Source organism: Xenopus tropicalis, chromosome 4 (assembly GCF_000004195.4).
Source record: "Xenopus tropicalis strain Nigerian chromosome 4, UCB_Xtro_10.0, whole genome shotgun sequence".
Taxonomy (NCBI): Eukaryota; Metazoa; Chordata; class Amphibia; order Anura; family Pipidae; genus Xenopus; species Xenopus tropicalis.
Window position 1 is genome coordinate 15,233,751 of NC_030680.2, and position 440,088 is coordinate 15,673,838.

The 440,088-nt window shown below is 43.7% G+C and overlaps 16 protein-coding genes and 3 long non-coding RNA genes across 75 annotated transcripts; 10 read left to right on the forward strand and 9 right to left on the reverse strand.

The window, feature by feature from the left end:
* Window positions 1-8,076: 8,076 nt before the first annotated feature.
* On the reverse strand, window positions 8,077-12,796 carry LOC116410375 (protein kinase C delta type-like). The gene is made up of 10 exons (XM_031900730.1): window positions 12,361-12,796; window positions 11,930-12,009; window positions 11,610-11,783; window positions 11,070-11,161; window positions 10,772-10,834; window positions 10,346-10,484; window positions 10,059-10,220; window positions 9,827-9,949; window positions 9,197-9,429; window positions 8,077-8,155 (listed from the first exon to the last, which is right to left on the reverse strand). The coding sequence occupies exons 1-10, from the start codon at window positions 12,755-12,757 to the stop codon at window positions 8,077-8,079; spliced, it is 1,542 nt and encodes a 513-aa protein (XP_031756590.1). The 5' UTR covers window positions 12,758-12,796.
* Window positions 12,797-18,710: 5,914 nt separating this feature from the next.
* On the reverse strand, window positions 18,711-22,178 carry LOC116410537 (protein kinase C delta type-like; the record flags this gene model as incomplete). Its single annotated transcript, XM_031901385.1, has 9 exons — window positions 21,743-22,178; window positions 21,311-21,390; window positions 20,991-21,164; window positions 20,462-20,553; window positions 20,164-20,226; window positions 19,743-19,881; window positions 19,456-19,617; window positions 19,224-19,346; window positions 18,711-18,926 (listed from the first exon to the last, which is right to left on the reverse strand). Coding segments are annotated over exons 1-9 (1,446 nt in total), but the record flags the coding sequence as incomplete, so codon positions are not given.
* Window positions 22,179-27,937: 5,759 nt separating this feature from the next.
* LOC116410376 (protein kinase C delta type-like) lies at window positions 27,938-30,378 on the reverse strand (the record flags this gene model as incomplete). The annotated part of the gene is made up of 7 exons (XM_031900731.1): window positions 30,217-30,378; window positions 29,690-29,781; window positions 29,392-29,454; window positions 28,970-29,108; window positions 28,683-28,844; window positions 28,451-28,573; window positions 27,938-28,153 (listed from the first exon to the last, which is right to left on the reverse strand). Coding segments are annotated over exons 1-7 (957 nt in total), but the record flags the coding sequence as incomplete, so codon positions are not given.
* A 9,949-nt stretch (window positions 30,379-40,327) lies between these two features.
* LOC116410522 (protein kinase C delta type-like) lies at window positions 40,328-43,892 on the reverse strand (the record flags this gene model as incomplete). The annotated part of the gene is made up of 9 exons (XM_031901371.1): window positions 43,443-43,892; window positions 43,012-43,091; window positions 42,692-42,865; window positions 42,203-42,288; window positions 41,905-41,967; window positions 41,464-41,602; window positions 41,177-41,338; window positions 40,920-41,042; window positions 40,328-40,540 (listed from the first exon to the last, which is right to left on the reverse strand). Coding segments are annotated over exons 1-9 (1,434 nt in total), but the record flags the coding sequence as incomplete, so codon positions are not given.
* Window positions 43,893-49,525: 5,633 nt separating this feature from the next.
* LOC116410523 (protein kinase C delta type-like) lies at window positions 49,526-53,032 on the reverse strand (the record flags this gene model as incomplete). The annotated part of the gene is made up of 9 exons (XM_031901372.1): window positions 52,560-53,032; window positions 52,129-52,208; window positions 51,809-51,982; window positions 51,280-51,371; window positions 50,982-51,044; window positions 50,559-50,697; window positions 50,271-50,432; window positions 50,039-50,161; window positions 49,526-49,741 (listed from the first exon to the last, which is right to left on the reverse strand). Coding segments are annotated over exons 1-9 (1,443 nt in total), but the record flags the coding sequence as incomplete, so codon positions are not given.
* Window positions 53,033-62,447: 9,415 nt separating this feature from the next.
* LOC116410377 (protein kinase C delta type-like) lies at window positions 62,448-65,953 on the reverse strand (the record flags this gene model as incomplete). Its single annotated transcript, XM_031900732.1, has 9 exons — window positions 65,560-65,953; window positions 65,129-65,208; window positions 64,809-64,982; window positions 64,320-64,405; window positions 64,022-64,084; window positions 63,584-63,722; window positions 63,297-63,458; window positions 63,040-63,162; window positions 62,448-62,660 (listed from the first exon to the last, which is right to left on the reverse strand). Coding segments are annotated over exons 1-9 (1,434 nt in total), but the record flags the coding sequence as incomplete, so codon positions are not given.
* Window positions 65,954-72,684: 6,731 nt separating this feature from the next.
* lmo2 (LIM domain only 2) lies at window positions 72,685-75,908 on the reverse strand. Its single transcript, NM_001011238.2, is given in 3 exon segments — window positions 72,685-73,541; window positions 74,201-74,416; window positions 75,623-75,908. Coding segments are annotated over 3 exon segments (477 nt in total). The 5' UTR covers window positions 75,664-75,908; the 3' UTR covers window positions 72,685-73,321.
* Window positions 75,909-104,095: 28,187 nt separating this feature from the next.
* On the forward strand, window positions 104,096-123,312 carry caprin1 (cell cycle associated protein 1). 5 transcript variants are annotated; one of them, XM_012961209.3, is made up of 20 exons: window positions 104,576-104,673; window positions 105,612-105,749; window positions 109,685-109,747; window positions 110,489-110,575; window positions 111,061-111,299; window positions 112,920-113,002; window positions 113,686-113,826; window positions 114,145-114,197; window positions 114,801-114,887; window positions 115,031-115,183; window positions 115,289-115,397; window positions 115,695-115,747; window positions 115,834-115,944; window positions 116,032-116,181; window positions 116,627-116,774; window positions 116,871-117,065; window positions 118,265-118,368; window positions 119,861-119,924; window positions 120,762-120,793; window positions 122,487-123,312. In XM_012961209.3, the coding sequence occupies exons 1-19, from the start codon at window positions 104,626-104,628 to the stop codon at window positions 120,791-120,793; spliced, it is 2,058 nt and encodes a 685-aa protein (XP_012816663.2). In that variant the 5' UTR covers window positions 104,576-104,625; the 3' UTR covers window positions 122,487-123,312.
* A 4,171-nt stretch (window positions 123,313-127,483) lies between these two features.
* gh2 (growth hormone 2) lies at window positions 127,484-132,762 on the forward strand. Its single transcript, XM_012961816.3, has 5 exons — window positions 127,484-127,653; window positions 128,492-128,672; window positions 129,305-129,421; window positions 131,570-131,710; window positions 132,318-132,762. Exons 1-5 carry the CDS (start codon window positions 127,484-127,486, stop codon window positions 132,516-132,518), a joined length of 810 nt encoding a protein of 269 aa, XP_012817270.2. The 3' UTR covers window positions 132,519-132,762.
* Window positions 132,763-132,877: 115 nt separating this feature from the next.
* Window positions 132,878-141,403, reverse strand: rdm1 (RAD52 motif containing 1). 3 transcript variants are annotated; one of them, XM_002934062.5, is made up of 8 exons: window positions 141,302-141,402; window positions 139,382-139,489; window positions 137,689-137,868; window positions 136,547-136,669; window positions 135,481-135,640; window positions 134,524-134,622; window positions 133,795-133,883; window positions 132,878-133,098 (listed from the first exon to the last, which is right to left on the reverse strand). In XM_002934062.5, the coding sequence occupies exons 2-8, from the start codon at window positions 139,481-139,483 to the stop codon at window positions 132,997-132,999; spliced, it is 855 nt and encodes a 284-aa protein (XP_002934108.2). In that variant the 5' UTR covers window positions 139,484-139,489; window positions 141,302-141,402; the 3' UTR covers window positions 132,878-132,996. The 3 variants fall into 3 exon arrangements, with proteins under 3 accessions (XP_002934108.2, XP_031756350.1, XP_004913410.2); XM_031900490.1 differs by lacking the exon at window positions 137,689-137,868 and having other exon boundaries at window positions 141,302-141,403; XM_004913353.4 differs by lacking the exon at window positions 134,524-134,622 and having other exon boundaries at window positions 141,302-141,403.
* Window positions 141,404-152,228: 10,825 nt separating this feature from the next.
* LOC100494804 (catalase) lies at window positions 152,229-178,486 on the forward strand. Its single transcript, XM_002934083.4, has 13 exons — window positions 152,229-152,303; window positions 160,580-160,748; window positions 162,793-162,903; window positions 166,220-166,350; window positions 166,666-166,770; window positions 167,945-168,070; window positions 168,878-169,069; window positions 170,388-170,540; window positions 171,225-171,360; window positions 171,937-172,067; window positions 173,537-173,644; window positions 174,054-174,140; window positions 177,957-178,486. Exons 1-13 carry the CDS (start codon window positions 152,256-152,258, stop codon window positions 177,996-177,998), a joined length of 1,539 nt encoding a protein of 512 aa, XP_002934129.2. The 5' UTR covers window positions 152,229-152,255; the 3' UTR covers window positions 177,999-178,486.
* Window positions 178,487-189,523: 11,037 nt separating this feature from the next.
* On the forward strand, window positions 189,524-206,507 carry cat.2 (catalase, gene 2). The gene is given in 13 exon segments (NM_001078699.1): window positions 189,524-189,596; window positions 193,546-193,717; window positions 194,096-194,206; window positions 194,292-194,422; window positions 197,077-197,181; window positions 199,032-199,157; window positions 199,276-199,467; window positions 199,568-199,720; window positions 200,996-201,134; window positions 202,058-202,188; window positions 202,407-202,514; window positions 202,689-202,775; window positions 205,773-206,507. Coding segments are annotated over 13 exon segments (1,587 nt in total). The 5' UTR covers window positions 189,524-189,530; the 3' UTR covers window positions 205,839-206,507.
* Window positions 206,508-211,102: 4,595 nt separating this feature from the next.
* Window positions 211,103-219,074, forward strand: ddb2 (damage-specific DNA binding protein 2). Its single transcript, NM_001008202.1, is given in 11 exon segments — window positions 211,103-211,285; window positions 213,542-213,734; window positions 213,832-213,932; window positions 214,346-214,534; window positions 214,611-214,756; window positions 215,289-215,388; window positions 215,533-215,710; window positions 215,790-215,935; window positions 217,088-217,252; window positions 217,672-217,717; window positions 218,084-219,074. Coding segments are annotated over 10 exon segments (1,506 nt in total). The 5' UTR covers window positions 211,103-211,285; the 3' UTR covers window positions 218,326-219,074.
* Window positions 219,075-221,396: 2,322 nt separating this feature from the next.
* acp2 (acid phosphatase 2, lysosomal) lies at window positions 221,397-233,909 on the reverse strand. 2 transcript variants are annotated; one of them, XM_031900183.1, is made up of 12 exons: window positions 233,661-233,909; window positions 229,270-229,365; window positions 228,369-228,455; window positions 227,088-227,240; window positions 226,901-226,999; window positions 226,714-226,803; window positions 226,041-226,173; window positions 225,804-225,889; window positions 225,284-225,296; window positions 224,900-224,993; window positions 223,870-224,045; window positions 221,397-223,743 (listed from the first exon to the last, which is right to left on the reverse strand). In XM_031900183.1, the coding sequence occupies exons 1-12, from the start codon at window positions 233,871-233,873 to the stop codon at window positions 223,577-223,579; spliced, it is 1,407 nt and encodes a 468-aa protein (XP_031756043.1). In that variant the 5' UTR covers window positions 233,874-233,909; the 3' UTR covers window positions 221,397-223,576.
* Window positions 233,910-234,010: 101 nt separating this feature from the next.
* madd (MAP-kinase activating death domain) lies at window positions 234,011-289,235 on the forward strand. Of its 50 annotated transcripts, none has more exons than XM_012961368.3 (38): window positions 234,011-234,276; window positions 242,006-242,143; window positions 242,457-243,020; window positions 254,623-254,926; window positions 255,539-255,670; window positions 257,004-257,117; window positions 257,302-257,382; window positions 258,004-258,060; window positions 258,409-258,581; window positions 259,539-259,774; window positions 259,862-260,018; window positions 261,208-261,311; window positions 261,384-261,577; window positions 261,679-261,938; window positions 262,312-262,460; window positions 263,950-264,048; window positions 265,794-265,853; window positions 266,156-266,261; window positions 270,220-270,406; window positions 270,563-270,713; window positions 271,040-271,249; window positions 273,750-273,803; window positions 275,739-275,839; window positions 276,466-276,546; window positions 276,651-276,809; window positions 277,892-277,997; window positions 278,414-278,476; window positions 280,301-280,421; window positions 280,954-281,059; window positions 281,195-281,305; window positions 281,411-281,518; window positions 282,604-282,768; window positions 283,527-283,599; window positions 284,016-284,122; window positions 285,048-285,056; window positions 285,531-285,600; window positions 287,248-287,294; window positions 288,433-289,235. In XM_012961368.3, the coding sequence occupies exons 2-38, from the start codon at window positions 242,082-242,084 to the stop codon at window positions 288,538-288,540; spliced, it is 4,989 nt and encodes a 1,662-aa protein (XP_012816822.1). In that variant the 5' UTR covers window positions 234,011-234,276; window positions 242,006-242,081; the 3' UTR covers window positions 288,541-289,235.
* Window positions 289,236-308,861: 19,626 nt separating this feature from the next.
* LOC108645362 (cleavage stimulation factor subunit 3-like) lies at window positions 308,862-382,605 on the forward strand. Its single transcript, XM_031900491.1, has 21 exons — window positions 308,862-309,110; window positions 347,437-347,538; window positions 347,660-347,755; window positions 367,162-367,194; window positions 371,427-371,524; window positions 372,903-372,969; window positions 373,052-373,086; window positions 374,369-374,495; window positions 374,939-375,016; window positions 375,603-375,765; window positions 375,871-375,980; window positions 376,544-376,660; window positions 377,453-377,527; window positions 377,656-377,799; window positions 378,139-378,241; window positions 378,729-378,798; window positions 380,060-380,255; window positions 380,632-380,785; window positions 381,074-381,168; window positions 382,086-382,146; window positions 382,382-382,605. The coding sequence occupies exons 1-21, from the start codon at window positions 308,940-308,942 to the stop codon at window positions 382,582-382,584; spliced, it is 2,298 nt and encodes a 765-aa protein (XP_031756351.1). The 5' UTR covers window positions 308,862-308,939; the 3' UTR covers window positions 382,585-382,605.
* On the forward strand, window positions 330,420-332,592 carry LOC116410286. The gene is made up of 3 exons (XR_004222241.1): window positions 330,420-330,546; window positions 331,976-332,008; window positions 332,144-332,592. It is a non-coding gene; the product is annotated as an uncharacterized LOC116410286 (long non-coding RNA).
* A 24,570-nt stretch (window positions 382,606-407,175) lies between the features above and the next one.
* LOC116410285 lies at window positions 407,176-409,489 on the forward strand. Its single transcript, XR_004222240.1, has 3 exons — window positions 407,176-407,656; window positions 409,027-409,059; window positions 409,193-409,489. It is a non-coding gene; the product is annotated as an uncharacterized LOC116410285 (long non-coding RNA).
* Window positions 409,490-423,548: 14,059 nt separating this feature from the next.
* Window positions 423,549-426,131, forward strand: LOC105946069. Its single transcript, XR_001169602.2, has 4 exons — window positions 423,549-423,588; window positions 424,256-424,337; window positions 424,495-424,538; window positions 426,066-426,131. It is a non-coding gene; the product is annotated as an uncharacterized LOC105946069 (long non-coding RNA).
* The last annotated feature ends 13,957 nt before the right edge of the window (window positions 426,132-440,088 follow it).

Sequence of the window (440,088 nt, forward strand, 5' to 3'; positions counted from 1 at the left end):
ATCTGCTGTAAAGCATACTCAGTTATGCTGAATTAGTTGAGGGCTGTTCCTCGTAATTGGGGATATTTAGGGTCACTTTGTGTGCATTTAGCGTCACTTTGTGTGCATTTAGCGTCACTTTGTGTGCATTTAGGGTCACTTTGTGTGCATTTAGGGTCACTGTGTGCATTTAGGGTCACTGTGTGCATTTAGGGTCACTTTGTGTGCATTTAGGGTCACTTTGTGTGCATTTAGGGTCACTTTGTGTGCATTTAGCGTCACTTTGTGTGCATTTAGGGTCACTGTGTGCATTTAGGGTCACTTTGTGTGCATTTAGGGTCACTTTGTGTGTATTTAGGGTCACTTTGTGTGTATTTAGCGTCACTTTGTGTGTATTTAGGGTCACTTTGTGTGTATTTAGCGTCACTTTGTGTGTATTTAGGGTCACTGTGCATTTAGGGTCACTTTGTGTGCATTTAGGGTCACTTTGTGTTTATTTAGCGTCACTTTGTGTGTATTTAGGGTCACTTTGTGTGCATTTAGGGTCACTGTGCATTTAGGGTCACTGTGTGTATTTAGGGTCACTTTGTGTGCATTTAGGGTCTCTTTGTGTGCATTTAGGGTCACTGTGTGTATTTAGGGTCACTTTGTGTGCATTTAGGGTCACTGTGTGCATTTAGGGTCACTTTGTGTGCATTTAGGGTCACTGTGTGCATTTAGGGTCACTTTGTGTGCATTTAGGGTCACTTTGTGTGTATTTAGGGTCACTTTGTGTGTATTTAGGGTCACTTTGGCTACATCCCTTCCCTGTTATGCCTCAGGTCATTCTTTGCTGACAGTAGATTTCCACCTGGCCGTAAGGCTGCCATCTTTTCTTAAAAAAAAAAACAAGAAAAAATAGCCTTCCAATATTTTTGGCCTTTTCCCCTATTATTAACCTTGACATCAAGCATCATTTTTACCGGCGTTATAGATAGAAAGCTAGTGGAGGATATGCCTAACCTGCAGCATTTTTAGCAGCAGGTGGGGGCACAAAAAGGGGGTGGAATTATGGCCTGAAATGGGTAGACCTATGATAATGCAACTGCTGGAGGGAGGGGAATGGATTTACTGGCAACTATATTGCCGCAGCTTTGGAAGGTGTTTACCAGCTAGGCTGGTAACATACTGTCCAGATAACAACCCTAGGGGGCACATTTACTAATCCACGAACGTCCGAAAAGCGCCCGAATGCATTTTTTTGTAATGGTCGGTATTTTGCGATTTTTTTTCGTAAATTGTCGCGACTTTTTCGTAGCTGTTACGACTTTTTCGTAAATTGTCGCGACTTTTTCATAGCTTTACGACTTGTGCGAATTGTCGCGACTTTTTCGTAACCGTCGCGCCAAGTACGAAAGTTTCGGATTCATTCAAGCTTCAGTATCGTGACTTTCCTTGGGCCAGGTTGGAGCTGCAGAGTGCCATTGAGCCCTATGGGAGACTTTCCTTGGGCCGGGTTGGAGCTGCAGAGTGCCATTGAGCCCTATGGGAGACTTTCCTTGGGCCGGGTTGGAGCTGCAGAGTGCCATTGAGCCCTATGGGAGACTTTCCTTGGGCCGGGTTGGAGCTGCAGAGTGCCATTGAGCCCTATGGGAGACTTTTCTTGGGCCAGGTTGGAGCTGCAGAGTGCCATTGAGCCCTATGGGAGACTTTCCTTGGGCCGGGTTGGAGCTGCAGAGTGCCATTGAGCCCTATGGGAGACTTTCCTTGGGCCAGGTTGGAGCTGCAGAGTGCCATTGAGCCCTATGGGAGACTTTCCTTGGGCCGGGTTGGAGCTGCAGAGTGCCATTGAGCCCTATGGGAGACTTTCCTTGGGCCGGGTTGGAGCTGCAGAGTGCCATTGAGCCCTATGGGAGACTTTCCTTGGGCCAGGTTGGAGCTGCAGAGTGCCATTGAGTCCTATGGGAGGCTTCCAAAATCATGCAAAGTCTGAAAGGTTTGCCTGCCGTTTACGAGCGCTCAATACAAAAAAGTTGCGACAATATACGAGCAAATCGTAACGGCTACGAAAAAGTCGCGACAATTCTTGCAAGTCGTAACAAATTTTTCGAATTCGGATCCGTGGATTAGTAAATGTGCCCCTAGGTGTAACCAATTGTATGAATCCATAGGGTAGAGCTGTCAACAGGTTGGCAGGTTTTTAGCTCTGCTCAGGTTCAATTTTCCCATTGCACGGAAGTCCTCTGCTGAGTCTAATTTAATATTCCCTTCTGTTCCTTAGTCTCAGTATGTGGGTTAGTATTAATTGGCCCAGGGAAATGTATGACCACTTTAGCTTTGAAAAAGTGATTGGAAAGTCCCGGTTCTTCCTGTTTGGCCTGCATCTGTTGACTAAGGTTAGGGTTGCCACATTTTCTGGAAAAAAATACTGGCCTAGTTGAGGGCTGTTCCTCATAATTGGGGATACTGAGCCATTGTGTGTATTTAGGGTCATTTTGGCTAAATCCCTTCCCGGTTATGCCTTAGGCCATTCTTTGCTGACAGTAGAGTTGCCACCTGGCCATAAGGTTGCCATCTTTTTCTTTAAAAAAAACAAATATATATTTTTGGCCTTTTCCCCTATTAATAACCTTGACATCAAGCATCATTTTTACCGGCAGTATAAATAGAAAGAGCTAGTGGTGGATATGTCTAACCTGCAGCCAGGGGTGTAACTAGGGTTTCCACCTTTCTAGAGTTTTTAGCAGCAGGTGGGGGCACAAAAAGGTTGGTGGGGTGATTATGTAAAATGGGTGGAATTATGGCCTGAAATGGGTAGACTTATGATAATGCATCTGCTGGAGGGAGGGGAATGGAGTGTATTTGGGAGAAGTAATGTAATATCTAGGGCAGGCCAAGGGCTAATCTTAAGGGCATTGTAAATTTACTGGCAACTACACTGCCAATAAGTCCCAACTTTACGCGGGACAGTCCCGGGTTTTGCCCACTGTCCCGCTGTCCTGGATACTAACCAAAATGTCCCTCGGTGCCTTTAAGGGTTTTCTCGGCTCCTTCCGTCACCGCTGTCTACGGATCTTCGCGGCTTCTTCCTGCACGTTTGTCTTCAGCTCTTTCCGGCTCCTTCAGGTGCTTCGGGTCATCTCTGTCCTTTTCATCATTTTCTGAATGTCTTCAAGTCTCGCAAAATGTAAGTATGGCATAGCAAGCCATTTTACTTCAAATTAAGAATGATTAGGGTGGGTGCTGCTCAGGCCGTGGGTCACAAAAGTTATGCTGGTGCTGTTGTGCCTTTATCTACTACTCTACAAGCTCTACTTACTGCTACATTTTTTAATAAACCAAGCTTGGTGAGTCTCTGACTGTAACAAAGGTGTTTATTAATAATTTATATTAATTATTTATTAATAATTAATAAACACTCTTGCGTCTGATTGCGTTTTTTTTCGTAATGATTGGTATTTTGCGATTTTTTTCAGAAAATTGTCGCAACTTTTTCGTTTACCAATACGATTTGCGCGAAAAAACGCGAGTTTTTCGTAGCCATTCCGAAAGTTGCGCAAAATCTGGCGTTTTTTTCGTAGCGTTAAAACTTGCATGAAACGTCGCGCCTTTTAAGTTTTAACGCTACGAAAAAGGCACGACTTTTCGCGCAAGTTTTAACGCTACGAAAAAATCACCAGATTTTGCGCAACTTTCGGAATGGCTACGAAAAACTCGCGTTTTTTTCGCGCAAATCGTATTGGTAACGAAAAAGTCGCGACAATTTCCGAAAAGTCGTAAAATGTTCGTTTTCCAATCGGAATTTTTCCAATTCGGTTGGAATTCGTGTCTTAGTAAATCAGCCCCTAGGTGTAACCAATTGTATGAATCCATAGGGCAGAGCTGCCAACCCCCCCCCCCCATTTCAGTTGCATTATCATAGGTCTACCCATTTCAGGTCATAATTTCACTCATTTGTACAGTGCTGCGGAATATGTTGGCGCTTTGCAACCCAAGGTGTAACCAATTGTATGAGTCCATAGGGCAGAGCTGTCAAACCGCCCCCCCCCCCCTATTTTTTTGGGAGTTGACAGATTTACAGCTCTGCCATAGGTTCAATGCTGAGTCTACAAGTACATTGCCAGTAAATTTGTAATACCAGGCGCGGCCCTGGCTAGGCCGGTAAAATACTGGCTGGGTGGCAACCCTATCAATAACCCTTGCTTGATTAGTGTAATTAATTTCTAACCTAATCCATTAAATTATACTTACTTTTTTGGTGTCACTGAGTAGATAAAAAGAATTATTTATCAGGGATGATTGCAGTTCAGTGAAACAAGCAACATCATTTAAAAATAATACAAATAAAAATACTTTTACATTTTTTTAGATTTATTTTTATTCACAAATATTTATTACATCAGACCGAGTATTTCCAACATTACAAAGCACAAAATCCATCCATAGTTGTTATCCTAGATGTTTTGGATCAGTGGTGGTTTTAGGCCTAGAGGGGCAAACATTAGGCCTGTCCTAGTCACATAGGATCCAAAAATCCATCAATAGTTGTTATCCTAGGTGTTTTGAACCAGTGGGGGTTTTAGGCATTGAGGGGTTTTAGGCATTGTGCTTCGCACACGCGAAGCAGGAAGGAGGATGCGATCGCAGCTACCCCAGGCTGGTGCTGTTCTCGCCGAACAGGAGTACCAGCCCGGGGTACAAGGTAGGCAATTTAAGTCACTTGGAGGTGCCTGACATTTTGGCACCTCCAAGTGACTTAGCCTTTCCTTCCCCTTTAATATTTCCTTCTGTTCCTTAGTCTCAGTATGTGGATGGGTCAGTATTAATTGGCCCAGGGAAATGTATGACCACTTTAGCTTTGAAAAAGTGATTGGAAACCTGTTTGGCCTACATCTGTTGACTAAAGGTGCCCATACACCTTAAGATCCGCTCACTTGGCGATGTCGCCAAGCGAGCGGATCTTCTCCCGATATCCCCACCTACGGGTGGGCGATATCGGGGGAATTTAGGCTAATCAATCAAAACAATCAAATTATTACGGGCATAGGCAAAGTCGGTCCGGGGGCCGCATCAACGAGCCGATGCAGTCCCCGATCCGACTAGATTTTCTAACCTGCCCGATCAAGATCTGGCCGATTTCAGGCCAAATATCGGTCAGGCAGGCCCGTCGGTAGTGCCCATACATGGGCCGATTAGCTGCCGAATAGGTCTAAGTGAGTGATATCGGCAGCTAGAATCAGCCCGTGTATGGGGACCTTAAGGTTAGGGTTGCCACATTTTCTGGAAAAAAAATACTGGCCTGCCTGTATCTTTATGTTTTGCCCAAATTGCCAACTAGGGCCAGTGCTAGTATTTACTGGCAATATATCTAACTATAATCCCTCTATACTCTGACTCTTCTGCGGCAGATCAACCCCTTTTATATAGAGGCCAGTCTATGCCCCACCCATTATCCCTGCCCCCACCTATTTCCCTACTTTATACACCCATTCATCTGCCTGGCCTGCCCATTTCCCCGCCCCCAAGTATTGTCACTGTCTACCCCCAACCTAAAGGCCAGTATTAATAACAAGAAAGGTGGCAACCCTAGGCATAACTGCTCTTAAAGTAAAGGAACAAATAGTTCGGGAGATCATGTAGACCACTATCTGGGTACCTTATCTATCTGGTTAAGGTGCATCTTACAACCTACCAGACCATCTCCACAGTGGTGCCACATTACTTGAATATTGTCTCTCTGCCTCATGTGCTTGTGAATATTAAACTCATGTTTTTCTGTTTAAGAACCTCTGGTGTTATTATTGCAGTAGCTGAGAGAGATGTAGTTGATAACCACTACTCCCTTCCTCCTCCACCTACTGAGGGCCCACCCGAGAAAAGGAGTCCAGTGTAACCAATGTCCTGCAGTGCTAGGCTAGAAAGTCATATTCTATGGGGATATGGGGAAGCAGTGGGTTGTGTGGTGGGCAGAGTAGCATTAGAAAGATAAGAGATATGAATTGCCTAAATGCCCTTTTCCATAACATTATTATGCCTGCCAGGGGATAAAATGGCCAAATACTGTGGATTAGTCATTTTTATAATAGTGACATTCATTCTTCTTGGTGAATCTTTTTTTTTTTTTTTGGTAGAGCTAGTTTATAATGACAAATTCTGGGATTTTTAATAACTAAGGTTGCCACCTTTTCTTTGGCCTCTTACCAGCCAATGATGTGGAGACAAAGGGGGCTAAAAATGGGCAGGGCTGTGACACAGAGGGGGCAGGGCTATGACGTGGAGGGGGCAGAGCTGCCAAATTGTCCAGAAAATGAAGCAGCAGGGTGAAAGAGGCAATGGGCAGGATGCAGGGAAAGTGGGGACAGAATTGGGGCAGGCTGGAGGGAGAGTGGGGGCAGAATTGGGGCAGGCTGGAGAGAGAGTGGGGGCAGTATTGGGGCAGGCTGGAGGGAGAGTGGGGGCAGAATTGGGGCAGGCTGGAGGGAGAGTGGGGGCAGAATTGGGGCAGGCTGGAGGGAGAGTGGGGGCAGAATTGGGGCAGGCTGGAGAGAGAGTGGGGGCAGAATTGGGGCAGGCTGGAGGGAGAGTGGGGCAGAATTGGGGCAGGCTGGAGGGAAAGTGGGGACAGAATTGGGGCAGGCTGGAGGGAGAGTGGGGGCAGAATTGGGGCAGGCTGGAGAGAGAGTGGGGGCAGAATTGGGGCAGGCTGGAGGGAGAGTGGGGGCAGAATTGGGGCAGGCTGGAGGGAGAGTGGGGGCAGAATTGGGACAGGCTGGAGGGAGAACATTAGGGATTACAAATTTACCAACAAGTACATTGCCAGTAAATTTGTAATACCAGGCGCGGCCCTGGCTGGGCCGGTAGAATACTGGCTGGGTGGCAACCCTATCAATAACCCTTGCTTGATTAGTGTAATTAATTTCTAACCTAATCCATCAAATTATACTTTTTTTTGTGTCACCGAGTAGATAAAAAGAATTATTTATCAGGGATGATTGCAGTTCAGTGAAACAAGCAACATCATTTAAAAATAATACAAATAAAAAAGGTGAACATACTTTTACATTTTTTTAGATTTATTTTTATTCATAAATATTTATTACACTAAGCAATACCTTTGTTCGCGCTCCCAAAACCTTATGGTGAACTTAAATTAAACAATAAAATATATTAATCCATTTAGGGAAAGTGAAGAGAGGAAAAAAAAAAAAAAAAAAAAATATATATATATATATAATGTGTTATTTAACCTTTAAGAAAACTTACTATAGTTAAAGTGTTAGAGCAGCCCTCCTCCACCTAATCCCGCAATAAACTGAATTACACCCGTGAGTTAGCGCTCTTAATATCACTTATAACACGTGCACTTCATTAGTTCATCCAATCATTTTTATTTTTATTCCCAATATGAAATATACATGATAAGGCAAAAAACTTCATAAAAATATAAATATACAACTAAAAAGATCAATTTATATCACAAAATATAAGGAAGAAGAACACATTTAAGCACTAATTATTCACTCAATACATTCCAATCTCACCAATTAATCGCTAATAAAAACTAGATCCCAATTATATGTCTTAATCTTGATCCCAATAGGAACAAAGGTAAAATGGCCCTAATCCAACTAAGGAGAATCCCAAACTTCATACAGCCAGTAGAATCATAATCCTAGCCCAAAGTTTTCACCATAGGGGATACTTCATAAAACAGTTGGGTATACAAGCCCCTATGGCACACACAATATGCTATCGCGCCCCCCAATATAGTAATCGTAATCTTATTCAGGCTCCCCAAAAGATAAATAGAGGTAATCCTCAAGAGAATCTCGCACTCACGGTTATAAAATCCCGGCCGGGAACTTACTTTAGAGTGTAGTGGGTTTTAGAACAGGACACCGCACCGCTCACTCGAACCACATGCTCGGCTCGTTGACGAAAAATAATACAAATAAAAAAGGTGAACATACTTTTACATTTTTTTAGATTTATTTTTATTCATAAATATTTATTACATCAGATCAAGTATTTACAACATTACAAAGCACAAAATCCATCCATAGTTGTTATCCTAGGTGTTTTGAACCTGTGGGGGTTTTAGGCATTGACGGGCAAACGTTAGGCCCCTTCTAGGCGCATCGGATCTAGGGTTTCCACCTGTTCGGCTTTGTCCTGGACAGCCAGGTTTTCGTAAGGGCTGTCTGGATCAAAACCGAAAACTGGGGAGGGCTCACTAACATTGACGCAGTGATCGGCCAGTCGCTGGTTGCTGCTTCATAGCCCCACTCCCGTGACGCCATGGCCCGTCTCTTCCCTGCCACTTGATGTCACGGGCCCACCTCTTCCCGCCCCCCGTGACATCACCCCCACCCCCTGCCGGTGAAGAAAGCTGGCAGAGGTGGCAACCCTAATTGGATCCCGAAATCCATCGCTGTTTCTTCTCCATTAGTAGCAGCTAAGGAAGCTGCTACTAACGTACAGAGAGCAACGGTTATCTCTGCTGTTCTTCTAGGCCTCAAAACATTCTCTTTACATCTCTTTGCATCTTTTTCTTCATCGTACAGAAAATATTCCTGTTTTTGTATTGGTATGGTGTATCCAACTGCATAGAATTTAATGAAGGATGCACCAACTCCTCTTATTCTCTTTCTCTTTCTCTTTTTCTTTCTCCTCTTTCTCTTTCTCCTTCTCTTTTTCTTTCTCCTTCTCCTTCTCTTTCTCTTTTTCTTTCTCTTTCTCCTTTTCCTTTTCCTCTTTCTCTTTCTCTTTTTCTTTCTCCTCTTTCTCTTTCTCCTTCTCCTTTTCTTTCTCTTTCTCTTTTTCTTTCTCCTTCTCTTTCTCTTTTTCTTTCTCCTCTATCTCTCTTTCTTTCTCCTTCTCCTTCTCTTTTTCTTTCTCTTTCTCCTTCTCTTTCTCCTCTTCTTTCTTCTTCTCCTTTTCCTTCTCCTCTTTCTCTTTCTCTTTTTCTTTCTCCTCTTTCTCTTTTTCTTTCTCTTTCTCCTTCTCTTTTTCTTTCTCCTTCTCTTTCTCTTTTTCTTTCTCCTCTATCTCTCTTTCTTTCTCCTTCTCCTTCTCTTTTTCTTTCTCTTTCTCCTTCTCTTTCTCCTCTTCTTTCTTCTTCTCCCTTTCCTTCTCCTCTTTCTCTTTCTCTTTTTCTTTCTCCTCTTTCTCTTTTTCTTTCTCTTTCTCTTTCTCCTTCTCTTTTTCTTTCTCCTTTTCCTTCTCGTCTTTCTCTTTTTCTTGCTCTTTCTCCTCTTTCTCTTTTTCTTTCTCCTTCTCTTTTTCTCTCTCTTCCTTCTTCTTTTCTATCTGTTGCTCAGTAGTTGGAGCTGAGCTTGCTCTCCAGCAGGGACTCACATATGTGAACCCTTTGAAGAGTGATTGGTCCTTTTTAGCAATTGGAGACTTCTCTTCTTCTGAACATAATACCTGCTCATGTGGCAGCACTTCTTCAGTTATCATCACTCTGGGCTAAAAACAGAAGTCTTAAATTATTAGGCAAAATCATATATAAAATTACAACAATACAGAGCAATGAAGTTGTCAGGAGAAAGAAAGAGGGTTGATCTGATGTTCTTCTGGTTAGGAAAAACATTAGAAACCTCAGATAACTTTCTTATGTCTTCCCTAACCAGAAGAACAGAGGAATCTTGGAATTAAAAAAATGATCATGTAAATTGCAAAAGTGCTTAAAATAGCAATCTCGTCAATTTTACATTTGCTTATTTTAAAGGTTTGCTTATCCTTTAAAACCTTACAATTAGATTTGTTCTAGAAATATTGGAGGACTTCTATTGTTTTCTAATGTGGGCATAACTACAGTCTGAGAATAGACAAAGAGATGGCTATTGAATGTTTTAATACCTACCATACTGAAGGGGGGCTCCATTCTACCTGCTTCAAGGTCCTCCCAAACTATTGGATTAAAGAAAGGGTGGGCTTTCATGCTGCTTGCATCTGTAAGCCGACCAGCAGGATCTTTCCGCAGGAGCTGTGAAAAGATACATCATAAGTAAGCACATCCCATACATTCTCTCCATCCATCTATCTGCCATATTGGTCTCTAACTGCCAAGTATTGTACTACTCTCTTATTCTTACCTTTGTGATGAGATCCTTAATATCACCTTTTAAAGTCCTTAAACATTTGATTTCACCTTTTGGAATGGATTGGAATGGCATCTTTCCAGTTACCATCTCATACAGTATAATCCCATATGACCACCAGTCGACAGACGCATTGTATTTCTTTTTTCCTGTCATCTGTAATAGCAAATGCAGAACAATGGCATTATTTACCCAACACATCATAAATTATTTCCCTAAATCTAATTAAAAATGAAATATGGGCAGACAAAGCAAAACTATTCATTAAAAAAAGACCTTACCTCTGGTGCAATGTACCCTGGAGTTCCGGCGTATTCTGTGGCTGTCTGTCCTTCAAACATATTCTCTAGAGCGAGACCAAAGTCTGCTATTTTAATATGACCGACAGAGTCCAGTAGGATATTTTCTGGCTTCAGGTCACTGAAAGAGACATTATAAGAATATTAGCCACAGTCACGGACACCCCCCCCCCCCCCGGACGCAAGATGTCCCCATTACTCCATATGTGAGAAAAATCACAGTGCCGCCCATAAATTTGTGCTGCCCTAGGCCTGGGCCTTTGCTGCCTCTCCACAAATCCAGGCCTGGCCGTGCATAGATGCTGGGTTGGACTGGCCCACTGGGACAGAGTGATAGTGGCAATTACTGGGTGGTAGGCCCTTGATTTGGGTACCTGGTGTAACAATACTAAAGCATTGGTAACTTACCGATGGACAATGCCTTTGGAGTGCAGAAAGGAGATTCCGCATATCAACTCTGCAGCTATGAACCTAACAGCAAGGAAAGAAAGAACTTAGCATTTTGGTGTACATCCAATAAAATGTATTCATATTGTACTCTATCCCTTAAAATCTTGGAATTACAACAAATAAATAAATCATGAATATAAATGACAAAAGTGCATAGAATAGCACTTAGAATTGACTAATTTTAATGGTTTACTTGTCTTAGTTATGTAAAAGAGGTTGCCAAGCCTTTGGCTTCTGGTACAGAAGTTTGACCTACCTTACAGTTTCAATATTTAGTGGTCCTCTTGCTGACAGCAGTTCTCCTAAGCTTCCTCCAGGTAAATATTCCATAGCATAGAAGACATAATCCTATACAGAAAAGAAGGAAGTGAGGTTACATCTCAGACACCAAATACCATAAGAATAGTAGCTAAGAATTGAGTTGGGTGATATTGGGTTTATCGGCCCGTGTAAGGCCACCTTAACATTAGCTTCAGTTGTTGAGCATTGTTTCCCTTCATCTAGGGTTGTCACCTGTCTAGTTTTGGCCCAGACAGCCTGGAAGGGCTGTCCAGGCCAAAACTGCCTGCCAAATTAGTTAAAGCGGACAGGAGATTGACAGAGTGATTGGCTGAACGCCCCACCATAGTCCTGCCCCCATGATGTCACCAGCCCGCCCCCTCCCTGCCCCCATGATGTCTATGCCCACCACTGCCCGTCCTCTGCCCGGAGTAAGAAGCCAGGAAAGTTGGCAACCCTACCTTCATTAGGAATGAGAATATGGAACCAGGAGACAGTGATGCAAACTGGTACTTACCTTATTATGGAATGCAGCATATAATCCCGTCAGGAACTTGCATTCATTTGCTATCTGCAATATCTGATGTTCCACCATTATGAACTCGCGCTCATCTTCTTCTAGGAGCTTCCTCTTCTTTAGAGTCTTTATGGCTATATATTGGGATGTGACAGAGTCCATTGCCAACATCACCTAAAGATGCCAATAAGGAGAGAGGGAGATGCAGGTTAGTGGATCAGGAGCAAAGTGGGTGGAAGTAAAGTGTTATGGTATGTGAAATAGAAATAATTTTTAATTCATGAGCAGAATAACCATGAATGTGCCAATGTATCACTTACCTTGCCATAACTCCCACTTCCTAAGTGTTGGTGGAAGAAAAATCTCTCAATAGAGATTGGACTGTAGCTGGAACATTCTTCTGTAGGGGAAAGAAAATAATTGATTACCCATAAGAAACACCTTTGGTGATGCTCTTCTAAAGATATCTTATTGCACCATCCACAAACTACAAGTCCCATGATTCCCAGTCAGCCTCTATACTCTTTACCCTTTTTAAAGGGGTTGTAAAGCCAACCATGATGCTGTCCCACTACGCCCCTGAGTTTTGCTATAGAAATTGCCAAAAAACATAATAATAGATGCAAGAATTCTTCTGACAACTAACTCATTATAAATGCAGAAGAATTGACCAATGAGAATGCTGATTCCCAGCACTGATTACATCCCCTTTAAACCTACTAAACCTATATATCAGTCCCTACCAACTGACCTGCTGGTTCCTTGGGTTGCTCCGTTGGGCAGTGAGATGGTCCAGGCTGACATGCTGGAGACTTCATCTTTTTCACTTGCTTCCATGCAATCCCCTCATCTGAACTCCGGCAACGTTTCTTACCATGGATACCTGCATCAGGCTGGGTAGCGGGGGTCTTCTCTATATTCCCCTCATTTTCTACCTTTCTCCTTTTTATTTCATCCTGTGGTTCTTCGTTGTCTCTCAGACGTTTCTTTCCTCCAGCTTTGGGCAAAGGTTGGTTTGCAGGGGAGCTTTGCTCATCATTATTATTCTTACCTTTTACTTTCTTTGCTGACCTCTGCAAATCATCCTCATTACTTCTTTTTCGTTTCTTTTTAGTTTTTAAAATTTTATTTTTTTCAGTTGAACTCATATTGATGTTATATATATAAGTTGTTTGTTTGCTACAGGAGGTGCAGTGACACCGTCCAGAAGCAAACAATACTGACAAGTGACAAGCTTGTCAGACTCTATACTTGTAGGCTGATGATGTCACAATAAGAGTGTGATGTCACAATGGAACAATATGGTGGGTGTCAGGTTACATCGATAACTAGGAAACCACTGTCACATGACAAGATGATGATGCCACCATGCAACAATATGAAGTATCTCAGGTTACATAGGTCACTTGGCAACCATTGTCACATGACAAGATGATGATGTCACCATGCAACAATATGAAGTATCTCAGGTTACATAGGTCACTTGGCAACCATTGTCACATGACAAGATGATGATGTTACCATGCAACAATATGACGTGTCTCAGGTTACATTGGTAACTTGGAAACCATTGTCACTCAAGACAAGATGATGATGTCACAATGAGATCTTGGCAATGTTCCTTTTTAATGAAGATTGCCAGCTTGTGATATAATTAATGCCGCCATCTTGGTTATTGACTGTTTTTAGCTTTTCTTCCCCCTTCTGAAACAGAGAACATCTACCACAATAAAAAGAACCCCCCCACCCTAAATATTCAGTTAGTATGTTCCATTGGTCAGGGAAAAACAGAACAAATATAACAAGTATATAGCGATGAGCGAATCTGCCCCAACGGCGATAAATCCATGAAACGGGATTGTTGCACAAATTTTTGGTTGCCTGGGTCATTTTTTTTTGGAGAGACGCAACAACGCCCATTTTGACGCAACTTTTTTTGACGCACAGCAAATTTTTTAGTAGCAAATTTATACAGAAGTTTTGCAAAAATCCATGAAACGCGGTTGTTGCGCAAATTTTTGGATGCCTGGGTCTTTTTTTTTGGAGAGAGCCTATTTATGACGCAACCGCGCCCATTTAGACACAACTTTTTTTGACGCAGAGCGAATTTTTTAGTGGAAAATTTATGCAGAAGTTTTGCAAAACAATTCGCCAATGGTGGAATGCGGAAATTCGCTGCAAATCCATGCCTGGAAAAAAAAAATCACTCATCACTACAAGCAAATGTTTTCGTTTAGAAATTCTGACAGAATAATCACGGTTACAGTTTGTTGTATATTAAAAAAAAGTCGCACATAAACAAAACAATCCCTTTATTTTCAATGAGACAAAAGACCTTGACTATATTAATAAACAGGAAAAATAATAAAGTTGCTTGAATTCCCATTGACTTCTATAAAATTCAGCAGTATTTATGCACATTTTAGTTTTTTTCCCTTTTATAAATTGTGACTATTGAATTTTCCAAAATATATTCCTAAGGATCATTTAAAGGGGTTGTATGACACAGATGGATATTCTGAGACAATTTCCATATTTTTTGTGGTTTTTCTGTTATTTAGATTTTTGTTCAACAGTTTGAAATTTCAGCAGTGATCTGGTTGCTAGGGTCCTGTATACCTTAGCAACCAAGCAGCTGTTTGAATGAGAAGCTGTAATATCAATAGGAGAGGGATTAAAGAGAAATAAAAAGTAACAATACATAAGAAATTGCAGCCTCACAGAGCAATAGTTTTTGGCTGCCGGGGTCAGTAATCCCCATTTGAAAGCTAATGAAGGCAAAAAATATAAATAAATAAAGAATGAAGACCAATTGCAAAGTTTCTAGGAATAGATCATTCTATAACATATTAAGTTAACCGAAATATGAACCACCCCTTTAATGATTGCTTTCAATTTGTGTGTGTGTGTGTGTATTCACCATTATATAAAATAGAACATTTTGTTTACATATTATCCTTGTTGAGCTAATGAACCCACAACATTAAATAGAGTCTGAGTGGTTTTCATTGTAAAGGGGTTGTTCACCATTAAATGAACTTTTAGTATGAAGTAGACACTAATTTCTGAGACAATTTGCAGTTGGTCTTCATTTTTTGTTATTAGTGTTTTTTGAATTTTAGCATTTTGTTTAGCAGCTCTTCAGTTTGAAATTTCAGCAGCTCTTTGGTTGCTAGGGTCAAAATTACCCTAGCATCCAGGCAGTGGTGTGGATGGGAGACTGGAATTTGAATAGAAGAGGGTTTGAATAGAAAGATAAGGAATAAAAAGTAATAATAAATTGTAGCCTGCTAGATGAATAGATTTTGGCTGCCGGGGTCAGTGACCCCCATTTGAAAGCTGAAAAGAGTCAGAAGAGAATGGCAAATAATACAAAAATAAAGGAAAGTTTAAAAGTTGCTAAGAACTACCCATTGTATAACATACTAAAAACTAATGTAAAGGTGAACCCCACCCCTTTATATTGTAAACCATGAACTTGGAATAAAAGTTTCCTCACCAGTAGGGGTCAGTATAAGAGCAGGGCACATACCCAACAAGTGTAGGTGGGGAATACTGTCTGTGTTGGTGTTGACAATTGTAAATGCACATAACTCTTCTTTATTCACCGCCTATGGCTTCCTTCCCATGTCTGAGTAAAACAGCATTGCTTTAAGTCAGGACCCTGGCTACCCCCAGGAGGTTTATGGCTACAGCACCCCTGTCTCAGAGGAAAACTATACCCCCGAACAATGTAGGTTTGTATAAAATGTATCACATAAACAGCCCATATGTAAATAAACCATTTTCATAAAAATATAGTCTTTTGGTAGTATGTGCCATTGGCTAATCCTGCCATAATCCATACTATGGGCCGCCCCCTGGGATCATAGGATTCACAGTGCACACAAACAAGCCACAAAACTGAGAATTTTGTTGTATATATCAATTCTAACATTTATTAATCTGAGTTTTACAGCAGAGTGTGATAAAAAAGAAATGAATTGCCTAGATGTGACACCTTTCAGCGAGAGTGATAAAATAGAGACCAAATTGTATTGAAAAATCACAGATTGCAATTGTTTGCCACTAGCAATCATCATTTTAATTGCATTAGGATGTTCCATTTTAGAGGAGAGGTTTACAGAGAAAGGATATAAAAGAGAATGGGTCATGGAAACCAGGAATTTGGCATGTAAGGTTGATAGAGAACAGTTACTCACAAAGACAAATCTATTTGGACCTCTCCCTTATAGTTTTAATTTTGACACTACGTACATCCCAGCTGCTTATAGAATTAGGAACATCATACATGTTCTGGTAGAAATAATATAAATGCGAACTATCTACTAAATGGTAGTGTGTTGGGGGGGATCCTTAATGGAGAAGGATCTAGGGATTTTTGTTGATAACAAGTTGTCTAATTCCAGGCAGTGTCATTCTGTGGCTACTAAAGCAAATAAAGTGCCATCTTGTATAAATAAGGGCATTGACTCAAGGGATGAGAACATAATTTTGCCCCTTTATAGGTCCCTGGTAAGGCCTCACCTTGAGTATGGGGGGCAGATTTGGGCTTCAGTCCCTAAGAAGGATATTAATGAGCTGGAGAGAGTGCAGAGACTGCAACTAAACTGGTAAAGGGGATGGAAGATTTAAGCTATGAGGTGAGACTGTCGAGGTTGGGGTTGTTTTCTCTGGAAAAGAGGCGCTTGCGAGGGGACATGATTACTCTGTACAAGTACATTAGAGGGGATTATAGGCAGATAGGGGGGGGGTTCTTTTTTCCCATAAAAACAATCAGTGCACCAGAGGTCACCCCTTTAGATTAGAGGAACGGAGCTTCCATTTGAAGCAGCGTAGGGGGTTCCTCACGGTGAGGGCAGTGAGGTTGGGGAATGCCCTTCCTAGTGATGTTGTGATCGCAGATTCTGTTAATACCTATAAGAGGGGCCTGAGTCTTGAACAATCAGAATATCCAAGGCTATTGTGATACTAATATCTACAGTTAGTATTAGTGGTTGTATATATAGTTTATGTGAGTGTATACATAGATCAGTATAGGTGTGCTGGGTTTACTTGGAAGGGTTGAACTTGATGGACTTTTTTCAACCCTATATATGTAACTATGATTAGTCTTATCAGTATAGTGGGAATTCCGTTGCTTACAACTAACTTCCTTTGGGTAGTTCATGGTGTACATTTATACATACTCATCCTTTATACGTGTTAGGAACACTTTATTTTTGGGACAGTTTTATTAGCCTATAGACATCTGGGAATTTTTTAGCGTATGTACGCATTCACCGAGCACTTCCGCATCCCCGGCTTGATCACGGTCCACCAGGAATCCTCGGGGGATCGACTAGTGGACCGCGATCGATATATTGGCCATCCCTGCTCTACATCAATGAACTGGACTGCAGAGGATTGAAAAGACCCAACTGTGAGGGTCCCCTGGGCAAATTCCCTTTTTTTCTGTTTATAAATTGGGGCAGGCTGGAGGGAGAGTGGGGGCAGAATTGGGGCAGGCTGGAGGGAGAGTGGGGGCAGAATTGGGGCAGGCTGGAGGGAGAGTGGGGGCAGAATTGGGGCAGGCTGGAGGGAGAGTGGGGGCAGAATTGGCGTAGGCTGGAGGGAGAGTGGGGGCAGAATTGGCGCAGGCTGGAGGGAGAGTGGGGGCAGAATTGGGGCAGGCTGGAGGGAGAGTGGGGGCAGAATTGGGTCAGGCTGGAGGGAGAGTGGGGGCAGAATTGGCGTAGGCTGGAGGGAGAGTGGGGGCAGAATTGGGGCAGGCTGGAGGGAGAGTGGGGGCAGAATTGGGACAGGCTGGAGGGAGAGTGGGGGCAGAATTGGGACAGGCTGGAGGAAGAACATTAGGGATTACAAATTTACCAACAAGTACATTGCCAGTAAATTTGTAATACCAGGCCCGGCCCTGGCTAGGCCGGTAAAATACTGGCTGGGTGGCAACCCTATCAATAACCCTTGCTTGATTAGTGTAATTAATTTCTAACCTAATCCATCAAATTATACTTTTTTTTGTGTCACTGAGTAGATAAAAAGAATTATTTATCAGGGATGATTGCAGTTCAGTGAAACAAGCAACATCATTTAAAAATTATACAAATAAAAAAGGTGAACATACTTTTACATTTTTTTAGATTTATTTTTATTAATAAATATTTATTACATCAGATCAAGTATTTACAACATTACAAAGCACAAAATCCATCCATAGTTGTTATCCTAGATGTTTTGAACCTGTGGGGGTTTTAGGTATTGACGGGCAAACGTTAGGCCCCTTCTAGGCGCATCGGATCTAGGGTTTCCACCTGTTCGGTTTTGTCCTGGACAGCCAGGTTTTCGTAAGGGCTGTATGGATCAAAACCGAAACCTGGGGAGGGCTCACTAACATTGACGCAGTGATCGGCCAGTCGCTGGTTGCTGCTTCATAGCCCCACTCCCGTGACGCCATGGCCCAGTCTCTTCCCTGCCACTTGATGTCACGGGCCCACCTCTTCCCGCCCCCCGTGACATCACCCCCACCCCCTGCCGGTGAAGAAAGCCGGCAGAGGTGGCAACCCTAATTGGATCCCGAAATCCATCGCTGTTTCTTCTCCATTAGTAGCAGCTAAGGGAGCTGCTACTAACGTACAGAGAGCAACGGTTATCTCTGCTGTTCTTCTAGGCCTCAAAACATTCTCTTTACATCTCTTTGCATCTTTTTCTTCATCGTACAGAAAATATTCCTGTTTTTGTATTGGTATGGTGTATCCAACTGCATAGAATTTACTGAAGGATGCACCAACTCCTCTTCTTCTCTTTCTCTTCTTTCTCTTTTTCTTTCTCCTCTTTCTCTTTCTCCTTCTCTTTTTCTTTCTCTTTTCTTTCTCCGTCTCTTTCTCTTTTCTTTCTCCTCTATCTCTCTTTCTTTCTCCTTCTCCTCTTTTTCTTTCTCTTTCTCCTTCTCCTTCTCTTTCTCCTCTTCTTTCTTCTTCTCCTTCTCTTTCTCCTCTTCTTTCTTCTTCTCCTTTTCCTTCTCCTCTTTCTCTTTCTCTTTTTCTTTTTCCTCTTTCTCTTTTCTTTCTCCTCTTTCTCTTTTTCTTTCTCTTTCTCCTTCTCTTTCTCTTTTTCTTTCTCCTTCTCTTTTTCTCTCTCTTCCTCCTTCTTTTCTATCTTTTGCTCAGTAGTTGGAGCTGAGCTTGCTCTCCAGTAGGGACTCACATATGTGAACCCTTTGAAGAGTGATTGGTCCTTTTTAGCAATTGGAGACTTCTCTTCTTCTGAACATAATACCTGCTCATGTGGCAGCACTTCTTCAGTTATCATCACTCTGGGCTAAAAACAGAAGGTTAGGGAAACATTAGAAACCTCAGATAATTTTTTTTATGTCTTCCCTAACCAGAAGAACAGAAGAATCTTGGAATTAAAAAAATGATCATGTAAATTGCAAAAGTGCTTAAAATAGCAATCTCGTCAATTTTACATTTGCTTATTTTAAAGGTTTGCTTATCCTTTAAAACCTTACAATTAGATTTGTTCTAGAAATATTGGACTTCTATTGTTTTCTAATGTGGGCATAACTACAGTCTGAGAATAGACAAAGAGATGGCTATTGAATGTTTTAATACCTACCATACTGAAGGGGGGCTCCATTCTACCTGCTTCAAGGTCCTCCCAAACTATTGGATTAAAGAAAGGGTGGGCTTTCATGCTGCTTGCATCTGTAAGCCGACCAGCAGGATCTTTCCGCAGGAGCTGTGAAAAGATACATCATAAGTAAGCACATCCCATACATTCTCTCCATCCATCTATCTGCCATATTGGTCTCTAACTGCCAAGTGTTGTACTACTCTCTTATTCTTACCTTTGTGATGAGATCCTTAATATCACCTTTTAAAGTCCTTAAACATTTGATTTCACCTTTTGGAATGGATTGGAATGGCATCTTTCCAGTTACCATCTCATACAGTATAATCCCATATGACCACCAGTCGACAGACGCATTGTATTTCTTTTTTCCTGTCATCTGTAATAGCAAATGCAGAACAATGGCATTATTTACCCAACACATCATAAATTATTTCCCTAAATCTAATTAAAAATTAAATATGGGCAGACAAAGCAAAACTATTCATTAAAAAAAGACCTTACCTCTGGTGCAATGTACCCTGGAGTTCCGGCGTATTCTGTGGCTGTCTGTCCTTCAAACATATTCTCTAGAGCGAGACCAAAGTCTGCTATTTTAATATGACCGACAGAGTCCAGTAGGATATTTTCTGGCTTCAGGTCACTGAAAGAGACATTATAAGAATATTAGCCACAGTCACGGACACCCCCCCCTGCACGCAAGATGTCCCCATTACTCCATATGTGAGAAAAATCACAGTGCCGCCCATAAATTTGTGCTGCCCTAGGCCTGGGCCTTTGCTGCCTCTCCACAAATCCAGGCCTGGCCGTGCATAGATGCTGGGTTGGACTGGCCCACTGGGACAGAGCGATAGTGGCAATTACTGGGTGGTAGGCCCTTGATTTGGGTACCTGGTGTAACAGTACTAAAGCATTGGTGACTTACCGATGGACAATGCCTTTGGAGTGCAGAAAGGAGATTCCGCATATCAACTCTGCAGCTATGAACCTATCAGCAAGGAAAGAAAGAACTTAGCATTTTGGTGTACATCCAATAAAATGTATTCATATTGTACTCTATCCCTTAAAATCTTGGAATTACAGCAAATAAATAAATCATGAATATAAATTACAAAAGTGCATAGAATAGCACTTAGAATTGACTAATTTTAATGGTTTACTTGTCTTAGTTATGTAAAAGAGGTGGCCAAGCCTTTGGCTTCTGGTACAGAAGTCTGACCTACCTTACAGTTTCAATATTTAGTGGTCCTCTTGCTGACAGCAGTTCTCCTAAGCTTCCTCCAGGTAAATATTCCATAGCATAGAAGACATAATCCTATACAGAAAAGAAGGGAGTGAGGTTACATCTCAGACACCAAATACCATAAGAATAGTAGCTAAGAATTGAGTTGGGTGATATTGGGTTTATCGGCCCGTGTAAGGCCACCTTAAGATCAGCTTCAGTTGTTGAGCATTGTTTCCCTTCATCTAGAGTTGCCACCTGTCTAGTTTTGGCCCAAACAGCTCAGAAAGGCTGCCAAATTAGTTAAAGCGGAAAGGACTCACTGAGATTGACAGAGTGATTGGCCGAACGCCCCACCATAGTCCTGCCCCCATGATGTCACCAGCCCGCCCCCTCCCTGCCCCCATGATGTCTATGCCCACCACTGCCCGTCCTCTGCCCGGAGTAAGAAGCCAGGAAAGTTGGCAACCCTACCTTCATTAGGAATGAGAATATGGAACCAGGAGACAGTGATGCAAACTGGTACTTACCTTATTATGGAATGCAGCATATAATCCCGTCAGGAACTTGCATTCATTTGCTATCTGCAATATCTGATGTTCCACCATTATGAACTCGCGCTCATCTTCTTCTAGGAGCTTCCTCTTCTTTAGAGTCTTTATGGCTATATATTGGGATGTGACAGAGTCCATTGCCAACATCACCTAAAGATGCCAATAAGGAGAGAGGGAGATGCAGGTTAGTGGATCAGGAGCAAAGTGGGTGGAAGTAAAGTGTTATGGTATGTGAAATAGAAATAATTTTTAATTCATGAGCAGAATAACCATGAATGTGCCAATGTATCACTTACCTTGCCATAACTCCCACTTCCTAAGTGTTGGTGGAAGAAAAATCTCTCAATAGAGATTGGACTGTAGCTGGAACATTCTTCTGTAGGGGAAAGAAAATAATTGATTACCCATAAGAAACACCTTTGGTGATGCTCTTCTAAAGATATCTTATTGCACCATCCACAAACTACAAGTCCCATGATTCCCAGTCAGCCTCTATACTCTTTACCCTTTTTAAAGGGGTTGTAAAGCCAACCATGATGCTGTCCCACTATGCCCCCTGAGTTTTGCTATAGAAATTGCCAAAAAACATAATAATAGATGCAAGAATTCTTCTGACAACTAACTCATTATAAATGCAGAAGAATTGACCAATGAGAATGCTGATTCCCAGCACTGATTACATCCCCTTTAAACCTACTAAACCTATATATCAGTCCCTACCAACTGACCTGCTGGTTCCTTGGGTTGCTCCGTTGGGCAGTGAGATGGTCCAGGCTGACATGCTGGAGACTTCATCTTTTTCACTTGCTTCCATGCAATCCCCTCATCTGAACTCCGGCAACGTTTCTTACCATGGATACCTGCATCAGGCTGGGTAGCGGGGGTCTTCTCTATATTCCCCTCATTTTCTACCTTTCTCCTTTTTATTTCATCCTGTGGTTCTTCGTTGTCTCTCAGACGTTTCTTTCCTCCAGCTTTGGGCAAAGGTTGGTTTGCAGGGGAGCTTTGCTCATCATTATTATTCTTACCTTTTACTTTCTTTGCTGACCTCTGCAAATCATCCTCATTACTTCTTTTTCGTTTCTTTTTAGTTTTTAAAATTTTATTTTTTTCAGTTGAACTCATATTGATGTTATATATATAAGTTGTTTGTTTGCTACAGGAGGTGCAGTGACACCGTCCAGAAGCAAACAATACTGACAAGTGACAAGCTTGTCAGACTCTATACTTGTAGGCTGATGATGTCACAATAAGAGTGTGATGTCACAATGGAACAATATGGTGGGTGTCAGGTTACATCGATAACTAGGAAACCACATGACAAGATGATGATGTCACCATGCAACAATATGAAGTATCTCAGGTTACATAGGTCACTTGGCAACCATTGTCACATGACAAGATGATGATGTCACCATGCAACAATATGAAGTATCTCAGGTTACATAGGTCACTTGGCAACCATTGTCACATGACAAGATGATGATGTTACCATGCAACAATATGACGTGTCTCAGGTTACATTGGTAACTTGGAAACCATTGTCACTCAAGACAAGATGATGATGTCACAATGAGATCTTGGCAATGTTCCTTTTTAATGAAGATTGCCAGCTTGTGATATAATTAATGCCGCCATCTTGGTTATTGACTGTTTTTAGCTTTTCTTCCCCCTTCTGAAACAGAGAACATCTACCACAATAAAAAGAACCCCCCCACCCTAAATATTCAGTTAGTATGTTCCATTGGTCAGGGAAAAACAGAACAAATATAACAAGTATATAGCGATGAGCGAATCTGCCCCAACGGCGATAAATCCATGAAACGGGATTGTTGCACAAATTTTTGGTTGCCTGGGTCATTTTTTTTTGGAGAGACGCAACAACGCCCATTTTGACGCAACTTTTTTTGACGCACAGCAAATTTTTTAGTAGCAAATTTATACAGAAGTTTTGCAAAACAATTTGACAATGGTGAAATGCGGAAATTCGCTGCAAATCCATGCCTGGATAAAAAAAATCACTCATCACTACAAGCAAATGTTTTCGTTTAGAAATTCTGACAGAATAATCACGGTTACAGTTTGTTGTATATTAAAAAAAAGTCGCACATAAACAAAACAATCCCTTTATTTTCAATGAGACAAAAGACCTTGACTATATTAATAAACAGGAAAAATAATAAAGTTGCTTGAATTCCCATTGACTTCTATAAAATTCAGCAGTATTTATGCACATTTTAGTTTTTTTCCCTTTTATAAATTGTGACTATTGAATTTTCCAAAATATATTCCTAAGGATCATTTAAAGGGGTTGTATGACACAGATGGATATTCTGAGACAATTTCCATATTTTTTGTGGTTTTTCTGTTATTTAGATTTTTGTTCAACAGTTTGAAATTTCAGCAGTGATCTGGTTGCTAGGGTCCTGTATACCTTAGCAACCAAGCAGCTGTTTGAATGAGAAGCTGTAATATCAATAGGAGAGGGATTAAAGAGAAATAAAAAGTAACAATACATAAGAAATTGCAGCCTCACAGAGCAATAGTTTTTGGCTGCCGAGGTCAGTAATCCCCATTTGAAAGCTAATGAAGGCAAAAAATATAAATAAATAAAGAATGAAGACCAATTGCAAAGTTTCTAGGAATAGATCATTCTATAACATATTAAGTTAACCGAAATATGAACCACCCCTTTAATGATTGCTTTCAATTTGTGTGTGTGTGTGTATTCACCATTATATAAAATAGAACATTTTGTTTACATATTATCCTTGTTGAGCTAATGAACCCACAACATTAAATAGAGTCTGAGTGGTTTTCATTGTAAAGGGGTTGTTCACCATTAAATGAACTTTTAGTATGAAGTAGACACTAATTTCTGAGACAATTTGCAGTTGGTCTTCATTTTTTGTTATTAGTGTTTTTTGAATTTTAGCATTTTGTTTAGCAGCTCTTCAGTTTGAAATTTCAGCAGCTCTTTGGTTGCTAGGGTCAAAATTACCCTAGCATCCAGGCAGTGGTGTGGATGGGAGACTGGAATTTGAATAGAAGAGGGTTTGAATAGAAAGATAAGGAATAAAAAGTAATAATAAATTGTAGCCTGCTAGATGAATAGATTTTGGCTGCCGGGGTCAGTGACCCCCATTTGAAAGCTGAAAAGAGTCAGAAGAGAATGGCAAATAATACAAAAATAAAGGAAAGTTTAAAAGTTGCAAAGAACTACCCATTGTATAACATACTAAAAACTAATGTAAAGGTGAACCCCACCCCTTTATATTGTAAACCATGAACTTGGAATAAAAGTTTCCTCACCAGTAGGGGTCAGTATAAGAGCAGGGCACATACCCAACAAGTGTAGGTGGGGAATACTGTCTGTGTTGGTGTTGACAATTGTAAATGCACATAACTCTTCTTTATTCACCGCCTATGGCTTCCTTCCCATGTCTGAGTAAAACAGCATTGCTTTAAGTCAGGACCCTGGCTACCCCCAGGAGGTTTATGGCTACAGCACCCCTGTCTCAGAGGAAAACTATACCCCCGAACAATGTAGGTTTGTATAAAATGTATCACATAAACAGCCCATATGTAAATAAACCATTTTCATAAAAATATAGTCTTTTGGTAGTATGTGCCATTGGCTAATCCTGCCATATTACATACTATGGGCCGCCCCCTGGGATCATAGGATTCACAGTGCACACAAACAAGCCACAAAACTGAGAATTTTGTTGTATATATCAATTCTAACATTTATTAATCTGAGTTTTACAGCAGAGTGTGATAAAAAAGAAATGAATTGCCTAGATGTGACACCTTTCAGCGAGAGTGATAAAATAGAGACCAAATTGTATTGAAAAATCACAGATTGCAATTGTTTGCCACTAGCAATCATCATTTTAATTGCATTAGGATGTTCCATTTTAGAGGAGAGGTTTACAGAGAAAGGATATAAAAGAGAATGGGTCATGGAAACCAGGAATTTGGCATGTAAGGTTGATAGAGAACAGTTACTCACAAAGACAAATCTATTTGGACCTCTCCCTTATAGTTTTAATTTTGACACTACGTACATCCCAGCTGCTTATAGAATTAGGAACATCATACATGTTCTGGTAGAAATAATATAATCGCGAACTATCTACTGAATGGTAGTGTGTTGGGGGGATCCTTAATGGAGAAGGATCTAGGGATTTTTGTTGATAACAAGTTGTCTAATTCCAGGCAGTGTCATTCTGTGGCTACTAAAGCAAATAAAGTGCCATCTTGTATAAATAAGGGCATTGACTCAAGGGATGAGAACATAATTTTGCCCCTTTATAGGTCCCTGGTAAGGCCTCACCTTGAGTATGGGGGGCAGATTTGGGCTTCAGTCCCTAAGAAGGATATTAATGAGCTGGAGAGAGTGCAGAGACTGCAACTAAACTGGTAAAGGGGATGGAAGATTTAAGCTATGAGGTTAGACTGTCAGGGTTCAGGGTTGGGGTTGTTTTCTATGGAAAAGAGGCGCCTGTGAGGGGACATGATTACTCTGTACAAGTACATTAGAGGGGATTATAGGCAGATAGGGGGGGGGTTCTTTTTTCCCATAAAAACAATCAGTGCACCAGAGGTCACCCCTTTAGATTAGAGGAACGGAGCTTCCATTTGAAGCAGCGTAGGGGGTTCCTCACGGTGAGGGCAGTGAGGTTGGGGAATGCCCTTCCTAGTGATGTTGTGATCGCAGATTCTGTTAATACCTATAAGAGGGGCCTGAGTCTTGAACAATCAGAATATCCAAGGCTATTGTGATACTAATATCTACAGTTAGTATTAGTGGTTGTATATATAGTTTATGTGAGTGTATACATAGATCAGTATAGGTGTGCTGGGTTTACTTGGAAGGGTTGAACTTGATGGACTTTTTTCAACCCTATATATGTAACTATGATTAGTCTTATCAGTATAGTGGGAATTCCGTTGCTTACAACTAACTTCCTTTGGGTAGTTCATGGTGTACATTTATACATACTCATCCTTTATACGTGTTAGGAACACTTTATTTTTGGGACAGTTTTATTAGCCTATAGACATCTGTGAATTTTTTAGCGTATGTACGCATTCACCGAGCACTTCCGCATCCCCGGCTTGATCACGGTCCACCAGGAATCCTCGGGGGATCGACTAGTGGACCGCGATCGATATATTGGCCATCCCTGCTCTACATCAATGAACTGGACTGCAGAGGATTGAAAAGACCCAACAGTGAGGGTCCCCTGGGCAAATTCCCTTTTTTTCTGTTTATAAATTGGGGCAGGCTGGAGGGAGAGTGGGGGCAGAATTGGGGCAGGCTGGAGGGAGAGTGGGGGCAGAATTGGGGCAGGCTGGAGGGAGAGTGGGGGCAGAATTGGGGCAGGCTGGAGGGAGAGTGGGGGCAGAATTGGGGCAGGCTGGAGGGAGAGTGGGGGCAGAATTGGCGCAGGCTGGAGGGAGAGTGGGGGCAGAATTGGGGCAGGCTGGAGGGAGAGTGGGGGCAGAATTGGGTCAGGCTGGAGGGAGAGTGGGGGCAGAATTGGCGTAGGCTGGAGGGAGAGTGGGGGCAGAATTGGGGCAGGCTGGAGGGAGAGTGGGGGCAGAATTGGGACAGGCTGGAGGGAGAGTGGGGGCAGAATTGGGACAGGCTGGAGGAAGAACATTAGGGATTACAAATTTACCAACAAGTACATTGCCAGTAAATTTGTAATACCAGGCCCGGCCCTGGCTAGGCCGGTAAAATACTGGCTGGGTGGCAACCCTATCAATAACCCTTGCTTGATTAGTGTAATTAATTTCTAACCTAATCCATCAAATTATACTTTTTTTTGTGTCACTGAGTAGATAAAAAGAATTATTTATCAGGGATGATTGCAGTTCAGTGAAACAAGCAACATCATTTAAAAATTATACAAATAAAAAAGGTGAACATACTTTTACATTTTTTTAGATTTATTTTTATTAATAAATATTTATTACATCAGATCAAGTATTTACAACATTACAAAGCACAAAATCCATCCATAGTTGTTATCCTAGATGTTTTGAACCTGTGGGGGTTTTAGGTATTGACGGGCAAACGTTAGGCCCCTTCTAGGCGCATCGGATCTAGGGTTTCCACCTGTTCGGTTTTGTCCTGGACAGCCAGGTTTTCGTAAGGGCTGTATGGATCAAAACCGAAACCTGGGGAGGGCTCACTAACATTGACGCAGTGATCGGCCAGTCGCTGGTTGCTGCTTCATAGCCCCACTCCCGTGACGCCATGGCCCAGTCTCTTCCCTGCCACTTGATGTCACGGGCCCACCTCTTCCCGCCCCCCGTGACATCACCCCCACCCCCTGCCGGTGAAGAAAGCCGGCAGAGGTGGCAACCCTAATTGGATCCCGAAATCCATCGCTGTTTCTTCTCCATTAGTAGCAGCTAAGGGAGCTGCTACTAACGTACAGAGAGCAACGGTTATCTCTGCTGTTCTTCTAGGCCTCAAAACATTCTCTTTACATCTCTTTGCATCTTTTTCTTCATCGTACAGAAAATATTCCTGTTTTTGTATTGGTATGGTGTATCCAACTGCATAGAATTTACTGAAGGATGCACCAACTCCTCTTCTTCTCTTTCTCTTCTTTCTCTTTTTCTTTCTCCTCTTTCTCTTTCTCCTTCTCTTTTTCTTTCTCTTTTTCTTTCTCCGTCTCTTTCTCTTTTTCTTTCTCCTCTATCTCTCTTTCTTTCTCCTTCTCCTCTTTTTCTTTCTCTTTCTCCTTCTCCTTCTCTTTCTCCTCTTCTTTCTTCTTCTCCTTCTCTTTCTCCTCTTCTTTCTTCTTCTCCTTTTCCTTCTCCTCTTTCTCTTTCTCTTTTTCTTTTTCCTCTTTCTCTTTTTCTTTCTCCTCTTTCTCTTTTTCTTTCTCTTTCTCCTTCTCTTTCTCTTTTTCTTTCTCCTTCTCTTTTTCTCTCTCTTCCTCCTTCTTTTCTATCTTTTGCTCAGTAGTTGGAGCTGAGCTTGCTCTCCAGTAGGGACTCACATATGTGAACCCTTTGAAGAGTGATTGGTCCTTTTTAGCAATTGGAGACTTCTCTTCTTCTGAACATAATACCTGCTCATGTGGCAGCACTTCTTCAGTTATCATCACTCTGGGCTAAAAACAGAAGGTTAGGGAAACATTAGAAACCTCAGATAATTTTTTTTATGTCTTCCCTAACCAGAAGAACAGAAGAATCTTGGAATTAAAAAAATGATCATGTAAATTGCAAAAGTGCTTAAAATAGCAATCTCGTCAATTTTACATTTGCTTATTTTAAAGGTTTGCTTATCCTTTAAAACCTTACAATTAGATTTGTTCTAGAAATATTGGACTTCTATTGTTTTCTAATGTGGGCATAACTACAGTCTGAGAATAGACAAAGAGATGGCTATTGAATGTTTTAATACCTACCATACTGAAGGGGGGCTCCATTCTACCTGCTTCAAGGTCCTCCCAAACTATTGGATTAAAGAAAGGGTGGGCTTTCATGCTGCTTGCATCTGTAAGCCGACCAGCAGGATCTTTCCGCAGGAGCTGTGAAAAGATACATCATAAGTAAGCACATCCCATACATTCTCTCCATCCATCTATCTGCCATATTGGTCTCTAACTGCCAAGTGTTGTACTACTCTCTTATTCTTACCTTTGTGATGAGATCCTTAATATCACCTTTTAAAGTCCTTAAACATTTGATTTCACCTTTTGGAATGGATTGGAATGGCATCTTTCCAGTTACCATCTCATACAGTATAATCCCATATGACCACCAGTCGACAGACGCATTGTATTTCTTTTTTCCTGTCATCTGTAATAGCAAATGCAGAACAATGGCATTATTTACCCAACACATCATAAATTATTTCCCTAAATCTAATTAAAAATTAAATATGGGCAGACAAAGCAAAACTATTCATTAAAAAAAGACCTTACCTCTGGTGCAATGTACCCTGGAGTTCCGGCGTATTCTGTGGCTGTCTGTCCTTCAAACATATTCTCTAGAGCGAGACCAAAGTCTGCTATTTTAATATGACCGACAGAGTCCAGTAGGATATTTTCTGGCTTCAGGTCACTGAAAGAGACATTATAAGAATATTAGCCACAGTCACGGACACCCCCCCCCCGCACGCAAGATGTCCCCATTACTCCATATGTGAGAAAAATCACAGTGCCGCCCATAAATTTGTGCTGCCCTAGGCCTGGGCCTTTGCTGCCTCTCCACAAATCCAGGCCTGGCCGTGCATAGATGCTGGGTTGGACTGGCCCACTGGGACAGAGCGATAGTGGCAATTACTGGGTGGTAGGCCCTTGATTTGGGTACCTGGTGTAACAGTACTAAAGCATTGGTGACTTACCGATGGACAATGCCTTTGGAGTGCAGAAAGGAGATTCCGCATATCAACTCTGCAGCTATGAACCTATCAGCAAGGAAAGAAAGAACTTAGCATTTTGGTGTACATCCAATAAAATGTATTCATATTGTACTCTATCCCTTAAAATCTTGGAATTACAGCAAATAAATAAATCATGAATATAAATTACAAAAGTGCATAGAATAGCACTTAGAATTGACTAATTTTAATGGTTTACTTGTCTTAGTTATGTAAAAGAGGTGGCCAAGCCTTTGGCTTCTGGTACAGAAGTCTGACCTACCTTACAGTTTCAATATTTAGTGGTCCTCTTGCTGACAGCAGTTCTCCTAAGCTTCCTCCAGGTAAATATTCCATAGCATAGAAGACATAATCCTATACAGAAAAGAAGGGAGTGAGGTTACATCTCAGACACCAAATACCATAAGAATAGTAGCTAAGAATTGAGTTGGGTGATATTGGGTTTATCGGCCCGTGTAAGGCCACCTTAAGATCAGCTTCAGTTGTTGAGCATTGTTTCCCTTCATCTAGAGTTGCCACCTGTCTAGTTTTGGCCCAAACAGCTCAGAAAGGCTGCCAAATTAGTTAAAGCGGAAAGGACTCACTGAGATTGACAGAGTGATTGGCCGAACGCCCCACCATAGTCCTGCCCCATGATGTCACTTGCCCGCCCCCTCCCTGCCCCCATGATGTCTATGCCCACCACTGCTCGTCCTCTGCCCGGAGTAAGAAGCCAGGAAAGTGGCAACCCTACCTTCATTAGGAATGAGAATATGGAACCAGGAGACAGTGATGCAAACTGGTACTTACCTTATTATGGAATGCAGCATATAATCCCGTCAGGAACTTGCATTCATTTGCTATCTGCAATATCTGATGTTCCACCATTATGAACTCGCGCTCATCTTCTTCTAGGAGCTTCCTCTTCTTTAGAGTCTTTATGGCTATATATTGGGATGTGACAGAGTCCATTGCTAACATCACCTAAAGATGCCAATAAGGAGAGAGGGAGATGCAGGTTAGTGGATCAGGAGCAAAGTGGGTGGAAGTAAAGTGTTATGGTATGTGAAATAGAAATAATTTTTAATTCATGAGCAGAATAACCATGAATGTGCCAATGTATCACTTACCTTGCCAAAACTCCCACTTCCTAAGTGTTGGTGGAATAAAAATCTCTCAATAGAGATTGGACTGTAGCTGGAACATTCTTCTGTAGGGGAAAGAAAGTAATTGATTACCCATAAGAAACACCTTTGGTGATGCTCTTCTAAAGATATCTTATTGCACCATCCACAAACTACAAGTCCCATGATTCCCAGTCAGCCTCTATACTCTTTACCCTTTTTAAAGGGGTTGTAAAGCAAACCATGATGCTGTCCCACTATGCCCCCGAGTTTTGCTATAGAAATTGCCAAAAAACATAATAATAGATGCAAGAATTCTTCTGGCAAAAAACTCATTATAAATGCAGAAGAATTGACCAATGAGAATGCTGGTTCCCAGCACTGATTACATCCCCTTTAAACCTACTAAACCTATATATCAGTCCCTACCAACTGACCTGCTGGTTCCTTGGGTTGCTCCGTTGGGCAGTGAGATGGTCCAGGCTGACATGCTGGAGACTTCATCTTTTTCACTTGCTTCCGTGCAATCCCCTCATCTGAATTCCGGCAACGTTTCTTACCGCGGATACCTGCATCAGGCTGGGTAGCGGGGGTCTTCTCTATATTCCCCTCATTTTCTACCTTTCTCCTTTTTATTTCATCCTGTGGTTCTTCGTTTTCTCTCAGACGTTTCTTTCCTCCAGCTTTGGGCAAAGGTTGGTTTGCAGGGGAGCTTTGCTCATCATTATTATTCTTACCTTTTACTTTCTTTGCTGACCTCTGCAAATCATCCTTATTACTTCTTTTTCGTTTCTTTTTAGTTTTTAAAATTTTATTTTTTTCAGTTGAACTCATATTGATGTTATATATAAGTCGCTTGTTTGCTACAGGAGGTGCAGTGACACCGTCCAGAAGCGAAACAATACTGACAAGTGACAAGCTTGTCAGACTCTATACTTGTAGGCTGATGATGTCACAATAAGAGTGTGATGTCACAATGGAACAATATGTTGGGTGTCAGGTTACATTGGTAACTTGGAAATCATTGTCACTCAAGACAAGATGATGATGTCACAATGAAATCTTGGCGATGTTCCTCTTTTTTGAAGATTGCCAGCTTGTGATATAATTAATGCCGCCATCTTGGTTATTGACTGTTTTTAGCTTTTCATCCCCCTTCTGAAACAGAGAACATCTACCACAATAAAAAGAACCCCCCATCCTAAATGTTCAGTTAGTATGTTCCACTGGTCAGGGAAAAACAGAACAGAACCCACAAGCCATCAGACATTCTGCACAAACCAACACACACTCCCCATAACTACTGGACTCTTCGCAGTGTCACTTTAAGCAAAGCCACTTTAAATCCTCACTGCACAATTTCAAATATTTCATTGCATTTTTTTTATTGTAAATAAACTTGAACAAATATGACAAGCATATAGCGATGATCGAATCTGCCCCAACGGTGATAAATCCATGAAACGCGGTTGTTGCGCAAATTTTTGGATGCCTGGGTCTTTTTTTTTTTGAAGAGTGCCTATTTATGACGCAACCGCGCCCATTTTGACGCAACTTTTTTTGACGCACAGCTAATTTTTTAGTGGAAAATTTATGCAGAAGTTTTGCAAAACAATTCGCCAATGGTGGAATGTTGAAATTCGCTGCAAATCCATGCCTGGAAAAAAAAAATCACTCATCACTGCAAGCAAATGTTTTCATTTAGAAATTCTGACAGAATAATCACGGTTACAGTTTGTTGTAGATTAATAAAAAGTCGCACATAAACAAAACAATCCCTTTATTTTCAATGAGACCAAAGACCTTGACTATATTAATAAACAGGAAAAATAATAAAGTTGCTTGAATTCCCATTGACTTCTCTAAAATTCAGCAGTATTTATGCACATTTTCCTTTTTTTCCCTTTTATAAATTGTGACTATTGAAGTTTCCAAAATATATTCCTAAGGATCATTTAAAGGGGTTGTGGCATGGTGCCAAGAGACTGGCGGATTGCTAATGTGGTGCCGTTATTTAAAAAGGGATCCCGTTCTCAGCCTGAAAACTATAGGCCTGTTAGTCTGACATCAGTAGTAGGAAAACTTTTGGAAGGGGTAATAAGGGATAGGGTACTTGAATACATTGCAGTTCACAATACTATTAGTTTGTGCCAGCATGGTTTTATGCGTAACAGATCTTGCCAGACTAATTTAGTTGCCTTTTATGAGGAGGTGAGTAGGAACCTTGATGCTGGAATGGCAGTTGATGTCATCTACTTGGACTTTGCTAAAGCGTTTGATACAGTACCTCACAGAAGGTTAATGATCAAATTAAGGAATATTGGCCTAGAACATAATATTTGTAATTGGATAGAGAACTGGCTGAAGGATAGAGTACAAAGAGTGGTTGTAAATGGAACATTTTCTAATTGGGCCAGTGTGGTTAGTGGAGTACCGCAGGGGTCAGTCCTTGGGCCTTTGCTTTTTAACTTGTTTATTAATGACCTGGAGGTGGGCATAGACAGTACTGTTTCTATTTTTGCTGATGACACTAAATTGTGCAAAACTATAAGTTCCATGCAGGATGCTGCTGCTTTGCAGAGCGATTTGACAAAATTAGATAACTGGGCAGCAAACTGGAAAATGAGGTTCAATGTTGATAAGTGCAAAGTTATGCACTTTGGTAGGAATAATATAAACGCTAACTATCTACTGAATGGTAGTGTGTTGGGGGTTTCCTTAATGGAGAAGGATCTAGGGGTTTTTGTTGATAACAAGTTGTCTAATGCCAGGCAGTGTCATTCTGTGGCTACTAAAGCAAATAAAGTGCTGTCTTGTATAAAAAAGGGCATTGACTCAAGGGATGAGAACATAATTTTGCCCCTTTATAGGTCCCTGGTAAGGCCTCACCTTGAGTATGCGGTGCAGTTTTGGGCTCCAGTCCTTAAGAAGGATATTAATGAGCTGGAGAGAGTGCAGAGACTGCAACTAAACTGGTTAAGGGGATGGAAGATTTTAACTATGAGGTGAGACTGTCAGGGTTGGGGTTGTTTTCTCTGGAAAAGAGGCGCTTGCGAGGGGACATGATTACTCTGTACAAGTACATTAGAGGGGATTATAGGCATTTGGGGGATGTTCTTTTTTCCCATAAAAACAATCAGCGCACCAGAGGTCACCCCTTTAGATTAGAGGAAAGGAGTTTCCATTTGAAGCAGCGTAGGTGGTTTTTCACGGTGAGGGCAGTGAGGTTATGGAATGCCCTTCCTAGTGATGTGGTAATGGCAGATTCTGTTAATGTCTATAAGAGGGGCCTGGATGAGTTCTTGAACAATCAGAATATCCAAGGCTATTGTGATACTAATATCTACAGTTCGTACTAGTGGTTGTATATATAGTGTATGTATGTGAGTGTATAGATTGGTAGGTGTGGGTTAAGTGTGCTGGGTTTACTTGGATGGGTTGAACTTGATGGACACTGGTCTTTTTTCAACCCTATGTAACTATGTAACTATGTATGACACAGACGGATATTCTGAGACAATTTCCATATTTTTTGTGGTTTTTCTGTTATTTAGATTTTTGTTCAACAGTTTGAAATTTCAGCAGTGATCTGGTTGCTAGGGTCCTGTATACCTTAGCAACCAAGCAGCTGTTTGAATGAGAAGCTGTAATATCAATAGGAGGGGGATTAAAGAGAAATAAAAAGTAACAATAAATAAGAAATTGCAGCCTCACAGAGCAATAGTTTTTGGCTGCCGGGGTCAGTGACCCCCATTTGAAAGCTAGTGAAGGCAAAAAATATAAATAAATAAAGAATGAAGACCAATTGCAAAGTTTCTAGGAATAGGACATTCTATAACATATTAAGTTAACCTGAATATGAACCAACCCTTTAATGATTGCTTTCAATTTGTGTGTGTGTGTGTGTATTCACCATTATATACAATAGAACATTTTGTTTACATATTATCCTTGTTGAGCTAATGAACCCACAACATTAAATAGAGTCTGAGTGGTTTTCATTGTACTGTAACTTACTAGAGAATTGCTGACACTCATTTAAAGGGGTTGTTCACCATTAAATGAACTTTTAGTATGAAGTAGACACTAATATCTGAGACAATTTGCAGTTGGTCTTCATTTTTTGTTATCACTGTTTTTTGAATTTTAGCATTTTGTTTAGCAGCTCTTCAGTTTGAAATTTCAGCAGCTCTCTGGTTGCTAGGGTCCAAATTACCCTAGCATCCAGGCAATGGTGTGGATGGGAGACTGGAATTTGAATAGAAGAGGGTTTGAATAGAAAGATAAGGAATAAAAGGTAATAATAAATTGTAGCCTCCTAGATGAATAGATTTTGGCTGCCGGGGTCAGTGACCCCCATTTGAAAGCTGAAAAGGGTCAGAAGAGAATGGCAAATAATTCAAAAACTAAAAAAGATACAAAAATAAAGAAAATTTTAAAAGTTGCTAAGAACTGCCCATTGTATAACATACTAAAACCTAATGTAAAGGTGAACCACCCCTTTAAATTGTAAACCATGAACTTGGAATAAAAGTTTCCTCACCAGTAGGGGTCAGTATAAGAGCAGGGCACATACCCAACAAGTGTAGGTGGGGAATACTGCCTGTGTTGGTGTTGACAATTGTAAATGCACATAACTCTTCTTTATTCACCGCCTATGGCTTCCTTCCCATGTCTGAGTAAAACAGCATTGCTTTAAGTCAGGACCCTGGCTACCCCCAGGAGGTTTATGGCTACAGCACCCCTGTCTCAGAGGAAAACTATACCCCCAAACAATGTGGGTTTGTATAAAATATATCACATAAAACAGCCCATATGTAAATAAACCATTTTCATAAAAATATAGTCTTTTGGTAGTATGTGCCATTGGCTAATCCTGCCATATTACATACTATGGGCCGCCCCCTGGGATCATAGGATTCACAGTGCACACAAACAAGCCACAAAACTGAGAATTTTGTTGTATATATCAATTCTAACATTTATTAATCTGAGTTTTACAGCAGAGTGTGATAAAAAAGAAATGAATTGCCTAGATGTGACACCTTTCAGCGAGAGTGATAAAATAGAGACCAAAATGTATTGAAAAATCACAGATTGCAATTGTTTGCCACTAGCAATCATCATTTTAATTGCATTAGGATTATCCTAAAGGGCCAGTTTTTAAGGGCTAAGAAAAATTGTTCCAGAGAAGTGGACTCCATAAGTGAATGTTCCATTTTAGAGGAGAGGTTTACAGAGAAAGGATATAAAAGAGAATGGGTCATGGAAACCAGGAATTTGGCATGTAAGGTTGATAGAGAACAGTTACTCACAAAGACAAATCTATTTGGACCTCTCCCTTATAGGTTTAATTTTGACACTACGTACATCCCAGCTGCTTATAGAATTAGGAACATCATACATGTTCTGGTAGAAATAATATAAATGCGAACTATCTACTGAATGGTAGTGTGTTGGGGGGATCCTTAATGGAGAAGGATCTCCAGAAGGATTTTTCTAGATAACAAGTTGTCTAATGCCAGGCAGTGTCATTGTGTCGCTACTACAGCAAATAAAGTGCCGTCTTGTATAAATAAGGGCATTGACTCAAGGGATGAAAACATATTTTTGCCCCTTTATAGGTCCCTGGTAAGGCCTCACCTTGAGTATGGGGGGCAGATTTGGGCTCCAGTCCCTAAGAAGGATATTAATGAGCTGGAGAGAGTGCAGAGACTGCAACTAAACTGGTAAAGGGGATGGAAGATTTAAGCTATGAGGTTAGACTGTCGAGGTTGGGGTTGTTTTCTATGGAAAAGAGGCGCCTGTGAGGGCACATAATTACTCTGTACAAGTACATTAGAGGGGATTATAGGCAGATAGGGGGGGGGGATTTTCCCATAAAAACAATCAACGCACCAGAGGCCCCCCCTTTAGATTAGAGGAACGGAGCTTCCATTTGAAGCAGCGTAGGGGGTTCCTCACGGTGAGGGCAGTGAGGTTGGGGAATGCCCTTCCTAGTGATGTTGTAATGGCAGATTCTGTTAATGCCTATAAGAGGGGCCTGGATGAGTCTTGAACAAGCAGAATATCCAAGGCTATTGTGATACTAATATCTACAGTTAGTATTAGTGGTTGTATATATAGTTTATGTATGTGAGTGTATAGATTGGTAAGTATAGGTTGTGTGTGCTGGGTTTACTTGGAAGGGTTGAACTTGATGGACTCTGGTCTTTTTTCAACCCTATGTAACTATGATTAGCCTTATCAGTATAGTGGGAATTCCGTTGCTTACAACTGACTGAGTTATTGGGGTAGTTCATGGTGTACATTTATACATAGTCATCCTTTATACGTGTTAGGAACACTTTATTTTTGGGACAGTTTTATTAGCCTATAGACATCTGGGAATTTTAGTGGGGGGGGGGGGCGCTACAGTTTTCATGAATCTAATTAAGAATGCATTGTTTTAGTTTATATCAGAGGAGTGCGATTTATACAACGCACCACTCTACCTACCATCCCTGTAAGTTGTATGCATTTGCTAATTGATGTTTACGTGAGCGCGCAGTTGCAGGCACCATTTGCGGCCACTCTAGGCTCACGGTTAGGCAGTTAGTTGCGCATGAGTGCTACCGTCTGAACTATGAGATTTTCCTTAGATGGTATTGGAAGTTCTAATGAGCGCGCATATGCGTGCATCTCCTGTGCCCATTCCAGGTTTGCATGCGTTTGAGCACTAAGCCGCACTTCCTGTTGAAGTGCAGTAGCAATCAACTTTATTAAACATATATTGGTCAGGGAACATTCTTTTTTTGGTGCTCCTGAGGAAGCATGAAATGCGTTGAGCTAGAGCTATATTGCATCATGGTTGCTGTATGAGCTGGATTTTGATACGTTCCATTTTATAACACATGTGAGTAGCCTGCATTGTACCGGATTTTCTAATAAACGGTATTACACTATCTGTATTTTCTCTCTCTTTGATCTTGTTGTTGGAGAGGAGGAGTTCATTCACCCTTAACAATTGGACATTTTGTTGATTGAACCATTTGGCATATAAACAGTTAAGTCTGGTGAGTGCGCACACTTACCCAACTATCCGGGTGGAGGGAATTAAGTTGCACAAAGCACTTTAAAAGGATTCTTGTGTGTTAGACATACACTCAGGGTGTAATATTTTATGTTTTACGTATTACACTTTGTTTTATATTGTTTTTATTTTTCATGTGCTTTCTTATATGGTTGTTTTGGACATGTCTTGAGGTCTGATTAAAGGGGACTTTTTAAGGAAGCTGCAAGTGATTTTCAACGCACCACAAAGAAGATTTCATCTGAAGGGACCCGTTTAGCGTTGAGTACCTTTGTTACACAAGGCACACATACATGCTAGGTCCCATCAGCCAATTAATGGACAAAGTTCTGTTTTTTACTCCCACACTACTTCCTGTTACAGTTAGAGCTGCATTATTTCCTGTCAGGTGATCTCTGAAGGAGCACACAGCCCATCACAAAATGGCGGCTCAAGGGAAAAGATGTAAAAGGGCAATAGTTACTGCTATATATATTCTGGTTTGGTGAGATTCTTTAATAGGCTTCTTAATAAGGCGTAAACTTTCTGTTGGTTAAGTATTCATTCTAATTCAAATTCTACATTTGTCTGAGCTGCAGCTGCCAGCAGTGTTGGACTGGGGCCCAGCAGAAACCCTAACCCCAAAGCCCTCATGGCTGCTGTGTAACGCAGAGCTACCTCTGTGACTTGGGCAGCTCCAGTGGGGGAGGAACACACAGCTTGAACTCTGCATGGTGACTGTGACTGGGGGTGTGGTACAAATAGGGAAACTGTGTACTGGCCATAGAGGATTTTACTCAGTATCATGGTGGGCTGGTCCCACCCTGGGTGCTGGTATAAAATAAATAAGGTTCTCAGTGGGACCATGTGGTGCCTGGGACTCTACATCAGGGGTGGCCAGACTTGGTCCGGTCGCGATTGACTGGGCTGACGCGGAAGTGCGGCGTGTGCACGTACGTACGTACGCACGTACGTACGTACGCGGCGCAGCGTATGTACGCATTCACCGAGCACTTCCGCATCCCCGGCTTGATCACGGTCCACCAGGAATCCTCGGGGGATCGACTAGTGGACCGCGATCAATATATTGGCCATCCCTGCTCTACATCAATGAACTGGACTGCAGAGGATTGAAAAGACCCAACAGTGAGGGTCCCCTGGGCAAATTCCCTTTTTTTCTGTTTATAAATTGGGGCAGGCTGGAGGGAGAGTGGGGGCAGAATTGGGGCAGGCTGGAGGGAGAGTGGGGGCAGAATTGGGGCAGGCTGGAGGGAGAGTGGGGGCAGAATTGGGGCAGGCTGGAGGGAGAGTGGGGGCAGAATTGGGGCAGGCTGGAGGGAGAGTGGGGGCAGAATTGGGGCAGGCTGGAGGAGAGTGGGGGCAGAATTGGGACAGGCTGGAGGGAGAGTGGGGGCAGAATTGGGGCAGGCTGGAGGGAGAGTGGGGGCAGAATTGGGGCAGGCTGGAGGAAGAACATTAGGGATTACAAATTTACCAACAAGTACATTGCCAGTAAATTTGTAATACCAGGCCCGGCCCTGGCTAGGCCGGTAAAATACTGGCTGGGTGGCAACCTGATCAATAACCCTTGCTTGATTAGTGTAAATCATTTCTAACCTAATCCATCAAATTATACTTACATACACTGAGTAGATAAAAAGAATTATTTATCAGGGATGATTGCAGTTCAGTGAAACAAGCAACATCATTTAAAAATAATACAAATAAAAAAGGTGAACATACTTTTACATTATTTATTAATAAATATTTATTACATCAGATCAAGTATTTACAACATTACAAAGCACAAAATCCATCCATAGTTGTTATCCTAGATGTTTTGAACCTGTGGGGGTTTTAGGCATTGACGGGCAAACGTTAGGCCCCTTCTAGGCGCATCGGATCTAGGGTTTCCACCTGTTCGGTTTTTTCCTGGACAGCCAGGTTTTCGTAAGGGCTGTCTGGATCAAAACCGAAACCTGGGGAGGGCTCACTAACATTGACGCAGTGATCGGCCAGTCGCTGGTTGCTGCTTCATAGCCCCACTCCCGTGACGCCATGGCCCCGTCTCTGCCCTGCCACTTGATGTCACGGGCCCACCTCTTCCCGCCCCCCGTGACATCACCCCCACCCCCTGCCGGTGAAGAAAGCCGGCAGAGGTGGCAACCCTAATTGGATCCCGAAATCCATCGCTGTTTCTTCTCCATTAGTAGCAGCTAAGGAAGCTGCTACTAACGTACAGAGATCAACGGTTATCTCTGCTGTTCTTCTAGGCCTCAAAACATTCTCTTTACATCTCTTTGCATCTTTTTCTTCATCGTACAGAAAATATTCCTGTTTTTGTATTGGTATGGTGTATCCAACTGCATAGAATTTACTGAAGGATGCACCAACTCCACTTCTTCTCTTCTTTCTCTTTTTCTTTCTCCTCTTTCTCTTTCTCCTTCTCTTTTTCTTTCTCCTCTTTCTCTTTCTCCTTCTCCTTCTCTTTTTCTTTCTCCTCTTTCTCTTTCTCCTTCTCCTTCTCTTTTTCTTTCTCTTTCTCTTTCTCTTTTTCTTTCTCCTTCTCTTTCTCTTTTTCTTTCTCCTCTATCTCTCTTTCTTTCTCCTTCTCTTTTTCTTTCTCTTTCTCCTTCTCTTTCTCCTCTTCTTTCTTCTTCTCCTTTTCCTTCTCCTCTTTCTCTTTTTCTTTTTCCTCTTTCTCTTTTTCTTTCTCCTCTTTCTCTTTTTCTTTTTCTTTCTCTTTCTCTTTTTCTTTCTCCTTCTCTTTTTCTCTCTCTTCCTCCTTCTTTTCTATCTGGTGCTCAGTAGTTGGAGCTGAGCTTGCTTTCCAGCAGGGACTCACATATGTGAACCCTTTGAAGAGTAATTGGTCCTTTTTAGCAATTGGAGACTTCCCTTCTTCTGAACATAATACCTGCTCATGTGGCAGCACTTCTTCAGTTATCATCACTCTGGGCTAAAAACAGAAGTCTTAAATTATTAGGCAAAATCATATATAAAATTACAACAATACAGAGAAAGAAAGAGGGTTGATCTGATGTTCTTCTGGTTAGGGGAACATTAGAAACCTCAGATAATTTTTTTTATGTCTTCCCTAACCAGAAGAACAGAAGAATCTTGGAATTAAAAAAATGATCATGTAAATTGCAAAAGTGCTTAAAATAGCAATCTCGTCAATTTTACATTTGCTTATTTTAAAGGTTTGCTTATCCTTTAAAACCTTACAATTAGATTTGTTCTAGAAATATTGGAGGACTTCTATTGTTTTCTAATGTGGGCATAACTACAGTCTGAGAATAGACAAAGAGATGGCTATTGAATGTTTTAATACCTACCATACTGAAGGGGGGCTCCATTCTACCTGCTTCAAGGTCCTCCCAAACTATTGGATTAAAGAAAGGGTGGGCCTTCATTCTGCTTGCATCTGTAAGCCGACCAGCAGGATCTTTCCGCAGGAGCTGTGAAAAGATACATCATAAGTAAGCACATCCCATACATTGTTTATCTTCTCTCCATCCATCTATCTGCCAGATTGGTCTCTAACTGCCAAGTGTTATACAACTCAACCCCCTGTTATTACAGTTATTCTTACCTTTGTGATGAGATCCTTAATATCACCTTTTAAAGTCCTTAAACATTTGATTTCACCTTTTGGAATGGATTCGAATGGAATATCTCCAGTTACCATCTCATACAGTATAATCCCATATGACCACCAGTCGACAGAAGCATTGTATTTCCTTTTTCCTGTCATCTGTAATAGCAAATGCAGAACAATGGCATTATTTACCCAACACATCATAAATTATTGCCCTAAATCTAATTAAAAATGAAATATGGGCAGACAAAGCAAAACTATTCATTAAAAAAAGACCTTACCTCTGGTGCAATGTACCCTGGAGTTCCGGCGTATCCTGTGGCTGTCTGTCCTTCAAACATATTCTCTAGAGCGAGACCAAAGTCTGCTATTTTGATATGACCGACAGAGTCCAGTAGGATATTTTCTGGCTTCAGGTCACTGAAAGAGACATTATAAGAATATTAGCCACAGTCACGGACACCCCCCCCCCCCGCACGCAAGATGTCCCCATTACTCCATATGTGGGAAAAATTACAGTGCGCCCTGGGCGGCATGCCGCCCATAAATGTGTGATGCCCTAGGCCTGGGCCTTTGTGGCCTTTCCACAAATCCAGGCCTGGCCATGCATAGATGCTGGGTTGGACTGGCCCACTGGGACAGAGTGATAGTGGCAATTACTGGGTGGTAGGCCCTTGATTTGGGTACCTGGTGTAACAATACCTAAAGCATTGGTGACTTACCGATGGACAATGCCTTTGGAGTGCAGAAAGGAGATTCCGCATATCAACTCTGCAGCTATGAACCTATCAGCAAGGAAAGAAAGAACTTAGCATTTTGGTGTACATCCAATAAAATGTATTCATATTGTACTCTATCCCTTAAAATCTTGGAATTACAACAAATAAATAAATCATGAATATAAATTACAAAAGTGCATAGAATAGCACTTAGAATTGACTAATTTTAATGGTTTACTTGTCTTAGTTATGTAAAAGAGGTGGCCAAGCCTTTGGCTTCTGGTACAGAAGTCTGACCTACCTTACAGTTTCAATATTTAGTGGTCCTGACAGCAGTTCTGCTAAGCTTCCTCCAGGTAAATATTCCATAGCATAGAAGACATAATCCTATACAGAAAAGAAGGGAGTGAGGTTACATCTCAGACACCAAATACCATAAGAATAGTAGCTAAGAATTGAGTTGGGTGATATTGGGTTTATCAGCCCGTGTAAGGCCACCTTAACATCAGCTTCAGTTGTTGAGCATTGTTTCCCTTCATCTAGGGTTGTCACCTGTCTAGTTTTGGCCCAAACAGCTCAGAAAGGCTGCCAAATTAGTGATTGGCCGAACGCCCCACCATAGTCCTGCCCTCATGATGTCACCAGCCCGCCCCCTCCCTGCCCCCATGATGTCTATGCCCACCACTGCCCGTCCTCTGCCCGGAGTAAGAAGCCAGGAAAGGTGGCAACCCTACCTTCATTAGGAATGAGAATATGGAACCAGGAGACAGTGATGCAAACTGGTACTTACCTTATTATGGAATGCAGCATATAATCCCGTCAGGAACTTGCATTCATTTGCTATCTGCAATATCTGATGTTCCACCATTATGAACTCGCGCTCATCTTCTTCTAGGAGATTCCTCTTCTTTAGAGTCTTTATGGCTATATATTGGGATGTGACAGAGTCCGTTGCCAACATCACCTAAAGATGCCAATAAGGAGAGAGGGAGATGCAGGTTAGTGGATCAGGAGCAAAGTGGGTGGAAGTAAAGTGTTATGGTATGTGAAATAGAAATAATTTTTAATTCATGAGCAGAATAACCATGAATGTGCCAATGTATCACTTACCTTGCCAAAACTCCCACTTCCTAAGTGTTGGTGGAATAAAAATCTCTCAATAGAGATTGGACTGTAGCTGGAACATTCTTCTGTAGGGGAAAGAAAGTAATTGATTACCCATAAGAAACACCTTTGGTGATGCTCTTCTAAAGATATCTTATTGCACCATCCACAAACTACAAGTCCCATGATTCCCAGTCAGCCTCTATACTCTTTATCCTTTTTAAAGGGGTTGTAAAGCCAACCATGATGCTGTCCCACTATGCCCCCGAGTTTTGCTATAGAAATTGCCAAAAAACATAATAATAGATGCAAGAATTCTTCTGACAAAAAACTCATTATAAATGCAGAAGAATTGACCAATGAGAATGCTGGTTCCCAGCACTGATTACATCCCCTTTAAACCTACTAAACCTATATATCAGTCCCTACCAACTGACCTGCTGGTTCCTTGGGTTGCTCCGTTGGGCAGTGAGATGGTCCAGGCTGACATGCTGGCTTCATCTTTTTCACTTGCTTCCGTGCAATCCCCTCATCTGAATTCCGGCAACGTTTCTTACCGCGGATACCTGCATCAGGCTGGGTAGCGGGGGTCTTCTCTATATTCCCCTCATTTTCTACCTTTCTCCTTTTTATTTCATCCTGTGGTTCTTCGTTGTCTCTCAGACGTTTCTTTCCTCCAGCTTTGGGCAAAGGTTGCTTTGCAGGGGAGCTTTGCTCATCATTATTATTCTTACCTTTTACTTTCTTTGCTGACCTCTGCAAATCATCCTTATTACTTCTTTTTCGTTTCTTTTTATTTTTTAAAATTTTATTTTTTTCAGTTGAACTCATATTGATGTTATATATAAGTCGCTTGTTTGCTACAGGAGGTGCAGTGACACCGTCCAGAAGCAAACAATACTGACAAGTGACAAGCTTGTCAGACTCTATACTTGTAGGCTGATGATGTCACAATAAGAGTGTGATGTCACAATGAAACAATATGTTGGGTGTCAGGTTACATTGGTAACTTGGAAATCATTGTCACTCAAGACAAGATGATGATGTCACAATGAAATCTTGGCGATGTTCCTTTTTTTTGAAGATTGGCAGCTTGTGATATAATTAATGCCGCCATCTTGGTTATTGACTGTTTTTAGCTTTTCATCCCCCTTCTGAAACAGAGAACATCTACCACAATAAAAAGAACCCCCCATCCTAAATGTTCAGTTAGTATGTTCCACTGGTCAGGGAAAAACAGAACAGAACCCACAAGCCATCAGACATTCTGCACAAACCAACACACACTCCCCATAACTACTGGACTCTTCGCAGTGTCACTTTAAGCAAAGCCACTTTAAATCCTCACTGCACAATTTCAAATATTTCATTGCATTTTTTTATTGTAAATAAACTTGAACCAATATGACAAGCATATAGCGATGAGCGAATCTGCCTATTTATGACGCAACCGCGCCCATTTTGACACAACTTTTTTTGACGCAGAGCGAATTTTTTAGTGGAAAATTTATGCAGAAGTTTTGCAAAACAATTCGCCAATGGTGGAATGTGGAAATTCGCTGCAAATCCATGCCTGGAAAAAAAATCACTCATCACTACAAGCAAATGTTTTTGTTTAGAAATTCTGACAGAATAATCACGGTTACAGTTTGTTGTAGATTAATAAAAAGTCGCACATAAACAAAACAATCCCTTTATTTTCAATGAGACCAAAGACCTTGACTATATTAATAAACAGGAAAAATAATAAAGTTGCTTGAATTCCCATTGACTTCTCTAAAATTCAGCAGTATTTATGCACATTTTCCTTTTTTTCCCTTTTATAAATTGTGACTATTGAAGTTTCCAAAATATATTCCTAAGGATCATTTAAAGGGGTTGTATGACACAGACGGATATTCTGAGACAATTTCCATATTTTTTGTGGTTTTTCTGTTATTTAGATTTGTGTTCAACAGTTTGAAATTTCAGCAGTGATCTGGTTGCTACGGTCCTGTATACCTTAGCAACCAAGCAGCTGTTTGAATGAGAAGCTGTAATATCAATAGGAGAGGGATTAAAGAGAAATAAAAAGTAACAATACATAAGAAATTGCAGCCTCACAGAGCAATAGTTGTTGGCTGCCGGGGTCAGTAACCCCCATTTGAAAGCTAATGAAGGCAAAAAATATAAATAAATAAAGAATGAAGACCAATTGCAAAGTTTCTAGGAATAGATCATTCTATAACATATTAAGTTAACCGAAATATGAACCACCCCTTTAATGATTGCTTTCAATTTGTGTGTGTGTGTGTGTATTCACCATTATATAAAATAGAACATTTTGTTTACATATTATCCTTGTTGAGCTAATGAACCCACAACATTAAATAGAGTCTGAGTGGTTTTCATTGTAAAGGGGTTGTTCACCATTAAATGAACTTTTAGTATGAAGTAGACACTAATTTCTGAGACAATTTGCAGTTGGTCTTCATTTTTTGTTATTAGTGTTTTTTGAATTTTAGCATTTTGTTTAGCAGCTCTTCAGTTTGAAATTTCAGCAGCTCTTTGGTTGCTAGGGTCATAATTACCCTAGCATCCAGGCAGTGGTGTGGATGGGAGACTGGAATTTGAATAGAAGAGGGTTTGAATAGAAAGATAAGGAATAAAAAGTAATAATAAATTGTAGCCTGCTAGATGAATAGATTTTGGCTGCCGGGGTCAGTGACCCCCATTTGAAAGCTGAAAAGAGTCAGAAGAGAATGGCAAATAATACAAAAATAAAGGAAAGTTTAAAAGTTGCTAAGAACTACCCATTGTATAACATACTAAAAACTAATGTAAAGGTGAACCCCACCCCTTTATATTGTAAACCATGAACTTGGAATAAAAGTTTCCTCACCAGTAGGGGTCAGTATAAGAGCAGGGCACATACCCAACAAGTGTAGGTGGGGAATACTCTCTGTGTTGGTGTTGACAATTGGAAATGCACATAACTCTTCTTTATTCACCGCCTATGGCTTCCTTCCCATGTCTGAGTAAAACAGCATTGCTTTAAGTCAGGACCCTGGCTACCCCCAGGAGGTTTATGGCTACAGCACCCCTGTCTCAGAGGAAAACTATACCCCCGAACAATGTAGGTTTGTATAAAATGTATCACATAAACAGCCCATATGTAAATAAACCATTTTCATAAAAATATAGTCTTTTGGTAGTATGTGCCATTGGCTAATCCTGCCATATTACATACTATGGGCCGCCCCCTGGGATCATAGGATTCACAGTGCACACAAACAAGCCACAAAACTGAGAATTTTGTTGTATATATCAATTCTAACATTTATTAATCTGAGTTTTACAGCAGAGTGTGATAAAAAAGAAATGAATTGCCTAGATGTGACACCTTTCAGCGAGAGTGATAAAATAGAGACCAAATTGTATTGAAAAATCACAGATTGCAATTGTTTGCCACTAGCAATCATCATTTTAATTGCATTAGGATGTTCCATTTTAGAGGAGAGGTTTACAGAGAAAGGATATAAAAGAGAATGGGTCATGGAAACCAGGAATTTGGCATGTAAGGTTGATAGAGAACAGTTACTCACAAAGACAAATCTATTTGGACCTCTCCCTTATAGTTTTAATTTTGACACTACGTACATCCCAGCTGCTTATAGAATTAGGAACATCATACATGTTCTGGTAGAAATAATATAAACGCGAACTATCTACTAAATGGTAGTGTGTTGGGGGGATCCTTAGAAGGATCTAGGGATTTTTGTTGATAACAAGTTGTCTAATTCCAGGCAGTGTCATTCTGTGGCTACTAAAGCAAATAAAGTGCCATCTTGTATAAATAAGGGCATTGACTCAAGGGATGAGAACATAATTTTGCCCCTTTATAGGTCCCTGGTAAGGCCTCACCTTGAGTATGGGGGGCAGATTTGGGCTTCAGTCCCTAAGAAGGATATTAATGAGCTGGAGAGAGTGCAGAGACTGCAACTAAACTGGTAAAGGGGATGGAAGATTTAAGCTATGAGGTTAGACTGTCAGGGTTCAGGGTTGGGGTTGTTTTCTATGGAAAAGAGGCGCCTGTGAGGGGACATGATTACTCTGTACAAGTACATTAGAGGGGATTATAGGCAGATAGGGGGGGGGTTCTTTTTTCCCATAAAAACAATCAGTGCACCAGAGGTCACCCCTTTAGATTAGAGGAACGGAGCTTCCATTTGAAGCAGCGTAGGGGGTTCCTCACGGTGAGGGCAGTGAGGTTGGGGAATGCCCTTCCTAGTGATGTTGTGATCGCAGATTCTGTTAATACCTATAAGAGGGGCCTGAGTCTTGAACAATCAGAATATCCAAGGCTATTGTGATACTAATATCTACAGTTAGTATTAGTGGTTGTATATATAGTTTATGTGAGTGTATACATAGATCAGTATAGGTGTGCTGGGTTTACTTGGAAGGGTTGAACTTGATGGACTTTTTTCAACCCTATATATGTAACTATGATTAGTCTTATCAGTATAGTGGGAATTCCGTTGCTTACAACTAACTTCCTTTGGGTAGTTCATGGTGTACATTTATACATACTCATCCTTTATACGTGTTAGGAACACTTTATTTTTGGGACAGTTTTATTAGCCTATAGACATCTGTGAATTTTTTAGCGTATGTACGCATTCACCGAGCACTTCCGCATCCCCGGCTTGATCACGGTCCACCAGGAATCCTCGGGGGATCGACTAGTGGACCGCGATCGATATATTGGCCATCCCTGCTCTACATCAATGAACTGGACTGCAGAGGATTGAAAAGACCCAACAGTGAGGGTCCCCTGGGCAAATTCCCTTTTTTTCTGTTTATAAATTGGGGCAGGCTGGAGGGAGAGTGGGGGCAGAATTGGGGCAGGCTGGAGGGAGAGTGGGGGCAGAATTGGGGCAGGCTGGAGGGAGAGTGGGGGCAGAATTGGGGCAGGCTGGAGGGAGAGTGGGGCAGAATTGGGGCAGGCTGGAGGGAGAGTGGGGGCAGAATTGGCGTAGGCTGGAGGGAGAGTGGGGGCAGAATTGGCGCAGGCTGGAGGGAGAGTGGGGGCAGAATTGGGGCAGGCTGGAGGGAGAGTGGGGGCAGAATTGGGTCAGGCTGGAGGGAGAGTGGGGGCAGAATTGGCGTAGGCTGGAGGGAGAGTGGGGGCAGAATTGGGGCAGGCTGGAGGGAGAGTGGGGGCAGAATTGGGACAGGCTGGAGGGAGAGTGGGGGCAGAATTGGGACAGGCTGGAGGAAGAACATTAGGGATTACAAATTTACCAACAAGTACATTGCCAGTAAATTTGTAATACCAGGCCCGGCCCTGGCTAGGCCGGTAAAATACTGGCTGGGTGGCAACCCTATCAATAACCCTTGCTTGATTAGTGTAATTAATTTCTAACCTAATCCATCAAATTATACTTTTTTTTGTGTCACTGAGTAGATAAAAAGAATTATTTATCAGGGATGATTGCAGTTCAGTGAAACAAGCAACATCATTTAAAAATTATACAAATAAAAAAGGTGAACATACTTTTACATTTTTTAGATTTATTTTATTAATAAATATTTATTACATCAGATCAAGTATTTACAACATTACAAAGCACAAAATCCATCCATAGTTGTTATCCTAGATGTTTTGAACCTGTGGGGGTTTTAGGTATTGACGGGCAAACGTTAGGCCCCTTCTAGGCGCATCGGATCTAGGGTTTCCACCTGTTCGGTTTTGTCCTGGACAGCCAGGTTTTCGTAAGGGCTGTCTGGATCAAAACCGAAACCTGGGGAGGGCTCACTAACATTGACGCAGTGATCGGCCAGTCGCTGGTTGCTGCTTCATAGCCCCACTCCCGTGACGCCATGGCCCAGTCTCTTCCCTGCCACTTGATGTCACGGGCCCACCTCTTCCCGCCCCCCGTGACATCACCCCCACCCCCTGCCGGTGAAGAAAGCCGGCAGAGGTGGCAACCCTAATTGGATCCCGAAATCCATCGCTGTTTCTTCTCCATTAGTAGCAGCTAAGGAAGCTGCTACTAACGTACAGAGAGCAACGGTTATCTCTGCTGTTCTTCTAGGCCTCAAAACATTCTCTTTACATCTCTTTGCATCTTTTTCTTCATCGTACAGAAAATATTCCTGTTTTTGTATTGGTATGGTGTATCCAACTGCATAGAATTTAATGAAGGATGCACCAACTCCTCTTCTTCTCTTTCTCTTCTTTCTCTTTTTCTTTCTCCTCTTTCTCTTTCTCCTTCTCCTTCTCTTTTTCTTTCTCTTTTTCTTTCTCCGTCTCTTTCTCTTTTTCTTTCTCCTCTATCTCTCTTTCTTTCTCCTTCTCCTTCTCTTTTTCTTTCTCCTTCTCCTTCTCTTTCTCCTCTTCTTTCTTCTTCTCCTTCTCTTTCTCCTCTTCTTTCTTCTTCTCCTTTTCCTTCTCCTCTTTCTCTTTCTCTTTTTCTTTTTCCTCTTTCTCTTTTTCTTTCTCCTCTTTCTCTTTTTCTTTCTCTTTCTCCTTCTCTTTCTCTTTTTCTTTCTCCTTCTCTTTTTCTCTCTCTTCCTCCTTCTTTTCTATCTTTTGCTCAGTAGTTGGAGCTGAGCTTGCTCTCCAGTAGGGACTCACATATGTGAACCCTTTGAAGAGTGATTGGTCCTTTTTAGCAATTGGAGACTTCTCTTCTTCTGAACATAATACCTGCTCATGTGGCAGCACTTCTTCAGTTATCATCACTCTGGGCTAAAAACAGAAGGTTAGGGAAACATTAGAAACCTCAGATAATTTTTTTTATGTCTTCCCTAACCAGAAGAACAGAAGAATCTTGGAATTAAAAAAATGATCATGTAAATTGCAAAAGTGCTTAAAATAGCAATCTCGTCAATTTTACATTTGCTTATTTTAAAGGTTTGCTTATCCTTTAAAACCTTACAATTAGATTTGTTCTAGAAATATTGGACTTCTATTGTTTTCTAATGTGGGCATAACTACAGTCTGAGAATAGACAAAGAGATGGCTATTGAATGTTTTAATACCTACCATACTGAAGGGGGGCTCCATTCTACCTGCTTCAAGGTCCTCCCAAACTATTGGATTAAAGAAAGGGTGGGCTTTCATGCTGCTTGCATCTGTAAGCCGACCAGCAGGATCTTTCCGCAGGAGCTGTGAAAAGATACATCATAAGTAAGCACATCCCATACATTCTCTCCATCCATCTATCTGCCATATTGGTCTCTAACTGCCAAGTGTTGTACTACTCTCTTATTCTTACCTTTGTGATGAGATCCTTAATATCACCTTTTAAAGTCCTTAAACATTTGATTTCACCTTTTGGAATGGATTGGAATGGCATCTTTCCAGTTACCATCTCATACAGTATAATCCCATATGACCACCAGTCGACAGACGCATTGTATTTCTTTTTTCCTGTCATCTGTAATAGCAAATGCAGAACAATGGCATTATTTACCCAACACATCATAAATTATTTCCCTAAATCTAATTAAAAATGAAATATGGGCAGACAAAGCAAAACTATTCATTAAAAAAAAGACCTTACCTCTGGTGCAATGTACCCTGGAGTTCCGGCGTATTCTGTGGCTGTCTGTCCTTCAAACATATTCTCTAGAGCGAGACCAAAGTCTGCTATTTTAATATGACCGACAGAGTCCAGTAGGATATTTTCTGGCTTCAGGTCACTGAAAGAGACATTATAAGAATATTAGCCACAGTCACGGACACCCCCCCCCCTGCACGCAAGATGTCCCCATTACTCCATATGTGAGAAAAATCACAGTGCCACCCATAAATTTGTGCTGCCCTAGGCCTGGGCCTTTGCTGCCTCTCCACAAATCCAGGCCTGGCCGTGCATAGATGCTGGGTTGGACTGGCCCACTGGGACAGAGCGATAGTGGCAATTACTGGGTGGTAGGCCCTTGATTTGGGTACCTGGTGTAACAGTACTAAAGCATTGGTGACTTACCGATGGACAATGCCTTTGGAGTGCAGAAAGGAGATTCCGCATATCAACTCTGCAGCTATGAACCTATCAGCAAGGAAAGAAAGAACTTAGCATTTTGGTGTACATCCAATAAAATGTATTCATATTGTACTCTATCCCTTAAAATCTTGGAATTACAGCAAATAAATAAATCATGAATATAAATTACAAAAGTGCATAGAATAGCACTTAGAATTGACTAATTTTAATGGTTTACTTGTCTTAGTTATGTAAAAGAGGTGGCCAAGCCTTTGGCTTCTGGTACAGAAGTCTGACCTACCTTACAGTTTCAATATTTAGTGGTCCTCTTGCTGACAGCAGTTCTCCTAAGCTTCCTCCAGGTAAATATTCCATAGCATAGAAGACATAATCCTATACAGAAAAGAAGGGAGTGAGGTTACATCTCAGACACCAAATACCATAAGAATAGTAGCTAAGAATTGAGTTGGGTGATATTGGGTTTATCGGCCCGTGTAAGGCCACCTTAAGATCAGCTTCAGTTGTTGAGCATTGTTTCCCTTCATCTAGAGTTGCCACCTGTCTAGTTTTGGCCCAAACAGCTCAGAAAGGCTGCCAAATTAGTTAAAGCGGAAAGGACTCACTGAGATTGACAGAGTGATTGGCCGAACGCCCCACCATAGTCCTGCCCCCATGATGTCACTTGCCCGCCCCCTCCCTGCCCCCATGATGTCTATGCCCACCACTGCTCGTCCTCTGCCCGGAGTAAGAAGCCAGGAAAGTTGGCAACCCTACCTTCATTAGGAATGAGAATATGGAACCAGGAGACAGTGATGCAAACTGGTACTTACCTTATTATGGAATGCAGCATATAATCCCGTCAGGAACTTGCATTCATTTGCTATCTGCAATATCTGATGTTCCACCATTATGAACTCGCGCTCATCTTCTTCTAGGAGCTTCCTCTTCTTTAGAGTCTTTATGGCTATATATTGGGATGTGACAGAGTCCATTGCCAACATCACCTAAAGATGCCAATAAGGAGAGAGGGAGATGCAGGTTAGTGGATCAGGAGCAAAGTGGGTGGAAGTAAAGTGTTATGGTATGTGAAATAGAAATACTTTTTAATTCATGAGCAGAATAACCATGAATGTGCCAATGTATCACTTACCTTGCCATAACTCCCACTTCCTAAGTGTTGGTGGAATAAAAATCTCTCAATAGAGATTGGACTGTAGCTGGAACATTCTTCTGTAGGGGAAAGAAAATAATTGATTACCCATAAGAAACACCTTTGGTGATGCTCTTCTAAAGATATCTTATTGGACCATCCACAAACTACAAGTCCCATGATTCCCAGTCAGCCTCTATACTCTTTACCCTTTTTAAAGGGGTTGTAAAGCCAACCATGATGCTGTCCCACTATGCCCCTGAGTTTTGCTATAGAAATTGCCAAAAAACATAATAATAGATGCAAGAATTCTTCTGACAAAAAACTCATTATAAATGCAGAAGAATTGACCAATGAGAATGCTGGTTCCCAGCACTGATTACATCCCCTTTAAACCTACTAAACCTATATATCAGTCCCTACCAACTGACCTGCTGGTTCCTTGGGTTGCTCCGTTGGGCAGTGAGATGGTCCAGGCTGACATGCTGGCTTCATCTTTTTCACTTGCTTCCGTGCAATCCCCTCATCTGAATTCCGGCAACGTTTCTTACCGCGGATACCTGCATCAGGCTGGGTAGCGGGGGTCTTCTCTATATTCCCCTCATTTTCTACCTTTCTCCTTTTTATTTCATCCTGTGGTTCTTCGTTTTCTCTCAGACGTTTCTTTCCTCCAGCTTTGGGCAAAGGTTGCTTTGCAGGGGAGCTTTGCTCATCATTATTATTCTTACCTTTTACTTTCTTTGCTGACCTCTGCAAATCATCCTTATTACTTCTTTTTCGTTTCTTTTTATTTTTTAAAATTTTATTTTTTTCAGTTGAACTCATATTGATGTTATATATAAGTCGCTTGTTTGCTACAGGAGGTGCAGTGACACCGTCCAGAAGCAAACAATACTGACAAGTGACAAGCTTGTCAGACTCTATACTTGTAGGCTGATGATGTCACAATAAGAGTGTGATGTCACAATGGAACAATATGTTGGGTGTCAGGTTACATTGGTAACTTGGAAATCATTGTCACTCAAGACAAGATGATGATGTCACAATGAAATCTTGGCGATGTTCCTCTTTTTTGAAGATTGCCAGCTTGTGATATAATTAATGCCGCCATCTTGGTTATTGACTGTTTTTAGCTTTTCATCCCCCTTCTGAAACAGAGAACATCTACCACAATAAAAAGAACCCCCCATCCTAAATGTTCAGTTAGTATGTTCCACTGGTCAGGGAAAAACAGAACAGAACCCACAAGCCATCAGACATTCTGCACAAACCAACACACACTCCCCATAACTACTGGACTCTTCGCAGTGTCACTTTAAGCAAAGCCACTTTAAATCCTCACTGCACAATTTCAAATATTTCATTGCATTTTTTTTATTGTAAATAAACTTGAACAAATATGACAAGCATATAGCGATGATCGAATCTGCCCCAACGGTGATAAATCCATGAAACGCGGTTGTTGCGCAAATTTTTGGATGCCTGGGTCTTTTTTTTTTGAAGAGTGCCTATTTATGACGCAACCGCGCCCATTTTGACGCAACTTTTTTTGACGCACAGCTAATTTTTTAGTGGAAAATTTATGCAGAAGTTTTGCAAAACAATTCGCCAATGGTGGAATGTGGAAATTCGCTGCAAATCCATGCCTGGAAAAAAAAAATCACTCATCACTGCAAGCAAATGTTTTCATTTAGAAATTCTGACAGAATAATCACGGTTACAGTTTGTTGTAGATTAATAAAAAGTCGCACATAAACAAAACAATCCCTTTATTTTCAATGAGACCAAAGACCTTGACTATATTAATAAACAGGAAAAATAATAAAGTTGCTTGAATTCCCATTGACTTCTCTAAAATTCAGCAGTATTTATGCACATTTTCCTTTTTTTCCCTTTTATAAATTGTGACTATTGAAGTTTCCAAAATATATTCCTAAGGATCATTTAAAGGGGTTGTGGCATGGTGCCAAGAGACTGGCGGATTGCTAATGTGGTGCCGTTATTTAAAAAGGGATCCCGTTCTCAGCCTGAAAACTATAGGCCTGTTAGTCTGACATCAGTAGTAGGAAAACTTTTGGAAGGGGTAATAAGGGATAGGGTACTTGAATACATTGCAGTTCACAATACTATTAGTTTGTGCCAGCATGGTTTTATGCGTAACAGATCTTGCCAGACTAATTTAGTCGCCTTTTATGAGGAGGTGAGCAGGAACCTTGATGCTGGAATGGCAGTTGATGTCATCTACTTGGACTTTGCTAAAGCGTTTGATACAGTACCTCACAGAAGGTTAATGATCAAATTAAGGAATATTGGCCTAGAACATAATATTTGTAATTGGATAGAGAACTGGCTGAAGGATAGAGTACAAAGAGTGGTTGTAAATGGAACATTTTCTAATTGGACCAGTGTGGTTAGTGGAGTACCGCAGGGGTCAGTCCTTGGGCCTTTGCTGTTTAACTTGTTTATTAATGACCTGGAGGTGGGCATAGACAGTACTGTTTCTATTTTTGCTGATGACACTAAATTGTGCAAAACTATAAGTTCCATGCAGGATGCTGCTGCTTTGCAGAGCGATTTGACAAAATTAGATAACTGGGCAGCAAACTGGAAAATAAGGTTCAATGTTGATAAGTGCAAAGTTATGCACTTTGGTAGAAATAATATAAACGCAAACTATCTACTGAATGGTAGTGTGTTGGGGGTTTCCTTAATGGAGAAGGATCTAGGGGTTTTTGTTGATAACAAGTTGTCTAATGCCAGGCAGTGTCATTCTGTGGCTACTAAAGCAAATAAAGTGCTGTCTTGTATAAAAAAGGGCATTGACTCAAGGGATGAGAACATAATTTTGCCCCTTTATAGGTCCCTGGTAAGGCCTCACCTTGAGTATGCAGTGCAGTTTTGGGCTCCAGTCTTTAAGAAGGATATTAATGAGCTGGAGAGAGTGCAGAGACTGCAACTAAACTGGTTAAGGGGATGGAAGATTTTAACTATGAGGTGAGACTGTCAGGGTTGGGGTTGTTTTCTCTGGAAAAGAGGCGCTTGCGAGGGGACATGATTACTCTGTACAAGTACATTAGAGGGGATTATAGGCAGTTGGGGGATGTTCTTTTTTCCCATAAAAACAATCAGCGCACCAGAGGTCACCCCTTTAGATTAGAGGAACGGAGCTTCCATTTGAAGCAGCGTAGGTGGTTTTTCACGGTGAGGGCAGTGAGGTTGGGGAATGCCCTTCCTAGTGATGTGGTAATGGCAGATTCTGTTAATGCCTTTAAGAGGGGCCTGGATGAGTTCTTGATCAATCAGAATATCCAAGGCTATTGTGATACTAATATCTACAGTTAGTACTAGTGGTTGTATATATAGTGTATGTATGTGAGTGTATAGATTGGTAGGTGTGGGTTAAGTGTGCTGGGTTTACTTGGATGGGTTGAACTTGATGGACACTGGTCTTTTTTCAACCCTATGTAACTATGTAACTATGTAACTATGTATGACACAGACGGATATTCTGAGACAATTTCCATATTTTTTGTGGTTTTTCTGTTATTTAGATTTTTGTTCAACAGTTTGAAATTTCAGCAGTGATCTGGTTGCTAGGGTCCTGTATACCTTAGCAACCAAGCAGCTGTTTGAATGAGAAGCTGTAATATCAATAGGAGGGGGATTAAAGAGAAATAAAAAGTAACAATAAATAAGAAATTGCAGCCTCACAGAGCAATAGTTTTTGGCTGCCGGGGTCAGTGACCCCCATTTGAAAGCTAGTGAAGGCAAAAAATATAAATAAATAAAGAATGAAGACCAATTGCAAAGTTTCTAGGAATAGGACATTCTATAACATATTAAGTTAACCTGAATATGAACCACCCCTTTAATGATTGCTTTCAATTTGTGTGTGTGTGTGTGTGTATTCACCATTATATACAATAGAACATTTTGTTTACATATTATCCTTGTTGAGCTAATGAACCCACAACATTAAATAGAGTCTGAGTGGTTTTCATTGTACTGTAACTTACTAGAGAATTGCTGACACTCATTTAAAGGGGTTGTTCACCATTAAATGAACTTTTAGTATGAAGTAGACACTAATATCTGAGACAATTTGCAGTTGGTCTTCATTTTTTGTTATCAGTGTTTTTTGAATTTTAGCATTTTGTTTAGCAGCTCTTCAGTTTGAAATTTCAGCAGCTCTCTGGTTGCTAGGGTCCAAATTACCCTAGCATCCAGGCAATGGTGTGGATGGGAGACTGGAATTTGAATAGAAGAGGGTTTGAATAGAAAGATAAGGAATAAAAGGTAATAATAAATTGTAGCCTGCTAGATGAATAGATTTTGGCTGCCGGGGTCAGTGACCCCCATTTGAAAGCTGAAAAGGGTCAGAAGAGAATGGCAAATAATTCAAAAACTAAAAAAGATACAAAAATAAAGAAAAGTTTAAAAGTTGCTAAGAACTGCCCATTGTATAACATACTAAAACCTAATGTAAAGGTGAACCACCCCTTTAAATTGTAAACCATGAACTTGGAATAAAAGTTTCCTCACCAGTAGGGGTCAGTATAAGAGCAGGGCACATACCCAACAAGTGTAGGTGGGGAATACTGCCTGTGTTGGTGTTGACAATTGGAAATGCACATAACTCTTCTTTATTCACTGCCTATGGCTTCCTTCCCATGTCTGAGTAAAACAGCATTGCTTTAAGTCAGGACCCTGGCTACCCCCAGGAGGTTTATGGCTACAGCACCCCTGTCTCAGAGGAAAACTATACCCCCAAACAATGTAGGTTTGTATAAAATATATCACATAAAACAGCCCATATGTAAATAAACCATTTTCATAAAAATATAGTCTTTTGGTAGTATGTGCCATTGGCTAATCCTGCCATATTACATACTATGGGCCGCCCCCTGGGATCATAGGATTCACAGTGCACACAAACAAGCCACAAAACTGAGAATTTTGTTGTATATATCAATTCTAACATTTATTAATCTGAGTTTTACAGCAGAGTGTGATAAAAAAGAAATGAATTGCCTAGATGTGACACCTTTCAGCGAGAGTGATAAAATAGAGACCAAATTGTATTGAAAAATCACAGATTGCAATTGTTTGCCACTAGCAATCATCATTTTAATTGCATTAGGATTATTCTAAAGGGCCAGTTTTTAAGGGCTAAGAAAAATTGTTCCAGAGAAGTGGACTCCATAAGTGAATGTTCCATTTTAGAGGAGAGGTTTACAGAGAAAGGATATAAAAGAGAATGGGTCATGGAAACCAGGAATTTGGCATGTAAGGTTGATAGAGAACAGTTACTCACAAAGACAAATCTATTTGGACCTCTCCCTTATAGGTTTAATTTTGACACTACGTACATCCCAGCTGCTTATAGAATTAGGAACATCATACATGTTCTGGTAGAAATAATATAAATGCGAACTATCTACTGAATGGTAGTGTGTTGGGGGGATCCTTAAAGGAGACATATCCTATGAAAATTATGAATGTACCAGGGAATTATACTCCTCTAGATATAGAAGGTTTGGGCTTAAAAAGTTGTATTTCAGACTGATTTATTGAGAAATTCCACAAAAACCCCACTAGCCCCGCCCATCTGTGCCACTTCCTGCTGGCTGAATTCTCTGGATGAGCTGGGGAGCCGGCGGCCCTCCGTACCCTGCACTGTAGGATAGGAACCAATCAGCAGCTAGGCTGACCTGATAGGGAACTGAAGCCTGTCTGTGCTTGTGTGACTGCAGGGCTGTGATTGGCTCTCCCCCTCCTACTGTGCTTCTGGCAGGGACCGTTAGGACACGCCCACTCTCCATTTCACACTGGACGGAGAAGTGAGAGGATCTATAGGGAGCTCCAATAAAGGGGCCATTGTTACAGAGAGAATTCATTTTTAGCACAAAGTGTAACCAGCACCGGATATTATTCATAATTGCCTACAAAATTAGCGTTGCCCCCCATTTATCCAATATGTCTCCTTTAATGGAGAAGGATCTCCAGAAGGATTTTTCTAGATAACAAGTTGTCTAATGCCAGGCAGTGTCATTGTGTCGCTACTACAGCAAATAAAGTGCCGTCTTGTATAAATAAGGGCATTGACTCAAGGGATGAAAACATATTTTTGCCCCTTTATAGGTCCCTGGTAAGGCCTCACCTTGAGTATGGGGGGCAGATTTGGGCTCCAGTCCCTAATAAGGAAATTAATGAGCTGGAGAGAGTGCAGAGACTGCAACTAAACTGGTAAAGGGGATGGAAGATTTAAGCTATGAGGTGAGACTGTCGAGGTTGGGGTTGTTTTCTATGGAAAAGAGGCGCCTGTGAGGGCACATAATTACTCTGTACAAGTACATTAGAGGGAATTATAGGCAGATAGGGGGGGAGGGATTTTCCCATAAAAACAATCAACGCACCAGAGGCCCCCCCTTTAGATTAGAGGAACGGAGCTTCCATTTGAAGCAGCGTAGGGGGTTCCTCACGGTGAGGGCAGTGAGGTTGGGGAATGCCCTTCCTAGTGATGGGGTAATGGCAGATTCTGTTAATGCCTATAAGAGGGGCCTGGATGAGTCTTGAACAAGCAGAATATCCAAGGCTATTGTGATACTAATATCTACAGTTAGTACTAGTGGTTGTATATATAGTTTATGTATGTGAGTGTATAGATTGGTAAGTATAGGTTGTGTGTGCTGGGTTTACTTGGAAGGGTTGAACTTGATGGACTCTGGTCTTTTTTCAACCCTATGTAACTATGATTAGCCTTATCAGTATAGTGGGAATTCCGTTGCTTACAACTGACTGAGTTATTGGGGTAGTTCATGGTGTACATTTATACATAGTCATCCTTTATACGTGTTAGGAACACTTTATTTTTGGGACAGTTTTATTAGCCTATAGACATCTGGGAATTTTAGTGGGGGGGGGGCGCTACAGTTTTCATGAATCTAATTAAGAATGCATTGTTTTAGTTTATATCAGAGGAGTGCGATTTATACAACGCACCACTCTACCTACCATCCCTGTAAGTTGTATGCAGTTGCTAATTGATGTTTACGTGAGCGCGCAGTTGCAGGCACCATTTGCGGCCACTCTAGGCTCACGGTTAGGCAGTTAGTTGCGCATGAGTGCTACCGTCTGAACTATGAGATTTTCCTTAGATGGTATTGGAAGTTCTAATGAGCGCGCATATGCGTGCATCTCCTGTGCCCATTCCAGGTTTGCATGCGTTTGAGCACTAAGCCGCACTTCCTGTTGAAGTGCAGTAGCAATCAACTTTATTAAACATATATTGGTCAGGGAACATTCTTTTTTTGGTGCTCCTGAGGAAGCATGAAATGCGTTGAGCTAGAGCTATATTGCATCATGGTTGCTGTATGAGCTGGATTTTGATACGTTCCATTTTATAACACATGTGAGTAGCCTGCATTGTACCGGATTTTCTAATAAACGGTATTACACTATCTGTATTTTCTCTCTCTTTGATCTTGTTGTTGGAGAGGAGGAGTTCATTCACCCTTAACAATTGGACATTTTGTTGATTGAACCATTTGGCATATAAACAGTTAAGTCTGGTGAGTGCGCACACTTACCCAACTATCCGGGTGGAGGGAATTAAGTTGCACAAAGCACTTTAAAAGGATTCTTGTGTGTTAGACATACACTCAGGGTGTAATATTTTATGTTTTACGTATTACACTTTGTTTTATATTGTTTTTATTTTTCATGTGCTTTCTTATATGGTTGTTTTGGACATGTCTTGAGGTCTGATTAAAGGGGACTTTTTAAGGAAGCTGCAAGTGATTTTCAACGCACCACAAAGAAGATTTCATCTGAAGGGACCCGTTTAGCGTTGAGTACCTTTGTTACACAAGGCACACATACATGCTAGGTCCCATCAGCCAATTAATGGACAAAGTTCTGTTTTTTACTCCCACACTACTTCCTGTTACAGTTAGAGCTGCATTATTTCCTGTCAGGTGATCTCTGAAGGAGCACACAGCCCATCACAAAATGGCGGCTCAAGGGAAAAGATGTAAAAGGGCAATAGTTACTGCTATATATGTTCTGGTTTGGTGAGATTCTTTAATAGGCTTCTTAATAAGGCGTAAACTTTCTGTTGGTTAAGTATTCATTCTAATTCAAATTCTAAATTTGTCTGAGCTGCAGCTGCCAGCAGTGTTGGACTGGGGCCCAGCAGAAACCCTAACCCCAAAGCCCTCATGGCTGCTGTGTAACGCAGAGCTACCTCTGTGACTTGGGCAGCTCCAGTGGGGGAGGAACACACAGCTTGAACTCTGCATGGTGACTGGGGGTGTGGTACAAATAGGGAAACTGTGTAGTGGCCATAGAGGATTTTACTCAGTATCATGGTGGGCTGGTCCCACCCTGGGTGCTGGTATAAAATAAATAAGGTTCTCAGTGGGACCATGTGGTGCCTGGGACTCTACATCAGGGGTGGCCAGACTTGGTCCGGTCGCGATTGACTGGGCTGACGCGGAAGCGCGGCGTGTGCACGTACGTACGTACGTACCGAGCACTTCCGCATCCCCGGCTTGATCACGGTCCACCAGGAATCCTCGGGGGATCGACTAGTGGACCGCGATCAATATATTGGCCATCCCTGCTCTACATCAATGAACTGGACTGCAGAGGATTGAAAAGACCCAACAGTGAGGGTCCCCTGGGCAAATTCCCTTTTTTTCTGTTTATAAATTGGGGCAGGCTGGAGGGAGAGTGGGGGCAGAATTGGGGCAGGCTGGAGGGAGAGTGGGGGCAGAATTGGGGCAGGCTGGAGGGAGAGTGGGGGCAGAATTGGGGCAGGCTGGAGGGAGAGTGGGGGCAGAATTGGGGCAGGCTGGAGGGAGAGTGGGGGCAGAATTGGGGCAGGCTGGAGGGAGAGTGGGGGCAGAATTGGGACAGGCTGGAGGGAGAGTGGGGGCAGAATTGGGGCAGGCTGGAGGGAGAGTGGGGGCAGAATTGGGGCAGGCTGGAGGAAGAACATTAGGGATTACAAATTTACCAACAAGTACATTGCCAGTAAATTTGTAATACCAGGCCCGGCCCTGGCTAGGCCGGTAAAATACTGGCTGGGTGGCAACCTGATCAATAACCCTTGCTTGATTAGTGTAAATCATTTCTAACCTAATCCATCAAATTATACTTACATACACTGAGTAGATAAAAAGAATTATTTATCAGGGATGATTGCAGTTCAGTGAAACAAGCAACATCATTTAAAAATAATACAAATAAAAAAGGTGAACATACATTTACATTTTTTTAGATTTATTTTTATTAATAAATATTTATTACATCAGATCAAGTATTTACAACATTACAAAGCACAAAATCCATCCATAGTTGTTATCCTAGATGTTTTGAACCTGTGGGGGTTTTAGGCATTGACGGGCAAACGTTAGGCCCCTTCTAGGCGCATCGGATCTAGGGTTTCCACCTGTTCGGTTTTGTCCTGGACAGCCAGGTTTTCGTAAGGGCTGTCTGGATCAAAACCGAAACCTGGGGAGGGCTCACTAACATTGACGCAGTGATCGGCCAGTCGCTGGTTGCTGCTTCATAGCCCCACTCCCGTGACGCCATGGCCCCGTCTCTGCCCTGCCACTTGATGTCACGGGCCCACCTCTTCCCGCCCCCCGTGACATCACCCCCACCCCCTGCCGGTGAAGAAAGCCGGCAGAGGTGGCAACCCTAATTGGATCCCGAAATCCATCGCTGTTTCTTCTCCATTAGTAGCAGCTAAGGAAGCTGCTACTAACGTACAGAGATCAACGGTTATCTCTGCTGTTCTTCTAGGCCTCAAAACATTCTCTTTACATCTCTTTGCATCTTTTTCTTCATCGTACAGAAAATATTCCTGTTTTTGTATTGGTATGGTGTATCCAACTGCATAGAATTTACTGAAGGATGCACCAACTCCACTTCTTCTCTTCTTTCTCTTTTTCTTTCTCCTCTTTCTCTTTCTCCTTCTCTTTTTCTTTCTCCTCTTTCTCTTTCTCCTTCTCCTTCTCTTTTTCTTTCTCCTCTTTCTCTTTCTCCTTCTCCTTCTCTTTTTCTTTCTCTTTCTCTTTCTCTTTTTCTTTCTCCTTCTCTTTCTCTTTTTCTTTCTCCTCTATCTCTCTTTCTTTCTCCTTCTCCTTCTCTTTTTCTTTCTCTTTCTCCTTCTCTTTCTCCTCTTCTTTCTTCTTCTCCTTCTCTTTCTCCTCTTCTTTCTTCTTCTCCTTTTCCTTCTCCTCTTTCTCTTTTTCTTTTTCCTCTTTCTCTTTTTCTTTCTCCTCTTTCTCTTTTTCTTTTTCTTTCTCTTTCTCTTTTTCTTTCTCCTTCTCTTTTTCTCTCTCTTCCTCCTTCTTTTCTATCTGGTGCTCAGTAGTTGGAGCTGAGCTTGCTTTCCAGCAGGGACTCACATATGTGAACCCTTTGAAGAGTAATTGGTCCTTTTTAGCAATTGGAGACTTCCCTTCTTCTGAACATAATACCTGCTCATGTGGCAGCACTTCTTCAGTTATCATCACTCTGGGCTAAAAACAGAAGTCTTAAATTATTAGGCAAAATCATATATAAAATTACAACAATACAGAGAAAGAAAGAGGGTTGATCTGATGTTCTTCTGGTTAGGGGAACATTAGAAACCTCAGATAATTTTTTTTATGTCTTCCCTAACCAGAAGAACAGAAGAATCTTGGAATTAAAAAAATGATCATGTAAATTGCAAAAGTGCTTAAAATAGCAATCTCGTCAATTTTACATTTGCTTATTTTAAAGGTTTGCTTATCCTTTAAAACCTTACAATTAGATTTGTTCTAGAAATATTGGAGGACTTCTATTGTTTTCTAATGTGGGCATAACTACAGTCTGAGAATAGACAAAGAGATGGCTATTGAATGTTTTAATACCTACCATACTGAAGGGGGGCTCCATTCTACCTGCTTCAAGGTCCTCCCAAACTATTGGATTAAAGAAAGGGTGGGCCTTCATTCTGCTTGCATCTGTAAGCCGACCAGCAGGATCTTTCCGCAGGAGCTGTGAAAAGATACATCATAAGTAAGCACATCCCATACATTGTTTATCTTCTCTCCATCCATCTATCTGCCAGATTGGTCTCTAACTGCCAAGTGTTATACAACTCAACCCCCTGTTATTACAGTTATTCTTACCTTTGTGATGAGATCCTTAATATCACCTTTTAAAGTCCTTAAACATTTGATTTCACCTTTTGGAATGGATTCGAATGGAATATCTCCAGTTACCATCTCATACAGTATAATCCCATATGACCACCAGTCGACAGAAGCATTGTATTTCCTTTTTCCTGTCATCTGTAATAGCAAATGCCGAACAATGGCATTATTTACCCAACACATCATAAATTATTGCCCTAAATCTAATTAAAAATGAAATATGGGCAGACAAAGCAAAACTATTCATTAAAAAAAGACCTTACCTCTGGTGCAATGTACCCTGGAGTTCCGGCGTATCCTGTGGCTGTCTGTCCTTCAAACATATTCTCTAGAGCGAGACCAAAGTCTGCTATTTTGATATGACCGACAGAGTCCAGTAGGATATTTTCTGGCTTCAGGTCACTGAAAGAGACATTATAAGAATATTAGCCACAGTCACGGACACCCCCCCCCCGCACGCAAGATGTCCCCATTACTCCATATGTGGGAAAAATTACAGTGCGCCCTGGGCGGCATGCCGCCCATAAATGTGTGATGCCCTAGGCCTGGGCCTTTGTGGCCTTTCCACAAATCCAGGCCTGGCCGTGCATAGATGCTGGGTTGGACTGGCCCACTGGGACAGAGCGATAGTGGCAATTACTGGGTGGTAGGCCCTTGATTTGGGTACCTGGTGTAACAATACTAAAGCATTGGTGACTTACCGATGGACAATGCCTTTGGAGTGCAGAAAGGAGATTCCGCATATCAACTCTGCAGCTATGAACCTATCAGCAAGGAAAGAAAGAACTTAGCATTTTGGTGTACATCCAATAAAATGTATTCATATTGTACTCTATCCCTTAAAATCTTGGAATTACAACAAATAAATAAATCATGAATATAAATTACAAAAGTGCATAGAATAGCACTTAGAATTGACTAATTTTAATGGTTTACTTGTCTTAGTTATGTAAAAGAGGTGGCCAAGCCTTTGGCTTCTGGTACAGAAGTCTGACCTACCTTACAGTTTCAATATTTAGTGGTCCTGACAGCAGTTCTGCTAAGCTTCCTCCAGGTAAATATTCCATAGCATAGAAGACATAATCCTATACAGAAAAGAAGGGAGTGAGGTTACATCTCAGACACCAAATACCATAAGAATAGTAGCTAAGAATTGAGTTGGGTGATATTGGGTTTATCGGCCCGTGTAAGGCCACCTTAACATCAGCTTCAGTTGTTGAGCATTGTTTCCCTTCATCTAGGGTTGCCACCTGTCTAGTTTTGGCCCAAACAGCTCAGAAAGGCTGCCAAATTAGTGATTGGCCGAACGCCCCACCATAGTCCTGCCCTCATGATGTCACCAGCCCGCCCCCTCCCTGCCCCCATGATGTCTATGCCCACCACTGCCCGTCCTCTGCCCGGAGTAAGAAGCCAGGAAAGGTGGCAACCCTACCTTCATTAGGAATGAGAATATGGAACCAGGAGACAGTGATGCAAACTGGTACTTACCTTATTATGGAATGCAGCATATAATCCCGTCAGGAACTTGCATTCATTTGCTATCTGCAATATCTGATGTTCCACCATTATGAACTCGCGCTCATCTTCTTCTAGGAGATTCCTCTTCTTTAGAGTCTTTATGGCTATATATTGGGATGTGACAGAGTCCGTTGCCAACATCACCTAAAGATGCCAATAAGGAGAGAGGGAGATGCAGGTTAGTGGATCAGGAGCAAAGTGGGTGGAAGTAAAGTGTTATGGTATGTGAAATAGAAATAATTTTTAATTCATGAGCAGAATAACCATGAATGTGCCAATGTATCACTTACCTTGCCAAAACTCCCACTTCCTAAGTGTTGGTGGAATAAAAATCTCTCAATAGAGATTGGACTGTAGCTGGAACATTCTTCTGTAGGGGAAAGAAAGTAATTGATTACCCATAAGAAACACCTTTGGTGATGCTCTTCTAAAGATATCTTATTGGACCATCCACAAACTACAAGTCCCATGATTCCCAGTCAGCCTCTATACTCTTTACCCTTTTTAAAGGGGTTGTAAAGCCAACCATGATGCTGTCCCACTACACCCCCGAGTTTTGCTATAGAAATTGCCAAAAAACATAATAATAGATGCAAGAATTCTTCTGACAAAAAACTCATTATAAATGCAGAAGAATTGACCAATGAGAATGCTGGTTCCCAGCACTGATTACATCCCCTTTAAACCTACTAAACCTATATATCAGTCCCTACCAACTGACCTGCTGGTTCCTTGGGTTGCTCCGTTGGGCAGTGAGATGGTCCAGGCTGACATGCTGGCTTCATCTTTTTCACTTGCTTCCGTGCAATCCCCTCATCTGAATTCCGGCAACGTTTCTTACCGCGGATACCTGCATCAGGCTGGGTAGCGGGGGTCTTCTCTATATTCCCCTCATTTTCTACCTTTCTCCTTTTTATTTCATCCTGTGGTTCTTCGTTTTCTCTCAGACGTTTCTTTCCTCCAGCTTTGGGCAAAGGTTGCTTTGCAGGGGAGCTTTGCTCATCATTATTATTCTTACCTTTTACTTTCTTTGCTGACCTCTGCAAATCATCCTTATTACTTCTTTTTCGTTTCTTTTTGTTTTTTAAAATTTTATTTTTTTCAGTTGAACTCATATTGATGTTATATATAAGTCGCTTGTTTGCTACAGGAGGTGCAGTGACACCGTCCAGAAGCGAAACAATACTGACAAGTGACAAGCTTGTCAGACTCTATACTTGTAGGCTGATGATGTCACAATAAGAGTGTGATGTCACAATGAAACAATATGTTGGGTGTCAGGTTACATTGGTAACTTGGAAATCATTGTCACTCAAGACAAGATGATGATGTCACAATGAAATCTTGGCGATGTTCCTTTTTTTTGAAGATTGGCAGCTTGTGATATAATTAATGCCGCCATCTTGGTTATTGACTGTTTTTAGCTTTTCTTCCCCCTTCTGAAACAGAGAACATCTACCACAATAAAAAGAACCCCCCACCCTAAATGTTCAGTTAGTATGTTCCACTGGTCAGGGAAAAACAGAACAGAACCCACAAGCCATCAGGCTTCTGAACTGCTGACATTCTGCACAAACCAACACACACTCCCCATAACTACTGGACTCTTCGCAGTGTCACTTTAAGCAAAGCCACTTTAAATCCTCACTGCACAATTTCAAATATTTCATTGCATTTTTTTTATTGTAAATAAACTTGAACCAATATGACAAGCATATAGCGATGAGCGAATCAGCCCCAACGGCGATAAATCCATGAAACGCGGTTGTTGCACAAATTTTTGGTTGCACGGGTCTTTTTTGTTTTGGAGAGTGCCTATTTATGACACGACCGCACCCATTTTGACGTAACTTTTTTTGACGCAGAGCGATTTTTTCCATGGCGAATTTATGCACAAGTTTTGCAAAGCAATTCACAAATGGTGAAATGCGGAAATTCGCTGCAAATCCATGCCTGCCCAAAAAAATCGCTCATCACTGCAAGCAAATGTTTTCGAGAAGAAATTCACGTTTTGTCGCAGATTAAAAAAACGTCGCACTTAAACAAAACAATCCCTTTATTTTCAATGAGACCAAAAACCTTGACTATATTAATAAACAGGAAAGATAATACTTGCTTGAATTTCCATTGACTACTATGGAATTCAGCAGTATTTATGCACATTTTCGTATTTTTCCCTTTATTCCCTTTTATAAATCGTGACTATTGAAAATATATTCCTAAGGATCATTTAAAGGGGTTGTTCACCTTTCAATTAACGTTTAGTATGACAATGACGGATATTCTGAGACAATTTCCATATCTTTTGGGTTTTTCTGTTATTTAGATTTTTGTTCAACAGCTTGCAATTTCAGCAGTGATCTGGTTGCTAGGGACCTATATACCTTAGCAACCAAGCAGCTGTTTGAATGAGAAGCTGTAATATGAATAGGGGGGGATTAAAGAGAAATAAAAAGTAACAATAACAATAAAATTGCAGCCTCACAGAGCAATAGTTTTTAGCTGCCGGGGTCAGTGACCACCCATTTGAAAGCTAATAAAGGCAAAAAATATAAATAGATGAAGAATGAAGAACAATTGCAATGTTGCTAGGAATAGGACATTCTATAACATATTAAGTTAACCTGAATGTGAACCACCCCTTTAATGATTGCTTTCAATTTGTGTGTGTGTATGTATTCACCATTATATAAAATACAGGTATCAGACCCCTTATCCGGAAACCCATTATCCAGAAAGTTCCGAATTACGGAAAGGCCATCTCCCATAGACTCCATTTTAATCAAATAATTCACATTTTTAAAAATGATTTCTTTTTAGTAATAAAACAGTACCTTGTACTTGATCCCAACTAAGATATAATTACCCCTTATTGGGGGCAGAACAGCCCTATTGGGTTTATTTCATGGTTAAATGATTCCCTTTTCTCTGTAATAATAAAACAGTACCTGTACTTGATCCCAACTAAGATATAATTACCCCTTATTGGGGGCAGAACAGCCCTATTGGGTTTATTTAATGGTTAAATGATTCCCTTTTCTCTGTAATAATAAAACAGTACCTGTACTTGATCCCAACTAAGATATAATTACCCCTTATTGGGGGCAGAACAGCCCTATTGGGTTTATTTAATGGTTAAATGATTCCCTTTTCTCTGTAATAATAAAACAGTACCTGTACTTGATCCCAACTAAGATATAATTACCCCTTATTGGGGCAGAACAGCCCTATTGGGTTTATTTAATGGTTAAATGATTCCCTTTTCTCTGTAATAATAAAACAGTACCTGTACTTGATCCCAACTAAATGAACCCATAACATTAAATAGAGTGCTTTTCATTGTACTGTGAACTACAAGAGAGTTCTGCTAGATTTAATACAGCCATTTGGCTGCTGGCAAAAATAATGTGTTCTGTATTTCTGTATTTATTTTTCATTATAATCTATAAAAGGCTGACAGTCATTTAAAGTGGTTGTTCACCTTGAAATGAACTTTTAGTATGAAGTAGACACTGATATTCTGAGACAATTTGCAGTTGGTCTTCATTTTTTGTTATCAGTGTTTTCTGAATTTTAGCATTTTGTTTAGCAGCTTTCAGTTTGAAATTTCAGCAGCTCTCTGGTTGCTAGGGTCCAAATTACCCTAGCATCCAGGCAGTGGTGTGGATGGGAGACTGGAATTTGAATAGAAGAGGGTTTGAATAGAAAGATAAGGAATAAAAAGTAATAATAATAATAAGTTGTAGCCTCCTAGATGAATAGATTTTGGCTGCCGGGGTGAGTGACCCCCCTCTCCATTTAAAAGCTTGAAAGAGTCAGAAGAGAATGGTAAATAATTCAAAAATTAAAAAAGATACAAAAATAAAGACCAGTTTAAAGGTTGCTAAGAACTACCCATTGTATAACATACTAAAACCTAATGTAAAGGTGAACCACCCCTTTATATTGTAAACCATGAACTTGGAATAAAAGTTTCCTCACCAGTAGGGGTCAGTATAAGAGCAGGGCACATACCCAACAAGTGTAGGTGGGGAATACTCTCTGTGTTGGTGTTGACAATTGGAAATGCACATAACTCTTCTTTATTCACCGCCTATGGCTTCCTTCCCATGTCTGAGTAAAACAGCATTGCTTTAAGTCAGGACCCTGGCTACCCCCAGGAGGTTTATGGCTACAGCACCCCTGTCTCAGAGGAAAACTATACCCCCGAACAATGTAGGTTTGTATAAAATACATAAAACAGCTCAAAAAATATACTTTTTTGGTAGTACATGTATGGGACCCGATATCCAGAATGCTCGGGACCTGGGGTTTTCCAGATAAGGGGTCTTTCCTTAATTCAGATCTCCTACCTTAAGTCTACTGAAAAAATTATTTAAACATTAATTAAACCCAATAGGATTGTTTTGAATTCAATAAGGATTAATTATATCTTAGTTGGGATCAATTACAGTCACTGTTTTATTATTACAGAGAAAAGGGAATCATTTAACCATTAAATAAACGCAATAGGGCTGTTCTGCCCCAATAAGGGGTAATTATATCTTAGTTGGGATCAAGTACAGGTACTGTTTTATTATTACAGAGAAAAGGGAATCATTTAACCATTAAATAAACCCAATAGGGCTGTTCTGCCCCCAATAAGGGGTAATTATATCTTAGTTGGGATCAAGTACAGGTACTGTTTTATTATTACAGAGAAAAGGGAATCATTTAACCATGAAATAAACCCAATAGGGCTGTTCTGCCCCCAATAAGGGGTAATTATATCTTAGTTGGGATCAAGTACAGGTACTGTTTTATTATTACATCACAGACCATCACTAAATGGTGGCTCAAAGTAAAAGAGCAATATTTACTTTATATATTCCGGTTTAGTTAGTCAATATGGTGTAAAATTTTTGTTGGTTAAGTATTCATTCTGAGGGTATAGCTTTCCTTTAAATTTGTCTGAGCTGCAGCTGCCAGCAGTGTTGGACTGGGGCCCATCAGAAACCCTAACCCCAAGGGCCCCCATACACTTACATAAAGGATGACTTCAGTCATGGCTGCTGTGTAACGCAGCGCTACCTCTGTGACTTGGGCAGCGCCAGTAGGGGAGGAACACACAGCTTGAACATGGTGACTGGGGGTGTGGTACAAATAGGGAAACTATGTAGTGGCCATAGAGGATTTTCCCCAGTATCATGGTGGGCTGGTCCCACCCTGGGTGCTGGTATAAAATAAATAAGGTTCTCAGTGGGACCATGTGGTGCCTACAAATGGGCAGGCAGGTATTTTTCTAGGAAAGGTGGCAACACTAGTAGGGATGAACTGAATCCCGGATTTCCCACTACTTTTTACTTTTTTTTCTTCCAAACTGAACCAACTAGTACTGAAATCCCACTGACTCAGCACTGGATGCAGAGCAACAGGGCCACTGATCCAGCCCCAGAGCAAACTGGTACTTGAAACCAACACAGCCCTGGCACTGCCCTGTTGATTGATGCTGTTAGGCTTCAGTTTGCCTTTTTGACCAGTAGAGGGCAATCCTACTCCATCAAAGTTCTTAAACAGTCCATAGTGCTAAGTGCAATTTGAGAACCCAGGGGTGGAGGGTGGGGGGCATCCATGTAGGGGCATTAAATAGCTATCCCGCTGCTTGAAAAGAAAATGCTTGCTGCTTTTTCTGCCACAATGAAGCTTTTTATTTAATTACATGTACATATTACATCACCCTCTCTCATTTGGGAGCTAACCCAGAGAGGGACAGAAAACCAAACATTACAAAGGCACCGCATAAAAAAAAGATTTAAAAATCGAATAAATAAAACCAAACAAGAAACAAAAATGAAAGGGGATGTAGACCTCAAAAATTAATTGATATAAACTTTCTCAGAGCGATCCCCTAAGCACTTTTGCAGTTTATATTAATTTATAAACTGAAGGTCAGAGTGTAGGCGACAATAACTGTCTATGCACTTCCTGTATTGAGTGGGGTTGGTGACTCTCCTTTGATCCAAAAGCCTGGTATTAGCAGTCCAAAAGTGCAGATATCTCAGAATCTGCTAAAAATAGAAAATCAATATAATCTGCAAGTGCTCAGAGAAGCACCTTGAATATGTTTACCTTCAGTATGTTTTCATCAATTAATATATATATTTTTTAGGTTTAGATCCCCTTTAAGTCCGTAATAGGCAGCTTATCAGGAGATTTTAACTTGCAACCCCTGTCTGTCTCAGATCCCAACAGGTGTGGGTGAAGGGTTAACAAAAACATGGCTGTGATCAATTCCTGAAGAAATATGGCTGGTGTTACTTAAATGCTCTTGTTTTGTTGGAACAAAAACATAGACCACCTAGAAACTTCCCCCAGGCAAGGCAATTTACAGTCTTTACCCATATACATGGCTCTGATTCTATTTACCTTCTGTCCCAATTAGGAAAACCCCCTAAATATTCTGAAAGTCAGGACCAAAACCTTACCAGCTCCTTGTTAAACTGAGAATTGGCATTACAACTACCCCCTGCTTGCCTGCTGGCTGCTGTGCCAAATTTAATGCCCCACTGCACTGTTGGACATATACAGAGGGGTGTAGGCAGGTAGATGAGGCTAGCACCCATTCCCCTAGCTTCCCAACTGTAGTTCCAGCCTTGAGCTACTTACATTTAAGTCTATGGATTGGCACCCAAGGTAGCCATTATCTTTGAGGAAGACCTCCAACCAAGGTCATGGGGACATTTTTTTAATATACAAAAATCCCTCTGTAAAGGAGAATATAAGCTTAAAGTTTCCCCACTCCACATAGGGGTTTTGGTTAAGAAAAGGACAATAATTCCTAGAGATTCCCTTTTAGACCTATGACACATGTTATGTTAGGGGCCTGCCCATAGCCTCTAGGGGTGTCAGTCATTTATCTGAAGGTAACAACACCTTGAAGAAGTGCAGAGCATATGAAGGAACGCATTATTTCCCCTAGAACTCAAAATAAAAGAAATACACAAAGAAACCCAAAATAAGAATATTATGGTCATATCTTACATTCAGTGCATCCCAGAATATTTTGTTCTGACAACAGAGCCAAATGTAGGCAATTCTGTCCAAACTGATACAAACATTAACACGCAGATAATTATGGGAGGTTTGATATTTTGGATAATGGTTGTTTCAGCCTGAGGGAATAATTATTGGTTGGAGTACAGGCCCCCTGGTCTAGTTGTTTAGCTCACTGTTCAGATGTGGGCCATTACTGGTCAGTTTAGCACAACACATCTGCCCCAATGATGCTATTGGCCTAATGGGTTTGGCTAGCTTTGGAGCATCCCCATTTTATGTAGAGCGGTGGTTGTCAATTGAAGCCCATCTTAAAGGTTCAGCCTTTGGCCAGGACACCCATTATAGGTGCATCCTTTGCTCAGCCCCCCCCCCCCTAACTTTTGTAATCTAGCCATCATTTCAAGAATATCTAGGGCAGCAAATACCTATTCGCCCTAACTCTCGCCCTAACTGACCTTTAATCTTGGCTGTGTGTATCTAGGAGAGCAAATGGCCATTCTCCTTCTTACTGGCCTTCAGGCTGAGCAACCGCTGCCACTGCTCCAAGCCACCCCATATTTTGGAACCACTGGTGTAGCGTATATCCAGAGTGGGACTGGGCCGGCGGGGCACCAGGGAAACACGCGGCCCCTGCTGAGCCAGTCCGATCCCTCTGCCAACTGTGTGCACATCTCCCCACAAGCAGAAAGTGTGGTAGGCGAGGGGGTATGATGTCATGACTGGGGTGGGGGGGCCCTCAGGCTGCAACCCTCGTGGACCCCAGACACTCAAGTCCGTCTCTGCGTATATCTGAGACTAATGGCAATCCAACTAGCCACATATAATCATCTTTATTCTCTTGTGTGCCCAAACCACAAGTCTATTACCCTTCCAGTTCCAAGTCAAGCTGGCAGTCCCCGGGTAAGTCAATTAGGGTGAGACTCTTTTTTTCTGCCAATAAATTCATCTACTGTCTAAAAAAAAAAACAAATCTTTTCCCTGATAACAAATTTACATTTACATTTTTGCATAGATTTTCCATGATGAGTGTTCCATGAGTTTACATGGTTCTCCATAGTTCTGGGTGGTGTCAAGGTGAAATCAGACCATGCCTGTACCACTGAGGTGTCCCATTCTAATGCAGAGCCCGCTGAAACCACTGTAGTTACATTCTTCACTTAAAGGATCCCTACATATATATATATATGCTTTTAGAGTTTCACCACTGTTTGTTATGTCACAATTATCCACATGCTGCTTCAGGAAGGACAAGAGCACCAATAATGACAGTAGGATCACCAGAATGGCCTTCTGGATGTACATGTGAGTGTTAATTCAGTGAATAAGACAATGTTGTTCCAGTGGAAAGATACTGGTTTGTCAGTCGTTCGTGTATTGTCAGTTCCAGTGCGGTTAGTGAACGTGTGGCTGGCGTCCATGTTGGATGGGCCCCCGAAGCTCTGCCAGTGCTACATCATCTCATTCAGCTTGGTCCATTCATAGATGTCCTGCTCGCACACAATGTCCGAGTTAATGAGCAGGTAGCGGTCCCCCACGCAGAAGTGCTTTTGGCAGGCTGCACACTTGAAGCACTCCAGGTGGTATACTTTGTCCTTCACCCGCATCGTCATTTCGAAGGCTCGGATCCGCTTGTCGCAAGAGGCGCACAGTCCGTCCTGGCCGAACAGCCTATAAAAAACAGAACCGCGCAACATTTTTATTGTTATGGTTATTTTTTATTACTTATCTTTCACTTATTCAGTCCTTCACCTTTTCATATTCAAGTTCTTCATGAATATCATTGCCTGGTTGCTAGGGTAAATAAGACCTACTCAACCAGATAGCTGCTAAAATACCAAACCGGAGAGCTGCCAATTAAAAAGCTTAATAACTGAAAAACCACAAAAAGTTATATGTTATATGCCAGCTTTCAAATGGAGGGTCACTGACCCTAGCAGCCAAACACCATTGCTCTGTGAGGCTACAAAGGAGTCAGGCCTGGACTGAGATTTGAAATAGGCCCTGACACTTCTAGGACACAGAGACCCAAACAGCCCCCCACCAGCCCAATAAATAGTGACTGTTTATGGCTCTTACAGCAGCCCCTCTGGCCAGATCCAGAGATTGCCAGTCTGGGCCCTTTTTGAGTAGCATGCATGAACAGGTAGTGGCGGTCCCATTGGGCACTAGATACCCAGTCTGATACAGCCTGAACATGTGTTATACCATATGTTATATGTTATATTGGCCTGCTACATCAAAAGTACTTCTGTTTTATCTGGCAGCAGTGGATAAAATGCCCCATGGGCTCTGTCCTAACAGAAGAGAATCAATCTGGTTGGAAATACCTGAGGTAGTCCCTTCGGCACAGTTTGCGCCCCAGCTTGTAGTAAAGTCTCCTCCCGACCTCGCCCAGCCGGCACCCACACAGGTCACAGCTCAGGCAGTCTTCGTGCCAGTACTGATCAATGGCCTTTAGGAAATAGCGGTCCCCGATGCTCTGCTGGCAGCCCCCACATGTCAGCAGTGAGGGGGGGATCTGCAGGACCTCATCCACTGGTTCACTAGAGGCAAAAGAGAGCAACAAGCACTTAGTTCTGAATATAGGCTCCTAGAGACACTTTTTCTTTCTTCCTTTTTATTAGCCATGGGCACATTAATGGCTCCGCAAGCATTTAGATCTGAAAAGAATTTCTCAGGCCCCCCCTTTAGCTCTATGTATGTCCGGAGAAACAGCCCATGCAGGGCTCCATGGTCACTATTTTCATCTTTTAGAACTGATAGTGCAATACAAGCGCAGATAAAGATGAAGCACTTCCTCTGCCACCAAGATAGAGAATAGGAAAGCGACTTATGTTAATCAGTCTTCTGCATTTGCTAATTGCCACTCAGCCCTGACAAAGGGTGAAGACACATGGAGCTACTGGTAGCAGCTACTTTTTCATGGCTACTAAACTCCAGAAAACACCCTGCCATAGACAATACTGAGAATTGCCTCTGTCTTCACCCTTATACTGCACTATACCCTGCACCGCTCTGTGCTCTGTGCTTCGGATTCTTCCCAGCGCGTGTTATACAAATAGACGTAGGACTTGAATGTACTAATTACAGCTGCCCAGGGTGATAGGTATAGTTCAGTTACAGCTGCCCAGGGCCCTGAATTTTGCCCTATAGTTATGACTCAATTTTATTTTCCTGTACAGCATAAATTACTGATTGACATATATTAGTAATAGGGAATGGAGCTGCCATGCTGCTGTGTTTTCCTGCAGCACATATATATATATATACATATATATATATATATATACACACAATAGCCTGCACTGAAAGCATGACTTATTTTCATACATTATAGATAAATATGCCATGCTGCACAGTAAAACCAAATATCTGCCGCTGACTTCACTGAACATGAATATGAACCAGTTCTTCCCAGTAGCCAAAGCACCATGAAAATGGGTAAAATTGCCAGTCACTAAGGATTGAACGAAGCATCCTTCGTCCCCAAGCCACGCGTGGTTTCAGGGGACATTAACCCTTTAGCTTCCCTTTGGATGTGCAACTGGCAATCCTACATGCATTGTGGCGCTGCAACTCCTAGCAACCCCCAAAAGGCTGGTGATAGTAGGAGTTGGTACAATGCATGAAGGGCTGCAGGCTGCAAATCCCTTATTTATTGTTTTTTGAGGGTCCCGGCTTTTCTGCATTGCCAGGGCCCCCTTCTTCTTCCCCCAACATCCCCCAAGCATTATCCCAAGCATGCTTACTCTGTTGGGTCCAGGCTCTTTCTCTCTATAGCTGATGACATTTGCAGAATCTGGCGCGCCTCCTCCTATTGTCCCCTGACTCTTCTGCCAAATGGATTAGCTCCACTGGACCTCTCCTTTGCATATGCCCGTCACCAGCGCAGGTCCCTGTGGCCCCAACACTCACAGGCTGCTGTCCAGCTCCCTAAGGAACATGCGAGAGCCCCCTGCTGTCTCTTCTCCATCCCTGTTGCTCCCCCTGTGTATTCCCCAGCCAGCTGTATCTGTGAGCTGCTCTCCTGCTGCAGGCAGGTCTGGGAGGGAGCCCTGTGTCACTGTCACTTATATAGCCGATTGGTGTCCCTCTTGCAGCCTTTAAGCTCAGCCCCTCTGACTCTGCTTTCATTTCCTTTTTCCTGATCACCATTCAAATACAATAGAAGGAAATGGCATTTAAAGGGGCAGCTGCTCAGTTCTGTGTGTATTGCTATAGGCTTGCAGAGCCAGGATTAGTTGGAACCAGACACAGCAGCTGCCTTGCTGATTAACCCATGCACTGCTGGAGAGACCTGCAGTGAATGCAATTCTTTATTTGCCATCAGCGGAATACCTACAAGGGCAGAGCTCTCCTAAGGGGGTGGTGAATTGGGGCCATGCACTTGAAAGAGATAACGGGGGGGGGCAAACTTGCTTGTCTGTGTATTGATGCCTCCATACTGGGTGGCTTGCCCAGGGGCCCTCAACTTTTTCTGGAATTCACCCAGGCAATGGGGGGGGGGGGTGGATTTGGAGTGCTGGAATAACAAAAGGGCCTAAACTAGGGGTTCAGTGGTAAAAGAGGTATGTGCTGATCAATGGTGAAGTTTCCCCCTGCAGGCAACTAAAGGGAAAGGCCTTTCTACTACCGATTCCCTTTGATGATGGTGAAAAAGGCATTTTGAAGAGATTAGTCGCCCGTGTTAGCAGAGATCTATTGTGGGCAACATTACCAGAACAATTGTTTTCAGTATCTATATCAAAGATGTCCATCCTTCTCGGGCTGTTGTTACACTGCAGCTCCCAACCCCACTATCAGGCAGCTGGGTTCTAGTTAAACAACAGGTTGGACATTGCTGAACCAGTTTAGTTCCCCTTTGATTTGTACTGTTAGCAGGTCCTGGCTTTGGCTGTAAATGCATGTGGTGGGGGGGTGTTAGGGGGAGGGTCACTAATCCCCTCATTCAGTGGTGCTAAAAGCTTTCCCAAATCCTCTGGGGAATCAGAAGTGTCCGTCTCTAGTTAAACCTCTTGTGGTTGAGCATCTATTGACTGATTTGCTCACAAGATGCCCTGCAGCAGCTGCACATTTTAAAGTGCCATTTTCTACACTGGGATGGATACCTGAATAGCTTTTTTGACTCCAGCATTGCATGGGATGTAACACATACAGCACCCAAATGTTGCCTACAATTTCCAGCATACCTAACATATGTGTGCAGGGAGCAACATAACAGTTATATTCTTTGGTTAATGCCACACAGGGCTGAATCAGACCTTACACTGGCATCAGCCTTTCCCTGTGCAGGCACACAGAGCAGATTTTCACTCTGAAATGCATAGTCACACAGTGCTGAAATTCGCTCTGTGTGCCTGCACCTGGACTGAAGCAATGGGTCTGGGTGCAGGCACAGGGAAAGGCTGATCCCAGTAAAGGTGTTGATTCTTGCCTGCAGAGTATCAGCCCATCTGGAATAAGTCTTAGAGTTAAGGTGGCCATACACGCTAAGATCTGCTCTCTTTGCAAGGTCACCAAGCCAGCAGATCTTCTCCCGAAATTCCCACTTAAGTGTAGGCGATATCGGGCTAATTCGGTCATTTATCCCTGGGGCCAAACCTGCCCGATTGAGATCTGACTGATTTCAGGCCAGATCTTGGTCAAGCAGGCCTATCGTTTGTACCCATACACGGGCAGATAAGCTGACGAATTGGTCTAAAGGAACGATATCGGCAGGTAGAATTGGCCTGTGTATGACCACCTTTAGACTGTTGGCACACCAAATGTGATCTGCATGGGTATTTATTTGCTGGGGTAGAAGTGGGATTGAACCTGACAAATCAGACTGTCATTTGTGTTAATTGAATTTTGGGAAAAAGAAGCCCATGGCTGCATTCACAATACAAATGCTGATAGAGTCTATAGCTCATGTGCTGTGAGCCTTGGGCTAAGGGCCAATGGGTAATTTTTTCAGCCGGCATATACACAAAACAGCCAGTCTGCTAACTCCTGCTCCTTGTTTGTTTTTGCACTGACAGGCTGATCCCATGTGTCAGCACACATCCATACAGGAGGCAGAAAGCTTAAGGCTAATGCCCCACAGAGCAAGTTAGTTGCCTGTGATAGATCTCTGCAATCGTGGGTGACTAACCACTCCTGAAGTGCCTGTCCACTGGCCTTTGCATCGCTTTGGTTTTCAGAAGTCGAGCAAAGTTTCCTCCTGCAGGCAACTTCGAGCGGTTAGTCGCTTGTGATAGCAGAGATCTATCACGGGTGACAAACACGCTCCATGGGACGTCAGACCTTAATCAGCAGGTGACAAAATCCAAATTGGTGCCATTAGTCTTAGGAAATAAAACAATGTCATAAGGGAGAGGTGAGGGAGGTCTTGGCAGTGATAGTTATGGGTGCTTTTTGTGCCAGAGGGTATAGTTCTCCTTTAAAGGAGAATAAAACCCAAAAAATTTATATTGCTAGAAATGCTATATTTATGTATGGAACTTACTGCACCAGCCTAATGGTTCAGCATCTCAATAACAGCTATAAAACCTTAAAAATTGTGCGCAGGAGTTCACCATCTTGGATCATGTTAGGAGTGTCAGTGGCACTGCCATGCTCATTGTTCCTGGGGAGCTGTTGGAAAGTTAAGATTAGGGGGTGTGGGAAATCATCAAGCAGAAAATGAAATTTGTCTGTATAGAAGCTGATGCAACAGGGCTAGTTATATTCTGATGCAGAATTAGCAGAAAAGAAGATGGGGTCATCTTCGATGGTACAGATCTTCACTTATAATAGCTGTGGTTTTCTTGGACTGGTACAGAACCCCAAAACATAATGGGGCTTATTTACTGAAACAGGGTGCACATTGAATACCACAAAGGGGTGCAAAAGCTTGCCCCCAGGGTCTGTTGCTTTCTACAGCGAGCACCTTAATGCAGGCAGTAAGGATAGGGCTGGGCCTACTGATGCTCACTAACTTGCATGTGTAAAAAGGAAAATAAGTGCAGAGGTCTGTGAAAGTTACTCAGTACAGGATGGCAGATCGCTGCACTTTTTTGTATGCTGCATCTTTCATTGAATATGTAGCCTTTGTAGTCTATTCTTTGTTATGTTTTAGTTCTTCTTTTAAAAACGAAGAGAGTTTAAAAAGTTGGGTGTAGCTTGTTTCTGGGGGTTGGGTTCCTTTAATGGTACAGTTAATGCTCCTGTGGGGCCTCCACCCAAAACAAGTTATCAGTGACTGTCAGGCACGGGCAGAGCGATTCTCCCTGCACTGAAATGTTCCTGGGGTGGCAGATAAAGACACTGGGATAGACCCGTTCAAGAGGAATCGTGGATAATACACGTGCTATAAGCTGCCATTGCTGACAGTCAGGATCTTGCCGTTTCTTACTTTGTTTCACACCCTGTATTCTTGCAGTACCGGCTGTGACCCCCCCATCACTGATATTGACCCTGTTTCTAGCTGTTGCAAACTACTCCCAGGAACCTTAGCCAGTAGGATGGTGGAGTTCAGTAGCAGCTGAAATGGGGGTGTGACAATTCAAGCAGAGAAGGCCGATCCACTCCTGTCTGCCTGTCTTGTGTATAAACCAACACACAGCATTGGTACGGAAACACAAAAGTAGCATTATTGCCCCAAAATCAGCCGCTTGTGTGCACAGTATATTGAAATGCCTGTCAGTGCTTGCAGAACGAGTCAACCTTTTTTCCACTGATGTAGAAACAATTCAGCCCTTAACGTAGATTTTAACCTGCCTGACCGATGAGACGGCCGATATCCACAGCCTTTACAATACCGGTCGTATAGTCAATCCGCCATACATGCACGAGGTTTTGTACAATACTATCGGTGCGTGTATGGCCAGCTTAAGGCTAAGGGCACATGGAGAGTTTGGTCCACTGCTGTCAGCGGATCTGCTTCTCTCAGCCTGTAAAAAAAATCAAAGGATGAGAGCAGTGGAGCAAACGGTCCGTGTGCCCTCAGCTTTACTGAAGATATATATTTGTGACAGTCCCTGGAATATGTGTCTGACTGCTGCCATTGATCTATGTGCCCTGCTCCTTTTGCCCAGCCCTGTTTATCACACAGAGATAATTCCACCCTTCCCTGCTCAGAACTGTCTGTCTGTGCTGCCTGCTGGCAGATAACTCCAGCCACACAGATAGTTATCATTCACTTGGATCTTTTGCCACTGAATATTGTGTCAGCTTAATTGGGAAGGTCACCTTAAGTGAAAGAGCACACAAAACAGTTTCTGGGTGTTATGTTGGCCTTTAGCATAAGGTAAATACATTATTATTTGTGTTTTATGAAATCATTAAGCTGGCAATTCATAGGCTGGGCTGCTCCTGACCAAGCTGGCATCTTAGTGGTACATGTATTGGGCTATATGATGGCCTTCCCAACTGATATCTGCTTGGGGCTCATTCAGCTTTTGGAGGGTTGGACAATCCCATGAGACCATAATGGGCTGTGCAGGAAATTGCATGAGTTCTCACTGAGTCTTTAAGTGATCTGAGGGCTAGACAATACACTTGTTTGGCACCAACGTCACACAAGTGGAGCATTTCTTGTGTGGCCAGTTTAACCCTTTACTTTTCCTCATGTAAGCACTAAAATATTACTATTTTTAGAAGTAAAGTATATGTTTTCTTCCCTAAAACTGTGCTACTTTACATTTAACACTTTCTGTTTTATAAGTGTCTCTTTAAGAGGATGCCACTCAGATATCATGTATTTGGTATAAAATTGGTAACAAGATAAACCATACAGTACTTCTTGGCTGGAAAATCACAAAGTAATATGGAAAATCTGTCCACGTGTGTGTGTGGCCATGGGCTGCACGTATAATAATACCCTGAGTGGCCATAAACCGAGTGTCGTTCTGTGTGTGAACTGGTCAACCATTCACATTCGATCACTGTCAATATAAATTTTTATTGTACACATTGTTCCAGTTTGAATGGATATACATTTACTGTTGGGACACTGTGCAGAAAGCGACCTCTTTAATTAAATATCCCTTTCAGTTCTAATTTACAGTAAATAAAGTGCAAATGTGGACCTTTTTTTCTGGTATATCTCCCAGGCTATTAGCTGCTTCTGCACCTTTTGATTAGAGTTAAGGTGGCCATACACGGGCAGATCCGCTCACTTGGCGATGTCGCTAAGCGAGCGGATCTTCACCCGATATCCCCACCTATGGGTGGGCGATATCAGGGAGGCATGTAGGCGAATTCGATTGTTTGGCCCTGGGGCCAAACGATCAAATTCTACACGCGGCAATGGGGCAGTCGGTTCGGGGACCGCATCGACTAGCCGATGCGGTCCCCAATCCGACTGGATTTTCTAACCTGGCCAATCGATATCTGGCCAATTTCAGGCCAGATATCGGTCAGCCAGGCCCATCGGTTCTGCCCCTACACGGGCCGATAAGTTGCCGAATCGGTCCAAGGGACTGATATCGGAAGCTATAATTGGCCCGTTTATGGGGACCTTTAGACTGTGAGTTTTCCCGCCATTTTCTCAGTGAGGTTGCAGCACAGCCTTTACATAAAGCCACACCCCCTGCCATCCTATTCTGATTGTTTACATTTTTGCTTATGACGAAATCACAAAGGGGATCTGACAGGCGATAAAGTGACTACTAAGTAGAAACAGCAAATTTGTTCCACACCCCCACATTTAGCATGGCTGTTATATAACTCTATTAGGCTAATGGCACACTTTGGAAAACGAAGTGCCCTATATGCTTTTCCAGCAGTGATTTACTTTATTGCTTGTGGGAAAGCATTTCAGGGAGATTTTATGCCCACGGTAGCCCAGGATTAACTGCGTCCATTTGCCATTAGCCTCAAATCTGGTTTCACATCTCAGCTTAAATTTCTTTAATCTGAATGCCATGAGCTTTCCCAAAACCATTATGGACAAATCACCAAATTAGCAGCAAACATTTGACATTTGGTGGCTTCCATAATAATAATTCTAAATCAAAGATACAGTGGATTACTGTGGTATTAGATGCTTTTGTACACACATTGCTAACAGAACTCATTACCTCTGCCCCTTTGCACAGGGCTGGTTCTAGGATGAGTGTTTTTGGGGGGAGTAAGTTGATAAAAGCAGATTCATAGTATGCATAAAGGGATATCGAAATTGCAACCAGGCCGACGTCAGAAATCTCTGACCACCACAATGGGTGCAACTAGCTATGACACTATGCCACTATTGCCATGCCTGCCCAGGCCTAGATATAGCAGCAGTCCCTTGTGCACACCCCTAGCCCCCCCCCCCATCCTGATCTGTAGGGGGCCAACAATTAAATATTTTTGTGCAGATATCAGTCCGTGGGTGGGCCCCATACAGATAAGCTGCTGGCACAGTCTGAAGGGGCCGAATAGGCATCCTTAATCAGCCTGTGTATGGCCACCTTCAGACTGGGAGGCACTAGGATTCCAGCAATGCCAAGGACCCCCATATCTCTAAAATACGTTTCTTTGTTTGTGTTAGGGAGAGTGCAGGAAAAATAAATCCATTTAATTAAAAAGAGATGGCTGCATAGATTATAAATCTGTTTACTCTGAAGATGCCGGATGAGATTAACGTCATAAAAAACACACTCTCTCTTTAAAAGACATGAAAACATAGTCCTACTCCATTACTGTCCCTTTATCTGTGCAACACCAGGGTCTGCCCAGCAGTCTTGGGACATAACAATGGGGAGGTGATAAGTTCATCAGACATAAAGGAAACATTTAGAAAGAATGCCCGCTTTAAATAGTCTTCCAGTGTAATTAGCGATTCTGATAAGAACTAAAAGAGGCACTCGTGCTAGGGATTTAAAGGGGTGGTGATGCCTAAATTTTAAAAGGAAATAACCCAGAATTTTAAGCAAAGTTTATTTTTTCTTTATTTTTCTATACATAGTCATGTGAGTAAGGGGTACTCTTTAGAGAAAGTCTAAGGGTAATGTCACACAAGTCATTTTACATAAAACACCAATTCTGTACATGCATATAGCCACTGACTTTAGGCTCATTTATAAAAACTGGGCAAATTTGCATCTGGGCAGTAACCCATAGCAACTGATCCCATAGCACTAATCCCATGCGCTGGGCCAAATTTGGCTGATACCCCAGGCCAACAATCAGCTCATACAGCAGGCCTTTGGAGATTAGGGTTGCTACGTTTTCACCAATACACTACCAGGTGAGATGGAGGTAGGTCCGACTATTGTGTGGGGTGGGTCCATGGCATAAAGGGTGTGGCAGTTATACAAACAGGGCAGGGCATTGTCATCAGGATCACTATCAGAGGGAAATATCTGAGTTCAGCATGTAGAGGGGGAGCTTGGATAGGGAATTTGAGGTAGATTGGGAGGGGATTTGGGGTGGATCAGATGTGTGCCAGGGTTGGAGGACTAGTTATTACAAATTTGTAATAGTGGCCCCAGCCTTGGGTGGTATTTTACTGGCTAGGCTGGCAGCCTGTTGAAAAATGGCTTCGGGCAGACCTTCCTTGGTACCACATACAAAGGCTCTACACCCTCATTGCACCCTACACTCTTCAATAATGTAAAACAGTGAGGACTCTTTGACTATCTGTTCATACAGGAGCAGTGGCCACCTTCTTGTTGTTGCTCTCCTCATTTTCAGCTTGCCAGTGGATCCCTATGGCATACAATAAAACAGCAACTGCTTAGAAACTTTGGTGAGGCAACTTGCAGGTAAAACTTGCATACATATATATAGTAAAATGCTTGAATTCTGAATGAGTCTGACAAAGGTGTGTGCAGGACTGGCCTGACTAGGGATGACACAGTTGAGTGGCTTAAGTATATTGCAATGTATGGTAGGGATGTGCAAATCCAAGATTCAGTTCAGATACAGATTCAACCAAAAACAAGCACTTTTATAAAGTCAGATTCAGCCAAACCAAATCCCAACATATAGGGGCCCATTTACTAAACTTTTTTTTAGATAATTTTGTATGTTTTCCAACTTTTTTTAACTTATAGAACATTTTAGAATGTATGGTTTTTGTAAAGAAGTAAAAACTATGAACATTTCGGTATTCTTTAAAGCTTTGGTTAAGCTTTCCCTGGGACTACCTTTTCATCAGGTTTGATCTGTTGAGAACCATTGAGTCCTATGGAGGGCAGCAAAGCAAGAAAGGTTTTCTTGGCTTGACAAACTTTTTGGCATGAAAATTCTTTTAGGGAGGATTCACAAATCCATTGAAATTATGAATTATGGATTAGGGACAAACAATTACTGTTTTCTTAAGCTGGCCATACATGAACCAACAAAGTTTAATACAACTTTCAGACCCTGTGTGGGCTCCCAATTATCATCCTGACAATTTTCGTACCATGGTGATCGGTCATTTATTTATTCGGACAGGTCAGAAAATGTCTGGCAGATAACGATATCTGTGCATGTATCACCTGACAATATCTATGGATGACCAGACAATACCTGCAAATATCAATGGGTGACCTACAATGTATTTTCAGGACATAACTTTGCTACAACTGTTAGCTGGCAATTATTAATGGCCAAAACATTGTCAGATTTATTATTTTTAGGTCTTTAATCCTACAGTTTCAATTTGAATGTTAGTTTTAGTCTGTTGCATTAAATGCACAATCGATATCTGAATGTGTATGCACATTTTGCACAAAATGTCCTTTAATTTATTGATATTGATAAGTGCAGAGAATCTATTGTCTGTCTGTAGCAATCATACCGTAGCCTTCCAGCAATCCCACGTTATAATGTACTCTATGCTCTTTTGTATATTTGCTTTTAGATGCCTTCAATTTGTAAAGGAAAGGGTTACAGCTGTGGCCCAGTAATCTCCAAACACTGTTGATTGGTAATAACCTATAGACATCATTTATTTTGACTTAGTTCCTGTCTGGGTGTAAGCTGATAAAGGAGTACCATTAGCCGCTGCTCTGGAGAGTTGGGGAATGTTGGCACAACAAGGGCAAGCAGGAAATGGGCAACTTTCCTTTGTGGAAATTCCCATCAGCTTCCTGTATATTAATCACCTGTTTGTCTGCATGTAATCCCGCACTTCCTATGTCGGATCATACCAGCTCGTTCTCTTAGGCTTGCTCCCTACCCTGGCTTATTACTTCAACATTTTATGCTACATTTTGTATGCAAATGTCTGAAATGGAATAAAAATATTTTACACTTTGCCTGACAGCCAGCATGGTCACTCCCAGATCACTCATTTCCTAGGATGAAACTCAGGATTAGAATCAGGCCCGGACTGGCAATATGTGGGTTCTGGCAAATGCCAGAGGGGCTGCTGTATGATGCCACAGAAAGTCACAATTAGTGGGCTGTTGACACAGCTGTTGGGCATCTGTGTTTTCGCAATGCCAGGGCCTATTTTGACTCCCAGTCATGATCTGATCAGAATCACCTGACAAATCTAGGTAGATTTCATTGGCATGAAAAAACATTATTTGAGAGGTTGTGGAAAAATACGTTGTGTGTGGTTAAATATGGATATTAGATAATGTCTAACTATAAGAAAGGATTAATTGCTTACCTGCTGCTTAAGGTTCTGTGCATCTACCCTACCTCTTTTGATAGATCATGCACAACTGCGTCCATTGCCGCTGAGAAACCCTGGAATCAGTGACACTTTAAACTTGGAGGTAATTCATTAATGTCATTTTGACACACATGCTGGAAGTGATGCAATCACCACTCAAATCGCTGCCAAAACGTGCACATAATTTACAAAAGCATTTAATTAACATTAAAAAGCATTTATTATGATTGTGCATTATTGTGGTAGATGCAAATTGGCATGCAGCTGCAATATTGGTGGAATTCTCAGAAATTGAAACTGCTACTATAGGCACCATCTCTCCCTACTATACCTGCTATCCCACAGCCCCAGTCCCTTCCCAGAGGCTATTATCCCCCCACTGCTACTATAGGCACCATCTCTCCCTACTATACCTGCTATCCCACAGCCCCAGTCCCTTCCCAGAGGCTATTATCCCCCCACTGCTACTATAGGCACCATCTCTCCCTACTATACCTGCTATCCCACAGCCGCAGTCCCTTCCCAGAGGCTATTATCCCCCCACTGCTACTATAGGCACCATCTCTCCCTACTATACCTGCTATCCCACAGCCCCAGTCCCTTCCCAGAGGCTATTATCCCCCCACTGCTACTATAGGCACCATCTCTCCCTACTATACCTGCTATCCCACAGCCCCAGTCCCTTCCCAAAGGCTATTATCCCCCCACTGCTACTATAGGCACCATCTCTCCCTACTATACCTGCTATCCCACAGCCACAGTCCCTTCCCAGAGGCTATTATCCCCCCACTGCTACTATAGGCACCATCTCTCCCTACTATACCTGCTATCCCACAGCCCCAGTCCCTTCCCAGAGGCTATTATCCCCCCACTGCTACTATAGGCACCATCTCTCCCTACTATACCTGCTATCCCACAGCCACAGTCCCTTCCCAGAGGCTATTATCCCCCCACTGCTACTATAGGCACCATCTCTCCCTACTATACCTGCTATCCCACAGCCCCAGTCCCTTCCCAGAGGCTATTATCCCCCCACTGCTACTATAGGCACCATCTCTCCCTACTATACCTGCTATCCCACAGCCCCAGTCCCTTCCCAGAGGCTATTATCCCCCCACTGCTACTATAGGCACCATCTCTCCCTACTATACCTGCTATCCCACAGCCCCAGTCCCTTCCCAGAGGCTATTATCCCCCCACTGCTACTATAGGTACCATCTCTCCCTACTATACCTGCTATCCCACAGCCCCAGTCCCTTCCCAGAGGCTATTATCCCACTGCTACTATAGGCACCATCTCTCCCTACTATACCTGCTATCCCACAGCCACAATCCCTTCCCAGAGGCTATTATCCCCCCACTGCTACTATAGGCACCATCTCTCCCTACTATACCTGCTATCCCACAGCTACAGTCCCTTCCCAGAGGCTATTATCCCACTGCTACTATAGGCACCATCTCTCCCTACTATACCTGCTATCCCACAGCCCCAGTCCCTTCCCAGAGGCTATTATCCCCCCACTGCTACTATAGGCACCATCTCTCCCTACTATACCTGCTATCCCACAGCCCCAGTCCCTTCCCAGAGGCTATTATGCCCCCACTGCTACTATAGGCACCATCTCTCCATACTATACCTGCTATCCCACAGCCCCAGCCCCTTCCCAGAACTAGCAGAAATATTGAGCTTTTCAACAACTTTTACAATTAAGTGTAAGTGCTGTTCTGGAGGGCAGTGTTATATCAGGGGCCTAGTTATTCATGCTGAAATGCCTCAAAAGACATCTGTGGCACTGGATACTAATAAAAGTACCAATGCTGAGTTCACTTCATTGTCACACAATGAGCAACTGTTGCCAGTTTTGGAAGCACACCAGACTTCCATGGTACAAATAATGGCATGTTAATGTGAAATCTGACAGAACCAGAAGTATTTGCAAGTTCATGTGCTGTTCTGGGATTTTATATGTCCCCTCCCCCTCGGTCCTCTGGCCTGGAGTGCAGCTGGCTCCATGCAATGTAATGTTCCAGTTCCTGTATGGCTAATTTCCTGTCCTCCACAGCTGCACGCAGCATGTTGATAGGACAGAGCATAGCAGATGGCTTCCTGCGATAGTTCCCATTAGCACCCCTAGATCACACATTATTCCAGAAGCCTGTCAGAAATGCCAACTTTTCTCATATACTCCCAGCCCTTGGCTCAGCCATATCTACAGATTGCACATAACAGCTGCACTTGTAAGTCCCACACAGGAAGGTATTGACAAGCCCTCTCACTTTTAGAGGTAACTGGTCACCCAGTTAAAATGCTGTGCTTCTGGGAAAACAGGCCTTGCGTTCATTCAGTGTGTGGTGTTATAGAGGATAGTTATGGTATAGACATTTCCAGAGAAAGCTGAGGCACCTGCGGCATCAGTAAGAAGTATGGTGCCTGCTGGGACTGAGGTGGTTTGTGTATGCCAGGGCCTAAAGCATACCTCCCAACATTTGAAAAATGAAAAGAGGGACAAAAAGATTTGGCGCGCGCAGCGCGGCAAATTTTTGACCACGCCCCCTTTTGTGGCCACGCCCCAATTACCACACCCCATTTTAAAAAAAAATACTCCTTTTATATAGATCAAATGGCGGGAGCAGACGAAAATGTGCTATACCCTCATACTGAACGACCTAAGGAAAACAATATAGCAACTCCTACATTAAAATACAAATATAGAGAGAAGGCAGTGAGTTATAACTAAGTACCAGTTTTGCCCCCCATACACAGTAGCCCCCAATACACAGTGCCCCAATACACAGTGCCCCCTATACACAGTAGCCCCCTATACACAGTGCCACCTATACACAGTAGCCCACAATACACAGTGCCCCCTATACACAGTTTCCACCCCACCCCGTACCTCCCATAGGCGCTTCGTCTGCTGCTTCGTTAAGCCTCTCCTTGTGCTGCGCGACAGGCCCTTTTATAAGGTTGCGCCCCGTGCGTAATGACATCACACCCACAGGAGCAACCTTATAAAAGGGCTTGTCGCGCAGCGCAAGGAGAGGCATAACGAAGCAGCCGACGAAGCATGAACATCTCCAGCCTGCGGATCCCGCTGTGCTGGATAGTTCCATGAATGTCCCACAATGCGGGACATTCATGGAACTATCCGGGACAGCGGGACGCGCCATAAAAAGCGGGGCAGTGATTCTTAAAGGAAAACTGTACCCCCAGAATGAAACAGATACTTTATATCATGTTAAGTGGCCTATTAAACTGGAATATATATATTAGTAAATATTGTCTTTTTATATATTTTACCTTGAGCCGCCATTTTGTGATGGGCTGTGTGTTCCCTCAGAGATCACTTGACAGAAAATAATGCAGCTCTAACGTGTGGTAAAAGACAAAACTTTGTTCATTAATTGGAGGATGTGACCTAGCATGTATGTGTGTCTTTGGTTTGTTTTGTGTGCACCATGAATCATATGATCCCAGGGAGCGGCCTGTAGTATTTAAAATGGGAATTTTTTATTAGTATTACCCAGTAGCACATACTAACAAAAAAAAAATATATTTATGAAAATTGTTTATTTAGATGAAGCAGGTTTTACATATGGGCTGTTCTATGCAATATATTTTGATAGAGTTGGGGGGTATAGCTTTCCTTTAAAATAAAAATATATAAGGGTTGCTGAAGGGTTTTTTCGCATTTGCCAACAGTTCCAAATTTCCCAGGGCAATCTCATAAAGCCATGGTTGGCCAAAAATGCATTGGGCTTGGAGTCAATTTGGAAAAATAAGGTTAACTAATCTTTTTAGGCCCAATGAGCAAAACTGTGCTCATTTAGACAGGGTTGGACTGGGCTGGCAGGACACTGGGGAGAAAACCTGGTGGGCCTAGGCCCTTGTGGGCTTCGTCACCCAGACCTGTTCCCTGTGGCATTTCCTTATGTATGATCTCTCTCCTCTGACTCACCAAAGATAATAAGGTATGTGATCTTCTGGGAGAAGATTGGGCAGGCAGCAGGGACCCCTAGGGGGTGTGTGGGGGTCATGGCGGGGGCCCCTTTCGGGGTTCCCTGGGTGGTGGGCCCAGTGGGCCCTACAGAGGCCAGTCGGACCCTGCATTAAGACAGCTTTGACATGGCTCAGCTAGTTGATTGTAGAACTAACCATAGTTTTGGAATGTTGAGGGCCCAGTATGGTCCTAATTAATGAACAGTTTTTGTATATCTTGGTAGAGTAGATCAGCTTATCAATGTTTTTGGTACCAAAATTAAATTTGCTGTGAGGCCCAGTAACATCTAGCTATGCCAATGAACACAGGCAGAACTGTCATCCCCTTTTTTTGGGGGAGTTTTGGTATTTTGGCTCCTCACCCCAGTCCCCCTTTTTTACCCATTCTCCCTAAGTTTCACTTGAATTATGTGTACACGTGCGAGTAAGCATTCAAAGATGGGACATCAGCCGTCGGTAGAAAGCTCCAGCAGATGAAAGGTTAACAACCACTGTTCTAAATGCCCCCTCCTTCCACTAATTACTTTGCTGCTTGTTTACTTGCCTGCGTAATCAGAAGGCTGCGTACAAAGCCAGCAATTTAGTTATTGCTTCTGAACAGTTTAGTTTACATTTTAATGAGATGTTTTCCTCATCAAACAAGAGTTAATTAGCTGAGATCCACAGAGAGGGCTTCTGGTTCTGTAGTCTTTCCCTGAAAGAGATGACATTGCTTTAATGCGTCCATCTCAGAGCTTGCTGCTATTGGCTCGCTTTCTGCTGAGGTTGCGGCATTTAATCAAATCCCATTGGCTAATGGTAGTCAAAATGGCCCTATTGCTCAGTTCTCTGGCCCTGGAAGACACTGTCTGAAAATGACTCTATAATACCAGCCAGGCACACATTTGAAAGTCCTATATACAGTATATATTGTTGAGGGATATTTTTTCTACAAATTGGGACTCATTTATGACCACACAGTTGTTCTTGGTCAGTTGTGCAAAAAATCCCATTAATTGAGTCAACTTGAGTCAACATTGAGTCAACATTACTGTCTCATATTGTTGTGCTGGTGTCTTTCTCCTGTGCCAAACTTCATGCAGTTGTACCAAAAGATTAGGGCGCACACATATCATGCCATCTCGTGTCCAATTCACAATAAAGTGCAAGTACAACACTTTTGATGCAGCACCCACAATTGCATCAGGCACCCCCCCCCCCCCCCCATGTCATCCACAATGAAGCTGGATTTATGGGGGGATGCTGCATTGTGGGTAAAACATGGCTATTGTACTTCAAATTATACATAGCCCACTGCTGACCCCTGATGTCTATGGTTTAAATATGTTAAAGGCCAAAGCTCATGAAGAACTTTTGCAGTCAGGCCCGGATAGGGTTGCCACCTTTGTTTAGGAGTATAGGGGGGTCAGGCCTTATAAGGGGTAATCCATCAGTGGAGATGGTCAAGCAAGGGAGGGATTCCGGTAAATTTGTAATTTGTTAAATACCAGCCGAGTGGTAACCCAAGGCCTGGACTGGCAATCTGTGGATTGTGCCAAATGCCAGAGGGGCTGCTGTAAGATGCCATAGACAGTCACTATTTAGTGAGCCTGTGGGGGGCTGTTTGGGCCTCTGGGTATTTAAATTCCATTTGCAATAGAACCAAGTAAATGGTATTAAAATGATACAAATGGATGATGCCGTTGAGTTCAGTCACAATTAGAAAAAGAAATCTGATGCACAAATAGAGCAGCAACTGCTCATTAGAATTACCCAAGATGTTATTTATTGCCCCAGGAGAGCAGTTCTCTGTAGACTTATTAGGCCATGCACACAGTGGCTAAATGGTATTTATACTGTATTTATGTATAAATATCAGTCAGTGCATGGATCAGACTGGTTTAAAAATCTTATCTGCTGATACCATATATCTGCCTGTGTATGGTAAAGTCAGGCCAAGTAGTATTCATGCCTAAAGCAAGTACTGCTTGGCATGGAGTCTTTCCAGTTGCTCCCCCTTGCTCACTCACAGGCCCGGACCGGCAATCTGTGAGTTCTGGCAAATGCCAGAGGGGCTGCTGTAAGGTGCCACAGACAGTTACTATTTATTAGGCTGCTGGGGGGCTGTTTGGGCCTCTGTGTACTTGAAATGCCAGGGCCTGTTTTGAGTCCCCGTCCTGGCCTGTCGCTTACCTGCTGGCTGCTTAGGGCACACACCAACCCCTACCTCTTGCTTGGTGGTAAAAAGCACCTTATACACAAGGATGTAAAGTATTGAATTAATGAGTTCTAGGAACACCATTAGGCCCAGTGGAGCACGAGCCACTAATTGCTTTTTCTTTCCCCAATAGCAATTTCCCTTGAAACTGCCCTCGCCAGAGACAGACAGGAAACGGCAGAGGCAATGTTGAAATGTGGCCTTGTTGAGGAGTTGACACCAGGGTAATAGATGCCTGATTTCCTGTTTTTACTCAAATTCTTTGAGGGCTACAACATCCTATTAAGAAAAAAAAAAATCCCTGGCAAATTCACAAAACTCACACATTAGGGCCAAATAGGAATACAGGAAGGGACATTTCAGGTGAGAGTGCAAACGTCTCGGAGAGAAATAAAATTCCCAGGGTTCCCTGCAAGGCCTTGGATTGGGAACAATGGAAAAGTTGTGAATCTGTCACCACTACAAGGGCATTAACCCTGCCCCCTCCCTGTTAACATAACACCTTAATGTTAACTGTAAGCACGTAAAGAGATTGTTAACTACTTATGGGTAGAAATGGGACCCCATGTTCCTTAGGTTGGGCCCCCACCTTCACAGTTAAATTACGTTTACTTCTTTGTATAGAAAATGAGGTGCATAACAGCTTTGAAATCAATTGGGTTGCAAAACTAGAAAAAAAGACTGCTGGAGAATGGATTATACTTAGCAACTTTTCAATTTGTCTTTATTTTATTTTTTTTTTAAATAGTTTTAACATTTTCACCAAATGATTGATATTGTTACTTTTTATTATTTAATTTTAAACTTATATTTGTATTTAGCAGGGCCAGAACTAGGGGTAGGCAGAAGAGGCACCTGTCTAGGGCGCAAGGGTTGGGGGGTTCTAGGCACGTACCCTGATTAACCCTAGTCCGGGATCTCTTACTCCCAGCGCCGCTGGTCACTGCACCCCCTTCCTACAATGTTATCATGCATGCACACAATTTGGGGGGTTGCCTAGGGCGCTCTGCTATTTAGGCCTCTCCTATTCATCTTCCAGTCTCTCTTTCACACCACAGACAGCTTCTGGGTTGCTAGGGAAAATTGCACCTAGTATCCAGGGGAAAGGGCTGCGCAGTGCATATAGTAAAGCATGACAGTGTCAGGAAGGGGTTGTAGCCATGGAAAAATGTGTATAGTAAGGCAAATGGCAGTAAAAGCTTCATATGTGCTAGATGCTGGCAGCATAAGTGCGCCTACAGATTGAGAGCTGCCAGTTTATAGGAGGAGTGGGGTAAGTGTTCTCAGGCGCCTCAAAACTGGCTGCTGTTTTTCCCTTCTCATAGTCAAAATGTAACCTGATTATTCACACGACACCTCGTAAGCAGGACTAGGTACAGCGCAGCCCCTGAATGGTTAATAAGCAGGCCGTTATTTCTAAGGAAATCTGCCTGAGAGCCCACCCTCCCTATCTACGGTTAGAAAGAAGAAGTGAAAAAGGTCGCCCCATCCTGTTACGGGGTTTTATTGAGGCACAATATGGCAGCTGCACCCCAGCTGTCTGGCTCATATGGTTTCATGCATCTGCCCTCATTGTACAGCACCGCAGAACATGTTGCCGAAAGCGCTGCAGAACACGCTTTATAATTATTAATCATACTAATACGGGGCTGTGATTACAGAACTTTTCATTTTTGCTGATCACCAAAAATTTTTTCCCAATATTCATCACATATTTCACCTATTCCGGAAGTGATGTCACCAAAATCGTATAACTCCCAAACAAATAGGGGGATTGAAAGCTCTATGACTATAGGATAGTGTGTATAGTAAGGCAAGTTAGACAGCGATCTCTCTCTATGTTTAGTCTTTGCGGCTCCAGCCATCTCGCAATAATCAGACAAATAGCCAATTGGTGGGCCCTTCAGATTACCCAGCATCCTCTTCCTGTAAGGACAGTCCTTGATGTGTTGTTTCTTGATAACTCCCTGGCTCCTTTCAGAGCTGCACTATCTCTATGGCTTCCTGGCTCTGCCCAGTGGAACCAGGGCACCTCTAGGGCAGGGAAATAGGGCTAAAGATCCATTAGGATCACCGACCCCTCAGTCTCACACTTGGTAATCATTCCCGTTTTATCTCTTTTGTTACTTAAAGTACAATATTAAGTGATTTGCAGCTGGAGCTCTGCATTCTGATTTCTGGTTCAATAAGAGATATGGGGGCTCATTTACATCCGCAGATACAGTGGGCAACTTGCACTTTTGCCAACAGTATGTTAAAACATATCATTAAAGGTACTTTAAAGGGGTGGTTTACCTTCAGGTTAACTGTTAGTACAGCAAAGAATGGCCCATACTTAGCAACTTTTCAATTGGCCTTCATTTTTCATTTTGTATAACTTTTTTAATTATTTGCCTTCTTATTGTTCCTTTTAATTACAGGTATGGGATCCGTTATCCAAAAACCCATTATCCAGAAAGTTCCGAATTACGGAAAGGCCGTCTCCCACAGACTCCATTATAAGCAGATAATTCTAATTTTAAAAATGATTTCCTTTTTCTCTGTCATAATAAAACAGTACCTGTACTTGATCCCAACTAAGATATAATTACCCCTTATTGGGGGCAGAACAGCCCTATTGGGTTTATTTAATGGTTAAATGATTCCCTTTTCTCTGTAATAATAAAACAGTACCTGTACTTGATCCCAACTAAGATATAATCAATCCTTATTGGAGGCAAAACAAGCCTATTGGGTTTGTTCAATATTTAAATGATTTTTAAGCAGACTTATAGTATGGAGATCCAAATTACGGAAAGATCCCTTATCCGGAAAACCTCAGGTCCCGAGCATTCTGGATAATAGGTCCCATACCTGTACTCATCTTTTTATTTAGGCCCTTCTCTATTCATAATTATGTCTCTCTTTCAAATCACTGCCTGGTTGCTAAGTTAAATTGGACCATAGCAACCAGATAGCTGCTGAAATTCCAAACTGGAGAGCTGCTGAACAAAAGCGAAATAGATTAAAAAATGCAAATAATAAAAGAAAATAAAAAACACCAATTGCAAATTGTATCAGAATAGAATATCTCTACATCATACTAAAAGTTACTGTAAAGGTGAACCCCTTTAATGCAACTATGCACTCCTTGCATTTCCATATGGTTTTGCTCAGTCCTTTCTGCTTTCCATTCCGAATTGGTGAAGTGATGGGAACCCTTAAACTACCACCACCTCCTGACCAGGCGTTAACATCAGGGCAGCCCCAATCTGTGGCATTGTGTGGGGGGTCTGGGGGGGCATATAAATCCCCACACCATGTCGGCTCTCAGCATATAAATGCTCCAAACCGATATTTGGCCAAAAATTGATCGGACAGGCTTGATTTTTGGTTGGATCGGGGGCTGCATGGGCTTATTAATTTGGTCCTCGCTCCAACTTTTCCTATCCCCTTCATTGAAATGTGATCGTTTGGCCCTAGAGCCAAACATATCCTAAGCACAATATTGCCCACCCAAGGGGCTCATTTGATAACCTCACCAAACGAGCAAATCTCACTGTGTGTGGCCACCTTAACTCTGCCAACCACTGGCTAAAAGGTGGATAGTACCATGGGGGGCACAGATTGCAACCCTTGCCTTGGGTGCCAAAGCTCCCTGATCTGGCCCTGCCACTGCCTGCTGGTAGAGATGTAGCGAACATCGCCGAAAATGTTCGCGAACCCGTTCGCGGACTTTCGCCAAAACTCGAGACTATTCGCGAACTTTGCGAACCCCATAGACTTCAATGGGAAGGCGAACTTTAAAACCTAGAAAAGCCATTTCTGGCCAGAAAACTGATTTGGGCAGTGGCATGCAGGAGGGGGATCAAGCAAAAATTTCTCTGAAAAATACTTTGTAAAAAAAACACCAAAAAAAAAAGCAAAAAAAAAAACGCCAAAAAAAAACCGCAAGCTATTCCTATGTATTTGCATAGGCGATAAAACGCGGTGGAAAAACCAAGGCGAAAAAATGCGGCGCCAAAAAAAAAACGTGGCGAACCCAAAGTGGCGAACATCGGCAAAAGATGTTCGCGCGAATTAGTTCACTAACGAACAGTTCGCTACATCTCTACCTGCTGGGAGTTGTAGTACAACAACATCTTTAGGTGGGCAGGTTTCCCATCCCTGCCACATGTGGTTATCCTGGATTCCTGCAGATAAACGGCGCACGTATTGTTCCCAGCAGAGCGGGCCCCCTGGGCTTGGGTTGGGTGTGTCGGCTCTCAGGAGCCATATCGCTCTGAAACTGACCAGGCTCAGGAAGTGAGTCAGGCATCAAAGGGGAGTCCATCCTCAGGGAGAACCTGCAATCAGCATTATCCCTCTACAATAATACCATTCGGGGAAGACAGCGGAAGCCAAGCACTTGGTAGCCATGTAAACTGCTTCCTGTATTTGCCAAACAAAACCATCCAAGGGGAGCTCGGCCTGCCTGCTGTGATAACCCAGGAGCGGTCCAGCTGGGATAGCCGCTATATAACACACAGCGCCAAGGGCAATACTGATAATGTGTAGGAAAATATTTAGCTGGATCTTAAGAATAGATGTTATTTAGTTTAGTAAGGAAAACATTATTTAACCATTTAGAGGGGCAGGTCATCTTGAAACTAATTCTTAGGATGAAAAGTGCAATTCTGAGACATTTTTGCAGTTGGTCTTCTTGAATGTTACCTGTTTTTGTTCTTCATCTGTCAGGCTTGGAATTTTAACAGCTATTGTGTGTCTAGGGCTTACCTACCCTGGTAACCAAGCCGTTGGGATGTTTGAGTAGAAAAATAAAAAATAAGGTTAAAAAATAGGGTTTCCACCTAGCTGGTAAATCAGCATCTACAGCTGGGGGCGGATAATACAAATGAATTGCCCATCTCTTTCTGCCATCCCTAAAGCTTTACACTACCAGGGTCAGACTGCGGTGTGCAAGACCCTCCCACGGGCTGCTACTCCAGGGGTCCACACACCCCCTCAGGGGCCCCCGACCACCCACTTACCTTCCCACCCACACTAGCCAGACCAGTCCAACCCTATACACTGCTAAATTCTCCCTACTTTTTCTAAATGGCTTTTTCCGTCACAGGTCCATGCATTCCAAAATTGTATCAGAAAGGCAGCAAACTAAATAAATCACGGTCGATCTGTTTTTTTGTAGCCGGGAGCAGAGGCCTTGACAACCAGACAGAATTCTCAATATCAGGACAGAAAGGGGCAGAATAGGAAGGGTAATCATTCAAAAACCATAAAAAACGAAGACCAAGATTCATTAACGTACTTATTTAATGGTGAACTTAATGGCACCATTTATAGGGTTAGTATGCACCCATAGAATGTGTTGAAAATGTGCTATTCTATTCTAAAGAATGGCTCATTGTTGTATTAGTACTCTCAGCACTTCCCCTGTAATCAGAAAAAAATGAGCTCTGTATAAACAACACCCAGCAGCCTGTGTCTCAGGCTTACATATAAAAAGTTGTTGAATACACCAGGTGTGTATCCTGGGACTGGTAATATGATTAACTAGTTTCTCTTCTTCTCATAATTGCTGGGGGAAAAAGGAAGTTACCCAACGGACATCATTTAGTTACACTGTTTGCCCTGTTTAGCGCAGGAAATACAAATCATAGATATTTATTAGCCGCCTTGCATCACTGGGGACCCACATTAGGTTCCACTATCTGCAAGAAGTCTGTGTGGGTTTCCTTTGGTACACAATACAGGCAGGTTAATTGGCTCCTGATAAAACAGCCCCTAGTGTGTGTGTAAATGTGATAGGGACCTTAGATTGTAAGCTCCACTGGGGCAGGGACTGATGGGAATGTGATAGGGATCTTAGATTGTAAGCTCCACTGGGGCAGGGACTGATGGGAATGTGATAGGGACCTTAGATTGTAAGCTCCACTGGGGCAGGGACTGATGGGAATGGGATAGGGACCTTAGATTGTAAGCTCCACTGGGGCAGGGACTGATGGGAATGGGATAGGGACCTTAGATTGTAAGCTCCACTGGGGCAGGGACTGATGGGAATGGGATAGGGACCTTAGATTGTAAGCTCCACTGGGGCAGGGACTGATGGGAATGGGATAGGGACCTTAGATTGTAAGCTCCACTGGGGCAGGGACTGATGGGAATGGGATAGGGACCTTAGATTGTAAGCTCCACTGGGGCAGGGACTGATGGGAAAGGGATAGGGACCTTAGATTGTAAGCTCACTGGGGCAGGGACTGATGGGAATGTGATAGGGTCCTTAGATTGTAAGCTCACTGGGGCAGGGACTGATGGGAATGGGATAGGGACCTTAGATTGTAAGCTCCACTGGGGCAGGGACTGATGGGAATGGGATAAGGACCTTAGATTGTAAGCTCACTGGGGCAGGGACTGGTGGGAATGTGATAGGGTCCTTAGATTGTAAGCTCACTGGGGCAGGGACTGATGGGAATGTGATAGGGTCCTTAGATTGTAAGCTCCACTGGGGCAGGGACTGATGGGAATGTGATAGGGACCTTAGATTGTAAGCTCCACTGGGGCAGGGACTGATGGGAATGTGATAGGGACCTTAGATTGTAAGCTCACTGGGGCAGGGACTGATGGGAATGTGATAGGGACCTTAGATTGTAAGCTCACTGGGGCAGGGACTGATGGGAATGGGATAGGGAACTTAGATTGTAAGCTCACTGGGGCAGGGACTGATGGGAATGTGATAGGGACCTTAGATTGTAAGCTCACTGGGGCAGGGACTGATGGGAATGTGATAGGGACCTTAGATTGTAAGCTCCACTGGGGCAGGGACTGATGCGAATGTGATAGGGACCTTAGATTGTAAGCTCCACTGGGGCAGGGACTGATGGGAATGTGATAGGGACCTTAGATTGTAAGCTCCACTGGGGCAGGGACTGATGGGAATGTGATAGGGACCTTAGATTGTAAGCTCACTGGGGCAGGGACTGATCTCATCCTAATCAAGCAGCTATACTGCCCCTTTGCTTTAATTGCTATGGGTAAATGAGAATTTATACAAATAAATAACAGGCAATAAAGGGACTGATATGCAGATTAGGCTTTAGGGGTGCAGACAAGACCATGAGTGCCCCACCCACAGCGCCACAAGGTTATATGCTGAGAAATTAAGCATGCAAACAGAATTGCACGTGTTTTATTGCATGAGAAGCATACAGGGTCGGACTGGGCCTAGAATACTAGAGTTATTGCTCTAAAGCAAATAGTTATGATGGGAGGCTCATAATAGCCAAACTGCAATAGTATTGGTGATACAGACATGTAGTGCCCCCTACCTGTTGCATGAGGAACTGCAGTGAGAACATCTGTGCCTGTCGCATTTTTACCTGCCTTAGAGCATGATAACATTATAAGGGTCATTTATAAATGCACTGTTGTGTGGGAACAGCAACATTTAGACTCAAAGCTGCATTTTTTTCCTGCAATGCAAAGCCAAAGGGAGTTGTGCCCACACTTGTAAAGCACCTTTCTTATAGGTTTGAATTGGGTGCAAATTGTAGCTTGCAGAGCAGGGATCCCAGTATTCTCCACCTACTAATATTAGAGGATGCTGGGAATTGTCTCTTAGCATTAATTATGTCACAGAAATCACTGACCAATTTACTAGTAAGTGTAAAGAGACCTTAAATGCACTCATTAAAGGATCAGATATATGGCAAGGAAGTTGAGTGCTTAATTTCAAAGACATTTTAGCTAATTAGGAAAAAGGTAATGAGATGTCTCCAGTAAAGCACCCCTATTTCTGTAACCCCTATAATCAGATAAACCTCTGAAGCACTGCAGTGTATATTAATGACACTAGCCATGGATTTCTGATTGGCTAAAAGATACTAAGGAGTCGGTCCCATTGGTGGGGCCCTATACACTGGCCAATAAGCTACTGACAGAATCCATGAAGGCTGCTTTTATTGGCCCATGTATTTCCACCTTTAGTCAGCCACACAGCAGAATTTCAACAGTAAACACTGTACCCAAATAAATAGGAGATGGCGCAAGCAGTATTTAAACTTGTACCCCCCCCAATCATGGTATGAGCATTAAGTCAACCTTTCCCCAGATATCTAGTATGCAGGAGACATGCCTCACAGCTGTAACTCCCAAAGTAGCTTTTGGCAGAGAGCCCAGAAAGTTAACCCCAAAACCCCCAGAAATGTATTCAAACTTTAACTAATCTGACAAATTTAGTAAAATGGGAGTGGTCTTTAGGGGGTGTGGTTGCAAAATAGGTGTGGTCAAAAGCAGGTGTGGCCATTTCTTTTTGTCCCTCTTTCCATTTTTCAAATGTTGGGAGTTATGAGTAGTTGGCACTGTAATCCTGATGCCACATGGGGGCCGAAGTAGTCCCCAACGCTGACATTAGCTTTCTTTTTTGCCTGCATTTGGAACCATTGTGTTGGCCACACGGGATGCATTTCTGCTCCGGATCGCGTTTGAGCTACAATATCTGCCACGTATGGCAGCAACCAGACCCACACAGTGGTGCCCGGTGCAGGCAAAGGAGAAAGCTAATGTCAGCATTGGGGCTGACTATCCTTAGGCTAAAGTCACATGGAGGCTGATTTCAGCCTGTGCAATCTCTGCCTGGGCGTAGGCGGGCACAGACACGGCAGATATCAGCCAAAAAACTTGAGACTTCACATTTCCAGCAGATACCCGCCATATCTGCCTGCACAGGCCGGAGACAATGCTTCCCTGTGCGGGCAAGGTAGCAGGCTGGCGCCAGCGTAGGGACTGATTCTCGGCCAGCGTTTTTCACAGGCTGGGAATGGGGCACTAGCCTAAGTATTTTCTAACTCCCAGCCAGTATCTGCACAGTAATTAGTACTGTATGTATCAGCTATTCCATCCTCCTATCCATCATTTAGAGATAAGATAGTAGTGCAAGCATTATCTTCACACCAGACATCAGGCAGTCAGGCCAGTCAGCATTAATGCAGTACGGCTGCATTAGGCATCCCTATGGAGCCAATCAGACAACTATAGTGAGCGATAACCTCATAATAATACTGGATGTTTTTTATAATCCTTGATTTATGTAGGGTATCTCTATAGTAGAGAAAAAAGGTAGGTAACAGGTAGTTTCCAGGCAAAACGAACAGTCAAGAGGCAAATAACCAGCTTTGTGCTCAAATGGAAGAAAATTAGAGACTGAAGCAAAGAGAAATTGTGTACAGAACATTATGCTCATGAGTCACATCACTCGCTGACTCCCACATTTTCCCAGGGGTCTATTTGTTGGAACAAGTGTTTCATACAGTGCCACTGGTTATGTGCGCTCACTGACTTGTATACAACGCCTATTATAACATGACATCAGGCCCTGACCGGAAATCTGTGGGTTCCAGCAAATGCCAGAGGGGCTGCTGTAAGATGCCATAGTCAGTCACTATTTTTTGGGCCTATTTTGACTCCCAAGACAGGTCTGCCTGACATCACCCCTATGCCCCATTACATACATATGGATACATATAGTACACTGGAGAGTGATTCAATCCCTTATTAGAATCAGAGCAATGTCTGTCTGGGAGTTGCTGTGCTATTCAATACCGAGTCCAGTTGCCGGCCTATAACCTAAGGTCAGTGCTGTATATCAATGTAGGCCAACTTAGCTCTAGACGCAATGCATACCAAGCAGTGCTGGCCCAGTTGGGAATTTCCTGATCCACACCTGGCCCAGCCCAGTCTGAGAAGGAGAAGGGGCTTCAGAACTCATGCCGTACATGCCCCCTCAAGTCTGAAACGTGCAGAGTCCATGGGCAGGGCTTTAGCAAACAAAGAGCAGGAAGAGGCCTTGTCAGTAGTTCTGTCTGTGCAATAATGCATCAAGGGTCCCATGGGTGTCAGGCTACCACTTCTATCAAGGTCCAGACATTATTTCGTATCCCAAAGTGTTTTTATGTACTTTTATGAAGTAATAAATAATTTGTTATTTTCAACTATTTATAGCATTTCTAATAAAGGGACAGTATACCCCCTGGTCCAGAATTTCTTCAATGAATAGGGCAAGGGACCTGAGAGGATCTGTAGGGAGCCCCAATAAAGGGGCCATTTTACAGATAATATTTATTTTTAGCCCAAAGTGAAACCAGCACCGTATATTATTCGGTTTTCCCATTTATCCTATATGTCCCCTTTAAACTTACCAGCAAATACATAGTTGTTTTGTTCTCAATACTCTGCCTCAGCTGTTGTTTTACTGACCAGGCCCCTAACATATTTCTACAAACCTAGATAAAGCCAATGTAACACTAGTTTAAAGGGGACCTGTTTCCTTCAGTCTTGGAATTACACAGTCACAGCCAGCAGGCAGGTGCCATTTTGTGGGCACTGTTATTAAGGCAAGCTTTGTATCACCCCAAAATGTTGTGTATGTGCCAGAATGGGGGACCTGATGCCCATGCACTTGCTACGCAGTTAGATGGTGAGAAGGGAGGGAGAAAGTGAGTGCTGAATGGAAAGTGAAAGTAAGTGTCTGCCTAAGGCATAGAGGCGGGGCAGGCAATATATGATTGACAGCTGGAATTTTTAAATGCCTTAATAATGGGGTTGGATGTGTTAATATAAAAATAAATTTGGGTTTCATGTTTAATTTGATAAGGACTTTTATTATACAGCTTTTTATCCTGCCCCAGGGTTGCCACCTTTTCTGGAAAAAATACTAGCCTATATTCTTATCTTTCTTTCCCTTTAATTACATTGGCATCAAACAAGGTGTAGGTAGGGTCGCCACCTTTGCCGGTGGTTAAACCTGAGCAGGGGGCGGGACTGATGTTACCAGGGGTCTGACAGTGATTCTGGGGGTGGGCATGATCACATCAGTGATGTCTGGCCCAACACTGCCTGTCTGGATTTCCAAATTAGCAAACTAAAGGGGGCCATACACGTTTAGATTTTAGTCATCTATTGACAAACATTCCGATATCGAATTAACATTCAGACTGAAATTGCAGGATTAAAGTCCTAAAAATAACAAATCTGACAATGTTTTTGCCATTAATAATTGCCAGACAACAATTATAAAAAAGTTATGGCCCCCGAAATACATTGTAGGTTGTAGGAGATCGTCAGATAGGCAACACATGCAACAGATATTATAGTTGCCCCACCGAAATGTTCCAACCTGTCCAATTGACTAAAAGACCAATTGCCATGGTAAGAAAATTGTCGGGATGAGAATTTGGAAATCACACATGGTCCGAAAATTGTATGAAACTTTGTGTTGTACAATTTATATTAGTGTGTGTGTGGGCAGCTTAATTTGTAAACCTGCACTGAATGATGCAGCAGTCATTTGTCAATTCCCTTCACTTCAGACACCCCCTGCCTGGACTAATACGAATGTAAGATGCCATAGACTACATTTTTTATTTGGTCTGTGGGGGCTATTTTGTCCATTTATTTATAAAATATTGTACATTAAATGCCAGGGCCGATTTTAGAATCTGTCAGGACTTGGCAGGGTCAGACTGGGCTGCTGGGACACCAGAAGAAATCCCTGTGGGCCCCAGTGGCCCCGTGGAGGACCCTATGGGAAGTTGGGGGGGTTTAGGGGATGCGGCCGGCGGGGGCACCTGTAGGGCCCCTGGGGTGGGAGCCCCGGTGGGCCCTGCACCCTCCAGTCCAACCCTGGGACTTGGTCTCAACTCGTAGCCCTTCAGCCAGTACTGAGCATGTAAAGCAGTGATCCCCAACCAGTGGCTCGTGAGCAACATGTTGCCCCCCAACCCCTTGGATGTTGCTCTCCATGGCCTCAAAGCAGGGGCTTATTTTTGAATTTTTGGTAAGGAGGCATGTTTTGGTGCCATAAAAACCAAGTATAATGCCAAACAGATCCTTCTATAGGCTGTCAGTCCACATAGGGGCTATTAAGTAGCCAATTATAGCTCTTATTGGCACCCCAGGAACCTTTTTCATGCTTGCGTTGCTCCCCAACACTTTTTCCATTTGAATGTGGCTCAGGGGTATAAAAGGTTGGGGATCCCTGATGTAAAGGAAAGTATTTTGCAGCTCTCTATGGGTGGGGAAAGGTGAGGATGGGAAAATTTAATGAAGAAAAGTGTTCCATGTGTGGCAAAGTATGAAGTAGTTTAGTGAAAACCGTGGCTACACATCAAGGAACAATGGGATTTTGAAAGTAACAGTACGGCCTGACAATGAACTTGAACTCCTCAGTTTATTACTACTAACATCATTAAATCCTGTGCCTACATAACATAAACATTTGAAACTTTCTTTTTGTAATGCCAGGCCTATGAGCAACACTCCTGTGTAACAAGAGAACATGCCATGCTGAGTGCATCGCACTCCCATGTGCTATTCTGGGCAGGCATTTGCCGGACAGCCCACAATTAACTCTTGGGGCGCGGTGAGGCCCTTCAGCACGCTTGCCGGATCTCTCCATTGTCCGTTTGGGTAGGCCTTGCGGTGCCTGAAGAACCCGCACACATTTGGACAGGTTTGCCTATTTAGATGAAAGTGTAAGCACTACCCCGTTTCTGAGAGAAAGAAAAGCAGTTCGTGTGAGGTTTGGTTGCGCTACGGAGAAAGTAAGGAGTCGGCTGGAATCAGGCACTTGGGAGGGCAGCCCGGTACGAGGGCCCTGCGAGTGTAAAATCCCTCCGCTTCCTGTGTCTCGGCCTCATTAGCTCGGTGCGGCGGGTAGTGGCGGAGTGGCAGCGACTCCTCTTTAAGATCACACAGCGACCAGCGCTCAAGCCCTGTACCGGCAGACACTGAAAGGTGTGGGAGTGGGACGGAGGCGGGGCTACGGGAAGCTCCCGTTACCGGAAGGGTGGCGGGAAACACTTACCGGGAGTACAAAGGAAGGGCGGCTTTCCTTCACGGGAGGGAGAGGGCGGAGACCAAAGCGTCACCGGCGGTTGTGGGAGGGGACATTTAGCGGGTTTAGTCGCCAACTACCGGCGCGATAGTTAAAGCGACAGAACGCCCAGCGGCAACTTATGGCGATATGAATCGTGTGTGGTACGTAAAGAGGCGCCGTCCGGATCGGGGACAGGTTGGAACGATTGAGCTTTATAGCGTTCTGCCACCGGGAGCGCTGTTCCATACGTCTCTATGTACATTGTAGTTAGTTTCAGCCTAGGGCAGAAGTATGGCAGATCCAGCAGCCAGCCTAGAACTGTAGGCCTATGTCCAATCGAATAAAGCTAGTTTGTTTGCCCTTAAACTAATGCTTCAGACAAAGGAGCCATCTTTCCTGGTTAGGAGTTTTAGGGGGGTTCTGGGGTGGGGGTTATGGATGTGCTTTGGATTAAATAGGGATATCTGCCCCCAAAACATATTAAAGTGGGAACACAAGGCTTCGGATCCGCTGCTCTGTACCGTAGGGTCCGGCTTTGCCAGGTGACTATGGCTCATTGGTGGGCTGTATTTATATATACATATTCAAGGGCCCCTGTCTAAGGTGGTAGGTTTAGGGGGGTGGCCATCAGGTACCTATATTACCTATACCTATACGGTGCCAGTCAGGGCGAGGGTGCAGTTGAACATTGCCTGGGACAGGACCCTAACCAAATAAATCTCGACTGGCAGAGAAGTGCCTGCACGTTGGTTACATGGGATGTGTCTGTCGCTAGTCGTGCCAGGCGATACAGCCAGAAAGCGTGAATGCATTTTGTGGCTGGATCTGCTGGTAGTGCTAGTGACAGGTGGATTCTATTTAAAAAAAAAAAGTGCTGGCAGAGAAACACCCTCTGTGCCATAGGTGCAAGTGTTGCCATAGGTCTAACTACCCCACTGTTGTGTTGGAAAGTAATGCCCGGGCTAGTGTGATGCCAGCTGTACCGTTCAGGTCCCATTGTGAGCTCCTGTGTTTCATTCATTAGGATCTTCAGTGTTTGGGTGTTTGTTGTTCAAGTCCGAGCGTTAGTTTAATGTAGGATCTTTAGCTCCCAGTAGTTTTGATGTATAACATTGATCTTTGTCCTCTCTCAGATGCCCTCAGCCACCAGCAGCAAAGCGGTGCCGGGCTCCAGTGATGCAGCTCCCGGCACGTGCAACATGCAGAGCGAAGCCATGAAGCAGATCTTGGGGATCATCGATAAGAAGCTGCGAAATCTGGAAAAGAAAAAGGTTTGTGCTCCTAATGCTTTAGCCAGTGCCGCTGAAGGCTGGGGCCCGGGATAACTTGAGAGGCACCAAGGAAGCCAGCTGTGCCTGATCTGACACTGGAAGCTTGTGGGACTGCTGGCACATTAATCATCCGGCAGGCCGAGTAATCTAATCCCTTGCCCTGTTTATGCCGTTTACCTCCTTGCTTTCTACTGCTGTTGCACACTATATAAATTAGCCCTACTAAACACAACTATTTGTGTCAATAGTTTCCCTCTCCTCCTTACACTCTGAACTAACTCAATTATTCTTTTTAATTTATGTAGTGCCAACTTATTTCGTAGCACTTTATAGCCATTGTTCATCTTTGTCCCTGCCCTAGCAGATGGATATTCTGATCTAAGGTCCCTATGGTCATGGTTATCAGGAGCCAATTAGCCTGTCTGTATGTGTTTGTGTGATGGGAAAGCGGAGTACCCTGAGCAAACCCACCCAGACACTAGCAGAAATTACACACTCCTTATAGATATTACCCTGGCTGTGATCAAACCTAGAACCCAAGCACTGTTAGTGCTAAGCAACATGGGGCTGATTTTTGGCCTGTGAATAAATGTGGGCCCAAGAATTCCCCCCTATGCTCCAAACAACTTTCAGATGTGCTTGCACCCGGAGCCACTGTGGGCCTTTGTGCAGGCAGACTGAGCGGATTTTGGCTCCGCAATGCACAAGTATGCCTGCACCTGAGCCTAAGCAGTGGAACGTGGAAATGCTGTTTGAAGTGTAGGGGTAAATTCTCTTCATTTATCTGCAGGCAGAGAGTCAGCCCCGTAAGGCTGCAGCCTAACTGCTGTGCCACACTAAAGATGGCCATACACAGGAAGAGTCACTCGTTTGGCGAGGTTGCCAAGCAAGCAGATCTTTTCCCAATATGCCCGCCTAAAGGTGGGCATAATTGGGCTAACTATCGTTTGGACCTAGGCCAAACAATCTAATTATAATGATGGGCAAAGGCACCGTCTGATCGGGGGCCGCATCAACGTGCTGATGCGGCTCCCAATCCAATGGAAAAATCACATCTGCCCAATTCTGGCCCATGAGTGGTGCCTATACACGGGCTGATAAGCTGCCAAATCATTCTAAAGGACCCAAATTGGCAGCTAAAATCTGCCCATATATGGCCATCTTAAAGAGTCAAATGCTGGCTGATTGGGTACACGCTGGCTAGCCCACAAGCAGATCAAACAGTGTACAGGGGACCATGCTCAGTATGGCAGCTTTTCTTTTGATCCAATCATTTGTGCAAAGAGCGAAAATGATTAAAACCGCAGGAAGAGTAAAGGAGTGGCGGCTACTGTTAACGCTCCCCTTTGCTGTCGCACCATGCACAGGCTGACATTATTATTATTAACATTTATTTATAAAGTGCCAACATATCCCGCATCGCTGTACAATAAGTGGGTTACATACATTGGACATACAGAGTAGCATATAAAGCAACCAATAACCGATACAGGAGGTGAAGAGAGCCCTGCCCAAAATAGCTTACAATCTACAAGACATGGTGTATCGGCAGATGACTTTGAAACCTGCCTGAGCCCCAAACCCCCAGCTAGCCATAGAGAGAATATTTTAACAAACGTAGCTGGCCATACATGTACCAATTATATCCTACAAATGTACCTTGTATTTTTGATGGCTTGCCGATCCCATGCATGTTGGCTGGCATAGGTGAGCCCCCCCCCCCCATAGCCATTGGTGCATTGATTCCTTACAATAACATTGGTACCCATGTAGCCAGCTTTAGGCACTAGGGTTGTCCATGGCACAATATTTCAGGCTTGCACAGTGTGACTTCAGTATGTGCTGGACATGCACCCAGACTTAGTGGTAGATGGCTACAATCACAGTATCGGGTAGGGCTGTTTCTTTCCTCGTGACTAAAGATAAATAATCTTTTGCTTTCTGTTCAATGCGCTGAGCCCTTGCCGGATTGCCTGGGAGTCCTGCTTTCCGCACCTACACAACCAGTTGTATGATTTACTCGGGTTACAAAGTTTCACTGTTAATGAAAACATGAGGAATTTCACCAGGCACTCGGAATATCTGGTTTCACAAAGAACAACAATTGCTGTCGGTTACAGTGGCTCTTAATAAACCCCTAATCATGGCCCTCACACTGAACAGATTTTAGGAGCAAGTTATACATTGGCTGTATGAATGTAAACACAGAGCCCTGACGGTCGGCAAGACTGAGTGACCTTGTGTTTTACTCGTGTTTTAGCCCAAGTGCCCCCATTACTGGGAGTGGCAAATTATTAGGCCCCCCTCAGTGAATATAATTGCTAGCCTTGGGCCCCCCACATTGGCGCTTCTCTTCCACTTAATACGTTACCCATGAGCACCCAGGGGTCCCTTGTGACAGTCCAGGGATATTGCTGCATCAGCTGACTTAGTTTGGCGTTAATGAGCTCTGTATGTACAACCCCCTCCTGCATCTTGCTGATCGCCTTGCGGCCAGCATTAAAAGTATTAATCCCGGGGGGGGGGGGGGCGTGGCCAGCACCGGAAGGAAATGGTCGCATAGTCCGGAGCTCCGCACATTTCAAAAGTATTAATCCCAGCAAGTTGGTAAGATCCGTTGCATGTGGCTGTATTCGAATACTCGTCGCCCAGGATGGCAGTTCTTCTTTACTAAGAGCCCAACATCCCTCGAGGCACTTGGGTTTTATTGGTGGAACTGGGAGGTGCAGCTGGAGAGTGATGTTTACACTGCACCATGTGGGTGGTGTCATTACCTGCTCTGCCCAGAGGCCGCATTTGTAGTTCCTGGTTCTAAGGGGAACGACTGCATCCCAACCAACGCTTTCACTTTCATTTACCCTAGTTCTGCACTCGCTCCAAGGTCAGGGTTTCTCTGCTGCATCATCTTCCCATCTTTCCCATCCTTACTGCAGGGCATGAGCAAAGTTCAGAAATGCCTGTGCTGGCAAGTGTTGCTCACTGGTTTCCCAATACAGAGCCTCGTACCATGACGTTGCCTCTATAGACTCCTCACTACTGAGCCCTCGCAAGGTGCTTCATATCATGTACAAGGTTTATTTTATTGAGAGATATAAACTCTGGCTTGGAAGTGTTACCTGGGAGTTTCCATTCACAAGCTACAGTGCCCTCTGCCATAGCCATACATTCAATTATAATTCTTTTAGAATTACACCATGGCATACAGACAAATAAGCACATTGGACGGGCGGCAGAGGCATTATTATCTGCTGAGCACACACTCCCATTAGTACTGCTAATTGTATTGATCTTTTTTTAATGGCATTATTTGTCATACTGTGTAGTGCAAGGAAGACTGGATCCATTGTGGGGCCGCTAGTTACAGGGGCCATACACTGGCCTATTCGGCAGCTTATCTTCCCATGTATGGGCACTAACAGCCTTCCTGACCGACATCTGGCCTGAAAGCAGCCAAATCTTCATTGGGCAGGTTTGACTTTTCCATCGGATCGTTGGCGCCTATACCCGCTTCTTAATTCGATCATTTGGCCCCAGGGCCAAACGACCAAATTAGCCTGATGTCGCCCACCCGTAGGGAATATTGGGAGAAGATCTACTCGCAACCTCACCAAGCAACCATGTATGGTCACCTTTAGTCTACATCAGGCCGCCCATCTGCTATATAGCAATCCAAATTGATTGAGTACTAACACTATGGGCCTATGAGCTTTGCATCCTCCATCACAGCCAGATTATGGACCAAGTGGCTTGGTTTTTCTGGGGGCTTGACTGCCAGTGCTACACACGTGGTGCTGTACACAATCTGCATCGCTGCTGGTTTTGCTGACCTCGCAAAAAGACGTTTATAGGCCCTTTGCAACATCCTTCCTACTATCATTTTTATGTCGCCCACGTACCTGTTTCTATTTCTAAATCCATTCTTATTCTCTCTGTAGGGCAAGCTGGACGACTACCAGGATCGGCTAAACAAGGGAGAACGCTTAAATCAGGACCAAATGGTAAAGATGCATTTTAAAATGTTTACACTAATGCCAGCTAAGTGCGCTGGCTCCATGGCTTTGTACACACTGTCCAGGCAAAGACTGTATAGATGGAACTGTTTGAGCAGAGGCCATAATGTTTTTATTAAGTTTGCAAGCTGTAACTGAATAAAATCCCCCTTTAAGGGGATTCTGTACTACCCATATCATTCTGTTTTATATAGATAATGTCTATATGAACTCTTATAGGATATACTGTACATTAAAATACATTGTATTTTTTAAAGGGGAACTCCAGCTTCTGAATCCAAACTCATTGAGCCCCACACAACACAGCAACCCCTAATATCCTTATCACTGTAATAAATAAATACCATTTTATATGCCAAAATCCAGCTGCAAAACAGTTCTTCTCTTTCAGCATAATTTGAAATCCAGGCAGGGGAGGAGGGACTAAAACATTTGATATTACAAACTGTAACCACTTCTCCACAGCTTATGGATGGCATGCAGGAACTACATAACCCAAAATGCATTGCCTTGTGATGTTCCTTTGGGTTAGTTGGTCCAAAAGCATGGATAGATTTGTAGAACATCATAAAAATTCCAAGAGAAGATATTGTCTAGTAGGGACCCAACTGTTTGAAAACATAATTTCTCTCTCCAAACCGTTTTTTTTTTCCCTCACTGGTACAGGAGTGAGATTTGGCTTTGTTTCAGAGTTACTGACTACATTTTTATTCCTCCCTCTCCTCCTAGGATGCAGTGACAAAACATCAAGAAGTGGTGATCAGCATGGAATTTGCCCGTGAACTGCAAAGGAATTTCATGGCATTGGGTCAAGATGTAAGTGGTTTTATTTCTCTTTAACCTCCAATTATCAGTATTGGGATGAGCCCATCCAATAGTTGGTTGCAGTTTAATGCATTTCATGGGCCGTGTCCTGATCCACTGAACAACGCAGTTACTGGCAATTGGCATCAGAGCTCCTCTAGATTTCCATAGGTTGGTCCATGGTGCTATTAAATGTTACCCAGAATGAACCCTTTCTGTCAGTCACTAAAGTTCCTGGCCCTAAGTGGCCCTATTGATACTACCGCTGCTATATCCCCTTCTCCCATGGCTGCTAGTGCTGGCACAGTCTGTCAAAGCTTCTTCCTGCCCCTAAGTCATGGCTGAATTGGTATTGGCACCCAGCACAGGTATTTGGAACATTTTGGAACTATAATAGTGACTGTTAGCTGTAATCGCCCTAAGAGCAAAATGGAGCTCAGTAAATGTTACCTGTACAAAGCCCCATATAAAGGGAAACTGTTCCTTTGCTTTTAAAGATCCAGAAAACCACCAAGAAAGCCGCCCGCCGCGAGCAGCTCATGCGGGAAGAAGCCGAACAGAAGCGCTTAAAGACAGTGCTGGAGTTCCAGTTTGCTCTGGATAAACTGGGGGATGAGGAAGTGCGTAACGACTTAAAGCAAGGGTTAAATGGGGTCCCTGTGGTGTCGGAGGAGGAGCTGACACTACTGGATGAGTTCTACAAGCTGGTGGATCCTGACAGAGACACATCTGTGAGGTACGACATAAAACCCACTGCCTGCCTTGTCTTATTGATTGCCACTTGATAAAGGTTTAGGACTTTAATGACCACTAGGGGTGCCATTGCCCTCCCAGATGGAGAGCGCTTTCGGCATCTGGAAGTAATCTTCCCAGTTGCTTATTTACTGTTGCATGCAGAAAGGCTTTGCCTTGTATAGTAACTTTAGACTGTTTCTTGGTACAGTATGGGATCCGTTATCTGGAAAAGTATTCTGGAAAAGCCATCTCCCATTAGACTCCATTATAAGAAAATAATTTTTTTTTACAAATGGTTTCCTTTTTCTCTGTAATAATAAAACAGTACCTGTACTTGATCCCAACTAAGATATAATTACCCCTTATTGGGGCAGAACAGCCCTATTGGGTTTATTTAATGGTTAAATGATTCCTTTTTCTCTGTAATAATAAAACAGTACCTGTACTTGATCCCAACTAAGATATATAATATAATGTAATCCTTATTGGAGCCAAAACAATTCTTTTGGATTTGTTTAATGTTTAAATGATTCAAGTAGATCAAAGTTATGTAGATCTAAATTATGGAAACCCAAGTACAAACCACTCTAATGGAATTCCTGGAATCCAGTGCAGACTTTAACTGTAGCAAAATCCCATTCTTTATAGTGACTGAGCTCACAAATGCCTAATTATTCCAGTATGTTTTAAAGGGAAAATACAGAGCTATACAACATAAAGCTTTTAAAAGACATGAGGCTTATTCTCTGGAGTAAAGTGCATCCTCTGCTGAATTAAATCACTAAATTTTATTTTGTTTTAGAAAACCAGCTCATTGCCAACATTTGATTGCACCCATGGCTTGTGCCTGCAAAGGGAAGCACCCTGTTGGTTTTTCTCTGTATTGGTGCAGTTTCCTTTCCCCCCCCCTTTAAAATGAGCCCAGGTCTTTGATGCAGAGATGGGAGACTACAAGAGGAGGGGTGAAGGGGCTGTGCTGTTAGCCAATCAGAATAACCCTTTCAGTTCCTTTTTTAGGCTGATCAGCTTGAAACGGGAAGGGGAGCAAAATATTGTGAGCCAATAAGTGTCACCTTTCTGAGACTTTGTATTTTCTCCAGAGCTTTATTTGGTAACTACAGGAGGATAGAAATTTAGTCCCATTCTTCCTTCCCTTGCGTGGGCAGTGCCCAGTTGCTGCTTTCTGTGCTGCCAGATTTCCTGGGCATTAATAGCTTTATAGTACAGGGAGCTTAATGCTGTCACTTCATTGGAAAGCAGAGGCCGTTATTGGCAGTAGCAGCAAGCTTCCCCCTATGGTGCATCCTACAGCTGTTGTACTGGATCCCCACAGCCACCTGTGTGCTGCTAAATAATGGCGTTCTATGGGCCTGTTATTTCCATGAATCTATAGTGGGAGGGTGTGGTGCAGGGACTGTTGTATCATGGGCCATAGATGCCATTTTTGAAGGTTCCAATTGCCTATTGTGACATTGCTGCTCCCAGCAGTTGTACATCCTATAATCAATGGCTGGCTGGAAGCCAAGCCCTATTGGAGGTTATGGAAGCATAAAACATGAATGTGGGGCGGGGCTTGGCATTGTTGGGCATACTGCAAAACCAACGGAATCCTCTGTTTTAGGCTAAGTGACCAATACGAGCAGGCCTCCATTCACCTGTGGGATGTGCTGGATAGCAAGGAGAAAGCGGTGTGTGGGACTACATGTAAGTTGTGTTTATCTTTAGTATGGCGGCAAACTGACCTAGTATGGTGGCCAGCGGAACCGGCTCGCACAGTAACAGCAGTAATTGCTTCTGCCTGTGTTCAGATGTCCATTTATTTCACAGCTTTGTCCTTGGTCAGCAGTAAGCTAGGCACTGTGCCAGTGGCTGCCCTCTCTCGGCAGGATTGTTGCTGATGCACACAGTGTGCCCTGTTTCCAGAAGCTGTGCAGGATATATTTAAGCCCCCACTTGATTTTTATTCCACATTTCTTCACAGGCCCTAGGTTGCTCTGTTCCTGATCTTGCCAGTAACTATCAAATGCTGAAGTACAGATATGTTGGCATTAGATGCCAACATGTCTCCGGGTGCCTTGCACTAGTTAGGCTACAACACTTAGCGGTTAGCTAAAGCCCTACCACTGCCTCCTAGCGGAAGTAAGGGAAACTGCATGCTGCATCCATGTCCATTTCTTCCTACCTGCCCCCCAAACCTTAATCAAAGGAAGTGTCTGCAGATCATTGGCCACCCCCATAGACAGGTAGGAGGGCTGGGGGTTTCAGCAAAACATACATAGATAAATAGAATATATCTGTCCTGCAACAGACTGCTGGGAAAGGGTTAGGAGTAGTTGTGCTACTAAAGGTGTAATGGAATTTAATAATTTTTTTTTTTTTTTTTTAAGACAAAAATCTGAAGGATCTATTGGAACGAATTCTCCAGAGTGGTTACTTTGACAGCGCACAAAACCATCAGAACGGTCTTTGTGAGGAGGAGGAACCACTTGCAGCACCACCACCTGCAGAAGAACAAGCCCCAGAACTTGGTATGTGGCAGTACCATCTTTTATGCCTGGCACTTAGACATATGTCCCAGTATATAAACTACTCTTATGGCAAAGCTGCTTCCCATGGCCCCCAGTCCTGTGCCAGATGCCCAGGGCTTAGACTGAACAGTGTGCCCCATTGAATGAGCACGTCACGCCCTGCAGCCCTGAGCTGCAACCTGCTGGAGACAGGGGATTGTTAACATGTGATGTTTGTGGCTATTGTATGGTTTAGTCTTGCCCACTCCATCTTACATCCAGAGTAAACTAATTGCAAAGTGTTTACGTTTTTTTTTTTTTTTTTTTTCTCTTTTGTAGAACCAGAACCTGTAGAAGAATACACTGAGCCCAGTGAAGTGGAGTCCACCGAGGTGAGATGCTGAATCCTGTTCTTGTCGTGTTTAGACATAGCTATGTATTCTGTTCCGGGGAACACTAGATGCACGGGGTTAAGCTGCTTTCTCTTCCCCCTTCCTTGGTCTGCGGAGCATGCTGACAGCCCAGGGCAGCAAGGCAAAAGATGTGTCTGGCTACCTGCCCAAATCTAAGCCCAATATTGGTTAGTCAGGCTGTATTTGGTCCAGTAGGCTGCAGGGGCAGACTCTGCAGCTAATAAAAGACTGTAATCCCAGCCTCAGTGATGAGTGAATGATCCAGTAGATCCCTGAGATTAAGTTTGATCACTTTTGAAATTCTGTTCCCATCTCTAACATGCTGTCTGAAACAGTCCTGGGAATACAGGGCATTGTGGGAAATGTAATCTTTGCCAGGGTGGGGGCAGCTGATTTTTCGAGTCAGAACCAGAGAGCAGAAAGGGATAAACCCACTGTTCTAAACTATTACATAAAATTACTTACAAATCATTACAAATTGTGTCATTCTAAGTTTCCACCTAAAATCAGTGTTCGGGTACTTCTGCTGTCCCTATCACTTGTCTTGCTAATGATATCTAATTATTCTCATTTATTTTGCAGTTTGTCAACCGACAGTTCATGACAGAGGCTCAGTACAGCGGCAGTGAGAAGGAGCAAGTGGATGAATGGACGGTAGAAACAGTTGAAGTAAGTTAATGCCTTTGTGGAAAGTGAAGCCTCCAAAGCTGCATGATTGTTGGTTCTTCCCCACCTCCTACCCCTTCCCATATACACTTTGTCTTCTGCCTTATTCAATGTCTTTTTATTTCTTTCCTTCCCCTCTCTGAAAGGTTGTAAACTCACTCCAGCAAGCAGCAACCCCGCCTGTCCCCGAACCCCTCGCATTAAACGCTATTGCCCAAGTCCAGCCCGACCCCATTGTCAGGAGGCAGAGGGTCCAAGACCTGATGGCCCAAATGCAGGGTCCATACAACTTCATGCAGGTGATTGCCGTGGTGTCTGTAAATGAATTGCTTATCTTTGTTCTAAAAAGAAACCAGGGCATGAGTTTTTTTTTTTTTTTTTTTTTTTTTGTTTGCTTTTGGTAGGACTCTATGCTGGAGTTTGAGAGCCAAGCGATGGACCCAGCTATTGTATCTGCACAGCCCATGAACCCATCTCAAAGCATGGACCTACCACAGATGTTGTGCCCCCCCGGTAAGCTTAGGGCTCTCTCTACTGTTCTACTAAACTCTTGCCTTCGATAGGCCAAAGTACATTCTAATACTCCCATCTGGGTGTACTCATAAACTATATTCAGTAGCGGCCCAGTGTTACAGGGCTTTTGTTCTTCTTACGCCAGGCTTCTCACTCCTATTTGGCATAGGCAGCTCCACAGGAATATTTGCGAGCAGGGGGTTTGATAACATCACTTTATGGCAGTGTAGTTAGGCTAGTTGCTGCTGTGGTGTGGTTGTTATCTCCATAGTAATGTGAATGTCCTGTTTTTCCCAGTGCATTCTGAGCCCAGGCAGTCCCAGCCCAGCCAAGTTCCGGACACCACACAGGTAAGGTTTCTTTCACTGCAATATCCATCTGCCTCTGTGCTTTCATATATTGTATGGTTCCTAAATGTCCAACTCTTGTCTGTAAGGTTGCACTGGTGTCTTCCACAAGTGAAGGCTACACAGGTTCCCCGCAGTTATACCAGGCTTCTCACCCCACAGAAGCACGAACCCCTAAAGACGCCATAGAGCAGATTCAGGTAGCTTCTCGCTTGCATCTATTACTTTCTCTCTAACTTCCCTTGAACACACGGTGCCTAATTCTTTCACGTTGGCCTCATTGACAGGCATCGCTGTCCTTAAACACAGACCCAACGCAGACCTCGTCGTCTATTCCTGCTGCTTCCCAACCTCAGGTGTTCCAGACCGGGTCCAACAAACCTCTGCACAGCAGTGGTATCAACGTTAATGCTGCTCCATTCCAATCAATGCAGACTGTAAGTGTGTGTGGTTTTAACCCGGAGCCTAACATGGCATCACTGCCGATCTCTTTCCACACCACAAACTGTGCCTGCTAATCCTCTGCCTTTTAGAAAGCCTTCAGCAGCTACTGGCACCCCCTTGTGGTAGTAACTATAAAGCAGGGCAATGGCTAGCCCCTGGGAACTGCCAGTCTCCCCCGGTATTACACAATAATACTAGCTGCTGGACATTGCTCAGGGCTGTCTGCCACCAATGGATAATGTAATGGCTTTATGGTTTGCTATTGTGTTGGGTTAATGGAGCTGCCTGGGTAAAGCTGAAAGTAGGCACGAGGCACAACCAGCTAGAGCTTGGGTCTTTAAGGGTTTTGTGTGCCCAACGCGTAGCGCCGTCTCCACGCATAGTTTTATGATTGGAAGCCCCGTGCTGCATGATTAAAACAAATGTATTTTCTTTCAGGTTTTCAATATGAATGCACCTGTCCCTCCTGTGAATGAGCCAGAAACACTGAAACAGAACCAATACCAGGCCAGTTACAACCAGACCTTCCCTGGCCAACCTCATCAAGTGGAACAAACAGAACTTCAACCAGAGCAGCTACAACCAGGTACATGCCTTGTGTGCTTTCTACATAGACACCTGCATGGCACGGCTTAAGGCACTGACCAATTAATGAATTTTTAACCCCCCTGCGCCTCCCCAGTTGTAAACACTTACCATGCAACGTCAGACCAGAGCCATCAAGCGCCCTCGGGGCACCAGCAGCCCGCACAGCAAAACACTGGGTTCCCACGGAACAGCCAGCCTTTCTACAACAACCGAGGGATGGCCCGAGGAGGTCAGCGAGGTAACCGGGGCATGATGAACGGCTACAGAGGCCAGTCAAATGGCTTTAGAGGTAATTGGCACAGCAAGGTTCAAGCATTGTGAATAAATATTGGAGGAGGGTGGGGGGGAATAGCCTGGTTTACAGCACTGCCAATTGGCCGCTTCTGGGCCCCAATGCTTGAGGAACTGCCACCTTGTTGGAGCAATAACGTATGAACGCTTGGTTTACTAATAGGTGTCTGCCCACAGCTTGCAGAAGTACCTCGCTGATACCCATGCGTGGGGCTCACTGTGCCAGTTCATAAGTTATTGCGGGCATTGCCTTGCTGATGGGATCTGTTCCACCGCTATTAATCACAAGGCTAATACTATACTAACACTTCCACTGCTAAGCCCAGTAACACCTGTGGGGCCTGCAACTGCATTATAAAAGAAAAAAATACTTGAATGAGCCGTAAAATATACCTTTTATAAAAGAGTGCTTAGTGCTGTCGTCTGTTAAAATCATGGCTTAATGATTTCCTTTCGGTCACTTGACTCGCTGAAACTTGTGAATTATAATAATGTTCCTCCTGTTGAAAAATATGATATTTGAAGTCACCTCTGAGTTCCATGACCTGTATAAAAGCCCCCTCTGCCTGCAGCCTTGTGCCTTTATATGGGCACAGAACCCCTCAGTGACTGCTAATATCCTTATCATTTACAGTAGGGGGTACATTATCCCTTATAATACATGAGTGATACTCAGAGTTCCCTGTATAACTCAGCCTGCAGCCTTGTGCCTTTATATGGGGGGCACAGAACCCCCTCAGTGACTGCTAATATCCTTATCATTTACAGTAGGGGGTACATTATCCCTTATAATACATGAGTGATACTGAGAGTCCCCTGTATAACTCAGCCTGCAGCCTTGTGCCTTTATATGGGCACAGAACCCCTCAGTGACTGCTAATATCCTTATCATTTACAGTAGGGGGTACATTGTTCACTATATATAATCTATTCTGTCTTTCCCTGCCAAGCCTTGTATCTAATAACCTGCTTTTCTTTGTGTGTTAAATTTCTAGTATGCAGTTTGTTTGTTTTGTTTTATTTAAACTAACGCACAGCTTTTTGTCCAGCAGCTGTAGTTTGCATATTTAGCATCTATCTGGTTGTCATGGTGCAGCATACCCTAACAACCAGACAGGAAGATGAATATTTATGTAATAGTTGATATGTTTGTATATATGCAAGTGTAATGAGCTGTTAATGGTTCCCTTCTCCCAGGAGGATATGATGGCTACCGTACTGCTTTCCCCAACACTCCAAACAGCGGTTACCCCCAGGCACAGTTTAATGCTCCACGTGACTACAGCAACAACTATCAGCGGGTAAGAATTGTCATTTTCAAAGCTGCCCATGTTTTCCGGTACAAACAACCACTGACAAGAATAAGTCGTGGCCTATGTGCCTTCAGTTGTTTGTGTTAAAGTTTGGTACCCTGCATAGAAAATGAAGCAAAAAAAAGTTTAAATCCTCTGTAGCACAGGTGTTCAACTTATTTTAGAGGTTTACTTATCCTTTAAAAAGCTGATGTAATATTGAGAGTACTGTTCTAAGCACTTTTGCAACTTACAATCATAACTCTCTTCACGTCTTTCCTGACCAGAACAATCAGATCAGCCCTCTCTTATTCCTGACAACTTCCTCAGCAAAACTGACCAGCAGGTGGTGCTGTTGGAACTATGCATTTACTATGGATGAGTTTTGGTTTTTTTCCCCTGTATATGCATAGTTTGTGGTGAAATTCTGCATTTTTCCATTTGCAAACTTTTTTTACCACAATTCACTGCAACAAAAAAATTGCACAGTAGCCGTGCCAAACGCATTTTGGGAATTTTTAGGCAAAACAGAACAGATTCGCTCATCACTAGCATTCATAGTAAGGGTACATTAAGCACAGCGTCGGACTGGGCCACCAGGGTACTGAGTAATAACCCGGTGGGCCCTGGCGGCACAGAATCGAGGCAGAAGCCCCAGTGGGCCCTGTACCCCAGTCCAACCCTGTTTAACCATTTAATGTCTTGGAATAAAAAAATAATGAATGTTGCAAAGGTGTTTAGAAATAGCACACACTAATTTTACTGCAATTTTAAAGGTTTATTTATCATTTAAAGAAAAATCAAAGCATTTTAGGGCTTTCTGCCCAAGCCTTGTTACCTCTCATTCCATATAGTAACTGAGTGCACCCTAAGCAGCACTATATGGCGGTGCCTTGTTACCTCTCATTCCATATAGTAACTGAGTGCACCCTAAGCAGCACTATATGGCGGTGCCTTGTTACCTCTCATTCCATATAGTAACTGACTGCACCCTAAGCAGCACTATATGGCGGTGCCTTGTTACCTCTCATTCCATATAGTAACTGACTGCACCCTAAGCAGCACTATATGGCGGTGCCTTGTTACCTCTCATTCCATATAGTAACTGACTGCACCCTAAGCAGCACTATATGGCGGTGCCTTGTTACCTCTCGTTCCATATAGTAACTGACTGCACCCTAAGCAGCACTATATGGCGGTGCCTTGTTACCTCTCATTCCATATAGTAACTGAGTGCACCCTAAGCAGCACTATATGGCGGTGCCTTGTTACCTCTCATTCCATATAGTAACTGACTGCACCCTAAGCAGCACTATATGGCGGTGCCTTGTTACCTCTCATTCCATATAGTAACTGAGTGCACCCTAAGCAGCACTATATGGCGGTGCCTTGTTACCTCTCGTTCCATATAGTAACTGACTGCACCCTAAGCAGCACTATATGGCGGTGGGAAATCGTTTTCATCACAGAGAACCCTAACATCTACTTCCCTCTGTTCCAGGACGGATACCAACAAAACTTTAAGCGCGGTGCCGGACAGGGAGGTCCTCGGGTCGCCCCTCGAGGTAATTCTCAAGTGATGCACTCCTAACTCTGCTTGGACAGGCAACACAGGCCTGAAGAGTAGAAGGAACATTTTATCCACTAATTCTATGCCTAGATCACGTCGGCCACTATAAATCTCTTCCTGCAGAGCTACTAGTTGGGGTAGTAACTCGCCCACCTGGATGTTTAAGTGAAAATGTTCTGCTTTATAACCTTGTAAATGACCCTTATAACCCACCTGAGCAGCAGTTTACAATGCAACCAAACTTGGCCCCTTGACTTATATATATTTTTTTTTTCTCCCTTTTTATCTGCTAAATTTCCTCCTGAAAACTTGAAAATTTAATTTATATTTTTTTCTCTCATTTTAAGCTTTATGACCTGTTGCTGCCTTGGCCCATTTTGGGGAGTGTACATTTTTTTTTTTTTTTTTTTTAAAGAAACTTTTAATTTTTGCAAGCTCAAATTTAATAAAGTTTTTTTTCATTTTTTTTTCCCGCCCTCTTCACTCCCCTGTTAACTACTCCCCTCCCAAAACTCTGAAATTTGTAAATCGTTGCTTGAGTTTCAATAAAGTTGTGTTACATCAACTGCAGCTGCTTGCGGAGTTTTTGTGTGGGTTTCGGGGCTGCACGTACTGATTCACATTGCACAAATCCTGATGCTCACATGTTAGAATGAACCAATCACCATGTCTGGGTGCCCTTTTTTATCATCCTTTTCCTCCTCTTCATCCTCAGCCAGTCCCGCTGTCCTATTCACAAGCAACTGCAAAACTAGTCTGTCCAAACTCTCTAGCATCCTATTAATTGGGAGTCTACTAACCTTTGGTCCATTTTCTCTCCTCCTCCAATAAGGCAGCAACACTTTTGGACTAGAATCATATTAGGTGAGTGAAGGCCAACTCTGCTCATTGGACAGTTAGGCTAGGGTTTTTATAGGATGTTTGGGATTGGCTAAACCAACCAAGGGGATAGTACTACAGGTGCTAGCTTTGCCTCCTACTATATTGCTGTTGTTGTATCTGGCAGATAGATTCAGAGCTGTCCCAGGGTGCCATGCTCACTCAGACTCATCTCCACTTCTAATGGGGCAAACCTCACTCTCTGCATGCTCTGGGTGTCTCTTAATCCATCTGCTTTTGTGCTTGTGGTGAACTTGTTAGAATGGCGCTAGTCCAGGTGGCTACTAAGCTAAGCCAGAAATATCTGCACAATATGTGGTTTAAAAAAAAAAAAAAAAACTTACGTGTGTATATATAAATTTTATATGCAACATCTCTGACTCAAATGCCAAGAAAATAAATTATATAAACAATATATATTTACTTATTTTACACAGACATTTGTCAGGTAAGAGAAACCGTGATAGTTTGACTCCCCGGTCGGCCTTGTTCCACGTTGAAGTGAGGAATTCTGGGACTTTTGAGAGGGTCTGAACTGCCCACCTTGCAAAGCAGAGGGACCTCGCACCCCAGAATCCATCACTTCAAATGGAACAAAGGGGGAGGAGCTGAATGGGGAAATGGGCCACTAAACATGGGTTTTCTCTCACTGACGAATCGTGTGTATGAGATTTCAAAGATAAATAGAATGTTATATACATGCATTTTCTAATATATCATTTTCCTTTTATAAATTCCTTTTATAAATTTTAGACTGATATATAAAGTATATCTAGAATAATGTAACCCCCCCCCCCCCCGTCGTTAAATATAAGTGTTTTTATTATACAGATCATGGAACTCCTCGGTGACTTCTATATCATATTTTACAACGGGGGTACATTATTCATTATAATACACAGGTTTCAGTTGTGACAAATGACTACCTTGGACACTGATTTATAACTACTAACATCTGTAAATAATGTACCCCAATTGTAAAATATAGGGATATTATAAGTCACTGAGGAGTTCCACAACTATATAAAAGCACGAGGCCGAAGGCCTGTTTATTATAAGGATATAATTTACAAGATATTCATGTTTCTTGTGTATGATATATACTTTATACATCAAAATATATAAATGAATAGGATTTTATTGTATAATAAAGATGTTATAAGTTAATATACCAGTTTATATATCATTTTGTTATGTAATACCCAAGAGCTCTGAATATCCTAAATAGCTTTGTCATCAGTTATCTCTGCTTAATGATGTCATTCTGTCACATGACATCACTGAAATGTGCATTATAATAAAGTGCTTTTATACAGGTTCCACGACCTGTATAAAAGCGCACAACTTTTTTTTTTTTTTTTATCCAGTTTGGATGGTTTTTTTATGCTTTGTTTCCTCTATAAGCCCAAATGAGTTCATGTTAGAAGGGGGTATAGGCCTGCTATACTGTAATAATGGCGGCTTTTCCTCCTGGCCTATACTGAAGCAGAGAGCAATAGTATAAGAATAAAAGCCTAGGAAAGGCCTCTATGTATTCCCCATGCCTGACAGGCAGTTGTTAGAGTGCCCCCTGCTGTTAGAGAACAGGTTTTGGGGCTGGTGGGAGAGTTCAGTAGAGTTGCTGTGATGAAGCCCAATGAGTTGGCCATAGTTAAAAGCAGACTGTTTCAATCCGCAGGTCGCGGAGGGCCGGCCCGCCCCAGCCGAGGCATGCCGCAGATGAGCCCCCAGCAAGTCAATTAACCTCCCCCCGCCGGATGAAGCCTTGCTCAGGGGCTCTTGTGAATATTTTTCAGTTCCCTGCCCGATACTGAAGAGGCCTGAATTTTATTGCCTGGTTATTAGCCAAGACTCCACTCGTCTGCTTTCTATGAACTGGATATGCCAAGAAGCCATCTCTCTGGTTATGAAGGAGCAGCACGGACTCTCTTGTGTCTCTTTAAACTGTTACTGCTGAACCAACCACTTGGGGTGTGACAATAGTTTTACGTAGGACAATATGAGCCATTATCCTAGTCTTCAAGCCCCCCCCCCCCCCCCCCCCCAGCAGTCACTAGATCTCATTCTGTGGCCATTATCCAGTACCTTTACCCATGTCTGCACTTTATTGGTGACTCATAATGGATTTTAGACAGTGGGGGATTGTTTACCCTTTAATATCAGCCTCTTTCTAGATTGGCCTTTTTCTTTTATAGATTCGCGCATCCGTTTTTATACGTATCCCCTGCGCTAATATTACTGTGAATTGTATGAAGGGAGGGAACATGTTTAATCCTTGTTGGTTTCTTGGACCTAAAGAAGAGCATTTTTTTTTTTTTTTTGTTGTAAGATCCGCTTGGGAGCCTGCTGTTGGATGTGGAGATTTATTTTAACCCTTGTTGTTACCAGTTCTACATACACCACTGTCATTAGCTCATACAGGGAGGGAGAGCAGTAGTCTGGCAAAAGAATGGATCTTCCCCACTTCTTCCCCGTTAAAAATAAAAACCTGTTTATAAAAAGTGTTCAAACTGTGAAACCTCTGATTATTTCTGTGCCTGGGTGGGAGACCAAAGCAGTGTTAGTGCACAGGCAGTAGCTATAAGGGACACTGATGGTACAGTACTACTGTAGGGCCCCACCAATATTATACAACCAGAATGATCAGGCAAGAAGGGCAAGGTATAGACCAGGTGGTTGGTACCCGCTGAATACTTGCAAATCTGTCAGGACAGTTGGAATATACTTGATGCCCCAACATCTACATCTAATAACTACAGTTAGTATTAATGGTTGTATATATATGTGTGTGTGTGTGTATATATATATATATATATATATATATATATATATATATATAAAATATATTTTATTAATGTAAGTGTATAGATTAGTAAGTATAGGTTGTGTGTGCTGGGTTTACTTGGAACATGGGGGTGTCCCAATGGTAACTGTCAGCAGCAGTTACCCCTGATGGCCATTTAAGGGGGTGGGGGAATATGAAATAAACTTTTCCCCCATGTAAAATGTTTGATGTGTTTCATCACTTTAGCGATGGCTAAAGTTGCTGGTTGGGTAGAGTTACATGGGGAAAGGTGGGTTGATACGGGGCTAAAAAGCCAGACCCCTTCAGGTCTGTAACATCTCTGTAGCTAGTGCTAATATACATTGATTTAAAAATGTCTCTGCTTTTACTTACCCTGGAGGCAGTGTTGCTGAAGCCAGTTCTGTTAGCCAAGGCTCCAGTTCTCCACAATGCTTTGCATGTTTCTAGCTTCTGCTGCATAATTTTTAAGATCTGATCCGATCTCATGTTCTTCTGGTTAGGGAAACATTAGAAACCTCACATAACTTTTCTCACACCTTCCCTAACCAGAAGAACATCAGATCAGCCCTCTTTCTTTCTCCTGACAACTTCCTTGACAGCATGGATGGAAACTGACCAGCAGGTGGCGCTGTTGTAACATCATTCATTTTGACAGTAAATTATCCTTTAGAATCTTGGAATTAAAAAAATGAATGTATATTGCAAAAGTGCTTAGAGCAGCCTTTTCACCAATTTCTCATCATCCTAAAAAGACTAGAAGGTAGCAGTGGCAGACTAGGAGGTTTGGGACCCAGTCTGATCCTGGAAGGCAGTGTGCAAAGTGCTAACAAACTGCCTTCTGTAACTAATGATCACTTCTGTCTAAGGCTTTGAAACATGTTTTAGCTGAGACAACACTATAGCAGCTTTATTTCATTGACTGGTATGGGACCTGTAATCCAGAATGCTTGGGGCATGGGGTTTTCTGGATAAGGGATCTTTCTGTAATTTGGATCTCCATACTTTAAATGTACTAAATAATAATTTAAACATTAAATAAACCCAATAGGATTGTTTTGCCTCCATTAATCCTCCAGGATATCTTAGTCAGGATCAAGTAAAAGGCACTGTTCTATTGTTATAGAGAACAAAGAAACCATTTTTAAAAGGGTTTTACCCCCTAAAGTAAAATTGATATTCTGAGACAATTTCCAATTGGTCTTCCTTTTTTATTATATGCATTTTTCTTTATTATTTGGCTTTTTGTTCAGAAGCTCTCCAGGTTGGAATTTCAGCAAATATAGTGTTTTTAGAGCCCAATTTAATCTGTCGACCAGACAGTGGTTTTACAGTGAGAGAGGAATATGAATAGAGGAGGGCCTAAATAGAGAGATAAGTTATACAAAGTAACAATACTGCCGGGGTCAGTGACCCCTATTTGAAAGCTGGAAAGTGTCAGAAGAGGAAGGCAAAGAACTCAAAACAATAAAAATAAAGACCAACTGAAAAGCTGCAAAGAATAGGCCATTCTATAACATTCTAAAAGGTAACTTGAAGATCAATCACCCCTCTAAAGGATAAGTAAACCTTTAAAATAAGTGAGTGTAAAATTGATGAGAGGGCTATTCTAAGCATTTACGCAATTAATACAACTTACTGGACAACGGTGAGTTAGGAAAGTGACCAGCAGGTGGCGCTGTTGTGACAAAATTTATTTGCATTGACAGTAGTTTATCCCTTAATAACTTGAAAGTTAATAAACAATGCAAGTAAATTGCAAAAGTGTTTAGGATAGCCCTCTCATCAGTTGTACATTCACTTCTATTAAAGGTTTACTTTTCCTTTGAAAATTGTGAATTATTTGATTAAAATGGTGTCTATGGCCTTTCCATACATCAGAGCTTTCTGGATAATGGGTTTCCAGATATTGGATCCCATGCCTGTACATGGGATACAGCAGTTTAGCCCTTTCATTGTATATATTGGAAGGACAAGTATATTACAAATACAAGCTACGCTCTAGGTCAGACAACGGACAAACCTGCCTGAAATCACGTGGGTAATGCGGCTTGTACGGCAGCATTTTCACCTGTAACTTTATGAGCTGTGGGGGCTGTGGGGGCGGGGGGGGCCCTAACGGGAAAAACACCAAAAAAAGAAGCCGATTAGAATAGTAGTCTGCACATGGCGGTCGGGTTTCCCAATAGCAGATGTTATATTCAGCAGCCAATGAATACTCAGCAGATCAGCTGCTTTTACTCACTGTTCAATATACAAAGTATAGGTGTCAGCCTCTGCATTAATGCAATGACATGCACACAGCCCCCGCGCAGTGACGCAGGACACACTACAGCAACACAACGCACAGGGGACTATAAAGGACATTTGTAGCATGGGCGGGGGGGCTCATTGTCTGGGGTAAAGGCGTCTTCATCTTCCCTCGAAAGGCAAAGCTCACCTTTTACCGTCATGTTTACAACCGCTCTTCATTTATTTGTGTAATAATAATAATAGTGTTTTTAAATGATTTGCCTTTCTATTCTCTCTCTGAACTGAAATTTAAAAAAACCTCTGGTTGCTAAGGGAAACTAAACCCAGCAACAGAAATCATGATCCTGTGGCAAAATATTTTATGATTTATCTTTACCTTCCCTTTTCATCTTCAAGTCACTTAAATGGCTGCAATGTTGCTAGGGTCAGGGGAACCCTAACAACTAGATCCACATACATACTAACATATTAGGGGACATTTATGTCCACAAGTGCAGTCAGGGTTGGACATGAGTGTGTGAGGCCCATCGGGGCTGCTACTACAGGGACCCCCACTGCCAGCCCCCCTTTTCCCCACACACACACAACTTATACTTACCTTTCTTGCAATTTGGTGAGGAAGAGCAACGGGAAGGGGGGGTGGTGATGGGAGCAGGGAGCAAGGATGAGGTCTGGGCCAATGAGGCGCAGCAGGTTTTTTCCCAGTGTCCTGCCAGCCTAATCAGACCCTGAGGGCAATGAGCACATTTGAACCGCAATCACCATGTTTTTTCATTCCAACAAGACAGCTTTTTCCCCCCAGAATTCTAGTTGCAAGGGGCTGTTGCGCCTGGACCAACTGCGTTGCATTTAGCACAATAGCGATACATCAAATTGAATGCAACTACACACTCATTTCATCACAAATTGGATGCAATTACACCAAAGTTTGTGTGATTTCTGGTGCTCACTGTGCAAGTGATGTGCGCACCCAGTTCACCTACTGATGCAGAATGCAAAGGCAACACCGTAACTACCGGCTGGTCCAGAGTATTTGGCCGATTCCTGTAGGGCACCGGGAAAAAAACCCAGTGGGCCCCGCAACCAAGACCCGATCCCCAACTGATCCCCCCCTGATGCTCTGCCGCATAAGGTACACATGTGAGGGGGAGGGAGGGGCTGGCGGTAGGTGGGCAATGGGTGAGCTGAGGGTGTGGGGGACCCTGGGGTAGCAGTCCAATTAGGCCTTGCACACCCCAGTCTGCCTCTGGCTCACCTTTAAAGGGGTAGTTCATCTTCAGGTTAACTTTTTGTATGTTATTAAATGGCCTATTCAGCTACAAAGATTAATAATAAAGACCTGTTTGCAAAGTTGCTAGCAATAGGACATTCTATGACACATTAAGTTTAACAATCCTACTGGATGCTTGAAAACAGCTAAAGGTGGCCACACACGCGCCGATATTATTGGACAAAATGAGGTTTCATACGTTATTTGGTGCGTGTATGGTGGATTGACAAGGTGACCAATATCGCAAAAGCCTTGGATATCTGGTCGTCTGAATCGTCAGATAGAGGTAGACGACCTATTGTTTCTATCTCCATATCTGACGATTCAGCCCTGAACATTAGTGGAGGGTATGAGCTGCAACCTCGTAAGTGTAAAGTGTATGGCTACCTTCAGAGGAAGCTTTGTGGCTTGTATGGCATCAGTCGCAGTCGCGTCTACGCTAAGTCTGAAAGCTATTTATAACGTTACGCTGAAAGTCGTAGGGTTCGCATCCTCCTCCCGCAGCATAACAAAGGCCAGGTGAGGCGATCAACAGACACAACATGTGCCGAAAAAAAAAAAAAAAAGCGATAAATGTCAAAACATACGATTCATATTAATGGCCATCACATCCCAAAATATTTCACATATGTATCAGTTGTTGCTCGGGCCGCTGTAGTAATCTGAATATCAGCCTTATCCACTATTAATGACATTATGTATATAAAAATGGTTCAGAACTGAACAGTTTCACCACTCAGCCGAGCCGCTTATTCTTATCCTCCACCGACAGCGACCTCCGGACAACATGGTCCCAGGTTTGTCTTCTAAGCTCCCAGGATAGATTCCCCATTGTCAAAGATAACTGATAGCTACAGGGAGTCTCAATATGGCGCTTTAACATCCTAAAATATTTAGACAGAAAATATTGTAATGTCTGGTCAGCAAGAGTAAACTGTCAGCTTTGCAATATGCACGATTTCAACATTATTTGTAACTGGCACTGTGGAAATGGCTTAGTTGGCCTTTATCTATCTGAAAACATACAGAAAAAGGGGTTCCTAAACTATTCCATGTTGCACTGTTACCAAATAACACTAGAGTACTTTGAAGTATTAATCTATAGCAAACAAACAACTCTAATTGGCCAACTGCAGTAAGGCCAATGGAAACAAATTTAATTGGTTGTTCAGGATACTAATTAAAAGTTTGAGCTGGAAATGTTACAGCAATAAAAAATGACCAGGTCTAGTAACTTAAAGCAACCAATCAGATGGTATGTACTGGTCACCTATTTGAAAGCAAATATCTGGTTGGTTGCTATGGTATGGTACAAACTTTGCATGTTTTGATAATACACCCCCCCTTCCGACGTAAGAACTGACAGTAAAGTGTTTTCAGGATTCTGCTCATCGTTCGGGCTTCTACTCATCCTGTCCTTCCAGAATGTTCCCTACGTTGGCGGTTTCCCCAATGTGCCCCTGTTCAGCCTCTTGACAAATGCTGTCAATAGGGCCCAGTACCTTCACATGTTGGCTGCCGATATACACAAAGATTATGTGAGTATGGTCCTTTTTTTTGACTTTCAAGGAAATGGTTACTCTAACAATACAAGGGCAGGCACAGTCACTGAAGGCAATGAGAAAGGGTTCTTGAAGGATTGTGGGACTTGGCCTGGAGGTAATGAATGAGCAGGTCATATCTGAATAAACCTTGTGGCTTATCCCCATAGCACCCACATGGGTAGTGTAGTTCCATTTACAGCATCCCTGGTAGTTTTAATAGAGATGACACTGTCGTCATCAGAAAACATTTACATTTAGTCAAGAAAGAAGTACAGTTCCCAACAAGTGAAGAAAAACAAGTGAAGACAATCCATACTTACTACTGTATGGCCAACAGTGTCCAGATACCTTCAGCTTTCATTATGAAATCAAGGGTATTAATATTAAGTTGCCTTTACTCTTCAGGTAGAGCTTTCCACTAGGGTTGGAACGTTGCTGGTGGGATTGGCTTCCATGAGGTCGGGCAGATGTTGAGTGATCAGTTTGTGTATCCCTCCACTTTGCAGTTGTTCTGTCATTAGCCTACACATTTCCACTTCACAAACAGTTGACTAGGGCAAAATGGGAACTAGTCAACATCACTAACATAACAATGCTGCCTGCCGTGCCAATGCTTTCCCTTCCAGGAAAGAACATATATTACAGAAGATCTGAGACGTTCAATGAAGAACACCCAAGTGGTGTCTTGTTACTCCGAAAACATTCCCGCTCCGACAGACAAGGACAACACTCACCAAAAGTCTGTGAGTAAACCGCAGAAAGCAATATGCTATGTCGCACTCATTGGCCCTTATCTGTTTAATATTTCTGTGAATTGTTGATTGGTGTTGAGACCTTGAGATCTCGCCATAATATCTACATTGATCATCTGAGAGGCTGGACATCCAACTTTGATCTCTTCCGCTCACCAGTAGAGAGGTTGATGCCACAGCCCTCTATAGCTCTTGTTCAGTCCTAAGCATAAAGCTGACTGTAAACACTAAAAGTTGAGGGGCATCTGTTTTATCTATGAATTATTTGGGGGTTGGTGCACTTCTACATTTTTTTAGTGCCACTTCTTGGTTTTAGTATACTTTTCTTTGAGCAGCTCTTTCTGACAGATACAGCTCATTGTTCTTGAAAACCCCAGCTTAGGCTAATGCCACACGAGGCGTAGGGCTGAAATTTTCGGCAAGCGGAAAAGCGCTTGCCGAAAATTCAGCCCTACGCCTGCTACTTGTGCCTGCACCCGAATGAATGGAATACGCTCGGGTGCAGGCACATGTAGCCGATATACGCATGAAAACGCGAGAGAATGCAAAGTCTCGCGTTTTCATGCGTATATCGGCTACATGTGCCTGCACCCGAGCGTATTCCATTCATTCGGGTGCAGGCACAGGTAGCAGGCGTAGGGCTGAATTTTCGGCAAGCGCTTTTCCGCTTGCCGAAAATTTCAGCCCTACGCCTCGTGTGGCATTAGCCTTACATCTTGGTAATCCTTATTTTCCTATGGAAACATAACCCTTTCCCAAAACAGGTGAGAAAGTGGTAATGCAGCTCACATGATATTAACAAATTATCTGTAATTAACCTGCACCACTAGTTGCCCTGCCCAGGTGTTTATCACCCACGCACAAACGTTAATAGGTCACTTATGGCTTGGGAAGCTCACAGTAAAGATGTTGCAGTTGCCTGGACTATGGAAATGACACATAGAACACACACAGGATGAAACAGACACGGAACCTTTATTTTTCCAGTCCTCCAAAGGGGTGAATTGTTTAAAGGAATACTGTCATGGGAAAACATGTTTTTTTCAAAATCAGTTAAAAGAGCTTCTCCAGCAGAATCCTGCATTGTAATCTGTTTTTCAAAAACACAAACAGATCTTTTTATATTTAATTTTTAAATGTCACATGGGGCTAGCCATATTTCTCATTTCCCAGGGTCCTCAAGCCATGTTACCTGTGCTCTGATAAACATCAGTCACACTTTACTGCTGCGCTGCAAGTTGGAGTGATATTCATCCCCCCCAGCAGCCGATCAGCAGAACAATGGGAAGGGAGCAAGATAGCAGCTCCCAGTAGGTATCAGAATAGCACTCAATAGTAAGCAATCCAAGTCCGACTTGGGACTCCTCCAGTTGCATGGGAGTAGAAGAAACAATAGGTTACCCAAAAGCAGTTCTAATGTGGCACCTTCTGAAAGCTGATTGCACCTACACACTAATATTACAACTAAAAAAATACATTTGTTGGTTCAAGAATAAAATTTTGAAAGGTAAACTGAATTATTTGCTTTGTAAACAATGTTATTTAGAAATAAAAAGTACCCCATAAAAATCATGACAGAATCCCTTTATCAACAGATGATCAGTGCTTAAAAGGACCATTCATGTAAATCTATTCAAGTTTAGCTATACACAAACTACTCCCAATCACTGTTACACAGAACAATCTCCCACTTTCACTCCTATTCCTCCTACATCTCACTTCTGAAGTGTCCCTATCTAGATATAACCAAGAGTTGCCGAGTGATCATATTTGCTTACCTGGCGTTCCTCTCCACTAGAAAAGCGCCAGCATAGCCCAAACAAGTCACAAAGGGATTCCTGGATTAAAAGAAAAGATGGTGGCGTGGTGCTCACTAGTATAGTACTCTGAGCAGTACTTGCTTTTCAGTAAGAAGGGGCACTGGCACAGAGACTGAGATGAATGATTATAATCATTAGGGGTGCCTAAAATTTGCTACCCCTCCTACTCTCCCAAGTGCTTTGTTGCTAGGGCAAGTGTGTCTATTCCTGGGATCCTACACCCACACCGAGAGCATTGGGAATCTGCTCCCTTTATTATTTATAGGGTTCATCAAAACCTGTTTTCTTTTTCATTTTTTTCACCCCTAAAACTCTGCAGGACATGGACCTTTTGCGGTACTCACTGACCCTCATTCAGTCTTGGTTGAACCCAGTGCAAGCCCTTCACAGGCTGTTCCGGAATTCTGATGTTTACGAGAGACTGAAGTACCTCGAGGAAGGCATCCAGTCTCTGATCCGGGTAAGCTTTTCTGAGTGCTGGGATTTGGTTTATGAATGAAAACACTCTCAAGGCTGGGGACCTAGGCTTATAACAAAAGTAATGTGTTCTGGCACTGGTGGGCGGGCAAGAGACCATTTGAAAGGCCCACACAGCCCCCACCAGCCCAATAAACACTGACTGTCTATGGCATCTTACAACAGCCTCTCTGGCATTTGACAGAACCCAAAGATTGCCAGTCCGGACCTGTCAGCCCCCTTGGCAATGTCCTAACTCAGGGGTCCCCAACCTTTTATACCCGTGAGCCACATTTTAATCGAAAAAGTGTTGGGGAGCAACACAAGCATTGAAATAGGTCCTAGGGGTGCAAATAAGAGCCATAATTGGCTACTTAATAGCCCCTATGTGAACTGGCAGCCTACAGAAGGCTCTGTTTGGCTCTACACTGGGTTATATTCTTCCAGCCAAGAATTCAAAAATGAGCACCTACTTTGAGGCCACTGGGAGCAACATCCAAGGGGTTGGGGAGCAACATGTTGCTCACGAACCACTGGTTGGGGATCACTGTCCTAACTAAAGACTAACCCTTTATATACCCTTTCAACTTATTTTTACATATAATGCTTAGGAATTGGAAGATGGAAACTTCCGCAGCTACACCTTTATGAGAACACCATATGAGAGGTTGGACATCAACATGCGGACCGACGACGGCCTGTTAAAAGTCTATGGCCTTCTGTCTTGTTTCAAGAAAGACATGCACAAAGTAGAGACCTACATGAAAGTCATGAAGTGCCGACACTTTGCAGAAAGCAAGTGTGCAATTTAAGCGCGAGTTTGCCACATCCCCTTACCTGCCAGAAATCTACAAAACACAGCTCTATGGTATAACTGCCTCTCACAGCAGGAAAGGGGATGGGATAAAGATTTATACTAGATTAAGTTCACCCTGTCTTCAGAGTAATAAAAAAAATAAAGATTCTCTCAGAGATGGCTTTTGCTTTTCGTGCTGCTAAAATCTTTGTAAATGAGGACTTATTATGTGATGCTAAATAAAGATGCATTTACAGGTACAGAGTGGAATCGAATGATCTGTTCCTAGCATTAATGGAAACGTGTCACTTTAAATATTACATATGTGTGCCCGTGCTGTAATATGGCTGAGATGTTTCATGTCAGAAATACACATTTGTTTTTCAGAAACCCAGTATATCATTTATGGTTCTATTTTAGCTGACAAACTTTATGAATAATATAATCCACCCAAAAATAAATAACATTTCCAAGAATACAAAACAAACATCCCCTCAGTCTTTAATATTCACGGTGTCTTCGTGGAAACTAAATTCCGTCAGAATCTCCTCCTCCTCTCCCTCTGGGTTATAGGAGGTCCAAGTGAAATCGTTCACCTTATTTAAAAACAAAATTAAAAAGTACTGAGTGTGAAATAAAAATAGCACATTTTTGTTGGCATGTGGGCAGTCGCCCTATGTATTTTAGGTAATTTAGATTTTGCAGATATTCTGCAGTCTTAGGGCTCTGGCACACAGGGAGATTAGTCGCCCGCGACAAAAACTCATGTTCGCGGGCGACTAATCTCCCCGGATTGCCATCCCACCGGCGAAAATGTAAATCGCCGGTGGGATGGCATATGCGGCGGCATTGCCTCAAGAGGAAACTTGCACTATTTCACTGAAATCGCATCGCCGCGTATGCTATCCCACCGGCGATTTACATTTTCGCCGGTGGGATGGCATTTTGGGGAGATTAGTCGCCCGAGACACGGGAGATTTGTTGCGGGCAACTAATCTCCCCGTGTGCCAGAGCCCTTAACAGTAATGACCCATTCCTACAAGGTTGTCCACAGCAGCTGCCCCTGTTGGATCTTGTTTGGCCATCTTTTTAGTGTTAGCAGTACTGCAAAGATTGCATTTGCCATTAAAGATGATGCTACATGGTTAATACAGAATTCACTGGTTTCTATAGTGCCATGTAATGAAGGGTTCCCATTAGCCCCTAATTCAGTATCGTAGTTTCTAAGAAAAAGTGGCCCTGTAGTCTCAGCCAGCTAATACTGGTTAAAAAATGTCTATATGTACCATTACCTGTATCAAACCTTGTAGTTCTTCTTCACTAAGGCAGTCCACAGTGTCATCATTAGGAGAAACATATTCTGCTGCTACTTTGCCGTTCTCTATAAATTGAAAAACAGGGTGATATCACTACGCTGCTGCCAGGAATTATCTGCTCAGTTCGTGTTCCTTCCCTATTAGGGCTCTGGCGATTTACATTTTCGCCAGAGGGATGACACATCGGGGAGATTAGTCGCCCGCAACAAGGGAGATTTGTTGCGAGCGGCTAATCTCCCCATGTACCAGAGCCCTTAGAGAGACATGACAAACAAAGCAAATGATCAAAATGCCAGGGACCCACAGTAAGTTGCCTCTCATTAACAGTAATGGGAAGTGCTGCAGGTCACTCTGCGCCCACAAGAATTGCCTGAAAATGTATTATTGTGCGCTTTTTGGGAAAAGTTGCTGGTCGAGGTGACTCACATCACTTCCTATAATTGTCAATAGAAAGCAAACTGTAGCAAAACACAAAGTCAAGACAGAGTTTTCATTGCTGCTACAAGACTATTCCTCCTAGACAGAAGTGGCAGAACATACAGTAAATGCAAATAATTAGCAAAACTTTCTAAGATTGGAGAGTCATAGCAACTGACTGCAGTGACTGGCAACAAAAGAGTACCACTGCTTTCTATGGGAATAACTAAACAATCTGACACCAAGCATTGTACTTTTATTATTGCTTGAACTTGTTTGAATTCTTACCAAAAATTACCAAAAGGATTTTCTGGAAGGCATCTGACAAAGCCTTTTGCACAGCATATTTCTGCAGATTACCAGTTTTTATCAACAGCTCTGCTGGGTCTAAAAAAAAATACAATGGCATTGACTAATTATTAATCGGGACATATGCATGATTTTTTATCTGCTAAAATGTTTAAGGTCTGTGGGGAAAATGTAGGGTGCTGTTATGACCCCAGCCTACTTGAGATCTACATAGTCTTTTTTATAGGATATCCAACCAACAGACACTGGTGTATAATAAACCTCAAGCTTTACTAATTATTACACTGGGTACATTTGCTTATGTGCCATTATCCATAGCAACCAATGAAACTTTTGCATTCCTTAATCATCCTGCAGTAAAAAATAACCGTAGATTAGCTGCTTGTATAAATTATTCACCAGTAAGGAGTTTTCCACCTCTAAAAAGCTATTTTTTGGCATAAGAGCAGGTGAGGGCTGTGTATTTTAGATGTTTAGCAAGACATAAATTGTCATTTTATTTATCAGCTTGCTTTTGCTACATAGTCAGAACCAGCACTGTTAAACACCACTGTGAGTTCAAATCTGCCCTAAGTAGGTTTACCAAATGAAAGCAACGTAAGTGTGTTTATTTTTATGCTTTTTCTGACCTACATCAATTCTGTTGAGAGGTTAAGTCACGGGACTGACTCAAGGCATCATGGGATGGGATTACTATTTATGACACTCATGTGCAAGTCCCTGATACCAGTGTGGCCATATATTTAAAGATCAAGCTTGTTTGACAAGGTCTGAAGGGACCTACTAGGACACTTTTATTGTCTTAAATTTACATTTCAGAGATTAACTGCGCCCAAATAAAAGTGCTGTGCACACCTAGTAGCCATATCTAAAATTTTGAGGGCCAATTCTAGGATTAGATACCTGAATTAAATATGGAATTGTAATTTTAGATACCTTTGTGCTTCACCAAGATCTCCTCTGCAACTCCCACTCCTCTGCTGCGGATTCCATGCCCTGGCAGCCCTACTTCTAACAAACACAGGTACCGCAGCTTTGTTTTCTCTTGAACTTCACCTTCATCCTCTGCCTCATCCAGGCCAGAAATATTCTGGAGCTGCATGGAGAATTAAATTACCAAAATAAATAACTTTGACAAAAATGGTTAAAGAACTAAAAGCACCCCCACCATAGGATTTTGACCATCAGTACAAAGAAAACCCTGCCCCCTCCCCAACTGGTGCCAATTTTTAAAAAACTCAGGGCTCCCCATACATTGTCTCTTCTATGCAGAGTTGTTGAGCAGTGCTGGCAGCAGCCATCTTCATCCACATTACTTGCACTTTGGAAGCCAGGTACAGATCAGCTTCCAGAATATATGCTCCTGGCCTGCAATCAAACATGGAGCCTTAAGCTGGCCATACACGCACCGATACTATCATATGAAAGCTCGTTTCGTACGATATTCGGTGCGTGTATGGCATGTCGGCGAGTCGACCAATATCGCAGGAAGCTGCTGACCAAAATCTGCCGTCGGGGCTGAATCGGCAAAAGGAGGTAGAAATCCTATTGTTTCTACCTCCTTATCTGCCTGTTTCAGCCCTGACTGTGTGTGGCGGATCTGACTATGTCATCGTCAGATCACCACGTGTGTGGCCACCTTTAAACTAGATGTGATGCAGCCATCAAACCTATTGTGCAACTGTGACTATAGAGACAAGTGGTTGGGGATGGGGAAAGGGGTTCCTATGCAGCAGTTCTAAGTTTAAATTCTAAAGTGAAATTGGGGTTTTTAGGCACATAACACAATTATTGCAGCTGCTTTTTTGAATCCACAAGCAGCAAGATCCATTAGCAGTCATAAGCTCTAAATAGCACATTGGGGGTCTAAAACACAATATAAAGTTTCCTGTTTAGCAATGATAGTATACTAGCCTCAGGGAAAACAGGAGGGTTTTCTCTTTTCTTTTAATCAGCTACAAGCAAGTATAAATTGGGTTTTTGAAGGTGACCTTTAACTTACCGCAATTATTTTTTTGGACCACCCATTAAAACCAAGGTAATGGTTAGCAAGATCCTGGCACTTGGAACTGTTGAGTGACAGGGATTTGTACTGAAACCCTTTCTGCTTATTGCAGACTCGTACCTTGTAGGAAACAAGAAAGAGAGATTTACAAAAGCAGTACAATGTTATTCTATTTTATTTAAGAACAAGACTATACTTATATTCCTTGCTGTACAAATGTAAAACTATTTATACATATTGCAGTGTGGTGCACCCTGCGTTTTCCCTTTCCAACACTCTCAAGGATGTAACGGGATACCATTACTGGATACCATTTAGATTGAAATCTGTTTTTTGAAAAATGCAAAAAGATTTTTTTATATTTAATTTTGAAATTTCACATGGGGCTAGCCATATTCTTCATTTCCCAGGGTGCCACAGTCATGTGACCTGTGCTCTGATAAACTTCAGTCACACTTTACTGCTGCGCTGCAAGTTGGAGTGATCCCCCCCTCCTCACCCCCCAGCAGGCGATCAGCAGAACAATGGGAAGGGAGCAAGATAGCAGCTCCCAGTAGGTATCAGAATAGCACTCAATAGTAAGAAATCCAAGTCCAGCTTGGGACTCCTCCAGTTACATGGGAGTAGGAGCACAATGCACTGAGATGGCACCGACACACCAATATTACAGCTAAAAATAAATTTGTTGGTTCAAGAATAAAATGTCAAATGGCAGAGTGAATTATTTGCTATGTAAACAGTGTCATTTAGAAATAAAAAGTACACCACAATATCATGACACCATCCCTTTAATTTTCTGGTATTCATGGGTGCAATTGTATATGTTATTTGTAATTATTAGGGTGACGTGGCCTTGGGTCTTCTTATTGGGGGTTGGTGATTTTAATAAATAGCAATCTTGACTATGTGTATTATTTATGTGCCACTGTATTATTGGTTTGTTTCCTAAGAAAATAATTTTTTTGCTTTTCTCAAGTTAGAACTATAAAGGAATTGTATGCAAGTCTGGTTCTCCTGCCTTACACAGTGCCGAATGGTGGGTTGCTACACAAATAGCTGCTAAAAACTCCTCACACAGTCCTTTGTTCTTTCTCTAACAAATATTTTGTTTGGCTCATATCATAATTTACTAACCTTACCTTGAGCGGAGTGTCCTGGAAGAGGGTTTTCTGATCGCAAGCCTCTTGGGCCTTGCTGGCATCCCGACAGCAGTAATATTTAATCACTGCATAGTAACCAGGGTCACAGACCCCTGCGTTTGGCAGCAGCTTGAGGGAGTACAGAGCTCCAAACTGTGAGAAAACTTTCAGCAGAGAGCACTAAAAAGAGAAGTATTTGGCTTACACTAATTACAGCAAAAGAAACATATTTTTCTTTGTAAAATATATATTTAAATATAACATATTTCTGTTATTATAACTTGTGTTGCTTTAGTTATGTTAGAATCACCTAACTCCTGATAAATGACTAAGCAGAAATGAGGTTGATGTTGCAGTTTGTGTCCATGACCAGTAGGAGGCACTGCTGACACTGCTTTATACAATTTTCCCAGACACATTTTTCTTTAGAAAAAGATAATATTTTGTTGATTAACGAAGAAGGTCTGGGAATACTTCAGCCTTTGAATGCAGAGCTGTCATAGCTGTGTGTGATGGTAGGAGATTTGTTCAATATGCATGTGTCTGTCCGAATAACGCCAGTCCATACCAGGAGATTCCTCCAATGTGGGTGGCATAGTGCTTGCTAGGAGCATTTTCTGGCCCATTAAGGACCCATTGCATATGAGATTAAGGCCTCATGGTGTTTTATGATGGGCTGAAACAGAGGAACAGTGGCCTAAACCATAGGAATGACCGTACATTTTCCATCAGTGGTGTAACTAAATGTTATAGGCCCCGAGCCCTACCGTTGCACTGGCCCCCCATCCCCTTATGCCATCAGCTTGCAGTTGGGAGTCATGCAGTGCTGCAAGGCTTACTGGGCTTAAGTGGATTCTGACTGCAGTGATGCAGGTCTCTTGTTGGGCCTGACCAGGGGAAATAGGCCCTGGTGTAACCCTTACTTCAGGAATCCCCAACCTTTTATACCCGCGAGCCACGTTCAAATAAAAAAGAGTTGGGGAGCAACACAGGTATGGAGAAAGCTCTTGGGGGTGCCAATAAGAGCAATAATAAGCTATTTGGTAGCCCTTATGTGGACTGACAGCCTACAGAAGTATCTGTTTGGCTTTACACTGGCTTTAATGCAATCAACACTTGCCTTCAAGCCAGAAATTAAAAAATGGGCACCTATTTTGAGGCCACTGGGAGCAACATCCAAGGGGTTGGTGAGTAACATGCTGCTCACGAGCCACTGGTTGGGGATCACTGCCTTATTGGTTCTTTAACTTGGTACCACTACAAACAATGGCCCTACTAGTTGTACGCCCTCCCCCATCCCAATCATGCTGAACCTTTGCATCTCAAAGACACAGATATAAAAAGCTTTTAAAAAACTTGCCCCAAAATCAGGTTAAAGGTGGCCATACACGCACCGATAATATCGTACGAAACCTCGTTTCGTACGATATTCGGTGCGTGTATGGTATGTCGGCGAGTCGACCGATATCGCAGGAAGCTGCTGATATCGGCCGACTCGCCGATCGGACCAGTTTGAAAATTTTGATCGGGCACCATAGAAGGCGCCTGACCAAAATCTCCCTTCAGCGCTGAATCGGCAGAAGGAGGTAGAAATCCTATTGTTTCTACCTCCTTATCTGCTGTTTCAGCCCTGAACCGATGGTCGCACGAAACATCGTCAGATCGCCACGTGTATGGCCAGCTTAAGGCTTACATAAATCTCTTCTTCAGGCTTCTGAGCAGAAATGTTCCAGACAAAGACAATTTTGTTGCTTTCGGTGGGTATGGTGAAGCTTACAACCTCTGGATTCATCATTGTCACCTGTAAGGAGCCAACAAACACAAAGCCATCGTCACCATCGAATGGTCGGTCATAGAGAAAAAAAAAAAGGTGGTACAACGCCCGACTTTGCTACTTAAGGATAAGATGTGTGCAATTTATTATTATCTTTTTCTATTCATTTTCTTATATGTTACATTTTCCTTTAACCACTAACACCTATGGGAATTTTTATCAGTTTGTTGCGCCCTGGGGGGGGGCACTCTATAAGAGGAAAGTAAGTGGGGCTGAGCAAGTTTCTGTAAGTTAAACATCTGAGCTTTTGGCCATGGAAAGCCACACAAATACCTCCCACTATATCTGGAGTTCCAAAAACCCATTGCAATCATAGCCATATCCAATTCTCTCCAACCATGATCCAACTCCACCCTGGGCAGGGACATGTATATATATATTCTGTGAGAGGAATGCCATATCCAGTGACCCAGTACCGTAATGCTTATAATATATAATGTTCTGTGACAGGAATGCTGTAGCCACGGACAAAAAGCTTATAATATATATGTTCTTCTGAGAGGAATACTATACAGTGACTCACTACCATAATGCTTATAAAATATGTTCTTTTGAGAGGAATACTATACAGTGACGCAGTACCATAATGCTTATAATATATGTGTCAGAGGTATGCTATAGCCATGGACAGTACCGTAATGCTTATAATATGTGTCAGAAATATGCTATAGCCATGGACAGTACCGTAATGCTTATAATACGTGTGTCAGAGGTATGCTATAGCCATGGACAGTACCGTAATGCTTATAATATATGTTTCAGAGGTATGCCATGGACAGTACCGTAATGCTTATAATATATGTTTCAGAGGTATGCTATAGCCATGGACAGTACCGTAATATATAATGTTCTTCTGACAGGAATACTATACAGTAACTCAGTACCATAATGCTTATAAAATATAATGTTCTTTTGAGAGGAATACTATACAGTGACGCAGTACCATAATGCTTATAATATATGTGTCAGAGTTATGCTATAGCCATGGACAGTACCGTAATGCTTATAATATGTGTCAGAAATATGCTATAGCCATGGACAGTACCGTAATGCTTATAATACGTGTGTCAGAGGTATGCTATAGCCATGGACAGTACCGTAATGCTTATAATATATGTTTCAGAGGTATGCCATGGACAGTACCGTAATGCTTATAATATATGTTTCAGAGGTATGCTATAGCCATGGACAGTACCGTAATATATAATGTTCTTCTGACAGGAATACTATACAGTAACTCAGTACCATAATGCTTATAAAATATAATGTTCTTTTGAGAGGAATACTATACAGTGACGCAGTACCATAATGCTTATAATATATGTGTCAGAGTTATGCTATAGCCATGGACAGTACCGTAATGCTTATAATATATGTTTCAGAGGTATGATATAGCCATGGACAGTACCGTAATGCTTATAATATATAATGTTCTTCTGACAGGAATACTATACAGTAACTCAGTACCATAATGCTTATAATATATATTATATAATATAACATATAATGTGTCACAGGTATGCTATAGCCACGGGCAGTACCGTAATGCTTATAATATATAATGTTCTGTGAGAGGAACGCTAGATCCACTGGCACAGTGCCATAATGATAATATATAAAGTTCTGTAAGAGAAATGGTATTTGCAGTAACACAGTGCCATAATGCTTATGATATATACTGCTCTGTGAGAAAACTGTATGCACTGACACAGCACTAGAAGGCTTATACTATAAAACCTAATATTCTTGACATTAAACAGCTCTACACCCGCAACTCACCCCCTCGTTATGGTCCTTCCCCCCAATTCGCGGGTAAATGCTTGATTCCGTGCAAGAACTGCCCACAGTGGTGTCACGGTCACATGACTAAGGGCAGGAAGAAGGAGCCAATCAGAATGGGAATAGTTGGGGGTGGAGCTAAGATTTGAGGAGTGGTTGTACTTTGTAGTAGGCAGTAGAAGGGCAGGCTGTGAGGGAGTAGGACTAGCTATGGATGAATGGGGATGTGTAGGACAGGCTGTGCGGGCTCAGGATGAGTGGGTAGGAACTGAGCAAGAGAAGAGGCTGTAGAGTAATGGGGGAGGAACGTGTCACGCAAATAAATATCTGACAATGTCAGCAATTAGAGAGAAGCTGCACAAGCCCCAGTCATAGGTTGGCAGTCATTATATTTAGTGTAGTTGTGTGGAGTCCTCCAAAATATAGAACAAAATAATAAAATGAAAATCAATTATTAGGACATAACAGCTGGTCTAATGCATTTCATGGCTGATGGGCACTTGCTCATAGGCTAAAGGACATACATTCACTTTTTAAAGTGACATTAAAGAGATACTGACACCAGAAATGAAACCTTTTTTTTTGTCATAACATTGTCTTTGTATGCTATTTATAATTTTGCCATAAAAGTATTTGTCCAAGCTTTTACATTACCTATCTGATCCCACATGTTTCTCTATGAGGGGGCTGCCATATTTGTCCAGCAGTAGGCCGTTAGCATTAGAAGCTGTAACTGACTGGCTGAGAAGGGACAGTCAGGTTGGAAAAACAGTCAGGTTTAGGAACTTCAAGTAACAATTACTTACAAAAGCAAACCTATCAGCAAAAAATTATCAACACAACCTATAGGCAACTTTTTATGTAGATTCATATTTTAAAAAGTTGTTTTTTCGTGTCAGTATCACTTTAAATATTAACAGTAACTAAACATTAACCAATCACAAGTGTACAATTACCAATTCATGGAGGCAAAACAGTGTGGCATCAGGCACAAAATGCGTAAGGCCAGCTGTCAGTTATAGTCACTGAGGGTAAAGGTGGCCATACATGAGCCAATTTTTTACTTTGAAACGACCGATTACAGAACAATCCGATAATATCGTTAACTTACCGTATAGTTGATGGTTTACAAACGATCGTCGGCCCACTAATTGGCCTGATATTATTGGCCAAAAAATCGATCAGCCGGGTTTAAAAATTTTGATCATTCAGCAATAAAATTTGCCAGTTGGCGTGCGTGCCAGACATTTGCGGGTGAACAATTGTTCCCTGCACCGTGTCATGATTGCCAGCGGAACTCAACGAATGATATCGGATTGTACGTAAATGTCAACAATACGATAACATCTTTTCAAATAATCGTCTGTGGATGGCGTATCATATTGCAAACCAATCATCAAACGATTGTGTACTAATTAGGTCGTTCTTTGGAATCAGCTTGCGTATGGCCACCTTAACCAAGCGGCACCCCATAGCGACCTGTGACCCAATTGCCCTTTAAAAGGAAACTCAGTTGTAGATGATGAAACACTAATACCTGATCAAATGATATGTGTGTGTTCTTTGCTTCCTTTGTTCATTCTGTAAATGTTTAGAACTTGCGGTTACTGAAATCAAATCCTTGGCACCAGCCGTGGTGGCATCCCGGCACTTTGTGCTACTGATGGGCGTTACCCTCATGCCCAACCTATTCCATCTACTAATACTGTCTGTGTATTGAATTGTGCCGTGATGAGCAGTCGGGGCTATACCATGAAGCTGCTGTTACCGGCCTTTTTGAGGGCTTGATAGGGTTGATAGGCAATCCCTGTTGAATGATAACAATAACAAATCAGGCAGGGATGGAGATAATTTTGGAGGCTTAAGGAGAGATACCACTTTGGTTAGTGATCAATATGTTCCTACTTTTGTGACTTCCTATAGTAGGCAATTTTATCAAGTTAAAAAGATTATCCAGGATTTATTACCCATTCTGCACAATGATCCCCAACTCTCTCCGATTGTGGCTGTTGGCTGCAAGTTTGTCTCCCGTAGGGCACCTACCTTAGCGAATTATTTGTCTCCGGCTGTTTCAATTCCCCGATTGACTAATCCCACTTGGTTGACAACTCGGGGGACATATCCATGCGGGGCACAGAGATGCGTCACGTGCACACACATTAAGCGTTCTATTAATTTTAAAAGCACTGTAACGAATAGACAGTTTGATATGCGGTTTTACGCTAATTGTAATACACATCATGTCATTTATTTATTAACCTGTGGTGCTTGTCAGTTACAATATGTGGGCTGCACAATTCGTCCTTTGAAAAATAGAATGCGTGAACATATAGGTCACATTGTTCCAAAAAATAGACACAATCCTGTCCCTAGACATTTCCTTGAATGTTGCAAGGGTGAAGAACTATGTTACAAATTCAGGTAATTGACAGGGTATTTCTGGACGAACGATGCAGTCAGGGGCGCTTCTGCCATTAGGCGAGTTGAGAAACTCGCCTCAGGCGGCAGAAGCGCCCCAGTTACCAGGGGCGGCAAAAATCCGCTCCTGGTAACTTTAAGAGCCGAATTTCCGGTTTTTAAACCGGAAATTCGGCTCTTCTAGTGCAGAGAGCGCAATTGCGCTCTCTGCACTAGCGATCTCACCGCCCCCGGACCCGCTCCTGCGCTCAGAAGGTAAGTGCTGGGGAGCGGGGGGGGGGAGGCGGTATCCAGGAGCCGCCTCAGGCGGCGATATGTCCAGAATCGCCCCTGGATGCAGTGATATGTGGACCAAGCTCTTACGCAAGGAGGTTAAATGGATTTTTATACTAGGCACTCGCCATCCCAATGGGTTAAATTTTATTTTTGATATTAATTGCTATATTCCTTTTAAGTGAGCTTGCTTTGGTATATATTTTATATTTCATGTGTATATTTCATGTTTATATTTCGTTTTCATTTTTTTTGACCCCTTTCTTTCTTTCTTTCTTTTCTTTTAATGATTACGTGGGGTTTTACATCATGTGTTGTTACTAATGAATAGGCTATTTAAGCCCTATGTGTATGATGGGAAGTAAGCCTATGATTAAGTGCGCATGCACGAAACGCGTCAGGCAGAGGGGTTTAACAAACATGAATAAAGGTTAAGTTTTACTGAACTTCCTGACTGTCCGGGATGCTCTTTTGGCCTTATTTGCAAAAAAAAACGTGATGAGCAGTCAACAAATAGACCCAAAATAATGACTTAGAATATCACTCAGCAATGTAGTGTGTGCCAGTAACCCTACTGGAAAATCACCTATAGACTGAAATGAGTTGGCATGAAAAAAGAAAGAGGCTCCATGTTTAAACTAACCCACCTTCAATGCCCCTGGGTTAGTAATAATATAGATATATTTTTACTCAGTACCTTCCCCATTGGAGCTTACAAACAAAGGATCCCTGCCATAAAAGTCAAACAAATAGAACTCTAGATTTACTTTAGCGCTGCCTGTTATAATGCCACCTAAGGCAACCCAAAAACCTGGGGGCACTTCAGGAACTGTCTATGACTGCCCCCCTGTTCCGACAGGAGCCTTCTGGTACCTGGCTGCTGTTAGGTTTTATAGCGATGGTTCCTAAATTGCAGACTGGGATCAATGGTTGGGGGAGGAGTTCAGCCTAAGGGCCTCAGCAGACCCCTAAAAGCTCAGCCTAAAAACAAGCTGGATGGAGATTTTGGGGGAACATTTTTCTGTCATAGATATTTATGGAACTATCACTACTGAGTTGCTGATTCAGCAGTGTTATATATCTTTATTCTTGTTATTTGGTAAAGCTGGCCATACACGCTCTGATAGTATCGTGGGGCCGATTCACTAAAGGTCGATAACGCTTATTGCATGTTTTTTTGCATTAAAAAGCATGCGATAATTAAGTAGCAATTCATCCAAGTCATTTTACATGCATTAAGACGCATATTGCATGCACTAAAAGATGCAGTTATTTCTATCGCATTGCGTTAATTAGCGAATAGAAATAATACTAACGCATGATTCACAAACATAGGAAGCGTTAAATGCGTTAAATATCGCATTAGTCTGTGCGAATATTAACACCTACTTGGGGCAGGCGGTATTTAAAGAAAATTGTGGTTCATGAGCTTTTGGCAACACAATAAGGACTTTGCAGTGGGATTTTTTCAAGTCTGTGTTGGCCCCAGAGTGATGCAGCCGCCAGTTTGCAGGGAAATGGGCATTTTCAGAACGATAGTTTTCCGAAAGTAATGGTTACGTGTGTAAAATCGTGCGGTAAATATAGCACGCAGTGATATATATCGCGCGCAGCAGGAAATAACGCACACGGTGGGAAATAACACAAAAAAACACTCATCACAAGTTAAATAACGCAAAGAACATCGCTTCTTAATTATGACGCCTGTCCTTTTAGTGAATCGAGCGTTAAGTCGCAAAAAATAAGAAGCAATAACATTTTTAACGCATGCTATAAATAGCGCTCGTTTTATCGCCCTTGAATAATTAGTGAATCAACCCCCTAGTATCGTACGCTATTCGCTGTGTGTATGGCGAGTCGACAAGATGACCGATATCACAAAAGCTTCGGATATTGGTTGTCTCATTGATCAGGCAGGTTAAAAGATTTTGAACATGTGGTGTTGAAGGCACACGAGAAAAATCTGCGTTTAGGGTTGAACCGTCAGGTGGAGGTAGAATCCCTACTGTTTCTACATCCATATCTGATGATTCAGCCCTGAACGTCAATGGAGGGAACAAACGTTTTCGGTCCTGATATCCCAAATATGAAGAGGAGCTAGCAAGGTAATCTCTTAAACTTCCTCTCATTCCCACCGCAGGTAATGCTCATTACTGCAAATGAATGCTCTAATCCTTTCTTCACCTTATTTTGCCTTTAACGTTACTATTATGGCAAACAGTACCAAGTTTGGCAATAAAGCTTTTGACTCACCCTTGTTATTTCACTAAGGTTATGTGTCTTAAGCAATGGCTTAGCATTACATTGGGATTAGGATCATTGTACCTCCTGGCTATTTCTGCCTGCTGACTTTGACTGGCTGCCAGATTGTGATTTCCTTCTATTTTGTGCTCAGGGAGTGTGGGCAAAACTTGAAGTTGCCCCATGTGCAATAGACCCAAAGCAGGCCTGTCCAACTGGAAGAACATGGGCCGGATCTGGCCCTTTAAAGGATTTTTATGGTTCCCCAGTCTGCTCAAAGACTTCATAGACTTCACTTTATGACATTATAATTCAAATTGTATCCAACATGCTGTATAAGATATAATGGGTTCACTACATGTAATAATTTGGACAGCTCCGCCCTAAAGGGGTACAATTATTCTGTAATGATCCCCTTTTTAAACCCCACCCATTTGATTTTTATACGGAGGAAATAATTCCTGTACCATTTTTGACTCCTTATAATATCTTTCATTATTTTAAAAATGACTAACATTTGTTTCCCCCTTTTTACACTGAACAACTGCCCAACTAAAGTCTTCATAGCTGCAATTAAGTAGAGTCCTGCACGGGTCCAGTCAGGCAGACCCGTGCCCAACCCGGACCTGCTGACCCACAACCCGACCCGACACTGGTATGCCCCCTACCCAGACCCGCTACCCGATGTATGTATGTATAACTTTATTTATAAAGCGCCACAAGGGTACAGAGAGCTGTACAATCTTACAAAATTACACACAGGGAGGACAAGTGTTATAATAAATATATATAAATGCACCGGGAATAAGTGCCATGTGGTTGGTGGGGTCTTCCATACCCTAGCAACCAAGCAGTGGTTTGAATGAGAGACTGGAATATAGGAGAGGAATTGAATAGGAAGTTATGTAATAAAACATAATAATAATAAAATTACAGAACAATAGTTTTTTTGGCTTCTGGAGTCAGTGACCCCTGTGAAAAAGCTGCAAAACGGCAGAAGAGGAAGGCAAATAATTCAAAACTATTACAAAATATAAATAATGAAGACCAATTGCAAAGTTGCTAGGGATAAAATTAGATCAGTAATTGCGGGCTCATATCTAGCATGTTTTCTCCTGCTCCTTTAGATGACATATTGTACACATATGCTATAAAGGTATAAGGCAAAATGCTTTCCGTGGTTACACAATAGAATAATATTCAAACCTCTCATAGTTACATAGTTACATAGTTACATAGGGTTGACCAGAGTCCATCAAGTTCAACCCATCCAAGTAAACCCAGCACACCTAACCCACACCTACCAATCTATACACTCACATACATAAACTATAAATACAACCACTAGTACTAACTGTAGATATTAGTATCACAATAGCCTTGGATATTCTGATTGATCAAGAACTCATCCAGGCCCCTCTTAAAGGCATTAAGAGGTGGAGTTGAAATATTTATACTATAATCATAGCCTTCATTTAGCAGCGTCAAGCATCCAATCTGTCAGCAGCACTTGTCTCTGCACCACCAGCAATGCCTAAGAAATACCTTGTATTGCTATGGTTAGTGGGTCTGGTTATCAAACATATCAGCCCCAAATCAGAGCACAGAGGCCTGTGTTCCCCCATAAATATGCCACTGCCAGTATTTGATGGTGGGGTATTTAAGAGGGGCAGGCAGTGGGAGGTACATACGTGTGCCCCTCTCACTTGCATGTCCTTCAGAACTCTTACCCCCTCAGCTCCATTGCAGGATTTAGCAGAGGACTGAGGTGTTTTCTTTTTTAAAGCTTGTTATTTTATATATAAACACCCAACCAACTGCTTCCCCCAGTATCAGACTGGGATACCTGAAGCCCACAAGAGTAACTCACCCCAGGGGCTCATCAAACGTGAAAACACAGCCACCACTATACCCCCCAACAAGCAGGGCTGTCTCAACAAAAAAATGGGGCCTACGGTGAAGCTTTAGGTCCCTAAAAATGCTTAGCACAGTGCCCACATTTTTAGCCTATCACAGACCATATTTGGCACACCCTGAAACTTTTTTTATGCTTGTGTTGCTCCCCAAATCTTTTTACATTTGAGTATTGCTCACAAGTAAAAAAAAGGTTGGGGACCCTTGACCCCGGCATGCAAATAAGATAACCACAGAAATGGATTATAAGCACAGAAGGATCATACTAGTAAGATTACTGCATAAAATAGACAATAAGCACATTAACCACAAACATCTCAGTAAGATCACTGCAGACTGAAAGTATTGCTTTACGCTAGCAGAATGCCACAAACTTTTTATTCTCCTGCTTTCTTTCTGTGCCAATACTGTTCGCTCTGCCTCAATGGCTGAATGGCATCTCTTTACAAACAAGAGAAAAAGCTTTATTTGGGCAGAGCGCAGTTCTTGGGGCCCAGCAGGGTGATGTATGGGCAGCAGGGCTCAGCAACAAGGTGCGTAAGTGGAAGGGCCCAACAGGGGGCAAGAAGTCAGGGGCCAGAAGGGAGGGATACAAGAGCGTGACTCCATGCAGATCCAGTAGGACAGAGGCTAGTGCGCGCTACTCGGAAGGACTAGATACCCTACTATAGTTTATATAAATACCCTGCTGTGTAGCCCCGGGGGCAGCCATTCCTGCACTGGTACAGCTGGGGTGTTTGCTACAGAAACCCTACTATAGTTTATATAAATACCCCGCTGTGTAGCCCCGGGGGCAGCCATTCCTGCACTGGTACAGCTGGGGTGTTTGCTACAGAAACCCTACTATAGTTTATATAAATACCCCGCTGTGTTGCCCCGGGGGCAGCCGTTCCTGCACTGGTACAGCTGGGGTGTTTGCTACAGAAACCCTACTATAGTTTATATAAATACCCTGCTGTGTAGCCCCGGGGGCAGCCATTCCTGCACTGGTACAGCTGGGGTGTTTGCTACAGAAACCCTACTATAGTTTATATAAATACCCCGCTGTGTAGCCCCGGGGGCAGTCGTTCCTGCACTGGTACAGCTGGGGTGTTTGCTACAGAAACCCTACTATAGTTTATATAAATACCCTGCTGTGTAGCCCCGGGGGCAGCCATTCCTGCACTGGTACAGCTGGGGTGTTTGCTACAGAAACCCTACTATAGTTTATATAAATACCCTGCTGTGTAGCCCCGGGGGCAGCCGTTCAAGCTGATAAAAAGGAGAACAGGCACAGGTTACATAGCAGATAACAGATAGGCCCTGTAGAATATAGTAGAGTCTCTGAGGCAAACGCACCAGTTCTATGCAGGGCAACAGTACATTATATTGTAATTACTTTGATATGCTTTCATTCTTTTGTGATACTGTTCCTTTTAAAGGGTTACATCACTTTCAGTTATGGTCCTGGCAACTTTTCAGTTGGTCTTCTGATCTAACTTCAGGTCTCACTGAGCCTTGTCTCTATGGTTGGCTGATTAGCTATATTAGCAGAGTAATTATGTAACCCATCTAGCCAGAGGAGATCAATGGAACTCTAATGACTTACTTCTTAAGTTATTGCCTCATATCTTGTTTATGTGTGCCTAAGGGCTTATTCATGGAAAATCACCGTGTTAGATTGCAGGAATGGAAGTACAGTAACCCCGCGATGTGGTTACGTGCCGGGCGAGGCGAACTGGCATTTTAATCACAAATGATGACATGGAAATCCAAGATGTATAAAACACATATGGAGCAGTAAGTGGCAGCCAATACCGAGCAGTAGGAGCCTCCCTGGCATGGCAATTTGGAAGCTCATAATGCTTTATAAAAGGCTTTTTGACCAAATCCGACATTTTTTAGTGACTAAAAACTTTTTATTATATTTGTGGAAGTTCTACATTCTCTCGGCATTCAGATGTCATTGCTGTTCTCTATCCATGGTATTAGTCTCCATTCTGCACAGCCCCCCCCCTATCAACTCAAACCTCTTTCCTTGTAAAGTTAGATACTAGGGGTGCAAAATTGTTAAGAATTAAGCTTTTTTTTAGGGAGTCCAAAAAGGGTGGGAGCCCAGTCCCATATTTATGCTGTTATTCTTTGTTTAAAGTTTATATGATGCTGAGTCTTCCAATAGACTTTGGCCAAAGGCCTTTGCTGTACTTGAGCTGTGATAGCTTCTCCTTCATTCTTCTTCGAGATTAAACAAGTGAATATAGGGTCAGGTACGGGGGTATAACTATAGAGAAAGCAGACCTTTCATGGGGTCCCAGGAGGTAAAGGCAAAAACATTTTTGCTGTGGGTTCTGTAACTTGTAGTTACACCACTGACCAGGTTTCTCCTGAGCAATGAGCCATCTCCATTTTTTAGCCTCCTGTCCAATCTTTCAGTAAAATGGAGCCACCTTTCTAAAAAACTTACCAGCCGATGGTGGTGGGTAACAAAAGGAGGCGGGGCAGTGATGTAAAGGGGGCAGGCCTATGGCATAAAAGGGGTGGGGTTTAGACACGACGATTGAAGGGCAGAATATGGAGCCATCCAGGATGAAAAATGGTACGTTTGGGATGGATTGGAGGCGGATCGAGGCTGGGCCAGAGGCCAGATCTTGAGGTTATTTCATATATACCAGAAACTAAATTGCTGGTAAATTTGTGATACAGGTACTGGCCTGGTGTTTTACAGGCTACACTGGTTAAATACTGGCCAGGTGGCAACACTAGCTGCAGCATAAATTGGTGGCAAAACAATTCTATTGGGTTTATTTAACATTTAAATGATTTTTATCAAACTTAAGTTAGAGATCCAAATCACAGAAAGAACCCTTTTCCAGAAAAGCCCAGATCCCAAGCATTCCAGATAATAGATCCTATACCTGTATTACATTATTTTTAAAATTTTCTGTGTATTTTCTAAAGAAGAAGGAAAGGTTGAATCACTGGGGTACCAAAATGTTAGTCTCCCCCCACTGATTGTAATCAATTACCCAATACCCCCGGCTGGTATGTTTTCCTCCTAACAGGAGCAACAGGCTGGGGTATCAGGTAAGTGATTACAATCAATGGGGGGGGGGAGACTAACATTGAGCACCCCCAGTGATATTACCTTTCCTTCTCCCTTAAACTTAATGTGACAATGCAGAATATTAATGCAGAATATTTCTATTGTGTACGTGCCAAATCTCAGTCATTGTGCCCAATGGCACACACACTGCCCCTAAGAATGCTGTCAGATAACCCGACTGCCTTCTATAAAATCATTTTCTAAATATAATATACTAATGTCTCTAAGTACTAAACATGACAGCCAGTAATTAGGCAGTAAATTTATCTGCATGCCATGGGAGGATCGATGCCACACACCCAATGGCAGCCATAATTACTGTGCCAGAACAACTTCTCCCGAGACCTGGCAGTTCCAAAGCTACGTGTATGCACTGGAATGATTTACAATGACTAGACTAGAATTACTTACTCTTTACTAGAGTTCATCTTCTCATTTTAGAGTGTTTCAGGCACCAAACAATGTAGAATAAATCTTGCTTTCTAAGAAGTTTCTAAGAAACTTGACTTTCCTGGGCCCCCCCTGCAAAAAAGAAATGTTGGGGCTCCCTCCACAGTCCTGGACTGGCAATCTGTGGGTTCTGGCAAATGCCACAGGGGCTGCTATAAGATGCCATAGACAGTCACTATTTATTGGGCTCCTGGGGGTCCGAACATGCCAGGAAGATGGCTTAGGGGCAAGAAGCATGGGTAGATATTCATGCTTTTTTATCAATCAAAATTGAGAAAATGGTTCATTTTTTTGTTCTTGTTTTAGAGCAATGTCAGTACCCCATGTGATAGCGACGCCAGTCTGATTGTGGGCTGACTCCTACCCGTTTCCCTTTCTAGCAATGTCTCCTGTACAGAGTCTAAATGTGTAAATAGCTGTGGGGATCGGAGCACAAATCACCTCCTTGACATACAGGTATATCTAGTGTATTGGGAGGCTGAATTACACGCCAGCTGTTGGGAGGTGCCAGGGGCCCAGCCTATATATACACTAATGACTTACACTGCTTTCAAACTGAACTGCTCTCGGGGCACAATGGCTGGCAGATATGGGCACCAACAAACGAAGATCCACGAACCAGAGGTAACATCTACAGCAGGGACTTAATCTATGGGTCAGGACTAGGTCTAGGGAGGGTCCCCATCATCCCCTTTGACAACACAAACATGATTTCTATGATAGAAAATAGTCATTAAAATGAGGCGCATTACTGGTTCTGTGCCAAGATTTCGGTTGTGCAGATGATTCACTGAACTCATTTGGTTCCCCAGAGAAAACGCTTAAGAAACACTGTTTTACTGACACAGTCACCTAAGAGCAGTGGCAGGCTGGGTGATTTCTACTGATTTGTGTATTTAATAGCTCCATAGCAGGGGCACATAATGCTTAAAATTGCCCCCACCCCGTACAAAGTGAATAGGAATTACTGGCTGGATCTAGGGGTAGGCGGATGAAGCCCAGGTCTCAGGAACAATGGGCGGTGGGGGCACAACTGGAGACAGAGCTATAGGCTGGCAGTGTGAGCAAGCTTGGGCATAGCGGGCAGAAGACCAGGACAAATAGTACTTGCTTTGGCCGCCAATACTACATGGCCCAGTTCTCAGCACCAGGTCCAATTAGGTGACAAGAATGCATCCATCAAAAATGGAGCACTGCACTTTTCAAACTATATGTTGGAGGCAAACATTCACATTTACTTTAGGGTGGGCATGGGTTGGTATAGGCCATTGGGAACAAATGATGGTCTTTATTCAGATTGTAGGAAGGAACCATCAGCTCAAGGACCTTATCTAACTGCAATTTGTGGCCAAAGTCTTTGCACAGGCTCCTTGTGTGATTTAGTCACTGGACCATGAATCGATCAGCCCATCACAAATTCTGCAGGGATTTGTTCTTTTCTCCATTCTCTGCTAGGGAAAAATAATATGGCACACTTAATGTATACAATATTATAAAATATATATATATATAGGGCTTCACTCTCAAAGTAACCTGCTGATACAGTGCAATGAAATGGTTAACAAAATGAGCTGGGCTGACGGCTCAGGCTATAAAATGCAAATAATTATATGTGTTTGTGACTTTATACAGCCAAAATCTCATAAAAGTATTATCCTGACCTATATAATGTATATATATATATACACATAGTATATATACACAGGTATGAGATCTTTTATCCAGAATCCCCTTATCCAGAAAGCTCCAAATTATGGACTCTGTAGTAATAAAACAGTACCTTTTATTTGATCCCAACTAAGATATAATTACCCCTTATTGGGGGCAGAACAGCCCTATTGGGTTTATTTAATGGTTAAATGATTCCCTTTTCTCTGTAATAATAAAACAGTACCTGTACTTGATCCCAACTAAGATATAATTACCCCTTATTGGGGGCAGAACAGCCCTATTGGGTTTATTTAATGGTTAAATGATTCCCTTTTCTCTGTAATAATAAAACAGTACCTGTACTTGATCCCAACTAAGATATAATTACCCTTTATTGGGGGCAGAACAGCCCTATTGGGTTTATTTCATGGTTAAATGATTCCCATTTCTCTGTAATAATAAAGCAGTACCTTTTATTTGATCCCAACTAAGATATAATTAATCCTTATGGGAGGCAAAACAAACCTATTAGGTTTAATTAATGTTTTATTGATTTTTTAGTATCAATAAGGTATGGAGATCCAAATTACGGAAAGACCCCTTATCCGGAATACCCTTTGTCCCGAGCATTCTGAATAACAGGTCCTATACCTGTATATATACATATATAATTATATAGGCAATACTATTGTACCATCTGAGGAAAATTATATAGCCTTAATTATAATTATAACATGCTTTGTTTATCTGGTGATAAAGTATGCCCATATTGTATATATATATATATATATATATATATATATATATATATATATATATATATATATATATATATATGAGAGAGAGAGAGAGAGAGAGAGAGAGAGAGAGAGAGAGAGAGAGAGAGAGAGAGAGAGAGAGAGAGAGAGAGAGAGAGAGAGAGAGAGAGAGAGAGAGAGAGAGAGAGAGAGAGAGAGACTGCAACACTGGGACTATACAGAAAAGAGCAGCCCCCAAGCAGCCATTTATGTATTTTTTGGAATTTAATTCAAATATATTGTTATACGATAAGCTGAATCCATTTATCAGAACACATTCCCCACCTTTCTGATTAATCATGTGACTCTATGCCAGAAAACTGTCATTTTTTTGTTTATTATGATGATGTAGGCACACCTTGGGAAAGCAATGTGAATGTGTCACCAGCATGCAAAGTGTGTACTTTATAGCGCTGCTGGGATTTGTATTACTTCCTTTATCTGTGCCGCCAACTTACCCTGTACTTACCCTGTACTTACCCTGTACTTACCCTGTATGCACTCAGGAGACCTTACCTGTTTATTTGGCCTTAAATATCACTTATAGGGAGATCACATCCAGATATACATGGACACCTCTTCTCTAACCACCAACATTCAGAACCAGATCTCTAACTGCCTCCTAGCTATCTCCTATTGCAGTGCTGTCCAACTTCTGTGGTGCCGAGTGCCGGAATTTCTCTCGCATACATGGTGGAGGGCCGCTAATGTAAGCCAGTGTTGGCCACTCCCCCATTTTAAACCACACCTATTTTATCAAAATGGTCGCTGCAGGGATATCAACCATCATTCATATGTTAAAGAATTATATTAAGACACACCCTTAAATCCATATGCCTCCTCCTCCCCTATGGATGGCACAGCAACCCCCAGCATATAATTACACACCTTAGGGACCATTTAATGGCTATTTCCAACTGCTAACAAACTCCCAGAACAAACCCCTGCCAGGTTCACCTCCCACAGGCAGCATAGGGTAGGGAGAGTATGGCATACACAAGCAGCACTCTGCCTGTCCTATGCTGCCTGTGGGTGCCATACCCTCCCTGCCCTATGCTGCCAGTGTGTGCCATACTCTGCCTGATCTACACGTGTGTTTCATGCATACAATGTCTGAGGTGTGAACAGGGGAACAATGTGGGTGATTACAGCCTGAGCCTGAGGTGTGAACAGGGGAACAATATGGGTGATTACAACCTGAGCCTGAGGTGTGAACTCTGCAGGGGGTGAACAATGCAGAGATTAAAAGGTGTGAACAACACAGGGGATTACATTTTTAAACAATACAGAGGGTTTACAGCCTGAATCTGAGGTGATAACCATGCAGGGGGCCAGTTAATCTAAGTACTGATACCATTTAAATCTTACACAAAGTTAAGCCATCAAAGCAGCCAGACAGGGGGGGGGCCACACAGAGGGGGGTCGAGGGCCGCATGCGGCCCGCGGGCCGCCAGTTGGACAGCACTGTCCTATTGGATAAACTAACTCCACTTTAATCAGTTTTAAGCTCTCTCCTTAGAGGCAACCTATTTGACCCCCGGTAAAATCTTTAGCATGGCTGCCCATTAAGCAAAGGATAGCATACCAACCCATTCTGCTAACATTCAATGCCCTCTGCTCCTCACTACATTTCTCCACAAGTCTCCTTGTACGTTCCTGGCCGTCTCCTTGTACCTTCCTGGCCGTCTCCTTGTACCTTCCTGGCCGTCTCCTTGTACCTTCCTGGCCGTCTCCTTGTACCTTCCTGGCCGTCTCCTTGTACCTTCCTAGCCGTCTCCTTGTACCTTCCTGGCCGTCTCCTTGTACCTTCCTGGCCGTCTCCTTGTACCTTCCTGGCCGTCTCCTTGTACCTTCCTGGCCGTCTCCTTGTACCTTCCTGGCCGTCTCCTTGTACGTTCCTGGCCGTCTCCTTGTACGTTCCTGGCCGTCTCCTTGTACCTTCCTGGCCGTCTCCTTGTACCTTCCTGGCCGTCTCCTTGTACGTTCCTGGCCGTCTCCTTGTACGTTCCTGGCCGTATCCTCTGCTGCTCTCAGAGCCTCCATCTTTTCACACCATCCACACCCACTGCCAGGTCTCACCTAAAACCTTGGGGGAATTCCATCCCTCCCCTGAGCTTCTCTATAGGGGACACTCTCTGAGCCCCTTCAAAAAAGAACTCCAATCCTAACATTTGGAGCACTAGAACATCACCTCCCCACTTCTGAAACTTAAAGGCCCCTGGCCAAATCTTTGTGTTCCTTGCCCTCCTATTTGTGCCTGTATGTTATACACCCACTTAGAATGTAAGCTCTATGGAGAAGGGACTTCCTTCCTACTGTGTCTCTTATTACCTGGTACTTAAGCACACACTTACTACTTGTTGGTGGCAGAACTATGGGTAAGCTACAGAAAAGGTACCGTATGTGCCTAGCGGCTTTCCACCATTGTACCCTAGTCACCTGTAGGGTTGCCAACTGGCAATGTAGTTGTAAATATAATGTAAATTTGTAAAACCTATCTTTCAGCCCACCTCCTATCCTCTCTCCCAGCTCCCTTTCTAGCCTGGCCTCAAACTATTTTCTCTCGAACGCAACCCACTGACTTCATGCTCTGCCATCATTAACACCGTTGCTCCACCTTTGATGTCTTGGACCCGCTCCCATTGACTTGCCCCCTGCCTTGGCCCATAAGGTGGCAACCCTAGTCACATGCCTCTTCTGCCTACCAATAGTTCCAGCCCCGCTATATGAAACTTTATGAATCCAGTTATACATACATTAGTGGGAGAGGGGTGGGATATCAATAAGGAGATGGAGTCTGTTACCGGCTCTCAGCTCCCTGCCCCATGGGATATGCTACTTACAGATTGCACCTCTGCCTTTCTCTCTATATGGCACTGCCATTAGGATTCTTATTAGGAATGTCTAGTATTCCATCTATATTCCATAGTTCCAGCTAGTTAGTAGTCAGAATATGATATTAAAGGGCAAATTGATCAAAATCTGAGTTTAGAGCTTAATACATAAAAACTCACCCACGTTCTGTTCATTCCTTTGGGATTTTTAGAAGCAGATTTATCCAATGGTGAGTTCTAACTCTAGTTAGTAGGGCAAAGTGCTTGGCTTGAGCAGTATAGAGACAGGTACAGTAAGGGCTTCCTTAGCCCTAGGGGATTCCCTGGGTTTCCACTATTTCCCACACCCAATAAAAGTATTGGAACATCCCCCAAAGCTTGACAACGAGGTGCAGCCCCTGTCATTACTTGACATGAGTTTGTATTGTGCATTTGCCAAACTAAGCAACAAAATTCCCCATCGGGCTGGGCACTGGCTTAAAGCCAAGATACCAAATTGCAATGATTTATTGATTTAATTTATATAACCAAGTTTGCGGCATCTCATTAATGAGCCTCATTAGGACGAGAAACATTCTTTATACCTGAATCCATGTGGGTGAGACAAATGCCCCCCTGCAAATGCTTCTAATTCAAAGTGGGCAGTTTATAAGGGGATTTTGCAAACCAAAATTATTAGCCCCCATGTGGTGCTATAAACAGCCGTGTTGGTAAGAACCTGCACCCTGGTAATTCTACTGACCCCAATAGTAGCAAAGGCCATTTCCATCGCATACAGGTACCTGCACTGTGTTAATGCCCACTTTACTGAGGATTATACTGGGCCTAATCAGCAGACTGGATATTATATATATATATATATATATAATATACAGTTTGGTCATTTCCCTATGGGACCAAACTGTAAATTATATTCTTATAAACGGTGCTTAGTGATGTCATCAGTTATAATCGGAGCTTAGTGATGTAATTTCTGTCACATGACTCACTAATACTTGTATATTATAATAAATAATGTACCCGCTGTACATGGAACTCCTTATGACTTATATTATTCCTATATTTTACAATAGGGGTACATTATTCACTATAAAATACAATAGAGCCATGAATATCTTGTAAATTAGACCTGGCCCACTCTTACATTTTTATTTTCTTTCCTTTTGTCACTTTTCTGCTTTCCAGCTTGCTCTGTGAGGCTACAATTATATTGTTACCTTTCATTACTTATCTTTCTCTTCAGCCCATTTCCTATCCATATTCTTGTATCTTGTTCACACCATTGCCTGGTTGCTAGGACCATTTGAACCCTAGCAACTAGATAGCCACTCAAATTCCAAACCGGAGAGCTGCTTAACAAAAAGATAAATAATTAAAAAAAAACATATAATAAAAATGAAGACCAATTGCAGCTTGTCTCAGAATAACACATTATAACACATTATAACTTGAGTAGACCCTGAGCATTCCACTACAGGGGCCGCAGCCCACTTACCCAGATCCCTCTGTACTCATTCAAACACATGCAAGTGTCAGATGCAGGCCAAACGCCCAAGTGTAAGAGCCCTTACAGCAAATCAACAGAGAATTATTGTATGTAAAAATAAATGAGGTTATCATAATAAATACAGGTGGCAGCACCTCTTTAATTCAGAAATCCACAGTCTTTAGCTTTTCAGATAAACTACCGCTCCCAACATGCTCAGTACGTTTGTGACTCACAGCCGCCTCCCACTGAGTGAGCCCAGGCGCAGCCAATGACTGCTCTAATAGCAATGCTAATGGCTCAGCCAAACACCCTACAGCAACGTTATACCTCTCTTAATTGCTATACACACACCTAAAGCAGATAAACTGGAACACAAACCATTAAGTTATAGGTGTAAGTATAGGGAATGTACAAATAATAATTAGCTGAAGAAAAACACAGGTAAATGAACCTTAGAAATAAGTGAGGCAGGTGAGTAGAGGATAGAAGTGAGTGGGGCAGGTGAGCAGAGGATAGAAGTGAGTGAGGCAGGTGAGTAGAGGATAGAAGTGAGTGGGGCAGGTGAGTAGAGGATAGAAGTGAGTAAGGAAGGTGAGTAGAGAATAGAAGTGAGTGGGGCAGGTGAGTAGAGGATAGAAGTGAGTGGGGCAGGTGAGTAGAGAATAGAAGTGAGTGGGCAGGTGAGTAGAGGATAGAAGTGAGTGAGGCAGGTGAGCAGAGGATAGAAGTGAGTGGGGCAGGTGAGTAGAGGATAAAGTGAGTGAGGAAGGTGAGTGGAGGATAAAGTGAGTGAGGAAGGTGAGTGGAGGATAAAGTGAGTGAGGAAGCTGAGTAGAGAATAGAAGTGAGTGGGGCAGGTGAGTAGAGGATAGAAGTGAGTAAGGAAGGTGAGTAGAGAATAGAAGTGAGTGGTGCAGGTGAGTAGAGGATAGAAGTGAGTGGGCAGGTGAGTAGAGGATAGAAGTGAGTGGGCAGGTGAGTAGAGGATAGAAGTGAGTGGGCAGGTGAGTAGAGGATAAAGTGAGTGAGGAAGGTGAGTGGAAGATAAAGTGAGTGAGGAAGGTGAGTGGAGGATAAAGTGAGTGAGGAAGGTGAGTGGAGGATAAAGTGAGTGAGGAAGGTGAGTGGAGGATAAAGTGAGTGAGGAAGGTGAGTGAAGGATAAAGTGAGTGAGGAAGGTGAGTGGAGGATAAAGTGAGTGAGGAAGGTGAGTGGAGGATAAAGTGAGTGAGGAAGGTGAGTGGAGGATAAAGTGAGTGAGGAAGGTGAGTGGAGGATAAGGTGAGTGGAGGATAAAGTGAGTGAGGAAGGTGAGTGGAGGATAAAGTGAGTGAGGAAGGTGAGTGGAGGATAAAGTGAGTGAGGAAGGTGAGTGGAGGATAAAGTGAGTGAGGAAGGTGAGTGGAGGATAAAGTGAGTGAGGAAGGTGAGTGGAGGATAAAGTGAGTGAGGAAGGTGAGTGGAGGATAAGGTGAGTGGAGGATAAAGTGAGTGAGGAAGGTGAGTGGAGGATAAAGTGAGTGAGGAAGGTGAGTGGAGGATAAAGTGAGTGAGGAAGGTGAGTGGAGGATAAAGTGAGTGAGGAAGGTGAGTGGAGGATAAAGTGAGTGAGGAAGGTGAGTGGAGGATAAAGTGAGTGAGGAAGGTGAGTGGAGGATAAAGTGAGTGCTGAGATGCCAGCCTATATCTCTCCAGCTTTAAATGTTATTTTTTTTCCTTTTCTCAGTCACTGTGTAACTATTCTAATTGTAATTTAAGCGAATAGTCTGAGTCTGAGTGCAGCCTTCCTTACGTATTACTATATATAAAGTGGTATAACAATGGGGGGGGGGGGCAGATATCCTGACTGCATGGAGGCTGGGGGGGGGGGGGGGGGGGTAGAAGGACCCAGTACAGACGGGGCGCTGCTGATTGAGAAACTCCCCTCAGGGGGCCCCAAGGGGGTGGGGCCTGGGTATTATCGCACCCCCCAGTAGTCATGCCACTGAATAGCACAAAACTCCTAATGTTTTAAACCAGAATAAAAAATGTGTAAAGTACAAAAGTTCTCAGAAGAGCAATTTTCCATTGCTTTGTTTTGAGGATTAACTTTTCCTTTAATTTGCTTTCTTACTCCTTATCCGTCTGCAGCTCAGTCTCCTGACTACGGCTTCGGGTGTTCCTATTGGAGACAAGAGAAATTCCCTGACCGTGGGCCCCCGGGGGCCCCTTTTAATTCAGGATGCTGCCTTTATGGAAGAAATGGCCCATTTCAATAGAGAGCGGATTCCTGAGAGGGTTGTGCATGCAAGAGGTGCAGGTAAGATGCAGGGCTTAGAGTGCAAGCTCTTCAGGCCAGGGTAAGAATGTCACCGCAGAGGTCTGATTGGAAGGGAAGAAAGCAACGTTTCAGGTCTACATTGACCCAAGCTAACCACATGTTGTCTATTAACCTATTTATAGCCTGTATCATACTGCCATCTAGTGGCCATTAATTAGATACAACTCAATACAAGGTTACAAATAGCACAGAATGAAAAAAAAAAAAAAATCACACAGCAGCTATAAAGTCCAGTTATATAGTTATATAAAGTCCACTTAGCTTGTAGGAGAACTTCCTCTCTACTGCATTTCTTCAGACTTTAACTCTATCATTAAAAATGAATTATCTAAAAATTGCAGTTAAGTCATATTCTTTGTGGGGGACCAGGGTCTCGAGTTTCCTAACCCACATTGCCCCCCAGCATAGGAGCTCTTTAGCCCTGTCTCCTCCACGGTTGAATTTCCCTACTGCATCCACTGTTTGTCTAATTGATTGACTCCAACTGATTTTCTATTTGTGCTATTTGTAACCTTGTATTGATTTGTATATAATTAATGGCCACTAGATGGCGCTATGATACAGGCTATAAATTGGCTAATATACAACGTGTAGACCTGAAACGTTGCAATCATGGTCTGTGCCAATGATGTGAATAAGGGCAGTTTTAAAAAGATTAAATTTGTTGTGCTGTTCATAACTGGATAATTTCTGGTCCTGTGAGGCGAACATGGAGGAACATGCACCCAGAGAAAGAGAGGAATCTGCTTTGGTGCTGACAGTGGGCCCTTATGGTTTTGGCTAATAAGGGTATTTTGATTGCTGCTTCTTTTTCTGGGATAGGGTTCAAGTATCATTGTGGCTGTGGGCCTTTGGGCTCATTTAGGGATGCCACCTTTCAAGAATATATTTACAGGTCAACAGGGGGCGGTGACAAAAGGGGCAGTCCAAGATATAATATGGGTGGGGTGATGACAAAAATGAGTGGGGCTATGATTTCATGGACGTCTGGAGGGAAGGAGAAAGTGGAAGAGAAAAGGGTATGTTTGGCCCAGGTTCTGGGCAGATTGGGGGCTTAAGGGGATGTGCCAGGGGCAGAAACTTAGGGTATTACAAATTTACCAACAACTACATTGCCAGTAAATTCATAATACCAGCCCCGGTCTTCGCAGCCCTTTCCTCAGACCTGAACTGGCAATCTGTGGGTTCTGGCCCGGACTGGCAATCTGTGGGTTCTAGCCCGGACTGGCAATCTGTGGGTTCTAGCCCGGACTGGCAATCTGTGGGTTCTAGCCCGGACTGGCAATCTGTGGGTTCTAGCCCGGACTGGCAATCTGTGGGTTCAAGCCCGGACTGGCAATCTGTGGGTTCTAGCCCGGACTGGCAATCTGTGGGTTCTAGCCCGGACTGGCAATCTGTGGGTTCAAGCCCGGACTGGCAATCTGTGGGTTCAAGCCCGGACTGGCAATCTGTGGGTTCTAGCCCGGACTGGCAATCTGTAGGTTCTAGCCCGGACTGGCAATCTGTGGGTTCAAGCCCGGACTGGCAATCTGTAGGTTCTAGCCCGGACTGGCAATCTGTGGGTTCAAGCCCGGACTGGCAATCTGTGGGTTCTAGCCCGGACTGGCAATCTGTAGGTTCTAGCCCGGACTGGCAATCTGTGGGTTCTGGCAAATGCCAGAGGGGCTGCTGTAAGGTGCCATAGTCACTCACTATTTATTGGGCTGGGGGGGGGCTGTTTGTGCCTCTGGGTACTGGGAATGCCAGGGGGGCTGTAAGATGCCACAGACAGTCACTATTTATTGGGCTGGGGGGGCTGTTTGTGCCTCTGGGTACTGGGAATGCCAGGGGGGCTGTAAGGTGCCACAGACAGTCACTATTTATTGGGCTGGGGGGGGGCTGTTTGTGCCTCTGGGTACTGGGAATGCCAGGGCGGCTGTAAGGTGCCACAGACAGTCACTATTTATTGGGCTGGGGGGGCTGTTTGTGCCTCTGGGTACCATTTTCCCCAAACCCCAGTTCACAGGTATTCCCTCCCTTACAGGAGCCTTCGGTTACTTCGAGGTGACGAATGACATCACACAGTACTGCAAGGCCAAGGTCTTCTCTCACGTCGGGAAAAAAACGCCAATTGCCGTGCGATTCTCCACTACAAGTAAGTGATGCTGATAATGTTTATATACAGTTATTTAGATTGGGGGGGTAATTGTGATCAGATGATACACTAATACAGCACACTGGGCAATGTCAATTTATAGAAAATTAACATAAGCAATATATTTAGCTGCTATTATTTTCCCAAAACCAATTAAAACTCCTAGTATAAAAGAGGAAAGAGCACCACCTGGTGGTAACATCTCGTTATCCCATTTGTTATAAGTAATTGTTGAAGCTGATTGTGTACATAGTATAATGTTTAAAGGGGAATTATGTTTTCCAAACCAAAATTTGCTAAAGGAGACCCACACAACACGGAAACCCACAATATATCACTGTAATCTGTTCCTTCAAAAAGTAGGAATAAATACCATTTTTATATGCTGAAATCCAGCTGCAAAGCAGTTCTGCTCTTTCTGCATCATTTAAAATCCTGGCAGGGGAGGAGGGACTAAAACATTGATGTTACAAATTATATCAACTTTTCCACAGCTTACAGAAAGCATGCAGGAACTACATAACCCACAATGCATTGCACTGTGATGTTACTTTCCTTATTGGCATCACGTGTGCAGGGAATTGTGGGATTGGGAGGATGCAGGCTGAAGGCAGGCTAAAGGCAGGCGACTACTGTTACATTTTATTTGAGTCACAAAGTAGTCAGCCAGATCAGCAGGGGAACAGGGGGCGGGGCTTAGGGAACTTTTCCAAACCATAGTATTAAATAACAAATCATGAAAATGCTGCATATTTTATAATTGATGTATATTGCAAAGTTATGTTTACTTTTCAAAAAGTGTAAGTTGGGTTTTAATTGACATTAATCGTGTAGGGGCTACTTAGAATATAGTAGTGATATATAGATGTGTCTTTTGAATAATCTATTAATAAGGGGCCTTTGTGTTGCACCCTTAGTCACAGGTCTTTGCACATGGGCACTGTCTGCGTTGGCTGAGCTATAAGTTAGAGGGATACTCTGGGGTTGGTTTGCTGGCACCCCATAGACACTCCCCATAGACAGTCCCCATAGACAGTCCCCATGGACAGTCCCCATAGACAGTCCTCATAGACACTCCACCCGCCATAGACACTTCCTATAGACACTCCCCATAGACACTCCCCATAGACAGTCCTCATAGACACTCCCCATAGACAGTCCCCATAGACACTCCCCATAGACACTCCCCATAGACAGTCCCCATAGACAGTCCCCATAGACAGTCCCCATAGACACTCCCCATAGACACTCCCCATAGACAGTCCTCATAGACACTCCACCCCCCATAGACACTTCCTATAGACAGTCCCCATAGACACTAGCCATAGACACTCTTCATAGACATTCCCCATAGACACTCCCCATAGACAGTCCTCATAGACACTCCACCCTCCATAGACACTTCCTATAGACACTCCCCATAGACACTCCCCATAGACAGTCCCCATAGACACTCCCCATAGACAGTCCCCATAGACACTCCCCATAGACAGTCCCCATAGACACTCCCCATAGACAGTCCTCATAGACACTCCACCCCCCATAGACACTTCCTATAGACAGTCCCCATAGACACTCCCCATAGACAGTCCCCATAGACACTCTCCATAGACAGTCCCCATAGACACTCCCCATAGACACTCCCTAGCTGGCCCATCAAGCCAGTGGAAGCAAGACACAGGAGAGACGTATCAGGGTTTCCTGGCACCCACAGCACTGTGCTCCATGGAGGGTTCCTGCACTTGTGCCTGTGGAATTGGTAAATGAGACCAAAAATACATTTTGGTAATATTTTATGTCACCACAAGATGGCACTCCTTTATAGTTCATAAGTGGATATAGGGATCAGTCTACTGGTCCATTGCCTTAATCAAGTGCTGTCCAACTGGTGGCCGCTGCCCCCCTCTGTGTGGCCCCTATCTGCCTGGCTCCTGTGACTGCTTACTTTTTTGTGTAAGCTTTAAATGTTATCCGTACTGGGATTAACTGCCCCCTGCATTGTTCACACCTCAGATTCAAGCTGCAAGCCCCTGTATTGTTCACACCTGGGTAAAGCCCCTCATTTTTTCACACCAGTAGACCCCTCAATACTCTGCCTGCCCTATGTTGCCTGTGTGTGCCATATTCTGCCTGCCCTACCCTGCCTGTGTGTTCCATACTCTGCTTGCCCTATGCTGCCTGTGTGTGCCATACTCTGCCTGCCCTATGCTGCCTGTTAGTGCCATACTCTGCCTGCCCTATGCTGCCTGTGTGTGCCATACTCTGCCTGCCCTACCCTGCCTGTGTGGGCCATATTCTGCCTGCCCTATACTGCCTGTGTGTGCTGTACTCTGCCTGCGCTATGTGCCATACTCTGCCCTATGCTGCCTGTGTGTGCTGTACTCTGCCTGCCCTATGCTGCCTGTGTGTGCCGTACTCTGCCTGCCCTATGCTGCCTGTGTGTGCCGTACTCTGCCCTATGCTGCCTGTATGTGCCATATTCTGCCTGCCCTACCCTGCCTGTGTGTTCCATACTCTGCTTGCCCTATGCTGCCTGTGTGTGCCATACTCTGCCTGCCCTATGCTGCCTGTTAGTGCCATACTCTGCCTGCCCTATGCTGCCTGTGTGTGCCATACTCTGCCTGCCCTACCCTGCCTGTGTGGGCCATATTCTGCCTGCCCTATACTGCCTGTGTGTGCTGTACTCTGCCTGCGCTATGTGCCATACTCTGCCCTATGCTGCCTGTGTGTGCTGTACTCTGCCTGCCCTATGCTGCCTGTGTGTGCCGTACTCTGCCTGCCCTATGCTGCCTGTGTGTGCCGTACTCTGCCCTATGCTGCCTGTATGTGCCGTACTCTGCCTGCTCTATGCTACCTGTGTGTACCATACTCTGCCTACCCTATGCTGCCTATGTGTGCCATACTCTGCCTGGCCTATGTTGCCTGTGTGTGCCATACTCTGCCTGCCCTATGCTGTCTGTGTGTGCCATACTCTGCCTGCCCTATGCTGCCTGTGTGTGCCATACTCTGCCTTCCCTACCCTGCCTGTGTGTGCCATACTCTGCCTGCCCTATGCTGCCTGTGTGTGCCATACTCTGCCTGCCCGTGTGTGCCATACTCTGCCTGCCCTATGCTGCCTGTGTGTGCCATACTCTGCAGTAAGGGATATATATACATATATATAGTAACTGCAAGGTTTGTAGCCTTAAAAAGACAGTTCCTGTAATTCCTATGTCCCCCAATGTGTCTAACTATTAAAATTATTGCCCCAATTGGTGCATTATCCATTACTGGTGTTAATGTGAGGGTAACAAGGAATATTTGTACTTCGTGGCAGCTGGAGAGCTGGGCAGCAACGACACTGTACGAGAACCCCATGGTTTTGCAATTAAATTTTATACAGAGGAAGGGAACTGGGACCTGGTAGGGAACCACACGCCAGCGTTCTTCATCAAGGATCCCATCTTGGTAAATATATTGCTTTGCTGCACCACTGAGAATAGACTGTTCTGCATTCCCCCTATTGTGGGAGCATTGGTATATACCCGTTAGTAGTATAACAAGCATACAGCAGATCCCACAACTGGTCACGGGGGGGAACCAGGGACTTGGGGTCTATACCTCCTACCCTACCTGCTATCCCACTATCCCTTCCCAATATTATGAGCAAAAATCCAAATGTGTTCCTTCGAGAGCGACTATTCATATTGCAACAGGGGATTTACCAATGGAAGTCTGTACCATCACCTGCTGCCAGGTAACATTGTGATTGGTCTCTTCTAGTTCCCATCTCTTGCTCATGCCCAGAAGAAGAACCCTCAGACACACCTGAAAGACCCCAACATGTTCTGGGATTTTGTAAGCCTGTGCCCGGAGACCTTGCACGAGGTAAGTGATGTTAGAGATGGATGGTATTTACATACTGTAGCTACAGACATGTATTTCCCAGACCAGTACCAAAGCAGAGCAGTACCATTAATATGAATGCATTTTGTTAAGACAGCGCCACCTGCTGGTCACTCTCCAAACATGACGTAGTCGAGGACATTGTCAGTAGAAAGACAGGCGGCTGATTTGATGGTCTTCTGGTTAGGGAGACATTAGAAACCTCAGATAACGTTTCTCACACCTTTCCTAACCAGAAGAACATCAGATCAGCCCTCTTTCTTTCTCCTGACAACTTCCTCCACAACGTCCTCGACTATGTCATGTTCAGAAAGTAACCAGCAGGTGGCACTGTTGTAACAAAATGCATTCATATTAACAGTACTTTAACCTTTAATAAATAACGTTCATATTAACAATACATTAACCCTAAATAAATAACATACATATGAACATAAATTGTGAAAGTGCTTAGAATAGCACTCATCAATTTTGCATCAACTTATTTTAAAGGTTTACTTATCCTTTAAAGGCTGTGGATATACAAAGGCTAATAACACTGCATGTCTCCTTTGCTAACTATACACCAGACCTGCTGGTCTAAGAACCATTACAGTAGGAGCCAAATGCTAAATTATATTGAGCAGTGCTAGAATGGATCTTCTAGAACCCAGTCGAGAACCTGACTCCTTGGGCCTATTCTGACAACCATTAGATACAGGTAGTGCAAAACATTTTAGGCTTTTATATAGGCCCATACAGGTACATGGGTCCTAAGGGCTATCCCTTAAAGCTATTACACTTGCATTTGGGGTAATGGTACCTGAAATTTCATTCTAGCTCACCATACCCTATGTTCAGTTCTATCATGCTGAACATTAGAAAGCAGGCTCAGACTGGCCCACCGCAGGAAACATGGTGGCCCCAGACTCTAGTTGGCCCCAGACCAAAGATATCCATCAGGTATATTATAATCTATGATCTGTGCAGCAATGTCTGATGAAAGGCAGCCCTGTAGGCTGCACGCTGGAACTCTAATAAGGGCATGAAGACTTAGAATCCATAACTTATAAAGAACTTAGACGTCCATGAGTTGTAAAGTTATTTTATCCATGGGTTTAATCAATTAATATTTTTATTGTATATACTAAATAGCGCTTTGCTGCCCCCCATGCAGATCACACATTTGTTCACTGACCGGGGGCTACCCGATGGGTATCGCCACATGCACGGATTCGGGAACCATGCTTTCAAGCTGGTAAATGCAGACGGAAAGCCTGTCTACTGCAAATTCCACTACAAGGTGACTATGGAGCTTTTCCTTCCATTTTGGATTCATTGCGCTTGAGCCACTGAGAGACCAATGGGCAAGCCTGGCAGTATGATAAAGCCAAGTGGGAGTACCTCAATATGTTGTTGTTCGATTAATTTTACTTATGTGGATTTCTGCACAGACTGGGATTATCTCCAAGGTTTCAAAGGGTGCTGGCTGAGACCTCCTGGGATGGATTCTCTCTCCTTAGATTCATAGAGTATTTTCCAAGACCCAGTCCAAGGTTTATTCTGGCCCACCTTAGCTCAAATTGTTGATGCAGTTACACTTAAGCTGTAAAAGGTCTAGCCATTCTGCTATAGTTCAAACTGTGTCCAATACATCAAAACATTTTCATCCCAAAATTTCCACCTAAAGTCCTCTGTGGTGGCATTGGCCTTCAGGTTGGCTTTGTGCCACCAAAGGAGACATATTTGTGAATCTCCAAATTAGTCTAAGCAACTTTCTCAGTCCTTCTTAGTGCCAAACATTTCATCAGCTCAACTATGAATGCAGCATATTACCTGTCTATGACATAACAGATATATATATTGGTTTAAGTCCCTTTGTACAAAGGCAAAGTATATAGTATATATCTTAATCACTATTGTTCATCATTCTTGCCAAGCCCTACTGTGGGCGCTGAAGACATCACTATGACATAATTGAGAAGGTTTTGCCAGCGCTCTGCCCCAGCAAGCCTTGGTGAAGGCCTAGATATTTCTCCTTAGAACTAGTTCTATATAATTCTTCTACAATAGGCAAATTAATGAAGTTACACACTTTTATTTCCTTTAGACCAACCAGGGCATAAAGAACCTAAGCAGCGAGCAAGCCAAAGTGATAGCTGGCAGCGACCCGGACCATGCACTGCGAGATCTCCTTGAGGCCATAGCTAAGGGAGACTATCCATCATGGACGTTCTCCATCCAGATCATGACTTTTGAGCAGGCTGAAAAAATGCCATTTAACCCTTTCGACGTTACAAAGGTGAGAAATGAAACATTCATTCAAGGGGTGGCTTACCTTCAGGTTAACTTTTAGTTTGTTATTGAATAACGTATTCTTAGCAACTTTTCAACTGGTTTTCATTTTCTATTTTTTATAGTTTTGAATTATTTGCTTTCCTCTTTGGCCTTTTTTCAGCTTCCAGCTGGGGGTCACTGAGCAGCCAAAAAAACTATTGTTCTGTGAGGCTACAATTTAATTGTTATTTTTATTACTTATCTTTATGTTCAGTCCCTCCCCTATCCATATTCCAGTCTATCTTTCAAACCACTGCCTGGTTGCTAGTTTAAATTGGACCCTAGCAACCAGATAGCTGCTGAAATTCCAAACTAGAGAGCTGCTGAACAAAAACCTAATTGATTCCAAATTCCTATTTCAATGGTTATCTGTTTTATTGTTTGGAAGACTCCTGTAATAACAGAGCATGATAGAAAAAGGTTAAGAAACACAGGGCTCTATATACGGCTGAACACAAACTGTATATAGAATACTGTATAGAAACTATATATACAGGTATGGGATCCGTTATCCGGAAACCCGTTATCCAGAAAGCCCATTCTCCCATAGACTCCATTTTAATCAAAAGGTTCAGAATTTTAAAACTGATTTGCTTTTTCTTTGTAGTAATAAAACAGTACCTGTAATTGATCCCAACTAAGATATAATTACCCCTTATTGGGGGCAGAACAGCCCTATTGGGTTTATTTAATGGTTAAATGATTCCCTTTTCTCTGTAATAATAAAACAGTACCTGTACTTGATCCCAACTAAGATATAATTACCCCTTATTGGGGCAGAACAGCCCTATTGGGTTTATTTAATGGTTAAATGATTCCCTTTTCTCTGTAATAATAAAACAGTACCTGTACTTGATCCCAACTAAGATATAATTACCCCTTATTGGGGGCAGAACAGCCCTATTGGGTTTATTTAATGGATAAATGATTCCCTTTTCTCTGTAATAATAAAACAGTACCTGTACTTGATCCCAACTAAGATATAATTACCCCTTATTGGGGGCAGAACAGCCCTATTGGGTTTATTTCATGGTTAAATTATTCCCCTTTCTCTGTAATAATAAAACAGTACCTGTACTTGATCCCAACTAAGATATAATTACCGGAATAGCCTTGGTCCCGAGCATTCTAGATAATGGGTCCTATAACTGTGCATAGAATACTTGTTTGGCATGTTTAAACAATTTAAATGAAATATTTCTCAGACCTTGAAGTAACTGTCCTACATGGTGAAATCATCAATAACTGTTATATATAATGCTCTATTCTTCTGTCCTTTACAGGTCTGGTACCAAAAGGAATTTCCTCTGATTCCAGTGGGGAAGCTGGTTTTAAATCGGAACCCAACTAATTATTTTGCTGACGTGGAACAGATCGCTCTTGAACCCAAAAACCTTGTCCCAGGGATTGAGCCGAGCCCCGACAGAGTGCTACAGGTACGTTGGCAAAAGGAATATTCTGCTCTTGTATCTTTATAAAATATATATATATATATATACACAGTATTCTTCAGGATCAGAATATATAAAAACTAAAGTATATTTATTTCTCTGACAGTTTGCATTGGTCTTCACTTTTTATTACTGGTAGTTTTTTTTTTAATTATTTTACTTTTTGTTAGGCAGCTCTCCAGATTGGAATTTTAGCAGTTATCTGGTTGCTAAGGTGCATTTTACCTTAGTTACCAAGGAGTGGTTGGAGAGAATGACTGGTATATGAATAGTAGAGGGGTTGAACTGAATAGAAAGATAAGTAATAAAAAGTAAATAAAATCAACTTTACAGAGCAGTAATTTTTGGCTCAGTGACCCCAATTGCTGCTCCATAATCTGGTTAAAGGCATTTAGACAATATTCATACATAGGGTATACTTTCCCTTTATTTGAAATTCATTTATTCATCAAAAAAAAAAAAAAGGTTTGTTGCCCATGCTGAACTTCCATAAGAATTGTGACCCTGCCAGTTAGACTCTGGCATTACATGAGATTATGAAATAAACCCTGTGCAGTTTCTCAAGGCAGAATGTTACAAAATTAAATTAGAGATAAGATCCAGGGACATCCAAAATCACTCTGTCACTGCTCGTGCTACTCTGCAGCCTGTTTGTCACTTTCATTGCAGGGGCGTCTCTTTGCCTATTCTGATGCTTTGAGGTATCGACTTGGAGTCAATTACACACAAATCCCCGTCAACCGCCCCCAAGGTGTTAAGGTGGCAAATTATGAGAGAGATGGACATATGGTCATAGACAACCAAGGTAACGTTTCCTGCAGTTTCTCAGTGCGGCAGATACTGTAAGAGTTGCTCATTAAGTGGTGCCTTGTGTAACTATAACCCCCTTAGCTCATAACAAGGTTACAGATATATAGAAACATTGGGGTAACAGTCACCCTGCTATAGTTCCAGGGGTACCCAGGGCACAAATAAGCACTCACCCCAAATCCCCCCCTAACTGGCCTTCAGGCTGGGCCCCCTTAGCCCATAACAAGGTTACAGATATATAGAAACATTGGGGTAACAGTCACCCTGCTATAGTTCCAGGGGTACCCAGGGCACAAATAAGCACTTGCCCCAAATCTCACCCTAACTAATACCGCTCTCCATGTTTTTTTACTCACAATGGAGAGCTTTCCCCAGAATGTCTGCTATATATATATATATATATATACACACAGTAGTGTATGCAATACTCCTTTGGTATATGAACCTACCCATGTCCATGACCCTTTGACTGCAGTCCTAGTCCTCCCCCATTAGTGGGTCTGATCCATGTTTGTGAGTGATGCAAAGTCAGCTTTTGGGACAAGACTCTCACTATTTATCCTCTATGTAGGGAATGCACCAAGCTACTACCCAAACAGCTTTGGAGGGCCGAAAGACAAGGCTGAGTATAAAGAGATGGTGTTCCATGTCAGTGGAGATGTGGACCGGTATCATAATGCAGAGACGGATGACAATTTCCAGGTAGTGTTTTTTTAGGGTTTATAATTGCTGTGTATTTTAACATGTAATTCTAATACACAAGAACTATTAACACCTTGTAAATGGTGCTTATGGTGCTGATATCAACCGTTATTGGTGCTTAGTAATATCACTTGTGCCACAGGTGTATTATGTAGTGAATAATGTACCCCCAATTGTAAAATATAAGGGTATTAAAAGTCACAAAGGAGTTCCATGACCATACAAAAGAAACAGAGTTCCCTGTATAACTCAGCCTGCAGCCTTGTGACTTTATATGGGCACAGAACCCCTCAGTGACTGCTAATATCCTTATCATTTACAGTAGGGGGTACATTATCCCTTATAATACATGAGTGATACTCAGAGTTCCCTGTATAACTCAGCCTGCAGCCTTGTGCCTTTATATGGGCACAGAACCCCTCAGTGACTGCTAATATCCTTATCATTTACAGTAGGGGGTACATTATCCCTTATAATACATGAGTGATACTCAGAGTTCCCTGTATAACTCAGCCTGCAGCCTTGTGCCTTTATATGGGCACAGAACCCCTCAGTGACTGCTAATATCCTTATCATTTACAGTAGGGGGTACATTACCCCTTATAATACATGAGTGATACTCAGAGTTCCCTGTATAACTCAGCCTGCAGCCTTGTTCCTTTATATGGGCACAGAACCCCTCAGTGACTGCTAATATCCTTATCATTTACAGTAGGGGGTACATTATCCCTTATAATACATGAGTGATACTCAGAGTTCCCTGTATAACTCAGCCTGCAGCCTTGTGCCTTTATATGGTCACCGAACCCTTCAGTGACTTCTAATATCCTTATCATTTACAGTAGGGGGTACATTATCCCTTATAATACATGAGTGATACTCAGAGTTCCCTGTATAACTCAGCCTGCAGCCTTGTGCCTTTATATGGGCACAGAACCCCTCAGTGAATGCTAATATCCTTATCATTTACAGTAGGGGGTACATTATCCCTTATAATACATGAGTGATACTCAGAGTTCCCTGTATAACTCAGCCTGCAGCCTTGTGCCTTTATATGGGCACAGAACCCCTCAGTGACTGCTAATATCCTTATCATTTACAGTAGGGGGTACATTATCCCTTATAATACATGAGTGATACTATGAGTTTCCTGTATAACTCGTGCCTTTATTTTTTGCCCATTTTAGAAGATTATTTAACTATGTCATCAATAAATCTGGGACATTTTTCCCTTCACTGCTTGATCAGCCTCTGACCTTTAAGATAACGGGAGTTGTGTAATTACAAACAGAAGGTTTATTGTGTAACTGAATCACACATATTCACATAACAGTCATCTCATGTAACTGATTGCATTGCTGTAGTTGTATAACAAACAGATGATGTGCCAGAGGGAATGATAGAAAAAAGGAGAGAAAAAAAGAGGGTCATGCACAAGAGCTAACACTCTACTCCTGTTTTTACTGCAGGTGCGGAAATTCTACCAGAAAGTCCTGAACGACAAGCAGAAGCAGGAGCTGTGCCAGAACATCGCCAGCAGCCTTACAGGAGCGCTTCAGTTCATCCAGGACAAATCTGTGAGAAGCTATTATTTGCTTCATGGGTTGGGGGGATCTTATTGCCAGCCTCTCATGGGGTTCTGATCCCAAGGGATTTGGGCCCTTGGGAAAATAATAGAAGAGGTGCAGCCAGCACAATTTGGGAATAATATGGCCATCATTTGGCCCCTGATATGATTGGTTAGAGAGCAAACCCAATCAGCCTACATATGGCTGCCTTAGACCAATTGTTGCCCATCACCAGGTAACATAATTTTAAAATTCACCCCCAAATGATACCCTTTTTGGCCCCATCCATGCCATTTAACTTCAGGAAGCAGCTCCAAAGTTAGCAGGACCACTAGGGCCTAGGCTATATGAACTGTGTCGATGGCTGTGGATAAATGGGTGCCCTAAAGCATATATTATAACATACTACCTTTTTCAGGTAAAGAACTTTGCAGCGATTGATCCTGATTACGGGGCCCGTGTTCAGAAAGAACTGGATAAACTGAGAGCTGCTTCTCAAAAGAAGGTAAAATAGATGGCAAAAGGGTCTCCATAGCAAAGCCAATCAGTTCCTTTACCTAAACACATATGTATGTGTAGTATGCAGTGGCGTAACTATATATACAGCAGACCCTGCAGTCACGAGGGGCCTGGGCATCAGGGGGGCCCAGACTGTGGGGTCTGCTGTACCTTAGTCCCCCCTCTCCAGCCCCTCTCCTACCTTAAATATAGGGGTGCATTAGTGCGTTATGCCTTACCACACATTCTGCTCTCTCATACAGGTGGTCTAGTTAAGGTCCAGTTTAGGCAGATGTCTCTGCAGAAGAGTCCAGTGTTCAATGAGACCTCTCCTATTACCTGAAGACCAAGAGTGCAGAGAATTAGATCTTTCACCAAAAAAATAAGAGCAACTGCAGTGGAATAATAAAATACCCAAATGCAGGGGTTTTGAAAGATTTGGTGAAAAGGGTTGTGGGACATTGGACAATGTGGTTGCTTAGTATCATAGTAACTGGGGTTGACATGTTTTGGCCAAATAAAACCTGCAAGTTCATTCAGGGGAAGACAAAAAACTCCCCATCTGAAGCCATCTCCAAACCCAACTTGGCAAACCTTTCTTCATAACTGAGATCCCCCATACCCTGGATTAATTTAGCTGATCTATTTTGGGCTCGCTCTATTTTATTATTATTGCTTTTGAGCAATGGAGACCTCTCTGGCCTGCCGCATACCCTTAGCCACTTAAATAGAGTTATACGATTTTTTTTAATAAAAACACCTACAGTTTATCTATGTCCTTCAACATATTCATTTATCTCCTGTGGCATAAGTAGTGCCACAATGGGCCACCAATACTTCCAGGGGCTGCTTACTCTATAGCAGGGGTGGGCCGAGACAACCGGGTGCCCTAGGCAACCTGGTTGGCCACCTCGCCCCTGCATCGCGCCCTCCCCCCCCTCTGGCTTTGGCACGCATGCGCACAAACGAGTGTGCAGGGTGGGGGGGGAGCACAATGCGCGTTGCGACGTGCAATGTGACGCGAAACTGACTAGGGGTAGGCAGGAGAGACTCCGGCCTGGCCCCCCCAATCGTTGCGCCCTAGGCAGCTGCCTCTTCTGCCTACCCCTAGTTCCGGCCCTGCTCTATAGTTACAACCCTGTTTATACCCCACTGTCAGGCCCTTTTTGCACCCTATTGTTAATGCAGATAGTCTTTTACCTGCATCTCCCAGAGCAATGTCAGTGAATGTCATAGATTGTAAGCCCTATTGATCAGGGCTCTCTTTACCACCTGCTGGACTGGCAATCAGTGTTTTCAGGCAAATGCCAGAGAGGCTGCTGTAAGATACCATAGACAGTCACTATTTATTGGGCTGGTGCCCCTCCTTGGGCCCCTGTTTACTTGAGGTGCCAGGGCCTATTTTGTATCCCACTCCAGACCTGACCACCTGTATTTATCAGTATTGTGTATATTATGTATAATTGATGTATAAAACTTCATATTGTTCAACTGAATATGTAAGTGCTTTATAAACATGTGTTAATAATAGTAATTAATATAAATATGTATCAGAGCAATGTAAATATAGAATAAGTGATGTATCTGATCACAGAACAATGCAACTGCTTGATTGTTGATACCAATCACAGAGCGATATGATTGGGTGCTAAGAGGTGTCACTGGTTCAACAGAGTACATAGGCGATGAGTAATATCTTGTAAATGGGTGCATAATGTCCCTGATCAATTTGTAATGGTCACACAACAATATTAGTTTATATAAATACCCTGCTGTGTAGCCATGGGGGCAGCCATTCAAGCTGGAAAAAGTGGAAAAGGTACAGGGTACATAGCAGATACCAGATAAAACACCATTATTTTCTGCAGCGCTTATCTGTTATCTGCTATGTAACCTGTGCCTTTGCTCCTTTTTCCAGCTTGAATGGCTGCCCCCGGGGCTACACAGCAGGGTATTTATATAAACTATAGTAGGGTTTCTGTAGCAAACACCCCAGCTGTACCAGTGCAGGAATGGCTGCCCCCGGGGCTACACAGCGGGGTATTTATATAAACTATAGTAGGGTTTCTGTAGCAAACACCCCAGCTGTACCAGTGAAGGAATGGCTGCCCCCGGGGCTACACAGCAGGGTATTTATATAAACTATAGTAGGGTTTCTGTAGCAAACACCCCAGCTGTACCAGTGCAGGAACGGCTGCCCCCGGGGCTACACAGCGGGGTATTTATATAAACTATAGTAGGGTTTCTGTAGCAAACACCCCAACTGTACCAGTGCAGGAACGGCTGCCCCCGGGGCTACACAGCGGGGTATTTATATAAACTATAGTAGGGTTTCTGTAGCAAACACCCCAACTGTACCAGTGCAGGAACGGCTGCCCCCGGGGCTACACAGCGGGGTATTTATATAAACTATAGTAGGGTTTCTGTAGCAAACACCCCAGCTGTACCAGTGCAGGAATGGCTGCCCCCGGGGCTACACAGCGGGGTATTTATATAAACTATAGTAGGGTTTCTGTAGCAAACACCCCAGCTGTACCAGTGCAGGAATGGCTGCCCCCGGGGCTACACAGCGGGGTATTTATATAAACTATAGTAGGGTTTCTGTAGCAAACACCCCAGCTGTACCAGTGCAGGAATGGCTGCCCCCGGGGCTACACAGCGGGGTATTTATATAAACTATAGTAGGGTTTCTGTAGCAAACACCCCAGCTGTACTAGTGCAGGAATGGCTGCCCCCGGGGCTACACAGCAGGGTATTTATATAACTCATTGAAAAGAAATGGAATGATGCCATTTTTATTGCGATCAAGTTCCCACCTCCATGACTTAGCGCGATTGTGTAACTTTATTGATTAAAAGAAATTTGTACCCCCCAGAATGAATACTTAACCAACAGATAGTTTATATTATGTTAAGTGACCTATTAAAGAATCTCGCCAAACTGGAATATATTTATCAGTAAATATTGCCCTTTTACATCCTTTCCATTGAGCCGCCATTTAGTGATGGGCTGTGTGCCCCCTCAGAGATCACATGACCACATTCTATTTAGAATTACCCAATAGCCATGCCTTAGGTCTACTGAAAAATCATTTAAACCCAATAGGATCGTTAAGCCCCCAATAAGGATTAATCATATCTTAGTTGGGATCAAGTACAGGTACTGTTTTATTATTACAGAGAAAAGGGAATCATTTAACCATTAAATAAACCCAACAGGGCTGTTCTGCCCCCAATAAGGGGTAATTATACCTTAGTTGGGATCAAGTACAGGTACTGTTTTATTATTACAGAGAAAAGAGAATCATTTAACCATTAAATAAACCCAATAGGGCTGTTCTGCCCCCAATAAGGGGTAATTATATCTTAGTTGGGATCAAGTACAGGTACTGTTTTATTATTACAGAGAAAAGGGAATCATTTAACCATTAAATAAACCCAATAGGGCTGTTCTGCCCCCAATAAGGGGTAATTATATCTTAGTTGGGATCAAGTACAGGTACTGTATTATTATTACAGAGAAAAAGGAAATAATTTTTAAAAATTAGAATTATTTATTTGAATTTATTTATCTGTGGGAGATGGCCTTTCCGTAATTCGGAACTTTCTGGATAATGGGTTTCCGGATAACGAATCCCATACCTGTTCTACTAAAAAAGTATATTTTTATGAAAATGGTTTATTTAGATGAAGCAGGGTTTAACATATAAGATTATTTATTCAATATATTTTTATAGAGACCTACATTGTTTGGGGGGTATAATTTTCCTTTAAACTCTATATACTAATGTAAATCATAAAACAACATTTGTTTTTCTCTCTAGGAGGAGTCGAAGCCTATATTCTACCAGCAGAAGCACTACTGAGATGAAACTTTGGTCTTGTGATAATGATACAACATTATTATGTTTATAACACATTGATGCACCTGGCACCGGATAACCCACAAGCTCTGCTTCTCCATGGACTCTGATATACAGATAATACAGATATTAGCCACACGCGGGCACCTGTCCCTTTTTTCCTGCTTTTAATTGGTGCTTGATGGGTGGTTGGCACAAACGGTTAATATTATATTATATATCATAGCAAAGTGTGCCAGGCAGACTCTCAGAGCTTGCTAGTGCCAGTCATCGTCCATCCTAGCATGGCAAGTGATATCCCTTGCCTCAACCACCTATTGAGCATGATCAAGCAAAGAAAAAACAGGTGCCTGGTATACAAAAAATTCATAGCAACACCTTCTAATTCTTGTTTAGTATGAGGCAGAGAGCAGGGTCGGGCTGGGGGGTGAAGGGCCCACCGGGGCTCCCGCCCAGGGCCCAGCACTGCACACCCCCCCCCCCCCGCAGCGGCCCCCTCACCGGGCCCCCCACCCGACGTACTCCGCCGAGCGCGTTTAACGCGTCAGGGGAGGAGCGGTCGTGCAGGGGGAGCACAGGTAAGGGACGGGCCCACTAGAGCCGAGGACCACCGGGATTTTTCCCGGCGGGCCCAGTCCGACCCTGGCAGAGAGTGTTTTTCTATAATAATTTGAAAATCTGTATGTATGGTTTGTTAAACAAATTGACTATCAAATGTGCCTTTAAACAAGGAAGGCCACATTCGCTATGGAGGCGTACCCACAATCAATATAATCACCTTCCTCAGACCAGTGGTGGATCCCCATAAGGTCAGCCAGGGTACATAGTTCCTAGGGGGTCTAGTGCCGTTGTATTGGAAGAGATGGTGTTCAGGGGGTGGGCAAAGCAGATGCAAGACCAGGGTTGGGGAAGGAGAGGACAGGGCACAAAGTAGACTTAATCTGTACCTTCTATATCACTGGTTCCCAACCTTCCTAATGGCGTGACCCTTTAATACAGTTCCTCATGTTGTGGTGACCCCCAACCATAAAATTATTCCTAAGACCATTTGAAATATGTGTTTTCTGATGGTCTTAGGCGACCCCTGTGAAAGGGTTGTTCGACCCCCAAAGGGGTCCCGACCTACAGGTTGAGAACTGCTGGTCTATAGGATTTCACGCATTGCCCCTTATTAGTACAGGAAAGGTGAGGACCCCCTCCATACCAATTACTAGGCTTATTGTACAGGAAAGGCTGGGGGAACAAGCTAATGGAACCATTTATTGTATTGGTCCCAGAGAATAGAAGGAAGAAAAGCATAGTAGGGCACATGTGCAGACCGGATCTTCTTCAAAGATGGTGGCACTATAGAAGGTACCTGGGGCTGAAGCTTTCTTCAGTAAAGAGGAGCCCTGCCTGGGCTTTGAGCTAAACGATGATATTAATTGAGAAGGTGCCTAACACATTGGCACCACTACATGAATATGACTTTCCTTGTCCTTTAAAATATTTTTTCCATTAACTTTTTTTTATTCAGGCCCTCTTTATTTCAATAACCAGAAACAAAATTAAAGACCAGTTGTCTACTGTCTTAAAATACCATTGTCTTCATCATAAACATAAACCTTTTGGCACATAGGGCTGAGAACTGCCAGTGCTCGTAATGCCAGCTGTCTCCTACCAAGGGGAGGGGCTTCACCCCTGGCTGGAATATGCCAGTCTAGACAACGCTCCATGTGCCAATGATTCCTAGGTGAACTGCCTTTTTGTTGTTGTGTCTCAGGCATGCATTCAGCTCAAGTGAAGTGGCACCTTATTATACAGGGCTCATTATCTGTCATTTTACTGGGAGGGATACTGTGACTAAAAAATGTCTCTCTCCACCCACAATGACCACGCAGATTCCATGCTAGGACACCATCCTGCAGGCATGTTCTTTAATAAAACCATAATAATGTTTTTAAAGTACAGCAACAGACAAAAGGCACCAGTCTATGAACATTCACTTCCTATGCACTTTTTCTACAAAAAATTATATTATACCTGGTAGGGCTTTTGGGTTCAGCACATGAATATGTATTATCTATATCTAGACAGTTTAGTTATAGAAAAACTATACCCCTGAGCAATGTAGGTGTCTATTAAAATATATGGCATAAAACAGCTCGTATGCAAACCCTGCTCCATCTAAAAATCCTAAAAATATACTTTTTATTAGTACAGGTATGGGACCCCTTATCCGGAAACCCATTATCCAGAAAGCTCTGAATTACGGAAAGCCTGTCTCCCATAGACTCCATATTAATCAAATAATTCAGTACTTTAAAACTGATTTCCTTTTTCTCTGTAGAAATAAAACAGTACCTTGTAATCGATCCCAACTAAGATATAATTAATCCTTATTGGATGCAAAATAATCATATTGGGTTTAATTAATGTTTTACTGATTTTTTTAGTAGACTTAAGGTATGGAGATCCAAATTACGGAAAGACCCCTTATCCGGAATACCCTTGGTCCCGAGTATTCTGGATAACGGGTCCTATACCTGTATGTGCCATTGGGTAATCCTAAATAGAAAACTGGGATCATAGGATTCACAGTGCACACAAACAAGCCAAGGCACACATACATGCTAGGCCCAATCAGCCAATGAATGGGCAGAGTTCTGCCTTTTACTCCCACACTATTTCCTGTTACAGTTAGCGCTGCATTATTTCTGGTCATGTGATCTCTGAGGGAGCACACAGCCCATCACAAAATGGCGGCTCAAGGAGAAACAGGACTTTACATGCACACAATAAATGTATGCAATGTATATGACACTTAGCAATATTCATTTTTTGGTGTTGTTGTTCCTTTAATAAAAATTTGTACTTGGATTAATGCTAATACAAATACATGTGATGCCTGCATAATGATAGATAAGTATGATTGCTTATTTACATACAATTGATACATATATTATACCTACATTATAAGCTACTTGACTCTTGATGTTCAAAGGTGTAACAATTATTTGCTAAAACATCCTTGTAACAATGACACAGCATCTAAATAAACAAATAAATAAATATATAGATAAATATAGTCCTGGGGTCAGTAATTACACTAATGAGCCCACACAGATGCCAATAGGCTGCCTGCATTACCGTATTTTTCGCCCTATAAGACGCTCCGGAATATAAGACGCACCCAATTTTAAAGGAGGAAAATCTAGAAAAAAAAGATTCTGAACCAAATACTGGAGTAAAATATTTTATATTAACTGTATAAAGTTAATTGTCTCTGGGCTCGCACATAATGAGGCTTCCCCCAGGGCCCCCCCAAGTATCCTTCAGCTTCCCCCAGGGCCCCCCCAAGTATCCTTCAGCTTCCCCCAGGGCCCCCCCAAGCATCCTTCAGCTTCCCCCAGGGCCCCCCCAAGTATCCTTCAGCTTCCCCCAGGGCCCCCCCAAGTATCCTTCAGCTTCCCCCAGGGCCCCCCCAAGTATCCTTCAGCTTCCCCCAGGGCCCCCCCAAGTATCCTTCAGCTTCCCGCAGGGCCCCCCCAAGTATCCTTCAGCGTCCCCCAGGGCCCCCCCAAGTATCCTTCAGCTTCCCCCAGGGCCCCCCCAAGTATCCTTCAGCTTCCCCCAGGGCCCCCCCAAGCATCCTTCAGCTTCCCCCAGGGCCCCCCCAAGTATCCTTCAGCTTCCCCCAGGGCCCCCCCAAGTATCCTTCAGCTTCCCCCAGGGCCCCCCCCAAGTATCCTTCAGCTTCCCCCAGGGCCCCCCCAAGTATCCTTCAGCTTCCCCCAGGGCCCCCCCAAGTATCCTTCAGCTTCCCCCAGGGCCCCCCCAAGCATCCTTCAGCTTCCCCCAGGGCCCCCCCAAGTATCCTTCAGCTTCCCCCAGGGCCCCCCCAAGTATCCTTCAGCTTCCCCCAGGGCCCCCCCAAGTATCCTTCAGCTTCCCCCAGGGCCCCCCCAAGTATCCTTCAGCTTCCCCCAGGGCCCCCCCAAGTATCCTTCAGCTTCACCCAGGCCCCCCCAAGTATCCTTCAGCTTCCCCCAGGCCCCCCCCAAGTATCCTTCAGCTTCCCCCAGGGCCCCCCCAAGTATCCTTCAGCTTCCCCCAGGGCCCCCCCAAGTATCCTTCAGCTTCCCCCAGGGCCCCCCCAAGTATCCTTCAGCTTCCCCCAGGCCCCCCCCCAAGTATCCTTCAGCTTCCCCCAGGCCCCCCCCAAGTATCCTTCAGCTTCCCCCAGGGCCCCCCCAAGTATCCTTCAGCTTCCCCCAGGGCCCCCCAAGTATCCTTCAGCTCCCCCAGGGCCTCCAAGCATCCTCCAGCTCCCCCACGGCACCCTCAGCATTCTTCAGCTTCCCCCAGGGCCCCCAAGCGCCTTCCATTTCCCCCCTTACCTCCCCCCAGCGGCCTCCGGCTCCCTCCGTCTTCCTCTCTGTGCCGCGGCTCCCAGCTGCTTCTGTGCTTTTATAAGGTTGCGCCCTGTGCGTGTGACGTCATTACGCACGGGCGCAACCTTATAAAAGAGAGGATGCGGCAGAGAGCCGCGGCACAGAGAGGAAGAGGAAGTTCGCCATATAAGACGCACCAACTTTTTCTTGGGGAAGAAAAAGTGCGTCTTATACGGCGAAAAATGACTGTCCTGTCTGCAATAAATTATATGTCAGATTAGATAAAAGACAAGGTACTGTTTTAATATTACAAAAAAAATAAATCATTTTTAAAAATTAGCATTATTTGATCTATGGGAGACGGCCTGGATGGTAACTTGAAGCTTCCTGCATAACAGGTTTCCGCATAACAGATCCCATACCTCTAGGAGGGGCATTTACTAACGTGCATAATGCTTTTTTTCACGATTTGTGTTTTTGTTGCACTAAAACTAGAATTTTTCATGGAAGAAAAACACATTTTTTTCACCATTTATGTGTCAAAGCTCTGACAAATCAGAAAATAAAAATATGCCTATCTATATGTAAGCTGCTGAGGTCAAGTAGCCATGAAGGCAATGGCAGATGTACTTTTTGCAACTGGATAATCTTTCTTTCGTTTTAGAGGTATTTGCGATTCTGTGTGACATTTGTGCTTATTTTTTTAAAAAGGCTGTTTTTTCATGGTTTCAAAAACCTCTAAAACCACAAAAATGAGAATGTTGATAAATGTTGCTTGATGTCCCGACTGCGGGACATCACAGTGACGCGTTTGCCATCCCACCGGCGATTTACATTCTAGCCAGTGGGATGGCATTGCGGGGAGATTAGTCGCCTGCAACAATGAAGATTTGTCGCTGGGTGACTAATCTCCCCATGTACCCTTGCCCTTAGGGAATTGAGAATTGCCTCTTCTAAAACACATATAGAGACAGTTATCAGTAAATGATCAGCATTGTCTATTTTACTGGCTGTGACAAGTAGCTGCTACTAGTAGCTCCGTGTGTCTTCACCCTAAGTTAGTCAGTGACTTTAAAGGAACAGTAACATCAAAAAATGTATATATTTCAAAGAAATTAAACTATAATGTACTGCTGCACTGGTAAAAGTTTTGTGTTTGCTTCAGAAACATTACTAAAGTTTATATAAACCCTGGTGTGTAGCCATGGGGGCAGCCATTCAAAAGAAGAAAAGGCACAGGTTATATAGCAGCTAACAGATAAACCCTGTAGAATACAATGGTGTCTTATCTGTTATCTGCTATGTAACCTGTGCCTTTTCTCCTTTTTTCCAGCTTGAATGGCTGCCCCCATGGCTACACAGCAGCTTATTTATATAAACTATAGTAGTGTTCCTGAAGCAAACACACCAGTTTTACCAGTGCAGGGCCACAGTACATTATATTTCAATTACTTTAGAACACTTTCATTTTTTGGTGTTACTGTTCCTTTAAGGGGGCCAAATGGGACATAACTGTTCAGTTAGTTTGTGAGTACACAGGTCAGATTCAAATGAACCCCCCCAAAGTCACTGATTTGTTACTGACTACTAACAGCTTAGACAGCTATAAGGCTGAAGACACGGAGCTACTTAATAGCAGCTACTTGTCACGACTACTAAACACTAAAAAATACCCTGCCATAGACAATACTGGGAATTGCCTTTGCTAAAACACACATAGAGACAATTATCAGTAAATGATCAGCATTGTCTGTTTTGGTGGCCACAAGAAGTAGCTGCTACTAGTAGCTCTGTGTGTCTTCACCCTAAAGGATGAAGTAGTGGTCAGGCTATTATGTTAGACATCTGCTCACTCCAGCCTTTATAGATTACATTTTTGGCTGTCTAACTATGTAACAAATATTTGTTATTTTGCACAGTCTATCTATACCCAGTTTAATTTTTGCACTGAACTATTTCTTTAAAATACCTTTTGTAATTCTAACCTTCCACCCCCCAATAATTACTTTTAGCCAGACTCTCACGGTGCAATGTTCTGAGGTACCCAGCCACGAAAGTACTTCAGTCAGTTGAGCTCTCTAATAGGCTTACAAAATATTAGTCCTCTCCTATTTCACTTTAGAAAACACCTCCTTCCTACACCGTGACCCTATTGTTAAGTGCAATGATTATAATATCAGCTATGTAGGCGGCACTTCTCACGCTTTTAATGCAGTAGTAAAAGAGGGCGGGGCGCCCCAAAATCAATGCACCTGTGGTTATTTATACTATAAATAAACTTATTAAAACTCATTAAGAATTGCATTTCCGTGTGTCATTCTCAGCTGAAGGGTAAATCTAGTTCATGCCCGACTCGGCTCTACCCACTACCTTTATCTGCAGGGACGTATGCCAGTGCCAACGCTACCCGCGAAGGCTGGTTCATTGCTGCTGCTAAAGCCGTACGCCTGGGTTTTATTGGGAATGCTGACTTCATGCTTTATTCTTTAATAAAATATATGTCTGTGGCGCTGTCCGAGTGCTGACGATGGGTCTTCGCTGCACTAATTACTGCCTATAAAAAGTAATAATAAACGTTTTCTATGACTTTTCTTGCCGAGTAAAACAAAAATGATCCAATGCAGAGAAGCCAACCCAACAGGGCTTATTTACTAGGGTGCAAAGACACATTTAGGGGCCCATTTACCAGAATGTGAGTTTAGAGCTTAATATATAAAAAAATCATGCTCTATTCATTCCTATGGGATTTTTATTTTCAATTTTTATTTCAATTCAATTTTTCAAATTGGACTAAAAAGTTGTAAAATACTGACTTTATTGAATCATCGCTGCAACAATTAGAAAAGGTCTAGTTTTTAAACAAAACCCAGCCAAATCTCTAAAGTTTTGAGACAAAAGAAAGAACTTCAAGGGAATTGACGTCTACATGAGCTTGGCAAGTTTAATCTGGCAAATTGTCGAATTTGGATTCTTAGCTGTTAGACGCATAGTAAATCTAGGAAAAGTTGCAGCGTTTCTTCTCTGCGACCTTTCAAAAAAATACGAATTGAGTGTAAAATATAAAATCGATGGTTAGTAAATGAGCCCCTTAGTGTATGAAGTGCAGTGTTTGGACACGTTGCCATGTTTTTTTGTCACGATGCAGTTTCTTCCCAGAATCTATCAGACATACATACCGCTGTGTAAGGGCTCTGGCACACGGGGAGATTAGTCGCCCGCGATAAATCTCCTGTGTCTCGGGCGACTAATCTCCCTGAAATGCCATCCCACCGGCAAAAATGTAAATCACCGGTGGGATGGCATACGCGGCGGCGCAATCTCACTGAAATCTCGCAAGTTTCCTCTCGAGGCAACTTGCGCGATTTCACTGAAATCGCGCCGCCGCGTACGCCATCCCACCGGCGATTTACATTTTCGCCGGTGGGATGGCAATCCGGGGAGATTAGTCGCCCGCGGACAGGGAGTTTTGTCGCGGGCGACTAATCTCCCCGTGTGCCAGAGCCCTAAAGGTGGCCATACATGGGCCGATTCCAGCTGCTGATAATGGTCCTTTAGAGTGATTCGGCAGCTTTTCTGCCCGTGTATGGGCACGAACAATGGGCCTCCCTGACTGACATCTGGCCTGAAATCGGCCAGGTTTGATTTTTCCTTCTGATCGGGGACCGCATCAGCATGTAGATGCAGTTTCCGAACTGATGGCGCCTATACCCACCGTTTTAGTTCCAAATGAGCCTGATATCGTCCACCCGTAGGTTGGCATATGAGGAGAAGATTCGCTCGCTTGGTGACCTCGCCAAGTGACCGAATCTTACCATGTATGGCCAGCTTTAGGGCAAATATAAGCAAACCAATCATGACATCACAGATAATTTACATATGCGTTATTAATTAACCCTTCATGCTGAAAAAGTCCATATAGAAAGTCCATGTTCCTGTTAAGCAAAAGTACTTAAAGCCAAAATACAGTCCCAGTAGATCCAGCCTGTAAATAGAACAGTTAAAAGATGCAGATCAGAGTGCGTCCACAATTGCGCTAGAATTAGGAGAAAAACTTTGAGACTGTGGGTAATAGTACAGCAATTTACGTCTGAAATTGTAACTTGCACATTCCACTTGAGATTGTAAATAACACCTGGGAATAATTTATGAAAACTCAGGATCCAAGGGAAAAAAAATTGGCACAACAAAAAATCAGCAAAACAACAAGTGACTTTTCAAGTTTTTTCTCCACACACGCTAGCAAGGAAAATACTAAACAGCAGAGTTTGCTTTTTCCCACAGGAAATAAAGTTACATGCCAGTGAGAATCACATGAATGGGAATCACAATGGGAAATAAAATTGCTTGAGTCTATTCCCATTGACTTCTACAGAACCTTGCCAGATTTTACTTTTCTGGTAAATTGAGAATAAAGATTACAAACTTGATTTCTCATAAATATCTCTCATAATGTCAGGTGTGTAACTAAGAAGAAGCAGACCCTGCAACTGCTAGAGGGTGCCAGCAAGTATGGGGGCAGCAGGGCTGGAACTACGGGTAGGCAGAAGAGCCACGTGCCTAGGGCACCATGCCGGGGGGGGGGGGGGACAGGAAGGTACCTTGTTTACTCCTCTATTCTGTGTCCTCATCCCCTTACAGTCCGTTCCATACTGGGAGGGGAGCAGTGTGGTGGGCGAGGAGGTGCCTAGGGTACCAGGCTGGCTAGGCCAGGCATCAGGGGGCAGCTTTGACATAGCTTCATTAAAAATGTCTAGTTATTAACGTTTAAAAAGGGGTCCTGTCGTGGAGCACAGTAATCTCTAGTTACCCCACCGTGTACTGTATAAACAGTTAAAAATTACCAACATGTAAAGTAGTAAAAGCCGGTCCGGACACAGATTCAAGTACACAAACAGCCCCCCAGCAGCCCAATAAATAGTGACTGTCTATGACATCTTACAGCAGCCCCTCTGGCATTTGCCAGAACCTCAGATCGCCAGTCTGGGCCTGGGAAGCAGAGCTGAAACCCCCCAGGTTATTAGAAACCACGGACTAAAGAAAAGACCAAATACACCAAATGTGATGCCCCCGCTAACTGCCTCTCTTCGAGCAACTACTCACAGGACTAAAGGCTTTTACATATTGTACAGCGCTGCGGAATATGTTGGCGCTTTATAAATAAATGTTAATGTAATGTAATGTAATGAACTTGTCACAAGCCATAGCATTGTCTTTTGCAATAATATGGCGCTCACATACATTAAACACACAGTCCATAGGAACACAAAATAGCCCAATTTTCCAGACCCAAGTCCTGGATTTACATACATGGGCCAATTCAAGCTGACATCTTGGACCCTCCACCTCCTGTCCTCCATATTAAATGTTCTTTTAAAGGGGAATTAAAGTGGCCAAATGGGGTCAATAGCTGCTTTTCCCAATGTTTTGATGATGCAGGGGGCATTTTTTTCCTGTGGGACCCATTGACTTCTATGCCACTCTAACAAGAAAGCCACTAAGCATAGTAAAGGTGGCCATACAGGTTATGATCCGCTTGTTTGGTGAGGCTGCATAGGCGCCAACGAGCAGAGGGCCGCAGCAACAACCCTACGTGGTCCATGATCCAACGTTAAATCAAACCTGCCCGAACGGGATCTGCCCAATTTTAGGCCAGATGTCCACTGAGTAGGCCCATTGGGGGTGCCCACACATGGGCAGATAAGCTGCTGAATTGGTCTGAGGGACCTGAGGCCACCTTAACATAGTAAATTAAGTTGAAAAAAGACATGTCCTTCAAGTTCAACCTATTATATCTATATATAGATATAATAGACTCCCCATAAAGTTTGAGACCCATTTTTCCTTCCTTCAGTCCAGCACTCTCACTCCCTTCAGCACTCTCACTCCCTTCCAGCACTCTCACTCCCTTCAGCACTCTCACTCCCTTCAGCACTCTCACTCCCTTCAGCACTCTCACTCCCTTCAGCACTCTCACTCCCTTCAGCACTCTCACTCCCTTCAGCACTCTCACTCCCTTCCAGCACTCTCACTCCCTTCAGCACTCTCACTCCCTTCAGCACTCTCACTCCCTTCAGCACTCTCACTCCCTTCAGCACTCTCACTCCCTTCAGCACTCTCACTCCCTTCAGCACTCTCACTCCCTTCCAGCACTCTCACTCCCTTCCAGCACTCTCACTCCCTTCAGCACTCTCACTCCCTTCAGCACTCTCACTCCCTTCAGCACTCTCACTCCCTTCAGCACTCTCACTCCCTTCCAGCACTCTCACTCCCTTCAGCACTCTCACTCCCTTCAGCACTCTCACTCCCTTCAGCACTCTCACTCCCTTCAGCACTCTCACTCCCTTCCAGCACTCTCACTCCCTTCAGCACTCTCACTCCCTTCAGCACTCTCACTCCCTTCAGCACTCTCACTCCCTTCCAGCACTCTAACTCCCTTCAGCACTCTCACTCCCTTCAGCACTCTCACTCCCTTCAGCACTCTCACTCCCTTCCAGCACTCTCACTCCCTTCAGCACTCTCACTCCCTTCAGCACTCTCACTCCCTTCAGCACTCTCACTCCCTTCCAGCACTCTAACTCCCTTCAGCACTCTCACTCCCTTCAGCACTCTCACTCCCTTCAGCACTCTCACTCCCTTCAGCACTCTCACTCCCTTCAGCACTCTCACTCCCTTCCAGCACTCTCACTCCCTTCAGCACTCTCACTCCCTTCCAGCACTCTCACTCCCTTCAGCACTCTCACTCCCTTCAGCACTCTCACTCCCTTCCAGCACTCTCACTCCCTTCAGCACTCTCACTCCCTTGAGCACTCTCACTCCCTTCAGCACTCACTCCCTTCAGCACTCTCACTCCCTTCAGCACTCACTCCCTTCAGCACTCTCACTCCCTTCAGCACTCTCACTCCCTTCCAGCACTCTCACTCCCTTCCAGCACTCTCACTCCCTCCCCTCCACACACTTCTCTCCCCCCTACTCCCCCCATTGTTTCCCGACCTTTGCGCACAATTCTCCGCATGACTCTCTGTGACACGTCTCCCGTCCAACTGGCTCTCGCTATGATCGCAGGCCTCGTCCAATCGGCGCCCCTGCTGGTCGGGAAGGGCGGGGCTGTGGATGTTTTTATAATACGGTGACAGTTCTGAGTCCAGAGCGCTAACGGGACAACATGGCGGACAAGAGGGATAATGCGGCCGACCAGATGAAGCTGTGGAAGGAGAGCCGGGGCTCTCAGGTACTGGCCGGGTTCTGAAGCCATTGGGGAGCGCAATAACGGGCACATGTGCATCAGTCACTGTATCGGGAGAGGGGCGCCTGTACCTCAACGGGAAGAGACTGTCACTGCTACTCACTGTGGCATGAGAGAGCGGGGCAAAGGGTGGGATTTGGACTGGCTCCTTCATATAAGGCTTAGCTATGGTGCTGTGGTGTGTGCGTCCAAGAGGCATTCTGGGGTTTGGGGGTGCAGGCAAGAGTGTAGGGGTGCAGGCAAGAGTATAGGGGTGCAGGCAAGAGTATAGGGTTGCAGGCAAGAGTGTAGGGGTGCAGGCAAGAGTATAGGGTTGCAGGCAAGAGTGTAGGGGTGCATGCAAGAGTGTAGGGGTGCATGCAAGAGTGTAGGGGTGCAGGCAAGAGTGTAGGGGTGCAGGCAAGAGTGTAGGGGTGCAGGCAAGAGTGTAGGGGTGCAGGCAAGAGTGTAGGGGTGCAGGCAAGAGTATAGGGTTGCAGGCAAGAGTGTAGGGGTGCATGCAAGAGTGTAGGGGTGCAGGCAAGAGTGTAGGGGTGCAGGCAAGAGTGTAGGGGTGCAGGCAAGAGTGTAGGGGTGCAGGCAAGAGTATAGGGGTGCATGCAAGAGTGTAGGGGTGCAGGCAATAGTGTAGGGGTGCAGGCAAGAGTGTAGGGGTGCAGGCAAGAGTGTAGGGGTGCAGGCAAGAGTGTAGGGGTGCAGGCAAGAGTGTAGGGGTGTAGGCAAGAGTGTAGGGGTGCAGGCAAGAGTGTAGGGGTGCAGGCAAGTGTGTAGGGGTGCAGGCAAGAGTGTAGGGGTGCAGGCAAGAGTGTAGGGGTGCAGGCAAGAGTGTAGGGTTGCAGGCAAGAGTGTAGGGGTGCAGGCAAGAGTGTAGGGGTGCAGGCAAGAGTGTAGGGTTGCAGGCAAGAGTGTAGGGTTGCAGGCAAGCGTGTAGGGGTGCAGGCAGGCGTGTAGGGGTGCAGGCAAGCGTGTAGGGGTGCAGGCAAGCGTGTAGGGGTGCAGGCAAGCGTGTAGGGGTGCAGGCAAGAGTGTAGGGGTGCAGGCAAGAGTGTAGGGGTGCAGGCAAGAGTGTAGGGGTGCAGGCAGGCGTGTAGGGGTGCAGGCAAGCGTGTAGGGGTGCAGGCAGGCGTGTAGGGGTGCAGGCAGGCGTATAGGGGTGCAGGCAAACGTGTAGGGGTGCAGGCAAACGTGTAGGGGTGCAGGCAGACGTATAGGGGTGCAGGCAAGCGTGTAGGGGTGCAGGCAAGCGTGTAGGGGTGCAGGCAAGCGTGTAGGGGTGCAGGCAGGCGTATAGGGGTGCAGGCAAGCGTGTAGGGGTGCAGGCAAGCGTGTAGGGGTGCAGGCAAGCGTGTAGGGGTGCAGGCAGGCGTATAGGGGTGCAGGCAAACGTGTAGGGGTGCAGGCAGACGTATAGGGGTGCAGGCAAGAGTATAGGGGTGCAGGCAAGCGTATAGGGGTGCAGGTAGGAAAGTGCAAGTGCAGTTTTGGTGTGGGGAATTGCAAGAAGGTGAGGGTACAGTTCTTGAACTGGGATGAGGGTGCAGGTACTAGTACTTTATGTGCCAGAGGGTGAGGTTGTAGTGCTAGGACTGAGGCATGTAGAAGTATTAAGAGTGCTGGCAGGAAAGTGGGGGTACGGTGTTGCATTGGGGATGTGCAAGTAGGTGAGGGTGCATCTGGCACTGGGACATTCAAAAGGCTGATGGTATAGTACTGAAACTGGGATGTGCAAATAGGCAAGGGTGCTTCTGGCACTGGGGGTGTGCAAGTAGGTGAGGGTGCAGTGCTGGGTCTGAGACTGACAGTGCTTATCAGACAAGAGTACAATACTGGGTGAAAGTACAGCACTGGGACATGCAAAAGGGTAAAATGCTGGGACAAAGCATGCAGAAGCTTAAGGGTAAACTGCTGAGATGTGCCAGAGAATCAGGCATGCCACAAGGTGAGGGTACAGTGCTGTGACTGGGATGTGCTGGAGACTGCATATACAATGTAGTGACTGCTATAGGGAGAGCTGTGGCAGTGACAGACATATAGGGAGACAGCCGTGGCAGTGACAGACATATAGGGAGACAGCCGTGGCAGTGACAGACATATAGGGAGACAGCCGTGGCAGTGACAGACATATAGGGAGACAGCCGTGGCAGTGACAGACATATAGGGAGACAGCCGTAGCAGTGACAGACATATAGGGAGACAGCTGTGGCAGTAACAGACAAATAGGGAGACAGCTGTGGCAGTGACAGACATATAAGGAGACAGCCGTGGCAGTGACAGACATTATAGGGAGACATATAGGGAGAGAGCCGTGGCAGTGACAGACATATAGGGAGAGAGCCGTGGCAGTGACAGACATATAGGGAGAGAGCCGTGGCAGTGACAGACATATAGGGAGAGAGCCGTGGCAGTGACAGACATATAGGGAGACAGCCGTGGCAGTGACACATATAAGGAGACAGCCGTGGCAGTGACAGACATATAGGGAGACAGCCGTGGCAGTGACAGACATGAAGAAAAATGTGTTGGAATATGATTCTTGCATTATAGGAACATTATTTTAAACACAACAACATCTGCCAAATAATAATGCCTTAATAACTACCTGGGAAAAATGCAGACTGTAGAGCTATTAAGCAGCTACAAGCCTACACTTCTTTGGCTGAATATGGGACTTTGATATTTTTAGTCATTATGTCCCAAAATGCTCATTCTCTTACATATTTTTTCCACTGGCTGTAATGGTGCCATCTGCTACTCAGTACCCCGTACAGATATGTGTATGGCACTGGCAGGGATTGGGGCAAGCAGACAGATGGCAGGGACATGCTCCAAATTCAGCTTGTGGGGCAAATTAGCAGTTTACCCAAGGGCAGATAACTAATTGCTGATTGGTTAATAAGGAGTGCAGAAACACGTACCCAACCCAGAAAGAATCCCTAACTGGCTTGGCTACTAAACAAAGTTTTTGCCCAGTTTGTTGATCCAAATGTTGGGCTGATCCAAACCTGGAGCCCTGGGTCAGTACTTGCAGTAATGTGCTGAGCCAACTGAGACCAGATCACATGTTAGAAACATAATAAACAAACCTGTGGTGCTAAAGCCTAAAGGTAAATATATGTATAATATTTATATAATTTGTGTGTTTGAATTTAGTCAAAATTCTTAAATGGAGAGTTCGAGCACCAGATTTGCTGTTGTTTCTCATGTTGAGAGTTAATAAATCACCAACCCCCCCAAATACTTCTCTGCCCTTTGTACCCTGATGTCTGCGCCTTGGACTCTGCGCCTCCGTGTGATCCTCTTGGCAGATATATTATGCTGCCTTCATATCTATATGCCACGCCATGACATGTACACTTGTTTATATTCAGGTTAAAGGTGTCCCGCTGTGTGTGAGCCTCATCCAGAACATTAATAGCCAACTAAAAATAGATATGATTTAAGCCATTGAGTTTTAATCTGTGGGTCAGGACCTAAAGGTCCCCATGTTGGTTTTTTGTGACCAGGGCTGCCATCAGTAATTATGGGGTGGTGGGCCTTGCCAATAGGTAAAACGGGATCCTAATGAAAAATAAAATGCCTCCTGCATGTGGAGCCACAAAAATTACAACAGACTCCACCCCTGATTTTACCAGCCACTCCCCAATTGTGACAAAAACCACCCACAATATACCTGAACCCTGGGCACTCATGCCAAGCTCCACCCCTTTTAGTACACTGCAAATTGAGTTTTTCCATCTTGAGGCCCCTCTTTGCTATGGGTTCTCTGACTACTGTCCCACTGCTTGTGACCGTGTTTGAGGGGTGGCCCACAGACAGAGGGGATAAGGACTTTTGCTTGTTTTCTAAATTGAACCCAAATAATGTATCCACGGTGCTCTTTACATGGACATGTGGAAAACGTCCTACTCAACTTGTCCCTCCTCTCTTCCTATAGAAACCAGATGTCCTTACCACCGGCGGGGGAAACCCTATATCTGATAAGCTGAATCTCTTGACCGTTGGCCCTCGGGGTCCCCTATTGGTGCAGGATGTGGTGTTCACTGACGAAATGGCCCATTTTGACAGGGAGAGGATCCCAGAAAGAGTTGTCCATGCTAAAGGAGCAGGTAAAGCAGCACTGTGTGCAGTGAGACTGTGTTTAAAGATTGGACGCCCTAATTATATGTATTTACCTTTATTTAAAATACAGAGTGGGTTGTGGGGGGGCTGGGAATTGATCAATGTACACACCCTGGTCCCATCTTTTATTATTCATTCATTCTGTACCAGCACATTCATTGTCAAAAATGGTTGTTTCGATATTAGCCCCCATACCACATCAAGGTTAACCCCATCTCCGAACTATTTGCCTCTGGTCATATTTTTCATAGGCTGGCACCTCACTGCTTAGTTGTATTATCTTGGCATGGGGTGGGGGTCTCCTGACTTACAACCATGAGATCATCATTAAAGGGAACTTTTATCTATTTTTTTATCTATTGTAGGAGCTTTTGGCTATTTTGAGATCACGCACGACATCACCAAATACAGCAAGGCCAAAGTGTTTGAGCACATTGGGAAGAGAACGCCAATCGCCATACGGTTCTCCACTGTCGGTAGGATATTGTTTTTTGGGCGACATAATGAATTATTTTGTTTCACACCTTCATTTGTTTTTCATCTACCTTTACTTTCCTATAGCTGGGGAGTCCGGCTCTGCTGACACAGTCCGAGACCCTCGAGGGTTTGCGGTTAAAATGTATACAGAGGATGGGAACTGGGACCTGACTGGCAACAACACCCCAGTCTTCTTCATCCGAGATGCCATGTTGGTGAGCAGTCTGTTTTACCTTTTAGAATCCGATGTAATGGGCTTACGGTGTGCGCTTACTGCAAGATTCTGATAAAGGAGACTCTTTCTACAAAATATAATCTTATATGGGGGTTATGTATTGAGAGATAGAAAATGCCAGCTCATGTTTGCTTCCTCTGACATGCATAGATAACCTGACTGTTGGCATTACTGAGAGATATACACGCCCAGGGTGGGAAAATATCAGTTGATCATAGATTTCACGGCACATTTTAGTGAATTCAGAAATGTATGCAATGTATTTGCCCTCTAAAGCAAACTAGAATATACCATGAGAGGTTTAGGGTACTAACAAACACCATTTTAGTCACTTACCAAATATTTCTGCCGCATTGGTAAAATCAGATGGGACCTCCCCAATAAATTCAGTCTATATTAGGAAACCATGGGTCTGGCCAGCTGCAGAGCAATTAAGACATTTTATTTAATTAGTGGTTGGAAAAGTTGAATGAATTAGCCTTACTTGGTGTCATTTACTAAGTGACAAATTTGCACAAGTACAATTACCCTTTTGCAGCCAGTTGGGCACTTTTGTTTTTTGAATGTAGTAAACTGGCCTGTGTTCTTTAGTGAGCCCCACCGTCATAGGTTATATTGCCCAGGGAGGCTTAAGCCAGCCAAATTGGGCTCCTGGCTAACAATTGATCAGATCATAATGGGCACCTATGCAGGCCAACAGGGAGAGGCCACATAAACATGTCACACTTGACAGAACTTTCAAACCTACCTGATAAATATCAGGCAGATTTTCGGCCACATATGTGTTGGGGGGGTCTTTACATGGGTAGATAAGCTGCCAGCTCTTGCTAAAGGATCCAAATCTACTCATGTATGGCCAGCTTAAGGCTAATGCCCCATGGAGCAAGTTAGTCACCCGGGATAGATCTCTGCTATCAAACTAACCGCACTGAAATGCCTTTCCACTGGCAACAATAGGAGTTGCTGGTGGAAAGGCCTTCGGTTTTCCAAAGTCCTATGAAGTTGCCTGCAGGAATTAACATTGCGCGACTTCTAATTACCAAAGCTTTGCGAAGGCCTTTCCACTGGCAGCTCCTATTGTTGCCGTTGGAAAGGCATTTTTGAACGGTTAGTCGCCCATGATAGCAGAGATCTATAGCGGGCGACTAACACGCTCTGTGAGATATCTGCCTTAAGATGGCCATACACGATAAGATTTGCTTATTTGACAAGTTTGCCAAACAAGCATATCTTTTTCCCGATATGCTAAGGTGCGTGATATGGGACTAATTTCCAAACCAAGGGCCTAACGATCGAATGACAACAACGTGTGTAGGAGTGAGGACTGCATGAATGAGCCAATGCAGCCCCGTTCCAAGGGGAAAATCCTCAAACCTGCCCAATCGACACCTGCCCAATTTTTGGGCAGGAATCAGTTGGGGGGGGCCCATTGGGGGTTCCAATACACAGTACAAAAGGAATCTGTCTAAAGGGCTCAAATCAGCAAATTAAATCTGGCTATTACTGTTTATTAATTAGGTTGAAAGCAATCAGTCAATTATTATCTGCAGACATATGTCTTAACTGATCATGATAAAGCCACTATTAAATAACCTACCTTAGCCCAAAGGGCAAAGGCACATGGAGAAACACCTTTGTCTTCCGCCCAGCCAGCTACCAAACAACTCAATATCCCCCATACATTTCTATGGGAATTGCCTGAGCATGTGAGTTGAAAATGCTCACTAATGCATTTTCGAGCCATAATTGGCTGATCACTGGGTGCAGGCGATTCAGATTGAGGGGCAATTCATAGTGTTTTGTCAGTGGGTGGGCTTACCCTTAGGTTATGGGTTCCTTACCAGTTTTGTCAGTGGAAGTGGAAAGCACTGCGAGGACCCCACAAGCCATTACAAGGCAACCATAAGCTGAAGACATACACCATCACTTTTTTGGGGGAGAGAATTGTGGGTGCAGCTTGTCAGTAATAGCAGTAGTTTAATTGCTGCAAGACCATTGCAGCGGACGTGCCCTCTGTACTAAATGCCTTCTATTAACTCAATAAATCATTAAAGAACCAAAAAATAGTTTAATCATGCTGCAGGTTCAGAGTCCTCGGCCCGCCGTGTCAATGCACCAAGCTGGCACCGGATCTAATGGTTTGTTAGCTGATGTTGTGTAATTGTTTATATAAAATTTGCTGCTGTGGGTGAGTGACACAGAGTGGGGTATCTAGAGAATTCCACCATCTCCTTTACCAAACATTACATATTACATTCAGGCACAAATATTAACTTTGTGATCACTTTATCCCCTGGAGCAGCAAGCATGACCTATTAAGCTCTTATCATGATGCTGGCAGACAAAAATCTATTGGGAGGCTACAGTTTGTTTGGTATTGTTACTTTTTATAACTTATATAATTTTTACAATGTCTCATTCAAACCGCTCCCTGGTTGCTAAGGTAATTTGGACACTAGCAACCAGATAGCTGCTGAAACAAAAAGTAAAATAATTAAAAAACTACAAATAATAATAAAAAATGAAGACCAATAGCAAATTGTCTCAGAATATTACTCTTTACATCATACTAAAACAACCCCTTTAATGGTTATGCAGCTTCACTCTTTTTGACTGACTTTTTTTTCCTTGCAGTTTCCATCTTTTATCCACTCTCAGAAAAGGAACCCACAGACTCATTTAAAGGACCCGGATATGGTGTGGGATTTCTGGGCTCTGCGCCCCGAGTCTCTTCACCAGGTTAGCGTTCGCTTTTACTATTGCGTGTGTATAATGTGGATCAGTATCGCTACCTCTTTAGTGTTCAGGGTTCTGGAAGAGACCAGCATATAATAACCCAATAGGATTGTTTTGCCTCTAATAAGGATTGATTATATCTTAGGATCAAGTAGCGTCTATCATAGTAGAGTCTATGGGACATTACTTTCCGTAATTCTGAGCTTTTTGGATAACGGGTTTCTGGATAACAGACACCATACCTGTGCTTACAAATGAAGTAGAAAGACACAAAGATCCTGGCACACCACTTACTAAAATGATAAAATAAATCTTTATTTTAAACTGATTAAAATCCATAAGTTAAAAATAAGAAAAAAGAATGGAAAATAAAGGGTTAAAATCAAAACACAATCTTAATACTGTAATGTACCGTATATACTCGAGTATAAGCTGATCCGAATATAAGCCGAGGTACCTAATTTTACCTAAGAAAACTGGAAAAACTTATTGACTCGAGTATAAGCCTAGGGGGGGAAATGCAGCAGCTACTGCTAAGTTTCAATAATCAAAATAAATATCAATAAAATTACATTAATTGAGGCATCAGTGGGGTATATGTTTTTAAATATATATTTCAAAGAAAACAGTAAACTAGCTTTGTAAGTGGAGAAGAGGGTCAACAAAAACAATAGGCACTGGAGGGTCTGGTTGCGGGGGGCCTAATTTGTACACAAAGGACAGAGGGTGCAAGACTGGGGGGGACCCATGGCACCCAACTCGAGTATAAGCCGAGGGTGACTTTTTCCAGCGCATTTTGGGTGCTTAAAAACTAGGCTTATATTCGAGTATATACAGTAAGTATGGTCAAAAACAGACCAACTATTTGTTCTATTGCCGGCTGATATTACTTGATTTAGTGGCTAGGTTAGCAAGTTGTTACAATTTCCTGGGAGCGATAGTTCGAAAAAAAACCCCGCCATCAATAGATTTTCTGCAAGAGTATCACATTGGCTGTGAATGTATCAATCGGGCACACGTTCTGTGTAAGTAGCCGTACAATAATGTGGCAGATTCGTTCGCAACAAATATTGCGAATACTATGATATGCTTGCAGCTCTCCCTGGCCGCTTCTAATAAAGTTGAAACACTAACAAATTATTTTCGTGTTGCAACGTAGTATATCTCATGGAACCTGTCGGAACAAAAGGCTTAAACTATTTGAACAGGCTATGTACGGTGTATAGGGATTCCTACAGTATTACTTATTATTCCACAAATCGGTATATGATTAGAACTTAACTTATTCGATTTTTAAACGGACCACGCAGATGAGGCGTATATCCTAGAACAGTGATCCCCAACTAGTGGCTCGTAAGCAACATGTTGCTCTCAGTGCCCCCAAACCAGGTAGTTATTTTTGAATTCCTGACTTGGGGGCAAGTAATAAAAATAAAAATAGCTGAAGTTGAACATCTCATACATGCATATTACCATACCTGTGCTATCCTAAAAGCTTGGCACTTTGTGTCACTCCAGTAGAATTGTGTTGAGGTGCCATACTTGCTCTGAAACCTTGGCTTAGCCTTAGTTATATAAAGTGTCTACTGTACTACCTATTAAGTGAGGCTGGTTTCAGGGGCATACCATTTGCCCTGCTCCCCCCCAATCTCAGAAGGGGCCCTTTAGGCCTGAACTGGGATTCAAAATAGGCCCTGGCATTCAAGTACCCAGAGTACCAAACAGCCCGCCATCTTACATCATTGCCTACAGATTGCCAGTCCGGGCCTGGGCTCCTTTGGCTAGAAAATATGTATTGTAAAGTTAATGGAGATGAAGCAGATGCGGCTTCAGTAATTGATTGTCTCTTCCAGGTTTCCTTCTTGTTTTCTGACCGTGGTATTCCGGATGGTCACCGCCACATGAATGGCTACGGATCCCACACCTTCAAACTGGTCAATGCCAAAGATGAAGCTGTATATTGTAAATTCCATTACAAGGTACTTCCTACAGAGTAAGATTAGATAAAATGGGTAGTATTATTAGTCATACAGAGTAAGATTAGATAAAATGGGTAGTATTATTAGTCCTTGATACAAACCATGAATGGTCTTCCAGACTGACCAAGGCATCCGGAACCTCACAGTGGAGGAAGCAAATCGCTTGTCTGCCAGCGACCCTGACTACGGGATACATGACTTGTATGAATCCATTGCTGCTGGTAACTACCCATCGTGGTCTTTCTACATTCAAGTCATGACTTTCCAGCAAGCAGAGAAATTCAAGTTCAATCCCTTTGATTTAACCAAAGTGAGTTAGAGACTTATACTTCCTATAATAACGCATCAGTCCCAGGGGTGCACAAAGCATAAAGCTTATGTTAAAATGTATAATAACATTTGCATTCCAGATCTGGCCACATGGCGATTACCCGCTCATACCTGTGGGTAAGTTGGTGCTGAACAGAAACCCAACTAACTACTTTGCAGAAGTGGAGCAGCTGGCTTTTGATCCAAGTAACATGCCCCCTGGCATTGAGCCAAGCCCAGACAAGATGCTGCAGGTGAGAAAGGCTATAGAAGGAATGGCATTCAAGGGATATTGACTGTCCACATCCTTTGTAAATGATTGTATTGTATTATTTGGTGTCCAGATTTAGGTTTCCAAGAGTAAAGTTGGCTATACATGGGTAGATCTTAACTGCTGACTCATTCATGAGTAGATCTAAACTGCCACTTCAGACCACGTCACCCCTTTAATGTCTGTATAAAGGGCCATCCCCCTTCCCCAGCAGCTGAATGGAAAGGTAGCAAGACAGCAGCTGCCTGATACCTGCATTGCTAAAAATGCTCCCACCTAGTGGTCAATAGTAAAATTCCAAGTCCGGCTCAGCCAAGTGGGAGAAACAATAGGTTAGTTGAAAGCAGTTCTAATGTGTAGCGCTGGCTCCTTCTGAAAGCTCAGACTCAGGCACAATGCACTGAGACGGTGCCTACACACCAAAATTACAGCTACAAAAATACATTTATTGGTTAAAGTATAACATTTTAAATAGTAGAATCAATTATTTGCAACGTGAACATTATAGTAATATAAACTATCCCATAAAAATGACCAAATCCCTTTAACTAGTTGCCAGCTTTAGCCTTAGTAAAGCTGGCCATACACAAGCTGACAAATACATTGACCTGTGTGTCCAAACGACTGTTTGTTCAACCAGGGATTGGCCAGATTTTGAGCAAGGACTGTATTGGACATTGCAGTGGGCCCACACAAGGCCCATATTATGATCTAAATTTTGGGCAGAAGCTGTACGATTTTTTTTTTCCTTAAAACACAATTGGGCTAACAATTTAGTTGGCAGATTGCACAAAGACCCACTTGACATCCTCACCAACCCATCACTTTGGGCAGCTGTATTTTCTCATTTCATTTCTGCTTAGCTCTGTTATTAGTTAATTTTCAATTTTTATGTGAATGATTATTGGGTCTTTTCTGTGTATTAACTGTAAGTAGGTTTTATAAAATGACAAAACTGCTGTTATTTTCTTGCTAAGCTTTATCTCAGTCACTCTGTTAGGGGATCATAGTCCTACAGTGACACTGGCCGCTGGTCAGACTTCCCTGTTTTAATGATAGGATCTCAGCCATAAAGCATAGCTGAACTGCTGCTTTGCCACAGAAAGGAAAAATAAACTTATGATGCAAGAAAAATATATTCCATTTGTATGTAGATTGTTTTTTCCCAAAACTACTCATTACTAAACATTACACACTGTACTGGGTAAAAAAGTATCACTTTCATTTGAACTTATTCTTTGCTTACTCACATCTCTAGGGGCGACTTTTCTCCTACCCCGACACTCACAGGCATCGCTTGGGGCCAAATTATCTGCAGCTGCCTGTAAACTGCCCTTACAGAACTCGGGTGGCCAATTACCAGCGGGATGGACCCATGTGCTTCACTGACAATCAGGGTAATTAATAAAGCTATTTCTGCAAATGCTGGTTTGCTGTAGCACGGCAGTGGGCAGGTTTCCCTAAAGCTGCCCTTACACGTTCCCAGTCCTTAAAGGGGTGGGTCTCAGCCTGGTGTGAAGTGGTGCCTGAACCCTGAAGCACTACTTCTGCCCAGGTTGAAATATGCTGCATCTGCCTGCACCCAGACCAGAGCGATGTTTCTGGGTGTAGGCACCACCAGGAGGGGCAGATTCTCAGCCTGTGCTTATCTGCAGGCTGAGAATCTGCCTGTGTGGCATTAGCCTTAGTATGTTATAGTATGGCCTATTCTTAGCAACTTTTCAATTGGTCTTCATTTTTTGTTATAGTTTTTTTTTTAATTATTTGCTTTTCTCTTCTTACTGTAGCTTTCAAATTAATCAATTAAAAAGGAAATCTATTGCTGTGTGAAGCTACAATGTAATTGTTACTTTTTATTCCTGATCTTGCTATTTAGGCCCTCCTCTATTCAAATTCAGTCCTGTCTCTCTTTCAAACCACTGCCTGGTTGCTAGGTTAAATTGGACCCTAGCAACCAGATAGCTTCTGGAATGCCAAACTGCAGAAAAAAAAGCTAAATAAGTCAAAAACTGCAAACAATAAAAAATGAAGACCAAGTGAAGATTGTCCCAAAATAGCTCACAGGTATAAAAGGTTGGGGATCTATATCATACTAAAAGATAATTGAATCAACCTAACTGCTTCTCCCAAGAACCAAAAAAAACAGTTCTGTACCCCATGACTACAATGTAGCAACTGGATGTCCAGTTGGATGGCTTTCCCCATGTAGTGATGGTTGGACAATTCTGTTGTCAAAGACAAAACTGCATAGACCTCCTTGGGTATTGGCGTTGGTCTGTATCTCGTGTAGGGGCTAAATCTTTCCATAATGTCCTCCTAGGCGGAGCTCCAAATTATTACCCCAACAGCTTCTGTGCCCCTGAGAACCAGCCTCAAGTGAGGGAGCACAGATTCCACGTGTCTGCAGATGTTGCTCGCTACAATAGCGCCGATGAGGACAATGTTTCACAGGTAACTCACCTTATGGGTTCAGTTCTTGATTAGCCTAAAGGGGAACTGTCAGTTCAGCCTTCGGTGCAATCAGACATGCAATTTTGGCTGTAACGTGTGACTGATATCTCTAAACTAATGGCAGTGTCTCCTATATCTGAAACCTTAGTCCTCTAAAAGGGGGGCTTGATCCAGAAAGTCCAACAACGACTGATCTCATAGTTCTGCCTCTTCTAAAGGTGCGAGACTTTTACGTGAAAGTGCTAAGTGAGGAGCAGCGACTGCGCCTGTGTGAGAACATTGCAGGACACCTGAAGGATGCTCAGCTTTTCATTCAGAAGAGAGCTGTGAGTATTTGTATAATAATCATACATGGAATAGAGAGTAAGGTTACGTGCCTGTCTCCCCAGAATATGTATGGGGACTACAGCTGTGCCTGATATGTGCAGGGAAGTGGCACAGAGACTTCTGGTGCCTATATGATGAAGGCAGCATATTTAATCATTTTTCTTTCCCTCCAGGTGAAAAATTTCACTGACGTTCACCCTGAGTATGGTGCCCGGATTCAGGCTCTGTTGGACAAGTACAACGCTGAGGGGGCAAAGAAGGTAATGTTGATTGCTCTTTCCATTTGCCCAGGCAATGTGGATACTACAGTGCCACCATTTATGGTGCAATGTCTTTCAAACTAGGGTACCTGCTATGCAGGTTCGGTCTGGGATTCAAAATAGGCCCTGGCATTTCAGGTACCCAGAGACCCAAACAGCCCCCCCAGCAGCCCAATAACCAGTGACTGTCTATGGCATCTTAAGCAGCCCATCTGACATTTGCCTGAACCCACAGATTGCCAGTCCGGGCCTGCTGTCAAGTTTTTACTCAACTCCCCTCTTCTTTTGGCACCTATTTCCCATTATAGAGTATGGTATGACCATACATTTTGTGAGAAGTCCTGACAGCCATATAAACAGTAGATTAAGCCACAATATAACCTTTAACATGACCATTTTTCCCCAGTGACCCCAAGCACAGATTTATATCCCCATCTGCATAGTAGGGTTAGATCCAAGAGCACCAGCCCAGTGGAAAAACTTGAATTCACTTGGGGGGGCAGGGGGGTACTTAACATATTGGCAACCTTTCCTTGTCCTGTAACAGCTTGCTTTTAATCTGGCCGATTCCCTTACACCCAGAGGTAGTGCTTCTGTGGGAGAACTTGCCCTAACTAATTGGAGGGGATATCACATGGAGGAGCACCTGAAACTGTACTGAGACTGGAGAGTAACTCTTTCACTGAATACACAATCAGTCTTTGCTTGGCCTTTAAATGGCAGCATAAGAATCCCCTGTGCTAACTGCCCTCTGCCTCACTTTAATATTTGGCAGCTTATCACTTGATACATTTCCCAACTCTAAAGTCTTGTGATTGTGTTGTTTTTCAAGGGTTCTCTATCTCTATAAAGCAACAGAGGCGAATAATGTTGCCCATTGATTCCTAAAAGTCTCATGGTGCTTGTTATCGCCTTACAGTCATCCAGCTGCCTCTCTTGTGATTTTGTTTCAAAATCCATAAAATAAATCTAAAGAATTTAAAAGGTCTCCTGCCCCTTAATTTTCCCTTTGTAGTTATATAATGGTAAGACTAAGAGGTAGTTTCCTTAGCTTACAAATTTAGTCTTGCCTAAGTTCATTTTTTTTTTATTATTTGTGTATTTTATTTGTTTAGCTTTTTGTTCAGCTTTTTTCAGTTTAGAATTTAAGCAGCTATATGGTTACTAGGGTCCAAATTACCCTAGCAACCAACCAGTGGTGAGGCATTGGAATATGAATAGAGGAGAGTCTGATTATAAAGATAAGTAACAAAATTGTAGCCTCACAGAACAGTTTTTGGCATCTGGGGTCAGTGACCCCCATTTAAAAGCCAAAAAGAATCAGAAGAAGGCAAAGAGTTCCAAACTGTAAAAAAAAAAAAAAAAAAAACCAGTTGAAAATTTGCTAAGAATTGTTCCTTCTGTAACATACTAAAAGTTAATTTAAAGGTGAGTTAACCCTTGTTAAAGGAGCAGTAACACCAAAAAATGAAAGTGTATAAAAGTAACTAAAATATAATGTGCTGCTGCCCTGCACTGGTAAAAGTTGTGTGTTCAGAGTCTACTATAATTTATATAAATAAGCTGCTATGTAGCCATGGAGGCAGCCATTCAAAGGAGAAAAGGCACAGGCACATAGCAAGTAACAGATAAAACACTATTGTATTCTACAGAACTTATCTGTTATCTGCTATGTAACCTGTGCCTTTTCTCCTTTTTTCCAGCTTGAATGGCTGCCCCCATGGCTACACAGCAGCTTATTTATATAAATTATAGTAGTGTTACTGTAGCAAACACACCAGTTTTACCAGTGCAGGGCAACTGGTAAATTATATTTTTATTACTTTAAAGCTCTTTCATTTTTTGGTGTTACTGTTCCTTTATTTTTCCGACCTACTTGGTGGAGGGCCGATAATGGAAGCCAGTTTTGACCACTCCCCTTTTTGAAACCTCACCCACTTGAAACCGCACCCGTGTTATCACATGACCATACCCATATTAATGGTTGTAGTACAGCAAAAACCTGCCATTTTCTGCCTTCCCTACTCTGCCTGTGTGCCATACTCTGCCTTCCCTACCCTGCCTGTGTGCCATACTCTGCCTTCCCTACCCTGCCTGTGTGCCATACTCTGCCTTCCCTACCCTGCCTGCGTGTGCCATACTCAGCCTGCCCTACCCTGCCTGCGTGCCATACTCTGCCTGCCCTACCCTGCCTGTGTGTACCATACTCTGCCTTCCCTACCCTGCCTGTGTGCCATACTCTGCCTGCCCTACCCTGCCTGTGTGTGCCATACTCTGCCTGCCCTATTCTGCCTGTGTGTGCCATACTCTGCCTGCCCTATTCTGCCTGTGTGTGCCATACTCTGCCTTCCCTACCCTGCCTGTGTGTGCCATACTCTGCCTGCCCTACCCTGCCTGTGTGTGCCATACTCTGCCTGCCCTACCCTGCCTGTGTGTGCCATACTCTGCCTGCCCTACCCTGCCTGTGTGTGCCATACTCTGCTTGCCCTATGCTGTATGGCACACACAGGCAGCCTACAGTGACACAATGCTGGCACTGTTCCTACAGTCTGTACAATAACTATATATTAAAAAAACTTTTTAATTGCAGTACCACCTCAGCATATGTTCTTTTTGTAGTATGCAGGGATTATTTGTGGGTTTCTACTGCTCCTGAGGTGTGAACAGGGGAACAATGGGTGTGATTACAGCCTGAGCCTGAGGTGTGAACACTGCAGGGGTTGAACAATGCAGAGATTAAAAGGTGTGAACAACACAGGGGATTACATTTTTAAACAATACAGAGGGATTACAGCCTGAATCAGAGGTGTGAACCATGCAGGGGGGCAGTTAATCACAGTACTGATACCATTTAAAGCTTACACAAGAGTAAGCCATCAAAGCAGCCAGACAGGTGGGGGGCCACACAGAGGGGGGTTGCGGGCTGCCAGTTGGACAGCACTGCTTTAAGGAAATACATATAAATATTTTGAATGTATATTCTTTTCCCTTTTACAGAAAACTGTGAAAACCTACACCCAGCATTCCACTTACGCCACCGCAAAGGACAAAGCCAACCTGTAGCCTTCCTGCTTCAAGAATCATCCGTCCGGGAGCCATTTTAATTCGTCACATGACGTTAAACAAAAGACATGAATGATTGTACTGCGATTCGGTAGCGAATCTTAGTGTCCCTCCCGCTGATTCCCTCGTGGCAGATTTACAACTCAAATACTCCTCTCTCATTGGCTGCACGCTCTGCCCTTTTGCAGCTCTAAGTTCTTTAGAAAACTGACAAAATTCTTAAAAAAAATACTGACCTGATTTGCATAGGAACACGGGAAATTCCTTTGTTAACTGGAATAATCACATTGAGTTAATACAAGTTATGTTTTATTATGTTGCTGAGGCTTTTACCCCTTTGGGGTTAAAAATGCTGTTTAAAAAATGCCTTAAAACAAGCCAGCCAATCACAAGCACTGTTATATTAATACGGCTAGTGGAACAGTATAGTATAGGTTGCACTTAAAAAAATGAAAGCACTTGTGGCAGGCAGTTTGGGCACTAATGGGCTTCCAGAGCAGTGGCCTGATTCGGTCACTGATCTATCCATCTGCCTGTGTGGGAGTTGTGGGATTTATCTACTAAGCAGAGAAAGGCTTGTGATCACCTGACTCTCATTCTTTTTCCTACAATTAACCTGTTAACGAAAAATGTACTTTTGTTATTAAAAATGACATGCATTATGATCTACTAATGTGTTGGCTTCTGTTTGGTTTCGCTAAAGCAGTGGCTGTTGGACTGGGGTACCTGGGGCCCACTGGAAAACATGACCCAAAGGGCCCACGGCTGCTATTTGCCACTGCCCACTACAAAAAAACCCCCCAGCCGTTGCCAAACTTCCCCCCCAACCCCACGTTATCTGGCCTGGATATATGTGCAGGCCACAAAGGCTTGGGCCTAGGGTGAAATGCTGGCCACAGCTTCAGTAGGGACTGAATGGGAGATTCTGACAGCTGCTTGAATCTCCCACCCGCCACACTGGAGAAGATTAAGACAAAGCAAGTGGCGGATGGGTGTGGAGCTGCAGACTAGCGTGGTTGTTGCAAGCAGCTGGAGGTTGGTCTGGGCTGCTATGGGGGTTAGTGCAGGCTACTGGGGGGAGGTATAGGGTAGAGCTGGGCGGTATGACCAAAAATTTATATCACGGTATTTTTCAAAATTATATCGGTATCACGGTATTTGACGGTATATAAATAAAAAATAAATATTGGTGGCCCCCCCCACAACCCCGACCCCCCCCAACACCCCCCCCACAACTCCAACCCCCCCACACAACTCCAACACCCCCCCCACAACCCCAACACCCCCCCCCACAACTCCAACCACAACCCCCCCACAACTCCAACCACAACCCCCCAGCAGAACTTACCCAACTTGTGGTTCCTCCAGCGATGCGTCCTAGCGACGTCGCATGCGCGCTGACGTCACATGCGCGCTGACGTCACATGCGCACGGGCGCAACCCGGATATAATTGAAGAAAAATAGCAGGAGGCGCGCATACCGGTGTAGCGGTATGTTTAAAAACCATATCGTTTTTTTTAAAAAAACCGGTATACCGGTTAAACTGGTATACCGCCCAGCACTAGTATAGGGGCTGCAGAGTTTTTAAACCCAGCCCTGCATATGAGATGGGCCACCAGTCCCGGTGGGCCAGTCCGATTCTGGGTTATTTAACTTCTTGAGGACCAGCATTTGATCGGCTTATAATAAAATATATGTACAATTTTATATCTAGAAAATGAGAGGTCTTTACCCCATATATTGACCCCCATGCATGGCTTCCAGGGGTATATCCCCCAATTCAATTGGCCTTTAGGCTGGGTCCCTCTGACATAGTTGGGGAACCACTCAACGAGCGGCTGCAGTAGGAGGAGTTTAAAGGCCTTTGAACATTTCAGGTAGAAAACTGGGTGAGGCTTAACCAGAACCCCCCACCCCATCTACATTTAGCTCTATCTATATTGAAACAAAGACAAAACAGAGTGTTGTGTTGTACTGAGGCCTATTATAAATATAAGAAATGTTCCCAACCAATTAAAGTCGACTGGGCAAGCTGCTTATATCTGCCCTCTTTTAAATGGGATTTACTGTAGCCTAAATTTGCCCATGCATGCTTGTTTGCCAAAATGATATTTGCCCAAACTGGACACCCACGTGCAAGACCAAGTGAGGCTGAGTCTGATTTGGCACCCAGGCCAGCAATCAGATCCTAATGCAGGTCTATTGGGATTCCTGAATCAACTGACTACAGGGTATGGATATTGGTTGAGACCACTAAAAATTGAAAAGTAATAGAAAGATTCAGAAGATCAGAAGCCAAACAGAAAGAAAAAACGCTGAGCCGTGTAAAGAATATTCCCATAATGCCTTGCTCCTGCACCCAGACCAAGACCAGCTACTCAGGAAGAGCATGCGCATTTACCTTGCGCTGTGAGCGCGCTTTCCCATCTCACAAGCAGGAGCGGCTGGGGTAAAGTAGATCGCGCTCGTGTCTAGGGGAGGGAGAAGGTTTGCGCATGTGCATTAACTTGCGCAGCGCCATGTTGGACTAAGTTAAATATCCAACATGGCGGCCGCAGTAGAGGCAAACGAGCGCTCAGAAACAACAGTGAGTGCTCGAAAAGTACCAGCAAAGAAGGTGAAAAAATGTAGCGATCAGCTACAGGTACATGTGGCCTGTCTATGTATAGGGTCCACTTTTAAACCCCTTCCTTCTCCTTTAACTAAACGTTTAATCTTTTGGATGCTGAAAAAGATTGTTTGTTTAAATGCAAATAAACCATCTGACTACTGGCAAAAAGTGAGTATGGCTTACGGTGGCCATACATGTTAAGATCCGCTGGTTTAGCAAGGTCAGTTATTTCTCCAGATATGCCCACCTAAGGTGGGTGATATTGGGCTAATTCACCAAATAATTAGCTGTCTGACCTTATCAATAAGCTGAACGCGACCCCTGATCCAACAGGAAAAACAAACCTGCCTGACTGGCACCCGGCCAATTTTCAGCCAGATATCAGTTGCGTAGATCCATCGGGGGGGGTCCCATACACAGACAAATAGGCTGCCAGTTTGGTCAGGACTCAAATCTGTAGCTTAAATCTGCCTGTGTATGGCCACGGTTTCAGTAACACTGGGCCAATGTGCACCTGGATATTAACCCATGGTAAAAATCCACTTGTCGGCACTCCAATAAACAGGCAGAATAGTATATTTAGTAGTTTGGGGCACAATGTGCAATGTTTCAAGCCTACGTTGCTCTTTGTCAAGCTATACCCTCACAGCAAATACATCCTATAAATGTGTATCCAGTGCCACCTAGTGGCCACAATACAGTTCTCAACTCATTCAATTATATATTTTGGGTGAATAGTCTGCAGTATTGGGGCTAAGGCTGTCACCTCAAGGGCCCACTCTGCCCCCAGCATTAACAACCCCAGCCCCCAAAACTGAAGCCCATGTGCCCATGTGGGGCCCAACGATCGAATTAAAACGGTGGCAATGGGTGCAGTCGGTTTGGGGGCCGCATCAACGAGCGTTAAATTTTTTAACCTGCCTGATTGATATCTGGCTAATTTCAGGCCAGATATCGGTCGGGCAGGCCTGTCGGTAGTGCCCCTACATGGGCCGATTAGCTGCCGAATCAGTCTAAGGGACCGATATCGGCAGCCACAATCGGCCCGTGTCTGGGCACCTTTAGGGCTGTGACACACGGGGAGATTAGTCGCCATACGACAAATCTCCCTTGTCGCAGGCAACTAATCTCCCCGAAATGCCATCCCACCAGCTTGAATGTAAATCGCCGGTGGGATAGTATACACGGCGCCGTGATTTGGTGAAGTTGCCTTGAGAGGAAACTTCCGCGACTTTGCCAAATCGAGGGGCTGCATATGCCATCCCACAGGCGATTTACATTCTAGCGGGTGGGATGACATTTCAGGAGATTTGTTGCACGCCGACTAATTTCCCCGTGTGTCACAGCCCTTAGACTGATTTTCCCAGGGAATGATTTAGTTGCCCGTAATATATCTCTGCTACTGCAGGAAACTAACTGCCCCCAAATGCCTTTCCACTGGCAACAAAGGGAGCCATTTGTTGCATTGGTCACAGGAAAGATCGTTCCCACCCTCCCCGGACATTCAGGACTGAATCGTCAGATAAGGAGATAGAAACAATAGAACTTCTACCTCCACCTGCCGATTCTGCCCTGAAGGCAGATTTTGCTCAGGCGCCTTCAATTGAACCCGATCAAAATCTTTTAACCCGGCCAATCAACGAGTCGACTGATATCTTCAGCCTTTGCAATATTGGTCGCCTGGTCGAGCCGCCATACACACCGAATATTGTACGAAATGAGGTTTCCTATGATATCATTGGTGCGTATGGCCAGCTTAACCCTATGATTACCTCCATAGCTAGCAGCGCAGCCAAGGCTCATACACAGCCTTCTCAATTCTGGGCAACTTTCAATTAGGAGTGCTCTAGTCATGGAGGGGGGGCAGTTGTCCCACACCCAGTGCCATTTCGATCTGAAAAAGGGCCCTGGCCATGTAGCGCAAAGTTACATAAATGGCGTAACTTGCGCACAAACTTGCGTTAAGACTTCACATAAAGTTTGCAAAAACTTCCATGAATTGGCTATAAACATACGGACTGAGCGGGGCAGATAGGTGAGTAAGGGGTAGGTCAATCTCCACTGACCCCCACTCAATGATTTAAAAACTTAAGGTAAATGCCCCCACCTCCCAATAAACTGGGGGTACAAGACATCTTCTACAAATGCTGCTGCGTCTAATTCCTCTGTAGTTACACCCTCCCAGCCTCCTTTATCCCACCTGCTTAGCTTCTCCTCCCTCCCTTTCTATTCAGCCAACCCTGGTGACTCCTCCCCCTCCAGCATTCGGCCCGCCTTTCCCTGTACACCTCTAGCCCAGCAGAGTCTCCCGCCCTCAGTCTCCATTGGCCAATCCATATTCGCAAAAGGGGAGGGTTCAGTAAGTCCTATCAATAGCGGGAATACAAACCCTTTTCCTTATTGGTCAAGCGGATACGCCCATGGTGGGACGGGCAAATGTAATTTAACCAATCGCCGGCTTTGTCACTTGGGCTTAGTCTATGATTGTAGCCAATGAGAAACAAAGCGGAGGGGTTCTCAAACTCCTGTCACATTCTCACATACATATACACACACACACACACACACACACACACACACACACACACACATACGGACGCAACCACGTGATCGGGGTTAGGAAGCGGCGCAAGCGCAGACTGGGAGCGACATCTTGAGAGGAGAATAATGCGAATGTAGCGCCGAGCTCTCTGCGCTGGGTTTGTGCAGTGGCTGCAGCACGGAGAGGGATGGGTGGGCGATAGAGCCGCTGAGAGGAATGGGTTTGCCCGGCGCTGGGCGCTGATCTGCTCCGCCTTATTCTGTCCCTGGAGAGAAGCGCGGTTCGCATGACAGGTACCGCAGGGCTGGGAGAGCTGGGGGCACAGGGGGAGCCCCTTGTGTCAGTAGGTGGGCGCTTTACCTGCAGTGACAGCAGCTTGTGCCCCGCCCCCTCTGGAAGGGGAGTTAACCCATGCTTGCCCAGCCCCCGGGACTCATTAGCCTTTATGCGCCGGCTGTGTAGGAGGGAAGCAATCTGCACTCACTCCGCTGAGAGTCTCATCCCAGCCCCTTCCTGGGAGACTGGCGAGAAATAGCGCAGTTGTCATTAGCAACCAATCTGCCATTCGTTTAAACAATCTGCCTTCAGGTACAAAGTGAAAGCAAAGATCTGGTTGCTATTGGCAACTTCACTTGTGCAAGTAATCACCTGTGTTGTGTAATTAACCCCTATGTGTTGTTTAGAAAAGCCTCCCCTCTCTAGCGGGAGACCCCATAGCTGCCCCTCTTGGCTCTACAGCAGGGATCCCCAACCTTTTATACCCCTGAGCCACATTCAAATGGGAAAAGTGTTGGGGAGCAACACAAGCATGAAAAAGGTTCCTGGGGTGCCAATAAGAGCTATAATTGGCTGTTTGGTAGCCCCTATGTTGAATGACAGCCTACAGAAGGCTCTGTTTGGCAATTACACTGGGTTTGTATGCAATCAAAACTTGCCTCCTAACCAGAAATTCAAAAATGAGCCCCTGCTTTGAGTCCATGGGAAGCAACATCCAAGGGGTTGGAGAGTAACACGTTGCTCAGGAGCCACTGGTTGGGGATCAGTGCTCTACAGGGAAACTCCATACTTGCACTTTCAGCAGAAAGACCCCCTGCTCCTTCAGTGAGGAACCCCTTATTCTCTTCCCACAGGGTGACTTCTTATGGGTGCCCTATTGTCCCCAGAGAGCGGCCCCTTGCCTGCCCCATACCTTCCCCAGAGAGCGGCCCCTTGCCTGCCCCATACCTTCCCCAGAGAGCGGCCCCTTGCCTGCCCCATACCTTCCCCAGAGAGCGGCCCCTTGCCTGCCCCATACCTTCCCCAGAGAGCGGCCCCTTGCCTGCCCCATACCTTCCCCAGAGAGCGGCCCCTTGCCTGCCCCATACCTTCCCCAGAGAGCGGCCCCTTGCCTGCCCCATACCTTCCCCAGAGAGCGGCCCCTTGCCTGCCCCATACCTTCCCCAGAGAGCGGCCCCTTGCCTGCCCCATACCTTCCCCAGAGAGCGGCCCCTTGCCTGCCCCATACCTTCCCCAGAGAGCGGCCCCTTGCCTGCCCCATACCTTCCCCAGAGAGCGGCCCCTTGCCTGCCCCATACCTTCCCCAAAGAGCGGCCCCTTGCCTGCCCCATACCTTCCCCAGAGAGCGGCCCCTTGCCTGCCCCATACCTTCCCCAGAGAGCGCCCCCTTGCCTGCCCCATACCTTCCCCAGAGAGCGGCCCCTTGCCTGCCCCATACCTTCCCCAGAGAGCGGCCCCTTGCCTGCCCCATACCTTCCCCAGAGAGCGGCCCCTTGCCTGCCCCATACCTTCCCCAGAGAGCGGCCCCTTGCCTGCCCCATACCTTCCCCAGAGAGCGGCCCCATACCTTCCCCAGAGAGCGGCCCCTTGCCTGCCCCATACCTTCCCCAGAGAGCGGCCCCTTGCCTGCCCCATACCTTCCCCAGAGAGCGGCCCCTTGCCTGCCCCATACCTTCCCCAGAGAGCGGCCCCTTGCCTGCCCCATACCTTCCCCAGAGAGCGGCCCCTTGCCTGCCCCATACCTTCCCCAGAGAGCGGCCCCTTGCCTGCCCCATACCTTCCCCAGAGAGCGGCCCCTTGCCTGCCCCATACCTTCCCCAGAGAGCGGCCCCTTGCCTGCCCCATACCTTCCCCAGAGAGCGGCCCCTTGCCCCCAGCATCCCTTCTCCCGAGAAGGGCTCCTTACCCCCTGCATTAATTCTGCCAAGGGGGGCTCCTTGCCTGCTGCATCATTTTCCCCCAAGGGGGACCCTTATCTGCCCTAAACCCTTCCTAGAGGAAGACCCCTTCTTATTCTTTGCCCAAATGGCAGAACTTTGACACCCAAATACTTTTCCCAAACAGTGGCACCCTACCTGCCATTTTGCATCCTTCCCCTCCTTTCCCTCTGTCTTTTTCAGGAGAATTTTAGAGATGTCCCTGTGTCTCCCATACTTTGTGCAACACCATTCAGACAATCCTGTGCTGCCTTTTTCCAGGTTTGCTGGGTGACAGATATCCTATGGTGGCACCCTTTCACCCAAAGCATTGGTAGTTCTCATTTGCCCTTACAGATGCCCCCCAAAAGAGCAACACGTGGGAGGAGGAATGTGGAGCTGTCTTCAGAGGAGGAAGAGGAGCAGGAAGAAGTTTCCCCAGGAAAAAGGAAACGGGACATAGAGAAAAATGGTGAAGCCAGGCTCAAGAAACCCTCTAAGAAGAGAAGCGGGCAGCAGTGTGCCTCAGATGTACCATGCAGCAGTAAAGGTAATTACCCTGTTATTGAACCTATTGTGCATGGGGGGGGGCTGCTTCATGTGCCCGATGTTCTAACTAAATAACTTTCTTGCCCCCCCCCCCACAGAGTCCGACTGTGGTACAAACCTCACTAACAAAGGAGACAAGCAGAGAAGCATCGTGCACTACCTGTATCGCAGCACTCTGGGGGGCAATGTCCGGGCAAAGGTAAGGTGCACACACCCATGCACAAAGTGGCTTTTAAGGGCAATAGCACTCTCTTGCCACCCCTTCCATTTCCAACTTGGCTGGCAGCAAAAATGTCCCTTCCTAGGCTTTGATTGTAATGCATTTTATTGCCTGCAAACATTTCCAAACTTAAACCCACAATACGCTTTATATTAAATTGCACCCCTCATATTTAGGGCAGTGGCAAATTGAAGCTGCTCCATGTTTGGTCCTTGCAAGGCAGATCATTAGATTAGTGCATTGATAATTCCCTGGCTAACAAAGCTATCATAACAAAGGGTGAAGGGAATAGGGTTTGCATACTGCTAATTAAATATTTTCTTTGCAAGGACTAAAAATGGAGGAGCTTCAGGTTGGTTTAATTATTAATGCATTCACCTATTTCTTTTCAGTACCTGCAAACCCCTTTTCTCCGGTCCCTGGCTTCATACATATTATATCGGACCAACAGCCCCTTTGATCGCAGAGTTACCACTCTTGAGTGGCACCCTACGCACCCGAATACAGTGGCGGTGGGATCAAAAGGAGGAGACATCATTCTGTGGGACTATGAAGAGCTCAATAACACCCTCATTCCTGGGGTGAGTCCAGTTCTTCTCGCCCCGCTGGATCCCTCTCGCACATGGCTACAACTTTGCTGTGTTTTTATCCTTGCAGATTGGAGCCGGGGGGTGCATCACCGGAATGAAGTTCGACCCGTTTAACCCTAATCAGTTGTACACCTCATCAGTGGCGGGTAGCACCGTGCTACAGGACTTCTCTGGGCGCAATATTCAGACATTCACCAACACTGAGGACTGGGCGTAAGCGAGATGGCTCTGTGGGGTAGGCGGGAGTACTGACCCTCAGTGGGGGCGGAATTATTGCTTAATTGGCTGTAGTGTCCTGGTACCCAAGGGCTTTCCCTCTGAAGCTACCACCCAAGGGGCTTGGGTTCCTATATAGAAAATACGATCCTTGCTAGAAATAGTGGTGAGCATAATGTGCCATTGCCCTTTTTAAATGTGATTACTAGCTGCTGCAGATAGGGTGAGCTGAACCCCCCCCTCATGCACAGTATGGCACATATAATTATCTAGTATACAGGCTCCTGACTGGTTGATCCTGTATGCATAGATAATTAAGTCGCCAGTCCAAAGAAAGGAAGCAGGATACACTGTAAAACTGTTTACTTCCCATTTAACATGGAATATCATCATTTTCACAAAAATAAATATTCTTTTTATATCTGTTAATGGCCCATTCCAAACCTGGCACATGGATATAACTAGGGGTGCTTACATGCAGTTTTGGGGCTTTTGGCCTTTGGTTTAACTGCCACTGGTTCTTCCATAGGATGTGGTACTGCAGCCTCGATGTTTCCGCTGAAAGGCAGTGTGTGGTCACGGGGGATAATGTAGGCAACGTGGTCCTCCTGGAGACCTGTGGGAAGGAGGTGGGTATTGTCCAGCCCTGGACTTCCTGTTTTTAGATTGTAAGCTCTTTGGGGCAGAGACCTTATTCCAACCCTATACTGATCATGGTGAATGAAAGTGGTCCCTTGGCACGGGAGACTGACCCTTGGCACCTTTATTCTCAGATCTGGAAGTTACGGCTTCACAAAAAGAAAGTGACGCATGTAGAGTTTAACCCTCGCTGTGATTGGCTGCTGGCGTCCGCTTCTGTGGATCAGACCGTGAAGCTGTGGGACCTGCGCAATATCAAAGACAAGTCCAGCTACCTGTACACATTGCCTCATGCACGTGGCGTCAACTCTGGTAAGCGCTGTTCCCTACACCCGGTATCCTGACAGGTAATCGTGGCCATTTGTGACTCATGGTGGTCTCTCTATTGCAGCTTATTTTAGCCCCTGGGATGGGGCAAAGCTACTCACTACCGATCAGCACAGTGAGATCCGTGTCTATTCTGCGTGTGATTGGGCCAAACCGCAGCACATAATACCTCATCCACACCGGCAATTCCAACATTTGACTGCAATTAAGGTATATAAAGCTATATAAATATAGCATTCATCTATAAAATATCCTAAAGTACAGCACTTAAATATGTCAGTTGTACTGTGAAATGTAAGGATCCTGGCCCGCAGGGAGATTAGTCGGCCGCAGGTGGGAAAAACAGGTGGGAAAAACAGGGCACTTTGTTTCTCTTAAGTCACCCAGAGTTGCCTGGCAAGGAAACTATGGGGAATGGCAAAGCATAGCGAAGATTTATCGCAGTTGACTAATATCCCCAAGTGCCAGTACCCCAAGGATATTCGTCTTGCTCCATATAGCTTGTAGCCTAATCACTTTACATGCTTCCTCCTCAGTTATTTCTAATATCCTTATAATTTACAGTAGGGGGTACATGTTCACTGTATAACTCAGCCTGCAGCCTTGTGCCTTTATATGGTCACAGAGCCCCTCAGTGACTGCTAATATCCTTATCATTTACAGTAGGGGGTACATTATCCCTTATAATACATGAGTGATACTCAGAGTTCCCTGTATAACTCAGCCTGCAGCCTTGTGCCTTTATATGGGCACAGAACCCCTCAGTGACTTCTAATATCCTTATCATTTACAGTAGGGGGTACATTATCCCTTATAATACATGAGTGGTACTCAGAGTTCCCTGTATAACTCAGCCTGCAGCCTTGTGCCTTTATATGGGGGGCACAGAACCCCTCAGTGACTGCTAATATCCTTATCATTTACAGTAGGGGGTACATGTTCACTGTATAACTCAGCCTGCAGCCTTGTGCATTTATATGGGCACAGAACCCCTCAGTGACTGCTAATATCCTTATCATTTACAGTAGGGGGTACATTATCCCTTATAATACATGAGTGATACTCAGAGTTCCCTGTATAACTCAGCCTGCAGCCTTGTGCCTTTATATGGGCACAGAACCCCCTCAATGACTTCTAATATCCTTGTCATTTACAGTAGGGGGTACATTTATCCTTCTTCATACATGATACAAAAAGTACCCTGAAGGAGTCTCTTTGCATGTTCCTGCAGTAAACAGACATTTTGTTCTAATAACCTGGTGTGGGTTTACGGGTGCCTGCCCTTTCTGTTTGCCAAGTTGCTCAGAATCAGGTAGTCCTTTACTTGCCTTTAATGTATTTTTTTTTTTTTTTAAATTTCAGGCCACGTGGCATCCTCGCTATGATTTAATAGTTGTTGGCCGATACCCAGACCCGCTCTTTCCAGGCTATATGTCAGATGAGCTTCGGACGGTAGATGTGTTTGATGGACAGAAAGGGAATATTGTATGCCAGCTGTATGACCCTTATGCTTCTGGTATTGTTTCGGTAAGGGTCCCACTTCTTCCATATTGGGCTCTTCATGGAAAGTGTCCACTTCTTTACCTTTAGAGGTCTCTTAGAAAGCCCTGATTGATAGGGGAACCTGGCAGTGTGGGAAGTACATCAGAAGAACATTGCCTACATTCGGTCTGTGTGAATGTTCATGTGACACACGCATTTCCCCCCAGGCCACCATGCTCCGCTTATTTAACTGGAAGGTTCTAGGTTAGACCTCTTTGAGTTTCGTAATCTCTGCACCAGGTGATCTCAGCCTTCCTACATTGCCATAGGTTCCATTCTTTCCTAAGTCTGGCCCTGCCTCTAGGGGTAAACATTCCTGCTCAAACCCCTCTAATAACCCCATTGCACCCATGCAGCTTTGGCCTCAAGTGAGTTGTTAACCTGGTTTCTATTTATCTTTCTAGCTCAACAAATTTAATCCAATGGGAGATCTTCTGGCTTCTGGCATGGGTGAGTGCACTATTGTACTTGTGGCCTCCATTAAAATAAAATAGGAAGTAGCTATATTGCTTATTGTAAGGGTATTATAACACAACAGGGGGCTGTGGGAGGGGGATACATTATTCCTTTAGAATACATGAGTGATACTCAGAGTTCCCTGTATAACTCAGCCTGCAGCCCTGTGCCTTTATATGGTCACAGAACCCCTCAGTGACTGCTAATATCCTTATCATTTACAGTAGGGGGTACATTATCCCTTATAATACATGAGTGATACTCAGAGTTCCCTGTATAACTCAGCCTGCAGCCCTGTGACAGCCAGGCAGAAAGCGGTTAAAGAAGAAATCTTCCTCTTCCCCCTATGATTTATTTTAGGTTTTAATATCTTGATTTGGAGCCGGGAGATTCTGTTGATGATGAAGCAGGAGGAGATGATGAAGGCTTTGAGGGAGAAGGGGGTTTCAGTGGGAAGGAAGGAACTTCCGAATTCCAGATTGCCACATTCCAGCGCTCCCAGAGAGAAGCCTGGGAATAAAGGCAGCACCACGGAGAGCAGCAAGACCCGGACTGTGAGGGAATCTTCTAAACGTGGGAAGCACAAAGACCCGGGCAAATGAACATAGGCTTCAGCGCCCAACTGGTCAACATTTCAAACATGGAGTATGGCAGCCAGCGCGATACCACATCCTTGGGATTGTTAGGTTGCTGGAGCCGAACCCATAGTGCCTTATTGCACTGCTTTATGTGTTTCAATACAAGGTTGCGCTGTATTTTCACATCCAGAACTTTTTCATGACTAAAATGATTTTTAGCGAGGGTCCCAGTATTACACCCTGCATCTCCGCTCTGACGAGTCCAGTCCAGTCAGTGAATTGGCTTAATCATCTGCCCCCTGCTGGCTTCTGGTATACATTACTATTTGCTTTCAGGGCATGGTATGTGTTGTCTTTCTATTTTTTTTTTTTTATATTATATATATACAAACAAAATAAATGTGGATCCATGTTAAAATGGATTCTCAAACAGAAGCGCCTGGGTGCTGACAGACTGATCATCCCTTGGAATCTTGGATTGCCCATGAGTCCAGGCCTTCGGATGAAGACCGCTGCACCAGTGGTTATTGAACAGTAGAGAACAGGATCATGGGATGGGCAACACAGATGTAACACATCCCCTTTATTCTTGCGTTCAGGTAAGAAGCCGGGGGACACCGTGGAACAAGTGAGACTGACTACCGGTGGGAACTATTGGCATGGCGGGGGCGGGGGGGGCTGATTCTGTTTGGGACATTACCATAGGAATCCTTTAGTTCTGAGGCCAAAAAGTCTTGAAGAATATGGAAAATAAATGTGACTTCCATCCTGAACCCTGTCTTCTTATGGTACTTGTTGGATCTCTTCAGGTCCGGAATAAAAAACAACCACCCACCTTTCTTCATAGTAATTGGACGTAATTGGCCAGATGTCTCACCTAGGATGACCATGGTCATTGTAGCTTAAACCTGCTCTGTCCATATCTATGCCGGTCCCATTACATTGTAGCCAATGAGGCTGGGAGGCAGTCTAGGAAGGTTGGTTGCTTTGAACTATTGCCACCTGGTTTATAATTCCTGCTTTATTCCGTGCCGTTCCAAACCCATTGTCTATGGGCAAGCAAAACATTAAAGGTTTTTCTTCGACTTATCATTGGAGGGGACATCCCACCTCTCCTTACACCACAATGGTGGTTAAAAATGCAATTATGGTATGAATGGTGGGGTACCTGCTCTGAAGGAGTCCCTTTCAATGAGTCAGTGGTACTACACTTTAAAAAGTGTCATCTGTGTCACCCCTAGCAAGTGCCAAGCACCCACCCAATTGCATTTTGCAAGATGCTGCCACCAGTCTGTGGGGAAATTCATTGAAGAATGTTTCTGGGAGTGTGAGATATGTTTCTTTAGCTTCCCCCAGCCTGTGTGCTATATAATTAGGGAGTATTGCACTGATGTACACCCCTTAGTCTATGCACTAGGCTTTTCTTAATAGTATGGGCCCATAATGGGAAGGGATCATCATTATAAACTCAAGCAGTGATTGAGTTCGGTTAGATAGCAGTGAGACTTGTATATATATATATTATACACTGCTCAGTGGGTCAGTAATGGTGTGGGGTGGCATTTCTTTGGGGGGCTGCACAGCCCTTAGGTACCGAGATGAGATCCTCAGACCATTTGTGAGACCATATGCCGGTGCGGTTGGCCCTGGGTTTCTCCTAATGCTATACCTTGTGTGGCTGGAGTGTGTAGCAGTTCCTGCAAGACGAAGGCATTGATGCTATGGACTGGCCCGTCCGTTCCCCAGACCTAAATCCAACTGAGCACATCTGGGACATGTCTTGCTCCATCCACCAACGCCACGTTGCACCACAGACTGTCCAGGAGTTGTTGGATGGTTTAGTCCAGGTCTGGGAGAAGATCTCTCGGGAGACCATCCGCCACCTCATCAGGAGAATGCTCAGGCGCTGTAGGGAGGCCACACACACTACTGGGCCTCATTTTGACTTGTTTTAAGGACATTACATCAAAGTTGGATCAGCCTGTAGTGTTTTTTCCACCTTAATTTGGAGTGAGACTCCAAATCCAGACCTCCATGAGTTGATAAATTTGATTTCCATGGATAATTTTTGTGTGAATTTGTTGTCAGCACATTCAACTATGTAAAGAACGAAGTATTTAATAAGAATATTTCATTCATTCAGATCTAGGATGTTTTATTTTTGTGTTCCCTTTATTTTTTTGAGCAGTGTATATATACACACGTGTTTGTGTGTGTCTTAGTTATTTAACCCACAGGAACCAATCAGATGTTAGCTTTACTATCCCAGTTGTTCCAGACTTGTCACAATGATTTATTGTTTCCTTTAGGTGTCAGGGACAAAAAGAATCAGTGGGGACAAGTAAATGTGAGGTTAGTGAGTAGCAAGGTCAGCACGTGAGTGGGATTTGCTTCCCCCCCCCTGGATCTGTGCAGGGAACCCCCTGGGAAATTCAAAGATTGTGGTGATGGAGCTCAAATAGAAGGCACCCCAGGCCGCTGGGTTTTCAGCGGAGGGGCACCTACCCAGGGTTACTGATTATATTCACTGGGGGGGTAACGAACCAGTGAGGTGGGGCAGAAACGGCTCCATCCTTAACTGGTCACTATGAGCCTATTGGACTGGTCACTAACTAGTATAGAAATTAAAGGGGTGGTGCCCCTTTAGGTTTTAGTATTTTATAGAATGGCCAATTTTAAGCAACTTTTCAATTGGTCTTAATTTTTTTTATAGTTTTTGAATTATTTGCCTTCCTCTTGTGCATCTTTTCAGGTTTCAAACTGGGGGGGGGGGTCACTGCTCTGGAAGGCTACAATTTTATGGTTATTTTGTATTACTTATCCTTATATTCAGATCCTCTCCTATTTATATTGCAGTCTTTCATTCAAACCACTCTGGTTGCTAAGGTAATTTGGACCCTGGCAACCAGATAGCTGCTGAAATTCCAAACTGGAGAGCTGCTGAACAAAGTAAAATAATTAAAAGAACCACAAATAAAAATAAAGACCCATTGCAAATAGTATCACTCTCTACATCATGCTAAAAGTTAATGCAAAGGTGAACAAGCCCTTTAGGTTTCCCTTTCATGAAGGAAATCTGTGGTGAAACACAGCAGTGAAGTCAAGGCTCTGGCCCGTCTTTATTTGGTACAAACTAGGATTTCAAAACAAAATCAGAAAACATAAATTACAAATCGCTAAAATCACAGTGCAAAAAAGTTACAGTCAAAATTCCCAGACGGTTAAGCTCGCAACCGCCACTAAATTAAAATTCCACGTTAAAAAACTGATAAAAACATAAAGTCCCTAGCCACCGAAATGTAACTGTACAAGTCAATTGCACTTGGAATGGGCAGTTGGTTTCCCTGTGGGGCAAGGAATTACTGCAGCGTCCAATCACTCGCCCCTTGATTTCTCACAGCCAAGCAGATCTTATTCTCCTATAACGGACTGACAAGTGTTAGGAGTGAAAAGCTTTGGTGGAAATCTAGAAATAAGCCCTGCATTAAGAGCAACCTAACAAACAGAAATACCATATACATAAAAACTACAGTAGGGTACAGGTTGTTCCTATTTGTAATTTAACAAAAGGGGAAGAATACCCCCTTTTTTGACAATCTTTTTCAGTTAATAAAAAAAAAAGGTGCATAAACACTCCCTGAACTGCCAAGAAAATATATATATATTTTTTTTTTTTTAGAGCAATCCTCAAATCCCCACCCCCCTTCAGGCTGGCCAGTGTCGGACTGGGACCCCAGGGGCCCACCAGAAAACCTTAGACCTAGGCCCGCTTTCCAAACTATTTTTCCTCCTTTCCTCACCCAACCTCTTTATTCTCCTAGTCTCTTTTATTTCCATGCTAGCATCTATCCTTCCAACTATTTCTCCTCTTTGTTCCCATTCAGAAATAGGTAATGACGATGAAACAGGCCAAATGTTTAGGAGCAGGAGGGCCCACTTTCACCTGGGCCCACTGGGAGTTTTCCTGGTATCCTGGTGGGCCAGTCCGATACTGAGGCTGGCAGTCATTCAGCAACTCCCTACCTTTGTTCCATGTGGAAGCAAAGGATTCTGGGTCTTGAAGTCCCTCTGCTTATCGCCAACCCATTATAGAAAGCAGAGGTTCGTCAACTCTCAGAATCTATCACTTCAACATGGAAGGAGGAGAGAACATGGCTGAATAACTGGGGGTGAACATGGTCCCTGCGAGTGAGAGGCCATCATGGTTTCCTCCATCTAAGGAATCATCTATATCTGTCTAAAAATAAAAATATACACTTGGCCATTCAGGGTTTATGCATTTGTTTTACATACATACTGAATATATACCTGGATGAGCTCATGTCAGAAAGCGGGGGGGTTCCCTTTTTAAAGACATTTGTTAAAATATCCCTTTAGAAAAAGACTATAAAATGCATCTAGTATAAATAAATTTGAAGCAACTGGACTTGTTTAGTAATCATTGAAGCTGCTCGGATGAGTAGTGAAACGTCTTCAATGATTACTAAACAAGTCCAGTTGCTTCAAATTTATTTATACTAGATATACCATGACCTGGATGAATGAAAATCTTCATAGACACTATAAAATGCAGATTCCCCAGTATATCTGAAGAAACAAACTCAAACTATAATTTCCTTTTACATCCTGTTAAAAAGCAGCATAGATAACTTCATACCCCCCCCAAATCCACCCCCGTGGACAGACACAAATGATGGACATGAATACATAACAGTCGTGTGGTTTGCTGTCTCTGCAATTACTGCTCGTCACTCTAAAGGTGCTTTTGGGCAGAGTTGTCCCCTTCAGCCACTGCTAACGGACAAGCTGCCCCCCCAGCTACACCCATTTACTCTGTATAGCAAAGGAAGACAGCTCTGCTATACACACTGCTCTCTAACTGTATTAGGGTTTGCGTCCCCCCTCTGCAGCCAGCACAAAGAGGGGACAGCACAAAACTGCCATTATTCTGTACGGCCCAGACACCTGGGCTCTCTGTAGGCTAAACTCTGCCATGTCAGTTATGTCAGTACCCAGTTCCATGGTGCAGAGTTCATGGTACCCAGCTGATTCTGTAGGATTGTGAGTTCTGACTCATGAGCAAAATATTGCATTGATCTGTTGCTGTAGTCCCTTTAACGTGTGTCTTAACAACTCACAGCTTTTTTTTTTTTTTTCATTAAAAGCCTAAAATCCTAATTAAAATACAATGCCACAGGCTGGTTGCTATGTTAAAATTCACGTTGCCGAGGTCTGTATTAAAAGCACGTGTCTCAGGGAAGTGGAGGCTGGGTGTTCACGAGTCGTCATCGTCGTCTCCACTGTCATCTCCATTGTCGTCTCCATTGTCGTCGACGTGCTGGTAACCGTTAGGTTCCGGGTCCTCTTTGCACAGTGATGTGCAAATCGCAGCAATCATGATTAGGACGATCAAAGCGACGAAAGACAGGCCGACGATCAACCCTGCATAATGGGAACAGGAGAGATGTGAACAGGTGGCTAAGGACAAGGAAACACAAACTCACAACATGGGCATTTGGTGCCATATTGGTGAGCCCCACCATAGCCATCTTGATTATTCTCATATACCTGGTGTCTTCATGAAACTGGGGGTCTGACACTCCGTTTCCCAGTCTTGAGGGATGATGGGCTGTAGCAAGGACTGGAACTCTTGCAAAGGGCAGGCATGGGCACAGCCTGGCAGCGACAGTGGATACGGAGATTTCCCACTTTCGTTCCTTAAATACATCTCCACCGTGAAGATCCTGAGGGTGGGATTGTTGGAAAAGAAAGAAGGGAGGAATTAATGAAGACAAACAAAAAAGGGCATTGGATGCCAGCTGGGTACAGAATTTATGGCAAAAACCAGCAATGATAATGGCCAGGAACTTCATTATGTTTGCTGTTTGGACTTCTAGAGCTTCCGTAGTTGTGTGTGCAATACACATAGGGTTAATCAGAAGGTGCCCCAGTGATTATAATTGCGTACCCTCAGACCTAGACGGGCACTCTCATGCCCAGACTGGCAATCTATGGGTTCAGGCAAATGCCAGAGGGGCTGCTGTAAGATGCCATAGACACTATTTATTGGGCTGCTGGGGGGCTGTTTGGGCCTCTGGGTACTGTGAATGCCAGGGCCTATTTTAAATGCCAATCCAGACCTGGGCACTCCTTTTCACTGAATAAAGCACAGGCCCAGGTTACTATTATAGTGACCACTGTTGCACCATCTTCTTCCTGCCCCCAGACAAAGGGAATGATGGCAGCACAGCACTCACTAGAACAGAACCCCAGCTCAGTGCTTCTTCCAATGAGGAGGAGCGTCAGCCCCAGGTTTGAGGTAAGAGGTGTGTCTATCAAAGTGGCACTCCCACTGATTAACACTTTCCTTCTCCTTTAATGCCTATGGCAGAGGTTTCATGCACTGTATGTAAAATAAAACAGCACAGCCCAACTACAGTTTGTGACTAATGTTAAAGGGGAAATAAAGCATTTTTGAAAATGATTTTCTGCAAGTCCCCTTTAAAACTAATCAAATAGGGTTGGAATAGAATTATCTAGAGCAGCAAATGGAAATGCAAGATCTGTTCCATACTTGCCCTCCCCTCCAAAGCCTTACCCAGAGTCTTCCTCAAAGAGCTCAAAAATATGGCATGAGGCATAAGGAACTTGTTTTCCATTATAGACATCCAGAGCCATCTGTAGCGCTGCCAGGGTGCTGTCGTGCTGCGAGAAGGAAACATGCAGGGTGGTATTTATAGAAGGCAGAACTTTTACCCTTAAAATACAGAAAGTATGGGCCATGTCACACTAGACAGCCTCTATGCTATTTGTGTGTTGTTAGTGCACAATGTGGCGGATTTTGGCATGGAAATGCAAGCATATGTATATACAGGGAGTATTGGACTGAAATACAGGGAGTCATAGCTTCAACACTCGTATAGATAAGAAAGTGTAATTTGTGTTTCTGGTCTCGAGGCCAGGGTGGGAACAGGCAAGGCCAGGGTGCTGTCGTGCTGCGAGAGCAGGTCAGGGTAGGTGTAGGAGCAGGTCAGGGTAGGTGTAGGAGCAGGCCAGGGTAGGCGAAGGAGCAGGCCAGGGTAGGCGTAGGAGCAGGCCAGGGTAGGCGTAGGAGCAAGCCAGGGTAGGCGTAGGAGCAGGCCAGGGTAGGTGAAGGAGCAGGCCAGGGTAGGTGTAGGAGCAGGCCAGGGTAGGCGTAGGAGCAGGCCAGGGTAGGCGAAGGAGCAGGCCAGGGTAGGTGTAGGAGCAGGCCAGGGTAGGTGTAGGAGCAGGCCAGGGTAGGTGAAGGAGCAGGCCAGGGTAGGTGAAGGAGCAGGCCAGGGTAGGTGAAGGAGCAGGCCAGGGTAGGTGAAGGAGCAGGCCAGGGTAGGTGAAGGAGCAGGCCAGAAGCAGAGAAATATTGAGGGAGGGCAGAGTATACTGGTTCCTTTATATTTGCTCTTTCTAATCACTTGTGAGTGAAACCAGATATTCACAACAGGGTCAGCCCCCGATACACTCACCGCAGAATATGCAATAAGTTTAAGGCCGTCGGAGGCATTCTGAGCTGCTGCTGTAATGTTCTTCAGAATCTGCTCCACTAATACACCTACACATAAACAAGAAATGGATCAGAATGGTGTAGCTACAAACAAGTCATCAGAGATGGTTCCCCCATTAAAGAAGGAAAAAAGTAAAAGGACACAAAGGTCACAGATCCCTATGGAGAATTAATGGATTATCCCAGGATGTCTCCTCACCTCCTTGCAAGCGAGCCTTCTTGACGCGCTCAGTGACCCCAAAGCTGAAGACGAAGCTGAAATCCTTTAATTTATTCAGCTGGGCAAAGACTTTAGGCGTTGCCCACGATGGAAGAGACAAGTTGTGCATTTTCTAGGCCAACGATAGAACACAATGGTAAATACAGCAGCAATCCATAATCTTTAAGGGCTCTGGTACACGGGGAGATTAGTTGCCCGCGACAAATCTCCCTTGTTGCGGCCGACTAATCTCCCCAATATAACAGCCCACAGGCGAAGATGTAAATCGCCAGTGGGATGGCATATGCGGCGACACAATTTGCAGAAATCTCTGAAGTTGCCTCTCGATCATGCCACCGCGTATGCCATCCCACCGGCGATTTACATCTTCGCCTGTGGGCTGTTATATTGGGGAGATTAGTCGGCCGCAACAAGGGAGATTTGTTGCGGGCGACTAATCTCCCTGTGTACCAGAGCCCTAAGAGTATAGGTTGGCTTCCATTAAATAACAAATACAGTGATATCAGCAATGGGCAGGCTGGGCACAGGCATATAAGTGAGGGCGGCATAGTGGTTTAGATCCGGTTCCAGGCAGGTTAGGGCAGCACATGGGTCAGCTATTTGTTAACCCGCACATCATTACACTATCTCAACTTTTAGGTAAGAGACTCACCTCACAGAACAGGATGTCATAGACAGACCACACAGTTTCTAGACTGCATTCAGATAAACCGGTCTTGTTTGCCACCATCCGTAGGAAAGCCTGTAGCAGGAACAATGAAGTGTCAGTGAGAAAATGATATCGCTCTAGAACAGAAGGACAGTTGCACCTTGCCCGCTGCACCCTGCCCGCTGCTCACCTCGTTGTCTCTCGTCATATTGACGAATTCAGCAGACTGGCGCGTCTCCTCCTGCAACCGCAAATACTCTGGGCAAGGGGTTAATGGGAACTTCAGAAGCTGCAACAAAACGAGAAACACGTTAAATACACAGCGATAGTGCTGCATACCCAGTTACACCCAACTGCATTGGTAGATAAGCACTCACCTTGTCCTCAGATTCTGGCACGGTATGTACTGGGATTGGCTGCCACGTGATGTTTGGATTGAAGATCTGGGAGCCTTTCGGTGGGTACAAACCGGCCAGATTGGCCTCTGCGCTCATCAACGTGCGATCCACATTCGTGCTCTGCACATAAATCTATGGCAGAAAGAGCCCAGCACTTAATATAACTATGTCACAGGTTGGCAGCGTCTGCCCAGAATACATTCACACTAAAAGATAAAATATCAGGCAATAATCCTGTTTATCTTAGGGAAAAAACCCTGTGGGTGGGTTGGCAATAACTTTCCTATTGGTACATGCTGTTCCACAAGTGACCCACCCAGACTTTTGTATATGAATATGATACCCTGTATCTCTGCCATTGTTTAGGTATCGACCTTATAGTTCTGCCTCTATTTTCACCAACAGTTGTATTTTAGCCCTTGACTGATACTCACATGTAGCTTGGGATGTGATAGGGAAAGGTTATTTTTGTAGCTCACTGTATCAGTGTGGGAAGGTACCATAATAGTAAATAAGAAAAAAGGAGTATATTTCTGTCTCCTGTGTGGCCCACCATTCCAGCATTAATCTCCCTTCCTACAGATTCAAAGTTACTGCTCTAAGGCAATGTCATAAGTAGATATTACAGTTAACCCTTAGTATATGACTGTATTAATCAATGAAATGCTGGTTACTATGACATGGAATTGGGTTTAATTGTCTAAGATTTTGAGCACAAGACATCTTCAACTTAAAATATCCTGGTCTAATTTAGAAAGCAGCACAGCAAGTGATTTAACTGGGGCTGTACCGTGCAGCCTAGTGATACATGGCTAAGGCTATGTTTCCTGACTTGCTTTCTGTACCCTAAGTGCAGGCCTGGACTGGCAATCTGTGGGTTCTGGCAAATGCCAGAGGGGCTGTGGTAAGAGGTCATAGACAGTCACTATTTATTGGGCTGCTGAGGGGCTGTTTGGGCCTCTGTGTACTTGAAACGCCAGGGTCTATATTTAATCCAAGTCTGGACCTGCCTAAGTGACACTAGGACTTAGTATCTCAGAGGTCTAGCATTTTTGGGAGAAGTTCATGGTGTTTACACTGTAGTCACAGCTCATGTCTTCATTAGCATAGTGATCGGAAGTATTGGGCCCAAAGCCAACACCATAATAGTTACAATACACTGCAATGGGACTAGGTTTCCAACTAGCCCCTGAGAAAGTGTCAGGGAGAGACTCCTACTGAGTGGATAAGGATATCAGAATAGTAGGTAGAAGATCTCACCTCGTGCCGGTTATAGGACTCATTGAGGAAGCCTTTATAGCGAGCACGGAGCTCTTGGCCAAGGTCCCAGTGCTGCTTCATCCCAACCTGAGCGGAAAAGGAAATAAAATGGGGTGAGGTTTAACAATGCGAGGAACATAAAAAGGGGACTTTAAATGAGAAAGGAATAGAGCAAAGCTGGAAGCTGTGAAGATTATTATAGTGGTCAAGATGTACGGGTGCAAACACACGGAGTGGATTTTGGAGATGAAAATGTGAGTATGCATTCTGGTGATGAAATCTATCCCGTGTGTCTGCACCCGGAGCCACTGCACGGGCAAGGAAACAACAGAAGACAGCAGATATGAGTGGAGGGGCTGTATAAGCTGTATAAACCCAGGCTGAGAAACAGCCATTGTGGCATTAGCCTTACTGCCTTTTCCCTTACTTATACTTTTCCCTTCCCCCTTGTCATTTCCTCCCACAAGTTGTTTTCTGCCCTCCCTAATGCTAATGTGAACCCAATCCCAGTCTGTGCTGTCACAGGGACCACCCCCTGGGCCTGATCTCATGCCCCACCCATGAGGAACAAGTCAAAGGGAAAATGTATTTAACCTTATCCGCGCTTAACTAATATTAATCCCCACCGTGTAAATTATATTTAAACCTTACCAGAGTTGTGAAATTAAATAAATCAATAAATAAATATATGAACTTAGTGCTGAGCAGCTGCCTTCCTCCAAACTAATCCCAATATAAAACAAAAAACAATCTGAAACCAGAGTTGGCGCTCTAATAAACAAATTACCAAGTGTTGTGATTTGGTTCAAAACATTTCGTATTTATTAAAGATTCACACTAAAATTGTATATACATAGTTATAGGGAAAATGTAATAGGCCGGCGAGGCATTGCATTAGTACCTGTGTGAGCTGCCCGTAACCTTGCGGCCAGGCACTCTCCTTATGCACATCTGTTGGATAACCATGTACTGGGGACCGGTCACCGTGACGGTAAACCTAAACAATATGAGAGAAGGAAAATTAAGCAGGTGGAAACCAAACGGCATCTGCAGCGAAGCACAACAGCAGCAACAAGACTGGGTAACATGAGAAGATGAGATATCTTATGATTCAGAGACATGCAGTTTATATAGTGAGGCCGCCGGCTGTGTGTTCAGTATGATCAGCGGCTTTCTGGCTAACGCTTATTGCTCACCTACCAACCCATGGATGTGCCCAAGATAGACTGTCAAACTCAATAATGCAATAAAACCAAAGGTTACACACGGTTAAAAGGAGACAATGGCTGTGGCTATTATTCTATTTCCAATCACATAGGAGCATATCATGTATATATTTATATATTCATGGTTTTAAATCATTTCATCTTAATTTCATCCTCTCCAAGCTATAACTTCATGAAATGCATTGTGCATTCTAGAGTCCCATCAGATCAGTTCTCAGCTTAAATATTTATACTTTTTTATTGCTTTTTTCATTATTAAACCAATGCTTTGCATATTCATGGAATTCACACGCGGCAGATAAAAGTGGAACAGCGTGGATTATAGTATACTATAGACAATGATATTCTGAAACAATTTTCAACTGGTTTTCATTGGTTAATGGTTTGTTCGTTATTTTACTTTTGGTTTAGCTGCTCTCCAGTTTGGAATTTCAGCAGCTATCTGGTTGCTAGGTTCTTGTACCCTAGCAAAGAGGCATTGGCTTGAATGAGACTGGAATATGAATAGGAGATGAGCCTGACAGAACAAAGGTTTTTTTAGATGCCAGAGTTAATGACCCCCATTTGAAAAGATATAGAAGGTGGCAAATAATGAAAAAAACTATAAAAAAATAATAATGGAAGACCGATTGCAAAGTTGCTAGGAATAGGGCATTGCAGGCTGGAGGGAAAACAAGAAAATAAGCAAAAATAAGCAAATTATCTCAGGACATCAAAGCCTTTTTCATACTGCCCCTCTAAATCATCAAAGGGACAAACTGCACAGTACAAAAAGCCAAACTGAACTCATAAGAAATGTAAATTCCGTTGAAACAAATTAAAGTAAAATTACACAGAGTGCTCTTTTGGACTTTTGGACACATTGTTTCCCCCCCCCTGGTTTCTAAGATATTAGTCTTTTTTTACGCTGCTGATATAATAAATTTGAAACAGCATTGCCACCTGCTTTTCATTTTGGCTAAATGGCTACAGCAGAATATTAAAGGATAAGTAAACCTTTAAAACTAGTTGATGTAAAATTGATGAATGTAAATTGTTAAAGTACTCTTATTATTTTTATTTATTCCAAGATATTAAGGATTAAAAGTGCTGTTAATATGAATGCTTTTTTGGTACAGTAGCGACACTTGCTGGTCACTTTCCCACCATGCTGCTGTGGAGGAAGTTGTCAGAGAAAGAAAGAGGACTGATCTGATGTTCTTCTGGTTAGGGAAACATTAGAAACCTCAGATAAATTTTCTCACATCTTCCCTAACCAGAAGAGCATCAGATCAGCCCTCTTTCTTTCTGCTGACAACTTCCTCAATGTCTTTTTACTGCTTGGAAATGAAGAATTGCAAAAGTGCTTAGACCAAAACTCTCATCAATTTTACATCCACTTAATTTAAAGGTTTACTTATCTTTTAAGTTATTGAGAAAAGGAAAGTCTTGTGAGACATTGGATGACTCTTCTCTGCTCACTAACTTCAATTTTTGGGCAACATCACCCAACTTTCTGTTTCTACATTTCTACAATTTCATTTTCTGCCAGCTGGTTTCCAGTCAGCCAAAAAGAACAGCAGGAGGTGCTGTTGTCTCAAATGTATTTACATTAGCATTATACAAATATTATCCTCCTGCCAAAAGCAGACTCACCCTCCTCCCCAAACTGTGGTTTTGGCTGATAAAACCGAGTTGTGCATCCTTGTGACAATCTGTGATTGTGATTACTTTTTGCTTACAGAGGGAAATGATGTGTCCCTTTACAGTAACCATACAGATAAAATATTTTCTATGGAACATGAAGGGAACTTGTGTGCGTGAGTACCTTTAGAAAGGGTTAAACACTCAGAACCAGAGAGTAAATAATGGCTTCTCTGCTTGCCAAACAGCACAAGTCTAGTACTGGAACAAGTGCATATCAGTCCTACTGCAGACAGATTAACTCTATGCAGCTCTATAACGCTAATAATTCAGGCAAACTGCCCCTACAGATAACTGGCATCATCCTCATTGTCTGTTTATACAGGGCCAGCAAGTTACACCACAATGTACATTTATTTATAACAAATAAGAGGCTAACAATAATAGAATGGCCAAGGGTTAGAGTAAAGAAAAAGGATCAGAGGGCAGTGTTCACAAGAGCTTACAGTCTGACAATGCACCTCTGCGAATCTGACCCAGCTGTATGCAGCAAGACTCTCCACACTGCACCGCCAATGGTAATGTAACTGCTTTGATTCCAGTGCCCTAGCAGGGTCCAGGCTTCATAATGACCTGAACTAGGAAAGTGCCAGCAGGGTTTAGGCTTGATAATTGCCTCACCCATGGTTGCACCAGTAGAATCGAGGTTTGATAATCACCTGACCCAAAATTGCAAAAGCAGAAACCAGGTTTGATAATCACTTGACCCAGAATTGCACCAGTAGAATTCAGGTTTGATAATTACCTGACGCAGAAGTGCCCAGGATCAATCACCTGACGCGAAAAGCACCAGCAGGATCCAGCACCTGACCCAGTAGCGGCAGCAGGGTCCAAGCTCATTAAACACCTGACCCAGGAGTACCCCTGTAGGGTCCAGGCTTGATAATCACCTGACCCAGGAGTGCCCCTGTAGGGTCCAGGCTTGATAATCACCTGACCCAGGAGTGCCCCTGTAGGGTCCAGGCTTGATAATCACCTGACCCAGGAGTGCCCCAGTAGGGTACAGGCTCCATTATCACCTGACCCAGGGGTGCCCCTTTAGGGTCCAGGCTCCATTATCACCTGACCCAGGAGTGCCCCTGTAGGGTCCAAGCTCATTAAACACCTGACCCAGGAGTACCCCTGTAGGGTCCAGGCTTGATAATCACCTGACCCAGGAGTGCCCCTGTAGGGTCCAGGCTCCATTATCACCTGACCCAGGAGTGCCCCTTTAGGGTCCAGGCTCCATTATCACCTGACCCAGGAGTGCCCCTGTAGGGTCCAGGCTTGATAATCACCTGACCCAGGAGTGCCCCTGTAGGGTCCAGGCTTGATAATCACCTGACCCAGGAGTGCCCCTGTAGGACCAGTATGGATAATCACCTGACCCAGGAGTGCCCCTGTAGGACCAGTATGGATAATCACCTGACCCAGGAGTGCCCCTGTAGGACCAGTATGGATAATCACCTGACCCAGGAGTGCCCCTGTAGGACCAGTATGGATAATCACCTGACCCAGGAGTGCCCCTGTAGGTCCAGTATGGATAATCACCTGACCCAGGAGTGCCCCTGTAGGACCAGTATGGATAATCACCTGACCAGGAGTGCCCCTGTAGGTCCAGTATGGATAATCACCTGACCCAGGAGTGCCCCTGTAGGACCAGTATGGATAATCACCTGACCAGGAGTGCCCCTGTAGGTCCAGTATGGATAATCACCTGACCCAGGAGTGCCCCTGTAGGACCAGTATGGATAATCACCTGACCAGGAGTGCCCCTGTAGGTCCAGTATGGATAATCACCTGACCCAGGAGTGCCCCTGTAGGACCAGTATGGATAATCACCTGACCCAGGAGTGCCCCTGTAGGACCAGTATGGATAATCACCTGACCCAGGAGTGCCCCAGTAGGACCAGTATGGATAATCACCTGACCCAGGAGTGCCCCAGTAGGACCAGTATGGATAATCACCTGACCCAGGAGTGCCCCAGTAGGACCAGTATGGATAATCACCTGACCCAGGAAGGCACTGGCAGGATCCAGGCTCCAATATCACCTGATCCAGGAGTGCAAGGCCCAGCCAACTGCCAGTCAAGCAAAATGTCAGGGCAAAAAACGTTTCCCCTTAACCAAATGACCAGCCCAAATGTATTTAGGAGAGAGCCAGCTTGCCTTACTGCGCACAGTATTGCACATATACAGCCCTTTGCCTGACAGTCTCTTGCCTTACTACACACACCGTGTCACTGCAGTAGGCAATACCCATATAAAAGCCGTATCGGTGGGGCTCAGTGGAGTTGAGTTTCCCAATGCATTGAGCTGTTGCTTGCAGGGTCCCAGGGTCCCAGCTGCTCCAAACCTCCCCTCTGGCTCAGCAGCAATTCTTTGCGCCCAGGGTGCTACTTACCAGGGTCACAAAGCGGAGCTGTCTGCTCTCTGCGAGGGGTGCTGCACTAAACACCAACCCTAGGAGCAGTGATATTAATCCTATGTGGGACCCGGGGCCCAAGCAGCTCCTGTCAGCCATCCTGTTATTGTCCGCAGTTTCACCCAGCTGAGTTCGCCCAGCAAGGAAGTCGTTCCAACCGGTCTTGCATGTGGACACTTCCGCATACGTCATCAACCCACTTGCTCGGTCAGTAATGGGAGCACCAATATGGCTGTCTTAGCCACTGAAAGTGATAAAGGTGTACCAAGATGGCGGAACGAGCCCGGAAAGGGTGTACAAAGATGGCGGTGTAGAAACTGACCCTGGGACGGGAGAGGTGTAATGTGATGAGAACGGCAAAGACAAGCTTTAGTGTTTTTTTTTATTTCTGTCTAGAGCGCCAAAGCCCAGCTTTAGGATAAGTCCTCATTTTCATGCAATATCTGGGCGCTGTTCATTTTAGGTCTCTGCGCTTCATGCGCGTCCATGAGAGGAGGGAGGAGGGAGATGGGAGGAGCGAAGTGCGCATGTCCGGGAAAGGCCGCTGAGTGACTGCGGCACCGAGGAGACATAGATTGGCGCACCGTCTCCTCAGGTAAGTGAGCGCTTCCTCTGCCTCCTTCTTTCCCTTCAGCTACAGCGGCCTTTCAGCTTCCCCTGTCAGTGCCTTCCCTTGCTGCCCTTGCACCTCTTGCCACTGGCCGCTCTGCCTAATCTGTCCCCCTCACTAAAGCGCTCCAGTGAAAAGCAGCATATGGCTGCCAGGCTGCTGCAGTTCAGCAGGGGATGCTGGGAGTTCTGTGTGCGTGAGGAGCCCTAGAATGTTGCTAATTGTGTCCCTGCTTACCCAGCTGGCAGCCCTGCGGGCACTGACAGAACTGCCACCCTGCTGTAACCCCACCCCTGTCAGCTGTATGATTATTCCCCTTGCCCTACCTATAGCCCCAGCCTTCATTCCCCCCCTGTACCTTGCACTCTGCTTATGCCCTTCACTTCCAGCTGCCATCAGGCACCTTCACTCTCTGTATGAATATTATTATATAGAGAGGCATCCCAGGGCAGCTGGGCTATAGCAGTGAGTGTGAGTGTGCCTGGTGTGCCCCTTCCATGGATTATTCCCTTATTCCCAATGGCTTCTCCTCTCTCCCGGGCACCGTGCCACCGTAGGCACAAAATTCCCCTTAAACCAGCAATGCCAGTGCTCCTGTACTGTTTGCACTCCCTCCCCCTTCCCTAATCCCTATTCCATCCTGCTTCCCTCTTCCTGCTCTCTAATTCCTAATCAGGGCACCAGTCACTTTGGTGGAATTACTGTGTGTGCCATTTTATTGCCCCTTCCCCTCCTGCAAGTGCATCCCTTCTGCCCTCTCTTCCACATCTTCTTTTGCTTATTTTCCTCTCTCTTTCCTTATCCTTCAGTCATTGCATCTCCCTTCCTTTTCCCCTTCACTCCCTGCTTTCCCTCCTCCCCTTCTGCTCCAGTCACTGCACTGCCTCTCTCTGGCCATTCATAGTACTGCATCTCTCACTTGATACCTGATATCTCTCACTGCATCCTCCTCTCCTTGCTGTCACTGCCCTCTGCTCCCATTCAGTCTTTGCCCCGTAGCATCTTTCTACACCCGGTCACTTCATCCACTTCTCCTCCTCTGCTGTCACTGCCCTGCTCCTATTTTCCCTTTCCCGTCTCCCAGCCTCCTTAGCCCCTCTCATTTACCTCTCATTTCTCTCCTGTGAGTCCGTTTGTCATTGCTTTACCCTCTCTGCTTCTGACTTTACACTAGGCCCTCTCCTTCTCCCCCCACATGACCCCACCGATACTTATGACAACATTGTAACCCCTTTCCTTTTTCTTCTTGTTGTTTTTATATCCCCTTCTACATTATTCAGTGCTACTCTCAATAGCATTCTATTCACTTCCTCCTGTCACAGGATTAACACTCCCTCTCCCTTTTTATCCCTTTCGTTCTGCTTGTACTTCTGCCATTAGATTACCAATTATCCATCTTTTCTACTTACTGCACCCCCTTCCCTTTGGTTCCTGGATCACCACCACCCATTCTAGTGAATGGTACCCCATCAGATTCTTCCCTTTGTCTCCTTAACTCATAGATTATGGCATAAGTGATAATTTATCTAGAGCTTTTCATAGGCAGCTCTCAGGGCCAAAATGTGGTGAGTCATTGCCGGCTGCTTCCCAATCAATGGTTATCATGCTTGAGTATAGCACATAGGGCCCAAGCACCTGGGAATGCAGATCAGTGCTTATGTACTGACTCAAGGATGCACCAATGAATTAAAATAAGAAGCCATTATATATGCATTTTGTCACTGAGGCTTATTTTGGTTACAAAGGCAAAACTCAGTCTGGCCTCCGTGTATAACGTCGCACTTAGGGGCTGATCCATCAAAGATCTGAGTTGTGTTAATTAAGCCGGTTGCAAGGTAATCAAGTTATCCCTTGATGTAGGAATGATTTACTGATTCATGCCAGGCAGTTCCAGTTTTCATGATCTATGATACTCATTGATCTGAAGTTTCAACTCTTCAACACAGATTGACCGCAATGCCACTGGGACTTCCATACTGCACCAGGTTTTTTTTCTCTAAAACCCTAATATTAGCGTTTTTTTCGGTATGTCATCTGACTCCTCAAAGGAGTGGAGACTGCGTTCAGTGCTGGCATTGGAGCAAGATTAATCTTTCTTAAACACAGCCAGAGAGTAAGTGATAGACGATGTTGCACAAGATGACTTGATTTTTGATAAATGTGCTCCTTATAGTCAACTTGGTTTCATTATTGTATTTAATGGCTTGTTTCAGTCGTTATTGATTTATATATTAGCAATGCATGATCTGGAAAAAACTGAAACCCTGACCTAACCCTAAGTTGCTCACCCAAGCTTGACTCCTATTCTATTTGTAACCCAAACTGGTAATGTGCAAGTTGAGCTGATGATCCATAAAATGATATGCAGGTTTTACCTAAGAGCTGTGGATCAGTGGGGGGCTGAGTATATGTATTTATATATGACTGACGACTTCAGGCAGAGGAGCAGTGAGACCCACAAGAACCAGTGATTGGCCAATCTGAATCCACTCAACCTGCGGGTTTTGGACTGGCCCACACATCACTATCCCTAACCCACTGGTGACATTGCTGAGAGGGTGGGGCCACAGCATTGATGTCGCCAAAGGGGGTGGGGCTGCTGGAGAATTAAACTGGGAGACCAGTGCAGGGGTTAAGTTTCAAGCTTTGCCACTGTCCCAACTACGAGCAATAAGACAGGGCCGGACTGCAATCTGTGGATTTTGGCAAATGCCAGAGGGGCTGCTGTAAGATGCCATAGACACTCACTATTTATTGGGCTGGGGGGCGATGTTTGGGCCTCAGTGTACTTGAAATACCAGGACCTGTTTTGAATCCCAGCAGACCCCTTTGGTAACCTGAACGAGTCTGACCCCTCGGGTAAACCTGCATATGTTTTGGGTTTTTTTTTATCCTTGCTACTGTTATTGCCTTGTGTGTCCTGTTCATCATTGCTTATTCCTCAATATCCCTAAAAAGTAAATATATATAATAACTCGGTGACATCCTTTTCACATTCCCTTCAACCTCTCTTGATTTCCCAAGCACTTGCTATTATTGCTCATGCCCTGGTTCCTCCCCCACTGAGCCTTGACTTGCCAGCGTTTAGCTCGTTTTAGACCAGTACCGCTTGCTCAACAACAAGAAAGCATGTCGGCAATTTCCTCTGAAGGCGTCGGTAGAAAAGAGTGAAACAAAAAAAGGTTTTGCCATCACCGCTGCCCACTGGACTAGTCACACTCGGCACGCACGAAAGCGCCACTGCAGAAGCTGCCATGACCAATACAAAACCCTGCTGCTGGTGGTGGTGCCGGAGTCATGAATAAGCGCAGCATTTCCTTCTGTTTGTAAATGGAGGGGTGTGTATCAAGGAGGAGGAGGCAGATGGCTCACTGTTTAAATTGGTCGGATTGACATCCCAGCCCCCAGTGTGAGATTTATCACAAGCCGACAAGGTTTGACAGGAGTCGAGATTTGGCTTTGTGCTTAAGCAGAAGGCGAGATGTAGCTGTTCGTTGGGTTGTGAGAAAAATGACTCTGGGTAAATAAGAACTGAAAAATAGATTTTTATCTCTTTGTGGTCAACATATGTGTGTGACTAGGGACAAATAATGGATCTGTGTGTGTTTGAAATGCAGTGGGGGAGTGGGAAAGCAAAGATTACTGTACACCGTGAGACAGGAATAGCACAATAGTCGGGGGATATAAAAATGTAGAATGTCGCCAGAATTTAGTGCATGGCATGATACAGTGAGAGAGCACTTTGACTTTGGATTGGGGCCTGTGTGGGGGGGGAATATGTGCACTGTATGCCTTGGGGACTGGGTGCTGGCGACTCTTTTGGTTTTTGTTCTGTGCCGAGAATCCACAAGTATGCTCCTAAGAGCCTGGACCCATTGTGTCGGCCGGGTACAGGCACACGGAGTGGATTTTTGGGCGGACACGCCTGACTATACGCTTTGTGGCTGAGACCTGTGCACCTGCGCCGACGCATTGGCTCTGGGTGCAGGCTCGTCAAAAAGAAGTTAGGAGCGTAAGGGCGGATTCTCAGCCTGCGTTTATCCACAGGCTGAGGAATTTGCCATGTATGGCCTCTCTCTTTCCTTTGTGAGTGACTATTACTCAATTATCCTTTTAGTAGTGGCAGTTCATTTGGGCAGCACTTCGCATAGGTAATAGACCTCCAGACTTTTTGATAGTCTCTGTTTCCCACAATGACGTCTGTACATATGGCCAAGTGCGAAACAGAGCTTGCGCTTAGTGTTCTCTGAGCTTTCTGGAGGAGGGAGGCACAGTCCCTAGACCTTGAAAGGCAAACGGAGGTCATACTTTCTCCATAGAGAAGATATCGGTGTAAATGGACGCTGCAGCCTTCTGCTCGCATAAGGGCTTTAGTTGGCCTTAAATATGTCTGTGCAAAACCCTCGGCATCTGTGCCAGATTAGAGCCCAAATGCTTCTAGATAATTAGCTCTTCAGATGCTGCTGGACCACTGCTAAAGTGAAGGTGCAGTAATGTATTGCGCAGGGTCAGAAGTATAGTCAGATGTTGGTTATTCTTCATTTAGAATCATTGGCCAATGGCAATAAGTGTCAGCCACTTTAGTTCATTTACACTTTAGTATCATTAGCTGGAGATGGAACCTTAGTGTCCTGACTGCTTGGAGGGTATTTATTTCTCGGTAGCCATTAAGAGCGCTGATTAACAACAATTGAATCTGTTTCCAAAGGCAGCCTCTCCACACCATATTTATGCTGTAATTGGTGCTGTGCTTAACCCTTTGCTTGGGGAAGGAAGGGGCAATGGGACACCACGGGGTGATTGTATGTATGTATGTATAACTTTATTTATAAAGCGCCACAAGGGTACGCAGCGCTGTACAAACTTACAGAATACAAAATTACATGGATTGTTAATTGTTAGATAGGACAATGTGTATTTCTCATTACTTTTGCGGAGCATCGCTTTGTGCTGGAATACCATTTACTGACTGTCCCCTTTGCAATAAATTATCTGCCCGTGTATTGGGATCACTGACGGGCCTACCAACTGATATCTGACTTAAAATTGCCAGGTTTGATTCTCCCGTCGGCTTGTGGACCGCACCGGCTTATTGATGTGGCCTTCACTCCGACAGGACCTATTCTCGTCATTGTAATTAGATCTTTTGGGCCTCAGGCCACACAATCGAATTACTTTGATATCGCCCACTTTAGGTGGGCATGATCGGTGGAAAGATTCGCTCGTTTGGTGACCTTGTCAATGAAGCAGATCTTATGGCCTTATGTATGGCCACCTTTAGAAAACAAAAGGGAGTTGTCCTTGGCATGGAGACTGCCATTTACAACCCTAATCAGCTGATCATGTTCCTAATAATATTAAGCCGCTCCCAATTACGGCTTCTTGTAATGAGATTTATAAACACAATAGGAGCCCTGTAGATGTGATAGGATCTTTTGACCAGACTGCAGGCAGAACCAGTAGTGCGGAATATATGGAGAAATAATCAAGTGCAAAATTAGTTTATGGTGAATTCTATCATTAGACAAACCCAAAATAAAAATAAGGTATTCTTACCCTTTAAAATATCATGCTTTTGCTGTAGTGGTGCTAGTTTAATGCTTTCCTTTGCCCGCAATAGTAGTATTTTATTACAGAGATCATCATTTGCAATTCTCCAGCTTAAATATTCTTTCCAGTAAGGAGCACTGCCGACTGCTTGCTTGTAGGGCCGGCCTAAACAAAGCCGCGGTCCCATCTAACCTAAGGAATCAGCCCTTTAAGACTGCATTAGTTTAATTCCAAAAGTATTCCAATTAGAATTATCTATATAGGAGCTTTAGAGAAGCATCATTAATTAGAACTGTAGATACATTTTCTACTCTCCTCAGACATTTTTGAACAATACTTCTATGAAGAACTACTTTGGTTTCTTCATTTTTAGAATAGAAGCCACTTGCTGAAAGAATATAGACAATATTATTATTATTATTATTATTATTATTATGATTCCCTGCCCCGGTGGAGCTTACTATCTAAAGTCCCTATCTGACAAGACCTTAGGGAGCCAGTGATCTTTCCTGTATGTTGTTGGGGGTATGGAAGGAAACAGGAGTACCTGAAAGGAACCTGCACAGGGGGAAACATACAGTGCCCAGGTCATACATTAAGGTCATGTTTATTTTAAAGGGGAAGGAAAGTCACAATCACTTGGAGTTACTAAAACTTAAGCTCCCCCCTGTGATTGTTTTTATTTACCTGTAACCTCGGGCCGGGTCTCCTGTTAGCAGAAAGCTGCCCTGTCCCGAGGTTCTTTGTAGTACCACGGAGCGACACCGAATCAGAATCCCAGGGCCAACACATGCACAGTACAGTGAAACGGACAACTTTTTTTGGTAAAAGTTTAGCTTTTCAGTCTACTGAGCATGTCCGAATATAAGTTAAGTGAATACAATCACTGCAGGGTGCCTAACTTTTTGCACCCCCCACCAGTGATTGTTGAGTTTACTTCTCCTTTAAATGCGGCCAGAGCCATCCTTTTATATTTCCATTATGATCTACAACAACACGTTACTCTCTTGAACCTAAGAAGTATGAGGATTGTTTTTCCTGCTTCATATTTGTTTATCACATTCTGTAACCTTCTGTGAGGAACAGTAGGGTTGCTTAGCAAAGTCAAGGTTCTATGGAAATGATAGATTGCTGTTTCTTCCCTTATATAATTGACTTAGAACTTCCCAGTCACTGAATTCCTGTATGTGATTGTGAAATAATGGTATCACATATACTTGATACCAGTGGCTTTATTCTATTCTATTAGAAAGAGTGATCTGACTAAAACAGAACCTTGTCATGGATGGCCAGATGTTTTTTTTTTTTTTTTTTTTTAGAACTCATTATTTGAGAAAGAGCTGTATCGTTGATGATTGTTGTGTAAAGCTTTCTGAGTTTGGCTAATTAACCTAAATGGAAAACCAGAGGGATGAATGACCATATTGGCATGTGTATGTGGTCAATGACTGAACCAGAGCTGCTTATTGTGCTATCTGCCCTAAGATGGGATTGTTGCATTTTGGCCATCTTATTGGGTTTCCAAGTAGCACACTATTTGACCAGTCAACTCTCATTTTGGTTGGTTGGGTGTACCAAAAGTTGACATGTGTGGCTAGCTTGGCTCCTTTGGAGCCCTCTAGTAAATTTCACCTATACCTTTCTTTAAAGGAGAAGGAAAGGCTAATAAAGAGTTAATCTCGAGCTGCAGGCATACCTTCAGTTGTCTCAATAGTGCCCTTAAGTCTCCCCATATTTCTCCCGTTCAGATGATCAGAAGCCTCATAGGAAAAAAAAGCTGAGCTCTGTAAAAAAAAAATTCCCATAATGCCTCGCTCCTGCACCAAGACCAAGACTGGTGTACATGCTCAGTTAGTTAGACTATGAGTCAGCTTCCTGCTGATTGGCTCAGATCCACATTCCTAAGGGGGGGGGGAGTTCTTGGCATTCTTGAGGGAGGGGGGAACTGCGTGAAAACTGCGCGGGAAAAAAAGACAACAAATCCTGTTTCTTTTGACAGAGGACACTGTGAGTGCTTATGGCCTTTCTTTATTTTTACCTTTCCTTCTCCTTTAACTTCATCATCCAAGTATGAATTTTGGCAATGTCTTGAGTTATTTTGATAAGCAATTATAAATATAGTAATGTGATAAACATCAATGTTGCTTTTTGATTTCTCCTTCAGGTTATTGCCTCTAATTGTTCAGCAATGGTTAAATGAATGAAGACACTTTGAAATGATAGACTAATAGAGTGAAACCATGGGGCAAAGGAAGAAAGCGTGTCCCCGGTTGCTGGATTACTTGGTGATCATTGGTGCCAGGTAAGTAAATAATAGCCTAGGATCCTTTTTTCAGTCTCTTTTTTTGTTCTTTCTGTGACTTCATGTTTTAGCTTTTTCTTCCTCCCCATAATCTGCCAACAACTCTTTGCAACTGGATCTGACACCTCTACTGCTCTGGGGTTAGTGGTTGTGACTCCTCTCCCCTCATGCAATGTGGTTCTTTCTACTTACACAGTTCTACTTACACAGTTCTGACTAATGCAATGCAATACACGATTTAATGTTTGGCTTTTCCATTTTTGCATTCTTTTGTTTCCTGCTCATAGTCATGGCTTCCATGTCTCTATTGCAGGCAGCCGAGCAGTGATAGCATTTCTCAGACCCCTGAGCTTTTGCGACGTTATCCTTTGGAGGATCATCCTGAGTTTCCGCTTCCCCCTGATGTAGTGTTTTTCTGTCAGCCTGAAGGATGCCTGAGTGTCCGGCAGAAACGCATGAGCCTGCGCGATGACATGTCCTTTGTTTTCACTCTGACCGACAAAGATAGTGGTGTCATTCGATATGGAATCTGCGTCAATTTCTACCGCTCTTTCCAGAAACGCCTACCAAAGGACAAGAGCCGTAAACCCCCAAAGCCAGCATCCGAAAATGGTTCTGAGGGATCCGATGGAGGCCATCCCATGCAGCCCCATAGCGCTGAATCCACCCCTGATATCAATCAATCTCCCCGTGGGAAACGTCTTTCTAAAGGGATGCAAAGGTCCCGGAACAGTACATTGACCTCGCTTTGCATCATCAGTCACTATCCTTTCTTTTCAACATTCCGAGAATGTCTGTACACCTTGAAGCGGTTAGTTGACTGCTGCAGTGAGAGACTAGTTAGTAAGAAGGCTGGTGTCACCAAAGGAGTTCAGAGGTAAGGGAATTCTTAACCACACCTTAATAAAATGTTGTATCCCTGTGCCATGTCACATGTGCTGTATTAGAGTAGTTTCTGTTTTTTTTTGTTTTATAATACAACAATGTTCCATTTTAGTTTGGTCTGATTTTGGTGGGGCAAAGAAGAGGCAGGACAGACTGTCAAATATTGACAGCAGCGGCTATCTGAAGGTTATAAAAGTAGGTCTGAGGTGATATGCTGGTTTCTTATATCATTTTGGAAAAGAGGCATCCACAGAGTTAATGTCATCTAGTGGGATCCCAGGATAGGCTGTTGAGGCTGCACTAATGGTAATAAGGTAAAAAAAACTGACCAAACTACCTCACGCTGCTGCTCAGTTGTCTTATTTAGGCTTCCTTAGCATGGCCAACACCAACATTTAGGAACCTATTCTCAAAGGACAAGGCAAATAAAAGAAAACATAGTTCTAAGCAACTTATACATTCATATATGCAATATACATTCATTACAAATTTGCAATGGTTTTTTACTTATTTGTATATATATAACTGCTATTAGAAGGAATTTTGCCTGTTCTTTTCTATTCTCTGCCCTGAGGGCTCTGGCATTTGAAACAGTGTAACACAAGCAGCAGACTGATAGACCTGTCTTGCTGGAGGAGACTGACCTTTGCAACATTGTTTAAAAAGTAACAACCAGGAGTTAAGCAAATACATTTACAAATAAATCCACATTGAAAAGTTGATTAGAATTATGTTTTCTTTTATTAGACAAAAAATTATTTTTGGTGTTGACATGTTCTTTAAAGGCCTCTTTCACGTAAGTGATTTCATGGCAATTTGAACTAGTCTGATTCATTCCTTAGTCAGCCAATTATTCTAGCGGGATGCAAAAAACCTCCATTGATTTCTAGGATAATCAAATTAGAATCAGATTAGTCTTTTCACACGCTTTGCAATCAAGTCAGATCAGAGTATGGATTGAACAGTGTAAGAATAAATCAAAAATGGCTCATTTACTGACATACTTGGTAAACTACAGGTGCAGTTGCCAATAGCAACCAGCCAGCATTTAGAACCCTTACTGTGATATTGATCACCAGAAACAAAACGGCATCATTTGTGAATAGACATGTGTTGCCTATGATCGACCAGTGCTTTACTACCTTACCTTAATGCGGAAGATTTCAGAGATGGGACAGTTTGTAACAATTATGGGTTTAGCTTTAATTTTGCTGTGAGTTGCCAGTAAACAGGTGCTGCTACATAGTTGGTGCCAAACCCTGTTTGGATTTTATAGGGTTCAGGTAAGCTTTAGCAAGATGCCAATTTGGCAGGTTCAGACTGGGGTGTGTGGGGCTCACTGAGACTGCCACCTGGGGTCCCCCCACCCCAGTTGCGACTTCCTCCTTGTGGCCGTGATGGGGGGGGTGGGGTGGTGACTTCACTTGCAAGGGTTGAACTTGATGGTTTTTTTTTAACCCAGTGTAACTATGAGGGAGCAGGCCTGGGTCAGTAGGGGTTTCTGGGCCCACCAAGTGTTTTGCCGGTGCCCTGTCTACCCAGTCTAACCCTACCCAGTTAATCTGTTTGGTTGCAGTTCATCCCTAATACAAATCCAATGATTAGATGCTTTTTAACACATCCTTGTCGGCAATTTCCATTGTGTATATGAAAACAAACCTGCAATAAAGCCCTACAAGTGGGTGCATCTATCAGGTTGTGTAAGTGCTTAAGTAGGGAGTGTACTTAGCCGGAAAAAATAATGGGGTGCCTAGTTGTCCAGTGTTATGGCTTTTATTGCTAAGTTATATATCGAAAAAGCCTTGCACACACAGTGCTAGATTTCCCCAAATAGTTGGGTGCAGACAGTAAACCGCATGTTGCAAGGTCAGTAGAAGAGCAGCGCAACAGTTTTATGCAAAATGGCTTCATTCTTTCTTAGAAACTGTGACATTTGGGTGCATCGCAGACACCACCTTCAGCCTAAACTGATTTCTAGTCCAACAGAGGTGCTTGTTAGAGCATTGGTTTCCCTCACCTAGGTCTGCAGGGAATGTGGGTCCAGTTCTTAACAACACTGTAATATAATGATCCTTGCCTGTGCCTTTGAGTTGGAGTGCTCCCAGCATGCATTGCGGTGTTTGCATTGGGAGTCTCGCCAACCACGTTGTGCCATAAGCTGCCGGTTTGTTTTTAAGATCTGCCCCCCAGGGGAGCTGTCACAGAAGACGGATGCGGTAGCGACAGAAAAGAGAATGGAAGCACTCGTCCATTTTATATATTGAAGATATACGATGGCCCTTCAGTACTTCAGTGTGGCTATAAATGTTGTAATGTACTTTTACTGCAGAAGAAACATAATTGCACACTGTGTGCAGGTTGATATTGCAAATGATTTTACAAAAATAAGTCTTGAGTTTCTGTACCAGCTCAGATCCACCACACCCCTTTAGCAGTGAGTAGCTGTTCAGATGCCCCCAGTAGCTCCCCATTATCATTCCCATACAATTAGATTTTAATACAAATAATACCCTATTTTCTAATGAGTCAATGATTTCCCACAACCCCTTAGCTTAGCTTCCCAACAGCAGCCCAGAGCCTACTGAGCATGTGCAGTGCCACTGACACTCAAAAGATGTTATTACAGCATCAGAAGATGGCAATCTCCTGTGTGCAACCTTTAAGGTCTCCATCAATACTGTCATAGAGTTTCTGAGCCTCTGGCCCGGTACAGTAAGTTCAGTATATTAAAACAGGATTTTTTAGTGCTTGTATTTTATCCGCTTTATATCACCATTAAAGGGGACCTGTCACCCTAAGAAATAATTCCAAATCATTTTCTATCATGAGCAAAAATAAACTTTGCTCTTACACTATATACATTTGTTTTTTCCCTTCAGTCTTGGAATTTACAGTCACAGCCAGCAGGCCGGTGCCATTTTGTAATCACTGTTATTAAGGCAAAGCTTTGTATCGCCCCAAAATCTTCATTTTCCATCAAGGTAGTGCTGAATGGAAAGTCAAAGTAATAGTACAGGAATGGGATTCCTTATCTGGAAACCCATTATCCAGAAAGTTCCAAATTATGGAAAGGCCATCTCCCATAGACTCCATTATAAGCAAATAATTCTGATTTTTAAAAGTGATTTCCTTTTTCTTGTTTTATTATTGTAATAATAAAACAGTACCTGTACTTGATCCCAACTAAGATATAATTACCCCTTATTGGGGCAGAACAGCCCTATTGGGTTTATTTCATGGTTAAATGATTCCCTTTTCTCTGTAATAATAAAACAGTACCTGTACTTGATCCCAACTAAGATATAATTACCCCTTATTGGGGCAGAACAGCCCTATTGGGTTTATTTAATGGTTAAATGATTCCCTTTTCTCTGTAATAATAAAACAGTACCTGTACTTGATCCCAACTAAGATATAATTACCCCTTATTGGAGGCAAAACAAGCCTAGTTGGTTTATTTAATATTTGAAGGATTTTTAGCTAACTTAAGTTATGGAGATCCAAATTACAGAAAGATCCCATATCTGGAAAACCACAGGTCCTGAGCATTCTGGATAACAGATCCCATACCTGTAATTAAAAATCTGAGCTGTCAATCATATATTGCCAGCCCCGCCTCTATCCCTGCGGCATGCGGGGCAGGCAATATATAATTGACAGCTCAGATTTTTAAATACATTTATAACGGTTATGGGTGATTTAATTTAAAAAAGAACTTGGGTTGCAGGTGTAATTTTTAAAGGACTTTTATTATACAGCTTTTTATGTGTGGGTGACAGGTCCCCTTTAAGATAATATGAGTAAAGGCATTCAAGGGCATTGTCTCATTATGCTGTTAAATAATAATATTCCCCAAAGACTGCTGAAGGTTGTAGTTCAAGAACAGCTGGGAAACGTCCTCTATCTTCCTTAGTGTTTTTGGAGTATAAATGGTAGGAATATTACTAGAGAGACCAAAGGGACTTTGTGTCAGTACATTGGGCACAGGTAAGATGGGAAGGCAATTAGGGATATTTGTGCAGCCGTATGCGTGGGTGTCCTACTAAATGGCGGTGTTTGCCCAACATTGCATCTCGCTTGTACAAACAGGAGTTCGGTAGCTGCGTTGAAAGTTCTTTGGCATTTAAGACTGAATTCTTCACTGCAGTTTTATTATGCTTACATGTGTTGAGCCACATAGTTTCCCATTCTCAGAGCATGAGTCATTATTGTTTGTTGGGAAAGGGGCTTTTAAACCTCACCATAAAGGGCTGGTTCACCTTAAAGTTAACTTTTAATGTAGAATGTCCTATTTTTAGCAACTTTGCAATTGGTCTTTATTATTTGTTTTTTTTAATTATTTGCCTTCCTCCTCTTCTTCTTCTTTCCAGCTTTCAAATTGATCAGTTTTATTATTATTGTTACTTTTCATTCGTTATCAATCTATTCAGGCCTCCTTTTCATATCCCAGTCTCTCATTCAAACCACTGAATGGTTGCTAAGGTAAAGAAGACCCCAGCAACCAGATAGCTGCTGAACACAAAGCTAAATAACTGAAAAAACACACACAACAAAAAATGAAAACCAATTGCAAATTGTCTAATACTGAAAGCTTTAAATGGCATACGGAATCTTTTATATTATAAAAACAAAAAAAGGAAACCCCGTTATTTAGTTATAACAGCTACAACATATGCTCAGTTTGTAGTACAGGTATAGGACCCGTTATCCAGAATGCTCGGGACCAAGGGTATTCCAGATAAGGCGTATTTCTATATTTTGGTACCTTAAGTCTACTAAAAAAAAAAACAGTAAAACAATAACTAAACCCAATATGACTGTTTTGCCCCCAATAAGAGGTAATTATATCTTAGTTGGGATCAAGTACAGGTACTGTTTTAATATTACAGAGAAAAGGGAATCATTTAACCATTAAATAAACCTAATAGGGCTGTTCTGCCCCCAATAAGGGGTAATTGCAGTATGGCTTTTCAGCTAAACTAAAAACACCAAGAAACACCAAGAAATGAAAATTTTATTAAAGTAATTTAAATATAATGTACTGTTGCCCTGCACTGGTAAAAGTTATAGGTTTGCTTCAGAAACTGTACTATAGTTATATAAATACCCCGCTGTGTAGCCACGGGAGCAGCCGTTCCTGCACTGGTACAGCTGGGGTGTTTGCTACAGAAACCCTACTATAGTTTATATAAATACCCCGCTGTGTAGCCCCGGGGCAGCCATTCCTGCACTGGTGTACAGCTGAGGTGTTTGCTACAGAAACCCTACTATAGTTTATATAAATACCCCGCTGTGTAGCTCCGGGGGCAGCCATTCCTGCACCGGTACAGCTGGGGTGTTTGCTACAGAAACCCTACTATAGTTTATATAAATACCCCGCTGTGTAGCCCTGGGGGCAGCAATTCCTGCACTGGTACAGCTGGGGTGTTTGCTACAGAAACCCTACTATAGTTTATATAAATACCCCGCTGTGTAGCCATGGGGGCAGCCATTCCTGCACTGGTACAGCTGGGGTGTTTGCTACAGAAACCCTACTATAGTTTATATAAATACCCCGCTGTGTAGCCCCGGGGGCAGCCATTTCTGCACTGGTCCAGCTGGGGTGTTTGCTACAGAAACCCTACTATAGTTTATATAAATACCCTGCTGTGTAGCCCCGGGGGCAGCCATTCCTGCACTGGTACAGCTGGGGTGTTTGCTACAGAAACCCTACTATAGTTTATATAAATACCCCGCTGTGTAGCCCCGGGGGCAGCCATTCCTGCACTGGTACAGCTGGGGTGTTTGCTACAGAAACCCTACTATAGTTTATATAAATACCCCGCTGTGTAGCCCCGGGGGCAGCCATTCCTGCACTGGTACAGCTGGGGTGTTTGCTACAGAAACCCTACTATAGTTTATATAAATACCCTGCTGTGTAGCCCCGGGGGCAGCCATTCCTGCACCGGTACAGCTGGGGTGTTTGCTACAGAAACCCTATTATAGTTTATATAAATAAGCTGCTGTGTAGCCCGGGGGCAGCCATTCAAGCTGGTATAAAGCTTTGATAAACTAAAGTAGAGTTTCTGAAGCAAACACCGTTTTTACTAGTGCAGGGAAATAGTACATTATGTTTTAAATACTTAGATATTCTTTATTTTTTTGGTGTTACTGTTCCTTTAATGTACAGTCCCATACATGGATGGGGCAGTTGTAGACTGGAAAACATGAGATTCTGTAGATTATTCTAACTTCTGCCGCTTGGGAATCAAGGTTGGCCCGTTTTAGTGGGTTGCTCCACGTCATCTGTCAATGGGCTGCCCTTCTTAAAGTAGCCATCTAAAAAGAAATTGGAATAACTTAGTGGGAGAAGTACTCTCAGAAACAATGGAATTGGCCTTTATTTTGTGGTTATTAATTATTGTAATATTTATATTGGCGTGACACTCTGAGTGCTTTTTGTACATTTCATATGTTGATGGAACAGTTAGATGGAAAGCAAGAAGAGCAGGGAAGAAACGCACAAAGGCTGAAGCAAGGCACCTTCAAAGGGTGGGACTGAGGAAAAAAGAAACTACAAATGCCTCTCGATGTCAGTTTGCAGAGCCATTTAGCTTAAGTTTCACATGCCGTTAAAGCTGGCAGTTTTGTTGGATGAATCATTGCAGCCAGTAAACACTGCTGGGCTCCTATCATAGACACGGAGCTGTGGCACTAAATCGACCATCACAAAGAGTGGTTGTATATGAAAAACATGCTGTGCTTTGTGCACGCACACATACACATAAATGTTACTGTGCTGTCATAAACTATTATACACACAGATATATTTTTATGTGTGTGCTCCCACACCTTGTGTCTCAACCCTTTCTCCTTGTAGATTGTAAGCTCTTTTGGGCAGGGCCCTCTTCACCTCTTGTATCGGTTATTGATTGCTTTATATGTTACTCTGTATGTCCAATGTATGTAACCCACTTATTGTACAGCGCTGCGGAATATGTTGGCGCTTTATAAATAAATGTTAATGTAATGTAATGTGTGTATGGGACTATACAACATAATATTGCTGTTGCCGGGCTTTCCACATCTTCTGTAAAAGCATAAAAGTGTTAGTCATTCTGTTTTAACTAAATAGGCCAAAATCTTTTCTTCGTTCCCCTGATCTTCATTTATCTCATCTCGAGAGTTATTGTGATGTTCAGGTTGACCTATAGCTAGCGGGACCTGTGGGGTTACCCCTAGGATTGGCAGTTTAGGGTTAAAATTTGGGCTACTGTTGTGGGTTTGGGTTGGGTGTGGGTCAGACTGGGGAAGTACACTTTTTCTGTGGTCACAGTTTCCCAGTCTTGCAACCTAAGGCGCGCCCAGAAGTAGCATACAGAGCAGACAGAAGCGGGTACAATGGCAACTTTGTGTGTTAGGTTGTGGGTTAGGGTTGGGTGCATGTTGAATTTCTCCTGACCCAAACATCACTGCAATGTAAGTCCAGTATGAAAATAATGTCCATCACTGGCTGAACCAATGACTGCAGAAGCAATAAACTGGGAGATGTTAAAGAGCCTTCAACTTAGGATCAGTTGGCAGCCTTGTACTTGGCTGCATTCGACTTATGTGATTAGCTCTTTTGGGCAGGGCCCACTTCACCTCTTGTATCGGTTATTGATTGCTTTATATGTTACTCTGTATGTCCAATGTATGTAACCCACTTATTGTACAGCGCCGCGGAATATGTTGGCGCTTTATAAATAAATGTTAATAATAATAATAATAATAATAATTTGGACCCCAAGCCAGCGACTGGATCATATGGCAGGCTGATGGAGGTTGGTCAGCAGAGGAACACATCAAGGCTCCAATGTGGTCCTTAGTGAGATTTTCAAACCTGCCCAATAGATATCTGCCTGGGTTTCAGGCTTTTGGCGACTGCCACATAGGGCGTTTCTCGGCTTACATATAAAAGCTTATACGCAGGCCAAGAAAACACAGATTTCTGTGTGACAGAAATCTTTGTGAGGCCCCCATACATGGACAAGTAAGCTGTTGACTTGGTTTGGAGGGGCTGAGGGTGCCTTCATATGGCCACTTTACAGAGACAAAGACTATAAACTTATATGTAGCGTATACATTCTTCAGCACAAAGTCCTTTAAGTAAATGTGTTTATTCTCAGGTGGGTGTGCCTTGCACCGATCCAGCTTACTCCTCTGTTTAACAAAGGCTCATTTTCTGCTCCAGTTGCTGCTGTGCAATTTTCAAGACTGAGTTTCATTTCCATGTGTGCCTGTCGGTGTGAGATTGGCCAAACCACTTTATCTCCCAGCGCCTTGGGCGCCTGAATTAGATTGCACGCTCTACAGAGCTGGGAAGGATTGTGTCTGGACAATACTGTCTCTAGAAAAAGACTAACAGCTCTGTTTCTTTCATGCCAGTCCCTCTGCCTGCGCAGAGGCATGAATAAAACAAGATTAGCCATAGAACCCTCTCCCGCGGACACCATTGTAATGGAGAAGTTACGTCAAGTGCCAGCAGCTTGATTTTATTCCAGGATCCCAGGGGGATAAATCAAGTTTCTGGCACTTGGCTGACTGCATCACCAACCTTGGGACTGAAACTAGAACTCTCCCTAACCCCTGCTGGACTAGATGTTACATGAATCTCAATGGAAAAAGAGCCGTAAACACATAATTTATGTGTCCGGAGAATGCCATGTTGGACATAAACATAAGGGGTCATTTACCATGTGGAACATAAGTGTTAAAAAAAAAAAAAAAAAAAAAAAAAAAAAATATATATATATATATATATATATATCCCTCCTCTTTTTGCATTTTTTTCACACTGCTTTGTTACGGGCAGGTGGGGAAGGCCACAACAGGCGTGCCAGATTTTTGATCCAGTTTAGTGATGTGCGGGTTGAACCACAACCAGCGGGACCTGCAGGTTTACCCGTAGGTCATGTGGGTTAGGGTTGAAATTAGGGCACCCACTGCAGGTTCGGGTTTGGTGTGGGTCAGACTGGGGAAGTGCCTGTCTTGGAAAGTTTGTCTGTCTTGGAACCTAAGGTGCATGCAGAAGAACAGTGAAAATACGCGAGTAGGGGTTGCGTGTGTGTCCTGCAATGGCAACATTTTGTTTTGAGTGTTAAGATTGGTACAGGCCAAGGTTTTAAGGGTTAGAGTTGGGTGTGGGTTAAGGTTTTGAGGGTTAGGGTTGGGTGTGGGTTAAGGCTTTGAGGGTTAGGGTTGGGTGTGGGTTAAGGCTTTGAGGGTTAGGGTTGGGTGCGGGTTAAGGCTTTGAGGGTTAGGGTTGGGTGTGGGTTAAGGCTTTGAGGGTTAGGGTTGGGTGTGGGTTAAGGCTTTGAGGGTTAGGGTTGGGTGCGGGTTAAGGCTTTGAGGGTTAGGGTTGGGTGCGGGTTAAGGCTTTGAGGGTTAGGGTTGGGTGCGGGTTAAGGCTTTGAGGGTTAGGGTTGGGTGCGGGTTAAGGCGTTGAGGGTTAGGGTTGGATGTGGGTTAAGGCTTTGAGGGTTAGGGTTGGGTGTGGGTTAAGACTTTGAGGGTTAGGGTTGGGTGAGGATTACTTTTTCATGACCCGCACATCACTAATGCAGTTCCGTTTGCAGAGAGCAACCTTACCTGGGGTACAAGCTCTTGGTATGGGAGCTCTTGCTCTTGTGCCCCGGGGAATAATAAATTACCCCTATTGTGTTTCACAGAGAATCAAGCTAAGAGGGTGGCTTACTGAAGCAGCTGTAGAGCCAGGGTGCCAGGGATTTGGAAAGGAAATGCTATAGCTATTGGATAGATTTCGCTACTGCATATAATCTTTCTAGTAGGTACCGGGCAGGCAAGGGGCACTCCCAAGTCTCCGGCTAGCTCAGTGCTGCCCAGACAAAGCAAGAGGCAATGTGCAGAGGTGCAGATATTTTCCTTTGAGCTGTTTGGGGCACTCTGATGTACAGCAAATACAATTTACTAATATTTAGTTTTATGCTGTACCAGTCCTTATCTAAAGGCAGTGATTTGAATGGCAGACCGGATGATTGCATAGGGGAGGGTCATATCTTATATGGTGCTTATCTCACAAGAAATCATGCTGTGATGGTTGGTAAACCTGTGCGGATGTTATTGCCATTTAGTGGTTATTAATGCATTCCCCTCCATGACGCTGAACGGGCAGCTGGCCTGCTCCAGAGCTTTGTTTGCCTGACTCTAGACCAATATTATGACAGGTTTAATTAGTTTTTTTATAGCCTTGTGCCCTGTTTGTCTGCTGTATCAATCCCTTGTCCTATGATACCTGTAAGTTGGGGTTGGTGCATTTACTCTGTGGCCAAATTAGGTTGTTGGCAAAGTGTTCCCATCAATTGAATATGACTCATATAATGTATTGGCCCTCAGGACATTTTTGCTTTTAAGTATAAAATGTATAATGAAAATAGGCCATTCTGTTGACCATAGTACGAAAGATCTTTCCCTCTATTGTTCTTTCCCATCATGTGACTGGCTCTATAAACTATAAGCCATTCACCATTTGCGTACTGTGGAACATTCTGTAAAGCAGAGTGGCCTTTTTGTTTATGGAAAATCCAGGAGCCTCCATAGCCTGAAGGGGAGCACCTGGCGCTTAGGGAAAAAACAGTGCTCTGGGTGTTTTAAAGATTAAACCGTGCTCCCATCTCCGTAAAATATTAATGGGTCTGTGTTTCCACCATTGTACCTGTGCTGAGTCCCAGAGCACAGATCCGTGTCTTGCTGCTCACACCATTGGTTTAACAGATGGTTATTACTGTGAGTTATGGAACATTACTTAGTGTTGAAAGAATAGGTCTTAAAACCCATTGAAAAGGTTCTATTTAATTGCTTGGCTTGCTGTACCTGTCCTCATACACTGACTTATAGAGCATCCTAATTGTGTATATTAGTAAAGAGGCAGAGGCAGCGGAGCAAGAAGAAGATAATATCAGTATTTCCTATGATAGCTTGAGCAATACAAATAGGTGAAGTTGAGGAAAGTATTGAGTAGGAGTAGGCATTGATGTGAAGCGGAATAGGGGCAGGTACTGGAAAATATGGTTAAGAGAAGTCAGATGAAGGCACTGTTGTTTAAAGGACTTGCCAGTGGCCTAGACACAAAGAGGAGGCCGAGAGACATTAGGACTTGGGTATATCATGAATTCATAGTTTGTACCCATTCTGATAAATGGTAGCATCTCCAAAGCCAATGTCTCAGTTTGATTGTACTAAAGGTGGCCATACACGCAACGATATTATCGTACGAAACCTCGTTTCGTACGATAATCGGTGCGTGTATGGTATGTCAGCGAGCCGACCGATATCGCAGGAAGCTGCTGATATCGGTCGACTCGCCGATCGGCCAGGTTAGAAAATTTTGATCGGGCGCCATAGAAGGCGCCTGACCAAAATTCTCCCTTCAGAGCTGAATCGGCAGAAGGAGGTAGAAATCCTATTGTTTCTACCTCCTTACCTGCCGATTCAGCCCTGAATGGTGTGTGGCGGATCTGACGATGTTTCGTGCGACCGACGGTCGTACGAAACATCGTGAGATCGCCACGTGTATGGCCAGCTTAATGCTGATGACTCCATTTTGTGTTCTCTAGAGATACCATGTGGAGGATCTTCACCGGCTCCCTGCAGCTGGAGGAAAAACCCAACGTGCTCCTGCATGACCTCCGAGAAATAGAAGCATGGATCTACCGCTTGTTGCGCTCCCCCACTCCGGTTCCAGGCCAGAAGCGAGTTGATGTGGAGGTCCTGCCTCTCGATCACCAACCACCCCTGACCTTTGCCCTTCCTGATCCCTCGCGGTTCTCACTGGTGGATTTCCCCTTGCACCTGCCCTTGGAACTTCTTGGGGTGGAGGCGTGCTTGCAGGTTCTGTCCTGCATCATGTTGGAACACAAGGTATTAGGGCTGAAAAGTTGCTTGTTAAAGGACATATTCATCCTAGATAGGAATTTCAAGAATCACTATATCCTGTATATGGATGATTTTGCATTAAATAGAACTTAATGTATGGCATTTTCCTTAAGCATAAAGCATCCTTTCTCCGTATGTTATGCAAGCAAGTGGAGAATTTCTACTCACACCATTAGCCATGCCCTCATACATTATTGATAAAGGGAATGGAGGCAACTTTGTTATATGCATCAGTTAAAATAGTCAGCCTTGTCATGATTTTTAATGTAATAATATGGTTTGGGAAAGTTACCTAAGCCCCGCCCCTGTTCTCCTGCTGATCTGGCCGACTACTCTTCAGCCTGCATCTTCCATTCCCACAATTCCCTGCACACGTGATGTCAATAAGGAAAGGGACATCAGAGTGCAGTGCATTGTGGGTTATGTAGTTCCTGCATGCTGTCTATAGGCTGTGGAGAAGTTGTTACAATTTGTAACCTGTTTTAGTCCCTCCTCCCCTGCCAGGATTTCAAATGATGCAGAAAGAGAACAGTTTTGTCACTGGATTTCAGTATATAAAAATGTTATTTATATTATGTAATGATTTCCTCGTTACAGGTGGTCATGCAGTCCCGCGACTACAACGCGCTGTCTATGTCTGTGATGGCGTTTGTGTCTATGATTTACCCACTTGAATATATGTTTCCTGTTATTCCTCTTCTGCCCACTTGCATGGCTTCTGCCGAACAGGTAAGACTAATTTCATACGTTTACTTATAACAGGGCTGTCTAACTGGAGGCCTGTGGGCTGGATGTTGCCCTCCAAAGGGTTTTTATAGCCCCCAGTCTGCTCAGAGGCTCAGTAGATTTGCTATACTACATCATCATTTTTGTTTAATCTGGTCCTCAAATATGCTGTATGAGATAGAATTGGCCCACTACATGTAATGAATTGGACAGCCCTGACTTATAGCAAGCGTTTAGGGCAGGGGTGGGCAAACTTTTAGGCTCAGGGGCCACATTGACTTTTAAAATTTGACAGACGGGCCGGGCCGTCGCTTACCTGCAGTCTTGACGCCAAGTCTCTCGTGATGAGACTTGCGTAGTCGGGACAAAGCAAGACACACCAATCCTCGACGGGTGGATTAAAAAGACCAACGGACCGGACATGGCCCGCGGGCCGTACTTGATTTGCCCACCCCTGGTTTAGGGTATACTGTACATGTGCTATATTTAGTTCTTATAAGTGAACATCTATATATCTATATACACCTTTAGTTAACCTAAGTGTAATGAATAAAACTTGTGTTCAAAGTGTATTTTGCCTGTTGTTTTAAAACCTTAGCCATTATAAAGCACTAATGGAGAATTGTTTTGTTTCACTTAAACTCATCCCCTTCTCCTGTAAACCTTATGATTTGTTTGAAAGCAAAATAATTGGTTCTTTTTAACAAGCTCCAGGCTGCAGTCTTTGTTGGCCAAACACGGGCCAATAAAAGCTGCTTATGGACCAAGTCGGCGGCTTATCAGTCATTGTATGGGGCCCTCAGACAGGCCTACCCTGAGAATCGGGCAGGTTTAACAATCCGGTTGGGGCAAGGAGATTGTTGGTTTTTTGTTCCGGTCGTCTTCCTGATGGCCTACATCCCGTCAGGGCAAACAATTGGATGAATCTGATAGCGCCCACAGGTGGGCATATCATTGAAGTTCCACTTGTTTGGCGACCTCACTAAACGAGCAAATCCTTCAGTGTATGTCTGCCTTTAGGCTTTGAGATGAGGTGTAGCTTATTCGTGGACTAATAAGTTTTACTATCTTCTCCTCTGCAAACAGTAACTTACCAGAAACAGAGGGGTGAAAGTCGCTTAGTACAGAAACGCAAAAACGCAAAAGTTGTGCTTAGCACAAGCCCAATTAATTGAGCTGTATAAAATGTATAAAAAGCATGCATTCTGCCCCATTATGGTGCTACTTTAACTACATGAATAAGGAAACACCTGCTTATTTTATTTCATCCCTGTACATGACTAACCTTATTGTAGGTCTTAATTCAGTTAAAAAAAATGTTTTTACTTTTACTCAGCTGCTTCTCGCCCCCACCCCATACATAATCGGGGTCCCTGCCAGCTTCTTTCTCTACAAGTCGGACTTTAAGATGCCAGATGACGTGTGGCTGGTTGATCTTGACACTAATAAGGTAAAAAAAAAAAAAAAAAAAAATGCCCCTTTTTATATCCTCTTTCATGACATTCATATATCATTATGGTAATGGTTTATTTGTCTCAGTATATGTTTTGAGCAATAAAGTAAAATAATAGAGTAAAATATCTTGCATTGCTATCATATTTATCCCCAATCACTTTCTTTTTGCCTCCTGATAGGTGGTTGCTCCCACCAATGCAGACCTGTTGCCTGTTCTTCCAGAACCAGAGGCCTCAGAACTGAAGAAGCACCTTAAACAGGTGAGAGCTAAACCAGTCTAACTACCCCTTCAGATCCATACGAGCCACTGCTTCACATGGTCACCTGCGGATCAGTCTAAAGGTTTCCTACCATCCCCATCTACTTCCTGTTTCCTTTTCTGCCTACAGGAGGCTTTATTGCCCACTCTTCTCTGTGCTTTTGCTCCTTTCCTTCTTCACTCACATCCATTCTTTAAGATGTAAATTCTGCTGGTGTTACTGGTAGCAGCCAATTCATTTCGGAATATATGTTTTTTTCTGTTTCTTTCTGTTACATTATATGATATCATACAGCTTGAACATATTGCATGTTTCTTTTTAATTGAAATGGGGCATATTTCCTATACCTTTTTATTCTCTGTATTCTGCTGTCCTTTTTATTTTTTAAATTTCTTCCTTCTGTCTCTTTTATTCTCTTATTCTTGACTCTCTCTCTCTCATTCACACAGGCATGCACTCTCCCTCACTCTAAAACCTCTTTCATGTTCTCTTTTTTTTCTCTCGCTTCATTTTTCATCTTGTTCTGTGATTGGTAATTTTTTTCCTCATCTGTCTCTTTGTGGTCATGTGTTCGTCTTGTCTCTGATTGGCCGCTGGTGTTGTCATGTGGCGTCTTCTCAGTGTCTACACAGCATGTCCGTGATCACGCAGCAGCGTCTTCTCGCCTCAGATAACAAGGTTCCTGACGTTCTTTCTCACTTCAAATACCCAGTTTTCTGGTTACAGAATCACAAACCTACACTTAGGGCCATGTCTTGCAGTGGCAATGTTGCACTATTCCAGGGAATTGTAAAGTCAAATGTTTATTTAGTATTATACCTTTCTTTAAACTTCTGTTTCTATTTGTTTGATATTCTCTCAGTTTTCTTCTTACTACTTTTCTACCATTCTTTTGCTGGTACTCTGTATGTATCTAAACTACAGAGTTTACCCCTATAAGTACAACAGTAGTTCCTTATAATGATTTATTTTGATAGAGTTTTATTTGCTGAACTGCAAGTGATGGAATGTGCTTTCAATACCCAGGCATTGGCTAGCATGAGTCTGAACACTCAGCCTATCCTCAATTTGGACCGATTTCACGAAGGCCCAGACGCTGCACTGTTGAAAGCCCCCAGTGATGCACAGGGAACTCCCTCCACAGAATTTAATCCTCTTATATATGGAAATGATGTTGACTCTGTGGATGTGGCAACAAGGTGAGACTGAAAGATCTAAATGCACAAGTGTTGTGGTTTGTGTGACACAAACGATATGTGACTGCATACATTTTGTTTTTTTTTTATTCACCATGCCAGTGTGATCTGGTCCTGGTGCAAGACTAGGATGTTACTTTACATAATGGCTCAGTGTGTAAGTCACACTACTGTGAGGCTGAAGACCTGTGTTTAGTTCCTTTGTTAAAGGGCATGTTCGCCTTTTGTATAAGGAAAGTTAACTATATATGAAATCCTCACAAGAGTTTCCTTTCCCAAAAGCACCATTTGCAGTCCACAACGTTGTTAAAAATTATTTTCTTCTGTGAAGGTGTCCCTGGTTAGGCTGGCAGTTATACTCTTGCCATTATGTTGCTATTGTCTTAAGCTGGCTGTCCATGGCCTAATATACCATCAATTAGTGTTATAATCCCTTTCCAAAAAGCTAATGTGAGTAAGAAGCAAACATGGCAGCACACAGTACTAGTACTGTCACTAATAACCTGTGGAGTTGCATGGAAACTGAAGAAGAATTAATTTTGCTTGCAACTTGTTGGATCTAGCATATACCAGTTAAATCAATTTATGCATCATGTGGGATACCCACAGGAGCCCCCCACCCCGTGAAGGCTGTGGAAGGGTAGGGTGTGTGCCACATAATTTGTGAATTTTGGTTTGGTCTCACAGATAATTCTGCTCTGATTCCTACACCTCCCTTCATCCTGCCCCTCTTGCTCTCTCAAGTCACTTCCTTGTTTTGGACATAGCATCATTGGATGTGTTTAAAGTTTGCAGGTCCATGGTTGAAGACCAAGTTAGGTTTATTTTCCTTTTAACAATTAGCAATTTCTGTTTGCACTCCTAACTTCAGGCTGTTCAGTTAAATCTGGTAGATTTAAAAATGTTCTGTATCACTGCATATATTGCTCTCTTACCTTGATCTCTCCTACCTCTTTGCAGGGTTGCCATGGTACGTTTCTTTAACTCCCCGAATATGTTGCACAGTTTCCAAATGCACACACGCACCCTGCGCCTTTTCCCTCGTCCAGTCGTGGCTTTCCAATCCTCTTCCTTCCTGGCAGCACGGCCCAAGCCCTCCCTTTTTACTGAGAAGCTTTCCAAAACGCAGGCAGTGGAATTCTTTGGGGAGTGGTCCCTGAACCCCACTAACTTTGCATTCCAGAGAATCCACAACAGTAAGCAGCACCTTTCTTCCTGCCTTTATAGTATTGTTTTTTTAGATGTAGGTTTGTCTGATGCAGTGTCTAACTTTATATTTCCAGACATGTTTGACCCTGCTCTGATTGGGGATAAGCCCAAGTGGTATGCACACCAGCTGCAGCCCATTCACTACCGTGTATATGATGCTAACTCACAGCTTGCGGAAGCATTTTGTGTGCCAGCAGAGAGGGACAGTGACTCTGATCCTACTGATGACAGGTGAGGAAACCTGGTATTTATATTAGGATTGCACTGAATCAAGTATTCGTCTGGGATGTGAGTCCATTTTAATCCTGCAAACTGTGCTGGATTTCGGATCTTATGGAGGGAATATGGAGACCCAATGGACAAGGACCACAACAACATGCTGATTTACTACTAATCTAACAGGATTGTTATCTGGCTCATCTTTGTCCAGATATTTGCCTTGCAGGCCAGTCAGTGGCAACCTTACACGGGCCATTTAGATAATGATTTGATATGGAGGGACCAAGTCAGCAGCTTCTATTGACCCATGTATGGCCAGCTTCAAAAGTGTCTGCATTCCACACTCCTCCTGCATGCATGTAAAAACCTCTCTTAAAGCAACAATGAAAGTATCTGTCTTAGGGCGATGTCAGACGGGGAACTTCATCGCTCATTTAAGAAATTTCCATTCCAGCGGACAATTAAAGCACCCAACAATACCTGCCACTTCACTTCCATTTTAATGTTTTTTACGTGTGGCAGGTCCTGGTTGATTGCCGCATGTAATGTGTTTTGTAATGTGTTGCTGCATGTAATGTGTTTTCTTATGTAAAACACATTACATGCAGCGATCCTGTGTAATTGACCAGGGATTGCCTCGTGATGTGTTTTACATGCAGCGATTCATATGGAAGTGAAGAGGCAGGTATTGTCTGGCGCTTCATCCACTGGAGAGGAGATTTCTCACTGGACAATAAAGCACCCTAGTTCAAACTCCTGCAAACCTCCTCTCCTTTCTGTCCCTATTGTTATCTATTCCTGATGTGAATAATAAGCAGTCTTTTTAAAGTAAATATGTAAGTATGTTGTAGCAGTAGGGAAAGGATAATGTCACAAGTCTGTCATTAAGGGTGAAGACACATGGAGCTACTAGTAGTAGCCACTTGTCACTGCTACAGAAATAGACAATAGTCTCTACATGTATTCTACCACAAGGGAACTCTCTGTATTCTCTATGGTAGGGTATTTTCTAGAGTTTAGTAGCCATGGCAAGTAGCTGCTACTAAGTAGCTCTGTGTGTCTTCACCCATCGTAACCGCTTCCATTCAATACAAAAATAATTTTGATTTACCTTCTCATAGCAATTAAATATATCTGGTCTGCTGTTATATTTTTGGTGCAAAAAATGCTAACTGTTTTTTACATTCTATATGTTTGACAGTGGCAGCGATAGTGTGGAATATGATGACTCCAGCTCTTCCTACTCTTCTCTTGGAGACTTTGTCAGCGAAATGATGAAATGTGATATTAATGGGGACACTCCAAGTGAGTATGCTCATGAGCAGGGATGCAGAACAAGTGAAACCACTCTTTGTTTAACTATAAATGTCCCTGTAGATGTAGATCCGCTGACGCATGCAGCGCTTGGAGATGCCAGTGAGGTTGAATTTGATGACTTCCAAGAATACTCAGGAGAAATAGAGGAGAACAATGGCGATAGCGAGAACTCACAAGATAACAACCAGCCTCGCTCTGGATCTAGCACCACAGCCAGCAGCAGCCCCAGTACCGTTATACACGGGGCTAACACGGTGAGAGTGTATAGCATGGCTCTAAAAATTACCCACCATGTGTAATAATTAAACTTGATGCTAAGGTTTTGGGGGTTTTTTTTTCTCAATTGTTTTAACAGGAATCAGCCGATTCTGCAGAGCCCGAAGAGAAAGTTATGGGTGTGTTGCAAAATCACTTGCCAGTTTTGCCACCCACATTCACCCGGTTAGCCATGGAGAGGCGGGAGAGTGATGTGTCACTGGGTGGCGGAGAGGCACGAAGACGAGAGTATGACAACCCCTACTTTGAGCCACAGTATGGATTTCCTCCAGAGGAGGAGAATGATGAACGGGAGGAGAGCTATACACCGATGTTTAACCAGAGTGTGAATGGTACCCGGTAAGAACAATGTAATCCTATTGACTTTACTAATCCGTTTAACTCCCTTCCTCTTGAGACGCTAGAGGAAATTCCTTCCCAAATCTACAATGAGCGATTTATGCAGCATGTTTTCCTTCTTTAAAGAGAAATAGACCATGTTATGTATTTGTCAGGTTCAGCAATTCCTTTGGGTAGAATGCAGATGGGCTGTTAAACTAGATTTTTATTGCAGTTATATTTTATGGCATGTATTTGTGTTCAGTCCAGTCCCTGTTTCTATTGAAATAATGCCTAGCAGAGGAGATGAATTCATGCTCATTCAGTTACTGTATTTTCCATTTTACTTTCATGTCATGCATTTGAACTAATCTTCTATTTATTACTGGTACAGATCCCCGAAGCCTCTGCTTCGGCCCAATAGCTTGAAGCTTGCAAGTGATTCTGATGCCGAGACAGATTCTCGGGGTAGTTCTCCCACGTCAACTGTGTCCAACAACAGCAGCAATAACGAAGGCTTTGGAGGCATCATGTCCTTCGCCAGTGAGTGTGTTCTTTGTATAGATAATGCGTCATCCATTATAGCAAAGGTCGAACATTTTCCTGGTATTCTCAAAGCTGTTCAGTATCACCTTTATTAAATTATACAGTCAAATTATAAAAAATAAAGAATTCTGAACCCAGCGCTCAGTCAAAACGGAGATCAGATTTGCAAGAATAGGCAACACTGGAATAATGAAAAATATGACTATATGATACTTCCAAGGGAGGCTGTGTGGAAGAACTGGGCTCTGGTTGAACTGAACAAGAGGTTAAAAATTTGAAAGAATGTAACATTTTATATAAAGCTGCCATTTCACATTAAAATGATTTAGCACTGTGCAGTCTGGGAGCACCTCTCCTCTTATGAGGCTTTAGAAAATGACTTTTTCTCCATTTTTAAGTATTTCAAAGTAATAAATTAGGATTTACTACAAGCCAGTTCTGAAGAGGGACAATGGGCTTGGTTTTCATGCTCATAAGCGCAAAGAATGCAGTTTTCCCAGCACATGCCTCTAGGCTAAGCCACTTAGTGTAGGAGGGCACCTGTTTTGGTTTAGTTTTCATGACGTCCCTCTGTACAGACTATGAGGAACACTTAGAATGTTTGTAGGGAAATATTTTGGCTAAACATGCCCCCTATGCCACCAGACTATGCCTCCCATTGACACAAGGATGCACCCCCAGCTTGCTAATGCAATAGAGAGTCTTAGGCCAATGACACCCCTCTATTGGTGGCAACTAATATCCTGTAAATGTTTTCCTACTGGCGAGAATGTAAATTGCTGGAAGGAAAACATATACTGTACATCACTTTGGAAGACCTATGGGACACATGTTTTCCTACTGTTGACAAGCTCTTAAAAGGGTGGGCCAATTTCTTATTTTTCTGTTCAGGTCATTTCCTATTCATATACCAGTCTCTCATTGAAACCACACCCTGGTTGCTAAGGTAAATTGAACCCTAGCAACCAAATAACTGCTGAAATTCCAAACTGGAGAGTTGCTAAACAGATAATAAACAATGAAGACCAACTGCAGACTGAACATTACTTCCTACAATATACGTAAAGTTAATTCTAAGGCTAACAACCACTGGCTAATAAAAGTTGTCGACCCAGCTTTTTCATACCGAGTCAGCAGCTTAATGGCCTCGTGTATGGGGCCCTCCTAATGCCCTGCAGGTTTGGTATTAGGCAAGTTAAAAAATCATGTCAGCCGAGGGCCTCCCTCCCATTAGTTCTTCCTAGGCCCCCATTATGATCCGACAGATAACACGAAGAACAAATGATTGTTGTGATTTGGCCCAGTGTGTTTTGTGACCAAATCAAGCAAAGATCCACTTGTTTGGTGACCTCAGTACAAGCACTAAATACGTCTTAATTCACTTTTTGATATTTCCATTAGACTAATACAAAAGTCACTGCTATTTTATGGTTACACCCACCAGATATATTTGCTGAGGCTTATGTGGCCCCTTTTCCATTTGCAGGCAACCTGTATAAAACTCACAGCAGTAGCTTTAGCTTATCGAGCCTGACGCTGCCGAGCAAAAGCCGAGACAAGGCCACTCCCTTCCCCAGCCTGAAAGGTAAGAAACACTGGGGGGCAACTTTAAAGTATGAATGGGGGGGGGGGCATTTTATTAGTTCAGTTTGAGAGGTAAGTGAGACCCTAGCGCAGTAGAGTAACAGCTTGTTCATAGGGTACTGGGTAAGTACTTTATCCGTTTCTGGCATTGGAATTGGCTGCTTCTTGTGTGTGCCGGGTGGGTTCATTATCCATTAACCACTCCCATCATTTCCATTGCTCCTGCCTGTATTTAAAAGTGGGTGGGACTTGCCTGTGATACCGGGTAGGGGCTGATTGTGCTCACTGACATCTGTGCCGCTCCCCTTTACTTTCCTGCATGTGCCACCCATTGGGGTTCAAAGGTCAACAGGAAGCTACATGGGAGGTGGGGAAAGGTTAGTATTACATGATCTTTGCATTGAATTGTAAAAGATCACTTTAATTTGTGTGCTGGCTTATTATGCTCTTTGTTCAAAGTGCTTGTGCTATGGATAACATAGATATAGTTTTGCTATTTAGGGAACAATAACAATTATTTAGCAACGGTTTTCATGCCATATTGGGGGGTTTAGCGGTTTAACCAGAGAGCTGTACAAACAATTTGCCGCCATATGGGGACGCCACGGCAGATTGCAACCCTCAACTCTGCCTTTAAATAACGCCTCTTCATATCCGCACAGCATAAGCCTTCAGTTATTCACATGCTTAAGGCTCAGCTTCTAGACAAGTACATTCTATGCCTTAAGGGGAACTCCGGCTTCCAAACCTAAATATTGTTAAGGAGCCTCACACAACACAGAGACCCTTAATATATCACTGTAATCTGTTTCTTCAAAAAGTAGGAATAAACACCATTTTTATATTGTAAAGTCCTGCTGCACCAGATTAGCAGGGAAACGGGGTGTGGGGCTTCCCAACTATATATAGTTCCAAACTATATATAGTTTGGAACTATATATAGCTATATAAATAACTATATTATTACATTAAAAATCATAAAATGGCTGCATATTTTTTCAACTGATGTGTAATGAAAAGTTGCTTGAAATCATCTTTACTTTTCAAAAAGCTTAATTTGTGTTTGAGTGGAGTTCCCCTTTAAGTGCAAAAGGAAATTAGATTATAGTTTATTTTAAGAATTTTTTTTTCTGCTTGTTTGGCGAGATCATTAGATTATAGGTCTTGTTTGCTTTTTGTGCTGTGTGTGTGTCATTTTTTTTAATATCCCAGATGGCTGGTTACTTTGCTTAGTGCTTCCGTCACAAGTATAGGATTTGTGCTTAACCCTTGCAGTACCTATTTCATGTCCCTCCTAAACAGGGAGTGGCTTGGTCTGCAGGGACCACCCATTCCCATCTGACCATTTCATTACTTGACTTAAGGAACATGTTCCTTCCATACCTTTTTGGTGCGTGTTCTGTTTTAAAGTCTGAACAGTAATTGTCCAAATGTGCCGTCAGTAGGTTATATATTCCCAGGCTAATAAATCATTATTTGATGATCGTTTGTAATGTATGTTTTAGATGTTAGAACATGGTGGAAGTAAAAGCCAAGCATTTAGCTGGCTACTTCGGGGGTAATGGCCATTGTAAAAGCTTGGGGGCTTTTGTTCTCCAATAGGAAATGGATTGGTAAAGCAGGGGCCCCCAATGGGTTATAAGACAGGAGTCTCAGGAGGGAAACTGTGATGATTGAGTATCTTATGGTCATGATTTGTCATTGGTTATTAGGTTTCTGTTACTAACCTTGCATTTTGTGTCCCAGTATTTGGGCTTAATACTATAATGGAGATTATTGCAGACTCCGGTCCCGCCCCTGCAGAAGGTGGGTGCCTGTAGCTTGAGCTCTGCATGTCATCACATTCCCAGCATCCTCTCTGCCCCACCATCAGGCTGACCTGTTCATTGGTTACCTGTTATGTCACTGTCACCTACCATGATGCCTTGTGCTTTTCTCACTTGTGGTGTTTTTCAGTCTTTATTCCCTTGTTGCCCCCAAACCATGTGACGGCTTTCTTAAGCTTCCCTGTAGTACTTATTTTTTCCTTTCTTTTTGTTTTTCTTTATTTCTTTTGTTTGCCCGGTTTTACTGTGCTTTTAGTAATGCTCTCCGATTATTTCCAACAGGCAGTAACAGACGTGCTCTTGTTGACCAGAAGTCTTCAGGTATAAAGCACAGCCCTACAGTCAAGCGAGAATCTCCCTCTCCTCAGGGAAAATCAAACAACTCCAGGTAAGCAGACTCTCCATTCATTCATCAGATTGGCGTTGACAAGTAATGTCTGTTTGTAACGGCTGATCTTGGATGAATAACTTCCCCCTTTATTGTTGCCAATATAGACTTGATGTGTATAAGATACGTTACCTTAAAGCAGTTGTTGCTAGGTTTACTAAATTCAAGCCCCCTCTGTAGGTCTGGCGTTTGCTCAGGGTCCCCATAACTTTTAACAAGGTTACAAGTATAGGAAAATATCAGTGTATCATTCGTTCTTTCACAGTTTTAAGAATAGATAGGACAGTAAATAGGTTTTCATGTCAAATCTTGCCCTAGTTGACCTTCATGCAGGTTACAAATACATTTTTATTAAATAATGTAACATTTCTAAGCTAGCCGTTCCCTGGTCACCAAACAAGCAGCTCTCACCAATATGACAACCTTGAGGTGGGTGATATCGGACTGGTCCAATCGTTAGGCCCCAGGCCCAAATGATCAGATCACAAAAACGGGGACGCAGGCCGTTGGAGTAAGGACCTTATAACATATTCTGTTATCGCTCCAACAAGAATTTTAAGCCTGTCTGACCATAATCTGACTGATTTTCACCCAGGTATTGATCAGGTAGGCCCTCTGGAGTTCCCCTTACATGGGCCAGTTAAGCTGCTTGCCAGTTTGGCTTCTTCAGACTGAAGGTGCAGAATTGGCCAAGCATCTGCCCATGTATAGCCACATTTAGTCTTGTACTGCAGTGTTCACCCTAAATTTCACATCATTTTTAGGTTAGCTTTCCAGGGTAATATGGGAAAGCCAATAATCATTGTGTCCTAATCTGTCCCTGTTATTCCTTCAGGCTTTCCTTCCCTGAGATTGTTTTAATGGCAGGAGAGTGGGCAGCCCCACAGCTTGAGAATGGTAGGGGCAGTCAAACATTCACACGCCGGTCTTCCCAAATGTTAGGGTATCCGCATTCCCCACAGCCTCTTGGCCAATTATAGGGCCAAACCCAGAGTTTCTCTGCGGTTGTTTCCAGTGGTTTTCTATTAAAGGTGGCTGAACCTGTGCGGTATCCGACCAATCAGCATTTTTTAAATCTTTATAATAAGCGCAACAGACACCTATCAAGCATCTTATTGGCCCATGTAAAAAGTCCCTCTCATAACTTTTATAGGCACTTCACTCCAGAGACTGGGCATTATTGTATTGCAGCCTGGGTGCAGAGGAGTCACACTTTTTCACATTGCTTTGGTTTCGATCAGAAATTCATGTTTATTGCATGACGGTTATATCGTTTTTAAGAGGCAGTATGCACCTGTATACACCTTTGTTTCAACTTCAGTGTTAATAGAGAATTGTTTTCCTTTCACACTTACTACCTCCTCCATATTTAGCTGAGTTAATATAAACAGAGAGCTCTATATAAACAACCTGATCCCATCACCTCTTTGTTTTTGCTTATATTTGGTTCTCTGAACCATCCATGGGGGAAAAAATATAGAATTATGGTGTAGTATAAACGCATACAGTATGCCCACAGTGTCCCACAGTGTCCCAAGATAAAGGATCAAGTGTCTTGCCTGGAGATAGGGTGGCTGTCCTGCTATGTCTGCAGTGATGGCTAATGGCATTACCCATTGTACACAACTAAATGCTGTATACAAGCTGAGGCAGGTGGGCAGTTTGGCTTGAGGCAAAGCATACTGGGCAACAGAATTTCAAAACAGTGGGGTAAAATGTTTGTACGTCTGGCTAAAAGTGGCCGGAGGCAAAAGTAGCACATGTGGGGGTGGGCAGACAGTAGTTATGGTAATGGATTGGATTCCAGTGTTACCAAGTGAGCAGCTGAGTTCATGTAACAGATCGGGTTCCATTGTATCCGCTGGGCTAATGTGATGATCTAATATAATAAGCTGTCAGAATGGAAATAGAAAACATATCCTAACGCTGATCCCGCTTGGAATTCAACTGTTGAGCTTTGAATTGTATCACTGGATAGAATGCCTCTAAGGAAGCCTCAGCCAGCAGCCCATTAGTGCCTGATACATTACCCGACAGCTCCCCTGCTTGCTGCCCATTTGTTCTAAAGGTTGGATCATATCGGGTTGTACCATTGTGTCGGCCCGGGTGCAGGCACACACAGCGGATTTCTGGCATATGATACAACGTTTCCGGAAAGTTGCTTTGAATTACACTGTCTTTCATTATGCTTTACCCCCTCTCGGTTCCCAAAACTAGATTGGCCAATGAGCAGATTCAGTGCAGATATGAGGTTACTGGACTCTCCAGAATGTTCTTGGTCCTGCATTGCTACCTACCAATCCTTATAGTCTTTTTGCATGGTGGTTGGCCCAATGTCAAATAACTCATCAAATAACCCATTTGTGGTTCCTTAGCCTGCCATGGAAGCACAGTAGTAACATGATCTTGGGCAAACACAATATCATTGTACCTAACCTGTAATATTCCGTGTGGCTTATGCCATTTTGCCACTTTAAATATTGTACTTTTATATTGTAGGTCGTAACCAATGAAACACAAAGAGGGAAATGTTTATTGTATGACTCACAAGAGGAGTTATTTTGGGAGATAATTATTCCCCAGTGCTGTATGAGTTCCTATTCTCATTTGCTAGAATGTGTGGGAAGTGAGCAGCTGTAATTACAGACACTAGCTACCGAATCACTGCATGTAGTTGCCTTTTATCTCCCAGTGTGTAGGATGTGGTTACTGGATGGCACCTCTGATTTGTTGATTAGCAATAGGACCCACTAATTGTAGTGAGCTCTACTCAAGGGGGAACTCCCATCAGCCCTTTCTTTCCACCATAGGCTTTCTGCTGGGCCCCAGGAGACCCAAGCTGACAATCACCCTGTATGCCTGTATGTACCAATGAATTTAGTAATCGGAGTCACAGGAGCTGAGGGTCATTTAGGGAAATGTATATATTTCACTAGGTACCACAGGATTAGTTTTGAGCCTTTCTGTACCCAATAAATATTATATCCCCCCCTAGATTGTAGGATAAGTAAACCTTTAAAAAAGGTGGACAAATTAATGACAGTGCTAAGCAATTTACATTCATTTTGTTACAACAGTGCCGCCTGCTGGTCATTTTCTGAACATGAAGAAACCTCTGATAACATCAAATCAGCCCTCTTTCTTTATCCTAACAACTTCCTCAACTGCTTCATGTTTAGAAAGTGACCAGCAGGTGGCGCTGTTGTAACAAAATGCGTTCATATTAAAGGAAAAGTAACACTAAAAATTTTTAACTAAAAAAATCTGTTCTACCCTCCCCCAATAATTGCCCTATCCTGAAAACCATTTGTTATTTTGAATGCTTTAGTAGAAAATACCTGTAAAAAACTTGGCTTCCTGTCATTTGAACAAAGGCGATTGTGTTTATTTAATGGTTAAATGATTCCCTTTTCTCTGTAATAATAAAACAGTACCTGTACTTGATCCCAACTAAGATATAATTAACCCTTATTGGGGCAGAACACCCCTATTGGGTTTATTTAATGGTTAAATGATTCCCTTTTCTCTGTAATAATAAAACAGTACCTGTACTTGATCCCAACTAAGATATAATTACCCCTTATTGGGGCAGAACAGCCCTATTGGGTTTATTTCATGGTTAAATTATTCCCTTTTCTCTGTAATAATAAAACAGTACCTGTACTTGATCCCAACTAAGATATAATTACCCCTTATTGGGGGCAGAACAGTCCTATTGGGTTTATTTAATACTTAAATTATTTTTAAGAGACAAGTTATGGAGATCCAAATTACGGAAAGATCACTTATCCGGACAACCCCAGGTCTAAGCATTCTGGATAGCAGGTCCCATACCTGTACCAGGAGCCCAACACGATCCCTAGCAACTTGTGAAATGCACTAAAGGGGAACTTGAATGCATGTATAGGCAGCTACTGATATTCTTATCTCTATATATCTATCTATATTTTCCTTGCAGTGAGAACCAGCAGTTCCTAAAGGAGGTGGCGCTGGGTGTTCTGGAGGGCCAAGGGGTAGGATGGCTGAACATGAAAAAGGTGCGGCGATTACTGGAGAGCGAGCAGCTGCGCGTATTTGTGCTAAGCAAATTGAACAGGTCCATCCAGACAGAAGAAGATGCTCGCAATGATGTCATCCAGGAAGTGGTGAGTCAAAATGAGATGAAATTATCGGGAATCTATTAACTTGGGCTATGACTTAAATAATGTAGTAAGTTTCTTTTGCTTTATGTCTGGCATTTCAAGGAAAACAAATATTGCTCTGCGCTAACTGCCCTGTTTTTTTTTTTGTTTTTTTTATAGGAAATAACCCGAAAAGTGTATAGGGGCATGCTGGACCTGCTGAAGTGCACCGTATCGAGCCTCGAGCAGACTTATGCCAATGCTGGCCTGGGAGGAATGGCCAGTGTCTTCAGCTTACTCGAGATTGCTCATACTCACTATTACAACAAAGGTACTGATTCTCTGGGAGAAACAAAGGGGAAAGGGAACTGCATGTGTTTGTTGGTCACTTCACTTTATTATATTGAGAATATGGTTGGTTGGTTGTTTAATAATTAACTTAATTTTGCTTTCTCTTTTCCTTACCACTTCTTCTCTCTCCTAAATCTCTTTTCTTTGTACCCCTCTCCTTATATCTCTTTCTTTCCTTATTCTGCTGGCTACAACTTGACCCTATCACAAAATGCTTTTCTTCCCGCACTCTTCCTGCTCCCGTGTGCCCTTTCTTTCCCACTATTGTGCACCCCACCCACCGCCATCACCCCTTATCTCTTTAAGAACCGGAAAAAAGGAAGCACAGTCCGTCTGCCGATGGAGCTGTCACCCCTGTGTCTAGGGATCCTGTCTCAGCTCCGAGGGTAGAGTCTCGACCCGCCCCTCAGCTGCCTGCCAAGCAGCTCTTGCCCCGCCCATCAGGCCCCGCTGGCAGAGGGGCACGCGAGTTTGACACCCGGAGTCTTAAAGAAGAGAATTTTGTGGCATCCATTGGTGTGTATAGAGTGGCAGGGAGGGTACATGAGGCATCACCGCCTGTCACAGCATCACCAAGCTCTGGCTCCATACGCTTCCATTACTCGTGCTCAGACTTCCCCATGGTCCCTTGCTCCTCTGACGATTTTCCCACTACTAATGTTAACTTTACTAATTTTATGTTTAGCTAGTAGCATGTAATTTTTTTTTTAGGTCACATAATTGCAGCTTATTTTCATTATAAATTCGGGATGCACCGAATCCAGGATTCAGTTTGGGATTTGGCCAAGATTCTTTCAGCAGGATTCAGATTCGGCGAATCCACGCTCCTGGCCGAACCGAATTTGGTTCTCTTTGACCCTTTCGGTTCCGTGTTCGGCCAAATCTTTTACAAAGGATTCAGGGGTTTGGCCGAATCCAAAAATAGTGGATTCAGTGCATCCCTATTATAAATAGCACTTAGGTTTTAGACTCTAAACTGAACTAATGTGGGCGGTTGGACTGTGATAGGAATATTGTCTGGGGTTGTGTTCGGTGCGTGGATTGGTATGTATTGAATGGCTGTGGCACAGGGAACGTGGATGGATTAGTGTTTTGAATGTGGATGTGTGTGTGTGAGTGAATATTCATCCACAAAGGCATATAATATTGTTCATGAGTGATACAGGGGGAATATAAGGCATTGGGGATCAGAGTTTAACAGCAGCCGGACATCCACAGGCACACTTTCTGCTCTGTTCCAGGTTTAAAGGGGAGTTCACTTTTTTTTTTTTAACATTTGTTCAACAAGTCCCTATTGTCAAAATAAGTCTTTATATCCAATGTTGGGTCCTGAGCTGTCTGAGTGGAGGAGATGGGTCACCGACCCCGACTCAACTACTTCCTTGCAGAGTTCGACAGCGGGTAGCAGGAAGGAACTGAAGCTGTGCCAGTACTACGCATGCTCCAGTTCCCTTGCGTTGCATAGCATGAATTGTATTGCCAGCCAATTGGATTCATGCTATAGAAATGAGCCAGAAGAAAATGTTGCTTGTTCTGCTCTGCTGAGCGCAACTGGAGACCGTGGGAAACATGGCTGAACCCTCAGTTAAATCCTTAACTTTTTGCCCATAGGGAGTAGTTGAACAAATGTCAACAAAAAGCTGGACATTCCCTTTTTAAGTTATTTCAGTGGAGTAGTGATTTTCTTTTATTCCAGATACCTTCCTTATTTAAAGGAAGTAAAGTAACACCAAAAAATGAAAATGTATCAAAGTGATTAAACTATAACGTACTGCTGCCCTGCACTGGTTTAAGTTGTGTGTTTGTTTTCGGAAGGACTATAATAGTTTATATAAATAAGCTGCTGTGTAGCCACGGGGGCAGCCATTCAAGCTGGAAAAGGAGAAAATGCACAGGTTACATAGCAGATAACAATTGTGTTTTATAATGTTTCTGCTATGTAACCTGTGCCTTTTCTCCTTTTTCTAGGTCAAATGGCTGCCCCCAGGGCTATAAACTATAGAAATGTTCCTGAAGCAAACACCCCATTGTTACCAGTGCAGGGTAACAGTACATTATGTATCACTTTGAAACACTTTAATTTTTTGGTGTTACTGTTTCTTTAACATTAAAGGAACAGTAACACCAAAAAATGAAAGTGTATAAAAGTAACTAAAATTTAATGTGCTGCTGCCCTGCACTGGTAAAAGTTGTGTGTTTACTTCAGAAAGTCTACTATAATTTATATAAATAAGCTGCTGTGTAGCCATGGAGGCAGCCATTCAAAGGAGAAAAGGCACAGGCACATAGCAGATAACAGATAAAACACTGTTGTATTCTACAGAACGTATCTGTTATCTGCTATGTAACCTGTGCCTTTTCTCCTTTTTTCCAGCTTGAATGGCTGCCCCCGGGGCTACACAGCAGCTTATTATATAAATTATAGTAGTGTTACTGTAGCAAACACACCAGTTTTACCAGTGCAGGGCAACAGTGCATTATATTTTTGTTACTTTAAAGCTCTATCATTTTTTGGTGTTACTGTTCCTTTAATATATTGAGATACCGCTAGTAACACAGGCAGACAAAAACACAAGGTAGAACCTTCCTACCTGCTAGTTGATCCAGACTCTTGCTCTGAACTAGTATGTTCCGTAGGCTTGCTCTGACTGGGGTATCAGTGATTGTTTTCTCTTTTCTACCAAACATGCAGCTATCTTTTCTTTGTATGTATATATAGACTTTAATTAATAAATATATGTATATATACATACATACACAAGTAGATATTTATGTAAATGTACATAAATATACTTACTGTGCACTATTCTCTCTGATCCTCTTTCACCATCACACTCTTGCTCACAATGATAGACGGACCCTACCTTGCAGGGTGGTATACTGCACCTGTTGGCATTACCCTGTTCCTTCTCTCTGTTAGCTTGTGGGGTGGGATCTCTGTGTCCATTTTTGGCCTGTCTGACCCGCCTCTGACTCTCTCTGTCTTTCTCTCCTGCTTGCAATGCATCTTGGGTAGAGTTGTGGAACACGCATCGGGAAGTGAAAAAGCAAAAAGCTATGGATAAACAGAGTAAGACATACTAGAAACCCCCTAAGCCTTTCTCAGAACTGCCAGCAGGGTGACCCCAGCCTCACATGCCCCAGGCAGGCATGGCACATTACCCAGTAGTAGTACAGAATAATAGGCCAGATGGAAATCACTGTTATTAACAGGCAGTGCCCAGAACCATGATCCTGAGACAGAGGTGTTTATACAGTTTGTATTGTGGTTTGACCATTTGGGCTAATGTTATGCCCACCAACAGTAGTTCCATTAAACCTTTATTTGCTTGCAGAGACATCAACTACCTCAAAGTCATCAGTTAGATAATTGTTCAGGCCAAGTGGAAATCTGGTGATTTTTTTCAGCCTAAACATAATAATTAAAACAATTAGAGTGTAATATTTTGGCACTTTATTTGGAAGTAGCAGAAGCTTACTGGGATACAGAGGTGAAGGGAGGCCAGTCAACCCCCCCCCCACCCCCCATCCTTTTTGCTATGTTCAGTTGGGCATATGTAAAGGTACATTAACTTCCACTAATAAATTTACAGACAGCCATAATTACTCAAATAATATCCTGCCCCTAAATCACAGGGAACAATCCCTACCTCCACCCCCTTAGGCTACTAAAGTCATTCAACAGGGACTGTTCAAGACTCTGAGTCTTGATCACTTCAACATGAAAACAGCAGAGAGAAGAGTTGAATGACTCTGCCAGTCTAAGGGGGTGACGTGATTGTCCCTGAATGTCAGATTTTCATGGTTTCCTATCAAACTAAGGATTATGTATGTCTGCATATTTTTAACTGTTCAGGTTAGTGATGCACTGGTGAGGCCAAAACCCTGGGGACCCTTAGGGCGGGCATGTTCGGGCCCTAGTGATGGGTTCTGGACAGGGGGCAGGTTAAATTTGCTGCCAGCCCCTCTTCAACCTCTATGCACTGTCCCAACCCCACTAGTCATGGGGAATATTTATATACTTGCACTTACTCTTCCCTAACCCTCCATTGAGGCTTAGCATCACAGTTGGAGAAATAATTTGAGAAAATGCAACATCCAGAGAGAAATGAGCTCTGTAAAACCATCACTGGATCATTATCCCACTTGTGACTTGGCGGCAGTTTGTGTCTGTAGCTGTATTTAAAGGGATACTCTGTAGCAGTCACTGTGTAATGTTCAGAGGTGAATGGGGTGCGCTGGCAGATTTAGTCATGACGAACGCTTTGTTGGGGTTTCTTTGAGTTTAGTAACTGTGGTGGTGACCTCACGGCTCCCTATTAAACCCCACCACGCTCCTTTCTACCCCTTCTCCAATGCTTTATTGTCACGCTCTCATCTCTTTCTCATGCCACTCAGCTCCATTAAACTGGTACTTGGGGGTGGCACTTGGACTGCTTTCACTTTCACTAAGCAACATAGGGGGTTATGCGGAAACATAGGCAAATGCCCCCCTAATCCTGTGATCCATAACAACCAATCTTAACTTTACTGATCTTGTGCAATTAGAAACAGAAATAAAAACTCTGATTGGCTGCAGTAGTCTCGGGCTGAGTTTGCCCATCTTACTGCATAACCCTGGCAGTGTCCATTTTAGCAGCGGTAACATTTCTAAGCAGGCAGTCAGCCTGTATCTCTTTGTATGCTCATATGCAAACCCGAGTTGATATAAGCACACAAGCGGCTGATTGTATTTATAACACAAATTTGGAAAGGTTGGTTTGGGTGCAAATATAAATTTGAGGAGAGCTTGATAATTGACATTTGCAAAGTCTACATAGAAATGTGTGTAACTTCCTCCCCATCTTCAGTCTCTAACACAGTCGAGTTGGCCTCTTCTATTTTAGACTCGGCATTGGCAATGCAGTACTCTGTCGTGAGTGTCTGGAATAAGGTTGTCTACTACCTATTATTGCTTCTGTCTGCTCTATCTCATGTTCAGCCATTTTGTCTTTGCGTCCTGCAGGTACCAAGCCAGCACCGCCTTTGGTTGATAGTGGGGAAACAGAGGAAAAGAAGTCCCAGATTAGCGCCGATAGTGGCCTGAGCGTCACATCTGGTTCTCAGGTCTGTGTTGGGTGATCTTTATATAAGTCTATAGAAGTTAGTGATGTGTGGGTCAACCCTAACCAGGCTCCCAATCTGAACCAGCAAGGTACCTCTGTTTATAGACCCGCGGCTGACCTGCCCCATATCTGGCATCACAAAGGGGGCGGTGTAGGCACGTATATAAATAGAGGCTGCCGGAGGCGGAGGCAGAAGCCGGGCAGAGTAAGGTCGTGGGCAGTGAGAGCTCAGCCTGATCCCGCCCACGACCTGCAAATGTTGTACAAATCTTGGTCCGAACCCACCTGACCTGCTGGTAAATCCACTGGTTTCGGGCCAGCCTGCACATTACTAATAGGAGTACAACTGAGAAAACACATCATATGTTTCTGCGTGCTGCTGTGCTCCTATGTCCTTTGTAGGTTCTTACCTGTAAAACTGGAGGGCCAGTGCCCAGATGTAGCCTTCTGTTAGCCAATACCTGCCCTATTTGGTATTGCATTAAACTTGATGCTTTAATGGGATCTAGCCTGTGACTGTATGGGTGTAACAGAAATAGGTTTCATAGAATAAAGCGATATAAAGTATTGACATTTTACGTGTCCTTAGTATGTAATTTATCTTTCTCTCTCTCTCACTGAAAACAGCGAAGCGATCTAGACACGGGCAGCATAGGACCCTCCATCCTTATCCGAAGTAGCAGCCAGGATTCGGAAATCAGCACAGTGGTAGGATCAGAACATTAAGAATAATATGGGGGGTAATAGGTGGGAGACTTGAATAGGATGAGGTATTTATTATGCAGATGTAACAGGCACATTTTGCTTTGCAGGTGAGTAACAGCTCAGGGGAAACACTGGGAGCCGACAGCGACTTAAGTAGCAACGCAGGGGATGCCTTGGGCGGCCCAGGAGGAAGCCACCTCTCGGGATCCAGAGGGGCTGTGTCCGACAGCGAGATTCAGATGAACTCATTCACCGGAGCCATCTTTGTAAGAGCAAATATGAAATAACATCAATAGATGTTTTTCAGGAGTTTTTAGAATTTCATTTTAAAATTGGAGGCTGCCCTGCTAGTCCTGGGAGGCCATTGCTGGCACACATTTTGCTGTGAAGCAGAGATAGCCAATTGAGTTTGATCCACACGCCCAGCTGAAAAAGTAACAGAGAGGGTGTTGAGCTACTTCTTTACTCTTCCTTTCACATTTCAAGCCATTAGGCTACACAGTTCATTCTTTAGAAGTGGTGGTTTTACTATTATGCTTTATATCACTATCCGTTCCTGTCCCAGTGAGGATTACAATGTTATATCACTTTCATACCACATAGTAGGGTGCTTGTGTGTGGTTTTGTAGTACCCAGTGGGGACTCACAGGCACAGTTGTGCATACAAATTCCTTGCAGATAGCCCCCCCCTAAATGAAATCAGTGTAGGAGTTTAGAGCTGCAAAGCCAACACGTGGCCATTTTACCGCTGTCCAGGTTTCAGATCCCTTATCTGGAAACCAGTTATCCAGAAAGCTCCAAGTTAAGGAAAGACCATCTCCAATAGGGTCCATTTTAAACAAATCATTCTAAGTTTGAAAAACAATTTCTTTCTTAGTAATAATAAAACAGTACCCTGTTGATCCCAACTAAGCTGCATGAGTCCATATTGGTGGGAAGCCCAGCTCCCAAGTATATATACTTATATAATAAGGACAGGGGGAATGACTGAGGGCTTAATCCTACAATTTCAGTCTGAATGTTAGTTTTAGATTGTTGCATCTAAACGTACGACCGATATCCAAACATTCAATGGAAGAAGACTAAAATCAGAATGTGTATGGCCACCCTTAGAGCTACATCTAGTCCCAAAATCCTACTTTATTCATACTTCTTTGCCATTTTCGTAGCGCAGACTTTTCATGTACTTTATATACACAGCTGACATTATAGTACAAATGTATTATACAAATATACATTTATTCATAAGTACTGGATTTTGTTTGTAACTATATGGGCTATTTAGCTGCAGGAGACTATTTGATATGTCAAATATATATAATATATCCCTTTACCCATTCTGTGATAGGGAAAGCCTCAGATGCTCCGCCCTGGTGAGAAAGAAAGGAATGTGAGTCCTGGGCGCCCCCAGCAAGACTTGAGCCAACGCATATACCTGTATGAGGGGCTTTTAGGTAAGATTTCCGTATCATGTAAAAGCAAAGGAAGCAAACTGACATGACATCAAGTATCCTACTTAATAGAAAACAACTGCCTTTTTCCCTGATTACTTGATCTCCCTGCCTCTACGTTACTCTTTCTCTCCCGTGCCCCAACAGTCTTTATTCACATCCACTTTCCTGCTATTCTGACAGCCGTGGAATTAGCATAAATTCACCTGATTTGACTTTCAGTCCCAATAGATTGCCGTGACATTGTGTTCTGCTATTATGAGACTCCAGTACTTCAGTTTTTCTGTATGTTATTCAACTCCTTGCATCTCTTTGTACTCACCACTTACCCCTGCCTTGTCTCTATCCCCACTTCTGTATCTCCCTTTTTTTTCTCTTGTTCTTACGCTGCCTATTGGTGCTGGCTGGCTCTGCAACAGGAAGAGATAAGGGCTCAGTCTGGGACCAGCTGGAAGATGCAGCCATGGAAACCTTCTCATTGAGTAATAACTCCCACAGATTGCCGCATTGACGTCTTGTGTGTTTGTGTTATGTGCTTGTTGTGCTCCGGAGCTTATTTGCCCCTTCTTTTTTTGTTGCTGACGTTGCCTTTGTTGACTTGGTTGTCAAGTTAAGGTTCCATCATTCAGCGTTCAACGTTTTCAAGTTATTCCAACTGCATTTATACTTATGTCACTGCTAACCCTGTAAACACTAGCATTAAGGCAGATGATCAGAGTGGCTTGGAAGGTTACCAGAAGAATTCCCAGTGGACCCTTGTTTGTGTAAATTCCCTTTGTACCTGGTGGTCTCCATCTAACTTTGGCACCTAAGGTAGGGTAACCAGATTCAGGGACGCATCTAAATATCCAGCTAGCAGGGCTGAACTGATTGCAGTTTACTTTAAATGCAATGCGTGCTGCCCTGCAACATGTATTAGAAGACATGTCCCTGAGAGCCCAATACAACACTGGGCATCTCTGACAAAGTTGGTAGAGGGGCAGAGCAGAGCGTACACGGTAACCAGAGGATTTCCTAATCAACCCTAGTCTGTGTAAATTCCCTTTGTACCATGTGGCCTCCATCTAATTGTGGCCCCTAAGGAGCCAAGTGCAACACTGGGCATCTCCCACAAGGTCGTTAGAGAGTCTGAGTGGTCTGTAAGGTTACCAGAGGGTTTCCCAGTGGACCCTATTCTATAGAAATACTCTTTGTACCACATGGCCTCAATCTAACTTTGGCCCCTAGGGAGCCCAATACAACACTGGTCATCTCCCACTCATGGCTAAATGCAAACTTGCTCAGATGCAATTAGCTGCACCCTAATACTTTGCTTTTAGTTTAATGTAGCGCTTACCATTTGCATTAGCTTTTCCAGTAATTTAATTGCCTTAGCCGTCAGACCAGCTGCAACAGACCACATCTACTCTTGTCTGGCAGCTGTATTTATAGCCCGGGAGTGCTTGTTTGAGGTCTGGCGGAGCAAAATTATATTTTAAAATGAAATTAACCCTGGGTGAGTGTTATGCTTATTTTTTCTTTTTTTATCTAAATCCCCCTTTTTTCTGCTTTATTGTCTAGTTGGCAAGTATATTATTATTGCTTGAGCAGCTTCTTTCTCTTAATATTTACACAAGCAACTTTGTCATGTTCATTGAGCATTAATAACCTCCAGCTCCAGTAGACAGAAACCAGGCCATAGGCCTGATCGTATGTTTTGCTAAGGAGGGGGGGGGGGTACATTATCCCTTTTAATACGTGACTGTTAGCATTGGACACCTTTCGACACTCCCTGGAGGGAGTACATTATCCCTTTTAATACATGATTGGTAGCATTGGACAGAGCAAACAGATGATTAAGTAGAACATCATTGCTATCCAACATTTTCAGTGCAGTCCCGATTACCTGTTATGGCTCATATTCTGGGCTAGGTTATAATAAAATTATCATGTCATAAGTGAATTCAGTGAAGGTCCACAGGCCACCAATTCTGGTGTAAGTATAAAGGGAAGCAGACCTTACAGTTGTGGAGGGGGCCTGGGGTATAGGGGGCCCAGACTGTGGGGTCTGCCTCCTCTGTATTTGTTAGAAATCCCCCCTCCCCAGGGAGCGCACAGGAAGTGAGGGACGTAGATAGAAAGTCAGGTGGAGGGAGGGCCAAGTAAGGGCTTCTTCCACTTTCCATTTATTTCTCTAGGCATTGAGTTGTGTTTGCAAAAAAGGGTTTTTATTATACGGTGTGTTTGTGCATGAGTCTGGGTTTTTGCCAGGTAGCGCTAAGATCCAAGCTGCTGGGAATCTGTTTTCATTTTTGCCCATCTTTCAGGTAAGGAGCGTTCCACTCTGTGGGACCAGATGCAGTTTTGGGAGGATGCTTTCCTAGACGCTGTTATGCTGGAGAGAGAAGGAATGGGTATGGACCAAGGCCCACAGGAGATGATAGACAGGTGAAACCTATTTCTCACACCTTCCTTAATGAATATGTAGTAAGATAATGTCCCGGCTAAAAGACATGTAATGCTCTAACATCATTCCCAGAGTACCACTGGGCTAACTGATACAGTAACAACCTATACCGCCCAAGGACATTGTGCTGTTCCCTTGTTAAAGAGCACATGTAAAAATAAATGTCGATTTCCATTTGTTACATTTGAAAGGTATTTTGGGAGCTTTGTTGTCCCGGGCACCCTGCCCCGAGAATCCTGTCCGACATTGGCCATTATGTTTAAATATAACATTCTATGAGGGTGTATTTATTAACATTGGAGAAAAACATCACTGGTGCATCCAATTTGATCTTTGCTTCAGTTCTAATTGCTGATATACCACCAGTGATATTTGTCTCCAATTGTGGCTAATATGGTTGTAGGACCCAGTGGTTGCTGGGACTTAAATAACAAATACAGACACACATGGGGAGGGCTTAACCACTCTCTCATAATGCACTGCTTTAGCTTTTCTATTTAATCCATCACTTAGGTATTTCTCTCTTGGCGACCATGACCGGAAGCGCTTAGAGGATGATGAGGATCGCCTGCTGGCCACTCTTTTGCACAATATGATTGCCTATATGATCATGATGAAGGTATATTTATCACATGGAATTGGGTGTTGGGCTTATGGGGATGTGTCTTTTCGTCCAATGAGCTTTTTGGGTTTTTATCTGTGTTATATAGATAATATAATGCTTATTCTGTTCTGCGCCTGCCTTTCCTCATAGGTGAATAAGACAGATCTACGCAGGAAGGTCAGGCGTATCCTTGGAAAGTGCCACATAGGCTTAGTGCACAGCCAACAAATTAATGAACTGCTGGACAGGGTGACTGACATGGTAAGGAAGACTCATGTACTGTTTGCTGATTGTTATATTACTGACTGCACATCAGCAGGGTAATATTAATTATAAAGCTGGCTAACTGGATAAAATAACCCACAGAATGGCCGCGATCTCAGTATTCGTCCCAGTGGGAGCCGTCACATCAAGAAGCAAACCTTTGTAGTGCATGCTGGGACAGACACAAGTGGGGACCTTTTCTTTATGGAGGTGAGTATCTACAAAAAGACCTGAGTACCTGATTTTTCTGTAAACTTCTTATTCAGCCTGCCATTCATTCCCTCTCGGATACATTTCAAGTAAAAACACCAAAAAAAGAAGACCATATGCAAATTGTTTCAGAAGGTAAAAATATGGTTTAAGAGTCCATTTGCATTGAAGAATTTTAAGCCACAGAATGACTTGTATATACTGTGGGACTGGACACCCGGGGGACCGTCAAGCTGCGGCAGGGAGGCTCAGCCTGACGCTCATTTGCTCTCCTGGATACACCTGAAAGCCCAGCTTGGAGGTCAGCTGCAGTTAGATTTAGGGTGAATATGTAGAATATGTATTTGCTGTCCTAGATACTCAATATTTTTACTCATTTCATAAGGGAGGAGGGCTTGCCAAGTTCTTCATTTGCGGTGCCACAGCAATGTGACCTGTGCTCTGATAAACTTCAGTCACACTTTACTGCTGCACAGCAAGTTGGAGTGATCTCACCCCCCTCCCAGCAGCCAATCAACAGAATAAAATAGGAAGGGAGCAAGATAGCAGCTCCCAGTAGTCTGGCTTGGGACTCCTCCAGTTACTCCAGTTGAGAGTAGGAGAAACGATAGGTTTCCTGAAAACAGTTCTAATGTGTAGTGCTGGCTCCTTCTGAAAGCTGAGACACAATGCACTGAGATGGCGCCTACACACCAATATTATAGCTAAAAATACATTTGTTGGTTCAAGAATAAAATTTTAAATTGTAGACTAAATTATTTGCTGTGTAAAAAAATAAAATAAAAATTACCCCATAAAAATCACGACAGAATCCCTTTAAACAGATGCAGATCCATTTGCAGTCAATTATTACTCTTACTCAGATTAGAGTGCCTGAAATGTCATATTTGCACCTATCGACTTCCAGAATGGGTGCAGGCTGACCTATCCAATATGTTTTAGTATGACTAGGTCAGTGGGACTGTCCATTCCATTAGGAATCAGCTGGGTGCTGAAGGCCCAACTGCAATTACACTAAGTCTGCAGTGTGGACAAACCCTTAAACAGACAGCTTCTCCCATGTGGCTTTTATCATTGCTCCTTAGGTTTGTGACGACTGCATCGTCCTTCGCAGCAACATCGGTGCCGTGTATGAACGTTGGTGGTACGAAAAACTTATTAACATGACTTATTGTCCCAAGACTAAAGTGCTCTGTCTGTGGAGGAGAAATGGCCAAGAAACTCAGCTCAACAAATTCTTCACCAAGAAGGTAACAGGGCTGTGTTTGGCAAAAGGGGAGGTTGAAAAGTCGTGAAGAAGTGGGAATGATCAGAGTTTGGGGTCTTTAAGCTCCATACACAATGGCAGATTAAATTAGCAAACCTGCACACTTCCCATAGTCCATGTATACTGGTTGGGGCAAGTAGGCCACATACACAAACCAACAATCACAGTTTTGTACAATATTATTGGTACATGCACGGCACGCTTAACTTTGTCCGGAGACAGGAGCTGCTGTTCATTAGTAGCTGCATTCTCTTTTCTACCTGTTAGAGGGAGATCTGCTCCTTCCTATGGTTTTACATGGCTTGAAAAACATTGCTTTCAAAGAGAGAGAGACCAATTAATCCCTGTACTGAAAAGGATTTGGCTCAGTGTACAATCTGGGAGTAGCCCTTAGAGGTTATTTGTTGGTCATGAGTTATGTTGACTATTGAGAATTTCAACTGAAGATATGCCTCTGCACTGCAAATTCCAACTCTGCGTGGGAAAATCTCTGCTATTTCATAAGCATTCAATATTTCTGCAGATTTATATAGATAGTATATCACTCTGATCTAAATCTGCTGGGGGTGGGGGGTAGTTTTAAAGCGCTCCAATGTTCTGGGAATACAGTTGACAACTTTGATTTTTTTTTTTATTTTTATTTTTTTTTTGCACCAGCACCACTTAGGTCTGGAAAAAACACAATCTTTCACTCTTGTTCCTCTACAATTCCTCTGCTCTGCTTTGTTTATCTATCTCTAGTGCCGGGAGCTGTACTACTGTGTGAAGGAGAGCATGGAACGGGCGGCAGCACGACAGCAGAGCATAAAGCCAGGTCAGTGAAGTCAAGAGATCCAAATCCGATCACACCATTCCATATTGCTTCCTATAACTGTGAGCTTCGAGGATAAGTAAACCTTGAAAATAAGTGAATGTAAAATTGATGTGAGTGCTATTCTAAGCACGTTTGCAATTTACATTCATTTTTTTTAATTTCTAGATATTAAGGGATAAAGTACTGTTAATATGAATGCATTTTGTTACAACAGCTGGTCAGTTTCCAACCATGTTGTTGTCAAGGACATTGTCAGGAGAAAGAAAGAAGGCTGATGGGCAGATAACTTTTCTCAAGTCTTTCACTTATTTTAAAGGGTTACTTATCCTTTCAGCATATTGATCTGAATGGGTAATAATTGCCGGTATATGGAGCTAGACAGTTCTCTCTTTTCATGCTTTTGCTCCTTGTGCCAGGGCCGGAACTTGGCGGAGAGTTTCCTGTCCAGGACATGAAGACAGGAGAAGGGGGTCTTCTTCAAGTTACCTTGGAGGGAATTAACCTAAAATTCATGCACAGTCAGGTATGAGGGGACCCTGTCAGTGGCTAGGGGGCAGTGTGCTTGTGTTTGGGTGTGGTGGAGATACCTGGAGTAGTGTGGCGTTCATTGTAAAACGGTCTCTGAGTGTGAATATTTTGAGAAGGTCAGTTCTGATAGGAAATGTGTGTTTATAGAAAGTAGCGCCAGTGACTGTGTGACTGTGCTGTGTTACTGCATGCCAAACAAGGATTATTTACTGACACGTGTGGGCTGTTAATGGGGTGTGTTGCTCTGTGTGGGTTGCAGTGTGCTAGGTATGACATATCCCCTTTTGCCTCTCAGCCTGTGTTTCCTTTGCTTGCTCTAGCTGTGTGACTCTCGTGCCTGTCTCTCGCTGTCTCTGCTCCATGCTTCTCTCTGCCTGCTTGGGGGGGTTTGTTTGATGCTGACTCTTTGTAACCCCCTTTTCCTGGCTCAGCCTGACCTCTCCCAGCGCTGACCCTTCATACACAGCTCATCCTCAGGCCAACCAGGGGGCAGGATGCTTTTATCAGGTTGCCTATGGGGTCCACAAGTCATCACAAGGCCACCCAGGGTTTGAAGTTTCAATAGGAGGTCAACAGCATCCAGGGAGCAATGTCATTTGGGACTTGTAAGCTACCTGTCGGTAATTTCAGAGGCACACGTGCCACTGGACTAGAGGCCACAGTAATCGCCATGTGATGCTAGATCCCTACACATCTCATCAGTTATTCCCCATATCCGAGTCCAAGCAGTGCCTGCGCTCCGTGCTGGGTGAGGAGCAGGGACGGATCTGATGACCAGGGGGCTCCATTTCCTGGCCTCCCACTGTCGATGTTTTTGGTTTGGGGCTGTGTGTTGCTGGGCTTAGGAAGTGAAGGGGAGGTGTGGTCTCGCTGTGTCACTAACAGTCTCATTTCTCTCCCACGCTCACTCCTCCTGCAAGGAGCGGAAGGTACTCACTCTGCCGCCATCTTTGCTTCTTGCTGCTCCCCCCACCTTCCTTTCCCGTTAGTTTTTGAGCTGTCTGTGTTGCCTCCTGTCTGACTTTCAATACCTGCCCCAGCTTTAGTTATGGTTTATCTCCTGATACTTTTTGCTGTGTTAGGTTGCGTCTCCCTATTACTCCACAACTGTTTCCCTCACCCCATCCCCTCACATCAACTCTGTTTATAGAAATGTTATAAATTGCACTGCTATTTCCATACATGAAGAATTAACCCATGCCTTCTGTCTCTCTCCCTTCCCCTCAAATCCTTTCCCATTCCTTCCTTTTTATTCTCTCTTGCTCTCTCTCACTCTTTCTCTTCTCACCGGCCTCCTACTTTTTCATTTGTGCCTTTTATGACCATTTCCATAATTCTCATGCATCACTATCACCATCTCTCCCATCCCAACACCCGTTTCCCCGTTTCCCTCTCTCCTCCAGGTTTTCATACAGCTGAATCATATTAAAAAGTGTAACACTGTACGGGGCGTCTTTGTCCTGGAGGAATTTGGTAATTACCGTCCTTGTGCTGCAGGGTCTGTATTGCAATGGCAGTAACGCAGAATGAAGAGACCCCCCCAGAGCCAGTTCTGGAGGAAATTGAGTGCGCTTAGAAGTATGGGGAGGGGGTTACAGGTCTTTGCCTCTGGGCTATGGGAGGTAATTGGTAAGGAATCGTTGGGTCTCTGAGTTACTGCCACATATTCTGTGCTTCACCTACTGTGACAGCTATGAAAACCTTCCTCTTCCAGATCAGGTAATGTCCTGCCAGTGCACAGTCCCTTTCACTATAGGGAATACAGGGGTGCTATAAAGGAATCTGTATTATTTATCTATAATAATATAAAATAAATCTTTACGGTATAACCAAAACAGTGAATCTGACTAGAAATGCCGTAGTTATACTGAACTTACTGCACCAGCCCAGAGGTTCTGCAGCCCTTTAACAGTAATGATGTAGGCCTTTAGCTGCTCCCCATCTTGGATCTTGTAAGGCCATATTTTGTGTCAGTGGCACTGAACATGCTCAGTGTGCTCTGGGATGCTGGTAAAAAGCTAAGCTTAGGGGTCATGGGTCATGGGAATTAGACTCTAACTCTAAAGGGCTGATTATTATATTGTATTTATACAGTAGATCATCAGTCCCTAAGCTCAGGTAAATGCCAGCAGCCCAGAGCTTGTGCTGGGAATCGGCAAAGATGGGGGGCTACTGGGGGCACAGATCTACCCTGCTAAAGGGCTGTGGGGCCTTGGGCTGGTACAGAACCCCAAACATATGGTGTAGCATTTCTAGTGTCTTTGTTAAGTTATAGATCTTCTTTAAGACCTGACCTTGGGACCCACAAACTATGTAAGTTTTTATAATTTACTTTTAGCGTCACAGTTGGATCAGTAACTGGATGGTGATACTGACCCTGCTGGACTGATCTTGCTGTTCTTCTGTGAGAAAGTTTTGGGTGGAGTGATGGAGGGGCTGTATGGGTACCTGATACCATTTACTGGTCACATGATATTATTTTGTGATCCAGCGACCGCCATCGTCTTTATTTCTATTTCTGGTCATATGACCCATTTTGTTTCCTAATGGCCTGCGTGGAGCTGCAAGGAGCACATATTAGCTTGAAATAACATAAAAGTATGCATTTTAGCACCAATATCTGCTCCGTGTAGCTCTATACCAGGCCCACACCATGCCCGTCAGTGGCACTACAGAGAGTGCAATGGCTGGGGGAAAACACAGGCGGAGAAAAGTGAATAATCTACTCCGTGTGGCCTTACGTTAGATTTTTATTAGGTCTTACTGTAATCATCAGCATTAGATGTCGCTGGTTTGTGCAACTGTAACCCCCCCCCCCCCAATTATTTGCCCCCCACTTTCTACATGATTTTTCTTTATGGCTTATTGTCATTTATCTTTCATCCCTGGGTGCCATTGTTTTACTCATAATACTGTGGTGCTTGAATCCTTTATGGCTTTGTGAGGTGGGTGTCCCCAGTCCTGTCTGTGATCACATACCTTCTCCCCTGGGTGCCACCACGTGACTTGATCATCCGTTGGTCTTACAAATCTTTAACCTGTTGTCTCCTTTGGCTTTTTTTTATTTTTTCCTATTTGTGTTTTTCAATTGTCTGTTTTGTCTCTTGGGTCCGGTTTTAGTTCCTGAAACTAAAGAAGTGGTGAGCCACAAATACAAGACACCCATGGTAAGTACATATTGTCCGAGATGCCATTTTTATATACTACTTGGCTGGGTGTGAAATGGTCATTGTTTCAGCCCCAAATTGTATTGCTGTCAGTAGCTCATAGCCCACAGTTATATAGCTGCCCACCCATGGTTATAGATACCAGTAGATCATTTGCTGCTGACTGCAATAGCCTTGCTATGTTCTGCAGTATACATAGAGGCTTGCAACTTTTGGTGTAAAATGTATTCACCAGGATATTACAAGATGGCAGTAATTAAGTTATAATACACGAGCCATGAATATCTTATGCGAATATCGGTGCTTAGTGATGTATTTTCTTTTGCATCACTAATAATAAATAATGTACCCCCTCTTATAAAATATAGGGTTATTAGTAGTCACCTCGGAGTTCCATGACCTGTATGAAAGCATTGGCCTCGTGCTCTAATATGGTCATGGAACTCCTCGGTGACTTATAAAATCCCTATATTGTACAACAGGGGGTACATTATTCACTATATAATCTAGTATTTAGGGCTATAGTGCATGGGATGTTTGGATACACCAGGAATCACTGGGGCTATTTGGTTACAGTAATGGCGCTGCTGCATGTTTCTGAGGCTTATGGCAGGCTCTGGGCTGCTCACACTGCCTTGCAATAGAAGCCTATGCTCCCACCCTAAAAGTAGGGATGCACCAAATCCAAGTCCCTGTTTGGGATTCAGCCAGTTCCCAGCACTATTTTAAAGGATTCTGCCAAACCCAGGTCCATGTGACTTTCAGGGTCTGGAAAACAGAATGCAACATTTTTTTTTTCAAAATGAATGCAATTTAATTTATTTTTCTCAAATTTGGCTATGCAAATTCTGTTTCGGTTTGGGCAGAATCTTTTGTGGAGGATTTGTTATTCCTATTATGTGGCTTTGTTACACTAGTGATTATCACTAGATCAGAAAGTGTTTATTTGGATAAAACTGTATTCGAGTCATTTATTTGCACAGGACAGAGATTATAGATGAGCCTTTTGGAAGGAATTGTTAGTGCTTTTTCATTTTCTTTTCCAACTCTTGAACAGGCTGGCACCCTGTGGTAGAATATGTTACAAGCTATCCAACCCCCCAATAAGATGTTGAACTGTTTTCATTGCTTTCTGTAGGCCCATGAGATCTGCTACTCCGTCCTGTGTCTTTTCTCCTACGTGGCCGCCATCAGAGGAAAGGAGGCAGAGCTGAAGAGTAGACCCCCTCGGCCTGTGTCAAGCTGACCTACCACCTCCCTCGTCAACCACAACCTTGGTCCCCAGTCCACCCCCTTCCATGCAGCCAGCTGTTACCTGGGTATATTGGTACAACATTCCCTCCAGCCATGGAGCCTGCACAAATACCCATGTATTAGCTCCACTACATGTCTTGATAGTTTTTTTTTTTTTATATACCTCCCCCCGCTTGTGTGTCGTGTGCTTTGCGTGTTACTGGCAGTCCTGCAAGGAGTTACGCTCAACTCTTCCAGATCTACAGACGTGTGTCTTCATTTTCTGGTTCCACATTCATGCTTTATATAGTGTGTTGGTGTTATTGTCGCTGACTGCTAGCATAGGACTGAGTGGGACTGCTTCGGTTATATTGGGAGGGGAGGATGAAGAAATCACGCAGGCTTTTTGCCAGCTCAAGCACACACCCGGCTTCTCCATCACAAGTGGAACCACCTGCATCTGACCCATTGGCTACCAGAACCTGGGACTCTACCCTCCTCTAGGTGTCCTGGTAACTTATGGGCAAACAGTGGCTGAACTTGAAGCAGACGGTAATCTTCATGGTACTTAATGTAAATACTGCGTATGTGAAACTACTGTCTGTATCTTTCCCTGGCACAAGATGTAAATATCCAAGTCTTTCTTATTTATAGAAATCTGTACAGTTCCATGAATGTGCAATAAACGGCATTCTGATGCAGTCCTCATTACGGTTGTCCTTTGGTGATTTCATGCTCAGCTGATGTCTGATTTTGGGGCCCACAAGTTATTTCTCTGTCCCTTTCTTGCCTCGTCCTTAAATACAAGGGAAGGAATTGCTTGGGCCCTGCAGGGTCATCATTATCAGCAGTGGCATTTTCTATAGGGCAGAGATGTCCAACATACATTCTGACAAGAGTAAGACCACCATTGAAAGGGCAGCTTCAGCCACATTAAAGTTTGACTTAGAGCAGGGGTGCCCAGACTTTGTCACCCTGTGATCTACTCTTGCCTCCAACATAAGATCTACCACAGTTAATATTGTGCGATATCTATCATTTGGCGCAATAAGCAAGAAAAAGTATCAATCAATATTTAACAAATACACACAGTAATATATAAATGCAGTGCCAAATTCACATTTAATGCCCATTTAATGCATTTTTCAAGTGCCAACTTCAAGTTTAATTTAAAAGGATTGTAGCAGTTTTTACTTCCCTTCCTTATGGCCCACTTTGTAGTCTGCACACAAGCATATATAAAGTAGAAACAAATATATACAGCGGCCCGGTGGGACAATCTTCTATACTGGGATGAACTACAAAGACAGATAGCTTGAGCAGCAGCACTCAAAAGCTCCAGTATGAAATGGTAGTTACTATAAAATGTGACCCCCTGGTGACTATCCCCCTATCCTCTACTAGACAACCTTCCGTCTAGAATTCTTTCCCCCCCCCCTCTTCCCTGGACATAATAATCCAATCCAACATTCATAAGCAGCTCTGACAACGGACAGTTTCTTTTCCCTCTTTGTTCTTTTACCTTTGCATAATAAGCATTATGAGTAACACGATGTACCTCAAACTTATCTCGCATCATGACTAATATGCCTGTTACCACCATTGAAATGTTGTTTATTACTATTCTCACTGAAGGTTGTGATTGTACACAAAACCCAATAAAAATAAAAAAAAAGCTCCAGTATGAGGTGGCGGTATGTCACCCCACTGCATTCCACTTCGAGGTCTACCAGAAACTTTAAAGTGATCTACTGGTAGACCGCAACCTACCTTTTGGGCACCCCTGACTTAGAGTATTTGAACAGTGGTATTGACCTAGGAACGGTGAGATGGGCAGGGAAATAACTCAGCTATGGGAATCCTACCCTACAGTTTGTAGCACTAGAGGGAAAAACCATGGGGATAAGCCAGGAACAGCAAGGGCTGAGAAAGGGCCTGAGAATTCTTCCTACAGTTTCCAGGGAACCATGGGACATAAGACTCCCTCCTATCTATTAGCTACCCATCCTTCTGTGGTCTTCCTATATTTGGGTTTAATGCTGTGCCCCTTCCTCTGGAAATGTTCCTTCTCTCCTGCTTCTTAATCTGCTTTCCCTCAGCAGGAGCAGGTGTGGTGAGATCAGCCTTCCATATGTGGAACATTGGTCTGAAACCCCTCTCTGGTTAAACAGTCAGCGGCTGAGAATGTTGCACCTTCTGCATTCATCCAAAATGAGACCCTTGGTGACGTGTCCATGACAGGACCACACTTGCTGCTCAAAATAGCATTCCTAAACCAACGACGGGCACTAAACTGTGATCCTAGGATCCTGCAGATCGGCCTGTATCCATATCAAGGAAACAGAAACAGCCTTGGAATCTCTGGGTTACAAGAAGAAAATCACACGCTGGAGGGGGCACACACTGGCCACTCCTCTTATTTGATGCTCTGGTTTAATATAATTATTGGTGCATTTCCGTTACCATCTGCAGTACCATATTTAGTCACTGTGACTGCCTGTCTTGTTGTGACTCCATGATGTCCATATGCATTAAATATGATAGTATTACACTGCGGTTCATTGTAGCAGCCGGGGACTGCCATGTTCTTCTCACAGAGAAATCAGTTGCACTTATGCAGTGGCAGAGATTTCTCTGCAAAGTAAGAATAGAGGCTGTGCCTGTAACTAGGTCTGTGCTCTTCATTATGTAGAAAAGGCTTATCCAGAAGAGCAAAAACCCCGTCCAGTGCTTAAGGCAGCCCTAGGGAGGGTATCATCATAGTTTATGAGCCTCTCTGTGTTGTCAATTGACCGCTTAATACAACTTCTCTTGTTGTGCTACTTCTATCGGCTCTCACCCCAGTCCCTCATTGTAATATGCACACCCCACCACAGTAGTTGCATATCTGGCATTCTCTTGAAAACACAATACATGGCCAGAAGCATGTGGGCACAGCAACACCATACCCATATGGTTGTTGAACACAACTTTAAAACTATAGACATTAATATGCCCTGTTTGCTGCTGTAACAGCCTCTGCTTTTCCAGGTAGGCTTCCAATGGATTATGAAACATGACTGCAGGGATTTGCTCCTATTGAGAAACAAGAGCATCAATGAGGTTGGGAAATGGGGCCTGGCTTGCTATATTCCCCCATTTACCTTCCTCCTTCTTTCATTTTTTTCAGAGAATGTAATTGCCCTGCTCCTATTGCTAATGGCGACATGCTTTACATCAATACAGCTGACACTTGGCATTGTGTATCTGTATGACCTTAAGCTTGTGTGCAGCTGCCCGACCATAGAAACCAAGTTCATTTAGCTCTCAATTAATGGTTCTTTTGCTTATGATGTTCCTTTTGAGGCATTTTGGGACCTGGTAGTGAGTGTTGCAAATTACTTCATGCTCAATGCGCTTAAGAACTTGGTGGTCCCATTCTGTGAGCTTGTGTGATGCCTGCTGCTTTGAAGTTGAGTTGTGGCTTTGTGATGTTTTCACTTCACAAAAGAACTAATGTTAAAGGAGTGTCACATACCTTTGGCCATATAGTGTCAATGTATTTTTCAATATATTTTTTGGAAAGCTAGTTTGCCCAACAATATAATCTGCACATGTTTTGGAGTAATTTAGGTAATTTAGAATGAATAAGTAAAGGTGCCCGTACAGTATAAGATCAGCTTTTTTGGCATCCTGACCAAACAGTGGCTCTTTCCCCCAATATGCCCACCTAAAATGGGTGATATCATTCTAATCCGGTCATTCGGTCCTAGGGCCAAAGGATTGCATTATAATGAAGGGGATACGAGCCGCTGAAGGCAGTAAAGCTGCCGAATTGGTCTCAAAAACCCGAATTGCCAGCTTAAATCTGCATGTGTATGGCCACCCTAAAGCTGGCCATACACGCACCGATAATATCGTACGAAACCTCGTTTCGTACGATATTCGGTGAGTGTATGGCAAGTCGGCGAGTCGACCGATATCGCAGGAAGCTGCTGATATCGGTCGACTCGCCGATCGGGTGGGTTAAAAGATTTTGATCGGGCGCCTGACCAAAATCTGCTTTCAGCGCTGAATTGGCAGAAGGAGGTAGAAATCCTATTGTTTCTACCTCCTTATCTGCCTGTTTCAGCCCTGAAGGTTAGTGGCGGATCTGACGATCTTTCGTGCGACCGATTGTCGCACGAAAGATCGTCAGATCGCCACGTGTGTGGCCACCTTAAGGCAACTAACCTAACCCAGCGAAATGATTACGGCAAAGAAGGCCAGCACTGCAAATTTGAGCCTTGAGTTGCAGTTCTTACCCAGAAACTGTTTGCTTTTCTGCATGACGCTGTGATGTAAGGGTGACCTCCAAAATCAACTCCAATAATTTATCAAGCTAAAAGGCTTTCACAAATGATACAGCTGCCCTCGGTGCCACCCAAGTAAAGGTACGTGCCTCATCAATAAATAATCCTGTACTACATTTCGTTGGTAGCTGGAACAGAAAGGTGATAGTTGAAGTCAGGCAGGATTACCCACCAGGGAGATACTGCTAATCTTACCTACCTGTCAATCTCTGTGCCTGTAACAGCCCCCTCTGTAACTGAACCAACTTCTGTCAGTCTCAGGCCTTGTCATAGGAGAAGTTAAACTCTTTGGGCACTGAGGTTCTGTGTATGTGAGAATATAATTGCCTGTTAACACCTATGGACTGCACTGATTGGGCAGTAAATACGAATTTTAAAATCCCAAATTTACTACTGTATTTAATGCTGTGATTACAGATTTCACAAGGGGGCTTCTTATAACGACTGGATGCCTATTTGGTCTAAGCATTAAATGGACACTGGAGAGCTCATCCCCTGCCCAAGCATTCATAATCTGCCTATGGGGCCCAGAAGAGTTCTATGGAGGTTTTACACTTCCTTTACAAAATTTTATTAGGAATAACTGTCTGGCTTCTGTTGGAACTGGGACCAAAATACCATTACTGTTCATTCTGTTCACTCACTTTGGGTCAACTGGAGAACTTTGTTGGTCTGTGTGTTGCCGACTAAAGATCCAAGTCACATCTACCTTTAATGAGTCAGGAACAAATGGCTGATAAAGAGAAGATTTTTCAGGGATATCGACATACCCTTTCCCCATGTTCACTGGCCAGATAACCATTCTGCACAGAATGGAGGATTTATGCTTGGGGTGTATACTGTAAAAATGCATCTTTAAGGATCAGGCGCCTGATAAAGGCCAAGGTGTCATGATGAAATGCTGGTATTAACCCCATTCGGGGTAATTCAGCCACCTGAGATCACTTGTGGTGAAAGACAAAGTTTATTTGACAGGGGCTTCCTGGATTCTGCACACTCAAGGGTCCCTTTTTACATGGGAATATAATAAAAAGGGAGTTACAAATGGGAGAGCATAGAGATATCTCTTAAAAACAAAGAACTGCTCTTACAGCCAAACAGGTGGCTCTGCCTTCAAGGCCAGGGTAGTAGTAACCAAGGCTAGCTTGAGAACCTTACCCATCCACGTCAGGGGAGGCTGTACGGGGGACTCTTCTCTTTCAAACCATCACACAGAGCTCTTTCTCCAAAACTAGGAGAATATGGAAAGTGTTAAAGAGCTCTTGTAGAATGAACAATACCAGTGACCTTGGTCAACAACAGGGAACAGGTCATGACAGTCACCAAAAACTCACCTGTGGCGCCAGCTGCTTAAAGGCCACCATAATGATGATCCCACCAGTGTGCCCTATTCAACTTTTCCATTTTCCTCAGTGGCAATCCTGGGGAAAGTCACTGGATTCTCTTAGCAGTCTGAAGACAAACCTGATACGCTACATGGTCCGTGGCTATTACTGTGCCTGGTCACAAACCCTGTTTTGCCTTTGTAAAAAATACATTTTATTTTGTATATCTGACGTTCCCTGCCCTTACACGCAGAGTAGGACTGAGGTACCCAGGGCCAACCACCCAGCCACCTCTGCTTTCTGCTCTGCCCCCGGCCACCGCCATTCCTGCTCCATTATGCTACTTCCTTCGCTGTTAAAAATGAAAGATGACCATGCGTTCCACTGTGAAATGTATGGCCATCTTTAATTTTTAAGAGTCACTGATGCTATTGCTGTAAGAATATTGTTGTATATAACTGAAGCAATCTGTGTCATACACTGGATTTTGTTTTGGTTTTTTTCCTGTTTTCCTTGCTTTATTTTCTATTTTAAATCTATGATGCCATTTGTACAAGATTTATACACACATTTTACTGTATGTGAAAAAAGTGATAAATCTCAAGAAAATAAAAGTTACAAAAAAGAAAAGATTCGAAGTCTCACATAAGGGGGAGTCTATATACTTCAGTGAGTCCATATGTATAGATCTCTCAGGATAACCTAACCAGGAGGGGTTCCCATAAGGACCTGTGGCCCCCTTGCAGTCCTCAGCTCTCAGTCCAGGCTTTTAATCTCTGAATGAGCTTTGATCAGCTATAAGTTAGGATGGGCACCACCCCACAATCACCCACTTAACCCAATGATGGTCCTGCCTAACCAAAAGGAAAAGTTTTCGTTTCAGTTAGGCAGGTCTCTTCCACATCGGGGTAAGTAGGTGGTTGTGAAATGGTGGCGGGGATGAAATGTGGCTGGAATTAGCCTGAATAAAACAGTTGCCAACGAGTGGCTACAGCCAAGTCAAATTTGGAGTGTGGGCTAGAAAGCTATAGGCAATTTATTAATGCCACTGAGTGGCCAGAGGCAGGCCTGTTTTTGACCCTGCACACTCTCCTTTTTGTGTCAATGGAAGGTGCTCCCCATTTACAATATTTTATATTGTTTATCACAAAACCTCCCACTTTCCCTTTACGTACAAATGACACTTCTTTAATTAACAAAACAAATATTAGTCATTGCTCATACCCAACAATCTCTCCATATCTGTGTGGGTTTCCTCCCACACTGTAAGGCAAAAAAAACAGAATAAAATGGACAATAGTATGTGTGAATGTGATAGGAACCTTATACTGTAAGGTCCACTGGGGCAGGGACTGATGGGAATTATGTATAATCATTAATATGATGACATTAAACAGATAATTGTTTTTTGTGGTGGGTCGGGCTTGTCTAGAGGGGCAGATTTATGCCCCATTTATTAACAAATATCAAAAATCATTAAGTATCTTACAGGCTTCTGTAGATTACAAGACAAGAGCCTACATTTTGGTAGAGGGCTGCAGATATTGGCATACATGCTAAGATCTCTGCTTGTTCAAAAGCCATCACCTTATGATGTACTGTAAATCAGGGGTGGGCAAACTTTTTAGCCCAGGGGCCACATTGACTTTTTAAATTTGACAGACGGGCCGGGCCAGCATTACGCCGTTTCTGCTCGTCAGTCCCCAGACGCCAAGTCTCGCGTGATGAGTCAGAAGGCCGGATTTAAAAGACCAACGGGCCATAGTTTGCCCACCCCTGATGTAAATCCTACTGAGAGATCAACACATTTGGCCTATAGTGCATACAAGAGACCACAGGGCCCACTGGGCAATCATGGATTTTGCTTGTTTGACAGTTTTAAAGGATTAGTTCCGTGTAAAAATTAAACTGGGTAAGACAGACTGCACAAAATAAAATATATTTGTAATTTGGTTAGGAAAAAAGGTAATCTATAAAAGCTGGAGTGAGCAAATGTCTAACATACTGTAATAGCCAGGAGCATACATTGTGCCATGTAATGCTGCAATTCTTCTATATACCTATGCCATTCATAAGATCCATCCTGGAGCTGAGTCTTCAAGAGTGGGAATCCAACCCCCATGACAGGCACAGTGTGCCCCTTAACACTTTATGACACAATGTGCCCCCCCTGCGTGTCAAGTTTTGCCCCCAGTGTTTTACAGCAGGCTGTCTTGCCCCCTTGCACTTCATGGCAGGCACAGTGTGAAACCCCTAGTGTTTAACGACAGGCACAGTGTGGTCTCCACTGTTTTACAGCAGGCACAGTGTGGCCCCTTTAGTGTTTTTCAGCAGGCACAGTGTGGCCCCTTAAGTGTTTTATAGCAGGCACAGTGTGGCACCTTTAGTGTTTTACAGCAGGCACAGTGTGGCCCCTTCAGTGTTTTTCAGCAGGCACAGTGTGGCCCCAGAATTTTGCATAGTGTGCATGGCCAACATTTCATGACAGGCACTATGTATCCTCCCCCCCAGCATTTCATAAAAGGCATAGTGTGGTACCCCAGCACAGGGTTGCCAGGTTGGCGATTTTCCCGCCAAATTGGGCCACTAATTTAAAGCCCTGGCAGGTTTACAAAGTACGAACCCCACAAGGTACAGTTTTGGGCTTTTCTTTGGAGCCTTGGCGGGTTTGTAGTTTGGAAACTAGCCAAAGTTTTCCCCCTTGTGTGTCTGTTCCACTGCATGCTGGGTAATGTAATTTGTATCTAACAATTAGCCTACAGCTAGGATTAATTTAAAACTACAATACCCAGCATGCAATTGGACAGTATCGACAGAGGCTCCATTTTGTATTTCTTTTTGCTCTTTCAGGCTCAACCTGTCTGTTCTACAACCTGCTCCCTGCTCTATAGGGTGTGTGATTGTACTGTTACTTTCTACTGTGATGTGGGGGCAGTTCTGCAGTTGATCATTAAGCTAATGGGGCTGCTGAGAGTTGTAGTTCAGCGCACCCATATGTATATCATGTCTGGGGTTAATGCAACATTCTGAATCTATTTCTGTAGTGACTTCCCAGCAGGACTGGGCACAGAGGGCAGGGAATTATCAGCCATCCCAATAACTGGAGAGGGGGTGCAGGGTTTTGGTTTTTTTATACGCTAAAGGCATGGTTTCCATATATACTTTTGTTTTTTAGAATTTGTTTTCATTGCACATATTGGGCTACTTTCAAAGTGGCTTTTGCCTAGTTTTGGGCTGGTTTTAGAACTGACTTTGGCTAGTTTGGAAAAATAAATCTGGCAGCCCTGCCCCAGCATCTCACAACAGGGCAGTGTGGCTGCAGTTTCACAACAATACAATTTTACGACAGTGTGGCTTCTCCCAGCCACGGTGCAGCCCCCGGAATTTCCTACCAGGCACAGTATAGCCCCCTAGTGTTTTTTAGTATTTTATTAGACACAGTGCGTGCAATAATGTGCTTTTGTAAATGCAATTTATTAAGTGAGAAAGGAGAATTACTGAGGTGTGCAGAAAGATGGGGCAGATATCCCCTTTGAATAAAGGTCCCCATACACGGGCCGACTATAGCTGCCGATATGGGTCCGATTCGGCAGCTAATCGGCCCGTGTATGGGCAGAACAGAGCGGCCTGGCCGACCGATATCTGGCCTGAAATTGGCCAGATCTCGGTCGGCCAGGTTAGAAAATCCAGTTGGATCGGGGACCGCATCGGCTCGTTGATGCGGTCCCCGAACCGACTGCCCCATAACCACAAATGTAATCCGATCGTTTGGCCCCAGGGCCAAACGATCGGATTATTTTTTTTTAAAATTACTTGCTACCCGATATCGCCCACCCGTAGGTGGGGATATCGGGTGAAGATCCGCTCGCTTGGCGACATTGCCAAGCGAGCGGATCTTATAGTGTATGGGCACCTTTACCTACAGGACAGTATCTTAAATGTTTGGAAGCCATACATGTTTTATGTACACAATATATGTGCATCAGAGGGTTGTATGTTAAATGTTTGCATTATGGCAGAATTATTGAAAAAACACCCACTGGTTTGTAAGTAAAAATTAGACACAACTCTATTAGAACCCTATTAAGTAACCCTTACAGAGATCAGTGTGAAAAAAACTATGGTTGCCAGCCAGCCAAACATGGAATAATCCTTGTTTTTATATAGAACAAATGGCTGTTACTCTCCAAAGCAATGGGCTAAACCATAGCTGTCTGTGCTTTATTTGTAGATGGGCACGGCGGAGGGATCACACTTCAGGCACTGACAGACCTAGATGCCCACAAAGAAAGCGCCGGCGCGTACGGATTTATAAGGAAAACTTCCAGTGCATAGATATGAGCGCCAACTACGTCGCATTTGTACCTATATCTCCGCACAAGCCAATTGTGCAAAATCGGAGCACAGAATGGGTTAGCTTGCCCCGGGAGATGTTACAAACACCATTGCCTCCTATTTTGTGAGGCGCCAAGTCACTGGGCCAATCAGGAAAACTCCCGCGCTTCCAGTCTGTGACGTCACGTAGCAACAGTCCCGGCGCTTAGTAACCAGACAGCGGCCATATTTGAGTTAGCGGCAGTTTTGCTGAGGGGGCTTTGCCTACTCGCTCGTTGGGTGAGCTGCTCTTATCCTTTCTGTTAAGGGTCCGACGTATTGGGGAGCCGGGGGGTGGGGGGCGCACTGATACACAGGGGAGAGAGGCCTGGCAAGGTGTATGTAGTTCTGGGTATATCAGTGGCAGTGTTAGTGTGGAGTAGAAGGCCATATTTACCCATTTTGGGAGAATGAATACTTTCCAAAAATATATATCTTTCTGGTGGTGAATGTACTTTTTTTAATGGCTTTACCCCACATAAAATGCATTAAATAGGTAAACAGAAATGATGGGCCCTATGGAGTGTTTATTTGGGGCCCTACACACCAGGGAAACCGACGCGCATTGGGCGTAAAGCTGCTCAGTGCAACCTTGGAATTCATATTTATGTTTTATCTTGGTACCCAATGACACATGGAAGATAAATCGCTGCATGTTTTGAGGTGATTTTTAAAAAATGTCAGGCTTTTTTTTTGTAAAAGCCACTCATTTTCGGAAAACGTTGCGGTTTGGAGTGGAATTTTTGGCCTTAAAAACTAAAATATGCCAATTTCAGCATACAGGTATCGGACCCCTTATCCGGAAACCCGTTATCCAGAAAGCTCCGAATTACGGAAAGCCTGTCTCCCATAGACTCAATTATAAGCAAATAATTCGGAATTTTAAAACTGATTTTCTTTTTTTATGTAGAAATAAAACAGAACCTTGTAATTGATCCCAACTAAGATATAATTACCCCTTATTGGGGGCAGAACAGCCCTATTGGGTTTATTTAATGGTTAAATGATTCCCTTTTCTCTGTAATAATAAAACAGTACCTGTACTTGATCCCAACTAAGATATAATTACCCCTTATTGGGGGCAGAACAGCCCTATTGGGTTTATTTCATGGTTAAATGATTCCCTTTTCTCTGTAATAATAAAACAGTACCTGTACTTGATCCCAACTAAGATATAATTACCCCTTATTGGGGCAGAACAGCCCTATTGGGTTTATTTAATGGTTAAATGATTCCCTTTTCTCTGTAATAATAAAACAGTACCTGTACTTGATCCCAACTAAGATATAATTACCCCTTATTGGGGGCAGAACAGCCCTATTGGGTTTATTTAATGGTTAAATGATTCCCTTTTCTCTGTAATAATAAAACAGTACCTGTACTTGATCCCAGCTAAGATATAAATAATCCTTATTGGATGCAAAACAATCCTATTGGGTTTAATTAATGTTTTATTAATTTTTTAGTAGACTTAAGGTGTGGAGATCCAAATTATGGAAAGACCCCTTATCCGGAATACCCTTGGTCCCGAGCATTCTGGATAACGGGTCCTATACCTGTACTACTGAAAGTTTGACCTGTACAAGTTAGAAATCTCCATTAGACATCCTAGTGCTGGGCGGTATACCGGTAAAAACCGATCACCGGTGTTTTTTTTTAAACCGATATGTATTTTCTACATACCCCCATACCGGTGTGCTTGAATACTTCCGGGTGCGCACGTGACGTCAGCGCGCACGTGACGTCAGCGCGCACACTCTACAAAAGCGCCATCGCATTCAGAGTCGGATACCAATGTGAGCTGTCGGGGGTGGGGGTGCCTGGCAAGTAATTATATTTTATGTGAAGGGGATGGGGGGGGTGTTATTTATGTGAAGGGGATGGGGGGGTTATACTTATGTGAAGGGGATGGGGTTGTGTTTGGGGGGGTTGTGATGGGGTGGGGTGGGGGGTTATATTTATGTGAAGGGGATGGGGGGCTGTTTGGGGTGGGTGTGGGGGGGGGTGTGCGGATGGGGGGGTGTTTGGGGTGGGGGGGGTGTGTGCGGATGGGGGGTGTTTGGGGTGGGTTGGGGGGGAGTGTGCGGATGGGGGGGTGTTTGGGGTGGGGTTGGGGGTGTGTGCGGATGGGGGGGTGTTTGGGGTGGGGTGGGGGGGTGTGTGCGGATGGGGGGGTGTTTGGGGTGGGGGGGTGCGTGCGGATGGGGGGGTGTTTGGGGTGGGGGGGGTGCGTGCGGGTGGGGGGGCTGCGTGCGGATGGGGGGGTGTTTGGGGTGGTGGGGGGGTGTTTGGGGTGGTGGGGGGGGTGCGGGTGGCGGGTGTTTGGGGTGGTCACCTAATCATGCATGGGGAAAAAAAAATACCGTCAAATACCGTGATACCGATATAATTTTGAAAAATACCGTGATATAAATTTTTGGTCATACCGCCCAGCACTAAGACATCCCTTATTTCTGCCCTCAGACCACTGCAGGGGAATGCATGAAGGAACACAGCCCTTTCTCTCAAATGACCAACAGTCGGTATGAACTCATTGAAAGAAGGGGCTGCGTTTCTCCCTGCTGCATTCAGGGGACATGGGACTTAACATGGCAGGTGGATTTCCAAATACAAAATATTTTGTCATGTGTGAAATATATATGTCTGTATTTTTTTATTAGGTATTCAGCTTATATCTTGTTACAGAAGTTGAATTACACTGGGCAGAACCTAAGTACAGGTATAGGACCCATTATCCAGAATGCTCGGGACCAAGAGTATTCTGGATAAGGGGGTCTTTCTGTAATTTTAATCTCTATACCTTAAGTCTACTAAAAAAACTTTAAAACATGAATTAAACACAATAGGATTGTTTTGCCTCCAATAATGGGTAATTATGTCTTAACTGGGATAAACTACAAGGTACTGTTTTATTATTACAGAGAAAAAGCATTTTAAAAATATGAATTATTTCATTAAAATGGAGTCTATGGGAGACAGGCATTCTGAGCTTTCTGAATAATCGGTTTCCGGATAACGGATCCCATACTTGTAGTGACAATGTTTTCCCGCAGGATCTCCAACTTTGGAACTTTTAGTAATAGTATTGCTTATGAGCGAGGTTTTGGGCCCTCCTGCCATAACCGCTAGGGGCAAAACATTTCCCTTTTATCCTTTTTCAGTGTTACATTCTGGTGTTAAAGGGGTTGTACCTTTGAGTTAACTTTTAGTATAATGTAGAGAGTAATATTCTGAGACAATTTGCAATTGGTCTTAGTTTTTTGGTTTCACTTTTTGTTCAGCAGCTTTTCAGTTTGGAGTTTTGGCAGCTATCTGGTTGTTAGGTCAAAATTGCCTTAGCAACCAGGGAGAAGTTTGAATAAAAGACTGGTATATGAATAGGAGTGAACCTGAATAGAAAAAATAAGTTATAAAAAGTGAGAATAACAATAATATTGTAGAGCAGTCGGTTTTCACTGCTGGGGTCAGTGACCCCCATTTGCAAGTTGGAGTCAGAAGAAAAAAGCTAATAATTTAAAATCTACAATTTTCAGAAATGGCATAAAAATCGCTACATTTAGCTTAGCTTTGCAGTTTGGTGTTTTTCTATACAAAGATATACTGTAAAAATGAGCTTTTCTGAGGTCTGCTTACTTATTTCTCACTTTTCCCACACACAAATCAGGCGGTGTATTTGGTAGTAGAAATATATGCCATGAAATTTGTTTGCACTAACTTCATTTTGGGGTCTCTAAATGCCAGCTACTTTGGTACCCCTATGCACAATGGGCATCAGGCTGGTCAGTGGCCCCTTGGCTTTCATATTTAGAATGTTTGTTTTCTTGGTGCTGTAGGGACCCCTAGGGTCAAATGGCCCCTATGGTTGAAATCCCTGCAGGTTCCGTTCCCTTAGTTGCTGGGCAGAAGGGAATGTATCCAAGTAAGTTCATTAACATATGGATGCTATTGGCTAGCAGGGATGGTGACCACTTCCTGCCTCACTTTGGTATAATGCTGGGAAAGGAGTGGCACCTTCCTGTTTGCTTCCTCCTGAGGAACAGGGTGGGTGTTGCTGGGAGCCCAGGGGACAGGCCTAGTTACAGTCGGGATCACTATGGGGTATTGCAGAGCTGAAGTGAGATTCCTGCCAGTCTGCCTGCAGGGGAGTGTCAGTCTGTATTACACTCTGTGTGGGATTCTGCCTGTACCACTGGCCCCAGAGAAGCTGTACTGTGACTATCCCTGTGGCTGTTCATATAATTCACTTGTTATTTTGTTGTTTGCCAGAACCTCTGGCGCCCCCTGTTTTTATTTTTCTGTATAGCAGCATGAGAGGTGTAGTTGCACAACACCCTCACCTTCCTCTTCCACTTAGCAAAGGCTCAATCTGGGCGAGAGAGTCCCAGTGTAACCCATGTTCTACTGGTATTAGTCCGGGAAGGCAGCTATTGAGCTGAAATAGAGGTTACAAAAACTTCGGAACAGGCTGCAAATATTTGCCTCTGACAGCAGGGGAATGCTGGGAAAAACTGAGTTTTACATAGTGTTTTGCACTTGCCAACGTTTTTCTTTTCTAATACCGGCCTTCAGGTCAGGGGCGGGACTGGGGCACAGGCAGGAAAATGTATGCAAAATGGTGGGTGGGGATAAAAATGGTGAAGGAAATGGGGTGAATGGGAGGGCTTATATTAACATATATAAGGAAGAGGGAGGGACAAAGCTTATTATTTATGTGTGGGGTTCCCAGGGTTAGAACTCACCCCCTTCTTACCCTAATTCAGCTCAGCCTGGCAAGCCATAGTTCTCTATAGCATTGCCCACCCCTCTCTGATGTCACTGAAGTGGGCGGGGTGAGACACGAGTTTATAAGAGCAACAGCCGGTGGGCACAGGAGTCAGAAGTGGGTGAGGAGGGTCATGGGAAAATTTTGGCCTATCACTCAGCCCTTACCCGCAAAAAAAAAAAAGTGATTGGCACATCACTAAATTTGTATTTTACAAATTTACCAGCAAGTACATTGGCAGTAAGTTTGTAATGCCCCGGCCCCAGCGGGTAATTATTTGGCTAGGCCGCTGGGTAACAACCCTACCTCCCATTATTTTCCTTATAGCCAGTTTCATGCACTTTCCGCGTCACCTCGTGTTTGAGCGAATAATTTGTGAGGTGCCATTTTGTTGACATGGCATTTGATTAATAAGGGAAGCAGAGGAATCAGCTTTGTACATTAAGAGCGGAGACGGCTTCAGACGGCGTGTTTAATTAAATTATTAAAATGACTTCGTTATCAGACTGCCGTTCCCCGGGATAATGAGCTGAGTAACATTTGCTTTAAAGGAGAAGGAAAGGCTAATAAAGAGTTAATCTCAAGCTGCAGGCATACCTTCAGTTGTCTCAATAGTGCCCTAAAGTCTCCCCATATTTCACCTGTTCAGAAGATCAGAAGCCAAACAGGAAGAAAAAACGCTGAGCTGTGTATAGAATGTTCCCATAATGCCTCTCAGTGTGGGTCTGTATGTGAGTGGATAGGTCAGTATGGGTCTGTATGTGAGTGGATAGGTCAGTATGGGTCTGTATGTGAGTGGATAGATAGGTCAGTATGGGTCTGTATGTGAGTGGATAGATAGGTCAGTGTGGGTCTGTATGTGAGTGGATAGGTCAGTATGGGTCTGTATGTGAGTGGATAGATAGGTCAGTGTGGGTCTGTATGTGAGTGGATAGGTCAGTATGGGTCTGTATGTGAGTGGATAGATAGGTCAGTGTGGGTCTGTATGTGAGTGTATAGATAGGTCAGTGTGGGTCTGTATGCGAGTGGATAGATAGGTCAGTATGGGTCTGTATGCGAGTGGATAGATAGGTCAGTGTGGGTCTGTATGCGAGTGGATAGATAGGTCAGTGTGGGTCTGTATGTGAGTGTATAGATAGCTCAGTGTGGGTCTGTATGTGAGTGGATAGATAGCTCAGTGTGGGTCTGTAAGTGAGTGGATAGATAGGTCAGTGTGGGTCTGTATGTGAGTGGATAGATAGGTCAGTGTGGGTCTGTATGTGAGTGGATAGATAGGTCAGTGTGGGTCTGTATGTGAGTGGATAGATAGCTCAGTGTGGGTCTGTATGTGAGTGGATAGATAGGTCAGTGTGGGTCTGTATGTGAGTGGATAGATAGGTCAGTATGGGTCTGTATGTGAGGGGATGGATAGGTCAGTATGGGTCTGTATGTGAGGGGATAGATGGGTCAGTATGGGTCTGTATGTGAGTGGATAGATAGGTCAGTGTGGGTCTGTATGTGAGGGGATAGATAGGTCAGTGTGGGTCTGTATGTGAGGGGATAGATAGGTCAGTGTGGGTCTGTATGTGAGGGGATAGATAGGTCAGTGTGGGTCTGTATGCGAGGGGATAGATAGGTCAGTGTGGGTCTGTATGCGAGGGGATAGATAGGTCAGTGTGGGTCTGTATGTGAGGGGATAGATAGGTCAGTGTGGGTCTGTATGTGAGGGGATAGATAGGTCAGTGTGGGTCTGTATGTGAGGGGATAGATAGGTCAGTGTGGGTCTGTATGTGAGGGGATAGATAGGTCAGTGTGGGTCTGTATGTGAGGGGATAGATAGGTCAGTGTGGGTCTGTATGTGAGGGGATAGATAGGTCAGTGTGGGTCTGTATGTGAGTGGATAGGTCAGTGTGGGTCTGTATGTGAGTGGATAGGTCAGTGTGGGTCTGTATGTGAGTGGATAGGTCAGTGTGGGTCTGTATGTGAGTGGATAGATAGGTCAGTATGGGTCTGTATGTGAGTGGATAGATAGGTCAGCGTGGGTCTGTATGTGAGTGGATAGATAGGTCAGTGTGGGTCTGTATGTGAGTGTATAGATAGGTCAGTATGGGTCTGTATGTGAGTGTATAGATAGGTCAGTGTGGGTCTGTATGTGAGTGGATAGATAGGTCAGTGTGGGTCTGTATGTGAGGGGATAGATAGGTCAGTGTGGGTCTGTATGTGAGTGGATAGATAGGTCAGTTTGGGTCTGTATGTGAGTGGATAGGTCAGTGTGGGTCTGTATGTGAGTGGATAGGTCAGTGTGGGTCTGTATGTGAGTGGATAGGTCAGTGTGGGTCTGTATGTGAGTGGATAGATAGGTCAGTATGGGTCTGTATGTGAGTGGATAGGTCAGTGTGGGTCTGTATGTGAGTGGATAGGTCAGTGTGGGTCTGTATGTGAGTGGATAGATAGGTCAGTATGGGTCTGTATGTGAGGGGATAGATCAAGAAATCATGGGAGTTGTAATTTCAAAACATTTACATATTCATTATTGCCATATTTAATATTTTTATTGTCGGATTACACAGGGAGTGGGTTCATACTCAGGACCATTGATAACCAGTCAAGCTTTGTCTTTCCTAAAGCCCTAAAATCCCCTTGTGTAGTTCAAATGAAGCTGCATTGCAGATAGAATTAATGTGTTGTGCTGAAAGTGCATTGTGGTGTTTTCTTATACAGTAACTAAAGGAGTAAAAAAAAATTAAACCAGCTGCCTTCACTAGGTCTAGTAACCCATAGCAATACATATTATGTGTTGAATAGTTGCTGGTGCAAAGTTTTATTACTTTTCCCTTTATTGTTTAGCATTCACCTACAGCATATTTGCTACAATTTTATTCATTGCCCCTCAGTGGGGCTGTTAGAAAACCAGGCAAGTATGGTCTTGTTCTTGGAAAGCAGCGCACAGCAGCATTACCCAAAGACCTGATACTTTTTTTTCATGTAAACCCTAAGGTAGTGGTTGCCAAACTGAAGGGCTGGTCCCTCTGGGGCAGCTTAACCCGAGGGCCAGTAAGGGTGAGAATTGGTGATAATGACTATTTTTCTCTTGGATATCTCTGAAAGCCCAACTGGAAGATCAGTTTGGGTAAGGTTTTGGGATAATGCCTATTTTTTCTCTTAGAAACTCCTGACAGCCCAGCTGTCAGATCCGTTAGAGTTAGATATGGGGATAATGCCTATTTGCTTCCGTAGATACCCCTGAAAGCCCAACTAGAAGGTAATTTTGGATGAGATTGGGGGAGTAGGTCAGTTTTCTGTGAGATTTATGGACAATGCCAGTTTCCTCTTCCAGATACTCCTTAAAGCCCAACTTGAAGTCAGTTTGGGTGAGATCTGAGGAAAATGCCTATTTGCACTCCTAGGTACCTCTGAAAGCCCCAACCAGAAGATCAGTTTGAGTGAGATGTTCAAGACAATGCCTATTGCTCTCCTAGATACCTCTTAAAGCCCAACTTGAAGTCAGTTTGGGTAAGATCTGAGGAAAATGCCTATTTGCACTCCTAGGTACCTCTGAAAGCCCCAACCAGAAGATCAGTTTTAGTGAGATTTGGGGATAATGCCTATTGCTCTCCTTGATACCTCTTAAAGCCCAACTAGAAGGTCAGTTTGGGTGAGATTTGGTAATTATACCTATTTGCTCCCTTAGATACTCCCTGAAACCCCAACTAGAAGTTCAAGTTAGGGTTACATTTGGTGATAATGTCAATTTGCTCTCCTTGATGCTCCTGAAACCCCAACTAGAATGTCTGTTAGGGTGATATAACATATAACAATATAACACTTATTCGCTGTCTTAAATATTCTTGGAACTGTGGCTGTTATATCCTCACCAATGGAGGAAGTGCTTCATGTCGTGAACCACCTGTTAGCCCTAGTAGTTTTATACTCCACCCCCCATTTGATATTTGCTCGCGAGGAGCATCCCGGATGGATTTGGCTGAATACTGAACCGAAATGTCTCCCCCTAACATTTAACCCATCCGAATGCTAATTAGCTTCTGCTAATTTATGCAAATTAGGGTTCAGATTTGGTTCACCCAGGACCATGGATTCAGCCGAAAACCGAACCCTGCCAAATCCCAAATGCTAATCATTAATTTGAATTATCGGTGTTCATTATTTGCATATACCCCTTGTCAGGATAGAATGGTATAAAAATCTGTTTTTTTCCCCTGATTGGCTGCTTGTTCTTGATGCGTGACCACTTCTGATGCTCTGATTGGCTACAGCGTAGTTCTTGTACAATAACTGCAGACAATAGTGCTAACTCTAGCCTTGTTTCTAAAGCTTGTCATACACTGGCAGATCCCCTTGTTTGGTTAGATCTGGGCCTGATTGGGCCACACACGCTGGGTCACATCTAGCCCCATACAGAGGGTAACATCTACGTGTCAATGTGGTCCCCGTCAGGCAGGAAAAGACAATTTTTATCAAGATATTGGTCAGACAGACCTGTCGGTTGGCCGCATAGATGGGCCAGTAAGCTAATGACTCTGGACTCTGACTCTGGTCTGAAAGAACTGAATTTTATCAGCTGGTGTATGGCCACCTTTAAGCTTGGGTCACCATTATGGCTGAGATGCCACTGCCCCTGTCTACTTTTACACTTGATTATATGTTCAAGAATTTTGGGAGTTGTAGTACTGGGGACCTAAGTCAAAGCACACCTTTACATCAAAACTCTCACCCCCACCTCACTCTTTGGGTCCCCTTAGAAGAATCCCCCAGTGATTGTACCTCTCCTCCCACTGTTATTGGCTAAAAAGAAAACCCATATAGAAAGTGGGCAGTTTTTCTCAGGAATGGGGGCAAGAGGCAGAACTTAGCTCCTTGTATACCACAGCACCAATTAGGGCACTCTTGAATCCAGTTAGGAGCCCTGTTGTAATGGGGGGCATGGGAGGATAAAACAAACCCTAACCATAGACTGCAAAAGAGGTGTGGCTTAGCTACGGATGGGAGTGGTTTAGGCAGACCAGGGGCATTTTTGGGAGGATTGGGGTGTGACCAGCCATGAATTATTAGGCAAGCTTTGTCAACATGGGTGTCTACTCTTCTTAGCTTATTAGACCCACCTCCCAAGGTCAGTCTGTCACTCGGTTTATATCTGTAGCCTGAGGGTGAAGAGAAACATTATGGCAGCTTCTAGCCATAGGAATACACTACAGATATGAATGAAGTGGCTGCGCACAGTATCATAACTATAGCCCCATTAGCCTAGATACAAAATAGTTACACCTTTCTATGCACTGGCTCTGTGCCCTCAGAATTAATCATATAAAAAAATCTGTATTGCCCTATTCCTCTAATTATTATAGAATATTTACTTCTCTTTTGTACATTTACAGCTTTTCTAGCGCAAAATGTTCCTCTGTCTCTCCCTGGTTTGCTCTATGCTTATTATTTCTCTCCGTTTTCCCAATTCTATCCATGTTTCTTATAGATAAAAGAAGAAAAAAAAAAGCTAGAAGAGATTGAGTGAGATTGCAGAGGCTTCTCAGGGTGAATATGTAATGGGAGGAATAATGGCTGGGATAATAGAAAGTTATATGCGGAATAGGAGAAAAAGGCAATTTTCACTTCCAGTGAAGATGAGATGGCGCAGAGCTTTTCAGACTACTCAATGGAATCAGAATCCGACAGCTCTAAAGAAGAGACCATCTATGGCACCATCAGAGCCACCGCGGAGCGACCGACCGGTCGGCTGGAAGACATCCAGACCAACACGATGGTCATCAGGATTGTCATCCCAGATCTTCAGCAAACCGTGAGCCACTGATTCTTTTAGCTTTTTGGCCCTTATGTAAATCTGCCGCAGGGTTCACTAGGTGCAGGTTTGGTGCATCAACATTAACACAACGCGCTGTGGAACCCTGCAGCTACCACCAGGTCCTGGAAGGCAGTAGCTCCAGTGTTCCTCAGCATCAATAGGTCCAGTTGTGTGTCTTTTATCAGCTACACCACAACCATGGTTTGCCTATGCTTCTTGCCAGTCTTATTAAATGAGGCCCCGTGTTGCAGCATTCATGTGTCTATGTGTCATTTTTCTTTTTCAGATAGGCTTTTATTTATTATTGGAAAACACAGTAGGAACCTATTATACTGAACCCTGCCCAGGCCTGCTGAAAGCAACACATGTTAAATTACATACCTTATCCACATACAGAGAACTCATTTTCATACAAACTAGTGAATCCTACAACAGGATCAGGCACATGAAAGATGAGGTTCTTTAACTTTACCTGCTATTAAAATTCATTGGTTAAAATAATGATATTGCATTATAGGGGAGATAATTCGCCGCACGACAAATCTCTCTTGTTGCGGGCGACTAATCTCCCCAAAATGCAATGCCACCGGCTAGAATGTGGGATGTGGCATACACTGTGGGATGGCATACACGGCGCAGGGATTTCCCGAAATCGCGGAAGTTGCCTTGGGAGGAAACTTCAGCGACTTTGGGAAATCGTGGTGCAGCGTATGCCATCCCACAGGCAATTTACATTCTAGCCGGTGGCATGGCATTTCGTGGAGACTTGTCGCCCGCGACAAGGGAGATTTGTTGCGGGCGACTAATCTCCCATCTGTCACAGCCCTAAGACTCACTTTTTAAGTCTGTGTTTGTATTGCTGTACAGAAGCTGTAAGTAAACACATTGGGCAAGAACCTCATGATCAGACCAGTGTAGTTCTGGGATGATCACATTTTCCAGCTGGCCCAATCTGTATGTGAGCGAGCCCCGATAGCCCCAATAAGACAGTAGTTAAAGGTTTGCACTATAATGGGGTTACAGTGTAGTTTAATAAATGACTACAGTACAGTGCCTCTGTGAATGACTGGTACATCCTACATTAGTGCAGATACTGATAAACATGAACCCTGTGTCTGTGCTGATAAGAATGATGAGCATCAATCACTGACCGGCTGGGGCCATTTATCTTCATTTGTCAGTGCATTCCTGTGCGTTTGGTCATGACGCACCCCCTTCCCAAAGCAGCTTTCCAATATACTGCTTTTACTGTTATTTATTGCTATTGAAAACAGTGACTGTCTGGCTGCACGACTGGTTCTGACTCCTGAAACACTGTAGCAGAAGACTCACTTGTGAAGCGCTTGCATCTGGGCCACCGTAATGTTCTGCCTTCCCTATGGATTTCTCTGCTGTACATATACAGGTTAAAGGGTTCACCTTACGTTAATTTTTAGTTATTTAATGTCCTACCACTAGAAACTTTGCAATTGTTTTTTATTATGGTTATTTTTAATAACTATGCAGGCCCTCATCTATTAATATTCCTATCTCTTGTTTAAACCACTGCCTGGTTACTAGGGGAAAAAGACCCTAGCAACCAGATAGCTGCTAAAATAGCAAATGGGGAACAAAAAGCTAAATAACTGAAAAATCATAAAAAATGAAGACCAACTGCTAATTGTCTCAGAATATCAATGTAAAGGTGAACTATCCCTTTAATTTGAAAGTTATCACCTCTGCAACGTTTCTTTTTTTTTTTTTTTACACATCAATTCATTCGTAAGGTCATAGATTCTGTCATACAGTGAAGTCATAATTATTTTTTTGCAAGGGAACAAGAGGACGGGATACTTTTTTCTTTCTTAAGCTTCCAGCTCTGTTTGCACAAGCACAACAATAACCAGAAAAGTGTTAGATTGTAATAGTGCAAGCTATATTTATTCTGCAGAAATACTCACACCCTCGACCAGTTCTCCCATTTTACAAACAGACCCTAAAGGATCTGACAGGGAAGCAGGGAGCCGTAGCAACAGCTGGGGGGGCCACAGGTTGGGGAACTGACACTGTTATACTCCAATGCGCTCCTGTCATGCCTGGCATTATACATGGCACCCAGCTGTAAGGAGCGGCTGATGTGCCAGATGTGCCATCTTGTACTGACCTCCTACCTGCCTAATATATATATATAGGAGCAAAATAACTGTGGGCAAATCTCTGGGCAGAGCAGAACTTCTAGGAAACAAATGGCCGGGCCTATAAACTGATGCCGGATAGTGAGGGGACCTGCTGATCTGTTCCCATCTAAATCTCACCCGTCTGTAAAATAATATCTGATCATTTGCCCCTTTAAATCCCCCCCAGCTTTTAGGGGTTCCCATTAGAATGGGCATAGATAAAGCAGGGCCTTTGGGTAGTGGTATATGCCAGTTGTGATTGGTGGGGGCCTTCCTGTTAGAGATCATGGCTACATAACATGAAGCGCTCAGCTGTTACTAGAACTCCCACAATCCCTTGCTCCAGCCCATGTGATGCCATCATTACTAGCAAGAGATACTGAGAGTCTGAGTGTTAAACAGAATGTACCAATACATGGGCCGGGGGGTATCAATCTGCACATAGGGGGAGTAGCAATAATGGCAGCTCTCAAATAGAGGGGATCCCATAGAAAGCGAGGGGAGGATTACAGGCACTTATTTGGGTTTCATGAAATATGTATGTATGTATAACATGTAGGCCAATGACAGTTATAGGACAACAGGCTGCAGGTCTGATAGGGGATGCTGGGACATGTAGGCCAATGACAGTTATAGGACAACAGGCTGCAGGTCTGATAGGGGATTCTGGGTCATGTAGTTCAGTGACAGTTATAGGTCTAAAGGCTGCAGGTCTGATAGGGGATGCTGGGACATGTAGGCCAATGACAGTTATAGGACTAAAGGCTGCAGGTCTGATAGCGGATGCTGGGACATGTAGGTCAATGACAGTTATAGGACTACAAGATTTAGGTCTGATAGGGGATGCTGGGACATGTAGGTCAATTACAGTTATAGGACTACAGGCTGAAGGTCTGATAGGGGATGCTGGGACATGTAGGTCAGTTATAGTTATAGGACTACAAGCTGCAAGTCTGATAAGTGATGGTGGGACATGTGTGTCAGTTACAGTTATAAGACTACAGGCTGCAGGTCTGATAGGGGATGCTGGGACATGTATGTCAGTTACAGTTATAAGACTACAGGCTGCAGGTCTGATAGGGGATGCTGGGACATGTAGGCCAATGACAGTTATAGGACTACAGGCTGCAGGGGATGCTTCCAGTCACAAACAGTAAACAAACAAGCTCCCACCTTGTAAAACTCGACACCCCATAAAATATCAAGGGGAATTAAGGGGGATAAAAGTGGATGGAGAGGCTCAGGGGGTGTAGGGACCCGCGGGTAGGGCTGGTATTTTACAGTAAAACATGTTGTTTGATGCCAATGTTATTAATAGGGAAAACATAAACATATAGGAAGGCCCTACCTGTGGGTAGCTCAGCTCAACTATCAATTGGCTTGTTGCTTCCAGCTGCCATAGACACTGTGACAGGGACATTTAATAGATTTGTAGCCAGTAATTAAAAAGGACAGCAATTTTTGCCATTTCTAGACACCTTCATTGCTGGGACATTATGAGGTTAAGTGACTCTGTCCAGGGTCACAAGGTAAGGGGGCCCAGTGGGGCCGGAGGTGCCTTACAATTGCTGGGGTATGAGTCAGATTCCCCCGTCCCAGGGGCTCTGCTTAATTTGCAGAGCTCCCAGGCAGGAATCGAACTCAAGCTGGCCCATACAATCATACGCTGGGTATGAGTCAGATTCCCCCGTCCCAGGGTCCCTGCTGAATTTGCAGGGCTCCCAGGCGGGAATCGAACTCAAGGCCCATCGGTGTAAAGCAGTCTCCCTACCACTGAGCCATCCTTCCTCCTCCCACTTATACCATACTTTTTCGTAATCTTGTCTTTTACATATTGGCGGTTGGTGTACCCTAACCGACTGACTGAAACACTCAGGGTTACAGCCTGCTGCTTGCCCCAAGCTCTATATAACTAGGGGGGCTGTCTAGGGCATTCGGGAATGGAGTACTATGACCTTTCTGAGGGGTGGGCGGTTAATTGCCCCAGCAGGGGCAATTAACCACCGTTTGTCGTAGACCCATGAATGAGGTGTCAAATCGTGCGGCTTATTCGGGAATGGGGTGCTATGACTTTTCTGAGGGGTGGCCAGTTAATTGCCCCAGCAGGGGGCAATTAACCACCGTTTGTCGTAGACCCATGAATGAGGTGTCAAACTGTGCGGCTTATTCGGGAATGGAGTGCTATGACCTTTCTGAGGGGTGGGCGGTTAATTGCCCCAGCAGGGGGCAATTAACCACCGTTTGTCGTAGACCCATGAATGAGGTGTCAAACCGTGTGGCTTATTCGGGAATGGGGTGCTATGACTTTTCTGAGGAGTGGGCGGTTAATTGCCCCAGCAGGGGGCAATTAACCACCGTTTGTCATAGACCCATGAATTTGGTGTCAAACCATGTGGCTTGGGAATGGGGTGCTATGACTTATTTGAGGGGTGGTTTGTTGTAGACCCATGAATGAAGTGTCAAATCGTGCGGCTTATTCGGGAATGGGGTGCTATGACTTTTGTGAGGGGGGCGGTTAATTGCCCCAGCAGGGGGCAATTAACCACCGTTTGTCGTAGACCCATGAATGAGGTGTCAAACTGTGCGGCTTATTCGGGAATGGAGTGCTATGACCTTTCTGAGGGGTGGTTAATTGCCCCAGCAGGGGCAATTAACCACCGTTTGTCGTAGACCCATGAATGAGGTGTCAAACCGTGTGGCTTATTCGGGAATGGGGTGCTATGACTTTTCTGAGGGGTGGGCGGTTAATTGCCCCAGCAGGGGGCAATTAACCACCGTTTGTTGTAGACCCATGAATGAGGTGTCAAATCGTGCGGCCTATTCGGGAATGGGGTGCTATGACTTTTCCTAGGGGTGGGCGGTCAATTGCCCCAGCAGGGGGCAATTAACCATCGTTTGTCGTAGACCCATGAATGAGGTGTCAAATCGTGTGGCTTATTCGGGAATGGGGTGCTATGACTTTTCTGAGGGGTGAGCCGTTAATTGCCCCAGCGGGGGGCAATTAACCACCGTTTGTCGTAGACCCATGAATGAGGTGTCAAATCGTGTGGCTTATTCGGGAATGGGGTGCTATGACTTTTCTGAGTGGTGGGCGGTTAATTGCCCCAGCAGGGGGCAATTAACCACCGTTTGTTGTAGACCCATGAATGAGGTGTCAAATCGTGCGGCCTATTTGGGAATGGGGTGCTATGACTTATTTGAGGGGTGGGTGGTTAATTGCCCCAGCAGGGCAATTATTATGGGAAAATTTAAACTGATGCCAATCTTACAGCTTTGAGGCGACACTCCCCAAACTTGGGGCCATCCTTCCTCCTCCCACTTATACCATACTTTTTCGTAATCTTGTCTTTTACATATTGGCGGTTGGTGTATCCCACCGTTTGTCGTAGACCCATGAATGAGGTGTCAAACTGTGCGGCTTATTCGGGAATGGAGTGCTATGACTTTTCTGAGGGGTGGGCGGTTAATTGCCCCAGCAGGGGGCAATTAACCACCGTTTGTCGTAGACCCATGAATGAGGTGTCAAACCGTGTGGCTTATTCGGGAATGGGGTGCTATGACTTTTCTGAGGAGTGGGCGGTTAATTGCCCCAGCAGGGGGCAATTAACCACCGTTTGTCATAGACCCATGAATTTGGTGTCAAACCATGTGGCTTGGGAATGGGGTGCTATGACTTATTTGAGGGGTGGGTGGTTAATTGCCCCAGCAGGGGGCAATTAACCACCGTTTGTTGTAGACCCATGAATGAAGTGTCAAATCGTGCGGCTTATTCGGGAATGGGGTGCTATGACTTTTGTGAGGGGGGCGGTTAATTGCCCCAGCAGGGGGCAATTAACCACCGTTTGTCGTAGACCCATGAATGAGGTGTCAAACTGTGCGGCTTATTCGGGAATGGAGTGCTATGACCTTTCTGAGGGGTGGGCGGTTAATTGCCCCAGCAGGGGGCAATTAACCACCGTTTGTCGTAGACCCATGAATGAGGTGTCAAATCGTGTGGCTTATTCGGGAATGGGGTGCTATGACTTTTCTGAGGAGTGGGCGGTTAATTGCCCCAGCAGGGAGCAATTAACCACCGTTTGTCATAGACCCATGAATTTGGTGTCAAACCATGTGGCTTGGGAATGGGGTGCTATGACTTATTTGAGGGGTGGGTGGTTAATTGCCCCAGCAGGGGGCAATTAACCACTGTTTGTTGTAGACCCATGAATGAAGTGTCAAATCGTGCGGCTTATTCGGGAATGGGGTGCTATGACTTTTGTGAGGGGGGCGGTTAATTGCCCCAGCAGGGGGCAATTAACCACCGTTTGTCGTAGACCCATGAATGAGGTGTCAAACTGTGCGGCTTATTCGGGAATGGAGTGCTATGACCTTTATGAGGGGTGGGTGGTTAATTGCCCCAGCAGGGGGCAATTAACCACCGTTTGTCGTAGACCCATGAATGAGGTGTCAAACCATGTGGCTTATTCGGGAATGGGGTGCTATGACTTTTCTGAGGGGTGGGCGGTTAATTGCCCCAGCAGGGGGCAATTAACCACCGTTTGTCGTAGACCCATGAATGAGGTGTCAAATCGTGTGGCTTATTCGGGAATGGGGTGCTATGACTTTTCTGAGGGGTGGGCGGTTAATTGCCCCAGCAGGGGGCAATTAACCACCGTTTGTTGTAGACCCATGAATGAGGTGTCAAATCGTGCGGCCTATTCGGGAATGGGGTGCTATGACTTTTCCTAGGGGTGGGCGGTCAATTGCCCCAGCAGGGGGCAATTAACCACCGTTTGTCGTAGACCCATGAATGAGGTGTCAAATCGTGTGGCTTATTCGGGAATGGGGTGCTATGACTTTTCTGAGGGGTGAGCCGTTAATTGCCCCAGCGGGGGGCAATTAACCACCGTTTGTCGTAGACCCATGAATGAGGTGTCAAATCGTGTGGCTTATTTGGGAATGGGGTGCTATGACTTTTCTGAGTGGTGGGCGGTTAATTGCCCCAGCAGGGGGCAATTAACCACCGTTTGTTGTAGACCCATGAATGAGGTGTCAAATCGTGCGACCTATTTGGGAATGGGGTGCTATGACTTATTTGAGGGGTGGGTGGTTAATTGCCCCAGCAGGGCAATTATTATGGGAAAATTTAAACTGATGCCAATCTTACAGCTTTGAGGCGACACTCCCCAAACTTGAATCACACAGTCAGGGGCTCAGCCGGAATGAAAATATGATGATTGTTGGATGCCCAAAATTGGGCAGAGCTGTGTACAGCCAATCAGATTTTACCTATGGATCCAACCTGCTGCCATTCTCACAGTAATAACCCCAGGGTCCCCAAACTTTGCAGGGTTATGCCCCAGGTAACTGTGGTTCAAGATAAGAAAAAGTGGGCGGAGCCACCAACAGCCAATCAGAGTTTACCTATTGACTTTCAATGGGGTAATAAAACCTGCTGCCAAACTTTTCACAGTTGGTCACTAGTGGACTGCAGTTCTAGTTTTTAAAAGTGGGTGGAGCCACCAACAACCAATCAGATTTCACCCATTGATTTTTATTGGTTTGTTGCCAGGGTTCCCAAACTTTGCATAGTCAGACACTGGGTGACTACGCATTTAAGGTTTTTGTATTTTTGTAAGTGGGTGGAGCCACCAACAGCCAGATCAGATTTTACCTATTGACTTTAAATGGAGAAATTCAGCCTGCTGCCATTCTCACAGTAATAACACCAGGGTCCCCAAACTTTTCACAGTTGGCCACTAGAGGACGGCAGTTTTAGTTTTGAACCAACAGCCAATCAGATTTCACCTATTGAATTTTATTGGTCAGTCACTGCGTGACTTCGTACTCAAGGTTAGAAAAAGTGGGCGTGGTGAACAACAACCAATCAGATTTCACCTATAGACTTCATATGTTTAAATTTAAACTGCTGCCATTCTTTAAATATTAATACTAAGGTCTCCAACTTTGCACAGCTAGTCACCTGGTAACCGTGGTTCAGAGTTAGAAAAAGTGGGTGGAGCCACCAACAGCCAATCAGACTTTAACTATTGATTTTCAATGGGGAAATTCAACCTGCTGCCTTTCTTAAAGTATTAACACCAGGGTCACTAGGGGCCTGCATTTTTAGGTTTTAAAAAGTGGGTGGAGCCACCAACAGCCAATCAGACTTCACCTATTGATTTTTTTTTTTATAATGGGGATTTTGGCGAATAACTAGTTTGTTGTAGACCCATGAATGAGTTTTCAAACCGTGCGGCTTATTCGGGAATGGGGTGCTATGACTTTTCTGAGGGGTGGGCGGTTAATTGCCCCCGCAAGGGCAATGTTGATTTTAATGTTTCAGCAACACTGAAGTGTGAAACATTGTGAAGTGTGAAACATTGTAATATTGGGGCACGAGTTTTGCCACGACAAGCACCACTCACATTTTCTTCATGTACCTCTCTAGTTTCTGCCATTATTTCCCTTAATGCCCCCCCCCCAGTGTATCAGTGCTCCACCCACCTCTGATCCCAGAAATAAAAATGAGAAATCAGGGCAAGTGCCAGAGTGAGCGTTGGTGGCAGGGAAATGGCGGCTGAGACCTGTCCCTTAAATTAGGCTTTTTAAAAAGAGAAAGATACATTAGATGACGGCCCAATGATGGAGCCACAGTAGGTATAATAAATATAAAAATATCACAAAAGCTTCCCAGCGATGAGTTCTCCCCCCTCGGCTGAAGATTCCCATCATTCCCGACCCCTGACTTGCCGAGCGGTAACATAAAAGTTCAGGCACCATTGGATACCCCTGTTTGAGTCACTGGGATATTAGAGTTACAATAATGAGAAATAAACCAATTTAGAATTATGGTTGTGTTTATTTTCCTATTAAACAGACCAACTGCATTAAGCTCACGCTGTGCAACACACTCACATCTGACATATTAGTAGAAATTGCCATATTGCTGCCACATCTGAGTGTTCATTCACAGGAGCATTAATTACTCTGCTTTCCTGGTGTCAATGAAAAATGGAAGAGGCAAGTGGTATGGCAGCTCCACCCAGCAGGGAGAGGGTAACATGGGGGCAGGTATGAGGCCAATGCCGGATAAAGGTGGCTTTGGTAGAGGTTCAAAAGTATTTTATTCTAAAAGGTTCATTAAAGGCCTTCCCAAATTACAGGGCACTTACATAAACCTTTATATACAGTAATTGTCACTTGAAAGCCAGGAAGTTTCTGTTGATGTTCCAGGTTTCTCCACTGTTAGAGCAATAAAAGTCTAGAACCTGGCTAACAAAAGAGCTGGTGGTATGCAATTTGTGATGCATTAGGGAGGCTCAGAGTGGCTTAGATGCCTTTAAAGCGGCTGAAAAGTGAAAAATTAACACATTCTTTAACTTTTCATTATAAACTCATATATATCCAGTGTGCCAGCAACAGTGATGTCTCCAAACGGTTGCATATTAACATACCTCCCAACATTTGAAAAATGAAAAGAGGGACAAAAAGATTCGGTGCGTGCAGTGTGGCAAATTTTGACCACGCCCACTTTTGTGACCACGCCCCAATTACCACACCCCATCCATTTTTTTTAAAAAAAAATTCTCCTTTTATATAGTAGAAATGGCGGGATCAGACGCAAATGTGCTATACCCTCATACTGTACTACCTAAGGAAAACAATTTAGCAACTCCTACATATAAAATACAAATATAGAGAGAAGGTAGTCAGTTATACAGTAAGTGAGTTATAACTATGTACCAGTTTGCCCCCCCATACACAGTACCCCCAATAGCCTAAAAGACAGTACTACCCATACACAGTGCCCCCATACACAATGCCCCCCATAGAAAGTGCCCCCAATTTCCCCCATACACAGTGCCCCCAATTGAGACAGTGCCCCCCATACACAGTGCCCCCAATTGAGACAGTCCCACCCCATACACAGTGCCCCCAATTGAGACAGTCCCCCCAAAAACAGTGCCCCCAATTGAGACAGTCCCCCCCAAAAACAGTGTCCCCAATTGAGACAGTCCCCCCAAAAACAGTACCCCCAATTGAGACAGTCCCCCCCAAAAACAGTGCACCCAATTGAGACAGTCCCCTCCAAAAACAGTGTCCCCAATTGAGACACCCCCCCATACACAGTGCCCCCAATAGAGACAGCCCCCCCATACACAGTGCCCCCAATAGAGACAGCCCCCCCCATACACAGTGCCCCCAATAGAGACAGCCCCCCCATACACAGTGCCCCCAATAGAGACAGCCCCCACCACATACACAGTGCCCCCAATAGAGACAGTCCCGCCCCATACAAAGCGCTCCCTTCTTCTTCTTCGTCCCCAGCGGCTCCTCAGTGTATGCGGCTCCTTCTGCGGCGGTGACAGGCCCTTTTATAAGGTTGTGCCCGTGCGTAATGACGTCACACCCACAGGCGCAACCTTATAAAAGGGCCTGTCACCGCCGCAGAAGGAGCCGCATACACTGAGGAGCCGCTGGGGAAGAAGGAGCGCCAACGCATCACGCTGTCCTGGATAAGTCAATGAATGTTCCGCATTTCCGTAATTTATTACGGAAATGCGGGACATTCATGGAACTATCCGGGACAGCGGGATGCGCTCTAAAAACCGGGACAGAAAGCGGGACAGTTGGGGGGTATGTATTAATTGGATAGATTGCAGTTTTCTGCACAATTAAGAAAGTGTAAAAATATTTAAGATAATAAATGATTAAAGTCATTTTCTATGAAAAATATGTTATTATTGCCCACTTTGCCTCTTTCAATGAAAAGCCCTTAAATACAAGCAATGGGGAGCTCAGAGGGTTCTATCATGTTTAGTGAAGAGCCAATGTGGCCAAAAATGAGAAAAATTGTCAAAAGGCGACAATTTCACACGTCAGAAATCCCTGACAAAGCTGCTCTTAAAGGGGCTGTCGTGTCCTGAAGAATCAGAACTTGGGGAGCCAGTCACAGTGTCGCAGCCGCTCTCTGGTTCATCATCGGATATGCTGTAACAGTGACAGGAGCAGCCTGCTGTTAGGCCTGGGGTGCCAGAGGGAAACCAATGCTGCCGTGCTGCTATACACAGTGCTGGAATAGTCACTAATACACAGAAATGATTGGCATAAAATGGTGGAGCTGAGGCACCAAAGGTGCAAGGCCTAAGTATTAGCAGGATACACAGTTATACTTTCACATATAAAACATCAGGGAGGGTAAGATTAACACTTTTATCTTTGTATGACTTTATTCATAAAGCAGTCTATTCAATATTCAGACTTTCCATTACATAAATAGCATTACCCCTCCCAGTGTGATACAGCTGCCTACATAGGGAGCACGTCAGCATAAGTTACTAACTCACTGGTACATCAGGCAAATCTACTGTAAATTAAAAGTTATTTGATTGTTGTGCTTCCCACTGGCATCAATGGTAAGGGCTGCAAGTATCCCATGGTGTATAGTTGTCACTTGAAAGCCAGGACATTAAGGTGATGGGAAGATACTGGTTACAACCCTCTTTATCACCCCCAATAAGCCTCTTGCAGTGCAGTGAGCAGCTTGCATTGGGCAAGAGGGCTGGGACCTACTGAAAACATTGTTGAATGGAGTAATACATGCAGTCAGGCCCGGACTGGCGACCTGTGGGTTCTGGCAAATGCCAGAGGGGCTGCTGTAAGATGCCATAGACACTATTTATTGGGCTGCTGGGGGACTGTTTGGGCCTCTGTGAATTTGAAATGCCAGGGCCCTATCGCCGGCAAAATCCCCGGCATCACCCCCCCCCCAGTCAAACTAAAGCCAGAAGGGGGCAACCTTAGCCTATATCAAGTCCCAGTCCAGGCCGCCATGCAGTTCCAGTAGGATCAGGCCCCTAAGTCTGCTTGTGGCTTCTTCAGAAACACAGGAAAACATAATGGCAGCACAGCTATTCCCTGTACTGTACAATTCCGCACTACTTTTAAGGGTACGGTGACTTCTAAAGCTCCAATCAGGGAAGAACTGGTGCTCAGGGTGCTGTCAGGGCTACTCCGGGAACAAACCCGTTCAACATTCAGGGCGCTCTGGCAGCTGTCACAATCCAGACTGCGCTTACACCTAACAAAATGGCAGCACACTGTAACTTCATGTCATCTGAAATGTTTAGGCCCTAGCACCGGTGATTTTAGTCTTTAAAGGACAAGTGTTATATTTCTGTCTCCTAAAGGTCATCTGACCAAAGGAAAACACCCAGGAGAGGAAGGATCGTGTAAGGGTTAATTTACATCAGCAAGCCCAGTGAGCTAAGTGCAATACCAAGGGCAATCGCCATGTTTTTATCCCACAATGCCTTTCCCCCCCCAGATTTTCAATATCACTGTAGTGGCATAATTGTGCTGGGCCTATCACAATTGTATTGATTCGACAAAATGAACTCAACTGCTCATGCATTTTGCTGCAAATCAGGCACAGTTGCGCCAAATATTTCAGCGTCTGTCTGCCATCATTTATGGCGTTTGTATGCAACATGTGGCCCTATACTTTGGGTGTAGCAGAACTGCTCCAATTGAGGCATGGTGCTGAGGGAATCCCAGAGCCGCCACCTGGACCAAAGGTGTCCTGTCAGTAAGATCATTGTGAAACGCATGGCCATCTTAAACCATTTTTGTTCCAGAGGAGTTTTCGGTCCCACAGTGCTTGGCCAACTAAAGGGCCCAGAGGGGAGACTGGTGGGTGGCCCAGCAGGGTGGCAGGGGGCCAAGCAGGGTGATGGGCAACTGGCTTGCAAGGCCAAAAGGGAGAAAGGTGGGCTGTGGGCAGTAAGCAAGGCCCCACAGGACTAGGGCCCAATGGGACACAGGTCAGTCATGCTTCAGTAAATGGCATGGCTGGGCTTCCCAGAAAAGCCATAGAAATTAATTATGGCGCCTTAACAATAACAAACAATAAAGAATTCAGGGTTCTTAACCCCAAAGCTGCATATATAATATACATTAGTTAGGATTGATGGTTGTGTAGTGTGTATGGCATCAGCACATATCAGCCATAGTGATCAGTGGTTGGTCCATTAATTCAAATTGGGCACCTTTGTGGATCAAAATGGAGGTACCCCGAGCATGGGAGGAGAAAGTGGCGTGATATGTGTGCGCAATCCAAAGTTTCTTTAGTGCCATTAAAGGAACAGTAACACTAAAAAATGAAAGAGCTTTAAAGTAATAAAAATATAATGCACTGTTGCCCTGCACTGGTAAAACTGGTGTGTTTGCTACAGTAACACTACTATAATTGATATAATAAGCTGCTGTGTAGCCACGGGGGCAGCCATTCAAGCTGGAAAAAAGGAGAAAAGGCACAGGTTACATTGCAGATAACGGATAAGCTCTGCAGAATACAATAGTGTTATCTGCTATGTGCCTGTGCCTTTTCTCCTTCTAATGGCTGCCTCCATGACTACATAGCAGCTTATTTATATAAATTATAGTAGACTTTCTGAAGTAAACACACAACTTTTACCAGTGCAGGGCAGCAGCACATTATATTTTAGTTACTTTTATACACTTTCATTTTTTGGTGTTACTGTTCCTTTAATATTTCACCTACTGCAGAAAAGAACATCAGGGGCATATTTCTTAGTGTAATCAAACAGAGATCTATCACAGGCAGCTAATCTCTCCATGTGACATTACCCTAAGTGGCCCACCCACAGTAATTATTGTGGGTCTGTGTTACAGGGGTTGACAGACCTAGATCATACATGTGACTGCTTTGTCGTAAACACCAGTTTAGGAAACAACACAAACAATAACATAAAACACAGTGAATATTCCCCTGATAACCCATCCTACCCTACCTGACCAATGGCCTTGGCAGGTATTGTTCCCAAAACAATATATTTGGGGGTCTAGTTGCCCAAAGGTAGGTCTTACCTATGACAGGAAGGCCGCCATGGGGAATCAGGGTTAGGCCAGCAGAGGGCATAAGACAACATATTAACTCCACAGTTAATGTCGAGTTGCCTTAGGGAAAGAAGTATGCGCCCACATATCAAATACTGCCAGTAAGAGTAATCTTGTTGCTCTATGTGAGGCACTTGTGAGGGCCTATGGGGAAGGTTGCCAGCCTCACGTTTAGGGGTGTTGTGGCTCTAGGTGATGGAGTCCCTCAGCATCAAGCCAATCAGTAACTTCCTGGGCCGGGGAGAACATAACGTATTTTAGGTTTGCATCGCACTTGACAGCTGTAAAAGTTCCCTGTTCCTCTGGAGCTCTGCTGAGTAATCCAGAAATATGGACACCGTATGGACCCTTCCGCCATGATGTCTGGGCTCTGTCAGGTCACTTGTAGTATAGGGTCCAAGAAGGGCCTAGGGGGTATCCTAGAGGGGTGCTCTTGCCTGGCACTCAGTGGACTCACTGCATAGAAGGGCAAGAAGGCAGCCAATGGGAGGGATCCTTTAGCCCGTCTTTAGTGAATGCTACTGGATCAGTTCCTTTCACTCATTCTGGGAGACCCATAAAAGTTGGCAATTTTCATAATCGGCTAATCTATCTCTTCAGGCTTTGGGTTGGGCCTGTAGTCCTGCCGGGGCCACAGGAAGTAGGTTAGAGGTGCCCCCCAGTTGTTATTCCACGCTCAGTTCAGTCACTCACTCAGGAATATTCTGGAGGTTGGTTTTGACTTCTTCCAGTTTAGAGGGGATTGATGTTTGGCAGAAACGCTGTTGGGCTCAGGTTGGGGTGACTGAGGATCTGTAGTAATCTCATGGCTGTCTCTCCAGGTGCCACCATTTTGGGAGGGCTGCCTAGCGAATGTTTCTTGCTTGGATGCCATGTCACATCTTGGCTTTGAATTCTGTTGCTCCCATCGTGCAGTCGGTGTGTTATGGAGTCAGGAGTAAATGTAGCAATAAGGTCCGGCTCGTAAAGCTGATAACCACGAATCGGTACACAGAGCTCTCATGGATGTGTCCACTTAGCTTGCAGGGAAATGTGCTGCAGGTAAGTGCTAAGGTACAGTGCTAAGTACCCAGGAACTAAACGTGTCCCCACTTCCTTTACTTGTCATCCCCTATCAGACCTGCAGCCTGTAGTCCTATAACTGTCACTGAACTACATGTCCCAGCATCCCCTCTCAGACCTGAAGCCTGTAGACCTAAAACTGTCACTGAACTACATGTCCCAGCATCCCCTATCAGACCTGAAGCCTGTAGTCCTATAACTGTCATTGGCCTACATGTCCCAGCATCCCCTTTAAGACCTTCTGCCTGTAGTCCTATAGCTGTCACTGACCTACATGTCCCAGCATCCCCTTTAAGACCTTCTGCCTGTAGTCCTATAACTGTCACTGACCTACATGTCCCAGCATCCCCTATCAGACCTGAAGCCTGTAGTCCTATAACTGTCATTGGCCTACATGTCCCAGCATCCCCTTTAAGACCTTCTGCCTGTAGTCCTATAACTGTCACTGACCTACATGTCCCAGCATCCCCTTTAAGACCTTCTGCCTGTAGTCCTATAACTGTCACTGACCTACATGTCCCAGCATCCCCTATCAGACCTAAATCTTGTAGTCCTGTAACTGTCATTGACCTACATGTCCCAGCATCCCCTTTAAGACCTTCTGCCTGTAGTCCTATAACTGTCACTGACCTACATGTCCCAGCATCCCCTATCAGACCTAAATCTTGTAGTCCTATAACTGTCATTGACCTACATGTCCCAGCATCCCCTATCAGACCTAAATCTTGTAGTCCTATAACTGTCATTGACCTACATGTCCCAGCATCCCCTATCAGACCTAAATCTTGTAGTCCTGTAGCTGTCACTGACCTACATGTCCCAGCATCCCCTATCAGACCTAAATCTTGTAGTCCTGTAGCTGTCACTGGCCTACATGTCCCAGCATCCCCTATCAGACGTGCAGCCTGTAGTCCTGTAGCTGTCACTGGCCTACATGTCCCAGCATCCCCTATCAGACCTAAATCTTGTAGTCCTGTAACTGTCACTGACCTACATGTCCCAGCATCCCCTATCAGACCTAAATCTTGTAGTCCTGTAGCTGTCACTGACCTACATGTCCCAGAATGCCCTATCAGACCTGCAGCCTGTAGTCCTATAACTGTCACTGACCTACATATCCCAGCATCCCCTATCAGACCTGCAGCCTGTAGTCCTGTAACTGTCACTGGCCTACATGTCCCAGCATCCTCTATAAGACCTGCAGCCTGTGGACCTATAACTGTCACTGAACTACATGTCCCAGCATCCCCTATCAGACCTTCTGCCTGTAGTCCTATAACTGTCACTGACCTACATGTCCCAGCATCCCCTATCAGACCTAAATCTTGTAGTCCTGTAACCAGGGCCGCCATCAGGGGGGCACAGGGGGTACATTCGTCCCGGGTCCGGACAATTTTAACCTTAAAAGGGGGCCCGGCTGTGCTACAGTTTTCTTAGCTCGGGCCCCCTTAAATCAATTCCGGGCCCTGTCATTGGTGGTCAGCGGGTGATCCTATTGGTTGCGCCCCGTGCGTACATTCACGTCAGTACGCACGGGGCGCAACCTTATAAAAGGGCCTGTCGTTTGCCGGCACTCAGAAGTGCAGAGGCGTCGTCGAGGAACTACCTCGCCGGAGGAGCGTGAAGCTGCCGCTGAAGACGGCAAGAGGCCGGGGGCTGTGCTGTGCTGTTCCGTGCTGTGCTGGCTACCAATGTACTGGGGTGGGGGGCCCTGCTGGCTACCAATGTACTGGGGTGGGGGGCCCTGCTGGCTACCAATGTACTGGGGTGGGGGGCCCTGCTGGCTACCAATGTACTGGGGTGGGGGGCCCTGCTGGCTACCAATGTACTGGGGTGGGGGGCCCTGCTGGCTACCAATGTACTGGGGGGGGGCACTGCTGGCTACCAATGTACTAGGGGGGGCACTGCTTTCTACCAATGTACTAGGGGGGGCATTGCTGGCTACCAATGTACTAGGGGGGGCATTGCTGGCTACCAATGTACTAGGGGGGGCACTGCTGGCTACCAATGTACTAGAGGGGGCACTGCTGGCTACCAATGTACTAGGGGGGGCACTGCTGGCTACCAATGTACTAGGGGGGCACTGCTGGCTACCAATGTACTGGGGGGGGCACTGCTAGCTACCAATGTACTAGGGGGGGCACTGCTGGCTACCAATGTACTAGGGGGCACTGCTAGCTACTAATGTACGGGGGGGGGCCCTGCTGACTACCAATGTACTGGGGGGGCACTGCTGGCTACCAATGTACTAGGGGGGGCACTGCTGGCTACCAATGTACTAGGGGGGAACTGCTAGCTACCAATGTACTAGGGGGGGCACTGCTGGCTACCAATGTACTAGGGGGGGCACTGCTGGCTACCAATGTACTAGGGGGGGCACTGCTGGCTACCAATGTACTAGGGGGGGCACTGCTAGCTACCAATGTACTAGGGGGCACTGCTAGCTACTAATGTACGGGGGGGGGCCCTGCTGACTACCAATGTACTGGGGGGGGGGGCACTGCTGGCTACCATGTATTACGGGGGGGGGGGGCCCTGCTGGCTGTGAGTCCTTTTGCACTGGTGGGAGGGGGGCCCAGAAAATTTTCTTGTGAGGGGCCCCGTGATTTCTGATGGCGGCCCTGCCTGTAACTGTCACTGACCTACATGTCCCAGCATCCCCTATCAGACCTTCTGCCTGTAGTCCTGTAACTGTCACTGACCTACATGTCCCAGCATCCCCTATCAGACCTGCAGCCTGTAGTCCTATAACTGTCACTGACCTACATGTCCCAGCATCCCCTATCAGACCTGCAGCCTGTAGTCCTGCCTGTAGTCCTATAACTGTCACTGACCTACATGTCCCAGAATCCCCTATCAGACCTGCAGCCTGTAGTCCTGTAACTGTCACTGGCCTACATGTCCCAGCATCCTCTATAAGACCTGCAGCCAGTAGTCCTGTAACTGTCACTGGCCTACATGTCCCAGCATCCCCTATCAGACTTGCAGCCTGTAGTCCTATAACTGTAATTGACCTACATGTCCCAGCATCCCCTATCAGACCTTCCGCCTGTAGTCCTATAACTGTAATTGACCTACATGTCCCAGCATCCCCTATCAGACCTTCTGCCTGTAGTCCTATAACTGTAATTGACCTACATGTCCCAGCATCCCCTATCAGACCTGAAGTCTGTAGTCCTATAACTGTCATTGACCTACATGTCCCAGCATCCCCTTTCAGACCTGAAGCCTGTAGTCCTATAACTGTCATTGGCCTACATGTCCCAGCATCCCCTCTCAGACCTGCAGCCTGTAGATCTAAAACTGTAACTGACCTACATGTCCCAGCATCCCCTATCAGACCTGCAGCCTGTAGTCCTATAACTGTAACTGACCTACATGTCCCAGCATCCCCTATCAGACCTAAATCTTTTAGTCCTGTAACTGTCACTGACCTACATGTCCCAGCATCCCCTATCAGACCTAAATCTTGTAGTCCTATAACTGTCATTGACCTACATGTCCCAGCATCCCCTATCAGACCTAAATCTTGTAGTCCTATAACTGTCACTGACCTACATGTCCCAGCATCCCCTATCAGACCTGCAGCCTTTAGACCTATAACTGTCACTGAACTACATGTCCCAGCATCCCCTATCAGACCTGCAGCCAGTAGTCCTGTAACTGTCACTGGCCTACATGTCCCAGCATCCTCTATAAGACCTGCAGCCTGTGGACCTATAACTGTCACTGAACTACATGTCCCAGCATCCCCTATCAGACCTTCCGCCTGTAGTCCTATAACTGTAATTGACCTACATGTCCCAGCATCCCCTATCAGACCTAAATCTTGTAGTCCTATAACTGTCATTGACCTACATGTCCCAGCATCCCCTATCAGACCTGAAGCCTGTAGTCCTATAACTGTCATTGGCCTACATGTCCCAGCATCCCCTATCAGACCTGCAGCCTGTAGATCTAAAACTGTCACTGACCTACATGTCCCAGCATCCCCTATCAGACCTGAAGCCTGTAGTCCTATAACTGTCATTGGCCTACATGTCCCAGCATCCCCTATCAGACCTGCAGCCTGTAGATCTAAAACTGTCACTGACCTACATGTCCCAGCATCCCCTATCAGACCTGCAGCTTGTAGTCCTATAACTGTAACTGACCTACATGTCCCAGCATCCCCTATCAGACCTAAAGCCTGTAATCCTATAACTCAGGGGTCTGCAACCTGCGGCTCGCGAGCCACATGCGGCTCTTTGGATGTGAAGCTGCGGCTCTTTAGTTCCATACATAAATATTATTTATTTTATAAAAAAAAAACATTTAAAAATCGTTCTGAATTGATTAACGAGGATTAGGCACCGACTCTATCTCTCAGCCACTTGTACTCGCTTTTCACCACACCCCTCCCCCGTGACACGCGTCGTCAGTCCATCGGAAGATTCATAGCTTCCGACGCCGTTGGCTGGCCAATTTAAGGGAGCGCTCAGGCTCTGCACACGGAATGCAAGTGAGGGGGTGGGCGTTGGTACGGACCATGCACAGTTGGTAGTGGCGGCGCGGTATTAGGAGCGCTGATTTGTGAGTAAGCGCCTCTATAGTAATATTGACACACTTGATGTATGGTATATACTTGATGTTAAGAGTGCCGCTGAGGACGCTGTGACCAGATCGCTACACGTAACCCTCGATTTACCTTGCTAAAATGGTTAATTGATTTTGCCTGGTTTGCAATATTATCTGGCAGAGAACACAGGATAATTTGAGAGCTTAAGTCAGTGTATTTATCATAAATAATACACAGGGCATCCACACTAAGGAATTTGATTCCCATGAATGACCGAATAAAGGTGATAGTTGGATTATTGATGTATGGTCATTAATAGTCCTTGTTCCCCTGATTGCTGTTCTCTCTCCTTCCCCCTCTCTCCCCTCTACATGTCCACCAATTTTACTATTTTTTACGCTGTCTCTTTGAATTGAGACATGTGTAATGATTGGTTCCACTATGCCCGTGTGTGGACAAGTGGTTTTTAAGTAATATATTGATCATTGATCAAGAAAAAATTTTGTGGCTCTTTAAAAATTTGAAATTTAGTAAAATGTAATTTTTGGCTCTTCTGACCCAAAAGGTTGCAGACCCCTGCTATAACTGTCACTGACCTACATGTCCCAGCATCCCCTATCAGACCTAAATCTTGTAGTCCTATAACTGTCATTGGCCTACATGTTCCAGCATCCCCTATCAGATCTAAATCTTGTAGTCCTGTAACTGTCACTGACCTACATGTCCCAGAATCCCCTATCAGACCTGCAGCCTGTAGTCCTATAACTGTCACTGACCTACATGTCCCAGCATCCCCTATCAGACCTGCAGCCTGTAGTCCTATAACTGTCACTGACCTACATGTCCCAGCATCCCCTATCAGACCTGCAGCCTGTAGATCTAAAACTGTCACTGGCCTACATGTCCCAGCATCCCCTATGCTGGGGCAATTAACCACCCACCCCTCAGAAAAGTCATAGCACCCCATTCCCGAATAAGCCGCACGATTTGACACCTCATTCATGGGTCTACGACAAACGGTGGTTAATTTCCCCCTGCTGGGGGCAGTTTTTGCCCAAGTGCTGATTTATTATACAGACATTAACCCATCGCTGCCTGTGCAGGAATACAAATCTGCCATTTCAACTGCCATTTGTATCTGTAACATGATACCCATTCCCAGCTGGGGCTGGTCACGTGACTGGCATTGTTATTCCAACCCTATGTAACTATATGTATGTAACCCACATTCCCAGTCAGTTGCACATGTGATGTCACAATGGTTTGAACCTCACAAAGGTTTGAGTAAATGTAATTAGTGTTTGTTGTGAGTGATGTCGTTGTGATGTCACAATGGGCACAGTCAAAGTGTCCAAACAGCGGCCAAACTGGCTCATTCTTGATCAGGCGACTGAGGTAGGTGGAGCTCTAGGGATGTTTGTGCCAACGTTAGCAGGAATAAGAGATAATAATAACTAATCAGTTTAATACTGGCGCTGTGGGGGCTTTAGTGTAGTTTTTTTACAATGGCACAAAAATTTGGCAACAATTTGTCAAAAAAATTGACGCACGCGTGAAAAGAAATGCTAAGCGTCGTGTTTCTGTGCGTTTTTTTTCATGTTTGGAGATTTTTCGCTGTTTCACTTTTTTTTGACAGTTTCACTCATATTTCACTCACTAATTACTGTAACTAAAGTGATATTTCTTTTTGTCTCCATAGAGAGAAATTGAGAGAATGTTTCGGCGTTTAATTTCGTGGCTCCCTTGTGTGCCAAGGGTAAGAACTTTATTCTTTTTACTCTAATATCACTCATTTAGTGCTATTCATAGCCTTGCTATATACAGGTATAGGAACCATTATCCAGAATGCTCGGGACCTGGGGCTTTCCGGATAAGGAGTTTTCCGTAATTTGGATCTCCATACCTTGTCTACTAAAAAATTATTTAAACATTATTTAAACCCAATAGGGCTGTTCTGCCCCCAATAAGGGGTAATTATATCTTAGTTGGGATCAAGTACAGGTACTGTTTTATTATTACAGAGAAAAGGGAATCATTTAACCATTAAATAAACCCAATAGGGCTGTTCTGCCCCAATAAGGGGTAATTATATCTTAGTTGGGATCAAGTACAGGTACTGTTTTATTATTACAGAGAAAAGGGAATCATTTAACCATTAAATAAACCCAATAGGGCTGTTCTGCCCCCAATAAGGGGTAATTATATCTTAGTAGGGATCAAGTACAGGTACTGTTTTATTATTACAGAGAAAAGGGAATCATTTAACCATTAAATAAACCCAATAGGGCTGTTCTGCCCCCAATAAGGGGTAATTATATCTTAGTAGGGATCAAGTACAGGTACTGTTTCTTTCTGGATAACGGTTTTCCGGATAAGGGATCCTATACCTATATATATATATATATATATATATATATGGACTATTTTATATATATATATATATATATGGGGAAATGGGGTCAGTAGTGAATATACCAGTAAATTCTCAGCGTTATTAAGGGCCTTTGACAAAGTCACATATAAATCTATAGGTCAGTAAATATATATATATCTTTGTCAAAGGCCCTTAATAACGCTGAGAATTTACTGGTATATTCACTACTGACCCCATTTCCCCATATATATACATATATATACATATATACATACATATGTATATATATGGAAATAGTCCATAGGGTGCACACCATTTGCAGCAAAAAAACCTGGGTGCTAGTACAAAAAAATGCACTGGAACAAGGACAGCACTCCTAGGATTTAAAGAATTGTGAGCAAAATGTAAATGCAAAAATAGAAAGGTTTATTATTCAACGTTTTGGTCTCACACAGAAACCTTCATCTAGAGTGAAAAATAAAACACTCCAGATGAAGGTTTCTGTGTGAGACCGAAACATTGAATAATAAACCTTTCTATTTTTGCATTTACATTTTGCTCACAATTCTTTAAACCCTAGGAGTGCTGTCCTTGTTCCAGTATATATATATATATATAGTATTGTAGGGAGACCAAATCACTTGAAAATTCAGGGACACGTCTAATAAATACATGTTGCAGGGCAGCACTGATTGGAGTGTCCCTGAATTTCCAAGTGATCTGCTCGCCCTATTGTATTGCTGAATTCATTCTACTTTGCCTATTCGCTCATTTCTTTTTATAATAAAACCTTTTTTTTATTCTTCACTAGAAACGACGGAATAAACCGAGAGAATCTCTTGCGGTAAGCAGAGAATAACTGATTCACTCAATATAAAAATCCCACATTACTATTTGCCCTATTCGAGCTATTGCATTTACAATTTGTTTGCCTCTTTCTCATTTATTTTGTAATAAAACGTGTTTTTATTCTTCCTAGATTGAAAGCGATGAAGTCGGCGCGGTCGTCGTGGTAAGCAGAGAGGAACGGGTTAATACAATATAATGATCACACTTTGCTCACTATGTGCTTTTCCAGCCATTTCATTTACTTTTATTTTTTACTATTTTTGCTCGTTTATTCTTGTAATAAAACATGATTTTATCCTTCCTAGAACCACCAAGATGAACCCGCTGGCGACATCATTGTGGTAAGCAGCAATTTGTAAAAACACAACTTTCCTGGTTATTTGTGTTATTGAAACCTTATTATTTACTGACCTATAGATTTATATGTGACTTTGTCACAGGCCCTTAATAACGCTGAGAATTTACTGGTATATTCACTACTGACCCCATTCCCCCATCATTTCTACTTTCTCACTTTTAAATCTAAACTACAAAATCATTCATTACCACAAACCATATATGGCACATTCTATAACATATCAATATATATATAATAGATTATTATTGCTGAAACCCTTTTCAATATGTTTGGTTCCCTGGCAAGAGACAGCCCCTTCCCCTTTGAATTCATATCAGAATAATAAATTAATGTACAGGTGAAGGACCCGTTATCCAGAATGCTCGGGACCAATGGTATTCCGGATGAGGGGTCTTTCCGTAATCTGGATCTCCATACCTTAAGTCTACTAAAATATCAATAAAATGTTAATTTAACCCAATAGGGCTGTTCTGCCAACAATAAGGGGTAATTATATCTTAGTTGGGATCAAGTACAGGTACTGTTTTATTATTACAGAGAAAAGGGAATCATTTAACCATTAAATAAACCCAATAGGACTGTTCTGCCCCCAATAAGGGGTAATTATATCTTAGTTGGGATCAAGTACAGGTACTGTTTTATTATTACAGAGAGAAGGGAATCAGTATTAAAATTCTGAATTATTTGATTAAAATTAAGTCTATGGGAGACGTGCTTTCTGTAATTCGGAGCTTTCTTGATAACAGGTTTCTGGATAACGGATCCACACCTGTACAGACTGAATTTATATATACACATGAATGATATCTTCTCAAAAGCACTTTTTTTCCCAGTACTAAACATATCTTTAGTCATTTTGTGCCTTATATAGATCTTGATAGATGATAGGCCGTTAATTCTATAAAATAACATCACTTTTGTTTATCCCATTCCCAGGCTCTTCCGGAGACCACCATCTGCCTGGTAAGCAGAAAAGGACGCCATACATTATTACTATTCGCTCCCCCTTTTTTATTTACTAATGTTCATATTTTGTTTGTTTTCATCGCACCTTTTTTAGCCCTAAAAATAGAATATTTTACTAATTACACCATTTGTTTGTAATTTACCAAGTGTAAAAACACTAATACAAAATGGTGCTGTCTAAAAGCTGTCAGTGGGAGCCGCGCCGGCCAATCGTAACAATCTGTATTGAATTTTTGGCTCGAGAGGTTTTTGTATTGATTTATATTGAATATTGTATATTGAATATTCTTGTGCAAATGAGGTTTTCGCACTCTTATTTGTATTCGTTCTGCGGTTTTATTCCTTCGTGTTTTTTACATTGGAATCTTTTAATAAATAAGAATTTTGTGAGATTTTTGTGGGAGAATTTAGATAAATCTGCCGGTAACTCGGCCCAGTAACATGGTTCCCTGATTCCCTTCCATATCGGCCTCTGTGCATCCCATGTTTGTATCCCCGCGCCACTTTTCCCAGTGAATCTGATCTATTTTCCTCTCTTAATCAGGTTCCGTCGGTTGGTTGTGGCGACACCACCTGCCCAGAGCCGCCGACCCCTGGTACCAACATCTGCCAGGTAAGTAGTAAAGGAACTATTTTATTTTCTGAGTTAATTAATGATAATGAACTACAGAACTATAGTAAGTTGATCCCATAACTAATCGTATTGCTCTTCATCAGGAGGAGCCAGAGCAGGTTGCTGAGCCTGGCGAGGAGATTGAGGTAAGCATAAGGCTAATAGAGAGGGATAAACGCAAATCAAAGTCCCTTATCAGCCAATCGGCTTATTTACAACAGAAATCATACAACCTCGCTCATCTTTTTCATTTCCCTTTCTTACCCAGGAGCGCCCAGAAACACCCGGGGCTCAGACTCGCCAGGTAAGAAGAAATAATTGTTTCTGCTCTCTTACACTTTAGCAGTAGGGATGTAGCGAACCTCAAAAAAAAGTTTGGGAACGCGTTCACGAACTTACGCCAAAAAGCGCGAATATTCGCAAACTTTGCGAACCCCATAGACTTCAATGGGAAGGCGAACTTTAAAACCTACAAAAAGCATTTCTGGCCAGAAAACTGATTTTAAAGTTGTTTAAAGGGTGCCACGACCTGGACAGTGGCATGCCGGAGGGGGATCAAGGGCAAAAATTTCTCTGAAAAATACTTTGTTGACACAGCGTTGCGTAAAACCGCAAAGGCAGCTGGCAGACCTAGCGGAAATACGCGGCATTTTTTGCTATGTCGCACTATTAGCACCATGGAAACGGGATTTGCTTACACCAGTACTAGGCTGAAAAACGCCATGTGTGGCTTGTGCGGCACTTTTAGGCCGAGAAAAAACGCAGCGGAAAAAAAAACGCGGCGAACCCAAATTGCAAACATACGCAAAAAGTTTGTGAACTTCCGAACTTGCGAACACCCGATGTTCGCCGGCGAACAGTTCGCCACATCTCTATTTAGCAGCCATATTAATGCCATTCCCACTGTGTCCCTTTGTGATATTTATACCCTGTCTCAAAATCCTCATTACTACATTGAATTGATCTGATCTGGGCCTTTTCTATTTCTTAACTAGGAGGAACCAGCTGACAATCCCTCCGACAATAACACCTGTCAGGTAAGTAAAAGGGAAGGGAGACATATTGTGAAAATGGCGCCACTCAGTATTATATTATTTTCCTTTATACAAGTTTTATCTCAGAATGATTTATGGGACTAAATTAATACAATATTATTCTTTTTTCCCCCAAATCTAGGAGGGAGCAGGCGACGCTCTGCCTCAGGTAAGCAGCAATGGGCACAATAGGTTACGTTTATATGTTGTGTTGCGCTGCAATAAGGAGTTTAACTGAACTGAGTTTAATCCCCTTTTTCTGTATTCCCATTAGGACTATCAGGAGCCTGAAAAGAGCCTTGATGACGTAAGCAGAAAAAGAAACCTTTTACAAACTTTGCATTCATTTGCCCTGTGAAATATTCATTTGTGATTTTCTCTCTCTTTTATCCAGGATGACTCCTCATCCTCCCACCATTCCTGTCACTGTGAGGTAAGCAGGAAATAATCAATGAACGGATGAAAGTGCAATGAAAGAAATGTTAAAGATTTGTTTTATCATATTCTGTACTGATCTGAGTTTTCTTATCTTAACCAGGAGAATCGAAGGTGCATGCCTCAGTTGGAGCCAAACAAACTCTTTGGGGTAAGCAGCAAAGACAATTATATTACAATTTCCATCCCGGCATCAGATCGCCCTACAGAACATTCACTTTAGCATCTTCTCTAGGGAACTGAGTTAATGTAGTTCTGTGGGGCTGAATTAATGGGAATAGTTTTATAGGTTGGGTTAGATTGCAACACGCAGACTGTAGTCTAAAGATTGTAACTGACTTTATTTTTAATCCCCTTTTCCTGTCTTTTCAACAGCCAACATCATCGGAGGACTCCAGTGACAGCGTAAGCAGAAAAAGAAACCTTTTACAAACTTTGCATTCATTTGCCCTGTGAAATATTAATTTGTGATTTTCTCTCTCTTTTAACCAGGATGACTCCTCATCCTCCCACCATTCCTGTCACTGTGAGGTAAGCAGGAAATAATCAATGAACGGATGAAAGTGCAATGAAAGAAATGTTAAAGATTTGTTTTATCATATTCTGTATTGATCGGAGTTGATCTCATAAAATAATGTTTTCTTACCTTAACCAGGAGAACCGAAGGGACATGCCCCCATTCGAGCCCTACTTTGATTCTGGGGAGTCAGAGGAGAGCAGTGACAGTGTAAGCAGAAAAAGAAAACTGTTACAAACTTTGCATTCATTTGCCCTGTGAAATATTCATTTTTCATCTTCTCTCTTTTATAACCAGGATGAACAACGGAGCGAGGAAGAAGCCCCCTCAGAGTTGATCTGGATGAGCTCTCTGGACTCATTGTTTTTTGTAACGAGACCCAGAGAGTAGGGGCAATACCATCAGCCCCCTGAGGTAGGGATAATATTACCTACTTTATTGTACCCATTATATATATTACTGGCTCATTTGTTGGGGAATTTGTTAGTTTTTCTACATTTAATAAAGTCACATATCAAATGCTCTTCTTATTTATTAATAAGGAAAACTCTTTCAGATAAAAAAAACTCGAATACCTCGAATTTACTAATTTGTTAAAAATATGGCACGACTTTGCCCAGGGCAACTCCCATTTACTTCTATATAAACTCACTCGCATTTAGATGGTGAAGTTTTACATTGGCGTTTTCAGGGTTTTTGCACTTAAATAACAGACATTTGAGCTTTCGAATCATAATTCCAATTTGAGGTTCTTCAAGCGCAAAAAATCTTAAATCGTGAAAAAAATCAAACTCGAACTATTTATAAATTCCCCATATATGTGAGAACCCGACTAAAATGTTACCTAAGATATTGGTACCCCAACAATGAATTATTCCTTGTCCTTTATATATTTATTTCAACATTTTACCTAATACACTGAATTCATATGATAAATCCTTTTTCTCTTCCTCAGGTGGAGCAAGAACATCTGCCGAGCTGTAACACCTGCTCTATGTAGTAGAATTAGGTCTGAAGCAACTGGACTTTTCCCAGTTCATCTTGGAAACGTTTCCCCAACTCATCCGAGCGGCTTCTTCAGTTCAGATGGCAGGTAGGGAATTCCCCGGCACTTGAACCCTTGAGGGTAGTACACTCACAGACATCCAATCACGGTGGTTCTGTTGAACGTGTTCAGTTAGGGGTTGGCTGAAACTGACAGGGGTAAGAAGGTGAGATCCAGTCACAGTGGTACCATGATTCTTATTGATGAGGTAGTTAATCCTTCAAAGTACATGCCTGGAAGTGTAAACTGCTGTGAAAGCGCCGGGGTAAGGGTGTCAAAGCGCCATTGTATGTTGATGACAGAGTGAGGAAACGGCTGAAACAAGGCACCACCCTCCACAGCAGAACAAGGCTGAATCCAGAACAAGTTTGTTCCTTACTGGGCCTGTGTCTCAATACCTACTTCAAGCACAATGGAGTTTTCTATGGACAAAAACATGGTGGTGTTATGAGTTTGCCTGTGTCTCCAGTTGTAGGGATGTAGCGAACATCGCCAAAAATGTTCGCGAACCCGTTCGCGGACTTTCGGCAAAACTCGCGAATATTCGCGAACTTTGCGAACCCCATAGACTTCAATGGGAAGGCGAACTTTAAAACCTAGAAAAGCCATTTCTGGGCAGAAAACTGATTTTAAAGTTGTTTAAAGGGTGCCACGACCTGGACAGTGGCATGCAGGAGGGGGATCAAGGGCAAAAATTTCTCTGAAAAATACTTTGTAAAAAAAACGCCCAAAAAAACCGAAAAAACCCCCCAAAAAATAATGCCAAAAAAACCCGCAAGCTATTCCTATGTATACGCAAAGGCGAAAAAACGCGGCGGAAAAAACCGAGGCAAAAAAATGTGGCAGGCTGAATCCAGAACAAATTTGTTCCTTACTGGGCCTGTGTCTCAATACCACCTACTTCAAGCACAATGGAGTTTTCTATGGACAAAAACATGGTGGTGTTATGAGTTTGCCTGTGTCTCCAGTTGTAGTGATGTAGCAAACATCACCAAAAATGTTCGCGAACCCGTTCGCGGACTTTCGGCAAAAAAAAAACCGCAAGCTATTCCTATGTATACGCAAAGGCGAAAAACCGAAGCAAAAAAATGCGGCGGAAAAAACCGAAGCAAAAAAACGCGGCACAAAAAAAAAAACGCGGCGAACCCAAAATGGCGAACATCGCCAAAAGTTCGCGAATTTGCGGACTTGCGAACACCTGATGTTCGCGCAAATTAGTTCGCCGGCGAACAGGTCGCTACATCTCTAACCAGTTGTAGTGAACTGTTACATGAAAGAAGTGGAAAAGAAAGCCCTGGGCACCTTCAAGGGAACTGAAAGAGCACTACTTGCTGTTTGATTCCCACCGCCCTTTGGAACATAAACTTGGCGTTATTAGGACTTGGCACCATTGGGCTGAAACTGTGGCACCCAATGCAGAGGCTGAAGAGAAGTAATACAAACCTCTAAAAGGAGCTCTGAGAACTTGTGGGTCCCCAGACTGGGCCTTTATGGAAACTAAATGAGAGACAGGTTGCGATGAGCAAGTTTTTTCGGCAGGCATGGATTCACAGCCATTGGCTCATCAATAAAGACAAGCAAAGAGACCAGGCCAACACACACCGAATAAGTTTAATGGAATCGTCGTGATTGGACGTCTGTGACTGTTCTGCTCCAGTCGTACTTTGAAGGATTAAAACCCGCATCAATGGGAATCATGGTACCACTGTGACTGGATCTCACCTTCTTACCCCTGTCAGTTTCAGCCAACCCCTAACTGGATACGTTCAATGGAACCATTGCGGTTGGATGTCTGTGACTGTTCTACCCTCAAGGGTTTAAGTGCCGGGGAATTCCCTACCTGCCATCTGAACTGAAGAAGCCACTCGGATGAGTTGGGGAAACGTTTCCAAGATAGACTCGGAAAAGTACAGTTGTTTTACACTTAATTCTGCTACAAGGCAGCCATCGGGGGGTGGGGTAGGGGCACAGGGGCCCATTTATCATCCTCGGGCCCCACAATAACATCTGGTCCCCGATGGCTAGCCTCTTCTGCAGCAAAGGAAAGAAATATGGAATTCAGAAAACACTTGCAAGCGTTTGTAAGTGCATCTGATGCTAAATCAAATAGAGCTTTGGAGGATACTCCATTTGTTTTTACTCCTATACTACTACTGTACTGTAAGTAGCCTGCAGAGCGCAGGGCCTTTTATATTTATTAAACAGTTTTACACTATATTTGCCTCATTTTCCATTCTATATACATCGCTGAATTGGATCTCACTTCAATCAAAAGCCCAGCTGGGTGTGGTTTATATGCTCTTTTGATACGTTGTTCTGGTGAGCAGTTTGAACATATATATAGCTGGGGTCACATATATTGTGGTGTTCATCCAAAAGCACTCACCATATTTATTATTGTGTTCAGTATATTACTTTTTTGCACTATATATTTTATTTTTTATTTTCATGCGCTTCTATCAACATTCTGCACATAAATCAAATAGATGTTGCCCTTCAAACAGAGGACTGACAAAAATATTAAATCTTTTCTCTTTTTGTAAAGAGGCGCATTTATACAATAAACGTTCCATTGTTGTGTGACATTGAGCGGCTCTGTTTGCTTATTAGAGAGACAGGGAAAGGTTGGGGGAACAGGGAGGGGGGACTGGAGTTTTGCTTTGCTGAGACACCCGAGAAACTATGGGGGGGCATTTACTAACCGGTGTTTTTGGAAACTCACATAAACTCCTGAAAGTTATTTGATTAAAAAAACAATCAATGATTTATTAAGAATCCTTAGTATTAATATCTAAAGAATAGCAGCAGTTTAAATGTAAACCAATGAAAGTCTGCAGTCTAGTGTCCAACTGGGAAAAGTTTGGGGACCCTGGGGTTAATACTGTGAGAATGGCAGCAGGTTGGATTTCCCCATTGAAAGTCATTAGGTAAAACCTGATTGGTTGTTCACAGCTCTGCCCACTTTTGGACATCCAACAATCATCATATTTTCATTCAGACGGACCCCATGACTATGTGATTCAAGTTTGTAGCTTCAAAGCTGTAAATGTGGCAGCAGTTTAAAAATCTTCCCTGTCAGAGTCAATGGGATAATTGGGGGGTTCGGAGAGGCTCCCCAAGAAGACGGGGGCGGGATCCCTTAGAAACACACAAACAACCTGCTCTGCTATAGGGCGAGGAAGTGTGGGGAGTTTGGGTGTTGTACCCCTAAAACTGTAGGAGAAGTAGCGTTTAGAAAATAGGGGGCGCTAAGAATAGGAATCCGTGGAAGTGGGACAGTATTTGGGGGTTCCCAACCCAACACAATAAAAGGTACAGGAGACAGGAGTTGGGGGACTGAGTTTATTATTGGCCCAAACATGGAATTAAATGAGGATATTGGGAAATGGAACTCATCGAGCTGATATTATTGCTATGGGCCTTTATATTCAGTTTCCCGGCCGACCCCCCCATCTCAGTACTTCCCTCCTTCCAGCAGGGGGAGTAACGTTATACAGTCAGTAGGGGGGATTCCTGCTGGATCAAACCAAAGCAATACTGGCGGGAGGGGAGAAGGGCAAGTTTAAACAACATTCAGGGGCAGGGATACCCCCCAGCCGCCTTCTGGTGGTCTCTTCTGGTTCTGCCTTATCTCCTTCATCCCTTCAGGCAGCTGGAACTAAATAAGCAGGGGGGGCATGGTTACAATTAGCCAGATAATTCCAACTTACATACTGGCAGGGTTCAGCTTGCCCTAGTGCCCCGTTGGACATTTTATTTGTAATGGAGAAAATAGCAGTTATATCTTACCCTTTACACACAGCACAGACACTGAGCCTCACCAGCCTGACACTGCGCACTCAACAGAAGTAAATCACACGATGAACACCTTCCATTGCCATAAACACCCCCTTTTTCCTTTCAAAGTTGCAGAGTTTTTTTAACTTTTTTCCTTTCAAATGCCAGGGGGGCTGCTGTAAGGTGCCATAGACAGTCACTATTTATTGGGCCTGGGGGGGTCTGTTTGGGCCTTTGTGTGCTTGAAATGCCAGGGGCTATTCTGAGTCTGGGTCTGGGTATTTATACAGTAGGCAGCCTGGTAGCCTTCCAAGGGTAGTGCCCTATAGTATCTCTCTATACAGGCTATGGGCACAGTTAGGGGGCTGTTCTTTCTGAAATAGACACACTGTCATGGTGTTACTGTATCTCCCCCTATATACAGGCTATGAGCAAACACAGAGGGCTGTTCCTGCTGGCTAATGCTTAGTACCAAGGAATACCCATGCTGGTATAGTGTTATGGCATCTCTTTGTACAGGCCACACAAACTCCTCATATTAGAATTGGTATCAAATTTGGCCCAGTCTGGTGCTACTGGTGCCATGTGCCATGGATGTGATTGTCAAAGTGATATTAAAGGGGCAGTTAGGAGAGTCAGGAACTCACCCAGACTGGCATTATAGCTTTGCAACAGCGCAGAGTTACATACAGGTGTATGTGAGTGGGAATTGCCAGCATCAACATCAGTAACACAAGTGAGACAGCATCAGGTTGTTCTTTGGGGCAGGGATGTGTATGAACCTCTATGGTGCTATAGTCTCCCATGAACCTCTGCGCTCCAATAGTCTCCCATGAACCTCTGCGCTCCTATAGTCTCCCATGAACCTCTGCGCTCCTATAGACTCCCATGACCCTTTACGCTCCTACAGACTCCCATGACCCTTTACGCTCCTATAGACTCCCATGACCCTTTACGCTCCTATAGACTCCCATGACCCTTTACGCTCCTATAGACTCCCATGACCCTTTACGCTCCTATAGACTCCCATGACCCTTTACGCTCCTATAGACTCCCATGACCCTTTACGCTCCTATAGACTCCCATGACCCTTTACGCTCCTATAGACTCCCATGACCCTTTACGCTCCTATAGACTCCCATGACCCTTTACGCTCCTATAGACTCCCATGACCCTTTACGCTCCTATACACTCACATCTGTTCTAATATTTGCATTCCGCTACCCTATTGCGCCCGGCTATGCACTTGCACTATTCCGCCACTAGGTGTCTCCCTTCCCCAGACGTTCGGTGTCCTCACATTTTCCTGCCTGCGACGTGATCCCTTTCTCAATGAAAAGCCGTCTCTAGGCTGCAATGACAGTTTCATCCCCAAAGCAACAGCAAACGGTGAGCGATCGATCCCACCTCCAGCCGGCCAAGCCAACCCTACCTGGGCCGACCTGTCCCCACCTGAGCCAGTGCCAAGCCGGCAGTATGTGCCCCTAACGCTGCAGCGGAGGATCTCCCGGGGGGCCGGCAACCTGACTGCCAATGAGTCGCAACGTTCCGGAGCTGTGGCCCAGAGGGGTTGGATCCCCTGGGGTAGATGTGCGATCCCCCCACTGATGGCTCCGGCGGGGACTGTGGGAGATGAGGGGCGGTGCATTGGGTGCATAGGCAGAGGCTGGCAGGGGTGCCCGACAGCTGCAATGCCATGGGCAAGGTGGGCATCGCTGCTCCTCTTTGTGGCTGTGATGGCAGCTCTGCAGATGCCCGTACGGGCCATGGAAGGTAAGACTGGCACTAATGGGGGCCCTAATGTACCTGTGTAGTCTTGTCATATTGCAGCATTCCCCTATCTGCCCCATACACCGATACAGGCATATCCCAGTTACCCCCCCTTAGCCTGGCTGCTGCCCCTCTACCCCCATCCAGGGGCTTCTGTTTCTCCCACCAAATGCTTTTGTCTCCTTATCCCCAATGGTGTGCTACCTCCTGATGTTAAACCACAACTCCCACCATAGGCTGATGGGGGATGCTGGGAATTGTAGTACAACAGCAGCTGGGAATTAGACACAGATTGGGCAGATCTGAATTGAATGGTGCAAGCTTGGGGGTTGTGCCTGCACTGTGCCCTTATTGTATGCCAGCCCTGGCACCACTGTGTTGTACCTTCTTAGTAGGCATTTATTTGCAAGCATGTGTAACCACTGCACAGCACTGATGGGGTTAAAAGTCAAACTGCACGTACAGAGTTAAATTTGACATTGTGTGTTGAATATATACAGTATGTGCCAGTGCAGGGCATGAGTGGCTATGTGCAGGGTGCCAGTGTGAGTATTGGCCCAATAGAATAGTCCCTTATATGATGAGAATGCCTGTCCCTAGGCTGTATATATGGGGCCTATTCACTATATGTGTAGCGTCTCCTGTGCGCAGTGTCTGTGCTGTGGGACCTTCCATGCTAAAACCCATTGCAGAGCAGAACCCCCCCAGGAGGGGCCTATAGGGCTTTATTGATGGGATCTATTCTTTATATATAGCAGGCATTATTCAGTGAGAGAATAAACTTATCAGAATTGGTTGTTGTATTCCTATTTGCTCCTAAACCTAAAGAATGGCAATATAAATACACATATAGGGGCTTGTGCCCCCCCCCCCCTTTGCTTTGCTTGTGTATTGTATATTCTGGCACCTGATTTATTTAAGAGACTCACAGATACAATGATAAGAGCCGGCACTAATGGCTCTGTTTGTCCTGCTGCTGCCTGTAATTCCCATATCGGCCTCTGCCCAGAATGGAGAGACAAGGTTGGTTTTGGGGTAGGGCAGAAAGGAACTTCCTGGGGGGGTATGGGTTTTTTTCTTAATGGGCAGTAGTCATCTTTGGCCATTTACAACTCCACTGGTTAGCCACATTGGCTATTAGAGCCAGGCAGGTCTGAGCACAATTGTTTGAATGGATTAGTCCGTTTCCCATAGGCAATGATTGGTGCCACTGGCTGAACTGGCTCGGCCCATCCTATCAGATCTTGCTTTCATTGATAAAGGTGATAAGTGGAAAGAGTTAATGTCAGTGTAGAATATATTGACTCCTTAATTTAATCAGAGAGTTAAGAGGGGAATTATGCTCCTTTTGGTTTATGGGACATTTTCCATTGGTTTCAACACAGTGGCGCTTTGTATTGTATTTGACTCTGTTACCATTTGTATCCTCACTATTCCAATGCTCTGATTGGCTACAGGCTGGTTCTGTACCGCTGTTTCAACACTTTGGGTTTTACACACTGACACAGAACAAAGTGATTACTTGACAGTTTAGGGGCACTTGTAAAACACGCAAGTTGCAGGGCGTCTGCATTGAATGCAAGATCTGTAGCTGAAGTTTTCCCATGAAACAGCACCTCTAGTGGTCAACAAATAATACTTAGCAATCCTGATGCAAACTATGGAGAATGTTAGTTGGAGCTGTGGCGCTGAGTAGTGACTGGGGGCAATGCTGGGGGTGCCAACTGTATCCTAGGTGCAGTCCTGATCCCTCCCGCCCCCTCACCTACGCATTCGGCACATATGCAGGGCACATAGGAGAGGGCTACTTACCCTCCACCTCCATACACCCACCATGAATGAATAAATGAGATGAATGGTTCCATATTTATCCAAAAGTGTGTCAGGCACAGGGATTTTTAAATATTGCATTTTTTCTGTATATGCACCTTGGGTGCCTATATAAAATATATGGCCCTGGCTGGAGAAGACCTGTCTGAAGGTGAGATGTGGGTAGAATATCTAGTTGCTCATCTACTGTAGATACTCCTGGAAGCCCAGTTTGACGGTCACTTAGGGTAAGAACTGAAATGAACACTCACTTGCTGTTCTAGATAGTCTGGGAATTATGAGGGAATGGCCCATACAGCAATGTCTTCCATTTAATGGGGACCTGACCATATTTTGGACCTCAAAGGTGGGCAGATTTCAGAAAATCACCAACCTAGACTGTAGAGTGGGCTAACAGGGAGCTTCTAACATTATTATTGTAGTCATACATGTCCTTTACAAAGACATCTGTCAGTTAGAAAATTTTGATCGGGCGCCATAGAAGGCACCTGACCAAAATCTGCCGTCAGGGCTGAATCAGCAGAAGGAGGTAGAAATCCTATTGTTCCTACCTCCTTATCTGCTGTTTCAGTCCTGACGGTGTGTGGCGGATCTGACGATGTTTCGTGCGACCGATGGACGCACGAAACATCGTCAGATCGCCACGCGTGTGGCCGCCTTAAGCCTCCCTAAACCTTCATTGGCACCTTAAAAAAAAAAAAAAAAACCTAGCTCCGTTTCTGCACTGCCCTGCAAATCAGCTGTGCTCTGATCTTTCTTCTTGTGGATTCTCCAATCAGAGCACAGCTTTCTTGACAGGCAGTAAAATTGACTAATCAAGGCGCAGATGCAGACAGGGATCGGGAGATTTTGCAAACTGGAGGCAGTGCAGAATTGAAGACTAAAAAAAGAAGAATCTGCAGGCTGTAAACTTTACCCAAGAACCAACTTTGAACTTTTGCTGCAGTTTTCATCCCACAGGTACTATACCCAGGTACTATACTGTATATGTTCTAAAGACTGACCCACTAGCTGAAATTAAATTGTTTTTTGTCACCTGACATCTACAGTACCTAAGAGGCGGGGCATACAATGTATGATTGACATCTGGCATTTTTTAATGAAGTTATAATTTGTATGGATGTGTTAATAAAAAATCATAATTTGGCTTTCATGTTTAATTTGAAAAGTACTTTTATTGTACAGCTTTTTATATCTGGGTGAGGGGTCCCCTTTAAATGGCTAACGAAATGTTAGTCATGGGGAGTTTTTAGAACTCAATAATAAGAAATTCAAGTCCGGCTTGGGACTCCTCCAGTTACATGGGAGTAGGAGAAACAATAGGTTAGCTGAAAGCAGTTCTGATGTGTAGCGCTGGCTCCTTCTGAAAGCTCAGACTCAGGCACAATGCACTGAGATGGCGCCTACACACCAATATAAATAAAATGTTAAATGGCAGAGGGAATTATTTCCCATGTAAACAGTGTAATTTAGAAATAAAAAGTACCCCATAAAAATCATGGCAGTATCCCTTTAAGGATGTCTGTAGCATGGCTGTTATTGGGTTTATATAGAGCTCAATTAGAATGATGCATTTTGGGACCTCCCCTAATCTGTCAAACTCGCTGCAGAGATTTGTAAGCTGTGCACCCATATAAGTTCCAAATATGAAAAGTAAAAATCTAATGATGTCATTTTACAGAATTTAAAAAATAATCCAGACACCACCTTTTATTCTTTTTACCTGCACTTATTCCAAGCCACACATTTTTATTTATATGATACCAGACAGGCCAGAAATACAGGGGAGCTTTGTGTAATACCATGTACAGACCCGGCAGCATTACTCTACTTGGCTCTTTGTATTTCTTCCCTCCATCAGCCCAGTAATGTTGTGCAAAGGACTTATAGTAAGTATGGTGTAATATGCACAGTGTAAATGCAGTAAGAGCAGAAATACAGTGCAGTGACGTTTCCTAGACCAGCAAGAGGGACATTTCAGTAGACTGTATCTTATACCAGACAAGCCAGCAATACAGTGTAATGCAGTGTTCTCCCCAGGGAAAAAGAGGGGCACAAAAAAATTGGGCTTATTGGGGGAGAGAAATATGTGCCTCCCCAATCCCTCCAGCACTAAAATAATTGTTTTTACACACACCGATGCACTTCTGCACTGTGCATGATGTAAATACGTGTTCCCTATTTTGATGTATATTGGGTCACGTGCAGCTTTGATCGTTTTGTAGTTAATTCTGATATTGTGGGGCCATTTGCATTTAATAGTGTATGGTTTATTAGACTTGCAGGTGGGACTGGGAGGGGTCAAGGATATAACGTGCAAGCTCTTGGGGCAATGACTTTCAACTTCAGAGAGACCATGTGTTCAGGTGACAGTCACCACTTAAGGATTGTGCCTTCATATAGTTTTTTTTTTCTTTGTTGTTACATTATCTTTGAGTCTATTACTTCTATACCATCCTATTGTTATTGCCTACCTAAAACTTTATAGCTGGCTGACCAGAAATACTCATAATGCCGTAATGATTACATACTACTATGGCATTACAAACATTTTTAGGGTGTTGTGTTTGGGTTTATAGAAGAGCCTTTCCCGGCGCTTCTCAATGTTGTATTGTTATTCCTAAATAAATGTCAGACAGGTGCCTGCTGGTTGGCTACACTTGCTTTCTGAGGTTTTATAATTAGTTGATTATTGCTCTGTGCACTCCTGGGTAAAACTGGGTCCCTTAAAAATTCATGGTGGGGGGCAATATCCAGCCTGCAGTCCTTCTCTTGGGCAGCCCTGACATTAAATAAAAGGTATTGGGTGTGTTTGAGCAAAGCTGCTTACTGTATGCTTTTAGTTCACTGAAGGTTCTCTTTCATAAAGGTGCTGGATGTGTGAATGCCATATTACAATTACACATACAGAGTAACTTCAACTATATAGTAGTTTTTATATAGTAAATTTTATGGAATGTGTTGAATGTTATTGCTGAATCGGTACAGGCAAAATGCATAAAAAACTGCATGATACACGGATAGCCAAATTACCTGTAATTCTGTTCATAATCCTGTTATCTGTTTTCTCCCCACAAGGCTGCTGAATATGTTCCGGAAAAGGTGAAGAAAGCGGAAAAGAAATTGGAAGACAATCCGTATGACCTTGATGCATGGAGCATTCTCATTCGCGAGGCACAGGTTTAGTGACATAGGGTTACATTATGTATTCTCTTGAGTACCAAAGGTGGCTGTATTCAGGAGATTCTAAAATGTTCCCACACAGTCATAATATTGTAAATGCTGTTTATTTCAATTTTAGAATCAGCCTATAGACAAAGCACGGAAGACATATGAGCGACTTGTTGCCCAGTTCCCGAGCTCTGGCAGATTCTGGAAACTTTACATTGAAGCAGAGGTTAATATTTTCATTTTTTTTTCTTACTAATTGATTTTTTTATTTCACAAACACATTCTAGGTCTGAGTTGAGAAATAACTGGTAGGACACTATATTAGTTAATGTTCCTTACCTTGTAAGTTGTAATGGTCACATTTTATTCTGCATGAGTTGACAGTTTTAAATGTTTGGGTTTTTTTTAAATGCACAGTCCAGGGGTTTGTTCTGCAGTGGCTGAAGTTAGTGATCAGTACCCCCAGGGATTTTGTTTTTTATTGTCCTTTAAAGGGGAGCTCCGGCTTACGAACCAACATTTGTTAGAGCCTCACTCAACATAGAAACCCCTAATACACTTATCACTGTAACCTGTTCCTTCAAAGAGTATGAATACATAACATTTTTATATGCTGAAATCCAGCCGCAAAATCGTTCTCTTTCTGCATCATTTGCAATCCTGGCAGGGGAGGAGGGACTAAAACACTGATGTTACAAATTGTAACAATTTGTCCACAGCTTACAGACAGCATGCAGGGACTACGTAACCCACAATGCATTGCACTGTTCCTTATTAACATCATGTATGCAGGGAATTGTGGGATTGGTGGGGATGTCCGGCTACTGTAACATTTTATTTGAGTCTCAAAGTAGTCAGCCAGATTAGCAGGGGAACAGGGGGCGGGGCTTAGCTAACTTCCAAACCATATTATTACATAAAAAATTTGCAGTCTTTTCATAATTTTTATATTGATGCTTATTGCAAAGGTGCTTGAAGTTACATTCTCTTTTCAAAAAGACTAAATTCTGTTTGGGTGGAGTTTGCCTTTAAACTACTGTGCATAGAGTTTAGTTTGTAATGTCATTACTGAAGAATGGGATTTTATTCTACAGTTGTAGTTTATGGTGGATATCTCTTTCCTTTTTAATGTGAATTTTTTTTTTCTTCAATGCAAAGTACTAAGCGACCTCTCGTATACTGGTTCTAAACCAATGTTTGTGTTGTAAAGCACATACCACAGCTTACTTGAGAAAACATTTAAGAAACACTGCTGTAGAATCTTCCTAATTATAGAAGGTTAGTCGTATTTTTACTTGGAACAGGACAAATGTGTGGCTTACGGTGCATAGAATTACACTGCAAATGTAGACAATTAAAAATGATTGTATGCACAATATTGAAAACATGTTTGTATACTTGATTAATGCAGTTAACTATACGACTCATAATAAAACCACAGAGGCAGAAAATCTGGGAATTTGGTGTGCATCCTATGTTATTCTGTTATTCTGCTGCTTGTGATGTCTGGTTAATCCTGTGTAGCGTAAATGGTTTTGTTCATAACTTTTAGGCACACTTTATATTTTCCATTATTTGAACAACATTATTGGGACCCTTTGGTTCTCATACTCTGCCTTCCCACTCCACCCATGTGAATAGTATTTTCTTTGGGATGCTACATCTATTTTATATTTTTATACAATATTAAAAGAAACTATGATTGTAGGCTATGCATACATCATTTATGGGAACTGTACTTTCTTTACACAAATACCATTAAAATCTGGGGCTAATACTTGTGCTTACCCTTATTATTTTACATAGTAATGAGCACAGCAGTGCGCAGTATTTAGTGTCTTTTAAACTCACAATTTACTTTACCTAGTAGGTTACATCTGAAATATGCTTGTGTTTTCTTTCTTTTTCACCTATAAAACTTAAGAAACATTGGTGTGTGGTGGATCTGACGATGTTTCGTGCGACCGATGGCCGCACAAAATATCGTCAGATCGCCACGTGTATGGCCAGCTTTAAGGTGGCTATACACGGGCCAATTTTAGCTGCCGATATCGGGCCTTTAGACCGATTCAGCAGCTTATCTGCCCATGTTTGGCTCGAATGACAGGCCTGCCTGACTGACATCTGCCCTGAGATCAGCTAGATTTCAATCGGCAAGGTTTGATTTTTCCGTTAGATCGGGGACCGCATTGGCTCGTTGATGCGGTCCCCGAACCGACAGCACCTATACCTGCCATTTCAATTCGGTCATTTTGGCTCTAGGGTTAAACGTCCGGATTAGCCCGATATCGCCCACCCGTTGGTAGGCATATCAGGAGAAGATCCACTCACTTGGTGACCTTGCATCATTGGTAAAAGCACTTACCCAAGGAGTTCTGTGACCAGGTCACTGGCTGCATGCTTTTGTACAGGACATGAAACTCCAAGGGGACTTCTTTTATATTTTATGTGGGATACTTTTATTTTTATATGCTACCATTACAAGCTTCTTAGGGATCATTTGGGATGTCCCTCAACTGAAGTACAAGAGCCATTACCCTTAGTGCCCATGCGCAGAGCACTTCTGGATGGCGAGTAGCTGCACTCTGCACCTTATTCAGACGTGCAAGTTGGGGGTAAGGAAAGGGGGAAGCTTACATCTGTACTCGAAAGAGCTCAGAGACCTGCAGCAATTCAAGGAGAGAGGAAGGAAATAAATATTCAGTGTTGTAACACTAAGGCAGATTATCCATTGTATTATAGATGTTATGTTTACACAGAAGCAATGGCTTTTTGACAGACAGGGATGCTAGTAAAACATTTGCATGCATGTTAGAGCCTATGGTACCATTACAAAATATATAACTGTACATTTAAAAATCTTAGTTCCTGAAAATAACATTTTATATGCAACTGCATTCCTCCCATCCACCTCTTTTATTTTTTGAGGGGTTGCATTGTTTGCCAACTTGGTCTGAAGGGTCTGAGTTGCCCCCATTTTCACTATTACACTAAGATTGTACATTAGGCACATCAACCTCTATCATACACACACACACTCGCGCGCACTCAAGTTTCTGTATGTATGAATGTTGGGGAACTTGCAAACATTTTGCAGATTGTCCTCTAGTTGGATTTAAAAGCTGGACCCCAATGCTGCAAGGCAGACTAAAGTAGACCTAAAAGGTTTTTACACACACATTGCCAGTTGTTTTTACACTTGGGATGGAAAAACAGTGACACTTTAAAATCATGTTCCCAAATAAACCTGTAGCCCCCTGTCCATCTTTGTATTGTCTCTGCTTACATGGCCACTTGTGGACTTCTTTTCACTGCTCATTCTTACACTGGACTTATTCACTTGCCTAAAGCAATGTGCATTACAAGATGTGGACAAAGTCATAGTGCAAAAGGAAAGGTAAGTGTTGAACTCTTTGCACTGCAGCAGCCTCCTTTATCCCCTGTCATGTACTGCACACTTAAGACAACAGTAAAACTAGTTTTACTGACCATTTTTATTTCTCCTTAATGCCTACTGGCAAGTAAGATGAGTGTGAGGAAATATTACATATATTATGTGCTTGCACTACTTTGCTCCAGTTTTGCAAAGGCCATGTTGTCTTTGTCAGACTTTTAGCTTTGTGGATTTTAGGTTAATAACATTAAGAAAATTACCGTATTTTTCGGACCATAAGACGCACTTTTTTTCCCCCAGAAGTGGGGGGAAAAAGTCCCTGCGTCTTATGGTCCGAATATACTTTAAAAAAATGTTTTTACTTGCCCGTGTGGTCTCCGTTGCAGGGCCCTCCTCTATTCACCGGCGCTTAGCTCTGGCGCTGTGCGCATGCACAATGACGCGCATGCCCATACACATGCGCGTCATTGTGCATGCGCACAACGCCAGAGCTAATCGCTTGTGAATAGAGGAGGGCCCTGCACGGAGACCACACGGGCAAGTAAAAAACCTTTTCTTAAAGTATATCTGTAGGCTATATGCTGGTACAGATGGGGGCAATATGTTGGGTGCTGCTGGTACAGGTGGGGGGCAATATGTTGGGTGCTGCTGGTACAGGTGGGGGGCAATATGTTGGGTGCTGCTGGTACAGGTGGGGGGCAATATGTTGGGTGCTGCTGGTACAGGTGGGGGGCAATATGTTGGGTGCTGCTGGTACAGGTGGGGGGCAATATGTTGGGTGCTGCTGGTACAGGTGGGGGGCAATATGTTGGGTGCTGCTGGTACAGGTGGGGGGCAATATGTTGGGTGCTGCTGGTACAGGTTCGCTTTTAATGCACATAAAATATTTTAGGACAGTATTTGTTTCAGAATCTTTTTTTCTTCATTTCCCTTCTCTAAAAACTGGTGCGTCTTATGGTCCGGTGCGTTTTATGGTCCGAAAAATACGGTAGTACAAAATTCACTCACAAGAGTCTGTTCAGTCCTCTAGCTTGTATTTTAAAGTCTATTATACCACTAGTTGCACAAGTAAACATTTCTAAATTGCTTAAAGGGAAACGAAAGTCAAAGTCACTTGGGGGTGCCAAAATGTTAGGCACCCCCAAGTGACTTTAACCGCTTACCTCGTACCCCGGGCTGGTGCCCCTGTTAGGAGAAAACAGCACCAGCCCGGGGCACCTGGAGCGCAGCGCTTCCGTCTTCCTCGCTTCCTTTTCCTGAGTGCCAGCGGTGGGCGCATACGCAGTAGAGTGAAAAGCCGACTTTAACATTTAAGTTCGGCTTTTCACTCTACTGCGCATGCGCGCGCAGCGAATCAGGAAAAGGAAGCGCCGGCAGCTACCCCGAGCTGGTGCTGTTCCTTCCTCACAGGGGCACCAGCCCGGGGTAAAAGGTAGGCGGTCAAAGTCACTTGGGGGTGCCTAACATTTTGGCACCCCCAAGTGACTTTGACTTTATTTTTCCTTTAATAGGCAAAACAAACATTTAATTTTTTTTTGTTTTTTGCAGACTGCTGTGAATAATGAAACTAAAAGTAGTAGAATATAATAAACGTATGATTTAGGCTGCTGACACGTGAGATTCTCTAACGCAAGTAACTGATCTCCTGCAAATACTTTCCCGCTGTCAATTAATTCAATTGATGGTGGGAAAACCTACGCTGCGCTTTATTCCGAAGTTGCCTTGTGAGGAAACTATTGGCAACTTTGCAAAAACTAAGCGATGCATATATTTTCCCTCTGGCGATTCACTTTATTGCCGGTGGGATAGAATTTGCAGGAGATTACGTGATAGAGGAGATTTATCGCAATCAACTCCCCTATAATCTTAAAAAAAAACATTCAGAGATAGAGGAAGGAATGAGATCATTTATAAGAAAAGTGTTCATTAGATTTAAACTAAGAGTGGGTAGAACTTTTTATTTAATTTCTAATTGTTTTGAGTACTTTGATTATAGGTTGATATTGCCAACTAGTTAGTGATTTTAATTACTAACTTAGTACTCTGGGTCACTGCTCCTCCTCCTTGCAGATCATATGCAACTGTTTTAGATGTTCTTACCAATGAATGTGCTGCCCATAGCACAGTACAGTACAGGAATACCTACTCCTGTACAAACCATCATTTTAGCTCAGGGGAACCCTGGGCAGAAAAGTTGTAATGGTCACATTTTATTCTGCATGAGTTGACAGTTTTAAATGTTTGGGTTTTTTTTAAATGCACAGTCCAGGGGTTTGTTCTGCAGTGGCTGAAGTTAGTGATCAGTACCCCCAGGGATTTTGTTTTTTATTGTCCTTTAAAGGGGAGCTCCGGCTTACGAACCAACATTTGTTAGAGCCCCACTCAACATAGAAACCCCTAATACACTTATCACTGTAACCTGTTCCTTCAAAGAGTATGAATACATAACATTTTTATATGCTGAAATCCAGCCGCAAAATCGTTCTCTTTCTGCATCATTTGCAATCCTGGCAGGGGAGGAGGGACTAAAACACTGATGTTACAAATTGTAACAATTTGTCCACAGCTTACAGACAGCATGCAGGGACTACGTAACCCACAATGCATTGCACTGTTCCTTATTAACATCATGTATGCAGGGAATTGTGGGATTGGTGGGGATGTCCGGCTACTGTAACATTTTATTTGAGTCTCAAAGTAGTCAGCCAGATTAGCAGGGGAACAGGGGGCGGGGCTTAGCTAACTTCCAAACCATATTATTACATAAAAAATTTGCAGTCTTTTCATAATTTTTATATTGATGCTTATTGCAAAGGTGCTTGAAGTTACATTCTCTTTTCAAAAAGACTAAATTCTGTTTGGGTGGAGTTTGCCTTTAAACTACTGTGCATAGAGTTTAGTTTGTAATGTCATTACTGAAGAATGGGATTTTATTCTACAGTTGCAGTTTATGGTGGATATCTCTTTCCTTTTTAATGTGAATTTTTTTTTTCTTCAATGCAAAGTACTAAGCGACCTCTCGTATACTGGTTCTAAACCAATGTTTGTGTTGTAAAGCACATACCACAGCTTACTTGAGAAAACATTTAAGAAACACTGCTGTAGAATCTTCCTAATTATAGAAGGTTAGTTGTATTTTTACAATAGAAGTTTATTCTGCAATAAAAAGCTTTAATTACCATTTTGCTTCTTCAAAGAAATACATGCTAATATTGGAAATAAAAAGGAAAACTATGACCCTAACTGATTACTGTCCTTTGTATGGAGTTATTGGATATTTTCAGCTAAACCTAAGTCTAGGCATGATGCCTCCCTTGGAAAGGGGAATGTAAACATAATTGCCATAAGTGCTAATAGTCACAGCTGCCTTGCCCTAACTGCTTATTATCGCTATAATCCTGCCATGTCAGTAATTAGTCATTATTAGGAAGCATCTTCCTAATACTGAGGGAAAGCCTTTATAGCAAATTGCTGTCGGTCAGAAAGCACCGTCTATATATCGGGGTTACCCCTTGACGGTATGGCCTCAGTCAGTGGGCAGTACACTCATTTTAAGGGTCACTGTGGGGTGCACATATGTATCAGACCAACCTTAGTGAATTCTTGGATTTGCACTGCCTTTATGCAACCCCTGAGTTGGCAAATGCACACCTCATACTGTGTCATGACTCCTTTCTGCTCACTTTGCTCTTAACCTCCATCATTGCTAAATGAGTGAATATTTGTTTATTCATTTACATTATATAACTTTCCTAACCAAAGTGTTTTTCCACTGGCTTTAGTGGTCATCTTAACCTTTTTTGTATCATTCTATCAAAATGTTTCATCATCTTAAATGAGCCTGCTTTTTTTAAATTTCATTTTCTACTTTTTAAATGAGCTTAACCACAAATATAGGAATAATCAAAATCTGGTGTTCAGCTTGCCATTATTACTGACAGGGTCACCTTGTATTATCACCTAACCTGGATGCCACCTCCTTGTTGGTTTCAGTGGTTTATGATGTTTACATTATATCTGGAGGAGCAGATGAAAAGAACTGTACGCCACAAGAAGCTGTAAGGTAGCAAGGAGATCTGGACAGTGGATGCTTTGTGAACTATCCTGTCGAGAATAGTGGAATATGAAGGTGTTATTTTCACCAGAAGAAAAGGAAATCTAAGATGATTGATGAAAACATGCTACTTTACTCCTACCAAGTAGCTGGCAAAGAAACAATCCCTTCAGTGGATCCCAAGACTTGCTCTTTCTAGGATTTGCAGCATTCAAGAAGATATGGTCGAACTGGATCTGATGTGTATCACAGGATTTATTTAATTCATTTCAGTTCATTTGGAAATGTGACTTTTTTGAGGTCCCTTAAGATTTATGCTGAGCCTTCAATCTACAATATTTTGAAATGCCCAAATCGTTTGGCCAGCAAGCAGCTCTGCTTTAAGAACATTAAGACGGGCATGTACTAAAGTGCTCAACAAAAGTTTGAACAAGCGATGTTAGAACCTTGTGGCACTAGTAATATCTTTTTATTCTTGCTGCCTCTGTTCCTTGGCATTAAGTATCGGTTCTACAGGTTGTTATTGGTTCTTCATTCTATTGCCATATTTCTCCTTTTACTGGACGGGATGGATATCAAAGAATGTTATTTGGATCTAAGTTCTCTGCATGGTTACATAGACACCATATCCCTCTTAATGAAAGCAACAGTTTTAACTTAGGCCTTAAGTTGGCCTTTGAGAACATTCCTGCTTTTATTTTCACAGAAAACATTTCATCACTCTTCTTGTGGTCTCGTCAGTCCAGGAGTTTTTTTTTTTTTTAACCACAATTATACTGGCGTTATGATCAGGAAACCTGTTGCAGAATAAGGGTTTATCCCACAGTGCAACACATATTAAAGGCTGTTTTTAATCAATAGAAACTTGACTTTATGATTTTAGTGTCTGTCAAGAAGGATATTACTGAAGATATCTGGACTCCACTTGAGGAAGGTTTACTTGAGTAATTATATCTGTGACTATATGGTCTATGGACTCTTGAATACTGCTTCTGAAGACACTAGTGTTCTGTCTTCTAGGATTCCTACAATTTTCCAGTTTAAGACCAAAGACAATGGGCTCTTTATCCATTTCAAAGTTAATACAGTGAGGCGTAAAAATACAGGGAAGCTTTTCTTCACACACATACAGTTTTACTGGACCAGAATGCTCTGCTCATGTGCCTGTCACATGAACAACAGATTTTGCAGGAGAGAGATTTGTGCTGGGGATCTTTCTTTCACAGCCATTCATTAAAGGTTACATCAGCTGATCAGTTGTGTAAGTCAAAAGCAGGCCCATATGTGGTCTGTCTTGAAAGGCATTTATTCAACTGGAATTTTTTTTTTTACCATATTAATCCTTATAAGAATACATTATTTATTAAAATATAACCTTTGTCTTTTACATGTTTTGTCACATATCGGTGCCTCCATAACAACTGTGCCTGATGAGTAACAAAGCTAGAAAGGCCATATAAAACTGGCCATACACTTAGAGATATATGCTCGCTGGGTAAGGTTGGAAAAATAGGGTTGTAGAATTGTTGGTCGGGGCCAATACTAGGATCTTATTTTGGGCCTATGTTGGAGTGAAGTTTGTATCAACATGTCTATGTGGTCCTCTCCAAATAAGCCAATATTTGCTTGGGTCATCAAATTAGTAAAATCTTATTCTGACCATATTTCAGGCTTGTATAGATCCAATCTACATGCCAATGTGATCCTGACACAATGGGATTTTTAAACCTACCTGTCTGATCAGCTGCTCTCTTGAGCACTGCATCAAGGAGCCAAATGAGAAAATCATTCCTGCCCGATTTTCGACCAGATATCGATGGTTGAGTCCCGTCTGCGGCAGATAAGCAGGTGAATCATTCTAAAGGACTTATATCGACAGCTTATATCTTCCAGTGTATTAACTGCCGATTTGGCTCCTTTGGTCCAATTCAACAGCTTTTATTTGCCCATGTATGAGACACTGGCGGGCCAACCTGACCGATATCTGGCCAAAAAGCAGTGACTTCACCAAAACGAGCATATCATTCTTTGTATGGCCAGCTTTAACTTAAGGGGCTAGATGCCAACTTATATTGGCCTATGTATGATCATCTGAAGTCAGTTCTGCCACTAGTAGATTTATTAACTTAACCCTGTATGTGCTGGGTGCCATCAAGTAATCTCAGTTTCTTTTTCTGCTGCTTGCATTCTGGTCCTTAAATTGGTAAAGGAGCTGTACTGTCCTTGATTAACATGATCACGTTCAGTGAATGGTACCTGTACTGAACATATTTTTTGCCTGTTTTAATCGTGAAGAATCTGTGGTTTTTTTTTTTATTTCTTACGCTAAACAGGGTTATTGAAGCTACTAAATGTTTGATCCTTGCAAGCTAGATAGTTTACCAGTGCACAGATATTTCCTATTGCGCAATGGATTCCTGCTTGTCTGAGCAGTGGTTACCTAGTTTTATACCTCGCAAGGACCAAACATGGACTATCGTCAATTTCCCTGTCTATCTTTTTTTCTTGTTTAAAACAGGCAAAAGCTCTATTCATTGATTTCATGTTAAGCAAGGAGTATACTGCCCCTTTAAGGTATTTGTTCTAATAAAGGCAAGCAATTACACACATAAAGGCAATTACTCATTGCTGTGCAAGAAGATGCCACCCTAGGTTGCAAAGTATATTTTATGGAGCCAGTGTAATGTAATAAACAAGCATAACAAAACAGACACTGAATTAAGAAAATAAATTTTTTTAAAATAGATTTAATTTTAGGTGTGTAAAAAAATATTTGCACATAGATCATCTTTAACACAGCACATATTGGGGTTTTCTGACCAATTGGCCCATGGGCTGTATAGCCATGTACACTTTAATCTTTGTACCTTCTGGTTTTCTTTATCTTCCAACTACTGCTGGCACTGATAGGCAAGATTTGCTGTTCAGGCAGACTGTCCATTTTCAAAACTGCCGACTGAGGGTTCCATACATATAGCCATGATTGTAGAGTAAAGCACATCTGACCAATATCTAAATACCATAGATAGAGGTTGGTCCCTCAATCAGGTAGATTTAAAATCATCGGACAGTGAAGTAAAGAGGAGCCTCGACAAGTCTTTGCTTTGTGTTGTTTTGGTCATTCGGGCCATCCGTCTAAATGAGAAGTGCGATAGGCGGCTGTACTGTATGTGTGTGAGTGTGGCCCTTCATACAGTATCAGGGCATTTAGATTGATATCTTCCAGTGTACATCCACCTTCAATCTTACACTTGCACTATTTACTTTTAGCCATGTGATAGTGATTTGTGGCAGCTTCTGTATATAGTCTCATTTCCACTTTGAAGTCACACATTTAATCAATTTAATCAGCTGAAACCTGTTTGCATTGGTATTCTTGCTCTGTAAGGGCTCTGGCACACGGGGGAGATTAGTCGCCCGCGATTAACTCCCTGTTCGCGGGCGACTAATCTCCCCGAGTTGCCTACCCCTGCCATCCCACCGGCGAACATGTAAGTCGCCGGCGGGATGGCAGACGCGGCGGCGCGATTTCGCGCAAATCGCCGAAAAAGACTCGCGAGGATTGTGTTCTTGGGTCCCATTGGTGAACATCTTGTGAGGAAGATGAACAGAGAAAAATACTTACTGGTAATGGTTCTCATCATGGCAGTCTCTTTCTGATGCCTCGTTACCTTAGTTATGTTGTTTTTGTCAATCTTTAAAGGTTACCCATACACGGTAAGATCCGCTCGCTTGGCTAGATCGCCAAGCGAGCGGATCTTCCCCCGATATCCCCACCTACGGGTGGGCGATATCGGGGAGTTTGAAGTTAAAAAAAATAAATAATCCAATCATTTGGCCCGAGCCGATGCGGCCCCCGATCCAACTGAATCTTTTAACCTGGTCGATCGATATCTGGCTTCTATCGGCCCGTGTATGGGGGCCTTAATCTATTTGGATATTGCTTGGTTTCTTTTGTCTTACAGCGCTGTGGAATATATTGGTGCTTTACAAACTCGATAATATTAATACTCGTTTGTATCTGATTATTGAGAGAAGGGGGTCAGTAATATTTCTGGTGTCTGTTCTTGGGAATGGGAGCTGTAGTCAGTTCTATAGATTATATTATCTAAAGGTAAGAAAAATGGGGCCATTTTATCACCATTTTTACCACCAACTTTTAGAGAAAAATTTAGTTCAGTCGCAACAGCAAATCACATTTTTTCAGTTTTTCTTGCCTCTTCTTGGCAAGACATCAATTCATTTCTGTACCATTTCTAAAATTGGGCTACCCTTCACTAACCCTCTCGGTTTGTCTTTCTTTTTGTGGGAGTCGGATATTGATTGACAGGTACCTCACTGGCTAGTGTTCCCTTTGCATAGACAATGTATAAGAGCTAATTGTCATTAGTTGCATGTTGTGAGACAGATTGCTTAGGGGGGCAGTGAAAGTTTATTGCCATGACTGGAACTTTAAGATTTCATTTTTATAGCATTTCCCCTTATAATTCTTATTGCAGAATGCTGCTGTCTGCCAAAAACAATAAAATGATGTAGTGATGCACAATGTTGTAGTTCAGCATTTGGGCGATTCCTTGCACTTTTTGCAGGTTTGCAGTTCAGCTGAAATGAATCCAAACCTTTGTGTGCTTTTAAATCTCTGGAAGGCCAGAACATGGCAATTTTTTGATCAGCATGAAAAAAGTTCTTTGGGGGTGCTAAATAAGGGCTGTGATTGGCTTTTTGTAGCCCAATGTGGACTGGCAGCCTACAGAAGGCTCGGTTTCACATTAAACATGGTCTTTGTGGCTCCAAAACTTGCATCCAAGCCAGAAATGTAAAATGGGCACCTACTTTGGGGCCCCTGGGAGCAACAATAAAGGGGCGGTGAGTAACATATTGCTCCTGAGCCACTGGTTGGGGGTCACTGCTTTAGAAAATGAGCTGTTTGAGCAGGTACAGCTATTGTATAACGGCCTTTAGCCGCAGCGAGCAAATCCAGTTACATGAAGCTGCCGTGCACTCTGTGCTCCATTTTGCTTTATTCCATTAGATATCTGCTGTAAAGCCTTCCGCAGGAAATGAAGCTGTAAAGAAAAGAGAAGCCTTACCCTATTTACCATAGAGCAAAGTGATCTTCCATAAAGACATGGCATTAAGAAAATTATAATTTGAACTGTTGCCATGTTATACCCATGCTTTAAAAAAAATATTAATAGAATGATTAAGTGACAGAATAGAATTTTTATTGGTTTTTACTTTTTACAATTACAGGTATAGGGTCTGTTATCCCGAATGCTCGGGACCAAGGGTATTCCGGATAATGGGTCTTTCCATAATTTGGATCTCCATACCTTGTTTACTAAAAAAATCAATAAAACATTAATTAAACCCAATAGGATTGTTTTGCCTCCAATAAGGATTATTTATATCTTAGTTGCGATCAATTACAAGGTACTGTACAGAGAAAAGGGAAATCCGTTTTAAAATTCTGCATTATTTGATTAAAATTGAGTCTATGGGAGATGGGCTTTCAGTAAATCGGAGCCTTCTGGATAACCGGTTTCCGAATAAGGGATCCCATACCTCTATTTTTTTTTTCTTAAGAATGTACAAAAAGGAGGGGGCCCTCATCCCCGTCAGCCCGTACAAAATAGTGAAAAAACCTTTCCATTTTATTCTTTTAAGTGAGAGAGCCAGTAGTTCTTTATGAGACTGTCATCATGTTCATGTGGCGAATAGGCTTAGAACATGTCTTCCATCGGCCGAGCACAGGCCACACCCCCCGTTATTTTTTTTTATTAAAGATTTGGCAGCGAGCCAGATGCAGCCATCAAAAGAGCCACATCTGGCTTCCAAGCCATAGGTTCCCTACCCCTGATGTAGAGATTTCATTATGAACAAACCCTCAAACATGTTTGCCTCTTGGCCAGTTGCCTGCATTGGTTTTATAAATATGCCACAAATACTTATGTAAAGAGAAATACATGTTGATTATCCAGCTCTCTTTAAAAGCATATTTTGCTAATAACAGATGAGCATATAAGGGTGGGTTTCAACTTTGTCATCCTGGAATGTAACATTAACCCCCATTGGTTCATGAAACTTGCCAGCTGCTCTTGCCAGTCTTTCAGAAGATAAATTCAGGCTTTCCCTAGAGGTCAGTGGACCAGCAAGCTTTGGCATCCCATAATTTACCTGCTTTTGAAGCTGCCCAAAAGCATAAGGATCAACTCATGAAGTTGACCATCAAGCCCAGACTTCAATAACGCACGGAGAAACCATTTGTTTTTGGATCTAGATTGCAGCTTTCAATTTGCATTGGGAATTGAGATAGGGAGATAAGGCGTCAGTGACGTTCCTCCTTCATTAATTTGTCTCCTACAAAATAGAAGACAATTTTTGGATTATTAACAAACATTTCGGAGATATTTTTGACCTTTGTTCTTAGTGAAGATACTGTGTATTATTAAGAGGTTCACCATAGGCTGATACTGTATCTTTATTGCTTTATTATTGATTCAAAATGATAGTGGGGCATTGTGGAGAGAGAGTGGATGTATCTATTCTGAGCATTACAATGAAGATCAGTTCTATGCACTGGTCAGCTCCTCAGTATTTAGCATCTGCCTTTAAAGGGGCCTCCTTGGCCTTGTCAGAATGCAGCCTACTCCATTGGCAGTGCTAAGTACAATCCTCTGTATGTTTCAGTAACTGTAGCCTGTATTGATATGGTTCTGGCATTTTCTGTGTTTATGTTCATTTTGAAATTCCTAACCAGTGAGCTGCAATCATTAGGTGTCCAGTTTTTGGAATGGCAGACTAATTTCTGTGTATCTTCCATTTTTTTACATTCCTGATTGGTTGTTTTATATAAACACCTATATGTCACTACTTTCATGAAGGTCTTAATGGAAAATCGGGTGCAAGCACACCCCTCGTGTATATATCATGCTACTGAATGCTCCAGTTTGAGGGCTGATTGGGATTTTCTGGGGAACACAATTTTAGTTGTTAGATCTTTTTTTGACCCGGTGCCCTCTCTTTGACTACTTCCCTACCTGGTAGATATTTGGCGATATTAGTGCAAAACTTCCTTCCCAATTTTTGCCTCTTTTGAAAGTGTTACGTTGGGTACATCCCTAAGATCCCAACCATTTAATAAGCTGTCTGATCTCTGTGCAGTATCCATAAGAACCCATCTCTCTTAATGAACCTTCATATTCCATTTGATAAATCTCAAAACTTTTGAGTCTGGAAAAGTCAAAGTCGGATATATATGAGCATTTCTTTTAATGTGATTTTTGTCAAACACGTTATCCAATATTGGTACTGCTTTTGGTGATCTGCTTTTCTGCTGCTCCATCAAACCACAAAGTGAAGTATATTTAGTAACCAATCTAATTATAACTGTATTTTGGAATGAAAATGATCCATTTAATCCCTGGTCTAATCACTGGGACTGTAAATTGATGGTGCCGACTCTACAGTCCATATTAAAGATAAGAATCCACGGAGAGAGTTACTCGCGATAGATCTCTGCTCTGAAAAGGGTTTCCATTGGCAGCAATAGAAGTCGTTGGTGGAAAGCCCTACACATCGATTCAGTTTCCGAAGTTGCGCAAAGTTGCCTGCAGGAGGGTAACTTGCTCTATGGGTTCTTGCCCTTAAATTAACTTTTTGTATGTTATAAAATGCCAACCCAAAAAAGTGGGTTCGGTGCATCCCTAGTTAAAATGCTACTGCTGGAAAGCAGCGTAACAAAAAACTAAATAACAAAAAAAAAATAAAACACGAATTGCAAATTCTTAGAATATTCAATGTCTACATCATTTTAAAAGTTAATCTAAAGGTGAACTACAATTTTTAAAGTGCGTATTTTATGCAATCATGGGGATTTTAATCAGCCAACCATTAGGTTATACATTATTGCTTTTTGTTTCTACCTCCATATCTGATAATTCAGCCCTGAATGTCAGTGGAGGGAACGAACGCAATTGGTACGTGGTTTGTGTACTATAGATGAATGATTTGTGTGATTAGAGACCTGATGGTAAAAGAACAATACAATCCAGAAACACTTACTCCCCTCAGGGAGAACAGCGGCAGTAATGTTAGTATATTAGTATACAGGGACACTGGTACGTATTACAACTATATCAAACCTTATAAAAATGGCTGCATAAATTCTACTTATAGGAAGATCTATAAATCTATGTAAGAAAATGGTCTGCGTGTAACTTAATCAGGGCAACTAATATAGCAAGGAGCTGTACTAAAGGGTTGTGTACCAAAGAAATGCATTGTTTTCTGCCATTTTTTACATTTTCAGGAGCACACCAACTACTGTGAGTACAATGTCTTTGTCAGATACCATTCAAATTGTCTATTGTGGTAAATATAAAAAGCTATTGATGTGTTTAAAACATTAGTTTTGGGATTATTGTGTCCTTAATACAATAAACTTGAACATTAAATGGACTCCATGTTTATTGCTTATGCCTGTTTTTAATCAAGTGTATTGGTTCCATGTAGATATAAATATATTATAAATTTTAAAAGCAATAGCTGCAGTTTTTTTTCCAGTTGTCTTTTATTATTAAAGTTACCCTTTACAGTTCAGCTTCAGTATGTTATAGATCACTGTATTCTAAGCAGTTTTGAAGCTGGTCTTCATTTCTTATTTATCTGCCTTTCTCTTTGACCTTTTATTAACAACACATTTAAAATGCTATCTATGGAGAGTGATCCCAGAAAACAAGACTTTAATAAATTAGATTTCTGGTAATTTTTTTTTTTCATTTTTGTTTTGTTTTATTTAGGCCCTGTCTAATTATTTTTCCCTTATAAAAGAACTAAACCCTAAAAATGAATGTGGCTAGAAATGCTATCTTTTATTTATTTTGAACTTCACTTTGAGCATCTGTATACTAGCAATGATCCGGGCCTTTATAGTTGTTACAGGAGCTCCCCATCTTGGATTTTGTAAGAAGTGTCACTGACACTGCACATGCTCAGTGGGCTATGGCCAGTTATTGAGAAGCTAAGCTTAGGGGTCATTGCAAATTATCAAGCAGAAAATGAGGTTGGCCTGTAATAAAAGATGAAGCTACAGGGCTGATTATTCAGTTCTGATGCAGACTGCAGTGGTTTGAGCTGCTATGTAATGTGAACCTAAGTGAAATACTTATCAGCCTTATATGGTGCCATTTATATTATATAAATGGTGAGTGGGCCCCTAAGCTCAGTTAAGTGCCAGCAGCCCAGAGCATGTGCAGTGAATTAGCAGAAAGAAGATGAGGGGCTACTGGGGGCCATCTTAGGGGGCACTTATCTTCCCTGCTAAAGAGTTGTGGGGGCCTTGGACTGGAACAGAAGCCCCAAACAGAATGTGCAGCATTTCTGCCCTATTTCTTATTTAAGGTTTAGTTAAGGTTTAGTTCTCCATTGTTTATCTGTACCCTTCCTCTCCCTGAATGCCCAGGATTAGCCCATCATTGCACACACACTGCAGATGTCTGCATGGAAACATTAAACTATGAATTTTCATGACAGAATGTGCTGTAGGGCTGATCCTGTGCATGTTGGCACACACGCATTCAGGGAGACCAAGGCAAGGGACCAGTTTCCCCCCCACTGGTCACCAGTACGCCATTAGCCAAAAACCACTCACAAGGTAATCTGTTGTTTCAAAGGCAAATTTTAGAAATGGTCAACAACATTTTTTTAAAAGTCCTCTGAGAAAACAACTAGACCAACCGCAGCCCATGTACATAATAGCAAAAGCGGAAGCTGGACCTTTAACTGTTTCCATTTCCCTTGTATATCCGTGGCAATATTACTGGTGCTCCCAGTTTGCAGTGCTGCACGGCTTGCTCTGGGACTGCCTTTCTGAGCTCCCTGTAAAAATGCACAGAATTGTTCAAGAGTTTGGTCATGTATTTGTCAATATTATGGAGTGGTATCTAGTATGGAGCATCTTTCAGAAGTATTTTTATCTGAAATCAATTAAAATGGTATAATATGTCCTCATTCCCCTATTCCTACTCACTATTGCATATCTCTACCCATTATTAGAGTAATGGGAACAGGGATCCTTATTGTTTGGAACCCCTATAGTCATTTGTATGGTTCTTCTGGCCCTGTAAAGCAATGTTTCTCTCCTCTCTAATTACAATCTGTCTCTCTGACAAGTAATGTAAAGGCAGTGCTGCTCAGAACCATCACGAAACATGAGACTGGCTATAGGGGGGGTGTTAAATTCACCTTTAAAGGGGTTGTTCAACATTGAGTTTAGTTTTAGGATGATGTAGAGAGTAATATTCTGAGACAGTTTGCGATTGGTCTTCATTTTTTATTTTAGTTTTTTTATTATTTCGCTTTTTGTTCAGCATCTCTCTAGTGTGGAATTTCAGCAGCTATCGGGTTGCTAGGGTTCCAGGTACTTTAGCAACCAGATAGTGGTTGAGAAATATGAATAGTAAGATAAGTAATGATAAGTAACAATAAAATTGTAGCCACACAGAGCAAAAGTGTTTTGTCTTCTGGGGTCAGTGACCTCCATTTCAAAGCTGGAAATAATCAAATTGTTTAGAACTGAACATTTTATGACTTATAAGAAGTTAATTTAAAGGTGACCCAACCCTTTAAAGGAACAGTTCAGTGTGAAAATGAAACTGGATAAAATAGATACTGTCCAAAATGAAAAAAAAAACATTTCTAATATAGTTAGGCAAAAATTTAATCTATTAAGGCTGGAATGGACAGATTTCTAACATAATAGCCAGAACACTACTTTCAGTTGTCTAACGTATTAGTTAGTCAGTGACTTTAGTGGGGGCCACACGGAACATAACTGTTTAGTTAGATTGTGAGCACGCAGGTCAGATTCAAATGCAAACTAACTAAACAATTATGTCCCATAATCCCCCCCCCCCATTTAAGTCACTGATAGGTTACTGACTGCTAACAGCTTAGAGGGCTTTAAAGGAGGAAGTAGTGATCTGGCTATTATGTTAGACATCTGCCTGCTCCAGTCCTTATAGATTACATTTTAGCCTAACTATGTATATTTGGAATAGGTGGTGAGAGGCAGCTAAAGGCATTTAGATGGCAACTATTATTCCTTTGTGTGTTGGTCAAACAGCACATTTAGCATCAGGCTAAGGCTTTCAGCACCATTTTGATAACCAAGGGTTTGAAACAATCATATAATACTCAGTTACATTATCCCTACTGCAGATCCCGGGGCACAGAAACTGCACAATTCCATCATTTTCAGATTTCAATGAATACCGAATCTTCCACAACTGATTTAGCCCAATGCGGAACCGAATCAGAACTCTTATTTGCATAGTTACATTTGAGTTGAGTTTAACTGCTGCGCAGAATCCTTTGTGAACAAATATACTGTATATACTCGAGTATAAGCCTAGTTTTTCAGCACCCAAAATGTGCTGAAAAAGTCACCCTCGGCTTATACTCGAGTCGGGTGCCATGGGTCCCTCTAGACTAGCACCCTCTCTCCTTTGTGTGCAAATTACGGCCCCCCGCAACCAGACCCCCCAGTGCCCTGGCCTAGGCTCCCACTAGCAATACTTATTTCCCCTTACATCTCCTCCGGGACCGGGTCTGCTGCCAGTTTGCCAATGTGCAATGAGCGTGGGGTACTACTCATATTGTTTTTGTTGACTCTCTTCTCCGCTTACAGAGCTAGTTTACTGTTTTTCTTTGAAATAAATATTGAAAAACATATACCCCACTGATGCCTCAATTAATGTAATTTTATTGGTATTTATTTTGATTATTAAAACTTAGCTGTAGCTGCTGCATTTCCCCCCCTAGGCTTATACTCGAGTCAATAAGTTTTTCCAGTTTTCTTAGGTAAAGTTAGGTACCTCGGCTTATATTCGGAACGGCTTATACTAGAGTATATACGGTATACTGCTCTAATTTCTCCGGAGCTATAAAGGCACCTCAGTGTAATGGTTCAGATTTGGTTTGGACGAACACTAAGGATTCAGCTGCGTCCGAATCCTGCAAAAAGTTCTCAAATTCAGCTCAATCCTGAAACTTTGATTTGATTTGGGGGAACCCTGGGGAAAAATACCATTTTATTAAAAGCATGTTTAAGTTGGCCTTGTATGAAAAACCTTGAGTTGAAGAAGGGCATCCTTAACCAATTTTCTGTTCAATTTCACTACAGGTAAAAGCTAAAAATGATGACAAAGTTGAAAAGGTGAGTGTCCAGAGAACCTACTGCCTCGTACATGTATTTATACAATAATACGGTCCATCCAGTAAAACTGCCCATAAACAGGTGTGTGAGGTACGGCCTTCCCCCTGCATGGCCAGATGGGCTACTGTTTGTCTGATATCTTCAGCTGCTCCACTGTAATAAACAGTGTATATACATGCACATAATATGTCTGGGGAGCTCATACATGTGAAGAAAGGATTCACCATGAAATGCTACAGGTATGGGACCTGTTATCCAGAATGCTCGGGGCCTGGGGTTTTCCAGATAAGGGATCTTTCCGTAATTAAGATTTCAATACCAAAATCTGCTAAAAAATAATTGAAACATTAAATAAACCCAATAGGATTGTTTTGCCTCCAATAAGGGGTAATTATATCTTAGTTGGGATCAAGTACAGGTACTGTTTTATTATTACAGAGAAAAGGGAATCATTTAACCATGAAATAAACCCAATAGGGCTGTTCTGCCCCCAATAAGGGGTAATTATATCTTAGTTGGGATCAAGTACAGGTACTGTTGTATTATTACAGAGAAAAGGGAATCATTTAACCATTAAATAAACCCAATAGGACTGTTCTGCCCCAATAAGGGGTAATTATATCTTAGTTGGGATCAAGTACAGGTACTGTTTTATTATTACAGAGAAAAGGGAATCATTTAACCATTAAATAAACCCAATAGGGCTGTTCTGCCCCCAATAAGGGGTAATTATATCTTAGTTGGGATCAAGTACAAGTTAGTGTTTTATTATTACAGAATAAAAATAATTATTTTAAAAAAAAAGTGAATTATTTCCTTAAAATGGAGTCTATAGGAGATGACCTTTCCGTAATTTGGAACTTTCTGGATAACAGGTTTCCGAATAAGGGTCCATACCTGTATCTCTATTGAGAGAAATGTGTTCTTCAAGTATATTTATAAAATTAAATAAATAAAAATAAGAAATGTTAAATCCATAGAAAAGGAAACATACGTAGCATCTAGGGAACATATGGTTCCCATTAATATGTTTGCTCTGCAGCTTTCCAGTTTGGAATGTAAGGGTCTCATTTAAAGGGGCAGTATACACCTATGTACAACTATTTTCTTCATAAGCAAAAGGAAAACTACTTGTGCTAAAAATTCATTCTAAATTCATTCATTCTAATTTACTTTAATTAAATTGTTTTAAGTAAAATGTATTTTGCCTAACTTAATATTAATTAGTTCAGTTAGTTTAACTCAGATACCGAACCTGCTCTCTTAACCCTTAGTTGTGACTGTTTTGTCTTACAACTAAACAGTAGTCCATTATGCAGAGGGATTATCTTCCTTGCAAGGACAAGGCATGGAGTGGCTCCTTTTGTATTGTCTAGAAATAACAATGCATAGGCTTTACACAATTAATACAATAGGTATAAAGTATGTTCAGCACAAGGCATTTTCATTGCCCTTATTTCAAAAAAGGAGTAAGCTGCCCATGTAAGAATTCCCTCTATCAATGAATCAAGACTATCAATGTTTATTTTAGTGATTCCCCGACTATCCGTGATCAACGTGGTGTTAAATTGTGAATAGCATCTTGTTGCTCATCAGAGCCCAAGTTGTTACTCTTAACAAATATATGGCCAAAGGTATGTGGGCACATCTTCCCAACATCTCGTTCTGAAACCAATAGGTCTTAATATCAAGTTGGTCCTTGCTTTGCTGCTCTGTTGCTCCCCTGTTCTTATTAAAAGGAAGGCTTTTCAAAAGATGCTCCAACATTGTTGGTAGGGTTTGCTTCTATCCATACTTTAGAGGCTGGGTGCTGATGTTGGGATCAGGCCTGAATAGGGATTCCAGTTAAGTTCAGAGGTGTTCAGTGGGTTGAGTTCAGGGCTCTGTGTCAAGTTCTTTCACTCCTGTCTTAGCAAACCCCTCTGTACGGGCCACAAAGTAGGAAGCACAAAGGAATGTCATTGTATGAGGCAGGGGTATGTGAGTTAGCAATGATGGCTGTGACTTAATTAGCCAATTCCAGTAATTAGAAGGGGTGTCAGGATGGTTTTGGCCATGTAGAGTAGTAGGTTCACTTTATGAAAACATGTCTGTTTCGGGTACTACAAGAACTAAAGGGTATATATTTCTCCAAAATGTTAGCCAACAGAACCCCCTCTTTGTGTGGGGGAAAAAATTCTGCCACTGACTTTTGACTGGAGCCTCAGCCGTTGTGCCCCAAACTTGTTGTTCAGCAGGTTAGGAGACCATTTGGGGCACAACTCCCCGGAACTTAAGTTGCTCATTTTATCTGTGGGTCCAACATTTTATTGAACCCTGGACTTGGGAAAGATTTTGTAAAAAGTAATGAAAAGGTTTGTTGTACCCTATATACACCATATGGGCAAAAGTATTCATGCATTCCTTCTGATTACTGGAATTTAAAGGTCCTATACCCAAAAACTATTTTTTTTTCATGATGAAAATAGAATATATAAGCTGCTTAGAATTATATTACTAAAACTGACACAGGTGCTGCTTCATTATCCAGTGCAATTCTTAACAACTCCATGCTTCCTACATTGGTCCCATTTCAGCAGGAAGATAACCCATCGTGTAAACAAGACTCATACAGAATGGGTTTGCTGAGATGGGAGTGGAAGAATTTTTATGTTCTATACCATATATGTCAAACACAAGGCCCGGGGGCCAAATCCGGCCCCCCTGGCTGTTTTATGTGGCGCTTGGTGAGTGTGTCTGACCATCCAGCCTGATCATTTTCCTCACATAGTAACTAAGACTAAGGGGTATATTTATCATGCTGTGTAAAAAGTGGAGTAAAGCATTACCAGTAATGTTGCCCAAGGCATCCAATCAGTAATCAGATTTCAATAGTAGCAAAGCATCTATTGGCTGCTATGAGCAACATCACCAGTAATGTCTTACTCCACTTTTTACACATTGTGATAAATATATCCCTTAGTATTTTACTAAGTATATTTATAAAAAATTTGGCCCGCAACTTAGCCTGTGTTTTAGATTTCGGCCCCCTTATGTGATTGAGTTTGACACCCCTGTTCTATACAGAAAACCCAAATTGGCTCAGATGTGAGCCAGACCTGATCCCTAACATTAGTGCCAATTTTCTTAGGTATGAATGGAGGCAAATCCTATTTTACAATGGAAAGTCTTCCCAGAAGAGTAGAGGCTGTTTAAGCAACAAAGAGAGGTCCAACTGTGTAGTAATACAGAGCAGAAAGCAGATTCATTCGAAGTTTTTAATGATTTCACTTACTTATCAGAACCTGTTCTACTCATCTTCCAATTGGTCATTAAGACATTATCTAGGCTGCTAAGGTCCAAGGTGCCCTGACTTTAAATTCCAAAGCGAGAGCTGCAGAAAAATATACATTTACAGAAAGGCCTGCATTAAAAAGATGCTGTATTTTCACGTTATGTTATCGCCAGTGGGAAAAGAATTTTGCCAGACAAAGTGCAGCTGGCAGGGAAGGGTTAATTCTAAGGGCAAGCAGTTTCAACAATAAAAACAAAAAATCCCAAATACAGATTTACTTGGCTCAGTTTGAGCTGTTGCAAAATATTCCATTATCTGTATATGGTTTATAGGCATTGGTGTCTAATAATATCCTTATTTTATGGGGGGATTATTCACTAACATATTTTAAATTTAGGTTTGCTACCCATAATATTAGGGTACTTGCAAGCTACAATAATATTATACCAAAGCCTTACTATATGGTGTGGGCTAATCTCTGTTTCCTACTGGTTATCTCGCATCCAGCAACATTTATTCTAATGACTAGAGCTCCAGTGCTGTTAGCTTGAGGGGCCCGTGTGTGTATTGGACCAGATTTAAAGGCAAATTATCATTGGAAAAAGAAATCACCAATGCGCTTCAAAGTAAAACCGAGCATTTAGAGATTAGCATGGCACTGTATCTGTAGCCCATTGGCACCCTAATATCTGCATGCAAGGCAACCAGCTGCTTGAGATGGGATTGTCTGGCTGCCTCTCTACCCCCAATGTGTCTGTGCCAGGGGAGTGACCCCGTTTGAATCTAACTATATATGCTGTGTATCCCAAGTGAGCACGTGCTGCCCCAAATGATGTACGTTTTGCTGCAATTTCATAATCACCAGCTCAAACCAGAGATTCCAAATACCCACTACTTCTATAACACACACATCAAACTTTTAAGGGTCTAAAGTTTTCTCCTCCAATTCTGTCCACAGCTGTTCCAGAGGTGCCTCATGAAAGTCTTGCACATAGATCTGTGGAAATGCTATGTGTCCTATGTGCGGGAAACCAAAGGGAAACTGCCAAGCTACAAGTAAGTAATAGGCTGCAAAAATACTACGGTTTTCTTTCCTCCTGCCATGGGCTATATTTGCAACACCGACACCAAACAAATACAAGTCTTAGTTTTGTTTTGTTAGTTTAGTTTTGCTTCTGTACTGTAGCCGTCATTCTTGTTTTAGTACCGTCATAGTACTGTGCTTATCTGGTGTCTAAGTCTTTTCGCTATGGGGACCCTGGAGATACCACCAAGTCCAGGGAAGATTTCAGCCGTCTGTGGCAGCCGGGTAACATACTGAATCAACTGGAATTCAATGGCAATGAGCCACCTGAAAATGTAAATGTGCCCCTTTTTGGTTATCAGAAAATCACCATATTCCACCATAATCGGTTACTAATTTGTCATTCCGGCCAAGCACCGTGCGTGGCTTCTGTAAACTGCAACTATAGCCTGTCTGTAAATAGGATTTACATTATTCTGTTTCTCTGTAAATGTTTAGTAAAATATTGACACCTGTTATTCTGCAGAGGGAATGAGATATGTATCTTTATATTGCAAAGCAACCAGCTAAATCTCATACACAGGCTCCAATGAAACAGTGGCCTCTGGTGGAAAATCTGCCCTCCATTTTAGAGACCTGAAACTCCCTTCACTAATACAGGGCTGACTGCGTTAGACAGTGCTGTATTAGTAATGCGTGGGGCGCATAGGCATTCCTCCTTCTGTCTTGTACATTTTGCCTCATTCAGAAGCATAAGGTACAGAGCAGCAGGAGGTGTGACCTGCGTTGGAGCTAGTGGCGCCTTCTGGCCCTGCGCTCGTCACTGAGCTCTGGATTTTTCATCTGGCACTCAATGCAGAGTGTGACGCGAAGGGGGACACCTGGCACTACTTTGTGCTCTTGCATTTGTGCCCCCAGGGGTCATGAATGACTTTTTCAGAACCTTTTTGTGTTCAGAACACCATACATGTATCGCACCGTGACTTGATGCATGTCACTTCCAACTGACATAAGGGAGGAGCTCTGCAAATGCCTTGCTCCCCTAATTATGGCAAGAACATTCACTGGTGACATTTTTTGGGCAAAAGGTAGAGGATGACCTGCATAGTTTCCATCTGATGCCAGTGGGTGATGTTAGTGCTCCAAAACAGCCAACATGGCTCTTTTTTTACTTGGGGACAGTGAGCACAGTTGGTTTCCTCACTGGCACAGAAACAGTTAAAAGACACTCAAATACAAACTTTGCCCTACTTCATCTGTCCATCATTTGCCAGGACTGTATTAATGTCAACCTCTTTTTCACCCAGGATAGCCAGCCATTAAAGAGGTTCTGTATTGTGCCTCAGAGGCTATGAATCTTGCCCCTCTGTATACCAATGCTAATAATTGTTATTATGCTTTTTCTTCTAGGGAGAAAATGGCACAGGCGTATGACTTTGCGCTTGATAAAATTGGCATGGAAATCATGTCCTATCAGGTAACTCCTTGTTCTTTCCTCAAGTCATTGCCTTACGGTTAGGACTGTGCCTAGGCTAACGTTGCCGTTCTTCTCTCTGCAGATATGGGTTGACTACATCAATTTCCTGAAAGGAGTGTAAGTGAATGTGGAAAGCTTGATCTGCAAAAATCCCTTACTCACATTTCTTAAACTGGCTAACTCAGCTGAGCTTCTGTCTGGCTATGAGGTTTCAGGGCAAGTAGTTGGTTTATTTGCTCAAAGTTTGCCTGTTGGTCAGTAGCAGACACTGAGCTTTCCAGCTTGTCTAGTTCTCCTATTACATTCTGCAAAGCTCCATGTTCCAGACAGCAACATTAGGAACACAGCAAGTTCTGGTATCTTGGAGCAATGGCTGCGTTAAACCAAAATTCCTAAATAGCATCACACAGCTATAGTTTAGCAAGCACACACCTGTTTAATTGCAGCTGCTGAGTAGCAGAGATTCAAATTTAGGCTACAGCCACATGGGTCTGATTCTCGGCCTGCGGATAAACCACATAAAGTTAAAACGTATAAAGCCTCTGGCTCCAATTATTTTTTGAATATGCCTGGGTGAAGACACCCAGAATGTATTCACTTCCTAAATCAGCTCCATATGCTTGCGCTTGGGCCGGTGCAGTGGTTTCGGGTGCAGACGCATCTACAAAATAGCCTGTTTGTAGTGTAGCCTTTGGCTATGTAGAATTAAAATGCAATTTTAACCGCTCATGCTCACCACTGCTACCAATGGGAGAGAGTGCTGCATGTGCCTAGGCTTTCCATACTCCCTCAAAATGTCAAATTGGAAAAAAGTGGACAGCAACATTTTTTGTTCTGCTAGAAAACAAGGCCCGGTCTGCTCTCCATTTTTTCCCAATTTCACAGGCCAAGAAACCATGTGTCTGCTTCAGTGTGCAGAATGGTTATCTGCACCCAGAGACGCTGTGCTGGCCAAGTAGTCAGAACCACCTTTCCGAACTTCCACTGGGAAACACGAAAGGGGAAATTAATGGATTTTTAAAGTATATACAACAAAAAAGAAGCAGAAAGCTAATGGGGAAAAATCCCATTATTTGTGGTGTACTACTTTAAAACATTACTTTTGAAGAACATAATGCCATCTGATAACAAAATGCCCAAAATTCCTTGCCACTGCCTGCCCATCCAAATGCCAGTCTGCAAACACCATGAGCTGCTTGAAATGCAAAATGCCAGGCTAAGTACAGAGCTGCCGGCTTAGTTTTTCCCAAATAATCTCCTAAATATAAAACTGACAACAGAATGTTTGACTTACTGTCACTAAATAATAAAGGCTAAAACAAAGAATACATTTCCTAGCTTTATATTATAAAACAATATGTTTGAATGCCTTTATATCGTCTTTATTTTTGACAAATAGAGAAGCTGTGGGATCTTATGCTGAGAACCAAAGAATTACGGCCGTCTGCAGAGTTTACCAGCGAGGCTGTGTCAACCCCATGATTAACATCGAACAGCTTTGGAGGGATTACAACAAGTATGAAGAGGTAAATCACAGAATTTAAAGCTGTACGCCCAGAATCGGGGCAAATATAGTAAGAGAGTAACAAAAGCCCTTTTTTTTGTATGAGTGCAATCAAAACGAGCGAGCAGTCCACTAAGAAGCCTTTGTATATTGAACTGACCCTTAACTCATAGCCTAACTGGCTGCAGCTGGGGAACGGGAGGGATTTATATAGAGGGCTTCTCTGCTGATTTGTCTTACCTTTGTAGGGCAAAGAAGAAAATAGTGACTACCTTCATTCTTAGATTTTGCTTTGTTAAATGCAAGAAATAACAAATAAAATTAGATATTTCTTAATTAATACAAAAGGCAAAACAATGTCAGCACATTCACAGCAAGCCGATTCATTGCACTAGTGTCGAAAAGGGGAGTACACTGCCTCTTTAAGGCATTAAAAATGGAAATAACTCTCTAAATATTCTTTAGGGTATCAACATCCATTTAGCAAAGAAAATGATTGAAGACAGAAGTAGAGATTACATGAATGCAAGAAGAGTTGCAAAGGTAATCCCAGCTGTTTCAGTGGATGGGTGGTTTATTTTATTTTATTCTGAACAAGTTTGAATTTACTGAGCTTTGTGCTCTGTGTGTCTTACAGGCTAGGAGACATGGCATGATATATATATATATTTAATTATTGGTCTACAATCACTGCTGTATGTTCCATTCAGTTCCGTTATTGCTAGCAAGTGATAACTGATTTGTTAGGCCACAAATGTGTTGTTATTGCAGTATAAAAAAAACACTGGTATGGAATCTGTTATCTAGAATGCTGGGGACTTGGGGTTTTCCTGTTAACAGGTCTTTACATAAGTTGGATCTCCATACCTGCTTAAATTCTTTTTCAGCTTTTTCTTTATTACTTAGTAAAAGGAAATCATTTTTAAACATTAGAATTATTTGCTTATAATGGAGTCTATGAGAGATAGCCTTCCCATAATTCGGAACTTTCTGGATAAAAAAAATCCCATACCTGTATTACACATTACCCTAACAATGGCTTCAGTGTCATTTAAGACTTAGCAGTCAAGGCAATACTAGTAGAATTGGCTTATCTCTTGTGTGACTGTATAAATGTATTTTGATTAAGGAATATGAAACAGTGATGAAAGGTCTGGATCGCAATGCTCCTTCCGTGCCTCCTCAAAACACACCCCAGGAAGCACAGCAGGTGGAAATGTGGAAAAAATATATACAGTGGGAGAAGAGTAACCCTCTGCGAACAGAGGACCAGACCCTAATAACAAAAAGAGGTAAAGTAACTTACATCAGTGAATGGTTTGTAGCACTTTTCCACCCACCCACCCACCTACCAATATCATATTGTTATATAAGCAACGTTTGTATTTATTTTGCAGTTATGTTTGCATATGAGCAGTGTTTGTTGGTACTGGGACATCATCCGGACATCTGGTATGAAGCCGGACAATACCTTGAACAATCTAGCAAGCTGCTTGCTGAAAAAGGGGTATGTGATTAGTTGGACTCGAGCTTATAGTACTCTTTACTGTCCTTATTCTCTTTTTAGTTAACTGAATTCATTTACATGGTACTGATGATACTAATGTATGACAGATATCTTCCTTCCGCTGGGAAGTACTGGTCTAAGTTGGCCACTCACAGGCTGAATAGTGAGTGTTTCATTTGACCAAGCATTTGAATTTCCAAACAACACTGATTCCAAACAACACTTATTCATCCTATGGTATCCATATTGGATATGAAAGTAGGGATGGGTGGCATGGCCCTTATCAGTTGGGTCTGACGTCTGACACCTGTTGATGGGAAGAACTAGCAAAAGAATCTACTGTCTGACAGACTGACTTATTTATAATAGGATCATTTTGTCAACGCTACCTTACAAGGGCCCATATATAATGCAATGATGTAACGTTAAAGCTGAAATCAAACCCAATGTCAGGTCGTACAGCTGTGTGTGTGGCCAGCTTCACATGGGTCAGTTCAACTCTATCAGTCTGCGCTTCTCTTGATGGCTCCAGTTTTAAGGTTTTACATTTCTTCCTATCACAGGACATGAACAACGCTAAACTGTTCAGCGACGAAGCTGCCAATATCTATGAGCGGGCAATCAGTACACTTCTAAAGAAAAACATGTTGCTGTATTTTGCCTACGCAGACTACGAAGAGGTCAGTATCTGTATTGGAGATTTACATGAACAGACAGGACACGTTCTCTTGCAAAGAATAACATGGTTTTTAATAAATAGTTAAGGTTTATATAAAGTTGCTGGACATTAGGAATATGAGTGCGTCTATTTTATTTGAAGCTGTTAGTGAGACATGGCGACTTTAATCTTCTACTATTTCTGTCATCAATACTCAACAGCAGCCCCAATGGGGCACCATAGCGTATTTACTCCAGCTTCACTCATAAATGCTGTGGTACCTGCCTGATGGCTCTAAGTTGTTCCAAAGGGCTGTCTGTTTCCATTTCACAGAAAATGAAATAGTCGCTTGCAGGAAATGTTCATTTTATCACAACAGTTTTCTCGGTGAAGACCACGTTGGTCAAAACATCATTCATTTAAGTTTTCAGGCTATGCAGATGTTTGATATCTTGTATAGTTTGCCTGTATATAGCTATTCCATATTTGCAATCTCTTGTGAACCTATATATTGAAAGTAATCATCAGCCATTAATATTATTTTATACAATCCTTGCTGATGTGCTGACATCTGATTGGTTAGGTCCCCACCCTCGGAACGTCTATTTATAGACCTGCACCTCACCTGCCCCATCTCTGATGTCACAGAGGAGGCGGGGCATGCCTGTGCCTATAAATAGACACTGCCAGAGCCGGAAGCGGGGCTCAGTTAGGTCGTGGGTGGGGAGAGCGGGACCCACAGGTTTGAGGCTGACCCACACATCACTATAAGCTAGCTTTATTCTCTTGCTCAAACCTTCTATTCTCTCTCCAGAGCCGAATGAAGTATGAAAAAACACACAGCATATACAACAGATTACTCACCATAGAAGATATAGATCCCACCTTGGTAAGACCGATCATGTTTTTTTTATTATCCTGTATGGCATTACTGCAGCACTGATCTCACCACAACGAAATTAGGTTTTTTGTAGTTGTTTGAAAAGGTTCTCATAGTTCTTTATGTTTTTCTGTCAGGTCTATATTCAGTACATGAAGTTTGCTAGGAGAGCTGAGGGCATCAAATCTGGGAGAATGATTTTCAAGAAAGCCAGGGAAGATCCCAGGACCCGTCATCACGTTTACGTCACTGCAGCCTTAATGGAGTATTACTGTAGCAAGGTGAGAGTAAATATACATTGTTTAACCTTCTCTTGGATCAGGGGCCCACCACTTGCAGTCCCGTAACGGTCATGGGAAATGATGTATCAGTCATGCTGTGGGCTGGGTCTAGGCTCCCCTCCTAATAACAATGTACCAGTCACTGGCAAATAGTGCTGCATTTCATCAATATGTAAGTGCCTCACATCTTGTGCTGGCAATTGGCTGTGTTTTGTTCACGGCAACAGGAATGTGTGCAAAGCCTTTGACATGTTATACAACATTTTATAACTGATCATGAAAACAGAATCTCTATAATCAAAGACATTGTTTTAAAAGTTTTACTTTATCTTAATCCAGGATACATCGGTGGCCTTCAAGATTTTTGAGTTAGGACTAAAGAAATATGGAGACATCCCTGAATATGTCCTTGCCTACATAGATTATTTGTCTCACCTTAATGGTAAGTTACGTGAATACATTTTATTTATTGTAAAAGTGTAATGGTTTGTTCGCTTATGTCTTTGCAAAGCTCTTACCACTTTCTATAATTGTATTAAACACAGGCCTCTCTATACACCACTGTAATAAATGTGTATTTCAAATAAACGGTAACTAATCATCTCTGTTCGTTTTTTTTTTCTAAAAGAGCAACTAAGACACCACTTATAATGCTTGCAGCGCTCAGTTCCCAGTAAATATGTGGTTTTAGAAGGTTGTTTATATGATCAACCTAAATGTTTGTAGCCTTAGGTGAAAAAATATATTTTACTGGCCCCTTTAAAAGTTCTGGAGCTACTGCCTGTAGCTTTCTAGTTTGTATGTGACAGGTCACTTTTACTTACCTAAATGTGTGAAATAGTATGTTATATGTATATGTTTAGTAATTTAGGTGTGGTTTTATGATAAGTTAAATAATATTAAACGAATCCTAAATATTTTTTTTCCAGAGGACAATAACACAAGAGTATTATTTGAACGAGTTTTAACATCAGGAAGTTTGCCTCCCGAAAAATCAGGGTGAGTCTGAATATAAACTTCGTATATGGAAGGCCAGTCATAGAAACTGCAGTGAGAGATGACAGTCTCAAGTCACGAACCTTCCCCTGCGCAGCCTTAAGCCTTTTGCTCTACACTGTCATGTAACACAGACTGCAGGGTTTATTTTATGATCCCTTTCCCAGTGCAGCATAAAAGCTTTACACAGTGGAGCCCTAAGCAGGCCTGTACCCTCAACTATATCATGGGAAACATCATATATTTATATGGTAGAATTCCAATAAAACTCTATTCAGTTCATACACTGCCCCTGTGCAAGTTTTGCTTCTCTTGCAACAGTATTGCCATGACCAGGTGCACGGCCTATCTCTCGCTCCCTTTCAACCACCCCCTTCCATTAAATAAAACGCGTGACAACACCTTGATTGGATGATATGGCCACAGCTTTATTACCCGACAAACAGTCATAAGTAAACATTTTGACATTATACCTTGTATGTTAGTACCACTATTAGTATAGTAACATTATAACAATTTATAACAATTTATAACTTTTAAGGCCCTCTGCCAGTCTGCCCTTCCAGATGCCAGCAATACCCACTAGCCGCAAGGGACCACGCCCCTGGGTAATTAACTGACCATATCCCACCTCACCGTGGGTACCCACCTTAGGGGTTGCCCTAACGGTCCAGTACTGTCCAACACCATGCCCGGCAGACTGGCAAAGGACCCGCCAACGCTGTGACTGCTAATTAATGCCTGCTTACTGCTTGCCCTAAATATCCCCTTACTTTCCCAACCCTAAACTATATACTTGCTTCTCCTTATTTTAACATAGGGAGGGTGGGTGGGCCTCTTGTGGCTGCCGCCTGACCTTTTGTGCCCGCTTCCCGCGCTGAGTGGCCCTCCCTCCCCTTGCCCACTCCTTTTGTACCCCCCTTGACCCCCTGATTTGCTCTGTCCAATCCCCGCTTATGCAGCCTGCCCTGTCATGCAGGCCCTCCCCCTATGCTGCGCCCGTCTCCGGGCCTCACTTTCCCCTGCTCAGATTAAATCCTGCCTGCTCATGGCTCAGGCTTCATCCCCGTGCAAGTGTACAAGGACAACACAGGGGAAGAGGAAAGTGAAGAGGGATGGGAAGAACAGCAAAAGCGAAGCTGCATAATGCTGCTGTTATATGCTGAATGTGAACTTTATACAATGTCTGTCAAACTGGAAAGCTCACTTTGTCTCGGAATACTGAATTGTTTCTCCTTGTTTTTTCCCCCCTTGATTTCTGCAGTGAGATTTGGGCACGCTTCCTGGCCTTTGAAAGTAACATTGGAGATTTAGCTAGTATACTGAAAGTGGAAAAAAGGAGATACACAGCATTCAAGGAGGAGTATGAAGGGAAGGAGACAGCACTTCTTGTGGATAGATACAAATTTATGGACTTGTACCCCTGCTCCACAAGTGAACTGAAAGCTTTGGGATACAAGGTATGTTGTGATCAGGGTTTGTACCTGCATATAGCTATCCCGCCTTTACTCTATTATGGGAATTATGTTAGATTCATATATTAACGTGGTGCTTGGGCTTATCTTTGGTCTCTAGTATATGTGCCAGCAGCTGCCAACCTCTACCGCTCCCATGCCTTTATACCAAGCAGAGACACATTTATTTCTTTCACTCCCTTCCCGTTTGCTTCTCTTTTTCAAGATTCTCAGGCAACAGCAAACTGCGGCTTGATTAAATAATAAAGGAACAGATATGGCTGATTGCTATTGGTGGTTTGCAGTATTGTCAATTAGCACAAGAAAATTTGTCTGCCTCACTCCTATCTTATTGACAGTAATGTCTCATTCTTATTTCTAGGATGTATCGAGAGCCAAACTGGCAGCACTAATCCCAGACCCTGTGATAGCTCCATCCATAGCCCCTTCGCTGAAGGATGATGTTGACCGAAAACCAGAGTATCCCAAACCTGACACGTCCCAGATGATCCCTTTCCAGCCGCGACATTTAGCTCGTAAGCCTTTTTAAAGCTAATTGACTCATATTCATTTAACTAGGAAACCTTATGAGGACTTTTATTTGCTGATTCTAACTAGTTGCTTCTTTGTCTACTAATCCATTCCTGGGGGTGCCATGCCTCCATGCGCACCATGTTATCTGCCTGAGAGTCCTGCACATTGGCCTGCTGCCATTGGTCAATTTAGTAATCGCTCTCCCTTTCCTTTTTATAGGGCTGATAGAGTTGGATTGTAGAACAGCCGCGTGTATTAACCGCTAAAAACAATGTTTTTCTGTTCTGTAGCACCTGGACTCCATCCTGTTCCTGGCGGAGTATTCCCAGTCCCTCCAGCTGCAGTGATCTTAATGAAGCTGCTTCCTCCCCCCATTTGCTTCCAGGTTAGTGTGTCATTTTGCTTTTTTTGGCAATGTGGGGTTGTTACCTTTGCTTTGATACTGTAGCCAGGAACAATGTGAGAGGAGGAGAGGGCCGCAATGCGAAAAGGGGCGCAATGCGAAAAGGGCCGCAATGCGAAAAGGGGCGCAATGCGAAAAGGGCCGCAAAGGATACGTTGTTTTGTTTATGTTGATGGCCCCATCACTACTGGGACCAGGGCTTCCATCAGCAATCACGCAGCCCCATTCTAAGTTAGTAGGACCCGCCCCAACTATCAATATATTGGTCACCTGCGGCCCTTGGACCCTGCCAGCAAGAATAATGTGGCCCTAGTTAAAATAAAGTGACCTGCAGAAGGAAGCATGGTCACACTTCCTGATCCATCCCAGTCGCCCATTATACAAAACCGCTGCCCATATTTCACCCTAACCCTGTACACACTTGTGAGCACAAGTCTCTTGGGGCCCCCTCTGCCATGGTGCCTCTGACTGCAGTACCCCACTGATGTGGCCTTTACTGGGACCCTGAAAACTATTAGGTGTCATTATGTCATAGGGAATCCCAAATGTTGCACTTGTACTGAGCCCTGTAGAGAAACGGTTCCTGATGGTGGCAATGTGGGCTCACTACAGGGCACTGTGCCCTCCCTTCCCCTGCACTGCAAGTTCTACCCGGCCCTTCCCCCTGTCCCACTGGCTTTCTCTGATAAAGTTGGGGGGGGGGGGGATTCTCTACAGATATAGAGGAAGATGCTTCCCCCCCCCCCCAAAAAAAACACAGGGTCTGCTTCCCCTATAGTTCCACCACTGACTGTGGGATGTGTCCCACTTTATAATAAAATGTGATACTTCTGGGCAGCCAATAAACTGTTAGTCCTTAAAAAATAATTCATAAAATTCCATTTTATTTCTTTTCACAGGGCCCATTCGTACAGGTTGATGAGATTATGGAAATCTTGCGGAGGTGCAAGCTGCCGGACAGTAAGTGCTTTGTGGGTGCACCTATAAACCGAAGCTCCAGAAACACATACGCATTTACCTGCAGCTCTTTCAGCTCGGTTCTGCTTTTGCTCTTGTCTTTTGCTAAGGAGGATGGGAGTCAGAGTTCCAGGGCTGCAATGGGTTATGGGTATTGTAGTTGAACAACATCTGGGTGGCTGCAGATTGCCCTTGGCTGAATGAGCCTCTTTCAATGTATGTGTATCTGTCTTTGCAGCAGTGGAAGAGGCGGTGAGGATCATTACAGGAAGCCAGGCAGAGATGAACATGGAGGGGAACGGACCAGTTGAAGTCAACACACTACTAAATAAATCTGTGAAAAGACCCAACGAGGATTCCGACGATGAAGAAGAGAAGGGGTCTGTGGTTCCTCCCGTCCACGATATATACAGAACCCGGCAGCAGAAGAGAATCCGGTGAAGATTTTGCTTTTCTTTAAAATTACAGAAAAAAAAAATTCCAAACAAGAAACTTTTTATCGAACATTTCTGCCATCAAACCTCGCGCCATAAGAACCTCCATATTGTTACGAGCGTCAGACTAATCTGTGTTCTTGTGGTGCGGCTAAAAGGTTTCTGGTGTTATCAACAACAAATACTATTACTGTTGGTTTTTTCCCCCTTGAAGAGGGAGCGGATGGAAACATGTAAACGGCACGGATCCTAAAATCGACTTCTCTTTTCTTCATCTGTATTTTTTATGCGCAGCTGGGAAAGCTTTGTCGGTTTTATTTCGAAGACTGATCAGCTTTGGGAACGTCCGAGGTTTGTTGTTTTTTTTTTTTAATTCACTTTGCATTCTCTCGTGTTTTCATGCGTATATCGGCTACATGTGCCTGCGCCCGAGCGTATTCCATTCAGGTATCTCTCCTCACCCATTTCTCCCACCCCTGCCCCCTGATTCCACCATCTCTTTTTAATTACCCTTTTCTCTTGCCCCACAGGTCTCCTTCCTCTCTAAACTTTCCCGGCAATACTATAAAAATGCAAAACACCATTCAAATTTGTTTTAAAATATTTAGTTATTTTTTAGATATGATGTATTTAAGTTATGCATATTTAGGTTGGAAAGGACTCATTTATTTTAAGTTTTAGTGTAGATGGAAGGTTCCTATTTAGTAGTTGATACAGAGGAAGGCAGAAAAAAACAATCTGAAGTCGGAGCCAATTTGCCTCAGAGGGGGAAAAATTCCTTCCTGACTCCCAAAGGGCAATCGAACAAGTCCCTGTATCAACTTCTACTAATGGTTTATGTCAGTGTTGCTGTATTTTTACCTTGCTAAATGGCTTTGTTAAAGCTATCTAATGTTTCGGCAGAATTTTTAGTGGATTGTGAAGGGAGGAGCCTCTGTAGGGGGCTGTGAGGGGGTGTTGGAGCTGTGCTTGTCTGAAATGTATATGTTGGAGGCTAAAGGCCCCCATACACGGGCCGATAGAGCTAATCGGCCCGTGTATGGGCAGAAACGTGCGGCCTGGCCGACCGATATCTGGCCTGAAATTGGCCAGATATCGATCGGCCAGGTTAGAAAATCCGGTCGGATCGGGGACCGCATCAGCTCGTTGATGCGGTCCCCGAACCGACTGCCCATGGCTGCAAATGTAATCCGATCGTTTGGCCCCAGGGCCCCAGGGGATATCGGGTAAAGTTCCGCTCGATTGGCGACATCGCCAAGCGAGCGGATCTTATAGTATATGGGAACCTTAAGACTGACGGTGGTGGATGCACTGTTTGAGCTGAGGTTGGTGGAACTGCAAATACTGTATGATGTATTAGTATGGTGGTCTGTTGGTAGAGGAGCAGCAGAAAAAGAAAGAGGGGCTGGTGGTGGAGCCAAAGAAAGAAAAGGAGAATGAGAGCTACAAAGTGAGGTGCCGCTGCTGGAATTGTGCTCTCTAAAAGCAGGAATCCAACTGGTGGAGCTGCAGATATTAAAATTGGGCTGGAGAAAAAGTGCCACTGGTGGAACTATGGCTGAAGGGGAGATAGAGATGATGGGTGGAGGTTGTGTATAGAGTGTTACATACACTGCTGGTGGTGTAGCTGTAATTGGGAGAGGAGACGCCACTGGTGGAGTTACAGGTGTCTGAGAATTAGATACTCCTGGGGCTTCCGATGGAGGCGCAGGCACTGCGGCTGCAGCGCCCGCCCTGTCCGAGGAGCACACCCTTGGTCAGCCGACCATCAGGAGGCTGGAAAATAGAATAAAAGGGGGATTTTATTGATAACATAATATTCCCCGGGATACAAAACCTGCAGCCCCTACAGCAGTAGCAGTGAGTGGGGCACAGTTTTACCTTCTTTTCTACTCACCTTATAAATCTCGGAGAGGGGTCTTGATCCTGCCTCTCGCTGTGGGAAAAGAGAAAGATTCTGTTACATTCTATACTCTGTACATCCAGACCCTTCATTCAAATGTAACCGTAGCGGCTCCCTTACCTTCCTCCAGGGGGCGCAGGATGGCATTGCGCCCCGGTCTTCTTGCTCTTAAAAGAGCAGTTGGGTATAAAAAAGAGATATCAGCAGCCGTCTATGGAAGATGTTATTTCCTAAGAAGCGTCAAAAGTGAGTTGGAAACTCGCTGAATATCTCACAAAAAAAAAAAATCACAAAATTTCTCGCCAGAGTCGCTCTGAATCGCTCACAATTTTCACTTTATGGGGAGAAGGAAAAAAGAGATTGTGAGCTCATATGTGCCGGCCCTCTCTGCTACACACATCAGGATACACTGCCTTATATAAGTACTCACACCCTCGACCAGTTCTCCCATTTTACAAACAGACCCTAAAGGATCTGACAGGGAAGCAGGGAGCCGTAGCAACAGCTGGGGGGGCCACAGGTTGGGGAACTGACACTGTTATACTCCAATGCGCTCCTGTCATGCCTGGCATTATACATGGCACCCAGCTGTAAGGAGCGGCTGATGGGGCAGATGTGCCATTTTGTACTGACCTCCTACCTGCCTAATATATATATATAGGAGCAAAATAACTGTGGGCAAATCTCTGGGCAGAGCAGAACTTCTAGGAAACAAATGGCCGGGCCTATAGACTGATGCTGGATAGTGAGGGGACCTGCTGATCTGTTCCCATCTAAATCTCACCCGTCTGTAAAATAATATCTGATCATTTGCCCCTTTAAATCCCCCCCAGCTTTTAGGGGTTCCCATTAGAATGGGCATAGATAAAGCAGGGCCTTTGGGTAGTGGTATATGCCAGTTGTGATTGGTGGGGGCCCTCCTGTTAGAGATCATGGCTACATAACATGAAGCGCTCAGCTGTTACTAGAACTCCCACAATCCCTTGCTCCAGCCCATGTGATGCCATCATTACTAGCAAGAGATACTGAGAGTCTGAGTGTTAAACAGAATGTACCAATACATGGGCCGGGGGGTATCAATCTGCACATAGGGGGAGTAGCAATAATGGCAGCTCTCAAATAGAGGGGATCCCATAGAAAGCGAGGGGAGGATTACAGGCACTTATTTGGGTTTCATGAAATATGTATGTATGTATAACATGTAGGCCAATGACAGTTATAGGACAACAGGCTGCAGGTCTGATAGGGGATGCTGGGACATGTAGGCCAATGACAGTTATAGGACAACAGGCTGCAGGTCTGATAGGGGATGCTGGGTCATGTAGTTCAGTGACAGTTATAGGTCTAAAGGCTGCAGGTCTGATAGGGGATGCTGGGACATGTAGGCCAATGACAGTTATAGGACTAAAGGCTGCAGGTCTGATAGGGGATGCTGGGACATGTAGGTCAATTACAGTTATAGGACTACAGGCTGAAGGTCTGATAGGGGATGCTGGGACATGTAGGTCAGTTATAGTTATAGGACTACAAGCTGCAAGTCTGATAAGGGATGGTGGGACATGTATGTCAGTTACAGTTATAAGACTACAGGCTGCAGGTCTGATAGGGGATGCTGGGACATGTAGGCCAATGACAGTTATAGGACTACAGGCTGCAGGTCTGATAGGGGATGCTGGGACATGTAGGGCAATGACAGTTATAGGACTACAGGCTGCAGGGGATGCTTCCAGTCACAAACAGTAAACAAACAAGCTCCCACCTTGTAAAACTCGACACCCCATAAAATATCAAGGGGAATTAAGGGGGATAAAAGTGGATGGAGAGGCTCAGGGGGTGTAGGGACCCGCGGGTAGGGCTGGTATTTTACAGTAAAACATGTTGTTTGATGCCAATGTTATTAATAGGGAAAACATAAACATATAGGAAGGCCCTACCTGTGGGTAGCTCAGCTCAACTATCAATTGGCTTGTTGCTTCCAGCTGCCATAGACACTGTGACAGGGACATTTAATAGATTTGTAGCCAGTAATTAAAAAGGACAGCAATTTTTGCCATTTCTAGACGCCATCATTGCTGGGACATTATGAGGTTAAGTGACTCTGTCCTGGGTCACAAGGTGAGGGGCCCAGTGGGGCCGGAGGTGCCTTACGATTGCTGAGATATGAGTCAGATTCCCCCGTCCCAGGGGCTCTGCTTAATTTGCAGAGCTCCCAGGCAGGAATCGAACTCAAGCTGGCCCATACAATCATACGCTGGGTATGAGTCAGATTCCCCCGTCCCAGGGTCTCTGCTGAATTTGCACAGCTCCCAGGCGGGAATCGAACTCAAGGCCCATCGGTGTAAAGCAGTCTCCCTACCATTGAGCCAACCTTCCTCCTCCCACTTGTACCATATTTTTTCGTAATCTTGTCTTTTACATATTGGCGGTTGGTGTACCCTAACCGACTGACTGAAACACTCAGGGTTACAGCCTGCTGCTTGCCCCAAGCTCTATATAACTAGGGGGGCTGTCTTTTAAAGGGCATTCGGGAATGGAGTGCTATGACCTTTCTGAGGGGTGGGCGGTTAATTGCCCCAGCAGGGGCAATTAACCACCATTTGTCGTAGACCCATGAATGAGGTGTCAAATCGTGCGGCTTATTCGGGAATGGGGTGCTATGACTTTTCTGAGGGGTGGGCAGTTAATTGCCCCAGCAGGGGGCAATTAACCACCGTTTGTCGTAGACCCATGAATGAGGTGTCAAACTGTGCAGCTTATTCGGGAATGGAGTGCTATAACCTTTCTGAGGGGTGGGCAGTTAATTGCCCCAGCAGGGGGCAATTAACCACCGTTTGTCGTAGACCCATGAATGAGGTGTCAAACCGCGTGGCTTATTCGGGAATGGGGTGCTATGACTTTTCTGAGGAGTGGGCGGTTAATTGCCCCAGCAGGGGGCAATTAACCACCGTTTGTCATAGACCCATGAATTTGGTGTCAAACCATGTGGCTTGGGAATGGGGTGCTATGACTTATTTGAGGGGTGGGTGGTTAATTGCCCCAGCAGGGGGCAATTAACCACCGTTTGTCGTAGACCCATGAATGAGGTGTCAAATCGTGCGGCTTATTCGGGAATGGGGTGCTATGACTTTTCTGAGGGGTGGGCGGTTAATTGCCCCAGCAGGGGCAATTAACCACCGTTTGTCGTAGACCCATGAATGAGGTGTCAAACCGTGTGGCTTATTCGGGAATGGGGTGCTATGACTTTTCTGAGGGGTGGGCGGTTAATTGCCCCAGCAGGGGGCAATTAACCACCGTTTGTTGTAGACCCATGAATGAGGTGTCAAATCGTGCGGCCTATTCGGGAATGGGGTGCTATGACTTTTCCTAGGGGTGGGCGGTCAATTGCCCCAGCAGGGGGCAATTAACCACCGTTTGACTTTTCTGAGGAGTGGGCGGTTAATTGCCCCAGCAGGGGGCAATTAACCACCGTTTGTCATAGACCCATGAATTTGGTGTCAAACCATGTGGCTTGGGAATGGGGTGCTATGACTTATTTGAGGGGTGGGTGGTTAATTGCCCCAGCAGGGGGTAATTAACCACCGTTTGTCGTAGACCCATGAATGAGGTGTCAAATCGTGCGGCTTATTCGGGAATGGGGTGCTATGACTTTTCTGAGGGGTGGGCGGTTAATTGCCCCAGCAGGGGGCAATTAACCACCGTTTGTCGTAGACCCACGAATGAGGTGTGAAACTGTGCGGCTTATTCGGGAATGGAGTGCTATGACCTTTCTGAGGGGTGGGCGGTTAATTGCCCCAGCAGGGGCAATTAACCAGCGTTTGTCGTAGACCCATGAATGAGGTGTCAAACCGTGTGGCTTATTCGGGAATGGGGTGCTATGACTTTTCTGAGGGGTGGGCGGTTAATTGCCCCAGCAGGGGGCAATTAACCACCGTTTGTCGTAGACCCATAAATGAGGTGTCAAATCGTGTGGCTTATTCGGGAATGGGGTGCTATGACTTTTCTGAGGGGTGGGCGGTTAATTGCCCCAGCAGGGGGCAATTAACCACCGTTTGTTGTAGACCCATGAATGAGGTGTCAAATCGTGCGGCCTATTCGGGAATGGGGTGCTATGACTTTTCCTAGGGGTTGGCGGTCAATTGCCCCAGCAGGGGGCAATTAACCACCGTTTGTCGTAGACCCATGAATGAGGTGTCAAATCGTGTGGCTTATTCGGGAATGGGGTGCTATGACTTTTCTGAGGGGTGAGCCATTAATTGCCCCAGCGGGGGGCAATTAACCACCGTTTGTCATAGACCCATGAATGAGGTGTCAAATCGTGTGGCCTATTCGGGAATGGGGTGCTATGACTTTTCTGAGTGGTGGGAGGTTAATTGCCCCAGCAGGGCAATTATTATGGGAAAATTTAAACTGATGCCAATCTTACAGCTTTGAGGCTTCACTCCCCAAACTTGAATCACACAGTCAGGGGCTCAGCCTGAATGAAAATATGATGATTGTTGGATGCCCAAAATTGGGCAGAGCTGTGTACAGCCAATCAGATTTCACCTATGGATCCAACCTGCTGCCATTCTCACAGTAATAACCCCAGGGTCCCCAAACTTTGCAGGGTTATGCCCCAGGTAACTGTGGTTCAAGATAAGAAAAAGTGGGCGGAGCCACCAACAGCCAATCAGAGTTTACCTATTGACTTTCAATGGGGTAATAAAACCTGCTGCCAAACTTTTCACAGTTGGTCACTAGTGGACTGCAGTTCTAGTTTTTAAAAGTGGGCGGAGCCACCAACAACCAATCAGATTTCACCCATTGATTTTTATTGGTTTGTTGCCAGGGTTCCCAAACTTTGCATAGTCAGACACTGGGTGACTACGCATTTAAGGTTTTTTGTATTTTTGTAAGTGGGTGGAGCCACCAACAGCCAGATCAGATTTTACCTATTGACTTTAAATGGAGAAATCCAACCTGCTGCCATTCTCACAGTAATAACACCAGGGTCCCCAAACTTTTCACAGTTGGCCACTAGAGGACGGCAGTTTTAGTTTTGAACCAACAGCCAATCAGATTTCACCTATTAAATTTTATTGGTCAGTCACTGTGTGACTTCGTACTCAAGGTTAGAAAAAGTGGGCGGGGTGAACAACAACCAATCAGATTTCACCTATAGACTTCATATGTTTAAATTTAAACTGCTGCCGTTCTTTAAATATTAATACTAAGGTCTCCAACTTTGCACAGCTAGTCACCTGGTAACTGTGGTTCAGAGTTAGAAAAAGTGGGTGGAGCCACCAACAGCCAATCAGACTTTAACTATTGATTTTCAATGGGGAAATTCAACCTGCTGCCTTTCTTAAAGTATTAACACCAGGGTCACTAGGGGCCTGCATTTTTAGGTTTTAAAAAGTGGGTGGAGCCACCAACAGCCAATCAGACTTCACCTATTGATTTTTTTTTTTATAATGGGGATTTTGGCGAATAACTAGTTTGTTGTAGATCCATGAATGAGTTTTCAAACCGTGCGGCTTATTCGGGAATGGGGTGCTATGACTTTTCTGAGGGGTGGGCGGTTAATTGCCCCCGCAAGGGCAATGTTGATTTTAATGTTTCAGCAACACTGAAGTGTGAAACATTGTGAAGTGTGAAACATTGTAATATTGGGGCACGAGTTTTGCCACGACAAGCACCACTCACATTTTCTTCATGTACCTCTCTAGTTTCTGCCATTATTTCCCTTAATGCCCCCCCCCAGTGTATCAGTGCTCCACCCACCTCTGATCCCAGAAATAAAAATGAGAAATCAGGGCAAGTGCCAGAGTGAGCGTTGGTGGCAGGGAAATGGCGGCTGAGACCTGTCCCTTAAATTAGGCTTTTTAAAAAGAGAAAGATACATTAGATGACGGCCCAATGATGGAGCCACAGTAGGTATAATAAATATAAAAATATCACAAAAGCTTCCCAGCGATGAGTTCTCCCCCCTCGGCTGAAGATTCCCATCATTCCCGACCCCTGACTTGCCGAGCGGTAACATAAAAGTTCAGGCACCATTGGATACCCCTGTTTGAGTCACTGGGATATTAGAGTTACAATAATGAGAAATAAACCAATTTAGAATTATGGTTGTGTTTATTTTCCTATTAAACAGACCAACTGCATTAAGCTCACGCTGTGCAACACACTCACATCTGACATATTAGTAGAAATTGCCATATTGCTGCCACATCTGAGTGTTCATTCACAGGAGCATTAATTACTCTGCTTTCCTGGTGTCAATGAAAAATGGAAGAGGCAAGTGGTATGGCAGCTCCACCCAGCAAAGGGAGAGGGTAACATGGGGGCAGGTATGAGGCCAATGCCGGATAAAGGTGGTTTTGGTAGAGGTTCAAAAGTATTTTATTCTAAAAGGTTCATTAAAGGCCTTCCCAAATTACAGGGCACTTACATAAACCTTTATATACAGTAATTGTCACTTGAAAGCCAGGAAGTTTCTGTTGATGTTCCAGGTTTCTCCACTGTTAGAGCAATAAAAGTCTAGAACCTGGCTAACAAAAGAGCTGGTGGTATGCAATTTGTGATGCATTAGGGAGGCTCAGAGTGGCTTAGATGCCTTTAAAGCGGCTGAAAAGTGAAAAATTAACACATTCTTTAACTTTTCATTATAAACTCATATATATCCAGTGTGCCAGCAACAGTGATGTCTCCAAACGGTTGCATATTAACATACCTCCCAACATTTGAAAAATGAAAAGAGGGACAAAAAGATTCGGTGCGTGCAGTGTGGCAAATTTTGACCACGCCCACTTTTGTGACCACGCCCCAATTACCACACCCCATCCATTTTTTTAAAAAAAAATTCTCCTTTTATATAGTAGAAATGGCAGAATCAGACGCAAATGTGCTATACCCTCATACTGTACTACCTAAGGAAAACAATTTAGCAACTCCTACATATAAAATACAAATATAGAGAGAAGATAGTCAGTTATACAGTAAGTGAGTTATAACTATGTACCAGTTTGCCCCCCCATACACAGTACCCCCAATAGCCTAAAAGACAGTACTACCCATACACAGTGCCCCCATACACAATGCCCCCCATAGAAAGTGCCCCCAATTGCCCCCATACACAGTGCCCCCAATTGAGACAGTGCCCCCCATACACAGTGCCCCCAATTGAGACAGTCCCACCCCATACACAGTGCCCCCAATTGAGACAGTCCCCCCAAAAACAGTGCCCCCAATTGAGACAGTCCCCCCCAAAAACAGTGTCCCCAATTGAGACAGTCCCCCCAAAAACAGTACCCCCAATTGAGACAGTCCCCCCCAAAAACAGTGCCCCCAATTGAGACAGTCCCCCCAAAAACAGTGACCCCAATTGAGACACCCCCCCATACACAGTGCCCCCAATAGAGACAGCCCCCCCATACACAGTGCCCCCAGTAGAGACAGCCCCCCCATACACAGTGCCCCCAATAGAGACAGCCCCCCCATACACAGTGCCCCCAATAGAGACAGCCCCCCCCCATACACAGTGCCCCCAATAGAGACAGCCCCCCATACACAGTGCCCCCAATAGAGACAGCCCCCCCATACACAGTGCCCCCAATAGAGACAGCCCCCCCCATACACAGTGCCCCCAATAGAGACAGCCCCCCCATACACAGTGCCCCCAATAGAGACAGCCCCCACCACATACACAGTGCCCCCAATAGAGACAGTCCCGCCCCATACAAAGCGCTCCCTTCTTCTTCTTCGTCCCCAGCGGCTCCTCAGTGTATGCGGCTCCTTCTGCGGCGGTGACAGGCCCTTTTATAAGGTTGTGCCCGTGCGTAATGACGTCACACGTACCCACAGGCGCAACCTTATAAAAGGGCCTGTCACCGCCGCAGAAGGAGCCGCATACACTGAGGAGCCGCTGGGGAAGAAGGAGCGCCAACGCATCGCGCTGTCCTGGATAAGTCAATGAATGTTCCGCATTTCCGTAATTTATTACGGAAATGCGGGACATTCATGGAACTATCCAGGACAGCGGGATGCGCTCTAAAAACCGGGACTGTCCCGCGGAAAGCGGGACAGTTGGGGGGTATGTATTAATTGGATAGATTGCAGTTTTCTGCACAATTAAGAAAGTGTAAAAATATTTAAGATAATAAATGATTAAAGTCATTTTCTATGAAAAATATGTTATTATTGCCCACTTTGCCTCTTTCAATGAAAAGCCCTTAAATACAAGCAATGGGGAGCTCATACAGTTCTATCATGTTTAGTGAAGAGCCAATGTGGCCAAAAATGAGAAAAATTGTCAAAAGGCGACAATTTCACATGTCAGAAATCCCTGACAAAGCTGCTCTTAAAGGGGCTGTCGTGTCCTGAAGAATCAGAACTTGGGGAGCCAGTCACAGTGTCGCAGCCGCTCTCTGGTTCATCATCGGATATGCTGTAACAGTGACAGGAGCAGCCTGCTGTTAGGCCTGGGGTGCCAGAGGGAAACCAATGCTGCCGTGCTGCTATACACAGTGCTGGAATAGTCACTAATACACAGAAATGATTGGCATAAAATGGTGGAGCTGAGGCACCAAAGGTGCAAGGCCTAAGTATTAGCAGGATACACAGTTATACTTTCACATATAAAACATCAGGGAGGGTAAGATTAACACTTTAATTCTTGTATGACTTTATTCATAAAGCAGTCTATTCAATATTCAGACTTTCCATTACATAAATAGCATTACCCCTCCCAGTGTGATACAGCTGCCTACATAGGGAGCACGTCAGCATAAGTTACTAACTCACTGGTACATCAGGCAAATCTACTGTAAATTAAAAGTTATTTGATTGTTGTGCTTCCCACTGGCATCAATGGTAAGGGCTGCAAGTATCCCTTGGTGTATAGTTGTCACTTGAAAGCCAGGACATTAAGGTGATGGGAAGATACTGGTTACAACCCTCTTTATCACCCCCAATAGGCCTCTTGCAGTGCAGTGAGCAGCTTGCATTGGGCAAGAGGGCTGAGACCTACTGAAAACATTGTTGAATGGAGTAATACATGCAGTCAGGCCCGGACTGGCGACCTGTGGGTGCTGGCAAATGCCAGAGGGGCTGCTGTAAGATGCCATAGACAGTCACTATTTATTGGGCTGCTGGGGGGGCTGTTTGGGCCTCTGTGAATTTGAAATGCCAGGGCCCTATCGCCGGCAAAATCCCCGGCATCACCCATTCCCCCCAGTCAAACTAAAGCCAGAAGGGGGCAACCTTAGCCTATATCAAGTCCCAGTCCAGGCCACCATGCAGTTCCAGTAGGATCAGGCCCCTAAGTCTGCTTGTGGCTTCTTCAGAAACACAGGAAAACATAATGGCAGCTCAGCTATTCCCTGTACTGTACAATTCTGCACTACTTTTTAGGGTACAGTGACTTCTAAAGCTCCAATCAGGGAAGAACTGGTGCTCAGGGTGCTGTCAGGGCTACTCCGGGAACAAACCCGTTCAACACTCAGGGCGCTCTGGCAGCTGTCACAATCCAGACTGCGCTTACACCTAACAAAATGGCAGCACACTGTAACTTCATGTCATCTGAAATGTTTAGGCCCTAGCACCAGTGATTTTAGTCTTTAAAGGACAAGTGTTATATTTCTGCTTCCTAAAGGTCATCTGACCAAAGGAAAACACCCAGGAGAGGAAGGATCGTGTAAGGGTTAATTTACATCAGCAAGCCCAGTGAGCTAAGTGCAATACCAAGGGCAATGGCCATGTTTTTATCCCACAATGCCTTTTTCCCCCAGATTTTCATTATCACTGTAGTGGCATAATTGTGCTGGGCCTATCACAATTGTGTTGATCCGACAAAATGAACTCAACTGCTCATGCATTTTGCTGCAAATCAGGCACAGTTGCGCCAAATATTTCAGCATCTGTCTGCCATCATTTCTGGTGTTTGCATGCAACATGTGGCCTTATACTTTGGGTGTAGCAGAACTGCTCCAATTGAGGCATGGTGCTGAGGGAATCCCAGAGCCGCCACCTGGACCAAAGGTGTCCTGTCAGTAAGATCATTGTGAAACGTATGGCCATCTTTAACCATTTTTGTTCCAAAGGAGTTTTCAGTCCCAAAGTGCTTGGCCAACTAAGGGGCCCAGAGGGGAGACTGGTGGGTGGCCCAGCAGGGTGGCAGGGGGCCAAGCAGGGTGATGGGCAACTGGCTTGCAAGGCCAAAAGGGAGAAAGGTGGGCTGTGGGCAGTAAGCAAGGCCCCACAGGACTAGGGCCCAATGGGACACAGGTCAGTCATGCTTCAGTAAATGGCATGGCTGGGCTTCCCAGAAAAGCCATAGAAATTAATTATGGCGCCTTAACAATAACAAACAATAAAGAATTCAGGGTTCTTAGCCCCAAAGCTCCATATATAATATACATTAGTTAGGATTGATGGTTGTGTAGTGTGTATGGCATCAGCACATATCAGCCATAGTGATCAGTGGTTGGTCCATTAATTCAAATTGGGCACCTTTGTGGATCAAAATGGAGATACCCCGAGCATGGGAGGAGAAGGTGGCGTGATATGTGTGCGCAATCCAAGGTTTCTTTAGTGCCATTAATATTTCACCTACTGCAGAGAAGAACATCAGGGGCATATTTCTTAGTGTAATCAAACAGAGATCTATCACAGGCAGCTAATCTCTCCATGCGACATTACCCTAAGTGGCCCACTCACAGTAATTATTGTGGGTCTGTGTTACAGGGGTTGGCAGACCTAGATCATACATGTGACTGCTTTGTCGTAAACACCAGTTTAGGAAACAACACAAACAATAACATAAAACACAGTGAATATTCCCCTGATAACCCATCCTACCCAACCTGACCAATGGCCTTGGCAGGTATTGTTCCCAAAACAATATATTTGCGGGTCTTGTTGCCCAAAGGTAGGTCTTACCTATGACAGGAAGGCCGCCATGGGGAATCAGGGTTAGGCCAGCAGAGGGCATAAGACAACATATTAACTCCACAGTTAATGTCGAGTTGCCTTAGGGAAAGAAGTATGGGTCACATATCAAATACTGTCAGTAAGAGTAATCTTGTTGCTCTATGTGAGGCACTTGTGAGGGCCTTATGGGAAAGGTTGCCACCCTCACGTTTAGGGGTGTTGTGGCTCTAGGTGATGGAGTCCCTCAGCATCAAGCCAATCAGTAACTTCCTGGGCCGGGGAGAACATAACGTATTTTAGGTTTGCATCGCACTTGCCAGCTGTAAAAGTTCCCTGTTCCTCTGGAGCTCTGCTGAGTCACTTATAGTATAGGGTCCAAGAAGGGCCTAGGGGGTATCCTAGAGGGGTGCTCCTGCCTGGCACTCAGTGGACTCACTGCATAGAAGGGCAAGAAGGCAGCCAATGGGAGGGATCCTTTAGCCCGTCTTTAGTGAATGCTACTGGATCAGTTCCTTTCACTCATTCTGGGAAACCCACAAAAGTTGGCAATTTTCATAATCGGCTAATCTATCTCTTCAGGCTTTGGGTTGGGCCTGTAGTCCTGCCGGGGCCACAGGAAGTAGGTTAGAGGTGCCCCCCAGTTGTTATTCCCCGCTCAGTTCACTCACTCACTCAGGAATATTCTGGAGGTTGGTTTTGACTTCTTCCAGTTTAGAGGGGATTGATGTTTGGCAGAAACGCTGTTGGGCTCAGGTTGGGGTGACTGAGGATCTGTAGTAATCTCATGGCTGTCTCTCCAGGTGCCACCATTTTGGGAGGGCTGCCTAGCGAATGTTTCTTGCTTGGATGCCATGTCACATCTTGGCTTTGAATTCTGTTGCTCCCATCGTGCAGTCGGTGTGTTATGGAGTCAGGAGTAAATGTAGCAATAAGGTCCGGCTCGTAAAGCTGATAACCACGAATCGGTACACAGAGCTCTCATGGATGTGTCCACTTAGCTTGCAGGGAAATGTGCTGCAGGTAAGTGCTAAGGTACAGTGCTAAGTACCCAGGAACTAAACGTGTCCCCACTTCCTTTACTTGTCGTCCCCTCTCAGACCTGCAGCCTGTAGTCCTATAACTGTCACTGAACTACATGTCCCAGCATCCTCTATCAGACCTGCAGCCTGTGGACCTATAACTGTCACTGAACTACATGTCCCAGCATCCCCTATCAGACTTGCAGCTTGTAGTCCTATAACTGTAACTGACCTACATGTCCCAGCATCCCCTATCAGACCTGCAGCCTGTAGTCCTGTAGCTGTCACTGACCTACATGTCCCAACATTCCCTATCAGACCTTCTGCCTGTAGTCCTATAACTGTCATTGGCCTACATGTCCCAGCATCCCCTCTCAGACCTGCAGCCTGTAGACCTAAAACTGTCACTGAACTACATGTCCCAGCATCCCCTATAAGACCTGAAGCCTGTATTCCTATAACTGTCATTGACCTACATGTCCCAGCATCCCCTATCAGACCTGCAGCCCTATAACTGTCACTGGCCTACATGTCCCAGCATCCCCTATCGGACCTGCAGCCTGTAATCCTGTAGCTGTCACTGACCTACATGTCCCAGAATCCCCTATCAGACCTTCCGCCTGTAGTCCTATAACTGTAATTGACCTACATGTCCCAGCATCCCCCATCAGACCTTCCGCCTGTAGTACTATAACTGTAATTGACCTACATATCCCAGCATCCCCCATCAGACCTTCCGCGTGTAGTCCTATAACTGTAATTGACCTACATGTCCCATCATCCCCCATCAGACCTTCCGCCTGTAGTCCTATAACTGTAATTGACCTACATGTCCCAGCATCCCCTATCAGACTTGCAGCTTGTAGTCCAATAACTGTAACTGACCTACATGTCCCAGCATCCCCTATCAGACCTTCCGCGTGTAGTCCTATAACTGTAATTGACCTACATATCCCAGCATTCCTTATCAGACCTAAATCTTGTAGTCCTGTAACTGTAACTGACCTACATGTCCCAGCATCCCCTATCAGACCTTCCGCGTGTAGTCCTATAACTGTAATTGACCTACATATCCCAGCATTCCTTATCAGACCTAAATCTTGTAGTCCTGTAACTGTCATTGACCTACATGTCCCAGCATCCCCTATCAGACCTTCTGCCTGTAGTCCTATAACTGTCACTGACCTACATGTCCCAGCATTCCCTATCAGACCTGCAGCCTATAGTCATATAACTGTCACTGAGCTACATGTCCCAGCATCCCCTATCAGACCTGCAGCCTGTAGTCCTATAACTATCACTGAGCTACATGTCCCAGCATCCCCTATCAGACCTGCAGCCTGTAGTCCTATAACTGTCACTGACCTACATGTCCCAGCATCCCCTATCATACCTGCAGCCTGTAGTCCTATAACTGTCACTGACCTACATGTCCCAGCATCCCCTATCAGACCTGCAGCCTGTAGTCCTATAACTGTCACTGACCTACATGTCCCAGCATTCCCTATCAGACCTGCAGCCTGTAGTCCTATAACTGTCATTGGCCTACATGTCCCAGCAACCCCTCTCAGACCTGAAGCCTGTAGATCTAAAACTGTCATTGGCCTACATGTCCCAGAATCCCCTATCAGACCGAAAGCCCTATCACGCACACATATCACGCCACGTCACTGGCCTACATGTCCCAGCATCCTCTATAAGACCTGCAGCCTGTGGACCTATAACTGTCACTGAACTACATGTCCCAGCATCCCCTATCAGACTTGCAGCTTGTAGTCCAATAACTGTAACTGACCTACATGTCCCAGCATCCCCTATCAGACCTTCCGCCTGTAGTCCTATAACTGTAATTGACCTACATGTCCCAGCATCCCCCATCAGACCTTCCACCTGTAGTCATATAACTGTAATTGACCTACATGTCCCAGCATCCCCTATCAGACTTGCAGCTTGTAGTCCAATAACTGTAACTGACCTACATGTCCCAGCATCCCCTATCAGACCTGCAGCCTGTAGTCCAATAACTGTAACTGACCTACATGTCCCAGCATCCCCTATCAGACCTGCAGCCTGTAGTCCTATAACTGTCACTGACCTACATGTCCCAGCATCCCCTTTCAGACCTTCAGCCTGTAGTACTATAACTGTCACTGACCTACATGTCCCAGCATCCCCTCTCAGACCTGCAGCCTGTAGTCCTATAACTGTCACTGACCTACATGTCCCAGCATCCCCTATCATACCTGCAGCCTGTAGTCCTATAACTGTCATTGGCCTACATGTCCCAGCAACCCCTCTCAGACCTACAGCCTGTAGATCTAAAACTGTCACTGAACTACATGTCCCAGCATCCCCTATCAGACCTGAAGCCTGTAGATCTAAAACTGTCATTGGCCTACATGTCCCAGCATCCTCTATAAGACCTGCAGCCTGTGGACCTATAACTGTCACTGAACTACATGTCCCAGCATCCCCTATCAGACCTTCCGCCTGTAGTCCTATAACTGTAATTGGCCTACATGTCCCAGAATCCCCTATCAGACCTGCAGCCTGTAGTCCTATAACTGTAATTGGCCTACATGTCCCAGAATCCCCTATCAGACCTGCAGCCTGTAGTCCTATAACTGTAACTGACCTACATGTCCCAGAATCCCCTATCAGACCTTCAGCCTGTAGTCCTATAACTGTAACTGACCTACATGTCCCAGCATCCCCTATCAGACCTGCAGCCTGTAGTCCTGTAGCTGTCACTGACCTACATGTCCCAGAATCCCCTATAAGACCTGCAGCCTGTAGTCCTATAACTGTCACTACTCACCTACATGTCCCAGCATCCCCAATCAGACCTGCAGCCTGTAGTCCTGTAGCTGTCACTGACCTACATGTCCCAGAATCCCCTATCAGACCTGCAGCCTGTAGTCCTATAACTGTCACTCACCTACATGTCCCAGCATCCCCTATCAGACCTTCCGCCTGTAGTCCTATAACTGTAATTGGCCTACATGTCCCAGAATCCCCTATCAGACCTGCAGCCTGTAGTCCTATAACTGTAATTGACCTACATGTCCCAGCATCCCCCATCAGACCTTCCGCCTGTAGTACTATAACTGTAATTGACCTACATATCCCAGCATCCCCTATCAGACCTAAATCTTGTAGTCCTGTAACTGTAATTGACCTACATGTCCCAGCATCCCCTATCAGACTTGCAGCTTGTAGTCCAATAACTGTAACTGACCTACATGTCCCAGCATCCCCTATCAGACCTTCCGCGTGTAGTCCTATAACTGTAATTGACCTACATGTCCCAGCATCCCCTATCAGACCTAAATCTTGTAGTCCTGTAACTGTCACTGAGCTACATGTCCCAGCATCCCCTATCAGACCTGAAGCCTGTAGATCTAAAACTGTCACTGAGCTACATGTCCCAGCATCCCCTATCAGACCTAAAGCCCTATCACGCACACATATCACGGCCACGTCACTGGCCTACATGTCCCAGCATCCTCTATAAGACCTGCAGCCTGTGGACCTATAACTGTCACTGAACTACATGTCCCAGCATCCCCTATCAGACTTGCAGCTTGTAGTCCAATAACTGTAACTGACCTACATGTCCCAGCATCCCCTATCAGACCTTCCGCCTGTAGTCCTATAACTGTAATTGACCTACATGTCCCAGCATCCCCCATCAGACCTTCCACCTGTAGTCATATAACTGTAATTGACCTACATGTCCCAGCATCCCCTATCAGACTTGCAGCTTGTAGTCCAATAACTGTAACTGACCTACATGTCCCAGCATCCCCTATCAGACCTGCAGCCTGTAGTCCAATAACTGTAACTGACCTACATGTCCCAGCATCCCCTATCAGACCTGCAGCCTGTAGTCCTATAACTGTCACTGACCTACATGTCCCAGCATCCCCTTTCAGACCTTCAGCCTGTAGTACTATAACTGTCACTGACCTACATGTCCCAGCATCCCCTCTCAGACCTGCAGCCTGTAGTCCTATAACTGTCACTGACCTACATGTCCCAGCATCCCCTATCATACCTGCAGCCTGTAGTCCTATAACTGTCATTGGCCTACATGTCCCAGCAACCCCTCTCAGACCTACAGCCTGTAGATCTAAAACTGTCACTGAACTACATGTCCCCAGCATCCCCTATCAGACCTGAAGCCTGTAGATCTAAAACTGTCATTGGCCTACATGTCCCAGCATCCTCTATAAGACCTGCAGCCTGTGGACCTATAACTGTCACTGAACTACATGTCCCAGCATCCCCTATCAGACCTTCCGCCTGTAGTCCTATAACTGTAATTGGCCTACATGTCCCAGAATCCCCTATCAGACCTGCAGCCTGTAGTCCTATAACTGTAATTGGCCTACATGTCCCAGAATCCCCTATCAGACCTGCAGCCTGTAGTCCTATAACTGTAACTGACCTACATGTCCCAGAATCCCCTATCAGACCTTCAGCCTGTAGTCCTATAACTGTAACTGACCTACATGTCCCAGCATCCCCTATCAGACCTGCAGCCTGTAGTCCTGTAGCTGTCACTGACCTACATGTCCCAGAATCCCCTATAAGACCTGCAGCCTGTAGTCCTATAACTGTCACTCACCTACATGTCCCAGCATCCCCAATCAGACCTGCAGCCTGTAGTCCTGTAGCTGTCACTGACCTACATGTCCCAGAATCCCCTATCAGACCTGCAGCCTGTAGTCCTATAACTGTCACTCACCTACATGTCCCAGCATCCCCTATCAGACCTTCCGCCTGTAGTCCTATAACTGTAATTGGCCTACATGTCCCAGAATCCCCTATCAGACCTGCAGCCTGTAGTCCTATAACTGTAATTGACCTACATGTCCCAGCATCCCCCATCAGACCTTCCGCCTGTAGTACTATAACTGTAATTGACCTACATATCCCAGCATCCCCTATCAGACTTGCAGCTTGTAGTCCAATAACTGTAACTGACCTACATGTCCCAGCATCCCCTATCAGACCTTCCGCGTGTAGTCCTATAACTGTAATTGACCTACATGTCCCAGCATCCCCTATCAGACCTAAATCTTGTAGTCCTGTAACTGTCACTGAGCTACATGTCCCAGCATCCCCTATCAGACCTGAAGCCTGTAGATCTAAAACTGTCACTGAGCTACATGTCCCAGCATCCCCTATCAGACCTAAAGCCCTATCACGCACACATATCACGCCACGTCACTGGCCTACATGTCCCAGCATCCTCTATAAGACCTGCAGCCTGTGGACCTATAACTGTCACTGAACTACATGTCCCAGCATCCCCTATCAGACTTGCAGCCTGTAGTCCAATAACTGTAACTGACCTACATGTCCCAGCATCCCCTATCAGACCTGCAGCCTGTAGTCAAATAACTGTAACTGACCTACATGTCCCAGCATCCCCTATCAGACCTTCAGCCTGTAGATCTAAAACTGTCACTGACCTACATGTCCCAGCATCCCCTCTCACACCTGCAGCCTGTAGTCCTATAACTGTCATTGGCCTACATGTCCCAGCATCCCCTCTCAGACCTGCAGCCTGTAGATCTAAAACTGTCACTGAACTACATGTCCCAGCATCCCCTATCAGACCTGAAGCCTGTAGTCCTATAACTGTCATTGGCCTACATGTCCCAGCATCCCCTATCAGACCTAAAGCCTGTAGACCTAAAACTGTCATTGAACTATATGTCCCAGCATCCCCTATCAGACCTGCAGCCTGTAGTCCTATAACTGTCATTGGCCTACATGTCCCAGCATCCCCTATCAGACCTGCAGCCAGTAGTCCTGTAACTGTCATTGGCCTACATGTCCCAGCATCCCCTATCAGACCTGCAGCCAGTAGTCCTATAAGTGTCTTTGTCCTACATGTCCCAGCATCCCCTATCAGACCTAAAGCCTGTAGTCCTATAAGTGTCCTTGTCCTACATGTCCCAGCATCCCCTATGCTGGGGCAATTACCTCCCACCCCTCAGAAAAGTCATAGCACCCCATTCCCGAATAAGCCGCACGGTTTGACACCTCATTCATGGGCCTACGACAAACGGTGGTTAATTTCCCCCTGCTGGGGGCAGTTTTTGCCCAAGTGCTGATTTATTATACAGACATTAACCCATCGCTGCCTGTGCAGGAATACAGATCTGCCATTTCAACTGCCATTTGTATCTGTAACATGAAACCCATTCCCAGCTGGGGCTGGTCACGTGACTGGCATTGTTATTTCAGCCCTATGTAACTATATGTATGTAACCCACATTCCCAGTCAGTTGCACATGTGATGTCACAATGGTTTGAACCTCACAAAGGTTTGAGTAAATGTAATTAGTGTTTGTTGTGAGTGATGTCGTTGTGATGTCACAATGTGCACAGTCAAAGTGTCCAAGCAGCGGCCAAACTGGCTCATTCTTGATCAGGCGACTGAGGTAGGTGGAGCTCTAGGGATGTTTGTGCCAACGTTAGCAGGAATAAGAGATAATAATAACTAATCAGTTTAATACTGGCGCTGTGGGGGCTTTAGTGTAGTTTTTTTCACAATGGCACAAAAATTTGGCAACAATTTGTCAAAAAAATTGACGCACGCGTGAAAAGAAATGTTGAGCGTCGTGTTTCTGTGCGTCTTTTTTCATGTTTTGAAGATTTTTCGCTGTTTCACTTTTTTTTGACAGTTTCACTCATATTTCACTCACTAATTACTGTAACTAAAGTGATATTTCTTTTTGTCGCCATAGAGAGAAATTGAGAGAATGTTTCGGCGTTTAATTTCGTGGCTCCCTTGTGTGCCAAGGGTAAGAACTTTATTCTTTTTACTCTAATATCACTCATTTAGTGCTATTCATAGCCTTGCTATATACAGGTATAGGACCCATTATCCAGAATGCTCGGGACCTGGGGCTTTCCGGATAAGGAGTTTTTCCGTAATTTGGATCTCCACACCTTGTCTACTAAAAAATTATTTAAACATTATTTAAACCCAATAGGGCTGTTCTGCCCCAATAAGGGGTAATTATATCTTAGTTGGGATCAAGTACAGGTACTGTTTTATTATTACAGAGAAAAGGGAATCATTTAACCATTAAATAAACCCAATAGGGCTGTTCTGCCCCAATAAGGGGGTAATTATATCTTAGTTGGGATCAAGTACAGGTACTGTTTATTATTACAGAGAAAAGGGAATCATTTAACCATTAAATAAACCCAATAGGGCTGTTCTGCCCCCAATAAGGGGTAATTATATCTTAGTTGGGATCAAGTACAGGTACTGTTTTATTATTACAGAGAAAAAGGGAATCATTTAACCATTAAATAAACCCAATAGGGCTGTTCTGCCCCCAATAAGGGGTAATTATATCTTAGTTGGGATCAAGTACAGGTACTGTTTTATTATTACAGAGAAAAGGGAATCATTTAACCATTAAATAAACCCAATAGGGCTGTTCTGCCCCCAATAAGGGGTAATTATATCTAGTTGGGATCAAGTACAGGTACTGTTTTATTATTACAGAGAAAAGGGAATCATTTAACCATTAAATAAACCCAATAGGGCTGTTCTGCCCCCAATAAGGGGTAATTATATCTTAGTTGGGATCAAGTACAGGTACTGTTTTATTATTACAGAGAAAAGGGAATCATTTAACCATTAAATAAACCCAATAGGGCTGTTCTGCCCCAATAAGGGGTAATTATATCTTAGTTGGGATCAAGTACAGGTACTGTTTTATTATTACAGAGAAAAGGGAATCATTTAACCATTAAATAAACCCAATAGGGCAGTTTTGCCCCCAATAAGGGGTAATTATATCTTAGTTGGGATCAGGTACAGGTACTGTTTTATTATTACAGAGAAAAGGGAATCATTTAACCATTAAATAAACCCAATAGGGCTGTTCTGCCCCCAATAAGGGGTAATTATATCTTAGTTGGGATCAAGTACAGGTTCTGTTTTATTATTACAGAGAAAAGGGAATCATTTAACCATTAAATAAACCCAATAGGGCTGTTCTGTCCCCAATAAGGGGTAATTATATCTTAGTTGGGATCAAGTACAGGTACTGTTTCTTTCTGGATAACGGGTTTCCGGATAAGGGATCCTATACATATATATATATATATATTATTGTAGGGAGACCAAATCACTTGAAAATTCAGGGACACGTCTAATAAATACATGTTGCAGGGCAGCACTGATTGGAGTGTCCCTGAATTTCCAAGTGATCTGCTCGCCCTATTGTATTGCTGAATTCATTCTACTTTGCCTATTCGCTCATTTCTTTTTATAATAAAACCTCTTTTTTATTCTTCACTAGAAACGACGGAATAAACCGAGAGAATCTCTTGCGGTAAGCAGAGAATAACTGATTCACTCAGTATAAAAATCCCACATTACTATTTGCCCTATTCGAGCTATTGCATTTACAATCTGTTTGCCTCTTTCTCATTTATTTTGTAATAAAACGTGTTTTTATTCTTCTTAGATTGAAACGATGAAGTCGGCGGCGGTCGTCGTGGTAAGCAGAAGAGGAAACGGGTTAATACAATATAATGATCACTCTTTGCTTCACTATTTGTGCTTTTCCCAGCCATTTCATTTACTTTTATTTTTTGCTATTTTGCTCGTTTATTCTTGTAATAAAACATGATTTTATCCTTCCTAGAACCACCAAGACGAACCCGCTGGCGACATCATTGTGGTAAGCAGCAATTTGTAAAAAACACAACTTTCCTGGTTTATTTGTGTTATTGAAACCTTATTATTTACTGACCTATAGATTTATATGTGACTTTGTCACAGGCCCTTAATAACGCTGATAATTTACTGGTATATTCACTACTGACCCCATTCCCCCATCATTTCTACTTTCTTCACTTTTAAATCTAAAACTACAAAATCATTCATTACCACAAACCATATATGGCACATTCTATAACATATCAATATATATAATAGATTATTATTGCTGAAACCCTTTTCAATATGTTTGGTTCCCTGGCAAGAGACAGCCCTTCCCCTTTGAAATTCATATCAGAATAATAAATTAATGTACAGGTGAAGGACCCCGTTATCCAGAATGCTCGGGACCAATTGGTATTCCGGATGAGGGGTCTTTCCGTAATCTGGATCTCCATACCTTAAGTCTACTAAAATATCAATAAAATGTTAATTTAACCAATAGGGCTGTTCTGCAACAATAAGGGGTAATTATATCTTAGTTGGGATCAAATACAGGTACTGTTTTATTATTACAGAGAAAAGGGAATCATTTAACCATTAATAAACCCAATAGGGCTGTTCTGCCCCCAATAAGGGGTAATTATATCTTAGTTGGGATCAAGTACAGGTACTGTTTTATTATTACAGAGAAAAGGGAATCATTTAACCATTAAATAAACCCAATAGGGCTGTTCTGCCCCCAATAAGGGGTAATTATATCTTAGTTGGGATCAAGTACAGGTACTGTTTTATTATTACAGAGAGAAGGGAATCAGTATTAAAAATTCTGAATTATTTGATTAAATTAAGTCTATGGGAGACGTGCTTTCTGTAATTCGGAGCTTTCTTGATAACAGGTTTCTGGATAACGGATCCACACCTGTACAGACTGAATTTATATATACACATGAATGTATCTTTCTCAAAAGCACTTTTTTCCCAGTACTAAACATATCTTTAGTCATTTTGTGCCTTATATAGATCTTTGATAGATGATAGGCCGTTAATTCTATAAAAATAACATCACTTTTGTTTATCCCATTCCCAGGCTCTTCCGGAGACCACCATCTGCCTGGTAAGCAGAAAAGGACGCCATAACATTATTACTATTCGCTCCCCCTTTTTTATTTACTAATGTTCATATTTTGTTTGTTTTTCATCGCACCTTTTTTAGCCCTAAAAATAGAATATTTTACTAATTACACCATTTGTTTGTAATTTACCAAGTGTAAAAACACTAATACAAAATGGTGCTGTGTAAAAGCTGTCAGTGGGAGCCGCGCCGGCCAATCGTAACAATCTGTATTGAATTTTTGGCTCGAGAGGTTTTTGTATTGATTTGTATTGAATATTGTATATTGAATATTCTTGTGCAAATGAGGTTTTCGCACTCTTATTTGTATTCGTTCTGCGGTTTTATTCCTTCGTGTTTTTTACATTGGAATCTTTTAATAAATAAGAAATTTGTGAGATTTTTGTGGGAGAATTTAGATAAATCTGCCGGTAACTCGGCCCAGTAACATGGTTCCCTGATTCCCTTCCATATCGGCCTCTGTGCATCCCATGTTTGTATCCCCGCGCCACTTTTCCCAGTGAATCTGATCTATTTTCCTCTCTTAATCAGGTTCCGTCGGTTGGTTGTGGCGACACCACCTGCCCAGAGCCGCCGACCCCTGGTACCAACATCTGCCAGGTAAGTAGTAAAGGAACTATTTTATTTTCTGAGTTAATTAATGATAATGAACTACAGAACTATAGTAAGTTGATCCCATAACTAATCGTATTGCTCTTCATCAGGAGGAGCCAGAGCAGGTTGCTGAGCCTGGCGAGGAGATTGAGGTAAGCATAAGGCTAATAGAGAGGGATAAACGCAAATCAAAGTCCCTTATCAGCCAATCGGCTTATTTACAACAGAAATCATACAACCTCGCTCATCTTTTTTCATTTCCCTTTCTTACCCAGGAGCGCCCAGAACACACCGGGGCTCAGACTCGCCAGGTAAGAAATATCAAACCTCACAAAGGTTGGAGTAAATGTAATTAGTGTTTGTTGTGAGTGATGTCATTGTGATGTCACAATGGGCACAGTCAAAGTGTCCAAGCAGCGGCCAAACTGGCTCATTCTTGATCAGGCGACTGAGGTAGGTGGAGCTCTAGGGATGTTTGTGCCAACGTTAGCAGGAATAAGAGATAATAATAACTAATCAGTTTAATACTGGCGCTGTGGGGGCTTTAGTGTAGTTTTTTTTCACAATGGCACAAAAATTTGGCAACAATTTGTCAAAAAAATTGACGCACGCGTGAAAAGAAATGTTGAGCGTCGTGTTTCTGTGCGTCTTTTTTCATGTTTTGAAGATTTTTCGCTGTTTCACTTTTTTTGACAGTTTCACTCATATTTTACTCACTAATTACTGTAACTAAAGTGATATTTCTTTTTGTCTCCATAGAGAGAAATTGAGAGAATGTTTCGGCGTTTAATTTCGTGGCTCCCTTGTGTGCCAAGGGTAAGAACTTTATTCTTTTTACTCTAATATCACTCATTTAGTGCTATTCATAGCCTTGCTATATACAGGTATAGGACCCATTATCCAGAATGCTCGGGACCTGGGGCTTTCTGGATAAGGAGTTTTTCCGTAATTTGGATCTCCATTCCTTGTCTACTAAAAAATTATTTAAACATTATTTAAACCCAATAGGGCTGTTCTGCCCCCAATAAGGGGTAATTATATCTTAGTTGGGATCAAGTACAGGTACTGTTTTATTATTACAGAGAAAAGGGAATCATTTAACCATTAAATAAACCCAATAGGGCTGTTCTGCCCCAATAAGGGGTAATTATATCTTAGTTGGGATCAAGTACAGGTACTGTTTCTTTCTGGATAACGGGTTTCCGGATAAGGGATCTATACCTATATATATATGCATTTTTTTGTACTAGCACCCAGGTTTTGCAAATGGTGTGCACCCTATGGACTATTATATATATATATATATATAGGGGAATGGGGTCAGTAGTGAATATACCAGTAAATTCTCAGCGTTATTAATGCCCTTTGACAAAGTCACATATAAATCTATAGGTCAGTAAATATATATATATCTTTGTCAAAGGCCCTTAATAACGCTGAGAATTTACTGGTATATTCACTACTGACCCCATTTCCCCATATATATACATATATATATATATAATACAAAAGGTACCCCGCACTCACAGGACTTATAAGAAAATAAACAAATTTTTATTGGTCAAAAAACAGTTTTTTGACCAATAAAAATTTGTTTATTTTCTTATAAGTCCTGTGAGTGCGGGGTACCTTTTTGTATTATCTCTATTATAATTCTGCACCCAGGCATCCTTACTTCTGATACGTGAGTGCCTGATCCTCCTGGACTTGTATACACGCACAGCAGGAACAAGGAGAGCACTCCTAGGATTTAAAGAATTGTGAGCAAAATGTAAATGCAAAAATAGAAAGGTTTATTATTCATCGTTTCGGTCTCACACAGAAACCTTCATCTGGAGTGAAAAAAAAACAAAACAAAACACTCCAGATGAAGGTTTCTGTGTGAGACCGAAACGTTGAATAATAAACCTTTCTATTTTTGCATTTACATTTTGCTCACAATTCTTTAAACCCTAGGAGTGCTGTCCTTGTTCCAGTATATATATATATATATATATATATGTAGGGAGACCAAATCACTTAATTCAGGGACACGTCTAATAAATACATGTTGCAGGGCAGCACTGATTGGAGTGTCCCTGAATTTCCAAGTGATCTGCTCGCCCTATTGTATTGCTGAATTCATTCTACTTTGCCTATTTGCTCATTTCTTTTTATAATAAAACCTTTTTTTTATTCTTCACTAGAAACGACGGAATAAACCGAGAGAATCTCTTGCGGTAAGCAGAGAATAACTGATTCACTCAATATAAAAATCACATTACTATTTGTCCTATTCGAGCTATTGCATTTACAATTTGTTTGCCTTTTTCTAATTTATTTTGTAATAAAACGTGTTTTTATTCTTCCTAGATTGAAAGCGATGAAGTCGGCGCGGTCGTCGTGGTAAGCAGAGAGGAACTGGTTAACACAATATAATGATCACTCTTTGCTCACTATTTGTGCTTTTTCAGCCATTTCATTTACTTTTATTTTTTGCTATTTTTGCTCGTTTATTCTTGTAATAAAACATGATTTTATCCTTCCTAGAACCACCAAGACGAACCCACCGGCGACATCATTGTGGTAAGCAGCAATTTGTAAAAAACACAACTTTCCTGGTTATTTGTGTTATTGAAACCTTATTATTTACTGACCTATAGATTTATATGTGACTTTGTCACAGGCCCTTAATAACGCTGAGAATTTACTGGTATATTTCACTACTGACCCCATTCCCCATCATTTCTACTTTCTCACTTTTAACTCTAAATTTAAACTACAAAATACTACAAAATACTACTACAGCCCCTTCCCCTTTGAATTCATATCAGAATAATAATTATTGTACAGGTGAAGGACCCGTTATCCAGAATGCTCGGGACCAAATGGTATTCCAGATGAGGGGTCTTTCCGTAATCTGGATCTCCATACTTTAAGTCTACTAAAATATCAATAAAACGTTAATTTAACCCAATAGGACTCCTCTGCCCCCAATAAGGGGTAATTATATCTTAGTTGGGATCAAGTACAGGTACTGTTTTATTATTACAGAGAAAAGGGAATCATTTATTATTATTATTAATATTAACATTTATTTATAAAGCGCCAACATATTCCGCAGCGCTGTACAATAAGTTAACCATTAAATAAACCCAATAGGGCTGTCTGCCCCAATAAGGGGTAATTATTTCTTAGTTGGGATCAAGTACAGGTACTGTTTTATTATTACAGAGAGAAGGGAATCATTTAACCATTAAATAAACCCAATAGGGCTGTTCTGCCCCCAATAAGGGGTAATTATATCTAGGTTGGGATGAAGTACAGGTACTGTTTTAATTATACAGAGAGAAGGTGAATAAGTATTAAAATTCTGAATTATTTGGATTAAACATTAAGTTCTATGGGAGACGTGCTTTCTGTAATGCTGAGCTTCTTGATAACGGTTTTCTGGATAAACCCCCGGATCCCACCACCTGTAACAGACTGCATTTATTTATACACATGAATGATATCTTCTCAAAAGCACTTTTTTCCCAGTACTAAAACATATCTTTAGTCATTTTGTGCCTTATATAGATTCTTGATAGATGATAGGCCGTTAATTCTATAAAATAACATCACTTTTGTTTATCCCATTCCCAGGGCTCTTCCGGAGACCACCATCTGCCTGGTAATCAGAAAAGACGCCAACATTATTACTATTCGCTCCCCCTTTTTTATTTACTAATGTTCTTATTTTGTTTGTTTTCATCGCACCTTTTTTAGCCCTAAAAATAGAATATTTTACTAATTACACCATTTGTTTGAATTTACCAAGTGTAAAAACACTAATACAAAATGGCGCTGTCTAAAGCTGTCAGTGGGAGCCGCGCCGGCCAATCGTAACAATCTGTATTGGATTTTGGCTCGAGAGGTTTTTGTATTGATTTGTATTGAATATTGTATATTGAATATTCTTGTGCAAATGAGGTTTTCGCACTCTTATTTGTATCATTCTGCGCGTTTATTCCTTCGTGTTGTTTTACATTGGAATCTTTTAATAAATAAGAAATTTGTGAGATTTTTGTGGGAGAATTTTGATAAATCTGCCGGGTAACTCGGCCCCAGTAACATGTTCCCTGATTCCCTTCCATATCGGCTCTGTGCATCCCATGTTTGTATCCCCGGCGCCACTTTTCCCAGTGAATCTGGATCTATTTTCCTCTCTTAATCAGGTTTCCGTCGGTTGGTTGTGGCGACACCACCTGGCCCAGAGCCGCCGACCCCTGGTACCGACATCTGCCAGGTAAGTAGTAAAGGAACTATTTTATTTTTCTGAGTTAATTAATGATAATGAGCTACAGAACTATAGTAAGTTGATCCCATAACTAATCGTATCGCTCTTCATCAGGAGGAGCCAGAGCAGGTTGCTGAGCCTGGTGAGGAGATTGAGGTAAGCATAAGGCTAATAGAGAGGGATAAACGCAAATCAAGTCCCTTATCAGCCAATCGGCCTTATTTACAACAGAAATCATACAACCTCGCTCATCTTTTTCATTTCCCTTTCTTACCCAGGAGTGCCCAGAAACACCCGGGGCTCAGACTCGCCAGGTAAGAAGAAATAATTGTTTCTGCTCTCTTACACTTTAGCAGTAGGGATGTAGCGAACCTCAAAAAAAAAAGTTTGCGAACGCGTTCATGAACTTACGCCAAAAAGTGCGAATATTCGCAAACTTTGCGAACCCCATAGACTTCAATGGGAAGGTGAACTTTAAAACCTAGAAAAAGCATTTCTGGCCAGAAACTGATTTTAAAGTTGTTTAAAGGGTGCCACGACCTGGGCAGTGGCATGCCGGAGGGGGATCAAGGGCAAAAATTCTCTGAAAAATACTTTGTTGACACAGCGTTGCGTAAAACCGCAAAGGCAGCTGGCAGACCTAGCTGAAATACGCGGCGTTTTTTTGCTATTTCGCCACTATTAGCACCATGGAAACGGGATTTGCTTACACCAGTACTAGGCTGAAAAACACCATGTGTGGCTTGTGCGGTGGTTTTAGGCAGAGAAAAAACGCAGCAGAAAAAAAAACGCGGCGAACCCAAATTGCAAACATACGCAAAAAGTTTGTGAACTTCCGAACTTGCGAACACCCGATGTTCGCCGGCGAACAGTTGGCTACATCTCTATTTAGCAGCCATATTAATGCCATTCCCACTGTGTCCCTTTGTGATATTTATACCCTGTCTCAAAATCCTCATTACTACATTGAATTGATCTGATCTGGGGCCTTTTCTATTCTTAACTAGGAGGAACCAGCTGACAATCCCTCCGACAATAACACCTGTCAGGTAAGTAAAAGGGAAGGGAGACATATTGTGAAAATGGCGCCACTCAGTATTATATTACTTTCCTTTATACAAGTTTTATCTCAGAATGATTTATGGGACTAAATTAATACAATATTATTCTTTTTTTCCCCAAATCTAGGAGGGAGCAGGCGACGCTCTGCCTCAGGTAAGCAGCAATGGGCACAATAGGTTACGTTTATATGTTGTGTTGCGCTGCAATAAGGAGTTTAACTGAACTGAGTTTAATCCCCTTTTTCTGTATTCCCATTAGGACTATCAGGAGCCTGAAAAGAGCCTTGATGACGTAAGCAGAAAAAGAAACCTTTTACAAACTTTGCATTCATTTGCCCTGTGAAATATTCATTTGTGATTTCTCTCTCTTTAACCAGGATGACTCCTCATCCTCCCACCATTCCTGTCACTGTGAGGTAAGCAGGAAATAATCAATGAACGGATGAAAGTGCAATGAAAGAAATGTTAAAGATTTGTTTTATCATATTCTGTACTGATCTGAGTTTTCTTATCTTAACCAGGAGAATCGAAGGTGCATGCCTCAGTTGGAGCCAAAACAAACTCTTTGGGGTAAGCAGCAAAGACAATTATATTACAATTTCCATCCCGGCATCAGATCGCCCTACAGAACATTCACTTTAGCATCTTCTCTAGGGAACTGAGTTAATGTAGTTCTGTGGGGCTGAATTAATGGGAATAGTTTTATAGGTTGGGTTAGATTGCAACACGCAGACTGTAGTCTAAAGATTGTAACTGACTTTATTTTTAATCCCCTTTTCCTGTCTTTTCAACAGCCAACATCATCGGAGGACTCCAGTGACAGCGTAAGCAGAAAAAGAAACCTTTTACAAACTTTGCATTCATTTGCCCTGTGAAATATTCATTTGTGATTTTCTCTCTCTTTTAACCAGGATGACTCCTCATCCTCCCACCATTCCTGTCACTGTGAGGTAAGCAGGAAATAATCAATGAACGGATGAAAGTGCAATGAAAGAAATGTTAAAGATTTGTTTTATCATATTCTGTATTGATCGGAGTTGATCTCATAAAATAATGTTTTCTTACCTTAACCAGGAGAACCGAAGGGACATGCCCCCATTCGAGCCCTACTTTGATTCTGGGGAGTCAGAGGAGAGCAGTGACAGTGTAAGCAGAAAAAGAAAACTGTTACAAACTTTGCATTCATTTGCCCTGTGAAATATTCATTTTTCATCTTCTCTCTTTTATAACCAGGATGAACAACAGAGCGAGGAGGGAGCCCCCTCAGAGTTGATCTGGATGAGCTCTCTGGACTCATTGTTCTTTGTAACGAGACCCAGAGAGTAGGGGCAATACCATCAGCCCCCTGAGGTAGGGATAATATTACCTACTTTATTGTACCCATTATATATATTACTGGCTCATTTGTTGGGGAATTTGTTAGTTTTTCTACATTTAATAAACTCATATATCAAATGCTCTTCTTATTTATTAATAAGGAAAACTCTTTCAGATAAAAAAAACTCGAATACCTCGAAATTACTAATTTGTAAAAAATATGGCACGACTTTGCCCAGGGCAACTCCCATTTACTTCTATATAAACTCACTCGCATTTAGATGGTGAAGTTTTACATTGGAGTTTTCAGGTTTTTTGCACTTAAATAACAGACATTTGAGCTTTCGAATCATAATTCCAATTTGAGGTTCTTCGAGCACAAAAAAAACTCGAACTATTTATAAATTCCCCATATATGTGAGAACCCGACTAAAATGTTACCTAAGATAATGGTACCCCAACAATGAATTATTCCTTGTCCTTTATATATTTATTTCAACATTTTACCAAATACACTGAATTCATATGATAAATCCTTTTTCTCTTCCTCAGGTGGAGCAAGAACATCTGCCGAGCTGTAACACCTGCTCTATCTAGTAGAATTAGGTCTGAAGCAACTGGACTTTTCCCAGTTCATCTTGGAAACGTTTCCCCAACTCATCCGAGCGGCTTCTTCAGTTCAGATGGCAGGTAGGGAATTCCCCGGCACTTGAACCCTTGAGGGTAGTACACTCACAGACATCCAATCACGGTGGTTCTGTTGAACGTGTTCAGTTAGGGGTTGGCTGAAACTGACAGGGGTAAGAAGGTGAGATCCAGTCACAGTGATACCATGATTCTTATTGATGAGGTAGTTAATCCTTCAAAGTACATGCCTGGAAGTGTAAACTGCTGTGAAAGCGCCGGGGTAAGGGTGTCAAAGCGCCATTGTATGTTGATGACAGAGTGAGGAAACGGCTGAAACAAGGCACCACCCTCCACAGCAGAACAAGGCTGAATCCAGAACAAATTTGTTCCTTACTGGGCCTGTGTCTCAATACCTACTTCAAGCACAATGGAGTTTTCTATGGACAAAAACATGGTGGTGTTATGAGTTTGCCTGTGTCTCCAGTTGTAGGGATGTAGCGTACATCGCCAAAAATGTTCGCGAACCCGTTCGCGGACTTTCGGCAAAACTCGCGAACCCGTTCGCGGACTTTCGGCAAAACTCGCAAATATTCGCGAACTTTGTGAACCCCATAGACTTCAATGGGAAGGCGAACTTTAAAACCTAGAAAAGCCATTTCTGGCCAGAAAACGGATTTTAAAGTTGTTTAAAGGGTGCCACGACCTGGACAGTGGCATGCAGGAGGGGGATCAAGGGCAAAAATTTCTCTGAAAAATACTTTGTAAAAAAAACGCCCAAAAAAAACGAAAAAAACCCCCCAAAAAATAATGCCAAAAAAACCCGCAAGCTATTCCTATGTATACGCAAAGGCGAAAAAAACGCGGCGGAAAAAACCAAGGCAAAAAAATGTGGCAGGCTGAATCCAGAACAAATTTGTTCCTTACTGGGCCTGTGTCTCAATACCTACTTCAAGCACAATGGAGTTTTCTATGGACAAAAACATGGTGGTGTTATGGGTTTGCCTGTGTCTCCAGTTGTAGTGATGTAGCAAACATCACCAAAAATGTTCGCGAACCCGTTCGCGGACTTTCGGCAAAACTCGCGAACCCGTTCGTGGACTTTCGGCAAAACTCGCGAATATTCGCGAACTTTGTGAACCCCATAGACTTCAATGGGAAGGCGAACTTTAAAACCTAGAAAAGCCATTTCTGGGCAGAAAACTGATTTTAAAGTTGTTTAAAGGGTGCCACGACCTGGACAGTGGCATGCAGGAGCGGGATCAAGGGCAAAAATTTCTCTGAAAAATACTTTGTAAAAAAAAGCCAAAAAATAACGCCAAAAAAACCCGCAAGCTATTCCTATGTATACGCAAAGGCGAAAAACCGAAGCAAAAAAATGCGGCGGAAAAAACCGAAGCAAAAAAACGCAGCACAAAAAAAAACGCGGCGAACCCAAAATGACGAACATCGCCAAAAGTTCGCGAATTTGCGGACTTGCGAACACCTGATGTTCGCGCAAATTAGTTCGCCGGCGAACAGGTCGCTACATCTCTAACCAGTTGTAGTGAACTGTTACATGAAAGAAGTGGAAAAGAAAGCCCTGGGCACCTTCAAGGGAACTGAAAGAGCACTACTTGCTGTTTGATTCCCACCGCCCTTTGGAACATAAACTTGGCGTTATTAGGACTTGGCACCATTGGGCTGAAACTGTGGCACCCAATGCAGAGGCTGAAGAGAAGGAATACAAACCTCTAAAAGGAGCTCTGAGAACTTGTGGGCCCCCAGACTGGGCCTTTATGGAAACTAAATGAGAGACAGGTTGCGATGAGCAAGTTTTTTCGGCAGGCATGGATTCACAGCCATTGGCTCATCAATAAAGACAAGCAAAGAGACCAGGCCAACACACACCGAATAAGTTTAATGGAATCGTCGTGATTGGACGTCTGTGACTGTTCTGCTCCAGTCGTACTTTGAAGGATTAAAACCCGCATCAATGGGAATCATGGTACCACTGTGACTGGATCTCACCTTCTTACCCCTGTCAGTTTCAGCCAACCCCTAACTGGATACGTTCAATGGAACCATTGCGGTTGGATGTCTGTGACTGTTCTACCCTCAAGGGTTTAAGTGCCGGGGAATTCCCTACCTGCCATCTGAACTGAAGAAGCCACTCGGATGAGTTGGGGAAACGTTTCCAAGATAGACTCGGAAAAGTACAGTTGTTTTACACTTAATTCTGCTACAAGGCAGCCATCGGGGGGTGGGGTAGGGGCACAGGGGCCCATTTATCATCCTCGGGCCCCACAATAACATCTGGTCCCCGATGGCTAGCCTCTTCTGCAGCAAAGGAAAGAAATATGGAATTCAGAAAACACTTGCAAGCATTTGTAAGTGCATCTGATGCTAAATCAAATAGAGCTTTGGAGGATACTCCGTTTGTTTTTACTCCTATACTACTACTGTACTGTAAGTAGCCTGCAGAGCGCAGGGCCTTTTATATTTATTAAACAGTTTTACACTATATTTGCCTCATTTTCTATATACATCGCTGAATTGGATCTCACTTCAATCAAAAGCCCAGCTGGGTGTGGTTTATATGCTCTTTTGATACGTTGTTCTGGTGAGCAGTTTGAACATATATATAGCTGGGGTCACATATATTGTGGTGTTCATCCAAAAGCACTCACCATATTTATTATTGTGTTCAGTATATTACTTTTTTGCACTATATATTTTATTTTTTATTTTCATGCGCTTCTATCAACATTCTGCACATAAATCAAATAGATGTTGCCCTTCAAACAGAGGACTGACAAAAATATTAAATCTTTTCTCTTTTTGTAAAGAGGCACATTTATACAATAAACGTTCCATTGTTGTGTGACATTGAGCGGCTCTGTTTGCTTATTAGAGAGACAGGGAAAGGTTGGGGGAACAGGGAGGGGGGACTGGAGTTTTGCTTTGCTGAGACACCCGAGAAACTATGGGGGGGCATTTACTAACCCGTGTTTTTGGAAACTCACATAAACTCCTGAAAGTTATTTGATTAAAAAAACAATGATTTATTAAGAATCCTTAGTATTAATATCTAAAGAATAGCAGCAGTTTAAATGTAAACCAATGAAAGTCTGCAGTCTAGTGTCCAACTGTGAAAAGTTTGGGGACCCTGGGGTTAATACTGTGAGAATGGCAGCAGGTTGGATTTCCCCATTGAAAGTCATTAGGTAAAACCTGATTGGTTGTTCACAGCTCTGCCCACTTTTGGACATCCAACAATCATTATATTTTCATTCAGACGGACCCCATGACTATGTGATTCAAGTTTGTAGCTTCAAAGCTGTAAGTGTGGCAGCAGTTTAAAAATCTTCCCTGTCAGAGTCAATGGGATAATTGGGGGGTTCGGAGAGGCTCCCCAAGAAGACGGGGGCGGGATCCCTTAGAAACACACAAACAACCTGCTCTGCTATAGGGCGAAGAAGTGTGGGGAGTTTGGGTGTTGTACCCCTAAAACTGTAGGAGGAGTAGCGTTTAGAAAATAGGGGGCGCTAAGAATAGGAATCAGTGGAAGTGGGACAGTATTTGGGGGTTCCCAACCCAACACAATAAAAGGTTACATGGTTACAATTAGCCAGATAATTCCAACTTACATACTGGCAGGGTTCAGCTTGCCCTAGTGCCCCGTTGGACATTTGATTTGTAATGGAGAAAATGGCAGTTATATCTTACCCTTTACACACAGCACAGACACTGAGCCTCACCAGCCTGACACTCAACAGAAGTAAATCACACGATGAACACCTTCCATTGCCATAAACACCCCCTTTTTCCTTTCAAAGTTGCAGAGTTTTTTTAACTTTTTTCCTTTCAAATGCCAGGGGGGCTGCTGTAAGGTGCCATAGACAGTCACTATTTATTGGGCCTGGGGGGGTCTGTTTGGGCCTCTGTGTGCTTGAAATGCCAGGGGCTATTCTGAGTCTGGGCCTGGGTATTTATACAGTAGGCAGCCTGGTAGCCTTCCAAGGGCAGTGCCCTATAGTATCTCTCTATACAGGCTATGGGCACAGTTAGGGGGCTGTTCTTTCTGAAATAGACACACTGTCATGGTGTTAAGTGTGGGGAGTTTAGGTGTTGTACCCCTAAAACTGTAGGAGGAGTAGCGTTTAGAAAATAGGGGGCGCTAAGAATAGGAATCAGTGGAAGTGGGACAGTATTTGGGGGTTCCCAACCCAACACAATAAAAGGTTACATGGTTACAATTAGCCAGATAATTCCAACTTACATACTGGCAGGGTTCAGCTTGCCCTAGTGCCCCGTTGGACATTTGATTTGTAATGGAGAAAATGGCAGTTATATCTTACCCTTTACACACAGCACAGACACTGAGCCTCACCAGCCTGACACTCAACAGAAGTAAATCACACGATGAACACCTTCCATTGCCATAAACACCCCCTTTTTCCTTTCAAAGTTGCAGAGTTTTTTGAACTTTTTTCCTTTCAAATGCCAGGGGGGCTGCTGTAAGGTGCCATAGACAGTCACTATTTATTGGGCCTGGGGGGGTCTGTTTGGGCCTCTGTGTGCTTGAAATGCCAGGGGCTATTCTGAGTCTGGGCCTGGGTATTTATACAGTAGGCAGCCTGGTAGCCTTCCAAGGGCAGTGCCCTATAGTATCTCTCTATACAGGCTATGGGCACAGTTAGGGGGCTGTTCTTTCTGAAATAGACACACTGTCATGGTGTTACTGTATCTCCCCCTATATACAGGCTATGAGCAAACACAGAGGGCTGTTCCTGCTGGCTAATGCTTAGTACCAAGGAATACCCATGCTGGTATAGTGTTATGGCATCTCTTTGTACAGGCCACACAAACTCCTCATATTAGAATTGGTATCAAATTTGGCCCAGTCTGGTGTTACTGGTGCCATGTGCCATGGATGTGACAGTCAAAGTGATATTAAAGGGGCAGTTAGGAGAGTCAGTAACTCACCCAGACTGGCATTATAGCTTTGCAACAGCGCAGAGTTACATACAGGTGTATGTGAGTGGGAATTGCCAGCATCAACATCAGTAACACAAGTGAGACAGCATCAGGTTGTTCTTTGGGGCAGGGATGTGTATGAACCTCTATGGTCCTGTAACCTCTATTTCAGCTCAATAGCTGCCTTCCCGGACTAGTACCAGTAGAACATGGGTTACACTGTACTCTCTTACCCAGAATGGGCCTTCGCTAAGTGGAAGAGGAAGGTGAGGGTGTTGTGCAACTACACCTCTCTTGCTGCTATGCAGAAAAATGAAAACAGAGGGCGCCAGAGGTTCTTGCAAATAACAAAGTAATAAGTGTTTATTGAACATCCACAGGGTTTACTCACAATACAGCTTCAGAGGCCAGTGGTACAGGCAACACATACCGAGTGTATATTCAGACTCACACTCTCCTGCGGGCAGACTGGCAGGAATCTCCCTTCACCTCTGCGACACACCCTGTAGTGGATCCCTCAGGGAATTCTCTATCCTGATTCCCTATTCACTTGGATCCCTACACTACAGGCAATGTGGCCTGGGAGACCTATCTCCAGAAAAACTGCAAATCCTATGCAGGAGCTCATGCTGCTCATTCTATCTCAGCCCTAACTGCCTTACACTCCTAGAGTGGTACTATAAAGGGAGCTACAACTGCCCCTATCCAATGCCTCATTCACGGGGCCCTGTTCCCCGACTTCACTGGGCCTGGGCCCCTGCCCTGGGCTCTCAGCACACACCCACCCTGTCCCTAAGGTGGAAGCAAACAACAGGAAGGTGCCACTCCTCTCCCAACACTATACCAAAGTCAGGTAGGATGTGGTCACTATACCATCTAGCCAATAGCACACATGTTAATGAACTCACTTAGATACATTCCCTTCTGCCCAGCAACTAAGGGAAATGAACCTGTAGGGATTTAAAGCCATAGGGACCATTTAACCCTATGGGTCCCTACAGTCCTATAGACTCCCATGACCCTTTACGCTTCTATAGACTCCCATGACCCTTTACGCTTCTATAGACTCCCATGACCCTTTACGCTCCTATAGACTCCCATGACCCTTTACGCTTCTATAGACTCCCATGACCCTTTACGCTCCTATAGACTCCCATGACCCTTTACGCTCCTATAGACTCCCATGACCCTTTACACTCCTATAGACTCCCATGACCCTTTACGCTCCTATAGACTCCCATGACCCTTTACGCTCCTATAGACTCCCATGACCCTTTACGCTCCTACAGACTCCCATGACCCTTTACGCTCCTACAGACTCCCATGACCCTTTACGCTCCTATAGACTCCCATGACCCTTTACGCTCCTATAGACTCCCATGACCCTTTACGCTCCTATAGACTCCCATGACCCTTTACGCTCCTATAGATTCACATCTGTTCTAATATTTGCATTCCGCTACCCTATTGCGCCCGGCTATGCACTTGCACTATTCCGCCACTAGGTGTCTCCCTTCCCCAGACGTTCGGTGTCCTCACATTTTCCTGCCTGCGACGTGATCCCTTTCTCAATGAAAAGCCGTCTCTAGGCTGCAATGACAGTTTCATCCCCAAAGCAACAGCAAACGGTGAGCGATCGATCCCACCTCCAGCCAGCCAAGCCAACCCTACCTGGGCCGACCTGTCCCCACCTGAGCCAGTGCCAAGCCGGCAGTATGTGCCCCTAACGCTGCAGCGGAGGATCTCCCGGGGGGCCGGCAACCTGACTGCCAATGAGTCGCAACGTTCCGGAGCTGTGACCCAGAGGGGTTGGATCCATGGGCGTCCGCAGAAAATTTTCCAAGGGGGGGCAAGTAAGCTAGTATCATCCTGCAACAGACAAATATATATATATATATATAGAGATATATATATTTTTTTTGCAGGATGATACTAGGGGAGGCTAAAGATGGCCCATACACAGACTGACCTACAGCTAATGTGACACTTAGTGGATTCGCTGCTGGCGTAAAAAGTTAACCTCCCAACTACCTCTTGCCGTTCCCACTGACTCCCAGGGATACTGTACAAAAGTGCGGGGGGGGCTTTTTTGTTTTTACCCTAAAATGTTTAGTATGTTAAAGTATTTATACGCGCATTTCTGTGAGGGGATCTGCAAACATTTGTGTTTGTGATCAGGGCTAGTTTGCATTCAAATTCACTTTTATTTTTAATGGTTTTTCAGTTATTTAGCTTTTTGTTCAGCAGCTCTCCATTTGGTATTTCAGCAGCTATCTGGTTGCTAGGGTCTTATTTACCCTAGCAACCAGGTAGTGGTTTAAACAAGAGATGGGAATATGAATAGTTAAGGGGCCTACTTGGAAAAATAAGTAATACAAAATTATAATAATAATAAAATTGTAGCCTCACAGAGCAATATTTTTGGCCCCCATTTGAAATCTGTATAGAGGCAGAACAGAGGCCTGGGTATGAGGCCTGGGTATAGTGCCTGGGTATAGTGCCCCTGTATAGTGCCCCTGTATAGTGCCCCTGTATAGTGCCCCTGTATAGTGCCCCTGTATAGTGCCCCTGTATAGTGCCCCTGTATAGTGCCCCTGTATAGTGCCTGTGTGATGAAATCTGCAGCAAAAGTTGAGAGTTGGTTCTCAGGTAAAGTTACAGCTGCAGATTCTTCTTTTCAGTCTTCATTTGTTTCCAGTTTGCAAAATCTCCCGATCCCTGTGTGCATCTGTGCTCTGATTGGTCAATTTTACTGTCTGTCAAGGAAGCTGTGCTCTGATTGGAGAATCCACAAGAAGAAAGATCCAATCGGAGCACAGCAAAAACGGGCTTGAGGAGACAGTGCAGAAAGTAAGGTTTTTTTTGCTACTTTTCCAGGGGGGGGCAAGTGCCCCCTCTTGCCCCCTTCTGTGGACGCCCATGATCATGCTAGCAAACACAGAAATAAATACCTGTAAACACACCAGAAAGAAAAAGGAGTTGTTGAACTACAACTATGTTCATACCTGGTAGGAAAAAACTGCCTTTTAAGCCAAAGACCAAACCAGAGCCTGCCAGAAATAATATAAGCAGGAAAAAGGTACAACACTGCCACAACAGAAACCCCAGTTAAACCAGGAAGCCCCTGATGAAATAAGAGCTGCTATACCTGCTGTGTCTGCACAGTAGATTTGACTCACAAGGAATTCTACATGCATAAAATAGCAATAGCAAGGAGCCCAAGAAGCATACAAGCACGTAACAAGATAACACTGGCTTGTAGGTAAAAGGCAAACTCCAGTCAGAACCCTGGAGAAAGACTGGTTATAAGGTGCAGACTCCCTGTGAGAAAAGGAGACACCATACTGCTACAGCAGTGCAACTCCCAGCCAGTCTGAATGTACCCAGTGTAATAATGAGCTCCAATACCTGCAGAGTCTGCATGGTAGACTCAGAAAGGCTAACAATATGAAACAGCAATAGCAAGGAGGCCTAGAAGCACACAAACACCTTACAGGATAAAATTGGCTTGTAGGCAAAATGCAAACTCCAGTCAGAACCGTGGAGAAAGGTTGGTTATAAGGTGCAGACTCCCTGTAAGAAAAGGAGATACCATACTGCTACAGCAGTGAAACTCCTAGAATAGTCTTGGGAAGCACCTGGTGTAAATGAGCACACATACCTGCACCCATACCTGCTGTGTCTGCACAGAGGACTCAGGCTTACAGTAAAAACACTAAAGATATCAATAGCAAAGTGCCCTAAAGAAGCACTTACACCTTACCAGATAGTAGTGAGTAGTCAGCAGGATGGAAACTCCCACAAGAACCCAGACAGCATTCAGCTGAGGGACATAATTAGCTCATTAGTATGCAGGCTTCTCAGTGCACTGAGCATTTCATACACACAGTGGAGACTGAAGATTCATACTCACCAGATTCAGGCTTAGTTATCACTAGCCCATATCCATACCCATGGCCCTTTAGTCCGATATCAGTCTTCAAAGGCTCAAAACACCATAGGAAAAAGGAGACTCAATTGATCACAGGCAGGAATGTGGAAATACCCACGCCTGTATACTTTCCCACTAAGCGCCTGTTTGCATACTGTGCATACATGGGAATAGAGCAGGGGGGCTATTTTAGCACAAGGCTAGGACCATGGGTATGCCCACACCTGCATTTCTTCCCAATAGGTGAAAGTTTGCTTACTTTACTTATTGGGGCATCAGGTAAAATCTTCTCCATTACCTGGGAATCATCCCTCTATGTATACACAGAGGTAAAAAATAAATAAAATGACAAAAACAAAAGAAAAATCAAAACTGTGAAATAACAAAATGGTGAGGAGGGAGATCCTACCTCCTGTTCAGTAGGACAAAAAATAACAGTGGTGAGGAGGAAGTCACATGGTCTTATAGGTAAGGATTAATTTTGATTGGCTTTGGTATATAGGTCCTACCTCCTAGCTGGGGGGGCAATACTGCCCATGCGTACTGACATGGAAGGGACGAAGAAGAAAGCACATAATGTTAAAAACTGTCTGGCAATGTAAGTTCCAGAAGCCCCAAATTGGTTGTCAGTGAAAGGGTTAAAATTAGTGCAATATTAGAACTTCCCGTTGCCTTTTACTGTATATAATGGGCTTGGTGTGTCAGTAAGCATTTCATCTTATGGTTTATGAACCCAATGCCTGCGGTGCCAGAAACTCTCCCTCTGTTACTGATTTGGCTGACATTGTAAGGTTGGAAATGTAGAAAATGGTGCAAGGGCTTCTCCTAGAATAGATCATATAGCCATATATAGCAGCTTTGCTTTATATAAATGAATACTTCAGTATGTACCAGATTCCTTTTGTCTATATTTTATCCCGAAAAGTGCACAGACCTGACTGCCGAGATCAGCAGCTTTGCACATACATGGAGACTTAGTAAGAGGTTCCAGGGCATTCAGCTGTTTGGAGAATGCTTTGTGTTGCGCATAGGGAAGGGCAAGGCTTTGCCAGTGGGTTTGTGACATCAAAGCAACCTGTTGCCCCCCCCCCATTCAGCAATTACTTAAACTGGCTCCTAACAGTCTGTAATATTATTGCTTTTATTTAAAAAATAAGCATTTTTGGTTAACAAAAATATTGGAGAATAATATTGGTTTCATCATATCTGTCCATCTGGACCATTTGATTTTCATGATAGTAACATCTTTTTTTATCTATTTGCAGGAAAGATTGACAACTATACAATCATTTTATATATTTTAATGGTTGTGCTTGTTATCATCTTGTTTGCACTTTGGTTTAAATGGTAAGCACTGGTTAACATCTGTGAATTCTTATTTGTTGAACAAAAATGAATAAAAAAAATACTACCTGCTCTTCTCAAAATCTGTGCATCACTAGTGTGCATCCTATAGAAATGTAACCCTAACTGGTGCCTTTTCTGTGTTTCTTCTCCTTGGCAGGTATGAAAGACGGAGAGTTCTGTAAGGACCGGGACCACGTGCAAGTAAGAAAGATACAGAAGAGTTAGATAAGGTTTTTAATGGGAAGATAATGTGTGACTGAGAGAGAGATAATAACGTAGCTGTAAAGCAGCCTAGAAAAAGAACTGAAAGTACAGTTTGAGGGCCTGTTTTTAATTCAGTATTAAAGGAACAGTAACATCAAAAAAAGTGTTTTAAAGTAATTAAAATATAATGTGCCGTTGCCCTGCAAAAAACTGGTGTTTTTGCTAAAGAAAAACTACTATATAAATAAGCTGCTGTGTAGCCATGGGGGCAGCCATTCAATCTGGAAAAAAGGAGAAAAGGCACAGGTTACATAGCAGATAACTAGTAGATAAGCTCCATATAATGGGGGTTTATCTGTTATCTGCTAAGTAACCTGTGCCTTTTCTCCTTTGAATGGCTGCCCCCATGGCTACAAAGCAGCTAACTTATATAAAATTTAGTAGTGTTTCTGAGGCAAACACCCCAGTTGTAGCAATGCAGGGTAACAGTACATTATATTGTAATTACTTTTATACACTTTCATTTTTGTGGGCTTTAACATCCATTTATTTTCTCTTGCCCAGGCAATTCCACTGAGAAGCCTCCGTATCAACAACTCCCCCCATTACCCCAGCTGCAGCCAATGAGGTTGTGAGATACAGAGCAGCTCATTATACAGAGGCTTCTTAGTTGATTGCTAATTGGTTGTGATTGTGTGAAATCCAAAGGAAATCAAACCCAGTAAATGTGGCTGGAACTCGCCTGAGGTCCAAGTGTGCATGGAAACGTGATCTTGACAGGAATTGCTCATCACATTCAATATGAATAAAAAGTGTCAAGGAATAAATATGGATCCCTAGAAATAGGAGTGAGTGTGACAGTGTACTGAATAGAAGAAAGGGATTTACAAGCCCTGAAGGATCTGTTAGATCAATATTAACAGTATCGGAAGCCCAGGCTGGGATGTAGGGGTGAGGACTGGCGCTAGGTACCGTGCGTATAATCAAGCGCATAATAACAAACATTATAAAACTGACACAAAAATAAAAAATGATTTGATTGTGACAAATGTACACAGATATAATAGCCCCTCCATTATGTAGATATAGTTGGCCACTGGTGTATATTGGTTATAGAGTGCATACAGTGAGAACAAAGGGTTGGCCTCAGAGTGTCAAGCAAAATGTGGTGCAAATAGTATGGCGTAGTTCTGTGAGCCAATAGCCCGATATAAGCGGGTACTGAGACCCATAGGGAGTCTATAGAGACTTCCATACCATATCAATAGGAAACCAGAAATTGGCCAGTATAATAATGAGTTCATGGGTTGTTCCATCATTCCCCATTAAAGTGGAACTCATATGTATGAGGAGTATCAACTGTAGCTGCTGTACATGATTTCCCTTATACCATATATATCATTTAGACACTAGAACCAATTGGCAACATATTTAATTGGCAAGGACTTTGGTAGACCAAACGAAGAAAATATTCTGCCTGTATGTTGACGGCTAAAATGTGTTCCTCTTATTTATCCTTTACAGATGGAGCATCATGAGGTGTAACAAGCAGTTAAAATTGTATGTTTTAATTAAACGTTTTTAAAAGTTTTTCTTGTATTATTCTTTTTAGTAGTTGATATTAGTTCTGTTTATAGCACAAAACTCTATTGGTTTGTTGGTTTAAAAGTCATTGGCGGATATCCTCTTATAGACAGATTACATAGATACACATAGTTTATAGATATATACACATAGTTCTGGGTGTATCCATACAGTATAAATACAAGCATAGCTATTTCATATCATCATTTGCAAAAAACAAAAAAACAAATATGAAAAAAATATAAAAATATAACCTGATAAATCAAATTCCATATTAATCCCTACAACATAGCTTGTATTTACCGTATATACTCAAGTATAAGCCGAGTTTTCCAGCACTCAAAATGTGCTAAAAAAGGAATCCTCGGCTTATACTCGAGTCAAATCACACTTGTCCAAGTCATACTTGTGTCCAACCGGCGCATCCCATGTGGCGACCCGCACCCCCCTCCCGTGCGCCACCCAGAACGCACACACGGATACATACCCCTTCTTCATAATTCCATGAAATTTTTTTTAACCTTATTTTAGCATTATTAGATGTTTAGATCTTACAATTATATGAAGAAATGCTTCTTACACACACATTGTAGCGCAGCGTGAACCCCACCGGCGCATCCTTGTCCTAACGGCTCATGCGACAGTCTTACCGGCCCATGCCCATCCCATGTCGCGACAGCCCCCCCCCCCCGTACGCCACGCCAGCACGCACATGCGTTGCGCACGCGTGAGGCGCGACGTGTGTGCGTGCTGGAGCAGCGCAGGGGGGAGCACGGGTCGCGACATGGGATGGGCATGGGCCGGTAAGACTGTTGCATGAGCCGTTAGGACAAGGATGCGAACAGTCGGGTTCACGCTGCGCTACAATGTGTGTGTAAGAAGCATTTCTTCTTATAAAAGTTATACATACGTATTTCCTGCTATGGGTACAAGCAGTTTTACAATTAAGCAGGGGTATTGTTACCCAGCACACTGTGAAAGGAGAACAAGGGGCTTTAGCATCTGCATTACATTTTAAAATGAGAGCAGTTGGTAATGGCAAGTGCAGCACAAATAGTGAGAAGCAGTGGGCAAACACTCTCTGGCACATAGTAGCCCTGTATTGAACACATGGAACAGGCTCTTTGCACATTGTGCCTGTAGGTGCATGATATTATTCCTTTATAATATAGGATAACTGTATGCAGTAACTTTATAATTCCTTGAACAAGGGCAACAAGAGGTACTGTAGTTCTAAAACTGAACTGGATAAATAGAAAGACTAAAAAAGCCTGATGTGAAACCAAATTTTTAGATTTTTGTATCCCTGTAATTAACTATTTTATTAAACAGAGGTGACCGGTTTAATTATAGTTTAATTTTATATTTGGAAAGGATTGGATTTGAAATAAGAGAAATATTTACTGTTTCCTAGTACACATGATCTTTCTTAAACTTGTGATTCTACATCACTCACCCCAAACACTATACAGAACTATATATGAATTAAATGAGATATTAACTTGTACAACCTTGCATGTGGTTATCTTATGTTGGGATGCGCCTCATTTTCCAGCCCATACCTTGTGTTTATTAATATGGTAGTCATGTAAGCACTTGTGAGTGTCTTTTTATTAAATAATTTGATTATTGAAACTTAGCAGTAGCGGCTGCATTTCCCACCCTAGGCTTATACTCGAGTCAATAAGTTTTTCCAGTTTTCTTAGGTAAAATTAGGTACCTCGGCTTATACTTGGATCGGCTTATACTCGAGTATATACGGTAAGTGAAAGATTCATTTTGCTTCACCATCAACTTTGTATAAAAAAGGTAACATTTGATAGGTTAAAATAACATGCGTGTGTGAGTGAGTGAGTGAGTGCGTGTGTACATGTGTGTGGCTGAGTGTGTGTGAGTGCATGCATGCATGAGTGCGTGTGAGATTGTGTACGTGTGAGTGCATGTCTAAATGTGAGTGCGTGTGTGAGTGCATGTCTGAGTGTGAGTGCGTGTGTGAGTGCATGTCTGAGTGGATGTGAGTGCGTGTGTGAGTGCATGTCTGAGTGTCTGTGAGTGTGTGTGTGAGTGCATGTCTGAGTGTCTGTGAGTGCGTGTGTGAGTGCATGTGTGAGTGTCTGTGAGTGCGTATGTGAGTGCATGTCTGAGTGTCTGTGAGTGTGTGTGTGAGTGCATGTCTGAGTGTCTGTGAGTGCATGTGTGAGTGCATGTCTGAGTGTCTGTGAGTGCGTGTGAGTGCATGTCTGAGTGTCTGTGAGTGCGTGTGAGTGCATGTCTGAGTGTCTGTGAGTGCGTGTGTGAGTGCATGTCTGAGTGTATGTGAGTGCGTGTGTGAGTTCATGTCTGAGTGTCAGTGAGTGCGTGTGTGAGTGCATGTCTGAGTGTGTGTGAGTGCATGTCTGAGTGTCTGCGAGTGCGTGTTTGAGTGCATGTCTGAGTGTCTGTGAGTGCGTGTGAGTGCATGTCTGAGTGTCTGTGAGTGCGTGTGTGAGTGCATGTCTGAGTGTCTGTGAGTGCGTGTGTGAGTGCATGTCTGAGTGTCTGTGAGTGCGTGTGTGAGTGCATGTCTGAGTGTCTGTGAGTGCGTATGTGAGTGCATGTCTGAGTGTCTGTGAGTGCGTATGTGAGTGCATGTCTGAGTGTCTGTGAGTGCGTGTGTGAGTGCATGTCTGAGTGTCTGTGAGTGCATGTGTGAGTGCACATCTGAGTGTCTGTGAGTGCGTGTGTGAGTGCACATCTGAGTGTCTGTGAGTGCGTGTGTGAGTGCACATCTGAGTGTCTGTGAGTGCATGTGTGAGTGCACATCTGAGTGTCTGTGAGTGCGTATGTGTCAGGCGATTCGCACTCCTCGCGCTAAGCCGCCAGTTCAGCGCATGCGCGATTATTCGCGTGCACCCGTGCGTATCTGCGCGCGCGCATTGACGCGGTCACGTCGGCGTACGCACGCTTCGGCGCATTTCCGCGCGAAAACAGGCGCATGCGCATTGCGTTTAAAAAGACGCCGCGGCCTTCAGTCCAGTGCGAGGTGATCGTCTTTACTGATTGACACTAAGCGGTTCCTGTTCCTGATTTCTGGTTTTGACCCCTGCTTTTGCTCCCGACTTCGTCTTCCTTCTGCATTTTGATTGAACTCCCGGTTGTGACTTTGGCTTTGGACCTCGACTCCCCAAGTTTGCTGCCTGTCCTGACTTTTGGCTTGTTCATCACGTTCCTGTTTGCTACCTGTCCAGATCTACGGCCTGCCTTGTGAGTTCGCTTGCTTAATCCTGTTTCCTGTCTCCTGCACCCAGCAGAGATCTGTGCCTCAGTTATTAGCACCTCTGCTATTCCTCATCTGAGCTCACCCTGTCTACATACCCAGGATCTGAGAACTCAGTGGGAAGCGTAGGGGAGTGCTTCAGTCGTCCTTCCTGCAATCCAAGCATCTGGCAGAGGTAAGCCTGACAGTATGTGAGTGCATGTCTGAGTGTCTGTGAGTGCGCGTGAGTGAATGAGTGTCTGTGAGTGCGTGTGTGAGTGCATGTCTGAGTGTCTGTGAGTGCGTGTGAGTGAATGAGTGTCTGTGAGTGCGTGTGTGAGTGCATGTCTGAGTGTCTGTGAGTGCGTGTGTGAGTGCATGTCTGAGTTTCTGTGAGTGCGTGTGTGAGTGCATGTCTGAGTGTCTGAGTGCGTTTGTGAGTGCATGTCTGAGTTTCTGCGAGTGCGTGTGTGAGTGCGTGTCTGTGAGTGCGTGTGTGAGTGCATGTCTGAGTGTCTGTGAGTGCGTGTGTGAGTGCATGTCTGAGTTTCTGCGAGTGCGTGTGTGAGTGCATGTCTGAGTGTCTGCGAGTGCGTGTGTAAGTGCATGTCTGAGTGTCTGTGAGTGTGTGTGTGAGTGCATGTCTGAGTGTCTGCAAGTGCATGTTTGAGTGCATGTCTGAGTGTCAGTGAGTGCGTGTGAGTGCATGTCTGAGTGTCTGTGAGTGCGTGTGTGAGTGCATGTTGACTGTCTGTGAGTGCATGTGTGAGTGCATGTCTGAGTGTCTGTGAGTGCGTGTGTGAGTGCATGTCTGAGTGTCTGTGAGTGCGTGTGTGAGTGCATGTCTGAGTGTCTGTGAGTGCATGTGTGAGTGCATATCTGAGTGTCTGTGAGTGCGTATGTGAGTGCATGTCTGAGTGTCTGTGAGTGCGTGTGAGTGAATGAGTGTCTGTGAGTGCATGTGTGAGTGCATGTCTGAGTGTCTGTGAGTGCGTGTGTGAGTGCATGTCTGAGTGTCTGTGAGTGCGTGTGTGAGTGCATGTCTGAGTGTCTGTGAGTGCGTGTGTGAGTGCATGTCTGAGTGTCTGTGAGTGCATGTGTGAGTGCACATCTGAGTGTCTGTGAGTGCGTATGTGAGTGCATGTCTGAGTGTCTGTGAGTGCGTGTGAGTGAATGAGTGTCTGGGAGTGCGTGTGTGAGTGCATGTCTGAGTGTCTGTGAGTGCGTGTGTGAGTGCATGTCTGAGTTTCTGTGAGTGCGTGTGTGAGTGCATGTCTGAGTGTCTGTGAGTGCGTTTGTGAGTGCATGTCTGAGTTTCTGCGAGTGCGTGTGTGAGTGCGTGTCTGTGAGTGCGTGTGTGAGTGCATGTCTGAGTGTCTGTGAGTGCGTGTGTGAGTGCATGTCTGAGTTTCTGCGAGTGCGTGTGTGAGTGCATGTCTGAGTGTCTGCGAGTGCGTGTGTAAGTGCATGTCTGAGTGTCTGTGAGTGCGTGTGTGAGTGCATGTCTGAGTTTCTGTGAGTGCGTCTGTGAGTGCATGTCTGAGTGTCTGTGAGTGCGTTTGTGAGTGCATGTCTGAGTTTCTGCGAGTGCGTGTGTGAGTGCGTGTCTGTGAGTGCGTGTGTGAGTGCATGTCTGAGTGTCTGCGAGTGCGTGTGTAAGTGCATGTCTGAGTGTCTGTGAGTGCGTGTGTGAGTGCATGTCTGAGTTTCTGTGAGTGCGTGTGTGAGTGCATGTCTGAGTGTCTGTGAGTGCGTGTGTGAGTGCATGTCTGAGTTTCTGCGAGTGCGTGTGTGAGTGCATGTCTGAGTGTCTGTGAGTGCGTGTGTGAGTGCATGTCTGAGTGTCTGCGAGTGCGTGTGTAAGTGCATGTCTGAGTGTCTGTGAGTGTGTGTGTGAGTGCAAGTCTGAGTGTCTGTGAGTGCATGTGTGAGTGCATATCTGAGTGTCTGTGAGTGCGTATGTGAGTGCATGTCTGTTTGCAAGTGCATGTTTGAGTGCATGTCTGAGTGTCAGTGAGTGCATGTGAGTGCATGTCTGAGTGTCTGTGAGTGCGTGTGTGAGTGCATGTTGAGTGTCTGTGAGTGCATGTGTGAGTGCATATCTGAGTGTCTGTGAGTGCGTATGTGAGTGCATGTCTGTTTGCAAGTGCATGTTTGAGTGCATGTGTGAGTGTCAGTGAGTGCATGTGAGTGCATGTCTGAGTGTCTGTGAGTGCGTGTGTAAGTGCATGTCTGAGTGTCTGTGAGTGCGTGTGTGAGTGCATGTCTGAGTGTCTGTGAGTGCGTGTGTGAGTGCATGTCTGAGTTTCTGTGAGTGCGTGTGTGAGTGCATGTCTGAGTGTCTGTGAGTGCGTTTGTGAGTGCATGTCTGAGTGTCTGTGAGTGCATGTGTGAGTGCATATCTGAGTGTCTGTGAGTGCGTGTGTGAGTGCATGTCTGAGTGTCTGTGAGTGCGTGTGTGAGTGCATGTCTGAGTGTCTGTGAGTGCGTGTGTGAGTTCATGTCTGAGTTTCTGCGAGTGCGTGTGTGAGTGCATGTCTGAGTGTCTGCGAGTGCGTGTGTGAGTTTCTGTGAGTGCGTGTGAGTGCGTGTCTGTGAGTGCGTGTGTGAGTGCATGTCTGAGTGTCTGTGAGTGCGTGTGTGAGTGCATGTCTGAGTGTCTGTGAGTGCGTTTGTGAGTGCATGTCTGAGTGTCTGCGAGTGCGTGTGTGAGTTTCTGTGAGTGCGTGTGAGTGCGTGTCTGTGAGTGCGTGTGTGAGTGCATGTCTGAGTGTCTGTGAGTGCGTGTGTGAGTGCATGTCTGAGTGTCTGTGAGTGCGTTTGTGAGTGCATGTCTGAGTGTCTGTGAGTGCGTTTGTGAGTGCATGTCTGAGTGTCTGCGAGTGCGTGTGTGAGTTTCTGTGAGTGCGTGTGAGTGCGTGTCTGTGAGTGCGTGTGTGAGTGCATGTCTGAGTGTCTGCGAGTGCGTGTGTGAGTGCATGTCTGAGTGTCTGTGAGTGCGTGTGTGAGTGCATGTCTGAGTTTCTGCGAGTGCGTGTGTGAGTGCATGTCTGAGTGTCTGTGAGTGCGTGTGTGAGTGCATGTCTGAGTGTCTGCGAGTGCGTGTGTGAGTGCATGTCTGAGTGTCTGTGAGTGCGTGTGTGAGTGCATGTCTGAGTTTTTGTGAGTGCGTGTGTGAGTGCATGTCTGAGTGTCTGTGAGTGCGTTTGTGAGTGCATGTCTGAGTTTCTGCGAGTGCGTGTGTGAGTGCGTGTCTGTGAGTGCGTGTGTGAGTGCATGTCTGAGTGTCTGCGAGTGCGTGTGTAAGTGCATGTCTGAGTGTCTGTGAGTGCGTGTGTGAGTGCATGTCTGAGTTTCTGTGAGTGCGTGTGTGAGTGCATGTCTGAGTGTCTGTGAGTGCGTTTGTGAGTGCATGTCTGAGTTTCTGCGAGTGCGTGTGTGAGTGCGTGTCTGTGAGTGCATGTGTGAGTGCATGTCTGAGTGTCTGTGAGTGCGTGTGTGAGTGCATGTCTGAGTTTCTGCGAGTGCATGTGTGAGTGCATGTCTGAGTGTCTGCGAGTGCGTGTGTAAGTGCATGTCTGAGTGTCTGTGAGTGCGTGTGTGAGTGCATGTCTGAGTGTCTGCGAGTGCGTGTGTAAGTGCATGTCTGAGTGTCTGTGAGTGCGTGTGTGAGTGCATGTCTGAGTGTCAGTGAGTGCGTGTGAGTGCATGTCTGAGTGTCTGTGAGTGCGTGTGTGAGTGCATGTCTGAGTGTCTGTGAGTGCATGTGTGAGTGCATGTCTGAGTGTCTGTGAGTGCGTGTGTGAGTGCATGTCTGAGTGTCTGTGAGTGCGTTTGTGAGTGCATGTGTGAGTGTCTGTGAGTGCGTGTGTGAGTGCATGTCTGAGTGTCAGTGAGTGCGTGTGAGTGCATGTCTGAGTGTCTGTGAGTGCGTTTGTGAGTGCATGTGTGAGTGTCTGTGAGTGCATGTGTGAGTGCATGTCTGAGTGTCAGTGAGTGCGTGTGAGTGCATGTCTGAGTGTCTGTGAGTGCGTGTGTGAGTGCATGTCTGAGTGTCTGTGAGTGCATGTGTGAGTGCATATCTGAGTGTCTGTGAGTGCGTGTGTGAGTGCATGTCTGAGTGTCTGCGAGTGCGTGTGTAAGTGCATGTCTGAGTGTCTGTGAGTGTGTGTGTGAGTGCATGTCTGAGTGTCAGTGAGTGCGTGTGAGTGCATGTCTGAGTGTCTGTGAGTGCGTGTGTGAGTGCATGTCTGAGTGTCTGTGAGTGCATGTGTGAGTGCATATCTGAGTGTCTGTGAGTGCGTATGTGAGTTCATGTCTGAGTGTCTGTGAGTGCATGTGTGAGTGCATGTCTGAGTGTCTGTGAGTGCGTGTGTGAGTGCATGTCTGAGTGTCTGTGAGTGCATGTGTGAGTGCATATCTGAGTGTCTGTGAGTGCGTATGTGAGTTCATGTCTGAGTGTCTGTGAGTGCGTGTGTGAGTGCATGTCTGAGTGTCTGTGAGTGCATGTGTGAGTGCATATCTGAGTGTCTGTGAGTGCGTGTGTGAGTGCATGTCTGAGTTTCTGTGAGTGCGTGTGTGAGTGCATGTCTGAGTGTCTGTGAGTGCGTTTGTGAGTGCATGTCTGAGTGTCTGTGAGTGCGTTTGTGAGTGCATGTCTGAGTGTCTGCGAGTGCGTGTGTGAGTTTCTGTGAGTGCGTGTGAGTGCGTGTCTGTGAGTGCGTGTGTGAGTGCATGTCTGAGTGTCTGTGAGTGCATGTGTGAGTGCATATCTGAGTGTCTGTGAGTGCGTGTGTGAGTGCATGTCTGAGTTTCTGTGAGTGCGTGTGTGAGTGCATGTCTGAGTGTCTGTGAGTGCGTTTGTGAGTGCATGTCTGAGTGTCTGTGAGTGCGTTTGTGAGTGCATGTCTGAGTGTCTGCGAGTGCGTGTGTGAGTTTCTGTGAGTGCGTGTGAGTGCGTGTCTGTGAGTGCGTGTGTGAGTGCATGTCTGAGTGTCTGTGAGTGCGTGTGTGAGTGCATGTCTGAGTTTCTGCGAGTGCGTGTGTGAGTGCATGTCTGAGTGTCTGTGAGTGCGTGTGTGAGTGCATGTCTGAGTGTCTGTGAGTGCGTGTGTGAGTGCATGTCTGAGTTTCTGCGAGTGCGTGTGTAAGTGCATGTCTGAGTGTCTGCGAGTGCGTGTGTGAGTGCATGTCTGAGTGTCTGTGAGTGTGTGTGTGAGTGCATGTCTGAGTGTCTGTGAGTGTGTGTGTGAGTGCATGTCTGAGTGTCTGTGAGTGCGTGTGTGAGTGCATGTCTGAGTGTCTGCGAGTGCGTGTGTAAGTGCATGTCTGAGTGTCTGTGAGTGTGTGTGTGAGTGCATGTCTGAGTGTCTGCGAGTGCGTGTGTAAGTGCATGTCTGAGTGTCTGCGAGTGCGTGTGTAAGTGCATGTCTGAGTGTCTGTGAGTGCGTGTGTAAGTGCATGTCTGAGTTTCTGCGAGTGCGTGTGTGAGTGCATGTCTGAGTGTCTGTGAGTGCGTGTGTGAGTGCATGTCTGAGTGTCAGTGAGTGCATGTGAGTGCATGTCTGAGTGTCTGCGAGTGCGTGTGTGAGTGCATGTCTGAGTGTCTGCGAGTGCGTGTGTGAGTGCATGTCTGAGTGTCTGTGAGTGCGTGTGAGTGCATGTCTGAGTGTCTGTGAGTGCGTGTGAGTGCATGTCTGAGTGTCTGTGAGTGCGTGTGTGAGTGCATGTCTGAGTGTCTGTGAGTGCGTTTGTGAGTGCATGTGTGAGTGTCTGTGAGTTCGTGTGTGAGTGCATGTCTGAGTTTCTGCGAGTGCGTGTGTGAGTGCATGTCTGAGTGTCTGCGAGTGCGTGTGTGAGTGCATGTCTGAGTGTCTGTGAGTGCGTGTGTGAGTGCATGTCTGAGTGTCTGCGAGTGCGTGTGTAAGTGCATGTCTGAGTGTCTGTGAGTGTGTGTGTGAGTGCATGTCTGAGTGTCTGTGAGTGCGTGTGTGAGTGCATGTCTGAGTGTCTGCGAGTGCGTGTGTAAGTGCATGTCTGAGTGTCTGTGAGTGTGTGTGTGAGTGCATGTCTGAGTGTCTGTGAGTGCGTGTGTGAGTGCATGTCTGAGTGTCTGCGAGTGCGTGTGTAAGTGCATGTCTGAGTGTCTGTGAGTGTGTGTGTGAGTGCATGTCTGAGTGTCTGTGAGTGCGTGTGTGAGTGCATGTCTGAGTGTCAGTGAGTGCGTGTGAGTGCATGTCTGAGTGTCTGTGAGTGCGTGTGTGAGTGCATGTCTGAGTGTCTGTGAGTGCGTGTGTGAGTGCATGTCTGAGTGTCTGTGAGTGCGTGTGTGAGTGCATGTCTGAGTTTCTGCGAGTGCGTGTGTGAGTGCATGTCTGAGTGTCTGCGAGTGCGTGTGTGAGTGCATGTCTGAGTGTCTGTGAGTGCGTGTGTGAGTGCATGTCTGAGTGTCTGCGAGTGCGTGTGTAAGTGCATGTCTGAGTGTCTGTGAGTGTGTGTGTGAGTGCATGTCTGAGTGTCAGTGAGTGCGTGTGAGTGCATGTCTGAGTGTCTGTGAGTGCGTGTGTGAGTGCATGTCTGAGTGTCTGTGAGTGCGTGTGTGAGTGCATGTCTGAGTGTCTGTGAGTGCGTGTGTGAGTGCATGTCTGAGTGTCTGTGAGTGCGTTTGTGAGTGCATGTGTGAGTGTCTGTGAGTGCGTGTGTGAGTGCATGTCTGAGTGTCTGTGAGTGCATGTGTGAGTGCATATCTGAGTGTCTGTGAGTGCGTATGTGAGTTCATGTCTGAGTGTCTGTGAGTGCATGTGTGAGTGCATGTCTGAGTGTCTGTGAGTGCGTGTGTGAGTGCATGTCTGAGTGTCTGTGAGTGCGTGTGTGAGTGCATGTCTGAGTGTCTGTGAGTGCGTGTGTGAGTGCATGTCTGAGTTTCTGTGAGTGCGTGTGTGAGTGCATGTCTGAGTGTCTGTGAGTGCGTTTGTGAGTGCATGTCTGAGTGTCTGTGAGTGCATGTGTGAGTGCATGTCTGAGTGTCTGTGAGTGCGTGTGTGAGTGCATGTCTGAGTGTCTGTGAGTGCGTGTGTGAGTGCATGTCTGAGTGTCTGTGAGTGCATGTGTGAGTGCATATCTGAGTGTCTGTGAGTGCGTGTGTGAGTGCATGTCTGAGTGTCTGTGAGTGCGTGTGTGAGTGCATGTCTGAGTGTCTGTGAGTGCGTGTGTGAGTGCATGTCTGAGTGTCTGTGAGTGCGTGTGTGAGTTCATGTCTGAGTTTCTGCGAGTGCGTGTGTGAGTGCATGTCTGAGTGTCTGTGAGTGCGTTTGTGAGTGCATGTCTGAGTGTCTGCGAGTGCGTGTGTGAGTTTCTGTGAGTGCGTGTGAGTGCGTGTCTGTGAGTGCGTGTGTGAGTGCATGTCTGAGTGTCTGTGAGTGCGTGTGTGAGTGCATGTCTGAGTTTCTGCGAGTGCGTGTGTGAGTGCATGTCTGAGTGTCTGTGAGTGCGTTTGTGAGTGCATGTCTGAGTGTCTGTGAGTGCGTTTGTGAGTGCATGTCTGAGTGGTCTGCGAGTGCGTGTGTGAGTTTCTGTGAGTGCGTGTGAGTGCGTGTCTGTGAGTGCGTGTGTGAGTGCATGTCTGAGTGTCTGTGAGTGCGTGTGTGAGTGCATGTCTGAGTTTCTGCGAGTGCGTGTGTGAGTGCATGTCTGAGTGTCTGTGAGTGCGTGTGTGAGTGCATGTCTGAGTGTCTGCGAGTGCGTGTGTAAGTGCATGTCTGAGTGTCTGCGAGTGCGTGTGTAAGTGCATGTCTGAGTGTCTGTGAGTGTGTGAGTGCATGTCTGAGTGTCTGTGAGTGTGTGTGTGAGTGCATGTCTGAGTGTCTGTGAGTGCGTGTGTGAGTGCATGTCTGAGTGTCTGCGAGTGCGTGTGTAAGTGCATGTCTGAGTGTCTGTGAGTGTGTGTGTGAGTGCATGTCTGAGTGTCTGTGAGTGCGTGTGTGAGTGCATGTCTGAGTGTCTGCGAGTGCGTGTGTGAGTGCATGTCTGAGTGTCTGCGAGTGCGTGTGTGAGTGCATGTCTGAGTGTCAGTGAGTGCGTGTGAGTGCATGTCTGAGTGTCTGCGAGTGTGTGTGTGAGTGCATGTCTGAGTGTCAGTGAGTGCGTGTGAGTGCATGTCTGAGTGTCTGCGAGTGCGTGTGTAAGTGCATGTCTGAGTGTCTGCGAGTGCGTGTGTGAGTGCATGTCTGAGTGTCTGCGAGTGCGTGTGTGAGTGCATGTCTGAGTGTCTGTGAGTGCGTGTGAGTGCATGTCTGAGTGTCTGTGAGTGCGTGTGAGTGCATGTCTGAGTGTCTGTGAGTGCGTGTGTGAGTGCATGTCTGAGTGTCTGTGAGTGCGTTTGTGAGTGCATGTGTGAGTGTCTGTGAGTTCGTGTGTGAGTGCATGTCTGAGTTTCTGCGAGTGCGTGTGTGAGTGCATGTCTGAGTGTCTGCGAGTGCGTGTGTGAGTGCATGTCTGAGTGTCTGTGAGTGCGTGTGTGAGTGCATGTCTGAGTGTCTGCGAGTGCGTGTGTAAGTGGCATGTCTGAGTGTCTGTGAGTGTGTGTGTGAGTGCATGTCTGAGTGTCAGTGAGTGCGTGTGAGTGGCCATGTCTGAAGTGTCTGTGAGTGCGTGTGTGAGTGCATGTCTGAGTGTCTGTGAGTGCATGTGTGAGTGCATGTCTGAGTGTCTGTGAGTGCGTGTGTGAGTGCATGTCTGAGTGTCTGTGAGTGCGTTTGTGAGTGCATGTGTGAGTGTCTGTGAGTGCGTGTGTGAGTGCATGTCTGAGTGTCTGTGAGTGGCATGTGTGGAGTGCATGTCTGAGTGTCCTGTGAGTGCGTGTGTGAGTGGCATGTCTGAGTGTCTGTGAGTGCATGTGTGAGTGCATGTCTGAGTGTCTGTGAGTGGCGTGTGTGAGTTCATGTCTGAGTGTCTGTGAGTGCATGTGTGAGTGCATGTCTGAGTGTCTGTGAGTGCATGTGTGAGTGCATGTCTGAGTGTCTGTGAGTGCGTGTGTGAGTGCATGTCTGAGTGTCTGTGAGTGCGTTGTGTGAGTGCATTGTCTGAGTTTCTGTGAGTGCGTGTGTGAGTGCAATGTCTGAGTGTCTGTGAGTGCGTTTTGTGAGTGCATGTCTGAGTGTCTGTGAGTGCATGTGTGAGTGCATATCTGAGTGTCTGTGAGTGCGGTGTGTGAGTGCATGTCTCAGTGTCTGTGAGTGCGTGTGTGAGTTCATGTCTGAGTTTCTGCGAGTGCGTGTGTGAGTGCATGTCTGAGTGTCTGTGAGTGCGTTTGTGAGTGCATGTCTGAGTGTCTGCGAGTGCGTGTGTGAGTTTCTGTGAGTGCGTGTGAGTGCGTGTCTTGTGAGTGCGTGTGTGAGTGGCATGTCTGAGTGTCTGTGAGTGCGTGTGTGAGTGGCATGTCTGAGTTTCTGCGAGTGCGTGTGTGAGTGCATGTCTGAGTGTCTGTGAGTGCGTTTGTGAGTGCATGTCTGAGTGTCTGTGAGTGCGTTTGTGAGTGGCATGTCTGAGTGTCTGCGAGTGCGTGTGTGAGTTTCTGTGAGTGCGTGTGAGTGCGTGTCTGTGAGTGCCGTGTGTGAGTGCATGTCTGAGTGTCTGTGAGTGCGTGTGTGAGTGCATGTCTGAGTTTCTGCGAGTGCGTGTTGGTGAGTGCATGTCTGAGTGTCTGTGAGTGCGTGTGTGAGTGCATGTCTGAGTGTCTGCGAGTGCGTGTGTAAGTGCATGTCTGAGTGTCTGGCGAGTGCGGTTGTAAGTGCATGTCTGAGTGTCTGTGAGTGTGTGTGTGAGTGCAAGTCTGAGTGTCTGTGAGTGCATGTGTGAGTGCATATCTGAGTGTCTGTGAGTGCGTATGTGAGTGCATGTCTGTTTGCAAGTGCATGTTTGAGTGCATGTCTGAGTGTCAGTGAGTGCATGTGAGTGCATGTCTGAGTGTCTGTGAGTGCGTGTGGAGTGCATGTTGAGTGTCTGTGAGTGCATGTGTGAGTGCATATCTGAGTGTCTGTGAGTGCGTATGTGAGTGGGGGCATGTTCTGTTTGGGCATAGTGCATGTTGAGTGCATGTGTGACGAGTGTCAGTGAGTGCATGTGAGTGCATGTCTGAGTGTCTGTGAGTGCGTGTGTAAGTGCATGTCTGAGTGTCTGTGAGTGCGTGTGTGAGTGGGCATGTTGCGTGTCTGTGAGTGTCGGGCGTGTGTGAGTGCATGTGTGAGTGCATATCTGAGTGTCTGTGAGTGCGTTGTGAGTGCATGTCTGAGTGTCTGTGAGTGCGTGTGAGTGAATGAGTGTCTGTGAGTGGCATGTGTGGAGTGCATGTCTGAGTGTCTGTGAGTGCGTGTGTGAGTGCATGTCTGAGTGTCTGTGAGTGCGTGTGTGAGTGGCATGTCTGAGTGTCTGTGAGTGCATTTGTTGTTGTGAGTGCATGTCTGAGTGTCTTGAGTGAGTGCGTGTGAGTGGCATGTCTGAGTGTCTGTGAGTGGCGTTGTGGTGGGCATGTCTGAGTGTCTGTGAGTGGCGTGTGTGAGTGCATGTCTGAGTGTCTGTGAGGTGCATGTGTGAGTGGCAGATCTGCAGTGTCTGTGAGTGTGTATGTGATGTGATGAGTGTCTGGAGTTGCGTGTGTGGTGCATGTCTGAGTGTCTGTGAGTGCGTGTGTGAGTGCATGTCTGAGTTTCTGTGAGTGCGTGTGTGAGGCAT

What these genes read in the sequence shown, in the direction of transcription:
- LOC116410375 (XM_031900730.1), bottom strand. Translation starts at nt 12,757, where the DNA reads ATGAGTTCAACTGAAAAAAATAAAATTTTAAAAACTAAAAAGAAACGA. An exon ending in CAGGGTACATTGCACCAGAG is followed by an intron (nt 10,221 to 10,345) that starts GTAAGGTCTTTT and finishes TTGCTATTACAG; the next exon opens with ATGACAGGAAAAAAGAAATA. An exon ending in AAAGAGGAGAAAGAGCAAGA is followed by an intron (nt 8,156 to 9,196) that starts AAAAGAGAAAGA and finishes TGATCCAGACAG; the next exon opens with CCCTTACGAAAACCTGGCTG.
- madd (XM_012961368.3), top strand. Translation starts at nt 242,082, where the DNA reads ATGGGGCAAAGGAAGAAAGCGTGTCCCCGGTTGCTGGATTACTTGGTG. An exon ending in TATTAATGGGGACACTCCAA is followed by an intron (nt 261,312 to 261,383) that starts GTGAGTATGCTC and finishes ATGTCCCTGTAG; the next exon opens with ATGTAGATCCGCTGACGCAT. An exon ending in CCACAGGAGATGATAGACAG is followed by an intron (nt 280,422 to 280,953) that starts GTGAAACCTATT and finishes TCCATCACTTAG; the next exon opens with GTATTTCTCTCTTGGCGACC.
- LOC100494804 (XM_002934083.4), top strand. Translation starts at nt 152,256, where the DNA reads ATGGCTGGCAGATATGGGCACCAACAAACGAAGATCCACGAACCAGAG. An exon ending in ACCCTTTCGACGTTACAAAG is followed by an intron (nt 169,070 to 170,387) that starts GTGAGAAATGAA and finishes TGTCCTTTACAG; the next exon opens with GTCTGGTACCAAAAGGAATT. An exon ending in GCCCCGACAGAGTGCTACAG is followed by an intron (nt 170,541 to 171,224) that starts GTACGTTGGCAA and finishes CTTTCATTGCAG; the next exon opens with GGGCGTCTCTTTGCCTATTC.
- acp2 (XM_031900183.1), bottom strand. Translation starts at nt 233,873, where the DNA reads ATGACGTATGCGGAAGTGTCCACATGCAAGACCGGTTGGAACGACTTC. An exon ending in GTTACGGGCAGCTCACACAG is followed by an intron (nt 228,456 to 229,269) that starts GTACTAATGCAA and finishes TTTTCCGCTCAG; the next exon opens with GTTGGGATGAAGCAGCACTG. An exon ending in AGTCCTATAACCGGCACGAG is followed by an intron (nt 227,241 to 228,368) that starts GTGAGATCTTCT and finishes TTTCTGCCATAG; the next exon opens with ATTTATGTGCAGAGCACGAA.
- gh2 (XM_012961816.3), top strand. Translation starts at nt 127,484, where the DNA reads ATGAGCTGCAACCTCGTAAGTGTAAAGTGTATGGCTACCTTCAGAGGA. An exon ending in CCGATATACACAAAGATTAT is followed by an intron (nt 128,673 to 129,304) that starts GTGAGTATGGTC and finishes TTTCCCTTCCAG; the next exon opens with GAAAGAACATATATTACAGA. An exon ending in ACAACACTCACCAAAAGTCT is followed by an intron (nt 129,422 to 131,569) that starts GTGAGTAAACCG and finishes AAAACTCTGCAG; the next exon opens with GACATGGACCTTTTGCGGTA.
- caprin1 (XM_012961208.3), top strand. Translation starts at nt 104,626, where the DNA reads ATGAATCGTGTGTGGTACGTAAAGAGGCGCCGTCCGGATCGGGGACAG. An exon ending in GCCGTCCGGATCGGGGACAG is followed by an intron (nt 104,674 to 105,611) that starts GTTGGAACGATT and finishes GTCCTCTCTCAG; the next exon opens with ATGCCCTCAGCCACCAGCAG. An exon ending in CATTCCAATCAATGCAGACT is followed by an intron (nt 116,182 to 116,626) that starts GTAAGTGTGTGT and finishes ATTTTCTTTCAG; the next exon opens with GTTTTCAATATGAATGCACC.
- LOC108645362 (XM_031900491.1), top strand. Translation starts at nt 308,940, where the DNA reads ATGGCGCAGAGCTTTTCAGACTACTCAATGGAATCAGAATCCGACAGC. An exon ending in ATGATGACAAAGTTGAAAAG is followed by an intron (nt 367,195 to 371,426) that starts GTGAGTGTCCAG and finishes TTCTGTCCACAG; the next exon opens with CTGTTCCAGAGGTGCCTCAT. An exon ending in CCAGCCGCGACATTTAGCTC is followed by an intron (nt 380,786 to 381,073) that starts GTAAGCCTTTTT and finishes TCTGTTCTGTAG; the next exon opens with CACCTGGACTCCATCCTGTT.
- rdm1 (XM_002934062.5), bottom strand. Translation starts at nt 139,483, where the DNA reads ATGATGAATCCAGAGGTTGTAAGCTTCACCATACCCACCGAAAGCAAC. An exon ending in GGTCCAAAAAAATAATTGCG is followed by an intron (nt 135,641 to 136,546) that starts GTAAGTTAAAGG and finishes TTCTCCATGCAG; the next exon opens with CTCCAGAATATTTCTGGCCT. An exon ending in AATCCTTTTGGTAATTTTTG is followed by an intron (nt 133,884 to 134,523) that starts GTAAGAATTCAA and finishes TTCAATTTATAG; the next exon opens with AGAACGGCAAAGTAGCAGCA.